The 576716-nt window shown below is 41.9% G+C and overlaps 8 protein-coding genes and 3 long non-coding RNA genes across 23 annotated transcripts; 6 read left to right on the top strand and 5 right to left on the bottom strand.

Moving 5' to 3' along the window:
• Positions 1-282689: 282689 nt before the first annotated feature.
• TMEM114 (transmembrane protein 114) lies at positions 282690-296928 on the bottom strand. The gene is made up of 4 exons (XM_034420711.1): positions 296745-296928; positions 294091-294171; positions 288372-288509; positions 282690-283153 (listed from the first exon to the last, which is right to left on the bottom strand). Exons 1-4 carry the CDS (start codon positions 296926-296928, stop codon positions 282921-282923), a joined length of 636 nt encoding a protein of 211 aa, XP_034276602.1. The 3' UTR covers positions 282690-282920.
• A 7452-nt stretch (positions 296929-304380) lies between these two features.
• METTL22 (methyltransferase 22, Kin17 lysine) lies at positions 304381-331532 on the top strand. Of its 8 annotated transcripts, none has more exons than XM_060692991.2 (12): positions 304381-304491; positions 306492-306549; positions 307198-307350; positions 309373-309735; positions 311570-311610; positions 311690-311834; positions 312512-312583; positions 315307-315360; positions 320065-320145; positions 323171-323273; positions 326221-326389; positions 331341-331532. In XM_060692991.2, the coding sequence occupies exons 3-12, from the start codon at positions 307245-307247 to the stop codon at positions 331404-331406; spliced, it is 1200 nt and encodes a 399-aa protein (XP_060548974.1). In that variant the 5' UTR covers positions 304381-304491; positions 306492-306549; positions 307198-307244; the 3' UTR covers positions 331407-331532. The 8 variants fall into 8 exon arrangements, with proteins under 8 accessions (XP_060548974.1, XP_060548977.1, XP_060548976.1 ...); XM_060692993.2 differs by having other exon boundaries at positions 304390-304491; positions 326239-326389; XM_087878574.1 differs by having other exon boundaries at positions 304394-304491; positions 309373-309627; positions 326239-326389.
• An 11503-nt stretch (positions 331533-343035) lies between these two features.
• On the top strand, positions 343036-419883 carry ABAT (4-aminobutyrate aminotransferase). Its single transcript, XM_060692998.2, has 16 exons — positions 343036-343244; positions 379391-379524; positions 386439-386536; positions 387850-387879; positions 388883-389000; positions 392818-392867; positions 394966-395046; positions 396544-396636; positions 398978-399040; positions 402934-402997; positions 404984-405132; positions 406563-406700; positions 409428-409595; positions 411197-411343; positions 413757-413868; positions 416859-419883. Exons 2-16 carry the CDS (start codon positions 379455-379457, stop codon positions 416978-416980), a joined length of 1503 nt encoding a protein of 500 aa, XP_060548981.1. The 5' UTR covers positions 343036-343244; positions 379391-379454; the 3' UTR covers positions 416981-419883.
• On the bottom strand, positions 419744-423021 carry LOC148112091 (uncharacterized). The gene is made up of 3 exons (XR_015729855.1): positions 421864-423021; positions 420825-420951; positions 419744-420736 (listed from the first exon to the last, which is right to left on the bottom strand). It is a non-coding gene; the product is annotated as an uncharacterized LOC148112091 (long non-coding RNA).
• CIAO3 (cytosolic iron-sulfur assembly component 3) lies at positions 422762-444730 on the top strand. The gene is made up of 11 exons (XM_060685294.2): positions 422762-423411; positions 425816-425908; positions 426830-426973; positions 427351-427480; positions 428666-428800; positions 430737-430855; positions 432452-432581; positions 433461-433533; positions 434470-434607; positions 442100-442257; positions 443578-444730. The coding sequence occupies exons 1-11, from the start codon at positions 423088-423090 to the stop codon at positions 443814-443816; spliced, it is 1683 nt and encodes a 560-aa protein (XP_060541277.2). The 5' UTR covers positions 422762-423087; the 3' UTR covers positions 443817-444730.
• A 360-nt stretch (positions 444731-445090) lies between these two features.
• On the bottom strand, positions 445091-469708 carry LOC117667286 (hydroxyacylglutathione hydrolase-like protein). 2 transcript variants are annotated; one of them, XM_034420545.3, is made up of 10 exons: positions 469585-469690; positions 463834-463970; positions 462974-463038; positions 460230-460347; positions 458507-458615; positions 454129-454232; positions 451656-451757; positions 449233-449312; positions 446578-446773; positions 445091-445961 (listed from the first exon to the last, which is right to left on the bottom strand). In XM_034420545.3, the coding sequence occupies exons 2-9, from the start codon at positions 463936-463938 to the stop codon at positions 446611-446613; spliced, it is 846 nt and encodes a 281-aa protein (XP_034276436.1). In that variant the 5' UTR covers positions 463939-463970; positions 469585-469690; the 3' UTR covers positions 445091-445961; positions 446578-446610. The 2 variants fall into 2 exon arrangements, with proteins under 2 accessions (XP_034276436.1, XP_034276435.1); XM_034420544.3 differs by lacking the exon at positions 446578-446773 and having other exon boundaries at positions 469585-469708.
• A 4007-nt stretch (positions 469709-473715) lies between these two features.
• HAGH (hydroxyacylglutathione hydrolase) lies at positions 473716-506202 on the bottom strand. 3 transcript variants are annotated; one of them, XM_034420546.3, is made up of 9 exons: positions 506024-506202; positions 492912-493093; positions 491085-491149; positions 481999-482116; positions 480068-480176; positions 479024-479127; positions 478262-478363; positions 477198-477277; positions 473716-473830 (listed from the first exon to the last, which is right to left on the bottom strand). In XM_034420546.3, the coding sequence occupies exons 1-9, from the start codon at positions 506091-506093 to the stop codon at positions 473731-473733; spliced, it is 930 nt and encodes a 309-aa protein (XP_034276437.1). In that variant the 5' UTR covers positions 506094-506202; the 3' UTR covers positions 473716-473730. The 3 variants fall into 3 exon arrangements, with proteins under 3 accessions (XP_034276437.1, XP_034276438.1, XP_087734635.1); XM_034420547.3 differs by lacking the exon at positions 506024-506202 and adding an exon at positions 499495-499637; XM_087878509.1 differs by lacking the exon at positions 506024-506202 and adding an exon at positions 499508-499595.
• Positions 506203-506240: 38 nt separating this feature from the next.
• FAHD1 (FAH domain containing oxaloacetate decarboxylase 1) lies at positions 506241-512064 on the top strand. 3 transcript variants are annotated; one of them, XM_034420553.3, is made up of 3 exons: positions 506242-506314; positions 506869-506970; positions 509780-512064. In XM_034420553.3, exon 3 carries the CDS (start codon positions 509894-509896, stop codon positions 510563-510565), a length of 672 nt encoding a protein of 223 aa, XP_034276444.1. In that variant the 5' UTR covers positions 506242-506314; positions 506869-506970; positions 509780-509893; the 3' UTR covers positions 510566-512064. The 3 variants fall into 3 exon arrangements, with proteins under 3 accessions (XP_034276446.1, XP_034276444.1, XP_034276445.1); XM_034420554.3 differs by having other exon boundaries at positions 506284-506353; XM_034420555.3 differs by lacking the exon at positions 506869-506970 and having other exon boundaries at positions 506241-506314.
• Positions 511552-540384, bottom strand: MEIOB (meiosis specific with OB-fold). Its single transcript, XM_060685295.2, has 14 exons — positions 540338-540384; positions 538961-539038; positions 528019-528076; positions 524843-524974; positions 523051-523123; positions 520174-520360; positions 518991-519091; positions 517097-517149; positions 516900-516995; positions 516390-516494; positions 515004-515157; positions 514449-514641; positions 513579-513665; positions 511552-512256 (listed from the first exon to the last, which is right to left on the bottom strand). Exons 2-14 carry the CDS (start codon positions 539027-539029, stop codon positions 512149-512151), a joined length of 1416 nt encoding a protein of 471 aa, XP_060541278.1. The 5' UTR covers positions 539030-539038; positions 540338-540384; the 3' UTR covers positions 511552-512148.
• LOC148112090 (uncharacterized) lies at positions 518537-520487 on the top strand. Its single transcript, XR_015729854.1, has 2 exons — positions 518537-518667; positions 519488-520487. It is a non-coding gene; the product is annotated as an uncharacterized LOC148112090 (long non-coding RNA).
• A 4829-nt stretch (positions 540385-545213) lies between the features above and the next one.
• On the top strand, positions 545214-553728 carry LOC148112089 (uncharacterized). The gene is made up of 3 exons (XR_015729853.1): positions 545214-545484; positions 549953-550120; positions 551773-553728. It is a non-coding gene; the product is annotated as an uncharacterized LOC148112089 (long non-coding RNA).
• The last annotated feature ends 22988 nt before the right edge of the window (positions 553729-576716 follow it).

Raw genomic sequence — 576716 nt, 5'->3', positions numbered from 1 at the left:
ACATTCAAATTTCAAGTACGAAGTTTCCCTGAGGAGTTAGACCAAAGGGCATCAGAATTGGTAGTAGGGCTCAATTAAACCAGAAAACTTAACTTTTGACACAGAGCTCAGATTTGCAGAAGAAACACATATTCATATACCCCACAGTTTGAAAGGCCCAAAAAACAGTCAATTTTTTCAAATCTGAGCTATCCCTGAGGAGTTAGACCAAAGTGTCTCTCAGAATTGGCAGTAGGGCTCAATTCAGCCAGAAAACGGAACTTTTGACACAGAGCTGAGATTTGCAGGAAACACATATTCATGTTCCCCACAGTCTGAAAAAGGGCAAAAACACATTGAATCTTCAAGTAAGAGCTTTCCCTGAGGAGTTAGACCAAAGCTGTCTCTCAGAATTGGCACATACATATTCACACATACAAACACATATTCATGTACCCCACAGTTTGAAAAGCACAAAAAACAGACAATTTTTTCAAATCTGAGCTTTCCCTGAGGAGATAGCCCAAAGTGCCTCTCAGAATTGGCAGTACCAGAAAACCGAACTTTTGACACAGAGCTCAGATTTGCAGGAAACATATATTCATGTTCCCCACTGTCTGAAAAAGGGCAAAAACACATTCAAATTTCAAGTACGAAGTTTCCCTGAGGAGTTAGACCAAAGGGCATCAGAATTGGCAGTAGGGCTCAATTAAACCAGAAAACTTAACTTTTGACACAGAGCTCAGATTTGCAGAAGAAACACATATTCATATACCCCACAGTTTGAAAGGCCCAAAAAACAGTCAATTTTTTCAAATCTGAGCTATCCCTGAGGAGTTACACCAAAGTGTCTCTCAGAATTGGCAGTAGGGCTCAATTCAGCCAGAAAACGGAACTTTTGACACAGAGCTCAGATTTCCAGGAAACACATATTCATGTTCCCCACAGTCTGGAAAAGGGCAAAAACACATTCAATCTTCAAGTACGAGGTTTCCCTGAGGAGTTAGACCAAAGCTGTCTCTCAGAATTGGCAGTAGGACTGCATTCAACCAGAAAACATAACTTTTGACACAGAGCTTAGATATGCAAAACAAACAAATATTCATGTACCCCACAGTTTGAACAGCCCAAAAAACAGTCAATTTTTTCAAATCTGAGCTATCCCTGAGGAGATAGACCAAAGTGCCTCTCAGAATTGGCAGTAGGGCTCAATTCAGCCAGAAAACGGAACTTTTGACACAGAGCTCAGATTTGCAGGAAACACATATTCATGTTCCCCACTGTCTGAAAAAGGGCAAAAACACATTCAAATTTCAAGTACGAAGTTTCCCTGAGGAGTTAGACCAAAGGGCATCAGAATTGGTAGTAGGGCTCAATTAAACCAGAAAACTTAACTTTTGACACAGAGCTCAGATTTGCAGAAGAAACACATATTCATATACCCCACAGTTTGAAAGGCCCAAAAAACAGTCAATTTTTTCAAATCTGAGCTATCCCTGAGGAGTTAGACCAAAGTGTCTCTCAGAATTGGCAGTAGGGCTCAATTCAGCCAGAAAACGGAACTTTTGACACAGAGCTCAGATTTGCAGAAGAAACACATATTCATATACCTCACAGTTTGAAAGGCCCAAAAAACAGTCAATTTTTTCAAATCTGAGCTATCCCTGAGGAGTTACACCAAAGTGTCTCTCAGAATTGGCAGTAGGACTCAATTCAGCCAGAAAACGGAACTTTTGACACAGAGCTCAGATTTGCAGGAAACACATATTCATGTTCCCCACAGTCTGGAAAAGGGCAAAAACACATTCAATCTTCAAGTACGAGGTTTCCCTGAGGAGTTAGACCAAAGCTGTCTCTCAGAATTGGCAGTAGGACTGCATTCAACCAGAAAACATAACTTTTGACACAGAGCTTAGATATGCAAAACAAACAAATATTCATGTACCCCACAGTTTGAACAGCCCAAAAAACAGTCATTTTTTTCAAATCTGAGCTCTCCCTGAGGAGATAGCCCAAACTGTCTTTCAGAATTGGCAGTAGGGCTCAATTAAACCAGAAAACTTAACTTTTGACACAGAGCTCAGATTTGCAGAAGAAAAACATATTCATGTACCCCACAGTTTGAACAGCCCAAAAAACAGTCATTTTTTTCAAATCTGAGCTTTCCCTGAGGAGATAACCCAAAGTGCCTCTCAAAATTAGCAGTACCAGAAAACGGAACTTTTGACACAGAGCTCAGATTTGCAGAAGAAACACATATTCATGTTCCCCACAGTCTGAAAAAGGGCAAAAACACATTCAATCTTCAAGAGCTTTCCCTGAGGAGTTAGACCAAAGCTGTCTCTCAGAATTGGCAGATACATATTCACACATACAAACACATATTCATGTACCCCACAGTTTGAAAAGCACAAAAAACAGACAATTTTTACAACTCTGAGCTATCCCTGAGGAGATAGACCAAAGTGCCTCTCAGAATTGGCAGTAGGGCTCAATTCAGCCAGAAAACGGAACTTTTGACACAGAGCTCAGATTTGCAGGAAACACATATTCATGTTCCCCACTGTCTGAAAAAGGGCAAAAACACATTCAAATTTCAAGTACGAAGTTTCCCTGAGGAGTTAGACCAAAGGGCATCAGAATTGGTAGTAGGGCTCAATTAAACCAGAAAACTTAACTTTTGACACAGAGCTCAGATTTGCAGAAGAAACACATATTCATATACCCCACAGTTTGAAAGGCCCAAAAAACAGTCAATTTTTTCAAATCTGAGCTATCCCTGAGGAGTTAGACCAAAGTGTCTCTCAGAATTGGCAGTAGGGCTCAATTCAGCCAGAAAACGGAACTTTTGACACAGAGCTCAGATTTGCAGAAGAAACACATATTCATATACCTCACAGTTTGAAAGGCCCAAAAAACAGTCAATTTTTTCAAATCTGAGCTATCCCTGAGGAGTTACACCAAAGTGTCTCTCAGAATTGGCAGTAGGGCTCAATTCAGCCAGAAAACGGAACTTTTGACACAGAGCTCAGATTTGCAGGAAACACATATTCATGTTCCCCACAGTCTGGAAAAGGGCAAAAACACATTCAATCTTCAAGTACGAGGTTTCCCTGAGGAGTTAGACCAAAGCTGTCTCTCAGAATTGGCAGTAGGACTGCATTCAACCAGAAAACATAACTTTTGACACAGAGCTTAGATATGCAAAACAAACAAATATTCATGTACCCCACAGTTTGAACAGCCCAAAAAACAGTCATTTTTTACAAATCTGAGCTCTCCCTGAGGAGATAGCCCAAAGTGTCTTTCAGAATTGGCAGTAGGGCTCAATTAAACCAGAAAACGGAACTTTTGACACAGAGCTCAGATATGCAAAACAAACACATATTCATTTACCCCACATTCTGAAAAAGGGCAAAAACACATTCAATTTTCAAGTAAGAGCTTTCCCTGAGGAGATAGCCCAAAGTGGCTCTCAGAATTGGCAGTAGGACTGCATTCAACCAGAAAACATAACTTTTGACACAGAGCTTAGATATGCAAAACAAACACATATTCATGTACCCCACATTCTGAAAAGCCCAAAAAACAGTCAATTTTTTCAAATCTGAGCTATCCCTGAGGAGATAACCCAAAGTGCCTCTCAAAATTAGCAGTACCAGAAAACGGAACTTTTGACACAGAGCTCAGATTTGCAGAAGAAACACATATTCATGTTCCCCACAGTCTGAAAAAGGGCAAAAACACATTCAATCTTCAAGAGCTTTCCCTGAGGAGTTAGACCAAAGCTGTCTCTCAGAATTGGCAGATACATATTCACACATACAAACACATATTCATGTACCCCACAGTTTGAAAAGCACAAAAAACAGACAATTTTTACAACTCTGAGCTATCCCTGAGGAGATAGACCAAAGTGCCTCTCAGAATTGGCAGTAGGGCTCAATTCAGCCAGAAAACGGAACTTTTGACACAGAGCTCAGATTTGCAGGAAACACATATTCATGTTCCCCACTGTCTGAAAAAGGGCAAAAACACAATCAAATTTCAAGTACGAAGTTTCCCTGAGGAGTTAGACCAAAGGGCATCAGAATTGGTAGTAGGGCTCAATTAAACCAGAAAACTTAACTTTTGACACAGAGCTCAGATTTGCAGAAGAAACACATATTCATATACCCCACAGTTTGAAAGGCCCAAAAAACAGTCAATTTTTTCAAATCTGAGCTATCCCTGAGGAGTTAGACCAAAGTGTCTCTCAGAATTGGCAGTAGGTCTCAATTCAGCCAGAAAACGGAACTTTTGACACAGAGCTGAGATTTGCAGGAAACACATATTCATGTTCCCCACAGTCTAAAAAAGGGCAAAAACACATTCAATCTTCAAGTAAGAGCTTTCCCTGAGGAGTTAGACCAAAGCTGTCTCTCAGAATTGGCAATAGGACTGCATTCAACCAGAAAACATAACTTTTGACACAGAGCTTAGATATGCAAAACAAACAAATATTCATGTACCCCACAGTTTGAACAGCCCAAAAAACAGTCAATTTTTTCAAATCTGAGCTTTCCCTGAGGAGATAGCCCAAAGTGTCTCTCAGAATTGGCAGTAGGACTGCATTCAACCAGAAAACATAACTTCTGACACAGAGGATAGATATGCAAAAGAAACGCATATTCATGTACCCCACAGTTTGAAAAGCACAAAAAACAGACAATTTTTACAACTCTGAGCTATCCCTGAGGAGATAGACCAAAGTGACTCTCAGAATTGGCAGTAGGGCTCAATTCAGCCAGAAAACGGAACTTTTGACACAGAGCTCAGATTTTCAGGAAACACATATTCATGTTCGCCACAGTCTGAAAAAGGGCAAAAACACATTCAATCTTCAAGTAAGAGCTTTCCCTGAGGAGTTAGACCAAAGCTGTCTCTCAGAATTGGCAGATACATATTCACACATACAAACACATATTCATGTACCCCACAGTTTGAAAAGCACAAAAAACAGAAAATTTTTTCAAATCTGAGCTTTCCCTGAGGAGATAGCCCAAAGTGCCTCTCAGAATTGGCAGTACCAGAAAACGGAACTTTTGACACAGAGCTCAGATTTGCAGAAGAAACACATATTCATGTTCCCCACAGTCTGAAAAAGGGCAAAAACACATTCAAATTTCAAGTACGAGGTTTCCCTGAGGAGTTAGACCAAAGGGCATCATTTGCAGATTTGCAGAAGAAACACATATTCATATACCCCACAGTTTGAAAGGCCCAAAAAACAGTCAATTTTTTCAAATCCGAGCTTTCCCTGAGGAGATAGCCCAAAGTGCCTCTCAGAATTGGCAGTAGGACTGCATTCAACCAGAAAACATAACTTTTGACACAGAGCTTAGATATGCAAAAGAAACACATATTCATGTACTCCACATTCTGTAAAGCCCAAAAAACAGTCAATTTTTTCAAATCTGAGCTATCCCTGAGGAGTTACACCAAAGTGTCTCTCAGAATTGGCAGTAGGGCTCAATTCAGCCAGAAAACGGAACTTTTGACACAGAGCTGAGATTTGCAGGAAACACATATTCATGTTCCCCACAGTCTGAAAAAGGGCAAAAACACATTCAATCTTCAAGTAAGAGCTTTCCCTGAGGAGTTAGACCAAAGCTGTCTCTCAGAATTGGCACATACATATTCACACATACAAACACATATTCATGTACCCCACAGTTTGAAAAGCACAAAAAACAGTCAATTTTTACAACTCTGAGCTATCCCTGAGGAGATAGACCAAAGTGCCTCTCAGAATTGGCAGTACCAGAAAACGGAACTTTTGACACAGAGCTCAGATTTGCAGAAGAAACACATATTCATGTTCCCCACAGTCTGAAAAAGGGCAAAAACACATTCAAATTTCAAGTACGAGGTTTCCCTGAGGAGTTAGACCAAAGGGCATCATTTGCAGATTTGCAGAAGAAACACATATTCATATACCCCACAGTTTGAAAGGCCCAAAAAACAGTCAATTTTTTTCAAATCCGAGCTTTCCCTGAGGAGATAGCCCAAAGTGCCTCTCAGAATTGGCAGTAGGGCTCAATTCAGCCAGAAAACGGAACTTTTCACACAGAGCTCAGATTTGCAGAAGAAACACATATTCATGTTCCCCACAGTCTGAAAAAGGGCAAAAACACATTCAATTTTCAAGTAAGAGCTTTCCCTGAGGAGATAGCCCAAAGTGGCTCTCAGAATTGGCAGTAGGACTGCATTCAACCAGAAAACATAACTTTTGACACAGAGCTTAGATATGCAAAGGAAACACATATTCATGTACCCCACATTCTGAAAAGCCCAAAAAACAGTCAATTTTTTCAAATCTGAGCTATCCCTGAGGAGATAGACCAAAGTGTCTCTCAGAATTGGCAGTAGGACTGCATTCAACGAGAAAACATAACTTTTGACGCAGAGCTCAGATTTGCAGAAGAAACACATATTCATGTTCCCCACGGTCTGAAAAAGGGCAAAAACATTCAAATTTCAAGTACGAGGTTTCCCTGAGGAGTTAGACCAAAGGGCATCAGAATTGGCAGTAGGGCTCAATTAAACCAGAAAACTTAACTTTTGACACAGAGCTCAGATTTGCAGAAGAAAAACATATTCATGTACCCCACAGTTTGAACAGCCCAAAAAACAGTCAATTTTTTCAAATCTGAGCTTTCCCTGAGGAGATAACCCAAAGTGCCTCTCAGAATTAGCAGTACCAGAAAACAGAACTTTTGACACAGAGCTCAGATTTGCAGAAGAAACACATATTCATGTTCCCCACAGTCTGAAAAAGGGCAAAAACACATTCAATCTTCAAGTAAGAGCTTTCCCTGAGGAGTTAGACCAAAGCTGTCTCTCAGAATTGGCAGATACATATTCACACATACAAACTCATATTCATGTACCCCACAGTTTGAAAAGCACAAAAAACAGACAATTTTTACAACTCTGAGCTATCCCTGAGGAGATAGACCAAAGTGCCTCTCAGAATTGGCAGTAGGGCTCAATTCAGCCAGAAAACGGAACTTTTGACACAGAGCTCAGATTTGCAGGAAACACATATTCATGTTCCCCACTGTCTGAAAAAGGGCAAAAACACATTCAAATTTCAAGTACGAAGTTTCCCTGAGGAGTTAGACCAAAGGGCATCAGAATTGGCAGTAGGGCTCAATTAAACCAGAAAACTTAACTTTTGACACAGAGCTCAGATTTGCAGAAGAAACACATATTCATATACCCCACAGTTTGAAAGGCCCAAAAAACAGTCATTTTTTTCAAATCTGAGCTATCCCTGAGGAGTTAGACCAAAGTGTCTCTCAGAATTGGCAGTAGGGCTCAATTCAGCCAGAAAACGGAACTTTTGACACAGAGCTGAGATTTGCAGGAAACACATATTCATGTTCCCCACAGTCTGAAAAAGGGCAAAAACACATTGAATCTTCAAGTAAGAGCTTTCCCTGAGGAGTTAGACCAAAGCTGTCTCTCAGAATTGGCACATACATATTCACACATACAAACACATATTCATGTACCCCACAGTTTGAAAAGCACAAAAAACAGACAATTTTTTCAAATCCGAGCTTTCCCTGAGGAGATAGCCCAAAGTGCCTCTCAGAATTGGCAGTAGGACTGCATTCAACGAGAAAACATAACTTTTGATGCAGAGCTCAGATTTGCAGAAGAAACACATATTCATGTACACCACAGTCTGAAAAAGGGCAAAAACACATTCAATCTTCAAGAGCTTTCCCTGAGGAGTTAGACCAAAGCTGTCTCAGAATTGGCAGATACATATTCACACATACAAACACATATTCATGTACCCCACAGTTTGAAAAGCACAAAAAACAGACAATTTTTACAACTCTGAGCTATCCCTGAGGAGATAGACCAAAGTGCCTCTCAGAATTGGCAGTAGGGCTCAATTCAGCCAGAAAACGGAACTTTTGACACAGAGCTCAGATTTGCAGGAAACACATATTCATGTTCCCCACTGTCTGAAAAAGGGCAAAAACACAATCAAATTTCAAGTACGAAGTTTCCCTGAGGAGTTAGACCAAAGGGCATCAGAATTGGTAGTAGGGCTCAATTAAACCAGAAAACTTAAATTTTGACACAGAGCTCAGATTTGCAGAAGAAACACATATTCATATACCCCACAGTTTGAAAGGCCCAAAAAACAGTCAATTTTTTCAAATCTGAGCTATCCCTGAGGAGTTAGACCAAAGTGTCTCTCAGAATTGGCAGTAGGTCTCAATTCAGCCAGAAAACGGAACTTTTGACACAGAGCTGAGATTTGCAGGAAACACATATTCATGTTCCCCACAGTCTAAAAAAGGGCAAAAACACATTCAATCTTCAAGTAAGAGCTTTCCCTGAGGAGTTAGACCAAAGCTGTCTCTCAGAATTGGCAATAGGACTGCATTCAACCAGAAAACATAACTTTTGACACAGAGCTTAGATATGCAAAACAAACAAATATTCATGTACCCCACAGTTTGAACAGCCCAAAAAACAGTCAATTTTTTCAAATCTGAGCTTTCCCTGAGGAGATAGCCCAAAGTGTCTCTCAGAATTGGCAGTAGGACTGCATTCAACAAGAAAACATAACTTCTGACACAGAGGATAGATATGCAAAAGAAACGCATATTCATGTACCCCACAGTTTGAAAAGCACAAAAAACAGACAATTTTTACAACTCTGAGCTATCCCTGAGGAGATAGACCAAAGTGACTCTCAGAATTGGCAGTAGGGCTCAATTCAGCCAGAAAACGGAACTTTTGACACAGAGCTCAGATTTTCAGGAAACACATATTCATGTTCGCCACAGTCTGAAAAAGGGCAAAAACACATTCAATCTTCAAGTAAGAGCTTTCCCTGAGGAGTTAGACCAAAGCTGTCTCTCAGAATTGGCAGATACATATTCACACATACAAACACATATTCATGTACCCCACAGTTCGAAAAGCACAAAAAACAGAAAATTTTTTCAAATCTGAGCTTTCCCTGAGGAGATAGCCCAAAGTGCCTCTCAGAATTGGCAGTACCAGAAAACGGAACTTTTGACACAGAGCTCAGATTTGCAGAAGAAACACATATTCATGTTCCCCACAGTCTGAAAAAGGGCAAAAACACATTCAAATTTCAAGTACGAGGTTTCCCTGAGGAGTTAGACCAAAGGGCATCATTTGCAGATTTGCAGAAGAAACACATATTCATATACCCCACAGTTTGAAAGGCCCAAAAAACAGTCAATTTTTTCAAATCCGAGCTTTCCCTGAGGAGATAGCCCAAAGTGCCTCTCAGAATTGGCAGTAGGACTGCATTCAACCAGAAAACATAACTTTTGACACAGAGCTTAGATATGCAAAAGAAACACATATTCATGTACTCCACATTCTGTAAAGCCCAAAAAACAGTCAATTTTTTCAAATCTGAGCTATCCCTGAGGAGTTACACCAAAGTGTCTCTCAGAATTGGCAGTAGGGCTCAATTCAGCCAGAAAACGGAACTTTTGACACAGAGCTGAGATTTGCAGGAAACACATATTCATGTTCCCCACAGTCTGAAAAAGGGCAAAAACACATTCAATCTTCAAGTAAGAGCTTTCCCTGAGGAGTTAGACCAAAGCTGTCTCTCAGAATTGGCACATACATATTCACACATACAAACACATATTCATGTACCCCACAGTTTGAAAAGCACAAAAAACAGACAATTTTTACAACTCTGAGCTATCCCTGAGGAGATAGACCAAAGTGCCTCTCAGAATTGGCAGTACCAGAAAACGGAACTTTTGACACAGAGCTCAGATTTGCAGAAGAAACACATATTCATGTTCCCCACAGTCTGAAAAAGGGCAAAAACACATTCAAATTTCAAGTACGAGGTTTCCCTGAGGAGTTAGACCAAAGGGCATCATTTGCAGATTTGCAGAAGAAACACATATTCATATACCCCACAGTTTGAAAGGCCCAAAAAACAGTCAATTTTTTTCAAATCCGAGCTTTCCCTGAGGAGATAGCCCAAAGTGCCTCTCAGAATTGGCAGTAGGGCTCAATTCAGCCAGAAAACGGAACTTTTCACACAGAGCTCAGATTTGCAGAAGAAACACATATTCATGTTCCCCACAGTCTGAAAAAGGGCAAAAACACATTCAATTTTCAAGTAAGAGCTTTCCCTGAGGAGATAGCCCAAAGTGGCTCTCAGAATTGGCAGTAGGACTGCATTCAACCAGAAAACATAACTTTTGACACAGAGCTTAGATATGCAAAGGAAATACATATTCATGTACCCCACATTCTGAAAAGCCCAAAAAACAGTCAATTTTTTCAAATCTGAGCTATCCCTGAAGAGTTAGACCAAAGGGCATCAGAATTGGCAGTAGGGCTCAATTAAACCAGAAAACGGAACTTTTCACACAGAGCTCAGATTTGCAGAAGAAACACATATTCATGTTCCCCACAGTCTGAAAAAGGGCAAAAACACATTCAATTTTCAAGTAAGAGCTTTCCCTGAGGAGATAGCCCAAAGTGGCTCTCAGAATTGGCAGTAGGACTGCATTCAACCAGAAAACATAACTTTTGACACAGAGCTTAGATATGCAAAACAAACACATATTCATGTACCCCACATTCTGAAAAGCCCAAAAAACAGTCAATTTTTTCAAATCTGAGCTATCCCTGAGGAGATAGACCAAAGTGTCTCTCAGAATTGGCAGTAGGACTGCATTCAACGAGAAAACATAACTTTTGACGCAGAGCTCAGATTTGCAGAAGAAACACATATTCATGTTCCCCACGGTCTGAAAAAGGGCAAAAACATTCAAATTTCAAGTACGAGGTTTCCCTGAGGAGTTAGACCAAAGGGCATCAGAATTGGCAGTAGGGCTCAATTAAACCAGAAAACTTAACTTTTGACACAGAGCTCAGATTTGCAGAAGAAAAACATATTCATGTACCCCACAGTTTGAACAGCCCAAAAAACAGTCAATTTTTTCAAATCTGAGCTTTCCCTGAGGAGATAACCCAAAGTGCCTCTCAGAATTAGCAGTACCAGAAAACAGAACTTTTGACACAGAGCTCAGATTTGCAGAAGAAACACATATTCATGTTCCCCACAGTCTGAAAAAGGGCAAAAACACATTCAATCTTCAAGTAAGAGCTTTCCCTGAGGAGTTAGACCAAAGCTGTCTCTCAGAATTGGCAGATACATATTCACACATACAAACTCATATTCATGTACCCCACAGTTTGAAAAGCACAAAAAACAGACAATTTTTACAACTCTGAGCTATCCCTGAGGAGATAGACCAAAGTGCCTCTCAGAATTGGCAGTAGGGCTCAATTCAGCCAGAAAACGGAACTTTTGACACAGAGCTCAGATTTGCAGGAAACACATATTCATGTTCCCCACTGTCTGAAAAAGGGCAAAAACACATTCAAATTTCAAGTACGAAGTTTCCCTGAGGAGTTAGACCAAAGGGCATCAGAATTGGCAGTAGGGCTCAATTAAACCAGAAAACTTAACTTTTGACACAGAGCTCAGATTTGCAGAAGAAACACATATTCATATACCCCACAGTTTGAAAGGCCCAAAAAACAGTCATTTTTTTCAAATCTGAGCTATCCCTGAGGAGTTAGACCAAAGTGTCTCTCAGAATTGGCAGTAGGGCTCAATTCAGCCAGAAAACGGAACTTTTGACACAGAGCTCAGATTTGCAGGAAACACATATTCATGTTCCCCACAGTCTGAAAAAGGGCAAAAACACATTGAATCTTCAAGTAAGAGCTTTCCCTGAGGAGTTAGACCAAAGCTGTCTCTCAGAATTGGCACATACATATTCACACATACAAACACATATTCATGTACCCCACAGTTTGAAAAGCACAAAAAACAGACAATTTTTTCAAATCCGAGCTTTCCCTGAGGAGATAGCCCAAAGTGCCTCTCAGAATTGGCAGTAGGATTGCATTCAACGAGAAAACATAACTTTTGATGCAGAGCTCAGATTTGCAGAAGAAACACATATTCATGTACACCACAGTCTGAAAAAGGGCAAAAACACATTCAATCTTCAAGTACGAGCTTTCCTTGAGGAGTTAGACCAATTCAGCCAGAAAACGGAACTGTTGACACAGAGCTCAGATTTGCAGAAGAAACACATATTCATGTACACCACAGTCTGAAAAAGGGCAAAAACACATTCAATGTTCAAGTACGAGGTTTCCTTGAGGAGTTAGACCAATTCAGCCAGAAAACGGAACTTTTGACACAGAGCTCAGATTTGCAGAAGAAACACATATTCATGTTCCCCACAGTCTGAAAAAGGGCAAAAACACATTCAATCTTCAAGTAAGAGCTTTCCCTGAGGAGTTAGACCAAAGCTGTCTCTCAGAATTGGCAATAGGACTGCATTCAACCAGAAAACATAACTTTTGACACAGAGCTTAGATATGCAAAAGAAACAAATATTCATGTACCCCACAGTTTGAACAGCCCAAAAAACAGTCAATTTTTTTAAATCTGAGCTTTCCCTGAGGAGATAGCCCAAAGTGTCTCTCAGAATTGGCAGCAGGGCTGAATTCAGCCAGAAAACGGAACTTTTGACATAGAGCTGAGATTTGCAGGAAACACATATTCATGTTCCCCACAGTCTGAAAAAGGGCAAAAACACATTCAATCTTAAAGTAAGAGCTTTCCCTGAGGAGTTAGACCAAAGCTGTCTCTCAGAATTGGCAGATACATATTCACACATACAAACTCATATTCATGTACCCCACAGTTTGAAAAGCACAAAAAACAGACAATTTTTACAACTCTGAGCTATCCCTGAGGAGATAGACCAAAGTGCCTCTCAGAATTGGCAGTAGGGCTCAATTCAGCCAGAAAACGGAACTTTTGACACAGAGCTCAGATTTGCAGGAAACACATATTCATGTTCCCCACTGTATGAAAAAGGGCAAAAACACATTCAAATTTCAAGTACGAAGTTTCCCTGAGGAGTTAGACCAAAGGGCATCAGAATTGGCAGTAGGACTCAATTAAACCAGAAAACTTAACTTTTGACACAGAGCTCAGATTTGCAGAAGAAACACATATTCATCTACCCCACAGTTTGAAAGGCCCAAAAAACAGTCAATTTTTTCAAATCTGAGCTATCCCTGAGGAGTTACAGAAGTGTCTCTCAGAATTGGCAGTAGGGCTCAATTCAGCCAGAAAACGGAACTTTTGACACAGAGCTGAGATTTGCGGAAACAAATATTCATGTTCCCCACCGTCTGAAAAAGGGCAAAAACACATTCAAATTTCAAGTACGAAGTTTCCCTGAGGAGTTAGACCAATTCAGCCAGAAAACGGAACATTTGACACAGAGCTCAGATTTGCAGAAGAAACACATATTCATGCTCCCCACAGTCTGAAAAAGGGCAAAAACACATTCAATCTTCAAGTAAGATCTTTCCCTGAGGAGTTAGACCAAAGGGCATCAGAATTGTAAGTAGGACTGCATTCAACCAGAAAACATAACTTTTGACACAGAGCTTAGATATGCAAAACAGACACATATTCATGTACCCCACATTCTGAAAAGCCCAAAAAACAGTCAATTTTTTCAAATCTGAGCTTTCCCTGAGGAGATAGCCCAAAGTGCCTCTCAGAATTGGCAGTACCAGAAAACGGAACTTTTGACACAGAGCTCAGATTTGCAGGAAACACATATTCATGTTCCCCACTGTCTGAAAAAGGGCAAAAACACATTCAAATTTCAAGTAAGAGCTTTCCCTGAGGAGTTAGACCAAAGCTGTCTCTCAGAATTGGCACATACATATTCACACATACAAACACATATTCATGTACCCCACAGTTTGAAAAGCACAAAAAACAGACAATTTTTTCAAATCTGAGCTTTCCCTGAGGAGATAGCCCAAAGTGCCTCTCAGAATTGGCAGTACCAGAAAACGGAACTTTTGACACAGAGCTCAGATTTGCAGAAGAAACACATATTCATGTTCCGCACTGTCTGAAAAAGGGCAAAAACACATTCAAATTTCAAGTACGAAGATTCCCTGAGGAGTTAGCCCAATTCAGCCAGAAAACGGAACATTTGACACAGAGCTCAGATTTGCAGAAGAAACACATATTCATGCTCCCCAGAGTCTGAAAAAGGGCAAAAACACATTCAATCTTCAAGTAAGATCTTTCCCTGAAGAGTTAGACCAAAGCTGTCTCTCAGAATTGTCAGTAGGACTACATTCAACCAGAAAACATAACTTTTGACGCAGAGCTTAGATACGAAAAACAAATACATATTCATGTACCCCACATTCTGAAAAGCCCAAAAAACAGTCAATTTTTTCAAATCTGAGCTATCCCTGAGGAGTTAGACCAAAGTGCCTCTCAGAATTGGCAGTAGGGCTCAATTCAGCCAGAAAACGGAACTTTTGACACAGAGCTCAGATTTGCAGAAGAAACACATATTCATGTACACCACAGTCTGAAAAAGGGCAAAAACACATTCAATCTTCAAGTACGAGGTTTCCTTGAGGAGTTAGACCAATTCAGCCAGAAAACATAAAACTTTTGCCACAGAGCTTAGATGTGCAAAACAAACAAATATTCATGTACGCCACAGTTTGAACAGCCCAAAAAACAGTCAATTTTTTTAAATCTGAGCTTTCCCTGAGGAGATAGCCCAAAGAGTCTCTCAGAATTGGCAGTAGGACTGCGTTCAACCAGAAAACATAACTTTTGACACAGAGCTTAGATATGCAAAAGAAACACATATTCATGTACCCCACATTCTGAAAAGCCCAAAAAACACTCAATTTTTTCAAATCTGAGCTATCCCTGAGCTGTTAGACCAACGTGTCTCTCAGAATTGGCAGTAGGGCTCAATTCAGCCAGAAAAAGGAACTTTTGACACAGAGCTCAGATTTGCAGAAGAAACACATATTCATGTTCCCCACGGTCTGAAAAAGGGCAAAAACACATTCAAATTTCAAGTAAGAGCTTTCCCTGAGGAGTTAGACCAAAGCTGTCTCTCAGAATTGGCAGATACATATTCACACATACGAACACATATTCATGTACCCCACAGTTTGAAAAGCACAAAAAACAGAAAATTTTTTCAAATCTGAGCTTTCCCTGAGGAGATAGCCCAAAGTGCCTCTCAGAATTGGCAGTACCAGAAAACGGAACTTTTGACACAGAGCTCAGATTTGCAGAAGAAACACATATTCATGTTCCCCACAGTCTGAAAAAGGGCAAAAACACATTCAAATTTCAAGTACGAGGTTTCCCTGAGGAGTTAGACCAAAGGGCATCATTTGCAGATTTGCAGAAGAAACACATATTCATATACCCCACAGTTTGAAAGGCCCAAAAAACAGTCAATTTTTTCAAATCCGAGCTTTCCCTGAGGAGATAGCCCAAAGTGCCTCTCAGAATTGGCAGTAGGACTGCATTCAACCAGAAAACATAACTTTTGACACAGAGCTTAGATATGCAAGAAACACATATTCATGTACTCCACATTCTGTAAAGCCCAAAAAACAGTCAATTTTTTCAAATCTGAGCTATCCCTGAGGAGTTACACCAAAGTGTCTCTCAGAATTGGCAGTAGGGCTCAATACAGCCAGAAAACGGAACTTTTGACACAGAGCTGAGATTTGCAGGAAACACATATTCATGTTCCCCACAGTCTGAAAAAGGGCAAAAACACATTCAATCTTCAAGTACGAGGTTTCCTTGAGGAGTTAGACCAATTCAGCCAGAAAACGGAACTTTTGACACAGAGCTCAGATTTGCAGAAGAAACACATATTCATTTTCCCCACAGTCTGAAAAAGGGCAAAAACACATTCAATCTTCAAGTAAGAGCTTTCCCTGAGGAGTTAGACCAAAGCTGTCTCTCAGAATTGGCATATACATATTCACACATACAAACACATATTCATGTACCCCACAGTTTGAAAAGCACAAAAAACAGACAATTTTTACAACTCTGAGCTATCCCTGAGGAGATAGACCAAAGTGACTCTCAGAATTGGCAGTAGGGCTCAATTCAGCCAGAAAACGGAACTTTTGACACAGAGCTCAGATTTGCAGGAAACACATATTCATGTTCCCCACTGTCTGAAAAAGGGCAAAAACACATTCAAATTTCAAGTACGAAGTTTCCCTGAGGAGTTAGACCAAAGGGCATCAGAATTGGCAGTAGGGCTCAATTAAACCAGAAAACTTAATTTTTGACACAGAGCTCAGATTTGCAGAAGAAACACATATTCATATACCCCACAGTTTGAAAGGCCCAAAAAACAGTCAATTTTTTCAAATCTGAGCTATCCCTGAGGAGTTACACCAAAGTGTCTCTCAGAATTGGCAGTAGGGCTCAATTCAGCCAGAAAACGGAACTTTTGACACAGAGCTGAGATTTGCAGGAAACACATATTCATGTTCCCCACTGTCTGAAAAAGGGCAAAAACACATTCAAATTTCAAGTACGAAGTTTCCCTGAGGAGTTAGACCAAAGGGCATCAGAATTGGCAGTAGGGCTCAATTAAACCAGAAAACTTAACTTTTGACACAGAGCTTAGATATGCAAAACAAACAAATATTCATGTACCCCACAGTTTGAACAGCCCAAAAAACAGTCAATTTTTTCAAATCTGAGCTTTCCCTGAGGAGATAGCCCAAAGTGTCTCTCAGAATTGGCAGTAGGACTGCATTCAACCAGAAAACATAACTTCTGACACAGAGGATAGATATGCAAAAGAAACACATATTCATGTACCCCACAGTTTGAAAAGCACAAAAAACAGACAATTTTTACAACTCTGAGCTATCCCTGAGGAGATAGACCAAAGTGACTCTCAGAATTGGCAGTAGGGCTCAATTCAGCCAGAAAACGGAACTTTTGACACAGAGCTCAGATTTTCAGGAAACACATATTCATGTTCCCCACAGTCTGAAAAAGGGCAAAAACACATTCAATCTTCAAGTAAGAGCTTTCCCTGAGGAGTTAGACCAAAGCTGTCTCTCAGAATTGGCAGATACATATTCACACATACGAACACATATTCATGTACCCCACAGTTTGAAAAGCACAAAAAACAGAAAATTTTTTCAAATCTGAGCTTTCCCTGTGGAGATAGCCCAAAGTGCCTCTCAGATTTGGCAGTACCAGAAAACGGAACTTTTGACACAGAGCTCAGATTTGCAGAAGAAACACATATTCATGTTCCCCACAGTCTGAAAAAGGGCAAAAACACATTCAAATTTCAAGTACGAGGTTTCCCTGAGGAGTTAGACCAAAGGGCATCATTTGCAGATTTGCAGAAGAAACACATATTCATATACCCCACAGTTTGAAAGGCCCAAAAAACAGTCAATTTTTTCAAATCTGAGCTTTCCCTGAGGAGATAGCCCAAAGTGCCTCTCAGAATTGGCAGTAGGACTGCATTCAACGAGAAAACATAACTTTTGATGCAGAGCTCAGATTTGCAGAAGAAACACATATTCATGTACACCACAGTCTGAAAAAGGGCAAAAACACATTCAATCTTCAAGTACGAGGTTTCCTTGAGGAGTTAGACCAATTCAGCCAGAAAACGGAACTTTTGACACAGAGCTCAGATTTGCAGAAGAAACACATATTCATGTTCCCCACAGTCTGAAAAAGGGCAAAAACACATTCAATCTTCAAGTAAGAGCTTTCCCTGAGGAGTTAGACCAAAGCTGTCTCTCAGAATTGGCATATACATATTCACACATACAAACACATATTCATGTACCCCACAGTTTGAAAAGCACAAAAAACAGACAATTTTTACAACTCTGAGCTATCCCTGAGGAGATAGACCAAAGTGACTCTCAGAATTGGCAGTAGGGCTCAATTCAGCCAGAAAACGGAACTTTTGACACAGAGCTCAGATTTGCAGAAGAAACACATATTCATATACCCCACAGTTTGAAAGGCCCAAAAAACAGTCAATTTTTTCAAATCTGAGCTATCCCTGAGGAGTTACACCAAAGTGTCTCTCAGAATTGGCAGTAGGGCTCAATTCAGCCAGAAAACGGAACTTTTGACACAGAGCTCAGATTTGCAGGAAACACATATTCATGTTCCCCACTGTCTGAAAAAGGGCAAAAACACATTCAAATTTCAAGTACGAAGTTTCCCTGAGGAGTTAGACCAAAGGGCATCAGAATTGGCAGTAGGGCTCAATTAAACCAGAAAACTTAACTTTTGACACAGAGCTCAGATTTGCAGAAGAAACACATATTCATATACCCCACAGTTTGAAAGGCCCAAAAAACAGTCAATTTTTTCAAATCTGAGCTATCCCTGAGGAGTTACACCAAAGTGTCTCTCAGAATTGGCAGTAGGGCTCAATTCAGCCAGAAAACGGAACTTTTGACACAGAGCTCAGATTTGCAGAAAACACATATTCATGTTCCCCACAGTCTGAAAAAGGGCAAAAACACATTCAATCTTCAAGTAAGAGCTTTCCCTGAGGAGTTAGACCAAAGCGGTCTCTCAGAATTGGCAGATACATATTCACACATACAAACACATATTCATGTACCCCACAGTTTGAAAAGCACAAAAAACAGAAAATTTTTTCAAATCTGAGCTTTCCCTGAGGAGATAGCCCAAAGTGCCTCTCAGAATTGGCAGTACCAGAAAACGGAACTTTTGACACAGAGCTCAGATTTGCAGAAGAAACACATATTCATGTTCCCCACAGTCTGAAAAAGGGCAAAAACACATTCAAATTTCAAGTACGAGGTTTCCCTGAGGAGTTAGACCAAAGGGCATCATTTGCAGATTTGCAGAAGAAACACATATTCATATACCCCACAGTTTGAAAGGCCCAAAAAACAGTCAATTTTTTCAAATCTGAGCTTTCCCTGAGGAGATAGCCCAAAGTGCCTCTCAGAATTGGCAGTAGGACTGCATTCAACAAGAAAACATAACTTTTGATGCAGAGCTCAGATTTGCAGAAGAAACACATATTCATGTACACCACAGTCTGAAAAAGGGCAAAAACACATTCAATCTTCAAGTACGAGGTTTCCTTGAGGAGTTAGACCAATTCAGCCAGACAACGGAACTTTTGACACAGAGCTCAGATTTGCAGAAGAAACACATATTCATGTTCCCCACAGTCTGAAAAAGGGCAAAAACACATTCAATCTTCAAGTAAGAGCTTTCCTTGAGGAGTTAGACCAATTCAGCCAGAAAACGGAACTTTTGACACAGAGCTCAGATTTGCAGAAGAAACACATATTCATGTACACCACAGTCTGAAAAAGGGCAAAAACACATTCAATCTTCAAGTACGAGGTTTCCTTGAGGAGTTAGACCAATTCAGCCAGAAAACGGAACTTTTGACACAGAGCTCAGATTTGCAGAAGAAACACATATTCATGTTCCCCACAGTCTGAAAAAGGGCAAAAACACATTCAATCTTCAAGTAAGAGCTTTCCCTGAGGAGTTAGACCAAAGCTGTCTCTCAGAATTGGCAATAGGACTGCATTCAACCAGAAAACATAACTTTTGACACAGAGCTTAGATATGCAAAAGAAACAAATATTCATGTACCCCACAGTTTGAACAGCCCAAAAAACAGTCAATTTTTTTAAATCTGAGCTTTCCCTGAGGAGATAGCCCAAAGTGTCTCTCAGAATTGGCAGCAGGGCTCAATTCAGCCAGAAAACGGAACTTTTGACACAGAGCTCAGATTTGCAGGAAACACATATTCATGTTCCCCACTGTCTGAAAAAGGGCAAAAACACATTCAATCTTCAAGTAAGAGCTTTCCCTGAGGAGTTAGACCAAAGCTGTCTCTCAGAATTGGCAGATACATATTCACACATACAAACTCATATTCATGTACCCCACAGTTTGAAAAGCACAAAAAACAGACAATTTTTACAACTCTGAGCTATCCCTGAGGAGATAGACCAAAGTGCCTCTCAGAATTGGCAGTAGGGCTCAATTCAGCCAGAAAACGGAACTTTTGACACAGAGCTCAGATTTGCAGGAAACACATATTCATGTTCCCCACTGTCTGAAAAAGGGCAAAAACACATTCAAATTTCAAGTACGAAGTTTCCCTGAGGAGTTAGACCAAAGGGCATCAGAATTGGCAGTAGGGCTCAATTAAACCAGAAAACTTAACTTTTGACACAGAGCTCAGATTTGCAGAAGAAACACATATTCATCTACCCCACAGTTTGAAAGGCCCAAAAAACAGTCAATTTTTTCAAATCTGAGCTATCCCTGAGGAGTTACAGAAGTGTCTCTCAGAATTGGCTGTAGGGCTCAATTCAGCCAGAAAACGGAACTTTTGACACAGAGCTGAGATTTGCGGAAACACATATTCATGTTCCCCACCGTCTGAAAAAGGGCAAAAACACATTCAAATTTCAAGTACTAAGTTTCCCTGAGGAGTTAGACCAATTCAGCCAGAAAACGGAACATTTGACACAGAGCTCAGATTTGCAGAAGAAACACATATTCATGCTCCCCACAGTCTGAAAAAGGGCAAAAACACATTCAATCTTCAAGTAAGATCTTTCCCTGAGGAGTTAGACCGAAGCTGTCTCTCAGAATTGTCAGTAGGACTGCATTCAACCAGAAAACATAACTTTTGACACAGAGCTTAGATATGCAAAACAAACACATATTCATGTACCCCACATTCTGAAAAGCCCAAAAAACAGTCAATTTTTTCAAATCTGAGCTTTCCCTGAGGAGATAGCCCAAAGTGTCTCTCAGAATTGGCAGTAGGACTGCATTGAACCAGAAAACATAACTTCTGACACAGAGGATAGATATGCAAAAGAAACACATATTCATGTACCCCACAGTTTGAAAAAGGGCAAAAACACATTCAATCTTCAAGTAAGAGCTTTCCCTGAGGAGTTAGACCAAAGCTGTCTCTCAGAATTGGCAGATACATATTCACACATACAAACTCATATTCATGTACCCCACAGTTTGAAAAGCACAAAAAACAGACAATTTTTACAACTCTGAGCTATCCCTGAGGAGATAGACCAAAGTGCCTCTCAGAATTGGCAGTAGGGCTCAATTCAGCCAGAAAACGGAACTTTTGACACAGAGCTCAGATTTGCAGGAAACACATATTCATGTTCCCCACTGTCTGAAAAAGGGCAAAAACACATTCAAATTTCAAGTACGAAGTTTCCCTGAGGAGTTAGACCAAAGGGCATCAGAATTGGCAGTAGGGCTCAATTAAACCAGAAAACTTAACTTTTGACACAGAGCTCAGATTTGCAGAAGAAACACATATTCATCTACCCCACAGTTTGAAAGGCCCAAAAAACAGTCAATTTTTTCAAATCTGAGCTATCCCTGAGGAGTTACAGAAGTGTCTCTCAGAATTGGCTGTAGGGCTCAATTCAGCCAGAAAACGGAACTTTTGACACAGAGCTGAGATTTGCGGAAACACATATTCATGTTCCCCACCGTCTGAAAAAGGGCAAAAACACATTCAAATTTCAAGTACTAAGTTTCCCTGAGGAGTTAGACCAATTCAGCCAGAAAACGGAACATTTGACACAGAGCTCAGATTTGCAGAAGAAACACATATTCATGCTCCCCACAGTCTGAAAAAGGGCAAAAACACATTCAATCTTCAAGTAAGATCTTTCCCTGAGGAGTTAGACCGAAGCTGTCTCTCAGAATTGTCAGTAGGACTGCATTCAACCAGAAAACATAACTTTTGACACAGAGCTTAGATATGCAAAACAAACACATATTCATGTACCCCACATTCTGAAAAGCCCAAAAAACAGTCAATTTTTTCAAATCTGAGCTTTCCCTGAGGAGATAGCCCAAAGTGTCTCTCAGAATTGGCAGTAGGACTGCATTGAACCAGAAAACATAACTTCTGACACAGAGGATAGATATGCAAAAGAAACACATATTCATGTACCCCACAGTTTGAAAAGCACAAAAAACAGACAATTTTTACAACTCTGAGCTATCCCTGAGGAGATAGACCAAAGTGACTCTCAGAATTGGCAGTAGGGCTCAATTCAGCCAGAAAACGGAACTTTTGACACAGAGCTCAGATTTGCAGGAAACACATATTCATGTTCCCCACTGTCTGAAAAAGGGCAAAAACACATTCAAATTTCAAGTACGAAGTTTCCCTGAGGAGTTAGACCAAAGGGCATCAGAATTGGCAGTAGGGCTCAATTAAACCAGAAAACTTAACTTTTGACACAGAGCTCAGATTTGCAGAAGAAACACATATTCATCTACCCCACAGTTTGAAAGGCCCAAAAAACAGTCAATTTTTTCAAATCTGAGCTATCCCTGAGGAGTTACAGAAGTGTCTCTCAGAATTGGCTGTAGGGCTCAATTCAGCCAGAAAACGGAACTTTTGACACAGAGCTGAGATTTGCGGAAACACATATTCATGTTCCCCACCGTCTGAAAAAGGGCAAAAACACATTCAAATTTCAAGTACTAAGTTTCCCTGAGGAGTTAGACCAATTCAGCCAGAAAACGGAACATTTGACACAGAGCTCAGATTTGCAGAAGAAACACATATTCATGCTCCCCACAGTCTGAAAAAGGGCAAAAACACATTCAATCTTCAAGTAAGATCTTTCCCTGAGGAGTTAGACCGAAGCTGTCTCTCAGAATTGTCAGTAGGACTGCATTCAACCAGAAAACATAACTTTTGACACAGAGCTTAGATATGCAAAACAAACACATATTCATGTACCCCACATTCTGAAAAGCCCAAAAAACAGTCAATTTTTTCAAATCTGAGCTTTCCCTGAGGAGATAGCCCAAAGTGTCTCTCAGAATTGGCAGTAGGACTGCATTGAACCAGAAAACATAACTTCTGACACAGAGGATAGATATGCAAAAGAAACACATATTCATGTACCCCACAGTTTGAAAAAGGGCAAAAACACATTCAATCTTCAAGTAAGAGCTTTCCCTGAGGAGTTAGACCAAAGCTGTCTCTCAGAATTGGCAGATACATATTCACACATACAAACTCATATTCATGTACCCCACAGTTTGAAAAGCACAAAAAACAGACAATTTTTACAACTCTGAGCTATCCCTGAGGAGATAGACCAAAGTGCCTCTCAGAATTGGCAGTAGGGCTCAATTCAGCCAGAAAACGGAACTTTTGACACAGAGCTCAGATTTGCAGGAAACACATATTCATGTTCCCCACTGTCTGAAAAAGGGCAAAAACACATTCAAATTTCAAGTACGAAGTTTCCCTGAGGAGTTAGACCAAAGGGCATCAGAATTGGCAGTAGGGCTCAATTAAACCAGAAAACTTAACTTTTGACACAGAGCTCAGATTTGCAGAAGAAACACATATTCATCTACCCCACAGTTTGAAAGGCCCAAAAAACAGTCAATTTTTTCAAATCTGAGCTATCCCTGAGGAGTTACAGAAGTGTCTCTCAGAATTGGCTGTAGGGCTCAATTCAGCCAGAAAACGGAACTTTTGACACAGAGCTGAGATTTGCGGAAACACATATTCATGTTCCCCACCGTCTGAAAAAGGGCAAAAACACATTCAAATTTCAAGTACTAAGTTTCCCTGAGGAGTTAGACCAATTCAGCCAGAAAACGGAACATTTGACACAGAGCTCAGATTTGCAGAAGAAACACATATTCATGCTCCCCACAGTCTGAAAAAGGGCAAAAACACATTCAATCTTCAAGTAAGATCTTTCCCTGAGGAGTTAGACCGAAGCTGTCTCTCAGAATTGTCAGTAGGACTGCATTCAACCAGAAAACATAACTTTTGACACAGAGCTTAGATATGCAAAACAAACACATATTCATGTACCCCACATTCTGAAAAGCCCAAAAAACAGTCAATTTTTTCAAATCTGAGCTTTCCCTGAGGAGATAGCCCAAAGTGTCTCTCAGAATTGGCAGTAGGACTGCATTGAACCAGAAAACATAACTTCTGACACAGAGGATAGATATGCAAAAGAAACACATATTCATGTACCCCACAGTTTGAAAAGCACAAAAAACAGACAATTTTTACAACTCTGAGCTATCCCTGAGGAGATAGACCAAAGTGACTCTCAGAATTGGCAGTAGGGCTCAATTCAGCCAGAAAACGGAACTTTTGACACAGAGCTCAGATTTGCAGAAGAAACACATATTCATATACCCCACAGTTTGAAAGGCCCAAAAAACAGTCAATTTTTTCAAATCTGAGCTATCCCTGAGGAGTTACACCAAAGTGTCTCTCAGAATTGGCAGTAGGGCTCAATTCAGCCAGAAAACGGAACTTTTGACACAGAGCTCAGATTTGCAGGAAACACATATTCATGTTCCCCACTGTCTGAAAAAGGGCAAAAACACATTCAAATTTCAAATACGAAGTTTCCCTGAGGAGTTAGACCAAAGGGCATCAGAATTGGCAGTAGGGCTCAATTAAACCAGAAAACTTAACTTTTGACACAGAGCTCAGATTTGCAGAAGAAACACATATTCATATACCCCACAGTTTGAAAGGCCCAAAAAACAGTCAATTTTTTCAAATCTGAGCTATCCCTGAGGAGTTACACCAAAGTGTCTCTCAGAATTGGCAGTAGGGCTCAATTCAGCCAGAAAACGGAACTTTTGACACAGAGCTCAGATTTGCAGGAAACACATATTCATGTTCCCCACTGTCTGAAAAAGGGCAAAAACACATTCAAATTTCAAGTACGAAGTTTCCCTGAGGAGTTAGACCAAAGGGCATCAGAATTGGCAGTAGGGCTCAATTAAACCAGAAAACTTAACTTTTGACACAGAGCTCAGATTTGCAGAAGAAACACATATTCATCTACCCCACAGTTTGAAAGGCCCAAAAAACAGTCAATTTTTTCAAATCTGAGCTATCCCTGAGGAGTTACAGAAGTGTCTCTCAGAATTGGCTGTAGGGCTCAATTCAGCCAGAAAACGGAACTTTTGACACAGAGCTGAGATTTGCGGAAACACATATTCATGTTCCCCACCGTCTGAAAAAGGGCAAAAACACATTCAAATTTCAAGTACTAAGTTTCCCTGAGGAGTTAGACCAATTCAGCCAGAAAACGGAACATTTGACACAGAGCTCAGATTTGCAGAAGAAACACATATTCATGCTCCCCACAGTCTGAAAAAGGGCAAAAACACATTCAATCTTCAAGTAAGATCTTTCCCTGAGGAGTTAGACCGAAGCTGTCTCTCAGAATTGTCAGTAGGACTGCATTCAACCAGAAAACATAACTTTTGACACAGAGCTTAGATATGCAAAACAAACACATATTCATGTACCCCACATTCTGAAAAGCCCAAAAAACAGTCAATTTTTTCAAATCTGAGCTTTCCCTGAGGAGATAGCCCAAAGTGTCTCTCAGAATTGGCAGTAGGACTGCATTGAACCAGAAAACATAACTTCTGACACAGAGGATAGATATGCAAAAGAAACACATATTCATGTACCCCACAGTTTGAAAAAGGGCAAAAACACATTCAATCTTCAAGTAAGAGCTTTCCCTGAGGAGTTAGACCAAAGCTGTCTCTCAGAATTGGCAGATACATATTCACACATACAAACTCATATTCATGTACCCCACAGTTTGAAAAGCACAAAAAACAGACAATTTTTACAACTCTGAGCTATCCCTGAGGAGATAGACCAAAGTGCCTCTCAGAATTGGCAGTAGGGCTCAATTCAGCCAGAAAACGGAACTTTTGACACAGAGCTCAGATTTGCAGGAAACACATATTCATGTTCCCCACTGTCTGAAAAAGGGCAAAAACACATTCAAATTTCAAGTACGAAGTTTCCCTGAGGAGTTAGACCAAAGGGCATCAGAATTGGCAGTAGGGCTCAATTAAACCAGAAAACTTAACTTTTGACACAGAGCTCAGATTTGCAGAAGAAACACATATTCATCTACCCCACAGTTTGAAAGGCCCAAAAAACAGTCAATTTTTTCAAATCTGAGCTATCCCTGAGGAGTTACAGAAGTGTCTCTCAGAATTGGCTGTAGGGCTCAATTCAGCCAGAAAACGGAACTTTTGACACAGAGCTGAGATTTGCGGAAACACATATTCATGTTCCCCACCGTCTGAAAAAGGGCAAAAACACATTCAAATTTCAAGTACTAAGTTTCCCTGAGGAGTTAGACCAATTCAGCCAGAAAACGGAACATTTGACACAGAGCTCAGATTTGCAGAAGAAACACATATTCATGCTCCCCACAGTCTGAAAAAGGGCAAAAACACATTCAATCTTCAAGTAAGATCTTTCCCTGAGGAGTTAGACCGAAGCTGTCTCTCAGAATTGTCAGTAGGACTGCATTCAACCAGAAAACATAACTTTTGACACAGAGCTTAGATATGCAAAACAAACACATATTCATGTACCCCACATTCTGAAAAGCCCAAAAAACAGTCAATTTTTTCAAATCTGAGCTTTCCCTGAGGAGATAGCCCAAAGTGTCTCTCAGAATTGGCAGTAGGACTGCATTGAACCAGAAAACATAACTTCTGACACAGAGGATAGATATGCAAAAGAAACACATATTCATGTACCCCACAGTTTGAAAAGCACAAAAAACAGACAATTTTTACAACTCTGAGCTATCCCTGAGGAGATAGACCAAAGTGACTCTCAGAATTGGCAGTAGGGCTCAATTCAGCCAGAAAACGGAACTTTTGACACAGAGCTCAGATTTGCAGAAGAAACACATATTCATATACCCCACAGTTTGAAAGGCCCAAAAAACAGTCAATTTTTTCAAATCTGAGCTATCCCTGAGGAGTTACACCAAAGTGTCTCTCAGAATTGGCAGTAGGGCTCAATTCAGCCAGAAAACGGAACTTTTGACACAGAGCTCAGATTTGCAGGAAACACATATTCATGTTCCCCACTGTCTGAAAAAGGGCAAAAACACATTCAAATTTCAAGTACGAAGTTTCCCTGAGGAGTTAGACCAAAGGGCATCAGAATTGGCAGTAGGGCTCAATTAAACCAGAAAACTTAACTTTTGACACAGAGCTCAGATTTGCAGAAGAAACACATATTCATATACCCCACAGTTTGAAAGGCCCAAAAAACAGTCAATTTTTTCAAATCTGAGCTATCCCTGAGGAGTTACACCAAAGTGTCTCTCAGAATTGGCAGTAGGGCTCAATTCAGCCAGAAAACGGAACTTTTGACACAGAGCTCAGATTTGCAGAAAACACATATTCATGTTCCCCACAGTCTGAAAAAGGGGAAAAACACATTCAATCTTCAAGTAAGAGCTTTCCCTGAGGAGTTAGACCAAAGCGGTCTCTCAGAATTGGCAGATACATATTCACACATACAAACACATATTCATGTACCCCACAGTTTGAAAAGCACAAAAAACAGAAAATTTTTTCAAATCTGAGCTTTCCCTGAGGAGATAGCCCAAAGTGCCTCTCAGAATTGGCAGTACCAGAAAACGGAACTTTTGACACAGAGCTCAGATTTGCAGAAGAAACACATATTCATGTTCCCCACAGTCTGAAAAAGGGCAAAAACACATTCAAATTTCAAGTACGAGGTTTCCCTGAGGAGTTAGACCAAAGGGCATCATTTGCAGATTTGCAGAAGAAACACATATTCATATACCCCACAGTTTGAAAGGCCCAAAAAACAGTCAATTTTTTCAAATCTGAGCTTTCCCTGAGGAGATAGCCCAAAGTGCCTCTCAGAATTGGCAGTAGGACTGCATTCAACGAGAAAACATAACTTTTGATGCAGAGCTCAGATTTGCAGAAGAAACACATATTCATGTACACCACAGTCTGAAAAAGGGCAAAAACACATTCAATCTTCAAGTACGAGGTTTCCTTGAGGAGTTAGACCAATTCAGCCAGAAAACGGAACTTTTGACACAGAGCTCAGATTTGCAGAAGAAACACATATTCATGTTCCCCACAGTCTGAAAAAGGGCAAAAACACATTCAATCTTCAAGTAAGAGCTTTCCTTGAGGAGTTAGACCAATTCAGCCAGAAAACGGAACTTTTGACACAGAGCTCAGATTTGCAGAAGAAACACATATTCATGTACACCACAGTCTGAAAAAGGGCAAAAACACATTCAATCTTCAAGTACGAGGTTTCCTTGAGGAGTTAGACCAATTCAGCCAGAAAACGGAACTTTTGACACAGAGCTCAGATTTGCAGAAGAAACACATATTCATGTTCCCCACAGTCTGAAAAAGGGCAAAAACACATTCAATCTTCAAGTAAGAGCTTTCCCTGAGGAGTTAGACCAAAGCTGTCTCTCAGAATTGGCAATAGGACTGCATTCAACCAGAAAACATAACTTTTGACACAGAGCTTAGATATGCAAAAGAAACAAATATTCATGTACCCCACAGTTTGAACAGCCCAAAAAACAGTCAATTTTTTTAAATCTGAGCTTTCCCTGAGGAGATAGCCCAAAGTGTCTCTCAGAATTGGCAGCAGGGCTCAATTCAGCCAGAAAACGGAACTTTTGACACAGAGCTCAGATTTGCAGGAAACACATATTCATGTTCCCCACTGTCTGAAAAAGGGCAAAAACACATTCAATCTTCAAGTAAGAGCTTTCCCTGAGGAGTTAGACCAAAGCTGTCTCTCAGAATTGGCAGATACATATTCACACATACAAACTCATATTCATGTACCCCACAGTTTGAAAAGCACAAAAAACAGACAATTTTTACAACTCTGAGCTATCCCTGAGGAGATAGACCAAAGTGCCTCTCAGAATTGGCAGTAGGGCTCAATTCAGCCAGAAAACGGAACTTTTGACACAGAGCTCAGATTTGCAGGAAACACATATTCATGTTCCCCACTGTCTGAAAAAGGGCAAAAACACATTCAAATTTCAAGTACGAAGTTTCCCTGAGGAGTTAGACCAAAGGGCATCAGAATTGGCAGTAGGGCTCAATTAAACCAGAAAACTTAACTTTTGACACAGAGCTCAGATTTGCAGAAGAAACACATATTCATCTACCCCACAGTTTGAAAGGCCCAAAAAACAGTCAATTTTTTCAAATCTGAGCTATCCCTGAGGAGTTACAGAAGTGTCTCTCAGAATTGGCTGTAGGGCTCAATTCAGCCAGAAAACGGAACTTTTGACACAGAGCTGAGATTTGCGGAAACACATATTCATGTTCCCCACCGTCTGAAAAAGGGCAAAAACACATTCAAATTTCAAGTACTAAGTTTCCCTGAGGAGTTAGACCAATTCAGCCAGAAAACGGAACATTTGACACAGAGCTCAGATTTGCAGAAGAAACACATATTCATGCTCCCCACAGTCTGAAAAAGGGCAAAAACACATTCAATCTTCAAGTAAGATCTTTCCCTGAGGAGTTAGACCTAAGCTGTCTCTCAGAATTGTCAGTAGGACTGCATTCAACCAGAAAACATAACTTTTGACACAGAGCTTAGATATGCAAAACAAACACATATTCATGTACCCCACATTCTGAAAAGCCCAAAAAACAGTCAATTTTTTCAAATCTGAGCTTTCCCTGAGGAGATAGCCCAAAGTGTCTCTCAGAATTGGCAGTAGGACTGCATTGAACCAGAAAACATAACTTCTGACACAGAGGATAGATATGCAAAAGAAACACATATTCATGTACCCCACAGTTTGAAAAGCACAAAAAACAGACAATTTTTACAACTCTGAGCTATCCCTGAGGAGATAGACCAAAGTGACTCTCAGAATTGGCAGTAGGGCTCAATTCAGCCAGAAAACGGAACTTTTGACACAGAGCTCAGATTTTCAGGAAACACATATTCATGTTCCCCACAGTCTGAAAAAGGGCAAAAACACATTCAATCTTCAAGTAAGAGCTTTCCCTGAGGAGTTAGACCAAAGCTGTCTCTCAGAATTGGCAATAGGACTGCATTCAACCAGAAAACATAACTTTTGACACAGAGCTTAGATATGCAAAACAAACAAATATTCATGTACCCCACAGTTTGAACAGCCCAAAAAACAGTCAATTTTTTCAAATCTGAGCTTTCCCTGAGGAGATAGCCCAAAGTGTCTCTCAGAATTGGCAGTAGGACTGCATTCAACCAGAAAACATAACTTCTGACACAGAGGATAGATATGCAAAAGAAACTCATATTCATGTACCCCACAGTTTGAAAAGCACAAAAAACAGACAATTTTTACAACTCTGAGCTATCTCTGAGGAGATAGACCAAAGTGACTCTCAGAATTGGCAGTAGGGCTCAATTCAGCCAGAAAACGGAACTTTTGACACAGAGCTCAGATTTTCAGGAAACACATATTCATGTTCCCCACAGTCTGAAAAAGGGCAAAAACACATTCAATCTTCAAGTAAGAGCTTTCCCTGAGGAGTTAGACCAAAGCTGTCTCTCAGAATTGGCAGATACATATTCACACATACGAACACATATTCATGTACCCCACAGTTTGAAAAGCACAAAAAAAAGAAATTTTTTTTCAAATCTGAGCTTTCCCTGAGGAGATAGCCCAAAGTGCCTCTCAGAATTGGCAGTACCAGAAAACGGAACTTTTGACACAGAGCTCAGATTTGCAGAAGAAACACATATTCATGTTCCCCACAGTCTGAAAAAGGGCAAAAACACATTCAAATTTCAAGTACGAGGTTTCCCTGAGGACTTAGACCAAAGGGCATCATTTGCAGATTTGCAGAAGAAACACATATTCATATACCCCACAGTTTGAAAGGCCCAAAAAACAGTCAATTTTTTCAAATCTGAGCTTTCCCTGAGGAGATAGCCCAAAGTGCCTCTCAGAATTGGCAGTAGGACTGCATTCAACGAGAAAACATAACTTTTGATGCAGAGCTCAGATTTGCAGAAGAAACACATATTCATGTACAGTCTGAAAAAGGGCAAAAACACATTCAATCTTCAAGTACGAGGTTTCCTTGAGGAGTTAGACCAATTCAGCCAGAAAACGGAACATTTGACACAGAGCTCAGATTTGCAGAAGAAACACATATTCATGCTCTCCACAGTCTGAAAAAGGGCAAAAACACATTCAATCTTCAAGTAAGAGCTTTCCCTGAGGAGTTAGACCAAAGCTGTCTCTCAGAATTGGCAATAGGACTGCATTCAACCAGAAAACATAACTTTTGACACAGAGCTTAGATATGCAAAAGAAACAAATATTCATGTACCCCACAGTTTGAACAGCCGAAAAAACAGTCAATTTTTTTAAATCTGAGCTTTCCCTGAGGAGATAGCCCAAAGTGTCTCTCAGAATTGGCAGTAGGACTGCATTCAACCAGAAAACATAACTTCTGACACAGAGGATAGATATGCAAAAGAAACACATATTCATGTACCCCACAGTTTGAAAAGCACAAAAAACAGACAATTTTTACAACTCTGAGCTATCCCTGAGGAGATAGACCAAAGTGACTCTCAGAATTGGCAGTAGGGCTCAATTCAGCCAGAAAACGGAACTTTTGACACAGAGCTCAGATTTTCAGGAAACACATATTCATGTTCCCCAAAGTCTGAAAAAGGGCAAAAACACATTCAATCTTCAAGTAAGAGCTTTCCCTGAGGAGTTAGACCAAAGCTGTCTCTCAGAATTGGCAGATACATATTCACACATACAAACACATATTCATGTACCCCACAGTTTGAAAAGCACAAAAAACAGAAATTTTTTTCAAATCTGAGCTTTCCCTGAGGAGATAGCCCAAAGTGCCTCTCAGAATTGGCAGTACCAGAAAACGGAACTTTTGACACAGAGCTCAGATTTGCAGAAGAAACACATATTCATGTTCCCCACAGTCTGAAAAAGGGCAAAAACACATTCAAATTTCAAGTACGAGGTTTCCCTGAGGAGTTAGACCAAAGGGCATCATTTGCAGATTTGCAGAAGAAACACATATTCATATACCCCACAGTTTGAAAGGCCCAAAAAACAGTCAATTTTTTCAAATCTGAGCTTTCCCTGAGGAGATCGCCCAAAGTGCCTCTCAGAATTGGCAGTAGGACTGCATTCAACGAGAAAACATAACTTTTGATGCAGAGCTCAGATTTGCAGAAGAAACACATATTCATGTACACCACAGTCTGAAAAAGGGCAAAAACACATTCAATCTTCAAGTACGAGGTTTCCTTGAGGAGTTAGACCAATTCAGCCAGAAAACGGAACTTTTGACACACAGCTCAGATTTGCAGAAGAAACACATATTCATGTTCCCCACAGTCTGAAAAAGGGCAAAAACACATTCAATCTTCAAGTAAGAGCTTTCCCTGAGGAGTTAGACCAAAGCTGTCTCTCAGAATTGGCAATAGGACTGCATTCAACCAGAAAACATAACTTTTGACACAGAGCTTAGATATGCAAAAGAAACAAATATTCATGTACCCCACAGTTTGAACAGCCCAAAAAACAGTCAATTTTTTCAAATCTGAGCTTTCCCTGAGGAGATAGCCCAAAGTGTCTCTCAGAATTGGCAGCAGGGCTCAATTCAGCCAGAAAACGGAACTTTTGACACAGAGCTCAGATTTGCAGAAGAAACACATATTCATGCTCCCCACAGTCTGAAAAAGGGCAAAAACACATTCAATCTTCAAGTAAGATCTTTCCCTGAGGAGTTAGACCGAAGCTGTCTCTCAGAATTGTCAGTAGGACTGCATTCAACCAGAAAACATAACTTTTGACACAGAGCTTAGATATGCAAAACAAACACATATTCATGTACCCCACATTCTGAAAAGCCCAAAAAACAGTCAATTTTTTCAAATCTGAGCTTTCCCTGAGGAGATAGCCCAAAGTGTCTCTCAGAATTGGCAGTAGGACTGCATTGAACCAGAAAACATAACTTCTGACACAGAGGATAGATATGCAAAAGAAACACATATTCATGTACCCCACAGTTTGAAAAGCACAAAAAACAGACAATTTTTACAACTCTGAGCTATCCCTGAGGAGATAGACCAAAGTGACTCTCAGAATTGGCAGTAGGGCTCAATTCAGCCAGAATACGGAACTTTTGACACAGAGCTCAGATTTGCAGAAGAAACACATATTCATATACCCCACAGTTTGAAAGGCCCAAAAAACAGTCAATTTTTTCAAATCTGAGCTATCCCTGAGGAGTTACACCAAAGTGTCTCTCAGAATTGGCAGTAGGGCTCAATTCAGCCAGAAAACGGAACTTTTGACACAGAGCTCAGATTTGCAGGAAACACATATTCATGTTCCCCACTGTCTGAAAAAGGGCAAAAACACATTCAAATTTCAAGTACGAAGTTTCCCTGAGGAGTTAGACCAAAGGGCATCAGAATTGGCAGTAGGGCTCAATTAAACCAGAAAACTTAACTTTTGACACAGAGCTCAGATTTGCAGAAGAAACACATATTCATATACCCCACAGTTTGAAAGGCCCAAAAAACAGTCAATTTTTTCAAATCTGAGCTATCCCTGAGGAGTTACACCAAAGTGTCTCTCAGAATTGGCAGTAGGGCTCAATTCAGCCAGAAAACGGAACTTTTGACACAGAGCTCAGATTTGCAGAAAACACATATTCATGTTCCCCACAGTCTGAAAAAGGGGAAAAACACATTCAATCTTCAAGTAAGAGCTTTCCCTGAGGAGTTAGACCAAAGCGGTCTCTCAGAATTGGCAGATACATATTCACACATACAAACACATATTCATGTACCCCACAGTTTGAAAAGCACAAAAAACAGAAAATTTTTTCAAATCTGAGCTTTCCCTGAGGAGATAGCCCAAAGTGCCTCTCAGAATTGGCAGTACCAGAAAACGGAACTTTTGACACAGAGCTCAGATTTGCAGAAGAAACACATATTCATGTTCCCCACAGTCTGAAAAAGGGCAAAAACACATTCAAATTTCAAGTACGAGGTTTCCCTGAGGAGTTAGACCAAAGGGCATCATTTGCAGATTTGCAGAAGAAACACATATTCATATACCCCACAGTTTGAAAGGCCCAAAAAACAGTCAATTTTTTCAAATCTGAGCTTTCCCTGAGGAGATAGCCCAAAGTGCCTCTCAGAATTGGCAGTAGGACTGCATTCAACGAGAAAACATAACTTTTGATGCAGAGCTCAGATTTGCAGAAGAAACACATATTCATGTACACCACAGTCTGAAAAAGGGCAAAAACACATTCAATCTTCAAGTACGAGGTTTCCTTGAGGAGTTAGACCAATTCAGCCAGAAAACGGAACTTTTGACACAGAGCTCAGATTTGCAGAAGAAACACATATTCATGTTCCCCACAGTCTGAAAAAGGGCAAAAACACATTCAATCTTCAAGTAAGAGCTTTCCTTGAGGAGTTAGACCAATTCAGCCAGAAAACGGAACTTTTGACACAGAGCTCAGATTTGCAGAAGAAACACATATTCATGTACACCACAGTCTGAAAAAGGGCAAAAACACATTCAATCTTCAAGTACGAGGTTTCCTTGAGGAGTTAGACCAATTCAGCCAGAAAACGGAACTTTTGACACAGAGCTCAGATTTGCAGAAGAAACACATATTCATGTTCCCCACAGTCTGAAAAAGGGCAAAAACACATTCAATCTTCAAGTAAGAGCTTTCCCTGAGGAGTTAGACCAAAGCTGTCTCTCAGAATTGGCAATAGGACTGCATTCAACCAGAAAACATAACTTTTGACACAGAGCTTAGATATGCAAAAGAAACAAATATTCATGTACCCCACAGTTTGAACAGCCCAAAAAACAGTCAATTTTTTTAAATCTGAGCTTTCCCTGAGGAGATAGCCCAAAGTGTCTCTCAGAATTGGCAGCAGGGCTCAATTCAGCCAGAAAACGGAACTTTTGACACAGAGCTCAGATTTGCAGGAAACACATATTCATGTTCCCCACTGTCTGAAAAAGGGCAAAAACACATTCAATCTTCAAGTAAGAGCTTTCCCTGAGGAGTTAGACCAAAGCTGTCTCTCAGAATTGGCAGATACATATTCACACATACAAACTCATATTCATGTACCCCACAGTTTGAAAAGCACAAAAAACAGACAATTTTTACAACTCTGAGCTATCCCTGAGGAGATAGACCAAAGTGCCTCTCAGAATTGGCAGTAGGGCTCAATTCAGCCAGAAAACGGAACTTTTGACACAGAGCTCAGATTTGCAGGAAACACATATTCATGTTCCCCACTGTCTGAAAAAGGGCAAAAACACATTCAAATTTCAAGTACGAAGTTTCCCTGAGGAGTTAGACCAAAGGGCATCAGAATTGGCAGTAGGGCTCAATTAAACCAGAAAACTTAACTTTTGACACAGAGCTCAGATTTGCAGAAGAAACACATATTCATCTACCCCACAGTTTGAAAGGCCCAAAAAACAGTCAATTTTTTCAAATCTGAGCTATCCCTGAGGAGTTACAGAAGTGTCTCTCAGAATTGGCTGTAGGGCTCAATTCAGCCAGAAAACGGAACTTTTGACACAGAGCTGAGATTTGCGGAAACACATATTCATGTTCCCCACCGTCTGAAAAAGGGCAAAAACACATTCAAATTTCAAGTACTAAGTTTCCCTGAGGAGTTAGACCAATTCAGCCAGAAAACGGAACATTTGACACAGAGCTCAGATTTGCAGAAGAAACACATATTCATGCTCCCCACAGTCTGAAAAAGGGCAAAAACACATTCAATCTTCAAGTAAGATCTTTCCCTGAGGAGTTAGACCTAAGCTGTCTCTCAGAATTGTCAGTAGGACTGCATTCAACCAGAAAACATAACTTTTGACACAGAGCTTAGATATGCAAAACAAACACATATTCATGTACCCCACATTCTGAAAAGCCCAAAAAACAGTCAATTTTTTCAAATCTGAGCTTTCCCTGAGGAGATAGCCCAAAGTGTCTCTCAGAATTGGCAGTAGGACTGCATTGAACCAGAAAACATAACTTCTGACACAGAGGATAGATATGCAAAAGAAACACATATTCATGTACCCCACAGTTTGAAAAGCACAAAAAACAGACAATTTTTACAACTCTGAGCTATCCCTGAGGAGATAGACCAAAGTGACTCTCAGAATTGGCAGTAGGGCTCAATTCAGCCAGAAAACGGAACTTTTGACACAGAGCTCAGATTTTCAGGAAACACATATTCATGTTCCCCACAGTCTGAAAAAGGGCAAAAACACATTCAATCTTCAAGTAAGAGCTTTCCCTGAGGAGTTAGACCAAAGCTGTCTCTCAGAATTGGCAATAGGACTGCATTCAACCAGAAAACATAACTTTTGACACAGAGCTTAGATATGCAAAACAAACAAATATTCATGTACCCCACAGTTTGAACAGCCCAAAAAACAGTCAATTTTTTCAAATCTGAGCTTTCCCTGAGGAGATAGCCCAAAGTGTCTCTCAGAATTGGCAGTAGGACTGCATTCAACCAGAAAACATAACTTCTGACACAGAGGATAGATATGCAAAAGAAACTCATATTCATGTACCCCACAGTTTGAAAAGCACAAAAAACAGACAATTTTTACAACTCTGAGCTATCTCTGAGGAGATAGACCAAAGTGACTCTCAGAATTGGCAGTAGGGCTCAATTCAGCCAGAAAACGGAACTTTTGACACAGAGCTCAGATTTTCAGGAAACACATATTCATGTTCCCCACAGTCTGAAAAAGGGCAAAAACACATTCAATCTTCAAGTAAGAGCTTTCCCTGAGGAGTTAGACCAAAGCTGTCTCTCAGAATTGGCAGATACATATTCACACATACGAACACATATTCATGTACCCCACAGTTTGAAAAGCACAAAAAACAGAAATTTTTTTTCAAATCTGAGCTTTCCCTGAGGAGATAGCCCAAAGTGCCTCTCAGAATTGGCAGTACCAGAAAACGGAACTTTTGACACAGAGCTCAGATTTGCAGAAGAAACACATATTCATGTTCCCCACAGTCTGAAAAAGGGCAAAAACACATTCAAATTTCAAGTACGAGGTTTCCCTGAGGACTTAGACCAAAGGGCATCATTTGCAGATTTGCAGAAGAAACACATATTCATATACCCCACAGTTTGAAAGGCCCAAAAAACAGTCAATTTTTTCAAATCTGAGCTTTCCCTGAGGAGATAGCCCAAAGTGCCTCTCAGAATTGGCAGTAGGACTGCATTCAACGAGAAAACATAACTTTTGATGCAGAGCTCAGATTTGCAGAAGAAACACATATTCATGTACAGTCTGAAAAAGGGCAAAAACACATTCAATCTTCAAGTACGAGGTTTCCTTGAGGAGTTAGACCAATTCAGCCAGAAAACGGAACATTTGACACAGAGCTCAGATTTGCAGAAGAAACACATATTCATGCTCCCCACAGTCTGAAAAAGGGCAAAAACACATTCAATCTTCAAGTAAGAGCTTTCCCTGAGGAGTTAGACCAAAGCTGTCTCTCAGAATTGGCAATAGGACTGCATTCAACCAGAAAACATAACTTTTGACACAGAGCTTAGATATGCAAAAGAAACAAATATTCATGTACCCCACAGTTTGAACAGCCGAAAAAACAGTCAATTTTTTTAAATCTGAGCTTTCCCTGAGGAGATAGCCCAAAGTGTCTCTCAGAATTGGCAGTAGGACTGCATTCAACCAGAAAACATAACTTCTGACACAGAGGATAGATATGCAAAAGAAACACATATTCATGTACCCCACAGTTTGAAAAGCACAAAAAACAGACAATTTTTACAACTCTGAGCTATCCCTGAGGAGATAGACCAAAGTGACTCTCAGAATTGGCAGTAGGGCTCAATTCAGCCAGAAAACGGAACTTTTGACACAGAGCTCAGATTTTCAGGAAACACATATTCATGTTCCCCAAAGTCTGAAAAAGGGCAAAAACACATTCAATCTTCAAGTAAGAGCTTTCCCTGAGGAGTTAGACCAAAGCTGTCTCTCAGAATTGGCAGATACATATTCACACATACGAACACATATTCATGTACCCCACAGTTTGAAAAGCACAAAAAACAGAAATTTTTTTTCAAATCTGAGCTTTCCCTGAGGAGATAGCCCAAAGTGCCTCTCAGAATTGGCAGTACCAGAAAACGGAACTTTTGACACAGAGCTCAGATTTGCAGAAGAAACACATATTCATGTTCCCCACAGTCTGAAAAAGGGCAAAAACACATTCAAATTTCAAGTACGAGGTTTCCCTGAGGACTTAGACCAAAGGGCATCATTTGCAGATTTGCAGAAGAAACACATATTCATATACCCCACAGTTTGAAAGGCCCAAAAAACAGTCAATTTTTTCAAATCTGAGCTTTCCCTGAGGAGATAGCCCAAAGTGCCTCTCAGAATTGGCAGTAGGACTGCATTCAACGAGAAAACATAACTTTTGATGCAGAGCTCAGATTTGCAGAAGAAACACATATTCATGTACAGTCTGAAAAAGGGCAAAAACACATTCAATCTTCAAGTACGAGGTTTCCTTGAGGAGTTAGACCAATTCAGCCAGAAAACGGAACATTTGACACAGAGCTCAGATTTGCAGAAGAAACACATATTCATGCTCCCCACAGTCTGAAAAAGGGCAAAAACACATTCAATCTTCAAGTAAGAGCTTTCCCTGAGGAGTTAGACCAAAGCTGTCTCTCAGAATTGGCAATAGGACTGCATTCAACCAGAAAACATAACTTTTGACACAGAGCTTAGATATGCAAAAGAAACAAATATTCATGTACCCCACAGTTTGAACAGCCGAAAAAACAGTCAATTTTTTTAAATCTGAGCTTTCCCTGAGGAGATAGCCCAAAGTGTCTCTCAGAATTGGCAGTAGGACTGCATTCAACCAGAAAACATAACTTCTGACACAGAGGATAGATATGCAAAAGAAACACATATTCATGTACCCCACAGTTTGAAAAGCACAAAAAACAGACAATTTTTACAACTCTGAGCTATCCCTGAGGAGATAGACCAAAGTGACTCTCAGAATTGGCAGTAGGGCTCAATTCAGCCAGAAAACGGAACTTTTGACACAGAGCTCAGATTTTCAGGAAACACATATTCATGTTCCCCAAAGTCTGAAAAAGGGCAAAAACACATTCAATCTTCAAGTAAGAGCTTTCCCTGAGGAGTTAGACCAAAGCTGTCTCTCAGAATTGGCAGATACATATTCACACATACAAACACATATTCATGTACCCCACAGTTTGAAAAGCACAAAAAACAGAAATTTTTTTCAAATCTGAGCTTTCCCTGAGGAGATAGCCCAAAGTGCCTCTCAGAATTGGCAGTACCAGAAAACGGAACTTTTGACACAGAGCTCAGATTTGCAGAAGAAACACATATTCATGTTCCCCACAGTCTGAAAAAGGGCAAAAACACATTCAAATTTCAAGTACGAGGTTTCCCTGAGGAGTTAGACCAAAGGGCATCATTTGCAGATTTGCAGAAGAAACACATATTCATATACCCCACAGTTTGAAAGGCCCAAAAAACAGTCAATTTTTTCAAATCTGAGCTTTCCCTGAGGAGATCGCCCAAAGTGCCTCTCAGAATTGGCAGTAGGACTGCATTCAACGAGAAAACATAACTTTTGATGCAGAGCTCAGATTTGCAGAAGAAACACATATTCATGTACACCACAGTCTGAAAAAGGGCAAAAACACATTCAATCTTCAAGTACGAGGTTTCCTTGAGGAGTTAGACCAATTCAGCCAGAAAACGGAACTTTTGACACAGAGCTCAGATTTGCAGAAGAAACACATATTCATGTTCCCCACAGTCTGAAAAAGGGCAAAAACACATTCAATCTTCAAGTAAGAGCTTTCCCTGAGGAGTTAGACCAAAGCTGTCTCTCAGAATTGGCAATAGGACTGCATTCAACCAGAAAACATAACTTTTGACACAGAGCTTAGATATGCAAAAGAAACAAATATTCATGTACCCCACAGTTTGAACAGCCCAAAAAACAGTCAATTTTTTTAAATCTGAGCTTTCCCTGAGGAGATAGCCCAAAGTGTCTCTCAGAATTGGCAGCAGGGCTCAATTCAGCCAGAAAACGGAACTTTTGACACAGAGCTCAGATTTGCAGGAAACACATATTCATGTTCCCCACTGTCTGAAAAAGGGCAAAAACACATTCAATCTTCAAGTAAGAGCTTTCCCTGAGGAGTTAGACCAAAGCTGTCTCTCAGAATTGGCAGATACATATTCACACATACAAACTCATATTCATGTACCCCACAGTTTGAAAAGCACAAAAAACAGACAATTTTTACAACTCTGAGCTATCCCTGAGGAGATAGACCAAAGTGCCTCTCAGAATTGGCAGTAGGGCTCAATTCAGCCAGAAAACGGAACTTTTGACACAGAGCTCAGATTTGCAGGAAACACATATTCATGTTCCCCACTGTCTGAAAAAGGGCAAAAACACATTCAAATTTCAAGTACGAAGTTTCCCTGAGGAGTTAGACCAAAGGGCATCAGAATTGGCAGTAGGGCTCAATTAAACCAGAAAACTTAGCTTTTGACACAGAGCTCAGATTTGCAGAAGAAACACATATTCATCTACCCCACAGTTTGAAAGGCCCAAAAAACAGTCAATTTTTTCAAATCTGAGCTATCCCTGAGGAGTTACAGAAGTGTCTCTCAGAATTGGCTGTAGGGCTCAATTCAGCCAGAAAACGGAACTTTTGACACAGAGCTGAGATTTGCGGAAACACATATTCATGTTCCCCACCGTCTGAAAAAGGGCAAAAACACGTTCAAATTTCAAGTACTAAGTTTCCCTGAGGAGTTAGACCAATTCAGCCAGAAAACGGAACATTTGACACAGAGCTCAGATTTGCAGAAGAAACACATATTCATGCTCCCCACAGTCTGAAAAAGGGCAAAAACACATTCAATCTTCAAGTACGAGGTTTCCTTGAGGAGATAGACCAAAGTGCCTCTCAGAATTGGCAGTAGGACTGCATTCAACGAGAAAACATAACTTTTGATGCAGAGCTCAGATTTGCAGAAGAAACACATATTCATGTACACCACAGTCTGAAAAAGGGCAAAAACACATTCAATCTTCAAGTACGAGGTTTCCTTGAGGAGTTAGACCAATTCAGCCAGAAAACGGAACTTTTGACACAGAGCTCAGATTTGCAGAAGAAACACATATTCATGTTCCCCACAGTCTGAAAAAGGGCAAAAACACATTCAATCTTCAAGTAAGAGCTTTCCCTGAGGAGTTAGACCAAAGCTGTCTCTCAGAATTGGCAATAGGACTGCATTCAACCAGAAAACATAACTTTTGACACAGAGCTTAGATATGCAAAAGAAACAAATATTCATGTACCCCACAGTTTGAACAGCCCAAAAAACAGTCAATTTTTTTAAATCTGAGCTTTCCCTGAGGAGATAGCCCAAAGTGTCTCTCAGAATTGGCAGCAGGGCTCAATTCAGCCAGAAAACGGAACTTTTGACACAGAGCTCAGATTTGCAGGAAACACATATTCATGTTCCCCACTGTCTGAAAAAGGGCAAAAACACATTCAATCTTCAAGTAAGAGCTTTCCCTGAGGAGTTAGACCAAAGCTGTCTCTCAGAATTGGCAGATACATATTCACACATACAAACTCATATTCATGTACCCCACAGTTTGAAAAGCACAAAAAACAGACAATTTTTACAACTCTGAGCTATCCCTGAGGAGATAGACCAAAGTGCCTCTCAGAATTGGCAGTAGGGCTCAATTCAGCCAGAAAACGGAACTTTTGACACAGAGCTCAGATTTGCAGGAAACACATATTCATGTTCCCCACTGTCTGAAAAAGGGCAAAAACACATTCAAATTTCAAGTACGAAGTTTCCCTGAGGAGTTAGACCAAAGGGCATCAGAATTGGCAGTAGGGCTCAATTAAACCAGAAAACTTAACTTTTGACACAGAGCTCAGATTTGCAGAAGAAACACATATTCATCTACCCCACAGTTTGAAAGGCCCAAAAAACAGTCAATTTTTTCAAATCTGAGCTATCCCTGAGGAGTTACAGAAGTGTCTCTCAGAATTGGCTGTAGGGCTCAATTCAGCCAGAAAACGGAACTTTTGACACAGAGCTGAGATTTGCGGAAACACATATTCATGTTCCCCACCGTCTGAAAAAGGGCAAAAACACGTTCAAATTTCAAGTACTAAGTTTCCCTGAGGAGTTAGACCAATTCAGCCAGAAAACGGAACATTTGACACAGAGCTCAGATTTGCAGAAGAAACACATATTCATGCTCCCCACAGTCTGAAAAAGGGCAAAAACACATTCAATCTTCAAGTACGAGGTTTCCTTGAGGAGATAGACCAAAGTGCCTCTCAGAATTGGCAGTAGGACTGCATTCAACGAGAAAACATAACTTTTGATGCAGAGCTCAGATTTGCAGAAGAAACACATATTCATGTACACCACAGTCTGAAAAAGGGCAAAAACACATTCAATCTTCAAGTACAAGGTTTCCTTGAGGAGTTAGACCAATTCAGCCAGAAAACGGAACTTTTGACACAGAGCTCAGATTTGCAGGAAACACATATTCATGTTCCCCACTGTCTGAAAAAGGGCAAAAACACATTCAAATTTCAAGTACAAAGTTTCCCTGAGGAGTTAGACCAAAGGGCATCAGAATTCTCAGTAGGACTGCATTCAACCAGAAAACATAACTTTTGACACAGAGCTTAGATATGCAAAACAAACACATATTCATGTACCCCACATTCTGAAAAGCCCAAAAAACAGTCAATTTTTTCAAATCTGAGCTATCCCTGAGGAGTTAGACCAAAGTGCCTCTCAGAATTGGCAGTAGGGCTCAATTCAGCCAGAAAACGGAACTTTTGACACAAAGCTCAGATTTGCAGAAACACATATTCATGTTCCGCACTGTCTGAAAAAGGGCAAAAACACATTCAAATTTCAAGTACGAAGTTTCCTTGACGAGTTAGACCAATTCAGCCAGAAAACGGAACTTTTGACGCAGAGCTCAGATTTGCAGAAGCAACACATATTCATGTTCCCCACGGTCAGAAAAAGGGCAAAAACATTCAAATTTCAAGTACGAGGTTTCCCTGAGGAGTTAGACCAAAGGGCATCAGAATTGGCAGTAGGACTGCATTCAACCAGAAAACATAACTTTTGACACAGAGCTCAGATTTGCAGAAGAAACACATATTCATGCTCCCCACAGTCTGAAAAAGGGCAAAAACACATTCAATCTTCAAGTACGAGGTTTCCTTGAGGAGATAGACCAAAGTGCCTCTCAGAATTGGCAGTAGGACTGCATTCAACGAGAAAACATAACTTTTGATGCAGAGCTCAGATTTGCAGAAGAAACACATATTCATGTACACCACAGTCTGAAAAAGGGCAAAAACACATTCAATCTTCAAGTACAAGGTTTCCTTGAGGAGTTAGACCAATTCAGCCAGAAAACGGAACTTTTGACACAGAGCTCAGATTTGCAGGAAACACATATTCATGTTCCCCACTGTCTGAAAAAGGGCAAAAACACATTCAAATTTCAAGTACAAAGTTTCCCTGAGGAGTTAGACCAAAGGGCATCAGAATTGTCAGTAGGACTGCATTCAACCAGAAAACATAACTTTTGACACAGAGCTTAGATATGCAAAACAAACACATATTCATGTACCCCACATTCTGAAAAGCCCAAAAAACAGTCAATTTTTTCAAATCTGAGCTATCCCTGAGGAGTTAGACCAAAGTGCCTCTCAGAATTGGCAGTAGGGCTCAATTCAGCCAGAAAACGGAACTTTTGACACAAAGCTCAGATTTGCAGAAACACATATTCATGTTCCGCACTGTCTGAAAAAGGGCAAAAACACATTCAAATTTCAAGTACGAAGTTTCCTTGAGGAGTTAGACCAATTCAGCCAGAAAACGGAACTTTTGACGCAGAGCTCAGATTTGCAGAAGCAACACATATTCATGTTCCCCACGGTCAGAAAAAGGGCAAAAACATTCAAATTTCAAGTACGAGGTTTCCCTGAGGAGTTAGACCAAAGGGCATCAGAATTGGCAGTAGGACTGCATTCAACCAGAAAACATAACTTTTGACACAGAGCTCAGATTTGCAGAAGAAACACATATTCATATAGCCCACAGTTTGAAAGGCCCAAAAAACAGTCAATTTTTTCAAATCCGAGCTTTCCCTGAGGAGATAGCCCAAAGTGTCTCTCAGAATTGGCAGTAGGGCTCAATTCAACCAGAAAACGGAACTTTTGACACAGAGCTCAGATTTTCAGGAAACACATATTCATGTTCCCCACAGTCTGAAAAAGGGCAAAAACACATTCAATCTTCAAGTAAGAGCTTTCCCTGAGGAGTTAGACCAAAGCTGTCTCTCAGAATTGGCAGATACATATTCACACATACAAACACATATTCATGTACCCCACAGTTTGAAAAGCACAAAAAACAGACAATTTTTACAACTCTGAGCTATCCCTGAGGAGATAGACCAAAGTGCCTCTCAGAATTGGCAGTAGGGCTCAATTCAGCCAGAAAACGGAACTTTTGACACAGAGCTCAGATTTGCAGGAAACACATATTCATGTTCCCCACTGTCTGAAAAAGGGCAAAAACACATTCAAATTTCAAGTACGAAGTTTCCCTGAGGAGTTAGACCAAAGGGCATCAGAATTGGCAGTAGGGCTCAATTAAACCAGAAAACTTAACTTTTGACACAGAGCTCAGATTTGCAGAAGAAACACATATTCATCTACCCCACAGTTTGAAAGGCCCAAAAAACAGTCAATTTTTTCAAATCTGAGCTATCCCTGAGGAGTTACAGAAGTGTCTCTCAGAATTGGCTGTAGGGCTCAATTCAGCCAGAAAACGGAACTTTTGACACAGAGCTGAGATTTGCGGAAACACATATTCATGTTCCCCACCGTCTGAAAAAGGGCAAAAACACGTTCAAATTTCAAGTACTAAGTTTCCCTGAGGAGTAAGACCAATTCAGCCAGAAAACGGAACATTTGACACAGAGCTCAGATTTGCAGAAGAAACACATATTCATGCTCCCCACAGTCTGAAAAAGGGCAAAAACACATTCAATCTTCAAGTAAGAGCTTTCCCTGAGGAGTTAGACCAAAGCTGTCTCTCAGAATTGTCAGTAGGACTGCATTCAACCAGAAAACATAACTTTTGACACAGAGCTTAGATATGCAAAACAAACACATATTCATGTACCCCACATTCTGAAAAGCCCAAAAAACAGTCAATTTTTTCAAATCTGAGCTTTCCCTGAGGAGATAGCCCAAAGTGTCTCTCAGAATTGGCAGTAGGACTGCATTGAACCAGAAAACATAACTTCTGACACAGAGGATAGATATGCAAAAGAAACACATATTCATGTACCCCACAGTTTGAAAAGCACAAAAAACAGACAATTTTTACAACTCTGAGCTATCCCTGAGGAGATAGACCAAAGTGCCTCTCAGAATTGGCAGTACCAGAAAACGGAACTTTTGACACAGAGCTCAGATTTGCAGAAGAAACACATATTCATGTTCCCCACAGTCTGAAAAAGGGCAAAAACACATTCAAATTTCAAGTACGAGGTTTCCCTGAGGAGTTAGACCAAAGGGCATCATTTGCAGATTTGCAGAAGAAACACATATTCAACTACCCCACAGTTTGAAAGGCCCAAAAAACAGTCAATTTTTTCAAATCTGAGCTTTCCCTGAGGAGATAGCCCAAAGTGCCTCTCAGAATTGGCAGTAGGACTGCATTCAACGAGAAAACATAACTTTTGATGCAGAGCTCAGATTTGCAGAAGAAACACATATTCATGTACACCACAGTCTGAAAAAGGGCAAAAACACATTCAATCTTCAAGTACGAGGTTTCCTTGAGGAGTTAGACCAATTCAGCCAGAAAACGGAACTTTTGACACAGAGCTCAGATTTGCAGGAAACACATATTCATGTTCCCCACTGTCTGAAAAAGGGCAAAAACACATTCAAATTTCAAGTACAAAGTTTCCCTGAGGAGTTAGACCAAAGGGCATCAGAATTGTCAGTAGGACTGCATTCAACCAGAAAACATAACTTTTGACACAGAGCTTAGATATGCAAAACAAACACATATTCATGTACCCCACATTCTGAAAAGCCCAAAAAACAGTCAATTTTTTCAAATCTGAGCTATCCCTGAGGAGTTAGACCAAAGTGCCTCTCAGAATTGGCAGTAGGGCTCAATTCAGCCAGAAAACGGAACTTTTGACACAGAGCTCAGATTTGCAGAAACACATATTCATGTTCCGCACTGTCTGAAAAAGGGCAAAAACACATTCAAATTTCAAGTACGAAGTTTCCTTGAGGAGTTAGACCAATTCAGCCAGAAAACGGAACTTTTGACGCAGGGCTCAGATTTGCAGAAGCAACACATATTCATGTTCCCCACGGTCAGAAAAAGGGCAAAAACATTCAAATTTCAAGTACGAGGTTTCCCTGAGGAGTTAGACCAAAGGGCATCAGAATTGGCAGTAGGACTGCATTCAACCAGAAAACATAACTTTTGACACAGAGCTCAGATTTGCAGAAGAAACACATATTCATATAGCCCACAGTTTGAAAGGCCCAAAAAACAGTCAATTTTTTCAAATCCGAGCTTTCCCTGAGGAGATAGCCCAAAGTGTCTCTCAGAATTGGCAGTAGGGCTCAATTCAACCAGAAAACGGAACTTTTGACACAGAGCTCAGATTTTCAGGAAACACATATTCATGTTCCCCACAGTCTGAAAAAGGGCAAAAACACATTCAATCTTCAAGTAAGAGCTTTCCCTGAGGAGTTAGACCAAAGCTGTCTCTCAGAATTGGCAGATACATATTCACACATACAAACACATATTCATGTACCCCACAGTTTGAAAAGCACAAAAAACAGACAATTTTTCCAACTCTGAGCTATCTCTGAGGAGATAGACCAAAGTGCCTCTCAGAATTGGCAGTAGGGCTCAATTCAGCCAGAAAACGGAACTTTTGACACAGAGCTCAGATTTGCAGGAAACACATATTCATGTTCCCCACTGTCTGAAAAGGGCAAAAACACATTCAAATTTCAAGTACGAAGTTTCCCTGAGGAGTTAGACCAAAGGGCATCAGAATTGGCAGTAGGGCTCAATTAAACCAGAAAACTTAACTTTTGACACAGAGCTCAGATTTGCAGAAGAAACACATATTCATCTACCCCACAGTTTGAAAGGCCCAAAAAACAGTCAATTTTTTCAAATCTGAGCTATCCCTGAGGAGTTACAGAAGTGTCTCTCAGAATTGGCTGTAGGGCTCAATTCAGCCAGAAAACGGAACTTTTGACACAGAGCTGAGATTTGCGGAAACACATATTCATGTTCCCCACCGTCTGAAAAAGGGCAAAAACACGTTCAAATTTCAAGTACTAAGTTTCCCTGAGGAGTTAGACCAATTCAGCCAGAAAACGGAACATTTGACACAGAGCTCAGATTTGCAGAAGAAACACATATTCATGCTCCCCACAGTCTGAAAAAGGGCAAAAACACATTCAATCTTCAAGTAAGAGCTTTCCCTGAGGAGTTAGACCAAAGCTGTCTCTCAGAATTGTCAGTAGGACTGCATTCAACCAGAAAACATAACTTTTGACACAGAGCTTAGATATGCAAAACAAACACATATTCATGTACCCCACATTCTGAAAAGCCCAAAAAACAGTCAATTTTTTCAAATCTGAGCTTTCCCTGAGGAGATAGCCCAAAGTGTCTCTCAGAATTGGCAGTAGGACTGCATTGAACCAGAAAACATAACTTCTGACACAGACGATAGATATGCAAAAGAAACACATATTCATGTACCCCACAGTTTGAAAAGCACAAAAAACAGACAATTTTTACAACTCTGAGCTATCCCTGAGGAGATAGACCAAAGTGCCTCTCAGAATTGGCAGTACCAGAAAACGGAACTTTTGACACAGAGCTCAGATTTGCAGAAGAAACACATATTCATGTTCCCCACAGTCTGAAAAAGGGCAAAAACACATTCAAATTTCAAGTACGAGGTTTCCCTGAGGAGTTAGACCAAAGGGCATCATTTGCAGATTTGCAGAAGAAACACATATTCAACTACCCCACAGTTTGAAAGGCCCAAAAAACAGTCAATTTTTTCAAATCTGAGCTTTCCCTGAGGAGATAGCCCAAAGTGCCTCTCAGAATTGGCAGTAGGACTGCATTCAACGAGAAAACATAACTTTTGATGCAGAGCTCAGATTTGCAGAAGAAACACATATTCATGTACACCACAGTCTGAAAAAGGGCAAAAACACATTCAATCTTCAAGTACGAGGTTTCCTTGAGGAGTTAGACCAATTCAGCCAGAAAACGGAACTTTTGACACAGAGCTCAGATTTGCAGGAAACACATATTCATGTTCCCCACTGTCTGAAAAAGGGCAAAAACACATTCAAATTTCAAGTACAAAGTTTCCCTGAGGAGTTAGACCAAAGGGCATCAGAATTGTCAGTAGGACTGCATTCAACCAGAAAACATAACTTTTGACACAGAGCTTAGATATGCAAAACAAACACATATTCATGTACCCCACATTCTGAAAAGCCCAAAAAACAGTCAATTTTTTCAAATCTGAGCTATCCCTGAGGAGTTAGACCAAAGTGCCTCTCAGAATTGGCAGTAGGGCTCAATTCAGCCAGAAAACGGAACTTTTGACACAGAGCTCAGATTTGCAGAAACACATATTCATGTTCCGCACTGTCTGAAAAAGGGCAAAAACACATTCAAATTTCAAGTACGAAGTTTCCTTGAGGAGTTAGACCAATTCAGCCAGAAAACGGAACTTTTGACGCAGAGCTCAGATTTGCAGAAGCAACACATATTCATGTTCCCCACGGTCAGAAAAAGGGCAAAAACATTCAAATTTCAAGTACGAGGTTTCCCTGAGGAGTTAGACCAAAGGGCATCAGAATTGGCAGTAGGACTGCATTCAACCAGAAAACATAACTTTTGACACAGAGCTCAGATTTGCAGAAGAAACACATATTCATATAGCCCACAGTTTGAAAGGCCCAAAAAACAGTCAATTTTTTCAAATCCGAGCTTTCCCTGAGGAGATAGCCCAAAGTGTCTCTCAGAATTGGCAGTAGGGCTCAATTCAACCAGAAAACGGAACTTTTGACACAGAGCTCAGATTTTCAGGAAACACATATTCATGTTCCCCACAGTCTGAAAAAGGGCAAAAACACATTCAATCTTCAAGTAAGAGCTTTCCCTGAGGAGTTAGACCAAAGCTGTCTCTCAGAATTGGCAGATACATATTCACACATACAAACACATATTCATGTACCCCACAGTTTGAAAAGCACAAAAAACAGACAATTTTTACAACTCTGAGCTATCCCTGAGGAGATAGACCAAAGTGCCTCTCAGAATTGGCAGTAGGGCTCAATTCAGCCAGAAAACGAAACTTTTGACACAGAGCTCAGATTTGCAGGAAACACATATTCATGTTCCCCACTGTCTGAAAAAGGGCAAAAACACATTCAAATTTCAAGTACGAAGTTTCCCTGAGGAGTTAGACCAAAGGGCATCAGAATTGGCAGTAGGGCTCAATTAAACCAGAAAACTTAACTTTTGACACAGAGCTCAGATTTGCAGAAGAAACACATATTCATCTACCCCACAGTTTGAAAGGCCCAAAAAACAGTCAATTTTTTCAAATCTGAGCTATCCCTGAGGAGTTACAGAAGTGTCTCTCAGAATTGGCTGTAGGGCTCAATTCAGCCAGAAAACGGAACTTTTGACACAGAGCTGAGATTTGCGGAAACACATATTCATGTTCCCCACCGTCTGAAAAAGGGCAAAAACACGTTCAAATTTCAAGTACTAAGTTTCCCTGAGGAGTTAGACCAATTCAGCCAGAAAACGGAACATTTGACACAGAGCTCAGATTTGCAGAAGAAACACATATTCATGCTCCCCACAGTCTGAAAAAGGGCAAAAACACATTCAATCTTCAAGTAAGAGCTTTCCCTGAGGAGTTAGACCAAAGCTGTCTCTCAGAATTGTCAGTAGGACTGCATTCAACCAGAAAACATAACTTTTGACACAGAGCTTAGATATGCAAAACAAACACATATTCATGTACCACACATTCTGAAAAGCCCAAAAAACAGTCAATTTTTTCAAATCTGAGCTTTCCCTGAGGAGATAGCCCAAAGTGTCTCTCAGAATTGGCAGTAGGACTGCATTGAACCAGAAAACATAACTTCTGACACAGAGGATAGATATGCAAAAGAAACACATATTCATGTACCCCACAGTTTGAAAAGCACAAAAAACAGACAATTTTTACAACTCTGAGCTATCCCTGAGGAGATAGACCAAAGTGCCTCTCAGAATTGGCAGTACCAGAAAACGGAACTTTTGACACAGAGCTCAGATTTGCAGAAGAAACACATATTCATGTTCCCCACAGTCTGAAAAAGGGCAAAAACACATTCAAATTTCAAGTACGAGGTTTCCCTGAGGAGTTAGACCAAAGGGCATCATTTGCAGATTTGCAGAAGAAACACATATTCAACTACCCCACAGTTTGAAAGGCCCAAAAAACAGTCAATTTTTTCAAATCTGAGCTTTCCCTGAGGAGATAGCCCAAAGTGCCTCTCAGAATTGGCAGTAGGACTGCATTCAACGAGAAAACATAACTTTTGATGCAGAGCTCAGATTTGCAGAAGAAACACATATTCATGTACACCACAGTCTGAAAAAGGGCAAAAACACATTCAATCTTCAAGTACGAGGTTTCCTTGAGGAGTTAGACCAATTCAGCCAGAAAACGGAACTTTTGACACAGAGCTCAGATTTGCAGGAAACACATATTCATGTTCCCCACTGTCTGAAAAAGGGCAAAAACACATTCAAATTTCAAGTACAAAGTTTCCCTGAGGAGTTAGACCAAAGGGCATCAGAATTGTCAGTAGGACTGCATTCAACCAGAAAACATAACTTTTGACACAGAGCTTAGATATGCAAAACAAACACATATTCATGTACCCCACATTCTGAAAAGCCCAAAAAACAGTCAATTTTTTCAAATCTGAGCTATCCCTGAGGAGTTAGACCAAAGTGCCTCTCAGAATTGGCAGTAGGGCTCAATTCAGCCAGAAAACGGAACTTTTGACACAGAGCTCAGATTTGCAGAAACACATATTCATGTTCCGCACTGTCTGAAAAAGGGCAAAAACACATTCAAATTTCAAGTACGAAGTTTCCTTGAGGAGTTAGACCAATTCAGCCAGAAAACGGAACTTTTGACGCAGAGCTCAGATTTGCAGAAGCAACACATATTCATGTTCCCCACGGTCAGAAAAAGGGCAAAAACATTCAAATTTCAAGTACGAGGTTTCCCTGAGGAGTTAGACCAAAGGGCATCAGAATTGGCAGTAGGACTGCATTCAACCAGAAAACATAACTTTTGACACAGAGCTCAGATTTGCAGAAGAAACACATATTCATATAGCCCACAGTTTGAAAGGCCCAAAAAACAGTCAATTTTTTCAAATCCGAGCTTTCCCTGAGGAGATAGCCCAAAGTGTCTCTCAGAATTGGCAGTAGGGCTCAATTCAACCAGAAAACGGAACTTTTGACACAGAGCTCAGATTTTCAGGAAACACATATTCATGTTCCCCACAGTCTGAAAAAGGGCAAAAACACATTCAATCTTCAAGTAAGAGCTTTCCCTGAGGAGTTAGACCAAAGCTGTCTCTCAGAATTGGCAGATACATATTCACACATACAAACACATATTCATGTACCCCACAGTTTGAAAAGCACAAAAAACAGACAATTTTTACAACTCTGAGCTATCCCTGAGGAGATAGACCAAAGTGCCTCTCAGAATTGGCAGTAGGGCTCAATTCAGCCAGAAAACGGAACTTTTGACACAGAGCTCAGATTTGCAGGAAACACATATTCATGTTCCCCACTGTCTGAAAAAGGGCAAAAACACATTCAAATTTCAAGTACGAAGTTTCCCTGAGGAGTTAGACCAAAGGGCATCAGAATTGGCAGTAGGGCTCAATTAAACCAGAAAACGTAACTTTTGACACAGAGCTCAGATTTGCAGAAGAAACACAAATTCATGTTCCCCACAGTTTGAAAAGATCAAAAAACAGTCAATTATTTCAAATCTGAGCTTTCCCTGAGGAGTTAGACCAAAGCTTTATCTCAGAATTGGCAGTAGGACTGCATTCAACCAGAAAACATAACTTTTGACACAGAGCTTAGATATGCAAAACAAACACGTATTCATGTACCCCACATTCTGAACAGCCCAAAAACAGTCAATTGTTTCAAACCTGAGCTATCCCTGTGGAGATAGACCAAAGTGCCTCTCAGAATTGGCAGTAGGACTGGATTAAACGAGAAAACATAACTTTTGACGCAGAGCTCAGATTTGCAGAAGAAACACATATTCATGTACACCACCGTCTGAAAAAGGGCAAAAACACATTCAGTCTTCAAGTACGAGGTTTCCTTGAGGAGTTAGACCAATTCAGCCAGAAAACGGAACTTTTGACGCAGAGCTCAGATTTGCAGAAGCAACACATATTCATGTTCCCCACGGTCAGAAAAAGGGCAAAAACATTCAAATTTCAAGTACGAGGTTTCCCTGAGGAGTTAGACCAAAGGGCATCAGAATTGGCAGTAGGACTGCATTCAACCAGAAAACATAACTTTTGACACAGAGCTCAGATTTGCAGAAGAAACACATATTCATATAGCCCACAGTTTGAAAGGCCCAAAAAACAGTCAATTTTTTCAAATCCGAGCTTTCCCTGAGGAGATAGCCCAAAGTGTCTCTCAGAATTGGCAGTAGGGCTCAATTCAACCAGAAAACGGAACTTTTGACACAGAGCTCAGATTTTCAAGAAACACATATTCATGTTCCCCACAGTCTGAAAAAGGGCAAAAACACATTCAATCTTCAAGTAAGAGCTTTCCCTGAGGAGTTAGACCAAAGCTGTCTCTCAGAATTGGCAGATACATATTCACACATACAAACACATATTCATGTACCCCACAGTTTGAAAAGCACAAAAAACAGACAATTTTTACAACTCTGAGCTATCCCTGAGGAGATAGACCAAAGTGCCTCTCAGAATTGGCAGTAGGGCTCAATTCAGCCAGAAAACGGAACTTTTGACACAGAGCTCAGATTTGCAGGAAACACATATTCATGTTCCCCACTGTCTGAAAAAGGGCAAAAACACATTCAAATTTCAAGTACGAAGTTTCCCTGAGGAGTTAGACCAATTCAGCCAGAAAACGGAACTTTTGACACAGAGCTCAGTTTTGCAGAAGAAATACATATTCATGTTCCCCACAGTCTGAAAAGGGGCAAAAACACATTCAATCTTCAAGTAAGAGCTTTCCCTGAGGAGTTAGACCAAAGCTGTCTCTCAGAATTGGCAATAGGACTGCATTCAACCAGAAAACATAACTTTTGACACAGAGCTTAGATATGCAAAACAAACACATATTCATGTACCCCACATTCTGAACAGCCCAAAAACAGTCAATTTTTTCAAACCTGAGCTATCCCTGTGGAGACAGACCAAAGTGTCTCTCAGAATTGGCAGTAGGACTGCATTAAACGAGAAAACATAACTTTTGACGCAGAGCTCAGATTTGCAGAAGAAACACATATTCATGTTCCCCACGTTCTGAAAAAGGGCAAACACATTCAAATTTCAAGTACGAGGTTTCCCTGAGGAGTTAGACCAAAGGGCATCAGAATTGGCAGTAGGACTGCATTCAGCCAGAAAACATAACTTTTGACACAGAGCTTAGATATGCAAAACAAACACATATTCATGTACCCCACATTCTGAAAAGCCCCAAAAACAGTCATTTTTTTCAAATCTGAGCTATCCCTGAGGAATTAGACCAAAGTGTCTCTCAGAATTGGCAGTACCAGAAAACGGAAGTTTTGACACACACCTCAGATTTGCAGAAGAAACAAATATTCATGTTCCCCACATTCTGAGAAGCCCAAAAAACAGTCAATTTTTTCAAATCTGAGCTTTCCCTGAGGAGATAGCCCAAAGTGCCTCTAATTGGCAGTACCAGAAAACGGAACTTTTGACACAGAGCTCAGATTTGCAGAAGAAACACATATTCATGTTTCCCACAGTCTGAAAAAGGGCAAAAACACATTCAAATTTGAAGTACGAAGTTTCCCTGAGGAGTTAGACCAAAGCTGTATCTCAGAATTGGCAGTAGGACTGCATTCAACCAGAAAACGTAACTTTTGACACAGAGCTCAGATTTGCAGAAGAAACACAAATTCATGTTCCCCACAGTTTGAAAAGATCAAAAAACAGTCAATTATTTCAAATCTGAGCTTTCCCTGAGGAGTTAGACCAAAGCTTTATCTCAGAATTGGCAGTAGGACTGCATTCAACCAGAAAACATAACTTTTGACACAGAGCTTAGATATGCAAAACAAACACGTATTCATGTACCCCACATTCTGAACAGCCCAAAAACAGTCAATTGTTTCAAACCTGAGCTATCCCTGTGGAGATAGACCAAAGTGCCTCTCAGAATTGGCAGTAGGACTGGATTAAACGAGAAAACATAACTTTTGACGCAGAGCTCAGATTTGCAGAAGAAACACATATTCATGTACACCACCGTCTGAAAAAGGGCAAAAACACATTCAATCTTCAAGTACGAGGTTTCCTTGAGGAGTTAGACCAATTCAGCCAGAAAACGGAACTTTTGACGCAGAGCTCAGATTTGCAGGAAACACATATTCATGTTCCCCACTGTCTGAAAAAGGGCAAAAACACATTCAAATTTCAAGTACGAAGTTTCCCTGAGGAGTTAGACCAAAGGGCATCAGAATTGGCAGTAGGGCTCAATTAAACCAGAAAACTTAACTTTTGACACAGAGCTCAGATTTGCAGAAGAAACACATATTCATCTACCCCACAGTTTGAAAGGCCCAAAAAACAGTCAATTTTTTCAAATCTGAGCTATCCCTGAGGAGTTACAGAAGTGTCTCTCAGAATTGGCTGTAGGGCTCAATTCAGCCAGAAAACGGAACTTTTGACACAGAGCTGAGATTTGCGGAAACACATATTCATGTTCCCCACCGTCTGAAAAAGGGCAAAAACACGTTCAAATTTCAAGTACTAAGTTTCCCTGAGGAGTTAGACCAATTCAGCCAGAAAACGGAACATTTGACACAGAGCTCAGATTTGCAGAAGAAACACATATTCATGCTCCCCACAGTCTGAAAAAGGGCAAAAACACATTCAATCTTCAAGTAAGAGCTTTCCCTGAGGAGTTAGACCAAAGCTGTCTCTCAGAATTGTCAGTAGGACTGCATTCAACCAGAAAACATAACTTTTGACACAGAGCTTAGATATGCAAAACAAACACATATTCATGTACCACACATTCTGAAAAGCCCAAAAAACAGTCAATTTTTTCAAATCTGAGCTTTCCCTGAGGAGATAGCCCAAAGTGCCTCTAATTGGCAGTACCAGAAAACGGAACTTTTGACACAGAGCTCAGATTTGCAGAAGAAACACATATTCATGTTTCCCACAGTCTGAAAAAGGGCAAAAACACATTCAAATTTGAAGTACGAAGTTTCCCTGAGGAGTTAGACCAAAGCTGTATCTCAGAATTGGCAGTAGGACTGCATTCAACCAGAAAACGTAACTTTTGACACAGAGCTCAGATTTGCAGAAGAAACACAAATTCATGTTCCCCACAGTTTGAAAAGATCAAAAAACAGTCAATTATTTCAAATCTGAGCTTTCCCTGAGGAGTTAGACCAAAGCTTTATCTCAGAATTGGCAGTAGGACTGCATTCAACCAGAAAACATAACTTTTGACACAGAGCTTAGATATGCAAAACAAACACGTATTCATGTACCCCACATTCTGAACAGCCCAAAAACAGTCAATTGTTTCAAACCTGAGCTATCCCTGTGGAGATAGACCAAAGTGCCTCTCAGAATTGGCAGTAGGACTGGATTAAACGAGAAAACATAACTTTTGACGCAGAGCTCAGATTTGCAGAAGAAACACATATTCATGTACACCACCGTCTGAAAAAGGGCAAAAACACATTCAATCTTCAAGTACGAGGTTTCCTTGAGGAGTTAGACCAATTCAGCCAGAAAACGGAACTTTTGACGCAGAGCTCAGATTTGCAGGAAACACATATTCATGTTCCCCACTGTCTGAAAAAGGGCAAAAACACATTCAAATTTCAAGTACGAAGTTTCCCTGAGGAGTTAGACCAAAGGGCATCAGAATTGGCAGTAGGGCTCAATTAAACCAGAAAACTTAACTTTTGACACAGAGCTCAGATTTGCAGAAGAAACACATATTCATCTACCCCACAGTTTGAAAGGCCCAAAAAACAGTCAATTTTTTCAAATCTGAGCTATCCCTGAGGAGTTACAGAAGTGTCTCTCAGAATTGGCTGTAGGGCTCAATTCAGCCAGAAAACGGAACTTTTGACACAGAGCTGAGATTTGCGGAAACACATATTCATGTTCCCCACCGTCTGAAAAAGGGCAAAAACACGTTCAAATTTCAAGTACTAAGTTTCCCTGAGGAGTTAGACCAATTCAGCCAGAAAACGGAACATTTGACACAGAGCTCAGATTTGCAGAAGAAACACATATTCATGCTCCCCACAGTCTGAAAAAGGGCAAAAACACATTCAATCTTCAAGTAAGAGCTTTCCCTGAGGAGTTAGACCAAAGCTGTCTCTCAGAATTGTCAGTAGGACTGCATTCAACCAGAAAACATAACTTTTGACACAGAGCTTAGATATGCAAAACAAACACATATTCATGTACCACACATTCTGAAAAGCCCAAAAAACAGTCAATTTTTTCAAATCTGAGCTTTCCCTGAGGAGATAGCCCAAAGTGTCTCTCAGAATTGGCAGTAGGACTGCATTGAACCAGAAAACATAACTTCTGACACAGAGGATAGATATGCAAAAGAAACACATATTCATGTACCCCACAGTTTGAAAAGCACAAAAAACAGACAATTTTTACAACTCTGAGCTATCCCTGAGGAGATAGACCAAAGTGCCTCTCAGAATTGGCAGTACCAGAAAACGGAACTTTTGACACAGAGCTCAGATTTGCAGAAGAAACACATATTCATGTTCCCCACAGTCTGAAAAAGGGCAAAAACACATTCAAATTTCAAGTACGAGGTTTCCCTGAGGAGTTAGACCAAAGGGCATCATTTGCAGATTTGCAGAAGAAACACATATTCAACTACCCCACAGTTTGAAAGGCCCAAAAAACAGTCAATTTTTTCAAATCTGAGCTTTCCCTGAGGAGATAGCCCAAAGTGCCTCTCAGAATTGGCAGTAGGACTGCATTCAACGAGAAAACATAACTTTTGATGCAGAGCTCAGATTTGCAGAAGAAACACATATTCATGTACACCACAGTCTGAAAAAGGGCAAAAACACATTCAATCTTCAAGTACGAGGTTTCCTTGAGGAGTTAGACCAATTCAGCCAGAAAACGGAACTTTTGACACAGAGCTCAGATTTGCAGGAAACACATATTCATGTTCCCCACTGTCTGAAAAAGGGCAAAAACACATTCAAATTTCAAGTACAAAGTTTCCCTGAGGAGTTAGACCAAAGGGCATCAGAATTGTCAGTAGGACTGCATTCAACCAGAAAACATAACTTTTGACACAGAGCTTAGATATGCAAAACAAACACATATTCATGTACCCCACATTCTGAAAAGCCCAAAAAACAGTCAATTTTTTCAAATCTGAGCTATCCCTGAGGAGTTAGACCAAAGTGCCTCTCAGAATTGGCAGTAGGGCTCAATTCAGCCAGAAAACGGAACTTTTGACACAGAGCTCAGATTTGCAGAAACACATATTCATGTTCCGCACTGTCTGAAAAAGGGCAAAAACACATTCAAATTTCAAGTACGAAGTTTCCTTGAGGAGTTAGACCAATTCAGCCAGAAAACGGAACTTTTGACGCAGAGCTCAGATTTGCAGAAGCAACACATATTCATGTTCCCCACGGTCAGAAAAAGGGCAAAAACATTCAAATTTCAAGTACGAGGTTTCCCTGAGGAGTTAGACCAAAGGGCATCAGAATTGGCAGTAGGACTGCATTCAACCAGAAAACATAACTTTTGACACAGAGCTCAGATTTGCAGAAGAAACACATATTCATATAGCCCACAGTTTGAAAGGCCCAAAAAACAGTCAATTTTTTCAAATCCGAGCTTTCCCTGAGGAGATAGCCCAAAGTGTCTCTCAGAATTGGCAGTAGGGCTCAATTCAACCAGAAAACGGAACTTTTGACACAGAGCTCAGATTTTCAGGAAACACATATTCATGTTCCCCACAGTCTGAAAAAGGGCAAAAACACATTCAATCTTCAAGTAAGAGCTTTCCCTGAGGAGTTAGACCAAAGCTGTCTCTCAGAATTGGCAGATACATATTCACACATACAAACACATATTCATGTACCCCACAGTTTGAAAAGCACAAAAAACAGACAATTTTTACAACTCTGAGCTATCCCTGAGGAGATAGACCAAAGTGCCTCTCAGAATTGGCAGTAGGGCTCAATTCAGCCAGAAAACGGAACTTTTGACACAGAGCTCAGATTTGCAGGAAACACATATTCATGTTCCCCACTGTCTGAAAAAGGGCAAAAACACATTCAAATTTCAAGTACGAAGTTTCCCTGAGGAGTTAGACCAAAGGGCATCAGAATTGGCAGTAGGGCTCAATTAAACCAGAAAACGTAACTTTTGACACAGAGCTCAGATTTGCAGAAGAAACACAAATTCATGTTCCCCACAGTTTGAAAAGATCAAAAAACAGTCAATTATTTCAAATCTGAGCTTTCCCTGAGGAGTTAGACCAAAGCTTTATCTCAGAATTGGCAGTAGGACTGCATTCAACCAGAAAACATAACTTTTGACACAGAGCTTAGATATGCAAAACAAACACGTATTCATGTACCCCACATTCTGAACAGCCCAAAAACAGTCAATTGTTTCAAACCTGAGCTATCCCTGTGGAGATAGACCAAAGTGCCTCTCAGAATTGGCAGTAGGACTGGATTAAACGAGAAAACATAACTTTTGACGCAGAGCTCAGATTTGCAGAAGAAACACATATTCATGTACACCACCGTCTGAAAAAGGGCAAAAACACATTCAGTCTTCAAGTACGAGGTTTCCTTGAGGAGTTAGACCAATTCAGCCAGAAAACGGAACTTTTGACGCAGAGCTCAGATTTGCAGAAGCAACACATATTCATGTTCCCCACGGTCAGAAAAAGGGCAAAAACATTCAAATTTCAAGTACGAGGTTTCCCTGAGGAGTTAGACCAAAGGGCATCAGAATTGGCAGTAGGACTGCATTCAACCAGAAAACATAACTTTTGACACAGAGCTCAGATTTGCAGAAGAAACACATATTCATATAGCCCACAGTTTGAAAGGCCCAAAAAACAGTCAATTTTTTCAAATCCGAGCTTTCCCTGAGGAGATAGCCCAAAGTGTCTCTCAGAATTGGCAGTAGGGCTCAATTCAACCAGAAAACGGAACTTTTGACACAGAGCTCAGATTTTCAAGAAACACATATTCATGTTCCCCACAGTCTGAAAAAGGGCAAAAACACATTCAATCTTCAAGTAAGAGCTTTCCCTGAGGAGTTAGACCAAAGCTGTCTCTCAGAATTGGCAGATACATATTCACACATACAAACACATATTCATGTACCCCACAGTATGAAAAGCACAAAAAACAGACAATTTTTACAACTCTGAGCTATCCCTGAGGAGATAGACCAAAGTGCCTCTCAGAATTGGCAGTAGGGCTCAATTCAGCCAGAAAACGGAACTTTTGACACAGAGCTCAGATTTGCAGGAAACACATATTCATGTTCCCCACTGTCTGAAAAAGGGCAAAAACACATTCAAATTTCAAGTACGAAGTTTCCCTGAGGAGTTAGACCAATTCAGCCAGAAAACGGAACTTTTGACACAGAGCTCAGTTTTGCAGAAGAAATACATATTCATGTTCCCCACAGTCTGAAAAGGGGCAAAAACACATTCAATCTTCAAGTAAGAGCTTTCCCTGAGGAGTTAGACCAAAGCTGTCTCTCAGAATTGGCAATAGGACTGCATTCAACCAGAAAACATAACTTTTGACACAGAGCTTAGATATGCAAAACAAACACATATTCATGTACCCCACATTCTGAACAGCCCAAAAACAGTCAATTTTTTCAAACCTGAGCTATCCCTGTGGAGACAGACCAAAGTGTCTCTCAGAATTGGCAGTAGGACTGCATTAAACGAGAAAACATAACTTTTGACGCAGAGCTCAGATTTGCAGAAGAAACACATATTCATGTTCCCCACGTTCTGAAAAAGGGCAAACACATTCAAATTTCAAGTACGAGGTTTCCCTGAGGAGTTAGACCAAAGGGCATCAGAATTGGCAGTAGGACTGCATTCAGCCAGAAAACATAACTTTTGACACAGAGCTTAGATATGCAAAACAAACACATATTCATGTACCCCACATTCTGAAAAGCCCCAAAAACAGTCATTTTTTTCAAATCTGAGCTATCCCTGAGGAATTAGACCAAAGTGTCTCTCAGAATTGGCAGTACCAGAAAACGGAACTTTTGACACACACCTCAGATTTGCAGAAGAAACAAATATTCATGTTCCCCACATTCTGAGAAGCCCAAAAAACAGTCAATTTTTTCAAATCTGAGCTTTCCCTGAGGAGATAGCCCAAAGTGCCTCTAATTGGCAGTACCAGAAAACGGAACTTTTGACACAGAGCTCAGATTTGCAGAAGAAACACATATTCATGTTTCCCACAGTCTGAAAAAGGGCAAAAACACATTCAAATTTGAAGTACGAAGTTTCCCTGAGGAGTTAGACCAAAGCTGTATCTCAGAATTGGCAGTAGGACTGCATTCAACCAGAAAACGTAACTTTTGACACAGAGCTCAGATTTGCAGAAGAAACACAAATTCATGTTCCCCACAGTTTGAAAAGATCAAAAAACAGTCAATTATTTCAAATCTGAGCTTTCCCTGAGGAGTTAGACCAAAGCTTTATCTCAGAATTGGCAGTAGGACTGCATTCAACCAGAAAACATAACTTTTGACACAGAGCTTAGATATGCAAAACAAACACGTATTCATGTACCCCACATTCTGAACAGCCCAAAAACAGTCAATTGTTTCAAACCTGAGCTATCCCTGTGGAGATAGACCAAAGTGCCTCTCAGAATTGGCAGTAGGACTGGATTAAACGAGAAAACATAACTTTTGACGCAGAGCTCAGATTTGCAGAAGAAACACATATTCATGTACACCACCGTCTGAAAAAGGGCAAAAACACATTCAATCTTCAAGTACGAGGTTTCCTTGAGGAGTTAGACCAATTCAGCCAGAAAACGGAACTTTTGACGCAGAGCTCAGATTTGCAGAAGCAACACATATTCATGTTCCCCACGGTCAGAAAAAGGGCAAAAACATTCAAATTTCAAGTACGAGGTTTCCCTGAGGAGTTAGACCAAAGGGCATCAGAATTGGCAGTAGGACTGCATTCAACCAGAAAACATAACTTTTGACACAGAGCTCAGATTTGCAGAAGAAACACATATTCATATAGCCCACAGTTTGAAAGGCCCAAAAAACAGTCAATTTTTTCAAATCCGAGCTTTCCCTGAGGAGATAGCCCAAAGTGTCTCTCAGAATTGGCAGTAGGGCTCAATTCAACCAGAAAACGGAACTTTTGACACAGAGCTCAGATTTTCAAGAAACACATATTCATGTTCCCCACAGTCTGAAAAAGGGCAAAAACACATTCAATCTTCAAGTAAGAGCTTTCCCTGAGGAGTTAGACCAAAGCTGTCTCTCAGAATTGGCAGATACATATTCACACATACAAACACATATTCATGTACCCCACAGTATGAAAAGCACAAACAACAGACAATTTTTACAACTCTGAGCTATCCCTGAGGAGATAGACCAAAGTGCCTCTCAGAATTGGCAGTAGGGCTCAATTCAGCCAGAAAACGGAACTTTTGACACAGAGCTCAGATTTGCAGGAAACACATATTCATGTTCCCCACTGTCTGAAAAAGGGCAAAAACACATTCAAATTTCAAGTACGAAGTTTCCCTGAGGAGTTAGACCAATTCAGCAGAAAACGGAACTTTTGACACAGAGCTCAGTTTTGCAGAAGAAATACATATTCATGTTCCCCACAGTTTGAAAAGCACAAAATAGAGACAATTATTTAAAATCTGAGCTTTCCCTGAGGAGTTAGACCAAAGTGTCTCTCAGAATTGGCAATAGGACTGCATTCAACCAGAAAACATAACTTTTGACACAGAGCTTAGATATGCAAAACAAACACATATTCATGTACCCCACATTCTGAACAGCCCAAAAACAGTCAATTTTTTCAAACCTGAGCTATCCCTGTGGAGACAGACCAAAGTGTCTCTCAGAATTGGCAGTAGGACTGCATTAAACGAGAAAACATAACTTTTGACGCAGAGCTCAGATTTGCAGAAGAAACACATATTCATGTTCCCCACGTTCTGAAAAAGGGCAAACACATTCAAATTTCAAGTACGAGGTTTCCCTGAGGAGTTAGACCAAAGGGCATCAGAATTGGCAGTAGGACTACATTCAGCCAGAAAACATAACTTTTGACACAGAGCTTAGATATGCAAAACAAACACATATTCATGTACCCCACATTCTGAAAAGCCCAAAAAACAGTCATTTTTTTCAAATCTGAGCTATCCCTGAGGAGTTAGACCAAAGTGTCTCTCAGAATTGGCAGTACCAGAAAACGGAACTTTTGACACACACCTCAGATTTGCAGAAGAAACAAATATTCATGTTCCCCACATTCTGAGAAGCCCAAAAAACAGTCAATTTTTTCAAATCTGAGCTTTCCCTGAGGAGATAGCCCAAAGTGCCTCTAAGAATTGGCAGTACCAGAAAACGGAACTTTTGACACAGAGCTCAGATTTGCAGAAGAAACACATATTCATGTTTCCCACAGTCTGAAAAAGGGCAAAAACACATTCAAATTTGAAGTACGAAGTTTCCCTGAGGAGTTAGACCAAAGCTGTATCTCAGAATTGGCAGTAGGACTGCATTCAACCAGAAAACGTAACTTTTGACACAGAGCTCAGATTTGCAGAAAAAACACATATTCATGTACCCCACAGTTTGAAAAGCCCAAAAAACAGTCAATTATTTCAAATCTGAGCGTTCCCTGAGGAGTTAGACCAAAGCTTTATCTCAGAATTGGCAGTACGACTGCATTCAACCAGAAAACATAACTTTTGACACAGAGCTTAGATATGCAAAACAAACACATATTCATGTACCCCACATTCTGAACAGCCCAAAAACAGTCAATTTTTTCAAACCTGAGCTATCCCTGTGGAGATAGACCAAAGTGTCTCTCAGAATTGGCAGTAGGACTGCATTAAACGAGAAAACATAACTTTTGACGCAGAGCTCAGATTTGCAGAAGAAACACATATTCATGTACACCACAGTCTGAAAAAGGGCAAAAACACATTCAAATTTCAAGTACGAAGTTTCCTTGAGGAGTTAGACCAATTCAGCCACAAAACGGAACTTTTGACGCAGAGCTCAGATTTGCAGAAGAAACACATATTCATGTTCCCCACGTTCTGAAAAAGGGCAAACACATTCAAATTTCAAGTACGAGGTTTCCCTGAGGAGTTAGACCAAAGGGCATCAGAATTGGCAGTAGGACTGCATTCAGCCAGAAAACATAACTTTTGACACAGAGCTTAGATATGCAAAACAAACACATATTCATGTACCCCACATTCTGAAAAGCCCAAAAAACAGTCATTTTTTTCAAATCTGAGCTATCCCTGAGGAGTTAGACCAAAGTGTCTCTCAGAATTGGCAGTACCAGAAAACGGAACTTTTGACACAGAGCTCAGATTTGCAGAAGAAACATATATTCATGTTCCCCACATTCTGAGAAGCCCAAAAAACAGTCAATTTTTTCAAATCTGAGCTTTCCCTGAGGAGATAGCCCAAAGTGCCTCTGAGAATTGGCAGTACCAGAACACGGAACTTTTGACACAGAGCTCAGATTTGCAGAAGAAACACATATTCATGTTTCCCACAGTCTGAAAAAGGGCAAAAACACATTCAAATTTGAAGTACGAAGTTTCCCTGAGGAGTTAGACCAAAGCTGTCTCTCAGAATTTGCAGATACATATTCACATATACAAACACATATTCATGTACCCCACAGTTTGAAAAGCACAAAAAAAAGACAATTTTTACAAATCTGAGCTATCCCTGTGGAGATAGACCAAAGTGCCTCTCAGAATTGGCAGTAGGACTGCATTAAACGAGAAAACATAACTTTTGACGCAGAGCTCAGATTTGCAGAAGAAACACATATTCATGTACCCCACATTCTGAACAGCCCAAAAACAGTCAATTTTTTCAAACCTGAGCTATCCCTGTGGAGATAGACCAAAGTGTCTCTCAGAATTGGCAGTAGGACTGCATTAAACGAGAAAACATAACTTTTGACGCAGAGCTCAGATTTGCAGAAGAAACACATATTCATGTTCCCCACGTTCTGAAAAAGGGCAAACACATTCAAATTTCAAGTACGAGGTTTCCCTGAGGAGTTAGACCAAAGGGCATCAGAATTGGCAGTAGGACTGCATTCAGCCAGAAAACATAACTTTTGACACAGAGCTTAGATATGCAAAACAAACACATATTCATGTACCCCACATTCTGAAAAGCCCAAAAAACAATCATTTTTTTCAAATCTGAGCTATCCCTGAGGAGTTAGACCAAAGTGTCTCTCAGAATTGGCAGTACCAGAAAACGGAACTTTTGACACACACCTCAGATTTGCAGAAGAAACAAATATTCATGTTCCCCACATTCTGAGAAGCCCAAAAAACAGTCAATTTTTTCAAATCTGAGCTTTCCCTGAGGAGATAGCCCAAAGTGCCTCTGAGAATTGGCAGTACCAGAAAACGGAACTTTTGACACAGAGCTCAGATTTGCAGAAGAAACACATATTCATGTTCCCCACAGTCTGAAAAAGGGCAAAAACACATTCAAATTTGAAGTACGAAGTTTCCCTGAGGAGTTAGACCAAAGCTGTATCTCAGAATTGGCAGTAGGACTGCATTCAACCAGAAAACGTAACTTTTGACGCAGAGCTCAGATTTGCAGAAGAAACACATATTCATGTACACCACCGTCTGAAAAAGGGCAAAAACACATTCAATCTTCAAGTACGAGGTTTCCTTGAGGAGTTAGACCAATTCAGCCAGAAAACGGAACTTTTGACACAGAGCTCAGATTTGCAGAAGAAACACATATTCATGTACCCCACAGTTTGAAAAGCACAAAATAGAGACAATTATTTAAAATCTGAGCTTTCCCTGAGGAGTTAGACCAAAGTGTCTCTCAGAATTGGCAGTAGGACTGCATTCAACCAGAAAACATAACTTTTGACACAGAGCTTAGATATGCAAAACAAACACATATTCATGTACCCCACAGTTTGAACAGCCCAAAAAACAGTCAATTTTTTCAAATCTGAGCTTTCCCTGAGGAGTTAGACCAAAGCTGTATCTCAGAATTGGCAGTAGGACTGCATTCAACCAGAAAACATAACTTTTGACACAGAGCTTAGATATGCAAAACAAACAAATATTCATGTACCCCACAGTTTGAACAGCCCAAAAAACAGTCAATTTTTTCAAATCTGAGCTTTCCCTGAGGAGTTAGACCAAAGCTGTATCTCAGAATTGGCAGTAGGACTGCATTCAACCAGAAAACATAACTTTTGACACAGAGCTTAGATATTCAAAACAAACACATATTCATGTACCCCACATTCTGAAAAGCACAAAAAACAGTCAATTTTTTCAAATCTGAGCTTTCCCTGAGGAGTTAGACCAAAGCTGTATCTCAGAATTGGCAGTAGGACTGCATTCAACCAGAAAACGGAACTTTTGACACAGAGCTCAGATTTGCAGAAGAAACACATATTCATGTACACCACAGTCTGAAAAGCACAAAAAACAGACAATTTTTACAAATCTGAGCTATCCCTGAGGAGATAGACCAAAGTGCCTCTCAGAATTGGCAGTAGGGCTCAATTCAGCCAGAAAACGGAACTTTTGACACAGAGCTCAGATTTGCAGGAAACACATATTCATGTTCCCCACTGTCTGAAAAAGGGCAAAAACACATTCAAATTTCAAGTTCGAAGTTTCCCTGAGGAGTTAGACCAAAGGGCATCAGAATTGGCAGTAGGGCTCAATTAAACCAGAAAACTTAACTTTTGACACAGAGCTCAGATTTGCAGAAAAAACACATATTCATGTACCCCACAGTTTGAAAAGCCCAAAAAACAGTCAATTATTTCAAATCTGAGCTTTCCCTGAGGAGTTAGACCAAAGCTTTATCTCAGAATTGGCAGTAGGACTGCATTCAACCAGAAAACATAACTTTTGACACAGAGCTTAGATATGCAAAACAAACACATATTCATGTACCCCACATTCTGAACAGCCCAAAAACAGTCAATTTTTTCAAACCTGAGCTATCCCTGTGGAGATAGACCAAAGTGTCTCTCAGAATTGGCAGTAGGACTGCATTAAACGAGAAAACATAACTTTTGACGCAGAGCTCAGATTTGCAGAAGAAACAAATATTCATGTTCCCCACATTCTGAGAAGCCCAAAAAACAGTCAATTTTTTCAAATCTGAGCTTTCCCTGAGGAGATAGCCCAAAGTGCCTCTAAGAATTGGCAGTACCAGAAAACGGAACTTTTGACACAGAGCTCAGATTTGCAGAAGAAACACATATTCATGTTTCCCACAGTCTGAAAAAGGGCAAAAACACATTCAAATTTGAAGTACGAAGTTTCCCTGAGGAGTTAGACCAAAGCTGTATCTCAGAATTGGCAGTAGGACTGCATTCAACCAGAAAACGTAACTTTTGACACAGAGCTCAGATTTGCAGAAAAAACACATATTCATGTACCCCACAGTTTGAAAAGCCCAAAAAACAGTCAATTATTTCAAATCTGAGCGTTCCCTGAGGAGTTAGACCAAAGCTTTATCTCAGAATTGGCAGTAGGACTGCATTCAACCAGAAAACATAACTTTTGACACAGAGCTTAGATATGCAAAACAAACACATATTCATGTACCCCACATTCTGAACAGCCCAAAAACAGTCAATTTTTTCAAACCTGAGCTATCCCTGTGGAGATAGACCAAAGTGTCTCTCAGAATTGGCAGTAGGACTGCATTAAACGAGAAAACATAACTTTTGACGCAGAGCTCAGATTTGCAGAAGAAACACATATTCATGTACACCACAGTCTGAAAAAGGGCAAAAACACATTCAAATTTCAAGTACGAAGTTTCCTTGAGGAGTTAGACCAATTCAGCCACAAAACGGAACTTTTGACGCAGAGCTCAGATTTGCAGAAGAAACACATATTCATGTTCCCCACGTTCTGAAAAAGGGCAAACACATTCAAATTTCAAGTACGAGGTTTCCCTGAGGAGTTAGACCAAAGGGCATCAGAATTGGCAGTAGGACTGCATTCAGCCAGAAAACATAACTTTTGACACAGAGCTTAGATATGCAAAACAAACACATATTCATGTACCCCACATTCTGAAAAGCCCAAAAAACAGTCATTTTTTTCAAATCTGAGCTATCCCTGAGGAGTTAGACCAAAGTGTCTCTCAGAATTGGCAGTACCAGAAAACGGAACTTTTGACACAGAGCTCAGATTTGCAGAAGAAACATATATTCATGTTCCCCACATTCTGAGAAGCCCAAAAAACAGTCAATTTTTTCAAATCTGAGCTTTCCCTGAGGAGATAGCCCAAAGTGCCTCTGAGAATTGGCAGTACCAGAACACGGAACTTTTGACACAGAGCTCAGATTTGCAGAAGAAACACATATTCATGTTTCCCACAGTCTGAAAAAGGGCAAAAACACATTCAAATTTGAAGTACGAAGTTTCCCTGAGGAGTTAGACCAAAGCTGTCTCTCAGAATTTGCAGATACATATTCACATATACAAACACATATTCATGTACCCCACAGTTTGAAAAGCACAAAAAAAAGACAATTTTTACAAATCTGAGCTATCCCTGTGGAGATAGACCAAAGTGCCTCTCAGAATTGGCAGTAGGACTGCATTAAACGAGAAAACATAACTTTTGACGCAGAGCTCAGATTTGCAGAAGAAACACATATTCATGTACCCCACATTCTGAACAGCCCAAAAACAGTCAATTTTTTCAAACCTGAGCTATCCCTGTGGAGATAGACCAAAGTGTCTCTCAGAATTGGCAGTAGGACTGCATTAAACGAGAAAACATAACTTTTGACGCAGAGCTCAGATTTGCAGAAGAAACACATATTCATGTTCCCCACGTTCTGAAAAAGGGCAAACACATTCAAATTTCAAGTACGAGGTTTCCCTGAGGAGTTAGACCAAAGGGCATCAGAATTGGCAGTAGGACTGCATTCAGCCAGAAAACATAACTTTTGACACAGAGCTTAGATATGCAAAACAAACACATATTCATGTACCCCACATTCTGAAAAGCCCAAAAAACAGTCATTTTTTTCAAATCTGAGCTATCCCTGAGGAGTTAGACCAAAGTGTCTCTCAGAATTGGCAGTACCAGAAAACGGAACTTTTGACACAGAGCTCAGATTTGCAGAAGAAACATATATTCATGTTCCCCACATTCTGAGAAGCCCAAAAAACAGTCAATTTTTTCAAATCTGAGCTTTCCCTGAGGAGATAGCCCAAAGTGCCTCTGAGAATTGGCAGTACCAGAACACGGAACTTTTGACACAGAGCTCAGATTTGCAGAAGAAACACATATTCATGTTTCCCACAGTCTGAAAAAGGGCAAAAACACATTCAAATTTGAAGTACGAAGTTTCCCTGAGGAGTTAGACCAAAGCTGTCTCTCAGAATTTGCAGATACATATTCACATATACAAACACATATTCATGTACCCCACAGTTTGAAAAGCACAAAAAAAAGACAATTTTTACAAATCTGAGCTATCCCTGTGGAGATAGACCAAAGTGCCTCTCAGAATTGGCAGTAGGACTGCATTAAACGAGAAAACATAACTTTTGACGCAGAGCTCAGATTTGCAGAAGAAACACATATTCATGTACCCCACATTCTGAACAGCCCAAAAACAGTCAATTTTTTCAAACCTGAGCTATCCCTGTGGAGATAGACCAAAGTGTCTCTCAGAATTGGCAGTAGGACTGCATTAAACGAGAAAACATAACTTTTGACGCAGAGCTCAGATTTGCAGAAGAAACACATATTCATGTTCCCCACGTTCTGAAAAAGGGCAAACACATTCAAATTTCAAGTACGAGGTTTCCCTGAGGAGTTAGACCAAAGGGCATCAGAATTGGCAGTAGGACTGCATTCAGCCAGAAAACATAACTTTTGACACAGAGCTTAGATATGCAAAACAAACACATATTCATGTACCCCACATTCTGAAAAGCCCAAAAAACAATCATTTTTTTCAAATCTGAGCTATCCCTGAGGAGTTAGACCAAAGTGTCTCTCAGAATTGGCAGTACCAGAAAACGGAACTTTTGACACACACCTCAGATTTGCAGAAGAAACAAATATTCATGTTCCCCACATTCTGAGAAGCCCAAAAAACAGTCAATTTTTTCAAATCTGAGCTTTCCCTGAGGAGATAGCCCAAAGTGCCTCTGAGAATTGGCAGTACCAGAAAACGGAACTTTTGACACAGAGCTCAGATTTGCAGAAGAAACACATATTCATGTTCCCCACAGTCTGAAAAAGGGCAAAAACACATTCAAATTTGAAGTACGAAGTTTCCCTGAGGAGTTAGACCAAAGCTGTATCTCAGAATTGGCAGTAGGACTGCATTCAACCAGAAAACGTAACTTTTGACGCAGAGCTCAGATTTGCAGAAGAAACACATATTCATGTACACCACCGTCTGAAAAAGGGCAAAAACACATTCAATCTTCAAGTACGAGGTTTCCTTGAGGAGTTAGACCAATTCAGCCAGAAAACGGAACTTTTGACACAGAGCTCAGATTTGCAGAAGAAACACATATTCATGTACCCCACAGTTTGAAAAGCACAAAATAGAGACAATTATTTAAAATCTGAGCTTTCCCTGAGGAGTTAGACCAAAGTGTCTCTCAGAATTGGCAGTAGGACTGCATTCAACCAGAAAACATAACTTTTGACACAGAGCTTAGATATGCAAAACAAACACATATTCATGTACCCCACAGTTTGAACAGCCCAAAAAACAGTCAATTTTTTCAAATCTGAGCTTTCCCTGAGGAGTTAGACCAAAGCTGTATCTCAGAATTGGCAGTAGGACTGCATTCAACCAGAAAACATAACTTTTGACACAGAGCTTAGATATGCAAAACAAACACATATTCATGTACCCCACAGTTTGAACAGCCCAAAAAACAGTCAATTTTTTCAAATCTGAGCTTTCCCTGAGGAGTTAGACCAAAGCTGTATCTCAGAATTGGCAGTAGGACTGCATTCAACCAGAAAACATAACTTTTGACACAGAGCTTAGATATGCAAAACAAACACATATTCATGTACCCCACAGTTTGAACAGCCCAAAAAACAGTCAATTTTTTCAAATCTGAGCTTTCCCTGAGGAGTTAGACCAAAGCTGTATCTCAGAATTGGCAGTAGGACTGCATTCAACCAGAAAACATAACTTTTGACACAGAGCTTAGATATGCAAAACAAACAAATATTCATGTACCCCACAGTTTGAACAGCCCAAAAAACAGTCAATTTTTTCAAATCTGAGCTTTCCCTGAGGAGTTAGACCAAAGCTGTATCTCAGAATTGGCAGTAGGACTGCATTCAACCAGAAAACATAACTTTTGACACAGAGCTTAGATATTCAAAACAAACACATATTCATGTACCCCACATTCTGAAAAGCACAAAAAACAGTCAATTTTTTCAAATCTGAGCTTTCCCTGAGGAGTTAGACCAAAGCTGTATCTCAGAATTGGCAGTAGGACTGCATTCAACCAGAAAACGGAACTTTTGACACAGAGCTCAGATTTGCAGAAGAAACACATATTCATGTACACCACAGTCTGAAAAGCACAAAAAACAGACAATTTTTACAAATCTGAGCTATCCCTGAGGAGATAGACCAAAGTGCCTCTCAGAATTGGCAGTAGGGCTCAATTCAGCCAGAAAACGGAACTTTTGACACAGAGCTCAGATTTGCAGGAAACACATATTCATGTTCCCCACTGTCTGAAAAAGGGCAAAAACACATTCAAATTTCAAGTTCGAAGTTTCCCTGAGGAGTTAGACCAAAGGGCATCAGAATTGGCAGTAGGGCTCAATTAAACCAGAAAACTTAACTTTTGACACAGAGCTCAGATTTGCAGAAAAAACACATATTCATGTACCCCACAGTTTGAAAAGCCCAAAAAACAGTCAATTATTTCAAATCTGAGCTTTCCCTGAGGAGTTAGACCAAAGCTTTATCTCAGAATTGGCAGTAGGACTGCATTCAACCAGAAAACATAACTTTTGACACAGAGCTTAGATATGCAAAACAAACACATATTCATGTACCCCACATTCTGAACAGCCCAAAAACAGTCAATTTTTTCAAACCTGAGCTATCCCTGTGGAGATAGACCAAAGTGTCTCTCAGAATTGGCAGTAGGACTGCATTAAACGAGAAAACATAACTTTTGACGCAGAGCTCAGATTTGCAGAAGAAACACATATTCATGTACACCACAGTCTGAAAAAGGGCAAAAACACATTCAAATTTCAAGTATGAAGTTTCCTTGAGGAGTTAGACCAATTCAGCCACAAAACGGAACTTTTGACGCAGAGCTCAGATTTGCAGAAAAAACACATATTCATGTTCCCCACGTTCTGAAAAAGGGCAAACACATTCAAATTTCAAGTACGAGGTTTCCCTGAGGAGTTAGACCAAAGGGCATCAGAATTGGCAGTAGGACTGCATTCAGCCAGAAAACCTAACTTTTGACACAGAGCTTAGATATGCAAAACAAACACATATTCATGTACCCCACATTCTGAAAAGCCCAAAAAACAGTCATTTTTTTCAAATCTGAGCTATCCCTGAGAAGTTAGACCAAAGTGTCTCTCAGAATTGGCAGTACCAGAAAACGGAACTTTTGACACAGAGCTCAGATTTGCAGAAGAAACATATATTCATGTTCCCCACATTCTGAGAAGCCCAAAAAACAGTCAATTTTTTCAAATCTGAGCTTTCCCTGAGGAGATAGACCAAAGTGCCTCTCAGAATTGGCAGTAGGACTGCATTCAACCAGAAAACATAACTTTTGACACAGAGCTTAGATATGCAAAACAAACACATATTCATGTACCCCACAGTTTGAACAGCCCAAAAAACAGTCAATTTTTTCAAATCTGAGCTTTCCCTGAGGAGTTAGACCAAAGCTGTATCTCAGAATTGGCAGTAGGACTGCATTCAACCAGAAAACATAACTTTTGACACAGAGCTTAGATATGCAAAACAAACACATATTCATGTACCCCACAGTTTGAACAGCCCAAAAAACAGTCAATTTTTTCAAATCTGAGCTTTCCCTGAGGAGTTAGACCAAAGCTGTATCTCAGAATTGGCAGTAGGACTGCATTCAACCAGAAAACATAACTTTTGACACAGAGCTTAGATATGCAAAACAAACACATATTCATGTACCCCACAGTTTGAACAGCCCAAAAAACAGTCAATTTTTTCAAATCTGAGCTTTCCCTGAGGAGTTAGACCAAAGCTGTATCTCAGAATTGGCAGTAGGACTGCATTCAACCAGAAAACATAACTTTTGACACAGAGCTTAGATATGCAAAACAAACAAATATTCATGTACCCCACAGTTTGAACAGCCCAAAAAACAGTCAATTTTTTCAAATCTGAGCTTTCCCTGAGGAGTTAGACCAAAGCTGTATCTCAGAATTGGCAGTAGGACTGCATTCAACCAGAAAACATAACTTTTGACACAGAGCTTAGATATTCAAAACAAACACATATTCATGTACCCCACATTCTGAAAAGCACAAAAAACAGTCAATTTTTTCAAATCTGAGCTTTCCCTGAGGAGTTAGACCAAAGCTGTATCTCAGAATTGGCAGTAGGACTGCATTCAACCAGAAAACGGAACTTTTGACACAGAGCTCAGATTTGCAGAAGAAACACATATTCATGTACACCACAGTCTGAAAAGCACAAAAAACAGACAATTTTTACAAATCTGAGCTATCCCTGAGGAGATAGACCAAAGTGCCTCTCAGAATTGGCAGTAGGGCTCAATTCAGCCAGAAAACGGAACTTTTGACACAGAGCTCAGATTTGCAGGAAACACATATTCATGTTCCCCACTGTCTGAAAAAGGGCAAAAACACATTCAAATTTCAAGTTCGAAGTTTCCCTGAGGAGTTAGACCAAAGGGCATCAGAATTGGCAGTAGGGCTCAATTAAACCAGAAAACTTAACTTTTGACACAGAGCTCAGATTTGCAGAAAAAACACATATTCATGTACCCCACAGTTTGAAAAGCCCAAAAAACAGTCAATTATTTCAAATCTGAGCTTTCCCTGAGGAGTTAGACCAAAGCTTTATCTCAGAATTGGCAGTAGGACTGCATTCAACCAGAAAACATAACTTTTGACACAGAGCTTAGATATGCAAAACAAACACATATTCATGTACCCCACATTCTGAACAGCCCAAAAACAGTCAATTTTTTCAAACCTGAGCTATCCCTGTGGAGATAGACCAAAGTGTCTCTCAGAATTGGCAGTAGGACTGCATTAAACGAGAAAACATAACTTTTGACGCAGAGCTCAGATTTGCAGAAGAAACACATATTCATGTACACCACAGTCTGAAAAAGGGCAAAAACACATTCAAATTTCAAGTATGAAGTTTCCTTGAGGAGTTAGACCAATTCAGCCACAAAACGGAACTTTTGACGCAGAGCTCAGATTTGCAGAAAAAACACATATTCATGTTCCCCACGTTCTGAAAAAGGGCAAACACATTCAAATTTCAAGTACGAGGTTTCCCTGAGGAGTTAGACCAAAGGGCATCAGAATTGGCAGTAGGACTGCATTCAGCCAGAAAACCTAACTTTTGACACAGAGCTTAGATATGCAAAACAAACACATATTCATGTACCCCACATTCTGAAAAGCCCAAAAAACAGTCATTTTTTTCAAATCTGAGCTATCCCTGAGGAGTTAGACCAAAGTGTCTCTCAGAATTGGCAGTACCAGAAAACGGAACTTTTGACACAGAGCTCAGATTTGCAGAAGAAACATATATTCATGTTCCCCACATTCTGAGAAGCCCAAAAAACAGTCAATTTTTTCAAATCTGAGCTTTCCCTGAGGAGATAGACCAAAGTGCCTCTCAGAATTGGCAGTAGGACTGCATTAAACGAGAAAACATAACTTTTGACGCAGAGCTCAGATTTGCAGAAGAAACACATATTCATGTACACCACCGTCTGAAAAAGGGCAAAAACACATTCAATCTTCAAGTACGAGGTTTCCTTGAGGAGTTAGACCAATTCAGCCAGAAAACGGAACTTTTGACACAGTGCTCAGATTTGCAGAAGAAACACATATTCATGTACCCCACATTCTGAACAGCCCAAAAACAGTCAATTTTTTCAAACCTGAGCTATCCCTGTGGAGATAGACCAAAGTGTCTCTCAGAATTGGCAGTAGGACTGCATTAAACGAGAAAACATAACTTTTGACGCAGAGCTCAGATTTGCAGAAGAAACACATATTCATGTTCCCCACGTTCTGAAAAAGGGCAAACACATTCAAATTTCAAGTACGAGGTTTCCCTGAGGAGTTAGACCAAAGGGCATCAGAATTGGCAGTAGGACTGCATTCAGCCAGAAAACATAACTTTTGACACAGAGCTTAGATATGCAAAACAAACACATATTCATGTACCCCACATTCTGAAAAGCCCAAAAAACAGTCATTTTTTTCAAATCTGAGCTATCCCTGAGGAGTTAGACCAAAGTGTCTCTCAGAATTGGCAGTACCAGAAAACGGAACTTTTGACACACACCTCAGATTTGCAGAAGAAACAAATATTCATGTTCCCCACATTCTGAGAAGCCCAAAAAACAGTCAATTTTTTCAAATCTGAGCTTTCCCTGAGGAGATAGCCCAAAGTGCCTCTGAGAATTGGCAGTACCAGAAAACGGAACTTTTGACACAGAGCTCAGATTTGCAGAAGAAACACATATTCATGTTTCCCACAGTCTGAAAAAGGGCAAAAACACATTCAAATTTGAAGTACGAAGTTTCCCTGAGGAGTTAGACCAAAGCTGTATCTCAGAATTGGCAGTAGGACTGCATTCAACCAGAAAACGTAACTTTTGACGCAGAGCTCAGATTTGCAGAAGAAACACATATTCATGTACACCACCGTCTGAAAAAGGGCAAAAACACATTCAATCTTCAAGTACGAGGTTTCCTTGAGGAGTTAGACCAATTCAGCCAGAAAACGGAACTTTTGACACAGAGCTCAGATTTGCAGAAGAAACACATATTCATGTACCCCACAGTTTGAAAAGCACAAAATAGAGACAATTATTTAAAATCTGAGCTTTCCCTGAAGAGTTAGACCAAAGCTGTATCTCAGAATTGGCAGTAGGACTGCATTCAACCAGAAAACATAACTTTTGACACAGAGCTTAGATATGCAAAACAAACACATATTCATGTACCCCACAGTTTGAACAGCCCAAAAAACAGTCAATTTTTTCAAATCTGAGCTTTCCCTGAGGAGTTAGACCAAAGCTGTATCTCAGAATTGGCAGTAGGACTGCATTCAACCAGAAAACGTAACTTTTGACGCAGAGCTCAGATTTGCAGAAGAAACACATATTCATGTACACCACCGTCTGAAAAAGGGCAAAAACACATTCAATCTTCAAGTACGAGGTTTCCTTGAGGAGTTAGACCAATTCAGCCAGAAAACGGAACTTTTGACACAGAGCTCAGATTTGCAGAAGAAACACATATTCATGTACCCCACAGTTTGAAAAGCACAAAATAGAGACAATTATTTAAAATCTGAGCTATCCCTGAGGAGATAGACCAAAGTGCCTCTCAGAATTGGCAGTAGGGCTCAATTCAGCCAGAAAACGGAACTTTTGACACAGAGCTCAGATTTGCAGGAAACACATATTCATGTTCCCCACTGTCTGAAAAAGGGCAAAAACACATTCAAATTTCAAGTTCGAAGTTTCCCTGAGGAGTTAGACCAAAGGGCATCAGAATTGGCAGTAGGGCTCAATTAAACCAGAAAACTTAACTTTTGACACAGAGCTCAGATTTGCAGAAAAAACACATATTCATGTACCCCACAGTTTGAAAAGCCCAAAAAACAGTCAATTATTTCAAATCTGAGCTTTCCCTGAGGAGTTAGACCAAAGCTTTATCTCAGAATTGGCAGTAGGACTGCATTCAACCAGAAAACATAACTTTTGACACAGAGCTTAGATATGCAAAACAAACACATATTCATGTACCCCACATTCTGAACAGCCCAAAAACAGTCAATTTTTTCAAACCTGAGCTATCCCTGTGGAGATAGACCAAAGTGTCTCTCAGAATTGGCAGTAGGACTGCATTAAACGAGAAAACATAACTTTTGACGCAGAGCTCAGATTTGCAGAAGAAACACATATTCATGTACACCACAGTCTGAAAAAGGGCAAAAACACATTCAAATTTCAAGTATGAAGTTTCCTTGAGGAGTTAGACCAATTCAGCCACAAAACGGAACTTTTGACGCAGAGCTCAGATTTGCAGAAAAAACACATATTCATGTTCCCCACGTTCTGAAAAAGGGCAAACACATTCAAATTTCAAGTACGAGGTTTCCCTGAGGAGTTAGACCAAAGGGCATCAGAATTGGCAGTAGGACTGCATTCAGCCAGAAAACCTAACTTTTGACACAGAGCTTAGATATGCAAAACAAACACATATTCATGTACCCCACATTCTGAAAAGCCCAAAAAACAGTCATTTTTTTCAAATCTGAGCTATCCCTGAGGAGTTAGACCAAAGTGTCTCTCAGAATTGGCAGTACCAGAAAACGGAACTTTTGACACAGAGCTCAGATTTGCAGAAGAAACATATATTCATGTTCCCCACATTCTGAGAAGCCCAAAAAACAGTCAATTTTTTCAAATCTGAGCTTTCCCTGAGGAGATAGACCAAAGTGCCTCTCAGAATTGGCAGTAGGACTGCATTAAACGAGAAAACATAACTTTTGACGCAGAGCTCAGATTTGCAGAAGAAACACATATTCATGTACACCACCGTCTGAAAAAGGGCAAAAACACATTCAATCTTCAAGTACGAGGTTTCCTTGAGGAGTTAGACCAATTCAGCCAGAAAACGGAACTTTTGACACAGTGCTCAGATTTGCAGAAGAAACACATATTCATGTACCCCACATTCTGAACAGCCCAAAAACAGTCAATTTTTTCAAACCTGAGCTATCCCTGTGGAGATAGACCAAAGTGTCTCTCAGAATTGGCAGTAGGACTGCATTAAACGAGAAAACATAACTTTTGACGCAGAGCTCAGATTTGCAGAAGAAACACATATTCATGTTCCCCACGTTCTGAAAAAGGGCAAACACATTCAAATTTCAAGTACGAGGTTTCCCTGAGGAGTTAGACCAAAGGGCATCAGAATTGGCAGTAGGACTGCATTCAGCCAGAAAACCTAACTTTTGACACAGAGCTTAGATATGCAAAACAAACACATATTCATGTACCCCACATTCTGAAAAGCCCAAAAAACAGTCATTTTTTTCAAATCTGAGCTATCCCTGAGGAGTTAGACCAAAGTGTCTCTCAGAATTGGCAGTACCAGAAAACGGAACTTTTGACACACACCTCAGATTTGCAGAAGAAACAAATATTCATGTTCCCCACATTCTGAGAAGCCCAAAAAACAGTCAATTTTTTCAAATCTGAGCTTTCCCTGAGGAGATAGCCCAAAGTGCCTCTGAGAATTGGCAGTACCAGAAAACGGAACTTTTGACACAGAGCTCAGATTTGCAGAAGAAACACATATTCATGTTTCCCACAGTCTGAAAAAGGGCAAAAAGACATTCAAATTTGAAGTACGAAGTTTCCCTGAGGAGTTAGACCAAAGCTGTATCTCAGAATTGGCAGTAGGACTGCATTCAACCAGAAAACGTAACTTTTGACGCAGAGCTCAGATTTGCAGAAGAAACACATATTCATGTACACCACCGTCTGAAAAAGGGCAAAAACACATTCAATCTTCAAGTACGAGGTTTCCTTGAGGAGTTAGACCAATTCAGCCAGAAAACGGAACTTTTGACACAGAGCTCAGATTTGCAGAAGAAACACATATTCATGTACCCCACAGTTTGAAAAGCACAAAATAGAGACAATTATTTAAAATCTGAGCTTTCCCTGAGGAGTTAGACCAAAGTGTCTCTCAGAATTGGCAGTAGGACTGCATTCAACCAGAAAACATAACTTTTGACACAGAGCTTAGATATGCAAAACAAACACATATTCATGTACCCCACAGTTTGAACAGCCCAAAAAACAGTCAATTTTTTCAAATCTGAGCTTTCCCTGAGGAGTTAGACCAAAGCTGTATCTCAGAATTGGCAGTAGGACTGCATTCAACCAGAAAACATAACTTTTGACACAGAGCTTAGATATGCAAAACAAACACATATTCATGTACCCCACAGTTTGAACAGCCCAAAAAACAGTCAATTTTTTCAAATCTGAGCTTTCCCTGAGGAGTTAGACCAAAGCTGTATCTCAGAATTGGCAGTAGGACTGCATTCAACCAGAAAACATAACTTTTGACACAGAGCTTAGATATGCAAAACAAACACATATTCATGTACCCCACAGTTTGAACAGCCCAAAAAACAGTCAATTTTTTCAAATCTGAGCTTTCCCTGAGGAGTTAGACCAAAGCTGTATCTCAGAATTGGCAGTAGGACTGCATTCAACCAGAAAACATAACTTTTGACACAGAGCTTAGATATGCAAAACAAACAAATATTCATGTACCCCACAGTTTGAACAGCCCAAAAAACAGTCAATTTTTTCAAATCTGAGCTTTCCCTGAGGAGTTAGACCAAAGCTGTATCTCAGAATTGGCAGTAGGACTGCATTCAACCAGAAAACATAACTTTTGACACAGAGCTTAGATATTCAAAACAAACACATATTCATGTACCCCACATTCTGAAAAGCACAAAAAACAGTCAATTTTTTCAAATCTGAGCTTTCCCTGAGGAGTTAGACCAAAGCTGTATCTCAGAATTGGCAGTAGGACTGCATTCAACCAGAAAACGGAACTTTTGACACAGAGCTCAGATTTGCAGAAGAAACACATATTCATGTACACCACAGTCTGAAAAGCACAAAAAACAGACAATTTTTACAAATCTGAGCTATCCCTGAGGAGATAGACCAAAGTGCCTCTCAGAATTGGCAGTAGGGCTCAATTCAGCCAGAAAACGGAACTTTTGACACAGAGCTCAGATTTGCAGGAAACACATATTCATGTTCCCCACTGTCTGAAAAAGGGCAAAAACACATTCAAATTTCAAGTTCGAAGTTTCCCTGAGGAGTTAGACCAAAGGGCATCAGAATTGGCAGTAGGGCTCAATTAAACCAGAAAACTTAACTTTTGACACAGAGCTCAGATTTGCAGAAAAAACACATATTCATGTACCCCACAGTTTGAAAAGCCCAAAAAACAGTCAATTATTTCAAATCTGAGCTTTCCCTGAGGAGTTAGACCAAAGCTTTATCTCAGAATTGGCAGTAGGACTGCATTCAACCAGAAAACATAACTTTTGACACAGAGCTTAGATATGCAAAACAAACACATATTCATGTACCCCACATTCTGAACAGCCCAAAAACAGTCAATTTTTTCAAACCTGAGCTATCCCTGTGGAGATAGACCAAAGTGTCTCTCAGAATTGGCAGTAGGACTGCATTAAACGAGAAAACATAACTTTTGACGCAGAGCTCAGATTTGCAGAAGAAACACATATTCATGTACACCACAGTCTGAAAAAGGGCAAAAACACATTCAAATTTCAAGTATGAAGTTTCCTTGAGGAGTTAGACCAATTCAGCCACAAAACGGAACTTTTGACGCAGAGCTCAGATTTGCAGAAAAAACACATATTCATGTTCCCCACGTTCTGAAAAAGGGCAAACACATTCAAATTTCAAGTACGAGGTTTCCCTGAGGAGTTAGACCAAAGGGCATCAGAATTGGCAGTAGGACTGCATTCAGCCAGAAAACCTAACTTTTGACACAGAGCTTAGATATGCAAAACAAACACATATTCATGTACCCCACATTCTGAAAAGCCCAAAAAACAGTCATTTTTTTCAAATCTGAGCTATCCCTGAGGAGTTAGACCAAAGTGTCTCTCAGAATTGGCAGTACCAGAAAACGGAACTTTTGACACAGAGCTCAGATTTGCAGAAGAAACATATATTCATGTTCCCCACATTCTGAGAAGCCCAAAAAACAGTCAATTTTTTCAAATCTGAGCTTTCCCTGAGGAGATAGCCCAAAGTGCCTCTGAGAATTGGCAGTACCAGAACACGGAACTTTTGACACAGAGCTCAGATTTGCAGAAGAAACACATATTCATGTTTCCCACAGTCTGAAAAAGGGCAAAAACACATTCAAATTTGAAGTACGAAGTTTCCCTGAGGAGTTAGACCAAAGCTGTCTCTCAGAATTTGCAGATACATATTCACATATACAAACACATATTCATGTACCCCACAGTTTGAAAAGCACAAAAAAAAGACAATTTTTACAAATCTGAGCTATCCCTGTGGAGATAGACCAAAGTGCCTCTCAGAATTGGCAGTAAGACTGCATTAAACGAGAAAACATAACTTTTGACGCAGAGCTCAGATTTGCAGAAGAAACACATATTCATGTACACCACCGTCTGAAAAAGGGCAAAAACACATTCAATCTTCAAGTACGAGGTTTCCTTGAGGAGTTAGACCAATTCAGCCACAAAACGGAACTTTTGACACAGTGCTCAGATTTGCAGAAGAAACACATATTCATGTACCCCACATTCTGAACAGCCCAAAAACAGTCAATTTTTTCAAACCTGAGCTATCCCTGTGGAGATAGACCAAAGTGTCTCTCAGAATTGGCAGTAGGACTGCATTAAACGAGAAAACATAACTTTTGACGCAGAGCTCAGATTTGCAGAAGAAACACATATTCATGTTCCCCACGTTCTGAAAAAGGGCAAACACATTCAAATTTCAAGTACGAGGTTTCCCTGAGGAGTTAGACCAAAGGGCATCAGAATTGGCAATAGGACTGCATTCAGCCAGAAAACATAACTTTTGACACAGAGCTTAGATATGCAAAACAAACACATATTCATGTACCCCACATTCTGAAAAGCACAAAAAACAGTCATTTTTTTCAAATCTGAGCTATCCCTGAGGAGTTAGACCAAAGTGTCTCTCAGAATTGGCAGTACCAGAAAACGGAACTTTTGACACAGAGCTCAGATTTGCGGAAGAAACACATATTCATGTTTCCCACAGTCTGAAAAAGGGCAAAAACACATTCAAATTTGAAGTACGAAGTTTCCCTGAGGAGTTAGACCAAAGCTGTATCTCAGAATTGGCAGTAGGACTGCATTCAACCAGAAAACGTAACTTTTGACGCAGAGCTCAGATTTGCAGAAGAAACACATATTCATGTACACCACCGTCTGAAAAAGGGCAAAAACACATTCAATCTTCAAGTACGAGGTTTCCTTGAGGAGTTAGACCAATTCAGCCAGAAAACGGAACTTTTGACACAGAGCTCAGATTTGCAGAAGAAACACATATTCATGTACCCCACAGTTTGAAAAGCACAAAATACAGACAATTATTTAAAATCTGAGCTTTCCCTGAGGAGTTAGACCAAAGTGTCTCTCAGAATTGGCAGTAGGACTGCATTCAACCAGAAAACATAACTTTTGACACAGAGCTTAGATATGCAAAACAAACACATATTCATGTACCCCACAGTTTGAACAGCCCAAAAAACAGTCAATTTTTTCAAATCTGAGCTTTCCCTGAGGAGTTAGACCAAAGCTGTATCTCAGAATTGGCAGTAGGACTGCATTCAACCAGAAAACATAACTTTTGACACAGAGCTTAGATATGCAAAACAAACACATATTCATGTACCCCACAGTTTGAACAGCCCAAAAAACAGTCAATTTTTTCAAATCTGAGCTTTCCCTGAGGAGTTAGACCAAAGCTCTATCTCAGAATTGGCAGTAGGACTGCATTCAACCAGAAAACATAACTTTTGACACAGAGCTTAGATATTCAAAACAAACACATATTCATGTACCCCACATTCTGAAAAGCACAAAAAACAGTCAATTTTTTCAAATCTGAGCTTTCCCTGAGGAGTTAGACCAAAGCTGTATCTCAGAATTGGCAGTAGGACTGCATTCAACCAGAAAACGGAACTTTTGACGCAGAGCTCAGATTTGCAGAAGAAACACATATTCATGTACACCACAGTCTGAAAAGCACAAAAAACAGACAATTTTTACAAATCTGAGCTATCCCTGAGGAGATAGACCAAAGTGCCTCTCAGAATTGGCAGTAGGGCTCAATTCAGCCAGAAAACGGAACTTTTGACACAGAGCTCAGATTTGCAGGAAACACATATTCATGTTCCCCACTGTCTGAAAAAGGGCAAAAACACATTCAAATTTCAAGTTCGAAGTTTCCCTGAGGAGTTAGACCAAAGGGCATCAGAATTGGCAGTAGGGCTCAATTAAACCAGAAAACTTAACTTTTGACACAGAGCTCAGATTTGCAGAAAAAACACATATTCATGTACCCCACATTTGAAAAGCCCAAAAAACAGTCAATTATTTCAAATCTGAGCTTTCCCTGAGGAGTTAGACCAAAGCTTTATCTCAGAATTGGCAGTAGGACTGCATTCAACCAGAAAACATAACTTTTGACACAGAGCTTAGATATGCAAAACAAACACATATTCATGTACCCCACATTCTGAACAGCCCAAAAACAGTCAATTTTTTCAAACCTGAGCTATCCCTGTGGAGATAGACCAAAGTGTCTCTCAGAATTGGCAGTAGGACTGCATTAACCGAGAAAACATAACTTTTGACGCAGAGCTCAGATTTGCAGAAGAAACACATATTCATGTACACCACAGTCTGAAAAAGGGCAAAAACACATTCAAATTTCAAGTACGAGGTTTCCTTGAGGAGTTAGACCAATTCAGCCACAAAACGGAACTTTTGACGCAGAGCTCAGATTTGCAGAAGAAACACATATTCATGTTCCCCACGTTCTGAAAAAGGGCAAACACATTCAAATTTCAAGTACGAGGTTTCCCTGAGGAGTTAGACCAAAGGGCATCAGAATTGGCAGTAGGACTGCATTCAGCCAGAAAACCTAACTTTTGACACAGAGCTTAGATATGCAAAACAAACACATATTCATGTACCCCACATTCTGAAAAGCCCAAAAAACAGTCATTTTTTTCAAATCTGAGCTATCCCTGAGGAGTTAGACCAAAGTGTCTCTCAGAATTGGCAGTACCAGAAAACGGAACTTTTGACACAGAGCTCAGATTTGCAGAAGAAACATATATTCATGTTCCCCACATTCTGAGAAGCCCAAAAAACAGTCAATTTTTTCAAATCTGAGCTTTCCCTGAGGAGATAGCCCAAAGTGCCTCTGAGAATTGGCAGTACCAGAACACGGAACTTTTGACACAGAGCTCAGATTTGCAGAAGAAACACATATTCATGTTTCCCACAGTCTGAAAAAGGGCAAAAACACATTCAAATTTGAAGTACGAAGTTTCCCTGAGGAGTTAGACCAAAGCTGTCTCTCAGAATTTGCAGATACATATTCACATATACAAACACATATTCATGTACCCCACAGTTTGAAAAGCACAAAAAAAAGACAATTTTTACAAATCTGAGCTATCCCTGTGGAGATAGACCAAAGTGCCTCTCAGAATTGGCAGTAGGACTGCATTAAACGAGAAAACATAACTTTTGACGCAGAGCTCAGATTTGCAGAAGAAACACATATTCATGTACACCACCGTCTGAAAAAGGGCAAAAACACATTCAATCTTCAAGTACGAGGTTTCATTGAGGAGTTAGACCAATTCAGCCAGAAAACGGAACTTTTGACACAGAGCTCAGATTTGCAGAAGAAACACATATTCATGTACCCCACAGTTTGAAAAGCACAAAATACAGACAATTATTTAAAATCTGAGCTTTCCCTGAGGAGTTAGACCAAAGTGTCTCTCAGAATTGGCAGTAGGACTGCATTCAACCAGAAAACATAACTTTTGACACAGAGCTTAGATATGCAAAACAAACACATATTCATGTACCCCACAGTTTGAACAGCCCAAAAAACAGTCAATTTTTTTTAAATCTGAGCTTTCCCTGAGGAGTTAGACCAAAGTGTCTCTCAGAATTGGCAGTAGGACTGCATTCAACCAGAAAACATAACTTTTGACACAGAGCTTAGATATGCAAAACAAACACATATTCATGTACCCCACATTCTGAAAAGCACAAAAAACAGTCAATTTTTTCAAATCTGCGCTTTCCCTGAGGAGTTAGACCAAAGCTGTATCTCAGAATTGGCAGTAGGACTGCATTCAACCAGGAAACGGAACTTTTGACGCAGAGCTCAGATTTGCAGAAGAAACACATATTCATGTACACCACAGTCTGAAAAACGGCAAAAACACATTCAATCTTCAAGTACGAGGTTTCCTTGAGGAGTTAGACCAATTCAGCCAGAAAACGGAACTTTTGACGCAGGGCTCAGATTTGCAGAAGAAACACATATTCATGTTTCCCACAGTCTGAAAAAGGGCAAAAACACATTCAAATTTGAAGTACGAAGTTTCCCTGAGGAGTTAGACCAAAGCTGTATCTCAGAATTGGCAGTAGGACTGCATTCAACCAGGAAACGGAACTTTTGACGCAGAGCTCAGATTTGCAGAAGAAACACATATTCATGTACACCACAGTCTGAAAAACGGCAAAAACACATTCAATCTTCAAGTACGAGGTTTCCTTGAGGAGTTAGACCAATTCAGCCAGAAAACGGAACTTTTGACGCAGGGCTCAGATTTGCAGAAGAAACACATATTCATGTTTCCCACAGTCTGAAAAAGGGCAAAAACACATTCAAATTTGAAGTACGAAGTTTCCCTGAGGAGTTAGACCAAAGCTGTATCTCAGAATTGGCAGTAGGACTGCATTCAACCAGAAAACATAACTTTTGACACAGAGCTCAGATTTGCAGAAGAAACACATATTCATATTCCCCACAGTCTGAAAACGGGCAAAAACACATTCAATCTTCAAGTAAGAGCTTTCCCTGAGGAGTTAGACCAAAGCTGTCTCAGAATTTGCAGATACATATTCACACATACAAACACATATTCATGTACCCCACAGTTTGAAAAGCACAAAAAACAGACAATTTTTACAAATCTGAGCTATCCCTGAGGAGATAGACCAAAGTGCCTCTCAGAATTGGCAGTAGGGCTCAATTCAGCCAGAAAACGGAACTTTTGACACAGAGCTCAGATTTGCAGGAAACACATATTCATGTTCCCCACTGTCTGAAAAAGGGCAAAAACACATTCAAATTTCAAGTTCGAAGTTTCCCTGAGGAGTTAGACCAAAGGGCATCAGAATTGGCAGTAGGGCTCAATTAAACCAGAAAACTTAACTTTTGACACAGAGCTCAGATTTGCAGAAGAAACACATATTCATGTACACCACAGTCTGAAAAAGGGCAAAAACACATTCAATCTTCAAGTACGAGATTTCCTTGAGGAGTTAGACCAATTCGGCCAGAAAACGGAACTTTTGACACAGAGCTCAGATTTGCAGAAGAAACACATATTCATGTACCCCACAGTTTGAAAAGCACAAAATACAGACAATTATTTAAAATCTGAGCTTTCCCTGAGGAGTTAGACCAAAGCTGTATCTCAGAATTGGCAGTAGGACTGCTCTCGGCTTGTCGTTCGTTCAGAACTGCGATAGGAAATAATCACCAGTAACGCACAGAGAATCAGGGTTTACTTTGGCAATGATAAGCTTGCAGTCAAAAGTAAAGTACAAGTCGGTGTTTTGGTTCAAAGTCAGCGCTGGGTGTAATCACACCACAGTGCTATTTAACAAAAACTCAGCCCCTTAAACATACATCCGGTGATTATCAATCAAGCACCCCCCACTCCCTTAACAGTAACAGCTGCGAGCACCAGAGCAGCGAGGACAGCAGAATCGGAGAGGCCCAGCAACGTCATCAATCATCGCCCTGAATGCTGCTATCCAGGAACTATTTGTGTGTTCGCTGCGGCTGCTTATCTCCACTCCTTTTCCTCCCACACCCTCCATTGATGGCGAGCTCCGGTAGGACTCGACAGGCGGCCCCCCCTACCGGGAGCTCACCGATAAATAGAAAGCATACAAATGTTAGTCACTGTTACGATCCTGTATTAGGTTTGTCTGGGTATTTCCGATGGAACCGTTGTATCAATCGGGCAGCGTGAACATCGGGTGCTGCCACCCACGAGGCCTGTGTTATAGGATATCCTTTCCACCGCACAAGATATTGTAACATCCCCCTACGAACCCTGGAGTCCAATATTCGATCTATCTCATATTGGTTGGTATGCACGGGACCCGGTGGAGTAGTCGAGGTACCTGGCCTTTCTGTCGTCACCGGTTTCACCAAACTGCTATGGAATACGGGATGTATCCTACTGAACAGAGGGGGAAGTTTAAGAGCTACGGTTACGGGATTGATGACTTGTGTTATGGGAAATGGTCCTATATATTTAGGTCCTAATTTTTTACTGGGCAGTCGGAGTTTAAGGTATTTTGTAGATAAGTATACTTTGTCTCCTATCCGGAATGGTTTTGGATCAGCTCTTTTCTTGTCTGCATATTTTTTGTACTCGTCTGCTGCCTTTTGTAATGCTGTTTTTACACTTGGCCATACATGACTAATTTTATCGGCCCAACCGCGTGGCGTGTCACCGTCTGTCATAGGGGGATCTAACTCTGGAATGGCTGAAAACTCTCGGCCATATATTACTTGGAAAGGGGAGAACCCAGTACTGCGGTGAGGTATGTTGTTATATGCCACTTCGGCGAAAGGCAGGAGTCCTGACCAATTCGTCTGCTGGTAAGAAACGTAGCATCTGATATATCTTTCGACCATGGCATTGGCCCGTTCAGCCGCCCCATTAGTGCTCGGGTGGAATGCTGAACTTAACCCTTGAGAGGACCCAATTAAACGGACAAATCGTCTCCAAAATTTAGAGGTGAATTGAACACCGCGGTCGGATATAATCCTCTTAGGTGCTCCATGGAGACGATAGATATGTTGTAAAAAGAGTTCGGTTAATTGTCGCGCGGATGGTATGCTTTTACATGGCACAAAGTGGGCCTGTTTCGAAAACAGATCTACCACCGTCCAAATTACAGTGTGGCCATGGCTAGTGGGGAGATCGACTATGAAATCCATAGCGATCTCTTCCCAAGGCCTGCTAGGATTCGCGACTGTCTGTAATAGTCCTAACGGTCGTCCAGACCAGGGTTTGGCGGTTGCACAGGTTGTGCAACCTTTTACGTATGTTTCTATGTCCTTACGCATTCGTGGCCACCAGAATTGCCTCCTCACAAGGTGTAGAGTTTTTAAATACCCAAAATGGCCTGCTGACTTGGCATCATGGCACCTGCATAACACTACGTTCCGTAAACGTTCTGGAACATATATTCTATTCTCCCTCCACGCTATTCCATCATTATAGCTAACCATAGAGGGGTTTTGGATTACCCATTGATCCTGTTGTAAAGCTGTTTTAAACTCGGTACGTAAGTGACCATCTACTTCTGTAAGTCTTAATAGGATTTGGGAAGGTGCAATTAGAGGTTCTATCACTTCCTCTCGCTTGCTATTATACTGTGGCATCCGGGACAGCGCATCAGCCAGGAAGTTTTTCCCAGCAGGAACATACCGCAACCGGAAAGAGAAACGCTGAAAATATTGTGCCCACCTTATCTGTTTGGGAGATAGTCGCCTGGGCGTTTGTAAGGCTTCTAAGTTTTTATGGTCCGTCCATACCTCAAAAGGATGAGACGCCCCCTCCAAGAGATGTCGCCATGTCATCAACGCCCAACGGACCGCGAATGCCTCTTTTTCCCAGATCGCCCATGCCCGCTCTGTCGTGGTTAACTTTTTAGACGTATAGGCACAAGGTTGTAACCCTCCCTGCTGTGTTCTTTGTAGGAGTACTGCTCCTACAGCCACGTCGCTAGCATCTGCCTGGACTACGAATGCCTGCGTTGGGTCTGGATGCTTGAGTACTGGTTCTTGAGCAAAGAGTGTTTTTAACTGCTTGAAAGCCATTTGACACGCTGACGACCACGTCAACGCTTGTCCCGGCTTTGGTTTAGCCGTGGCCGGTTTGGTCCGTAACAGATCCGTTAGTGGTAGGGCTATTTCAGCAAATCTGGGAATGAACTGCCGATAGAAGTTTGCAAAGCCTAGAAAGCTCTGCAATTGCTTTCTGGTTCTAGGGGCCTGCCATTCAAGCACTGCTTGGACTTTTCTGGGATCCATCTCTACCCCGCTCTCTGATATTCTATAGCCTAGATAATCTATCCTCTTTTTGTGAAACTCACATTTGGATAGTTTCACGTACAGCCTAGCAGCTAATAATTTGTCTAAGACCTGTCGGACCAGAGATATATGTTCCTCTTCAGTTTGCGTGTAAATTAAGATGTCATCCAAATATACAAGGACACCCCTGTACAGATGTTCATGCAGCACTTCATTAATGAACTGCATGAACACCGCAGGGGCGCCCTGTAGTCCGAACGGCATGACCTGGAACTGATAGCTTCCCAAGGGACAATTGAATGTTGTTTTCCACTCATCCCCTGGTTTGATTCGTATCCTATAATACGCTTCGCGTAGGTCGAGTTTCGTAAAGATACGACCGGTGGCTAGGGCAGCTAACAGGTCCTTCATTAAAGGAAGTGGATAGAGGGGCTCCACACACACCGCATTGAGACCTCTGAAGTCAACGCATAAGCGTAAACCCCCATCTTTCTTCCCACGAAACAGGACAGGGGCAGCCATCTTTGATCGACTAGGTGTGATAAAACCCCGGGCCAGGTTCTTGTCTATATATTTTCGTAATTCTTTTAGTTCGGGTTGTGTCATTGAATACATCCGGGGCTTGGGTAGCTTCGCCCCGGGTATTAACTCAATACTGCAATCCGTAGGCCGGTGAGGAGGCAGGGTCTCACATTCCTCCTCACTAAATACTCTGGCGAGATCCTTATACACATTAGGATACGTCGTGTCTGCTGGTGGGCTCTCTACTTCTATTCCCCCTGCTGGCTCCTTTTCCTCCTTGGTAGGGGGAGGTCCCAACGGTAATCGAAGTTTGCGAAAAACCCCTTCCCACCATATCGTAGGAGCCCACTTGTCCAACCATGCTAATCCTAAAATTACTGGTTCTACCATTTTCTCCACTATAATAAACCGAATAGTTTCGGTATGCTCCCCAATATCGAGGTGCACCTTTTCTGTTATATGAGTCACTGGTGCCCCTCCCAGCAATGAACCATCCATTTGTTCAAATGTAATAGGGGTTCTCAACCGCACAACCCGCAGCCCAAGTTCGTCAACTATTGCCCTACGAATTAAACAACGAGTACACCCTGAGTCAATCAATGCCTCATATCGGCGTCCAGTGGTTGCCCGTGGGTTTCGGAGTACGACTGGTACCACAAAAGGTCGGATGGGGTCGCTCACCATCGGGTCGTGTTGGTTCTCATCGTCTTTCCCTCCAGCCCTCCACATCTCCACCACACTCCTGCTCTTCCAAGGCTGTCCCTTCTGCCATATCCCCCTTTGCTGCAAAGCCACAGGGACTCCTCACCTCTTGCGAAAAGGAACCAAGCGCTGACTTTCTCTCGGCTTGTCGTTCGTTCAGAACTGCGATAGGAAATAATCACCAGTAACGCACAGAGAATCAGGGTTTACTTTGGCAATGATAAGCTTGCAGTCAAAAGTAAAGGACAAGTCGGTGTTTTGGTTCAAAGTCAGCGCTGGGTGTAATCACACCACAGTGCTATTTAACAAAAACTCAGCCCCTTAAACATACATCCGGTGATTATCAATCAAGCACCCCCCACTCCCTTAACAGTAACAGCTGCGAGCACCAGAGCAGCGAGGACAGCAGAATCGGAGAGGCCCAGCAACGTCATCAATCATCGCCCTGAATGCTGCTATCCAGGAACTATTTGTGTGTTCGCTGCGGCTGCTTATCTCCACTCCTTTTCCTCCCACACCCTCCATTGATGGCGAGCTCCGGTAGGACTCGACAACTGCATTCAACCAGAAAACATAACTTTTGACACAGAGCTTAGATATGCAAAACAAACACATATTCATGTACCCCACATTCTGAAAAGCACAAAAAACAGTCAATTTTTTCAAATCTGAGCTTTCCCTGAGGAGTTAGACCAAAGCTGTATCTCAGAATTGGCAGTAGGACTGCATTCAACCAGGAAACGGAACTTTTGACGCAGAGCTCAGATTTGCAGAAGAAACACATATTCATGTACACCACAGTCTGAAAAACGGCAAAAACACATTCAATCTTCAAGTACGAGGTTTCCTTGAGGAGTTAGACCAATTCAGCCAGAAAACGGAACTTTTGACGCAGGGCTCAGATTTGCAGAAGAAACACATATTCATGTTTCCCACAGTCTGAAAAAGGGCAAAAACACATTCAAATTTGAAGTACGAAGTTTCCCTGAGGAGTTAGACCAAAGCTGTATCTCAGAATTGGCAGTAGGACTGCATTCAACCAGGAAACGGAACTTTTGACGCAGAGCTCAGATTTGCAGAAGAAACACATATTCATGTACACCACAGTCTGAAAAACGGCAAAAACACATTCAATCTTCAAGTACGAGGTTTCCTTGAGGAGTTAGACCAATTCAGCCAGAAAACGGAACTTTTGACGCAGGGCTCAGATTTGCAGAAGAAACACATATTCATGTTTCCCACAGTCTGAAAAAGGGCAAAAACACATTCAAATTTGAAGTACGAAGTTTCCCTGAGGAGTTAGACCAAAGCTGTATCTCAGAATTGGCAGTAGGACTGCATTCAACCAGAAAACATAACTTTTGACACAGAGCTCAGATTTGCAGAAGAAACACATATTCATATTCCCCACAGTCTGAAAACGGGCAAAAACACATTCAATCTTCAAGTAAGAGCTTTCCCTGAGGAGTTAGACCAAAGCTGTCTCAGAATTTGCAGATACATATTCACACATACAAACACATATTCATGTACCCCACAGTTTGAAAAGCACAAAAAACAGACAATTTTTACAAATCTGAGCTATCCCTGAGGAGATAGACCAAAGTGCCTCTCAGAATTGGCAGTAGGGCTCAATTCAGCCAGAAAACGGAACTTTTGACACAGAGCTCAGATTTGCAGGAAACACATATTCATGTTCCCCACTGTCTGAAAAAGGGCAAAAACACATTCAAATTTCAAGTTCGAAGTTTCCCTGAGGAGTTAGACCAAAGGGCATCAGAATTGGCAGTAGGGCTCAATTAAACCAGAAAACTTAACTTTTGACACAGAGCTCAGATTTGCAGAAGAAACACATATTCATGTACACCACAGTCTGAAAAAGGGCAAAAACACATTCAATCTTCAAGTACGAGATTTCCTTGAGGAGTTAGACCAATTCGGCCAGAAAACGGAACTTTTGACACAGAGCTCAGATTTGCAGAAGAAACACATATTCATGTACCCCACAGTTTGAAAAGCACAAAATACAGACAATTATTTAAAATCTGAGCTTTCCCTGAGGAGTTAGACCAAAGCTGTATCTCAGAATTGGCAGTAGGACTGCTCTCGGCTTGTCGTTCGTTCAGAACTGCGATAGGAAATAATCACCAGTAACGCACAGAGAATCAGGGTTTACTTTGGCAATGATAAGCTTGCAGTCAAAAGTAAAGTACAAGTCGGTGTTTTGGTTCAAAGTCAGCGCTGGGTGTAATCACACCACAGTGCTATTTAACAAAAACTCAGCCCCTTAAACATACATCCGGTGATTATCAATCAAGCACCCCCCACTCCCTTAACAGTAACAGCTGCGAGCACCAGAGCAGCGAGGACAGCAGAATCGGAGAGGCCCAGCAACGTCATCAATCATCGCCCTGAATGCTGCTATCCAGGAACTATTTGTGTGTTCGCTGCGGCTGCTTATCTCCACTCCTTTTCCTCCCACACCCTCCATTGATGGCGAGCTCCGGTAGGACTCGACAGGCGGCCCCCCCTACCGGGAGCTCACCGATAAATAGAAAGCATACAAATGTTAGTCACTGTTACGATCCTGTATTAGGTTTGTCTGGGTATTTCCGATGGAACCGTTGTATCAATCGGGCAGCGTGAACATCGGGTGCTGCCACCCACGAGGCCTGTGTTATAGGATATCCTTTCCACCGCACAAGATATTGTAACATCCCCCTACGAACCCTGGAGTCCAATATTCGATCTATCTCATATTGGTTGGTATGCACGGGACCCGGTGGAGTAGTCGAGGTACCTGGCCTTTCTGTCGTCACCGGTTTCACCAAACTGCTATGGAATACGGGATGTATCCTACTGAACAGAGGGGGAAGTTTAAGAGCTACGGTTACGGGATTGATGACTTGTGTTATGGGAAATGGTCCTATATATTTAGGTCCTAATTTTTTACTGGGCAGTCGGAGTTTAAGGTATTTTGTAGATAAGTATACTTTGTCTCCTATCCGGAATGGTTTTGGATCAGCTCTTTTCTTGTCTGCATATTTTTTGTACTCGTCTGCTGCCTTTTGTAATGCTGTTTTTACACTTGGCCATACATGACTAATTTTATCGGCCCAACCGCGTGGCGTGTCACCGTCTGTCATAGGGGGATCTAACTCTGGAATGGCTGAAAACTCTCGGCCATATATTACTTGGAAAGGGGAGAACCCAGTACTGCGGTGAGGTATGTTGTTATATGCCACTTCGGCGAAAGGCAGGAGTCCTGACCAATTCGTCTGCTGGTAAGAAACGTAGCATCTGATATATCTTTCGACCATGGCATTGGCCCGTTCAGCCGCCCCATTAGTGCTCGGGTGGAATGCTGAACTTAACCCTTGAGAGGACCCAATTAAACGGACAAATCGTCTCCAAAATTTAGAGGTGAATTGAACACCGCGGTCGGATATAATCCTCTTAGGTGCTCCATGGAGACGATAGATATGTTGTAAAAAGAGTTCGGTTAATTGTCGCGCGGATGGTATGCTTTTACATGGCACAAAGTGGGCCTGTTTCGAAAACAGATCTACCACCGTCCAAATTACAGTGTGGCCATGGCTAGTGGGGAGATCGACTATGAAATCCATAGCGATCTCTTCCCAAGGCCTGCTAGGATTCGCGACTGTCTGTAATAGTCCTAACGGTCGTCCAGACCAGGGTTTGGCGGTTGCACAGGTTGTGCAACCTTTTACGTATGTTTCTATGTCCTTACGCATTCGTGGCCACCAGAATTGCCTCCTCACAAGGTGTAGAGTTTTTAAATACCCAAAATGGCCTGCTGACTTGGCATCATGGCACCTGCATAACACTACGTTCCGTAAACGTTCTGGAACATATATTCTATTCTCCCTCCACGCTATTCCATCATTATAGCTAACCATAGAGGGGTTTTGGATTACCCATTGATCCTGTTGTAAAGCTGTTTTAAACTCGGTACGTAAGTGACCATCTACTTCTGTAAGTCTTAATAGGATTTGGGAAGGTGCAATTAGAGGTTCTATCACTTCCTCTCGCTTGCTATTATACTGTGGCATCCGGGACAGCGCATCAGCCAGGAAGTTTTTCCCAGCAGGAACATACCGCAACCGGAAAGAGAAACGCTGAAAATATTGTGCCCACCTTATCTGTTTGGGAGATAGTCGCCTGGGCGTTTGTAAGGCTTCTAAGTTTTTATGGTCCGTCCATACCTCAAAAGGATGAGACGCCCCCTCCAAGAGATGTCGCCATGTCATCAACGCCCAACGGACCGCGAATGCCTCTTTTTCCCAGATCGCCCATGCCCGCTCTGTCGTGGTTAACTTTTTAGACGTATAGGCACAAGGTTGTAACCCTCCCTGCTGTGTTCTTTGTAGGAGTACTGCTCCTACAGCCACGTCGCTAGCATCTGCCTGGACTACGAATGCCTGCGTTGGGTCTGGATGCTTGAGTACTGGTTCTTGAGCAAAGAGTGTTTTTAACTGCTTGAAAGCCATTTGACACGCTGACGACCACGTCAACGCTTGTCCCGGCTTTGGTTTAGCCGTGGCCGGTTTGGTCCGTAACAGATCCGTTAGTGGTAGGGCTATTTCAGCAAATCTGGGAATGAACTGCCGATAGAAGTTTGCAAAGCCTAGAAAGCTCTGCAATTGCTTTCTGGTTCTAGGGGCCTGCCATTCAAGCACTGCTTGGACTTTTCTGGGATCCATCTCTACCCCGCTCTCTGATATTCTATAGCCTAGATAATCTATCCTCTTTTTGTGAAACTCACATTTGGATAGTTTCACGTACAGCCTAGCAGCTAATAATTTGTCTAAGACCTGTCGGACCAGAGATATATGTTCCTCTTCAGTTTGCGTGTAAATTAAGATGTCATCCAAATATACAAGGACACCCCTGTACAGATGTTCATGCAGCACTTCATTAATGAACTGCATGAACACCGCAGGGGCGCCCTGTAGTCCGAACGGCATGACCTGGAACTGATAGCTTCCCAAGGGACAATTGAATGTTGTTTTCCACTCATCCCCTGGTTTGATTCGTATCCTATAATACGCTTCGCGTAGGTCGAGTTTCGTAAAGATACGACCGGTGGCTAGGGCAGCTAACAGGTCCTTCATTAAAGGAAGTGGATAGAGGGGCTCCACACACACCGCATTGAGACCTCTGAAGTCAACGCATAAGCGTAAACCCCCATCTTTCTTCCCACGAAACAGGACAGGGGCAGCCATCTTTGATCGACTAGGTGTGATAAAACCCCGGGCCAGGTTCTTGTCTATATATTTTCGTAATTCTTTTAGTTCGGGTTGTGTCATTGAATACATCCGGGGCTTGGGTAGCTTCGCCCCGGGTATTAACTCAATACTGCAATCCGTAGGCCGGTGAGGAGGCAGGGTCTCACATTCCTCCTCACTAAATACTCTGGCGAGATCCTTATACACATTAGGATACGTCGTGTCTGCTGGTGGGCTCTCTACTTCTATTCCCCCTGCTGGCTCCTTTTCCTCCTTGGTAGGGGGAGGTCCCAACGGTAATCGAAGTTTGCGAAAAACCCCTTCCCACCATATCGTAGGAGCCCACTTGTCCAACCATGCTAATCCTAAAATTACTGGTTCTACCATTTTCTCCACTATAATAAACCGAATAGTTTCGGTATGCTCCCCAATATCGAGGTGCACCTTTTCTGTTATATGAGTCACTGGTGCCCCTCCCAGCAATGAACCATCCATTTGTTCAAATGTAATAGGGGTTCTCAACCGCACAACCCGCAGCCCAAGTTCGTCAACTATTGCCCTACGAATTAAACAACGAGTACACCCTGAGTCAATCAATGCCTCATATCGGCGTCCAGTGGTTGCCCGTGGGTTTCGGAGTACGACTGGTACCACAAAAGGTCGGATGGGGTCGCTCACCATCGGGTCGTGTTGGTTCTCATCGTCTTTCCCTCCAGCCCTCCACATCTCCACCACACTCCTGCTCTTCCAAGGCTGTCCCTTCTGCCATATCCCCCTTTGCTGCAAAGCCACAGGGACTCCTCACCTCTTGCGAAAAGGAACCAAGCGCTGACTTTCTCTCGGCTTGTCGTTCGTTCAGAACTGCGATAGGAAATAATCACCAGTAACGCACAGAGAATCAGGGTTTACTTTGGCAATGATAAGCTTGCAGTCAAAAGTAAAGGACAAGTCGGTGTTTTGGTTCAAAGTCAGCGCTGGGTGTAATCACACCACAGTGCTATTTAACAAAAACTCAGCCCCTTAAACATACATCCGGTGATTATCAATCAAGCACCCCCCACTCCCTTAACAGTAACAGCTGCGAGCACCAGAGCAGCGAGGACAGCAGAATCGGAGAGGCCCAGCAACGTCATCAATCATCGCCCTGAATGCTGCTATCCAGGAACTATTTGTGTGTTCGCTGCGGCTGCTTATCTCCACTCCTTTTCCTCCCACACCCTCCATTGATGGCGAGCTCCGGTAGGACTCGACAACTGCATTCAACCAGAAAACATAACTTTTGACACAGAGCTTAGATATGCAAAACAAACACATATTCATGTACCCCACAGTTTGAACAGCCCAAAAAACAGTCAATTTTTTCAAATCTGAGCTTTCCCTGAGGAGTTAGACCAAAGCTGTATCTCAGAATTGGCAGTAGGACTGCATTCAACCAGAAAACATAACTTTTGACACAGAGCTTAGATATGCAAAACAAACACATATTCATGTACCCCACATTCTGAAAAGCACAAAAAACAGTCAATTTTTTCAAATCTGAGCTTTCCCTGAGGAGTTAGACCAAAGCTGTATCTCAGAATTGGCAATAGGACTGCATTCAACCAGAAAACGGAACTTTTGACGCAGAGCTCAGATTTGCAGAAGAAACACATATTCATGTACACCACAGTCTGAAAAACGGCAAAAACACATTCAATCTTCAAGTACGAGGTTTCCTTGAGGAGTTAGACCAATTCAGCCAGAAAACGGAACTTTTGACGCAGGGCTCAGATTTGCAGAAGAAACACATATTCATGTTTCCCACAGTCTGAAAAAGGGCAAAAACACATTCAAATTTGAAGTACGAAGTTTCCCTGAGGAGTTAGACCAAAGCTGTATCTCAGAATTGGCAGTAGGACTGCATTCAACCAGAAAACATAACTTTTGACACAGAGCTCAGATTTGCAGAAGAAACACATATTCATATTCCCCACAGTCTGAAAAAGGGCAAAAACACATTCAATCTTCAAGTAAGAGCTTTCCCTGAGGAGTTAGACCAAAGCTGTCTCTCAGAATTTGCAGATACATATTCACACATACAAACACATATTCATGTACCCCACAGTTTGAAAAGCACAAAAAACAGACAATTTTTACAAATCTGAGCTATCCCTGAGGAGATAGACCAAAGTGCCTCTCAGAATTGGCAGTAGGGCTCAATTCAGCCAGAAAACGGAACTTTTGACACAGAGCTCAGATTTGCAGGAAACAAATATTCATGTTCCCCACTGTCTGAAAAAGGGCAAAAACACATTCAAATTTCAAGTTCGAAGTTTCCCTGAGGAGTTAGACCAAAGGGCATCAGAATTTGCAGTAGGGCTCAATTAAACCAGAAAATTTAACTTTTGACACAGAGCTCAGATTTGCAGAAGAAACACATATTCATGTACACCACAGTCTGAAAAAGGGCAAAAACACATTCAATCTTCAAGTACGAGGTTTCCTTGAGGAGTTAGACCAATTCAGCCAGAAAACGGAACTTTTGACACAGAGCTCAGATTTGCAGAAGAAACACATATTCATGTTCCCCACAGTCTGAAAAAGGGCAAAAACACATTCAATCTTCAAGTAAGAGCTTTCCCTGAGGAGTTAGACCAAAGCTGTCTCTCAGAATTGGCAATAGGACTGCATTCAACCAGAAAACATAACTTTTGACACAGAGCTTAGATATGCAAAACAAACACATATTCATGTACCCCACATTCTGAAAAGCACAAAAAACAGTCAATTTTTTCAAATCTGAGCTTTCCCTGAGGAGTTAGACCAAAGCTGTATCTCAGAATTGGCAGTAGGACTGCATTCAACCAGAAAACATAACTTTTGACACAGAGCTCAGATTTGCAGAAGAAACACATATTCATATTCCCCACAGTCTGAAAAAGGGCAAAAACACATTCAATCTTCAAGTAAGAGCTTTCCCTGAGGAGTTAGACCAAAGCTGTCTCTCAGAATTTGCAGATACATATTCACACATACAAACACATATTCATGTACCCCACAGTTTGAAAAGCACAAAAAACAGACAATTTTTACAAATCTGAGCTATCCCTGAGGAGATAGACCAAAGTGCCTCTCAGAATTGGCAGTAGGGCTCAATTCAGCCAGAAAACGGAACTTTTGACACAGAGCTCAGATTTGCAGGAAACACATATTCATGTTCCCCACTGTCTGAAAAAGGGCAAAAACACATTCAAATTTCAAGTTCGAAGTTTCCCTGAGGAGTTAGACCAAAGGGCATCAGAATTTGCAGTAAGGCTCAATTAAACCAGAAAATTTAACTTTTGACACAGAGCTCAGATTTGCAGAAGAAACACATATTCATGTACACCACAGTCTGAAAAAACACATTCAATCTTCAAGTACGAGGTTTCCTTGAGGAGTTAGACCAATTCAGCCAGAAAACGGAACTTTTGACACAGAGCTCAGATTTGCAGAAGAAACACATATTCATGTTCCCCACAGTCTGAAAAAGGGCAAAAACACATTCAATCTTCAAGTAAGAGCTTTCCCTGAGGAGTTAGACCAAAGCTGTCTCTCAGAATTGGCAATAGGACTGCATTCAACCAGAAAACATAACTTTTGACACAGAGCTTAGATATGCAAAAGAAACAAATATTCATGTACCCCACAGTTTGAACAGCCCAAAAAACAGTCAATTTTTTTAAATCTGAGCTTTCCCTGAGGAGATAGCCCAAAGTGTCTCTCAGAATTGGCAGATACATATTCACACATACAAACTCATATTCATGTACCCCACAGTTTGAAAAGCACAAAAAACAGACAATTTTTACAACTCTGAGCTATCCCTGAGGAGATAGACCAAAGTGCCTCTCAGAATTGGCAGTAGGGCTCAATTCAGCCAGAAAACGGAACTTTTGACACAGAGCTCAGATTTGCAGGAAACACATATTCATGTTCCCCACTGTCTGAAAAAGGGCAAAAACACATTCAAATTTCAAGTACGAAGTTTCCCTGAGGAGTTAGACCAAAGGGCATCAGAATTGGCAGTAGGGCTCAATTAAACCAGAAAACTTAACTTTTGACACAGAGCTCAGATTTGCAGAAGAAACACATATTCATCTACCCCACAGTTTGAAAGGCCCAAAAAACAGTCAATTTTTTCAAATCTGAGCTATCCCTGAGGAGTTACAGAAATGTCTCTCAGAATTGGCAGTAGGGCTCAATTCAGCCAGAAAACGGAACTTTTGACACAGAGCTGAGATTTGCGGAAACACATATTCATGTTCCCCACCGTCTGAAAAAGGGCAAAAACACATTCAAATTTCAAGTACGAAGTTTCCCTGAGGAGTTAGACCAATTCAGCCAGAAAACGGAACATTTGACACAGAGCTCAGATTTGCAGAAGAAACACATATTCATGCTCCCCACAGTCTGAAAAAGGGCAAAAACACATTCAATCTTCAAGTAAGATCTTTCCCTGAGGAGTTAGACCAAAGCTGTCTCTCAGAATTGTCAGTAGGACTGCATTCAACCAGAAAACATAACTTTTGACACAGAGCTTAGATATGCAAAACAAACACATATTCATGTACCCCACATTCTGAAAAGCCCAAAAAACAGTCAATTTTTTCAAATCTGAGCTATCCCTGAGGAGTTAGACCAAAGTGCCTCTCAGAATTGGCAGTAGGGCTCAATTCAGCCAGAAAACGGAACTTTTGACACAGAGCTCAGATTTGCAGAAACACATATTCATGTTCCGCACTGTCTGAAAAAGGGCAAAAACACATTCAAATTTCAAGTACGAAGTTTCCCTGAGGAGTTAGACCAATTCAGCCAGAAAACGGAACTTTTGACACAGAGCTCAGATTTGCAGGAAACACATATTCATGTTCCCCACTGTCTGAAAAAGGGCAAAAACACATTCAAATTTCAAGTACGAAGTTTCCCTGAGGAGTTAGACCAATTCAGCCAGAAAACGGAACTTTTGACACAGAGCTCAGATTTGCAGGAAACACATATTCATGTTCCCCACTGTCTGAAAAAGGGCAAAAACACATTCAAATTTCAAGTACGAAGTTTCCCTGAGGAGTTAGACCAAAGGGCATCAGAATTGTCAGTAGGACTGCATTCAACCAGAAAACATAACTTTTGACACAGAGCTTAGATATGCAAAACAAACACATATTCATGTACCCCACATTCTGAAAAGCCCAAAAAACAGTCAATTTTTTCAAATCTGAGCTATCCCTGAGGAGTTAGACCAAAGTGCCTCTCAGAATTGGCAGTAGGGCTCAATTCAGCCAGAAAACGGAACTTTTGACACAGAGCTCAGATTTGCAGAAACACATATTCATGTTCCGCACTGTCTGAAAAAGGGCAAAAACACATTCAAATTTCAAGTACGAAGTTTCCTTGAGGAGTTAGACCAATTCAGCCAGAAAACGGAACTTTTGACGCAGAGCTCAGATTTGCAGAAGCAACACATATTCATGTTCCCCACGGTCAGAAAAAGGGCAAAAACATTCAAATTTCAAGTACGAGGTTTCCCTGAGGAGTTAGACCAAAGGGCATCAGAATTGGCAGTAGGACTGCATTCAACCAGAAAACATAACTTTTGACACAGAGCTCAGATTTGCAAAAGAAACACATATTCATATAGCCCACAGTTTGAAAGGCCCAAAAAACAGTCAATTTTTTCAAATCCGAGCTTTCCCTGAGGAGATAGCCCAAAGTGCCTCTCAGAATTGGCAGTAGCACTGCATTCAACCAGAAAACATAACTTTTGACACAGAGCTCAGATTTGCAGAAGAAACACATATTCACATAGCCCACAGTTTGAAAGGCCCAAAAAACAGTCAATTTTTTCAAATCCGAGCTTTCCCTGAGGAGATAGCCCAAAGTGTCTCTAAGAATTGGCAGTAGGGCTCAATTCAACCAGAAAACGGAACTTTTGACACAGAGCTCAGATTTTCAGGAAACACATATTCATGTTCCCCACAGTCTGAAAAAGGGCAAAAACACATTCAATCTTCAAGTAAGAGCTTTCCCTGAGGAGTTAGACCAAAGCTGTCTCTCAGAATTGGCAGATACATATTCACACATACAAACACATATTCATGTACCCCACAGTTTGAAAAGCACAAAAAACAGAAAATTTTTTCAAATCTGAGCTTTCCCTGAGGAGTTAGACCAAAGTGACTCTCAGAATTGGCAGTAGGGCTCAATTCAGCCAGAAAACATAAAACTTTTGCCACAGAGCTCAGATTTGCAGAAGAAACACATATTCATGTACCCCACAGTTTGAAAAGCCAAAAAAACAGTCAATTATTTCAAATCTGAGCTTTCCCTGAGGAGTTAGACCAAAGTGTCTCTCAGAATTGGCAGTAGGGCTCAATTCAGCCAGAAAACGGAACTTTTGACACAGAGCTCAGATATGCAAAACAAACACATATTCATGTACTCCACATTCTGAAAAGCCCAAAAAACAGTCAATTTTTTCAAATCTGAGCTATCCCTGAGGAGTTAGACCAAAGTGTCTCTCAGAATTGGCAGTAACAGAAAACGGAACTTTTTACACAGAGCTCAGATTTGCAGAAGAAACACATATTCATGTTCCCCACAGTCTGAAAAAGGGCAAAAACACATTCAATCTTCAAGTAAGAGCTTTCCCTGAGAAGTTAGACCAAAGCTGTCTCTCAGTGGGGTAGGACTGTATTCAACCAGAAAACATAAAAGTTTTGACACAGAGCTTAGATATGCCAAACAAACAAATATTCATGTACCCCACAGTTTGAACAGCCCAAAAAACAGTCAATTTTTTCAAATCTGAGCTTTCCCTGAGGAGATAGCCCAGTGTCTCTCAGAATTGGCAGTAGGGCTCAATTCAGCCAGAAAACGGAACTTTTTACACAGAAGTTAGATATGCAAAACAAACAAATATTCATGTACACCACAGTCTGAAAAAGGGCAAAAACACATTCAAATTTCAAGTACGAGGTTTCCCTGAGGAATTAGACCAAAGGGCATCATTTGCAGATTTGCAGAAGAAACACATATTCATGTACCCCACATTTTGAAAAGCCCAAAAAACAGTCAATTTTTTCAAATCTGAGCTTTCCCTGAGGAGATAGGCCAAAGTGCCTCTCAGAATTGGCAGTAGGACTGCATTCAACCAGAAAACATAACTTTTGACACAGAAGTTAGATATGCAAAACAAACAAATATTCATGTACCCCACATTCTGTAAAGCCCAAAAAACAGTCAATTTTTTCAACTCTGAGCTATCCCTGAGGAGTTAGACCAAAGGGCATCAGAATTGGCAGTAGGGCTCAATTCAGCCAGAAAACGGAAGTTTTGACACAGAGCTCAGATTTGCAGAAGAAACACATATTTATGTTCCCCACAGTCTGAAAAAGGGCAAAAACACATTCAATCTTCAAGTAAGAGCTTTCCCTGAGGAGTTAGACCAAAGCTGTCTCTTAGAATTTGCAGATACATATTCAAACATACAAACACATATTCATGTACCCCACAGTTTGAAAAGCACAAAAAACAGACAATTTTTACAAATCTGAGCTATCCCTGAGGAGATAGACCAAAGTGCCTCTTAGAAGTGGCAGTAGGGCTCAATTCAGCCAGAAAACGGAACTTTTGACGCAGAGCTCAGATTTGCAGAAGAAACACATATTCATGTACACCACAGTCTGAAAAAGGGCAAAAACACATTCAATTTTCAAGTACGAAGTTTCCCTGAGCAGTTAGACCAAAGGGCATCAGAATTGGCAGTAGGGCTCAATTAAACCAGAAAACTTAACTTTTGACACAGAGGTTAGATATGCAAAACAAACACATATTCATGTACCCCACATTCTGAAATGCCCAAAAAACAGTCAATTATTTCAAATCTGAGCTTTCCCTGAGGAGTTAGACCAAAGTGACTCTCAGAATTGGCAGTAGAGCTCAATTCAGCCAGAAAACGGAACTTTTGACACAGAGCTCAGATTTGCAGAAGAAACACATATTGATATACCCCACAGTTTGAAAGGCCCAAAAAGCAGTCAAATTTTTCAAATCTGAGCTTTCCCTGAGGAGATAGCCCAAAGTGCCTCTCAGAATTGGCAGTAGGACTGCATTCAACCAGAAAACATAAAACTTTTGACACAGAACTTAGATGTGCAAAACAAACAAATATTCATATACCCCACAGTTTGAACAGCCCCAAAAAAGTCAATTTTTTCAAATCTGAGCTTTCCCTGAGGAGATAGCCCAAAGTGTCTCTCAGAATTGGCAGTAGGGCTCAATTCAGCCAGAAAACATAAAACTTTTGCCACAGAGCTCAGATTTGCAGAAGAAACACATATTCATGTACCCCACAGTTTGAAAAGCCAAAAAAACAGTCAATTATTTCAAATCTGAGTTTTCCCTGAGGAGTTAGACCAAAGTGTCTCTCAGAATTGGCAGTAGGGCTCAATTCAGCCAGAAAACGGAACTTTTCACACAGAGCTCAGATATGCAAAACAAACACATATTCATGTACTCCACATTCTGAAAAGCCCAAAAAACAGTCATTTTTTTCAAATCTGAGCTATCCCTGAGGAGTTAGACCAAAGTGTCTCTCAGAATTGGCAGTACCAGAAAACGGAACTTTTGACACAGAGCTCAGATTTGCAGAAGAAACACATATTGATATACCCCACAGTTTGAAAGGCCCAAAAAACAGTCAAATTTTTCAAATCTGAGCTTTCCCTGAGGAGATAGGCCAAAATGCCTCTCAGAATTGGCAGTAGGACTGCATTCAACCAGAAAACATAACTTTTGACACAGAAGTTAGATATGCAAAACAAACAAATATTCATGTACCCCAATTCTGAAAAGCCCCAAAAACAGTCAATTTTTTCAAATCTGAGCTATCCCTGAGGAGTTAGACCAAAGTGTCTCTCAGAATTGGCAGTAGGGCTCAATTCAGCCAGAAAACGGAACTTTTGACACAGAGCTGAGATTTGCAGGAAACACATATTCATGTTCCCCACAGTCTGAAAAAGGGCAAAAACACATTCAATCTTCAAGTAAGAGCTTTCCCTGAGGAGATAGCCCAAAGTGCCTCTCAGAATTGGCAGTAGGACTGCATTCAACCAGAAAACCTAACTTTTGACACAGAAGTTAGATATGCAAAACAAACAAATATTCATGTACCCCACATTCTGTAAAGCCCAAAAAACAGTCAATTTTTTCAAATCTGAGCTATCCCTGAGGAGTTAGACCAAAGGGCATCAGAATTGGCAGTAGGGCTCAATTCAGCCAGAAAACGGAACTTTTGACACAGAGCTCAGATTTGCAGAAGAAACACATATTCATGTTCCCCACAGTCTGAAAAAGGGCAAAAACACATTCAATCTTCAAGTAAGAGCTTTCCCTGAGGAGTTAGACCAAAGCTGTCTCTCAGTGGAGTATGACTGTATTCAACCAGAAAACATAAAAGTTTTGACACAGAGCTTAGATATGCCAAACAAACAAATATTCATGTACCCCACAGTTTCAACAGCCCAAAAAACAGTCAATTTTTTCAAATCTGTGCTTTTCCTGAGGAGATAGCCCAGTGTCTCTCAGAATTGGCAGTAGGGCTCAATTCAGCCAGAAAACGGAACTTTTTACACAGAAGTTAGATATGCAAAACAAACAAATATTCATGTACACCACAGTCTGAAAAAGGGCAAAAACACATTCAAATTTCAAGTACGAGGTTTCCCTGAGGAGTTAGACCAAAGGGCATCATTTGCAGATTTGCAGAAGAAACACATATTCATGTACCCCACATTCTGAAAAGCCCAAAAAAACAGTCAATTTTTTCAAATCTGAGCTATCCCTGAGGAGTTAGACCAAAGTGTCTCTCAGAATTGGCAGTACCAGAAAACGGAACTTTTGACACAGAGCTCAGATTTGCAGAAGAAACACATATTGATATACCCCACAGTTTGAAAGGCCCAAAAAACAGTCAAATTTTTCAAATCTGAGCTTTCCCTGAGGAGATAGGCCAAAATGCCTCTCAGAATTGGCAGTAGGACTGCATTCAACCAGAAAACATAACTTTTGACACAGAAGTTAGATATGCAAAACAAACAAATATTCATGTACCCCAATTCTGAAAAGCCCCAAAAACAGTCAATTTTTTTAAATCTGAGCTATCCCTGAGAAGTTAGACCAAAGTGTCTCTCAGAATTGGCAGTAGGGCTCAATTCAGCCAGAAAACGGAACTTTTGACACAGAGCTGAGATTTGCAGGAAACACATATTCATGTTCCCCACAGTCTGAAAAAGGGCAAAAACACATTCAATCTTCAAGTAAGAGCTTTCCCTGAGGAGATAGCCCAAAGTGCCTCTCAGAATTGGCAGTAGGACTGCATTCAACCAGAAAACCTAACTTTTGACACAGAAGTTAGATATGCAAAACAAACAAATATTCATGTACCCCACATTCTGTAAAGCCCAAAAAACAGTCAATTTTTTCAAATCTGAGCTATCCCTGAGGAGTTAGACCAAAAGGCATCAGAATTGGCAGTAGGGCTCAATTCAGCCAGAAAACGGAACTTTTGACACAGAGCTCAGATTTGCAGAAGAAACACATATTCATGTTCCCCACAGTCTGAAAAAGGGCAAAAACACATTCAATCTTCAAGTAAGAGCTTTCCCTGAGGAGTTAGACCAAAGCTGTCTCTCAGTGGAGTAGGACTGTATTCAACCAGAAAACATAAAAGTTTTGACACAGAGCTTAGATATGCCAAACAAACAAATATTCATGTACCCCACAGTTTGAACAGCCCAAAAAACAGTCAATTTTTTCAAATCTGTGCTTTTCCTGAGGAGATAGCCCAGTGTCTCTCAGAATTGGCAGTAGGGCTCAATTCAGCCAGAAAACGGAACTTTTTACACAGAAGTTAGATATGCAAAACAAACAAATATTCATGTACACCACAGTCTGAAAAAGGGCAAAAACACATTCAAATTTCAAGTACGAGGTTTCCCTGAGGAGTTAGACCAAAGGGCATCATTTGCAGGTTTGCAGAAGAAACACATATTCATGTACCCCACATTCTGAAAAGCCCAAAAAACAGTCAATTTTTTCAAATCTGAGCTATCCCTGAGGAGTTAGACCAAAGTGTCTCTCAGAATTGGAAGTAACAGAAAACAGAACTTTTGACACAGAGCTCAGATTTGCAGAAGAAACACATATTCATGTTCCCCACAGTCTGAAAAAGGGCAAAAACACATTCAATCTTCAAGTAAGAGCTTTCCCTGAGGAGTTAGACCAAAGCTGTCTCTCAGTGGGGTAGGACTGTATTCAACCAGAAAACATAAAAGTTTTGACACAGAGCTTAGATATGCCAAACAAACAAATATTCATGTACCCCACAGTTTGAACAGCCCAAAAAACAGTCAATTTTTTCAAATCTGAGCTTTCCCTGAGGAGATAGCCCAGTGTCTCTCAGAATTGGCAGTAGGGCTCAATTCAGCCAGAAAACGGAACTTTTTACACAGAAGTTAGATATGCAAAACAAACAAATATTCATGTACACCACAGTCTGAAAAAGGGCAAAAACACATTCAAATTTCAAGTACGAGGTTTCCCTGAGGAATTAGACCAAAGGGCATCATTTGCAGATTTGCAGAAGAAACACATATTCATGTATCCCACATTCTGAAAAGCCCAAAAAACAATCAATTTTTTCAAATCTGAGCTTTCCCTGAGGAGATAGGCCAAAGTGCCTCTCAGAATTGGCAGTAGGACTGCATTCAACCAGAAAACATAACTTTTGACACAGAAGTTAGATATGCAAAACAAACAAATATTCATGTACCCCACATTCTGTAAAGCCCAAAAAACAGTCAATTTTTTCAAATCTGAGCTATCCCTGAGGAGTTAGACCAAAGGGCATCAGAATTGGCAGTAGGGCTCAATTCAGCCAGAAAACGGAAGTTTTGACACAGAGCTCAGATTTGCAGAAGAAACACATATTCATGTTCCCCACAGTCTGAAAAAGGGCAAAAACACATTCAATCTTCAAGTAAGAGCTTTCCCTGAGGAGTTAGACCAAAGCTGTCTCTTAGAATTTGCAGATACATATTCACACATACAAACACATATTCATGTACCCCACAGTTTGAAAAGCACAAAAAACAGACAATTTTTACAAATCTGACCTATCCCTGAGGAGATAGACCAAAGTGCCTCTTAGAAGTGGCAGTAGGGCTCAATTCAGCCAGAAAACGGAACTTTTGACGCAGAGCTCAGATTTGCAGAAGAAACACATATTCATTTACACCACAGTCTGAAAAAGGGCAAAAACACATTCAATTTTCAAGTACGAAGTTTCCCTGAGCAGTTAGACCAAAGGGCATCAGAATTGGCAGTAGGGCTCAATTAAACCAGAAAACTTACCTTTTGACACAGAGGTTAGATATGCAAAACAAACACATATTCATGTACCCCACATTCTGAAATGCCCAAAAAACAGTCAATTATTTCAAATCTGAGCTTTCCCTGAGGAGTTAGACCAAAGTGACTCTCAGAATTGGCAGTAGGGCTCAATTCAGCCAGAAAACGGAACTTTTGACACAGAGCTCAGATTTGCAGAAGAAACACATATTGATATACCCCACAGTTTGAAAGGCCCAAAAAGCAGTCAAATTTTTCAAATCTGAGCTTTCCCTGAGGAGATAGCCCAAAGTGCCTCTCAGAATTGGCAGTAGGACTGCATTCAACCAGAAAACATAAAACTTTTGACACAGAACTTAGATGTACAAAACAAACAAATATTCATATACCCCACAGTTTGAACAGCCCCAAAAAAGTCAATTTTTTCAAATCTGAGCTTTCCCTGAGGAGATAGCCCAAAGTGTCTCTCAGAATTGGCAGTAGGGCTCAATTCAGCCAGAAAACATAAAACTTTTGCCACAGAGCTCAGATTTGCAGAAGAAACACATATTCATGTACCCCACAGTTTGAAAAGCCAAAAAAACAGTCAATTATTTCAAATCTGAGTTTTCCCTGAGGAGTTAGACCAAAGTGTCTCTCAGAATTGGCAGTAGGGCTCAATTCAGCCAGAAAACGGAACTTTTGACACAGAGCTCAGATATGCAAAACAAACACATATTCATGTACTCCACATTCTGAAAAGCCCAAAAAACAGTCATTTTTTTCAAATCTGAGCTATCCCTGAGGAGTAAGACCAAAGTGTCTCTCAGAATTGGCAGTACCAGAAAACGGAACTTTTGACACAGAGCTCAGATTTGCAGAAGAAACACATATTGATATACCCCACAGTTTGAAAGGCCCAAAAAACAGTCAAATTTTTCAAATCTGAGCTATCCCTGAGGAGTTAGACCAAAGTGTCTCTCAGAATTGGCAGTAGGGCTCAATTCAGCCAGAAAACGGAACTTTTGACACAGAGCTGAGATTTGCAGGAAACACATATTCATGTTCCCCACAGTCTGAAAAAGGGCAAAAACACATTCAATCTTCAAGTAAGAGCTTTCCCTGAGGAGATAGCCCAAAGTGCCTCTCAGAATTGGCAGTAGGACTGCATTCAACCAGAAAACCTAACTTTTGACACAGAAGTTAGATATGCAAAACAAACAAATATTCATGTACCCCACATTCTGTAAAGCCCAAAAAACAGTCAATTTTTTCAAATCTGAGCTATCCCTGAGGAGTTAGACCAAAGGGCATCAGAATTGGCAGTAGGGCTCAATTCAGCCAGAAAACGGAACTTTTGACACAGAGCTCAGATTTGCAGAAGAAACACATATTCATGTTCCCCACAGTCTGAAAAAGGGCAAAAACACATTCAATCTTCAAGTAAGAGCTTTCCCTGAGGAGTTAGACCAAAGCTGTCTCTCAGTGGAGTAGGACTGTATTCAACCAGAAAACATAAAAGTTTTGACACAGAGCTTAGATATGCCAAACAAACAAATATTCATGTACCCCACAGTTTGAACAGCCCAAAAAACAGTCAATTTTTTCAAATCTGTGCTTTTCCTGAGGAGATAGCCCAGTGTCTCTCAGAATTGGCAGTAGGGCTCAATTCAGCCAGAAAACGGAACTTTTTACACAGAAGTTAGATATGCAAAACAAACAAATATTCATGTACACCACAGTCTGAAAAAGGGCAAAAACACATTCAAATTTCAAGTACGAGGTTTCCCTGAGGAGTTAGACCAAAGGGCATCATTTGCAGATTTGCAGAAGAAACACACATTCATGTACCCCACATTCTGAAAAGCCCAAAAAAACAGTCAATTTTTTCAAATCTGAGCTATCCCTGAGGAGTTAGACCAAAGTGTCTCTCAGAATTGGCAGTACCAGAAAACGGAACTTTTGACACAGAGCTCAGATTTGCAGAAGAAACACATATTGATATACCCCACAGTTTGAAAGGCCCAAAAAACAGTCAAATTTTTCAAATCTGAGCTTTCCCTGAGGAGATAGGCCAAAATGCCTCTCAGAATTGGCAGTAGGACTGCATTCAACCAGAAAACATAACTTTTGACACAGAAGTTAGATATGCAAAACAAACAAATATTCATGTACCCCAATTCTGAAAAGCCCCAAAAACAGTCAATTTTTTTAAATCTGAGCTATCCCTGAGAAGTTAGACCAAAGTGTCTCTCAGAATTGGCAGTAGGGCTCAATTCAGCCAGAAAACGGAACTTTTGACACAGAGCTGAGATTTGCAGGAAACACATATTCATGTTCCCCACAGTCTGAAAAAGGGCAAAAACACATTCAATCTTCAAGTAAGAGCTTTCCCTGAGGAGATAGCCCAAAGTGCCTCTCAGAATTGGCAGTAGGACTGCATTCAACCAGAAAACCTAACTTTTGACACAGAAGTTAGATATGCAAAACAAACAAATATTCATGTACCCCACATTCTGTAAAGCCCAAAAAACAGTCAATTTTTTCAAATCTGAGCTATCCCTGAGGAGTTAGACCAAAAGGCATCAGAATTGGCAGTAGGGCTCAATTCAGCCAGAAAACGGAACTTTTGACACAGAGCTCAGATTTGCAGAAGAAACACATATTCATGTTCCCCACAGTCTGAAAAAGGGCAAAAACACATTCAATCTTCAAGTAAGAGCTTTCCCTGAGGAGTTAGACCAAAGCTGTCTCTCAGTGGAGTAGGACTGTATTCAACCAGAAAACATAAAAGTTTTGACACAGAGCTTAGATATGCCAAACAAACAAATATTCATGTACCCCACAGTTTGAACAGCCCAAAAAACAGTCAATTTTTTCAAATCTGTGCTTTTCCTGAGGAGATAGCCCAGTGTCTCTCAGAATTGGCAGTAGGGCTCAATTCAGCCAGAAAACGGAACTTTTTACACAGAAGTTAGATATGCAAAACAAACAAATATTCATGTACACCACAGTCTGAAAAAGGGCAAAAACACATTCAAATTTCAAGTACGAGGTTTCCCTGAGGAGTTAGACCAAAGGGCATCATTTGCAGGTTTGCAGAAGAAACACATATTCATGTACCCCACATTCTGAAAAGCCCAAAAAAACAGTCAATTTTTTCAAATCTGAGCTATCCCTGAGGAGTTAGACCAAAGTGTCTCTCAGAATTGGCAGTACCAGAAAACGGAACTTTTGACACAGAGCTCAGATTTGCAGAAGAAACACATATTGATATACCCCACAGTTTGAAAGGCCCAAAAAACAGTCAAATTTTTCAAATCTGAGCTTTCCCTGAGGAGATAGGCCAAAATGCCTCTCAGAATTGGCAGTAGGGCTCAATTAAACCAGAAAACTTAACTTTTGACACAGAGGTTAGATATGCAAAACAAACACATATTCATGTACCCCACATTCTGAAATGCCCAAAAAACAGTCAATTATTTCAAATCTGAGCTTTCCCTGAGGAGTTAGACCAAAGTGACTCTCAGAATTGGCAGTAGGGCTCAATTCAGCCAGAAAACATAAAACTTTTGCCACAGAGCTCAGATTTGCAGAAGAAACACATATTCATGTACCCCACAGTTTGAAAAGCCAAAAAAACAGTCAATTATTTCAAATCTGAGCTTTCCCTGAGGAGTTAGACCAAAGTGTCTCTCAGAATTGGCAGTAGGGCTCAATTCAGCCAGAAAACGGAACTTTTGACACAGAGCTCAGATATGCAAAACAAACACATATTCATGTACTCCACATTCTGAAAAGCCCAAAAAACAGTCAATTTTTTCAAATCTGAGCTATCCCTGAGGAGTTAGACCAAAGTGTCTCTCAGAATTGGCAGTAACAGAAAACGGAACTTTTGACACAGAGCTCAGATTTGCAGAAGAAACACATATTCATGTTCCCCACAGTCTGAAAAAGGGCAAAAACACATTCAATCTTCAAGTAAGAGCTTTCCCTGAGGAGTTAGACCAAAGCTGTCTCTCAGTGGGGTAGGACTGTATTCAACCAGAAAACATAAAAGTTTTGACACAGAGCTTAGATATGCCAAACAAACAAATATTCATGTACCCCACAGTTTGAACAGCCCAAAAAACAGTCAATTTTTTCAAATCTGAGCTTTCCCTGAGGAGATAGCCCAGTGTCTCTCAGAATTGGCAGTAGGGCTCAATTCAGCCAGAAAACGGAACTTTTTACACAGAAGTTAGATATGCAAAACAAACAAATATTCATGTACACCACAGTCTGAAAAAGGGCAAAAACACATTCAAATTTCAAGTACGAGGTTTCCCTGAGGAATTAGACCAAAGGGCATCATTTGCAGATTTGCAGAAGAAACACATATTCATGTACCCCACATTTTGAAAAGCCCAAAAAACAGTCAATTTTTTCAAATCTGAGCTTTCCCTGAGGAGATAGGCCAAAGTGCCTCTCAGAATTGGCAGTAGGACTGCATTCAACCAGAAAACATAACTTTTGACACAGAAGTTAGATATGCAAAACAAACAAATATTCATGTACCCCACATTCTGTAAAGCCCAAAAAACAGTCAATTTTTTCAAATCTGAGCTATCCCTGAGGAGTTAGACCAAAGGGCATCAGAATTGGCAGTAGGGCTCAATTCAGCCAGAAAACGGAAGTTTTGACACAGAGCTCAGATTTGCAGAAGAAACACATATTTATGTTCCCCACAGTCTGAAAAAGGGCAAAAACACATTCAATCTTCAAGTAAGAGCTTTCCCTGAGGAGTTAGACCAAAGCTGTCTCTTAGAATTTGCAGATACATATTCACACATACAAACACATATTCATGTACCCCACAGTTTGAAAAGCACAAAAAACAGACAATTTTTACAAATCTGAGCTATCCCTGAGGAGATAGACCAAAGTGCCTCTTAGAAGTGGCAGTAGGGCTCAATTCAGCCAGAAAACGGAACTTTTGACGCAGAGCTCAGATTTGCAGAAGAAACACATATTCATGTACACCACAGTCTGAAAAAGGGCAAAAACACATTCAATTTTCAAGTACGAAGTTTCCCTGAGCAGTTAGACCAAAGGGCATCAGAATTGGCAGTAGGGCTCAATTAAACCAGAAAACTTAACTTTTGACACAGAGGTTAGATATGCAAAACAAACACATATTCATGTACCCCACATTCTGAAATGCCCAAAAAACAGTCAATTATTTCAAATCTGAGCTTTCCCTGAGGAGTTAGACCAAAGTGACTCTCAGAATTGGCAGTAGGGCTCAATTCAGCCAGAAAACGGAACTTTTGACACAGAGCTCAGATTTGCAGAAGAAACACATATTGATATACCCCACAGTTTGAAAGGCCCAAAAAGCAGTCAAATTTTTCAAATCTGAGCTTTCCCTGAGGAGATAGCCCAAAGTGCCTCTCAGAATTGGCAGTAGGACTGCATTCAACCAGAAAACATAAAACTTTTGACACAGAACTTAGATGTGCAAAACAAACAAATATTCATATACCCCACAGTTTGAACAGCCCCAAAAAAGTCAATTTTTTCAAATCTGAGCTTTCCCTGAGGAGATAGCCCAAAGTGTCTCTCAGAATTGGCAGTAGGGCTCAATTCAGCCAGAAAACATAAAACTTTTGCCACAGAGCTCAGATTTGCAGAAGAAACACATATTCATGTACCCCACAGTTTGAAAAGCCAAAAAAACAGTCAATTATTTCAAATCTGAGTTTTCCCTGAGGAGTTAGACCAAAGTGTCTCTCAGAATTGGCAGTAGGGCTCAATTCAGCCAGAAAACGGAACTTTTCACACAGAGCTCAGATATGCAAAACAAACACATATTCATGTACTCCACATTCTGAAAAGCCCAAAAAACAGTCATTTTTTTCAAATCTGAGCTATCCCTGAGGAGTTAGACCAAAGTGTCTCTCAGAATTGGCAGTACCAGAAAACGGAACTTTTGACACAGAGCTCAGATTTGCAGAAGAAACACATATTGATATACCCCACAGTTTGAAAGGCCCAAAAAACAGTCAAATTTTTCAAATCTGAGCTTTCCCTGAGGAGATAGGCCAAAATGCCTCTCAGAATTGGCAGTAGGACTGCATTCAACCAGAAAACATAACTTTTGACACAGAAGTTAGATATGCAAAACAAACAAATATTCATGTACCCCAATTCTGAAAAGCCCCAAAAACAGTCAATTTTTTCAAATCTGAGCTATCCCTGAGGAGTTAGACCAAAGTGTCTCTCAGAATTGGCAGTAGGGCTCAATTCAGCCAGAAAACGGAACTTTTGACACAGAGCTGAGATTTGCAGGAAACACATATTCATGTTCCCCACAGTCTGAAAAAGGGCAAAAACACATTCAATCTTCAAGTAAGAGCTTTCCCTGAGGAGATAGCCCAAAGTGCCTCTCAGAATTGGCAGTAGGACTGCATTCAACCAGAAAACCTAACTTTTGACATAGAAGTTAGATATGCAAAACAAACAAATATTCATGTACCCCACATTCTGTAAAGCCCAAAAAACAGTCAATTTTTTCAAATCTGAGCTATCCCTGAGGAGTTAGACCAAAAGGCATCAGAATTGGCAGTACCAGAAAACGGAACTTTTGACACAGAGCTCAGATTTGCAGAAGAAACACATATTGATATACCCCACAGTTTGAAAGGCCCAAAAAACAGTCAAATTTTTCAAATCTGAGCTTTCCCTGAGGAGATAGGCCAAAATGCCTCTCAGAATTGGCAGTAGGACTGCATTCAACCAGAAAACATAACTTTTGACACAGAAGTTAGATATGCAAAACAAACAAATATTCATGTACCCCAATTCTGAAAAGCCCCAAAAACAGTCAATTTTTTCAAATCTGAGCTATCCCTGAGGAGTTAGACCAAAGTGTCTCTCAGAATTGGCAGTAGGGCTCAATTCAGCCAGAAAACGGAACTTTTGACACAGAGCTGAGATTTGCAGGAAACACATATTCATGTTCCCCACAGTCTGAAAAAGGGCAAAAACACATTCAATCTTCAAGTAAGAGCTTTCCCTGAGGAGATAGCCCAAAGTGCCTCTCAGAATTGGCAGTAGGACTGCATTCAACCAGAAAACCTAACTTTTGACATAGAAGTTAGATATGCAAAACAAACAAATATTCATGTACCCCACATTCTGTAAAGCCCAAAAAACAGTCAATTTTTTCAAATCTGAGCTATCCCTGAGGAGTTAGACCAAAGGGCATCAGAATTGGCAGTAGGGCTCAATTCAGCCAGAAAACGGAACTTTTGACACAGAGCTCAGATTTGCAGAAGAAACACATATTCATGTTCCCCACAGTCTGAAAAAGGGCAAAAACACATTCAATCTTCAAGTAAGAGCTTTCCCTGAGGAGTTAGACCAAAGCTGTCTCTCAGTGGAGTAGGACTGTATTCAACCAGAAAACATAAAAGTTTTGACACAGAGCTTAGATATGCCAAACAAACAAATATTCATGTACCCCACAGTTTCAACAGCCCAAAAAACAGTCAATTTTTTCAAATCTGTGCTTTTCCTGAGGAGATAGCCCAGTGTCTCTCAGAATTGGCAGTAGGGCTCAATTCAGCCAGAAAACGGAACTTTTTACACAGAAGTTAGATATGCAAAACAAACAAATATTCATGTACACCACAGTCTGAAAAAGGGCAAAAACACATTCAAATTTCAAGTACGAGGTTTCCCTGAGGAGTTAGACCAAAGGGCATCATTTGCAGATTTGCAGAAGAAACACATATTCATGTACCCCACATTCTGAAAAGCCCAAAAAAACAATCAATTTTTTCAAATCTGAGCTATCCCTGAGGAGTTAGACCAAAGTGTCTCTCAGAATTGGCAGTACCGGAAAACGGAACTTTTGACACAGAGCTCAGATTTGCAGAAGAAACACATATTGATATACCCCACAGTTTGAAAGGCCCAAAAAACAGTCAAATTTTTCAAATCTGAGCTTTCCCTGAGGAGATAGGCCAAAATGCCTCTCAGAATTGGCAGTAGGACTGCATTCAACCAGAAAACATAACTTTTGACACAGAAGTTAGATATGCAAAACAAACAAATATTCATGTACCCCAATTCTGAAAAGCCCCAAAAACAGTCAATTTTTTTAAATCTGAGCTATCCCTGAGAAGTTAGACCAAAGTGTCTCTCAGAATTGGCAGTAGGGCTCAATTCAGCCAGAAAACGGAACTTTTGACACAGAGCTGAGATTTGCAGGAAACACATATTCATGTTCCCCACAGTCTGAAAAAGGGCAAAAACACATTCAATCTTCAAGTAAGAGCTTTCCCTGAGGAGATAGCCCAAAGTGCCTCTCAGAATTGGCAGTAGGACTGCATTCAACCAGAAAACCTAACTTTTGACACAGAAGTTAGATATGCAAAACAAACAAATATTCATGTACCCCACATTCTGTAAAGCCCAAAAAACAGTCAATTTTTTCAAATCTGAGCTATCCCTGAGGAGTTAGACCAAAAGGCATCAGAATTGGCAGTAGGGCTCAATTCAGCCAGAAAACGGAACTTTTGACACAGAGCTCAGATTTGCAGAAGAAACACATATTCATGTTCCCCACAGTCTGAAAAAGGGCAAAAACACATTCAATCTTCAAGTAAGAGCTTTCCCTGAGGAGTTAGACCAAAGCTGTCTCTCAGTGGAGTAGGACTGTATTCAACCAGAAAACATAAAAGTTTTGACACAGAGCTTAGATATGCCAAACAAACAAATATTCATGTACCCCACAGTTTGAACAGCCCAAAAAACAGTCAATTTTTTCAAATCTGTGCTTTTCCTGAGGAGATAGCCCAGTGTCTCTCAGAATTGGCAGTAGGGCTCAATTCAGCCAGAAAACGGAACTTTTTACACAGAAGTTAGATATGCAAAACAAACAAATATTCATGTACACCACAGTCTGAAAAAGGGCAAAAACACATTCAAATTTCAAGTACGAGGTTTCCCTGAGGAGTTAGACCAAAGGGCATCATTTGCAGGTTTGCAGAAGAAACACATATTCATGTACCCCACATTCTGAAAAGCCCAAAAAACAGTCAATTTTTTCAAATCTGAGCTATCCCTGAGGAGTTAGACCAAAGTGTCTCTCAGAATTGGCAGTAACAGAAAACGGAACTTTTGACACAGAGCTCAGATTTGCAGAAGAAACACATATTCATGTTCCCCACAGTCTGAAAAAGGGCAAAAACACATTCAATCTTCAAGTAAGAGCTTTCCCTGAGGAGTTAGACCAAAGCTGTCTCTCAGTGGGGTAGGACTGTATTCAACCAGAAAACATAAAAGTTTTGACACAGAGCTTAGATATGCCAAACAAACAAATATTCATGTACCCCACAGTTTGAACAGCCCAAAAAACAGTCAATTTTTTCAAATCTGAGCTTTCCCTGAGGAAAGTGTCTCTCAGAATTGGCAGTAGGGCTCAATTCAGCCAGAAAACGGAACTTTTTACACAGAAGTTAGATATGCAAAACAAACAAATATTCATGTACACCACAGTCTGAAAAAGGGCAAAAACACATTCAAATTTCAAGTACGAGGTTTCCCTGAGGAATTAGACCAAAGGGCATCATTTGCAGATTTGCAGAAGAAACACATATTCATGTATCCCACATTCTGAAAAGCCCAAAAAACAGTCAATTTTTTCAAATCTGAGCTTTCCCTGAGGAGATAGGCCAAAGTGCCTCTCAGAATTGGCAGTAGGACTGCATTCAACCAGAAAACATAACTTTTGACACAGAAGTTAGATATGCAAAACAAACAAATATTCATGTACCCCACATTCTGTAAAGCCCAAAAAACAGTCAATTTTTTCAAATCTGAGCTATCCCTGAGGAGTTAGACCAAAGGGCATCAGAATTGGCAGTAGGGCTCAATTCAGCCAGAAAACGGAACTTTTGACACAGAGCTCAGATTTGCAGAAGAAACACATATTCATGTTCCCCACAGTCTGAAAAAGGGCAAAAACACATTCAATCTTCAAGTAAGAGCTTTCCCTGAGGAGTTAGACCAAAGCTGTCTCTCAGTGGAGTAGGACTGTATTCAACCAGAAAACATAAAAGTTTTGACACAGAGCTTAGATATGCCAAACAAACAAATATTCATGTACCCCACAGTTTGAACAGCCCAAAAAACAGTCAATTTTTTCAAATCTGTGCTTTTCCTGAGGAGATAGCCCAGTGTCTCTCAGAATTGGCAGTAGGGCTCAATTCAGCCAGAAAACGGAACTTTTTACACAGAAGTTAGATATGCAAAACAAACAAATATTCATGTACACCACAGTCTGAAAAAGGGCAAAAACACATTCAAATTTCAAGTACGAGGTTTCCCTGAGGAGTTAGACCAAAGGGCATCATTTGCAGATTTGCAGAAGAAACACACATTCATGTACCCCACATTCTGAAAAGCCCAAAAAAACAGTCAATTTTTTCAAATCTGAGCTATCCCTGAGGAGTTAGACCAAAGTGTCTCTCAGAATTGGCAGTACCAGAAAACGGAACTTTTGACACAGAGCTCAGATTTGCAGAAGAAACACATATTGATATACCCCACAGTTTGAAAGGCCCAAAAAACAGTCAAATTTTTCAAATCTGAGCTTTCCCTGAGGAGATAGGCCAAAATGCCTCTCAGAATTGGCAGTAGGACTGCATTCAACCAGAAAACATAACTTTTGACACAGAAGTTAGATATGCAAAACAAACAAATATTCATGTACCCCAATTCTGAAAAGCCCCAAAAACAGTCAATTTTTTTAAATCTGAGCTATCCCTGAGAAGTTAGACCAAAGTGTCTCTCAGAATTGGCAGTAGGGCTCAATTCAGCCAGAAAACGGAACTTTTGACACAGAGCTGAGATTTGCAGGAAACACATATTCATGTTCCCCACAGTCTGAAAAAGGGCAAAAACACATTCAATCTTCAAGTAAGAGCTTTCCCTGAGGAGATAGCCCAAAGTGCCTCTCAGAATTGGCAGTAGGACTGCATTCAACCAGAAAACCTAACTTTTGACACAGAAGTTAGATATGCAAAACAAACAAATATTCATGTACCCCACATTCTGTAAAGCCCAAAAAACAGTCAATTTTTTCAAATCTGAGCTATCCCTGAGGAGTTAGACCAAAAGGCATCAGAATTGGCAGTAGGGCTCAATTCAGCCAGAAAACGGAACTTTTGACACAGAGCTCAGATTTGCAGAAGAAACACATATTCATGTTCCCCACAGTCTGAAAAAGGGCAAAAACACATTCAATCTTCAAGTAAGAGCTTTCCCTGAGGAGTTAGACCAAAGCTGTCTCTCAGTGGAGTAGGACTGTATTCAACCAGAAAACATAAAAGTTTTGACACAGAGCTTAGATATGCCAAACAAACAAATATTCATGTACCCCACAGTTTGAACAGCCCAAAAAACAGTCAATTTTTTCAAATCTGTGCTTTTCCTGAGGAGATAGCCCAGTGTCTCTCAGAATTGGCAGTAGGGCTCAATTCAGCCAGAAAACGGAACTTTTTACACAGAAGTTAGATATGCAAAACAAACAAATATTCATGTACACCACAGTCTGAAAAAGGGCAAAAACACATTCAAATTTCAAGTACGAGGTTTCCCTGAGGAGTTAGACCAAAGGGCATCATTTGCAGGTTTGCAGAAGAAACACATATTCATGTACCCCACATTCTGAAAAGCCCAAAAAAACAGTCAATTTTTTCAAATCTGAGCTATCCCTGAGGAGTTAGACCAAAGTGTCTCTCAGAATTGGCAGTACCAGAAAACGGAACTTTTGACACAGAGCTCAGATTTGCAGAAGAAACACATATTGATATACCCCACAGTTTGAAAGGCCCAAAAAACAGTCAAATTTTTCAAATCTGAGCTTTCCCTGAGGAGATAGGCCAAAATGCCTCTCAGAATTGGCAGTAGGGCTCAATTAAACCAGAAAACTTAACTTTTGACACAGAGGTTAGATATGCAAAACAAACACATATTCATGTACCCCACATTCTGAAATGCCCAAAAAACAGTCAATTATTTCAAATCTGAGCTTTCCCTGAGGAGTTAGACCAAAGTGACTCTCAGAATTGGCAGTAGGGCTCAATTCAGCCAGAAAACATAAAACTTTTGCCACAGAGCTCAGATTTGCAGAAGAAACACATATTCATGTACCCCACAGTTTGAAAAGCCAAAAAAACAGTCAATTATTTCAAATCTGAGCTTTCCCTGAGGAGTTAGACCAAAGTGTCTCTCAGAATTGGCAGTAGGGCTCAATTCAGCCAGAAAACGGAACTTTTGACACAGAGCTCAGATATGCAAAACAAACACATATTCATGTACTCCACATTCTGAAAAGCCCAAAAAACAGTCAATTTTTTCAAATCTGAGCTATCCCTGAGGAGTTAGACCAAAGTGTCTCTCAGAATTGGCAGTAACAGAAAACGGAACTTTTGACACAGAGCTCAGATTTGCAGAAGAAACACATATTCATGTTCCCCACAGTCTGAAAAAGGGCAAAAACACATTCAATCTTCAAGTAAGAGCTTTCCCTGAGGAGTTAGACCAAAGCTGTCTCTCAGTGGGGTAGGACTGTATTCAACCAGAAAACATAAAAGTTTTGACACAGAGCTTAGATATGCCAAACAAACAAATATTCATGTACCCCACAGTTTGAACAGCCCAAAAAACAGTCAATTTTTTCAAATCTGAGCTTTCCCTGAGGAGATAGCCCAGTGTCTCTCAGAATTGGCAGTAGGGCTCAATTCAGCCAGAAAACGGAACTTTTTACACAGAAGTTAGATATGCAAAACAAACAAATATTCATGTACACCACAGTCTGAAAAAGGGCAAAAACACATTCAAATTTCAAGTACGAGGTTTCCCTGAGGAATTAGACCAAAGGGCATCATTTGCAGATTTGCAGAAGAAACACATATTCATGTACCCCACATTTTGAAAAGCCCAAAAAACAGTCAATTTTTTCAAATCTGAGCTTTCCCTGAGGAGATAGGCCAAAGTGCCTCTCAGAATTGGCAGTAGGACTGCATTCAACCAGAAAACATAACTTTTGACACAGAAGTTAGATATGCAAAACAAACAAATATTCATGTACCCCACATTCTGTAAAGCCCAAAAAACAGTCAATTTTTTCAAATCTGAGCTATCCCTGAGGAGTTAGACCAAAGGGCATCAGAATTGGCAGTAGGGCTCAATTCAGCCAGAAAACGGAAGTTTTGACACAGAGCTCAGATTTGCAGAAGAAACACATATTTATGTTCCCCACAGTCTGAAAAAGGGCAAAAACACATTCAATCTTCAAGTAAGAGCTTTCCCTGAGGAGTTAGACCAAAGCTGTCTCTTAGAATTTGCAGATACATATTCACACATACAAACACATATTCATGTACCCCACAGTTTGAAAAGCACAAAAAACAGACAATTTTTACAAATCTGAGCTATCCCTGAGGAGATAGACCAAAGTGCCTCTTAGAAGTGGCAGTAGGGCTCAATTCAGCCAGAAAACGGAACTTTTGACGCAGAGCTCAGATTTGCAGAAGAAACACATATTCATGTACACCACAGTCTGAAAAAGGGCAAAAACACATTCAATTTTCAAGTACGAAGTTTCCCTGAGCAGTTAGACCAAAGGGCATCAGAATTGGCAGTAGGGCTCAATTAAACCAGAAAACTTAACTTTTGACACAGAGGTTAGATATGCAAAACAAACACATATTCATGTACCCCACATTCTGAAATGCCCAAAAAACAGTCAATTATTTCAAATCTGAGCTTTCCCTGAGGAGTTAGACCAAAGTGACTCTCAGAATTGGCAGTAGGGCTCAATTCAGCCAGAAAACGGAACTTTTGACACAGAGCTCAGATTTGCAGAAGAAACACATATTGATATACCCCACAGTTTGAAAGGCCCAAAAAGCAGTCAAATTTTTCAAATCTGAGCTTTCCCTGAGGAGATAGCCCAAAGTGCCTCTCAGAATTGGCAGTAGGACTGCATTCAACCAGAAAACATAAAACTTTTGACACAGAACTTAGATGTGCAAAACAAACAAATATTCATATACCCCACAGTTTGAACAGCCCCAAAAAAGTCAATTTTTTCAAATCTGAGCTTTCCCTGAGGAGATAGCCCAAAGTGTCTCTCAGAATTGGCAGTAGGGCTCAATTCAGCCAGAAAACATAAAACTTTTGCCACAGAGCTCAGATTTGCAGAAGAAACACATATTCATGTACCCCACAGTTTGAAAAGCCAAAAAAACAGTCAATTATTTCAAATCTGAGTTTTCCCTGAGGAGTTAGACCAAAGTGTCTCTCAGAATTGGCAGTAGGGCTCAATTCAGCCAGAAAACGGAACTTTTCACACAGAGCTCAGATATGCAAAACAAACACATATTCATGTACTCCACATTCTGAAAAGCCCAAAAAACAGTCATTTTTTTCAAATCTGAGCTATCCCTGAGGAGTTAGACCAAAGTGTCTCTCAGAATTGGCAGTACCAGAAAACGGAACTTTTGACACAGAGCTCAGATTTGCAGAAGAAACACATATTGATATACCCCACAGTTTGAAAGGCCCAAAAAACAGTCAAATTTTTCAAATCTGAGCTTTCCCTGAGGAGATAGGCCAAAATGCCTCTCAGAATTGGCAGTAGGACTGCATTCAACCAGAAAACATAACTTTTGACACAGAAGTTAGATATGCAAAACAAACAAATATTCATGTACCCCAATTCTGAAAAGCCCCAAAAACAGTCAATTTTTTCAAATCTGAGCTATCCCTGAGGAGTTAGACCAAAGTGTCTCTCAGAATTGGCAGTAGGGCTCAATTCAGCCAGAAAACGGAACTTTTGACACAGAGCTGAGATTTGCAGGAAACACATATTCATGTTCCCCACAGTCTGAAAAAGGGCAAAAACACATTCAATCTTCAAGTAAGAGCTTTCCCTGAGGAGATAGCCCAAAGTGCCTCTCAGAATTGGCAGTAGGACTGCATTCAACCAGAAAACCTAACTTTTGACATAGAAGTTAGATATGCAAAACAAACAAATATTCATGTACCCCACATTCTGTAAAGCCCAAAAAACAGTCAATTTTTTCAAATCTGAGCTATCCCTGAGGAGTTAGACCAAAAGGCATCAGAATTGGCAGTACCAGAAAACGGAACTTTTGACACAGAGCTCAGATTTGCAGAAGAAACACATATTGATATACCCCACAGTTTGAAAGGCCCAAAAAACAGTCAAATTTTTCAAATCTGAGCTTTCCCTGAGGAGATAGGCCAAAATGCCTCTCAGAATTGGCAGTAGGACTGCATTCAACCAGAAAACATAACTTTTGACACAGAAGTTAGATATGCAAAACAAACAAATATTCATGTACCCCAATTCTGAAAAGCCCCAAAAACAGTCAATTTTTTCAAATCTGAGCTATCCCTGAGGAGTTAGACCAAAGTGTCTCTCAGAATTGGCAGTAGGGCTCAATTCAGCCAGAAAACGGAACTTTTGACACAGAGCTGAGATTTGCAGGAAACACATATTCATGTTCCCCACAGTCTGAAAAAGGGCAAAAACACATTCAATCTTCAAGTAAGAGCTTTCCCTGAGGAGATAGCCCAAAGTGCCTCTCAGAATTGGCAGTAGGACTGCATTCAACCAGAAAACCTAACTTTTGACATAGAAGTTAGATATGCAAAACAAACAAATATTCATGTACCCCACATTCTGTAAAGCCCAAAAAACAGTCAATTTTTTCAAATCTGAGCTATCCCTGAGGAGTTAGACCAAAGGGCATCAGAATTGGCAGTAGGGCTCAATTCAGCCAGAAAACGGAACTTTTGACACAGAGCTCAGATTTGCAGAAGAAACACATATTCATGTTCCCCACAGTCTGAAAAAGGGCAAAAACACATTCAATCTTCAAGTAAGAGCTTTCCCTGAGGAGTTAGACCAAAGCTGTCTCTCAGTGGAGTAGGACTGTATTCAACCAGAAAACATAAAAGTTTTGACACAGAGCTTAGATATGCCAAACAAACAAATATTCATGTACCCCACAGTTTCAACAGCCCAAAAAACAGTCAATTTTTTCAAATCTGTGCTTTTCCTGAGGAGATAGCCCAGTGTCTCTCAGAATTGGCAGTAGGGCTCAATTCAGCCAGAAAACGGAACTTTTTACACAGAAGTTAGATATGCAAAACAAACAAATATTCATGTACACCACAGTCTGAAAAAGGGCAAAAACACATTCAAATTTCAAGTACGAGGTTTCCCTGAGGAGTTAGACCAAAGGGCATCATTTGCAGATTTGCAGAAGAAACACATATTCATGTACCCCACATTCTGAAAAGCCCAAAAAAACAGTCAATTTTTTCAAATCTGAGCTATCCCTGAGGAGTTAGACCAAAGTGTCTCTCAGAATTGGCAGTACCGGAAAACGGAACTTTTGACACAGAGCTCAGATTTGCAGAAGAAACACATATTGATATACCCCACAGTTTGAAAGGCCCAAAAAACAGTCAAATTTTTCAAATCTGAGCTTTCCCTGAGGAGATAGGCCAAAATGCCTCTCAGAATTGGCAGTAGGACTGCATTCAACCAGAAAACATAACTTTTGACACAGAAGTTAGATATGCAAAACAAACAAATATTCATGTACCCCAATTCTGAAAAGCCCCAAAAACAGTCAATTTTTTTAAATCTGAGCTATCCCTGAGAAGTTAGACCAAAGTGTCTCTCAGAATTGGCAGTAGGGCTCAATTCAGCCAGAAAACGGAACTTTTGACACAGAGCTGAGATTTGCAGGAAACACATATTCATGTTCCCCACAGTCTGAAAAAGGGCAAAAACACATTCAATCTTCAAGTAAGAGCTTTCCCTGAGGAGATAGCCCAAAGTGCCTCTCAGAATTGGCAGTAGGACTGCATTCAACCAGAAAACCTAACTTTTGACACAGAAGTTAGATATGCAAAACAAACAAATATTCATGTACCCCACATTCTGTAAAGCCCAAAAAACAGTCAATTTTTTCAAATCTGAGCTATCCCTGAGGAGTTAGACCAAAAGGCATCAGAATTGGCAGTAGGGCTCAATTCAGCCAGAAAACGGAACTTTTGACACAGAGCTCAGATTTGCAGAAGAAACACATATTCATGTTCCCCACAGTCTGAAAAAGGGCAAAAACACATTCAATCTTCAAGTAAGAGCTTTCCCTGAGGAGTTAGACCAAAGCTGTCTCTCAGTGGAGTAGGACTGTATTCAACCAGAAAACATAAAAGTTTTGACACAGAGCTTAGATATGCCAAACAAACAAATATTCATGTACCCCACAGTTTGAACAGCCCAAAAAACAGTCAATTTTTTCAAATCTGTGCTTTTCCTGAGGAGATAGCCCAGTGTCTCTCAGAATTGGCAGTAGGGCTCAATTCAGCCAGAAAACGGAACTTTTTACACAGAAGTTAGATATGCAAAACAAACAAATATTCATGTACACCACAGTCTGAAAAAGGGCAAAAACACATTCAAATTTCAAGTACGAGGTTTCCCTGAGGAGTTAGACCAAAGGGCATCATTTGCAGGTTTGCAGAAGAAACACATATTCATGTACCCCACATTCTGAAAAGCCCAAAAAACAGTCAATTTTTTCAAATCTGAGCTATCCCTGAGGAGTTAGACCAAAGTGTCTCTCAGAATTGGCAGTAACAGAAAACGGAACTTTTGACACAGAGCTCAGATTTGCAGAAGAAACACATATTCATGTTCCCCACAGTCTGAAAAAGGGCAAAAACACATTCAATCTTCAAGTAAGAGCTTTCCCTGAGGAGTTAGACCAAAGCTGTCTCTCAGTGGGGTAGGACTGTATTCAACCAGAAAACATAAAAGTTTTGACACAGAGCTTAGATATGCCAAACAAACAAATATTCATGTACCCCACAGTTTGAACAGCCCAAAAAACAGTCAATTTTTTCAAATCTGAGCTTTCCCTGAGGAAAGTGTCTCTCAGAATTGGCAGTAGGGCTCAATTCAGCCAGAAAACGGAACTTTTTACACAGAAGTTAGATATGCAAAACAAACAAATATTCATGTACACCACAGTCTGAAAAAGGGCAAAAACACATTCAAATTTCAAGTACGAGGTTTCCCTGAGGAATTAGACCAAAGGGCATCATTTGCAGATTTGCAGAAGAAACACATATTCATGTATCCCACATTCTGAAAAGCCCAAAAAACAGTCAATTTTTTCAAATCTGAGCTTTCCCTGAGGAGATAGGCCAAAGTGCCTCTCAGAATTGGCAGTAGGACTGCATTCAACCAGAAAACATAACTTTTGACACAGAAGTTAGATATGCAAAACAAACAAATATTCATGTACCCCACATTCTGTAAAGCCCAAAAAACAGTCAATTTTTTCAAATCTGAGCTATCCCTGAGGAGTTAGACCAAAGGGCATCAGAATTGGCAGTAGGGCTCAATTCAGCCAGAAAACGGAAGTTTTGACACAGAGCTCAGATTTGCAGAAGAAACACATATTCATGTTCCCCACAGTCTGAAAAAGGGCAAAAACACATTCAATCTTCAAGTAAGAGCTTTCCCTGAGGAGTTAGACCAAAGGGCATCAGAATTGGAAGTAGGGCTCAATTAAACCAGAAAACTTAACTTTTGACACAGAGGTTAGATATGCAAAACAAACACATATTCATGTACCCCACATTCTGAAATGCCCAAAAAACAGTCAATTATTTCAAATCTGAGCTTTCCCTGAGGAGTTAGACCAAAGTGACTCTCAGAATTGGCAGTAGGGCTCAATTCAGCCAGAAAACGGAACTTTTGACACAGAGCTCAGATTTGCAGAAGAAACACATATTGATATACCCCACAGTTTGAAAGGCCCAAAAAGCAGTCAAATTTTTCAAATCTGAGCTTTCCCTGAGGAGATAGCCCAAAGTGCCTCTCAGAATTGGCAGTAGGACTGCATTCAACCAGAAAACATAAAACTTTTGACACAGAACTTAGATGTGCAAAACAAACAAATATTCATATACCCCACAGTTTGAACAGCCCCAAAAAAGTCAATTTTTTCAAATCTGAGCTTTCCCTGAGGAGATAGCCCAAAGTGTCTCTCAGAATTGGCAGTAGGGCTCAATTCAGCCAGAAAACATAAAACTTTTGCCACAGAGCTCAGATTTGCAGAAGAAACACATATTCATGTACCCCACAGTTTGAAAAGCCAAAAAAACAGTCAATTATTTCAAATCTGAGTTTTCCCTGAGGAGTTAGACCAAAGTGTCTCTCAGAATTGGCAGTAGGGCTCAATTCAGCCAGAAAACGGAACTTTTGACACAGAGCTCAGATATGCAAAACAAACACATATTCATGTACTCCACATTCTGAAAAGCCCAAAAAACAGTCATTTTTTTCAAATCTGAGCTATCCCTGAGGAGTTAGACCAAAGTGTCTCTCAGAATTGGCAGTACCAGAAAACGGAACTTTTGACACAGAGCTCAGATTTGCAGAAGAAACACATATTGATATACCCCACAGTTTGAAAGGCCCAAAAAACAGTCAAATTTTTCAAATCTGAGCTATCCCTGAGGAGTTAGACCAAAGTGTCTCTCAGAATTGGCAGTAGGGCTCAATTCAGCCAGAAAACGGAACTTTTGACACAGAGCTGAGATTTGCAGGAAACACATATTCATGTTCCCCACAGTCTGAAAAAGGGCAAAAACACATTCAATCTTCAAGTAAGAGCTTTCCCTGAGGAGATAGCCCAAAGTGCCTCTCAGAATTGGCAGTAGGACTGCATTCAACCAGAAAACCTAACTTTTGACACAGAAGTTAGATATGCAAAACAAACAAATATTCATGTATCCCACATTCTGTAAAGCCCAAAAAACAGTGAATTTTTTCAAATCTGAGCTATCCCTGAGGAGTTAGACCAAAGGGCATCAGAATTGGCAGTAGGGCTCAATTCAGCCAGAAAACGGAACTTTTGACACAGAGCTCAGATTTGCAGAAGAAACACATATTCATGTTCCCCACAGTCTGAAAAAGGGCAAAAACACATTCAATCTTCAAGTAAGAGCTTTCCCTGAGGAGTTAGACCAAAGCTGTCTCTCAGTGGAGTAGGACTGTATTCAACCAGAAAACATAAAAGTTTTGACACAGAGCTTAGATATGCCAAACAAACAAATATTCATGTACCCCACAGTTTGAACAGCCCAAAAAACAGTCAATTTTTTCAAATCTGTGCTTTTCCTGAGGAGATAGCCCAGTGTCTCTCAGAATTGGCAGTAGGGCTCAATTCAGCCAGAAAACGGAACTTTTTACACAGAAGTTAGATATGCAAAACAAACAAATATTCATGTACACCACAGTCTGAAAAAGGGCAAAAACACATTCAAATTTCAAGTACGAGGTTTCCCTGAGGAGTTAGACCAAAGGGCATCATTTGCAGATTTGCAGAAGAAACACACATTCATGTACCCCACATTCTGAAAAGCCCAAAAAAACAGTCAATTTTTTCAAATCTGAGCTATCCCTGAGGAGTTAGACCAAAGTGTCTCTCAGAATTGGCAGTACCAGAAAACGGAACTTTTGACACAGAGCTCAGATTTGCAGAAGAAACACATATTGATATACCCCACAGTTTGAAAGGCCCAAAAAACAGTCAAATTTTTCAAATCTGAGCTTTCCCTGAGGAGATAGGCCAAAATGCCTCTCAGAATTGGCAGTAGGACTGCATTCAACCAGAAAACATAACTTTTGACACAGAAGTTAGATATGCAAAACAAACAAATATTCATGTACCCCAATTCTGAAAAGCCCCAAAAACAGTCAATTTTTTTAAATCTGAGCTATCCCTGAGGAGTTAGACCAAAGTGTCTCTCAGAATTGGCAGTACGGCTCAATTCAGCCAGAAAACGGAACTTTTGACACCGAGCTGAGATTTGCAGGAAACACATATTCATGTTCCCCACAGTTTGAAAAAGGGCAAAAACACATTCAATCTTCAAGTAAGAGCTTTCCCTGAGGAGTTAGACCAAAGCTGTCTCTTAGAATTTGCAGATACATATTCACACATACAAACACATATTCATGTACCCCACAGTTTGAAAAGCACAAAAAACAGACAATTTTTACAAATCTGAGCTATCCCTGAGGAGATAGACCAAAGTGCCTCTCAGAAGTGGCAGTAGGGCTCAATTCAGCCAGAAAACGGAACTTTTGACGCAGAGCTCAGATTTGCAGAAGATTCATGTACACCACAGTCTGAAAAAGGGCAAAAACACATTCAATCTTCAAGTACGAAGTTTCCCTGAGCAGTTAGACCAAAGGGCATCAGAATTGGCAGTAGGGCTCAATTAAACCAGAAAACTTAACTTTTGACACAGAGGTTAGATATGCAAAACAAACACATATTCATGTACCCCACATTCTGAAATGCCCAAAAAACAGTCAATTATTTCAAATCTGAGCTTTCCCTGAGGAGTTAGACAAAAGTGACTCTCAGAATTGGCAGTAGGGCTCAATTCAGCCAGAAAACATAAAACTTTTGCCACAGAGCTCAGATTTGCAGAAGAAACACATATTCATGTACCCCACAGTTTGAAAAGCCAAAAAAACAGTCAATTATTTCAAATCTGAGCTTTCCCTGAGGAGTTAGACCAAAGTGTCTCTCAGAATTGGCAGTAGGGCTCAATTCAGCCAGAAAACGGAACTTTTGACACAGAGCTCAGATATGCAAAACAAACACATATTCATGTACTCCACATTCTGAAAAGCCCAAAAAACAGTCATTTTTTTCAAATCTGAGCTATCCCTGAGGAGTTAGACCAAAGTGTCTCTCAGAATTGGCAGTACCAGAAAACGGAACTTTTGACACAGAGCTCAGATTTGCAGAAGAAACACATATTCATGTTCCCCAGAGTCTGAAAAAGGGCAAAAACACATTCAATCTTCAAGTAAGAGCTTTCCCTGAGGAGTTAGACCAAAGCTGTCTCTCAGTGGGGTAGGACTGTATTCAACCAGAAAACATAAAAGTTTTGACACAGAGCTTAGATATGCCAAACAAACAAATATTCATGTACCCCACAGTTTGAACAGCCCAAAAAACAGTCAATTTTTTCAAATCTGTGCTTTTCCTGAGGAGATAGCCCAGTGTCTCTCAGAATTGGCAGTAGGGCTCAATTCAGCCAGAAAACGGAACTTTTTACACAGAAGTTAGATATGCAAAACAGACAAATATTCATGTACACCACAGTCTGAAAAAGGGCAAAAACACATTCAAATTTCAAGTACGAGGTTTCCCTGAGGAGTTAGACCAAAGGGCATCATTTGCAGATTTGCAGAAGAAACACATATTCATGTACCCCACATTCTGAAATGTGGGGTACCCCAAATGACTGAAAAAAACAGTCAATTTTTTCAAGTCTGAGCTATCCCTGAGGATTTAGACCAAAGTGTCTCTCAGAATTGGCAGTACCAGAAAACGGAACTTTTGACACAGAGCTCAGATTTGCAGAAGAAACACATATTGATATACCCCACAGTTTGAAAGGCCCAAAAAACAGTCAAATTTTTCAAATCTGAGCTTTCCCTGAGGAGATAGGCCAAAATGCCTCTCAGAATTGGCAGTAGGACTGCATTCAACCAGAAAACATACCTTTTGACACAGAGCTCAGATTTGCAGAAGAAACACATATTCATGTTCCCCAAAGTCTGAAAAAGGGCAAAAACACATTCAATCTTCAAGTAAGAGCTTTCCCTGAGGAGTTAGACCAAAGCTGTCTCTTAGAATTTGCAGATACATATTCACACATACAAACACATATTCATGTACCCCACAGTTTGAAAAGCACAAAAAACAGACAATTTTTACAAATCTGAGCTATCCCTGAGGAGATAGACCAAAGTGCCTCTCAGAAGTGGCAGTAGGGCTCAATTCAGCCAGAAAACGGAACTTTTGACACAGAGCTCAGATTTGCAGAAGAAACACATATTGATATACACCACAGTCTGAAAAAGGGCAAAAACACATTCAATTTTCAAGTACGAAGTTTCCCTGAGCAGTTAGACCAAAGGGCATCAGAATTGGCAGTAGGGCTCAATTAAACCAGAAAACTTAACTTTTGACACAGAGGTTAGATATGCAAAACAAACACATATTCATGTACCCCACATTCTGAAATGCCCAAAAACCAGTCAATTATTTCAAATCTGAGCTTTCCCTGAGGAGTTAGACCAAAGTGACTCTCAGAATTGGCAGTAGGGCTCAATTCAGCCAGAAAACGGAACTTTTGACACAGAGCTCAGATTTGCAGAAGAAACACATATTGATATACCCCACAGTTTGAAAGGCCCAAAAAGCAGTCAAATTTTTCAAATCTGAGCTTTCCCTGAGGAGATAGCCCAAAGTGCCTCTCAGAATTGGCAGTAGGACTGCATTCAACCAGAAAACATAAAACTTTTGACACAGAACTTAGATGTGCAAAACAAACAAATATTCATATACCCCACAGTTTGAACAGCCCCAAAAAAGTCAATTTTTTCAAATCTGAGCTTTCCCTGAGGAGATAGCCCAAAGTGACTCTCAGAATTGGCAGTAGGGCTCAATTCAGCCAGAAAACATAAAACTTTTGCCACAGAGCTCAGATTTGCAGAAGAAACACATATTCATGTACCCCACAGTTTGAAAAGCCAAAAAAACAGTCAATTATTTCAAATCTGAGTTTTCCCTGAGGAGTTAGACCAAAGTGTCTCTCAGAATTGGCAGTAGGGCTCAATTCAGCCAGAAAACGGAACTTTTGACACAGAGCTCAGATATGCAAAACAAACACATATTCATGTACTCCACATTCTGAAAAGCCCAAAAAACAGTCATTTTTTTCAAATCTGAGCTATCCCTGAGGAGTTAGACCAAAGTGTCTCTCAGAATTGGCAGTACCAGAAAACGGAACTTTTGACACAGAGCTCAGATTTGCAGAAGAAACACATATTCATGTTCCCCAGAGTCTGAAAAAGGGCAAAAACACATTCAATCTTCAAGTAAGAGCTTTCCCTGAGGAGTTAGACCAAAGCTGTCTCTCAGTGGAGTAGGACTGTATTCAACCAGAAAACATAAAAGTTTTGACACAGAGCTTAGATATGCCAAACAAACAAATATTCATGTACCCCACAGTTTGAACAGCCCAAAAAACAGTCAATTTTTTCAAATCTGAGCTTTCCCTGAGGAGATAGCCCAGTGTCTCTCAGAATTGGCAGTAGGGCTCAATTCAGCCAGAAAACGGAACTTTTTACACAGAAGTTAGACATGCAAAACAAACAAATATTCATGTACACCACAGTCTGAAAAAGGGCAAAAACACATTCAAATTTCAAGTACGAGGTTTCCCTGAGGAGTTAGACCAAAGGGCATCATTTGCAGATTTGCAGAAGAAACACATATTCATGTACCCCACATTCTGAAAAGCCCAAAAAAACAGTCAATTTTTTCAAGTCTGAGCTATCCCTGAGGATTTAGACCAAAGTGTCTCTCAGAATTGGCAGTACCAGAAAACGGAACTTTTGACACAGAGCTCAGATTTGCAGAAGAAACACATATTGATATACCCCACAGTTTGAAAGGCCCAAAAAACAGTCAAATTTTTCAAATCTGAGCTTTCCCTGAGGAGATAGGCCAAAATGCCTCTCAGAATTGGCAGTAGGACTGCATTCAACCAGAAAACATACCTTTTGACACAGAGCTCAGATTTGCAGAAGAAACACATATTCATGTTCCCCAAAGTCTGAAAAAGGGCAAAAACACATTCAATCTTCAAGTAAGAGCTTTCCCTGAGGAGTTAGACCAAAGCTGTCTCTTAGAATTTGCAGATACATATTCACACATACAAACACATATTCATGTACCCCACAGTTTGAAAAGCACAAAAAACAGACAATTTTTACAAATCTGAGCTATCCCTGAGGAGATAGACCAAAGTGCCTCTCAGAAGTGGCAGTAGGGCTCAATTCAGCCAGAAAACGGAACTTTTGACACAGAGCTCAGATTTGCAGAAGAAAGACATATTGATATACACCACAGTCTGAAAAAGGGCAAAAACACATTCAATTTTCAAGTACGAAGTTTCCCTGAGCAGTTAGACCAAAGGGCATCAGAATTGGCAGTAGGGCTCAATTAAACCAGAAAACTTAACTTTTGACACAGAGGTTAGATATGCAAAACAAACACATATTCATGTACCCCACATTCTGAAATGCCCAAAAACCAGTCAATTATTTCAAATCTGAGCTTTCCCTGAGGAGTTAGACCAAAGTGACTCTCAGAATTGGCAGTAGGGCTCAATTCAGCCAGAAAACGGAACTTTTGACACAGAGCTCAGATTTGCAGAAGAAACACATATTGATATACCCCACAGTTTGAAAGGCCCAAAAAGCAGTCAAATTTTTCAAATCTGAGCTTTCCCTGAGGAGATAGCCCAAAGTGCCTCTCAGAATTGGCAGTAGGACTGCATTCAACCAGAAAACATAAAACTTTTGACACAGAACTTAGATGTGCAAAACAAACAAATATTCATATACCCCACAGTTTGAACAGCCCCAAAAAAGTCAATTTTTTCAAATCTGAGCTTTCCCTGAGGAGATAGCCCAAAGTGACTCTCAGAATTGGCAGTAGGGCTCAATTCAGCCAGAAAACATAAAACTTTTGCCACAGAGCTCAGATTTGCAGAAGAAACACATATTCATGTACCCCACAGTTTGAAAAGCCAAAAAAACAGTCAATTATTTCAAATCTGAGTTTTCCCTGAGGAGTTAGACCAAAGTGTCTCTCAGAATTGGCAGTAGGGCTCAATTCAGCCAGAAAACGGAACTTTTGACACAGAGCTCAGATTTGCAGAAGAAACACATATTGATATACCCCACAGTTTGAAAGGCCCAAAAAGCAGTCAAATTTTTCAAATCTGAGCTTTCCCTGAGGAGATAGCCCAAAGTGCCTCTCAGAATTGGCAGTAGGACTGCATTCAACCAGAAAACATAAAACTTTTGACACAGAACTTAGATGTGCAAAACAAACAAATATTCATATACCCCACAGTTTGAACAGCCCCAAAAAAGTCAATTTTTTCAAATCTGAGCTTTCCCTGAGGAGATAGCCCAAAGTGACTCTCAGAATTGGCAGTAGGGCTCAATTCAGCCAGAAAACATAAAACTTTTGCCACAGAGCTCAGATTTGCAGAAGAAACACATATTCATGTACCCCACAGTTTGAAAAGCCAAAAAAACAGTCAATTATTTCAAATCTGAGTTTTCCCTGAGGAGTTAGACCAAAGTGTCTCTCAGAATTGGCAGTAGGGCTCAATTCAGCCAGAAAACGGAACTTTTGACACAGAGCTCAGATATGCAAAACAAACACATATTCATGTACTCCACATTCTGAAAAGCCCAAAAAACAGTCATTTTTTTCAAATCTGAGCTATCCCTGAGGAGTTAGACCAAAGTGTCTCTCAGAATTGGCAGTACCAGAAAACGGAACTTTTGACACAGAGCTCAGATTTGCAGAAGAAACACATATTCATGTTCCCCAGAGTCTGAAAAAGGGCAAAAACACATTCAATCTTCAAGTAAGAGCTTTCCCTGAGGAGTTAGACCAAAGCTGTCTCTCAGTGGAGTAGGACTGTATTCAACCAGAAAACATAAAAGTTTTGACACAGAGCTTAGATATGCCAAACAAACAAATATTCATGTACCCCACAGTTTGAACAGCCCAAAAAACAGTCAATTTTTTCAAATCTGAGCTTTCCCTGAGGAGATAGCCCAGTGTCTCTCAGAATTGGCAGTAGGGCTCAATTCAGCCAGAAAACGGAACTTTTTACACAGAAGTTAGACATGCAAAAGAAACAAATATTCATGTACACCACAGTCTGAAAAAGGGCAAAAACACATTCAAATTTCAAGTACGAGGTTTCCCTGAGGAGTTAGACCAAAGGGCATCATTTGCAGATTTGCAGAAGAAACACATATTCATGTACCCCACATTCTGAAAAGCCCAAAAAAACAGTCAATTTTTTCAAGTCTGAGCTATCCCTGAGGATTTAGACCAAAGTGTCTCTCAGAATTGGCAGTACCAGAAAACGGAACTTTTGACACAGAGCTCAGATTTGCAGAAGAAACACATATTGATATACCCCACAGTTTGAAAGGCCCAAAAAACAGTCAAATTTTTCAAATCTGAGCTTTCCCTGAGGAGATAGGCCAAAATGCCTCTCAGAATTGGCAGTAGGACTGCATTCAACCAGAAAACATACCTTTTGACACAGAGCTCAGATTTGCAGAAGAAACACATATTCATGTTCCCCACAGTCTGAAAAAGGGCAAAAACACATTCAATCTTCAAGTAAGAGCTTTCCCTGAGGAGTTAGACCAAAGCTGTCTCTTAGAATTTGCAGATACATATTCACACATACAAACACATATTCATGTACCCCACAGTTTGAAAAGCACAAAAAACAGACAATTTTTACAAATCTGAGCTATCCCTGAGGAGATAGACCAAAGTGCCTCTCAGAAGTGGCAGTAGGGCTCAATTCAGCCAGAAAACGGAACTTTTGACGCAGAGCTCAGATTTGCAGAAGAAACACATATTCATGTACACCACAATCTGAAAAAGGGCAAAAACACATTCAATTTTCAAGTACGAAGTTTCCCTGAGCAGTTAGACCAAAGGGCATCAGAATTGGCAGTAGGGCTCAATTAAACCAGAAAACTTAACTTTTGACACAGAGGTTAGATATGCAAAACAAACACATATTCATGTACCCCACATTCTGAAATGCCCAAAAACCAGTCAATTATTTCAAATCTGAGCTTTCCCTGAGGAGTTAGACCAAAGTGACTCTCAGAATTGGCAGTAGGGCTCAATTCAGCCAGAAAACGGAACTTTTGACACAGAGCTCAGATTTGCAGAAGAAACACATATTGATATACCCCACAGTTTGAAAGGCCCAAAAAGCAGTCAAATTTTTCAAATCTGAGCTTTCCCTGAGGAGATAGCCCAAAGTGCCTCTCAGAATTGGCAGTAGGACTGCATTCAACCAGAAAACATAAAACTTTTGACACAGAACTTAGATGTGCAAAACAAACAAATATTCATATACCCCACAGTTTGAACAGCCCCAAAAAAGTCAATTTTTTCAAATCTGAGCTTTCCCTGAGGAGATAGCCCAAAGTGACTCTCAGAATTGGCAGTAGGGCTCAATTCAGCCAGAAAACATAAAACTTTTGCCACAGAGCTCAGATTTGCAGAAGAAACACATATTCATGTACCCCACAGTTTGAAAAGCCAAAAAAACAGTCAATTATTTCAAATCTGAGTTTTCCCTGAGGAGTTAGACCAAAGTGTCTCTCAGAATTGGCAGTAGGGCTCAATTCAGCCAGAAAACGGAACTTTTGACACAGAGCTCAGATATGCAAAACAAACACATATTCATGTACTCCACATTCTGAAAAGCCCAAAAAACAGTCATTTTTTTCAAATCTGAGCTATCCCTGAGGAGTTAGACCAAAGTGTCTCTCAGAATTGGCAGTACCAGAAAACGGAACTTTTGACACAGAGCTCAGATTTGCAGAAGAAACACATATTCATGTTCCCCAGAGTCTGAAAAAGGGCAAAAACACATTCAATCTTCAAGTAAGAGCTTTCCCTGAGGAGTTAGACCAAAGCTGTCTCTCAGTGGAGTAGGACTGTATTCAACCAGAAAACATAAAAGTTTTGACACAGAGCTTAGATATGCCAAACAAACAAATATTCATGTACCCCACAGTTTGAACAGCCCAAAAAACAGTCAATTTTTTCAAATCTGAGCTTTCCCTGAGGAGATAGCCCAGTGTCTCTCAGAATTGGCAGTAGGGCTCAATTCAGCCAGAAAACGGAACTTTTTACACAGAGCTCAGATTTGCAGAAGAAACACATATTCATGTACACCACAGTCTGAAAAAGGGCAAAAAAAATTCAAATTTCAAGTACGAGGTTTCCCTGAGGAGTTAGACCAAAGGGCATCATTTGCAGATTTGCAGAAGAAACACATATTCATGTACTCCACATTCTGAAAAGCCCAAAAAACAGTCATTTTTTTCAAATCTGAGCTATTCCTGAGGAGTTAGACCAAAGTGTCTCTCAGAATTGGCAGTACCAGAAAACGGAACTTTTGACACAGAGCTCAGATTTGCAGAAGAAACACATATTGATATACCCCACAGTTTGAAAGGCCGAAAAAACAGTCAAATTTTTCAAATCTGAGCTTTCCCTGAGGAGATAGGCCAAAATGCCTCTCAGAATTGGCAGTAGGACTGCATTCAACCAGAAAACATAACTTTTGACACAGAAGTTAGATATGCAAAACAAACAAATATTCATGTACCCCAATTCTGAAAAGCCCCAAAAACAGTCAATTTTTTCAAATCTGAGCTATCCCTGAGGACTTAGACCAAAGTGTCTCTCAGAATTGGCAGTAGGGCTCAATTCAGCCAGAAAACGGAACTTTTGACACAGAGCTGAGATTTGCAGGAAACACATATTCATGTTCCCCACAGTCTGAAAAAGGGCAAAAACACATTCAATCTTCAAGTAAGAGCTTTCCCTGAGGAGTTAGACCAAAGCTGTCTCTTAGAATTTGCAGATACATATTCACACATACAAACACATATTCATGTACCCCACAGTTTGAAAAGCACAAAAAACAGACAATTTTTACAAATCTGAGCTATCCCTGAGGAGATAGACCAAAGTGCCTCTCAGAAGTGGCAGTAGGGCTCAATTCAGCCAGAAAACGGAACTTTTGACGCAGAGCTCAGATTTGCAGAAGAAACACATATTCATGTACACCACAGTCTGAAAAAGGGCAAAAACACATTCAATCTTCAAGTACGAAGTTTCCCTGAGCAGTTAGACCAAAGGGCATCAGAATTGGCAGTAGGGCTCAATTAAACCAGAAAACTTAACTTTTGACACAGAGGTTAGATATGCAAAACAAACACATATTCATGTACCCCACATTCTGAAATGCCCAAAAAACAGTCAATTATTTCAAATCTGAGCTTTCCCTGAGGAGTTAGACCAAAGTGACTCTCAGAATTGGCAGTAGGGCTCAATTCAGCCAGAAAATGGAACTTTTGACACAGAGCTCAGATTTGCAGAAGAAACACATATTGATATACCCCACAGTTTGAAAGGCCCAAAAAACAGTCAAATTTTTCAAATCTGAGCTTTCCCTGAGGAGATAGACCAAAGTGCCTCTCAGAATTGGCAGTAGGACTGCATTCAACCAGAAAACATAAAACTTTTGACACAGAACTTAGATGTGCAAAACGAACAAATATTCATATACCCCACAGTTTGAACAGCCCCAAAAAAGTCAATTTTTTCAAATCTGAGCTTTCCCTGAGGAGATAGCCCAAAGTGTCTCTCAGAATTGGCAGTAGGGCTCAATTCAGCCAGAAAACATAAAACTTTTACCACAGAGCTCAGATATGCAGAAGAAACACATCTTCATGTACCCCACAGTTTGAAAAGCCAAAAAAACAGTCAATTATTTCAAATCTGAGCTTTCCCTGAGGAGTTAGACCAAAGTGTGTCTCAGAATTGGCAGTAGGGCTCAATTCAGCCAGAAAACGGAACTTTTGACACAGAGCTCAGATATGCAAAACAAACACATATTCATGTACTCCACATTCTGAAAAGCCCAAAAAACAGTCAATTTTTTCAAATCTGAGCTATCCCTGAGGAGTTAGACCAAAGTGTCTCTCAGAATTGGCAGTAACAGAAAACGGAACTTTTGACACAGAGCTCAGATTTGCAGAAGAAACACATATTCATGTTCCCCACAGTCTGAAAAAGGGCAAAAACACATTCAATCTTCAAGTAAGAGCTTTCCCTGTGGAGTTAGACCAAAGTGTATCTCAGATTTGGCAGTAGGGCTCAATTCAGCCAGAAAACGTAACTTTTGACACAGAGCTCAGATTTGCAGAAGAAACACATATTCATGTTCCCCACGGTCTAAAAAAGGGCAAAAACACGTTCAATTTTCAAGTACGAGCGTTCCCTGAGGAGTTAGACCAAAGGGCATCAGAATTGGCAGTAGGGCTCAATTCAGCCAGAAAACATAAAACTTTTGCCACAGAGCTTAGATATGAAAAACAAATACATATTCATGAACCCCACATTCTGAAATGCCCAAAAAACAGTCAATTATTTCAAATCTGAGCTTTCCCTGAGGAGTTAGACCAAAGTGTCTCTCAGAATTGGCAGTAGGGCTCAATTCAGCCAGAAAACGGAACTTTTGACACAGAGCTCAGATATGCAAAACAAACACATATTCATGTACTCCACATTCTGAAAAGCCCAAAAAACAGTCAATTTTTTCAAATCTGAGCTATCCCTGAGGAGTTAGACCAAAGTGTCTCTCAGAATTGGCAGTAACAGAAAACGGAACTTTTTACGCAGAGCTCAGATTTGCAGAAGAAACACATATTCATGTTCCCCAGAGTCTGAAAAAGGGCAAAAACACATTCAATCTTCAAGTAAGAGCTTTCCCTGAGGAGTTAGACCAAAGCTGTCTCTCAGTGGGGTAGGACTGTATTCAACCAGAAAACATAAAAGTTTTGACACAGAGCTTAGATATGCCAAACAAACAAATATTCATGTACCCCACAGTTTGAACAGCCCAAAAAACAGTCAATTTTTTCAAATCTGAGCTTTCCCTGAGGAGATAGCCCAGTGTCTCTCAGAATTGGCAGTAGGGCTCAATTCAGCCAGAAAACGGAACTTTTTACACAGAAGTTAGATATGCAAAACAAACAAATATTCATGTACACCACAGTCTGAAAAAGGGCAAAACCACATTCAAATTTCAAGTACGAGGTTTCCCTGAGGAGTTAGACCAAAGGGCATCATTTGCAGATTTGCAGAAGAAACACATATTCATGTACTCCACATTCTGAAAAGCCCAAAAAACCGTCAATTTTTTCAAATCTGAGCTTTCCCTGAGGAGATAGGCCAAAGTGCCTCTCAGAATTGGCAGTAGGACTGCATTCAACCAGAAAACATAACTTTTGACACAGAAGTTAGATATGCAAAACAAACAAATATTCATGTACCCCACATTCTGTAAAGCCCAAAAAACAGTCAATTTTTTCAAATCTGAGTTTTCCCTGAGGAGTTAGACCAAAGTGTCTCTCAGAATTGGCAGTAGGGCTCAATTCAGCCAGAAAACGGAACTTTTGACACAGAGCTCAGATATGCAAAACAAACACATATTCATGTACTCCACATTCTGAAAAGCCCAAAAAACAGTCATTTTTTTCAAATCTGAGCTATCCCTGAGGAGTTAGACCAAAGTGTCTCTCAGAATTGGCAGTACCAGAAAACGGAACTTTTGACACAGAGCTCAGATTTGCAGAAGAAACACATATTCATGTTCCCCAGAGTCTGAAAAAGGGCAAAAACACATTCAATCTTCAAGTAAGAGCTTTCCCTGAGGAGTTAGACCAAAGCTGTCTCTCAGAATTGGCAGATGCATATTCACACATACAAACACATATTCATGTACCCCACAGTTTGAAAAGCACAAAAAACAGACAATTTTTACAAATCTGAGCTATCCCTGAGGAGATAGACCAAAGTGCCTCTCAGAAGTGGCAGTAGGGCTCAATTCAGCCAGAAAACGGAACTTTTGACGCAGAGCTCAGATTTGCAGAAGAAACACATATTCATGTACACCACAGTCTGAAAAAGGGCAAAAACACATTCAATCTTCAAGTACGAAGTTTCCCTGAGCAGTTAGACCAAAGGGCATCAGAATTGGCAGTAGGGCTCAATTAAACCAGAAAACTTAACTTTTGACACAGAGGTTAGATATGCAAAACAAACACATATTCATGTACCCCACATTCTGAAATGCCCAAAAAAGTCAATTATTTCAAATCTGAGCTTTCCCTGAGGAGTTAGACCAAAGTGTCTCTCAGAATTGGCAGTAGGGCTCAATTCAGCCAGAAAACGGAACTTTTGACACAGAGCTCAGATATGCAAAACAAACACATATTCATGTACTCCACATTCTGAAAAGCCCAAAAAACAGTCAATTTTTTCAAATCTGAGCTATCCCTGAGGAGTTAGACCAAAGTGTCTCTCAGAATTGGCAGTAACAGAAAACGGAACTTTTGACACAGAGCTCAGATTTGCAGAAGAAACACATATTCATGTTCCCCACAGTCTGAAAAAGGGCAAAAACACATTCAATCTTCAAGTAAGAGCTTTCCCTGTGGAGTTAGACCAAAGTGTATCTCAGATTTGGCAGTAGGGCTCAATTCAGCCAGAAAACGTAACTTTTGACACAGAGCTCAGATTTGCAGAAGAAACACATATTCATGTTCCCCACGGTCTAAAAAAGGGCAAAAACACGTTCAATTTTCAAGTACGAGCGTTCCCTGAGGAGTTAGACCAAAGGGCATCAGAATTGGCAGTAGGGCTCAATTCAGCCAGAAAACATAAAACTTTTGCCACAGAGCTTAGATATGAAAAACAAATACATATTCATGAACCCCACATTCTGAAATGCCCAAAAAACAGTCAATTATTTCAAATCTGAGCTTTCCCTGAGGAGTTAGACCAAAGTGTCTCTCAGAATTGGCAGTAGGGCTCAATTCAGCCAGAAAACGGAACTTTTGACACAGAGCTCAGATATGCAAAACAAACAAATATTCATGTACTCCACATTCTGAAAAGCCCAAAAAACAGTCAATTTTTTCAAATCTGAGCTATCCCTGAGGAGTTAGACCAAAGTGTCTCTCAGAATTGGCAGTAACAGAAAACGGAACTTTTGACACAGAGCTCAGATTTGCAGAAGAAACACATATTCATGTTCCCCACAGTCTGAAAAAGGGCAAAAACACATTCAATCTTCAAGTAAGAGCTTTCCCTGAGGAGTTAGACCAAAGCTGTCTCTCAGTGGGGTAGGACTGTATTCAACCAGAAAACATAAAAGTTTTGACACAGAGCTTAGATATGCCAAACAAACAAATATTCATGTACCCCACAGTTTGAACAGCCCAAAAAACAGTCAATTTTTTCAAATCTGAGCTTTCCCTGAGGAGATAGCCCAATGTCTCTCAGAATTGGCAGTAGGGCTCAATTCAGCCAGAAAACGGAACTTTTTACACAGAAGTTAGATATGCAAAACAAACAAATATTCATGTACACCACAGTCTGAAAAAGGGCAAAAACACATTCAAATTTCAAGTACGAGGTTTCCCTGAGGAGTTAGACCAAAGGGCATCATTTGCAGATTTGCAGAAGAAACACATATTCATGTACCCCACATTCTGAAAAGCCCAAAAAACAGTCAATTTTTTCAAATCTGAGCTTTCCCTGAGGAGATAGGCCAAAGTGCCTCTCAGAATTGGCAGTAGGACTGCATTCAACCAGAAAACATAACTTTTGACACAGAAGTTAGATATGCAAAACAAACAAATATTCATGTACCCCACATTCTGTAAAGCCCAAAAAACAGTCAATTTTTTCAAATCTGAGCTATCCCTGAGGAGTTAGACCAAAGGGCATCAGAATTGGCAGTAGGGCTCAATTCAGCCAGAAAACGGACGTTTTGACACAGAGCTCAGATTTGCAGAAGAAACACATATTCATGTTCCCCACAGTCTGAAAAAGGGCAAAAACACATTCAATCTTCAAGTAAGAGCTTTCCCTGAGGAGTTAGACCAAAGCTGTCTCTTAGAATTTGCAGATACATATTCACACATACAAACACATATTCATGTACCCCACAGTTTGAAAAGCACAAAAAACAGACAATTTTTACAAATCTGAGCTATCCCTGAGGAGATAGACCAAAGTGCCTCTCAGAAGTGGCAGTAGGGCTCAATTCAGCCAGAAAACGGAACTTTTGACGCAGAGCTCAGATTTGCAGAGGAAACACATATTCATGTACACCACAGTCTGAAAAAGGGCAAAAACACATTCAATTTTCAAGTACGAAGTTTCCCTGAGCAGTTAGACCAAAGGGCATCAGAATTGGCAGTAGGGCTCAATTAAACCAGAAAACTTAACTTTTGACACAGAGGTTAGATATGCAAAACAAACACATATTCATGTACCCCACATTCTGAAATGCCCAAAAACCAGTCAATTATTTCAAATCTGAGCTTTCCCTGAGGAGTTAGACCAAAGTGACTCTCAGAATTGGCAGTAGGGCTCAATTCAGCCAGAAAACGGAACTTTTGACACAGAGCTCAGATTTGCAGAAGAAACACATATTGATATACCCCACAGTTTGAAAGGCCCAAAAAACAGTCAAATTTTTCAAATCTGAGCTTTCCCTGAGGAGATAGCCCAAAGTGTCTCTCAGAATTGGCAGTAGGGCTCAATTCAGCCAGAAAACATAAAACTTTTGCCACAGAGCTCAGATTTGCAGAAGAAACACATATTCATGTACCCCACAGTTTGAAAAGCCAAAAAAACAGTCAATTATTTCAAATCTGAGTTTTCCCTGAGTAGTTAGACCAAAGTGTCTCTCAGAATTGGCAGTAGGGCTCAATTCAGCCAGAAAACGGAACTTTTGACACAGAGCTCAGATATGCAAAACAAACACATATTCATGTACTCCACATTCTGAAAAGCCCAAAAAACAGTCATTTTTTTTCAAATCTGAGCTATCCCTGAGGAGTTAGACCAAAGTGTCTCTCAGAATTGGCAGTACCAGAAAACGGAACTTTTGACACAGAGCTCAGATTTGCAGAAGAAACACATATTCATGTTCCCCAGAGTCTGAAAAAGGGCAAAAACACATTCAATCTTCAAGTAAGAGCTTTCCCTGAGGAGTTAGACCAAAGCTGTCTCTCAGTGGAGTAGGACTGTATTCAACCAGAAAACATAAAAGTTTTGACACAGAGCTTAGATATGCCAAACAAACAAATATTCATGTACCCCACAGTTTGAACAGCCCAAAAAACAGTCAATTTTATCAAATCTGAGCTTTCCCTGAGGAGATAGCCCAGTGTCTCTCAGAATTGGCAGTAGGGCTCAATTCAGCCAGAAAACGGAACTTTTTACACAGAGCTCAGATTTGCAGAAGAAACAAATATTCATGTACACCACAGTCTGAAAAAGGGCAAAAAAACATTCAAATTTCAAGTATGAGGTTTCCCTGAGGAGTTAGACCAAAGGGCATCATTTGCAGATTTGCAGAAGAAACACATATTCATGTACCCCACATTCTGAAAAGCCCAAAAAAACAGTCAATTTTTTCAAATCTGAGCTATCCCTGAGGAGTTAGACCAAAGTGTCTCTCAGAATTGGCAGTACCAGAAAACGGAACTTTTGACACAGAGCTCAGATTTGCAGAAGAAACACATATTGATATACCCCACAGTTTGAAAGGCCCAAAAAACAGTCAAATTTTTCAAATCTGAGCTTTCCCTGAGGAGATAGGCCAAAATGCCTCTCAGAATTGGCAGTAGGACTGCATTCAACCAGAAAACATAACTTTTGACACAGAAGTTAGATATGCAAAACAAACAAATATTCATGTACCCCAATTCTGAAAAGCCCCAAAAACAGTCAATTTTTTCAAATCTGAGCTATCCCTGAGGAGTTAGACCAAAGTGTCTCTCAGAATTGGCAGTAGGGCTCAATTCAGCCAGAAAACGGAACTTTTGACACAGAGCTGAGATTTGCAGGAAACACATATTCATGTTCCCCACAGTCTGAAAAAGGGCAAAAACACATTCAATCTTCAAGTAAGAGCTTTCCCTGAGGAGATAGCCCAAAGTGCCTCTCAGAATTGGCAATAGGACTGCATTCAACCAGAAAACCTAACTTTTGACACAGAAGTTAGATATGCAAAACAAACAAATATTCATGTACCCCACATTCTGTAAAGCCCAAAAAACAGTCAATTTTTTCAAATCTGAGCTATCCCTGAGGAGTTAGACCAAAGGGCATCAGAATTGGCAGTAGGGCTCAATTCAGCCAGAAAACGGAACTTTTGACACAGAGCTCAGATTTGCAGAAGAAACACATATTCATGTTCCCCACAGTCTGAAAAAGGGCAAAAACACATTCAATCTTCAAGTAAGAGCTTTCCCTGAGGAGTTAGACCAAAGCTGTCTCTTAGAATTTGCAGATACATATTCACACATACAAACACATATTCATGTACCCCACAGTTTGAAAAGCACAAAAAACAGACAATTTTTACAAATCTGAGCTATCCCTGAGGAGATCGACCAAAGTGCCTCTCAGAAGTGGCAGTAGGGCTCAATTCAGCCAGAAAACGGAACTTTTGACGCAGAGCTCAGATTTGCAGAAGAAACACATATTCATGTACACCACAGTCTGAAAAAGGGCAAAAACACATTCAATTTTCAAGTACGAAGTTTCCCTGAGCAGTTAGACCAAAGGGCATCAGAATTGGCAGTAGGGCTCAATTAAACCAGAAAACTTAACTTTTGACACAGAGGTTAGATATGCAAAACAAACACATATTCATGTACCCCACATTCTGAAATGCCCAAAAAACAGTCAATTATTTCAAATCTGAGCTTTCCCTGAGGAGTTAGACCAAAGTGACTCTCAGAATTGGCAGTAGGGCTCAATTCAGCCAGAAAACGGAACTTTTGACACAGAGCTCAGATTTGCAGAAGAAACACATATTGATATACCCCACAGTTTGAAAGGCCCAAAAAACAGTCAAATTTTTCAAATCTGAGCTTTCCCTGAGGAGATAGCCCAAAGTGCCTCTCAGAATTGGCAGTAGGACTGCATTCAACCAGAAAACATAAAACTTTTGACACAGAACTTAGATGTGCAAAACAAACAAATATTCATATACCCCACAGTTTGAACAGCCCCAAAAAAGTCAATTTTTTCAAATCTGAGCTTTCCCTGAGGAGATAGCCCAAAGTGTCTCTCAGAATTGGCAGTAGGGCTCAATTCAGCCAGAAAACATAAAACTTTTGCCACAGAGCTCAGATTTGCAGAAGAAACACATATTCATGTACCCCACAGTTTGAAAAGCCAAAAAAACAGTCAATTATTTCAAATCTGAGTTTTCCCTGAGGAGTTAGACCAAAGTGTCTCTCAGAATTGGCAGTAGGGCTCAATTCAGCCAGAAAACGGAACTTTTGACACAGAGCTCAGATTTGCAGAAGAAACACATATTCATGTTCCCCAGAGTCTGAAAAAGGGCAAAAACACATTCAATCTTCAAGTAAGTGCTTTCCCTGAGGAGTTAGACCAAAGCTGTCTCTCAGTGGAGTAGGACTGTATTCAACCAGAAAACATAAAAGTTTTGACACAGAGCTTAGATATGCCAAACAAACAAATATTCATGTACCCCACAGTTTGAACAGCCCAAAAAACAGTCAATTTTTTCAAATCTGAGCTTTCCCTGAGGAGATAGCCCAGTGTCTCTCAGAATTGGCAGTAGGGCTCAATTCAGCCAGAAAACGGAACTTTTTACGCAGAGCTCAGATTTGCAGAAGAAACACATATTCATGTACACCACAGTCTGAAAAAGGGCAAAAAAACATTCAAATTTCAAGTATGAGGTTTCCCTGAGGAGTTAGACCAAAGGGCATCATTTGCAGATTTGCAGAAGAAACACATATTCATGTACCCCACATTCTGAAAAGCCCAAAAAAACAGTCAATTTTTTCAAATCTGAGCTATCCCTGAGGAGTTAGACCAAAGTGTCTCTCAGAATTGGCAGTACCAAAAAACGGAACTTTTGACACAGAGCTCAGATTTGCAGAAGAAACACATATTGATATACCCCACAGTTTGAAAGGCCCAAAAAACAGTCAATTTTTTCAAATCTGAGCTTTCCCTGAGGAGATAGGCCAAAATGCCTCTCAGAATTGGCAGTAGGACTGCATTCAACCAGAAAACATAACTTTTGACACAGAAGTTAGATATGCAAAACAAACAAATATTCATGTACCCCAATTCTGAAAAGCCCCAAAAACAGTCAATTTTTTCAAATCTGAGCTATCCCTGAGGAGTTAGACCAAAGTCTCTCTCAGAATTGGCAGTAGGGCTCAATTCAGCCAGAAAACGGAACTTTTGACACAGAGCTGAGATTTGCAGGAAACACATATTCATGTTCCCCACAGTCTGAAAAAGGGCAAAAACACATTCAATCTTCAAGTAAGAGCTTTCCCTGAGGAGATAGCCCAAAGTGCCTCTCAGAATTGGCAGTAGGACTGCATTCAACCAGAAAACCTAACTTTTGACACAGAAGTTATATATGCAAAACAAACAAATATTCATGTACCCCACATTCTGTAAAGCCCAAAAAACAGTCAATTTTTTCAAATCTGAGCTATCCCTGAGGAGTTAGACCAAAGGGCATCAGAATTGGCAGTAGGGCTCAATTCAGCCAGAAAACGGAACTTTTGACACAGAGCTCAGATTTGCAGAAGAAACACATATTCATGTTCCCCACAGTCTGAAAAAGGGCAAAAACACATTCAATCTTCAAGTAAGAGCTTTCCCTGAGGAGTTAGACCAAAGCTGTCTCTTAGAATTTGCAGATACATATTCACACATACAAACACATATTCATGTACCCCACAGTTTGAAAAGCACAAAAAACAGACAATTTTTACAAATCTGAGCTATCCCTGAGAAGTTAGACCAAAGTGTCTCTCAGAATTGGCAGTAGGGCTCAATTCAGCCAGAAAACGGAACTTTTGACACAGAGCTGAGATTTGCAGGAAACACATATTCATGTTCCCCACAGTCTGAAAAAGGGCAAAAACACATTCAATCTTCAAGTAAGAGCTTTCCCTGAGGAGATAGCCCAAAGTGCCTCTCAGAATTGGCAGTAGGACTGCATTCAACCAGAAAACCTAACTTTTGACACAGAAGTTAGATATGCAAAACAAACAAATATTCATGTACCCCACATTCTGTAAAGCCCAAAAAACAGTCAATTTTTTCAAATCTGAGCTATCCCTGAGGAGTTAGACCAAAGGGCATCAGAATTGGCAGTAGGGCTCAATTCAGCCAGAAAACGGAACTTTTGACACAGAGCTCAGATTTGCAGAAGAAACACATATTCATGTTCCCCACAGTCTGAAAAAGGGCAAAAACACATTCAATCTTCAAGTAAGAGCTTTCCCTGAGGAGTTAGACCAAAGCTGTCTCTCAGTGGAGTAGGACTGTATTCAACCAGAAAACATAAAAGTTTTGACACAGAGCTTAGATATGCCAAACAAACAAATATTCATGTACCCCACAGTTTGAACAGCCCAAAAAACAGTCAATTTTTTCAAATCTGTGCTTTTCCTGAGGAGATAGCCCAGTGTCTCTCAGAATTGGCAGTAGGGCTCAATTCAGCCAGAAAACGGAACTTTTTACATAGAAGTTAGATATGCAAAACAAACAAATATTCATGTACACCACAGTCTGAAAAAGGGCAAAAACACATTCAAATTTCAAGTACGAGGTTTCCCTGAGGAGTTAGACCAAAGGGCATCATTTGCAGATTTGCAGAAGAAACACATATTCATGTACCCCACATTCTGAAAAGCCCAAAAAAACAGTCAATTTTTTCAAATCTGAGCTATCCCTGAGGAGTTAGACCAAAGTGTCTCTCAGAATTGGCAGTACCAGAAAACGGAACTTTTGACACACAGCTCAGATATGCAAAACAAACACATATTCATACACCCCACAGTTTGAACAGCCCCAAAAAAGTCAACTTTTTCAAATCTGAGCTTTCCCTGAGGAGATAGGCCAAAGTGCCTCTCAGAATTGGCAGTAGGACTGCATTCAACCAGAAAACATAACTTTTGACACAGAAGTTAGATATGCAAAACAAACAAATATTCATGTACCCCACATTCTGTAAAGCCCAAAAAACAGTCAATTTTTTCAACTCTGAGCTATCCCTGAGGAGTTAGACCAAAGGGCATCAGAATTGGCAGTAGGGCTCAATTCAGCCAGAAAACGGAACTTTTGACACAGAGCTCAGATTTGCAGAAGAAACACATATTCATGTTCCCCACAGTCTGAAAAAGGGCAAAAACACATTCAATCTTCAAGTAAGAGCTTTCCCTGAGGAGTTAGACCAAAGCTGTCTCTTAGAATTTGCAGATACATATTCACACATACAAACACATATTCATGTACCCCACAGTTTGAAAAGCACAAAAAACAGACAATTTTTACAAATCTGAGCTATCCCTGAGGAGTTAGACCAAAGTGCCTCTCAGAAGTGGCAGTAGGGCTCAATTCAGCCAGAAAACGGAACTTTTGACGCAGAGCTCAGATTTGCAGAAGAAACACATATTCATGTACACCACAGTCTGAAAAAGGGCAAAAACACATTCAATCTTCAAGTACGAAGTTTCCCTGAGCAGTTAGACCAAAGGGCATCAAAATTGGCAGTAGGGCTCAATTAAACCAGAAAACTTAACTTTTGACACAGAGGTTAGATATGCAAAACAAACACATATTCATGTACCCCACATTCTGAAATGCCCAAAAAACAGTCAATTATTTCAAATCTGAGCTTTCCCTGAGGAGTTAGACCAAAGTGACTCTCAGAATTGGCAGTAGGGCTCAATTCAGCCAGAAAATGGAACTTTTGACACAGAGCTCAGATTTGCAGAAGAAACACATATTGATATACCCCACAGTTTGAAAGGCCCAAAAAACAGTCAAATTTTTCAAATCTGAGCTTTCCCTGAGGAGATAGCCCAAAGTGCCTCTCAGAATTGGCAGTAGGACTGCATTCAACCAGAAAACATAAAACTTTTGACACAGAACTTAGATGTGCAAAACAACAAATATTCATATACCCCACAGATTGAACAGCCCCAAAAAAGTCAATTTTTTCAAATCTGAGCTTTCCCTGAGGAGATAGCCCAAAGTGTCTCTCAGAATTGGCAGTAGGGCTCAATTCAGCCAGAAAACATAAAACTTTTGCCACAGAGCTCAGATTTGCAGAAGAAACACATATTCATGTACCCCAATTCTGAAAAGCCCCAAAAACAGTCAATTTTTTTAAATCTGAGCTATCCCTGAGGAGTTAGACCAAAGTGTCTCTCAGAATTGGCAGTAGGGCTCAATTCAGCCAGAAAACGGAACTTTTGACACAGAGCTGAGATTTGCAGGAAACACATATTCATGTTCCCCACAGTCTGAAAAAGGGCAAAAACACATTCAATCTTCAAGTAAGAGCTTTCCCTGAGGAGATAGCCCAAAGTGCCTCTCAGAATTGGCAGTAGGACTGCATTCAACCAGAAAACCTAACTTTTGACACAGAAGTTAGATATGCAAAACAAACACATATTCATGTACCCCACATTCTGAAAAGTCCCAAAAACAGTCAATTTTTTCAAATCTGAGCTATCCCTGAGGAGATAGCCCAAAGTGTCTCTCAGAATTGGCAGTAGGGCTCAATTCAGCCAGAAAACGGAACTTTTGACACAGAGCTCAGATATGCAAAACAAACACATATTCATATACCCCACAGTTTGAACAGCCCCAAAAAAGTCAATTTTTTCAAATCTAAGCTTTCCCTGAGGAGATAGCCCAAAGTGTCTCTCAGAATTGGCAGTAGGGCTCAATTCAACCAGAAAATATAAATCTTTTGCCACAGAGCTTAGATGTGCAAAACAAACAAATATTCATGTACCCCACAGTTTGAACAGCCCAAAAAACAGTCAATTTTTTCAAATCTGAGCTTTCCCTGAGGAGATAGCCCAAAGTGTCTCTCAGAATTGCCAAGTAGGGCTCAATTAAACCAGAAAACTGAACTTTTGACACAGAGCTCAGATATGCAAAACAAACACATATTCATGTACCCCACATTCTGAAAAGTCCCAAAAACAGTCAATTTTTTCAAATCTGAGCTATCCCTGAGGAGTTAGACCAAAGTGACTCTCAGAATTGGCAGTACCAGAAAACGGAACTTGGACACAGAGCTCAGATTTGCAGAAGAAACACATATTCATATTCCCCACAGTCTGAAAAAGGGCAAAAACACATTCAATCTTCAAGTAAGAGCTTTCCCTGAGGATTTAGACCAAAGCTGTCTCTCAGTGGGGTAGGACTGTATTCAACCAGAAAACATAAAAGTTTTGACACAGAGCTTAGATATGCCAAACAAACAAATATTCATGTACCCCACAGTTTGAACAGCCCAAAAAACAGTCATTTTTTTCAAATCTGAGCTTTCCCTGAGGAGATAGCCCAGTGTCTCTCAGAATTGGCAGTAGGGCTCAATTCAGCCAGAAAACGGAACTTTTTACACAGAGCTCAGATTTGCAGAAGAAACACATATTCATGTACACCACAGTCTGAAAAAGGGCAAAAACACATTCAAATTTCAAGTACGAGGTTTCCCTGAGGAGTTAGACCAAAGGGCATCATTTGCAGGTTTGCAGGAGAAACACATATTCATGTACCCCACATTCTGAAAAGCCCAAAAAACAGTCAATTTTTTCAAATCTGAGCTTTCCCTGAGGAGATAGGCCAAAGTGCCTCTCAGAATTGGCAGTAGGACTGCATTCAACCAGAAAACATAACTTTTGACACAGAAGTTAGATATGCAAAACAAACAAATATTCATGTACCCCAATTCTGGAAAGCCCAAAAAACAGTCATTTTTTTCAAATCTGAGCTATCCCTGAGGAGTTAGACCAAAGCTGTCTCTCAGAATTGGCAGGTACATATTCACACATACAAACACATATTCTTATACCCCACAGTTTGAAAAGCCCCCAAAACAGTCAATTTTTTCAAATCTGAGCTATCCCTTAGGAGATAGACCAAAGTGTCTCTCAGAATTGGCTGTAGGACTGCATTCAACAAGAAAACATAAAACTTTTGATGGAGAGCTTAGATGTGCAAAACAAACAAATATTCATGTACCCCACAGTTTGAACAGCCCAAAAAACAGTCAATTTTTTAAAATCTGAGCTTTCCCTGAGGAGATAGCCCAAAGTCTCTCTCAGAATTGGCAGTAGGGCTAAATTCAACCAGAAAACATAAAAGTTTTGACACAGAGCTTAGATATGCAAAAGAAGCAAATATTCATGTACCCCACAGTTTGAACAGCCCAAAAAACAGTCACTTTTTTCCAAATCTGAGCTTTCCCTGAGGAGATAGCCCAAAGTATCTCTCAGAATTGGCAGTAGGGCTAAATTCAGCCAGAAAACATAAAACTTTTGACACAGAGCTTAGATGTGCAAAACAAACAAATATTCATGTACCCCACAGTTTGAACAGCCCAAAAAACAGGCAATTTTTTCAAATCTGAGATTTCCCTGAGGAGATAGCCCAAAGTGCCTCTCAGAATTGGCAGTAGGACTGCATTCAACCAGAAAACATAACTTTTGACACAGAGCATAGATGTGCAAAACAAACACATATTCATGTACCCCACAGTTTGAACAGCCCAAAAAACAGTCAATTTTTTTAAATCTGAGCTATCCCTGAGGAGATAGCCCAAAGTGCCTCTCAGAATTGGCAGTAGGGCTCAATTCAGCCAGAAAACGGAACTTTTGACACAGAGCTCAGATTTGCAGGAAACACATATTCATGTTCCCCACTGTCTGAAAAACGGCAAAAACACATTCAAATTTCAAGTACGAAGTTTCCCTGAGGAGTTAGACCAAAGGGCATCAGAATTGGCAGTAGGGCTCAATTAAACCAGAAAACTTAACTTTTGACACAGAGGTTAGATATGCAAAATAAACACATATTCATGTTCCCCACAGTCTGAAAAAGGGCAAAAACACATTCAATTTTCAAGTAAGAGCTTTCCCTGAGGAGTTAGACCAAAGCTGTCTCTCAGAATTAGCAGGTACATATTCACACATACAAACACATATTCTTGTACCCCACAGTTTGAAAAGCCCCCAAAACAGTCAATTTTTTCAAATCTGAGCTATCCCTGAGGAGATAGACCAAAGTATCTCTCAGAATTGGCAGTAGGACTGCATTCTACCAGAATACATAAAACTTTTGACACAGAGCTTAGATGTGCAAAACAAACAAATATTCATGTACCCCACAGTTTGAACAGCCCAAAAAACAGGCAATTTTTTCAAATCTGAGATTTCCCTGAGGAGATAGCCCAAAGTGCCTCTCAGAATTGGCAGTAGGACTGCATTCAACCAGAAAACATAACTTTTGACACAGAGCATAGATGTGCAAAACAAACACATATTCATGTACCCCACAGTTTGAACAGCCCAAAAAACAGTCAATTTTTTTAAATCTGAGCTATCCCTGAGGAGATAGCCCAAAGTGCCTCTCAGAATTGGCAGTAGGGCTCAATTCAGCCAGAAAACGGAACTTTTGACACAGAGCTCAGATTTGCAGGAAACACATATTCATGTTCCCCACTGTCTGAAAAACGGCAAAAACACATTCAAATTTCAAGTACGAAGTTTCCCTGAGGAGTTAGACCAAAGGGCATCAGAATTGGCAGTAGGGCTCAATTAAACCAGAAAACTTAACTTTTGACACAGAGGTTAGATATGCAAAATAAACACCTATTCATGTTCCCCACAGTCTGAAAAAGGGCAAAAACACATTCAATTTTCAAGTAAGAGCTTTCCCTGAGGAGTTAGACCAAAGCTGTCTCTCAGAATTAGCAGGTACATATTCACACATACAAACACATATTCTTGTACCCCACAGTTTGAAAAGCCCCCAAAACAGTCAATTTTTTCAAATCTGAGCTATCCCTGAGGAGATAGACCAAAGTGTCTCTCAGAATTGGCAGTAGGACTGCATTCTACCAGAATACATAAAACTTTTGACACAGAGCTTAGATGTGCAAAACAAACAAATATTCATGTACCCCACAGTTTGAACAGCCCAAAAAACAGGCAATTTTTTCAAATCTGAGATTTCCCTGAGGAGATAGCCCAAAGTGCCTCTCAGAATTGGCAGTAGGGCTCAATTCAGCCAGAAAACATAAAACTTTTGCCACAGAGCTTAGATGTGCAAAACAAACAAATATTCATGTACCCCACAGTTTGGACAGCCCAAAAAACAGTCAATTTTTTCAAATCTGAGCTTTCCCTGAGGAGATAGCCCAAAGTGTCTCTCAGAATTGGCAAGTAGGGCTCAATTAAACCAGAAAAGTTAACTTTTGACACAGAGCTCAGATTTGCAGAAGAAACACATATTCATGTACCCCACATTCTGAAAAGCCCAAAAAACAGTCAATTATTTCAAATCTGAGCTTTCCCTGAGGAGATAGCCCAAAGTGCCTCTCAGAATTGGCAGTAGGACTGCGTTCAACCAGAAAACATAACTTTGACACAGAGCTTAGATATGCAAAACAAACACATATTCATGTACCCCACATTCTGAAAAGCCCAAAAAACAGTCAATTATTTCAAATCTGAGCTTTCCCTGAGGAGTTAGACCAAAGTGTCTCTCAGAATTGGCAGTAGGGCTCAATTCAGCCAGAAAACGGAACTTTTGACACAGAGCTCAGATTTGCAGAAGAAACACATATTCATGTACACCACAGTCTGAAAAAGGGGAAAACACATTCAATCTTCAAGTACGAGGTTTCCTTGAGGAGTTAGACCAATTCAGCCAGAAAACGGAACTTCTGACACAGCGCTCAGATTTGCAGAAGAAACACATATTCATGTTCCCCACAGTCTGAAAAAGGGCAAAAACACATTCAATCTTCAAGTAAGAGCTTTCCCTGAGGAGTTAGACCAAAGCTGTCTCTCAGAATTTGAAGATACATATTCACATATACAAACTAATATTCATGTACCCCACAGTTTGAAAAGTACAAAAAACAGTCAATTATTTCAAATCTGAGCTATCCCTGAGGAGTTAGACCAAAGTGTCTCTCAGAATTGGCAGTACCAGAAAACGGAACTTTTGACACAGAGCTCAGATTTGCAGAAGAAACACATATTCATGTTCCCCACATTCTGAGAAGCCCAAAAAACAGTCAATTTTTTCAAATCTGAGCTATCCCTGAGGAGTTAGACCAAAGATGTCTCTCAGAATTGGCAGGTACATATTCACACATACAGACACATATTCTTGTACCCCACAGTTTGAAAAGCCCCCAAAACAGTCAATTTTTTCAAATCTGAGCTATCCCTGAGGAGTTAGACCAAAGTGTCTCTCAGAATTGGCAGTACCAGAAAACGTAACTTTTGACACAGAGCTCAGATTTGCAGAAGAAACACATATTCATGTACCCCACAGTTTGAAAAGCCCAAAAAACAGTCAATTATTTCAAATCTGAGCTTTCCCTGAGGAGTTAGACCAAAGCTGTATCTGAGAATTGGCAGTAGGACTGCATTCAACCAGAAAACATAACTTTTGACACAGAGCTTAGATATGCAAAACAAACACATATTCATGTACCCCACATTCTGAAAAGCCCAAAAAACAGTCAATTTTTTCAAATCTGAGCTGTCCCTGAGGAGTTAGACCAAAGTGTCTCTCAGAATTGGCAGTACCAGAAAACGGAACTTTTGACACAGAGCTTAGATGTGCAAAACAAACACATATTCATGTACCCCACATTCTGAAAATAAAAAACAGTCAATTTTTTCAAATCTGAGCTATCCCTGAGGAGTTAGACCAAAGTGTCTCTCAGAATTGGCAGTACCAGAAAACTTAACTTTTGACACAGAGATCAGATTTGCAGAAGAAACACATATTCATATACCCAACAGTTTGAAAGGCCCAAAAAAAGTCAATTTTTTCAAATCTAAGCTTTCCCTGAGGAGATAGCCCAAAGTGTCTCTCAGAATTGGCAGTAGGGCTCAATTCAGCCTGAAAACGGAACTTTTGACACAGAGGTGAGATTTGCAGGAAACACATATTCATGTTCCCCCCGGTCTGAAAAAGGGCAAAAACACATTCAAATTTCAAGTACGAGGTTTCCCTGAGGCGTTATACCAAAGCTTTCTCTCAGAATTCGCAGTAGGACTGCCTTCAACCAGAAAACATAACTTTTGACACAGAGCTTAGATATGCAAAACAAACAAATATTCATGTACCCCACAGTTTGAACAGCCCAAAAAACAGTCAATTTTCTTAAATCTGAGCTTTCCCTGAGGAAATAGCCCAAAGTGTCTCTCAGAATTGGCAGTAGGGCTCAATTCAGCCAGAAAACGGAACTTTTGACACAGAGCTGAGATTTGCAGGAAACACATATTCATGTTCCCACCGGTCTGAAAAAGGGCAAAAACATTCAAATTTCAAGTAAGAGCTTTCCCTGAGGAGATAGCCCAAAGTGCCTCTCAGAATTGGCAGTAGGACTGCATTCAACCAGAAAACCTAACTTTTGACACAGAGCTTAGATACACAGAGCTTAGACAGAGCAAAACGAACACATATTCATGTACCCCACATTCTGTAAAGCGCAAAAAACAGTCAATTTTTTCAAATCTGAGCTATCCCTGAGGAGTTAGACCAAAGTGTCTCTCAGAATTGGCAGTAGGGCTCAATTCAGCCAGAAAACGGAACTTTTGACACAGAGCTGAGATTTGCAGGAAACACATATTCATGTTCCCCACAGTCTGAAAAAGGGCAAAAACACATTCAATCTTCAAGTAAGAGCTTTCCCTGAGGAGTTAGACCAAAGCAGTCTCTCAGAATTGGCAGATGCATATTCACACATACAAACACATATTCATGTACCCCACAGTTTGAAAAGCACAAAAAACAGACAATTTTTACAAATCTGACCTATCCCTGAGGAGATAGACCAAAGTGCCTCTCAGAATTGGCAGTAGGACTGCATTCAACCAGAAAACATGACTTTTGACACAGAGCTTAGATGTGCAAAACAAACACATATTCATGTACCCCACATTCTGAAAACAAAAAACAGTCAATTTTTTCAAATCTGAGCTATCCCTGAGGAGTTAGACCAAAGTGTCTCCCAGAATTGGCAGTACCAGAAAACTTAACTTTTGACACAGAGCTCAGATTTGCAGAAGAAACACATATTCATGTACCCCACAGTTTGAAAAGCCCAAAAAACAGTCAATTATTTCAAATCTGAGCTTTCCCTGAGGAGTTAGACCAAAGCTGTATCTCAGAATTGGCAGTAGGACTGCATTCAACCAGAAAACATAACTTTTGACACAGAGCTTAGATATGTAAAACAAACACATATTCATTTACCCCACATTCTGAAAACCCCAAAAAACAGTCAATTTTTTCAAATCTGAGCTATCCCTGAGGAGTTAGACCAAAGTGTCTCTCAGAATTGGCAGTACCAGAAAACGGAACTTTTGACACAGAGCTCAGATTTGCAGAAGAAACACATTCATGTTCCCCACATTCTGAGAAGCCCAAAAAACAGTCAATTTTTTTAAATCTGAGCTATCCCTGAGGAGATAGACCAAAGTGTGTCTCAGAATTGGCAGTAGGACTGCATTAAACGAGAAAACGGAACTTTTGATGCAGAGCTCAGATTTGCAGAAGAAAAACATATTCATGTACACCACAGTCTGAAAAAGTGCAAAAACACATTCAATCTTCAAGTACGAGGTTTCCTTGAGGAGTTAGACCAATTCAGCCAGAAAATGGAACTTTTGACGCAGAGCTCAGATTTGCAGAAGCAACACATATTCATGTTCCCCACGGTCTGAAAAAGGGCAAAAATATTCAAATTTCAAGTACGAGGTTTCCCTGAGGAGTTAGACCAAAGGGCATCAGAATTGGCAGTAGGACTGCATTCAACCAGAAAATATAACTTTTGACACAGAGCTTAGATGTGCAAAACAAACACATATTCATGTACCCCACATTCTGTAAAGCGCAAAAAACAGTCAATTTTTTCAAATATGAGCTATCCCTGAGGAGTTAGACCAAAGTGTCTCTCAGAATGGGCAGTAGGGCTCAATTCAGCCAGAAAACGGAACTTTTGACACAGAGCTGAGATTTGCAGGAAACACATATTCATGTTCCCCACAGTCTGAAAAAGGGCAAAAACACATTCAATCTTCAAGTAAGAGCTTTCCCTGAGGAGTTAGACCAAAGCTGTATCTCAGAATTGGCAGATGCATATTCACACATACAAACACATATTCATGTACCCCACAGTTTGAAAAGCACAAAAAACAGACAATTTTTACAAATCTGACCTATCCCTGAGGAGATAGACCAAAGTGCCTCTCAGAATTGGCAGTAGGACTGCATTCAACCAGAAAACATAACTTTTGACACAGAGCTTAGATGTGCAAAACAAACACATATTCATGTACCCCACATTCTGAAAATAAAAAACAGTCAATTTTTTCAAATCTGAGCTATCCCTGAGGAGTTAGACCAAAGTGTCACCCAGAATTGGCAGTACCAGAAAACTTAACTTTTGACACAGAGCTCAGATTTGCAGAAGAAACACATATTCATGTACCCCACAGTTTGAAAAGCCCAAAAAACAGTTAATTATTTCAAATCTGAGCTTTCCCTGAGGAGTTAGACCAAAGCTGTATCTCAGAATTGGCAGTAGGACTGCATTCAACCAGAAAACATAACTTTTGACACAGAGCTTAGATATGCAAAACAAACACATATTCATTTACCTCACATTCAGAAAAGCCAAAAAAACAGTCAATTTTTTCAAATCTGAGCTATCCCTGAGGAGTTAGACCAAAGTGTCTCTCAGAATTGGCAGTACCAGAAAACGGAACTTTTGACACAGAGCTCAGATTTGTAGAAGAAACACATTCATGTTCCCCACATTCTGAGAAGCCCAAAAAACAGTCAATTTTTTCAAATCTGAGCTATCCCTGAGGAGATAGACCAAAGTGTCTCTCAGAATTGGCAGTAGGACTGCATTAAACGAGAAAACGGAACTTTTGATGCAGAGCTCAGATTTGCAGAAGAAACACATATTCATGTACACCACAGTCTGAAAAAGTGCAAAAACACATTCAATCTTCAAGTACGAGGTTTCCTTGAGGAGTTAGACCAATTCAGCCAGAAAATGGAACTTTTGACGCAGAGCTCAGATTTGCAGAAGCAACACATATTCATGTTCCCCACGGTCTGAAAAAGGGCAAAAACATTCAAATTTCAAGTACGAGGTTTCCCTGAGGAGTTAGACCAAAGGGCATCAGAATTGGCAGTAGGACTGCATTCAACCAGAAAACATAACTTTTGACACAGAGCTTAGATGTGCAAAACAAACACATATTCATGTACCCCACATTCTGTAAAGCGCAAAAAACAGTCAATTTTTTCAAATATGAGCTATCCCTGAGGAGTTAGACCAAAGTGTCTCTCAGAATGGGCAGTAGGGCTCAATTCAGCCAGAAAACGGAACTTTTGACACAGAGCTGAGATTTGCAGGAAACACATATTCATGTTCCCCACAGTCTGAAAAAGGGCAAAAACACATTCAATCTTCAAGTAAGAGCTTTCCCTGAGGAGTTAGACCAAAGCTGTCTCTCAGAATTGGCAGATGCATATTCACACATACAAACACATATTCATGTACCCCACAGTTTGAAAAGCACAAAAAACAGACAATTTTTACAAATCTGACCTATCCCTGAGGAGATAGACCAAAGTGCCTCTCAGAATTGGCAGTAGGACTGCATTCAACCAGAAAACATAACTTTTGACACAGAGCTTAGATGTGCAAAACAAACACATATTCATGTACCCCACATTCTGAAAATAAAAAACAGTCAATTTTTTCAAATCTGAGCTATCCCTGAGGAGTTAGACCAAAGTGTCACCCAGAATTGGCAGTACCAGAAAACTTAACTTTTGACACAGAGCTCAGATTTGCAGAAGAAACACATATTCATGTACCCCACAGTTTGAAAAGCCCAAAAAACAGTTAATTATTTCAAATCTGAGCTTTCCCTGAGGAGTTAGACCAAAGCTGTATCTCAGAATTGGCAGTAGGACTGCATTAAACGAGAAAACGGAACTTTTGACGCAGAGCTCAGATTTGCAGAAGAAACACATATTCATGTACACCACAGTCTGAAAAAGGGCAAAAACACATTCAATCTTCAAGTACGAGGTTTCCTTGAGGAGTTAGACCAATTCAGCCAGAAAATGGAACTTTTGACTCAGAGCTCAGATTTGCAGAAGCAACACATATTCATGTTCCCCACGGTCTGAAAAAGGGCAAAAACATTCAAATTTCAAGTACGAGGTTTCCCTGAGGAGTTAGACCAAAGGGCATCAGAATTGGCAGTAGGACTGCATTCAACCAGAAAACATAACTTTTGACACAGACCTCATATTTGCAGAAGAATCACATATTCATATACCCCACAGTTTGAAAGGCCCAAAAAAATTCAATTTTTTGAAATCTGAGCTTTCCCTGAGGAGATAGCCCAAAGTGCCTCTCAGAATTGGCAGTAGGACTGCATTCAACCAGAAAACCTAACTTTTGACACAGAGCTTAGATATGCAAAACGAACACATATTCATGTACCCCACATTCTGTAAATCGCAAAAAACAGTCAATTTTTTCAAATCTGAGCTATCCCTGAGGAGTTAGACCAAAGTGTCTCTCAGAATTGGCAGTAGGGCTCAATTCAGCCAGAAAACGGAACTTTTGACACAGAGCTGAGCTTTGCAGGAAACAAATATTCATGTTCCCCACAGTCTGAAAAAGGGCAAAAACACATTCAATCTTCAAGTACGAGGTTTCCCTGAGGAGTTAGACCAAAGCTGTCTCTCAGAATTGGCAGATGCATATTCACACATACAAACACATATTCATGTACCCCACAGTTTGAAAAGCCCAAAAAACAGTCAATTATTTCAAATCTGAGCTTTCCCTGAGGAGTTAGACCAAAGTGTCTCTCAGAATTGGCAGTAGGGCTCAATTCAGCCAGAAAACATAAAACTTTTGCCACAGAGCTTAGATGTGCAAAACAAACAAATATTCATGTACCCCACAGTTTGGACAGCCCAAAAAACAGTCAATTTTTTCAAATCTGAGCTTTCCCTGAGGAGATAGCGCAAAGTGTCTCTCAGAATTGGCAAGTAGGGCTCAATTAAACCAGAAAAGTTAACTTTTGACACAGAGCTCAGATTTGCAGAAGAAACACATATTCATGTACCCCACAGTTTGAAAAGCCCAAAAAAGTCAATTTTTTCAAATCTGAGCTATCCCTGAGGAGTTAGACCAAAGTGTCTCTCAGAATGGGCAGTAGGGCTCAATTCAGCCAGAAAACGGAACTTTTGACACAGAGCTGAGATTTGCAGGAAACACATATTCATGTTCCCCACAGTCTGAAAAAGGGCAAAAACACATTCAATCTTCAAGTAAGAGCTTTCTCTGAGGAGTTAGACCAAAGCTGTCTCTCAGAATTGGCAGATGCATATTCACACATACAAACACATATTCATGTACCCCACAGTTTGAAAAGCACAAAAAACAGACAATTTTTACAAATCTGACCTATCCCTGAGGAGATAGACCAAAGTGCCTCTCAGAATTGGCAGTAGGACTGCATTCAACCAGAAAACATAACTTTTGACACAGAGCTTAGATGTGCAAAACAAACACATATTCATGTACCCCACATTCTGAAAACAAAAAACAGTCAATTTTTTCAAATCTGAGCTATCCCTGAGGAGTTAGACCAAAGTGTCACCCAGAATTGGCAGTACCAGAAAACTTAACTTTTGACACAGAGCTCAGATTTGCAGAAGAAACACATATTCATGTACCCCACAGTTTGAAAAGCCCAAAAAACAGTCAATTTTTTTCAAATCTGAGCTATCCCTGAGGAGTTAGACCAAAGCTGTATCTCAGAATTGGCAGTAGGACTGCATTCAACCAGAAAACCTAACTTTTGACACAGACCTTAGATATGCAAAACAAACACATATTCATGTTCCCCACATTCTGAGAAGCCCAAAAAATAGTCAATTTTTTTCAAATCTGAGCTATCCCTGAGGAGATAGACCGAAGTGTCTCTCAGAATTGGCAGTAGGACTGCATTAAACGAGAAAACGGAACTTTTGACGCAGAGCTCAGATTTGCAGAAGAAACACATATTCATGTACACCACAGTCTGAAAAAGGGCAAAAACACATTCAATCTTCAAGTACGAGGTTTCCTTGAGGAGTTAGACCAATTCAGCCAGAAAATGGAACTTTTGACTCAGAGCTCAGATTTGCAGAAGCAACACATATTCATGTTCCCCACGGTCTGAAAAAGGGCAAAAACATTCAAATTTCAAGTACGAGGTTTCCCTGAGGAGTTAGACCAAAGGGCATCAGAATTGGCAGTAGGACTGCATTCAACCAGAAAACATAACTTTTGACACAGACCTCAGATTTGCAGAAGAATCACATATTCATATACCCCACAGTTTGAAAGGCCCAAAAAAAGTCAATTTTTTGAAATCTGAGCTTTCCCTGAGGAGATAGCCCAAAGTGCCTCTCAGAATTGGCAGTAGGACTGCATTCAACCAGAAAACCTAACTTTTGACACAGAGCTTAGATATGCAAAACGAACACATATTCATGTACCCCACATTCTGTAAAGCGCAAAAAACAGTCAATTTTTTCAAATCTGAGCTATCCCTGAGGAGTTAGACCAAAGTGTCTCTCAGAATTGGCAGTAGGGCTCAATTCAGCCAGAAAACGGAACTTTTGACACAGAGCTGAGCTTTGCAGGAAACAAATATTCATGTTCCCCACAGTCTGAAAAAGGGCAAAAACACATTCAATCTTCAAGTACGAGGTTTCCCTGAGGAGTTAGACCAAAGCTGTCTCTCAGAATTGGCAGATGCATATTCACACATACAAACATATATTCATGTACCCCACAGTTTGAAAAGCCCAAAAAACAGTCAATTATTTCAAATCTGAGCTTTCCCTGAGGAGTTAGACCAAAGTGTCTCTCAGAATTGGCAGTAGGGCTCAATTCAGCCAGAAAACATAAAACTTTTGCCACAGAGCTTAGATGTGCAAAACAAACAAATATTCATGTACCCCACAGTTTGGACAGCCCAAAAAACAGTCAATTTTTTCAAATCTGAGCTTTCCCTGAGGAGATAGCCCAAAGTGTCTCTCAGAATTGGCAAGTAGGGCTCAATTAAACCAGAAAAGTTAACTTTTGACACAGAGCTCAGATTTGCAGAAGAAACACATATTCATGTACCCCACAGTTTGAAAAGCCCAAAAAACAGTCAATTATTTCAAATCTGAGCTTTCCCTGAGGAGTTAGACCAAAGTGTCTCTCAGAATTGGCAGTAGGGTTCAATTCAGCCAGAAAACATAAAACTTTTGCCACAGAGCTTAGATGTGCAAAACAAACAAATATTCATGTACCCCACAGTTTGGACAGCCCAAAAAACAGTCAATTTTTTCAAATCTGAGCTTTCCCTGAGGAGATAGCCCAAAGTGTCTCTCAGAATTGGCAAGTAGGGCTCAATTAAACCAGAAAAGTTAACTTTTGACACAGAGCTCAGATTTGCAGAAGAAACACATATTCATGTACCCCACAGTTTGAAAAGCCCAAAAAACAGTCAATTATTTCAAATCTGAGCTTTCCCTGAGGAGTTAGACCAAAGCTGTATCTGAGAATTGGCAGTAGGACTGCATTCAACCAGAAAACATAACTTTTGACACAGAGCTTAGATATGCAAAACAAACAAATATTCATGTACCCCACATTCTGAAAAGCCCAAAAAACAGTCAATTTTTTCAAATCTGAGCTGTCCCTGAGGAGTTAGACCAAAGTGTCTCTCAGAATTGGCAGTACCAGAAAACGGAACTTTTGACACAGAGCTTAGATGTGCAAAACAAACACATATTCATGTACCCCACATTCTGAAAATAAAAAACAGTCAATTTTTTCAAATCTGAGCTATCCCTGAGGAGTTAGACCAAAGTGTCTCTCAGAATTGGCAGTACCAGAAAACTTAACTTTTGACACAGAGATCAGATTTGCAGAAGAAACACATATTCATATACCCAACAGTTTGAAAGGCCCAAAAAAAGTCAATTTTTTCAAATCTAAGCTTTCCCTGAGGAGATAGCCCAAAGTGTCTCTCAGAATTGGCAGTAGGGCTCAATTCAGCCTGAAAACGGAACTTTTGACACAGAGGTGAGATTTGCAGGAAACACATATTCATGTTCCCCCCGGTCTGAAAAAGGGCAAAAACACATTCAAATTTCAAGTACGAGGTTTCCCTGAGGCGTTATACCAAAGCTTTCTCTCAGAATTCGCAGTAGGACTGCCTTCAACCAGAAAACATAACTTTTGACACAGAGCTTAGATATGCAAAACAAACAAATATTCATGTACCCTACAGTTTGAACAGCCCAAAAAACAGTCAATTTTCTTAAATCTGAGCTTTCCCTGAGGAAATAGCCCAAAGTGTCTCTCAGAATTGGCAGTAGGGCTCAATTCAGCCAGAAAACGGAACTTTTGACACAGAGCTGAGATTTGCAGGAAACACATATTCATGTTCCCACCGGTCTGAAAAAGGGCAAAAACATTCAAATTTCAAGTAAGAGCTTTCCCTGAGGAGATAGCCCAAAGTGCCTCTCAGAATTGGCAGTAGGACTGCATTCAACCAGAAAACCTAACTTTTGACACAGAGCTTAGATATGCAAAACGAACACATATTCATGTACCCCACATTCTGTAAAGCGCAAAAAACAGTCAATTTTTTCAAATCTGAGCTATCCCTGAGGAGTTAGACCAAAGTGTCTCTCAGAATTGGCAGTAGGGCTCAATTCAGCCAGAAAACGGAACTTTTGACACAGAGCTGAGATTTGCAGGAAACACATATTCATGTTCCCCACAGTCTGAAAAAGGGCAAAAACACATTCAATCTTCAAGTAAGAGCTTTCCCTGAGGAGTTAGACCAAAGCAGTCTCTCAGAATTGGCAGATGCATATTCACACATACAAACACATATTCATGTACCCCACAGTTTGAAAAGCACAAAAAACAGACAATTTTTACAAATCTGACCTATCCCTGAGGAGATAGACCAAAGTGCCTCTCAGAATTGGCAGTAGGACTGCATTCAACCAGAAAACATAACTTTTGACACAGAGCTTAGATGTGCAAAACAAACACATATTCATGTACCCCACATTCTGAAAACAAAAAACAATCAATTTTTTCAAATCTGAGCTATCCCTGAGGAGTTAGACCAAAGTGTCTCCCAGAATTGGCAGTACCAGAAAACTTAACTTTTGACACAGAGCTCAGATTTGCAGAAGAAACACATATTCATGTACCCCACAGTTTGAAAAGCCCAAAAAACAGTCAATTTTTTTCAAATCTGAGCTATCCCTGAGGAGATAGACCGAAGTGTCTCTCAGAATTGGCAGTAGGACTGCATTAAACGAGAAAACGGAACTTTTGACGCAGAGCTCAGATTTGCAGAAGAAACACATATTCATGTACACCACAGTCTGAAAAAGGGCAAAAACACATTCAATCTTCAAGTACGAGGTTTCCTTGAGGAGTTAGACCAATTCAGCCAGAAAATGGAACTTTTGACTCAGAGCTCAGATTTGCAGAAGCAACACATATTCATGTTCCCCACGGTCTGAAAAAGGGCAAAAACATTCAAATTTCAAGTACGAGGTTTCCCTGAGGAGTTAGACCAAAGGGCATCAGAATTGGCAGTAGGACTGCATTCAACCAGAAAACATAACTTTTGACACAGACCTCAGATTTGCAGAAGAATCACATATTCATATACCCCACAGTTTGAAAGGCCCAAAAAAAGTCAATTTTTTGAAATCTGAGCTTTCCCTGAGGAGATAGCCCAAAGTGCCTCTCAGAATTGGCAGTAGGACTGCATTCAACCAGAAAACCTAACTTTTGACACAGAGCTTAGATATGCAAAACGAACACATATTCATGTACCCCACATTCTGTAAAGCGCAAAAAACAGTCAATTTTTTCAAATCTGAGCTATCCCTGAGGAGTTAGACCAAAGTGTCTCTCAGAATTGGCAGTAGGGCTCAATTCAGCCAGAAAACGGAACTTTTGACACAGAGCTGAGCTTTGCAGGAAACAAATATTCATGTTCCCCACAGTCTGAAAAAGGGCAAAAACACATTCAATCTTCAAGTAAGAGCTTTCCCTGAGGAGTTAGACCAAAGCAGTCTCTCAGAATTGGCAGATGCATATTCACACATACAAACACATATTCATGTACCCCACAGTTTGAAAAGCACAAAAAACAGACAATTTTTACAAATCTGACCTATCCCTGAGGAGATAGACCAAAGTGCCTCTCAGAATTGGCAGTAGGACTGCATTCAACCAGAAAACATAACTTTTGACACAGAGCTTAGATGTGCAAAACAAACACATATTCATGTACCCCACATTCTGAAAACAAAAAACAATCAATTTTTTCAAATCTGAGCTATCCCTGAGGAGTTAGACCAAAGTGTCTCCCAGAATTGGCAGTACCAGAAAACTTAACTTTTGACACAGAGCTCAGATTTGCAGAAGAAACACATATTCATGTACCCCACAGTTTGAAAAGCCCAAAAAACAGTCAATTTTTTTCAAATCTGAGCTATCCCTGAGGAGATAGACCGAAGTGTCTCTCAGAATTGGCAGTAGGACTGCATTAAACGAGAAAACGGAACTTTTGACGCAGAGCTCAGATTTGCAGAAGAAACACATATTCATGTACACCACAGTCTGAAAAAGGGCAAAAACACATTCAATCTTCAAGTACGAGGTTTCCTTGAGGAGTTAGACCAATTCAGCCAGAAAATGGAACTTTTGACTCAGAGCTCAGATTTGCAGAAGCAACACATATTCATGTTCCCCACGGTCTGAAAAAGGGCAAAAACATTCAAATTTCAAGTACGAGGTTTCCCTGAGGAGTTAGACCAAAGGGCATCAGAATTGGCAGTAGGACTGCATTCAACCAGAAAACATAACTTTTGACACAGACCTCAGATTTGCAGAAGAATCACATATTCATATACCCCACAGTTTGAAAGGCCCAAAAAAAGTCAATTTTTTGAAATCTGAGCTTTCCCTGAGGAGATAGCCCAAAGTGCCTCTCAGAATTGGCAGTAGGACTGCATTCAACCAGAAAACCTAACTTTTGACACAGAGCTTAGATATGCAAAACGAACACATATTCATGTACCCCACATTCTGTAAAGCGCAAAAAACAGTCAATTTTTTCAAATCTGAGCTATCCCTGAGGAGTTAGACCAAAGTGTCTCTCAGAATTGGCAGTAGGGCTCAATTCAGCCAGAAAACGGAACTTTTGACACAGAGCTGAGCTTTGCAGGAAACAAATATTCATGTTCCCCACAGTCTGAAAAAGGGCAAAAACACATTCAATCTTCAAGTACGAGGTTTCCCTGAGGAGTTAGACCAAAGCTGTCTCTCAGAATTGGCAGATGCATATTCACACATACAAACACATATTCATGTACCCCACAGTTTGAAAAGCCCAAAAAACAGTCAATTATTTCAAATCTGAGCTTTCCCTGAGGAGTTAGACCAAAGTGTCTCTCAGAATTGGCAGTAGGGCTCAATTCAGCCAGAAAACATAAAACTTTTGCCACAGAGCTTAGATGTGCAAAACAAACAAATATTCATGTACCCCACAGTTTGGACAGCCCAAAAAACAGTCAATTTTTTCAAATCTGAGCTTTCCCTGAGGAGATAGCCCAAAGTGTCTCTCAGAATTGGCAAGTAGGGCTCAATTAAACCAGAAAAGTTAACTTTTGACACAGAGCTCAGATTTGCAGAAGAAACACATATTCATGTACCCCACAGTTTGAAAAGCCCAAAAAACAGTCAATTATTTCAAATCTGAGCTTTCCCTGAGGAGTTAGACCAAAGCTGTATCTGAGAATTGGCAGTAGGACTGCATTCAACCAGAAAACATAACTTTTGACACAGAGCTTAGATATGCAAAACAAACACATATTCATGTACCCCACATTCTGAAAAGCCCAAAAAACAGTCAATTTTTTCAAATCTGAGCTGTCCCTGAGGAGTTAGACCAAAGTGTCTCTCAGAATTGGCAGTACCAGAAAACGGAACTTTTGACACAGAGCTTAGATGTGCAAAACAAACACATATTCATGTACCCCACATTCTGAAAATAAAAAACAGTCAATTTTTTCAAATCTGAGCTATCCCTGAGGAGTTAGACCAAAGTGTCTCTCAGAATTGGCAGTACCAGAAAACTTAACTTTTGACACAGAGATCAGATTTGCAGAAGAAACACATATTCATATACCCAACAGTTTGAAAGGCCCAAAAAAAGTCAATTTTTTCAAATCTAAGCTTTCCCTGAGGAGATAGCCCAAAGTGTCTCTCAGAATTGGCAGTAGGGCTCAATTCAGCCTGAAAACGGAACTTTTGACACAGAGGTGAGATTTGCAGGAAACACATATTCATGTTCCCCCCGGTCTGAAAAAGGGCAAAAACACATTCAAATTTCAAGTACGAGGTTTCCCTGAGGCGTTATACCAAAGCTTTCTCTCAGAATTCGCAGTAGGACTGCCTTCAACCAGAAAACATAACTTTTGACACAGAGCTTAGATATGCAAAACAAACAAATATTCATGTACCCCACAGTTTGAACAGCCCAAAAAACAGTCAATTTTCTTAAATCTGAGCTTTCCCTGAGGAAATAGCCCAAAGTGTCTCTCAGAATTGGCAGTAGGGCTCAATTCAGCCAGAAAACGGAACTTTTGACACAGAGCTGAGATTTGCAGGAAACACATATTCATGTTCCCACCGGTCTGAAAAAGGGCAAAAACATTCAAATTTCAAGTAAGAGCTTTCCCTGAGGAGATAGCCCAAAGTGCCTCTCAGAATTGGCAGTAGGACTGCATTCAACCAGAAAACCTAACTTTTGACACAGAGCTTAGATATGCAAAACGAACACATATTCATGTACCCCACATTCTGTAAAGCGCAAAAAACAGTCAATTTTTTCAAATCTGAGCTATCCCTGAGGAGTTAGACCAAAGTGTCTCTCAGAATTGGCAGTAGGGCTCAATTCAGCCAGAAAACGGAACTTTTGACACAGAGCTGAGATTTGCAGGAAACACATATTCATGTTCCCCACAGTCTGAAAAAGGGCAAAAACACATTCAATCTTCAAGTAAGAGCTTTCCCTGAGGAGTTAGACCAAAGCAGTCTCTCAGAATTGGCAGATGCATATTCACACATACAAACACATATTCATGTACCCCACAGTTTGAAAAGCACAAAAAACAGACAATTTTTACAAATCTGACCTATCCCTGAGGAGATAGACCAAAGTGCCTCTCAGAATTGGCAGTAGGACTGCATTCAACCAGAAAACATAACTTTTGACACAGAGCTTAGATGTGCAAAACAAACACATATTCATGTACCCCACATTCTGAAAACAAAAAACAATCAATTTTTTCAAATCTGAGCTATCCCTGAGGAGTTAGACCAAAGTGTCTCCCAGAATTGGCAGTACCAGAAAACTTAACTTTTGACACAGAGCTCAGATTTGCAGAAGAAACACATATTCATGTAACCCACAGTTTGAAAAGCCCAAAAAACAGTCAATTATTTCAAATCTGAGCTTTCCCTGAGGAGTTAGACCAAAGCTGTATCTCAGAATTGGCAGTAGGACTGCATTCAACCAGAAAACATAACTTTTGACACAGAGCTTAGATATGTAAAACAAACACATATTCATTTACCCCACATTCTGAAAACCCCAAAAAACAGTCAATTTTTTCAAATCTGAGCTATCCCTGAGGAGTTAGACCAAAGTGTCTCTCAGAATTGGCAGTACCAGAAAACGGAACTTTTGACACAGAGCTCAGATTTGCAGAAGAAACACATTCATGTTCCCCACATTCTGAGAAGCCCAAAAAACAGTCAATTTTTTTAAATCTGAGCTATCCCTGAGGAGATAGACCAAAGTGTGTCTCAGAATTGGCAGTAGGACTGCATTAAACGAGAAAACGGAACTTTTGATGCAGAGCTCAGATTTGCAGAAGAAAAACATATTCATGTACACCACAGTCTGAAAAAGTGCAAAAACACATTCAATCTTCAAGTACGAGGTTTCCTTGAGGAGTTAGACCAATTCAGCCAGAAAATGGAACTTTTGACGCAGAGCTCAGATTTGCAGAAGCAACACATATTCATGTTCCCCACGGTCTGAAAAAGGGCAAAAATATTCAAATTTCAAGTACGAGGTTTCCCTGAGGAGTTAGACCAAAGGGCATCAGAATTGGCAGTAGGACTGCATTCAACCAGAAAACATAACTTTTGACACAGAGCTTAGATGTGCAAAACAAACACATATTCATGTACCCCACATTCTGTAAAGCGCAAAAAACAGTCAATTTTTTCAAATATGAGCTATCCCTGAGGAGTTAGACCAAAGTGTCTCTCAGAATGGGCAGTAGGGCTCAATTCAGCCAGAAAACGGAACTTTTGACACAGAGCTGAGATTTGCAGGAAACACATATTCATGTTCCCCACAGTCTGAAAAAGGGCAAAAACACATTCAATCTTCAAGTAAGAGCTTTCCCTGAGGAGTTAGACCAAAGCTGTCTCTCAGAATTGGCAGATGCATATTCACACATACAAACACATATTCATGTACCCCACAGTTTGAAAAGCACAAAAAACAGACAATTTTTACAAATCTGACCTATCCCTGAGGAGATAGACCAAAGTGCCTCTCAGAATTGGCAGTAGGACTGCATTCAACCAGAAAACATAACTTTTGACACAGAGCTTAGATGTGCAAAACAAACACATATTCATGTACCCCACATTCTGAAAATAAAAAACAGTCAATTTTTTCAAATCTGAGCTATCCCTGAGGAGTTAGACCAAAGTGTCACCCAGAATTGGCAGTACCAGAAAACTTAACTTTTGACACAGAGCTCAGATTTGCAGAAGAAACACATATTCATGTACCCCACAGTTTGAAAAGCCCAAAAAACAGTCAATTATTTCAAATCTGAGCTTTCCCTGAGGAGTTAGACCAAAGCTGTATCTCAGAATTGGCAGTAGGACTGCATTCAACCAGAAAACATAACTTTTGACACAGAGCTTAGATATGTAAAACAAACACATATTCATTTACCCCACATTCTGAAAACCCCAAAAAACAGTCAATTTTTTCAAATCTGAGCTATCCCTGAGGAGTTAGACCAAAGTGTCTCTCAGAATTGGCAGTACCAGAAAACGGAACTTTTGACACAGAGCTCAGATTTGCAGAAGAAACACATTCATGTTCCCCACATTCTGAGAAGCCCAAAAAACAGTCAATTTTTTTAAATCTGAGCTATCCCTGAGGAGATAGACCAAAGTGTGTCTCAGAATTGGCAGTAGGACTGCATTAAACGAGAAAACGGAACTTTTGATGCAGAGCTCAGATTTGCAGAAGAAAAACATATTCATGTACACCACAGTCTGAAAAAGTGCAAAAACACATTCAATCTTCAAGTACGAGGTTTCCTTGAGGAGTTAGACCAATTCAGCCAGAAAATGGAACTTTTGACGCAGAGCTCAGATTTGCAGAAGCAACACATATTCATGTTCCCCACGGTCTGAAAAAGGGCAAAAATATTCAAATTTCAAGTACGAGGTTTCCCTGAGGAGTTAGACCAAAGGGCATCAGAATTGGCAGTAGGACTGCATTCAACCAGAAAACATAACTTTTGACACAGAGCTTAGATGTGCAAAACAAACACATATTCATGTACCCCACATTCTGTAAAGCGCAAAAAACAGTCAATTTTTTCAAATATGAGCTATCCCTGAGGAGTTAGACCAAAGTGTCTCTCAGAATGGGCAGTAGGGCTCAATTCAGCCAGAAAACGGAACTTTTGACACAGAGCTGAGATTTGCAGGAAACACATATTCATGTTCCCCACAGTCTGAAAAAGGGCAAAAACACATTCAATCTTCAAGTAAGAGCTTTCCCTGAGGAGTTAGACCAAAGCTGTCTCTCAGAATTGGCAGATGCATATTCACACATACAAACACATATTCATGTACCCCACAGTTTGAAAAGCACAAAAAACAGACAATTTTTACAAATCTGACCTATCCCTGAGGAGATAGACCAAAGTGCCTCTCAGAATTGGCAGTAGGACTGCATTCAACCAGAAAACATAACTTTTGACACAGAGCTTAGATGTGCAAAACAAACACATATTCATGTACCCCACATTCTGAAAATAAAAAACAGTCAATTTTTTCAAATCTGAGCTATCCCTGAGGAGTTAGACCAAAGTGTCACCCAGAATTGGCAGTACCAGAAAACTTAACTTTTGACACAGAGCTCAGATTTGCAGAAGAAACACATATTCATGTACCCCACAGTTTGAAAAGCCCAAAAAACAGTTAATTATTTCAAATCTGAGCTTTCCCTGAGGAGTTAGACCAAAGCTGTATCTCAGAATTGGCAGTAGGACTGCATTCAACCAGAAAACATAACTTTTGACACAGAGCTTAGATATGCAAAACAAACACATATTCATTTACCTCACATTCTGAAAAGCCCAAAAAACAGTCAATTTTTTCAAATCTGAGCTATCCCTGAGGAGTTAGACCAAAGTGTCTCTCAGAATTGGCAGTACCAGAAAACGGAACTTTTGACACAGAGCTCAGATTTGTAGAAGAAACACATTCATGTTCCCCACATTCTGAGAAGCCCAAAAAACAGTCAATTTTTTCAAATCTGAGCTATCCCTGAGGAGATAGACCAAAGTGTCTCTCAGAATTGGCAGTAGGACTGCATTAAACGAGAAAACGGAACTTTTGATGCAGAGCTCAGATTTGCAGAAGAAACACATATTCATGTACACCACAGTCTGAAAAAGTGCAAAAACACATTCAATCTTCAAGTACGAGGTTTCCTTGAGGAGTTAGACCAATTCAGCCAGAAAATGGAACTTTTGACGCAGAGCTCAGATTTGCAGAAGCAACACATATTCATGTTCCCCACGGTCTGAAAAAGGGCAAAAACATTCAAATTTCAAGTACGAGGTTTCCCTGAGGAGTTAGACCAAAGGGCATCAGAATTGGCAGTAGGACTGCATTCAACCAGAAAACATAACTTTTGACACAGAGCTTAGATATGCAAAACAAACACATATTCATGTACCCCACATTCTGAAAAGCCCAAAAAACAATCAATTTTTTCAAATCTGAGCTATCCCTGAGGAGTTAGACCAAAGTGTCTCTCAGAATTGGCAGTACCAGAAAACGGAACTTTTAACACAGAGCTCAGATTTGCAGAAGAAACACATATTCATGTTCCCCACATTCTGAGAAGCCCAAAAAATAGTCATTTTTTTTCAAATCTGAGCTATCCCTGAGGAGATAGACCGAAGTTTCTCTCAGAATTGGCAGTAGGACTGCATTAAACGAGAAAACGGAACTTTTGACGCAGAGCTCAGATTTGCAGAAGAAACACATATTCATGTACCCCACAGTTTGAAAAGCCCAAAAAACAGTCAATTATTTCAAATCTGAGCTTTCCCTGAGGAGTTAGACCAAAGCTGTATCTCAGAATTGGCAGTAGGACTGCATTCAACCAGAAAACATAACTTTTGACACAGAGCTTAGATATGTAAAACAAACACATATTCATTTACCCCACATTCTGAAAACCCCAAAAAACAGTCAATTTTTTCAAATCTGAGCTATCCCTGAGGAGTTAGACCAAAGTGTCTCTCAGAATTGGCAGTACCAGAAAACGGAACTTTTGACACAGAGCTCAGATTTGCAGAAGAAACACATTCATGTTCCCCACATTCTGAGAAGCCCAAAAAACAGTCAATTTTTTTAAATCTGAGCTATCCCTGAGGAGATAGACCAAAGTGTGTCTCAGAATTGGCAGTAGGACTGCATTAAACGAGAAAACGGAACTTTTGATGCAGAGCTCAGATTTGCAGAAGAAAAACATATTCATGTACACCAGAGTCTGAAAAAGTGCAAAAACACATTCAATCTTCAAGTACGAGGTTTCCTTGAGGAGTTAGACCAATTCAGCCAGAAAATGGAACTTTTGACGCAGAGCTCAGATTTGCAGAAGCAACACATATTCATGTTCCCCACGGTCTGAAAAAGGGCAAAAATATTCAAATTTCAAGTACGAGGTTTCCCTGAGGAGTTAGACCAAAGGGCATCAGAATTGGCAGTAGGACTGCATTCAACCAGAAAACATAACTTTTGACACAGAGCTTAGATGTGCAAAACAAACACATATTCATGTACCCCACATTCTGTAAAGCGCAAAAAACAGTCAATTTTTTCAAATATGAGCTATCCCTGAGGAGTTAGACCAAAGTGTCTCTCAGAATGGGCAGTAGGGCTCAATTCAGCCAGAAAACGGAACTTTTGACACAGAGCTGAGATTTGCAGGAAACACATATTCATGTTCCCCACAGTCTGAAAAAGGGCAAAAACACATTCAATCTTCAAGTAAGAGCTTTCCCTGAGGAGTTAGACCAAAGCTGTCTCTCAGAATTGGCAGATGCATATTCACACATACAAACACATATTCATGTACCCCACAGTTTGAAAAGCACAAAAAACAGACAATTTTTACAAATCTGACCTATCCCTGAGGAGATAGACCAAAGTGCCTCTCAGAATTGGCAGTAGGACTGCATTCAACCAGAAAACATAACTTTTGACACAGAGCTTAGATGTGCAAAACAAACACATATTCATGTACCCCACATTCTGAAAATAAAAAACAGTCAATTTTTTCAAATCTGAGCTATCCCTGAGGAGTTAGACCAAAGTGTCACCCAGAATTGGCAGTACCAGAAAACTTAACTTTTGACACAGAGCTCAGATTTGCAGAAGAAACACATATTCATGTACCCCACAGTTTGAAAAGCCCAAAAAACAGTTAATTATTTCAAATCTGAGCTTTCCCTGAGGAGTTAGACCAAAGCTGTATCTCAGAATTGGCAGTAGGACTGCATTCAACCAGAAAACATAACTTTTGACACAGAGCTTAGATATGCAAAACAAACACATATTCATTTACCTCACATTCTGAAAAGCCAAAAAAACAGTCAATTTTTTCAAATCTGAGCTATCCCTGAGGACTTAGACCAAAGTGTCTCTCAGAATTGGCAGTACCAGAAAACGGAACTTTTGACACAGAGCTCAGATTTGTAGAAGAAACACATTCATGTTCCCAACATTCTGAGAAGCCCAAAAAACAGTCAATTTTTTCAAATCTGAGCTATCCCTGAGGAGATAGACCAAAGTGTCTCTCAGAATTGGCAGTAGGACTGCATTAAACGAGAAAACGGAACTTTTGATGCAGAGCTCAGATTTGCAGAAGAAACACATATTCATGTACACCACAGTCTGAAAAAGTGCAAAAACACATTCAATCTTCAAGTACGAGGTTTCCTTGAGGAGTTAGACCAATTCAGCCAGAAAATGGAACTTTTGACGCAGAGCTCAGATTTGCAGAAGCAACACATATTCATGTTCCCCACGGTCTGAAAAAGGGCAAAAACATTCAAATTTCAAGTACGAGGTTTCCCTGAGGAGTTAGACCAAAGGGCATCAGAATTGGCAGTAGGACTGCATTCAACCAGAAAACATAACTTTTGACACAGAGCTTAGATATGCAAAACAAACACATATTCATGTACCCCACATTCTGAAAAGCCCAAAAAACAATCAATTTTTTCAAATCTGAGCTATCCCTGAGGAGTTAGACCAAAGTGTCTCTCAGAATTGGCAGTACCAGAAAACGGAACTTTTAACACAGAGCTCAGATTTGCAGAAGAAACACATATTCATGTTCCCCACATTCTGAGAAGCCCAAAAAATAGTCATTTTTTTTCAAATCTGAGCTATCCCTGAGGAGATAGACCGAAGTGTCTCTCAGAATTGGCAGTAGGACTGCATTAAACGAGAAAACGGAACTTTTGACGCAGAGCTCAGATTTGCAGAAGAAACACATATTCATGTACACCACAGTCTGAAAAAGGGCAAAAACACATTCAATCTTCAAGTACGAGGTTTCCTTGAGGAGTTAGACCAATTCAGCCAGAAAATGGAACTTTTGACTCAGAGCTCAGATTTGCAGAAGCAACACATATTCATGTTCCCCACGGTCTGAAAAAGGGCAAAAACATTCAAATTTCAAGTACGAGGTTTCCCTGAGGAGTTAGACCAAAGGGCATCAGAATTGGCAGTAGGACTGCATTCAACCAGAAAACATAACTTTTGACACAGACCTCATATTTGCAGAAGAATCACATATTCATATACCCCACAGTTTGAAAGGCCCAAAAAAAGTCAATTTTTTGAAATCTGAGCTTTCCCTGAGGAGATAGCCCAAAGTGCCTCTCAGAATTGGCAGTAGGACTGCATTCAACCAGAAAACCTAACTTTTGACACAGAGCTTAGATATGCAAAACGAACACATATTCATGTACCCCACATTCTGTAAATCGCAAAAAACAGTCAATTTTTTCAAATCTGAGCTATCCCTGAGGAGTTAGACCAAAGTGTCTCTCAGAATTGGCAGTAGGGCTCAATTCAGCCAGAAAACGGAACTTTTGACACAGAGCTGAGCTTTGCAGGAAACAAATATTCATGTTCCCCACAGTCTGAAAAAGGGCAAAAACACATTCAATCTTCAAGTACGAGGTTTCCCTGAGGAGTTAGACCAAAGCTGTCTCTCAGAATTGGCAGATGCATATTCACCCATACAAACACATATTCATGTACCCCACAGTTTGAAAAGCCCAAAAAACAGTCAATTATTTCAAATCTGAGCTTTCCCTGAGGAGTTAGACCAAAGTGTCTCTCAGAATTGGCAGTAGGGCTCAATTCAGCCAGAAAACATAAAACTTTTGCCACAGAGCTTAGATGTGCAAAACAAACAAATATTCATGTACCCCACAGTTTGGACAGCCCAAAAAACAGTCAATTTTTTCAAATCTGAGCTTTCCCTGAGGAGATAGCGCAAAGTGTCTCTCAGAATTGGCAAGTAGGGATCAATTAAACCAGAAAAGTTAACTTTTGACACAGAGCTCAGATTTGCAGAAGAAACACATATTCATGTACCCCACAGTTTGAAAAGCCCAAAAAACAGTCAATTTTTTCAAATCTGAGCTATCCCTGAGGAGTTAGACCAAAGTGTCTCTCAGAATGGGCAGTAGGGCTCAATTCAGCCAGAAAACGGAACTTTTGACACAGAGCTGAGATTTGCAGGAAACACATATTCATGTTCCCCACAGTCTGAAAAAGGGCAAAAACACATTCAATCTTCAAGTAAGAGCTTTCCCTGAGGAGTTAGACCAAAGCTGTCTCTCAGAATTGGCAGATGCATATTCACACATACAAACACATATTCATGTACCCCACAGTTTGAAAAGCACAAAAAACAGACAATTTTTACAAATCTGACCTATCCCTGAGGAGATAGACCAAAGTGCCTCTCAGAATTGGCAGTAGGACTGCATTCAACCAGAAAACATAACTTTTGACACAGAGCTTAGATGTGCAAAACAAACACATATTCATGTACCCCACATTCTGAAAACCAAAAACAGTCAATTTTTTCAAATCTGAGCTATCCCTGAGAAGTTAGACCAAAGTGTCTCCCAGAATTGGCAGTACCAGAAAACTTAACTTTTGACACAGAGCTCAGATTTGCAGAAGAAACACATATTCATGTACCCCACAGTTTGAAAAGCCCAAAAAACAGTCAATTATTTCAAATCTGAGCTTTCCCTGAGGAGTTAGACCAAAGCTGTATCTCAGAATTGGCAGTAGGACTGCATTCAACCAGAAAACCTAACTTTTGACACAGAGCTTAGATATGCAAAACAAACACATATTCATGTTCCCCACATTCTGAGAAGCCCAAAAAATAGTCAATTTTTTTCAAATCTGAGCTATCCCTGAGGAGATAGACCGAAGTGTCTCTCAGAATTGGCAGTAGGACTGCATTAAACGAGAAAACGGAACTTTTGACGCAGAGCTCAGATTTGCAGAAGAAACACATATTCATGTACACCACAGTCTGAAAAAGGGCAAAAACACATTCAATCTTCAATTACGAGGTTTCCTTGAGGAGTTAGACCAATTCAGCCAGAAAATGGAACTTTTGACTCAGAGCTCAGATTTGCAGAAGCAACACATATTCATGTTCCCCACGGTCTGAAAAAGGGCAAAAACATTCAAATTTCAAGTACGAGGTTTCCCTGAGGAGTTAGACCAAAGGGCATCAGAATTGGCAGTAGGACTGCATTCAACCAGAAAACATAACTTTTGACACAGACCTCAGATTTGCAGAAGAATCACATATTCATATACCCCACAGTTTGAAAGGCCCAAAAAAAGTCAATTTTTTGAAATCTGAGCTTTCCCTGAGGAGATAGCCCAAAGTGCCTCTCAGAATTGGCAGTAGGACTGCATTCAACCAGAAAACCTAACTTTTGACACAGAGCTTAGATATGCAAAACGAACACATATTCATGTACCCCACATTCTGTAAAGCGCAAAAAACAGTCAATTTTTTCAAATCTGAGCTATCCCTGAGGACTTAGACCAAAGTGTCTCTCAGAATTGGCAGTAGGGCTCAATTCAGCCAGAAAACGGAACTTTTGACACAGAGCTGAGCTTTGCAGGAAACAAATATTCATGTTCCCCACAGTCTGAAAAAGGGCAAAAACACATTCAATCTTCAAGTACGAGGTTTCCCTGAGGAGTTAGACCAAAGCTGTCTCTCAGAATTGGCAGATGCATATTCACACATACAAACACATATTCATGTACCCCACAGTTTGAAAAGCCCAAAAAACAGTCAATTATTTCAAATCTGAGCTTTCCCTGAGGAGTTAGACCAAAGTGTCTCTCAGAATTGGCAGTAGGGCTCAATTCAGCCAGAAAACATAAAACTTTTGCCACAGAGCTTAGATGTGCAAAACAAACAAATATTCATGTACCCCACAGTTTGGACAGCCCAAAAAACAGTCAATTTTTTCAAATCTGAGCTTTCCCTGAGGAGATAGCCCAAAGTGTCTCTCAGAATTGGCAAGTAGGGCTCAATTAAACCAGAAAAGTTAACTTTTGACACAGAGCTCAGATTTGCAGAAGAAACACATATTCATGTACCCCACAGTTTGAAAAGCACAAAAAACAGACAATTTTTTCAAATCTGAGCTATCCCTGAGGAGTTAGACCAAAGTGTCTCTCAGAATTGGCAGTAGGGCTCAATTCAGCCAGAAAACGGAACTTTTGACACAGAGCTGAGATTTGCAGGAAACACATATTCATGTTCCCCACAGTCTGAAAAAGGGCAAAAACACATTCAATCTTCAAGTAAGAGCTTTCCCTGAGGAGTTAGACCAAAGCTGTCTCTCAGAATTGGCAGATGCATATTCACACATACAAACACATATTCATGTACCCCACAGTTTGAAAAGCACAAAAAACAGACAATTTTTACAAATCTGACCTATCCCTTAGGAGATAGACCAAAGTGCCTCTCAGAATTGGCAGTAGGACTGCATTCAACCAGAAAACATAACTTTTGACACAGAGCTTAGATGTGCAAAACAAACACATATTCATGTTCCCCACAGTCTGAAAAAGGGCAAAAACACATTCAATCTTCAAGTAAGAGCTTTCCCTGAGGAGTTAGACCAAAGCTGTCTCTCAGACTTGGCAGATGCATATTCACACATACAAACACATATTCATGTACCCCACATTCTGTAAAGCGCAAAAAACAGTCAATTTTTTCAAATCTGAGCTATCCCTGAGGAGTTAGACCAAAGTGTCTCTCAGAATTGGCAGTAGGGCTCAATTCAGCCAGAAAACGGAACTTTTGACACAGAGCTGAGCTTTGCAGGAAACAAATATTCATGTTCCCCACAGTCTGAAAAAGGGCAAAAACACATTCAATCTTCAAGTACGAGGTTTCCCTGAGGAGTTAGACCAAAGCTGTCTCTCAGAATTGGCAGATGCATATTCACACATACAAACACATATTCATGTACCCCACAGTTTGAAAAGCCCAAAAAACAGTCAATTATTTCAAATCTGAGCTTTCCCTGAGGAGTTAGACCAAAGTGTCTCTCAGAATTGGCAGTAGGGCTCAATTCAGCCAGAAAACATAAAACTTTTGCCACAGAGCTTAGATGTGCAAAACAAACAAATATTCATGTACCCCACAGTTTGGACAGCCCAAAAAACAGTCAATTTTTTCAAATCTGAGCTTTCCCTGAGGAGATAGCGCAAAGTGTCTCTCAGAATTGGCAAGTAGGGATCAATTAAACCAGAAAAGTTAACTTTTGACACAGAGCTCAGATTTGCAGAAGAAACATATATTCATATACCCCACAGTTTGAAAAGCCCAAAAAACAGTCAATTTTTTCAAATCTGAGCTATCCCTGAGGAGTTAGACCAAAGTGTCTCTCAGAATTGGCAGTAGGGCTCAATTCAGCCAGAAAACGGAACTTTTGACACAGAGCTGAGATTTGCAGGAAACACATATTCATGTTCCCCACAGTCTGAAAAAGGGCAAAAACACATTCAATCTTCAAGTAAGAGCTTTCCCTGAGGAGTTAGACCAAAGCTGTCTCTCAGAATTGGCAGATGCATATTCACACATACAAACACATATTCATGTACCCCACAGTTTGAAAAGCACAAAAAACAGACAATTTTTACAAATCTGACCTATCCCTTAGGAGATAGACCAAAGTGCCTCTCAGAATTGGCAGTAGGACTGCATTCAACCAGAAAACATAACTTTTGACACAGAGCTTAGATGTGCAAAACAAACACATATTCATGTTCCCCACAGTCTGAAAAAGGGCAAAAACACATTCAATCTTCAAGTAAGAGCTTTCCCTGAGGAGTTAGACCAAAGCTGTCTCTCAGACTTGGCAGATGCATATTCACACATACAAACACATATTCATGTACCCCACATTCTGTAAAGCGCAAAAAACAGTCAATTTTTTCAAATCTGAGCTATCCCTGAGGAGTTAGACCAAAGTGTCTCTCAGAATTGGCAGTAGGGCTCAATTCAGCCAGAAAACGGAACTTTTGACACAGAGCTGAGCTTTGCAGGAAACAAATATTCATGTTCCCCACAGTCTGAAAAAGGGCAAAAACACATTCAATCTTCAAGTACGAGGTTTCCCTGAGGAGTTAGACCAAAGCTGTCTCTCAGAATTGGCAGATGCATATTCACACATACAAACACATATTCATGTACCCCACAGTTTGAAAAGCCCAAAAAACAGTCAATTATTTCAAATCTGAGCTTTCCCTGAGGAGTTAGACCAAAGTGTCTCTCAGAATTGGCAGTAGGGCTCAATTCAGCCAGAAAACATAAAACTTTTGCCACAGAGCTTAGATGTGCAAAACAAACAAATATTCATGTACCCCACAGTTTGGACAGCCCAAAAAACAGTCAATTTTTTCAAATCTGAGCTTTCCCTGAGGAGATAGCGCAAAGTGTCTCTCAGAATTGGCAAGTAGGGATCAATTAAACCAGAAAAGTTAACTTTTGACACAGAGCTCAGATTTGCAGAAGAAACATATATTCATATACCCCACAGTTTGAAAAGCCCAAAAAACAGTCAATTTTTTCAAATCTGAGCTATCCCTGAGGAGTTAGACCAAAGTGTCTCTCAGAATTGGCAGTAGGGCTCAATTCAGCCAGAAAACGGAACTTTTGACACAGAGCTGAGATTTGCAGGAAACACATATTCATGTTCCCCACAGTCTGAAAAAGGGCAAAAACACATTCAATCTTCAAGTAAGAGCTTTCCCTGAGGAGTTAGACCAAAGCTGTCTCTCAGAATTGGCAGATGCATATTCACACATACAAACACATATTCATGTACCCCACAGTTTGAAAAGCACAAAAAACAGACAATTTTTACAAATCTGACCTATCCCTGAGGAGATAGACCAAAGTGCCTCTCAGAATTGGCAGTAGGACTGCATTCAACCAGAAAACATAACTTTTGACACAGAGCTTAGATGTGCAAAACAAACACATATTCATGTTCCCCACAGTCTGAAAAAGGGCAAAAACACATTCAATCTTCAAGTAAGAGCTTTCCCTGAGGAGTTAGACCAAAGCTGTCTCTCAGAATTGGCAGATGCATATTCACACATACAAACACATATACATGTACCCCACATTCTGTAAAGCGCAAAAAACAGTCAATTTTTTCAAATCTGAGCTATCCCTGAGGAGTTAGACCAAAGTGTCTCTCAGAATTGGCAGTAGGGCTCAATTCAGCCAGAAAACGGAACTTTTGACACAGAGCTGAGCTTTGCAGGAAACAAATATTCATGTTCCCCACAGTCTGAAAAAGGGCAAAAACACATTCAATCTTCAAGTACGAGGTTTCCCTGAGGAGTTAGACCAAAGCTGTCTCTCAGAATTGGCAGATGCATATTCACACATACAAACACATATTCATGTACCCCACAGTTTGAAAAGCCCAAAAAACAGTCAATTATTTCAAATCTGAGCTTTCCCTGAGGAGTTAGACCAAAGTGTCTCTCAGAATTGGCAGTAGGGCTCAATTCAGCCAGAAAACATAAAACTTTTGCCACAGAGCTTAGATGTGCAAAACAAACAAATATTCATGTACCCCACAGTTTGGACAGCCCAAAAAACAGTCAATTTTTTCAAATCTGAGCTTTCCCTGAGGAGATAGCGCAAAGTGTCTCTCAGAATTGGCAAGTAGGGCTCAATTAAACCAGAAAAGTTAACTTTTGACACAGAGCTCAGATTTGCAGAAGAAACACATATTCATGTACCCCACAGTTTGAAAAGCCCAAAAAACAGTCAATTTTTTCAAATCTGAGCTATCCCTGAGGAGTTAGACCAAAGTGTCTCTCAGAATGGGCAGTAGGGCTCAATTCAGCCAGAAAACGGAACTTTTGACACAGAGCTGAGATTTGCAGGAAACACATATTCATGTTCCCCACAGTCTGAAAAAGGGCAAAAACACATTCAATCTTCAAGTAAGAGCTTTCCCTGAGGAGTTAGACCAAAGCTGTCTCTCAGAATTGGCAGATGCATATTCACACATAGAAACACATATTCATGTACCCCACAGTTTGAAAAGCACAAAAAACAGACAATTTTTACAAATCTGACCTATCCCTGAGGAGATAGACCAAAGTGTCTCTCAGAATTGGCAGTAGGACTGCATTCAACCAGAAAACATAACTTTTGACACAGAGCTTAGATGTGCAAAACAAACACATATTCATGTACCCCACATTCTGAAAACCAAAAACAGTCAATTTTTTCAAATCTGAGCTATCCCTGAGGAGTTAGACCAAAGTGTCTCTCAGAATTGGCAGTAGGGCTCAATTCAGCCAGAAAACGGAACTTTTGACACAGAGCTGAGATTTGCAGGAAACACATATTCATGTTCCCCACAGTCTGAAAAAGGGCAAAAACACATTCAATCTTCAAGTAAGAGCTTTCCCTGAGGAGTTAGACCAAAGCTGTCTCTCAGAATTGGCAGATGCATATTCACACATACAAACACATATTCATGTACCCCACAGTTTGAAAAGCACAAAAAACAGACAATTTTTACAAATCTGACCTATCCCTGAGGAGATAGACCAAAGTGCCTCTCAGAATTGGCAGTAGGACTGCATTCAACCAGAAAACATAACTTTTGACACAGAGCTTAGATGTGCAAAACAAACACATATTCATGTTCCCCACAGTCTGAAAAAGGGCAAAAACACATTCAATCTTCAAGTAAGAGCTTTCCCTGAGGAGTTAGACCAAAGCTGTCTCTCAGAATTGGCAGATGCATATTCACACATACAAACACATATACATGTACCCCACATTCTGTAAAGCGCAAAAAACAGTCAATTTTTTCAAATCTGAGCTATCCCTGAGGAGTTAGACCAAAGTGTCTCTCAGAATTGGCAGTAGGGCTCAATTCAGCCAGAAAACGGAACTTTTGACACAGAGCTGAGCTTTGCAGGAAACAAATATTCATGTTCCCCACAGTCTGAAAAAGGGCAAAAACACATTCAATCTTCAAGTACGAGGTTTCCCTGAGGAGTTAGACCAAAGCTGTCTCTCAGAATTGGCAGATGCATATTCACACATACAAACACATATTCATGTACCCCACAGTTTGAAAAGCCCAAAAAACAGTCAATTATTTCAAATCTGAGCTTTCCCTGAGGAGTTAGACCAAAGTGTCTCTCAGAATTGGCAGTAGGGCTCAATTCAGCCAGAAAACATAAAACTTTTGCCACAGAGCTTAGATGTGCAAAACAAACAAATATTCATGTACCCCACAGTTTGGACAGCCCAAAAAACAGTCAATTTTTTCAAATCTGAGCTTTCCCTGAGGAGATAGCGCAAAGTGTCTCTCAGAATTGGCAAGTAGGGCTCAATTAAACCAGAAAAGTTAACTTTTGACACAGAGCTCAGATTTGCAGAAGAAACACATATTCATGTACCCCACAGTTTGAAAAGCCCAAAAAACAGTCAATTTTTTCAAATCTGAGCTATCCCTGAGGAGTTAGACCAAAGTGTCTCTCAGAATGGGCAGTAGGGCTCAATTCAGCCAGAAAACGGAACTTTTGACACAGAGCTGAGATTTGCAGGAAACACATATTCATGTTCCCCACAGTCTGAAAAAGGGCAAAAACACATTCAATCTTCAAGTAAGAGCTTTCCCTGAGGAGTTAGACCAAAGCTGTCTCTCAGAATTGGCAGATGCATATTCACACATAGAAACACATATTCATGTACCCCACAGTTTGAAAAGCACAAAAAACAGACAATTTTTACAAATCTGACCTATCCCTGAGGAGATAGACCAAAGTGTCTCTCAGAATTGGCAGTAGGACTGCATTCAACCAGAAAACATAACTTTTGACACAGAGCTTAGATGTGCAAAACAAACACATATTCATGTACCCCACATTCTGAAAACCAAAAACAGTCAATTTTTTCAAATCTGAGCTATCCCTGAGAAGTTAGACCAAAGTGTCTCCCAGAATTGGCAGTACCAGAAAACTTAACTTTTGACACAGAGCTCAGATTTGCAGAAGAAACACATATTCATGTACCCCACAGTTTGAAAAGCCCAAAAAACAGTCAATTATTTCAAATCTGAGCTTTCCCTGAGGAGTTAGACCAAAGCTGTATCTCAGAATTGGCAGTAGGACTGCATTCAACCAGAAAACCTAACTTTTGACACAGAGCTTAGATATGCAAAACAAACAGATATTCATGTTCCCCACATTCTGAGAAGCCCAAAAAATAGTCAATTTTTTTCAAATCTGAGCTATCCCTGAGGAGATAGACCGAAGTGTCTCTCAGAATTGGCAGTAGGACTGCATTAAACGAGAAAACGGAACTTTTGACGCAGAGCTCAGATTTGCAGAAGAAACACATATTCATGTACACCACAGTCTGAAAAAGGGCAAAAACACATTCAATCTTCAAGTACGAGGTTTCCTTGAGGAGTTAGACCAATTCAGCCAGAAAATGGAACTTTTGACTCAGAGCTCAGATTTGCAGAAGCAACACATATTCATGTTCCCCACGGTCTGAAAAAGGGCAAAAACATTCAAATTTCAAGTACGAGGTTTCCCTGAGGAGTTAGACCAAAGGGCATCAGAATTGGCAGTAGGACTGCATTCAACCAGAAAACATAACTTTTGACACAGACCTCAGATTTGCAGAAGAATCACATATTCATATACCCCACAGTTTGAAAGGCCCAAAAAAAGTCAATTTTTTGAAATCTGAGCTTTCCCTGAGGAGATAGCCCAAAGTGCCTCTCAGAATTGGCAGTAGGACTGCATTCAACCAGAAAACCTAACTTTTGACACAGAGCTTAGATATGCAAAACGAACACATATTCATGTACCCCACATTCTGTAAAGCGCAAAAAACAGTCAATTTTTTCAAATCTGAGCTATCCCTGAGGAGTTAGACCAAAGTGTCTCTCAGAATTGGCAGTAGGGCTCAATTCAGCCAGAAAACGGAACTTTTGACACAGAGCTGAGCTTTGCAGGAAACAAATATTCATGTTCCCCACAGTCTGAAAAAGGGCAAAAACACATTCAATCTTCAAGTACGAGGTTTCCCTGAGGAGTTAGACCAAAGCTGTCTCTCAGAATTGGCAGATGCATATTCACACATACAAACACATATTCATGTACCCCACAGTTTGAAAAGCCCAAAAAACAGTCAATTATTTCAAATCTGAGCTTTCCCTGAGGAGTTAGACCAAAGTGTCTCTCAGAATTGGCAGTAGGGCTCAATTCAGCCAGAAAACATAAAACTTTTGCCACAGAGCTTAGATGTGCAAAACAAACAAATATTCATGTACCCCACAGTTTGGACAGCCCAAAAAACAGTCAATTTTTTCAAATCTGAGCTTTCCCTGAGGAGATAGCCCAAAGTGTCTCTCAGAATTGGCAAGTAGGGCTCAATTAAACCAGAAAAGTTAACTTTTGACACAGAGCTCAGATTTGCAGAAGAAACACATATTCATGTACCCCACAGTTTGAAAAGCACAAAAAACAGACAATTTTTTCAAATCTGAGCTATCCCTGAGGAGTTAGACCAAAGTGCCTCTCAGAATTGGCAGTAGGGCTCAATTCAGCCAGAAAACGGAACTTTTGACACAGAGCTGAGATTTGCAGGAAACACATATTCATGTTCCCCACAGTCTGAAAAAGGGCAAAAACACATTCAATCTTCAAGTAAGAGCTTTCCCTGAGGAGTTAGACCAAAGCTGTCTCTCAGAATTGGCAGATGCATATTCACACATACAAACACATATTCATGTACCCCACAGTTTGAAAAGCACAAAAAACAGACAATTTTTACAAATCTGACCTATCCCTTAGGAGATAGACCAAAGTGCCTCTCAGAATTGGCAGTAGGACTGCATTCAACCAGAAAACATAACTTTTGACACAGAGCTTAGATGTGCAAAACAAACACATATTCATGTTCCCCACAGTCTGAAAAAGGGCAAAAACACATTCAATCTTCAAGTAAGAGCTTTCCCTGAGGAGTTAGACCAAAGCTGTCTCTCAGAATTGGCAGATGCATATTCACACATACAAACACATATTCATGTACCCCACATTCTGTAAAGCGCAAAAAACAGTCAATTTTTTCAAATCTGAGCTATCCCTGAGGAGTTAGACCAAAGTGTCTCTCAGAATTGGCAGTAGGGCTCAATTCAGCCAGAAAACGGAACTTTTGACACAGAGCTGAGCTTTGCAGGAAACAAATATTCATGTTCCCCACAGTCTGAAAAAGGGCAAAAACACATTCAATCTTCAAGTACGAGGTTTCCCTGAGGAGTTAGACCAAAGCTGTCTCTCAGAATTGGCAGATGCATATTCACACATACAAACACATATTCATGTACCCCACAGTTTGAAAAGCCCAAAAAACAGTCAATTATTTCAAATCTGAGCTTTCCCTGAGGAGTTAGACCAAAGTGTCTCTCAGAATTGGCAGTAGGGCTCAATTCAGCCAGAAAACATAAAACTTTTGCCACAGAGCTTAGATGTGCAAAACAAACAAATATTCATGTACCCCACAGTTTGGACAGCCCAAAAAACAGTCAATTTTTTCAAATCTGAGCTTTCCCTGAGGAGATAGCCCAAAGTGTCTCTCAGAATTGGCAAGTAGGGCTCAATTAAACCAGAAAAGTTAACTTTTGACACAGAGCTCAGATTTGCAGAAGAAACACATATTCATATACCCCACAGTTTGAAAAGCCCAAAAAACAGTCAATTTTTTCAAATCTGAGCTATCCCTGAGGAGTTAGACCAAAGTGTCTCTCAGAATTGGCAGTAGGGCTCAATTCAGCCAGAAAACGGAACTTTTGACACAGAGCTGAGATTTGCAGGAAACACATATTCATGTTCCCCACAGTCTGAAAAAGGGCAAAAACACATTCAATCTTCAAGTAAGAGCTTTCCCTGAGGAGTTAGACCAAAGCTGTCTCTCAGAATTGGCAGATGCATATTCACACATACAAACACATATTCATGTACCCCACAGTTTGAAAAGCACAAAAAGCAGACAATTTTTACAAATCTGACCTATCCCTGAGGAGATAGACCAAAGTGCCTCTCAGAATTGGCAGTAGGACTGCATTCAACCAGAAAACATAACTTTTGACACAGAGCTTAGATGTGCAAAACAAACACATATTCATGTTCCCCACAGTCTGAAAAAGGGCAAAAACACATTCAATCTTCAAGTAAGAGCTTTCCCTGAGGAGTTAGACCAAAGCTGTCTCTCAGAATTGGCAGATGCATATTCACACATACAAACACATATTCATGTACCCCACATTCTGTAAAGCGCAAAAAACAGTCAATTTTTTCAAATCTGAGCTATCCCTGAGGAGTTAGACCAAAGTGTCTCTCAGAATTGGCAGTAGGGCTCAATTCAGCCAGAAAACGGAACTTTTGACACAGAGCTGAGCTTTGCAGGAAACAAATATTCATGTTCCCCACAGTCTGAAAAAGGGCAAAAACACATTCAATCTTCAAGTACGAGGTTTCCCTGAGGAGTTAGACCAAAGCTGTCTCTCAGAATTGGCAGATGCATATTCACACATACAAACACATATTCATGTACCCCACAGTTTGAAAAGCCCAAAAAACAGTCAATTATTTCAAATCTGAGCTTTCCCTGAGGAGTTAGACCAAAGTGTCTCTCAGAATTGGCAGTAGGGCTCAATTCAGCCAGAAAACATAAAACTTTTGCCACAGAGCTTAGATGTGCAAAACAAACAAATATTCATGTACCCCACAGTTTGGACAGCCCAAAAAACAGTCAATTTTTTCAAATCTGAGCTTTCCCTGAGGAGATAGCCCAAAGTGTCTCTCAGAATTGGCAAGTAGGGCTCAATTAAACCAGAAAAGTTAACTTTTGACACAGAGCTCAGATTTGCAGAAGAAACACATATTCATGTACCCCACAGTTTGAAAAGCCCAAAAAACAGTCAATTTTTTCAAATCTGAGCTATCCCTGAGGAGTTAGACCAAAGTGTCTCTCAGAATTGGCAGTAGGGCTCAATTCAGCCAGAAAACGGAACTTTTGACACAGAGCTGAGATTTGCAGGAAACACATATTCATGTTCCCCACAGTCTGAAAAAGGGCAAAAACACATTCAATCTTCAAGTAAGAGCTTTCCCTGAGGAGTTAGACCAAAGCTGTCTCTCAGAATTGGCAGATGCATATTCACACATACAAACACATATACATGTACCCCACAGTTTGAAAAGCACAAAAAACAGACAATTTTTACAAATCTGACCTATCCCTGAGGAGATAGACCAAAGTGCCTCTCAGAATTGGCAGTAGGACTGCATTCAACCAGAAAACATAACTTTTGACACAGAGCTTAGATGTGCAAAACAAACACATATTCATGTTCCCCACAGTCTGAAAAAGGGCAAAAACACATTCAATCTTCAAGTAAGAGCTTTCCCTGAGGAGTTAGACCAAAGCTGTCTCTCAGAATTGGCAGATGCATATTCACACATACAAACACATATTCATGTACCCCACAGTTTGAAAAGCGCAAAAAACAGTCAATTTTTTCAAATCTGAGCTATCCCTGAGGAGTTAGACCAAAGTGTCTCTCAGAATTGGCAGTAGGGCTCAATTCAGCCAGAAAACGGAACTTTTGACACAGAGCTGAGCTTTGCAGGAAACAAATATTCATGTTCCCCACAGTCTGAAAAAGGGCAAAAACACATTCAATCTTCAAGTACGAGGTTTCCCTGAGGAGTTAGACCAAAGCTGTCTCTCAGAATTGGCAGATGCATATTCACACATACAAACAAATATTCATGTACCCCACAGTTTGAAAAGCCCAAAAAACAGTCAATTATTTCAAATCTGAGCTTTCCCTGAGGAGTTAGACCAAAGTGTCTCTCAGAATTGGCAGTAGGGCTCAATTCAGCCAGAAAACATAAAACTTTTGCCACAGAGCTTAGATGTGCAAAACAAACAAATATTCATGTACCCCACAGTTTGGACAGCCCAAAAAACAGTCAATTTTTTCAAATCTGAGCTATCCCTGAGAAGTTAGACCAAAGTGTCTCCCAGAATTGGCAGTACCAGAAAACTTAACTTTTGACACAGAGCTCAGATTTGCAGAAGAAACACATATTCATGTACCCCACAGTTTGAAAAGCCCTAAAAACAGTCAATTATTTCAAATCTGAGCTTTCCCTGAGGAGTTAGACCAAAGTGTCTCTCAGAATTGGCAGTAGGGCTCAATTCAGCCAGAAAACATAAAACTTTTGCCACAGAGCTTAGATGTGCAAAACAAACAAATATTCATGTACCCCACAGTTTGGACAGCCCAAAAAACAGTCAATTTTTTCAAATCTGAGCTTTCCCTGAGGAGATAGCCCAAAGTGTCTCTCAGAATTGGCAAGTAGGGCTCAATTAAACCAGAAAAGTTAACTTTTGACACAGAGCTCAGATTTGCAGAAGAAACACATATTCATATACCCCACAGTTTGAAAAGCCCAAAAAACAGTCAATTTTTTCAAATCTGAGCTATCCCTGAGGAGTTAGACCAAAGTGTCTCTCAGAATTGGCAGTAGGGCTCAATTCAGCCAGAAAACGGAACTTTTGACACAGAGCTGAGATTTGCAGGAAACACATATTCATGTTCCCCACAGTCTGAAAAAGGGCAAAAACACATTCAATCTTCAAGTAAGAGCTTTCCCTGAGGAGTTAGACCAAAGCTGTCTCTCAGAATTGGCAGATGCATATTCACACATACAAACACATATTCATGTACCCCACAGTTTGAAAAGCACAAAAAACAGACAATTTTTACAAATCTGACCTATCCCTGAGGAGATAGACCAAAGTGCCTCTCAGAATTGGCAGTAGGACTGCATTCAACCAGAAAACATAACTTTTGACACAGAGCTTAGATGTGCAAAACAAACACATATTCATGTTCCCCACAGTCTGAAAAAGGGCAAAAACACATTCAATCTTCAAGTAAGAGCTTTCCCTGAGGAGTTAGACCAAAGCTGTCTCTCAGAATTGGCAGATGCATATTCACACATACAAACACATATTCATGTACCCCACATTCTGTAAAGCGCAAAAAACAGTCAATTTTTTCAAATCTGAGCTATCCCTGAGGAGTTAGACCAAAGTGTCTCTCAGAATTGGCAGTAGGGCTCAATTCAGCCAGAAAACGGAACTTTTGACACAGAGCTGAGCTTTGCAGGAAACAAATATTCATGTTCCCCACAGTCTGAAAAAGGGCAAAAACACATTCAATCTTCAAGTACGAGGTTTCCCTGAGGAGTTAGACCAAAGCTGTCTCTCAGAATTGGCAGATGCATATTCACACATACAAACAAATATTCATGTACCCCACAGTTTGAAAAGCCCAAAAAACAGTCAATTATTTCAAATCTGAGCTTTCCCTGAGGAGTTAGACCAAAGTGTCTCTCAGAATTGGCAGTAGGGCTCAATTCAGCCAGAAAACATAAAACTTTTGCCACAGAGCTTAGATGTGCAAAACAAACAAATATTCATGTACCCCACAGTTTGGACAGCCCAAAAAACAGTCAATTTTTTCAAATCTGAGCTTTCCCTGAGGAGATAGCCCAAAGTGTCTCTCAGAATTGGCAAGTAGGGCTCAATTAAACCAGAAAAGTTAACTTTTGACACAGAGCTCAGATTTGCAGAAGAAACACATATTCATGTACCCCACAGTTTGAAAAGCCCAAAAAACAGTCAATTTTTTCAAATCTGAGCTATCCCTGAGGAGTTAGACCAAAGTGTCTCTCAGAATTGGCAGTAGGGCTCAATTCAGCCAGAAAACGGAACTTTTGACACAGAGCTGAGATTTGCAGGAAACACATATTCATGTTCCCCACAGTCTGAAAAAGGGCAAAAACACATTCAATCTTCAAGTAAGAGCTTTCCCTGAGGAGTTAGACCAAAGCTGTCTCTCAGAATTGGCAGATGCATATTCACACATACAAACACATATACATGTACCCCACAGTTTGAAAAGCACAAAAAACAGACAATTTTTACAAATCTGACCTATCCCTGAGGAGATAGACCAAAGTGCCTCTCAGAATTGGCAGTAGGACTGCATTCAACCAGAAAACATAACTTTTGACACAGAGCTTAGATGTGCAAAACAAACACATATTCATGTTCCCCACAGTCTGAAAAAGGGCAAAAACACATTCAATCTTCAAGTAAGAGCTTTCCCTGAGGAGTTAGACCAAAGCTGTCTCTCAGAATTGGCAGATGCATATTCACACATACAAACACATATTCATGTACCCCACAGTTTGAAAAGCGCAAAAAACAGTCAATTTTTTCAAATCTGAGCTATCCCTGAGGAGTTAGATTAAAGTGTCTCTCAGAATTGGCAGTAGGGCTCAATTCAGCCAGAAAACGGAACTTTTGACACAGAGCTGAGCTTTGCAGGAAACAAATATTCATGTTCCCCACAGTCTGAAAAAGGGCAAAAACACATTCAATCTTCAAGTACGAGGTTTCCCTGAGGAGTTAGACCAAAGCTGTCTCTCAGAATTGGCAGATGCATATTCACACATACAAACACATATTCATGTACCCCACAGTTTGAAAAGCCCAAAAAACAGTCAATTATTTCAAATCTGAGCTTTCCCTGAGGAGTTAGACCAAAGTGTCTCTCAGAATTGGCAGTAGGGCTCAATTCAGCCAGAAAACATAAAACTTTTGCCACAGAGCTTAGATGTGCAAAACAAACAAATATTCATGTACCCCACAGTTTGGACAGCCCAAAAAACAGTCAATTTTTTCAAATCTGAGCTTTCCCTGAGGAGATAGCCCAAAGTGTCTCTCAGAATTGGCAAGTAGGGCTCAATTAAACCAGAAAAGTTAACTTTTGACACAGAGCTCAGATTTGCAGAAGAAACACATATTCATGTACCCCACAGTTTGAAAAGCCCAAAAAACAGTCAATTTTTTCAAATCTGAGCTATCCCTGAGGAGTTAGACCAAAGTGTCTCTCAGAATTGGCAGTAGGGCTCAATTCAGCCAGAAAACGGAACTTTTGACACAGAGCTGAGATTTGCAGGAAACACATATTCATGTTCCCCACAGTCTGAAAAAGGGCAAAAACACATTCAATCTTCAAGTAAGAGCTTTCCCTGAGGAGTTAGACCAAAGCTGTCTCTCAGAATTGGCAGATGCATATTCACACATACAAACACATATACATGTACCCCACAGTTTGAAAAGCACAAAAAACAGACAATTTTTACAAATCTGACCTATCCCTGAGGAGATAGACCAAAGTGCCTCTCAGAATTGGCAGTAGGACTGCATTCAACCAGAAAACATAACTTTTGACACAGAGCTTAGATGTGCAAAACAAACACATATTCATGTTCCCCACAGTCTGAAAAAGGGCAAAAACACATTCAATCTTCAAGTAAGAGCTTTCCCTGAGGAGTTAGACCAAAGCTGTCTCTCAGAATTGGCAGATGCATATTCACACATACAAACACATATTCATGTACCCCACAGTTTGAAAAGCGCAAAAAACAGTCAATTTTTTCAAATCTGAGCTATCCCTGAGGAGTTAGACCAAAGTGTCTCTCAGAATTGGCAGTAGGGCTCAATTCAGCCAGAAAACGGAACTTTTGACACAGAGCTGAGCTTTGCAGGAAACAAATATTCATGTTCCCCACAGTCTGAAAAAGGGCAAAAACACATTCAATCTTCAAGTACGAGGTTTCCCTGAGGAGTTAGACCAAAGCTGTGTCTCAGAATTGGCAGATGCATATTCACACATACAAACACATATTCATGTACCCCACAGTTTGAAAAGCCCAAAAAACAGTCAATTATTTCAAATCTGAGCTTTCCCTGAGGAGTTAGACCAAAGTGTCTCTCAGAATTGGCAGTAGGGCTCAATTCAGCCAGAAAACATAAAACTTTTGCCACAGAGCTTAGATGTGCAAAACAAACAAATATTCATGTACCCCACAGTTTGAAAAGCCCAAAAAACAGTCAATTTTTTCAAATCTGAGCTTTCCCTGAGGAGTTAGACCAAAGTGTCTCTCAGAATTGGCAGTAGGGCTCAATTCAGCCAGAAAACATAAAACTTTTGCCACAGAGCTTAGATGTGCAAAACAAACAAATATTCATGTACCCCACAGTTTGGACAGCCCAAAAAACAGTCAATTTTTTCAAATCTGAGCTATCCCTGAGAAGTTAGACCAAAGTGTCTCCCAGAATTGGCAGTACCAGAAAACTTAACTTTTGACACAGAGCTCAGATTTGCAGAAGAAACACATATTCATGTACCCCACAGTTTGAAAAGCCCTAAAAACAGTCAATTATTTCAAATCTGAGCTTTCCCTGAGGAGTTAGACCAAAGTGTCTCTCAGAATTGGCAGTAGGGCTCAATTCAGCCAGAAAACATAAAACTTGCCACAGAGCTTAGATGTGCAAAACAAACAAATATTCATGTACCCCACAGTTTGGACAGCCCAAAAAACAGTCAATTTTTTCAAATCTGAGCTTTCCCTGAGGAGATAGCCCAAAGTGTCTCTCAGAATTGGCAAGTAGGGCTCAATTAAACCAGAAAAGTTAACTTTTGACACAGAGCTCAGATTTGCAGAAGAAACACATATTCATATACCCCACAGTTTGAAAAGCCCAAAAAACAGTCAATTTTTTCAAATCTGAGCTATCCCTGAGGAGTTAGACCAAAGTGTCTCTCAGAATTGGCAGTAGGGCGCAATTCAGCCAGAAAACGGAACTTTTGACACAGAGCTGAGATTTGCAGGAAACACATATTCATGTTCCCCACAGTCTGAAAAAGGGCAAAAACACATTCAATCTTCAAGTAAGAGCTTTCCCTGAGGAGTTAGACCAAAGCTGTCTCTCAGAATTGGCAGATGCATATTCACACATACAAACACATATTCATGTACCCCACAGTTTGAAAAGCACAAAAAACAGACAATTTTTACAAATCTGACCTATCCCTGAGGAGATAGACCAAAGTGCCTCTCAGAATTGGCAGTAGGACTGCATTCAACCAGAAAACATAACTTTTGACACAGAGCTTAGATGTGCAAAACAAACACATATTCATGTTCCCCACAGTCTGAAAAAGGGCAAAAACACATTCAATCTTCAAGTAAGAGCTTTCCCTGAGGAGTTAGACCAAAGCTGTCTCTCAGAATTGGCAGATGCATATTCACACATACAAACACATATTCATGTACCCCACATTCTGTAAAGCGCAAAAAACAGTCAATTTTTTCAAATCTGAGCTATCCCTGAGGAGTTAGACCAAAGTGTCTCTCAGAATTGGCAGTAGGGCTCAATTCAGCCAGAAAACGGAACTTTTGACACAGAGCTGAGCTTTGCAGGAAACAAATATTCATGTTCCCCACAGTCTGAAAAAGGGCAAAAACACATTCAATCTTCAAGTACGAGGTTTCCCTGAGGAGTTAGACCAAAGCTGTCTCTCAGAATTGGCAGATGCATATTCACACATACAAACAAATATTCATGTACCCCACAGTTTGAAAAGCCCAAAAAACAGTCAATTATTTCAAATCTGAGCTTTCCCTGAGGAGTTAGACCAAAGTGTCTCTCAGAATTGGCAGTAGGGCTCAATTCAGCCAGAAAACATAAAACTTTTGCCACAGAGCTTAGATGTGCAAAACAAACAAATATTCATGTACCCCACAGTTTGGACAGCCCAAAAAACAGTCAATTTTTTCAAATCTGAGCTTTCCCTGAGGAGATAGCCCAAAGTGTCTCTCAGAATTGGCAAGTAGGGCTCAATTAAACCAGAAAAGTTAACTTTTGACACAGAGCTCAGATTTGCAGAAGAAACACATATTCATGTACCCCACAGTTTGAAAAGCCCAAAAAACAGTCAATTTTTTCAAATCTGAGCTATCCCTGAGGAGTTAGACCAAAGTGTCTCTCAGAATTGGCAGTAGGGCTCAATTCAGCCAGAAAACGGAACTTTTGACACAGAGCTGAGATTTGTAGGAAACAAATATTCATGTTCCCCACAGTCTGAAAAAGGGCAAAAACACATTCAATCTTCAAGTACGAGGTTTCCCTGAGGAGTTAGACCAAAGCTGTGTCTCAGAATTGGCAGATGCATATTCACACATACAAACACATATTCATGTACCCCACAGTTTGAAAAGCCCAAAAAACAGTCAATTATTTCAAATCTGAGCTTTCCCTGAGGAGTTAGACCAAAGTGTCTCTCAGAATTGGCAGTAGGGCTCAATTCAGCCAGAAAACATAAAACTTTTGCCACAGAGCTTAGATGTGCAAAACAAACAAATATTCATGTACCCCACAGTTTGAAAAGCCCAAAAAACAGTCAATTTTTTCAAATCTGAGCTTTCCCTGAGGAGTTAGACCAAAGTGTCTCTCAGAATTGGCAGTAGGGCTCAATTCAGCCAGAAAACATAAAACTTTTGCCACAGAGCTTAGATGTGCAAAACAAACAAATATTCATGTACCCCACAGTTTGGACAGCCCAAAAAACAGTCAATTTTTTCAAATCTGAGCTATCCCTGAGAAGTTAGACCAAAGTGTCTCCCAGAATTGGCAGTACCAGAAAACTTAACTTTTGACACAGAGCTCAGATTTGCAGAAGAAACACATATTCATGTACCCCACAGTTTGAAAAGCCCTAAAAACAGTCAATTATTTCAAATCTGAGCTTTCCCTGAGGAGTTAGACCAAAGTGTCTCTCAGAATTGGCAGTAGGGCTCAATTCAGCCAGAAAACATAAAACTTGCCACAGAGCTTAGATGTGCAAAACAAACAAATATTCATGTACCCCACAGTTTGGACAGCCCAAAAAACAGTCAATTTTTTCAAATCTGAGCTTTCCCTGAGGAGATAGCCCAAAGTGTCTCTCAGAATTGGCAAGTAGGGCTCAATTAAACCAGAAAAGTTAACTTTTGACACAGAGCTCAGATTTGCAGAAGAAACACATATTCATATACCCCACAGTTTGAAAAGCCCAAAAAACAGTCAATTTTTTCAAATCTGAGCTATCCCTGAGGAGTTAGACCAAAGTGTCTCTCAGAATTGGCAGTAGGGCTCAATTCAGCCAGAAAACGGAACTTTTGACACAGAGCTGAGATTTGCAGGAAACACATATTCATGTTCCCCACAGTCTGAAAAAGGGCAAAAACACATTCAATCTTCAAGTAAGAGCTTTCCCTGAGGAGTTAGACCAAAGCTGTCTCTCAGAATTGGCAGATGCATATTCACACATACAAACACATATTCATGTACCCCACAGTTTGAAAAGCACAAAAAACAGACAATTTTTACAAATCTGACCTATCCCTGAGGAGATAGACCAAAGTGCCTCTCAGAATTGGCAGTAGGACTGCATTCAACCAGAAAACATAACTTTTGACACAGAGCTTAGATGTGCAAAACAAACACATATTCATGTTCCCCACAGTCTGAAAAAGGGCAAAAACACATTCAATCTTCAAGTAAGAGCTTTCCCTGAGGAGTTAGACCAAAGCTGTCTCTCAGAATTGGCAGATGCATATTCACACATACAAACACATATTCATGTACCCCACATTCTGTAAAGCGCAAAAAACAGTCAATTTTTTCAAATCTGAGCTATCCCTGAGGAGTTAGACCAAAGTGTCTCTCAGAATTGGCAGTAGGGCTCAATTCAGCCAGAAAACGGAACTTTTGACACAGAGCTGAGCTTTGCAGGAAACAAATATTCATGTTCCCCACAGTCTGAAAAAGGGCAAAAACACATTCAATCTTCAAGTACGAGGTTTCCCTGAGGAGTTAGACCAAAGCTGTCTCTCAGAATTGGCAGATGCATATTCACACATACAAACAAATATTCATGTACCCCACAGTTTGAAAAGCCCAAAAAACAGTCAATTATTTCAAATCTGAGCTTTCCCTGAGGAGTTAGACCAAAGTGTCTCTCAGAATTGGCAGTAGGGCTCAATTCAGCCAGAAAACATAAAACTTTTGCCACAGAGCTTAGATGTGCAAAACAAACAAATATTCATGTACCCCACAGTTTGGACAGCCCAAAAAACAGTCAATTTTTTCAAATCTGAGCTTTCCCTGAGGAGATAGCCCAAAGTGTCTCTCAGAATTGGCAAGTAGGGCTCAATTAAACCAGAAAAGTTAACTTTTGACACAGAGCTCAGATTTGCAGAAGAAACACATATTCATGTACCCCACAGTTTGAAAAGCCCAAAAAACAGTCAATTTTTTCAAATCTGAGCTATCCCTGAGGAGTTAGACCAAAGTGTCTCTCAGAATTGGCAGTAGGGCTCAATTCAGCCAGAAAACGGAACTTTTGACACAGAGCTGAGATTTGCAGGAAACACATATTCATGTTCCCCACAGTCTGAAAAAGGGCAAAAACACATTCAATCTTCAAGTAAGAGCTTTCCCTGAGGAGTTAGACCAAAGCTGTCTCTCAGAATTGGCAGATGCATATTCACACATACAAACACATATACATGTACCCCACAGTTTGAAAAGCACAAAAAACAGACAATTTTTACAAATCTGACCTATCCCTGAGGAGATAGACCAAAGTGCCTCTCAGAATTGGCAGTAGGACTGCATTCAACCAGAAAACATAACTTTTGACACAGAGCTTAGATGTGCAAAACAAACACATATTCATGTTCCCCACAGTCTGAAAAAGGGCAAAAACACATTCAATCTTCAAGTAAGAGCTTTCCCTGAGGAGTTAGACCAAAGCTGTCTCTCAGAATTGGCAGATGCATATTCACACATACAAACACATATTCATGTACCCCACAGTTTGAAAAGCGCAAAAAACAGTCAATTTTTTCAAATCTGAGCTATCCCTGAGGAGTTAGATTAAAGTGTCTCTCAGAATTGGCAGTAGGGCTCAATTCAGCCAGAAAACGGAACTTTTGACACAGAGCTGAGCTTTGCAGGAAACAAATATTCATGTTCCCCACAGTCTGAAAAAGGGCAAAAACACATTCAATCTTCAAGTACGAGGTTTCCCTGAGGAGTTAGACCAAAGCTGTCTCTCAGAATTGGCAGATGCATATTCACACATACAAACACATATTCATGTACCCCACAGTTTGAAAAGCCCAAAAAACAGTCAATTATTTCAAATCTGAGCTTTCCCTGAGGAGTTAGACCAAAGTGTCTCTCAGAATTGGCAGTAGGGCTCAATTCAGCCAGAAAACATAAAACTTTTGCCACAGAGCTTAGATGTGCAAAACAAACAAATATTCATGTACCCCACAGTTTGAAAAGCCCAAAAAACAGTCAATTTTTTCAAATCTGAGCTTTCCCTGAGGAGTTAGACCAAAGTGTCTCTCAGAATTGGCAGTAGGGCTCAATTCAGCCAGAAAACATAAAACTTTTGCCACAGAGCTTAGATGTGCAAAACAAACAAATATTCATGTACCCCACAGTTTGGACAGCCCAAAAAACAGTCAATTTTTTCAAATCTGAGCTATCCCTGAGAAGTTAGACCAAAGTGTCTCCCAGAATTGGCAGTACCAGAAAACTTAACCTTTGACACAGAGCTCAGATTTGCAGAAGAAACACATATTCATGTACCCCACAGTTTGAAAAGCCCAAAAAACAGTCAATTATTTCAAATCTGAGCTTTCCCTGAGGAGTTAGACCAAAGCTGTATCTCAGAATTGGCAGTAGGACTGCATTCAACCAGAAAACCTAACTTTTGACACAGAGCTTAGATATGCAAAACAAACACATATTCATGTACCCCACATTCTGAAAAGCCCAAAAAACAATCAATTTTTTCAAATCTGAGCTATCCCTGAGGAGTTAGACCAAAGTGTCTCTCAGAATTGGCAGTACCAGAAAACGGAACTTTTAACACAGAGCTCAGATTTGCAGAAGAAACACATATTCATGTTCCCCACATTCTGAGAAGCCCAAAAAATAGTCAATTTTTTTCAAATCTGAGCTATCCCTGAGGAGATAGACCGAAGTGTCTCTCAGAATTGGCAGTAGGACTGCATTAAACGAGAAAACGGAACTTTTGACGCAGAGCTCAGATTTGCAGAAGAAACACATATTCATGTACACCACAGTCTGAAAAAGGGCAAAAACACATTCAATCTTCAAGTACGAGGTTTCCTTGAGGAGTTAGACCAATTCAGCCAGAAAATGGAACTTTTGACTCAGAGCTCAGATTTGCAGAAGCAACACATATTCATGTTCCCCACGGTCTGAAAAAGGGCAAAAACATTCAAATTTCAAGTACGAGGTTTCCCTGAGGAGTTAGACCAAAGGGCATCAGAATTGGCAGTAGGACTGCATTCAACCAGAAAACATAACTTTTGACACAGACCTCAGATTTGCAGAAGAATCACATATTCATATACCCCACAGTTTGAAAGGCCCAAAAAAAGTCAATTTTTTGAAATCTGAGCTATCCCTGAGGAGTTAGACCAAAGTGTCTCACAGAATTGGCAGTACCAGAAAACGGAACTTTTAACACAGAGCTCAGATTTGCAGAAGAAACACATATTCATGTTCCCCACATTCTGAGAAGCCCAAAAAATAGTCAATTTTTTTCAAATCTGAGCTATCCCTGAGGAGATAGCCCAAAGTGCCTCTCAGAATTGGCAGTAGGACTGCATTCAACCAGAAAACCTAACTTTTGACACAGAGCTTAGATATGCAAAACGAACACATATTCATGTACCCCCCATTCTGTAAAGCGCAAAAAACAGTCAATTTTTTCAAATCTGAGCTATCCCTGAGGAGTTAGACCAAAGTGTCTCTCAGAATTGGCAGTAGGGCTCAATTCAGCCAGAAAACGGAACTTTTGACACAGAGCTGAGCTTTGCAGGAAACAAATATTCATGTTCCCCACAGTCTGAAAAAGGGCAAAAACACATTCAATCTTCAAGTACGAGGTTTCCCTGAGGAGTTAGACCAAAGCTGTCTCTCAGAATTGGCAGATGCATATTCACACATACAAACACATATTCATGTACCCCACAGTTTGAAAAGCCCAAAAAACAGTCAATTATTTCAAATCTGAGCTTTCCCTGAGGAGTTAGACCAAAGTGTCTCTCAGAATTGGCAGTAGGGCTCAATTCAGCCAGAAAACATAAAACTTTTGCCACAGAGCTTAGATGTGCAAAACAAACAAATATTCATGTACCCCACAGTTTGGACAGCCCAAAAAACAGTCAATTTTTTCAAATCTGAGCTTTCCCTGAGGAGATAGCCCAAAGTGTCTCTCAGAATTGGCAAGTAGGGCTCAATTAAACCAGAAAAGTTAACTTTTGACACAGAGCTCAGATTTGCAGAAGAAACACATATTCATGTACCCCACAGTTTGAAAAGCCCAAAAAACAGTCAATTTTTTCAAATCTGAGCTATCCCTGAGGAGTTAGACCAAAGTGTCTCTCAGAATTGGCAGTAGGGCTCAATTCAGCCAGAAAACGGAACTTTTGACACAGAGCTGAGATTTGCAGGAAACACATATTCATGTTCCCCACAGTCTGAAAAAGGGCAAAAACACATTCAATCTTCAAGTAAGAGCTTTCCCTGAGGAGTTAGACCAAAGCTGTCTCTCAGAATTGGCAGATGCATATTCACACATACAAACACATATTCATGTACCCCACAGTTTGAAAAGCACAAAAAACAGACAATTTTTACAAATCTGACCTATCCCTGAGGAGATAGACCAAAGTGCCTCTCAGAATTGGCAGTAGGACTGCATTCAACCAGAAAACATAACTTTTGACACAGAGCTTAGATGTGCAAAACAAACACATATTCATGTTCCCCACAGTCTGAAAAAGGGCAAAAACACATTCAATCTTCAAGTAAGAGCTTTCCCTGAGGAGTTAGACCAAAGCTGTCTCTCAGAATTGGCAGATGCATATTCACACATACAAACACATATTCATGTACCCCACATTCTGTAAAGCGCAAAAAACAGTCAATTTTTTCAAATCTGAGCTATCCCTGAGGAGTTAGACCAAAGTGTCTCTCAGAATTGGCAGTAGGGCTCAATTCAGCCAGAAAACGGAACTTTTGACACAGAGCTGAGCTTTGCAGGAAACAAATATTCATGTTCCCCACAGTCTGAAAAAGGGCAAAAACACATTCAATCTTCAAGTACGAGGTTTCCCTGAGGAGTTAGACCAAAGCTGTCTCTCAGAATTGGCAGATGCATATTCACACATACAAACACATATTCATGTACCCCACAGTTTGAAAAGCCCAAAAAACAGTCAATTATTTCAAATCTGAGCTTTCCCTGAGGAGTTAGACCAAAGTGTCTCTCAGAATTGGCAGTAGGGCTCAATTCAGCCAGAAAACATAAAACTTTTGCCACAGAGCTTAGATGTGCAAAACAAACAAATATTCATGTACCCCACAGTTTGGACAGCCCAAAAAACAGTCAATTTTTTCAAATCTGAGCTTTCCCTGAGGAGATAGCCCAAAGTGTCTCTCAGAATTGGCAAGTAGGGCTCAATTAAACCAGAAAAGTTAACTTTTGACACAGAGCTCAGATTTGCAGAAGAAACACATATTCATGTACCCCACAGTTTGAAAAGCCCAAAAAACAGTCAATTTTTTCAAATCTGAGCTATCCCTGAGGAGTTAGACCAAAGTGTCTCTCAGAATTGGCAGTAGGGCTCAATTCAGCCAGAAAACGGAACTTTTGACACAGAGCTGAGATTTGCAGGAAACACATATTCATGTTCCCCACAGTCTGAAAAAGGGCAAAAACACATTCAATCTTCAAGTAAGAGCTTTCCCTGAGGAGTTAGACCAAAGCTGTCTCTCAGAATTGGCAGATGCATATTCACACATACAAACACATATTCATGTACCCCACAGTTTGAAAAGCACAAAAAACAGACAATTTTTACAAATCTGACCTATCCCTGAGGAGATAGACCAAAGTGCCTCTCAGAATTGGCAGTAGGACTGCATTCAACCAGAAAACATAACTTTTGACACAGAGCTTAGATGTGCAAAACAAACACATATTCATGTTCCCCACAGTCTGAAAAAGGGCAAAAACACATTCAATCTTCAAGTAAGAGCTTTCCCTGAGGAGTTAGACCAAAGCTGTCTCTCAGAATTGGCAGATGCATATTCACACATACAAACACATATTCATGTACCCCACATTCTGTAAAGCGCAAAAAACAGTCAATTTTTTCAAATCTGAGCTATCCCTGAGGAGTTAGACCAAAGTGTCTCTCAGAATTGGCAGTAGGGCTCAATTCAGCCAGAAAACGGAACTTTTGACACAGAGCTGAGCTTTGCAGGAAACAAATATTCATGTTCCCCACAGTCTGAAAAAGGGCAAAAACACATTCAATCTTCAAGTACGAGGTTTCCCTGAGGAGTTAGACCAAAGCTGTCTCTCAGAATTGGCAGATGCATATTCACACATACAAACACATATTCATGTACCCCACAGTTTGAAAAGCCCAAAAAACAGTCAATTATTTCAAATCTGAGCTTTCCCTGAGGAGTTAGACCAAAGTGTCTCTCAGAATTGGCAGTAGGGCTCAATTCAGCCAGAAAACATAAAACTTTTGCCACAGAGCTTAGATGTGCAAAACAAACAAATATTCATGTACCCCACAGTTTGGACAGCCCAAAAAACAGTCAATTTTTTCAAATCTGAGCTTTCCCTGAGGAGATAGCCCAAAGTGTCTCTCAGAATTGGCAAGTAGGGCTCAATTAAACCAGAAAAGTTAACTTTTGACACAGAGCTCAGATTTGCAGAAGAAACACATATTCATGTACCCCACAGTTTGAAAAGCCCAAAAAACAGTCAATTTTTTCAAATCTGAGCTATCCCTGAGGAGTTAGACCAAAGTGTCTCTCAGAATTGGCAGTAGGGCTCAATTCAGCCAGAAAACGGAACTTTTGACACAGAGCTGAGATTTGCAGGAAACACATATTCATGTTCCCCACAGTCTGAAAAAGGGCAAAAACACATTCAATCTTCAAGTAAGAGCTTTCCCTGAGGAGTTAGACCAAAGCTGTCTCTCAGAATTGGCAGATGCATATTCACACATACAAACACATATTCATGTACCCCACAGTTTGAAAAGCACAAAAAACAGACAATTTTTACAAATCTGACCTATCCCTGAGGAGATAGACCAAAGTGCCTCTCAGAATTGGCAGTAGGACTGCATTCAACCAGAAAACATAACTTTTGACACAGAGCTTAGATGTGCAAAACAAACACATATTCATGTTCCCCACAGTCTGAAAAAGGGCAAAAACACATTCAATCTTCAAGTAAGAGCTTTCCCTGAGGAGTTAGACCAAAGCTGTCTCTCAGAATTGGCAGATGCATATTCACACATACAAACACATATTCATGTACCCCACATTCTGTAAAGCGCAAAAAACAGTCAATTTTTTCAAATCTGAGCTATCCCTGAGGAGTTAGACCAAAGTGTCTCTCAGAATTGGCAGTAGGGCTCAATTCAGCCAGAAAACGGAACTTTTGACACAGAGCTGAGCTTTGCAGGAAACAAATATTCATGTTCCCCACAGTCTGAAAAAGGGCAAAAACACATTCAATCTTCAAGTACGAGGTTTCCCTGAGGAGTTAGACCAAAGCTGTCTCTCAGAATTGGCAGATGCATATTCACACATACAAACACATATTCATGTACCCCACAGTTTGAAAAGCCCAAAAAACAGTCAATTATTTCAAATCTGAGCTTTCCCTGAGGAGTTAGACCAAAGTGTCTCTCAGAATTGGCAGTAGGGCTCAATTCAGCCAGAAAACATAAAACTTTTGCCACAGAGCTTAGATGTGCAAAACAAACAAATATTCATGTACCCCACAGTTTGGACAGCCCAAAAAACAGTCAATTTTTTCAAATCTGAGCTTTCCCTGAGGAGATAGCCCAAAGTGTCTCTCAGAATTGGCAAGTAGGGCTCAATTAAACCAGAAAAGTTAACTTTTGACACAGAGCTCAGATTTGCAGAAGAAACACATATTCATGTACCCCACAGTTTGAAAAGCCCAAAAAACAGTCAATTTTTTCAAATCTGAGCTATCCCTGAGGAGTTAGACCAAAGTGTCTCTCAGAATTGGCAGTAGGGCTCAATTCAGCCAGAAAACGGAACTTTTGACACAGAGCTGAGATTTGCAGGAAACACATATTCATGTTCCCCACAGTCTGAAAAAGGGCAAAAACACATTCAATCTTCAAGTAAGAGCTTTCCCTGAGGAGTTAGACCAAAGCTGTCTCTCAGAATTGGCAGATGCATATTCACACATACAAACACATATTCATGTACCCCACAGTTTGAAAAGCACAAAAAACAGACAATTTTTACAAATCTGACCTATCCCTGAGGAGATAGACCAAAGTGCCTCTCAGAATTGGCAGTAGGACTGCATTCAACCAGAAAACATAACTTTTGACACAGAGCTTAGATGTGCAAAACAAACACATATTCATGTTCCCCACAGTCTGAAAAAGGGCAAAAACACATTCAATCTTCAAGTAAGAGCTTTCCCTGAGGAGTTAGACCAAAGCTGTCTCTCAGAATTGGCAGATGCATATTCACACATACAAACACATATTCATGTACCCCACATTCTGTAAAGCGCAAAAAACAGTCAATTTTTTCAAATCTGAGCTATCCCTGAGGAGTTAGACCAAAGTGTCTCTCAGAATTGGCAGTAGGGCTCAATTCAGCCAGAAAACGGAACTTTTGACACAGAGCTGAGCTTTGCAGGAAACAAATATTCATGTTCCCCACAGTCTGAAAAAGGGCAAAAACACATTCAATCTTCAAGTACGAGGTTTCCCTGAGGAGTTAGACCAAAGCTGTCTCTCAGAATTGGCAGATGCATATTCACACATACAAACACATATTCATGTACCCCACAGTTTGAAAAGCCCAAAAAACAGTCAATTATTTCAAATCTGAGCTTTCCCTGAGGAGTTAGACCAAAGTGTCTCTCAGAATTGGCAGTAGGGCTCAATTCAGCCAGAAAACATAAAACTTTTGCCACAGAGCTTAGATGTGCAAAACAAACAAATATTCATGTACCCCACAGTTTGGACAGCCCAAAAAACAGTCAATTTTTTCAAATCTGAGCTTTCCCTGAGGAGATAGCCCAAAGTGTCTCTCAGAATTGGCAAGTAGGGCTCAATTAAACCAGAAAAGTTAACTTTTGACACAGAGCTCAGATTTGCAGAAGAAACACATATTCATGTACCCCACAGTTTGAAAAGCCCAAAAAACAGTCAATTTTTTCAAATCTGAGCTATCCCTGAGGAGTTAGACCAAAGTGTCTCTCAGAATTGGCAGTAGGGCTCAATTCAGCCAGAAAACGGAACTTTTGACACAGAGCTGAGATTTGCAGGAAACACATATTCATGTTCCCCACAGTCTGAAAAAGGGCAAAAACACATTCAATCTTCAAGTAAGAGCTTTCCCTGAGGAGTTAGACCAAAGCTGTCTCTCAGAATTGGCAGATGCATATTCACACATACAAACACATATACATGTACCCCACAGTTTGAAAAGCACAAAAAACAGACAATTTTTACAAATCTGACCTATCCCTGAGGAGATAGACCAAAGTGCCTCTCAGAATTGGCAGTAGGACTGCATTCAACCAGAAAACATAACTTTTGACACAGAGCTTAGATGTGCAAAACAAACACATATTCATGTTCCCCACAGTCTGAAAAAGGGCAAAAACACATTCAATCTTCAAGTAAGAGCTTTCCCTGAGGAGTTAGACCAAAGCTGTCTCTCAGAATTGGCAGATGCATATTCACACATACAAACACATATTCATGTACCCCACAGTTTGAAAAGCGCAAAAAACAGTCAATTTTTTCAAATCTGAGCTATCCCTGAGGAGTTAGACCAAAGTGTCTCTCAGAATTGGCAGTAGGGCTCAATTCAGCCAGAAAACGGAACTTTTGACACAGAGCTGAGCTTTGCAGGAAACAAATATTCATGTTCCCCACAGTCTGAAAAAGGGCAAAAACACATTCAATCTTCAAGTACGAGGTTTCCCTGAGGAGTTAGACCAAAGCTGTCTCTCAGAATTGGCAGATGCATATTCACACATACAAACACATATTCATGTACCCCACAGTTTGAAAAGCCCAAAAAACAGTCAATTATTTCAAATCTGAGCTTTCCCTGAGGAGTTAGACCAAAGTGTCTCTCAGAATTGGCAGTAGGGCTCAATTCAGCCAGAAAACATAAAACTTTTGCCACAGAGCTTAGATGTGCAAAACAAACAAATATTCATGTACCCCACAGTTTGGACAGCCCAAAAAACAGTCAATTTTTTCAAATCTGAGCTTTCCCTGAGGAGATAGCCCAAAGTGTCTCTCAGAATTGGCAAGTAGGGCTCAATTAAACCAGAAAAGTTAACTTTTGACACAGAGCTCAGATTTGCAGAAGAAACACATATTCATGTACCCCACAGTTTGAAAAGCCCAAAAAACAGTCAATTTTTTCAAATCTGAGCTATCCCTGAGGAGTTAGACCAAGGTGTCTCTCAGAATTGGCAGTAGGGCTCAATTCAGCCAGAAAACAGAACTTTTGACACAGAGCTGAGATTTGCAGGAAACACATATTCATGTTCCCCACAGTCTGAAAAAGGGCAAAAACACATTCAATCTTCAAGTAAGAGCTTTCCCTGAGGAGTTAGACCAAAGCTGTCTCTCAGAATTGGCAGATGCATATTCACACATACAAACACATATACATGTACCCCACAGTTTGAAAAGCACAAAAAACAGACAATTTTTACAAATCTGACCTATCCCTGAGGAGATAGACCAAAGTGCCTCTCAGAATTGGCAGTAGGACTGCATTCAACCAGAAAACATAACTTTTGACACAGAGCTTAGATGTGCAAAACAAACACATATTCATGTTCCCCACAGTCTGAAAAAGGGCAAAAACACATTCAATCTTCAAGTAAGAGCTTTCCCTGAGGAGTTAGACCAAAGCTGTCTCTCAGAATTGGCAGATGCATATTCACACATACAAACACATATTCATGTACCCCACAGTTTGAAAAGCGCAAAAAACAGTCAATTTTTTCAAATCTGAGCTATCCCTGAGGAGTTAGACCAAAGTGTCTCTCAGAATTGGCAGTAGGGCTCAATTCAGCCAGAAAACGGAACTTTTGACACAGAGCTGAGCTTTGCAGGAAACAAATATTCATGTTCCCCACAGTCTGAAAAAGGGCAAAAACACATTCAATCTTCAAGTACGAGGTTTCCCTGAGGAGTTAGACCAAAGCTGTCTCTCAGAATTGGCAGATGCATATTCACACATACAAACACATATTCATGTACCCCACAGTTTGAAAAGCCCAAAAAACAGTCAATTATTTCAAATCTGAGCTTTCCCTGAGGAGTTAGACCAAAGTGTCTCTCAGAATTGGCAGTAGGGCTCAATTCAGCCAGAAAACATAAAACTTTTGCCACAGAGCTTAGATGTGCAAAACAAACAAATATTCATGTACCCCACATTCTGTAAAGCGCAAAAAACAGTCAATTTTTTCAAATCTGAGCTATCCCTGAGGAGTTAGACCAAAGTGTCTCTCAGAATTGGCAGTAGGGCTCAATTCAGCCAGAAAACGGAACTTTTGACACAGAGCTGAGCTTTGCAGGAAACAAATATTCATGTTCCCCACAGTCTGAAAAAGGGCAAAAACACATTCAATCTTCAAGTACGAGGTTTCCCTGAGGAGTTAGACCAAAGCTGTCTCTCAGAATTGGCAGTAGGACTGCATTCAACCAGAAAACATAACTTTTGACACAGAGCTTAGATATGCAAAACAAACACATATTCATTTACCTCACATTCTGAAAAGCCCAAAAAACAGTCAATTTTTTCAAATCTGAGCTATCCCTGAGGAGTTAGACCAAAGTGTCTCTCAGAATTGGCAGTACCAGAAAACGGAACTTTTGACACAGAGCTCAGATTTGCAGAAGAAACACATTCCTGTAACCCACATTCTGTAAATCGCAAAAAACAGTCAATTTTTTCAAATCTGAGCTATCCCTGAGGAGTTAGACCAAAGTGTCTCTCAGAATTGGCAGTAGGGCTCAATTCAGCCAGAAAACGGAACTTTTGACACAGAGCTGAGATTTGCAGGAAACAAATATTCATGTTCCCCACAGTCTGAAAAAGGGCAAAAACACATTCAATCTTCAAGTACGAGGTTTCCCTGAGGAGTTAGACCAAAGCTGTCTCTCAGAATTGGCAGATGCATATTCACACATACAAACACATATTCATGTACCCCACAGTTTGAAAAGCCCAAAAAACAGTCAATTATTTCAAATCTGAGCTTTCCCTGAGGAGTTAGACCAAAGTGTCTCTCAGAATTGGCAGTAGGGCTCAATTCAGCCAGAAAACATAAAACTTTTGCCACAGAGCTTAGATGTGCAAAACAAACAAATATTCATGTACCCCACAGTTTGGACAGCCCAAAAAACAGTCAATTTTTTCAAATCTGAGCTTTCCCTGAGGAGATAGCCCAAAGTGTCTCTCAGAATTGGCAAGTAGGGCTCAATTAAACCAGAAAAGTTAACTTTTGACACAGAGCTCAGATTTGCAGAAGAAACACATATTCATGTACCCCACAGTTTGAAAAGCCCAAAAAACAGTCAATTATTTCAAATCTGAGCTATCCCTGAGGAGATAGACCAAAGTGTCTCTCAGAATTGGCAGTACCAGAAAACGGAACTTTTGACACAGAGCTCAGATTTGCAGAAGAAACACATTCATGTTCCCCACATTCTGAGAAGCCCAAAAAACAGTCAATTTTTTCAAATCTGAGCTATCCCTGAGGAGATAGACCAAAGTGTCTCTCAGAATTGGCAGTAGGACTGCATTAAACGAGAAAACGGAACTTTTGATGCAGAGCTCAGATTTGCAGAAGAAACACATATTCATGTACACCACAGTCTGAAAAAGTGCAAAAACACATTCAATCTTCAAGTACGAGGTTTCCTTGAGGAGTTAGACCAATTCAGCCAGAAAACGGAACTTTTGACGCAGAGCTCAGATTTGCAGAAGCAACACATATTCATGTTCCCCACGGTCTGAAAAAGGGCAAAAACATTCAAATTTCAAGTACGAGGTTTCCCTGAGGAGTTAGACCAAAGGGCATCAGAATTGGCAGTAGGGCTGCATTCAACCAGAAAACATAACTTTTGACACAGAGCTTAGATGTGCAAAACAAACACATATTCATGTACCCCACATTCTGAAAACAAAAAACAGTCAATTTTTTTGAAATCTGAGCTATCCCTGAGGAGTTAGACCAAAGTGTCTCCCAGAATTGGCAGTACCAGAAAACTTAACTTTTGACACAGAGCTCAGATTTGCAGAAGAAACACATATTCATGTACCCCACAGTTTGAAAAGCCCAAAAAACAGTCAATTATTTCAAATCTGAGCTTTCCCTGAGGAGTTAGACCAAAGCTGTATCTCAGAATTGGCAGTAGGACTGCATTCAACCAGAAAACATAACTTTTGACACAGAGCTTAGATATGCAAAACAAACACATATTCATGTACCCCACATTCTGAAAAGCCCAAAAAACAATCACTTTTTTCAAATCTGAGCTATCCCTGAGGAGTTAGACCAAAGTGTCTCTCAGAATTGGCAGTACCAGAAAACGGAACTTTTAACACAGAGCTCAGATTTGCAGAAGAAACACATATTCATGTTCCCCACATTCTGAGAAGCCCAAAAAATAGTCATTTTTTTCAAATCTGAGCTATCCCTGAGGAGATAGACCAAAGTGTCTCTCAGAATTGGCAGTAGGACTGCATTAAACGAGAAAACGGAACTTTTGACGCAGAGCTCAGATTTGCAGAAGAAACACATATTCATGTACACCACAGTCTGAAAAAGGGCAAAAACACATTCAATCTTCAAGTACGAGGTTTCCCTGAGGAGTTAGACCAAAGTGTCTCTCAGAATTGGCAGTAGGGCTCAATTCAGCCAGAAAACATAAAACTTTTGCCACAGAGCTTAGATGTGCAAAACAAACAAATATTCATGTACCCCACAGTTTGGACAGCCCAAAAAACAGTCAATTTTTTCAAATCTGAGCTTTCCCTGAGGAGATAGCCCAAAGTGTCTCTCAGAATTGGCAAGTAGGGCTCAATTAAACCAGAAAAGTTAACTTTTGACACAGAGCTCAGATTTGCAGAAGAAACACATATTCATGTACCCCACAGTTTGAAAAGCCCAAAAAACAGTCAATTATTTCAAATCTGAGCTATCCCTGAGGAGATAGACCAAAGTGTCTCTCAGAATTGGCAGTACCAGAAAACGGAACTTTTGACACAGAGCTCAGATTTGCAGAAGAAACACATTCATGTTCCCCACATTCTGAGAAGCCCAAAAAACAGTCAATTTTTTCAAATCTGAGCTATCCCTGAGGAGATAGACCAAAGTGTCTCTCAGAATTGGCAGTAGGACTGCATTAAACGAGAAAACGGAACTTTTGATGCAGAGCTCAGATTTGCAGAAGAAACACATATTCATGTACACCACAGTCTGAAAAAGTGCAAAAACACATTCAATCTTCAAGTACGAGGTTTCCTTGAGGAGTTAGACCAATTCAGCCAGAAAACGGAACTTTTGACGCAGAGCTCAGATTTGCAGAAGCAACACATATTCATGTTCCCCACGGTCTGAAAAAGGGCAAAAACATTCAAATTTCAAGTACGAGGTTTCCCTGAGGAGTTAGACCAAAGGGCATCAGAATTGGCAGTAGGGCTGCATTCAACCAGAAAACATAACTTTTGACACAGAGCTTAGATGTGCAAAACAAACACATATTCATGTACCCCACATTCTGAAAACAAAAAACAGTCAATTTTTTTGAAATCTGAGCTATCCCTGAGGAGTTAGACCAAAGTGTCTCCCAGAATTGGCAGTACCAGAAAACTTAACTTTTGACACAGAGCTCAGATTTGCAGAAGAAACACATATTCATGTACCCCACAGTTTGAAAAGCCCAAAAAACAGTCAATTATTTCAAATCTGAGCTTTCCCTGAGGAGTTAGACCAAAGCTGTATCTCAGAATTGGCAGTAGGACTGCATTCAACCAGAAAACATAACTTTTGACACAGAGCTTAGATATGCAAAACAAACACATATTCATGTACCCCACATTCTGAAAAGCCCAAAAAACAATCAATTTTTTCAAATCTGAGCTATCCCTGAGGAGTTAGACCAAAGTGTCTCTCAGAATTGGCAGTACCAGAAAACGGAACTTTTAACACAGAGCTCAGATTTGCAGAAGAAACACATATTCATGTTCCCCACATTCTGAGAAGCCCAAAAAATAGTCATTTTTTTCAAATCTGAGCTATCCCTGAGGAGATAGACCAAAGTGTCTCTCAGAATTGGCAGTAGGACTGCATTAAACGAGAAAACGGAACTTTTGACGCAGAGCTCAGATTTGCAGAAGAAACACATATTCATGTACACCACAGTCTGAAAAAGGGCAAAAACACATTCAATCTTCAAGTACGAGGTTTCCTTGAGGAGTTAGACCAATTCAGCCAGAAAACGGAACTTTTGACTCAGAGCTCAGATTTGCAGAAGCAACACATATTCATGTTCCCCACGGTCTGAAAAAGGGCAAAAACATTCAAATTTCAAGTACGAGGTTTCCCTGAGGAGTTAGACCAAAGGGCATCAGAATTGGCAGTAGGACTGCATTCAACCAGAAAACATAACTTTTGACACAGAGCTTAGATGTGCAAAACAAACACATATTCATGTACCCCACATTCTGAAAACAAAAAACAGTCAATTTTTTCAAATCTGAGCTATCCCTGAGGAGTTAGACCAAAGTGTCTCCCAGAATTGGCAGTACCAGAAAACTTAACTTTTGACACAGAGCTCAGATTTGCAGAAGAAACACATATTCATGTACCCCACAGTTTGAAAAGCCCAAAAAACAGTCAATTATTTCAAATCTGAGCTTTCCCTGAGGAGTTAGACCAAAGCTGTATCTCAGAATTGGCAGTAGGACTGCATTCAACCAGAAAACATAACTTTTGACACAGAGCTTAGATATGCAAAACAAACACATATTCATGTACCCCACATTCTGAAAAGCCCAAAAAACAATCAATTTTTTCAAATCTGAGCTATCCCTGAGGAGTTAGACCAAAGTGTCTCTCAGAATTGGCAGTACCAGAAAACGGAACTTTTAACACAGAGCTCAGATTTGCAGAAGAAACACATATTCATGTTCCCCACATTCTGAGAAGCCCAAAAAATAGTCATTTTTTTCAAATCTGAGCTATCCCTGAGGAGATAGACCAAAGTGTCTCTCAGAATTGGCAGTAGGACTGCATTAAACGAGAAAACGGAACTTTTGACGCAGAGCTCAGATTTGCAGAAGAAACACATATTCATGTACACCACAGTCTGAAAAAGGGCAAAAACACATTCAATCTTCAAGTACGAGGTTTCCTTGAGGAGTTAGACCAATTCAGCCAGAAAACGGAACTTTTGACTCAGAGCTCAGATTTGCAGAAGCAACACATATTCATGTTCCCCACGGTCTGAAAAAGGGCAAAAACATTCAAATTTCAAGTACGAGGTTTCCCTGAGGAGTTAGACCAAAGGGCATCAGAATTGGCAGTAGGACTGCATTCAACCAGAAAACATAACTTTTGACACAGACCTCAGATTTGCAGAAGAATCACATATTCATATACCCCACAGTTTGAAAGGCCCAAAAAAAGTCAATTTTTTGAAATCTGAGCTTTCCCTGAGGAGATAGCCCAAAGTGCCTCTCAGAATTGGCAGTAGGACTGCATTCAACCAGAAAACCTAACTTTTGACACAGAGCTTAGATATGCAAAACGAACACATATTCATGTACCCCACATTCTGTAAAGCGCAAAAAACAGTCAATTTTTTCAAATCTGAGCTATCCCTGAGGAGTTAGACCAAAGTGTCTCTCAGAATTGGCAGTAGGGCTCAATTCAGCCAGAAAACGGAACTTTTGACACAGAGCTGAGATTTGCAGGAAACAAATATTCATGTTCCCCACAGTCTGAAAAAGGGCAAAAACACATTCAATCTTCAAGTACGAGGTTTCCGTGAGGAGTTAGACCAAAGCTGTCTCTCAGAATTGGCAGATGCATATTCACACATACAAACACATATTCATGTACCCCACAGTTTGAAAAGCCCAAAAAACAGTCAATTATTTCAAATCTGAGCTTTCCCTGAGGAGTTAGACCAAAGTGTCTCTCAGAATTGGCAGTAGGGCTCAATTCAGCCAGAAAACATAAAACTTTTACCACAGAGCTTAGATGTGCAAAACAAACAAATATTCATGTACCCCACAGTTTGGACAGCCCAAAAAACAGTCAATTTTTTCAAATCTGAGCTTTCCCTGAGGAGATAGCCCAAAGTGTCTCTCAGAATTGGCAAGTAGGGCTCAATTAAACCAGAAAAGTTAACTTTTGACACAGAGCTCAGATTTGCAGAAGAAACACATATTCATGTACCCCACAGTTTGAAAAGCCCTAAAAACAGTCAATTATTTCAAATCTGAGCTTTCCCTGAGGAGTTAGACCAAAGTGCCTCTCAGAATTGGCAGTAGGGCTCAATTCAGCCAGAAAACGGAACTTTTGACACAGAGCTCAGATATGCAAAACAAACACATATTCATTTACCCCACATTCTGAAAAGCCCAAAAAACAGTCAATTTTTTCAAATCTGAGCTATCCCTGAGGAGTTAGACCAAAGTGTCTCTCAGAATTGGCAGTACCAGAAAACGGAACTTTTGACACAGAGCTCAGATTTGCAGAAGAAACACATATTCATGTTCCCCACAGTCTGAGAAGCCCAAAAAATAGTCATTTTTTTCAAATCTGAGCTATCCCTGAGGAGATAGACCAAAGTGTCTCTCAGAATTGGCAGTAGGACTGCATTAAACGAGAAAACGGAACTTTTGACGCAGAGCTCAGATTTGCAGAAGAAACACATATTCATGTACACCACAGTCTGAAAAAGGGCAAAAACACATTCAATCTTCAAGTACGAGGTTTCCTTGAGGAGTTAGACCAATTCAGCCAGAAAACGGAACTTTTGACTCAGAGCTCAGATTTGCAGAAGCAACACATATTCATGTTCCCCACGGTCTGAAAAAGGGCAAAAACATTCAAATTTCAAGTACGAGGTTTCCCTGAGGAGTTAGACCAAAGGGCATCAGAATTGGCAGTAGGACTGCATTCAACCAGAAAACATAACTTTTGACACAGACCTCAGATTTGCAGAAGAATCACATATTCATATACCCCACAGTTTGAAAGGCCCAAAAAAAGTCAATTTTTTGAAATCTGAGCTTTCCCTGAGGAGATAGCCCAAAGTGCCTCTCAGAATTGGCAGTAGGACTGCATTCAACCAGAAAACCTAACTTTTGACACAGAGCTTAGATATGCAAAACGAACACATATTCATGTACCCCACATTCTGTAAAGCGCAAAAAACAGTCAATTTTTTCAAATCTGAGCTATCCCTGAGGAGTTAGACCAAAGTGTCTCTCAGAATTGGCAGTAGGGCTCAATTCAGCCAGAAAACGGAACTTTTGACACAGAGCTGAGATTTGCAGGAAACAAATATTCATGTTCCCCACAGTCTGAAAAAGGGCAAAAACACATTCAATCTTCAAGTACGAGGTTTCCGTGAGGAGTTAGACCAAAGCTGTCTCTCAGAATTGGCAGATGCATATTCACACATACAAACACATATTCATGTACCCCACAGTTTGAAAAGCCCAAAAAACAGTCAATTATTTCAAATCTGAGCTTTCCCTGAGGAGTTAGACCAAAGTGTCTCTCAGAATTGGCAGTAGGGCTCAATTCAGCCAGAAAACATAAAACTTTTACCACAGAGCTTAGATGTGCAAAACAAACAAATATTCATGTACCCCACAGTTTGGACAGCCCAAAAAACAGTCAATTTTTTCAAATCTGAGCTTTCCCTGAGGAGATAGCCCAAAGTGTCTCTCAGAATTGGCAAGTAGGGCTCAATTAAACCAGAAAAGTTAACTTTTGACACAGAGCTCAGATTTGCAGAAGAAACACATATTCATGTACCCCACAGTTTGAAAAGCCCTAAAAACAGTCAATTATTTCAAATCTGAGCTTTCCCTGAGGAGTTAGACCAAAGTGCCTCTCAGAATTGGCAGTAGGGCTCAATTCAGCCAGAAAACGGAACTTTTGACACAGAGCTCAGATATGCAAAACAAACACATATTCATTTACCCCACATTCTGAAAAGCCCAAAAAACAGTCAATTTTTTCAAATCTGAGCTATCCCTGAGGAGTTAGACCAAAGTGTCTCTCAGAATTGGCAGTACCAGAAAACGGAACTTTTGACACAGAGCTCAGATTTGCAGAAGAAACACATATTCATGTTCCCCACAGTCTGAGAAGCCCAAAAAATAGTCATTTTTTTCAAATCTGAGCTATCCCTGAGGAGATAGACCAAAGTGTCTCTCAGAATTGGCAGTAGGACTGCATTAAACGAGAAAACGGAACTTTTGACGCAGAGCTCAGATTTGCAGAAGAAACACATATTCATGTACACCACAGTCTGAAAAAGGGCAAAAACACATTCAATCTTCAAGTACGAGGTTTCCTTGAGGAGTTAGACCAATTCAGCCAGAAAACGGAACTTTTGACTCAGAGCTCAGATTTGCAGAAGCAACACATATTCATGTTCCCCACGGTCTGAAAAAGGGCAAAAACATTCAAATTTCAAGTACGAGGTTTCCCTGAGGAGTTAGACCAAAGGGCATCAGAATTGGCAGTAGGACTGCATTCAACCACAAAAAATAACTTTTGACACAGACCTCAGATTTGCAGAAGAATCACATATTCATATACCCCACAGTTTGAAAGGCCCAAAAAAAGTCAATTTTTTGAAATCTGAGCTTTCCCTGAGGAGATATCCCAAAGTGCCTCTCAGAATTGGCAGTAGGACTGCATTCAACCAGAAAACCTAACTTTTGACACAGAGCTTAGATATGCAAAACGAACACATATTCATGTACCCCACATTCTGTAAAGCGCAAAAAACAGTCAATTTTTTCAAATCTGAGCTATCCCTGAGGAGTTAGACCAAAGTGTCTCTCAGAATTGGCAGTAGGGCTCAATTCAGCCAGAAAACGGAACTTTTGACACAGAGCTGAGATTTGCAGGAAACAAATATTCATGTTCCCCACAGTCTGAAAAAGGGCAAAAACACATTCAATCTTCAAGTACGAGGTTTCCGTGAGGAGTTAGACCAAAGCTGTCTCTCAGAATTGGCAGATGCATATTCACACATACAAACACATATTCATGTACCCCACAGTTTGAAAAGCCCAAAAAACAGTCAATTATTTCAAATCTGAGCTTTCCCTGAGGAGTTAGACCAAAGTGTCTCTCAGAATTGGCAGTAGGGCTCAATTCAGCCAGAAAACATAAAACTTTTACCACAGAGCTTAGATGTGCAAAACAAACAAATATTCATGTACCCCACAGTTTGGACAGCCCAAAAAACAGTCAATTTTTTCAAATCTGAGCTTTCCCTGAGGAGATAGCCCAAAGTGTCTCTCAGAATTGGCAAGTAGGGCTCAATTAAACCAGAAAAGTTAACTTTTGACACAGAGCTCAGATTTGCAGAAGAAACACATATTCATGTACCCCACAGTTTGAAAAGCCCTAAAAACAGTCAATTATTTCAAATCTGAGCTTTCCCTGAGGAGTTAGACCAAAGTGCCTCTCAGAATTGGCAGTAGGGCTCAATTCAGCCAGAAAACGGAACTGTTGACACAGAGCTCAGATATGCAAAACAAACACATCTTCATTTACCCCACATTCTGAAAAGCCCAAAAAACAGTCAATTTTTTCAAATCTGAGCTATCCCTGAGGAGTTAGACCAAAGTGTCTCTCAGAATTGGCAGTACCAGAAAACGGAACTTTTGACACAGAGCTCAGATTTGCAGAAGAAACACATATTCATGTTCCCCACAGTCTGAAAAAGGGCAAAAACACATTCAATCTTCAAGTAAGAGCTTTCCCTGAGGAGTTAGACCAAAGCTGTCTCTCAGAATTGGCAGTAGGACTGCATTCAACCAGAAAACATAAAAGTTTTGACACAGAGCTTAGATATGCAAAAGAAGCAAATATTCATGTACCCCACAATTTGAACAGCCCAAAAAACAGTCATTTTTTTCAAATCTGAGCTTTCCCTGAGGAGATAGCCCAAAGTGACTCTTAGAATTGGCAGTAGGACTGCATTCAACCAGAAAACCTAACTTTTGACACAGAGCTTAGATATGCAAAACGAACACATATTCATGTACCCCAATTCTGAAAAGCCCAAAAAACAGTCAATTTTTTCAAATCTGAGCTATCCCTGAGGAGTTAGACCGAAGTGTCTCTCAGAATTGGCAGTAGGGCTCAATTCAGCCAGAAAACGGAACAAAAGCTCTGACACAGAGCTCAGATTTGCAGAAGAAACACATATTCATGTTCCCCACAGTCTGAAAAAGGGCAAAAACACATTCAATCTTCAAGTAAGAGCTTTCCCTGAAGAGTTAGACCAAAGCTGTCTCTCAGAATTGGCAGTAGGACTGCATTCAACCAGAAAACATAAAAGTTTTGACACAGAGCTTAGATATGCCTCTCAGAATTGGCAGTAGGGCTCAATTCAGCCAGAAAACGGAACTTTTGACACAGAGCTCAGATTTGCAGGAAACACATATTCATGTTCCCCACTGTCTGAAAAACGGCAAAAACACATTCAAATTTCAAGTACGAAGTTTCCCTGAGGAGTTAGACCAAAGGGCATCAGAATTGGCAGTAGGGCTCAATTAAACCAGAAAACTTAACTTTTGACAGAGAGGTTAGATATGCAAAATAAACACATATTCATGTACCCCACATTCTGAAAAGCCCAAAAAACAGTCAATTATTTCAAATCTGAGCTTTCCCTGAGGAGTTAGACCAAAGTGTCTCTCAGAATTGGCAGTAGGGCTCAATTCAGCCAGAAAACGGAACAAAAGCTCTGACACAGAGCTCAGATTTGCAGAAGAAACACATATTCATGTTCCCCACAGTCTGAAAAAGGGCAAAAACACATTCAATTTTCAAGTAAGAGCTTTCCCTGAGGAGTTAGACCAAAGCTGTCTCTCAGAATTGGCAGGTACATATTCACACATACAGACACATATTCTTGTACCCCACCGTTTGAAAAGCCCCCAAAACAGTCAATTTTTTCAAATCTGAGCTATCCCTGAGGAGATAGACCAAAGTGTCTCTCAGAATTGGCAGTAGGACTGCATTCAACCAGAAAACATAAAACTTTAGACACAGAGCTTAGATGTGCAAAACAAACACATATTCATGTACCCCACATTCTGAAAACAAAAAACAGTCAATTTTTTCAAATCTGAGCTATCCCTGAGGAGTTAGACCAAAGTGTCTCTCAGAATTGGCAGTACCAGAAAACGGAACTTTTGACACAGAGCTCAGATTTGAAGAAGAAACACATATTCATGTTCCCTACATTCTGAAAAAGGGCAAAAACACATTCAATCTTCAAGTAAGAGTTTTCCCTGAGGAGTTAGACCAAAGCTGTCTCTCAGAATTGGCAGTAGGACTGCATTCAACCAGAAAACATAAAACTTTTGACACAGAGCTTAGATGTGCAAAACAAACACATATTCATGTACCCCACATTCTGAAAACAAAAAACAGTCAATTTTTTCAAATCTGAGCTATCCCTGAGGAGTTAGACCAAAGTGTCTCTCAGAATTGGCAGTACCAGAAAACGGAACTTTTGACACAGAGCTCAGATTTGAAGAAGAAACACATATTCATGTTCCCCACAGTCTGAAAAAGGGCAAAAACACATTCAATCTTCAAGTAAGAGCTTTCCCTGAGGAGTTAGACCAAAGCTGTCTCTCAGAATTGGCAGTAGGACTGCATTCAACCAGAAAACATAAAACTTTTGACACAGAGCTTAGATGTGCAAAACAAACACATATTCATGTACCCCACATTCTGAAAACAAAAAACAGTCAATTTTTTCAAATCTGAGCTATCCCTGAGGAGTTAGACCAAAGTGTCTCTCAGAATTGGCAGTACCAGAAAACGGAACTTTTGACACAGAGCTCAGATTTGAAGAAGAAACACATATTCATGTTCCCCACAGTCTGAAAAAGGGCAAAAACACATTCAATCTTCAAGTAAGAGCTTTCCCTGAGGAGTTAGACCAAAGCTGTCTCTCAGAATTGGCAGTAGGACTGCATTCAACCAGAAAACATAAAAGTTTTGACACAGAACTTAGATATGCAAAAGAAGCAAATATTCATGTACCCCACAGTTTGAACAGCCCAAAAAACAGTCATTTTTTTCAAATCAGAGCTTTCCCTGAGGAGATAGCCCAAAGTGTCTCTCAGAATTGGCAGTAGGGCTCAATTCAGCCAGAAAACGGAACTTTTGACACAGAGCTCAGATTTGCAGGAAACACATATTCATGTTCCCCACTGTCTGAAAAAGGGCAAAAACACATTCAAATTTCAAGTACGAGGTTTCCCTGAGGAGTTAGACCAAAGGGCATCAGAATTGGCAGTAGGGCTCAATTAAACCAGAAAACTTAACTTTCGACATAGAGCTCAGATTTGCAGAAGAAACACATATTCATGTACCCCACAGTTTGAAAAGCCCAAAAAACAGTCAATTATTTCAAATCTGAGCTTTCCCTGAGGAGTTAGACCTATTCTTTTACCAGTTATACCAAATTCCCCATACTTCGTAGTACTTAGAGTTCTCTTCATTTTTTCGCTCACTCGTCAATTTAGCCATCTCTGCGCACTCTAGAATTTTATTTATTATTGTTTCTTCAGAGTTTCGCAAAGGCTAATCTAGCCCCAGTAATAATTTGAATTGCCAGTTGGGTTTTATTGTTGTCGAGACCATCTTCAATCATACCTAAGAGGAAGGATTCCGGGGCCAGGGCTATCTCCTGTCCCGTTATTTCCGAGAGCCAGAGTCGAATCTTTAACCAAAACTTTTTGGTCTCAGGGCAAGTCCACCACAGATGATAAAAGATGCCGACCGTCTTTCCACATTTCCAACATAAAGTAGAGGAATTTGGAAATATTTTGGCCAGCCTGTCCGGGGCTAGGTACCACCTATGGAACATTTTGTAGTGATTTTCCCTGAATGTTACCGATTTCGTTATTTTGAAATTTCTGTTCCAAGCTATCTCCCAGTCATTGAAATTAAGGCCATATCCTAAGTTTTTCTCCCAAATGCTTAGCTGATTTTTAGCTATCGTCTCGGCTCTATCCTCATCTAATATAAAGTTATAGATTTTCGATAACATTTTCTTATCCGGTCCCCAAATAATTTTGTCAAAATATCCATATTTCATTTCAATACCACATTTATCTCTTTCTTGAAATCTAGACTTAATCTGGAGATATTTCCACCAATCCAGAATAAACCCCCAGGATATCCTTATATGTGCCCATTTTATAGTTCCCTCTTCTATTTGGGGCCACTAGAGCATCCATAATTGACAACCAGCTAGGAATCTTAGTATATATCTTCTGTCTAATTTCCAGCCACGTACAAATCAATGTCTCTCTAATTTTATGTTTATAGAAATGAGTTTTCCTCCTATCCTTTGTATCCCAGAGGTAAGCGTGCCATCCTTCAAGGAGATCGTGTCCTTCTAGTGTCAAAATTCTACCTTCTTGTAATTTGATCCACTCCTTTATCCAAATTATTTTTGCCGCCTTTTGATATAATTCCCAGTCAGGGAGCCCGAACCCTCCCAAATTTCTTTTCCCTTGAAGTGTCTTGAGAGAAATCCTCGATTTCTTGCCCTCCCACAAAAAATTCCTGATATGTTTATTCAAATCCAAAAAGAATTTTTTATCTAGTGATATCGGTATATTTTGAAATAGAAATAGAAATTTCGGTAAAATATTCATTTTGATCGCCGCAATTTTACCAGTCAGGGACAATTTAAGCCTCCTCCACCTATCGAGGTCTTGATTAGTTTTCTGCAATAAGGGGATATAGTTATCCTCTTTTAATGAAGAAAGTCTCGCCGTAATCCATATTCCCAGGTATTTTATCTTCTTAACTACCTGGAGGCCTAATAAATCTTCTAATTCTTTCGTTTGTAGATTTGTCATATTTTTCACAATTATTTTAGTTTTGTTCTTATTAAGTTTAAGGCCCGCGACTTCTCCATAATTCTGAACTTCCTGCATTAATTTTGAGCCAGTATCTAAAGGGTCTTCTATTATGAAGGCAACGTCGTCCGCGAAAGCCTGTGTTTTAAATATTTCCTTCCTAATCTTCAAGCCTTTGATATTTTCATTAGTTCTAATCCTTCTAAGTAAGACCTCTAATGCTAGAATGTAAAGTAAGGGGGATAGGGGACATCCCTGCCTGACTCCTCTTTGGATCTGAAATGTCTGGGTTCTGTCTCCGTTTACTAGTATATTTGCCCTCTGATTTTGGTAGATATTCTCTATCATCCTCCTAAAATTAGTCCCGAATCCCATTAAATCTATTTGGTTTATCATGAAGGTCCAATTCAAATTGTCGAATGCCTTTTGGGCATCGACAAACATTAAAGCCATCTGTTTTCCAGGGTGTTGTTCATAATATTCAATGGTATTTAGGACTGTTCTCAAGTTGTCTCTAATCTGTCTCCCTGGGAGGAAACCATTTTGATCCTTATGTATCCATCGGTTTAGAATTTTCTTGAATCTCTCCGCTATTATAGTCATAAATAATTTGTAATCTGCGTTAAGCAGTGAGATAGGTCTATAGTTGGAGATCTGCTTCGGGTCGGCACCTTCTTTCAGAATGATCGTCAAATATGCTTCCCTCCAGGAGTCTGGGATTGTTATGCCAGCAATAACATCATTTAGAATTTCTAACAGTTCCAATTTCAGGGCATCATCAAATTTTTGGTATAATTCCCCGGGGAGACCATCAGGGCCTGGGGTTTTGTTCTTCTTTATTTTGGATAAGGCGGTTCTTAACTCCCCTATGGTGATCTTTTCATTTAACATTTCCTTTTCTTCTTCCGAAATTTGAGGAAGGTTGGCTTCCAACAAATACTGTTCTACCTTGTTTAACTCAATTCCTTCATTTTTGTAGAGACATTCATAAAATTTTCTTATGCTTTCTAATTTATCTTCTTCCTTCGTCAACAGAATGCCCTGTGGGTCTTCTAAAGCTAGTATTTGGTTTTTTTCCTTCTCTTTTTTTAATTTATATGCCAACCATCTCCCCGACTTGTTAGCGTTCTCGAAACAATAGTGCTTAGATCTTCTTATTTTTTGAGCTACCTCCTCCTGGTCCAATAGATTCAATCTGTGTCTCATCATCAACCACTGTTGTTTTGTCGCCTCATTTCCCGGTCGTTGCTGTAGTTCAACCTCAGTTTGTAATAATTTTTGAGTAAGTTCTTCTCTACTCTTTCTTTTTTTCCTTATTTTTAAAGGCAGTATATGAAATAGCTACTCCTCTGACATAGGCCTTCATGGTGTCCCACACAATTTCTTTGGCTGTCCCTCGATTTCCATTTTCTAAGAAGAAGCGTTTGATTTCTTCATTCAATTTGAGTGTGAACTCTTTTTCATTTAGGAGATTGGTCCTTAAGCTCCATCTCTGTTGTATTTTCTTCGTATCATGGGACCAACTGATTTCCAGGAGCTTATGATCTGCCCAAGTATTGGTGCCCATGTTAACTTTCTTAATTTCTAACGCCAATTTTCTAGTAACCCAAACCATATCGATTCTGGACCACGAGCTCTGTGGGATGGAATAAAATGTAAATTGTCTGTCCTGGGGGTGTAAGGTACGCCACATGTCAATTAGATTTATCTCATCCACCAAATCAAAGAAAGTCTTTGGTAAGGGAGATCTTTTATTCTTTTTGGTTATATCGCACTTATAATCAAGCTTTGGATCTACAATTCCATTAAAATCCCCTAGCATACATATTTCAAGATGTGCCCAATTTGCCAACTGTTCCTGCAGTTTCCTATAGAATTTCCCTTGTTTTTTATTCGGTGCATAAACCCCTACTAATAGCAGTCTAGAGTTACCTCTCATTATTTCAACTATGAGTATTCTCCCTTTTTCATCTCTATATTTACATTCTGCCATTATTCCTTTCTTAACATAGATAGCAACCCCCCTTTTCCTTTTCTCAGCTAGTGAGGAAAATACTTTACCAAATTTACAGTAATTTAAATAGTCAGCTTCATCTTTTTTTATATGGACCTCTTGGATGCAGATAATATCAGGATTTTGTTTCGCCAATTTCGCCAATATTATCCTTCTTTTTTTGTAATCGTTTAAACCATTCGCATTTACCGATATGATCTTGGTATCGTTCATTCCTGAAATTGGTTTCTAGTCTCTTGTTCTTATTTACCTTTTAAAGTTACTGCTCTCACTGGTCTTGATTTTTTCCCTCTTTCCTCAGTATTCTCCTTTTTCTTCTCCTCTTCTATGTCTTCCCTAGTAATTTGCTCTTGGGATATCTCTTCTTCTGTATTTACTATCTCGTTATCCTCCTTACTGGTTTGTTCCTCCTCTCCTCCCCTTAGTTGTTCTAAAAAGTCTTGAGCATCACTTAGACAATCAATTCTTATTTTCCTCCCTTGCCAGGAAATTTGCAATCCTTCTGGCAAAAGCCACCTAAAAATTATATTTCTCCTGTTTAGATGATTTGTCAAAAACCTATAATTTCTCCTCCTTTCCCTCACTCTTCTCGGAATTTGTTTCAGAATATTAATTTCTTTTCCCCCATAGATAATTTTTTCCTCCCGAGCTATATTATACAGGATATCCCTAACTTTTTTCCTAGCAAAACGCACATGGACCTCTCTGGGGAGTCTGTTTCTTCTTACGTAATTTGTCTGAACTCTGTACACCTCGTCAATCTCATGAATTATTTCCTGCTTGTCTTGCTGCAGAGTTTCTGCAATCAACTCCGCCATCTTATCACCTAAATCCTCATCTTTATGAATCATTTATATCTCTTCTCCAACCAATAATAAAAATCATTCCATATTGTAAAATATTCTGAGTCTTCTCTATCCTTAATCATCAAAGTGAATCTATTCATTTTCTGCACAGTCTAAAACTTTTTTTATTACCTCTTCTTCCAAAGGTATTTTCTCTCCAATTTTGTGCGTAGACAATCCTTGCAGCTGTTATTACATATATTATCAAATAAACATTTTCCGTGCTAATTTTTTCAGGTAGGATACCCAATAGGAACAGCTCTGGTTGAAATTCAATTGTAGGTCATCTAGTCCAACCCCCTACCCCACCCAATCAGGAGACCCTACCCCGTTTCTGACAAATGGCAGTCCCATCTCTTCTTGAAAGTCTCCAGTGATGAAGCTCCCACAACTTCTGAATAAAAGATTAACAGAGTTGGATGGGACCTTGTAGGTCATCTAGTCCAACCCCCCACCCAAGCAGGAGACCCTTTACCATGTCTCACAAATAGCAGTCCAATCTCTTCTTGAAATCCTCCAGTGGTGAAGCTCCCACAAAAAGACGTGGTCCCAAACCAGGCAACTGCTCATTTAAAATCCATTATTAACTTTTGTTAGATTGGCCTTTGGTATATATTACATTACAAAAGCTAAAATAATAATTAACAAGGGAGTAGAAGCGCTGAAAGTCTCTCAAAAAGAGGTTCTTTTTAAATCCTTCCCTCAAAGTTGTTCCACAAATATGCAGCTGTAAACTTTTATAAATAAGTTTCTCACTCAGCCGTGGCAATCTGGAGCAGTTAAGGCTCACAGAGCGACTGTACCATGTATAGATTTGCCGAGGAATCACTCCGTAACGTATCAAACTGTCCTTATACTTTGAAATATGCGATTTGTATGAGTGATCCTGCTTAGAGAGGAAATATATAAAATAAAATAAAGCATTGGAGAGGCTCAGAAAATGCTATTTAGATGTTAAGGGTTGGGGTTTTTTTTTTCTTCTTCCCCAAGAGGAAATATAGCGAAACTCTGACCAGTGAATTCATCCAGGATTTGAGGAGGCTTATGTCAGCACTTCAACCTGCATTTACCCTAGTGCTGACATAAGAAGGAGAAGCGAAGGCATCTGGAAAGGGACCGCTGACTTTTCACCTACTTATTTTCCCTGGAGATAATGTTTCTGAGGAGATGAGATGGGAGGGGGGAATTCCTTTGAGTTGGAGTAGATTAGGGGTAGAATGACTTGGAAGATGGCCAATGAGTGCAGGGGAGTGGGGAATGGAAAGGGAGGGTTTTGGGGCTGGACGTCAGTGTTGGCTTCGTTTAGACTCAGGTTAGGATGTTGTGCTCAATAAAAAGGAGTTTTTTCTTCAAAGATTTTGTTTGAAATGCATTTTATTCGAGACGACCACGAAACTTGACAGCTTAAGTTAAAAGGTGAAGATTGATAAACTGAAATGCTTTTGGTCCATTTTGCAAATCCCGTCAGCCTGACAAGGGACGCTTGAGCATTTTTGCATCCAAAAAGCAGTCCCAGGACTTTACGAAGGTGCTCTGCAAACAGGATACAGATACAGATTAACAGAGTTGGAAGGGATCTTATAGGTCATCTAGTCCAACACACACACTCCACCCAAGCAGGAGACCCTACACCAGAGATGAAATCCAGCAGGTTCTGGAGAACCGGTAGTGGGAATTTTGAGTAGTTCAGAGAACTGGCAAATACTATCTCTGGCTAGCCACAGAGTGGGGTGGGAATGGAGATTTTGCAATATCCTTCCCCCAGGAGTGAGGAGAGAATGGGGATTTTGCAGTATCCTTCCCCTGCCATGCCCACCAAGCCACGCCCACCAAGCTATGCCACACCCACCAAGCCACACCCACAGAACCGATAGTAAAAAAATTTCACTACTTCTGACAGATGGCAGTCCAGTCTCTTCTTGAAAGCTTCCAGTGATGAAGCTCCCACAACTTCTGAAGGCAACTTCTGTTCCATGGGTTGATTGTTCTCACTGTCAGAAAATAAGGAAAAAATTTCACCTTATTTCCAGGTTGAATCTCTCCTTGGTCTGTTTCCATCCATTATTCCTTGTCTGGCCTTCTGGTGCTTTGGAAAACAGCTTGACCCCCTCCTCTCTGCTCAGCCCCTCAAATATTGAAATACTGCTATCCTGTCTCCCCTGGTCCTTCTCTTCACTAGAGTAGCTTAGAGTAGAGTAGAGTAGAGTTCCTGCAATCGTTCATCGTATGTTTTAGTCTCCAGTCCTCTAATCATCTTTGTTGCTCTTCTCTGCACTCTTTCTAGAGACTCAACATTTTTTTTATAGTGTGGTGACCAAAACTGGATGCAGTATTCTAGGTGTGGTCTTACTAAGGCTTTATAGAGTGGTATTAGTACCTCACTTAATTTATTTCCATCCATTATTCCTTGTCTGGCCTTCGGGTGCCTTGGAAATAACTTGACCTCTTCCTCTCTGTGGCAGCCCCTCAAGTATTGGAAGACTGCTATCATGTCTTCTCTGGTCTTTCTCTTCACTAGACTAGCCATGCCCAGTTCCTGCAACCATTCTTCGTATGTTTTAGCCTCCTCTCCCCTAATCATCCTGGTTGCTCTTCTCTGCACTCTTTCTAGAGTCTCAACATCTTTTTTATAGTGTGGTGACCAAAACTGGAGTTACCAGTAATAATAATCAAGAATCTTGGCCTTTAGACCATTGCTGTGTTTAGCCTTAGATAAACTGCCCTGATTCCAGCTTGAGTTGATTCTTGGCCTTCCTTGTGACTTTACTACACTAAACTTTAAACCTTTGCAAGTTAGCTTGCCATTACAGAAACAGGAAGCAACAATTTGCCAAATTAGGAGACACAGAAACCATAAATCATGGTTAGGAACCATGTTGGCTATGTACATCCTCTTGTGGGAAGCTACCACCCCCTCCTAGAAGAATGAAATATTTTGGGAAATATTAAAAAGGTAAGATATTATATTATATTATAGGGATATTATATTTCCCTAAAGGAGAAATGGAGAAACATGCTTTTAGAGGCAGAAAGTAACCCCCACCTTCCTTAATAGCCCACAGCACTTAAGATGAAGAGCTTATTGAAAGAAGACAAGTATCTAGATACCTCTATTCATAAGCAAATACCCTCACCGAAGAGCCAAAACAGGATAAAAGCCATTAATCCACAATAGGAATTACCCAACACTGTTTCAGAACAGTAGCCCCTTCATTGCATCACCCCCAGCAAACTTCAACCAAACCTGGGAGCTCAGACATCTGATAGAGTTAGTTATGACCTCCACATAACCCCTACAAGAGCCAACAGAATACATGTTCTTGCACAGGAACAGGAAGCTCAAGTGCAAAGCTTAAAGAAAGTATAAAAACCCCTCACTCTCAACTCCATTTTGTCTGCTGCACCAGAACCATGGGCTTGGTGGTTCTGTTTGTCATTAAACCTTCTTTCCAATCAGCCTCCATGTTTCCAGTGTCTTTCTCCCAGCTTGGAACTGAACCAAATGAATATTTCTTCCCATACTCTACATTAGGCTAAAATCAGCCAAATTTGCTCTAGTAGAACAAGTTGACTCTGGTTATGAGAACCACCTTCTCCCTGTTCAATTTCTGAACTTTTAGTCCATCCTATCACCTTGAGGATAAGCCCTTAGATGAGTCTCTAAAACTTCTGTAGCTCTCTTTCAGGCAGTTGTTGCCAAAATCTTGTCAGATAGATGGCACTGAAAAGGTCATTATTTCAGTTCCTTTGTGAGAGCACATCACAACCCTCTTCCCTGAGCATTAAGCCTTTGGAAATATATATATATATCTCTGTTGTCTTTCAAGAAAGGTTGTCATTTCCCACAATTGCTCCTATCACAAAGATTAGCTTTAAAATCTTCTGAGTTCCTTGTTGAACCTGCCAAGTCTCATTGCATTAGATTAGAAGCAGCCTTCATCAAAAGGGAATGGAGAAATTTATCTTGCTTCTCTCTCTCTCTCACTCACTTTTATAACTTCAAACTGTTTCATGACTTCCAAAAACATTAGGAAGTTGCAACATCTTGTTCCCTGTGCAAAGTGGAAGGAACATGTTGTAGTTGTCCTATCTTTTTTCATTACCCTTGAGTGGATCAATGGAGCATGGGGTAGCATAGTGTAAGGACAGATAGCCGTAATCAAAAATGACCAAGAGTAATAACATACTTGCTAACTCTCCATCCCAGCTCTACCCACGAATCATAATTTTCCTACAAACCTAAATTTAGAATAGAGTAGAGTAGAGTAGAGTAGAGTAGAGTAGAATAGAATAGAATAGAATAGAATAGAATAGAATAGAATAGAATAGAATAGAATAGAATTATTTATTGGCCAAGAGTGATTGGACACACAAAGAATTTGTCTTGGTGCATACACTCTCGGTGTTCTATCTCTCTCCCTCACACAGGCAAATGCAATACCAAACACGTCAATAGTTTATTATATAAACAGACCTGAATTCCTGGCAGACAAGGGTTTTGGCAGCTAACTGCAAAATGCCTGCCAAGTCAATTTGCACTCCCAGAAAACAGGAGAGGGCTTATCTTCAGTCCATTGCAGGAGCAACAAATTATCTGCAAGACAAGAGTTTAATCAATGTTCAGTCCAAAATATATCCAAGCCGAAGTTCAGGGATCACAATGCGACTATCAGAGTGTAAACATTGTCCGTCACAAAGCCTGAAGAGCAATCCCACCCACTTTTATCCCTTGTGGGGTGTGGCTCAGTGACTCAGCTCAATCTCTGGCCCTCCCATGCCTCTTCCTTTGCCGCGCACGCCTCTCCCTCCAGCGCTGCCTGGGATCAAGCCAGGATTCATCATCATCGCTCCCTATCAATGGATGCTCCGATATGCCTTCCTCCTGGCACATTCCCGGCTGTTCCTCCTGGCCTTCGGATGGAACCTGAGGCATTGCCAGAAAGGAGGGTCCTGGAGAGGCAGGCCTTGTCAGTTCCTCCCCATCACCTTCTGAGTCCTCTTCCTCTGTGAGGACAGGCTCGGGAGTCGGGGTCACAACACTCAGAGTACATAAAAGAAAAGATTTGGACCCCAGTGCAAATTGTGACTTCCTGTTTGCCAAAGAGAAGAGGCAATTAATTTGCTCCCCAGTTCTTCTCCCATTTTGGTTAAAATCACAGCCAGAGAAGTTCTGGTTGGCTAATTCTTCCCCAACTATCTAGCGTTAGATTTTAAAATAGCACTAGCGCTTAGATTTATACACCACTTCATAGTGCTTTACAGCTCTCTCTAAGTGGTTTACAGAGTCAGCCTCTTGCCCGCAACAATCTCGGTCCTCATTTTACCCACCTCGGAAGGATGGAAGGCTGAATCAACCTAGAGCTTGGTGAGATTTGAACTGCTGGCAGTGGGCAGAGTCAGCCTGCAATACTGCATTCTAGCCACTGAGGAAGGAAGGAAGGAAGGAAGGAAGGAAGGAAGGAAGGAAGGAAGGAAGGAAGGGAGGGAGGGAGGGAGGGAGGGAGGAAGGGAGGAAGGAAGGTGATTTACAGAGTTAGCCTATTGCCCCCCAACAATCTGGGTCCTCATTTTACCCACCTCGGAATGATGGAAGGCTGAGTCAACCTTGAGCCTGGTGAGATTCGAACTGCCAAATTTCTGGCAGCCGGCAGTCAACCGAAGTAGCCTGCACTCTAACCACTGCGCTACTGCAGCTCTTATGGAGCTGTAGAGAATCTCTATATATGGCAGGGTCTTTTTTCTATTTAGGTCTTTTTTTTTTTAATATCATGAAATGTTCCAAGGTTCCAGACTGGCTTCTGGCCTTCATTCATCATGTGGGGGCCATAGTCACAAATTTTGTGGGAATGTGTCCAGCCAACTAGCTTAGCTTCCACAAACTGTCCGAATAAAGATTTGTTTGATTGATTGGAAAAGGTCACAGAGAGTAAAACTTTCTGCCACCTCCTTAGGAGCAATCCCTAAAGCTGGGTTAGCTCTGGATGAATTTGGGCTGGATTACGCTTTGAAATCCAATTAAATCTTGGCTTCACAAAAAGGACTATGGTGAACGGTTTAATGGTTCTCCAGAGCTTCCATGTTAATTACTTCTCAAGTGCAGATAATGGTTTGATTCTCAGGAAGATGAAGATTCTGTCCATCCCTACTCAATTATTCCCATTTTTTTTCTCTCCCTTTCTCTTGTTTATTTCTTAGGGTGGGGAACCATGGGTTGTGAGACATTAAGCGGTCATTCTGATGAGGCTTTCTGGTTTTAACACATGCAAAACCAGACTCTAATGATGTCCTGATTGTATTCAGGTTATTCCTCTTCCAACCCATAGCTGGGGAAGACTCCTTCCTCCATCTCTCTTGGTTGCCTGGATTTATTAACACATCTTTTGAAGACCTGTCCAAGCCAGGGGTGAAATCCAGCAGGTTCTGACAGGTTCTGGAAAACCGGTAGTGGAAATTTTGAGCAGTTCAGAGAACCGGCAAATACCACCTCTGGCTGGTCCCAGAGTGGGGTGGAAATGTGGATTTTGCAATATCCTTCCTAGTGGTGGGATTCAAATAATTTAACAACCGGTTCTCTGCCCTAATGATTTCTTCCAACAACCAGTTCACCAAACTGCTCAGAAAGTTAACAACCGGTTCTCCTGAAGTGGTGAGAACTGGCTGAATCCCTCCACTGATCTTTCCCCTGGAGAGGGGTAGGAATGGAGATTTTGGTGGGTTTTTTTTAAGCTTTTTATTTTTATTTCTCATAAACACATTTACATGTACAATCATTTATCCATCATTTTTCATTCACCTTATCTTTTAAGTTTCATTTTTAATTTTTACTTTTTCGGGGATGCTCTTTTACCATTTACCTTTAATCCAACCTTTCTTCTTCTCCTCCCCTTCTCTTCCTTCCTCTCTCTCCTCCTACTTCCTTCGTTCTTCCTCTCCTTCTCTTGCCGTCTTCCCCTTCCCTTCCCCCACTCCTCTCTTCTTCCCCCCTTCTAACCTTCTCTTCTACTCCTCTTTCCCCTCCCTTTTCTTCCTCTCCTTTTCCCTTTCTTCTTTCTCCTCTCCTCTCTTCTGAATATTTTGCCGTATACTTCCCCTGCCATGCCTACCAAGCCACACCACGCCTACCAAGCCATGCCCACAGAACTGGTAGTAAAAAAATTTGGATTTCACCACTGGTCCAAGCCCATTTCCTTGGCCTCCCCCAGAGTCTCAAGGCCAGACCCGTAAAAGCAGCATTCAATCTGAAACAGATTCATTTAACAGAGTTGCATCGGCATTGATTTAAAATCTTAGTCCATTAAAAGATTTGAAGTCTAAAGCCTGTTCCTGCTATGAAGCTAGTCTCTGTATACAATGTAGGAGGGGAGAAAAGCATCTTGGACATCAATTCCACTCTTTCTACTGACAGATGGTCAGGTCTTCAAATGTTTCACGAAGTTGACGGGACCCTGCTTGCCAAACAGCTATTTCCAATTAGTCTCCAAGTGAGCCATTGGCTGGGAGGAACTTCTTCATAACTCAGCCAGGGAAGATCCTTGGCTGCAGTTGGCAGGAAGCGGCACAGGAAAACAGATGGCCAAAGAAGTAGAGGCTGGGTTTTGTTTGCCAAAATCATCGGCAATTCTCGTTGGGTCTCTTAGGGTTGTTGTTTTGTTTTTTGCTGTTCATCACTAATGCAAAATTGGAAGTGGGATCTGGGAGAAAAAAAGAATCCCAAGGTGGTATGGCCTATTGAGAGAAATAAGAATTATTCCTGTAAAAAGCATAACCTGAGTAACGCCATTTTAAATGCCATGTTTTACCTGATATAATCTGATTATATAATTTGGTAGTGAGGACATGAGAAAGGAAACTGTGTTGTTCCTGAGATGCTTATTTTGCAGGATATATGATGCATATTTTTGAGGAAATGGATGTTCTGGTAACATTCCGAAATGGGCCTGAGGAAAAGCCTACAATTGACGATACCATTTAGCATGGAAACATCTATGTAGGATATTTTCGTAGGGTATTGTTGGAGAGGAATTTCCAGGGCAGAACATGTGCCAAATATGTTATATAAGACCTGAAACCAATTCCTTGGTGGACCGTTTGTATCCTGTTGTGTTGGGCTTCTGTATCCTGAAAACTGCATTTAACTCGTGTAACCGAAGTGGCCAGTGTTCCTTCCACCCAGGAAGGAATCCTTTTGCAAAAGTTCATAATGAATCTGCTGTTGTTTCTTGTTCATGCTCTCTGTTTCACTTATTAAATGGTAATGCTGATTTCTGCATCTGACATCTATCTTTGGAATTCATTCAATGAGAAGGACTAGGGGTGATAGGATAGCTGTTTTCCAGTATTTGAGGGGTTGTCGCAAAGAAGAGAAGGTTGACCTCTTCTCAAAAGGACCTGAGGATAGGACACGATGTAATGGGTGGAAGATCATTAAAATGAAATCCAACCTAGAACTAAAAAGAAATTTCCTGACAGTGAGAACAATTAATCAATGGAACAGGTTAGATCCAGAAGTTGAGGGGGCTCCATCACTGGAGGTTTTCCAAAAGAGATTGGACTGCCATTTGTCCTGAATAATATACTGTAGGTCTTCTGTTTGAGCAGCGGACTGGATTAGTAGACTTTCAAGATCCTTTCCAACTCTGTTATTCTATATCAGGGGTCAGCAACCTTAAGCACTCAAAGAGCCATTTGGACCTGTTTCCCACAGAAAAGAAAACATCGGGAGCCACAAAACCCTTCCTGTGCCTGACTATTTCCTGAGCAGCCACAAAACTAGCCTATGTAGTTGAATTAAATGTTCTGTTTTCTTCTGAAACTTCTTTTCTTGGATTTATCCATGGTTGGCCTACCGGGTATCAAAAAGCCCAATAAATCGCATGTCGGCAGGTGTCACACATTGGCGGTTGTGACGCATATTTTGAGCGATGGAGCCATAACAGCAGGGATGAAATGTAAAGTTTGTTACTACCGGTTCTGTGGGTGGTGACTGGGTGGGCGTGGCCAACTTTTTTTTTTAATTTTAACTTTTAAAAGCATTTTAATGCAAAAAATGCAAAAAAATGCTTTGAAAAGCCTCTGCCGATCAGGAACACAGCTGGGATCTCAGAGGCTTTTCAAAGCATTTTTTAACCACCTCTTCCCCGGAAGAGGTTGCAGAAAAAAATGCTTTGAAAAGCCTCTGAGATCCCAGCTGAGCCGCGTGATCATCAGAAGCTTTTTTTTTTACTTTTAAAAGCATTTTTTCGCCGGAAGAGATTGTAGAAAAAATACTTTTAAAAGTAAAAAAAAAAAAAAAGCCTCTGATGATCGTGCGGCTCAGCTGGGCATGGGGGGGGCAGGGATTTTTGCTACCAGTTCTCTGAACCACCCGCCGCCATCGCTACCGGATTGGGTGATCCGGTCCGAACCGGGAGCATTTCACCCCTGCATAAGAGAGGGATAAAAGAGCCACATGTGGCTCCAGAGCCATGGATGCTGACTCCTGTTCTATATTCTGCCTTCTGTGTTCTATTAGCCAGTCAATAAGTCTTCTTTCAGGGCCATATTTTTGTTGTGCTTAATACCCTCCCTGTTTGCTAGCATTAATTATCATTCTAGTTGATTAAGCACGTTCAATAAACATTGGACAGTTTTGAGTTCCCTATTGTAGGTTTTAAGAGAGCACATTTGCTGAATTTTAGTTCCACCTAAGGCATAAAGCCAACTGAGTGACTTTGAGCTTCTTTCAGCTCAAGAAGAAGATGGCAACGGCGAACCACTTCCAAAACTTTCCAAGTCAACTGCTGGGACTAGTCCAGCAAATCATCAGGAGTCAAGAATTTAGAATAATACAGTTGGAAGGGATCTTGGAGGTCTTCTAGTCCAATCCCCTGCTAGTGCAGGAGACCCTATACCAGCGGTAGGCAACCTTAAATACTCAAAGAGCTACAAAGGTCCTAACCGGAAGCCCCGTTCAATTCTGGAGCCAACCAGAAGTCCGGTTCCCCCACCATAGAGTCTCTTCCTACCGTGGCATCCTTTTTCCTCTACCAACCGGAAGTCCGAGTCCCCCATCATAGAGTCTCCTCCTAGCCCGACATCCTTTTTCCTCTACCTGTCCTAACCGAAAGCCCTATCAATTATGGAGCCGACCGGTGACAGGGAGTCACAGCAGAGGGATGAAAGAGCCACATGTGGCTCCAGAGCTGCGGGTTGCTGACCCCTGCCCTATACCATTCAGGACAGATGGCTGTCCAATCTCTTCTTAAAAACCTCCAGTTCTTAGGTTTTACCCTAAAGCTTTTTTGTATTTTTTTTTCATTATTGTCCTCATTAAGAACATACTGTACACTTCAACACACAGGCAGTCTTGGATTTACAATGATTTGTTTAGCGACCATTAGAAGTTACAACAGCCCTGGAAAAAAAATAACTTATGACTGGTCCTTATGCTTATGATCCTGGCAACATCCCCACAGTCACATAAGCAAAATTCAGGCACTTGGCAACCGGCCCATATTTATGACAGCTGGACTGTCCAGGGGTGACTTCCCCAGCTGGCATCTGACAAGCAAAATCCATGGGGGAAAGTTGCATCTCTTAACAATCTGTGATCTTAACAACTGCAGTGATTCCTTAAAAATCCGTGCGAAAAAATGGGATGTAGAATGGGTTGTGACTTACTTAATGCCTACCTTGCTTAGCAACAGAAATTATGTTCCCAATTATGGAACAACATTCCATAATTAACATTTCATAAATAACATTCCATAAAAACAGCCCACCATAACAACATTGCTAGAAAAAGGCATTAAGAGTTGTTAACCTAATCTTGTGTAGCTTCTTCTCTGGTAATGTTGTACTACTAACTAGAGCATACAAAATATTTGCTAGACCAATTCTTGAATACAGCTCATCTGTCTGGAACCCACACTACATATCGGACATAAATACAATCGAGAGAGTCCAGAGATATTTTACGAGAAGAGGCCTCTATTCCTCTAACCGCAATAAAATACCTTATGCCACCAGACTCCAAATTTTGGGCTTAGACAACTTAGAACTACGCCGACTTCAGTCTGACCTAAGCGTAATACATAAAATTATCTTCCACAATGTCCTTCCTGTCAATGACTACTTCAGCTTCAACCACAACAATACATGAGCAAATAATAGATATAAACTCAAGGTAAACCGTTCCAAACTCAATTGCAGAAAATACGACTTCAGCATCAGAGTGGTCAATGCCTGGAATGCACTACCTGACTCTGTAGTTTCTTCCCCCAAACCCCCAAAATTTTAACCTTAAACTGTCTACTGTTGACCTCACCCCATTCCTAAGAGGTCTGTAAGGGGCATGCAAAAGTGCACCAGTGTGCTTACCGTCCCTGTCCTAATATTCCTTTTTACTCTTACTCTTTTCATGTATTCAAATTATGTTCATACTTTTACCTGTTATTTAAAACTTATGATTATGATTATGGTCACAAATCAAGGATTACCTGCATATCTCTATCTTCAGATATTAAAACCTTCTGGCCAATGAATGTTGGGGAATTTACCTTCCGTAGCCTTCATGTATCAGCAGATATTTAATATCTTCCAGACGTAAACCTGACTCTATTCCATTACAAGATTGGTTTCTATTAGAGTGCTTACCGACATGCAAAGCCAGTGCTTGGATATTTCATCTGGGTAATAGATGCGCTCTTGGAAAGGATCCAGGAAACAACGAAGAGAAGGAAAAGGGTTTCTTTCCCACCAAATTAAAGTCCTTTATTGAAATTGCTCTGACACAGAAAGTAACTAATTCATTGTGAAGCTCTCCCAGAAGGGGAAAAAGACAGAAGGAAGCAGAATTGCCATTGAATGAACTGATGACAATATGGTTCCAGGTGAAACAAGAGGCAGCTGGAGAAAAAAAAAAAAACAGTGGTTGGAGGGAATCGTTTTGTATCAGATTCACGTAGGTGTAAATTTCCTCAAATGGGCAAATTCTGTGTCGTAACGAGCTCTGTTTTCAGGTAATAGAAAATCCACTTCTTCAGTTGCCAACTGTTGAGAGCTAAAAGCCACAGCCTGTTCCAAGGTACATAAAAAGCAGTCATATTCATGCCTTAGACAGATTGCTGATTAATAGCCCAGAATGGCAACTCAGAATTAGGATGCATCTTGCTAATTCATTTATTGATGGGCTCGGCTTTTGGAAAGAAAAATTAAGTTTGAACCAATGGATGCATTGGGGTGCACATGAGAAGCATCTGTTGAGGGGTTGGGGAAATGGAAGAAGGTTGATGCCAATGTAAAAGAGAGATCAGCTGTTTTAACCAAAGTCATTACCATCCTCTCCTTCAAAGAAATGAGACCAAACATTCCTCTGAATTTTCCATTATTTTTTGGATAAATAAAAAATATCTGACAAAAGGAACTGCTTCATTTTACTTACTTACTTACTTACTTACTTACTTACTTACTTAGTCATTTATTTAACAAATTTATATGGCCACCCAACTCACATACAGGTGACTCTAGGCAGCTTACAACATTTAAAAAATTCATAACATAAAACATAATCCACAACATAAAACACCCATCCTCATGGTGGCAGCAATACAAATAAAATCAACCATTTGATTGGCTCCATCTCCATTGGCCTATTTACAAAACCCCATCTTCAGACCCTGTTGGCAAATGCCCAGCCAGGCAGCGAAGAGATCTCAAGCGGGGAATTAGCCTTGAATCCTTGTGCAGCCACAAGAAATCCAGAACTGACCCACTCACCGCCAAGCTCTATAGAGCCTTTGTTCTGACCTAGGCTTCCTTAGAAATTAAACAGCACAAATTTATCCACTTATCCACCTATGGAACGCTGCCAAAGAGCTAATTTCCAGATGCAGGGCAAGGCCAAACTTGGCACAGAGTCACAAACAGAAGTTTCAAATCTTGAACCGGTCAGATGAACTAATTGCTTCCTGCAAAAGCTCATGTCCCGTTCGCTTCTCTTTTATGTCTTATGGGAGGGGCCAATAATCTCCAAGCTTTACTCCCAAGTCGACCCTGTTTCCTTAATTGTTCCTGTCTCCTGGCAGCTCTGCACATGTGCACACTGGGAACAGGCTCCCGCTGTTCTTCTGCCTCGCTGATATCAGACTCCAGAGACTTCGGAGGAAGCAAAGAACTACCAGATGGCCTCTGCCCCCTCTCTGCCTCTGACTCAGAGCCTTCCCCAGACTCCAGGACTGGCCCACGTTCCTCCCCAACCTCCTCACTGTCTGAATCTGCTGCCAGCTCTGTTGGCCGCTGGCGGGCCACAACAGCCTTATCTATCTGTTCCTGAGAGAAAGCAAGCAGTCTGGAGAGATTCCTGTATAATAGGCAGAAGATAATAAAAGTAGTTTGAACTCTACATGTGTGGATCAGTAGTAGAATTCAAATTTTTTTACTACTGGTTCTATGGGTGTGGCTTGGCGTGGCAGGGGAAGGATTTGCAAAATCTCCATTCTCACCCCACTCTGGGACCAGCCAGAGGTTGTATTTGCCAGTTCTCCGAACTGCTCAAATTTTCCACTACCGGTTCTCCAGAACCTGTCAGAACCGGCTGGATTTCACCCCTGGTGTGGATCTGGTTGCTTGTGCCTAATAGGGCCTTTCAGAAAAACAAGGAGATGGTCAATCACGCCTTTGGGAAATGATGTTGCATAGAGAAGGTATCACCACCGAAAAGGCCCTTCTTTTATGGTCCCACCAGATGTACATCCTCAACAGATGGAACCCACAACTTACTGTACCTTACCTATTGTCATACTGACTCAGTTCTCACCATAGGGGAAACGAACAACAAACCAAGTATATTATAACTTATTATACAGGGATAAGGACATATCCTATTACAACAGTCATCTAAAAAGAAGATGGAGAGAAAAGTTGGCACTTCATACACAACACTACGGGGGTCTTACTTGCCGCCTCCTCTCCAACTCTACCTATGTCAGTTTTAATACACACTCAATCACTGTATTCCTTCTTTCCTCCACATCTCCTATGATACTAGATGTTCTTCCCCCTCTTGCTGTGCTATTCATGAATTATAGCTAAATGTGTTACAGTACAGGAGCATTAGTATGGAAGGCAAGGGAAGGGAAGGGAAGGGGGAAAGGAGAAGGGGGAAGGGAAGGCAGGGGAAAAGGAAGGAAAGGGAGGGAAGGGAAGGGAGGGAAGGGAAGGGAAGGAAAGGAAAGGAAAGGAAAGGAAAGGAAAGGAAAGGAAAGGAAAGGAAAGGAAAGGAAAGGAAAAGGTTCTTTTCTTCTCATTCTCCTTTATTTCTTCTCCACTAAATTAGGCTTCACAGCCTGTGTTGAAGCAAGACCTCCCTTTGCTTTCATTGCCAAGTTCATTGATTTTTAAGATGCGGAGAGCTTGGGATCTCCAGAAGCAGACTGGCAAATCAGCGCGAAAAAGCTGAATCTTGCCAATTGCCAAATAAAAGGTGAGAGAGGTGACAGGGAGGGGAATCATTCATGATGTATCCTTTGGCTCCTTTCGTGACACAGAGAAAACCTGACTTGCCAGCAGAAGGAAGATCTGTCCAGTACTGAGAACAAAAAGGAGAGGAAGGTCAGACACAGGAAATTAAGTATGCCAAGGAAGAGCTGGAACTGGGGCCAAGGGTGACATTTCTGCCCGTATTGAATGCATTGAAATATTATTTCAAACACAAACCGAAGGCCTGAAAAGCAGCTGTAATAAGAGTCTTGCAGAGCCATCGTGGAAGGGAACAGGTGGCCCATCGGTCCTGTCCACAGGAAATGGATGTCAGGCTTTTGTCACGGCTCTGCTGACCATGATTTCATGCCTGCTGATATTTTGGAAGAACATCTTGTAGAGAAAAGCAAGCAAAGAGGAGCTCTTCAGGTGCTTCGCGGCCTTCTGGAAACGATTCAGCATCATGCAAAAAGGCAAATTCTTTGCAACCGTTTGCAACCTTCATTGCAGCAACTTGCAAAGAAACCAGGCATTAAATTGTAGGGATTTCGTTTAAAAAAAAAAGCATAGGTATGCTTAAATCCTTGTGCATCAAGGATTAGCATCAACCTTGGGAACTCTCAAGTTTCCTCTTTCCGCTGTGTATTCAAAATGAACTGTATGTATGTATGTATGATGTATGTATATGTGTGTATATATGTGTGTGTGTATGTGTGTGTGTGTATATAAACGTCACCAAGACACTTCCAATTCTACACAGGAGAAAACCCGAATAACCGAAGACCTACATACAAACACCCGCGAAAACCTCAGAAAACAAATATGTATATGTCTGTATATACTGTGTGTGTTTGTGTATGTGTGTATTCTATTTATTTATTTATTTATTTTATTTATTTATTAATTTGTCAAACATGTACAAGATAGCAGGTATAGGTATAAACATAAACATAAACAAAGGAAGTAAGTACAGATAAATGGGGACAGTAGGATAGGGACGGTAGGCACGCTGGTGCGCTTATGGATGCCCCCTTTAAGGACCTCTTAGGAATGGGGTGAGGTCCACAGTAGACAGTTTGAAGTTGAAGCTGTGGCGGTTTGAGGATGTAACAACAGAGTCAGGTAGTGCATTCCAGGCATTGACCCCTCTGTTGCTGAAGTTGTATTTTCTGTAATTGAGTTTGGAGCGGTTTACCTTGAGTTTGTTTTCCCGTGTATTATTGAGGTTGAAGCTGAAGAAGTCGTTGACAGGTAAGACGTTGTAGCATAATTTTGTGTACTATGCTTAGATCAGACCGCAGGCAGCACAGTTCCAGATTGTCCAAGACCAAAATTTCGAGCCTGGTGGCATAAGGGATTCTATTGTGAGTAGAGGAGTGGAGAATTCTTCTCGTAAAATAACACTGGACCCACTCAATCGTATTAATGTTTGATATGCAGCGTGGATTCCAGGCAGACAAGCTGTATTCGAGAATTGGTCTGGCAAAGGCTTTGTATGCCCTAGTTAGCAATACAATGTTACCAGATAAGAAGCTTCACAAAATTAGGTTAACAATTCTTAATGCCTTTTTGGCAGTGCTGTACAGTGAGCTCTGAGGCTTAGATCGTTTGAGAGGAGGACTTCTAGGTCCTTGACAGAATGGGGGTCATCTACGAGGTCGTTGCCAAAATGCTGCCTTGGGGGATACCACTATTGACTGGTGCCGGATTTGATAGGGCCCTCCCTATTTTGATTACTTGTTGCCTGTTAGACATATACAGCATATATATTATATAGCATGTCTATATAGGTATGTACATATATGTATGGGTATATTTTTGTTTCTTTTAGAGCTGGCAACAGAATTTCATTTTTAATGTGTGCCAGTGTGTTCACAGTAAAAAAAAAATGTCAATAAAGGTTATCTTACCTTATCTCTTACCTTATATGGACACAGATCGAAGATGATGTTTGGAAGAATTGGCAAAAGTATCCCCGTGACATCCTGCTTGACAAGCAGTTAAACATGGGCTGAATGGTGTATTTGTGGATGTATAGCTTGCTAAAACCTCATTCTTGAACCCTGATTATCTACAATATAGAGCAGAGCAGAGCAGAGCAGAGCAGAGCAGAGCAGAGCAGAGCAGAGCAGAGCAGAGCAGAGCAGAGTAGAGTAGAGTACAACAGATCTTGGAGGTCTTCTAGCTTTGCCCCGTGCTCAAGCAGGAGAACCCTATACCATTCCAGACAAGTGACTGTCCAGTCCCTTCTTAAAAACCTCCAGTGATGGAGCACCCACAACTTTCAAAGGCAATTTGTTCCACTGGTTAATTGTTCTCACTGTTAGGAAATTTCTTCTTAGTTCTAGGTTGCTTCTCCCCTTGATTAGTTTCCATCCATTGTTTCTTGTCCTGCCTTCTGGTGCCTTGAAAAAATAGGTCGATCCCCTCTTCTTTGTGGCAGCCCCTCAGATATTGGAAACTGCTATCATGTCACCCCTAGTCCTTCTCTTCGTTAGACTAGACATACCCATACCTGCATCTGTTCTTCATATGTACCTCCAATCCCCTACGATTCACCCAGTTTCTAGTTTGACACAGTGGTGCTGAAAAGTTCGAGAATCTGTTTGATTTTTCAGTATTCCTGCAGAAGTATGTCCTAACCCTCAATCTGTTCTCTAAACATACTAAAACTAGATAAACAGAACCCCGTTAACCAAATGAATCAAAAAAATCTACTTTAAACAGGTAGGCTGATAGAATCTGAATGTGACTTTTCAAACTGTGAGCTGGGAAAAGCTAGCATCCCAAGCATTTCTTTCTAGGCCAACTTTCGGCAGTTTCCAAATGTGGGACAAGATAAAATCCTTGAAGGCAAAAGAAAAAAGAAGAAGAAGAAGAAGAAGAAGAAGAAGAAAAGAAATCACATCATGAACGGTACCAGATTTAGCCCTGCATGTTGGAAATCCCCCAAATTTTGAGAGACAGTAGCAGCTGTTGTTTTCCCTTCTGTCTGATAAATCAAGTCAAGTTTCAAGTTTTATAACCACAGCTGTCTTTGGATTCTGGAAACACAAGTCTGTTCCATCACTTCCAATCTTTCTTGATAGAGAACGCAAAAGAGACCGTTTTTGGTTGGAAGGTTCCAAAACAAATAACATCTTTGGTAGAAAGGGGTAGGTACTTACTTGTTAAGAGAAATGAGAAGTCAAAACTGAAACCTGGGGGTGAGCAGAATATTTCCCATCTGGAAGAAGACCCAGTTTGTGTTGGTTGGTTGGTTGATTGGTTGATTGATTGGTTGGTTGGTTGTTGTTTTTAATTCATGGGGCTGAAGACTTTTAACAGATAGATTAACAGAGTTGGAAGGCCTTCTTGTCCAACTCCCCACCCAAGCAGGAGACCTTACATCATTTCTGATAGATGACAGTCCAGTCTCTTCTTGAGAGCTTCCAGTGATGAAGCTCCCACAACTTCTGAAGGCAACTTCTGTTCCATCGGTTGATCGCTCTCACTGTCAAAAAATTCCTCCTTATTTCCAGGTTGAATCTCTCCTTGGTCAGTTTCCATCCATTATTCCTTGTCTGGCCTTTGGGTGCTTTGGAAAAATAGCTTGACCCCCTCCTCTCTGTGGCAGCCTCTCAAATGTTGGAAGACTGCTATCCTGTCTCCCCTGGTCCTTCTCTTCACTAGACTAGCCATGTCTTCTGTCCATCCATCCATCCATGGTTCACTCAGATGTCTTCTTTCTTTCTTTCTTTCTTTCTTTCTTTCTTTCTTTCTTTCATTCTTTCCTTCTTTCTTTCTTCCTTCCTTCCTTCCTTTCTTTCTTTCTTTCTTTCCTTCCTTCCTTCTTTCCTTCTTTCTTTCCTTCCTTCTTTCCTTCTTTCTTTTTCTTGTGCTTTGGAGAATAGCTTGACCCCCTCCTCTCTGTGGCAGCTCCTCAAATATTGGAACATAGCTATCATGTCTCCCTTGGTCCTTCTCTTCACTAGACTAGCCATGCCCAGTTCCTGTAACCATTCATTGTATGTTTTAGTCTCCAGTCACCTCATCATCTTGGTTGCCCTTCTCTGCACTCTTTCTAGAGTCTCAACATCTTTTTTATAGTGTGGTGAAATCAGCACTGGCTTGAAAGCACACACAAAAAATGTTTATGTTTTACCCTAAGGCCTTTTTGCATTTTTAAAAAATTATTGTCCTCATTCAGAATATACCACGTACTTCTGTCTATATCTCTACATTCAGATATTAACCATTGTTCCACAGTTCTGTTCCATCATTCCAGAAGTTGTGGGTGTTCCATCATTGGGAGGTTTTTTAAGAAGAAACTGGACAATAGTGTCTCCTGTCTGGGTGGGGAGGGATGGACTGGAGGACCTCCAGGGTTCCTTCCAGCTATATTATTCCATTCTCTTATTCTATTATTTTTTCTATCTCTGATTACATGTATTCATTCCATTAAGCCCAAAGAAAATGCTGAATTTCTTTAGGATTGAATGGAAACATGGGGGAGCCCAGAGGTTTACGATACACTTACGAAAGGATTATGCAATGAAAAAAGAGGACATTCACCTAGAGATTTTTTAGCCTCCTTATAAATAGACAAGTTTAGAAACACCTCCTCCACCTCTAGAGAATTTCTCTTCTCTTCTGAACAAAATTTCAAAAGGAAAAATCTTTCATTAAACTGAATCAGAACTGGAAGAGAGAGGGGAAAAAATGCAGAATTTTTCTAGTGGTGCTGTTCATAATAGAGCCCCATGTCCTATAGACACCTGTAGAAAGTTAGTACCCACCCCTCTCCTAGAAGAATGAAATAGTTTGAGAAATATTAAAAAGGCAGAATATTATATTTCCCTGGATGAGAAGAAGAGAAACATGGTTTTTTTGAGAGGCAGGAAGCAGACTCACTCTTAATAGCCCCCACCTTTCTTAATAGCCCTCAGCAGATATCAGCACTTAAGAGATAAAGAGATAGCTAGCTCTATTCATAAGCAAATACCCTCACCCAAGATCCAACAATGATAGGATTAGCCCTCAGCCACAATAGGAACTGCCCATCACAAACCTTCATTGCATCATCTCAGCAGTTCAAACTTCAACCAAACTTAGCTCAGACAAACTCCTAGGATTTGTACCTTCCTTAATAGCCCACAGCAGAGGTCAACACTTGAGATAAATAGTTTATTGAAAGAAGACAAGTATCTAGATAAAGGTAAAGGTTCCCCTAGCACATATGTGCTAGTCCGTTTCAATGCCGAAGAGCCAGCACTGTCCGAAAACGTCTCCGTGATCATGTGGCTGGCAAGACTCAAAAAACAAAGGTGCATGGAATGCTCTTACTTTCCACCAAAGGTGGTCCCTATTTTTCTACTTGCATTTTTTATGTGCTTTCGAACTGCTAGGTTGACAGAAGCTGGGACAAGTAACAGGAGCTCACCTTGTTACGTGGCACTAGGGATTTGAATCCCTGAACTCCCGACCTTTCGATCGACAAGCTCAGCAACTTAGCCACTGAGCCACCGCGTCCCTACTTATACCTCTATTCATAAGCAAATATCCTCACTCAAGAGCCGAAACAGGACGATAGCGATTAAGCCACAATAGGAATTACCCAACACCCTTTCAGAACACAAGCCCCTTCATTGCATCACCGCCAGCAAACTTCATCCAAACCTGGGAGCTCAGACAACGATAGAGTTAGCTATGACCCCCACATAACCCCTACAAAAGCCAATAGAATACATGTTCTTGCACAGGTTCTTGACAAGGAAGGTTGCACAGGTTCTTGACAAGGTCAAGGAAGGTCAAGCGCAAAGCTTAAAGAAGGTATAAAAACCCCTCACTCCCAATTCCATTTTCTCTGCTGCACCAGAATCATGGGCTTGGTGGTTCTGTTTGTCATTAAACCTTCTTTCCAATCAGCCTCCATGTTTCCAGTATCTTTCTCCCAGCTTGGAACTGAACCAGATGGCTCTTTCTTCCAACACACCGTGGTGGTTTATGTTGTGTCCTGGTTAAATGTCTGTAATCGTTTGGACCTCAAACCCAAGGCAGAAAGTCCCAAAGCTGCTTCTTAAAATGCTCTTTTGGGGCTGACAAAACAACCCCATGGAGAAACCTAGGAAGGAGGCTTCTCTGTCTTCCAAGAGAGAGGGGGAAAAACTACACAATGCCCCAGTTTAATGAACTGATTCTGTTTCTCAACAGTGGCAGATAAAAGCAAATTAAGTGTAGGTAACAGATTAATAGATGCACCAAGATGCCTGCCAGGTTATTATGACAAATTTATATAAATATTCTCAGCAATGTTTATTGGAGGCAGCTAAGCAGATGAGGGCCCTCTGTGTGGCAAATTATTCCAGAGATGAGCTTATGCTGCTTGTCAGCTCATTAATTATCCCCTAGAAAGGCAAAATGTTGGCTATATAAATTAATTTGGATTTGCCAAAGGTTCCTTCGGTCTGCTCTGTCACTTGGGTTGTTTTGAAACTGGCAACTCTAGCAATTCTGTTTTGTGTTTTGTTTCTTTTAATGCCAGAATCTGGACATAGGGAAGTCCTGGCTTTTAGCTATTTTTAAATAGGAAGATTCTGACTCTCACTGTTCCTTTCTGTTTATATTCCTTTCATTACTTGTGCTATTCACAGCAGTTTACTTTTTCTCTCAGGTGCAAATTCCATTAGTTATTGTGCAAATTCAGTTTTCACTGAATTTTTCACTGATTTTTTTTCTCAGTGCTCCACCCATTCATTCTCTCTCTCTCCCTCCCTCCCTCCCACCCTCTCTCTTCTTCTCTTCTCTCTCTCTCTCTCTCCCTCCCTTCTTTTATTCTATCTCTTCTCTCTCTCCCCCTCTCTGTCTTTCATGCACTGTCTCATTTACTCTCTCTCTCCCTCTCCCTCTCCCGCTCTCCTTCTCTTCTCTTCTCTTCTCTTCTCTTCTCTTCTCTTCTCTTCTCTTCTCTTCTCTTCTCCTCATCTCCTCTCCTCTCCTCTCCTCTCCTCTCCTCTCCCCTTCCCTTCCCTTCCCTTCCCTTCTCTTCTCTCCTCTGTATCTCTCTCTGCTGAACACTTAATTCCCACAGCACTGTCTTAGGCCTAAAGATATTTACCGATGTAGTATGGCTGTATTACTATTATCCTTCTCATCTTCTCAACCTTCTCCTCTTCCCATCTTTCCCATTTACCTTCTCCTATTGGTATCTTATGATTTATGATTTATCGTCATTTCTATCTTGTGATTTATGATTGTATCTCATGATTTACGATCTATGAGTTATCACTTTGCATGTATATTGAGAGCTTATGCACTGGAGACAAATTCCTTGTGCGTCCAATCACACTTGGCCAATAAAGAATATTCCACTCCATTCCAGAGTCCTCAGAGTAGCCACTAATCCTCATATAAAGAAATAAAATCTGAGATAGGGTCTAGTGTCCAAGAGTGGAAGATAGTACAAATCGTGCATGTGCTAATTGTTCTGTCCCCGTCTCTCACACACACACAAACAGACAGCCGGGGGTTAAATAAACTGGCAAACAACCAATTCTTCCGATAAGAGGCTTGGCAGCAACCCAGTAGCTGCTTGCCAAGAACTTTACTCATAAACAAGAGACACACAGTTCAAGAATTGTCCAGTCCATAATTAAATCCAAGGCAGATAATGTTGTTTCCAAAGATGCAATGTGACTCGATAGTAGTTATTTTGTCCGTCACAGAGTCTGAATGGCCACCTCACCCCCTTTTATACCCTGTGGGTTGTGGTCCAGTGACTCAGCTTAATCTCTGGCATGCCTCTTCTTCTGCTGTGCATGCTTATCTCTGCGACACTGCCAAGGATCCAGCCAAGACTCATCTCCCTCATTACTGTCCACCTGTGGCTGCGTGGACGTGCTTGGCCCTGGGCCTATCTCTTGCCCTTCGGCGGACACCGAAGGCATTGCCAGAGGGGAGGGTCCTGGAGAGGGAGGCCTTGCCAACTCCTCTCCTTCACTCTCGGAGTCTTCTCCTGCTGATGACACAGGCTCAGGTAACGGAGCCACAACACTAATGAAGAGAAGGGTTGTGGGAACATGATAAACATCTTCCAGGATTTAAGGGACAGTAAACAGAGAAGAGGGGCCTGATTTATTCTTTAAAGCCCCTGAGAAGACACAATGAGTGGAAGCTCATCACAGGGAGAATCAATATAGAAATGAGGAGAAATTTCCTGGCAGTGAGAAAAATTAATCAATGGAACAGCTTGCGGTTGCTATATTGCTGGAGATTTTCAAGAAAAGATTGGGTAACCGTTTGTCCAAGATGGTATGAGGTCTCCTGCCTGGGGGGGGGGGGGGGTTAGAAGACCTCCTACCCCATCATACCATGAAAACAAAGGAGCTCGTGTCAACAGTGCAGAAATATCATTTAAATCTAAACATTTGGATATTGGTTTGCATGAAATATTTTAGAAAGGGGCCAGGACCCAAATTACTCCAGAGAAAGCTGTGTCTGCTATAGTAAGTGCACCCCAAAGAAGACAGTTCTGGGAAGCCCTGAAACAGTGCAGAAAAATAAAAACAGCCTTTTCCCTTAGCAGAGTAAAGACCTGGAGGCAAGCGCTCAGGAGATACCATACTTTTCAGAGTATAAGACGCACTTTCCCCGCCCCCCCAAAAAGAGGGTGGAAATGTTGGTGTGCTTTATACACTGAATACAGCCATTTTTGGCCTCCCAAAACCCCGCCCCGTGCGTCCCGTTTTCACCAAAACCAGGCCTTTTGCAAAAACGGGGAGCACAGAGGTTTGGGAGGCCTGCAGAGTGCTCCTGGGGGCTGGGGAGGGAAAAACGCAAGGGGGGTTTGGGAAGCCAAAAAAGGGCCCGTCTTTTGCAAAAATGGGGGCATTTTTGCCCTCCCCAGCCCCCATGAGCACTCTGCAGGCCTCCCAAATCCTCTGTGCATCTGGTTTTTTGCAAAAGCCACTGATGATTGCACTGCTCAGCTGGGATTGTCAGAGGCTTTTAAAAGCATTTTTTTAAGTAAAAAAAAACCTTGGCCACGCCCACCGTCACATTACCCCCCAAGCCACGCCCACAGAGCCGGTAATAACAAATTTTACATTTCACCACTGCTCTTGGGGGGGGACCCCTTCTGCTTTATAGCCCAGATGAGTTGCTCAAACCCTTTAGCTAATGTTGTTCAGGTGTCAACTTTGCTAAATCATCTTTTAGAAAAGATGTGCTCTGCTGTTCATTTTTTCATGAGGTCTACCAGGTCTGAAGCTGTAATTTTTATTTTTATTTTTTACCCTACCACCCTGGGTTGTCATGGAAACAGGTGAGGGTCTTTTTGTTGTCTTGTGAACCTGGTGAAAAGAGACCATTTATCATTCTGGCATTCTTGGATCGATATGGGGGGGTCTAATTTTCTGGAATGCATGGAGCACGCATTGGCCAAACTTCTCAAGAAAGAGGAGTCAAACTATTTGATCCAAAGCTGAGCCTTAAGGAGGTGTAAATAATCAATTTCGAATCTTGTTGGCCTCGGTGCAGCTCTTTGATACAAGTCATCTGGCGAAGCTGAGAAAATGTAAAGTTGCATGAGTGTGAGACAGCCGTTCTCAGATTACAGAATAGAATACAGAATAATAGAACTGGAAGGGACTTTGGAGGTCTTCTAGTCCAACCCACCCATTCAAGCAGGACACCCTATACCTGTGATGGCGAACCTATAGCACGCATGCCACAGGTGGCACATGGAGCCATATCTGTGGGCATGTGAGGTTGCCATAGCTCAGTTCCAGCGTGCATGTGCACGCCAGCCACCTGATTTTCAGGCCTTCCAGGGCTGTTTCTGGCCTCCAGAGGGCCTCTGGGGGGTGGAGAAAGCCGTTTTCGGCCTCCCCAGGCTCCAGAAAAGCCTCTGGAGCCTGGGGAGGACGAAAAACAAGCCTACCTGGCCGACCATGCCATCGTGTGCCAAAAGCGGGGGAGAGTGGGGAGGTCGTGCGTGGGGGGCAGGGCGCATTGAATTATAGGCATGGGCACATGTACGCATGACCCCCCACGCTCCCCCCACTTTTGGCACGCGACGGCAAAAAGGTTAGCCATCACTGCCCTATACCAGTTTGGACAAGTGGCTATCCAGTCTCTTTTTAAAAGCCTCCAGTGATGGAGCACCCACAACTTCTGGAAGTAATCCGTTCCAGTGGTTAACTATTTTCACTGTTAGGAAATTTCTCCTTAATTCTAGGTTGCTTCTCTCCTTGATTAGTTTCCATCCACTGCTTCTTGTCCTGCCTTCAGGTGCTTTGGAAAATGCCTCTTCTTTATGGCAGCTCAAATCCGGGGTGCAGTGGCAAAATTCTGTGTCGCTGCAATGTCCATGAAAAAAAAATTGGTTTACAGAATGATAGATGTCAACTGGTGCCCATTTTTTGGAGATATTTATAACAATTATTGGGAAAAATACATTTACTCACATACTTATTGGCTCTCCACGCATGTAAATTAGGGAGTGACCCTAATGGTTTGAGATCATGTATTTTCATAACAGGGATGTTATTATTCACGATTAATATCAGTATCATTTTTAATTTATTGTATGTCTATTGCTGGTCGAGGACCGTAATAAAGTTTTTATTCTTCTATTCTTTATGGCATCCTTCAGTCTCAAGAGACTATGGTATCATGCTCTGGAAAGAGGTCCTAAAACAGCATCTAGTGTGACTAAAAAGGCCAATTTGAGAGTGGCAATCCCTTCCACACTGAGGGCAGATACATTCTGTCCCCTGCCCAGCCTCCAGATTTCGCTGGTTCCAGGACTGCCTCTTTGCCTCAGCCTGCCAAACAAGTGTCTCTTCGAATTGGAGAAGGCCATGCTGCGTCTTTAGCCTCCAAGCTGAATGATCGGAGGTCAAGGTTTCCCAGTTGTTAATGTCCATTCCCAAGGCCTTTAGGTCCCTCTTGCAGATATCCTTATATCACAGCTGCGGTCTCCCTCTGAGGCGCTTTCCCTGCACTAATTCTCCATACAGAAGATCTTTCAGAATCCGACCATCAGCCATTCTCACGACATGCCCCAGCCAGCGTAGACGTCGCTGTTTCAATAGTGTATACATGCTAGAAATTCCAGCACATTCCAAGACTGCGCTATTTGGAATTTTGTCCTGCCAGGTGATGCCAAGAATTCGTCAGAGACAGCGCATATGAAAAGTGTTCTTTATGGCAGCTCCTCAAATATTGGAAGACAGCTATCATGTCATCCTTAGTCCTTCTTTTCTCTAAATTAGCCATACCAGAATAACAGAGTTGATCTTGGAAGTCTTCTAGCTCAACCTCCTGCTCAAGCAGGAGACCCTATACCAGTGATGGCTAACCTTTTCCGGACCGAATGCCCAAAGCACGCATGCCCTCCCATGCCCCCCGCCCTCCCGCACATGCGCGCACACACAGCCTGCATGCACCTCATCCCCCGTACATGTGTGCATGCCCCCGCACATCCATCCATCCATCCATGGTTCACTCAGATGTCTTCTTTCTTTCTTCCTTCCTTCCTTCCTTCCTTCCTTCCTTCCTTCCTTCCTTCCTTCCTTTCTTTCTTTCTCTTTCTTTTTCTTGTGCTTTGGAGAATAGCTTGACCCCCTCCTCTGTGTGGCAGCTCCTCAAATATTGGAAGACGGCTATCCTGTCTCCCCTGGTCCTTCTCTTCACTAGACTAGCCATGCCCAGTTCCTGCAACCGTTCATTGTATGATTTAGCCTCCAGTCCCCTAATCATCTTGGTTGCTCTTCTCTGCACTCTTTCCAGAGTCTCAACATCTTTGTTTAATCTGAATTGCACAGGTTAGGAGCCTTAATGGCTTACCCTGAGTATTTTTTTTAAAAAGGTAAGCTTCTTTTTGTAGAAACAACTGTGCTGTCGAAATGGGTCCAGTAGCCCTTTCATTTGTCTCTCTTCCAATTACCTTTCCAGTTTTCATGATTAATATGTCACCATTGGGCTAATGCACACTTTGGCAACTCATCACTCTGCTGTGATGACAAGAAGTATAAAAAGTTCATTATTGTCATTAGCATAAATAACTGGTTGGTGGGACTCTTCTTTCAGGGAACAAACAGCTTACAGTTTGAAGTGTCTTTATCCATTATCTAGATATAATTGCAAGTTACAGTGCAAGAGAACAAAAGCTACAGGGGGACAATATATATTGTAATGCATTTGAATTATGACTGTGAACATTCTCTAATTATGGATGCCAAGTCTGGAAACAAGTGTAAACTGCAGGTCTACGAAGTTGTCTTCTGCAATCAGTTCTTAGTGCATATCTATGATTTGGGTTATTTACTTGCTAGAGCCAGTGTTTCTCAACCTTGGTAGCTTGAAGATGGATGGATTTCAACTCCCAGAATCCCCCAGCCAGCAGCGCTGACTGGGGGATTCTGGGAGTTGAAGTCCACCCATCTTCAAGCTTCCAAGGTTGAGAAACACTGTGCTACACTGATATTCCAACAGGTAAGTAGATGCAGTAGAGATGCATCTTAAGATGCATCTTAAATGTTAATGGTACCATGGAAGCTCAGTACTCTTCATTAATTGGTTCTGGGAGGCCCGAAGAGTACCAAAAATGACAAGTGCCAAATTTTTCACGTAAGGAATAATGTAAATAAATTTAATGGCTTCTCAAACCATGTGTAAGAGCACACTTGGAATACGGCGTCCAGTTTTGGTCGCCACGATGCAAAAAAGATGTGGAGACTCTAGAAAGAGTGCAGAGAAGAGCAATAAAGGTTATTAGGGGACTGGAGGCTAAAACATATGAAGAACGATTGTTGGAACTGGGTATGTCTTGTCTGATGAGAAGACATGATAGCAGTGTTCCAATATCTCAGGGGCTGCCCCAAAGAAGAGGGAGTCGAGCTATTCTCCAAAGCACCTGAGGGCAGGACAAGAAGCAATGGGTGGAAACTAATCAAGGAGAGAAGCAACCTAAAACTAAGGAGAAATTTCCCGACAGTTAGAACAATTAATCAGTGGAACAACTTGCCTCCAGAAGCTGTGAATGCTCCAACATTGGAAGTTTTTAAAAAGTTGTTGGATAACCATTTGTCTGAAGTGGTGTAAGGCTTCCTGCCTAAGCAGGGGGTTGGACTAGAAGACCTCCAAGGTCCCTTCCAACTCTCTATTCTATTCTATTCTATTCTATTCTATTCTATTCTATTCTATTCTATTCCATTCCATTCCATTCCATTCCATTCCATTCCATTCCATTCCATTCAACATTTTTAAGGCAATACATAAAAAGACAAGACAAGATGGCCAGAGTGATTTACCAATTAGATAACTATCCCCAGCCACAGATCCAGGGTGCTCTTAAACACGTGGAGTTGGGTATCAAAAGCCAGATTAGAATGGTGAGGCAGTGTGAAGCTCTCCCAGCCGTATTACTAGTTTCCTTACAGGCGTGACTGCTTTCCAATCAAACCATCTTTACCCTTTAAAAAGAGCAAATCCTGTGGTGGAGCTTGAAAAAAGGAAAGGGCAAAAGGTCCCTCTTGAATTGCTGTGGCATCAAGGAACAAAGCTGCAGAGTTCAAAGATCTCGGTCGATCTCCCTGGCGGTATTTTATCTCTCGGGAGAATTCCTAAGCCTGCCAGCTCTCTGATCAATAAATATGTTATCAATAGTCCAACGAGATCAGACAACAAGGATCGTTACCAGACAAGTTGGCTTGTACGCTCAGCACCTTTGTGGTAGGCTAAGAACAGCGTATCGACAAGCGTGATTCCCTGGGGAAGGCGATTCGGTTTTCCTTCCTTACAACCGGCAGCCCTGTTTCCTCAGAGAAGCTTGGAGGCTTTCTGTGTTTAATTTCAGATTCATCCTTCCATCCCAAATTTATTCAACGTTTCTGACAGCAGGTCTGAATCACACACACTAAGACATGTCAGAGAAGGGGGCTCATCCACCTGCTGCAGGTAAGATACCTACAACATTCAGCATCTCTTGTTCCGAGTATTACTGGGCACATTTTCCCTGCAGATTCTTCTGTCTGTTCTCGTTCAATGAAGTGGAATACAAAATAGCCTTTTGAAAGGTTTTTTTTTTAACCCAATGGGATATAGAATTTTGATAAAAATTATAATTTACATGGGACATAGGATTGAAATTTCATCTGAAATGGTAGAGGGTATCCTGATTGGCCTGGATATTGGACTGGAAGATTTCCTAAGTCTTTTCCAACGCTATTATTCTGTTACATTAAGTTTCTGTTCTGACTGGAAGGGACCTCCAGGAGGTCTTCTAGTCCAGCCTCCTGCTTAAGGCAGGAAACCTGATACCATTCCAGTCCAATGGTTGTCCAGTCTATTTCTGAAAAACCTCCAGTGATGGAGCATCCACAACTCTGGGAGGGAAGCTTTTCCACTGATTAATTGTTCTCAGTGTTGGAAAATTTCTCCTTCGTTCTAGGTCGGATCTCTTAAAAAAAAAATTCCACTCATTACTTCTCATCCATTGGGGCTTTGGAGAATAAATCAACCCCCTCTTCTCTGTGACAGCCCCTCAAGTAATGGAAAACACTTATCATCCCTCTTAATCATTCTATTCTATTCTATTCTATTCTATTCTATTCTATTCTATTCTATTCTATTCTATTCTATTCTATTCTATTCTCTATTCTCTATTCTCTATTCTATCCTATCCTATCCTATCCTATCCTATCCTATCCTATTCATTCCATTCATTCCATTCCATTCCATTCCATTCCATTCCATTCCATTCCATTCCATTCCATTCCATTCTCTATTCTATTCTATTCTATTCTATTCTATTCTATTCTATTCTATTCTATTCTATTCTATTCTACTCTACTTTTGTTTGTTTTTGTTTTTTCAATTTATATACCGCCCTTCTCCTGGTGGACTCAGGGCGGTGCACAGCCAAAACTAAAATACATAACAATACAAAATTTAAAATTAATTAAAAGAATTATATACTTTGGCCCGAATTAAAACAGTGCGAATTAAAACCCATTAACAAATTAAAACTAAACAATTAATACCCATTAAAAACTAAAAAAGGGGGGCGGGGTTCACGCCAGCCCTGCTTGCTGGAAAAGAAGAGTTTTCAGGGCTCGGCGAAAGACCCGAAGATCCGATATCCTTCTTATCTCCGGGGGCAAATCGTTCCAGAGGGCGGGGGCTGCCACAGAGAAGGCCCTCCCCCTGGGGGTCGCCAGCCAACATTGCCTGGCCGACGGCACCCTGAGGAGTCCCTCTCTGTGGGAGCGTACTGGACGGTGGGAGGCTATCGGCGGCAGAAGGCGGTCCTGCAAGTACCCAGGTCCTATGCCATGGACCGCTTTAAAGGTGGTAACCAACACCTTGAAGCGCACCCGGAAGACCACTGGAAGCCAATGCAGCTCACACAGGAGAGGTGTCACATGGGAGCGACCCCTCGCTCCCATAATCCCCCGCGCGGCCGCATTCTGCACCAGTTGGAGCTTCCGGGTACTCCTCAAGGGGAGCCCCATGTAGAGAGCATTACAGTAGTCCAGGCGGGAAGTGACGAGTGCCTGAGTGACTGTGCGTAAGGAATCCCGATCCAGAAAGGGACGCAACTGGCGAATCAGGCGGACCTGATAAAAAGCCCCCCTGGCCACGGCCGTCATATGCTCTTCTAAAGACAGCCGTGCATCCAGGAGGATGCCCAAGTTGCGAGCCCTATCCGTGGGGGCCAATAACTCGCCCCCAATAGCCAGCGATGGTACCAGCTGGCTATATCGGGACGCTGGAAGCCACAGCCACTCGGTCTTGGAAGGGTTGAGTCGGAGCCTGTTACTCCCCATCCAGATCCGCACGGCCTCCAGGCACTGGGACGTCACTTCAAGGGCATCGTTGGGATGGCCCGGGGTGGAGATGTACAGCTGAGTATCATCAGCGTACTGATGGAACTCCACCCCAAAGCCACGGATGATCTCACCCAGCGGCTTCACATAAATGTTGAACAGAAGGGGCGAGAGGACCGACCCCTGAGGCACCCCACAAACAAGGCGCCTCGGGGTCGACCTCTGCCCCCCTGCCAACACCGACTGCGACCGGTCAGAGAGATAGGAGGAGAACCACTGCAAAACAGTGCCCCCCACTCCCAACCCCTCCAACCGGCGCAGCAGGATACCATGGTCGATGGTATCAAAAGCCGCTGAGAGATCTAACAGGACCAGGACAGAGGAACAACCCCTATCCCGAGCCCTCCAGAGATCATCCACCAACGCGACCAATGCCGTTTCCGTGCTGTGCCCAGGCCTGAAGCCGGACTGGAGCGGATCCAGATAGACAGCTTCATCTAGGTACCCAGGAAGCTGTTGCGCCACCACACTCTCAACAACCTTCGCCAAGAAGGGAAGGTTGGAGACCGGACGATAGTTAGCCAAAACAGCCGGATCCAGAGCAGGCTTCTTGAGGAGGGGCCTCACCACCGCCTCTTTCAAGGCGGACGGCAAGACACCCTCGCTCAAGGAAGCATTGATAATACCCTGGAGCCAGCCTCGCGTAACCTCCCGGGAGGCCAGCACCAACCAGGAGGGACACGGGTCCAATAAACATGTGGTCGCGTTCAGCCGCCCCAGTATCCTGTCCATGTCCTCGGGAGCAACAGGGTCGAACTCCTCCCAGATGGCAGTCTCAAGACCGACACCCATCATCCCGTCTGTACCTACCCAGTCAGAGACCAAGCCTTCCCGAATCTGAGTGATTTTATCGTGCAGATACTGAACAAAATCCTTGGCACGACCCTGCAAGGGATCCTCCCGCGCTCCCAGATGAAGGAGGGAACGGGTCACCCTAAACAGGGCGGCTGGGCGATTATCTGCCGATGCAATAAGAGCGGAAAAATAGTTACATTTTGCCGCTTTTATCGCCACTAGGTAAGTCTTAATATGAGATCTTACCAGTGTTCGGTCGGATTCGGAGCGGCTAGATCTCCAACTGCTCTCTAGGCGTCTTTTCTGGCGCTTCATCCCCCTCAGCTCCTCAGAGAACCAAGGAGCCAGGTAGACTCGGCGACAGGTCAGAGGCCGCACAGGCACGACTCGGTCCAAAGCATCAGCGGCCGCCCTATCCCAGGCGGCCACCAGATCCTCAGCCGAGCCATGAGTCAGAGTCTCAGGAAATGGCCCAAGCTCCGTCTGGAACCTATCAGGATCCATCAGGCGCCTGGGGCGGAACCATCTGGTCTGTTCCGCCTCCCTGCGGCGGGGTGTGGCGGTTAGAAAGTCAAGCCTAAGAAGGGAATGATCCGACCATGACAAGGGCTTAATCACTATCTCCCCTATCTCGAGATCATTCTTCCACTGCCCAGAGACAAAAATCAGATCCAGAGTGTGTCCTCCTATGTGCGTGGGTCCACAAATTAATTGGGTCAGGTCCATGGCCGTCATGGAAGCCATGAACTCCCGAGCCGCCTCAGACGCTTCACCGACAGACGGCAGATTAAAGTCCCCCATGACCATAAACCTGGGGGTCTCCACCGCCACCTCGGCAATCACATTGAGGAGCTCGGGCAGGGCCGCCGACACGTGGCAGGGAGCCAGGTACGTAATCAGCAAGCCCATCTGCCTCCCTTGTCCCCACTTCACAAAGAGGGACTCACATCCGGCTATCTGAGGTACAGTGGCCTCCCTTGGGGCGAGACCTTCCTTTACTAGAACCGCCACCCCCCCCACCCCTCCCCTGGGACCTCGGCTGATGGAATGCATAGAAACCTGGAGGGCACATCTCAACGAGGGGGACCCCCCCCTCCTGGCCCAACCAGGTCTCCGTAATCCCTACCAGGTCCACACCCCCCTCCTGAACCAGATCACAAATGAGGGGGGCTTTATTTACCACAGACCTGGCATTGCACAACATCAACCGAAGGCCCAGGGCCTGAGGCTCTGAACAACCCGGGATGCGAGACGAGCATTGAGGGCCGCTCGCAGATAGCGAGTGCGTCCTCCCCTAACACGATATGGCCCCCTGCTCCTGCCATATCTGCCCCTCCCACCCACGATGTCGATGGCAACGCCCTCCCCAATATTGGAACTAGCTCCCCCCGCTCCCCCCAACCCCTGTGGGTTACCCCCCGAACCCACCCTAATCACCCACCTGGGTCCCCTTAAAATTTTCGCTAAAAATTTTGTTAAAAAACCTCTCAATCTATGTCCCTTAAAACCCTTAAAACCCTTAAAATCCTTGTGCCACCTCTCGGGGTTCCAAGACCCGTCCTTAAGGTAAGTTTTTTCAAGGCCCACTGGCCACACCCAAGAATGGGGGGAATTTCTCAAGGCGACCAAGTCCGCGGTTGTATAAGTTCGTATAGTCATACTCAAACATAGAGATGGGCATGTCCATGGTGGCAGGGGCTATCAAGATCTCAGGCCGGTAGTTCAAGATCTACAATCCAAAAATCCATCCTAGCAATAGGCAATAAAGTCTGCATTTCCAAAACGCTCTCTCACGGCAATAGGAAAAAAGACGATGGTAATCCTCACTGCCCTCTCATCGCAGCGAGGTTCCTAGGCCAGATGGACAATCATCCGGGTGGGATCCACAGGTCGTTGATGCTCTCCCACTGCAACACAACTTGATCACACAATAGGTCCACAGCCGCCCTCTCACGGCGGCGGGCAACCACACCCAGAGAACCGACCATTTTAGGGCTGGAAAGAAGGGGGGGAGCAGGGCTCTAAATGCCATCACCCATCCAAGTGGTTGCAGCAGAAGCAGTCCGGGGGTCAAGGCAGTAGGATGGAACGTCCAGGCAAGGCCTTCAACCGCCTGCGCCCCCATGCTCAGCCCAACTCGCTTGGGCGGTACAGACAGGCCTCCAAGACACCCTCCCTCCACAGGGGAGCCTGCGATTCCAGATTCATGCCTCCAGCAGCCCCAAAAACGCTGCGGTTCCATGGCGAGGGGGGGGAGGGGGAGAAGAAGAGCCCCCCCAGCTGCAGGCAGATGGAGCCTGATCTCGATACGCAGCCTTCCTCATCTCCCATGGCTCGGCCTCTCCTCCACCAAGCCGCATCTGGGATGGGATGCTCCGCCGCCGACCAGCCCTCCATGCCGCCGACAGCCCTCTAAGCACACCGCCGACAACTCCTTCACCTTCGGCTGGTGCCAGCTGATTCCAGAGAGGCTGTCGTCGAACGAGTGGGGGGGGGCTCCACCCCACCGCGCCCCACCGCAGCGCCGCCCAGCTGACTCAGGCGAAAACCGCGGCCGTCCGGATCATGGGGAGGCAGCTCCGGCTCGCCCGGCGTCCCCTGGGGACCTAGGTAGGAAACAAGTGGACCTGCCGAGCCCCAACTGTTCCCCCTACCAGTCCATAATGGGGGACATAATCAGGGTCCCCTCCAAGCCTCCACATCTCACCAAGAAGCCCCATCCCCAACGGAACTCAAAAAACCGCGGCAGCCATTTTAAGCACTTTTACTCTACTCTACTCTACTCTACTCTACTCTACTCTACTCTACTCTACTCTACTCTACTCTACTCTACTCTACTCTACTCTACTCTACTCCACTCCACTCCACTCCACTCCACTCCACTCCATTCCATTCCATTCTCTACTCTATCCTATCCTGTCCTATTCTATCCTATCCTATTCATTCCATTCATTCCATTCCATTCCATTCTCTGTTCTGTTCTGTTCTGTTCTGTTCTACTCTACTCCATTCCATTCCATTCCATTCTCTATTCTATTCTATTCTATTCTATTCTATTCTATTCCATTCCATTCCATTCCATTCCATTCCATTCCACTCCACTCCACTCCACTCCACTCCACTCCACTCCACTCCCATTCAGAATGTTTTCTGACTTGTTATACAGGAGTCAGATTTCTGCCTCTTGAAAAAAGTGACAAGAACAAGACAATTAGATGAGCTTTTACATTATTATTTGACAATTCCTTGGCACTAAGTAAAACACCCAAGCCAGTTTCTGGCCACAAGACTTCAGAGCCAGAGTGTATTTCAGAGTTTATCCAGTTTAACCCAGCAGGTCAATTAGATTATATTTATTCACTGGGGAATGAAGGAAAACCATGGTGCCATTTTATGAAACTGCAACACTTTATCTTCCTCCAGTATATGCATTTGAGTGAATTAAATGTGTATTATACAGATATATGTACAACCCATAAGTAGTACCACGTATAGAGTTTGGATGTAGCTAAGCATGGCGTGTGCAAAGACCGTGCATCCAAATTTGTCTCTCAAATATTCTGCTTGTCGGTGTCCAATGATCTATTGCTGCCATCCATCACCGCTTGATGACATCCTGATAATAAATTACAATCATTTATTATTAGAATAACATCACAAGCATATGATCACAATGCATCACCAGAAAAGCAGCAGACAGGAACGTAATTCCAAGAGATACACTTGTAGAGGGAAGGAAGGAGGGAGGGAGGGAGGGAAGGGAGGAAGGAATGAGGGAGGGAGGGAGGGAGGGAGGGAAGAAAGGAGTTAAGGGAGGAAGGAAGGAAGGAAAGAGGGAGGGAAGGAAGGGAGGGAGGGAAGGAAGGAAGGAAGGAGAGCGGGAGAGAGGGAGGGAAGGAAGGAGGGAGGGGGAGGGAAGAAAGGAGTTAAGGGAGGAAGGAAGGATGGAAGGAAAGAAGGAAGGAAGGAAGGAAGGGAAGAGGGAGGGAAGGGAGGGAGGGAGGCGGGAGAGAGGGAGGGAAGGAAGGAAGGAGTTAAGGGAGGAAGGAAGGAAGGAAAGAAGGAAGGGAAGGGAAGAAGGAGGGAGGAAGGGAGGGAGGGAGGGAGGGAGGAAGGAAGGAAGGAAGGAAGGAAGGAAGGAAGGAAGGAAGGAAGGAAGGAAGGAAGGAAGGAAGGAAGGAAGGAAGGAAGGAAGGACTTTCTTTGACACCCCCCCCCCATATTTAAACCATGAGCAAAACTCTGAATGGGCTATCTGTTTAAAGGATCCATCTCCAGAAGGGCCTTCAATCATAATCTTTGCACCTGACCCCAGGAGGAACCAACACTCCGGAAATCTTCAGTCTCAAGACCCCAAAGGATTTCAACAGATCATCAGTTTGGAGTCTCTATGCCCCCATAAGCGACCCAAGTCCAGCCTGCCATGCATTCCGTTGATTCTTATCTGGTGTCAATCTGCCTTTGATCGTTAATAGTTCAGATTCTTCTGTACGAGTAGCATGAAATAAACCTGTAGTACTTTTGAACTCTACCCTTGTTCCTGACTTCTTCCACCTGACACGTAACTTGGGAAACTGGGGTTTTTAGTTCAGAAACATCTGGAGAGTGAAAAGTTTAACACATCAACAGAGTTGGAAGGGACCTTGTAGGTCATCTAGTCCAACCCCTCACCCTAGCAGGAGAACCTACTAGACCATTTCTGACAGATGGCAGTCCAGTCTCTTCTTGAAAGCCTCCAGCGAGGAAGCTCCCACAACTACCGAAAGCAACTTCTGTTCCGTTGGTTGATTATTCTCACTGTCAGAAAATTTCCTAAATTCCTAATTCCCAGTCAAAATCTCTTAGTTTAAAACAATATAGAATAATCCCATTTACAGCAGTTCATTTAGGGACCGTTAAAAGTTATGACGACACTGGAAAAAAGTGACTTGCCCATCAGATCCGTGGTGAATGGAGACATCCAACAAGGAATTTTTGATTTTCCCTCTGCTTTTCACTTGTTTTCATATACAGGTAGTCCATGATTTACGGCCATAACTGGGATCACAATTTCCATTGCTTAAGCGAGATGTTTGTTAAGTGAGCTGTGCCTGATTTTATGGCTGTTTTCGTCACCATTGTGAAGCAGATAACTGTAGCTGTTAAATGTTCAATGAATCCTGTGAATCCGGCTTCCCATATGAACTTTGCTTGTAGGAAGCTGGCTGGGAAGGTCACAAATTTTGATCACGTGACCATGGGGAGGCTGCAACTATCATTAACAGATTAACAGAGTTGGAAGGGACCTTGTGGATCATCTAGTCCAACCTCCCGCCCAAGCAGGAGATCCTACACCAGGGATGGCTAACCTTTTTGCCGCTGCATGTCAAAAGTGGGGGGAACACAGGAGGTCGCATGTGCATGTGCCCACACCCATAATTCAATGCTCCCCATGCCCTTCCCCCCCGCATGCACACGTGACACACACCCCCCGTGCTCACCCAGCTTTTGACACGCAATGGCCGGTAGGCCCAGCTTTTGACACGCAATGGCCCGGTAGGCCCATTTTTTGCCATCCCCAGGCTCCAAGAAAGCCTCTGGAGCCTGGGGAGGGCAAAAACGGTCTTCCACACACACCCCACTCCCAGAGACTCTCCGGAGGCCCGTTTTTCAACTTCCAGTGGGCCCGGAAGGCCCGTTTTTCGCTTTCCCCGGGCTCCAGAGGCTTTCTAGGAGCCTGGGGAGGGCGAAAACAGCCTTCCCCACCCCCCCACTCCCCAGAGACTCTCCGGAGGCCTGTTTTCCAACTTCCAGTGGGCCCGGAAGGCCCGTTTTTCACTTTCCCCGGGCTCCAGAGGCTTTCTAGGAGCCTGGGGAGGGCAAAAACGGTCTTCCCCACCCCCCCACTCCCCATGGCCCATTTCCTGACTTCTGGTGGGCCCAGAATGCCCAAAAATCAGCTGGCCAGTTCGCGCATGCGCGCTGGAGCTGAGGTAGGGGAACACTCATGTGCCCACAGATATGGCTCCACGTGCCACCTGTGGCACGGGTGCCATAAATTCGCCATCACAGCCCTACACTATTTCTGACAGATGCAGTCCAGTCTCTTCTTGAAAGCTTCCAGGGATGAAGCTCCCACAGCTTCTGGAGGCAACTTCCGTTCCATTGATTGATTGTATAATACTAACTGCCTCCTCTGATCTCTCTCTTCATCCCTCTGCTTCAGGGGTGAAATGCTCCCAGTTTGGACCCGATCGCCCGATCCGGTAGCAATGGCGGCGGGTGGTTTGGAGAACTGGTAGCAAAAATCCCTGCCCCCCCCCCATGCCCAGCTGAGCCGCACGATCATCAGAGGGTTGGGTTTTTTTTACTTTTAAAAGCATTTTTAAATGCTTTTAAAAGTAAAAAAAAAAACCTCTGATGATCAAGCAACTCAGCTGGGATCGTCAGAGGCTTTTAAAAGCATTTTTTACAACCTCTTCGGCCAAAGAGGTTGTAGAAAAAATGCTTTTAAAAGTACAAAATTTTTAAAAAGTTGGCCACGCCCACCCAGTCACATTACCTCCTCCCCACCAAGCCACGCCCACAGAACCGGTAGTAACAAATTTTACATTCCACCACTGCTCTGCTTGCTCAAATTTATGATTAAAATTAGGGGGTTAGCCAGGCTCCAGCAGGCAGTGCCCCATTACTGTCAAACAATAGTGTAATTAATGTTTTTTTGTTTTGTTTGTTTGTTCTTGCTGCTTACGGAAGAGATGGCACACATATGTGCTTGAAGAGCAGAGAGGCAGGTGGACCCTGGAGTCAAAGCTCACGTTTATATACTTGCTGGGCAAATCACGTTTTCGTCTTCTCAAGGATGAGAAACTGGTGTGTTTCTCGCCTGGATTTGCCAGACAGAATACGCAGCAGACAGTTGTGGAATGATGGATTTCACATGGCACCTGGGGAGAGCGGAGAACATCAGATAGTGCCTTCAACCCATCCATCTCTCGCTAGGCAGATGGGCTTGCTGTGTGTGCTCTAAAAGCACCCACTGTCGGGAGTACACACACACACACACACACACACACACACACACACACACACACAAATCTTTACATGCTTTGCAACAGTCAAAAAGCACTGGTTTCTCATTAATGAAGTTTGTTGATGCAGGCACGCCCTGTAAAAACCCAATTCCTGTCTATGCTTGCAAAAAGCTATAATCTCCCCGCTCACAAAATATTGTGTTGTATTGTCTATGCCCGTGATGGCGAACCTATGGCACGCGTGCCACAGGTGGCACACAGGTGGCACACAGAGCCCTCTCTTCGGGCACGTGAGCCATCGCTCTAGCTCAGCTCCACTGCGCATGCACACATGCCTCCTGCCGGCCAGCTGATTTTTGGGTCTCTGCCACACATTTGCGGGGAGCGGGGGGCATGCTGGAGATGCGCGTGCATGCATGGGGGTTGTTGTGTTCCGCCAGCAGCCTGCAGAGCTGGCAGTGGAGTCGGACAGTGAGGAGGCTGAGGAAGAACATGGGCCAGTCCTGGAGTCGGGGGAAGGCCCGGATGAGGGCTCTGCGTCGGAGACAGAGGTGGGGCCAGGGCCATCTGGGAGTGATGAGCGGACTCCAGAGCCTCCAGAGGCTGACAGCAGAGAGGCAGAGGAACAGGAGGAGCCTGTTCCTACTGCACACATGAGAAGAGCTGCCAAAAGGCTAGAACAGCTAAAGCAAAAGGGACAACTCAGGAGTAAGGCCAAGAGATGATTGGCCCCTCCCGTAAGGCTTAAAAGACCAGCAACGGCTCTTGGGCTCTTTGTCGGAAAACAACGTTGATAGATTTGTTTCTTGTCTTGCTGCATTTATTTCTTGTCGGCGTCTTCTGCTTCTGAACTTTTGCCAACAAAAGCCTTTCGCAGGTTGCCTAATTAGACCAAGGTTGGTGATAAGGCTGAAGAATTTGTGTTATGAAGAATTTGTTTTGAATTAGTTTGGACTACACTGAGAATGAGTTAATTCTCAGCTGTTCTAATAAAGTCTGTTTGTTTCAAACTGATTGTGTCTGATAATACCTACTTGGGCCTGGGTCACGACAGGGGTCATACGCACATGCGCAGAGGGTGGGGGATCGTGCGTGCTTGGCGGGAAGGTAGGGGGAGCACGGAGGAGCACATGCGTATTGCATTATGGGTGCAGGCATGCACGCTCTTTCAGCACGTGACGACAAAAAGGTTAGCCATCACTGGTCTATGCAGATTCTCCATCATTCAGATCGTGGTTGTCCCAAAGACTCTTTTTCGAAAGGCAACAGGACTTTTTCCTTGAAGACGTTTTGCTTCTCATCCAAGAATTTTTTTCATTAATATATATATATTGTCAGGTTTCGGTGTCATCTTCAAATAAATTGCATTTCCAAACAAATAGTCTTTGATGAAATTTTTCATTTATTAAGCACGACCATCTGTCCCCGATTATGTCGTAGCCAACACTGACTTCCTGACCCCAAACCTTCCCTTTCCATTCCCCAATTCTCTGCGTCTCATTGGCCATCTTCCAAATCACTCTCCCCATATCTACTACTTCAGCTCCCAGGAATGTCCCCCTCCCATCTCATCTCCTAGAGGATATTATCTTCAGGGAAAATAAGTAGGTGAAAAGTCAAGCATCCTCTTGCCAGCTGCCCCCTCTTCTCCTCCTTATGTCAGCACTGGAACGAATATAGTTTGGAGTGCTGACATATATATATATATATTGCCAATGGCTCTACTGTGAATAAGAATAAAGAAAGAGAATTTCTTTCTTTCATTCATTATGGCACGTTTTTGTGATTAAAAAAAACAGTTATTCTGGGTCATTGCAAATCAGAGGTATGAAAACCTATTTTCATGACGAAGACAGTTCTTGATGTTGTTGAATCTTAATCAATATTTGAGTTAGCAGTTGAACTAAAACTCCTTGTAAAATTCTGATAATGTTTTGAAAAGGTGCTGTTAAGTCTTGAAGCTGCTTTTTTTTTTCAATTTACACATTTTCAGTTTTATTTTCTGAATAAGAAAATAAATGGATGGATTAAGAATTTTATTTTGTTGATCTATAAACGTAATAATTCGGGGGGGGGGTTCCCTTGGTCTACCTAATGTCCTATATTTAAGAGTATTTTACTAGTAGAGTTAAAGAAGAGCATTTAACTAGTCGCTCCATCAAGTGTTGGACCTGTGTCTACTTTTATCCTAATTAGAATAGATTGTCTTGTTCCTTCCACAGTCAGTAAGGCAGCCAGCAATCTTTCTGACATCCTGTCTTTTTCCAAACGTTTCAGTGGGCAAAATTCAACATCTTATAAATCACACTGACTTCAATTAAATCTGGTTGATTACAAATCACCTTAATCTTTTCTCCTAGGTCTGAAAGTGCTTTACTTTGAACTTAATTCTAATTGCTTCGGATCGATCATCAATATGTACTTCTGTTTTTGCATTTGATGCCACAGAGAGGAAATAATCCTCTCATAAGTGCTTTGCTAGAGTCCATATCATTTTTTTTTTTAAAAAGGAATATAAGATTTGGAAAAAAGTTCTTTAATTGCTGTTGATACCTCAGTATGAGGTCCTCTTGTAGTAGAAGAACTTTCATTAAGTCTCCACCTTTTTTGGCTACTTATTCTTACAATTATTGGAGGAGAACCAGTGGTGGATTGCTCCTGGTTCGGTCCGGTTCTATAGAACCAGTAGTAAAACCAGTGGGAGGCTCCGCCCATCCTCCATGACATCATCATGGGTGATCTGCGCATGCACAGAAGCTCCCGCTCCCGCTATGAACTGGTAGTAAAGGTAAGTGGAACCCATCCCTGAGGGGAACAGCAGCCTAGTGGTGAAGATGCTGAACTTGTGAAGCAGAAATTTGGCACTTTGAATCCCAAGAACCACATAATGGGGTGAGTTCCTATTCTTGCTACCAACCTAGCAGTTCGAAAGCATGTAAATGCAAGTAGATAAATGGGTACCACTTTGGTGGGAAGGTAACAGCGTTACGTGCACCTCAGTGTATAGTCAGGTTGGCCACATGACCATGGAAGTGTCTTCAGACAATGCTGGCTCCCTCACCTAGGAAATGAGCTCCACCTCCTAGAATCGGGCACAACCAAGCAGGGGAAAGTACATGAGGAGGAGGAGGAGGAGGAGGAGAGGGGGAGGAGGAGAGGGGGAGGAGGAGCCAGTGTTAGCCTTCCCACACAGACAGACAGGAAACATGAGAGATAAGCTAATTTTACTTTCTTGAAGGCTGCATTAACAGAATCTCCCACCATCTCTTTTATAGGCTGCTAATTTAAGGGAGCATCTGTTATGCAGCTGTGTGGGCTATGCTTCTCTTTCCTCACCCTTCCTTAGGCAGCCTGTCTTCCCTCCACCTTGCCCAAGGTCATTCCCACATACCATTAGAGATGTCTAGGGACATCTAGGGATAATAGTGCTGGAGGGGGTGATTCACTGGTGAAATTCAACTTTTTTTTACTACCGGTTCTGTGGGCGTGGCTTGGTGGGCGGGGTGTGGCTTGGTGGGCATGGCATGGTAGGCATGGCAGGGGAAGGATACTGCAAAATCTCCATTCCCACCCCACTCTGGGACCAGCCAGAGGTGGTATTTGCGGGTTCTCTGAACTACTCATAATTTCCGCTACCAGTTCTCCAGAACCTGTCAGAACCTGCTGGATTTCACCCCTGGGGTGATTGTGTTGAAGCCAAAAACTGCCCTCCGGCTGAGGCAGATCCAGAAAGCCTGCAGGATTCCCTATCTGCATCACACTGATAGAAGGTCACCCACTCAGTTCCAAGTTGAGACATGCTTCGAAGATACACAGCAGAAGCTCCAAAGCAGAACAGCAGGAAAAAAAAGACAGAATAACAGAGTTGGAAGGGACCTTAGGAGGTCTTCTAGTCCAACCTCTTGTGCAGCAGGGGAACACTATACCATTTCAGACAAATGGCTGTCCAATCTTGTTAGGTGTTTTGTGCCAGCCATGGCAGTTTCTTAAAAGGCCCACCCTTGCGTGCTGCCTTTTCTTGGAAGCGCCCTCAACGAACCATCGATCCTCGTGAGATCCTCTCACAAATCTCTTCTTGAAAACCTCCAGTGATGGAACACCCACAACTTCTGAAGGAAAACCATCCCACCGATTAAGGGGACAACTCAAAGGAGAACCTTGAGTCATCAGTTTTTTTGCATGGGCTTGGCTGAGAGCTTTGAGGTTCTCTCTCATCTTGACTTATTGGACTGAAGTGTTCTGATGCTAAAACATATGAACATATAAAACATATAAAAACAATTTATTCTATGTTCTAAAAGTTTTGCCTGAGCTTGCATAGCATTTTTGTTGTTAGTTGCGAAGCCGTGTCTGACCCATCGCAATCCCATGGACAACGTTCCTCCAAGGCCTTCCTGTCCTCTACCATCCTCTGGAGTCCATTTAAGCTCACGCCTACTGCTTCAGTGACTCCATCCAGCCACCTCGTTCTCTGCCGTCCCCTTCTTCTTTTGCCCTCCATTGTTCCCAGCATTAGGCTCTTCTCCAGTGAGCCCTTCCTTCTCATTAGGTGGCCAAAGGATTTGAGTTTTATCTTCAGGATCTGGCCGTCTAAAGAGCAGTCAGGGTTGATCTCCTCTGGCAAGTATCAAGGTTAGCATCTTCCTGGATGGCAGCCACCATGCCAAAACATAGTATTTATAGTGTTACGTAGCAATGAATTAGAAACCTAACGCATATCTATTTCTGAGTAAGTTTTAAGCATTAAAGAATAGTACTTGCATTTTTCTCTGCATAATATTCATATTTCCAGAGAACAAAAAAAAAAAGTATACTGTAATAGTGATATAATGTCTAAGAGAGTTTGAGGGAATTTAGTTAGCAGAAGTCTTTTTTTTTTTTGATAAGGCAGAAGTGCCCATGTTTGGATGAGGAAATATCCATTCAACTCTCCAAGGACCAGAAACCCCAACATTAAAGAGAAAAGTTCAGAGTTCAAAAGAAATATAATAAAGGAGGCAGTAAATAGATTGTTGGGTGAAATAAACTTTAATTAAAGCTGAAAGTTCAGCTCGGCTGGCTTTCATCGGTCACTATCGCTGTAAAACCATAAATGGGTTTTGGAGCAAGGTGTAAATTGTAAAGATTTTAAAACCTCCTGGGTTTGCTCTCTTTGGAACGGTCCCCGGAAGAAAATTGCACTCCTGCCAGGATCCTGATAGTCAAGAAGTATTTCTTTCAATGGTAAAATAAGGGGGAAACATGAAAAAAATATATCCACGAAAGAAAGCCCGCTGACTTTATAATGAGCTGCCATCTTGAATCTCCAGAATTTCTTTGTTATCATTCATTGGGGCATTCCTTCATATAATATATGTTCCAGCTGAGAAGTGAGCTGACAGACCCAGACTACAAAAAGAACCTTGAAGGTTTGATACTAAGCTCCAGGAAAATGGGAACTCAAAGATTATGATCTCAAAATATTCCCCTCTTCCTCCTCCTCTTCTCCCTCTTCCTTCTCTGCTTTATAAAGCCCTAATAAGATCACACTTGGAATATGGCATCCGGTTTTGGTCACCACGTTATAAAAAGATGTCGAGGCTCTGAAAAAGAGTGCAGCGAAGAGCAACAAGGATGATTAGGGGACTGGAGGCTAAAACACAAAAAGAATGGTTGCAGAAAATGAGAATCTCTAGTCTAGTGAATTTAGAGATTCCCAATTCCTGCAACCATTTTTTGGGGAATCTCTAGTCTAGTGAAGTAAGGGACATGGTGATTCAGTGGCTAAGACGCTGAGCTTGTCGATAGAAAGGTCGGCAGTTCAGCGGTTCAAATCTCTAGTGCCGCGTAACAGGGTGAGCTTCTGTTACTTGTCCCGGCTTCTGCCAACCTAGCAGTTCGAAAGCACGTAAAAAATGCAAGTAGAAAAATAGGGTCCACCTTTGATGGGAAGGTAACAGCGTTCCATGCGCCTTTGGCACTGAGTCATGTCGGCCACATGACCACAGAGATGTCTTCGGACAGCACTGGCTCTTTGGCTTTGAAACGGAGATGAGCACCGCCCCCTAGAGTCGGGAACGGCTAGCACAGGGGTCTGCAACCTTAAACATTTGAAGAGCCATTTGGCCTTGTTTCCCACAAAAAAGAAAACATCGGGAGTCGCCTGGGTGGGCATGGCCAACTCAATGTCAGTCACTCCATATCAGTCACATGACCCACCCTAGCCACGCCTACCCAACCAGTCATTAGGGCAGAGAACTGGTTGTTAGAAAACATTGAGAACCACAAAACCCTTTGGACATCTCTCTCTCTCCCTCCCTTCCTCCCTCCCCACCTCTCTCTCCCCCTCTCTCTCTGTATCTCTCTATGTCTCTCTCTCTCTCTCTGTATCTCTCTGTTTCTGCCCTGGCTGCTTCTCCATTCCCCGCCATCGCCCTTACCTTCTCAGGCCAGGCGAGGAGTGACTGGGAGGGGAGGGCGAGGGGTGGGGCCAGCAAGTGATGGGATCACCTGACAGGGAGCCACAGCAGAGGGCTCAAAGAGCCACATGCAGCTCTGGAGCCACAGGTTGCTGACACCTGGACTAGCACATATGTGCGAGGGGAACCTTTACCTTTACCTTTTTAGTCTAGTGAAAAGAAGGACTAGGAATGACATATTCCAATATTTGAAGGGCTGAAACAAAGACCTGGGGGGGGGGAATCAACCTGTTTTCCAAAACACCTGAGGATAGGACAAGAAGCAATAGGTGGAAACTAATCAAGGAGACAAGCAACCTAGAAATAAAGGAAAAATTTCCTGACAGTTAGAATAATTAAATCAGTGGAACAACTGGCCTCCAGAAGTTGTAAATGCTCCAACACTGGAAATTTTTAAGAAGAGATTGGACAGCCATTTGTCTGCAATGGTACAGAATTTCCTGCTTGAATAGGGGATTAAACTAAAATCTAATTTTGGATTATTCTATATTCCTCCTCCTCCACCCCCATAATTGTTGAGTGCTATGTTTTTCAGGGTCTTGCCAAGCTTACTGCCTCTCTAAGCATCTTCTGAGCAGGCCACGGATATTATTTGTCTTCCCCAAATTAAGTTTCATCCTCATGCAATGCATATGGAGAAACAATTGCCACAATAAAAGGGTGATTATGCAAACCCTATCTTCGCGTTGCTGGCACAGCCAATTTCAAAGTGCTCAGGAAGATGTCCCTGCTCTGCGGTGTAATGCCATTTCCTTGCTCGGCACTTTCTATGCATTGGAGACAATATCACCTTTTAAATATTTGAGGAGAGCAGGTTGCCTGGGAAGAGCAAGGCAATTCTTCACCAATCAGAGGGAGGCATCCCTGGCTTGCTGTCATCAGCAAAATTATGAGAAGTTTCTAGGGTCTCTGGTGACACCCAAAGTTCAGTGCAAAAAGCTTGCAAAAAGCTGGTGATGGTTCTTTTCCCAACCGATAGGAAAAGACGCAGAAAAAGCTAGAATTCTAACTATGCAAAAAATATGTCCTACAGCAGGACTTTTCCTGGTAGTATTTTACAGTCACATACAAGACCAGCTTAAAGCAGAAATAATTCTCCCTGCCTTCCCAAATCCCAAGACTTAATAATTTATTTCATGCTTCTGAAGCTTTGGTGGTAGGTCTTCTGAAGAGATGGGATGAGTCAATGACTGCAATTGTCATGAGGAGGAGGAGGAGGAGGAGGAGGAGGAGGAGGAGGAGGAGGAGGAGGAGGAGGAGGAGGAGAGGGAGGGAGGGAGGGAGGGAGGGAGGAAGGAAGGAAGGAAGGAAGGAAGGAAGGAAGGAAGGAAGGAAGGAAGGAAGGAAGTCCTCAAACAAAGCCAACCAGAATTTCAATATGGAATATCTCTGAGTAGAAATCACCCAAGCCAATGGCAAAGGAGGAGGAGTGGGGAGGAAGGCAGGGGTAGGGGGTAGTGGGGGGGGAAATCCACCAGGGTCAGAGCCGAGCCCGGCACAGGGTAACGATTTGGGAGGTGCTGGTCGAGGGATTGGGAAAGGGACAGGGGACGATACCTATGAGGTCTGTACCATCAGCACGGTAGATGGGAGGGGCAGATATGGCGGGAGCAGGGGACCATATCATGTGTTGGGGGCTCGCACTCGCTGTTTGAGAGCAATTGCTTGCCCCGGTCCCCATGGCTCCTCTCGGAGACTAGGTGGTTTAGACACTCAGGATCTGGGCCCTCGGCTGATGTTATGCAACGCTAGGTCCGTGGTAAATAAGGCCCCCCTCATTCACGATCTTATACAAGAGGGAGGAGCGGACCTGGCGGGTATTATGGAGACCTTGTTGGGCCCGGATGGCAGTGTCCCTCTGGTTGAAATGTGCCCACCAGGCTTCAGAGCATTCCATCAGCCAAGGGCCCAGGGGAGGGGAGGGGGGTGGCGGTTATTATTAACAAGGATCTGGGTCCTAGGGAGACCACTGTGCCTCAGATAGCCGGATGTGAGTCCCTCCTTGTGAGGTGGGGTCGTGGGGTTCAGATGGGCTTGTTGCTTACGTACCTGGCTCCCTGCCGCGTGGCAACAGCCCTACCTGAGCTATTCGACGTGATAGCCACGGTGGCAGTAGATACACCCAGGCTTTTAGTCATGGGTGATTTCAACTTGCCATCCGTTGGTGAAACGTCTGAGGTGGCTCGGGAGTTCATGGCTTCCATGACGGCCATGGACCTGACCCAGTTAGTTCATGGCCCTACTCACAGGGGAGGTCACACTCTGGATCTGACTTTTGTCTCTGGCCAGTGGTTGAGTGGTCTTGTTATTGGGGATATAGACGTGGAACCCTTGTCATGGACAGACCACTCACTCCTTCGCCTGGATCTTCGAACTGCTGCCCCCCGCCGCAGGGAGGCGGATCCAATTAGATGGATCCACCCCAGGCGCCTGATGGATCCTGAGAGGTTCCAGATGGAGCTTGGGCCATTTCCTGAGGTTCTAGCACATGACTCGGCCGAGGAGCTGGTAGCCGCCTGGGACCGGGCGGCTGGTGGGGCCTTGGACCGAGTCGTGCCTTTGCGGCCTCTGACCCGGTGTCGATCCCGTGCGGCTCCTTGGTTCACTGAGGAGCTGAGGGAAATGAAGTGCTGGAAAAGATGCCTGGAGAGCGGTTGGAGGGCCAGTCTCGCTGAATCTGATCGAACACGGGTAAGGTCGCATATTAAGGCCTACCTAGTGGCGATAAAGACGGCAAAGTTTAATTACTTTTCCGCCTCTATTGCATCATCAGGGAATCGTCCGGCCGCCCTGTTCAGGGTAACCCGCTCCCTGCTCCATACGGGAGTGCGGGAGGATCCCTTGGAAGGCAGGGTGGAGGATTTCGGATAATACCTGTATGACAAAATCGCTCAGATCCAGGGGGATTTGGACTCTGACTGGGAAGATCAGGGCAGGGTGACGAGGAATAGTCTTGAGAATGTTATCTGGGAGGAGTTTGATGCTGTGACTCCTGATGATGTGGACAGGATTTTGGGGAGACTTAGTGCGGCCACATGTTTACTGGACCCGTGTCCCTCCTGGTTGGTACTGGCTTCCCAGGAGGTTACACGAGGCTGGCTCCAGGGTGTTATCAACGCTTCGTTGAGTGAGGGTTACTTCCCCACCGCCTTGAAAGAGGCGGTGGTGAGGCCTCTCCTCAAGAAGCCGTCCCTGGATCCGGCAATATTGGCCAACTATCGTCCTGTCTCCAACCTTCGCTTTATGGCGAAGGTTGTTGAGAGTGTGGTCGCGCAACAGTTTCCGCAATTCCTGGAGGAAACATCTTATCTAGATCCGTTCCAGTCGGGTTTCAGGTTTGGGCACAGCACGGAAACGGCATTGGTCGCGTTGGTTGATGATCTCTGGAGGGGTTGCTCCTCTGTTCTGGTCCTGTTAGACCTCTCAGTGGCTTTTGATACCATCGACCATGGTATCATGCTGCACCGGCTGGAAGAGTTGGGGGTGGGAGGCACCGTGTTATGGTGGTTCTCCTCCTTTCTCTCCGACCGGTCACAGTTTGTGTTGGCAGGGGGGCAGAGGTCGACCTCAGAGGCCTCTCATTTGTGGAGTGCCACAGGGATCAGTCCTCTCACCCCTTCTGTTCAACATTTATGTGAAGCTGCTGGGTGAGATCATCCGTGGCTTTGGGGTGAGATACCACCAGTACGCTGATGACACCCAGCTGTACATCTCCACCCCAGGCCACCCCAACGATGCCCTTGAAGTGATGTCCCAGTGCCTGGAGGCTGTGCGGGTCTGGATGGGGAGGAACAGGCTCAAGCTCAACCCTTCCAAGACTGAGTGGCTGTGGCTCCCGGCATCCCGATATAGTCAGTTGACTCCATCACTGACTATTGGGGGCGAGTTGTTGGCCCCCACAGAGAGGGCTCGCAATCTGGGAGTCCTCCTGGATATGCAGCTGTCTTTGGAGGAACATCTGACGGCTGTAACCAGGGGGACCTTTTGTCAGGTTCGCCTGATTCGCCAGTTGTGGCCCTTTCTTGATCGGGATTCCCTGTGCACAGTCACTCACGCCCTCGTCACCTCTCGCCTTGATTACTGCAATGCTCTCTACATGGGGCTCCCCTTGAGGAGCACCCGGAGGCTCCACCTGGTCCAGAACGCAGCAGCGCGGGTAGTGACAGGAGCAGCATGGCGCTCCCATGTAACACCGCTCCTGCATGAGCTGCACTGGCTCCCGGTGGTCATCTAGGTGCGCTTCAAGGTGCTGGTTATCACCTTCAAAGCGCTCCATGGCATCGGGCCTAGCTATCTTCGAGACTGCCTGCTGCTACCGACGACCTCCCATCGACCCGTGCGCTCCCACAGAGGGCCTCCTCGGGGTGCCATCAGCCAATCAATGTAGGCTGGTGACCCCCAGGGGGAGGGCCTTCTCTGTGGGGGCACCTACCCTCTGGAATCAGCTGCCCCCAGAGATAAGGAGAATCCAAGACCTCAGTGCCTTCCGTCGTGCCCTTAAAACCCATTTTTTCAAGCAAACCAGGCTGGCTTAAGAAGAAATTTTTAAATGTTTTTAAATGTTTTAAATGTTTTAATTGGTAGTGAGTTTTAATTGGGCCAAATTTATATATCTTTTAATTGTTTTTTAATATTTGTTTTGTATGTTTTTTAATTCTGGCTGTACACCGTCCTGAGTCCTCAGGGAGAAGGGCAGTATAGAAATTCAATAATAAATAAATAAATAAATAGTAGGAGAAAGAGGTGCAGGAGGAGGAGGAGGAAGAAAAAGAGGAGGCGGCACAGGAGAAGAAGGGGAGGAGGGAGGGGGGAAGGAAGGAAGGAAGGAAGGAAGGAAGGAAGGAAGGAAGGAAGGAAGGAAGGAAGGAAGGAAGGAAGGAAGGAATTCCTTAAACAAAGCCAACTAGAATTTCAATATGGAATATCTCTGAGTAGAAATCACCCAAGTCAATGGCAAAGGAGGAGGAGTAGGGAGGAAGGCAGGGGTAGGAGGTAGTAGGAGAAAGAGGTGCAGGAAGAGAAGGAGGAAGAAGAGGAGGAGGAAACACAGGAGAAGAAGGGGAGGAGGAAGGAAAGGAAGGAAGGAAGGAAGGAAAGGAAGGAAGGAAGGAAGGAAGGAAGGAAGGAAGGAAGGAAGGAAGGCTGGAATGGAAAAGAGGAGGCAGAGATGGTAACTATATGATCAATAAAAGCAAGCATACTTAGCAAAATTAAAATAAAATAACAAATTCTTGTAATTTCCTCACTGATCCAAAATCTATGTAAAATTTTGTAGCACCTTTACTGTGTTCATTTTCATTCCTCTTCTAGGAAATAGATAAAATAGATTTTGTGGGTGGGGGAAGGTGGAACGCAAAGAAAGCTGCACTGAAATTCCTTTCGTGTAGAGAAATAGTTTCTCAGACTGTTGTTGTTATTATTGTTATGTCTCCCAGAGGGCACTTTCAAACAAAGATAATATAAAATAAAATAAAAATGAGCAATGTACCATACACACACACACACACACACACACACACAAAACATTACAGAACAAGGAAATACACATAAATTTGAAACATGGCTGTTAGACGGAGGGTTACTCCTTCTTTCTCAGCTGCCTCACAGCTGCAATTCCAGAGGGTTAAGAGATTTACAGATTATCAGAATTGGAAGGGACCTTGTAGGTCATCTAGTCCAACCCCCCTCCCAAGCAGGAGACCCTACACCATTTCTGATAGATGAGACAGTCCAGTCTCTTCTTGAAAGCTTCCAGTGATGAAGCTCCCACAACTTCTGAAGGCAACTTCTCTTCCATCGGTTGATTGTTCTCACTGTCAGAAAGTTTCTCCTTATTTCCAGGTTGAATCTCTCCTTGATCAGTTTCCATCCATTATTCCTTGTCTGGCCTTCAGGTGCTTTGGAAAACAGCTTGACCCCTTCCTCTTTGTGGCAGCCCCTCAAATATTGGAAGACTGCTATCCTGTCTCCCCTGGTCCTTCTCTTCACTAGACTAGCCAGGCCCAGTTCCTGCAACCATTCATCGTATATTTTAGCCTCCAGTCCCCTAAATCAGGGGTGAAATCCAGCAGGTTCTGACAGGTTCTGGAGAACTGGTAGTTGAAATTTGGGTAGTTCGGAGAACTGGCAAATACCACCTCTGGCTGGCCCCAGACTGGGGTGGGAATGGAGATTTTGCAGTACCCTTCCCCTGGAGTGGGGTGGGAATGGAGATTTTACCATATCCTTCCCCCAGAGTGGGTGGGAATGGAGATTTTACAGTACCCTTCCCCTGGAGTGGGGTGGGAATGGAGATTTTACCATATCCTTCCCCCGGAGTAGATGGGAACGGAGACTTTACAGTACCCTTCCCCTGGAGTGGGGTGGGAATGGAGATTTTACAGTACCCTTCCCTTGGAGTGGGGTGGGAATGGAGATTTTGCAGTATCCTTCCCAGAGGTGAAATGCTCCCACTTCGGACTAGATTGCCCAATCCGATAGCAATGGTGGCAGGTGGTTCGGAGAACCGGTAGCAAAAATCCCTGCCACCGCCCCATGCCCAGTTGAGTCACAGCACAATCATCAGAGGCTTTTTTTTAAAAAAAATTAAAAGCCTTTTTGCTACAACCTTCGTGGCCCGTTCTTTGCATCAGCACACTTCAAAAATATCAGGGGTGGGATTCAGCTGGTTCTGATCGGTTCGGAAGAACCGGATGTTAATTCGCCGAACTGGTAGTTGCAAAGACTGGCTGACCCCGCCTGCCCCTCCCTTCCCAGGAGTCTCCACACGGCCTGTTTTGGATGCCAGATAAGTGCAAGGTCCGCGTGTAGGCTCTGGGACAGTGAAAAACAGGCCTACCAGAAGTACCAGAAGTCTGGAAATGGGCCTGTTTCCGGCCTCCGGAGGGCCTCCAGAGCCAGAGGGAGGCCATTTTGGCCCTCCCAGAGGCTTGAGGAAAGCCTCCAGAGCCTGGGAAGGGTGAAAATGCCCCCCCTGCTGTGATGCAGGAGACCGGCTATGCCACGCCCACCATGGCCACGCCCACCCAGCAACATTGCAGAGAACCTGTTGCTAAATTTTTTGAATCCCACCCAGTGGTGAAATCCAATTTTTTTTACTACCGGTTCTGTGGGCGTGGCTTGGTGGGCGTGGCTTGGTGGACGTGGCAGGGGAAGGATTTTGGTATTTGCCGGTTCTCTGAACTATTCAAAATTTCCGCTACTGGTTCTCCAGAACCTGACTTCAAACCAGTGGTGAAACCTGAACCCCTTTGCTACCGGTTCACTGGCTGTGCATGTGTGCTGCGTGCCAAGCGCACGGTGTGCGCATGCAAGCACATTGCGCACCAAATGTGTGCTATGCACACATGCACAGTATGGGCCAAAAGGAGGCTTGAGTAAGTAAAACAGCGAGGAGGGGATCAGCTGTGCTGCGCAATTTAGCAGGATTTCCTGCTTTCTAGCAAAGCTAAACCATGCGGCACAGCTGATCGTCGGAAATACCGGTTCGGGATTGAACTCCAGGCTGTGGGCAGAGTTTGCCTGTAATACTGCATTCTAACCACTGTGCCACAATAGATAGATAGATAGATAGATAGATAGATAGATAGATAGATAGATAGATAGATAGGTAGGTAGGTAGGTAGGTAGGTAGGTAGGTAGGTAGGTAGGTAGCAGTGGTGGGTTTCTCCCGAGCCAGTAGCGGTGACGATATGACATCACCGAACCGGTTCTGCCCCCCCGCCCCCCCCCGTGCCCTACCCACCCACCCCCGCGTTATTCGTACCTTTTATTTGGCCCCACCCCCAATCTATTGCTGCCTCCTGAGTCCCAGCTGATGGCTAGAGGGAAAAAAACTGTTTAAACTCATGCCAGGGGGCTTCAAAGGGCCGCCCTACAGCTGATCAGTGTTAAAAGAAAATAAATGAGTAGACCAGTGCCTGCAAAAATACATGAGTAGATCAGTGCCTGCAAAAATAAATGGGTAGACCAGTGCCTGCAAAAAATAAATGGGTAGACTGATACAGCTCTGCAAGCACTTAAAATCCTGGTAGATCAGTACCTCTGCTAAATCCTAAATAATTGTCACATGACCATCAAGCCATGCCTACAAAATAAGCCACACCCACAGAACTGGTAGTAAAAAAAATTAGAACCCACCTCTGGTAGGTAGGTAGGTAGGTAGGTAGGTAGTTGATAGATAGATAGATAGATAGATAGATAGATAGATAGATAGATAGATAGATAGATAGATAGATAGATAGATAGATAGCCAAGCAGGCAGGCAGGCAGGCAGACAGACAGACAATTAATAGATTAGTGAAGTGGTATATATGTCTAAGTGCTATTGCTATTGTCATTGACTCAGCCTTCCATCCTTCTGAGGTGGGTAAAATGAGGACCCAGATTTAAGGGCCATAGGCTGACTCTGTAAAGTGCTTAGAAAGGGCTGTAAAACACTGTGAAGCGGTATATAAGTCTAAGTGCTATTGCTGAGTGCTAAATACATCGCCTGGGAGGTTGTGTGCACCAGACAGCCTTTGAGATTCCTTTCAACCCTCTGATTCTGCGTTCTACGAATAAACTTCATTCTTCGTGTATCTAGGCCCCTTTTAAAGCTCTCCAAACTGATAGGCATCCCTGCCTTCTGTGGTCCAAAGTTTAATGAGGTGCTATGTCTGTTTTATCTGTTCTGAATCTTGTGCCATTCACGAAGACTCCAATTGTTCTGAGAGGAGAGGGTTGCACTTATCCGCTTTCTTCAGGTCCTGTGTCATTTTGTACAAGTCCATTGTGTGTTCCTTTCTCTTATCATCCTTTTCTAAGCAGAGAAAGGCCAAAACAGCGCAACCTTTCCTTGGAGAATTGTTCTCATTTGTTGACACTGCCTTTCCCTGGACCTTTTCCTACACAATGGGCTATATTTTCACTTCCATTTCCAACATTTTTTTGTTTTGTTTTGTTTCATATTATCAAACACAGGCTGGATGCATATAATAATTCTCCCATTGTCTATTGGGAGAATGTTAGTGAGTGATGTCACTAAAACTCCTCTTGTCCCAGTTCTCAGAAGCTCTAAAGCAGCCCCCCCACAACCCCCAGCCGCTTGGGAATCGCGGCTCCATTTGTGCAATTCTGCTGACTGCCAGCAGTTCGATCCTGACCGGCTCAAGGTTGACTCAGTCTTCCATCCTTCCAAGGTTGGTAAACTGAGGACCCAGATGGTTGGGGATACAATCCTTAAAGGTAAAGGTTCTCTTCGCACATATGTGCTAGTCGTTCCCGACTCTAGGGGGTGGTGCTCATCTCCGTTTCAAGGCCGAGGAGCCAGCGCTATTGGAAGACATCTCTGTGGTCATGTGGCCGGCATGACTCAACACCAAAGGTGCACTGAACGCTGTTGCCTTCCCACCAAAGGTGATCCCTATTTTTCTACTTGCATTTTTTACCTGCTTTCAAGCTGCTAGGTTGGCAGAAGCTGGGACAAGTAACAGGAGCTCACCCCGTTACGCGGCACTAGGGATTCGAACCCCTGAACTGCCGACCTTTTGATTGACAAGCTCAGTATCTTAGCCACTGAGCCACTGTGTATGCATAGATAGATAGATAGATAGATAGATAGATAGATAGATAGATAGATAGATAGATAGATAGATAGATATGCATACGCATATATATATATATGTATGTATATATATATGCATACGACAATTTGATTGGAAGATGCAAGGGACAGTACAGAAAAAAATCCATTAGACTGAAGAAGTGATTAACAATTAACACCGATTTTATATCAGGGAATCATAGTTACACATCTTGAAAGTTTAAAGAAAACAGGTGGCATAAAAATGTACAAAAGTCCATTAGTAATATTTATATTGTGTATAAATAAAGAGCACAACCCCACTCTCTTCTAGCACTGATGAGGTTACCTAGTTGGATAATGAAACATCTGCAAGAAAACAGCCAAGCTCAGAAAGCACCACGGGCTCCACAATTTTGATTCCCTCTGCAGGGAATAAGAAGAGAATGATCACGCAAGCATCACCTTGTTTCTCCATTAACTTTACAATATTAAGTGATTTCTTCTTCTTATTATTTTATTTTTATTATTAAATTTATACGTGCCCATCTGACTATCAAGTGACTCTGAGAGGTTTACAATATCGTAAAAAGTAATATAAACAATTAAAAATAAAATATATTAAAAGATTAAGTATTAAAATTAAAACATTTACATTAACAACAAACCAGCTACAATAATCTGAGCATGGAGCCTCTATCCATTTGGGGGGGAAATGGAGTGAGAAGACACAGTCAAGGGCAGAACACATAAAGGTATTGATTCCTAGATGATGATTGTCCCAAAGCAAAGGTGCTTTTTTTAGGAGGCAACTGGACTTTCTTGTTTTTTTCTTTTGAAGATGTTCTGCTTCTCATCCAAGAAGCTTCCTTTGGGACAACTATGACCTGAATGACTGAGAATCTCTACACAGACTTTTAAATTAACGTTAGATTTTGTAATCTTTTCTCTTTTCACAGGCTTTTATTACTGAGCTAATCAGTTCTCATTCTTGCCACTAGATGTCAGCAAAGACCGAAGTTTTCCCACACATTCTTTTATTTCCTCTGAAATTAAGCCGAACACCATTAGCACTTTTCTCTTCCTTCCATCACTTAAGGGTGCTTGACTTTCTTTCTTTCTTTCTTTCTTTCTTTCTTTCTTTCTTTCTTTCTTTCTTTCTTTCTTTCTTTTCTTTCTTTCTTTTTCTCTCTCTCTTTCTTTCTCTTTCTCTTTCTTTCCTTCTTTCTTTCATTCCTTCTTTCTTTCTTTCTTTCTTTTCTTTGAAGGAAAAATAAAAACTTTCTCACCCGTACACATACTCCTCTGAGGAGAGGTAGGTGACAAACTAACATTATCAAATTTGCCAAAACTGCAGATGGCAAAACATGAACCTGAATTAAAGTAATTAAAGAAAAGAACTTATCCAGTTTTGTTTCCGTTTTCTGGAAACTGATTCTGGGCTTTACGCTCAAAAGAGGGAGAAAAAAAAATAAAACTTCGACTTTAGGTTTTGATGATTAGATTAACTGTATTTTTACAGAAATGACTAGAGCTTACTAAATATGTACAGCAAAAAGTTTAAGGTTGCAACTGTGTTTCGTATTTTACTGCACTGAAAGAAGTTCGAAGTCACAACTTTTTTCCCTTCCTCCTTCCCTTTCCCTTCTTTTGCTTTTCCCTATTTCTTATTATCTTTGCTATCATTTCTATTTAATATTATAATAAACTTTAATAATGAAAAAGAAGAATTTGCCAAAATTGCAATAGTTCTGACTTTTGCAGATAGCTTCTTTATGAATGTTCTGTGACAGCACAATCCAGGAGAAGATTCATTCATTCATTCATTCATTCATTCATTCATTCATTCATTCAATTTATATACTACCCATTTTCCCATCAAGTGACTGGAATTTGCTGCCATTATATTGAAAATGACTAACTGGATACGCAGTATATCATCTAATTGTTAAACTGAACTGTTTGGTGGGTTTACACATCAGAGTTTATCATAAATAATTAGATTAGATTTCAGATTAGATTAACAGAGTTGGAAGGGGCCTTGTAGGTCATCTAGTCCAACCTATCTACCCAAGCAGGAGACCCTACACCATTTTTGACAGATGGCAGTTCAATCTCTTCTTGAAAACTTACAGTGATGAAGTTCCCACAAGTTCTGAAGGCAATTTCCGTTCCATGGATTGATTGTCCTGGGGTCATGTGGTTGCAATTTTTAACCTTCACCAGCTGGCGTCCGACAAGCAAACTCAATGGGGAAAGCCAGATTTGCCAACAATGGCATGATTCATTTAACAATAACTGCAGTGGTTCGCTTAATAACTGACGAAAAGGTTTGTAAAATGGGATGCAACTCAGTTAACAATTGTCTTGCCTAGCAATAGAAATTAATTGTGGTCCTAAGTCAAGGACTACCATACATAGATGTATGTATGTATGTATGTATGTATGTATGTATGTATGTACGTACGTATGTATCTATGTATGTGTATATGTATGTATGTATTTTCTATTTTCTTATGTATGTATGTATATATAAATGTGTGTGTGTGTGTGTGTGTGTGTATTTCTTTTCTTTTCTTTTCTTTTCTATATATTTTCACTATATATATAGTGTGTGTGTGTGTGTGTGTGGAGTGAATACTGCTAATATTTCCTTCTGCCAGAGCAGAAACAACTACAGAATTTGTCTAGATTCTAAACTCCTGATAATCTCAGATTTTTGTTTCATTTTCTCTCCTTTAAAATTGAAGGAAGGAAGAAAAGAGGAACCTGGTGGCGTAGCAGACTAATAGCCTGTTATTAACATCTGCTGCTTGCAATTACTGCAAGTTCGAATCTCACCAGACTCAAGGTTGACTCAGCCTTCCATCCTTTCTAAGGTAGGTAAATTGAGGACCAAGTTTGTGGGGGCAATAAGCTGACTTTGTATAAATATACAAAAGAATGAAGGCTATTGCTTAACGCATTGTAAGCTGCCCTGAGTCTCCGGACAAGAGTGGCATATAAATCAAATTAAAATAAATAAAATAAAAATAAAAATAAAAGAAGGAAATTTCTAGGTAGTCCTTAGAAAAATTAACTACTGAAACTTCAGAAGTTAGAAGGGTGAATGGCCAAGATTTCCAAAATTGAAGGGTGAAAGGCTGATTTTAACCCTGATCTGCCAATCTAACTGGCAGCACCAAAGTTACGGTGAATAATTTTAAGGGGGGGGAGGATAAATTAGACAAAATAAAGATATCGTGTTAATTTGTTCAAGGAAACGTTGGGTTTTTGTTTTTTGTTTTTTTGTGGAATGCAGTAATTGAAGATACAGACTTTTCATTTGCTTATTTTACATGGACTCACAGCTCTGCACAAATCCTTTTGGGTTTCTGATCTCAGTTTTGACTGAAAGTTCTCAGCTACTAGAAGCAGTGGCAGAAGCCCCTGGAAGCGTGACTTCAACTTAGCTCAAAGCAGTGATGAGAAAGAGACAGAGGCCAGGCATGGAAAGAGCAGTGAAGAGGATCATCTCCGACACTCTCAAATGAAATTGTCCCACCGTCGTTTCTGGCCCACCATCTTGGCCAGGAGAACAAATGCCAACCCGGTGAGAAGCTCCGCGCCGATAGAGACCCAAGCGAAGACCAGAGACCAGCCAAACTGGATGCTGAGATTTTCCATGAGACTCTTCCTCCCCTGAAAAGACGCAACGTGCTTGAAGAGGGCAGCGGAATAAGCAATGTAGATGCTGACCCCAAGAAGGGTAACAAGAGCTAAAAAGGACACAAACAGAGTCAGAGGGGTCCATGCATATTGAAAACTCTCTCCATAACTCTCTCGCCTTCTGCCACCGATAGCCTCCCACCAGCCAATATGTTCCCACAGAGAGGGACTCCTCAGGGTGCTGTCGGTCAAACAATGTTGACTGGCGACCCCCAGGGGGAGAGCCTTCTCTGTGGGGGCACCTGCCCTCTGGAATGAACTGCCCCCGGAGATTCGTATGATCCTGACCTACGTACCTTTCGCCGTGCCCTTTACTATTTCAACAGGCTGGGCTGGTTTAATAACGAATTTTAATGGGTGTTTTAGTTTTAATATAGGGCCAAATTATTTAATATGTTTTAAACTGTTTTTAAATTTTATGGATATACGTGTTTTATTGTGGCTGTGCACTGCCCTAAGTCCCTTGGGAGAAGGGCGGTATAAAAATTTAAATAATAATAAATAAATAAATAAATAAATAAATAAATAAATAAATAAATAAATAAATAAGGGTCTAGGAACAACTCGCAGCAGCCAACCTGCCACGTCCAACTTGCCACGGGATAATCCATGTGGGGTAAGAATCTGAAAATAACATTTAACACAGCACAGTAGTCGAGCAAAATGGTTCAGTTGAGATCAATATAGGTGGGACTGATTGGGGTAGATTATAGGGATGACACCGAAATATAATTGTATCATATTTTATTTATCTATATATTAAATTATTGTATTTTGTTCCAATTTCATTTTAAACCATACTTTATTCCAATTTCATTTTAAATTGTATTTTATACAATTCTATTTTAAACCATTTTTATCAGATTTTAGTAATAATTTGCATCTGGAACTCTGCACTTTGATATGGCCCAAGGGCTAATCAATAAAATAAACTCAACACATGGGATAACAATGCAAAAAATGTTATCCACCACTCTTTCTTCTACATTATTTCCATTTTTGTCAACAAAAATAATGCCAAAGAAACAGTGGGGGATTATATTTATCACATTGAGGTATCCCAGGTGGAATTGTCCCACCACAAGTTATCTCGTGGCAAGTTGGCCATGTCGAGATGGCCACGGTGAGTTGGCTATAGTGAGTTGTACAAGGGTGAAATCCAGCAGGTTCTGACAGGTTCTGGAGAACCGGTAGAGGAAATTTTGAGTAGTTTGGAGAACCGGTAGTGGAAATTTTGAGTAGTTTGGAGAACCGGTAGAGGAAATTTTGAGTAGTTCGGAGAACCGGTAGCGGAAATTTTGAGTAGTTCGGAGAACCGGTAGTGGAAATTTTGAGTAGTTTGGAGAACCGGTAGAGGAAATTTTGAGTAGTTTGGAGAACCGGTAGAGGAAATTTTGAGTAGTTTGGAGAACCGATAGAGGAAATTTTAATTTTAGTAGTTTTAGTAATTTTAGTAGTTCGGAGAACCGGCAAATACCACCTCTGGCTGGCCCCAGAGTGGGGTGGGAATGGAGATTTTGCAGTATCCTTCCCCTGCCACACCCACCAAGCCACACCCACCAAGCCACACCATGCCCACCAAGCAACGCCCACAGGACCGGTAGTAAAAAAAAATTGATTTCACCACTGGAGTTGTCCCATTCCACTCTAAAAACCACTATGCAGATTCTGAAACCAGAAAGAATTTAGTCATTGTAGCAATGAGTGCATGAGTACAGGTAATCCTAACTTACTATAACTTCAGTTATGATGGTCCCAACTAGTGGTGAAATCCAAATTTTTTTACTACAGGTTCTGTGGGCGTGGCTTGGTGGGCGTGGTATGGCTTGGTGGGCATGGCAGGGGAAGGATACTGCAAAATTTCCATTCCCACCCCACTCCAGGGGAAGGATACTGCAAAGTCACCATTCCCTCCCCACTCCTGGAGGAAGGATATTGCAAAATCTCCATTCCAGTTCTCCAAATTACTCAAAATTTCCACTACCGGTTCTCCGGAACCTGTCAGAACCTGCTGGATTTCACCCCTGGTCCCCACCCTCCCTAAAGGCTCAAATCTGGAGTGCTGATGGTGGCACACACAGAGAGACACACCTGTGGTATGGAATGGGACAACCTGGTGTGGCCAACTTGCCACAGCCAACTCGCCACTGCCAACACACCCACCATGGGACAACTCGCTGCGGGAAAATTCAACAATTCAATGCAAGTATTTAAAATAATTAAAAACTTAGTTTAATTTTTGCCATTCACATTTCATTCTGTCCCTCCTTTTGCATTCCTTTCTTTAATGATTCTATTCCACCATTTCTAATATCAAAGTTGGCCACGGCGAGTTGGCTGTGCCGAGTTGTCCTAGACCAGGTGTCTGCAACCTGCAGCTCCGGAGCCGCATGTGGCTCTTTCGTCCCCCTGCTGTGGCTCCCTGTCTGCTGAATCCACCACTGGCTGGCCCAGCCCCTCGCCCTCCCCTCCTAGTCACTCCTCGCCTGGCCTAAGAAGGTAAGGGCGATTACTTGAAGTAACACCAGAAGGCACAAAACCTGGATAAGCGTGGCTGGGATGTGTGTCATGTGACTGGGTGGGAGGGACTGATGTGGAGTTGGCCACGCCCACCCAGGTTTTGTGGCTCCCGGTGATTTCTTTTCTGTGGGAAATGGGTCCACATGGCTCTTTGAGTGTTTAAGGTTGCAGATCCCTGTCCTAGACCCTCAGGCCTAGACCTAGACAAGCCAAGAGCCTTGGTGGCGCAGCAGACTAAAGCACTGTTAAGTAATACCAGCTGCCTGCAATTACTGCAAGTTCAAATCTCACCAGGCTTAAGGCTGACTCAGCCTTCTATCCTTTCAAGGTAGGTAAAATGAGGACCCGGTTTGTGGGGGCAATAAGCTGACTTTGTATATATATAAAAAAAGAACACCGCTTAGGGGGGTCCGAAAGCCCTACTAAGCAGGTATATACAAAAAGTATGAAGGCTATTGCTTAACGCATTGTAAACCGCCCTGAGTCTCCGGAAAAGGGCGGCACATAAATCGAACCAATAAATAAATAAATAAATAAATAAATAAATAAATAAATAAATAAATAAATAAATAAATAAATAAATAAATAAATAAATAAATAAATAAATAAATAAATAAATAAATAAAGCATTCCACAGTCACAGGATACAATGTATGACTTTCTTGCCAGAGATCAGCCTTCACCATTAGACGTGATGACTTACTATGAACATGTCCTTTTGTCTTCTTTGTATCCATTTGTATTTTTTTGCATCTGTTTTATATATTTGATACGGTCAAATGGCATTCTAAGGAAATCACTAAGATTAAAAAGCAGAGGTTTTCAGGAGATTAACCAAAGCTTCTGCCTTTTAATCAACCGAGTTCAGCCAAGAAAAGGTCCTATCAGACTCCAGATTCCTTCCCTTGGAAAAATCCATCCCACTTTTCTGCCCACAGATTTGATGGAGAATTTTGGAGAGCCATCTGAGTGGCCAGCTGACTCTAAGTCAACTCCAGATGTTACTTTTTGGACTCTCAAATCATTAGAAACATAGAAGAGCAGGGTTGGAAGGAAATGTTGTGACCTCGACTCCCGAGCCTGTCCTTACAGAGGAAGAGGACTCAGAAGATGATGGGGAGGAACTGACAAAGTCTCCCTCTCCAGGACCCTTCTTTCTGGCAATGCCTCAGGTTCCATCCAAAAGCCAGGAGGAACAGCCTGGGATGTGCCAGGAGGAAGGCATATCGGAGCACCAATTGATAGGGAGTGGGGATGATGAATCCTGGCTTGATCCCAGGCAGCATCAGAGGGAGAAGCGTGCGCAGCAATGGAAGAGGCGTGGGAGGGCCAGAGATTGAGCTAAGTCACGGAGCCACGCCCCACCCGGAATAAAAGTGGGTGGGATTGCTTTTCAGGCTTTGTGACAGACAAAGTTAAACCCTGCAAGTCACATCGTGATCTCTGAAATTCGGCTTGGATATATTTTGGACTGAACATTGACTAAACTCTTGTCTCGTGGATAATTTGTTGCTCCTGGAACGGACTGAAGATAAGTCCTCTTTTACTTTATGGGAGTGGAAATGGTCTTGAAATGAAATGGCATTTGGCAGTTTGCTGCCAAAATCTTGGTCTGCCAAGAATTCTAATCTGTTTACCTAATAAAATATTGGCAGGCGTGCTTGGTATTACATTTGCCTGTGTGAGGAAGGGGGACAGAACAGGAAACTTGGAGATCTTCTAGTCCAGCCCTCTGCTCAAGCAGGAGATCCTATTTCATTCTGGACAAATGGCTGTCCAGACTCTTCTTGAAAACCTCCAGTGATGGAGCACCCACAACTTCTGGAGGCAAGCTATTCCATTGATTAATTGTTGTCACTGTCAGGAAATTTCTCCTTAATTCTAGATTGGCTCTCTCTTGAATGATCTTGCACCCATTACTTACCGTAATGTTCAGGTGCTTTGGAAAATAAGGTGACCTCTCTCTTCTCTGTGGCAGCTACTCAAGTATCATAAGATTGCTATCATGTCACCCCTAATTCTTTTCTTCATTAGACTAGACATGCCTACCGTATTTTTCGGAGTATAAGATGCACCTTTTTCCCCCCTAAAAGGGGGTGAAAATTTAGGTGCATCTTATACACCAAATGTAGCCCTGCCCACCCACTGACTCCCACCCTTTGGCCTCTCCCTCCCAGCAGTTACCGCCTTGCAGCAAACAGCAAGAAAAAACAGCTCCTTTCAGCTTCAGCACAGCCTAATTAGCACAAGTTGATTGGATCGGCCTCCCGACTCGCAGCTGTTTTGCTCTCAACTGTTTTGTGCGGGCCTCTGCTGCTGGCTGCAAGGAGGTAAATTGCTGGAGCAGATTTTTTTTTTCCCCTTGTGCTAATCAAGCTGTGCTGAAAACAAAAATGAAAGTAAAGCAGGCTGTTTGCTGTTTGCTGCAACGAGGCAAAATTGCTGGGAGGCAGAGGCAGATTTCTTTTTCTTGTTTTCCTCACCAAAAAAGGTAGGTGCGTCTTATAATCCGATGCATCTTATACTCCGAAAAATATGGTAGTTCCCTGACATTGTTCATCATACGGTTTAGCCTTCAGACCCCTTATCATTTTAGTTGCTCCACTCTGCACTCTTTCTAGGGTCTCAAAATCTTTTTGTATCATGGTGACCAGAACTGGATGCAGTCTGGTTTCACCTTGCAGTATAAAGTGATACCTTCACTTCACATGATATCACTTCATCTCAAGGACTGCTTTGACCACATACCTCCGAGAAGAAAGAGCACCCCGGTGAACAGCAGAAGGCAGAAGTTTTGGGTGAAGACGCTGATGATACCCATCATTCCTCCAAAGACTATGATGATGAGGCTTAGAGGCAGCAGGATCACAAATGCTCCATGAAGGTCTGGAAGGAGAGAGAGGGAGAGAGGCAGTCATTTCAATTTTCCTCAAAGCAGTGATGAGAAGAAATGGAGGCCAGGGATTGAAACAGCAGGGAAGAGGATGGTCAAGGTTCCAAGTAACACCCCCAACAAAAGAAAACTCTGAGGTTGAGTTTCCTCAAAGTTCCATTTGATTAGAAATGCCATATTGGCACATCTGGGAAAACCCGAATCTGAAAGCTTCCAGGTTTTCCCCACCCAAAGGAAAGTTCAAGTCCCTTTCCTTGCATCCACATGTCCATCACATGGTCCAACCCAAGCACCATCCCAACCTGAGATGCCTCCCTGTTCCAGCCTTCCAGGTGCAGGGCAAGATGTCCTTGACTCTCTAAGAAAGGAATGTTATTATGACTATTTATAACCCATGCTCCATACAATCCCCCCTCCCAGTTTCCCACAGTAGTAAATGTGGCAGGCCTGAAGATCCAACGAAAAAGATGGGTGTGCACTGGCGTTGCAGATATGCCCACCTGAACCGATTCTCTGATTTGGGGCAACTCAGCTACTGCCCCAGAGGAGAGGCATTCATGTTAGAATAGAATAACAGAGATGAAAGGGACCTTGGAGGTCTTCTAGTCCAACCCCCTGCCCAGGCAGGAAGCCCTACACCACTTCAGACAAATAGTTGTCCAGTCTCTTCTTAAAAACTTCCAGTGTTGGAGCATTCACAACTTCTGGAGGAAAGTTGTTCCACTGATTAATTGTTTCTAACTGTCAGGAAATTTCTCCTTAGTTCTAAGTTGCTTCTCTCCTTGATTAGTGTCCACCCATTGCTTCTTGTCCTGCCCTCAGATGCATTGGAGAATAGCTTGACTCCCTCTTCTTTGGGGCAGCCCCTGAGATATTGGAACACTGCTATTATATCTTCACTGGCCCTTCTTTTCATCAAAGTAGACATACCCAGTTCCTGCAACTGTTCTTTCTATGTTTTGGCCTCCAGTCCCCTAATCATCTTTGTTGCTCTTCTCTACACTCTTTCTAGAGTCTCGACATCTTTTTATACATCATGGCAACCAAAACGGGATACAGAATTCCAAGTGTGGCCTTACCAAGGCCTTATAAAGTGGTATCAACACTTCACGTGATCTTGATTCTATCCCTCTGTTGATGCAGCCCAGAACTGTGTTGGCTTTTTTGGCAATTGCTGCACACTGCTGGCTCATATTTAAATGGTTGTCCACTAGGACTCCAAGATCTCTCTCACAGTTACCACTATTGAACAAAGTACCACATATACTGTACCTGTGCATTATATGTGGTAGTGTTGTGGTCCGCCAGCAGCCTGCGGAGCTGGCAGCGGAGTCGGACAGCGATGAGGCTGAGGAAGAACATGGGCCAGTCCTGGAGTCAGGGGAAGGCTCAGACGAGGGCTCTGCATCAGAGGCAGAGATGGGGCCAGGCCCATCTGGGAGTTATGTGCAAACTCCGGAGCCTCCAGAGGCAGACATCAGAGAGGCAGAGGAACAGGAGGAGCCTGTTCCTAGTGCATGCATGAGAAGAACTGCCAAAAGGCAAGAGCAGCTAAAGCAAAATGGACGACTCGGGTGTAAGGCCAGGAGATAATTGGCCCCTCCCAGAAGGTTTAAAAGAGCAGCAACGGCTCTTGGGATCTTGTAGGAAAGCAACGTTGCTACATTTGTTTCTTGTTGGTATCTCTTGCTTCTGAACTTTTGCCAAGAAAAGCTTTTAGCAGGATGCCAAAGAAGACAAAGGTTGATGATAAGGCCGAAGGACTGTTTATGAAGAATTTGTTTTGGAGTTAATTTGGACTAATCTGAGAATGAAGTAATTCTCAGCTGTTCTAATAAAATATGTTTGTTTAGGACTGATTGTGTCTGGTAATAACTACTTGGGCCTGGGTCCCAACAGGTACCTTGCTCAATAGCAGTAACTGTGAGAGGGATCTTGGAGTCCTAGTTGACAACCATTTAAATATGAGCCAGCAGTGTTTGTGGACAACAGCAAAACTCATCCGTGCTTCTCAGAACAAGACTTCAACAACCATCCAATTGATTGATGGCAGGAAGAACCTTTTCTACAATGGCAGTCCAGATCTCAGAGTGCAGGTCTCTTGGTCTGTTGGCCTCGAATACTGTTTAACTTCAAGATGCTGGGCGATTACTTATCTGCATAAATAAATAAAAAGCAAACTATGATGCTAAATCCTCCAGCTGGGTCCTTTCCTTTCCATCTGAGTAAATCCCAGGTTGCATTTCACCAAGCACCTCGTGGAGCAGCTGTTTTTGTTTGCAAGTTCTCCTCGCTGCACCGAGATAATCATTAACCACTAATGGATAAGCTGACATTCCTTGAAGCTTTCTCCTGTGTCCTAGGAGCCCTCCGCATGATGGCTCTTTATCGCTGGCTTTGTTCCAATTCAATTGCTTTTCCATTTCTCTTTCTCTGACCCATCAACCCAGGACCATTGTCTTACCAGCTGCCCAAACAGAAGGTTGCTAGGTGCCTCTCCGTAGCTTTGGACTTCTCCTAGATGTGGTCTTCTAAAAGCGGTCAGGATTTATGCTTCCAGTTGCTTTATTTCCTCCTGCACCAGCTCAAATCCAGGTAGGGGAACCTACGGCAGTTCCTACTACCTCTGAACAGGAATGAAAGGCAGCTGATATGTTCAGAATAATAGAATAACCATTGGAAGGGACTTTGGAAGTCTTCTAGGTCAATCCCCTGTTAAAGCAGGAAACTAAACCATTACAGACAAATGGTTGTTCAGTTTCTTCTTAAAAAGATCTGGTTTTGAAGCACCCACAACTTCTGGAGAGAAGCTGTTCCATTGGTTAATTATTCTCACTGTCAGGAAAATTCTCCTTCGTTCTAGGTTGGTTCTCTCTTTGATTAGTTTCCATTCATTGCTTCTTGTTCTACCTTCAGGTGCTTTGGAGAATAGGTTGATCCCCACTTCTTTTTTGACAACCCCTTAGATATTGGAACACTGCTATCATTTCACTCCTTGCCCTTATTTCATTAAACTAGACATACATTTGAAATAATTGAAAATTAATAGACATACCGTGTTTCCCCGAAAATAAGACCCTCTCTTATATTTTTTTGAACCCTGAAATAAGCGCTTGGCCTTATTGCCATAAGCTCAAAAGCCCGATTGGGCTTATTATCAGGGGATGTCTTATTTTGGGGGAAACAGGGTACATTTTCCCCGAAGATCCAGTAAGTACCACTAGAGAAGGAGGAAGAGAAAGTTGTCTTTGTGTTACATAGAGAGGTGCCGTGTTTCTCCGAAAATAAGACCTCCACAGATAATAAGCCCAATCAGGCTTTTGAGAACATGCGCTAAAATAAGCCCCTTCTGAAAATAAGTCCTCCCCGAAAATAAGCCCCCCAACAAATATATTAAACCGCATGCGCAGCCGGTCCCTGCCATTTCCTCTGATTAGGGTTAGGGAGACAGAGCTGGAAATCAGGTGAGACAGCAAGAAGAGCCCCGTCTTGCTCCACGCACCCCCAAAATAATAAGATCTCCCTGAAAAAAAGGCTAAGCGCTTATTTTTAGGGTTAAAAAAAAACATAAGACAGGGTCTTATTTTCGGGGAAACACGGTACATCAATGTTCTTCATGTATGTAACCTCTGTTGATTTGCCATGGGGCAGGCCCAAAGCCCAGAAAAATACCTAGTGTTCGTTTATTTACAAGAAAGGAAGGGAGAGTTTTCCTATGTTAACAGCAAACTGATTCATGTTGGATCCCTTTTACATTTCCAAAGCACAAGGTGTTGTCCAGAGTCTCTCTCTCTCCCTTCCTCCCTCCCTCCCTCTCTCTCTCTCTCTCTCATATTTTGGGGTTCAAAAAAATATAAGACAGGGTCTTATTTTCGGGAAAACATGGTAGTACAATCAGAATTACTAGATATTTTTTTTTAAGTGTGATTTGTCTTTCTCAAGTCTGAATCATTATCGCTTCACTTCAAGATACTCATATAACAACTTTATTTCAAGAGCTGTATTGTTTGCCAATTAGCTTCCAGGTGCAATTCAAGGTGCTGATTGCTGCCAATAAAACCTCTTTGTGGTTCCAGAGCTTTTTCTGAGGGACTACCTTCTTCTCTTCATCTGACCAGCCAACCAGATTAAATGGGGTCAACTCCTTCCAGGTTCTGTCCCACGAGACTTCCAGCCAGACTTCATTTCCCCCTTCTAAGGTCAGTAATACCTGGCTTCTGCCAGGCAGCTTCCCGCAAGCAAGGTTAATAGTCCTATCACAAATTGGAATGCTACCATTTCAATAATGATGTTAAAATGCCCCTTCTTAGTGGCAGCAAATTATGGTTGTTATTATTATATCTGCCAATTTCAGCATGGAGAAGGCTCTGTTTGATCTTTCCTGATCTTGTAAAATGAAGTTAAGATCAGCCAAGTGTTGTTAATTGCAAAGTCATGTCCGACCCATCGCGACCAGTGGTGGGATTCTAAAATTTTTATTACTGGTTCTGTGGGCATGGCATGGCTTGGTGGGCATGGCAGGGGAAGGATACTGTAAAATCTCCATTCCCACCCCACTCCAGGGGAAGGTTACCTCAAAATCCCCATTTCCTCCCGATCAGTGAGGCTCGTGAGGCTGAGAATAGATGGGAGCGGGGCCAGTCAGAATTTTTACTACCGGTTCTCCGAACTACTCAAAATTTCCGCTACCGGTTCTCCAGAACTGGTCAGATCCTGCTGAATACTACCTCTGATTGCGACCCCATGGACAACGTTCCTCCAGGCCTTCCTGTCCTCCGGAGACCATTTAAGCTCACGCCAACTGCTTCAGTGACTCCATCCAGCCCAGTGATGAAATGTAAAATTTGTTACTACCGGTTCTGTGGGCGTGGCTTGGTGGGGGTAATGTGACTGAGTGGGTGTGGCCAACTTTTTTTTTTGCTTTTAAAACTATTTTTTCTAAAACCTCTTCAGCTAAAGAGGTTGTTAAAAAATGCCTCTGATGAGCCCAGCTGAGTTGCCTGATTGTCAGAGGCTTTTTTTTTCTTTTAAAAACATTTTTTCTATAATCTCTTCGGCTGAAGAGGTTGTAAAAAAAATGCTTTTAAAAGGCTCTGCCCATCAGGCAACTCAGCCGAAGAGGTTGTAGAAAAATGCTTTTAAAAGCCTCTGACGATCCCAGCTGAGCCGCACGATCATCAGAGGCTTTTTTTTTTTTTACTTTTAAAAGCATTTTTTCAGCCAAAGAGGTTGTAGAAAAAATGCTTTTAAATTTTTTTTTAAAAAGCCTCTGATGATTGCGCGGCTCAGCTGGGCATGGGATTTTTGCTACCAGTTCTGCGAACCACCCGCTGCCATCGCTACCTGATCGGGCGATCCGGTCCGAACCGGGAGCATTTCACCCCTGATGTGCACCGCCCTTTCAGTTCATTCATTTGAAGAAGTTTTTGGAGAAATACCAAACCCTAGCATTGTAAAAAAAAAAATTCTTCCCAGTGAATAAATCACTGGAGTCAGAGGGCAGAGTTGGTAGACAACGCTGACTTCCTTGTATGGCAACTGCTGTCAGGAAATACAACTTAGAAAGCTACTTACACAGGATGTTCTTACGCGAAGTTGTCATGTTTGCGGTCTTAGACTTGAACGGGTTTACCATAGGGAGGCATGTCCTATTAACTGCAAGAAAAGGGGAAACCATAGGACACCTGCTCAAGCAACAGTTTGGGGTCAACAATTTCCAACTTGGCACCACCGCTTAAACAACTTAAGCTTCGAGTTTGCTTAAGCTGGCAGTTAAAATAGAAGCCATGAAATGCAGCCCTAGCCACCCAAATGTTCTCTGCCTCATTATTAGAATGTTCTTAGCATGTTGTGTGGATATGTATTGTCCAAAGTTCTTGCATTCGGTCAGGGCGATTATATTTTATTTCTTTATTTATTTGTCAAGCATATATAAGATTACAGGTAAAAGTATAAACATAATTTGAATACCCAAAAAGTGTAAGTAAAAAGGAATATTAGGACAGGGTACAGAAGGCACGCTGGTGCTCTTATGCACGCCCCTTACAGACCTCTTAGGAATGGGGTGAGGTCAACAGTAGACAGTTTAAGGTTAAAATTTTGAGGGTTTGGGGAAGAAACTATATAAACTAAATAATTATATTATTGTACTGTACTGTACTGTACTGTACTGTACTGTACTGTATTGTATTGTATTGTACTGTACTGTACTGTACTGTATTATTATATTATATTATATTATATTATATTATATTATATTATATTATATTATATTATATTATATTATATTATATTATATTATATTACATTACATTACATTACATTATATTATATTATAATATAATATATATATTATAAATTATATAAACTATATATATGGACCAAGCTATAATATTTTGAGAAATAGCATAGTTGAAATCTTGCTGATCTGAACAAGAACTATAGGCTCTCTGTCTGTATAATGATGATAAAAACAATTCATAAAATATATATACTGCCCAACCCAAAGACTCTGGGCAGTTATATAATCCATACATATGGGCTATAAAGTATAGGTTTATACTTTTCTCATTCATAGTTTCTCAAGGTGCCCCAGTTAAAATAAAATATATGGCTTTTCAAAATCCTGAATATGTGAAGAAAAATCCTTGCAGGGAAAGTACACAATCCACTTTAGGTAGTGACAGCTGAGAATAGATGCTAGGAAGAAATTTCTACCTGGAATCTCCTCTAGGGATTTGCAGAGAGGATTACACAATGAAAGACAAGACTTATGCACACATTTCCTGGCCACCTTGTCATTAAAGAGGGACCCATATTCACCCCAACCCTCCACCTAGGACAAATTGTCCAAAATTCTCTTCTCCTTCCAAACAACTTCCACGCTAACTTGGACAAGGGGATAGATGGGGAACTCATCAAATTTGCAGATGACACCAAGCTGGCAGGAATAGCCAACACTCCAGAAGATAGGCTCAAGATACAGAAGGATCTTGACAAACTTGAACATTGGGCGCTATCTAACAAAATGCAATTCAATGGTGAAAAAAGTAAAGTTCTACATTTAGACAAGAAAAACAAAATGCACAGGTACAGTATATGTGGTACCTCGTTCAATAGTACTAACTGTGAGAGGGATCTGGGAGTCCTAGTGGACAACCATTTAGATATGAGCCAGCTGTGTGCAGCAGCTGCCAAAAAAGCCAACACAGTTCTAAGCCCCATTAACAGAGGGATAGAATCAAGATCACGTGAAGTGTTAATACCACTTTATAAGGCCTTGGTAAGGCCACACTTGGAATCCTGCATCCAGTTTTGGTTGCCACAAGATGTAGAGACTCTAGAAAGAGTGCAGAGAAGAGTAACAAAGATAATTAGGGGACTGGAGGCTAAAACATATGAAGAACGGTTGTAGGAATTGGGTATGTCTGATTTGATGAAAAGACGGAATAGGGGTGACATGATAGCAGTGTTCTAATATCTCAGGAGTTGCCACAAAGAAGAGGGAGTCAAGCTATTTTCCAAAGCACCTGAGGGTAGGAGAAGAAGCAATGGGTGGAAATTAATCAAGGAGAGAAGCAGCTTAGAACTAAGGAGAAATTTCCTGACAGAACAATTAATCAGTGGAACAACTTGCCTCCAGAAGTTGTGAATGCTCCAATACTGGAAGTTTTTAAGAAGAGATTGGACATCCATTTGTACACTCCATGGTATAGAGTGTGCTGCCTAAGCAGAGGGTTGGACTAGAAGACCTCCAAGGTCCCTTCCAACTCTGTTATTCTAAATTCTAACTTCTCTTTCATCAGACTAAATCATAGGGTGGGGGGGGACGACATTATAGCATTATTTTTGTTCTTCTAAGCCTTGACAATATTCGAAAGGCCATGGGTTCAGATGAATCTTGTTTGAAACGAAACTGTAGTCATGGAACCTAGCCATTGTTAGGATAAGGGAACAAAAAATGGGGTGAGAAGCTTATGCAAATTCAGGAGAATTCACACGTTTGTGTACCCCTGTGACAAAATGACACCGAACGTTTTTAAAGCTTTCTCCTTATCAAAATACACAAATCTTCTCCTTTGGCATTAAAAGTCTCCATCCACCACATTGTTGGACCACTTGGGAATCTAGCCTTGGAAAAGGTTCATTCAGTTACGCCAAATACATACACCGATTACTTGCCAAAAAAACAACCACCAACTTCCCAGGAAAACCCTGGATGTACTTACATTGGCAAGTCCTCCAGAGACCTCTATGGGACTTCAAGCTACCTGTATGGTTGGTGAACACCTCCAATCCTGAAGCATCAATTTGGTACCAAAAGTCTGTGGCCAGGGCAGCCACCAGGAAGGTGAGACTTATAACACCTGCCAAGACTGCAAACACAGAAATGCTGTTCAGTGTAACTTTCATTTTGATGGCTGCTGTCTGCGTTGGCCCTTGAGTCTCGATGATGTTCTCCACTGGTCCTTAAGAGTAAACGAACAGGACTGCTGTGGACATCTCTTGCAAGCCCACCTTCTGGAGTTTCTCTGGATGCCCAATGTTCCTATCTGCAGCCTTTCCTTAAATTTTACCGATGTGTAAATCCTACTGATAGTTTGATTGTCTGCTGGAAGGTATAGTCGTGGATGTAAATTGAATTCTGCCCCCTTTTCTTTATTTACTCTTCTCTTGTTGGTAGCGGATGCCCAGTTACTTTGGGAAAAGGGGAGGTGTTGACTAGCAGCGTCCCTCACATTTCATCCAGTTGTCATGTGATTAAGTAAATACGTAAGATTAAATACCCCCTCGGATGAAACGGTAATTAGAAAGATACTTGAGTGTGCTGAAATGGACAGGATGACCATGGAGTTAAAAGAAAGAGAAGAATCGGACTATTATAAAACTTGGAGTAGACTGTACAAGTGGCTAGAGAATAGAAACCAAAACAAGAAATAAAAGTTCTAAAACCATTGACTATAATATAAAGATAAATGTTTATATGTACAATCGGTTATAATCAGTATTATATTATTATAATATAATTGTTATACTATTACTAGAATCGTTAAAATCTATGAGAAGGCAATTATTGAATAGTGAATTGCAAAAGCATGCTGATAAGGAAAGTTGTAAAATTGTATTACACTGTTGTGTTGTTTGTTTTTTCTATTTGTTTGTATTCGTCTTGTTATTATTATTTTTCCCCTTTTCTTCCACTTGTGGTTTTTAAAGTTGGAAAATGTTCAGTAAAAACCATTTTTTTAAAAAGTAAATACTTAAGATACTCAGTGCTAACATTTCCTCTTAATTTGTTGAAACGTCAAACAGCTCTCTAGTAGACCTCGGGACTTCTATTTCCCCCAGACATGGGGACATTGAAGGAAGCCCAGAGGAGACCAGCAACTTTCAGCACCATGGACAGCTCCTTACGTGTGAATCGCTTGGGTCTTTGGATGGTAAAAGAGTGGGTTTTCCCCCAGAAAATCCTGGTTTGTTTTTTTTTAAAACTCTTTGAGGCATTTAGAGAACCCTGTAATTGTCCTCCCTCGTACAATCTTCCCCATATATGCTCAAGAGATCCTTTGGGGTAATTCTTATAGCTCTCCGCTTGTGTTCTGAAAAAGCCAACCCAGTACATTTTGTGCATTCCCAACAAGCGGTATGCAATTCTAATCCTCTAAAGAAAAATAGCCACCGTGGATGCTAATTGTATACATGAGTCAGTCTGTAGAGTTCAATTAAGCTTCAGTTTAATTTAATTTAATTTAATTAATTCAATTCATATGCCGCCCCTCTCCGAAGACTCAGGGCGGCTCACAATACTTCAATTAAGATTCAAGCAGCTTCTACTGACATCATCATCTTGAGCAGGGGTGTCAAACTCGATTTCATTGAGGGTCACATCAGGATTGTGTTTGACCTCAGGGGTGGGGGGTTGGGCATGGCTAGGGTGGACATGGCCAGCTTGACGTCACTCGTGTCGGGGTCATTTGTGGTGGCCCGAGTGCTCTGTCGGTGAAAACAGGCTCCTGAGCATCTTTTTCAGCCGTGATGGCCTCCTGCAGCCCCCCTGCTAGGAAAAATAGAGGTTGGGTGAATCATGCATGCCCCCCGGGCCCTGTTTTCAGCTGCAATGACCTCCTGCAGCCCTCTGCCAGTGAAAACGGAGCTCCATTTTCGCTGGCAGAGCGCTGCAGGAGGCCGTCTCAGGAGTCCCCGTCCCTTCCAAGCTCTGTTTTTGCTGGCAGAGGCATCGTGGGTCGGTCCTTTGCTGTTTCCGGGGTGGCCTTGTGGGCCAGATCTAAGCACCCTGCAGGCTGGATCCGGGCCCTGGGCCTCGATCCTATGAGGATCCATTCTCATCTTTTGTTAAATCAGGATGGCGTCCTGATCTTTTGCTTTATTTTCTCTCTTCTTTTAGAACATACTGGAAGGTGGTTGAGCTTCTGAGGTACAGTAAATTTTTGATCTACAACTCGGTTGGCAGGAAGACATTTAATCTGATGGAATCTTAGAATAACCATCTACTTTAATGCCTTGCAATATATGAAGCAAAAACATCTTTCTGAATGGCCCAGAACTAAAGACAGGAGTTGTGCTTGATCCTGTAAGGAGGGGGAAAAAATCTACTAACTGATAGTTTGTTTTTGAACAATTTTGTAATTTATTACTTAAAAATGATATTTGTATGGAGTTCGTAAATTATCAATATTTCAAAGTTCCGTATTTTGAGGAACAAAGGATTGGCCAAGTCCGTGAGATTTAGATTCTGGGCAACAAGTTTCCAGCACTTTCTCATTTTGTAAAATATGAGTTATTCTTCCCACCCAACGCCTTAGAGGGAAACTGTTCCTGATATCACGTCTATGCTTAGCTATAAAAGGTTCTGTTCAGAGCTGGTATTCAGTTGGTTCGGACCAGTTTGGGCAAAGCAGTAGCAGAAATTTTAACTGGTTCACCCAAACTGGGGAGGGGGGGGACCATAAAGGAACAGGCCACAGAAGCTGTCTTTTCTGCCGGTTCTGTCGGTGTGGCTTGGTGGGCATGGCTTGTGCGTGGCTTGTGGGGGTCATGTGACTGAGTGGCTGTGGCCAACTCGATGTCACTCACACCAAGGTGCTGCTCCACCTTGCCAGGAGTGACATCACTTGGCTGCTCTTCTCTGCACTCTTTCTAGAATATCTCCACATCTTTTATTGAATCATGGTGACCAGAACTGGATGCAATGTGCAACAAGAGTGACTGAAATTTCATCCATGCAGTCCAATTAACAGGGGTTTTAAGAGACAATTTGCAATAATGATGGTAACAAGTCACTTTAAGGAAAAAGGAGCTACTTGCGAAAAATACCCCCACAACAAGAAATCTCTACTATGCAGAAAAGAAAAACAACATCACTGAAAGAAAGAAAGAAAGAAAGAAAGAAAGAAAGAAAGAAAGAAAGAAAGAAAGAAAGAAAGAAAGAAGCAGAATATTGACAGTTTAGTACCCATCTAAAATAGGATGAAATCCAGCAGGTTCTGACAGGTTCTGGAGAACCGGTAGTGGAAATTTTGAGTAGTTCAGAGAACCGGCAAATGCCACCTCTGGCTGGTCCCAGAATGGGGTGGGAATGGAGATTTTGCAATATCCTTCCTCTGGAGTGTGGTGGAAATGGAGATTTTGCAGTATCCTTCCCCTGCCACGCCCACCAAGCCATGCCCACCAAGCCACACCACGCCCACAGAACCGGTAGTAAAAAAAAATTGAATTTCACCACTGATCTAAGATTAAATGTAACTTAGCTCCATGTTCTTAAGGTTGATGGTCTTTAGTAATAAAACTAATACTGATAGTTCTCACACTTGGGACAGTTCAAAGTTATGACTTACAACCAAGTTCCAAGGTTTCAATATCGCCTCCCCCATTGGTTATATTATTGCATTTTGCGTACTCAGTAACCAGCCCTCATTTATGGCCATTTGCAGTGTATTTCACTCATATGACCATGACAGGTTCATAAATCTGGCCTATAGCAAACTATGGGTTCACTTAACAACTGCCACAAGGAAGCTCATAAAAATGGGTCCACCTACATGGTGACCCACTTAAGAATCCAACGTTGAGGATTAACTGTAAACTAGCTGAATCCAGAGATTCTAGATGCTATAAAGGAGAATATAATAAAAATGAATACTACAAGCAACAAATAAGTTAATTATCAAAGATCTTGCAGAAAAATCAGGTGGTTTTTTTTATTCAAATACCAAATCAATTTGAATTTGAATGCTTTATCAAATGGTTTTGCAATATTGAAGAATTACGTAAAGCGGACATTACATAAAAGCAATTAAAAAAAAAACCAACAGCCAGCACAAGTACCACTTATCTCAAGATAAGGAGAAAATTAAATATAATCAGTCAGTACAATATTCTAGCACTCTAAGCAAATAGGAAAAAAAGCATAGAACAACCAGAAAGGTAGGTGAAATAGAGATTCAGCTTAATAAAAGATTGGAAAATGAGAAGATCAGAATGATAGGTTTACAAAAGAGATGAAAACATCTGAGCACAACGCAGGATCTGACCAAGGCCGCTTTTTCTCCAATCTCTTGGTCCAACAGAAGATAACAATTGTTTGCAGTGTGCTAGAAATTGACTGTGTTTTCTTGTTTTCCTCTCTGATCTGGAGTACATATAAGCCTTATTATCATAGAAAATAGAACACGGTGGGCAATTAATTTTCCAGACGCCACATGAGAAATTAGAACTGTTGTGGGTGGAATCAATAGGGCCGCTGTCACAAGCCAGACAAGACCAGGCAAAAGGTGAGATGTGGGCCGCAGGCCATAGAATGCCCAGGTCTGATATAGAATCATAAGACTGGAAGGGACCTCAGAGATCTTCTAGTCCAAACCACTACTCAAGGCAGGAGACTTACACCAGCCCAATCAAATGGATGTCCAGTCTATTTTTGAAAACCTCTGGTGATGGAGCACCCACAACTCCTGGAGGCAAGCTATTCGGCTGATTAATTGTTCTCACTATCAGGAAAGTTCTCCTTACTGCTAGATTTGATCTTTACTGCTAGATGATGTTCCACCTAGTTATTTTTTATTCTGCTTTCTGGTGCTTTGGAGAATAAATCAGTCCCCTCTTCTCTGTGATAGCCCCTCAAGTACTGGAAGACAGTTATCATGTTCCCCTCTTCCCTCAGTCAGACTGAATCAGTTTCAAATCATAAGGAATGCCTCTTGTAGCCATAAAACATTACCCCAGATATGAAACTTTAATATTTTTTCTAATATCTAATACATGTTTCACCCCTCAAAATATGTTTATGCTGCCTACTGCAGAATATGGGGAGTTTCTTTAAAAAGTTTTGCAACTTTGCAAAAATTAACACATCTCCAGCACCTGCTTTTCTGAGCTACAGTGCACCTCATAATTTGAGGAAACTAATAAATAGAATGGTGTCTTATTAAATACATTAATTTTTAAAATTCCCTGGGACTTTTTGGTTATTTTTCAGGATTCCTTCTGCAGGTCAGGACAAAGAACTCTATGTGGTTGGTTTAGAGCATATTCAATTAGAACAGGCTCCGACTCAATCCCTCCAAGACTGAGTGGCTGTGGATGCCGGCGTCCCAATATAGTCAGCTGGTGCCATCGCTGACTATTGGGGGCGAGACATTGGCCCCCACGGAGAGGGCGCGTAACTTGGGTGTCCTCCTGGACACACGGCTGTCTTTAGAAGAGCATATGACGGCCGTGGCCAGGGGGGCTTTCTATCAGGTTCGCCTGATACGCCAGTTGCGCCCCTTTCTGGATCGGCACTCCCTATGCACGGTCACTCATGCCCTTGTTACTTCCCGCCTCGACTACTGCAACGCTCTCTACATGGGGCTCCCCTTGAGGAGCACTCGGAGGCTCCAACTGGTGCAGAATGCGGCCGCATGGGTACTTATGTGGGCGACATGGCGCTCCCACGTGTCACCTCTCCTGCGCGAGCTGCATTGGCTTCCAGTGGTCTTCCGAGTGCGCTTCAAGGTGCTGGTTCTCATCTTCAAAGCGCTCCATGGCTTAGGACCCGGTTATTTACGAGACCACCTTCTGCCTCCGATAACCTCCCACCGGCCAACACGCTCCCACAGAGAGGGTCTCCTCAGGGTGCCGTCTGTCAGGCAATGTCGGCTGGCGACCCCCCGGGGAAGAGCCTTCTCTGTGGGGGCACCCGCCCTCTGGAATGAGCTACCCCCAGGGATACGACTAATCCCGGACCTCCGGACCTTCCACCGGGCCCTGAAGACTTTTTTATTTCATCAAGCCGGACTGGGTTAAAAAATTTTAATTGGGTGTATTTTATGGGTAAGGGGTTTTAAATTGGAGAAGCCAAAGATAATTTAATTTTGTTTTTAATTGCATTTTAATATTTGTATTGTGTGTTTTAATTTTGGCTGTTCACCGCCCCGAATCCTTCGGGAGAGGGGGCGGTATAAAAATTTAATAAATAAATAAATAAATAAAAAATTACAATACAGTCTGTATATGTTGTGTGGTGTGTTCCCTCTGCTATTCTAACAAGACTAGCTGGACGTATTCAGTAAGTTATAGTTTAGTTAGCCATGGAATTATGTATTGTGAAATATTTTAATAAAATAACAGAGTTGTAAGGGACCTTGAAGGTCTTCTAGTCCAACAGTCACTTATCTGAAATAGTATAGGTTCTCCTGCTTGAGCAGGGGACTGGACTAGAAGACCTCAAAGGTCCCTTCCAGATTCTATTCTATTCCTATTCCTATTCCTATTCCTATTCCTATTCCTATTTCATTTCATTCCACTCCATTCCATCCCATCCCATTCTAAATACACTCTATTCCTATGCTATCCTATCTTATTTCTATTCTTATTATTTCTATTCTACTCTACTCTGCTCTACTCTAAATACATTCTATTCTATTCTATTCTATTCTATTCTATTCTATTCTATTCTATTCTATTCTATTCTATTCTATTATTCTATTCTATTCCCTATTCTATTCTATTCTTCATTCCACTATTCTATTCTTCATTCCAATATTCCTATTCTATTCTATTTTTCATTCCATTATTCTTATTCTATTGTATTCTTCTATTCTATTCTATTCTACATTCCACTATTCTATTCTTCATTCCAATATTCCTATTCTATTCTATTCTTCATTCCAATATCCCTATTCTATTCTATTCTATTCCTCTATTCTACATTCCACTATTCTATTCTTCATTCCAATATTCCTATTCTATTCTATTTTATTCTATTCTTCATTCCAATATCCCTATTCTATTCTATTCTTCTATTCTACATTCCACTATTCTATTCTTCATTCCAATATTCCTATTCTATTCTATTCTATTCTATTCTATTCTTCATTCCATTATTCTTATTCTATTGTATTCTATTCTTCATTTCAATATTCCTATTCTATTCTATTCTATTCTATTCTATTCTATTCTATTCTATTCTATTCTATTCTTCATTCCATTCCATTCCATTCCATTCTCCCCCTGCTCCAACAGGAGACCTTATAACATTCTGGACAAATGACAAGTGGAAGAGCTTGCCTTCCTAGTCTCTTCTTAAAAATCCTCTAGTGATGGAGCATCACAACTTCTGATAAATTGGACTTTTAATTGCAGCTAAAGTTGAAGTTCCCTGAAATATCAAAAGGAGAGAGAGAGCTTAAGTGCCTCCATTTTGTTCAGTGAGGACTAATATACCCATCCCGTCTAGAGCGCAGGTTGCCATAGCAACCCTGAAAAGCGAGAGGAGGACGATCCTTTCAGGGCGGAGAGGAACAGCCCCGCCCAGTAAGGTACCGTCGTCAATGATTGGTCAGTTCGCGCGAGAGGCGGGGCGCTACAGAAGGCATGAGCCGGAAGTCGGAAACAGGAAGCAGCTGTTGGGGGGGGAAAGAGAGCGAAACAATAATGGTGGTGTGTATGTGTCGCGTCTCTGAAGCCCGGCGGGAGGTGAGTTCAGACGGAGCTAAAAGGGCTTCGGGAGCTGTTTGTCTTTCAGCGAGCCAAAGTGCTGCGCTGGGCTGCAGGAAGCCACCGGGAAAGGGGAATAGTGGGAAAGAGGGTTCCTCTGCGCGCTTGCAGAGTCCCAGTTGCCCCTCTTCCCCTTGGAAGGAAGGACTGGAAGGAAGGAAGGAGGAAAGAAAGACAGGGAAAGAAAGGTGGAAGGAGGGACTGGAAGGAAGGTGGGAAGGTGGGAAGAAAGGTAGGTGGGAAGAAAGATGGAAGATGGAAAGACTGGGAAAGAAAGGTAGGAGGAGGAACTGAAAGGAAAGAAAGGTGGAAGGTGGAAAGAAAGGTGGAAGGAAGGACAGGAAGGAAGGAAGGTGGAAAGGGGAAAGAAAGGTGGAAGGAGGGATTTAAAGGAAGGAAGGTGGAAAGAAAGGGAAAGAAAGGTGGAAGGAAGGACAAGAAGGAAGGAAGGTGGAAAGATGGGGAAAGAAAAGTGGAAGGAGGGATTGAAAGGAAGAAAAGGAAAGGAAGACAGGGAAAGAAAGGTAGGAGGAGGAATTGAAAGTAAGGAAGATGGAAAGGAAGACAGGGAAAGGAAGGAAGAAAGGACAGGAAGTTAGGAAGGTGGAAAGAGGGGAAAGAAAGGTGGAAGGAAGGACAGGAAGGAAGGAAAGGGGAAAGGGGAAAGAAAAGTGGAGGGAGGAACTGAAAGGAAGAAAGGTGGAAAGATGGAGAAAGAAAAGTGGAAGGAAGGACTGGAAGGAAGGTGGAAAGATGGGGAAAGAAAGGTGGGAGGAGGAACTGAATGGAAGGAAGGTGGAAAGAAAGACAGGGAAAGAAAGGTAGAAGGAGGGATTGAAAGGAAGGAAGGTGGAAAGAAAGACAGGGAAAGAAAAGTGGAAGGAGGGATTGAAAGGAAGGAAGATGGAAAGACAGGGAAAGAAAAGTGGAAGGAGGGACAAAAAATCCAAACAGGATTGATGGCCAGGTCTGGGAGAATTCTTAAGAGACACAAAGTAAGGATGAATTTGTAAGTCATAAGTCACATTGGTTTAACTGTCTCCCAAAGCAGTAACAATAACAGAGGTGGAAAGGACCTTTGAGGTCTTCTAGTCCAACTCCCTGCTCAAACAGGAGAACCTATACCACTTCAGACAAGTGGCTGTCGAGGCCACTTAAAAGCCTCCAGTGATGGAGCATACAAAACGTCTGAAGGCAAACCTTCTACCGGCTGATTGTTCTCACTGTAAGGAAATTTCTCATTAGTTCTGAGCTGGATTTCCCCTTGATAAATTTTCATCTGTGTAGCTCTGTGAACTTGCTGGCTTTCCTCCCCTCCTTGTGTCATTGTCATCGTCCGTCCCCACAGCAGCAGGAAGATCTGCCCTCTTTGGTTCATCATTCTGAAAAAGGGTGTCTCTACCCATAAACAGATTACCTCTAGCTCCCCATCGTACATGGGTACATATTTTCAAGGGAAAGGAGACTTTTTGCAGTGAAGAGAGGAGCCATGGTTTATTATGTGAGAATAATATTACCCATTTATGAATGTGCTTATCCATGCAAATTCAATAGACTTCAAAAATGATTTTTTAAAAAATTTGATTTATATGCCGCCCTTCTCCAGAGACTCAAGGCGGCTTACAATGCGTTAAGCAATAGCCTTCATACTTTTGTATATTTATACAAAGTCAGCTTATTGCCCCTACAAACTGGGTCCTCAATTTACCTACCTTAGAAAGGATGGAAGGCTGAGTCAACCTTGAGCCTGGTGAGATTCGAACTTACAGTAATTGCAGACAGCTGGTGTTAATCAATTTTAAAGGATTTGTTTCTGAACTGTGCTCCTTCCTAATTTATCTAGAGACTACATGCTTTCTTCATACACAGTACTATTTCTTCTACAGTAAGACTCACTTTGAAATATGGTATACAAATGTTATTAATAGTATGCATAAAATAGCAAGTAATCCATTTTATTTTCTTCTTTAACCGTGCAGACTCAATCCTATTTGCTGTTTAGCAAGTTCTGCTGAACTCTTTGGAGCCTACTCCCAGGTAAATGAGTAGAGGATTGCACTCTGAACTCTTGTGTTTTGCACACAAGGCTGTATTTTTTTGTGAAATGTATGCACAAGAGTGCCACACCTTCAAAATAGGTTAATACAAAGACGTGTGAAGTATGGGTAGGCCTTGAATTAAAACCATTTCTTTAGTGACCATTCTAAGTTACAATGGCACTGAAAAAAAGTGAATTAAGACTGTTTTTCATACTTGAAACCATTGCAGCATCAAGCTAATGGGATGTACCATATTTTTCGGACTGTAAGACGCACCGGAGTATAACATGCACCAAGATTTCGAAGAGGAAAGCAAGAAAAAATAATAGTTTTTGGCATCCGGTTTTTGCCCTTCCCGGCCCCCAGGAGCACTCTGCAGGCCTCACAAACCCTCTGCGCATTCAATTTTTCTGAAAAATGGGCCTGTTTTTGGCAAAAACGGGACACGCAGTGCAGAGTTTTGGGAGGCCAAAAATGGCTGTATTCGGTGTATAAGACGCACCAACATTTCCACCCTTTTTAGAGGGGGGGAAAGTGCATCTTATACTCCAAAAAGTATTGTACCTATGTTGGATTTTATAGGCAGATGTGAAATATTACAATCTTTTCTGTGTCGATTAGGATGTTGCTTTTTTTGTAATTATAGATGATCTGGTCCCCAGTGCATCTTAGTTGGAGAAGGTGAGAGAGGCTATGGATGAAACAATATTTCGAAGTGATACAGTACTCTCTGATATTCACCTCCACACTGCAAACAGAAGGCATTTTATGGTGAGGTTGAATGCTGTTGGCCAGCCAGGTAATATAACAGTTAATGCCATCCCAATCAGGTGTGTATGCAGTTGATTGAGAGAGAGGAAGTGTTTGAACTCACAGAGCTTCCAGGGTTGTTGTGTAGTTATTTGATTTTTTTGCTTACTAGCATTGGCTAAGACGCTGAGCTTGTCGATCAAAAGGTCAGCAGTTCAGCGGATCGAATCCCTGGTGCCGTGTAACGGGATGAACTCCCGTTACTTGTCCCAGCTTCTGCCAACCTAGCAGTTCGAAAGCACGTAAAAAAATGCAAGTAGAAAAATAGGGACCACCTTTGGTGGGAAGGGAATAGCGTTCCATGAGTCTTCGGCATTTAGTCATGCTGGCCACATGACCACGGAGATGTCTTCGGACAGCGCTGGCTGATCGGCTTTGAAATGGAGATGAGCACCACCCCCTAGAGTCGGGAACGACTAGCACATATGTGCGAGGGCAACCTTTACCTATTATGCAAACCCAACCAGCTACAGTTCTCAGCCTTGGTTTATGGTTTAATGCTTAAGAGGATGCAATAAGGAAAAAGAGGAATCTAGCTATGACAAAGAGGAGAAACAAGGATATGCATGAGATAAGAGAAACTGAAGAGTGGGAGGGGAAGAAACTAGCAGAATGCATGCCAGTAAGAAAGGGACCACGAAGGGGCTTATAGAACATTTAAGTACAAAGAAAGAGAACAGAAGAAAACAGAAATGGAACACAACTGCGAAGCCCAAGAGAGAAGATATTTCCCTATATCCGGTTTGAAATCCTCAGAATGTCTGTTGTTTGGAATTATTGCAGAATATAAGAGGACAAGAATGGGATCAGTAGATGATAGAAGTGAAGAAAGCTGAATCATTAAATATAGGAATTTTAAACCTCTGCATACATAATTATGAGTTCAGTTTCAGATAGTTTCCAAAACATATGAAATGCCCAGTTAAATTGGTGGATGAGGTATGTCAAGTAACTGTACAATAAAGTTCAAGGGAAAGCAGTCCCTAGAACTTTAGAAAGTCTAACTTTCTAAAGAAAGGTGGAAGATGAAACGGTAAAAGAAACGATGATCTGTTGGGCAAAAAACCTCGGGCACAATATAGAATTAGAAAAGTGGGACAAATTGTGGAATAGAAACAATAAATTAACAATGGCAGTAGCCTATAAAGAAAATTTGTATAAAATGTTCCACATGTTCGCACTTGGCACCAGCGAGATTGGCCAAAATGTTCCCAAATCTATCACCTAATTGTTGGAGTTGTGGTTACAAATTAGGCACATACTACCATATGTGGTGGATGTGCCCCAAGATAAAAAATTTTTTGGCGTAAAATTAAAAATTGGCTGGAGGAAATTACCAAATTAAAAATGGAATTTAAACCAGAACTCTATTTATTAGGAATAATTAACCCAAAAATAGACAAATCCGTACAATATCTAATACTCCATATATTAACGGCAGCAAGGATTACCATCGCATATGGCTGGAAACAAAATAATGTACCAGGAGAGGAAACAGTAATTCGAAAAATTCTACGATGTGCAGAAATGGATAAGATGATGCTGGAAATTAAGGAGAAGGAAGAGTCAGAATATTATAGAGTGTGGAATAAACTATAAGATTGGTTAGAAAAAAAAATCAAAATAATAATTTGGAATGTTAATTTAATCGGGTTAAAACTAGGAAGTGTACTGAATTACTGAATAGTGTCAACCAGATAATGATGGTTTTGTAAATAGATACTAATGTAAATATAAGTACGTAGATGAACAATTGAATAAGAATAGAGAATATATATCCATGTCGATACAGTAAGCTGTAAAATAATATATGATGTAATGTTATGTTTGTTACGTGTTTTTAATGTGTTTTTGTTTTTTGTTGTATTTTTCTTTGTTTTTAAAACTTAAAAACTCAATAAAAAATATTTTTTTTAGAAAAAGAGTCTAACTCTCCTTTTTTAAGTTTCTTTAAAGGTGCAGATCATCTGCTTGCCAAGGTAATCTATCAACTGAAATTGTTGCCTCTTAGTCTTTCTCTCGCAGTTCAGACTCCTTTTGGATGATAGCCAGAGGGACCCCGAAAAAGAAGAGAGAGGCCACAAAACATCCCTGGGCTGCCAGAGCAGAAGTGAGGAAGAATTCATTGCAGAGGACAGAGCTGGTGATGACGATTCTCCAGACAGTCCAGAAAACAAAGGTGACTCCTGCAGAGGATTTGAGGCCTTGTTGGATGAAGATGGGGACCTGCAGGTGGTCCGGAAAGCTCCCCTTCCTCCTGCAGGAGGTGAGGATCAGACGAGGACTAAGGCCTGCCCCATCATTTTGAGTAAGAATGGAGATGTCTTGGAAGAACAAGAACATGAGAGCGACGGTTGCAATATTGTTAAAATAGGTCAGTCACACCACAATATTTAACTTTCATGCAAATAGTGCTGAACTTACAACCGATTGCTTAGCAAGATTATTGTAAGGTCCTGCCTCGCCAGTCTTCTCAAAAGAAAGCAGAACTCTTGAAAACGAAATCCAGTTCAAAAGGAATCTTTTATTGGAAGACTAGCTGATAACCCGGTATTTATTTATCCCAATCCTGTATTAGACAGGAAGAGCAACTTCACCCTGAGCCCTGATTTCGGCGAGAATTAAATTAGTTAAAAATGTTTTCCCTGTGCCCCCAGAAGCGTCAAGTAAAATGATACCACCTTGTTGTTTTGCTAGCTGATCCCTGATCATTTGGTATGCTTTTTTTAAATCTTGATTTAGAAGTGGCTTCTTGTCCGTGATATATGCACTAAGCTGTTCAGCGTTGTAGTCCTTTTCTCATATGTAATCTCTGTGAAGTACGTCGTGTCAGTCTCGTAGTGGTGCAGGCAGGGCAAGTTGCAGTAATGTTTTATTGATCATGGCCATAGATAGATTTGTCTTCAAGAATAATCAAAGCCTTGTTGAAAATGTCCGGACCAAATCTAATGCTGGATTTTCCCCCTTACCAGAGGGAGCCCCCTTGTGGAGTACTGTGAAGCCGTTACCATGACAACTCCATTGTGCTGTACAGTAGAAGCCATTTTAAGGCAGTACAGTAGAAGCTATTTTAAGGCACAACAGGCTGTATCTTAACAGAACCCCTCCCCCCCGAGGGGTGTTAGGGGTGTCTTACCCCCACGGTATTTTTTTCCATAGAGTAAGTCATCTGTGTACCAAGTTTGGTTGAAATTGCTCAAGACGTTCCAGAGTTATGCTGGAACACACACACACACATCCATTTTTATATATATAGATTGGGACAACAAGAGATGTAGGCAGGAAGTGACTTTTCCCACTTAAAACGTTTGTTTAAACCATTGCAGACAGAGCCCCTCCCAAAGTGCAATACATCATCGAGCTAATCCCGGCTTTGTGAAGATGTGATGAGAAACTCCAGAGGAGTAGTGATAAACGCAGGTCTCCCAGGCAACGCTGCTGCACTTCTTCAGAGACGAGATAAGGCAGCTGCTTGAGGCACATTCCATTCCCCCTCCCAAGGGCCCGAAAGTTACAGCAAAGCAAGGCAAGAAATAGAAACACAAATCCAACACAGAGATCCCCCCTAATCCTCCCCCCTCCCACCAGAATGACAGCGTCCCTATAGGAATCTATGGGACTTGACAGTTACAATGGATCTCCCAGGGCTACCAGAACAGAAATGAGGAAGAATTCATTGCAGAGGGCAGAGCTGGCGCTGAAGGCTTGGATTCAAAAGTTCTGAGAGTGGAAGGAGGGTAGCCACGTGATCACATTTGTATACTCGACAGCTGGCCTGCATTTACAGTCATTGCAGCATCCCACAGTCACATGACCTCCCCCAATTTACAACATTTACAATATGGCTGGCTGGGGAATTCTGGGAGTTGAAGTCCACGCATCTTAAAAGTTGCACAGTTGACCAAACACTGCTGTCCAGGGTTTGTTTTTCACTTTTGGGGCAGAAGAAAAAATCTCTTATTTTTATTACAACAGCTCATATTTTCATTCTCTCCATTTCTGATTCCTTGCCCTTCCTACTCTTGATAGAATGCGAATTATACTTTTTTCAAGCAATATCTCAAAGAGAAGGATTTTCCGCTCTTGCCTTTTCGTCTATTTTCTGAGCTTTGTTGCAAAAGCAGTTTTGAGGAGAATATGTTTTTTTGGGGTGGGAATAATGAATTTGGCCTAATGGAAAAGATTCTTCATCTGTTTTGCTGTTCCAGAGCACACCATGGCGACACCTTTAGAAGATGTTGGGAAGCAGGTAGGAAGCTGGCTTGCTGTCCCATTTCCCGCCTGTTTTAAGTCTGCCCCACATACGATTTTTCTCTCTGGTTTTGAAGGTCTGGCGAGGAGCTTTCCTGCTTGCTGATTACATCCTCTCGAAGCAAGATATGTTCAAGGGTTGCACAGCGCTGGAGCTTGGGGGAGGAATTGGGTTTGTCAGCATCATCATGTCAAAAGCTGCCAAGACCATTTATTGCACAGGTATCTCTTTAGTTCAACTCTTTGGGTGGTTTGGAAATCATAATATTGGGATATACTCCTACCCTCAAAACGACACTATAGGGCACTGCACGTCAGAACTAGACATAAGGACAGTTCCCCCCCCCCCATGCCATCACTCTGCTGAACAACTAATTCCCACAATACTGTCAAACTATCGTATTTTTCGGAGCATAAGACGCACCTACCTTTTTTGGGGGAGGAAAACAAAACCTGCCTCTGCCTCCCAGCAATTTGCCTCCTTGCATCAAACAGCCTGTTTCATTTTCAGCACAGCCTGATTAGCACAAGAAAAAAGAATCTGCCTCTGCTTTCATACTTAAGGTGGGACTAGAATTCACAGTCTCCTGCTGATTGGCCCAAAGTCATCCAGCTGGCTTTCACGCCTAAGGTGGGACTAGAATTCACAGTCTCCTGGTGATTGGCCCAAAGTCATCCAGCTGGCTTTCATGCCTAAAGCGGGACTAGAATTCATGTTCTCCTGGTGATTGGCCCAAAGTCATCCAGCTGGTTTTCCTGCCTAAGGCGGGACTAGAATTCACGGTTTCTGGTGATTGGCCCAAAGTCATCCAGCTGTTTTCGTGCCTAAGGCAGGACTAAAACTTCCCCAAATTGTCTCTTTGGGATTTTGATATCTGTCATCTTTTTTGTTTTTAAAGATGTTGGTGAAGACCTACTGAGCATGTGTGAACGAAATGTAGCCTTAAACAAGCACGTCACTGAGCCAACAGGTAAAAGACGAGTTTGTTCCACTGATTCTAAGGAGGTCTGATGCTGAACAAACCTGCATGAGATTATGTTGCAATGTGCTTTCAAGATTGTTCAATTTTTTCAAATCCAGCAAACTAAAACAAGCATCAAATCTGAAATATATTATTTAGTGGTAGGTAGCTCATGCAGTTACTTACAGTATATTTTAAAACGTATGATCTTGAGTGTTGCTTCTGGACCACTTTAAGGCCTTGGTAAGGCCACACTTGGAATCCTGCATCCAGATTTGGTCGCCACGATGTAAAAAAGATGTGGAGACTCTAGAAAGAGTGCAGAGAAGAGCAACAAAGATGATTAGGGGACTGGACGCTAAAACATACGATGAACGGTTGTCTAGTTTAATGAAAGGAAGGACTAAGGGAGACATGATAGCAGTCTTCCAATATCTGAGGGGCTGCCACAAAGAAGAGGGTGTCAAGCTGTTGTCCAAGCACCTGAGGGTAGGACAAGAAGCAACGGGTGGAAACTAATCAAGGAGAGAAGCAACCTAGAACTAAGGAGAAATTTCCTGACAGTGAGAACAATTGATCAGTGGAACAACTTGCCTGCAGAAGTTGTGAATGCTCCAACACTGGAAATTTTAAAGAAGATGTTGGATAACCATTTGTCTGAAGTGGTGTAGGGTCTCCTGCCTAAGCAGGGAGTTGGATTAGAAGACCTCCAAGGTCCCTTCCAACTCTCTTATTCTAAATTCTAAATGGCTAATATTGTTTTATAATTTTAGTCTGGGTGTTGGAAGTTCTATAAAAGAACAAATGATGAACCAAAAAAAAAAATTAGTCCCTTGTCTATCCTTCAGTCCTCATGGTTCCAATGGTTATCTGAAAGAGTATTTGCGTACTACACTTTCTTCTCCTCTTGATTGAAGAAAAGTACACTGCATTCCTCTACCTCAGGGGTGTCAAACTCACGGCGTCACAGCAACATCACGTGACATATCGGGACTTTTTCCCCCTTCGCTAAACCGGGCGGGGGCAGAGCTAGCACATGACGCATCCGGCCTGTGGGCCGCAAGTTTGACACCCCTGCTCTGACTAGTACATGATACTACAAGTAGTCCTCAACTTAGAACTGTTCATTTGGTGACCGTTCAAAGTTACAACAGCACTGAAAAAAAAAGTGACTTACGACTGTTTTTCACACTTATAACCACTGCAGCATCCCCATGGTCACGTGATCCAAATTCGGATGCTTAGCACCTGGCATGGATTTATGATGGTTGCAGTGTCCCGGGGGTCACATGATCCCTTTTTGCAACTTTCTAATGAGCAAAATCAGTGGGAAAGCCATATTCACTTTAACAACTGTGTCACTAACTTAACAACTGTCAGGGTTCCCACCTAATCAAATCATGAGCCTCGAGCCAAGCTTCAAAAGAAATCCCATTATTTATTACGTTCCAAGTGAAGCTAACTCTGACCCCATGTAATTTACGGCCCAGTTCTGACCCTGTTTCCCCCATCCCCCTAAGATATGTCACCAGTCACATTCTCCCAAAAGATTACTCCCCTCCAGCCACTGTGGGTAACCCTGGGAGACGGCCTTGACAGAGGTATAGCTGGAATGTACTTTTGTTTTTGACTGACCTGCTGCCAAGTTCGTTTTTCCATCCCCCTTGCCTATGACAACTCAAGAGCAGACCAGGGATGCTTTGTGAATTGACATAGCGGTCCAATGTTGTAAAATGGGGCAAAATTCAACAGATGTCTCGCTTAGCAACAGAAATTTTGGGCTTAGTTGTGGGCATAATTCGAGGACTACCTGTAATTTACCTTCTTTTTTTCGGTATTTATTATGGCTATAGAGCAGCAATAAGAGGGTAGGATACAGTCATTTAGAACTTTTAAAAATATAAAAGTTCTAAAAATAGTTATAAAAGGGGGGAAATTTAAAAAGTTCTTGACCTAAAGTGCATGGAAGATATATAAGGAAACAAGAAAAGATACAGAATGTGTAAATGTCTCCATAGTACATAGCACAGGTAATCCTCAACTAACAACCATTTGTTTAACAATTCTAACTTATAATGGTGCTGAAAAATGAGACTTACAATCCATCCTCCAGGTTATGACCATAACTACTGTATTTCCCTGAGAATAAGCCCTATCCCTAGTATTTCTAACTGGAAAATAAGCCCTAACATGATTTTTCAGGATGCTCGTAATATAAATCCTACCTCCAAAATAAGACCCAATTAAGCTCGTCAGCCAGACAGATGCATTTAGTCCACATTTCCCTTAAAATAAGACCTAGCTGGAAAATAAGCCCTAATGCATCTTTTGGAGCAAAAATTAATATAAAACCCGGTCTTATTTTTGGAGAAATATGGTAAGTCACTTGATTGTAATTTGGGCTCTTGGCAGCCAACTCACATTTACAATACAATCTCCCAGGGCTGCATGATCACAGTTGGCAACTTTCACAACAAGCAAAGTTCATAGGGAAAGCCAGATTCATTTAATAGCCATGTGATTCGCTTAACAACCACAGTAAAAATGGTTGTAAAATCAAGTCCAGGCATGCAGTGGCCAGCTCAGCAACAGCTATGCCAGTCCCAATTGTGGTTGTAAATTGAGGACCACCTGTCCTAAGAAGCACATCGTACATTCTTGTTTATTTTATGTATTCTTTGTATACTAATAGTTTTCTTTTCTTGCCACTTATTATTTTGCTGATTTTTTAGGAAGCGAAATCAGAGTTAAAAAACTGGATTGGCAGCAAGACGATTTCTGCACTGGTATGTAAGCCTTCTCTACAGCTGGTTTTAAGATTTTCTTTCCAATCTCTCATTTAAAACTCAGGATTTATCTGAGATGATGACACTAAAGGCTTTGCCTCTGAGCGTGTACAAAATGCATTTTTGCCCTTCATTGAGTAAACCATAGTGTTGCTTGGCTTAATTGGGAGGTCAAAGTCCTGAAGAACAGAATGTGAAATTAAGGTTGCCGCGGACAACCTAAAGCTTCATGTAAAGAAGAGAATGACTATCCCATTTTTTTTCTTTTTATTGAGATGGGCAAAAGATGCCTCTTTTTAAAATCTAAAATTTGCTTGTATTACTTCATGCCATGAAGGGCCCTGGCACTTAGAATAAATGAGGTGGAAAACATAACATACATTGTGGCCTGTCGGCCGCCAGACCCTCCAACAGCCAAATCAGAGGAGGAGGAGGTGTGGGAGTCAGGGCCAGCATCAGGGCAACTTGGGAGCTCAGAGGGGGAAGAGGGAATGGAGCTGGCAGAGAGAGAGACAGAGGTGGAGCCTTGGCTGTCCATCAGCCCTCAGATGGAGAGTCAACAGACCCCAGGTCTGGAGGTAGCTGATGAGGAAGAGAAGGAACAGCTGGGTCCAGTGCCTGATGCATAGAAGGCAGAGGAGAGGAGAGCAGTGGAAATCTGTGGGCCAGTCCTTGGGACGGAAGAGCCACTGCTGCTAATGAAGCCCCACCCTAGGGGCTTCATTAGGGGATCTGGGGATAAAAGGCAGGGGGCGGAGATGAATAGGTGTGGCAGATACCTATTCATCTCCCAGCTGGACAGACTTGTTAGCCTGCGGTGAGAGAGAAACTTTTATTAAGAGCTGGCACTCTTAATAAAGGAATCTTTTGAGTTAACTTCAGAGGGTTTGTCATATTTGCAGAGCTGGGTCAGAACAACATAATGGAAATGTCAGCGTATGAATGATGAAAGAAAAGAGACAAACAAGCAATTGTGGTTGGGAACAGGCTAAACCAAAACTTCACAGAGAGGGTGGGTTCTTCTATAAAATCCGATGTGTAACGGGCTCGGTCTTGAGGTGGTTGCATGCTCACTCTGTCAGATCCCTAAATAGAATTATGATTTTTATTATGAAATAAAAATCAGCCTTAATCTCTGAGCTTGAGGTTGCTGTTGGATTTTTCTCCCAAAATTGCTGCTGCTTTTAAATACATCCAATTTCTTGCGGTCAAAAGAGCAGTACAGGTTAAATGTATCTTACAATTTGTTTAATTTATTTTGAAGAAAGCAGTCGTTATTCCTGAAGAAAAAATGAAAGTACAAGCAAAGACAAAAAACGGGGGGGGGGGGGAATGTATACTAACAATGAACGCACTACTATAGTATGAACAACGCAACGTATTATTGTCAGATATTACAGAATATCTGCCATTGTAACAACTATTGCTGTATCTTTTGATTGGTAGAGAGTATCTCATTTTCCAGCAGCCCCTCCTTGACCCCTGGAGTAAAATCACTTTTCCAGTTTCTTAACATAATTCTTTTTGCCATCTCTACCCCATCCTCCATGCTTGGTACAGCCACAAATCCTAATAAACAGTCAAATTCCAGAGTGCTGGTATTTGCTTCAATTGTTTTTGTTTTTGTTTTGTGTTTTGTGTTTTGTGTTTTGTTTTTTGTTTTGTTTTGTTTTGTTTTGTTTTGTTTTGTTTTGTTTTGTTTGCCACCTATCTTGCCAGATTTTTAGCATTTAAAGACTTTTATGCAAATCCATTACAATGGATTTGTACATTAATTCAATGCATTAATGTACTATAAGAGCCGAACTGGCACAGTGGTTAGAGTGCAGCACTGCAAGCTACTTCTGCTGACTGCTAGCTACAGTTCGGCAGTTCAAATCTCACTGGCTCAAGGTTGACTCAGTCTTCCATCCTTCCAAGATGGGTAAAATGAGGACCCAGATTGTTAGGGGCAAAAGGCTGACTCTGTAAACCGCTTAGAGAAGGCTGGAAAGCTCTGTGAAGCGGTATAGAAGTGCTATTGCTATTGGCCACCCTTCCTTCCTTCCTTCCTTCCTTCCTCCCTCCCTCCCTCCCTCCTTCTTTCCTTCCTTCCTTCCCTCCCTCCCTCTCTCCCTCCCTCTCTCCCAGTGGTTAAAATGCAGTATTGCAAGCTAACTCTACTGACTGCCAGGAGTTCGATTCTAATTGACTCAAGGTTGACTCAGCCTTCTATCCTTCCGAGGTGGGTAAAATGAGGATCCAGATTGTTGGGGGCAAGAGGCTGACTCTGTAAACCGCTTAGAGAGGGCTGTAAAAGCACTGTGAAGCGGTATAGAAGTCTTAAGTGCTATTGCTATTGCTATTGCTATTGCTATTGCTATTGCCTTTCCTTCCTTCCTTCCTTCCTCCCGCCCTCCCTCCTTCCCTCCCTCCCTCCCTCCCTCCCTCCCTCTTTCCTTCCTTCCCTCCCTCCCTCCCTCCCTCCCTCCCAGTGGTTAAAATGTAGTATTGCAGGTTAACTCTACTGACTGCCAGGAGTTCGATTCTAATTGACTCAAGATTGACTCAGCCTTCCATCCTTCCGAGGTGGGTAAAATGAGGATCCAGATTGTTGGGGGCAAGAGGCTGACTCTGTAAACTGCTTAGAGAGGGCTGTAAAAGCACTGTGAAGTGGTATAGAAGTCTTAAGTGCTATTGCTATTGCTATTGCTATTGCCTTTCCTTCCTTCCTTCCTTCCTCCCGCCCTCCCTCCTTCCCTCCCTCCCTCCCTCCCTCCCTCTTTCCTTCCTTCCCTCCCTCCCTCCCTCCCTCCCTCCCTCCCTCCCTCCCTCCCTCCCAGTGGTTAAAATGTAGTATTGCAGGTTAACTCTACTGACTGCCAGGAGTTCGATTCTAATTGACTCAAAGTTGACTCAGCCTCCCATCCTTCTGAGATGGGTAAAATGAGGACCCAGATTGTTGGGGGCAAGAGGCTGATTCTGTAAACTGCTTAGAGAGGGCTGGAAAGCGGTATATAAGTCTAAGTGCTATTGCTGTTCCCCCAAACAGCCCAAATGATTACATGCTCATGTCACATGGGTTAGTGGGCCCCCAAATTTTTACAGCTCCAGCATCGGAAATCCGATGTCCATCCTTTAACTGTCTTCTTTGGGCGGTCCAATATACCCTTAGCTAAGTTAGCTACCATTGTTTGATAAATCAACCTTAATCTCAGATCTGTAGATACCATCCAGGGTTGCTGCTTACTTGCTAACTAGCTTCAACCGAAGAAAACAGCTTCATGTTTCACCCACTGGGCTGTGACCAGCTGTGCCAGTTCTACCTGTGTCAGGACTGCCTCCTCAGTGGCCAAGACAGGTAGTCCTCAACTTACAACCATTTGTTTAGTGACTGAAGTTACAACAGCGCTGAAAAAAAAAGTGTCTCGTCATGTGATCAAAATTCGGGTGCTTGGCAACTGACTGGTATTTATGACTGTTGCAGTGTCCCAGGGTCATGTGATCAACCATTTGTAAACTTCCCAATTGACTTCCCACAAGCAAAGTCAATGTGGGAGGCCAGATTCATTTAACGACCATGTGATTCACTTAATAACCCCTGTTATTCGCTCCACAACCAAAGATAGCAAAAATGGGGCAGAATTTGCCTAACAAACGCCTTGCTTAGCCACAGAAATTTTGGGCTCAATTGTGGTCGTAAGTCGAGGACTACCTGTATAGAACAAGGCATAAAATCACCCCAAAATCGAGCTTCCTGACTCTTTTCTTCCTATTGATACCGTTTTTCCTTGCACAGCATGGAATTTAATTTAAATCATAGGCCTACAGATAGAACCTGAGACAATTCTCAGTTCCCTGTGGAATCTCCAACACTGGAAATTTTTCAGAAGATGTTGGATAACCATTTGTCTGAAGTGGTGTAGGATTTCCTGCTTGGGCAGGGGGTTGGACTAGAAGACCTCAAAGGTCCCTTCCAACTCTGTTATTCTATTCTATTCTATCTTTAGACCAGGGATGTCAAACTCGATTTCATTGAGGGCTGCATCAGAGTTGTGTTTGACCTCAAAGGGCCGGAGGGGCGTGGGAACGGTGGGTGTGGCCAGGGTGGGCGTGACACGGGACTTGTGTCGGGGACACCTGTGGTGGCCAATTGCTAAGGCAGAACTTCCCTGAGACCCTCACTCTCATAATCTCATTCATTCATTCATTCCTTTTCTTTTTCCTTCCTCTTCATTCTCCTTTCTTCTTCCTTCCCTTCTTTCCTTCTTTTTCCTTCCTCGCTCTCTTCCCATTTTCCCTTCTTTTTCTTCGTCTTTCCTCTTTCCTTTCTCCTTTCCTGTCCCTTCTTGGATGCTCAAATGCAAAAGGGGAAACATTTCTCCTTTTGTTTGGTTTTTAGTTTGTTTGGATAGCCCTCTGCCAGCGAAAACGGAGCCCTGGGGTGGGTTTTTTGCTGCCAGAGGGCTCCGGAGGCCATTGCGGCCGAAAACAGGGCACGGGGAGGGGGGCAGCACGCACGAACCCTAACCCCGAGCTCCATTTTTGCTGGCAGAGGCACCGCAGGCACCTTTGCTGTTTCTAGGCTGGTGCTGTGGGCCAGATCTAAGCAGCCCACGAGCCAGATCTGGCCTGCGGCCTTTGAGTTTGACAATCCTGCTTTGGACAGTTTGGGATATGCAGTAAATAAGTATTGTATATATTTTATTTTACTTTTTGCTGTAGATCCTGAGGATTGCTTCAGCTGGTCCAAAAAAGAGATTGCTGAGCTACATGACCTCACCACTGTGATACTGGCTGCTGATGGTATGAAAAAGGTTTGGGAATAGATTGTTGAGGCTATAAAACATGCTAATCAGCCTTAACGAGATTGGAATGTCTGAATCGGATTGGTTCAGGGAAAGGTTGATTTAAGATGACAGTTGCTTCAGGTAAAGGTTTGTGCACAAACCTTTCAGTTCTTGGCCTTAGTTGTCAATCAATCAAAGCCCAGGTTCATTCTGTACTTCAAATCGGTTCAGAAATTTGAATTATCAGAGGAATAGCTATGAAAAATCGCAGCCGCATATTTGTAATATTTGTAATAACCCTGTTTGTTTATTCATGTCAAAAGCATCCCAATTAAGATAAGGCATTATTTATTTATTTATTTATTTATTTATTTATTTATTTATTTATTTATTATTTATTTATTTATTTATTTACATTTTTATGCCACCCTTCTCAGGGCGGTGTACAGCCATACTAAAACATGTATATCTACAAAATTTAAAAAACAATTTAAAACAAATTAAATGATTTGGCTCTATATTAAAAACTAAAACACCCATTAAAATCTGTTCTCAAGCCAGCCCAGCCTGTTGAAACAGTAGAGTCTTAAGGGCACGGCAAAAGGTGCGTAGATCCGGGATCCGCCGTATCTCCGGGGGCAGTTCATTCCAGAGGGCAGGTGCCCCCCACAGAGAAGGCTCTCCCCCTGAGGGTCGCCAGTCGACATTGTTTGACCGACAGCACCCTGAGGAGTCCCTCTCTGTGGGAGCATACTGGCTGGTGGGAGGCCGTTGGTGGCAAAAGGCGATCTCGTAAGTACCCAGGTCCTAAGCCATGGAGCGCTTTAAAGATGGTGACAAGCACCTTGAATCGCACCCGGAAGACCACCGGGAGCCAGTGCAGCTCATGCAGGAGCGGTGTTACATGGGTGTGCCGTGTCACTCCCATAATCACCCGCGCGGCCGCGTTCTGGACCAGTTGGAGCCTCCAAGTGTTCTTCAAGGGGAGCCCCATGTAGGGAGCATTACAGTAGTCCAGATGGGAAGTGACGAGGGCGTGAGTGACCGTGCGCAAGATAAAGTTTAAAATATAAAATGCAAGATTAAAACAGGTACAAGCTAAACAAATCTTGCCCAGAACATTTTTAATGAAGTGTTTGGAATCATTATATAAAAGAATACTTTTTTTTTGTTGTTCCAAAATTTTTATTAGTTGATCAAAATATAAAATAAATACAAAGAAAAAATGAAATAAGGGAGGAAAAGGGGAAGAGTGGAGTCACCTAGAGGTGGAGCTCTCGCCTCACATTCAGGAGGCTGTTGAGTTCGATCCTAGGTAGAGGCAGATATTTCTCTCTCTGGGGGACGTTGAGATTATATCTGCTGAATAGAACTCTGCATTGGCGACCTGGAAGGGCATCCGGCCAGTAAACGCTCAGCTCCATTCAGTTGCACAGACTCCACCCCACAAGGGATTATGGGGTTGTTAAAAGACGATGATGATGAAGGGAGGAAAAGGGGACAAAAGTGTAGAGTAGAGGGGGAGGGGGGAAAGAAAAAAAAGGTTTGACTTCTAACTCCTTTTGGTGCAGTAAAATAAGGCAATAACATGGAATCATGGTTTTAAAAATTCAGTAAGCCATTTTGTGATCACAAAAATGACACAATGAAAAAGTAGATACCATTTTAAAATAAATAAACTATAATTGGAGCCACTTTTCAGGCAACAATATTGAAATTAAATAAACACACCCAAATTTAATGTAGTGGCGAGAAATGCTCATAATAGTTCCAGGAAGATAAGACCACTGCTTGGAGAGATTTTGTCATTCAGTAATGGAAATTATGAATTGACATTTGGAATGTTCCTTATAAAAGAGTCCTTGGGGAAAATAGGAGGTGACATCAGAGTTTAGATTCTTTCTATTCATTAAATGAATTTATTTATTTATATCCCACCTTTATTATTTTTACGAATAACTCAAGACAGTGAACCCAAAGACTGCTTTTCCAAAAGGCAACTGGACCTCCTTGATTGTTGTTTTTTTTCTTTGAAATGTTTCACTTCTCATCTAAGAAGCTTCTTCTGTTCTGAACTGAAGTTCAAAACTGAGGAAGCTTCTTGGATGAGAAACAAAACATTTTCAAAGAAAAAAAAATAAAGAACCTTCAATTGTCTTTTGGAAAAGCACATTTGGGACAACCGTGACTTGGACGATTCAGAGGAGTGGTGCGGTGGCCTAGAGGTGGAGCTCTCGCCTCACAATCAGGAGGCTGTGAGTTCGATCCTGGGTAGAGGCAGATATTTCTCTCTCTGGGCACAGTGAGAATATATCTGCTGAATAAAACTTCGCATTGGCAACAGGAATGGCACCCGGCCAGTAAACGTTCAGCTCCATTCAGTTGCACAGACTCCACCCCACAAGGGATTCTGGGGTCATTAATAGAAGATGATGTTGATGTCATGGACGATTGAGAATCTCCATAGACATTTATTTGTACCCTATGACTATCATTAAGTGTTGTACCTTATGATTCTTGACGAACGTATCTTTTCTTTTATGTACACTGAGAGCATATGCACCAAGACAAATTCCTTGTGTGTCCAATCACACTTGGCCAATAAAGAACTCCTATTCTATTCTATTCTATTCTATTCTATTCTATTCTATTCTATTCTATTCTATTCTATTCTATTCTATTCTATTCTATTCTATTCTATACATCAAGACAGTGAACTACATCTTCCTCCTCCCATTATTGCATAAAAATCTCTCGGTGAAATTAAAAGCCAAATGTGTAGCTACGTGCAGATCTGTGTGTGTGTGTGTGTGTGTGTGTGTGTGTTGCCATGCCTGTCTCTTGCAGTTACAAAAACTCCTTCTCTTCTCTTGATGACCGCAATTCACCTGGAGTTCTAGTTTGTCAAATGTGAAGTTAACTGCATGCATTATAATGCAGTGCATCCTGAACAATAATTGATTGTATAAATCAGCTTTAAGATGGGAGGTTAATGCTTCTGGGTAAAACCTTGAAAACCTTCATCTTCTTTTATATTGCAGTATTTTATGATGATGACCTAACAGATGCTTTTTTCAAAACGCTGTCCCGAATCACTCGCAGCCTGAGGAATTCTTGCACCGTCTACTTCTCTATGGAAAAAAGGTTGGTGATTTAAACAGGTTAACAGAGTTGGAAGGGACCTTGTAGGTCATCTAGTCCAGCCCTCTTCCCCCCAAGCAGGAGACCCTACACCATTTCTGACAGATGGCAGTCCAGTCTCTTCTTGAAAGCTTCCAGTGATGAAGCTCCCACAACTTCCGAAGGCAACTTCTGTTCCATCGGTTGATTGTTCTCACTGTCAGAAAATTTCTCCCTATTTCTAGATTGAATCTCTCCTTGTTCAGTTTTCATCCATGATTCCTGGTCTGTCCTTCAGGTTCTTTAGGTGGAAAATGCACCATAACGTAAATAGGGCGTCTTGTTCGTCACAAACCAAGCAAAAACACAGCTTGCAACTTTAAGGCAACATTGGCTTCTCCGAATTTCCATCACAATCAATGTAGAAAAATACCAACCAAGGATTTTAGATCATTTTTATTTCTGGACCAGTTTAGAAAGCGGCCTTTAGTTTACAGATCGTCCTCAATTTAAAACTACAACCTTCAGATGTTGTGGGGGCTTCATCACTGGAGATTTTTAAGAAGAGACTGGACAGTCACTTGTCTGAAATGGTATAGGCTTCCATGATGGCGAACCTATGGCACGCGTGCCACATCTGGCACGGAGAGCCCTCTCTGCGGGCATGTGAGCCGTCGCCTAGCTCAGCTCCACTGCGTATGCGTGCGTGCGCCTCCCGCCGGCCAGCTGATTTTCTGGATGCGCAAGGGGCGGGGAGCATGGGGGAGATGCACATGCATGTGTGGGGGGTCACGGGCACGCATGTGCAGGGGCAGTGCGCGTGGGGTGTGGCATGCCCCCCCCACACATACACAGCCCGTTTTTTGGCCGAGGAGGCTGCAGGGAGGAATGCTAGGCCAAAAACAGGGCGGGGAGGCGGTCCGCCACCCCCCACGGCCCTTTTTTGGGCCCAGGAGGCTGCAGGGAGACCTACTAGGCCAAGAATGGGGGGGCAGGGGGGCGCATACGCGGGGGGCTCATTCGTGCATGCGCGGGGGGCGCTTTGCATTATGGGTGCCAGGACGCGCTGTCGCGCGTGCACATGCTTTCATGCACACAGTGAGAAAGAAGCTAGTCATCACTGGTAGAGGGGCTCCTGCTTGAGCAGGAAGCTGGACCTCCAAGGTCCCTTCCAGCTCTATTCTGATTCTGAGGACCAGAATCTCCGTGGCTAAACAAGATGCTTGTGAAGTGAGTCCCACCCAACGTTACAATTTTCTTTTGCCACGGTTGCTAAGTGAATCAGAGTCGTCATTGAGCGAATCCCTTTTACCCATTTACTTCGCTTAAGAGAAGCTGTCTTGAAAGATCACCAATGGTGACCACCTGACCCCAGGATGCTACAACTGTTGTTAAATGCGTATGCTGGTAGTGTTCTGCCCCAGCTACAGACCCCAAAGAACGCAGCACACACAAAGACCGTTCAAACCTTAATTTACTGAACAAACCAGTCTTTTACAGCAACGGCTGTTAATTAATTGCATTAACAGCCGCCAAGAATTCAAAGAATAATAACTGAAAGCTTATTATGGTTGGCAGAATGCCCAGAAACAATTTGCAGGAAGCTGATAAGATAAGCAAGACACAAAGGTATGTGAACTAAGTTGTTCCCTGCAAATTGCTTCAGTCGGGGTTCCTCCTTAAATAGGCTAAGGGAGTGGCCAATTAGCTCCAAGCCTTACTCTGAAGGAGACCTCCTCCTGAGGAGCCACTCCTGCCTTTTGGCAGCTCTGCGTGAAGAGGCTCCTCCTCTTCACTTAAGGGAGCTTCTGGAGGTTCTGAAGGCCCTGGCTGAATCCCCGCCTCTGGCAGCACATCTTCTCCAGCCTCCTCATTGTCCAACTCGAGTGCCAGCTGCACAGGCTGCTGGCGCAGCACCACACCAGCCTCCTTGCTGTCTGAATCAGCTACTAGCTGCACAGGCTGCGTACGGTTGCCAAAAACCAAAATGTTAATCATGTGACTCTGATGGTTGTAAGTGCAAGGACCGGTCGGTCATAAGTCACCACTTTCAGCGTTTTTGCAACTTCGAATGCTCACTAAGCGAATGGTTGTCAGTTGAGAATGGTCTGTATTCTGGCATGACTCCTGTACTTTGAGCAGGTTATAAATTCTACCCAAAAAAAGAGTGAACTTTTTTTCTCCTTCCTCTCTTTGACTCCACTGTCTTGACTTTTAACTCGTTCCAAAGATTTGAAGCCGAATAAAATGGACGTGTAAACCTTCTCTTTCCCAGACATGAAAAAGTTCCATACAGCAATAGGCACTAACAACGCAGGATTTTCACCTTTGGCGGTGTTATCCAAGTACAGGCGATTTGCTGGTTCTTTGTAACTCCAGCATCTGCTGTCAGGTTGATTTCATCTTCTGAAAGCCTTTTGCTGTCATTTTGGGGGGAGGGGCAGAGTGGGGCGGTGGGGGGGAGAGATGCAGCCGCATTTAGAAAAAAGATGTCAGGCCCTGCCTTTCCTCCTTTCCCCAAGAAAGTATAGACTCTTGAAATGTGGTATTTCAAAAGGAACCTTTTATTGAGAAGAAGTGATAGCGGGGCAGGCGAAGCAGACTCTAAATTCCCTCCCAAAGTATACCGTTAGAAACAGGGCTTTAGAATCCCTCACTCCAGTCCGAATGTGGATTCAGCCAATCCACAGGTGTGGAGATGTTATAAGGGGCCGTTCCCAGGACCTTCTTCCGCTTTCAAGAAACTGAAACGATCCACATGGCAAGCCTTCCTCCTTATTACATTCCAAAAAAAGGTGAGAATACTGCAGGGCGCTTAGGCGCCAGGAAAAAGGTTATAAAAATACAGCTTATCCCCATGCTTCCCCCCCCCCCACCTTCCCTCCATTTGAATGGCAGTATTATGTTATGGATCTGACAAAATAATTTTTTGAAACTGTTCTGAGAGACTTTGTGGGATGTGTCTGACCAGGTTCAACTTCACTTTAAGACAAATGGACGTTGTGTGCGAAGCCTACAATCACTTCCGGAGTACTTTGGAGGAGCTGCTGAAAACCAGCGATGGCGAGATGAGATACTACGTTCAGCTTGTTGAGCTGTCTTTTCCGCAGCGTATTGTTTACGAGCGAGTTCCGCAACTGGTGGGTATTGGTGTTGGCAAACTGCTTATCTGGTGTAATCGTACAAGCGGTAGAAAGTCAGGATGATGAAACAAGCACAAGACAAGAAACGGTGGATGGAAACCAGTCAAGGAGAGAAGCAACCTAGAACTGAGGAGAAATTTCCTAAGAGAATAATTAACCAGTAGAAGGGTTTTGCCTTCAGAAGTTGTGGGTGCTCCCAACACTGGAGTTTTTAAAGAAGAGATTGGACAACCTTGTAAAGTAGAGTAGAGTAGAGTAGAGTAGAGTAGAGTAGAGTAGAGTAGAGTAGAGTAGAGTAGAATAGAATAGAATAGAATAGAATAGAATTGGAAGGGACCTTGGAGGTCTTCTAGTCCAACCCCCTGCTTAGGCAGGAAACCCTATACCATTTCAGACAAATGGTGGTTCAATCTCTTCTTAAAAACTTCCAGTGTTGGAGAGTCCATGATTTCCGAAGGCCAAGCTGTTCCATTGATTAATTGTTCTAACTGTCAGGAAATTTCTCCTTAGTTCTAAGTTGCTTCTCTCTTTGATTAGTTTCCACCCGTTGCTTCTTGCCCTGCCCTCAGGTGCTTTGGAGAATAGCTTGACTCCCTCTTCTTCGGGGCAGCCCCTGAGATACTGGAAGACTGCTATCATGGCTCCCCAAGTCCTTCTTTTCATTAAACTAGATATACCCAGTTCCTGCAACCGTTCTTCATACGTTTTAGTCTCCAGTCCCTTAATCATCTTTGAACCATCCAATCATTGTCTGAAATGGTATAGGGTCTCCTACTTGAGTAGGGGGTTGGATTAGAAGACCTCCAATTTCCCATCCAACTCTTGTTATTTTACGTAAGTCACTACATTGTTTCAGTATTCGTTGCCTGGCTGAATTGATAAAACAGCTTGTACAATGTGCCCCAGACCCATTGTTTCCGATACACACAAAGAGAACATACTCAGTAGATTTTACTTTTCTGCTTGTGAGCTGTTGTGCCAGTTTGATGTAAGAGCGGTCTTAAAAACACCTGGGTTGAACAAGAACAGTTACAAAATGTTCCCCCTGCTGGAAGCCTCTATTTGAAGTTCTGAGCTGTACAAAGAAAGACAAAACATTGAATAAGCCTTATAAATTGTTTTCATGCTGGCCTATTGTAAAACTGGAACACGTTGCACAGGGTGGTGTGTGAAGTGCTGCAGCCCATATCTGATTTAATCTCCGGAGTAAGGAGTTGGGGGCTGATCGGTTACAGCAGCTCGGCTGCTATTTGCATCTCGATCAAGTTGTTCCGAAACAGGCTGAACCCTGATCCTGTTTCAATGTCTGCAACATAATGCAAAACTTGGGGGGAGGCAGGGGAGGGAGGGGAGATGAAATTATAGGAAACCAAAAGGATGATTGTCTCTCCAGCCAACAGTTGGACCCAAATGTTTGGAAGGTTTGCACCTTTTGTGCCATTCTGGGACAGAAGCGGAGAACACAGAAAATGCCTTTGATGAAAAGGGCTATTTTGGGCACAGCCAGCTTCAAAACATCTAGAAAAGTAAACGGACGAAAAGAAGCTACACCAGGGATGGCTAACTTTTTCCAGACCGAGTGCCCAAAGTGTGTGTGGGTGCGTGCGCACGCAAGTGCAAACCCCCAAAATACAACGTGCGTGCACCCTCTGCGCATGCGCCCCACCCCATGCATGCACCCCACTCCCCACGCGTATGTACTGCCCCTGCACTCCCCCAGGCCATGCCCACTGCGCGTGTGTGCACCACGTCCTCCCCCCGTGCATGCGCACATGCCCTTCCCCCATGCATGCACGTCAGAGACCAGACAATCAGCTGGCTGGCGGGAGGCGCACATGCGTGTTCTGCCCCGGCTACAGACCCAAAGAACGCAGCACACACAGTCTGTACAAACCTTAGTTTACTGAATAAACCAGTCTTTTACAACAACGGCTGTTAATTAACTGCATTAACAGCTGCCAAGAATTCAAAGAATAATAACTGAAAGCTTAGTATGATTGGCAGAATGCCCGGAAGCAATTTGCAGGAAGCTGATAAGATAAGCAAGACAAGACATAAAGGTATGTGAAATCCCTGCAAATTGCCTCAGTTGTCGTCCTTCCTTAAATAGGCTAAGGGAGTGGCCCATTAGCCCCAAGCCTTACTCTCGAGGAGACCTCCTCCTGAGGAGCCATTCCTGCCTTTTGGCAGCTCTGCGCACCCGTGCATCGAGAAGAGGCTCTTCTTCTTCTTCCTCTTTACTTAAGGGAGCTTCTGGAGGTTCTGAAGGCCCTGGCTGAATCCCTGCTTCTGGCACCACATCTTCTCCACCCTCCTCATTGTCCGACTCGAGTGCCAGCTGCACAGGCTGCTGGCACAGCACCACACCAGCCTCCTCGTTGTCGGAATCAGCTATTAGTTGCACAGGCTGCGAACGGGCCACAACAGCGCATGACTGGGAGAGCTGAACTGGGGCGACGGCTCACATGCCCACAGAGAGGGTTCTGCGTGCCACCTGTGACACGCATGCCATAGGTTTGCCATCACAGAGCTACACCAAATAATTTAGGGAATTCCAGAACATATCTGTTTCTTTCAACCCTTTCCTTGCACTCCCTATTCGTTATTCAAAAATATCCCACCACATTATCTCCCAAGTCCCCACAGCCAGCAACTGAATCACCCCAGCTGCTCCCTTTCCTGCCTTTCAAGATCACCACTTGGCAGACGGAAGTGAAATGCCAACCTCAGGATTTCCTGTTTGGTTGCAATATCTCCCACGTCCTACTTGCTGATACCCTCTCCTTTTTTTAGCCTAGAAGCTAAAACGTAGGAAGAATGATTGCAGGAACTGGGTATGTAACCTAGTCTAGTGAAAAGAAGGACCAGGAGTGACATAACAGAAGTCTTCCAGTATCTTAGGGGCTGCCACAAGGAATAGGGGTCCAGCTTATTCACCAAAGCATCTGTCAGCAGGACAAGAAACAATGGATGGAAACTAACCAAGGAGAGAAGCAACCTAGAATTTAGGAGAAAATTCCTAACATTGAGAACAATTAACCAGCAGAACAAATCACCTTTGGAAGTTGTGGGTGCCCCATCACTACAGGCTTTCAAAAAGAGTCTGGAGAGCCATTTATCAGAAATAGTATAGGTTTCCTGCAAGACCAGGGGTTTACAGATTTACAGATCAATAGAGTTGGAAGGGATCTTGTAGGTCATCTAGTCCAACCCCCTACCCAAGCAGGAGACCGTACACCATTTCTGACAGATGGCAGTCCAGTCTCTTCTTGAAAGCTTCCAGTAATGAAGCTCCCACAACTTCTGAAGGCAACTTCTGTTCCATTGGTTGATTGTTCTCACTGTCAGAAAATTCCTCCTTATTTCCAGGTTGAATCTCTCCTTGTTCAGTTTCCATCCATGATTCCTTGTCTGGCCTTCAGGTGCTTTGGAAAATAGCTTGACCCCCTTCCTCCTCTCTGTGGCAGCCCCTCAAATATTGGAAGACTGCTCTCATGTCTCCCCTGGTCTTTCTCTTCACTAGACTAGCCAGGCCGAGTTCCTGCAATCGTTCATCGTATGTTTGAGCCTCCAGGCCCCTAATCATCCTGGTTGCTCTTCTCTGCCCTTTTTCTAGAGTCTCAACATCTTTTTTGTAATGACGAAAACTGGATGTTATATTCTAGGTGTGGTCTTACTAAGGCTTTATAGAGTGGTATTAGTACCTCCCTTGATCTTGATTGTATCCCTCTGTTAATGCAACTTAGGATAGTGATATCAGATAGTGAACGAATCAGAGGCTGAAGCATTATGGGATGCTTACAGGCCCCGATTCCACAGTCCAGTGATTCAGCCGAATAATTGAATGGAGAAAAATCAGTGACTTTCATCCAGACTTAAATCAGACACTGCTTCCCTGCTTTTATTACATGCATTTCTTGTAATAAAAGGGAAGTAGTGTCTGATTTAAGTCTGTATGAAAGTCACATTAACAGAGGGATTAACAGCCTCTCAAATATAAGACTGCTATCATGTCTCCCCTGGTCCTTCTCTTCAGTAGACTAGCCAGGCCCAGTTCCTGCAACCGTTCTTCGTATGTTTGAGCCTCCAGTCCCCTAATTATCCTGGTTGCTTCTTCTCTGCACTTTTTCTAGAGTCTCAACTCTAGGGTTAGACTAGATGACCTCTGAGGTCCCTTCCAACTCTTGTTACCATTTCCGAGTTCGCCTCAGCTTTTTCTTAGCGGATCACCCATCATCTGCCCTACCATCATCATCATCATCATTCCCCTGGTTTCCCTTTTCTTTTTTTTTGCGTCCCAAATCCTTTATTTTCTTTTTTAATTTGAGAAGAAAGCAGATACTCTGCAGGTACACCAGGAAGTGCCCCAGGGTCCATTAATGTCCACAAGCTCCAAAACCTGGTCTACCATTTGTTGTCCCTGCAGATACCCAAGCAAATGGCAAAGTAGGGGGAAGTTTCTTCCTGCTTTCCCATCCTCATAAATAACGGTAAGGTAAAGGTAAAGGTTCCCCTCGCACATGTGTGTTAGTCATTCCTGACTCTAGGGGGTGGTGCTCATCTCCGTTTCAAAGCCGAAGAGCCAGTGCTGTCCGAAGACGTCTCCGTGGTCATCTGGCCGGCATGACTCAACACCAAAGGCGCCCGGAACGCTGTTACCTTCCCACCAAAGGTGGTCCCTATTTTTCTACTGCATTTTTGAAGTGCTTTCGAACTGTTAGGTTGGCAGAAGCTGGGACAAGGAATGGGAGCTCACCCCGTTACGCGGCACTAGGGATTCGAACCGCTGAACTGCCGACCTTTCTGATCGACAAGCTCAGCGTCTTAACTACTGAGCCACTGCGTCCCTTAAATAAATAAATAATAAATAAATAAATAAATAAATAATGGTACAAGTCCTGAATTGTATGAGAACCCTAAAGGATGTTGAATATCTTTCCTTTGGTAGGAGCTGTGGAAGCTTAGAGCTCAGAAGGTACCCGGCGGATCCCATCCTCAGCTCCCAAGAGACTAAAAGGAGACGCAGTGGCTGCTTCTCTCAATATCAGCTGATCTTGTGATGTGAAATAATCTGCGATTGAAATAAGGAAGCCGATAGAATTCAGACCCGTGTCAAAAACAGATTAAACATATATGTGGCCTTGGTTGTGATTTGAAAATGGTATCGGCCGTTACGGGATTGCAATAGAACGGTGTTTGTTGGCGGGAATGCAAAAGATCAGCAGGTCAGAAAATGTATTTTTGGGGGGCCGTGGCTGTTCAGGCTTCCAGATGTCATTACAGCACAGCACAGCAGAGGGATCAACTTTTGGCACGTTTCTGGTCAAGAGGATTTAGTCTCCAAAGGCATTGGGGGTGAATAAATCTGTCTTGTCATTAAGACATTAAGAGCCCTGGTGGCACAGTGGTTAGAGTGCAGTATTGCAAGCTGACTCATCGCTCACTGCCAGGAGTTCGATCCTGACTGGCTCAAGATTGACTCAGCCTTCCATCCTTCCGAGGTGGGTAAAATGAAGACCCAGATTGTTGGGGGGCAAATAGCTGACTCTGTAAACCGCTTAGGGAGGGCTCCAAAGCACTGTGAAGCGGTATAAAAGTCTAAGTGCTATTGCTCTTTCTTTTTTCTTTCCTTCCTTCCTTCCTTCCTTCCTTCCTTCCTTCCTTCCTTCCTTCCTAGTAGTCAGAATGCAGTATTGCAGGCTAATTCTGTTGACTGCCAGCAGTTCGATCCCTGACCGGCTCAAGGTTGACTCATCCTTCCATCCTTCCGAGGTTGATAAAATGAGGACCCAGATTGTTGGGGGCCATAGGCTGACTCTGTAAAACTGCTTACAGAGGGCTGTAAAACGGTATATAAGTCTTAAGTGTTATTGCTGAAGACACCTCAGCCATTCAGTTTATTCTGCTGGAGCCTCCTTGAAAATGATTGATTTGAGTTTCTCTCCCATACTGAAATGGCTTCTCAGCATTGTGAGAATTCAGATCCTTGGACTATGGCAGTCTTCCCATAGATTGAACCAGATCTTCCCTAGATTCATTTCCTAAGTTTCTCAGATGAGATTCTCAGACCTTTTTTCCCTACGTTCTTACTGGCAAGTCCTAGAATAAGCACAATTTCTTGCTGGGCTCTTCATCACAATCTCTCTGCTGTCACATTACCAAGCCTCCATTCCAGTGTTAAGGCACAACACCCATAGAAACAAATGTGTAGAACAAGTCGGCAACCTTAAATACTCAAAGAGCCACAAAGGTCCTAATTGGAAGCCCCCCTTTCAATTCTGGAGCCAACTGGAAGTCCGGTTCCCACCACCATAGAGTCTCTTCCTAGCGTGGCATCCTTTTTCCTCTACCTGTCCTAACCGAAAGCCCTATCACTTGTGGAGCTGACCAGCGACGGAGCCGCAGCAGAGGGATGAAAGAGCCACATGCAGCTCCAGAGCCGTGGGTTGCTGACTCCTGGGATAGAAGAAAGGGTGTGGGGGGAGGGGAAACACAGAGACAAAAAAAGCACCTTTGAGACATCCATAGAAGCTCTGGCATTTCTACCGGTGCTTGAAAAAGTTGGCAATGAGATGCTCTTACAGTATGTCACCATCTCTCTTAAACTTTTTCATAACTGAGTATACCTGTAGGGTAAATACTGCCAGGGATTTTCATGAGGGTTACATTTTCTACAACGTCCTTAACAGCCCTATTTCTCTACACTTAGAATATTTCTTCACTACAGTATAGAACCTATGGCCTTCTCTGTGGGCACACAAGCCGTTGCCACAGTTCAGCTCTGCCGTGCATGTGCGCACGCCTCCTGCCGGCCAGCTGGTCATCATCTCTGCCACGCCTGTGCAGGCGGTGGGGCGTGTGCAGGGGCCGCATGCACATGTGTGGGGTGTGGGGGCATGCAGGATGTGCTTGCATGCACGGGGGTGGAGCGCATGCAGGGGGCGGGTTGAATGCAGTGGGCCATGCATGCATGTGCAGGGGTGGGGAGCGTGCACATTGCATTTTGGGGGATCGGGCATGTGCACTTTGGGCACTCGGTCCAGAAAAGGTTAGCCATCACTGGTATAGAAGCTGCAAAATGCTGCTCGGAGAAATGAACAGGTCTTGCCAGTAGGTGTCGCTATGAACTGGTGATGGCTGAGCTTTATTGAGTAACCAGGTAGCTTCCACCTGGATAAACCCTGCACTCCACAATTCACCCCTACCTTCCTATCAGTATCTTAACATTTCTCCATTTATTTTTCCCTTCGTCAGTAAAAGTTCAGTTTATTTGTTTGCTCCTAATCTTACACCATTGACCTGGAACTTGTAATCATTCAACTTGTAATCAGGTATTGATTTTTGTGAGAACAAGGAACACGACATCCAATTTCAACAAAATTGCCAATACAGCAGTACAAAGGAGGCTTGGTTGAGTTTAGGAAAGTCTTGTAAAATCTTGCCCACCAGATAAAAGGCCATCTCTTTTTTTCTCTCCTCTCTCTTCCTTGATCCAGCAATGGTGAGGGGGTTGGACTGGATGTCCTCTAAGGTCCCCTCCAATTCTCATCATTTTGTAGTTCCAATACAGATTAACAGAGTTGGGAGGGACCTTGTAGGTCATCTAGTCCAACCCCTCCTCCCTGTCCAAGCAGGAGACCCTACACCATTTCTGACAGATGGCAGTCCAGTCTGTCCAAGTTCTAGCAACAAAGAGGCCCTTTGTGATCTTGACTCATCACCCCCCCCCATTTTGAACTGCTGTTGAAGTCCTGATTTGGGGGAGGGGAGCAGAAGTGGGGTGGGTTAGTTGCTGAGCAATTAAAGACAAGTTTAGAAAAGAAAATGCAAGTAATTCTGACTGACTGCCACCATTGACCTCAATATTGCTGTTACTACCTGTAAGCTAGAGAGTTGGTTCATGAGTCATGCCCCAATTTATGAACTTTTGGGCATGGTTGTTAAGTGAATCACACAGTCATTCAGCTAATCTGGCTTCTCCCATTGACTTGGCTAGTCAGATGCCAGCTGGGAAGGTCACAAATGGTGCAGCGGTGGGTTTCACATGCTTACCACCGGTTTGCCCCGTGCGCCAGTGGTGGGTTGGCCCCCGGTTCGGACCGGTTCTATAGAACTGGTAGTAAAACCAGAGGGAGGCTCCGCCCACTGACCCGGATGTCATCGGCCCCGTTGTGAACCGGTAGTAAAGGTGAATAGAACCCACCCCTGCCATGCGCGTACGCTCACTTCACACTTGTGTGCATCTTCTGCGCATGAGCCCGGCCTTCCGTGCATGCGCTTTGCTCGCGGGCATGGCTTCCATACATGCGCCTGGCCTTGAAAGCGTGGCTAAATAGGACGACATTATGCTGCAGTCACCGCTACCAATTCGCCTGAATCGGTATGAACCGGCTGAATACCACCTCTGAAATGGTGATTACATGGGTCCAGGACACTGCAACCAACATAAATACAGGTCAGTTTCCTTGCACACAGATTTTGAACACGTGACCGTGGGGATGCTGCAGTCATAAGTATGAAAAGTCATAAGTTCATTTTATCAGTGCCGTTGTAACTTCAAGCAGCCACTAAACTAATGGTTATAAGCAGGGGTGAAATGTTCCCGATTCGGAACGGATTGCCTGATACAGTAGCGATGGTGGCAGGTGGTTTGGAGAACCGGTAGCAAAAATCCCTGCCCCCCCCCCATGCCCAGCTGAGCCGCGCGATCATCAGAGGCTTTTTTAAAATTATTTTTAAAAGCATATTTTCTACAACCTCTTCGGCCGAAAAAATGCTTTTAAAAGCGCGCGGCTCAGCTGGGATCATCAGAGGCTTTTAAAAGCATTTTTTTCTGCAAGCTCTTCGGCCGAATAGGTTGTAGAAAAAATACTTTTAAAAGCCTCTGACAATCCCAGCTGAGTTGCCTGATCATCAGAGGCTTTTAAAAGCATTTTTTTTTTTGGGCCAAAGAGGTTGTAGAAAAAATGGTTTTAAAAGTTAAAAAAAAAAAAGTTGGCCACACCCACCCAGTCACATTACCCCCATCACCAAGCCACGCCCACAGAACCAGTAGTAACAAATTTTACATTTCACCACTGGTTGTAAGTCAATAACTCCCTGTACTAAGGGAGAAAGAACATGGGAGGGAAGAGGGCTTGCAAAAGTCCAAAGACCAGGCCAGGGAGTTTAAAAAGAGATTGTCATTTGGATTGGAAATCTTTTGCCTTCCTTGCAAAAAAAATCTCATTGCACTCATTGCCATAGGCAGATGCGGATTTCATTCTTCACGGGTCTATGATAAGGAGGCGGTTAATAATGGGATAACAAGAGTTAGAAGGGACTTTGGAGGTCTTCTAATCCAACCCCCTGCTCGAGCAAGGAACCCTACATCGTTCCAGACAAGTGGCAGTCCAGTCTCCTTAAAGCCTCCAGTGTTGGAGCACCCACGACTTCTGAAGACAATCCATTCCACTTGATTGTTCTCACTATCAGGAAATTTGTCCTTAATTCTAGGTTGCTTCTCTCCTTGATTAGTTTCCATACATTGAGTGTTTTTTTTATCAGGGCAACTGGGTCTACCCAAATGGGACAGAGCGTTCAGCTTCCGCTTTCGCCTTTCAGCCCCAATCCAGGAGCCTGATTTAAAAAAAACACTTAATCTCTCCCCTGGTATAGCTGACAAAGTGAGGAGAGCCTGTGGCTTAGAACAGCGGTGGGCTTCAGATTATGTTAGTACCGGTTTGCCCCGCATGCGCACACTCGCTTCAAAAACGTGCCTAAACAGGATCGCATAGAGTTTAATAAAAGGTAACGGTAAAGGTTCCCCTCACACATATGTGCTAGTCGTTCCCGACTCTAGGGGGCAGTGCTCATCTCCGTTTCTAAGACGAAGAGCCAGCGCTGTCCGAAGACGTCTCCATGGTCATGTGGCCAGCATGACTCAACGCCAAAAGTTAATGGAACACTGTTCCCTTCCCACCAAAGGTGGTCCCTATTTTTCTACTTGCATTTTTTACCTGCTTTCGAACTGCTAGGTTGGCAGAAGCTGAGACAAGTAATGGGAGCTCACTCCGTCACACAGCACTAGGGATTTGAACCGCTGAACTGCCAACCTTTCGCTCGACAAGCTCAGCGTCTTAGCCACTGAGCCACCGCATCCCTTTAGAGGTTAATACAATAGCATACCAGTAGCCTGGGTTCAAATCCCAGAAGGGTTTGGCTAGCTGATGAGAGCTAAATAGCTTGAAATAGATCTATACTAAGTAAAGGTAAACGTTCCCCTCGCACATATGTGCTAGTCGTTCCTGACTCTAGGGGGCGGTGCTCATCTCTGTTTCAAAGCCGAAGAACCAGCAAGGACTGTCCGAAGACGTCTCCGTGATCATGTGGCCAGCATGACTCAATGCCAAAGCCACACAGAACGCTGTTACCTTCCCACCAAAGGTGCTCCCTATTTTTCTACTTGCAATTTTTACGTGCTTTCGAACTGCTATGTTGGCAGAAGCTGGAACAAGTAACGGGAGCTCATCCCGTTATGCGGCACTAGGGATTCGAACTGCTGAACTGCCGATCTTTCGATTGACAAGCTCAGCGTCTTAGCCACTGAGCCACTGCGTCCCTGAGATCTATACTAGTCTCCATTTCTTTGTCGGTAAACATAAATTTTCCATCCATTGCTTCTTGTTCTGCCTTCAGGTGCTTTGAGGAATAGGTTGACCCCCCTTCTTTGTGGCAGTCCCTCAAATATTGGAACACTGCTATCATGTCACCCCTAGTCCTTCTTTTCATCAGACTTAGATATATCAATTCCTGCACTTTCCTCCCTGCTGCTAATTCTTATCAGTGTGCTCTTGTCAAATCCTTCAGAAATGCTCCGTCTTTTCCTCCAGCTCCTGGCCAGAGGTTACTCGCTGTTTTCTCTGTGTACCTCTCAAACTTTACCCATGAAAATCTCAGCAGAAAAGGCCCGTTTTGCCAGAGCTTGGCTCCGCTGTCTGTTGGCCTTCCATTGCCTTGGTGCACTGTAATTAAAATGCCAACTCCCTTGAGCTTTCATGACTCAGCAGAGAGATTGGAAGGATGACTTTAGAACAATAAAGATAATAAGAGGGAGGAGAAGGGAATGAAGAGACAGGAAAATTGCTCAGTCAAAAAGAGCAAAAGCAAACTCTTATTCAATATTAAAATGGGACCAAAGGGGGAGGCCAAGCAATTCCAGAATCGCATTACCATGTTTTCCAACTCCAGAATTTGAGAAATCAAATCCATTCGGCACTCGAAAGCAACAGCCTGCTTTCAGTTATTGCAAAAAAATTTCCTTATTTCCTCCCCTCTCCCTCTCTTTGAGATTTATATACAAAATTTAATCTCCAAATGTTCACGTTTGCTTTGGCAGGCTAATAGACAATCTCTTATGGTCACCAGTTGAATGACAATTGTTAAACATTAGCACGGGTCAAATGATGAGATGCCAGCTATTCACAGGGATGCCAAAGCACCTTTGGTGAATATTTGTAGGCTTAAATAATATTGAGAGAAGTTCGAAGACGGGATTCATAGAGGAGAATTTTGAAGGCCTTCCTTGAAGCAAGTCTGGGGGGAAAAAAGAAAGAAATCTCAGCAACTTTCACATTCAATTGTCCCAAAGATGCTTCCCCCCCAAAGGCAACTGGATTTTGTTTTGCTTGAAGACGTTTCACTTCTCATCCAAGAAGCTTCTTCAATTCTGATTGAATGGCGGAGGATGGAAGGATTTATATTCTTTGCAGGCATCTGGTCATTAGCACTCTCTGTGAGAATTGTTGAGGCCACTTTGCCACTTTATCTTTGCCCTTGGGATCACCTGAATAATGCAAATGAGTGTGGAACCTTTGGGACAACCATGAGCTGGATGATTGAGAATAGCCATTGACATAAATGGGTTAGTTTCTCAAATCATCCCCTGGGGATATCATCATCAGCATTGATTGAGATTAATTGAGAGATTCAACCTGGAAATAAGGGGAAGGTCAAGTTGTTTTCCAAAGCGCCCGAAGGCCAGACAAGGAATAATGGATGGAAACTGAACAAGGAGAGATTCAACCTGGAAATAAGGAGGAACTTTCTGACAGTGAGAACAATCAACCCATGGAACAGAAGTTGCCTTCGGAGGTTGTGAGAGCTTCATCCCTGGAACTTTCAAGAAGAAACTGGACTGCCATCTGTCAGAAATGGTGTAGGGTCTCCTGCTTGGGTGGGAGGTTGGACTAGATGACCTACAATACAAGGTCCCTTCCAACTCTGTTAATCTGTTAAACCTGTTAAATTGCAAATGTTGGTCTGCAGAAATTCCGGTTGATCAGTCCTGTAACTCCCTGGTCACAATGACCTTCCCTTGTTAGCAGGCCAAGTCCTCTCCTGCTAACTTTTATCTAGTAATTCATCAGTGGAACAGCCTGTCTGAAGAATTTGTGAATGCTCTGACATCCACATTTCTACCATCTGTCAGAAATGGTGGGTAGGGTCTCCTGTTTGGACCGGGGGTTGGACTAGATGACCTACAAGGTCCCTTCCAACTCTGTTAATCTGTTAAGCCTGTTAAATTGCAAACGTTGGTTTGTAGAAATTCCGGTTGATCAGTCCTGTAACTCTCTGGTCACAATGACCTTCCCTTGTTAGCAGGCCAAGTCCTCTCCTGCTAACTTTTATCTAGAAATTGTTCTGCTTAAATAAAGACACTCCGGCCTCTGTCTCCACACTCAGCACCTAAGAGAAAGCAAGCGAGGGACATCAGAATTAGTTTGCTGCCCACAGGAGATAAAGCCGAAGACTTTAATCACACTACGGGGAGTCCTCAACTGACAACGATTCAGGTAGTCGCCATTCAAAGTTACAACGGCACTGAAAAAAGTGTCTTGGGACCATTTTTAACAAGTAAGACCGTTGCAACAGCTCCATGATCCCATGATTTACATTCTTTTTTTAAAAAAAGTTTTTTATTTTTATTTCTCATAAACCCATTTACATGTACAGTCATTTCCATCATTTTTCATTCATCTTTTCTTTTAACTTTCATTTTTCATTTTTACTTTTTCGGGGCTGCTCTTTTACCCTTTACCTTTGCTCCAACCTTTCTTCTTCTCCTCCCCTTCTCTTCCTTCCTCTTTCTCCTCCTACTTCCTTCGTTCTTTCTCTCCTTCTCTTTCCTACTTCCCTTTCTCTTCCACCACTCCCCTCTTTTTCCCTCCTTCCAGCCTTCTCCTCTGCTCCTCTTTCCCCTCCCTTTTCTTCCTCTCCTTTTCCCTTTCTTCTTTCTCCTCTCCTCTCCGCCCTTCTCCCTTCCTCTCTCTCTCTACTCCTTCCCCTCTCCTGTTGTTTTCCTTTTCAGTTCAACCTAAAGTGGTATTCGAGCAGCCCCGATTTTCTAATTATCTTTATTCTCATTTCAATTTCTTATTCAAAACAAAACAGAAATTCTGATTCGATTGTGGTCATAAGTCGAGGACTGCCTGTATTTGAAGGGCAATGAAATAGAGAGGATTGTGTGGCTCCTTGCAGGTAGATCGGCTATCCCGGGCTCCCTTCCTTTGAGGCAGCTACCAATCACGCAGGAATCTGTTACGTCAAACGGTCTTAGTGAAAATGACCAGATATGGAACCTCTATTCTACTTCCCGTCTTGCAACTGTGGGATGTTTCGACAGCCTCTTGGCTCACGAATGGCTTTGAATGCTAAAAATAATCCCACAGTGTTTTTCTGAAAGGCAATCCCATTGGTTGAGTTTATCCTTAAATTAAGCTTGTTGGTGAACTGAGCATCACACTTAGGGTGAAGATAATCAGTTCAGTGGGAGTTGTGACTAGGGTGAGTAAAGCCCTGGAGTTGAGCCAGGTTAAATAGGTGGATTTGGAGGTTTCTTCCCAATATTAAAATCTTGATATTGGGGGGAAATATTGATTTTTGTTGCTGCCCGAGACTCAGTTTGATGGGTGGGATTAAAGCAATGAACTATAAACCAGGTGATCCTGAGTTCTAGTCTTCCTTCCTTGGTGGTGAAGTGGTTACAAATGCAGTATTACAGGCTAATTCACTGCTCACTGCCAGGAGTTCGATCCTGACCGGCTCAAGGTTGACTCAGCCTTCCAGCCTTCCCAGGTGGGTAAAATGAGGAGCCATATTGTTGGGGGCAAGAGGCTGATTCTGTAAACCGCTTAGAGCAGAGGTGGGCAACTATGGCCCTTTTATGACTTGTGGACTTCAATTCCCAGAATTCCTGAGCTAACATGGCTGGCTCAGGAATTCTGGGAGTTGAAGTCCACAAATCATAAAAGGGCCATAGTTGCCCACCCCTGGCTTAAAGAAGGCTGTAAATCACTGTGGAGCAATATGTAAGTCTAAGTACTACTGCTAATGCCCTTCCTTCCTTCCTTCCTTCCTTCCTTCCTTCCTTCCTTCCTTCCTTCCTTCCTTCCTTCCTTCCTTCCTTCCTTCCTTCCTTCCTTCCTTCCTTCCCTCCCAGTGGTTAGAATGCAGTATTGCAGGCTAATTCCGCCCACTGCCAGGAGTTCGATCCTGACCAGCTCAAGGTTGACTCAGCCTCCCATCCTTCCAAGGTGGGTAAAATGAGAAACCAGATTGTTGGGGGCAAGAGGCTGACTCTGTAAACCGCTTAGAGAAGGTTGCAAATCACTGTGGAGTGGTATATAAGTCTAAGTGCTATTGCTTTGGAGAATGAAAGTCCCATGGGTGGCTTTGGGCCAGACTCTTTCTCTTACGAGTGTCACTTTGAGTTGATGTGTGTGTGTGTTTGTGTGTGTGTGTTAAATAAAAGACAAGATAAAAATCTAATAATTTCAAGATAACAAAATAAGAAAGAACAGGTAGTCCTTGACTTAAGTCCACAGTTAAGACAGGAACTTCAATCAGTAATCAGTATGGGCCACTGCTGGAAAAAATAAGAGGTGGGAACAATACGTACACTAAAATACAGGTGGCATATAAATGTAACAATGAAGGTGAGCCTCACCCTCAACCCTAAACGGTGAAGGCTTGAAGTTACACCTTCTTAATCATCTGACAAAGCAGAGGAAATCTTTGGGGAGTTCAGGAAATGACAAGCTCTTAGATGGTAAGTAGTGATTTAAAAAAAAAAAAAGGATTTAAAAAAAAATAAAAATATCAAATCAATGCGTGAACAGTGTGGCAACTGGCTGTCATACATTCTAATTAATACAAGTAAAACTAATCAGGTTAATCATAATTATTACATTCAATCAACTTATGTATTTCTAATACCATGTTTCCCCCAAAATAAGACCCTGTTTTATATTTTTTTGAACCCCGAAATAAACGCTTGGCTTTATTTTCGGGAGGTCTTATTATTTTGGGGCGCGTGGAGCAAACCAGAGGACATGGCAGGGACTGGCTGCGGATGCGTTTAAATATTTTTGGGGAGGGCTTATTTTCAGGGTGGGCTTATTTTAGTACATGCGCCCAAAAGCCCGATTGGGCTTATTATCAGGGGAGGTCTTATTTTAGGGGAAACAGGGTAATAATACACATTTATATTAGGTTGCAGTATATCATTGTTCAATTATCCTGCGTTTTTTCTTGTTATTTTCGTGTTTATATTGTTTTTACCATGGCTGTTCACCACCCTGAGTCCCTCAGGAGAAGGGCGGTATATAAATATAATAAACTAAATAACTAACTAACTAACTAAATGATATAAAAATGTATACACTAATATTCCCCCTTCTCTTATTTCCATCACTTATTCTAGCTTTTAATCATGTCACCCTTTATTAAAAGACTTTTTCTTTCTATCCTATCTAACTTCTAATCATGCCACCTACCTAAAAAAAAAAAAAAGGAAAAGAGAAAGAGAGAGAGAAAAGGAAAAGCAGCTTAGAACAAGAACAAAAAAGAGAAGTCATCCATCCATCACCTCTTGCCCGCTTCAATAATTGGTGGTTTTTTAAAGAGACCTTCGTAAGAGCTGCTTTGTTTCCCAAGTCAAAACAAAGCAAGGGGAATCTCGACCCTTGAATGCTGGGTGGCTGTGAACAGGCGTGAATGCAGAAAAAACATCTGCAAATTCTGATTATTTGTGGCTTGCTGTAACGCCATATTTACTGAACAGAAAGGCACTCTTGTGTCCTTTCACAGCTCCATTGTACTTCCAAAATCCAGATGTGACATCCTATCTGTTGGAAGCATCCTTGAAGAATAAATAAGGGATGCAATTAAATTCACACACCCATCAGTTGGGTGTGGGGGAGGGATGTTTCAGGTTATTGGAAAATGCCAAATGGTCTTGGATGCCTGTTGGTGGCAACGAAATTATTTTGAGATCGGGATTTTAAGGGCAACTCCTCTCACCAACCCTTATCACCTCGCCTCCAGGAGCAAGGCTAAGGTACCTCTGAGCATGTCAGGAGTACATTGCTCCAGGAAGGAGGGGGGTCCCTAATCTGCCCCTGCGGCTCTATTCTCCCTGATCAGCAGCAGAAAGGAATTCCAAGAGCAGCAACCCCCCAACCTCAGCCGGACCTCCGGCTGCCCGGTTGGGAACCATGGGAACTGAAGTCCCACACTGGCGGAGAAAGCAGAAGACGTCAGTCTTCTTCGAACACCCCACCCCTTACAGCCCCGCCGCCGCCCCTCCCTTCGACCAGGGGTGTGTCCTGACCGGCCCCTGCCATTGGCCAGGCCGTAGCAAAGGCGGCGAGCTCTGCCCTCGGATTGGCTGCGGCGCGTTCGGCGAGCCGAGCCAGCTGCTGGCTTCGCTCTTTCGGCCGCGCCAGTTGCAGCAAGGGGAGCTGTGGCGGCGCCGGGAGACGTCGGGGCGAAAGCGGTCGCAAGCCGAGGACGCCGGTTGCCTGGAGTGGCGGTGAGTGGGAAGGGGGAAAAGTATTGCACGCTCCCCGCCATCTGGCTGCCCCTCCGTCCTCCTTTCCTTGGACCACCCATCAATGAACGCGAAGCTGGGAGCTGCTTTCCCCTCCTCTTTCTTCCTGCAGTGGCTTTGTGGGAAGCCCCCTTCCATCCATCCCTCCCCTCCATAGTTGCTTCCCCCTCCCCCTCCCCTTCTCCCACCCCCCATTGGCTTTCTGGGAAGCCCCCTTGCATCCCTCCCCTCCAGTGTTGCTTCCCCTTCCCCCCCCCCATTGGCTTTCTGGGAAGCCCCCTTCCATCCCTCTCCTCCATCCATTCCGGATAGGTGGTTTTCCTCCCCTCCCACCTTTTGGGGAGGTGGGAGATTGAAGCCACACAGAGGCCCTCGCCTCGCCTCTTCGTCCCCAAGCACCCTCGCCACCCCCCCACCCACCCCCACCCGTTCTTCTAGGGAGGGGAGGCATTCTTGCTCCATCCCTTCCAAACGCCCCTCCTGGTCTCCGCCATCCCCTCTGCCTACTTCAACACCCCCCACCCCCACCGTCCATTTGGGAAAAACATCCCTCAAAAATTCTCTACAGAACCTCTATGTGGATTGTCCTCATTTCCTCTTGCTCTGCCTTGTAGGGTTGTTTTGTAGATTAGTACCATCCATGTCACCCTTTTGATGGACCTGAGCTATTCTGGCTCACCAATTCCCCTTGGGAGATTCCCATTCCCCTGCTCTCCTATTTCTCTGATTTTATTTTATTTTAAAAAAACACAGAGCCTAGAATCATAGGGCTGGAAGGAACTTGGAGGTCATCTAGTCCAACCCTCATGCTAGAGCAAGATACCATATACCAAGGGTCCCCAAACTTGGCAGCTTTAAGACTTGGGGACTTCAACTCATGCCCTCGTCACCTCCCGTCTGGACTATTGTAACACTCTCTACATGGGGCTCCCCTTGAGGAGCACTCGAAGGCTCCAACTGGCGCAGAGTGCCACGCGGGTGGTGACGGGAGTGACGTGGCGCTCCCATGTAACGCCTCTCCTGTGCGAGCTGCACTGGCTCCCGGTGGTCTTCCGGATGCGCTTCAAGGTTTTGGTTACCACCTTTAGAGCGCTCCATGGCTTAGGACCTGGTTATTTACGGGACCGCCTGCTACCACCAATAGCCTCCCACCGGCTGGTATGCTCTAATAGAGAGTGGCTCCTCCAGGTGCCGTCGGCCAAACAATGTCGACTGGTGGCCCCCAGGGGGAGAGCCTTCTCTGTGGGGGCACCTACTAGCTGGAACGAGCTCCCCCCCGGAGATACGGAGGATCCCGGATCTACGCACCTTCAGTCGCATGCTCAAGACTTTCCTATTTCATCAAGCTGGCCTGACCTAAGTCTTTCCCTTTTTTAAATGGAAATTTTAAATTTGGTTTTAAATTATTGGGGTTTTAAATTTGTTCAGCCAAATTATTTAATTCGTTTTATTCTATTTTAAATTTTGTATTTATATGTTTTATTCTATGGCTGTTCACCGCCCTGAGTCCTTCGGGAGTAGGGCGGTATACAAATTCAATAAAATACAAAATACAAATACAAGGTCATCTAGTCCAACCCCCTGCTCAAGCAGGAGACCCTATTCCAGACAAGTGGCTGTCCAGTCTCTTCTTAAAAGCCTCCGGTGATGGAGCACCCACAACTTCTGAAGGCATGCTGTTCCACTGGCTCATTGTTCTCACTGTTAGGAAATTTCTTCTTATTTCTAGGTTGCTTCTCTCCTTGATTAGTTTCCATCCATTGTTTCTTGTCCTGCCTTCTGGTGCTTTGAAAAAATTACATTGATCCCTCTTCTTTGTGGCAGCCCCTCAAATACTGGAACACTGCTATCATGTGTCCCCTCCCCTAGTCCTTCTTTTCACTAGACTAGACATACCCAATTTCTATAACGAATCTGTAATTCATATGTTTTAGCCTCCAGTCCCCTAATCATCTTTGTTGCTCTTCTCTGCGCTCTTTCTAGAGTTTTTTTTTATAACATGGTCACTAAAACTGGATGCAGTATTCTAAATGTGGTCCCATTAAGGCTTCATAAAGCGGTGCTAATATTTCAGCTTCATGGAGAATTTCATTGTTCTGATTAACTAATAGAATCTACTTGCTTCTCCCAAAACAGACATAATTATTTGTTTATGCACCCAGTGCAGTGGTGGGTTTCAAAATTTTGTTACTACCGGTTCTGTGGCATGGCTTGGTGGGCGTGGTAGGGGAAGGATACTGTAAAATCTCCATTCCCACCACATTCCAGGGGAAGGATATTGTAAAATCTCCATTCCCTCCCCACTCCAGGGGAAGGATACTGCAAAATCTCCATTCCCTCCCCACTCCAGGGGAAGGTTACGGCAAAATCCCCATTTCCTCCCGATCAACTGGGACTAGGGAGGCAAAGAATAGATGGGGGCGGCACCAGTCAGAATTTTTGCTACCGGTTCTTCGAACTACTCAAAATTTCTGCTACCGGTTCTCCAGAACTGGCCAGAACCTGCTGAAACCCACCTCTGACCCAGTGCATAAGTTGTCCTAAAAGCCAACCAAACACCACACCTCCAAAAATTAAAAGCAGGCAAAATGAGAAGTCTACCTATTTTTTAATCCCAGAGGAGCGGGAAAAAAAGAGGAATTTGAGAGGACAAATGTTTAAGAGCCCTTTGTTTTAATAATTGGGTGTTAACGTTAAAGGCTTATCCATTTCAAGGCAGTTTTATTTTCCTAACCCTCCCACCTAAGATGATTTTCCCACCCAACAATAATTAACAACCTGCTAACAAAATAACAGGACTTTCGCAGTTCTGTTAATAGATCGTAAAATCTCTTGTGCAAACCTAGGGATCATTAAGGCAATGATATGAAAAGTCCGGAAAGTCCTTCTTATCAAACTAGAGATAAGAATGGATTGGAGCTTCAGAGAGTTGAAAGGCCAAGTCATATCTTTTCTGCCCAAGCTGTAACAGTCCAGCATTTGATTCTACAAATTCACTGGGCACCAGCTGGGCAGATTTTGTATCATAGCAGGATAGCAGAATAGCAAAAGGGAAGATTGGAAGATTGCAGAAACTGGGCCTGGCTAGTCTAGTGAAGAGAAGGACCAGGGGAGACATGATAGCATCCTTCCAATATTTGAGGGGCTGCCACAGAGAGGAGGGGGTCAAGCTATTTTCCAAGGCACCTGGAGGCCAGACAAGAAACAATGGATGGAAACTGATCAAGGAGAGATTCAACCTGGATATAAGGAGGAATTTCCTGACAGAACAATCAACTGATGGAACAAAAGTTGCCTTCAGAAGTTGTGGGAGCTTCATCCCTGGAGGCTTTCAAGAAGAGATTAGACTGCCATCTGTCAGAAATGGTGTAGGGTCTCCTGCTTGGGCGGGGGGTTGGACTAGATGACCTACAAGGTCCCTTCCAACTCTGTTAATCTGTTAATCTCTCTATTAGTCTAACAACCCCCCCCCCCAAAGCAAGAGCCTTATACCATCCTGCCCAAATAGATGTCCATCCTCTTTTTGAAAACCTCCATTGATGGACCATTCACAACTTCTGGAGGCAAGTTCTTCCTCTGATTAATTGTTCTCGCTGTCATTAGCCTGTCTTCTCTGAGATTAAGGCTAAGTATGCCTAAAATTGGTTGGTGCTTGGATGAGCATTACTAAGAAATCTGGGGCTGTTGGCCTGACTGGAAAATTGAATATACTCCCAGGAAAAAAAAATGGGGGGGGAGTCAAGAAAGAAACCTCTTTGTGTCCCGAAAGGCCAAGGAGACTTTAGGTTCACCTTTTTGATCTAGAACAGGGGTCGGCAACCTTAAACACTCAAAGAGCCATTTGGACCCGTTTCCCACAGAAAAGAAAACACCGGGAGCCACAAAACCCTTCCCGTGCCTGACTATTTCTTGAGCGGCCACAAAACTAGCCTATGTAGTTGAATTCAACGTTCTGTTTTCTTCTGAAACTTTTCTTTTCTTGGATTTATCCATGGTTGGCCTACCAGAGGTTGAAAAGCTCAATGAATCACGTGCTGGCGGGTGTCGCACATTGGCGGTTGCAACGCATATTTTGAGTGACAGGGAGCCGCAGCAGAGGGGTGAAAGAGCCACATGCGGCTCCAGAGCCGCAGGTTGCTGACCCCTGATCTAGAATGATGTGTGCACGATACCACTATTTAATTCTACTGGGTCATACCACGTCAGCCAGATTGTTTCAAAAGCTTACAGAAATATTGTTGTTTCAGAAAGACCAGAAAAGTGCAGCTTCTGCACAACTTTTGGTATTTCTCCATTTGATCTGCCTGTTATACAAGCCGGGGGTTGGACTAGAAGACCTCCAAGGTCCCTTCCAAGCCTCACAATCCTAAAGCGTGTTCTGTGTTCTCTCAGACCTAACTTGCTCGAGGGAAAGGACGCTGAATTCTATTGCTGAGACATAAACATCCCTCCGTCACTGAGCGTTTCCTCCTTTTGCAGAGGTGTTACACAACCGGATCAATCCAATTTCAACCCAACGTCCTCTGTTCCTTTTATCATTTCTGGACTAAATGTGTACAGTTTTGTTTTGGCAGGATGACGACCAGCATGGGAAGTGAGGAAGCTGCACTTCCTAGCTGAATCCCCAAACCTCATTTCCATGAGAAGGGATTCATTTTGAAATCCCAGTTGCTGTTGTCCTAAATATTCCCAATCCATTTTGGTGACAAGATGCTATCAGATTTGGCTCTCGCTGGCCATGCAGCAGTCCCCACCTCCTTTCACTCTGCTTTTTCGAGCCTCGGTTTCTCCCCTCCCTCCCTCCCTCCCTCACACACCACCTCCAGTGTGTTTCCTTTACCACAAATCTCGTATTCATGCATCATCTTTTCCTATATATATATATATATATATATATGTATGTATGTATGTATGTATGTATGTATGTATGTATGTATCAATTTTCTTACTTCTTCGTAGGGTTTATGTGTGTTTTTCTTCTAGCCAGGTTTTCCCTACGTAGCCAATATGTATGTATGTATATATATATATAATTTTATTTATAGTTTTTTTCTTTAACATACATAAGTGTTTAGTGAACAGTGTAGTGTCTGGGTCAATTTACTTTATACATAATACAAATAACAATAGTAATACAGTTCAGGTATATGTAGTCATAATCTTTCAACTTCTAACATTTATGTCTACGTGGTCATTATAATATTTTATATAGCAGTTTATATCGTAATATTTTCCCCATCTCTTAATTTCGACCTCTGTTTTCTAACTCTCAATCGAGCAAATCCTCTATTAAGAAGCATTCTATATCTATCCGTCATCTCTTGCTCTTTTTAGTATTTCAACTCTTACTGATTTTTTGACCAATTTCCCATGTTCTTCCCTTGGGATCTTATATCTCCTTACATCACTCGCATCTTTTTTTTTATAAATATTTTTATTAAACAGTTTTTTAAAACATCAAAAAGAAATATTTACACTTTCTTCTTTTCAACAGTTTTGCGTCGGTAATCAACTTTATACTTATACATTTTCTCTCTTATCTTAGTATATCTTTTATACATATTTCTAATATATCATATATATACCACTATAATGTATTATATTATTCTAATTGTTTTATTTACATTAGACATAAATGTGTACCCAATTTCCTTTCCACAATTTTTGTTTCTTCCCATTTGTTCTTATATTTCTCCTCCTAATTTAAACTTTATGTAGTCTTCCCTTGTTCTTTTTTCCCTTTTCCTCCAACCATTTATACCATCTCTCCCAGACTAGGTAGTATTCTGTTTCCTCTTTTTCTTGTATCTCCTTCGTAAACTTACCCATTTCCGCACACTCCATGATAAATCACTCGCATTTAATCTAAGTATTTCGTCTGCCTCGACACCTACCTCGCATCACCTTTTCCTGTAAGTTCTTTCCACTGAAATCTCCATTTGATAATGGTTCCCCCACGTTCTTTAGACGTCTCCCTCCTGCAATTATCTAGAGCCGTGATGGCGAAGCTATGGCAGGCGTGCTTTAATGGCACGGAGAGACGTCTCCCCGGGCAAGTGAGCCATTGCCCTTCCCAGTTCCGGTGCGCCGGCCAGCTGGTCTTCACGTGCGCAGAAGTGCCGGAAACCCTAAGAGCAGCCGCCCGGAACGCACGCACACGCCGGGAAGATAATCTTCCAGTTTCCGGCTTGCAGCTGCGCACTGGCCACCTGGTCTTCGCATGTCAATGCATGCCAGAAACGGGAAGACCAGGTGGTCGGTGCGCTTGCAAGTGCCAGAAACTGGAAAATCATCTTCCTGCTGTGCGCATGTGCACCGGGCGGCTGCTTTTCTGGTTTCTGGCACGCGCATGTGCGCGCGCGCCCCCGTTGCAGCACTCAGTGCTGAAAAGGTTCTCCAACACTGATCTAGAGTTATTTCCCATCCCGCCCCATCTCCCTTTCCTCAAACTCTTGTTTTCCCTTCCAGGTTTGCAGTAGGGCACTGTCAATCTGCTGTCACTGCAAGGTTTTTTTTTAAAGGGGACATTTGTGCATTCCAGTAAATTGAAAGTGTGAGAGGGAAGCTCAGGAAACCTTATGAATGCACAGTTCTTATGGATGAATGTTTAGCACGGGTGACAAGGAAAGCCATAAACTGGGACAAAGTTTACTTAACAAATGTCTCGTTTAACGACATGCATGTTGGGGTCCATTGTGGTCATAAGTCAAGGACTACCTGTACATGGCAGATGCCAATCTCCCGAATTTTGATCAGAGGATTGTGGGGATGATGTAAGCATCGTAAGTCTGACGACAAGTCGTTAGTTAGCTTTTTTCAATGCTGTCTTAACTCCAAATGGTCATTGTTGAGGACTACCTGTACTTGCAGCTATAACAGAATAACAGAGTTGGAAGGGACCTTGGAGGTCATCTAGTACAACCCACCACCCAATCAGGAGACCCTACACCATTTCTGACAGGTGGCAGTCCAGTCTCTTCTTGAAAGCTTCTAGTGATAAAGCTCCCACAACTTCCGAAGGCAACTTCTGTTCCATGGGTTGATTGTTCTTACTTTCAGAAAATTTCTCCTAATTTCCAGGTTGAATCTCTCCTTGGTCAGTTTCCATCCATTATTCCTTGTCTGGCCTTCGGGTGCTTTGGAAAATAGCTTGCCCCCCCCCACTCTCCGTGGCAGCCCCTCAAGTAGTGGAAGACTGCTATCATGTCTCCCTTGGTCCTTCTCTTCACTAGACTAGCCAGGCCCAGTTCCTGCAACCGTTCATCGTGTGTTTTAGCCTCCAGTCCCCCAATCATCCTGGTTGCTCTTCTCTGAACTCTTTCTAGAGTCTCAACTCTAGGGTTAGACTAAATGACCTCTGAGGTCCCTTCCAACTCTTGTTACCGTTTCCGAGTTCGCCTCAGCTTTTTCTTAGCTGATCATCCATCATCTGCCCTACCATCATCATATCATTCCCCTGGCTTCCCTTTTCTTTTTTTGTGTCCCAAATCCTTTATTTTCTTTTTTAATTTGAGAAGAAAGCGGATACTCTGCAGGTACACCAGGAAGTGCCCCAGGGTCCATTAATGTCCACAAGCTCCAAAACCTGGTCTACCATTTGTTGTCCCTGCAGATACAGTTGTTCTTCAGCCCCCAAGCAAATGGCAAAGTAGGGGGAAGTTTCTTCCTGCTTTCCCATCCTCATAAATAATGATAAGGTAAATCAGTTTCCGTCCATGATTCCTTGTCTGGCCTTTGGGTGCTTTGGAAAATAGCTTGACCCCCTCCTCTCTGGGACAGCCCCTCAAATATTGGAAGACTGCTATCATGTCTCTCCTGGTCCTTCTCTTTACTAGACTACCAAGGCCCAGTTCCTGCAACTGTTCATCATATGTTTTAGCCTCCAGTCCCCTAATCATCCTGGTTGCTCTTCTCTGCACTTTTTCTAGAGTCTCAACATCTTTTTTGGTGGTGACCAAAACTGGATGCAGTACTCTAGGTGTGGTCTTACTAAGGCTTTATAGAGTGGTATTAGTACCTCACTTGATCTTGATTGTATCCCTCTGTTATTGCAATTTAGGATTGCATTGGCTTTTTTGGCTGCCTCCGCACACTGTTGCCTGATATTTAATTGGTTGTCCACTAAGACTCCAAAATCCCTCTCACAGTTACTGCTATTAAGCCAGTCTACATGTGTACTTTTGGGGTTTTTTTGCCTAAGTGTAAGACTTTACTTTTCTATACATTGAATTTCATTTTGTTAGATAGGGCCCAGGGTTCAAGTCTGTCAACATCCATCTGGATCTTGAGCCTATCTTCTAGGCAGTTAGCTATTCCTGCCAGCTTAGTATCATCTGCAAATTTGGTAAATTCCCCTTCTATCTAAGTCGTTTATGAAGGTATTGAAGAGTACTGGGCCTAAGACGTGGTACCTTGTGGTACCCCTCTGCTTACTTCCCTCCATGTATACAGTCGTACCATTAAGCTAAATCACCTTTATCGGTTTTGAACCAAACCAGTTCCTGTTTTTCTGCTCTCCCCTTTTTGTTAGTTAGAGGGAGGCGTGATATCTTGGCCTACGATCATGCAGGGGAAAGAGTTTTGCACCGTAAGCAATGTGTCTTCCGTTAGATCTCTCTGTACCATGAGGTAAGCGTGATGTGTGGCAACAGCCGAGAGAACTTTGATTAGTCATGGCTAAGCTGAAGATGTCAAGATTGTACGATTGCCGCCTCCTGAGCTGATTCTGGGGTGTGGGCCAAGGATGGTATTGATTGCACCAGGTGCAATCCGGGAGGGAGAAGCCAGATTCAACCCTGTCGTTTGCCATCTGAGCTCCCGGGACGAGCACAGCCAAGGGTCACCACCGGTTGTGACAGGTGTCAAGGCACACACTGAGGCTGAAATTGCAACCTCAGGCTTAACTGTGAAAAGTGCAGAGAAGAGCAACTAAAATCTATCGCCCTGAACCAGGGTGGATATGATTTAAATTAACTCGGTTTAAATCACGATTTACATCGCTAGTAAAAAGGCTTGTTTTAAATCGACTCGATTTAAATCGTAATTTTTAAAGAGCAATGGTCATCTCTGTCCCGCAGCAGCTCCTCCTCTGACCCGCTGTTGACTCACCGACAGCCCCATTCACTTTAATGGGATGGCTGGTGATGCAGCAGTGGCACAATAAGATTAGGGACGTGGCAGGCAGCAGGTGAGTGAATGCCCACTAACAGGCACTGCCATGATGGATCTGAAAATTAAAGTGCTCTTTAAATGTAAGGACTCATTCTTGCTGGTAGTTAGAATCTTTAATGTGATTATTTGCCAACAAAATGAAGGTTTCCTATTTAGCTTGCAGAACCTGGATTCATTGAAGGAGTTTTCCAAAAACGTAAATATTGCAGAATATACAGCCTCCTCATGCCACATAACTAAGGTTCCTTTCATGCTGAATAAACTAAATTATGAATGTATCTTAAATAGAAAACTGTCTTTAGATAAGATTTTTACTCCAAAAGCATTTTATTGAAGTAAATTTCATAAAAGTCCAATTTAAATTTTTTAAAAATCGATTTTTATCCACCCTGCCCTGAACCTAGCAACTTCCAGCTGTGTGTTTCTTGCCTCTGTACAGGAGAGTTTGAGTACCGGTACTCCTCGACTTATGACCACAACTGAGCCCCAAAATTTCTGTTGCTAAGCGAGATAGGTCATAAAATGGGGCAAAATTCAGTTTCCTTTCCCCCCCGTCGTTAAGTGAATCCCTGCAATTGTTCAGTTGGTAACACGGTTGTGAAGTAAATTCGGCTTCCCCATTGACTTTGCTCGCCAGATGGTCGCAAAAGGGGATCAGCACATGACACCCCCCCACCCCCACCCCGGGGACATGGCAACCATCCTAAATAAGAACCGGTTGCCAAGTGTCTGAATTTTGACCATAGGGATGCCGCAATGGTCGTAAGTGTGAAAAGCGGCCATAAGTCCCCTTTATCAGCGCCATTGTCATTTTGAACAGTCGCTAAATGAATGTAAGTTGTCAGTCGAGGAAGACTATCTCTTGCTTCAAACAACAAGACCTTGAAAATGGCCAGGAAATGGAAAATAGGTTCTGTGACTAGGTAGTGTGTGATATCTAAGGGAGCTTCATCACCGGAGGCTTTCAAGAAGTGATTGGACTGCCATTTGTCAGATAATGGTGTAGGGCCGTGATGGCGAACCTATGGCACGCGTGCCACAGGTGGCACGCGGAGCCGTATCTGTGGGCACACAAGCGTTGTTCTAGCTGAGCTCCAACACACATGCATGCGCCAGCCACCTGATTTTCAGCCCTTCCGGGCCCACTGGATGTCGGGAAACGGGCTATTTCCAGCCCCCAGAGGGCCTCCGGGGGGGTCGGGAAGACAGTTTTTAATAATAATAAATAATAATAATAATAATAATTTTATTTCTATACCGCCCTTCTCCTGAAGGACTTAGGGCGGTGTACAGCCTATTTAAAAACAGAATCAACATCAATTTAAAATAATTTAAAAATATTAAATAAATTTGGCTTAATTTAAAACCCCAAAAATTTAAAACATCCAATTTAAAATTATGTTGCTAACCCAGCCTGGCGGAACAACAGGGTCTTGAGTGCGCAGCGAAATACCCGGAGGTCAGAAATCTTACGTATTTCCGGGGGCAGTTCATTCCACAGGGCTGGGGCTCCCACAGAGAAGGCCCTCCCCCTGGGTGTCGCCAGCCGACATGACTTGGCCGATGGCACCCTGAGGAGATCCTCTCTGTGGGAGTGGACTGGTCGGTGGGAGGCTATCGGTGGCAGAAGACGGTCTCGAAGGTACCCGGGTCCTGTGCCATGGAGCGCTTTAAAGGTGGTGACCAACACCTTGAATTGCACCCAGAAGACCACTGGGAGCCAGTGCAGCTCGCGCAGGAGGGGTGTCACGTGGGCGCAACGGGTTGCACCCATAACCACCCACGCGGCCGCATTCTGGACCAGTTGGAGCCTCCGAGTGCTCTTCAAGGGGAGCCCCATGTAGAGAGCATTATAATAGTCCAACCGGGAGGTAACAAGGGCGTGAGTGACTGTGTGCAGGGCGTCCCGGTCCAGAAAGGGCTGCAACTGGCGAATCAGGCGAACCTGATAAAAGGCCCCCCTGGCCATGGCCGTCATATGCTCTTCTAAAGACAGCCGTGTGTCCAGGAGGACACCCAGATTGCAAGCCCTCTCTGTGGGGGGCAAAGATTCACCCCCAATAGTCAGCGATGGCACCTGCTGACTTTTGTCCTCCCCAGGCTCCTAGAAAGGCTCTGGAGCCTGGGGAGGGTGAAAAATGGCCCCACTTTTCCATCAGTTGCCAAAAGCTGGGGGAGCGGGGGGGTCACACACGCATGTGCGGGGTGCATTGAATTATGGGTGTGGGCACGCCTGCCCGCAAACCCCTCCGCGCTCCCCCCCATTTTTGGCACGCGACAGCAAAAAGGTTAGCCGTCACTGGTGTAGGGTCTCCTGCTTGGGCAGGGGGTTGGATTGGATGACCTACAAGGTCTCTTCCAGCTCTATACTATTCAACCTTTCCCTGATGCCCACCAAGCTGGCTGGTGACCACACTTAGAGATGGAAAGATTCCAACCAGCAGTCTGGCACAATGCAAGGGACCCTTGGATCAAGCATCTTCAAGCTTTGCCAAGTGCAAATCTATGAATTCATATTTCAAGCTCTGATTGGTTCTGCTTTGTGCTTTGTTCGTTGCCCAAATTTCTTGGGGAAGAGTCTTATCTATGCTTTCAATGAAACGACGCAGGAAGTTCCCATAATATATATATATATATATATTTGCTTATTTCAGAATTTGGGCAGTACTCCTGCCTTGCGCTCAGGTTCTTAGTCAACTTTTCACCGCCTTCCAAGTCCATATATAGCAGGCTTCACTAGCCTTGCTGGCAGAGGATTTGGGTTATTGTGGTGGCAACGTCTAACAGCACAGTTGGGGAAGGTCGGGAGAAGCAAGCCGCCTTCCAAAATTTGCAGCCGCTGCACTGTGACAGCCAGGAAGTCTCTTCAGCGCTGGGGTGCTCCACACTCAACTAACAGCCTCCAAATATTATTTCCACCAAGCAGGTGTTACGTTGCCAACAGCTGCTGAGTTCTTCTGGTGTCTGAAAACGAGCAGAAAGCTTGTTTTTGGCAACTGTGGTTTCCCCAGCCATGTCAGCTGTTGTTTGCATGATCCCACAGTTCATAAGGGAGCATGTGACGTGGCTCATAAATTCCTGCACAGCTCTTGTTGATGGCTCCAGCCTGATGTGCTGGTCAGTTATGCGAGGATAACGGAGGCTTTCGCTGTGGCCTTTGGAGCAGAGGGGCTGCCGAGGGTCTTCGTGGGGGAAGATATGAGAGGCAAGGATTGCCTGCAGCTTGGGAGATACAGATTAACAGAGTTGGAAGGGACCTTGTAGGTGTCAGGCCTGCCTCCGTTCAAAACCCAAGAAGGAAAACCCTCGACTCCATTGTAATAGAGAAGAGGTCCTTTTTAACTGAGTTTGGAATGATAACCATGAAAGCCAGGCTAGGTCTGCTTCAAAAGGTGCAAAAGTTGCAGGTTGAAAGTTTCCCCAAATCTCTCCCCCCAGGGTCCCAGGCTGAGTGTCCAATCCACGTCCCGCATAATGTCATGTGCAGCTCATCCTCAGGTATTTCGTCCATCTGGAGTTCTAGGACGGTTGGCCTTGACCAGTGGTGAAATGTAAAATTTGTTACTACCGGTTCTGTGGGCGTGGCTTGGTGTGTGTGGGGGTAATATGACTCAGTGGACGTGGCCAACTTTTTTTTTTTTTAACTTTTAAAACCATTTTTTCTACAACCTCTTTGGCCGAAGAGGTTGTAAAAAAAAATGCTTCTAAAAGCCTCTGACGATCCCAGCTGAGTTGCCTGATCGTCAGAGGCTTTTAAAAAAAATTTTAAAAGCATTTTTTCAGCCGAAGAGGTTGTAGAAAAAATGCTTTTAAATTTTTTTTTAAAAAGCCTCTGATGATTGCGCGGCTCAGCTGTATTTCACTCCTGGCCTTGACCGAGTGTAAATAACTCCACTTCTTGAGAGCAAACCTCCCCTTTAGTTCACATGGGTCTTCACCACCCCAGCTCACTTCCCCAAATACCATGCTCCCCCCTCCCCCTGTTACTATGGCAGCCTATAGCAAGCATGCATCCAAGGAAAAACCCATGCTGGAGATCTGGCTGACAGTAGGTCATCTGGTCCAACCCCCTTCCCCCCAAGCAGGAGATCTTACACCATTTCTGACAGATGGCAATCCAGTCGCTTCTTGAAAGCCTCCAGTGATAAAGCTCCCACAATTTCTGAAGGCAACTTCTGTTCCATGGGTTGATTGCTCTCACTGTCAGGGAGAAATTGCTATGGTCTTGAGACTCTGTCTAGCAAGTTTAAATAAGCCTATAGGTAGTCCTCACCTTACGGAAAATTAGTCATTAAATGGTGTGTGGGAGGCATCCCATGACTGCACCCAATTTTATGACTTTTTTTGGGGGGGGGCAATGGTTGCTAAGGGAGACATTACAGAGTTGGGATTTGCAACCTTCCCCTGCCGTCTGGGAATTGAAGTCCACAAGTCTTAAAGTTGCCAAGATTGGAGACCACTGTTCTAAACAACAGCCAAGAGGGGGCCATTTAGATCTTGGGAAGGGGGAATCTTGTTCCAGAGGGCAGGCTGTGCATTTCCTGGATCCCGATCGATGACATTGATTGATTGATTGAAGGAACCGGGAAGGCACCAAACCTCAGCTGGGCAAATGTTATTTGGAGAGAGGAGGGAACTGAGGAAATTTAAGACAGCAAAAGGATGAAAAGAAAAAATGCCTGAAATCTAAAATAGGGAAATGCCCCTTATTTTGGGAATGGGAGGTAAAGGTAAAGGTTCCCCTCGCACATACATGCTAGTCGTTCCTGACTCTAGGGGGCAGTGCTCATCTCCGTTTCAAAGCCGAAGTGCCAGCGCTGTCCGAGGACGTCTCCGTGGTCATGTGGCCGGCATGATTCAACACCAAATTTGCACGGAATGCTGTTACCTTCCCACCAACAGGTGGTCCCTGTTTTCTACTTGCATTTTTTATATGCTTTCGAACTGCTAGGTTGGCAGAAGCTGGGACAAGTCATGGGAGCTCACCCCATTATGCGGCACTAGGGATTCGAACCACTGAACTGCCGACCTTTCGATCGACAAGCTCAGCGTCTTAGCCCCTGAGCCGACTGATGGCCAAATCCCTGTTGTTGCCTTGAACGTGGCTCTTCACTGTGGTGGATCCCGATGGGACACCTGAGAAGTTATCAGCGAGAGTTGATGAGTGTGAACTGGGGAAAAGGCAGCCACTCTCTCTTGATTGACAGGTGCTGCCCTGAGGACTGTTGGCCTTTTTATCCTAGCCTTTTAAGCAGAAATGCCAACAATTAAATCTCAGGACTCTGACAACCACACAGAAGTTCTGCCTTTCACGGCTGTGACTGCAGGGTTCAGTCAGAAGCTGCAAAAATATGGAGGAGACTTTCTCAGTTTTGGGCCAGAGCTGATGGAACGGAACGGAATAGAGTAGAATAGAATAGAATGCATCCATGGTTCTCTTTTGTCCCAAAGGTGCTTTTTTCAGGAGGCAACTGGACTTTCTTGCTTTTTCTTTTGAAGACATTTGGCTTCTCATCCAAGAAGCTTCTTCAGCTCTGACTGGATAGTGGGGAATGGAAGGATTTATATTCCTTGCAGACAGCTGGTCATTTGCATCCTTTTAGAGGGTCCTTGATGCACTTGGAGGCTTATCTGTGTCCTCAGGATCACCTGAGTTAGTGCTCCTGATTCCTGTCATCTGCAATTTTTCCTCTGAAAATCCATTCCTCCTCCCACACCACTCCAAGGGTGTTCATCCCAAATTGCATAGCTAAAAGTCTGTAGAGATTCTCAATCATCCAGGTCATGATTGTCCCAAAGGTGCTTTTTCAGGAGGCAGCTGGACTTCCTTCCTTGTTTTGTTTTGTTTTGAAGAAAGAACAAGAAAGTCGACTTCTCTTTTCTTCACCACAGACTCCCTTTAAATACCTTTTGTGGTCATAGACCATGGTCATGGACCACCCAGACTTAACTCAAGATTTAAATCATAACATTTCTTCAAGCATGACAACATTGTGGCCCCTCAGGTGTCCATGGACCACAAGTTGAGAACAAGTAGAGTAGGATGGGATGGGATGGGATGGGATGGGATGGGATGGGATGGGATGGGATGGGATGGGATGATAGCAAGAGAACCTATACCATTTCAGATAAGTGACTGTCCAGTCTCTTCTTAAAAATGATGGAGAGTCCAGGATTTCTGGAGGCAAGCTATTCCGCTGGTTAATTGTCCTCGCTCCATCACTCTGCTAAACAAATAGTTCCCTCAACACTGTCAAACTATTCACATTAGGCTGCATTACTATTACTATTAGTCTTCTCATCGTTCCTATCACCCATCTCCTCCCACTTATGACTGCATGACTGTAACTTTGTTGCTTGTATCCTTGCCATTTATATTGATATTGATTGTTTCCTAGTAGGATTTGATTGCTTATTTGTACCCTATGACCATCATTAAGTTTTGTACCTTATGATTCTTGACGAATGTATCTTCTCTTTTTATGTACACTGAGAGTATTTGCATCAAAGATAAATTCCTTGTGTGTCCAATCACACTTGGCCAATAAAGAATTCTATTCTATTCTATTCTATTCTATTCTATTCTATTCTATTCTATTCTATTCTATTCTATTCTATTCTATTCTATTCATTCCAAGTTGCTTCTTTTTGTGATTAGTTTCCAGCCATTCTTTCCTGTCTTGCCTTTTGCTGCTTTGGAGAATAATTTGATCCCATCTTCTTTGTGGCAGCCCCTCAAATACTGGAATACTGCTATCATGTCACCCCTAATTCTTCTTTTCTTTAGACTAGCCAAGCCCAAATCCTGCAGCCATTGTTTCTGGACTAAAAATGCTTTTCATTTCCTTTTGCCCATGTCACGGTTCCTGCATTTCTCCCACAAGATCATTTTCCTTGCTCTCTTTATTTAGCCATTTACTTTCCTTTCCTTGCACTACATATCTTGTACCTTTTTATAAACACAGGGAAGGCAGTTATCTAAATTATCTTCGAATGAAAGGAATACAGAAACCAAATCTGAATAATATGCATTTGTTCCTTTCTGAAAGCTGGTACCAAACAAGAGTACCAAATGAGACAGAAACAGCTCCTTTTGTGTTTCTGCCTGTCAATTCCCATGAATGTCCTGAAATTTAAGCATCATGCAAAACAGAAGGGAGAGAAATCCTTTTATCCATAATTGTCCACTGCAGCTTGAACTTATCCGGTGCAGAAAAATTATCCTGCATATTTTTTCCCTGGCTCTTTTCTTTTAATGAAAGAGAATTACTGTAGCATTGAAAATTGGTCTGGAGGAGAAGAGGGTTGGATGTGGTACTTGCAGATGGAGTTTGATGTCTCTGCCTGTAATTTCGTGGTGAATGCAAATGTCCTTCATTGTGCAATCTTCGTCTCAGTAGCTTCATCAGCCTGTCAGGAAATCCTAAGGGGGAACACGGAGAGGAATTTTTCACTTTGTGCAGCAGGAAAAATTACGCGGTGAAAAGCAGAACAGTGGCAGAAATACTTCTCCTGCCTCCGAGCAACGAACAAATCTGCACATGCGGCAAGGAAAGATTCAAGAGATATTCTCAAGCCTTCTTAGATTAGGGAAGAATCAGAGTGTTGCTTTCACCAATGGAAGGGACATTTTTAAAACAGAGCAAGAGAAATCCTGGTCCATCAATAGTAGGAAACCTCATCTTTCTTGGTCAAATTGTGGTTTGCTTTGGTCTTTCATTATTTAATGGGATAACAGAGTTGGAAGGGACTTTGGAGGTCTTCTAGTCCAACTCCCTGCTCAAGCAGGAAACCCTGGCCTATACCATTTCATACAATGGGCTGTCCAACTTATTCTTAAAAACCTGCAGTGATGGAGCAGCCACAACTTCTGGAGGCAAACTATTCCAATGGTTAATTGTTCTCACTTAGGAAATTTCTCCTTAGTTCTAGGTTGGTTCTCTCCTTGATCAGTTTCCACCCATTGCTTCTTGTTCTACCTCCCTGTTGTGGCTACTATTCTCCCGACCCCCAAGGCAAGAGACTCTATATCATTCTGGACAAATGGCTGTCCAATCTCTTTTTAAAAACCTCCAGTGATGGAGCACCCACAACTTCTGAATGCAAGGCGTTCCACTGATTTCTTGTTCTCACTATTAGGAAATTGCTGCTTAGCTCTAGGTTGCTTCTCTCCTTGATTAATTTCCATCCATTGCTTCTTGTCTTGCCTTCTGGCCCTTTGGAAAATAGTTTGCCCCCCTCATCCTTGTGGCAATCTCTCAAATACTTGGACATTGTTATCTTACCTCCACTATTCCTTCTTTTCATTAGACTAAAGGTAAAGGTAAAGGTTCCCCTCGCATGTATGTGCTAGTCGTTCCCACCTCTAGAGGGCAGTGCTCATCTCCGTTTCAAAGCCGAAGAGGTCTCCGTGGTCATGTGGCCGGCATGACTCAACCAGTGGTGGGTTGCCCCCGGTTCGCATCGGTTCTATAGAACCAGTAGTAAAACCGGTGGGAGGCTCCGCCCACTGACACTGACATTAATCAAAATGCGCAGAAGTTTCTGCACTTGCGCAGAAGAGCGTGCAAGCATGCGGTCCCGCTGCAAACTAGTAGTAAAGGTAAGTAGAACCCACCCCTGGACTCAATGCCAAAGGTGCATGGAACGCTGTTACTTTCCCTCCAAAGGTGGTGCCTATTTTTCTACTTGCATTTTTTACCTGCTTTTGAACTGCTAGGTTGGCAGAAGTTGGGACAAGGAACAGGAGCTCACCCCATTACGCGGCACTAAGGATTCAAACCACTGAACTGCCGACCTTTCGATTGACAAGCTCAGTGTCTTTATTTATTTATTTTATTTATTCAATCATTCATTCGACTAGACACACCCAGTTCCTGCAGCTGTTCTTCATATGTTTCATCCTCCAGCCTCCTAATCATTCTTGTTGTTCTTCTCTGCACTCGTTCCAGAGTCTCAACATCTGTTTTTGTATTGTGGCACCCAAAGCTGGATGCATTATTCCAAATGTGGTCTTATACTATAAATAGTATAGTATTCCTAGTATAATGCTAATAAAGGCATTATAAAGTGGTACTAGAACTTCACGTGATCTTGATTGTATCCCTCTGTTAATGCAAACCTAGAACTGCATTTCTTGTAATAAAAGCAGGGAAGTAGTGTCTGATTTAAGTCTGGATGAAAGTCACTGATTTTTCTCCATTCAATTATTCGGCTGAATCAGTGGACTGTGAAGCATAATGCTTCAGCCTCTGATTCGTTCACTATCTGATATCACTATCCTAAGCTGCATTAACAGAGGGATACAATCAAGATCAAGGGAGGTACTAATACCACTCTATAAAGCCTTAGTAAGACCCCACCTAGAATATTACATCCAGTTTTCATCATTACAAAAAAGATGCTGAGACTCTAGAAAGAGTGCAGAGAAGAGCAACCAGAATGATGAGGGGACTGGAGGCTCAAACATACGATGAACGGTTGCAGGAAGTGGGCCTGGCTAGTCTAGTGAAGAGAAGGACCAGGGGAGACATGATAGCAGTCTTCCAATATTTGAGGGGCTGCCACAGAGAGGTGGGGGGTCAACTTATTTTCCAAAGCATCCGAAGGCCAGACAAGAAATCATAGATGGAAACTGATCAAGGAGAGATTCAACCTGGAAATAAGGAGGAATTTCTTGACAGTGAGAACAATCAATCCATGGAACAGAAGTTGCCTTCGGAAGTTGTGGGAGCTTCATCCCTGGAGGCTTTCAAGAAGAGATTGGACTGCCATCTTTCAGAAATGGTGCAGAGTCTCCTGCTTGGGCAGGGGGTTGGACTAGATGACCTACGAGGTCCCTTCCAACTCTGTTAATCTAATTAAAAAGAATTTTTTTCAGTGCTGTGATAACTTTGAATGGTCACTAAAGAAATAAGTGTAAGTCAAGGACTAGCAGCATTTAGAATAAGACAAAAACTGAAACAACTAAAGTTGAGTTGGGCTTTTAAAAAATTTACAGAGTCATTGAATTTCTGTACCTATATTGAGAAACCGGTTAGAGCCTCGGCTATACAGATTCCTGGTTTGACAGTTTCCTGCAGCAAGTATAAACAAAGCCAATATCATACAAACAACATAATTTGATGAGTCATTTTCCAAGGGAAAGTAAATGACGCGCAGCCCCTTTGCTTGACAGGGAAGTCTAAGAGTCGGTGGCTAATAGAGGATTTTAGTAGTCCTTAAACCACTGTAACAATTTAATTTGAAAACCATTTAAGGTTGAATGGTTGAATTCTGTTGTGGGCCGTTGTGTCTATTCTAGAGTTGCAATAACTGATAAAGTTTGAAAGATGGAAGACTTGCATTTCCTGAATGTTGAAAAAGGTTGAAAAATAGCCGGGTACAACAATTAGGAAGAGTTTAAAAGGTGAGGATGTGATGGCTCAATAGCTGAGCTTGTTGATTGAAAGGTCGGCAGTTTGGCGGTTCGAATCCCTAGTGCCGCGTAACGGGGTGAGCTCCCGTGACTTGTCCCAGCTTCTGCCAACCTAGCAGTTCGAAAGCACATAAAAAATGCAAGTAGAAAAATAGGGACCACCTTCGGTGGGAAGGAAACAGCGTTCCGTGCGCCTTTGGTGTTGAGTCATGCCAGCCATACGACTACGGAGACGTCTTCGGACAGCGCTGGCTCTTCGGCTTTGAAACGGAGATGAGCACTGCACCCTAGAGTCGGGAACGACTAGCACATAGGTACAAAGGGAACCTTTATCTTTTTTTAAAAAGGTGAGATCCAGGTTCAGTCCTCAATCTAGTAGCAGAAGCTACTCTGGACACTCAAAAAGCTGTCATAGGAAACCGGAGGGAAGCAGTGAAGTTCCCCTGGGAAAAACGGTAAAGGCACCAAGCTAGAAAGTAGGAGATCATGAGTTCAAGTCCTGCTCTAGGCACAAAAGCCTGCTGGATGACTTTGGGCCAGTCCATTTCTCTCTCTCTCTCTCTCTCAGCTCAACCCACCACACAAGATTGTTGTTGTGGGGAAAATAGGAGGAGGAATGCGTGTTGGATATCTTTGCCACCTTGAATTATTTGTAAAAACAATTGTAGAGGGTTAGCACCCACCCCTCTCCTAGAAGAATGAAATGTTTTGAGAAATTAAAAAGGCAGAATATTGTATTTCCCCTAAAGGGAGAAATATGCTCTTGAAGACAGAAAGCAGCCTCCCCCTTTCTTAATATCCCTCAGCAGATGTCAGCACTTAAGAGATAAAGAGTTAAATAGTTCTATTCATAAGCAAATACCCTCGCCCAAGATCCAACACTGAAAAAAACCATTAGGCCACAATAGGAGAATCCAGGACCTCAGTGCCTTCCGTCGTGCCCTTAAAACCCATTTTTTCAAGCAAGCCGGGCTGGCTTAAGAAGAAATTTTTAAATGTTTTTAAATGTTTTAAATGTTTTAATTGGTAGTGAGTTTTAATTGGGCCAAATTTATATATCTTTTAATTGTTTTTTTAATATTTGTCCTGCATGTTTTTTAATTCTGGCTGTATACCGCCCTGAGTCCTCAGGGAGAAGGGCGGTATAGAAATTCAATAATAAATAAATAAATAGGAATTGCCCAACAAGCCCCTTCATGCATCAGCCAAACGTCAACCAAACTTAGCTCAGACAAACATGACCCCTACATGATCCCATGGGAGTCTGACAGCAGCCAATAGAATACATGTTATTGCACAGGAACAGGAAGCTCAAGTTCAAAGCCCCAAGAGAAGGTATAAATACCCCCAACTCCTGACTCCGTGTGGTCAGCTGCCCAGAACCACAAACCACCATGTGGTTCTGCTTCATCAATAAACCACCTTTCCTATTAGTCTCCATGTTTCTAATGTCTTTCTCCCGACTTGGAACTGAACTAGATGGATATATCTTCCAACACAATAAAGGCAGAATGCAAATAAAAAACAAATAAGTTAAAAAGGTACTATCTCAATGCCAGCCGTGAAGAGAGGAAGCAGTGAGGAGTAGGCAATTCGGGAGGGATTTGAAGACACTGATTGAATTGAAACTGAATACGGGAAGTCCTCGATTTACAACAGTTTTGTTTAGTGACTGTTCAAAGTTACGACAGCACTGAAAAAAGTGACTTAATGACCGTTTTTCACACTTATGACCATTGCAGCATCCCCATGGTCAGGTGATCAAAATTCAGGTACTTGGCAACTGATTCATATTTATGACGGTCGCAGTGTCCCAGAGTCACATGATCCCTTTTGTGACCATCGGACAAGCAAAGTCAATAGGGAAACTCGATTCACTTAACAAACCGGGTTACTAAATTAACAACTGCAGCGATTCGCTTAACGACGGTGTCAAGGAAGGTCGTAAAATGGGGGCAGAACTCACTGAATAACTCTCTCACTTAGCAAAATAAATTTTGGGCTCGGTTGCGGTCGTAAGTGGAGGATTTTCTGTAGGACTCAGCTGAGAAATTGGAGAAGTGGCCAATGCAAAATTTGGAAAGCAAAATGTTGCTATAATATCTGCAGTTAATAGTCATAATACGGAAGTCTTCTTTCTCTTTTTATTTAGCAAACTTTAGCTGGACAGAAGCGTTTCTTCCTTTCAGAATTAGCTCCGTGCAGAGCTGGAGAAGGTCTAATTTTAACCATCTCCAAATTCTATTTTGCCCCATTCATTTCTCTCCACCATTCTCTTAGATAGAAGGAAGAATTGCAAATGTCCTGCCTGACTTTCTTCTTGGGTGGTTACTACAGCAACCGGGTAATTGCTGAGATGAAGCAGTTGCCGGGAGATTGATGGTACACAGCTCCCCTTCCCTTCCCCTTCATTGCTTCCACCCCCCCTCCCATCCCTTGCTCCCATTCCTGTCCCATTATGGGTGCCATGGCAACCCACTTGGAATAAGCCAGGCCTCCCCCGTATGTAGAGAGAGAGGGGCTGCAGGGATTCGCATTGTGTGCAAAGGTTGGCACCCAACAGTGGCTGTGTGCGCTGAATGTGCAAAGAAAAGAGGTTTTCCAACCGGATTTCATGCTGCCCCCCTTCCCCCCTGAATTGACCACGGTGCTGGCACTTCACATCACCGTTGGCGCATTAGGCAACCCCAGAACACAGCAACAATCTCAGAGTCATTTCTCTTGTTGGGGGTGTGGGAGGTGGAGGAATATGTCAAAGGAAGCCAGTTCTGAGGGTCAGTTCACCCACGCGCGTTCAGCCGGGCACAGCTTTAACAATATCTGGCGGGTTGCTCGGCCATCTTTTCCTGCGTTGAGTGTGTTTGCACAACGCAATGCCCGCGTGCAGCAACAACAATAGCACCGGGGGGTGGGGGGAGCACAAGGCAACCTTTACAGTGCATTTTATCCTCCCTCTGGTTTGCGATTATCAATATGAAAATGATCCATCTGTAAAATATGGCCAAATTCCACTTAGGAGCCTGAGTGGCGCAGCAGACTAATGCTACTGTTAAAGGTAGTATTTAGTTTCCAGCGGCCTGCAATTACTGCGAGTTCAAATCTCACCAGGCTCAAGGTTGACTCAGCCTTCCATCCTTTCTAAAGACCCGGTTTGTGGGGGCAATAAGCTGACTTTGTATAAAATATAGAAAAGTATGAAGGCTATTGCTTAACGCCTTATAAGCCGCCCTGAGTCTCTGGAGAAGGGCGGCATATAAATAAATAAAAAAAAATCATCTCGCCTACTGGACAGTTTTCCACAAATGATTGGGGTTGTTGGGGTTTCCCCCCACCCTAATTTTTGTGAGCACTGATGCATGCTGAGAGTTGCCTGTGAGGTTGTGCATGGATCTAGTCCAACAAGGAAACAGTTGTTTAGAAAGCACCCCGCAATGGACTTTGATGGAGACCATAATTATGTAATTGGAGAGATACTTAAAAGGATGGAGGAAAAAAATGGATAGGGTAGAGGAAAACCATAGTGTTGGAAGAGATATCCATCTGGGTTCAGTTCCAAGTGGGGAGAAAAAACACCAGAAACATGGAGGCTGCTTGGAAAGATGGTTTAATGGTGAGGCAGAACCACCAAGCACGTGTGATTCTGAGTAGCTGACCACGTGGAGTGGAGAGTGAGTGTTATTTATACCCTTTCTTGGGCTTTGAACTTGAGCTTCCTGTTCCTGTGGCAAGGACATCTATTCTATCGGCTGTTGTCAGACTCCCATGGGGCCATGTAGGGGTCATGTTTGTCTGAGCTAAGTTTGGTTGAAGTTTGGAAGGTGATGCGATATCTTTAGGAGATTGTGCCATGTGGTGAGCTCTCCTGATAGATGGGTTAATCCTATTATGTCCCGGAGGGTCATGTCTTAATCCCATCATCCTGGAGCTGGAGGCCTTTTGTCTTGTAGATAGGCTGGCCCAGTCTTTCTCAATGGGCACCAAATATCTGCTGGGGGCAGGGAGCTGCGGGGAGTTGCTCTTTGTCTTTAAAAACATGTTTCTCCTTTTCTCATCCAGGGAAATATAATATTCTGCCTTTTTAATGTTTCCTAAAATATTTCATTCTTCTAAGAGGAGTGGGTGCCAACTTTATTCAATAGCCAACTAAGCAATCTTTACAAAAAAGAAGGAAAAAATGGGCCTTCAACTCTAATGGATATTTTAAAGGGGTTTCTTAAAATATAATGGATTAGCACTTCTCGCCTCTCAGCTAAGAAATGGGACAATGCTTCATTATTTTATCGAATTTCACCCAACCAATTCTTACGTTATTTGATGGAATTTGGGAGAAATATCCAGGTCCAGGTCCAAGCCGGGAGAAAGGCACTGGAAAAAACATGGAGACTGATTGGAAAGATGGTTTATTTTATTTTATTTTATTAAAAAGTTTTAACAAATATTACAACAATTTTTCCCATTCCTCTTCCCCCCCCTTCCCTCCTCATATCCCTCAATATTCAATATTCTTTCTTCTGTTGAGTTCATCCAATCACTCATTGCTGATAGGGCAGCTGCCTCATAATGTAGTCTTAAATTGGGCATTTTGAGACCTCCTCTTTCACATATACCCTGCCCAGACAAAATTATTAATACCCTTCTGCTATATCTTCAAATTCTCATCTTTTTTAAGTATTGGTATCATTTGAAAAAGAAACAAAAACTTAGGCAAAACATTCATTTTTACAGCTGCTATTCTTCCTAACAAGGATAATTGTAATTTTTTCCAGTTTTCCATCTCTCTCTGTATTTTTTGCCACAACAGATCATAATTATGCTTAAATAATTTTGCATTTGATGTCATAATGTAGACCCCTAAATACTTAACTTTTTTTACAATTTCAAATCCTGTTAGTCTTTCTAATTCATCTTTTTGATTTATAGTCATATTTTTAGTTATTATCTTCGTTTTCCCTGCATTTATTTTAAATCCAGATACTTGTCCATATTGATTAATTATGTCCATTAAACCTACAACCGACTGTAATGGTTGGGTTAAAGTAACAACCAAGTCGTCTGCGAATGCTTGTAATCTGTAGTCATACTGCCTAATTTTAATTCCAGTTATTTTGTCCGACCCACGTATCTTACTTAACAAAAATTCCAAGGTCAAGATAAACAATAATGGAGACAAAGGACATCCTTGTCTTGTTCCTTTTTCTATATTAAAAGTATATGTTAAACTACCATTAATTATTATTTGTGCTGTTTGTTTCTGATATATTGCCTTAATAGATTGTGTAAAATATTCTCCAAACTGCATCTTTTCTATTATTTTCAATAAAAATTGCCAATTCAATCTATCAAATGCTTTCTCTGCATCAAGAAATATCAGCACCGCAGGGATTTGGTTGTTCTTCCCCAAATACTCCAATAGGTTAACAACTTAACCTATTTTGTACAGTATCTGGATGATAAAATAACTCAGATTCGGGAAAACTTGGCCACTGACTGGGTTAGTTCAGACGAGATGACTGAGGCAGGCCTTGAGAATGTTATCTGGGAGGAGTTCGATCCTGTGGCTCCCGAGGACGTGGACAGGATCTTGGGACAGCTGAACGCCACCACATGTTTATTGGACCCGTGTCCCTCCTGGTTGGTGCTGGCTTCCCGGGAGGTTACACGAGGCTGGCTCCAGGGAATTATCAACGCTTCTTTGAGTGAGGGTGTCCTGCCGGCCGCCTTGAAAGAGGCGGTGGTGAGGCCTCTCCTCAAGAAGCCATCCCTGGATCTGGCTGTTTTGGCTAACTATCGTCCAGTCTCCAACCTTCGCTTTATTGCGAAGGTTGTTGAGAGTGTGGTGGCGCGACAACTTCCACAGTACCTGGATGAAGCTGTCTATTTGGATCCGCTCCAGTCCGGTTTCAGACCTGGGTACAGCACGGAAACGGCATTGGTCGCGTTGGTGGATGATCTCTGGAGGGCTCGGGATAGGGGTTACTCCTCTATCCTGGTCCTGTTAGACCTCTCAGCGGCTTTTGATACCATCGACCATGGTATCATGTTGCGCCGGCTGGAGGGACTGGGAGTGGGGGGCACCGTTTTGCGGTGGTTCTCCTCCTATCTCTCCGACCGGTCGCAATCCGTGTTGACAGGGGGGCAGCGGTCGACCCCGAGGCGCCTTGTTTGTGGGGTGCCACAAGGGTCGGTCCTCTCGCCCCTCCTGTTCAACATTTATGTGAAGCCGCTGGGTGAGATCATCCGTGGTTTTGGGGTGGAGTTCCATCAGTACACTGATGATACTCAGCTGTACATCTCCACCCCAGACCATCCCAACGATGCCTTGGAAGTGATGTCCCAGTGCCTGGAGGCCGTGCGGGTCTGGATGGGGAGAAACAGGCTTCGACTCAACCCTTCCAAGACCGAGTGGCTGTGGCTGCCGGCGTCCCGGTATAGCCAGCTGACGCCATCGCTAGTTATTGGGGGTGAATCATTGGCCCCCATGGAAGGGGCCCGCAACTTGGGCGTCCTCCTGGATGCACGGCTGTCCTTAGAAGGGCATATGACGGCCATGGCCAGGGGGGCTTTTTATCAGGTTCGCCTGATACGCCAGTTGCGCCCCTTTCTGGATCGGGACTCCCTACGCACAGTCACTCAAGCACTCGTCACTTCTCGTCTGGACTATTGTAACGCTCTCTACATGGGGCTCCCCTTGGGGTACACCCGGAGGCTCCAACTGGTGCAGAATGCGGCCGCGCGGGGGATTAGGGGAGCGACTGGGCGCTCCCATGTGACTCCTCTCCTGCGCGAGCTGCATTGGCTTCCGGTGGACTTCCGGGTGCGCTTCAAGGTGTTGGTGATCACCTTTAAAGCGCTCCATGGCTTAGGGCCAGGGTACTTACAGGACCGCCTTCTGCCACCAATAGCCTCCCACCGGCCAGTTCGCTCCCACAGAGAGGGCCTCCTCAGGGTGCCGTCGGCTAGACAATGCCGGCTGGCGACCCCCAGGAGGAGAGCCTTCTCTGTGGTGGCACCTACCCTTTGGAACAATCTACCCCCAGAGATACGAGTGATCTCCGACCTCCGGACCTTTCGTCGGGCCCTAAAAACCCATCTCTTTCAGTTAGCCGGTCTCTCATGATTTTATGATTTTATGGTTGGTTTTAAATTTTGATATGGATTTTAAATTGATAAATTTTAAACTATGGGCCAAATTTAATTATTTTAAATCTATTTTTAATCGTATTTATGTATAAATGTTTTTATTTTGGCTGTTCACCGCCCTGAGTCCGAAAGGAGAAGGGCGGTATAGAAATTCGAATATTAAATAAATAAATAAATAATAAACTTGCCTTACATTACTCTTCATTTGTCTACCATTTATAAAACCAGTTTGATCATTATGAATCATTTGTTGCATGATTGTCATTAATCTATTTGCTAGTATTTTAGCAAAAATCTTGTAATCTGTATTTAAAAGTGATATAGGCCTATAATTTTTTGGCTGGGTGTGGTCTTGCTCCTCCTTTGGAATCAGAGAGATCTAAGCTGTCCTCCAGGATGGGGGTACATCTCCTCCAGATTGTATGTTAGTAAATAATTCTTTGAGTGGTCCCACCATTTCTAACTGCAAGTGTTTATAATAAGCAGCTGTCAAACCTTGAAAGTGGGTAAAGCTCCTAGGACGGATGGAAAGATGGCTTATTGAACAGAACCATAAAGACAGGGCACAGTTCTGGTGCAGCTGAACCAATGGTTAAAGGAGTGGATGGATCTTTATAGGTTGCTGTGACTTTGAAGTTGGAACTGTTCTGGGGGTGATGCAATGAAGGGGGCTTGTGTTCTGAAATTTAATTTTAATTTAATTTAATTAATTCAATTTATATGCCACCCCTCTCTGAAGACTCAGGTGTGTTGGACAATTCCTATTGTAGCTTAATGGCTTTCGTCCTGTGTTGAATCTTGGGTGAGGGGCTGCTTGTTCTAATCCTACCATTCTGCCTTTGTTAGCTCTGCTGCAAGGAGTTTTGAAATATCCTGTCTTGAATGGATTTCTGCCTGCAGTGTTTGCTTTGCTTATGAATAGAGCCATCTAGATAGTTGTCTTCCTCTTTCAATAAACTCTTTAATCTCTTAAATGCTGGCATCTGCTGTGGGCTATTAAGCAAGACTGGGGGGCTGCTTCCTGCCTCTAAAAACATGTTTCTCCAGTTCTCCTTTAGGGAAATATAATATCCTGCCTTTTTAATATTCCCTCAAAATATTTCATTCTTCTGGGGGCAGGTGGGGGGGGGGGCTTTCCACAGGGTTGTACCCATTCAATCTGGAAAATGTTTCACCTGATTGCCAAAATGTAGCATACAAAGACCAATCCACTTTGCTCTGTTGAAGCAGTCCGTTTAGCTAACAAGGAGTGATGGGAGTTGTGGTTCAATTTGCTTGGAGGACATCTGGTTGGAGAAGGCTGCTCTCACCCTTCAGCTGTGGCACAAATAAATAAAGGGCGATTTCTTCAGCGGCCAGCTTCATCTCAGAATGGCTGAGATTTGGGGTTAAATCAGGATCCAACTGTGTGCAAACCCAGATTCCTGCGGAGAGTCAAACCAGATGTGACAGGACATCCGTGCCTTCACCTCTTTCCTGTCAGTTCATTTAGAAATTTTGAAAGACAAGGCTCGGAAGGAGACTGGAAAAACGGTGGATAAGAGAAGGACTACTAGACTCTTTAACAGATTAACAGAGTTGGAAGGGACCTTGTAGGTCATCTAGTCCAACCCCCCGCTCAAGCAGGAGACCCTACTACATCATTTCTGACAAATGGCAGTTCAGTCTCTTCTTGAAAGCTTCCAGGGATGAAGCTCCCATAACTTCTGAAGGCAACTTCTGTTCCATGGGTTGATTGTTCTCACTGTCAAGAAATTCCTCCTTATTTCCAGGTTGAATCTCTCCTTGATCAGTTTCCATCCATTATTCCTTGTCTGGCCTTCAGGTGCCTTGGAAAATAGCTTGACCCCCTCCCCTCTTTGGCAGCCCCTCAAATATTGGAAGATGCTATCCTGTCTCCCCTGGTCCTTCTCTTCACTAAACTAGCCAGGCCCAGTTCCTGCAACCGTTCATTGCATGTTTTAGCCTCTAGTCCCCTCATCATCCTGGTTGCTCTGTCTCTCCACTTTGCTGTTTTCAGAATCGATGTTGGTGCCGAGTGGGAAAAATCCCCTTACATGTTTTTTCCCTGCAAGATCTGCTTCCTTTGGTGAAAAAAAGAGAAGACATTCCTTTCACAATTTATCTCAAAAATAGGTTTGCTGAGAAATTCTCCTGGATTGGATGCACTGTTCTTGCGCTAATTTAGCATGTGGGAATGAATAGCAATAGCAATAGACTTATATACCACTTTACAGTGTTTTACAGCTGTCTCTAAGTGGTTTACAGAGTCAGCCTCTTGCCCCCAACAATTGGGGTCCTCATTTTACCCACCTCGGAAGGCTGGAAGGCTGAGTCAGCCTTGAGTCTGGTGAGATTCGATCTGCCAAATTGCAGGCAACCAGCAGGCAGCAGAAGTAGCCTGCCAAAGCAGTGGTGGGATTCAACTGGTGTAACTACTCGCTTTGCTCGCACGCACACCAAACATGAGGTCTGCATGCATGCAGTGCTTTTGAAAACATCTCTAAAACTTACTGGTGTTTGGTGTGCCAAACACACACTCTGCGCACACGCAGTACATTTGAAAACAGCTCTAAAACTTACCTTCTACTGCAGCCCTGGTTAGTCAAACAGCTCTGCCGTGCCTATCAGCTGGGCTTCAAACAAAGGAAATACAGGTCGGTATAGTGCAGGGGCAGGCAGGTGGGCCCAGCTGATCACTGGAGCAAACCAGTTCGCTCTCAACTGATCGTCGGAGCTAACAGTTCGCCTGAACCGGCTGAATCTCACCCCTGGATCAAAGCCAAATACCTTATCTTTAAAAAGATCAAAACCATCCTGCCAAAAAAATTCAGCTTTGTTGCAGGAGGAAGGCAGGTGTCCATCCGGTGTCCCCCTCCCTTCCCTTCTCCATGGCTGTGGGGGCAATGGAGGGGACCTTTCCAAGCAAGACAACTGTTGGGGAAGGAGATTCTATTGAGGGTTATACAGATAGTCCTTGACTTACAACCACAACTGAGACCAGAATTTCCGCTCCCATTTCCACGGCTGGCTGCGGAATTCTGGGAATTGAAGTCCACAAGTCTCAAGGTTGCCAGGTTTCAAGACCCCTGCTGTAGATTGGCTGAAGAAAAGGATAGGGGGTGGGGTGGGGGGGTGGCTGGATTTTAATAGAAATAACCGGATTGTGATTTGCACTATATTCGTATGTGTTTGTTGGCTTGCTGAGGTTCAGAGCTTCGTGAATCACAAATGGCTGCATGGAAACAAGATCAGTCTCCGTTTTCATTCTGCCAATCAAATCTGCAGGGAGGAAGCCCACCTGACCGACTCTCAGTATCCGAAGTCTTGAAGGACTGATATGGATCTAATTTCGGGGTGGGCTGTTCCAGAGAAGAGGGGAAGGCCAGTTGAGGGTGGGGAGGAGAGTTCCATATTAGATTCTCCTAGGTGGGCAGACCAGGAGTAACTAATCCTGAAGTTATCCAGCTCCTGAGAGCCCTTGTAGTACAGGTGGTCCAGGACCACAATTAAAGCCCAAATTCTTGCTAAGCAAAATAGCTCTTGCCCCATTGTGACAAATTTTTTTGCTGCCATTGTTAGGTGCAGTCGTTCAGTTAGTAACATGGGATTAAGCCTGAATCTCTTCCTTCTCGTCTGAGACCTTTGTAACTCAAAAAGAAATAAACTCAAGGATTGAGCTCTCTGTTCTTTGGAGGGGTACGGTTATTTGAGGTTGTTTCAGGCTACGGACATTAACAAACTTAACACTGGACATTCACCAAATAAGCTACGTTGGGCGTAGCGGTTAGCTAGAAGCCAAGAGACTATGCATTCTAGTCTCATCTTGGGCATGAAGCCAGTTGGGTGACCTTGACTTTCTCCAAGCCTAGGAAGGCAGTGACAAAACACTTCTGAAAATCTTGACAGAAAGACCGCAGGGACTTGTCCAGTTGGTTTCTAAGAATTGGACATGATTGAACGGAAGGGTAGGGGGGAAGGCTAATGCATTTGTTGACCTGACCCAAATTATGCAATCGTGAGGAACAACTTCTCTTCGATGCTTGGGGACAGTGAAATCCGACCCAAAGGTTATTATCCAATCTCCCCCCCCCCAAAAAAGTCCTGATTTTTCTGAGCTGAGAAACTGGACATTGGAAATCCTTGACTTACAACAGTTCATTTAGTGACCGTTCAAAGTTACAACAGCACTGGAAAAAAAATTGTCGTAGGACCCTTGTTTCACACTTAACAACTGTCGCAGCATCTCTATGGTCACTTGGTCAGAATTCAGATGTTTCATATTTATGACGGTTGCAGTGTCCTGGGGGTGTGTGTCACGTGATCTGCTTTTGCAACCGTCTGACCAGCAAAGTCAATGAGGAATCCAGATTCACTGAACAATAACCATGTTACTAACTTAACCGATGCAAGGATTCGTGTAAAGAACTGTGGCGAGAAATGTCCTAAAATGGGGCACTTAACCAATGTTTCATTTCATAATATAAATTTTGGGCTCAGTTATGATAAGTGGTGGGATTCAGCCGGTTCGGGAGAAATTGCTGGCTGGCCCTGCCCCTTCCAGGAGTCCCCACATGCCCCATTTTGGCTCTCAGGTAAGTGCAGGGAGGCCTACTAGGCCCAAAACAGGGCACGGGGGTGGCGTGTTCCACACCCCACCCCCATGTGGCCCGTTTTTGCTCCCAGGGGTTGCAGGAGGCCGAGTACTGCCTGTCACACACCCCTGGCCACGCCCACCATGGCCACACCCACCCAGCCAGTCATTAGGGCAGAGAACCGGTTGTTAAATTATTTGAATCCCACCACTGGTTATGATCCTAACTCAAGAACTAAATGTATTGGGTAACCCCGTTGGAATGAACCCCGAGGAAGAATCGTAAGATGTAGCGTCAACCAGTTGAATCAGTGTAGTAGGTGAAATTCCGATTTCCAGCAGTTGAACTGCATCTGACCTACACCAAGATTTAGTTAGGCAGGAAACGGCTACTGTAAAAATAAATGCAAGCTGCTTGCAAACCTCTGTGGTTTTTCAAGATTTGTTCGGGCCGGCAGGAATGCCTTCTGCACGGAGCTGCGGTTGGTGCATAGTTAGTGTGGCTTATGATGCTGCTGCATTTCTTTAACCAGAAAATATGCCTTGAAATATGGGGTTTCCGATATGACTGTAACACTTGAAGGAAGCTGCATCTTCTTAGAAGATAAAAAGCAAAGAAAAAAACCCAAACTAGCCTTTTAAATTGGTGTGCTTGTTTGTAAAATTAACCTGAGCAGCTGCCAAAAAATAAATAAATAAATAAAAATCTAGTTTTTAATTTAAGGAGGAAGTTTTGAACGTGCTTATTTGTCATCGGAGTCCATGAGAGCGTTTTTGAATTTGAATTTGGACTTGTTGACTGAATTTTGCTTGCGGTCGCTTTTTTTTTTTTTAAACGGGTAGAGAGGAGCACCGGGGGGATGTTTCTAGCATTTTAATTAAGTGTTTTAAATTCACTGCCTTGTATTGATGTTAATCCAAGGCTGAGTGGTTTTAAACAGCGGCAGCCAAAGGATTTACAAATGATGAAAATTGCCTGTAGCTGAGCAACGGATTTAAATTCAGGGTTTTTTTTTTGAGAACATGAGGTAATGCTGCAACCTGAAAGTGGGAATCGCCCGTCATGAAATTCTAGCAACGTAGAATCATAAAAACAACATGAAAAATACTAGAAGCTCCATCCTGGAAAGCTGGGTTTGAAATTCCTTCTGCATTTCTGGTCCTGGAGATTCTTGGCTGACCAGTTCAGGTTATTTATGTTTCGTATTTATTTTTGTTGCATTTTCTGCCAAGAATCCTGGGGACAGTTGTTTTTAGCATAGCACATAGAATCATAGGGATAGAAGGAACTTTAGAGCAGGGGTGAAATCCAGCAGGTTCTGATAGGTTCTGGAGAACCGGTAGCGGAAATTTTGAGTAGTTACCCTGTTTCTCTGAAAATAAGACCTTCCCTGATAATAAACCCAATCCGGCTTTTGAGTGCATGCGCTAAAATAAGCCTCCTGCCAAAAATAAGCCCTCCCCAAATAATAAGACCTCCCAGAAAATAAGGCCAAGTCCTTATTTCGGGGTTCAAAAAAATATAAGACAGGGTCATCTTTTCGGGGAACCACGGTAGGAGAACCGGCAAATACCACCTCTGGCTGGCCATAGAGTAGGGTGGGAATGTAGATCTTGCAGTATCCTTCCCCTGCCACACCCACCAAGCCACACCATGCCCACCAAGCCACACCCACAGAACCGGTAGTAAAAAAATTTGGATTTCACCACTGCCTTAGAGGTCTTTTAGTCCAACTCCCTGCTCAAGGCAAGAGACCTTATGTCATCTCACTCAAATATGGGATGACACATTTGTCCATGCTTAGTGGACAACCAGCTAAATATGAGCCAACAGTGTGCAGTGGCAGCCAAAAAAAGCCAATGCAATCCTAAATTGCATTTACAGAGGGATACAATCAAGATCAAGGGAGGTACTAATGCCACTCTATAAATGGCTAAATTGACCAATTTAGGTTAAAGGAAAGAATCAAGACCCTCGGTGATGCAGCGGACTAAAGTGCTGTTAAGTGCTAGCACTTAGTTGCCAGCTGCCTGCAATTAGTGCAAGTTCGAATCTCGCCAGGCTCAAGGTTGACTCAGCCTTCCATCCTTTCGAGGTAGGTAAATTGAGGACCCGGATTGTGGGGGCAATAAGCTGACTTTGTATAGAACAACACTGCTTGGGGGGGCCGAAAGCCCTAATAAGCAGGTATATACAAAAAAGTATGCAGGCTATTGCTATAATGCATTGTAAGCCGCCTTGAGTTTATGGAGAAGGGCGGCATATAAATTGAACTAATAAATAAATAAGTAAATAAATATAAGTACCTTTGTTTCCACGTGGAGCCCGTTTCTGAACTTTGTTCTCGAAGTGCGGAAAAAAATGAAACTTTGATTTGGGGTTTTGCGGATGAGATTGATATGTTTTTTTTTTTAATAGAAATGGCTAGTTTATATTATGGAAAAACAAAATGTTGTGGTTTGATGTTAATGCTTCTTTTTTTTAACCACAACTGAGGGAGTCAGACGTCAACATTTCTTTTCTCCTCACTTTTCTCTCCCCCTACCCCAGTGGTGGGATTCAAATAATTTTACAACTAGTTCTCTGACCAGCTGGGTAGGCGTGGCTCAGTAGTCATGTGGCCATGTGGGCATGGCCAACTCAACGTCACGTCAATGGGCGCTTCGCCTTAGCTGTTTCAATGTAATAAGGGTTAACCAGAGAGGCAGTTTCTGTAAACAAGGCAATAAAGATTAAGCTAGAAACAACACCAGAATGTTTCCTTCCTGCCTTCCTTACAGGATTAGCCCTGTAAAGTGGAAAAAAAACAATATAATATTTCTTCCAACAACCGGCTCTCCGAACTGCTTAGAAAGTTAACAACCGGTTCTCCCGAATAGGTGCGAACTGGCTGAATCCCACCACTGCCTACCCCCACCCCCACTGTGTCTTCCTATTTACTTTTGTATTTTGTATTTTACCTCATAACCTAATGTTAAACATGGAAATACGTTTTCAAAACTAACTCTCATCCAGCTGAATGAGCAGGAACAGAATGAGTGGAAAATATTCAGCACAGCAGGGCCATTAATCTCCTTTTGACTTTTTCTTCCAAATCATAAGAGGGCCCAGATGAGAAACAGTGGGTGGAAGATAGCAGAATAATAAGATTATTAAAGAAAGATCCAACCAGGAAGGAAGGAAAACATTTTCTGACTGGTGAGAACAATTAATCAATGGAACAACTTGCCTCCCAGAGTTCTGGGTGCTCCATCACTGGAGGTTTTCAAGAACAGGCTGAACCACCATTTGTGTCAGCTGCTTGCTTGTGCTTCGCTGCTCTGCAGTGACAGCCTGGCATGAACGATGGGGAGGAATGAAGAGCGGAAGGCTTGGGGAAACGAATTTCCTGCATTTCCTGAGACGATGCCTCAAGGTTACCAAGCAGAAAGAAAAAGGGAGCTGCATAACAAACTGCATTTGGATTGACCGTTATGAAAACTTCTTACCTGAAACTGATTGGTGATACTGGGGTGGGCAGTGAGAGACAGTGAAGGGAGGGAGAAGTAGAACTTGGGTATTTTGGCACGCGATTCTCAGTTATGGCTTTGCAATGCTGCAACACCTGTGCTCTCTAATAAAGCTATGTCTTTCAGGGGCGGGTTTCAAAACCCGTCACTACTGGTTCGCTTGTGGGCGCTCGCGCATGTGCGCAACACTTCTGTGCATGCGCAGAAGCGTCTGGGCAGGTGGACGGAGCCTCCCGCCACCGCTGCTACCGATTCGCCCAATTCGGTAGCAATCCACCACTGATGCCTTTCTCAATGAGCCAAGGATTGTTTTTACTTAATGATACAAGTTGTGGGCAAGTCCAACAATTTAACAGATTAACAGAGTTGGAAGGGACCTTGTAGGTCATCTAGTTCAACCCCCCACGCAAGCAAGAGACCCTACACCATTTCTGACAGATGGCTGTCCAGTCTCTTCTTGAAAGCCTCCAGTGATGAAGCTCCCACAACTTCTGAAGGCAACTTCTGTTCCATTGGTTTAACAGATTAAGAGTTGGAAGGGACCTTGTAGGTCATCTAGTACAATCCCCCGCCCAATCAGGAGACCCTACATCATTTCTGACAGGTGGCAGTCCAATGTCTTCTGAAAGCCTCTAGTGATGAAGCTCCCACAAATTCCAAAGGCAACTTCTGTTCCATCAGTTGATTATTCTCACTGTCAGAAAATTCCTCCTTATTTCAAGATTGAATCTCTCCTTGTTCAGTTTCCATCCATTATTCCTTGTCTGGCCTTCCAGTGCTTTGGAAAATAGGTTGACCCCCTCCACTCTGTGGCAGCCCCCCAAATATTGGAACATTGCTATCATGTCTCCCCTGGTCCTTCTCTTCACTAGACTAGCCATGCCCAGTTAACCGTTCTTCATAATGTTTTAGCCTCCAGTCCCTTAATCATCCTGGTTGCTCTTCTCTGCACTTTTTCTAGAGTTTCAACATCTTTTATATAGTGTGGTGACCAAGACTGGATGCAGCACACTAGGTGTGGTCTGGTTTGGTTCATTTGTAGTTCAAGCTTTGGCCAAAGACAAGACAGAAACGTTTCAGTAACCAGCTGAAGCTTAGAAAATTGCAACCAGAGACATATTTGGCCACAAATGCACCATTTACTGATTCGTTGGTTTTGCAAACCAGACTCTTGAGATCTAGAGGCTTCCTAGAGGTGTGTTTTTTTAAGAGAAGAGTCCATGTTTTGCTGGTCTTCCATGCTAAAATTATTGCGGAAGTTTCCAGGGAGGTAATTTTGCCTTTTTCTCTTTCCAGGTCATTAGCTAGAGGCGAGAAGATACATTCATTTTGTGATTGAAGAAAAATCCTATTGAATACAATGGCCCTGATGCTGCTCAATCGGCACACAACATGGGCACTGCAGCAGAGTTCCAAGATATTTGCAGGAGGTGAGTGGGACAGGAAAAAAAAGTTTATATATCTATATACAGTATCTATACAGGTTGTCCTCGACTTACGAGACCAAAATTTCTGCTGTTAAGTGACACGGTTATTGACTGTGTTTTGCCCCAATTTATGACCTTATGTTCTGACCAAGGCTTCCCCAGCAGCACAAAGCCTAGTCCTCATCCCGATAAACCCCTTTTATTTAATTTACAGTGAATTCCTTTCCAGCAAAGTCTTTCCTCTCCCACAGTCTTTCAAGATGGTTCACAATTACCGACCTTTATCAGGCTTGGAGAGTAGCCAGGCCGATATCTTACAGATGCCACAATACTTGGCAAGAATGCAGGAATGAACTAATTGTCTCCTGCAAACTCCACTCCCCTTTCGCTCCTCTTTTATTCCCTCTGAGAGGAGCCATTCATCGTCCACCTGTGGCCTCTGCGCATGCGCACACTGGGAACAGGCTCCAGCTGTTTGTCTGCCTCTCTGATGTCTGACTCCAAAGGCAGCTGATAACTGGCATCCGGCCCTAGCCCCCTCTCTGCCTCCAACACAGAACCCTCATCAGAGCCTTCCCCAGACTCCGGGACTGACCCATGTTCCTCCCCAGTCTCCTCACTGTCCAAATCTGCTGCCAGATCCGCTGGCCACTGGCGGGCCACAGCACCTTACTTGCCACAGTTGTTAAGTGAATCACTGCAGTTGTTAAGTTAGTAACTTAACACAGTTAAGTGAATCTGTTGTTAAGTGAATCGTCTTTCCCTATTGGCTTTGCTCGTCAGAAGGTTGCAAAACGGGATCACATGACCCCAGGACATTGCAACCGTCATAAATATGAGTCAGTTGCTAAGCACCTGAATTTTGATCACATGACTATGGGGATGCTGCAACAGTCATAAGTGTGAAAATCGATCATGTCACTTTTACAGTGCCGCTGTCACTTTAAGCAGTCACTAAACGAATTGTTGTAAGTCAAGAATTACCTGTATATCCATATATCTATAGCTATATATCGATATCGATAGATGATAGATAGCTAGATGTTTAGTTAAAAGATAAAACTCCAAAAACAAAACATTTTTACAGAAGTAAAATATGTCAGGGTAATGTTGATTTAATAGCTGACCAACTGCTGTAATACTGTAATGCTGTAACGATAATGCAATGGTAGTAATGAGTCAACAGGGTTATTTGACTCTTCACAATGTTAAGAGACTGTATTATAAGAGTGGTTTGTTGGGGCCTTCTCTCTCTCGGTGTGTGCTTCTGTGCTATAGCTGATGATTGATTGCCTAATTTTACCTACTACCTGCATGTATATATTCCTTGTATAAAAAGGTAAAGGTTCCCCTCACACATATGTGCTAGTCGTTCCCGACTCTAGGGGGCGGTGCTCATCTCCGTTTCAAAGCCGAAGAGCCAGCGCTGTTCAAAGACGTCTCTGTGGTCATGTGGCCAGCATGACTCAACGCCAAAGGTGCATGGAATGCTATTACCTTCCCACCAAAGGTGGTCCCTATTTTTCTACTTGCAGTTTTTACCTGCTTTCGAACTGCTAGGTTGGCAAAAGCTGGGACAAGTAACGGGAGCTCAACCCGTTACCTGGCACTACGGATTCGAACGGCTGAACTGCTGACCTTTCAATCGACAAACCAGCGTCTTGGCCACTGAGCCACCGCGTCCCTATTCCTTGTAACCACTATTTGAAAGAGAAACCCGTTTACTGTATTTTGCTCCTGGGTTGTCTCAAAATAGTCACACTGGGCACACTCTGACAAAATAAATTCAAACAAGATATTTTAAAATGTGCATTAAAAAAAGGACACCGAAACATATTCAGTCAAAATAGAGCTGGAAGGGACCTTGGAGGTCTTCTAGTCTACCCCTCTGCTCAAGCAGGATACCCTCTACCATTTCAGACAAGTGACTGTCCAGTCTTTTCTTAAAAGCCTCCAGTGATGGAGCAGCCACAGTGTCTGAAGGCCACTGGTTAATAGTTCTCACTGTTAGGAAGTTTCTCCTTAATTCTCCTGATTAGTTTCCATCCATTGTTTCTTCACTTGTTTATATATACATATATATAATTAAGCGTTTTTCTGTCGAAGCACCTGATCTACCCCAATATGGGAGGGAGCATACTGCTTCCCTTTCGCCTTTCAGCTCCAATCCAGGAGCCTCAAGCAGTCGCATTCACGACAAACCATTTTATACCAAATTTATATATTATATTAATTATATTAATCTCTCCTCTGGCTCAAGCTGTTAAAGGGAGGAGAACTTGTGGTTCAGAGGTTAATACAGCTGCCTAATATGCAGGTAACCCAAGTTCAAATCCGAGCAAGGGTATAGCTAGCTGATGAGAGGAGTTAAATAGCTTGAAATAGATCTATACTAGTCTCCCTTTATTTTCTTTATCAGCAAATATAAATTTGGTACATATATATATAATATATACATAAGAAAGCTTTTTAAAGTTTTCATAGCCTAGCACACTTATTTTCTAAACTGTACTGTGGGAAAGACCTTGGGGTTTTTTAAGAAGAAAACTATTAGAAAAAACCTTGCACGAATGAAAGAATTGGATGATTATTATGTTATTTTGTTCAATGACCCAAAGGTGCTTTTTTCAAAAGGAAACTGGACTTTGTTTTTTTTCTCACTTGAAGACGTTTCGCTTCTCATCCAAGAAGCTTCTTCAGCTCTGAAGAAGAGAACATCAGAAGTTGATTTAGACCTCTATAATAACGGAGTTCTTTACTCCGTTATTATAGACTAGTGTTTCTCAACCTTAGCAGCTTTGAAATGTGTGAACTTCAACAAATGCTGACTAGGGAATTCTAGGAGTTGAAGTTCACACATTTTAAAGCTTGAGAAACACTGCCTTAGGCTCTAAATCACAGTGGGACACCTGGCCCCGTTCAGCCAGACTTCTGTTCTCTGAATATATGAATAGCTATCTTGGCAGAGGGTTGAGGCCAACATGAAATAAACACCCTTGGATGTTGCAATTTGTGGGCCATCAAGAGAAAATGTCATATGTGGTCCTAAAAAGCATATAGCAGTAGCTATAAATATGGGAGTCCATGGAACACCTACAGTGCCTTCAGATCCCCAGAACAAAATGAAAATAAATCAGCTTAATTTATTTTTGTACCACTCAAAAGGAGCCCTGGACAAAAACTTTCCATAAGAACAGTTAGCTGACACAATCAGCAATAAAACCATCTGGCATCAACATGATTCAAATACGGGAATAAAATAAAGTATATTATGCACCAATAACATTTTGGGAGATTCCAGGTGAGATAAATAAAAAAACAGAATAACAGACTTGGGTGGGACCTTGGAGCAAGTCCAGCCCTCTGCTCAAGCCCGAGGCCCTAGGCCTAGACCATTTCAGACAAGTGGCTGTCCAGCAGGGGTGAAATTAAAAAATTTCCCCTACCGGTTCTGTGGGCGTGACTGGGTGGGTGTGGCCAACTCGACATCACTCACATCAAGGGGCTCATCACTGGCCCCTCCCCCCCCAGCCACTCCTTGTCGCGAATGGCAGGAAAATGGGGAGGGGAATATTCCTGCCTATCATCCTTCCTTCAATCTGTGCTGAGATTGAGGAATGAATAACAGGCAGGAAAATCCCCTTTCCCATTTTCCTGCCTTTCACAAAAACTGCTCCATTCCAGCTGCTCCCCCCCCCTCCCTTCCCTCCTGGGGACTATCTTAAAAGGGACAGGCTGCAGCAGCTCCCTTGTGAATGGAGGAAGAAAAGTTAGCATTCTCTCTGCTGCATTTAACATTGAATTCTGTGGCAGAGAGAAGGCTAACTTTTCTCCCTCCATTCAGAACGGAGTTGCTGCTCCCTTTATGGTTCCCTCCTGGCCCCCTCCCTCCCGGGGACTATCTTAAAAGGACAGGCTGCAGCAGCTCCATTCTGAATGGAGGGAGAAAAGTTAGCATTCTCTCTGCTGCATTTAACATTGAATTCTGTGGAATATCAAGCGGCCGGAAGAGGTGAGCGGCGACCGGCCGAGCATGTGTGGGGGCAAGAAAGGGTAATTACTACCGGTTCGGCGAACTGATGCCCATAATCCCTAGTGGTTCGCCTGAACCGGTAGGATTTCACCCCTGCTGTCCAGTCTCTTTTTAAAAGCCTCCAGTGATGGAGCATCCACACTTTCTGAAGGCAAGCTATTCCACTGGTTAATTGTCCTCACTGTTAGGAAGTTTCTCCTTAATTCCAGGTTGCTTCTCTCCTTCATTAGCTTCCATCCTTGCTTTCTGGCGCATTGGGAGTCTGTCTGTCTGTCTATTGGCTGTCTGTCTGTCTGTCTGTCTGTCTGTCTATCTGTCTGTCTTTCATCCATGCATTCATCTATCTATCTAGCTAATCTATCTCTCTAATCTTATTTATCTATCATCTGTCTATGATCTATCTATGATCTCTCTCTCTCTCTCTCTCTCTCTCTCTATCTAATCTATCCATCCATCCATCCATCCATCCATCTATCATCTATATCTATCTATCTAATCTGTCTGTCTGTCTATCTAATCTATCTATTGTCTATGATTATCTATCTATTTATCTATCTATCTATCTATCTAATCCATCTGTCTATCGTCTATTATCTATCTATCTATCTATCTATCTATCTATCTATCTATCTATCTATCTATCATCTATCTATCGTTTCTATAGCTACCCATCTCAATCAATTACTCTGGGCTGCTTAAAGTTTTAAAAAATTGTAGTTTATGAAATATGCCTTCTATACATCCTCTGTCTACCTCCTTTCTGAGCCCCGTTCTGATCATTTAAACAGAAGCTACAGAAGACATAACAACCATTGCATTGTTTCCAACACTTTTAGGTGACTCCCCAAAACGGTCGTCTCAAAGCATGGCCTTGCCTACCCCAGATCCTTCGTGTTTCAAAATCCTTCAAGGAGAGACCCAGTTTACTCTTCCCCTTGGCTAACTAGCCTTCATTGCACATCTGAATGATTGGGTAGCTTCTCTCGGGGTTGGGGTCACGATCTTTCTTCAGCTCCCTGTAGCTGTTCTGCCTTGCACCCAGGGAATGTGTGCAGCATTGTGTAAGCAACTCTGGTTCGGTTCCCCTGGGATGGTTTCGGTTCGTTGTACAGTTTTAGATAATCATTATGATTATTTTGGTGTGAGTATCCCCGTGCTAGGGAAAGCATTACTCTGAGTGGGCGCCAATCTCCTGCATCTTGTTTGCCCTCAGTCACATCTGACGTTATCCTGGAAACGTTTTATAAATAAAGTTCATGTTCCCAGGCTGCATGTTAAGAGCTGTTTACTTGCTGAGAAAGTTCCTGACCGATGGTTGCTCTTCTAGCTGTTCAAATGACCGAGCACATTTGGCTGATGATGCAATTTCCTGGAAAAATCCCACAAATTTTCTCCTCTTCCTTATTTTCCTGGGGGCGAAGGGGGCATTTGGTCGTCTTCTTCTTTTACTTTAAGGGCATTCGATTTGATAGCCATAAAATGTACCAAAAAAGAATTGTGTATGTAATATTAAAAAAAAAACTACCTATAGGTCAGAGATCAGCAACTTTAAACACTCAAAGAGCCACAAAGGTCCTAACTGGAAGCCCCCTGTTCAATTCTGGAGCCAACTGGAAATCTGGTTCCCCCCACCATAGTATAATGGTATTATACATACCATAGGATGATGGTATAAATTTGACCTTACAAGTTTTAAAAATGCAGGATTTTTTTTTTTTTTTTTTTTTTTTGGACTGCAACAAAAAGATCCTGGCTATATATCGACTTTGGAAATTTAATAGATTAAGGGACCAGCAAGATTTAAAACTACATCTTTGACTTAATTAGAAGAAATTTTCTCATGAGAAAATGGCCATTGTTTTGATACTTTTACGATAAGGAGACCTTGGATGAAGAAGAAGAGGCTAGAGGATGAAGTAAGTGGAGCAGAAATTTATAATACAAGTTTTTGAATATTTTGTTTTTTACCAAGTTTCTCTTGACAAGATGGACAGAACAGGTTTCAGTGAAGTTATAAAGCAAGAACAAGGGTCAATGCATGTTTACGAAATCACTCCGAAATGTAACACAAATGGAACTGAGGGATGATTTGAGAAGTTGCACAGATACTGAACCAAGAAACTGATTTGTCGGTTGTTTATTGAATATACAAAAGAGCTCTTTTTAACGTTTTGGAGGACTTTATTAGAAGTCACAAGTCACAAACTTACTGGATTTAAATAAATCTCTTAAAGCTTTGAAAGATCCTTACTTTGAAACAGACGAACAGAAATTTAGCTTTGGGATTTTATTTGAGAGGATTAAAGAATATTTTTTGAAAACTCAAGGAAGGAATACAAGCTTGGTTTATTTGATCAGGACTAAACAAAGAAAATAATGATCTCTGGTTGCCCTTACCAGACTTTTGCTAACAAAAATGATTAATAAAACATCTGGATGTTTTTTTTTAGTCAAGAGATGAGCTATGGGGAGAAGAGAGTATATGGTGTATTTAGAAAGGGTGATAAACTATTAAAATGGTTTATACTTCTTGGGATGAAGGGAAAAAGTAGTTCTTTTTTATTTTTCTCTTTTATTTTGTATTTTTCTGTTTACATTTTTGTAGCCTGTATTAGCTTTTATTTTCATGTATAATTCTTAATACAATTATTTGGGGAAAAGAGAACAAACTGGGTTTCAATATGTAATCATGTCTTAAAGATCAGAAGCATTTAAGAACAGCTAGTGTGAGGGGATCTGTTAATATTCCAAGTTATTTTTATACACCATTCATCAAGTATATATCTTGCAATGCTATACTCTCCAGGTACATACAGAGGTCCCTTCTTGGATGTCCTTCCTAGAGTCACTTTTTTAATTCATTTTTTTGTTTGTTTGTTTGCAGGACTCCGAGGTATCAGCCAAGTGGCAGCTAAAATTGACATGGAATTTGACTATGATGGGCCACTGATGAAGACGGAAGTCCCTGGGCCAAGATCCAGGGTAAGTCAAGATGAGGATGTCCATCCTTAATACTCCTACCACCCCACTATCACTATCTCCAATTTTTTTGGGGTCGGTGGTGGGGGTAGAATACAAGAGATTGAACACTCCTTAAAAGTCCTTCCTTGACTTTGTGGTTGGATTTTAATTCCTCTTTTTAAATAACTTTATTAGATTTTCAAATAAAGAAATAAAAACAAACACAAACTAATGATTAAAGTAAAAGAAAGAGAGAAGCAAAGCAAAGCCAGAAGTGGAGAAAGAAAATGAAGGAAAAACAAGTATAAACGATCTCCTACTTTCGTTTACAGCAGACACAAGTATAAATTTACACGAAACTCTTAACGCTAAATTTATATCGTAGCTTTCCTTGTTTTTCTATTCTCTACATTGTTTTTCTAATCATCAAATCTGATGGTTATAATTTCATTTTTTTCTGTTTAATAAAAGAGTCCAATTTTCCAATCATGGGACTTTAATTCCCATGGCATGGAGATGAAAGCAAACTCTGGAAGACTGTTTTATCATTATAATCCTTATTTTATTTTATAGTTTAGGTTTAGGTTTAGGTTTAGGTTTAGGTTTAGGTTTAGGTTTAGGTTTAGGTTTAGTTTAGTTTAGTTTAGTTTAGTTTAGTTTAGTTTAGTTTAGTTTAGTTTTATATGATTTTATTTACATCCTGCCTTTATTATTTTATAAATAACTCAAGGTGGCGAAGATACCTAATACATCTTCCTATTTAAAAAAATACTTCTAGTATTTATGGATTTGGGATAACATGGATTTTGCCTTTAGAAGTTGTAGGTGCTCCATCACTGGAAGTTTTTAAGAAGAGACTGGACAGCCATTTGTCTGAAATGGTATAGGGTCTCCTGCTAGAAGATCTCCAAGATCCTTTACAGCTCTGTTATTTTTTTATACTTTAGATTTATTTATTATTTATCTTGTATCCTTTTATTATTTTTAAAAATAACTCAAGGCAGCAAACGTATCCAACCCACCTCCTATTCTCCCCAAAACAACCCTGTGAAGTGGGTTGGGCTGAGAGAGAGAGTGACTGGCCAGCTTTCATGGCTAAAGGTAGAACTTGAACTCACCATCTCCTGCTTTCTAGCCTGATGCCTTAACCATTGGTCCAAACTGGCGCTCTGGTTAAATCATGACATTTAAATGCCCTTTGTACTTCCCAGGGTTGAATGAAGTAAAATAAAAAAGAGAAACCAAAAAAGTTGAATAGGTTGTACAGGAAAGTTTCATTCCCTGATTTTTCGATTAGTCAATCTGTATAATAATATTCTTTCTTCTTCTTTCAGGAACTAATGAAAGAGTTGAATGTAATTCAGGTAATTTCTCCAGATTCCATTTGAAAAACATCTCAAGTCTTCTACCCTTCAAATACTGGCCGCTGTCACAAAATTGTATGAATGGCAGGCTGCTAAGCGACATACGTATGCCTGTTTTGTATCTGCAGGGCCACGGCAGATGGTGGCAAAGAAATACTCTGGATATCTGGATATAACTGGGTGCTGCAGGGAAAAAAATAAGGGGATCTGTAGGTGAAATTAAATAAATAAATACATAAACAAATTAATAAATAATCCTGCAAAAATTCCCCAATGCATCCTGATAGGAAGGGCACTTGGACATAGATTTGGAATTCCAAGTGCCCCTCCTCCTTGGTCACATGGCCCAGTAAATGAATGAATGCAGCCTGCCCTGTTTCCTGGTGCGCCCCAATACACACAAATGCAAGACAAAAGGACGGGGAACAGAAACACATATGCCCAATGCATTCCTTGGCTCAGTGAGTGCAATGAAAAATGCAATGGATGGTCTTGCACGAACTGCTAATTGCATTTAGCTTCAGCTGGCCTCTTCTGTAAAATGGGCACGCTATTGCATTACTGATCTTTTCAAATTCATTTCCATTTAAAAATTCTGTAAATGGGGCTCGCATAGCAATAAGACAATCCTAGAATCCCCTTACCTTTACTATATAATTTTTCACTATAATAAAATGTACAAAACAAACAAAAACTAAGATAGAAACTAAGCAATAAAAAAACCCGAGAGAACTTGAAAAAAAGAAAAGCAGAAACATACAACTGTAGTTGTCCTCTTAAAGTTTTCCCCAGACTATTTACCCCCTTTTTAATCCCCAAATGCCAAACCACCAGAATTCCCTTGTCTTTCCAAGACAAGCATGTCTACAGTAAAACGATTTACAGAAATGGGAAACCATCCAGAGTTTCCTATTTTCCAGCCTAAATCGTGGCTTATTTTGCTTGATTCTCAACTTTGGCGTCGCGCCAGGAAATCTCAGCTTGTTTCATCTGTTTCTCTCAGAACGCCGAGGCAGTCCACTTTTTCTGCAACTACGAAGAAAGCCGAGGAAATTATCTTGTGGATGTTGATGGAAACCGGATGTTGGATCTCTACTCTCAGATTTCATCCATCCCGATTGGTAAGAATTTTTTTGGAATCTTTGCAAGGTTTCGGAACTCAGCTGGAGCAACGGCGGGCAGCCATAAGCCCCAAATTCTCCTTTTCGGGATCAAGAGCCACACCAAAGATTAGTTTGACAAATTGAGAGTTATAGACAGGAACAAGGTACTACAGGTAGTCCTTGACATTCATTTAGTGACCGTTCAAAATTACAATGGCACCGAAAGAGTCACTGGGTTTGGAGAGCCTTGTTCTCAGGGGAAAAGCTTCATGTGAGCTCCTGAAAAAAAAAAGGCAATTCAGATGAAACTACTGTATTTTTTGGAGTATAAGACGCACCTTTTTCCCCCAAAAAAGAGGGTGAAAATCTGGGTGATTTTATACTCCGAATGTTGCCCTACCCAGCTTCTCAAATGGAGGTTTCAGAGGCTGAAAAAGCTTCAGAAAAGAAGCTTCAGAAAAGAAGCCCCCAAACAGAGCTTCAGAAAAAAAGCCTCCAAACAGAGCTTCAGAAAAAAAGCCTCCAAACAGAGCTTCAGCGGCCTTTTTTCTGAAACTCGGTTTCGGAGTCTTTCAGAGGCAGGAAAAAAAGTTTTTTCTGAAACAGAGTTTCAGAAGTTTCATAGGCAGAAAATAAAGGCAAGGCACACAGCTCACAACCAAGGAACCTGTTGCTAAAATTCACCTCTGGGAACAGCTGATTGGGGGTATTCCGGGAGGCAGATCCACCCGCCAATCAGCTTTTTTCTTATTTTCCTCCCCAAAAACTAAGATGCATCTTATACTCCAAAAATTACGGTAAATGGGGGGATTTTGAATCTACCAAATTTTTATCAGTAAGTCTTCAATTTTAGGTAGCTTTTGTTCTGACCCTGCCTTACCAAATAATGATAAGCTGCTTGCTCGCGCATACAAACAAACCCCTTTTCAAACAGGGTAGGAACAGTCTTTTCACGTGGATAAACAAAAAACCAAACGTAATTAGTCCCAACAGACCTGGCCAAGAAATCTGAATTGCTTGCTGTATCCTAAAAGTGAACTGTTGTCTGCAACAACCGGCCACTCCCAAACCTCTACTATTTATTTCCCAGCCAGGAAGGGGCTGGCTAGCGTCCACGTCTGCCTTTCCCTCAGAGCTGGCTTATTGATTTCCTTTGCTCTCCTCTCCTCTCTGTGCATATGTGCATCTGGGATGGGGCCCCTTGTGTTCCTCCCCCTCACTCAGCTCAGCCCCTGAAGACAGCTACCTCCCCACCGATTTACTCTGTCTCGGATGCTGTTTCCTTTTCAAAGCTTTCCAAAGGCTCCGAAGCTGGCCCAGTTTCTCCCTCAACCGCCACCTCCTCCTCGTCTGACTCTGCAGCTAGCTGTGCTGGCAGCCGACGGGCCACAACAGCTGTAGTTTTTAATCTCTTCTAAGGATAGGATAGTTTTGGAAGGATGCTGGGTGTCCTTTTTTTTCAGCCACTGTTGACCTGCCACTCAAGAAAAATATTATCATACTTTCAGTCCTGCTGCAATTTTGACTTTTCAGAACCGATCGGAAGTACAGTCCTGCGTTGTAAAAAGGTTGCCCTATTTAATTTGAAATATGCATTTGAAAGACAAAGGTCATGTCTTTGAAGATGGTAGATAGATAGAGAGAAGATCATTGGTTTGAAAGGTGTCAAAGGACATCTACATTTATGTGAAGCCGCTGGGTGAGATCATCCGTGGTTTTGGGGTGAAGTGTCATCTGTACGCTGACGACACTCAGCTGTACATCTCCACCCCAGACCACCCCAACGATGTGATGTCTCGCTGCCTGGAGGCCGTGCGGGTCTGGATGGGGAGGAACAGGCTCAGACTCAACCCGTCCAAGACCGAGTGGCTGTGGCTGCCGGCGTCCCGATATAGTCAGCAGGTGCCATCGCTGACTATTGGGGGTGAATCTTTGCCCCCCACAGAGAGGGCTCGCAATCTGGGTGTCCTCCTGGACGCACGGCAGTCTTTAGAAGAGCATATGACGGCCGTGGCCAGGGGGGCCTTTTATCAGGTTCACCTGATCCGCCAGTTGCAGCCCTTTCTGGACCGGGACGCCTTGCGCACGGTCACTCATGCCCTTGTCACCTCCCGGCTGGACTATTGTAATGCTCTCTACATGGGGCTCCCCTTGAAGAGCACTCGGAGGCTCCAACTGGTCCAGAATGCGGCCGCGCGGGTGGTTATGGGTGCAACTCGTTGTGCCTGTGTGACACCCCTCCTGCGCGAGCTGCACTGGCTCCCAGTGGTCTTCCGGGTGCGATTCAAGGTGCTGGTTACCACCTTTAAAGCGCTCCATGGCATAGGACCCGGGTACCTTCGAGACCGTCTTCTGCCACCAGTAGCCTCCCACCGGCCAGTCCGCTCCCACAGAGAGGGTCTCCTCAGGGTGCCTTCGGCCAAGATATGTCGGCTGGCGACACCCAGGGGGAGGGCCTTCTCTGTGGGAGCCCCAGCCCTGTGGAATGAACTGCCCCCGGAAATACGTAAGATCTCCGACCTCCGGGTGTTTCGTTGCGCATTGAAGACCCTGTTGTTCCGCCAGGCTGGGCTATCAACATAATGATTTTAAATTGGGATATTTTAATTTTTTGGGATTTTAAACCAGCCAAATCTATTTAATTATTTTAATTTTTAATCATTGTTGTGTCTTGTGTTTTTAAATTGGCTGTACACCGCCCTGAGTCCATCGGGAGAAGGGCGATATAGAAATAAAATTATTATTATTATTATTATTATTATTATTATTATTATTATTATTATTATTATTATTATTATTATTATTACATTAAAATTGAACAGCCCTTTCTCGGTGGGGGGGGGTTAGGGTTAGGGTTACCCATCTCTTGTTTACAATGCAATTCCTTTCAGCAGTTCCAAGAAGGTTCCACACCCATTTGCACTATTCAGGTGACCCTGAGGACACAGATAAACCTCCAAGTGGCCTCAACAATTCTCAGAGAGAGTGCTAATGACCAGATGACTGCAAAGAATATAAATCCTTCCATCCTCCACCATTCAGTCAGAACTGAAGAAGCTTGTTGGATGAGAAGCCAAACATCTTCAAGGAAAAACAAAACCCAGCTTTTTTGGGGGGTGGGGGAAGCATCTTTGGGACAATTGAATGTGAAAGTTGCTGAAATATCTTTCCTTTTTTCCCCAAGTTTTTTATTTTTTTACAAATATATCAAATCAATGCATGAACAGCATGGCACCTGGGTGTCTTACATTCTATTACAAGTAAAACTAATAAAACTAACCATAATTATTACATTCAGCCAACTTATATTTTTCTAATAATGCACATTTATATTATGTTGCAATTTATTGTTATTCAGTTGTTCCATCTTCTTGTTACTTTTATTTTATTATATAAAAATGTATACACTAATATTCCCCCTTCTCTTATTTCTAACACTTATTCTAACTTTTAATCCTGTCACCCTTTATTAAAAGACTTTTGCTTTCTAGTTTATCTAATTTTTAAGCATGCCACCCACCTAAAAGTAAAAAAAAAGAAAAAACGACAGAGAAAAATAAATCAGAACAAAAAGGAGAAATCATCTATCCATCGTATCTTGCCCACTTAAATACTCTAATTGCTATGCCTTTAAAAGAGAGAGAGAGAGAGAGAGAGAGGGAGAGGCAAATCAGAACAATGACAAAAAAGAGACTCATCTATCCATCATCTCTTGCCCGCTTCAACACTCTAGTTGCTATGCTTTTTTTAACTTGCCTCCCAAATTCCTCTCTTGGCTGAAAGTTGCTGAAATTTCTTGAAAGCAGATGATAAAGGCCCCTGTGTTTCCTTGTAGGCTACAGCCACCCATCTCTGATCAAACTTTTGCAGCAGCCCCAGAATCTGGTAAGTGACCTTTTGCAGAAGGTACCAAATTTGCCAAAACGGTGCATAAATTGCCTGTTTGTGAAGCTTCCCTTCTTCTCCCCAAGATCCCAGAGTGTCTTCCTGTCCTTTCCCAGGGCCGTTTATCCACTGCTCAGGGCCTCTGAGGCTGGAACCAGGAGCCTCCCCACCTGCTTGGGGGTGAGTCTCCAAAATAAGCCATTTCCAGGGGAATGGCTGAGAATTACAGGAGTTGGCATGAATGGTTTTGTCTTGCTCTTGAGCAAGGAGAGACCAAATGAACTCATTTCCTGATTGGTTCTGGGTTGGTTCTCGTATCAACCATCTTGTGGTCGGCAGCCAAAGAGGAGAGAAAGAAGAGCAAATCTGAAGAGCTACCCCAAGGTTTCTGGGGTTGCTAATCTCCATCATAGTTTTAAATTCTTTGTGTCATCACAAGTGCTCTTCACTGCCAAGCTAATGCGTGTGTAGGACAAAGCCTCCCAACAAGGCATCAGAAATGGAAGGAAAAGAAAGGGAAAAGGAGAGGAAGAAAGGAAGGGGAAATAAGAGTAGGAGAGAGGGTTAGGAAGAGGGGAAGAATGAGGGAAAGGAAGGGGAAGGAGAGGAGGGGAAGGAGAGGAGGAAAGAAGGAAGTTGAAGAGAATAGAAGAAGGGAGGGAAGGGTAAGAGGGGAGAAGGAGAGGAATGGTTGTTGTGGAAGAAGGGAGATATGGAATGGTAGAAGAGCAACTCCGAATATATTTTAAAATTTTAAAGTTTCATTGAAGAATGAACCAATATGGAAATCAAAAGATAATATGTGTGATAAGAATGGTTAAAGAGATTGTATGAAATGGAAGGAGGATGCTCGCAGCATGCTAGACTAAGCTAACATGGGTTTGGTAGCTTGTAATTCAGTATTTGGGGATCCCCAGGTGCTGGATTGGCATGTAATGTGAACCAAGCCACATGCCCTCTAGACAACTGTGTTATTTACATGAATGGTGTTAGCATGTTACGTGAACTCCTCATACATGTATTGGAAGAAGGTTTTGGACTGATTAGAAGCTTTTTCTCTGGATGTCCATGGCAAGATGGATCTTTCTCGATGAGGCAAGGATGGGTCACAAAAGAAATAGTTTTTTGAAGGCCCAGCAAAACCTGGTTATATTTCTTTTAGATTTTTAGACATAAGTTAAACCCAAGTAATGTTTTAGAGCAGTGTTTCTCAACCTTGGCTGTGGAATTCTTGGAGTTGAAGTTCGCACACCTCAAAGCTGCCAGGGTCAAGGAACACTGATCTGGAGGGCAAAAAAAAAAAAAAAAAAAAAAAATCTGTTCAAAATCTAGAGGACACCAAAGCGGTCTCAGTCATAAGTAGCATTTCCCATCTGCAGAGTCTCCCAAATAGTTTCCACTCCAGCTAAATTCTGATACCAGAAACAGCTTGGTTGGCTTACAGGTTTGGGGGAAGGGTGGTTGCAAGCATCAAAATTGGGGGGGGGGTGTTCTTTGTTTAAGGCAATCAAGGTCAACCCATGAAGTGTTTTTGGTTGACCCTTAGATAAGAAGTTTGTGTTCTATTCATGATAAACTTCTCTTCTCTTCTCTCATTTTTCTTTTCTCTATTCTATTTTGTTCTTCCCTTTTCCTCTTCTCTTTTCTCCTTCTCCTTCTCTTTTTCTTCTCTTCTCTTCTGTTTTCTTCTTCCATTCTTTTCTCTGACCTATTTTCATCTTTCATTTTTCTCCTTCCTCTTTTCTTCTTCTCTTCTCTCATTTTTCTTTTCTCTGTTCTATTTTGTTCTTTCCTTTTCCTCTTCTCTTTTCTCCTTCCCTTTTTCTTCTCTTCTCTTTTGTTTTCTCCTTCCATTCTTTTCTCTGTCCTATTTTCTTCTCTCATTTTTCTCTTTCCTCTTTTCTTCTTCTCTTCTCTCATTTTTCTTTTCTCTGTTCTATTTTGTTCTTCCCTTTTTGTCTTCTCTTTTCTCCTTCCCTTTTTCTTCTCTTCTCTTCTGTTTTTTTCGTCCATTCTTTTTTCTGTTCTATTTTCTTCTTTCTTCTTTCATTTTCCTCTTTCCTCTTCTTTTCTTTTCTTCTCTTTTTTCTTTACTCAGAGTGCTTTTGTCAACAGACCTGCTCTAGGAATTTTGCCTCCAGAAAATTTTGCTGAAAAGCTAAGGGAATCTTTGCTCTCGGTAAGTTTTTTCCTAGCATAGAAGGAGCAATGAAACTGACATCTAGTATCCAGTATAAGAATTCCAGGGCTGGCAAATACAAGGAGAGGCTGAGGCAACTAGATAGGTCTAGCATTTTAAAAGGACAACAAGGATAAGGGAATGATAGCCCTCTTTTAAAAATCTGAAAAGATGCCACCCGGAACAAGACGATTATGAGTTCTCTGTTATCTCAGATTGCAGGATAAGGGCTAAGGTTACATTGAGAAAAGTGTTTTAAGAATGAGAGCATTTTAGCAATGACCTTTGAGATGATGGACTCTCAGGATCAAAGAGAAGTTGGATTGACATCAATTGAAGAGTCTTTCTTTTGAATTCTTGCCTTGGGTAGAATGGAGTCCATGGACAGAATAGAATAGAATAGAGTAGAGTAGAGTAGAGTAGAGTAGAGTAGAGTAGAGTAGAGTAGAGTAGAGTAGTTTAGAGTAGAGTAGAACAGAACAGAACAGAACAGAACAGAACAGAACAGAACAGAATAGAATAGAATTTTGTATTGGCCAAGTGTGATTGGACACACAAGGAATTTGTCTTTGGTGCATATGCTCTCAGTGTACATAAGGAGAATAAAATACATTCATCAAGAATAAAAAGATACAACACTTAGTGATAGTCAAGGTTACTAATAAGCTATCAAATCATACTAGGAAACAAGTAAAAACAATATAAATTGAAAGATACAAGCAACATGGTTATAGTAATAAGTGAGAAGAGATAGATACTAGTAAGGAAGAGAAAAATAATAGTAATGCAGACTTAGTAAATAGTTTGATGGTGTTGTGGGAAGTAGTTGTTAAGCAGAGTGATGGCATTTGGGAAAAAACTGTCCTTGTGTCTATTTGTTCTGGTGTGCAGTATATAATACTAGAGTATATATACTCTATATATTGTATACTATATATAATATATATATATATATATATATATTATATATAGTATACAATATATAGAGTATATATAAAATAATAGGGGGTCACCAACCTTTCAGACCTCAGGGACCACTAAATTTATAATTTTAAATCCCGCGGACCACTAATATGAATTTTTTAAAAAGATAAATAGTATTTATTTATCTTTATAAATAAAGATCTATATAAAATTTATAAATTTATCTATATAAAAAATGTGTCTTTTTTTTTTTGTATTGTGTATTTTAACTTTTGGAAACTCAATAAATATTGTATTTTTTTTTGAAAAATGCAAATAATTTTTCTACGGACCACCAGTGGTCCATGGACTACTGGTTGGTGACCACTGGAATAGTATATAGTATATAAATGGTAGTTCCAACCCTAAAGATTCCATACTTTTATCCTTAGGCAATAGAGACTAATTTTAAAAAAATTGGGGGGGGGGTTGGTTTAAAAGAAGCATCATTTTGTTGCAATGCTCAGTTATGATGAAAGTGTTCCTTAACAGATTCTTTGAATTGAAAGACTTGTGTCTCTTCTCCGCTGCCAGGTGGCTCCTAAAGGCCTCTCTCAAGTAGTAACCATGTCCTGTGGATCTTGCTCCAATGAAAACGCCTTTAAAACCATATTTATGTGGTACAGGGTGAGTAAAAGCTGTATGGATGCTTTTCCTTGTAGCTCCAGATGCTGAGGAAAAGAGGGAGGGTGGTCTTTGCTCAAAGCGGGATAAGGGAGTGAGGCAGGGGTGAAATCTAAAATTTATTACTACTGGTTCTGTGGGCGTGGCTTGGTGGGGGGGTAATGTGACTGGGTGGGTGTGGCCAACTTTTTTTTTTTTTTTTTACTTTTAAAAGCATTTTTTCTACAACCTCTTTGGCTGAAGAGGTTGCAGAAAAAAATGTTTTTAAAAGCCTCTGACGATCAGGCAACTCCGCTGGGATCGTCAGAGGCTTTTAAAGGCATTTTTTTTTCTACAACCTCTTCGGCCGAAGAGGTTGCAGAAAAAAATGCTTTAAGAAGCCTCTGACGATGCCAGCTGAGCCGCGCGATCATCAGAGGCTTTTTTTTTTTTTTTACTTTTAAAAGCATATTTTTGGCCGAAGAGGTTGTAGAAAAAATGCTTTTAAAAGTAAAAAAACCAGCCTCTGATAATCGCGCAGCTCAGCTGGGCATGGGCGGGGGGGCAGGGATTTTTGCTACTGGTTCTCCGAACCACCTGCCGCCATCGCTACTGGATCGGGCGATCCGGTCCAAACCGGGAGCATTTCACCCCTGGAGTGAGGGAGCCTCAGTTTAATTTCAAAATCTTTGTGTCAACAGGCAGAGCAGGAGGGTGGAGTTAAACATGTCATCAGCATAGAGTCGTTGAGTTGCCACAAATGATCCAAGTCCGCCCCCTCTAGAATTTTTTTGACCCATATCTACCGTGTTTTCCTGAAAATACAATGTACCTCGAAATAACTCCTAGCTTCATTTTTATACGTGCTCCCAATATAAGCCCTTCCCCCCCAAATAAGCCCTAATTAAGGGTGCACAGGTAAAACCTAAGCTAGGGTGGGGATGGGGGGGTAGAGCTGCCCTACTCCTTACCTTTGGACAGTTGCAGCCAGTCCTCGCATACCCCGATACCTGCCTTGGTGGCCCATTTCTTCTGCAGCCAGCAAGGCTTTCCTGAAGGCCTCTATAGCCAATAACAGAGCTCCAGATCTATAGGAACTCTGTTATCGGCTGCAGAGGCCTTTAGGAAAACCTTGCCGGCCACAGAAGAAGTTCCTGAAGGCCTCTGACAGCGAAAAGGAAGCTGGGGGTCGACATGCGCAAGTGAGATGAGTCAGTGGACGACATCGCCCCCCACCCCCAAAATAAGACCTTGTGCCTTTTTTGGTGGCAAAAAAAATATAAGACAGGGCCTTATTTTCCGAGAAACGTGTGTAGCACCAATTTAGTGCTGACCATTAATTGACTAGATACAGGGGTGCTATTCAGCAGGTTCTGACAGGTTCTGGAGAACCGGTAGTGGAAATTTTGAGTAGTTCAGAGAACTGGCAAATATCACCTCTAACTGGTCCTAGAGTGAGGTGGGAATGGAGATTTTGCAATATCCTTCCCCCAGGAGCGGGATGGGAATGGGGATTTTGTAGTATCCTTCCCCTGCCATGCCCACCAATCCACACCATGCCCATCAAGCTACGCCCACCAAACCGGTAGTAAAAAAAATTGAATTCCACCACTAACTAGATTCTTATGTATAGGCTTCACTAAATCTTCTGTGCTTCAACTTAATATATGCTCCTGATCCTTTGTGCCTGACAGTCAATCAGCACATCAAACCTTTCATCAGAGATCAGTTTGTTGACTTGATCTGGTTTGACTGATCCGCTGAACAGACAAGGGAAAAGAAGGTGCAGAAATATGGGAAGAATTCTTATCTCCCTCCCCATATCTGAATTGGAGCTCTGCTAAGCCTCATTTAGGGTTCCATCACTTTAAGATCAGATCTTGCCCATTCTCAGCCATGGACCCTTGATAGATGCTGTGGGATGAGGGCCCCAAAGGAAAAGAAATATCTCCATTCCAGAATTAAAAGGATCTCATTTCAAAGAAGGTTCCAGAGAAGATTCGCTTACTCCATCCACCTCATCAGAGGCTTTTTTTTTTTTTACTTTTAAAAGCATTTTTTCTACAACCTCTTCAGCCGGAAAAAAAATGCCTTTAAAAGCCTCTGATGATCCCAGCTGAGTTGCCTGATCGTCAGAGGCTTTTAAAAGCATTTTTTTCTGCAACCTCTTAAAGTTGTAGAAAAAATGCTTTTAAAAGTTAAAAAAAAAAGTTGGCCTCGCTCAGCCAGTCACAAATCCCCCCACCAAGCCACGTCCACAAAATAAGCCACGCCCACAGAACCGGTAGTAAAAAAATTTAGAATCCACCCCTGGTTGGAAGGCAACTCTTGACTGGGAAGATGATAGGAAACCTTTCTTTTCCAGAACAAAGAAAGAGGAGACAACAGAGTTACCAAAGAAGAGTTGGAGACCTGCATGATTAACCAGGTAAGGTACATTCCTTCATTCAAAAGCCATGACAGATCTACATTCTGGATCTTTGCTTCAGTGTTCATCTGCCCAGTAAGACAGCATAAGACCTAGAGCTAGTCCTCAACTTAAAGAAGTTATGTATGAAGTTATGACGACACCGAAAAAGTGACTTATGACCATGTCGGATACTTGACAACTTAATAAATACATTTTTATTAAATTATAAAGTATTATAAAATACAAAATACAGAAGCAAATCAGAGGACAGTGAAGGGGAAAGGAAAAGAGGAAAGGCAACTGACTCACATTTATGACGGTTGCAGTGTCCCGGGGTCACGTGATCTCCTATTGTGACCTCCTGACAAGCTACGTCAATGCAGATTCACTTAACAACTGTGTTCCTGTTTGAACAACTGTAGTGATTCAAATGTGCCAAGAAAAGTTGTAAAATGGGGCAAAACTCACTTAAACAAATTTCTCGCTTAGCGACATAAATTTTGGAAACTCAATTGTGGTCGTAAATTGAGAACTATCTGTGCTGAAATTAGAATATGAGTACAGACCACACCCGTTGCAACATCAGAGGACTGGCGACTAAAAGGACAAGGTGTACTGAGCAAGTAGTCAGCACAACACTTGCCACCTTTTGTTGTTTTTATTCTAATTGCCTGACTATAAACATTTCTGTATTCCAACCCTCACTCCTACTTTCCTGTGGACTGGATATCCCTTTAAAAAAAAACCAACCCTTTTTTTTAAACCCAACAAACCCTTTCCTTACGTCATTCTCTTGGGACTTTGCCCGTTCTCTCTTTCATAACTCAGTTTCCCCATAGCATCTGATGTAGTCCGTTTCATAATCCTTTAAATCAGTTCTGCAAACTGATAGTAAATACCACTGCTCCGTTTTTTTGTTTTTATGCAAGTAATATGAATTCTATTCTATTCTATTCTATTCTATTCTATTCTATTCTATTCTATTCTATTCTATTCTATTCCTGATTCTATTCTATTCTATTCTATTCTATTCTATTCTATTCTATTCTATTCTATTCTATTCTATTCTATTCTATTCTATTCTATTCTATTGACCCTCTGTTTCATTTTCTTCTCTTGGTTTTCTTGTTTTATTTCCATACTTTATGTTCTTAAAAGCTAGACAATGTCCACAATAAGGTTTGGACCGCTAGAAAACAAGAGGGTGGATGAGCGTTGTCAATTGTTTCTTTTATAGTTGGAAAATCAAAGACGTTTTCAGGAAGAGTCGAGCACTCTGGGCAGGCAGGGATGCTGTCTCGAAAATAGGGATGTGATGCAGTGACCCAGATATGAAGGCCAGAGGGCAGCCCAGTCACTTCCCACAGAGACAGCAGCTTCTTTTAACAGAAAGCATTCTAAATGACTGAAACTAGAATAGCAAGAGTTGGAAGTAGTGGTGGGTTCCTCCCGGATCGGCCCGGTTCTGCCGAGCCAGTAGCGGTGATGATATGACGTCACCGAACCAGTTCTGCCCCCCCGCCCCCCGCGTTATTCTTACCTTTTATTTGGCCCCACCTCCAATCTGTTGCTGCCTCCTGACTCCCAGCTGATGGGCTATAAGGAAAAAAACTTGCCATGGGGCTTCAAAGAGCTGCCCAACAGCTGATCAGTGGTAAAAGGCAGTTTGGTGATAGACCAGTGCCTCCAAAAACAAATGAGTAGACCAGTGCCTGCAAAAATAAATGGGTAGACCAGTGCCTGCAAAAATACACGAGTAGACCAGTGCCTACAAAAATAAATAGGTAGACCAGTGCCTGCAGAAATAAATGAGTAGACCAATGCCTGCAAAAATAAATGGGTAGACCAGTGCCTGCAAAAGTAAATGAGTAGACCAATGCCTGCAAAAATAAATGAGTAGACCAGTGCCTGCAAAAGTAAATGAGTAGACCAATGCCTGCAAAAGTAAATGAGTAGACCAGTGCCTGCAAAAATAAATGAGTAGACTAGTGTCTGCAAAAATAAATGGGTAGACCAGTGCCTGCAAAAATACATGAGTAGACCGGTACAGCTCTACAAGCAGTTAAAAGCCTGGTAGACCAGTACCTCTGCTAAATCCTAAAGAATTGTCACATGACCATCAAGCCACGCCTACAAAATAACCCACGCCCACAGAACCAGTAGTAAAAAAAATTAGCACCCACCCCTGGTTGGAAGGGACCTTGGAGGTCTTCTAGTCCAACCCCCTGTTCAAGCATTAGAGACCCAATACCATTCCAGACAAATGGCTGCCCAATTTCTTTTTAAAAACCTCCAGTGATGGAGCACCCACTACTTCTGAAGGCAAAAGCTGTTCTACTGTCAGGAAATTTCTCCTTACTTCTTGGTTGCTTCTCTCCTTGATTAATTCCCATCCACTGCTTATTGTCCTGCCCTTCTGGTGTCTGGAGAATAGGTTGTCCTCCTCTTCTTTGTGGCAGCTCCTCAAATATTGGAACACTGCTATTGTGTCACCCCCTAGTCCTTTTTTTCACCAGACCAGACCCAAGTTCTTCACTCTTCATGTGTTTTGTCCTCCAATCCCCTAATCATTTTTATTGGTCTTCTCTGCACTTTTTCTAGAATCTCAACCAGGGGTGCTATTCAGCAGGTTCTGACAGGTTCTGGAGAACTGATAGTGAAAATTTTGAGTAGTTCAGAGAACTGGCAAATACCACCTCTGGCTGGCCCCAGAGTGGGGTGGGAATGGGGATTTTGCAATATCCTTCCCCCAGGAGTGGAGAGGAAATGAGGATTTTGGAATATCCTTCCCCTGGAGTGGGGTGAGAATGGGAATTTTGCAAGATCCTTCTCCCAGGAGTGGGATGAGAATGGAGATTTTGCAGTATCCTTCCCCTGGAGTGGGGTGGGAATGGGGATTTTGCAGTATCCTTCCCCTGCCACGCTCACAGAACCGATAGTAAAAAAAAATTGAATTCCACCACGGATCTCAACATCTTTTTTTATATTGTGGTGACCAAAATTGGATGCAGTATTCTAGGCGTGGTCTTATTAAGGCTTTATAGAGTGGTATTCGTACCTCCCTTGATCTTGATCGTATCCCTCCGTTAATGCAATTTAGGATTGCATTGGCTTTTTTGGCTACCGCCAAAATCTGTACCTGTACATTGGATTTTTCTTACCTAAGTGATTGGTGGCATCAAAGGGGCTAATGATCAAGGTCAACCTAGGACTAGGGAGGTCTACCTCTCATCTTTTGGTCAGCCATAAAGTCCTCTGGTTGACTTTGGACCAACCACTCCTCACCTAATCTAAGATGGTTCTGTGAAAATAACACTTGAAGAAGGGTGAAATAAGACTGCATCTTGAGGGATAACTTTTTGCTTGGTTTTTGAAATCTGCTTTGCTTGGGTTTGAATGCCAGCCCTCTGTTTTAATATTCATAAAAGAGGAAAGCTTTCTCCTCATAATACAGCAGAATTGGAAAAATATAAAAATAAGTTATCCTCCACCTGAATGGGTATCATTCAGTTGTTCAGTCCAGTTAGCGTTGCTGTGGGGAAGAGGCTGCCCCCTAGTGGCCTAATTTGAAATTTTAATGAACAGAACAGAACAGAACAGAACAGAACAGATCAGAATAGAATAGAATAGAATAGAATAGAATAGAATAGAATAGAATAGAATAGAATAGAATAGAATAGAATAGAATAGATTTTTTTTATTGGCCAAGTGTGATTGGACACACAAGGAATTTGTCTTTGGTGCATACGCTCTCAGTGTACATAACAGAAAAGATATGTTCATCAAGAATCATAAGGTACAACACTTAACGATAGTCATAGGGAACAAAATAAGCAATCAGGAAACTGATTGCTTTTTAATGAATAATGAATGAATAATGAATAAGCATTAACTTTCTCTTTGCATTTCAGCCCCCAGGTTGCCCGGAATACAGCATGCTTTCCTTTATGGGTGCATTTCACGGGAGAACCATGGGTAAGAAAGAGTTATTGTTTGTTTGTTTGTTGTTGGAAGTACTATTAAATACAAGCGTAGATGATCAATGAGATGGCTTGATTGATTGCAGGCCATCAAGGTGATGTCAGATAAGGCCTAATAATTCAAGAGCTTTCATCCCAACGGAGCCAGCACTGATGAGACAATCCGATCTTTTAATACAAAACTTTATTGAGTACATCATTTTGGCACTGATTGAAAGCAAAACCAACTCTGTTTAATTCCCATGGGTATTCACAGAATTAAAGAATTGAATCTCCTTTTCCCCCGCCCCCCATTTGGGCAGGTAACATTGTCCAAATAAATACTGTTATGGAAACTGTCCGAGACTTTACTGAACATATGGTTAGATCAGGGGTGTCCAACTCAAGGCCCATGGGCTGGATCTGGCCCACATGGGGCAGCCCTGGAAACAGCGAAAGACTGGCCCGTGCTGTCTCTGCCAGCGAAAACAGGAAGGCCACGCGCAGCCCTCAGAGCATGGGTGAAATCCATCAGGTTTCAGCAGAAATTTTGAGCAGTTCGGAGAACCGGCAAATCCCACCTCTGGCTGGCCCCAGAGTGGGGAGGGATTGGGCATTTTGCAGTATCCTTCCCTTGGAGTGGAGTGGGAATGGAGATTTTGCAGTATTCTTCTCCTGCCATGCCCACCAAGCCACGCCCACAGAACCGGTAGTAAGAGAATTTGGATTTCACCACTGCCTCAGAGGCTCCGGTTTCTCTGGCAGAGGTCTCCAGGAGGCCGTCCCAACCGAAAACGGAGCCCAGGAGGGCCGTGCTCTGGCAGAGGGCTGCAGGATGTCAAACTGGCCATGGCCACTCGGCCTCCCGAGCTCAAACACAGTCCTGATGCGGCCCTCAATGAAATCGAGTTTGACACCCCTGGATTAGATGACCTTGGTTCTTACGGGACAGTTTCTTTGTTGCTGCCTGGAACTGGCATTCCCCTTCCCCCACCGGAGTTTGCGGCAAGCTGAAAAGCGGCAACGGCTGCGACAGCAAAAATCACACTTTGAACTTGACAGATCCACGATGCTGTGTGCAGGCATTGGGGATAATTGACATAATGACAGGGAAGCCTGCCAGAGAAATTTTGCCACAGAAAGGAGATAGATCTGCAGCTTCTATCATCCAGCTTCAGAAAGTAAGGTTTGAGTTCCACAAGATTAGCGAAAATGAACAGGAACTTTCACCACAACTTTGGAAATGCAATTTAATGCCGGGAACTTTCTACCACATGTGGTGATTATGTAAAAAAAAAGCCAGGGAGTTCTGGCGCCAGATTAAGGCATGGCTGGAGGAGATACTAGAACAAAACGTTGACCTAAAACCAGAATTATTCCTATTAGGAATTACAAAAGAGAAATATAGCAAAGAATTGATATACTTAATGCTGCATGTGATAACAGCAGCAAAGTTGGTTTATGCACAATACTGGAAAAAGGAAGAAATCCCTCCGGAAGAAGAAATAATAAAGAAGATTTTGACATGTGCAGAAATGGACAGACTGGCACTAGAACTCAAAAACAAGGACAAGACAGAATACTATAAAATCTGGAATAAAGTGTACCAATGGTTGGAAAGGAGTTGGAACAAAAAAGATTTAGGGTTCATAGAATTAATATTGGATAATATCTGGACAAATATGTAAATGAGGACAAGAGATATGTATGTAAGAAGAAAGTAGCAATGTATGTTAAATAGTAATTATATTTGTTGTTATGGAAAAATATGTATGGATATGATAAGACTAAGGTGGTCACACCGTGTCCAATGTTTTTAATGTTTATTAAATAAGACACTTTTTATAAATAAATAAAGGAACCAAGGTTTGAGTTGAATGAAAGGAACTTCCTATCCAGTCAAGTGAGCATTTTTCTGCAGGATGTTTATCTGGCCAGGACGAGGTGCTTATCTTTGAAGGCTTCCTCTGGTTGTCATGGTCTTGTTTTCTCTTTGTTTAAGGCTGCTTAGCCACTACGCACTCCAAGGCCATTCATAAGCTGGACATCCCGTCCTTCGACTGGCCCATCGCTCCCTTCCCAAGGCTGCAGTACCCTTTGGAAGACTTTGTGCGAGAAAACGAGCAGGAGGAAGCGCGCTGCTTAGAAGAGGTGAGGACAAGCCCGTCTTCCGAGTGCAGAAGGCGCCTCGGGCAACAGTGGTTGGCTAACGGAAAGCGAATTTGTTTTGCTCAATTAACCCAGCACAGAAAGATCAAGCATAAGATGGAGGAGAAGGACCTCAAGGGACACCCAACCTTTGTCGTTCCTGGAAGAGACAAAGCATCTTCATCCCGATTTACCGTATTTTTCGGAGTATAAGATGCATCTTTTTCCCCCCTAAAAGAGGCTGAAAATTTGGGTGCGTCTTATACTCTGAATGTAGCTTTTTTGAATTTTTTTTTCAGCCCTAAGGAGGCGCTAATGAGGCGCTAATGAGTGAAGCGATCTTCCCAGCTTTGCCTACTCCCTCCACTCTCCGCTGTGCTTTAACGAGGCACTAGCGAGTAAAGCGATCTCCATGCTTTGCTCCAACTCTCAGCTGTTCTTTAGAAGCTTTTTGTCAGCCCTAACTAGGCGCTAGCCGAGTGAAGCGATCTCCCCCTCCCCCTTTGCTTTGCCTGCTTTTCTTAATGCTGCTTCCTCTCAGCTGTGCCTTAGAAGCTGTTTTTTATCCCCAAGCAGAGGGATAAAAAACCAGCAAACTAATGTGCTGAAGCTGACCAGACTAAGGACGCTAGCCAGATTTTTTCCCCCTATTTTCCTCCCCCAAAACTAAGCTGCGTCTTATACTCTGAAAAATACGGTAGTTCAGGCCTGAACAAACCAAGTTAACTTTAATCAGCCTCATGTCTTTTCTAGATCCTGGTTGTCCCGAAGTTGCTTTTTCAGGAGGCAACTGGACTTCCTTGTTTTTTCTTTTGAAGACGTTTCGCTTCTCATCCAAGAAGCTTCTTCAGCTCCGACAGGGATTGTGGGGAATGGAAGGGTTTATATTCCTTGCAGACAGCTGGTCATTTGCATCCTTTTAGCAGGTCTTTTAAGATCATCTGGAGGTTTATCTGTGTCATCGGGGTCACCTGAGTGGTGGAAATAGGTATAGGGCCTTCTTGGAACTGTTGAAAGGACTGTTTCAACAGTTAAATAAATTGAAAGAAATTAAATTTGTTTAATTTATTTCATGTTATATCATTAACTTTAACCAGCAGGTTATGCCTTCAATGAGGTTCTTTTATTTAACACTAGATTATAGCAGATTTTACGAACAAATTGGCTCATGGGTCATCTTTCTCCAACCTTGGATCCTATCCAGATGTGTGGGATCTCAACTGCCATAATTGCCATCCCAGATAGAAAAAAATTGCATTCATCTGGTGGTTTCTTCTTTGGAGAAGGTTATTCAATGGTGCAGAAGCATCACCAATCCTTCTTGATTGCTTCCTGGAATTTCATAAATTATCACAATGAATCGGAACAAGATAAAACGCATATTAGTGATTTGTTTCTTTAAAAACGAAATCTCACTGTGTTCTATCATGCAGGTGGAAGATTTGATTGTTAAATACAGGAAAAAGAATAAAGTTGTTGCCGGAATCATTGTGGAGCCCATTCAGTCCGAAGGGGGGGACAATCATGCATCGGATGACTTTTTTAGGAAATTGAGAAACATCGCAAGAAAGGTGAGATTTGACATAAAACAGAACATTTTCTAAGCATAAGATATCAACGCGCAAAGCATCCCTGGCCTGCTCTCGAGTTGCCATAGGCCAGGGGGGATGGGAAACCGGCAAAATGGCACGGCAGCCAAAGACAAATGCACATTCCACGCTTATCTCTCTCAAGGCTGTATCCCAGGGTTACCTACAGCAGCCGAAAGGGAGTGGCCTCTACAATTGCTCCCAAGTGGAGCGTAAATTACGTAGGGTCAGAGCTGGTTTCTTTGGGAACGTGCGGACATGAAGCTCCTAATAAATAACTGGATTTCTTTTGAAGCTTGGCTCTAGATTCATGATTTAATTAGGGCATCCATCGGAACCCTGACATAAGATTTGTCTCCTGAGCAATAAGCTTATCTAATCTCCGAGTAGTAGCTTCCAAGATGATCTAGGAAAACCCAATAGGAGTCCTACGAAATTGAACATCTGCATTTAGTCCCAATTGTCATGGAATGTACTCTGGATTCCCAGGAGGGAGGGGCTGCCTCCCAGAGGGCAAAGGAGCTTGGCATGTCCGGTAGGCAGGAAAAGAGCTAAGACAGCCCCTGTCTAGCAGTTCACAGAATAATAGATCTATAGTTACGCCAATAGTCGTTTGAGTGGCAAGGCTTATACCATATTTTTCGGTCTATAAGAGGCCCCCATGTATTGGACACACACACACGCCACTTTTCTTACCCAAAATTCAGAAATCAGTATTTTAAGCAATCTGAAGTTTCACTTGTGAGGCTAGTTTGCAGAGATAAGATATCGGCAGTTTCGCAACCGTGATTAGCCTCTCGGGCCCCCGCGTATAAGACGCCACTCCATTTTTAAGTAAATATTTTTAAAGAAAAGGTATCATTTTATACACGGGAAAATACGGTGTGTAGTTACTTCTGAATAGTTCCTTTATTGTAGTTTGCCTTCAGACAGAATCTTGCCAGGCTCAAGGAACTGTCTGCGTAACTATAGACATACTACATTCCACCATTCTATTCTGTATCAAAACATAATATCTCTATTTAGGCATCAGGAGCAAGAATCAGATGTCTTGGTAATTTCAGATTCCACAGGATCCTGCTGGGCTTGCTATTTAAGGCTTTTCTTGGTCTTTTTTTTCCTATACGATTGTACAGTTCAGATGAGAAGTGAATAGATTTGGGAGGTGAAAACTTTTTCCCCACTAATTTCCAATTGTTGCCTCTCAGGAGTCTGCAACCTTAAACACTCAAAGAGCCATTTGGACCCATTTCCCACAGAAAAGAAAACACCAGGAGCCACAAAACCTGGGTGGGTGTGGCCAACTTGACGTTACTTCCACCAGTCACATGACACACACACACACACACCCTCCAGCCTACCCAGCCGGGCATTAGGACAGAGAACCGGTTTTTAAAAAACATTGGGAACCACAAAACCCTTTTGACATCTCTCTCTTTCTCCCTCCCTCCCTTCCTTCCCCACCTCTCTCCCTCTCTGTATCTCTCTGCCTTGGCTGCTTCTCCATCCCCCTCCGTCGCCCTTACCTTCTCAGGCTAGGTGAGGAGTGACTGGGAGGGGAGGGCAAGGGGCGTGGCCAGCCTGTGGTGGGATCACCCGACGGAGCCGCAGCAGAGGGCCCAAAGAGCCACATGCAGCTCTGGAGCTGCAGGTTGCTGATACCCGTCTTAGACCCTAGGATCTGGATCTGATAGAATATGTGTTTTATTTTATATGTTGGGAACAGCTTGCATAGTGAACCACCGAAAACATGGTCACGAGTTTGTGGCATAATGAAACCTTACACAACCAGAGCAATTTCCTGCTTTCCAACCATCAACCATGGTTTCTGGCCAGGGGAATTCTGTAAATCCAAACATTTAGAAGGCAGCTCTATTTGCAGAAGTCTGGCTTAACTTTTAGTTGTGAGCTGTCCAGGGTTTGGTTTAAGATGAGCGGCCATTAAACTGAATTAAATGAATTAACCTGCTGCCCGATCTAAACAAATTAATACAAAACAAGGTTTAGCAAAGATGTGGGGTGACTTTCCTAAGGTTGCACACTGAGACCAGTAGGTCAACTGGTCCCTTCAGATCCTTGAATCTCTACTTCTGACAATTATCTGCTCATGTATTCCTTACAGCAGGGGTCTCCAAACTTGGCAATTTTTAAGACTTGTAGACTTTATCAGAATATTCATGAACTGGAATAGAGACATGCTAAACAAAGTCAGCCAATGAATAGAGCTTACTAACAAGGTCAGCCAATAGGAGCTGAGACAGGAAGGAGCCTGGGCATGGCTCTGTAGCTCTGTGCTGTGCTGAGAACTGAAACTAGTCTGCCCTGAACTCTGAACTGAAACTGTTCTCTCCTCTTCTTGTGTTTTGCTTGTTCTCTCTACCACGTTGGAAGAATTTGCTGTTGGTATTGTACGTGTTATTATGTATATAAAGAGAAGTTAATGAATCCTGCTGAATCAGTTATCTGTGTGTGCTTTCTGGATTTGATTTTTTCAACAAACTGATAGACTTCAGCTCCCAAGATTCTTCAGTCAGCCAGCCATGCTGGTTAGGGAATTCTGGGAGTTGAAGTCCACAAGTCTTAAAAGTTGCCAAATTTGGAGCCCCCCCCCCTTAAAAGAAAGCAAGCAAAGCTAATTTCACCTCCTTCTTAAATTGCTCCTTATTCCTTTCTTAAAGGGACTAAAATTCAGATGTGCTTTCTCAACAGCACGGCTGCGGTTTCTTGATAGACGAGGTACAAACGGGAGGTGGCTGTACTGGCAAATTCTGGGCCCACGAACACTGGGGGCTCGAAGATCCAGCGGACGTCCTGAGTTTCAGCAAGAAGATGATGACCGGAGGGTTTTTCCACAAGGAGGAATTTCGGGCAAATGCAGTAAGTTTCTGTTTTGAAGAGCTTTTTAAGACACTGTTTCTCAGCCTTGGTCACTTTATAAGACCTGTGGACTTCCAACTCCCAAATGCTGGCTGAGGAATTCTGGGAGTTGTAAGCCAAATGGGACAACTATCATCAGCCAACTGGTTGCAGGCCCACCTGCTGCAAAACAACTCATTGCAGGACAATTCAACAAATACAAAGATTAAATTAAGATCATACCTAGAATGTTGCATCCAGTTTTGGTCATCATATTGTAAAAAAGATGTTGAGACTCTAGAAAGAGTGCAGAGAAGAGCAACCAGGATGATGAGGGGACTGGAGACTTAAACATAGGATGAACAGTTGCAGGAACTGGGCCTTGGTAGTCTAGTAAAGAGAAGGACCAGGAGAGACATGATAGCAGTCTTCCAATATTTGAGGGGCTGCCACAGAGAGGAGGGGGTCAAGCTATTTTCCAAGGCACCCGAAGGCCAGACAAGGAATAATGGATGGAAACTGAACAAGGAGAGATTTAACCTGGAAATAAGCAGAAATTTTCTGACACAGAGAGCAATCAACCCATGGAACAGAAGTTGCCTTCGGAAGTTGTGGGAGCTTCATCATTGGAAGCTTTCAAGAAGAGCCTCGGCTGCCATCTGTCAGAAATGATGTAGGGTCTCTTCCTGGTGGTGGGGGGTTGGACTAGATTATCTACAAGGTCCCTTCCAACTCTGTTAATCTGTTAAATTCCTTTGAAACCCTCCGGTTTTGAATGTGATGTTAATCTGTAAAAGTTAATCTGTTAAATTTCAACGGAACCATGGCCAATAATAATAAAATGAAGAAAGTCAATCCAGAAATACAAGAGTTAACAATAATTTCATCAAAAACGTGGACACCAATGATAAAAGCACCTGAATGAAATGATTAATACAGCATTGAATTGTCCCACGGCAAGTTGTCGTAGACTCCTGCATTGCTATCGTGATGCCATATAGGTAGTCCTTGACTTGGGACCACAATTGCAGCCAGAACTTGCTAAGAGAGGCATGGCCAATTTTAAGACTTTTTTTTTTTCTGTGGTCATTAAACAAACCACATAGCCATTTAACAAACCCAGCTTCCTCAATTGACTTCGGACGTCAGAAACCTGGCTAGGTGGCTCAGTGGCTAAGACACTGAGCTTGTCGATCAGAAAGGTCAGCAGTTTGGCAGTTCGAATCCTAGTATAGGTCTCCTGCGTGAGCAGAGGGTTGGACTAGTTGACCTCCAAGGTCCCTTCCAACTTGTTGTTATTATTATTATTATTGTTATTGTTATTATTATTATACTCCCTGCAAACGTCGCACATGGCAATCACATGACCTGGGATGCCACAACCATCCTAAATATATGCTGGTTGCCAGGTGCCCAAAATTTTGATCCTGTGACGGCGAGGATGCTGTGAAGTCATAAGTGCGAGGACTGGTCATAAGTCACTTTTTCACTGCCGTTGTAACGGTCACAGTATGAATGGTTGTAACTCAGGACTACCTGTATGTCAAAGCAAAAGAAAGAGGTTAATTGTTCCTTTTTCTTCTTCTTCTTCTTTTATCTCTTTTGGATTGTCTACCCTGCAGCCATATAGGATTTTTAACACGTGGCTTGGGGACCCTTCCAAGAATCTTCTGCTCGCGGAGGTCATTAATGTCATAAAAAGGGAGGATCTTCTGAGCAACGTCAGCCATGCTGGGAAGGTCCTGTTGATGGGGCTGCTGGAATTACAGGTAAGTGTAAATGCCCTAATTAAATCATGAGCCTCGAACCAACCTTCAAATGAAATCCTGTTATTTATTAGGAGCTTCATGTCGGACATTCCAAGTGAAGCCAACTCTAATCCCACGTAATTTATGCCCCAATCATGACCCTGTTTCCCCACTCCCCCCAGGGTGTGTCATGAGTCGCATTCACAATGGAGTAATTTCGTAGGTTGTAGAGATCACTCCCCTCCGGCTGCTGTGGGTAACCCTGGGAGACAGCCTTGAGAGAGATATGTCTGGAATGTGCTTCTGTTTTTGGCTGCCGTGCTACTTCATCGGTTCAGGGAAGACATGATAGCAGTATTCCAATATTTGAGGGGCTGCCATAGAGAGGAAGGGGTCAAGCTATTTTCCAAAGCACATATAGGCCAGACAAGGAATAATGGATGGAAACTGAACAAGGAGAGATTTAACCTGGAAATAAGGAGAAATTTTCTGACAGTGACAACAATCGACCAATGGAACAGAAGTTACCTTCAGAAGTTGTGGGAGCTTCATCACTGGAGGCTTTCAAGAAGAGACTGGACTGCCATATGTCAGAAATGGTGTAGGGTCTCCTGCATGGGCCAGGGGTTGGACTAGATGACCTACAAGGTCCCTTCCAACTCTCTTAATCTGTTAAATCTGTTACAGTTTTTGTTAAAAAAAACGAATATGTGTCCCCTGTTTTACAGCCTAAGTCTGCTAGCTAAACAACTTCAATTACTTTGTTCATGATTTGCCTTATTGGGTATCCCGGTCTGTTTAGTCTGTGATTCAATGTATTGCAGGCTAATTACGGGTGCAAACTCTGCTATTATCTTCCATTATTTTTCTTGCAAAGTAAGAGATTTGGACAGTTTGTTGGATGCGGAGCAAACTGGGTTTTTATACTTAAATATTAAAAGATGTGGGCAAGATCTCTGATGCCCAACAATGGAGTTACTATTGCTGGGCATCTCTGGCTAGAAGAACCAGACTCCGTAGCTTTTCTCTGTTTCACGCGTACCTACTGTTACAGTTGAAGCCCACAATAAGCGGAGTCAGTGGATCCAGGAATGGCTGGAAGCTGAGAATATTAAGAAGCTACTAAAACTCTATAAAGCCAGTCAAGGACAGAACTAAACTAGAAATAAGGAGACATTTCCTGACAGTTAAAACAATTAAGCAGTGGAATGGCTTGCCTTCAGAAATTGTAGGTGCTCCATCATTGGAGGCTTTTAAGAAGAGATTGAACAATTATTTGTCTGAAATGGTATAGGGCAGTGATGGCTAACCTTTTTGCCATCGCGTGCCAGGAGGGGGGGGGCTGGTTGCATGCGCGCATGCCCACACCCATAATTCTATGTGCCCCACGCATGAGTGCGCGAACCCCCCCCCTGCTCCTGGCATGTGATGGCGCAGTAGGCCCGTTTTTCTTTCTCACATGGTTCCAGGGCCTCTCTAGGAGTCTGGGGAGGGCGAAAACGGCCTTCCCACCCCCCACCCCCCCAGGAGGTCCTCCAGAGGCCAAAATGGCCCATTTTAACAACTTCCAGTGGGACCGAAGGCCCGTTTTTTGCTGTCCCCAGCCTCCAGAGCCTTTCTAGGAGTCTGGGGAGGGCAAAAATGGCCTTCCCCACCCCCTGGAGGTCCTCTGGAAGCCGAAAACAGCCTGTTTGACAACTTCCGGTGGGACAACTTCACATACCCAGATATGGCTACGTGTGCCACTTGTGACACACATGTCATAGGTTCCCCATCACGGGTATAGGGTCTTCTGCTAGACTAGAAGACCTCCAAGATCCCTTCCAACTGTTATTCTGTTCTATTCCTGTTTGGTTGACTGAAACAGTGCATCATAGGGCAAACATTTTTGAATCATGATATCTTATAATCTGATTACTTAAAGAATGTGTACAAAATCCATTATTCCCATGGAATTTAAATGTCAAGGATCCTCAGACCAAGTGTATTTGCAAATGTGTGGCCATTACAGCACTGCCACAATCTGCCACAGTCACGATTGTGATTTCTTGATGTTCTCTACTAGTGAGAAAACTAGGTGCTTTTTTTTAAAGCTCAGTGTCTGGGAATTATAGCAATAGCAATAAAACCTATATACCGTTTCACAGTGCTTTACAGCACTCTCTAAATGGATTGCAGAGTCAGCCTATGGCCTCCAACAATCTGGGTCCTCATTTTACCAACCTTGGAAGGATGGAAGGTTGAGTCAACCTTGAGCCAGTGAGAATCAAACTGCTGGCAGTCAACAGAGTTAGCCTGCGATACTGCATTCTATCCACTGTGCCACCCACAGCTCTTATATTTCCTTTCCCTGGTTTTTTTTTTTTTCCAGCATGCCTTGGCTGGTTTTCCACAAAGATGACAACCTGTGATTTACTTTTCCCTTTTTTTGTAGAGTCGCTATCCCCATCTGATCAGCCGAGTCCGGGGACGAGGGACATTCTGCTCTTTTGACACTCCAAATGACACAATTCGGAACAAGCTCATTGAAATAGCAAGAAACAAAGGTAAGATGTGGTGCTTTGAATCAGAGCTTGGGTTTTTGTTTCCTACACCTGGATCTCAAAGGTTGGGAAGTACCTGATAAATCATATTTAATGTCTTTTAAAAAATAAAACTATCTCCAAGTTAAGTTTAACCTCAAGTTGGGATTGGGCAAAAAATAGGGCAACAATTTGCTAGTGCTATCTTTAGAGATTTTTTTTTTTTAACTTCAGTCTAGTCTGCAATCCTAAAATCTCCTAGTGATCTCCGATCCCCTTCCACATACTAAACAGGCTTCCAAATATTACAAGATTGCTTAGCTTCCAAATGAGATCAATCACACAGTGCCACCTACTGAGGCTTTTTAATCAGACTAAATTATGCATAAATGTACAACTGCTGGTATAAGAATAATGATAAATATATAATTTTAATAATAATAAAATGGCAATAAGTAGATACAATTTTGAATGAAGGAAGGAGGAAAACAAGAAAAAAAAAATCCATCCTTTCATGGATTTAAACAGAAGAGATCTGAAGCCCAAGGCTGAACTGAAGAGTCATTGGTTCTCTTTGAGCTTGGTTGTTTTCTTGCAGATGTTTCACTGCCAAGCTTGATAATATCATCAAGCCCTAGGTGGGTAATGAAATGTGTAAATTGTAAGGACAAAGAAACAAGCTTTTGATCCCCCTAGCTGAAGAAATAGACCTGCCTATTCTATTTCCAGCTTTCATTAAAAATCTTATGAGGGGCATCTAGTGAAAGTTGAGATTCTGGGTGGGGGAGTCTTCTAGTTTTTTTCTCTCCTCGTTTGTTCTGCTTATCTAAGATTCTCACAATTCAGTTGGATATTCAAAAGCTAAGTGTTGCCGGCCATTTTTAAGCCATAGGCTGACCTTTGACCTTCTAACTCTAGCCCTTTCTCCATTACGCCTCCAAATCCCCCATCCAATGAATCACACATAGTTAGGTAGTTAGGTCACTGAAAAAAAGTGACTTCTGATCGTTTTTCACACTTGCGACCATTGCAGTATCCTCGCAATCGCATGACCAAAATTTGGATGCTTGGCAACTGGCATGTACTTATGACGGTTGCATATCCCAGGATCATGTGATCGCTTCCCAGGCAGTTTGCAACAAGCAAAGTCAATGGGCGAAGCCAGATTCCTCAAACAACTGTGTTACCAAACAACTGTGGCAAGAAACTCACTTAACAACTGTTATTTTGGGGGCTCAATTGTGTTCGTTAGGCAAGGATTTACCTGTACTTAAGGCTGCCCTCTTAGATGCTCTTCAAGAAATCCCCCTCCCCCCGGTCCCTCCACCCGTGAGAAATTGTGGAGAGCAAAGGAAGGGGAAGGGGAGATGTGAGCATCAAGAGACGGAAGATGAATCTATCAGTAGCTCATCTCATAAATAGTAAACCAGCTCAGGTGGGGAGAAAACAGGGAGAAATGTTTCAGATTGTGTAAATGAACTCCGTATGAAGGAGGCTGGGAAATTGTTCTTGCTGGTTCCAAGATTCTGTATTTGCCCCACTGTAGCCTTAAATTCCTGAAATCTGATTATCTTGCTTCCATGATCTTCCCCATCTATGTAGGGCTTGCCGCCAGCTTCTTGGGAGTGATGGGTGCAACCTGTTGTTGTGACCTAGGCTTACTGAGTCATTACAAGACACAATTAGTCCCAAATAAACCTATTTTATTGTAACAGCTGAGAATTACGTTCATTCCCAGCTGAGTCCAAATTAGTTGCAAAACAAGTCCTTCAGAAGAAGTCCTTCGGGAGAATCACCAGTCTTTATCTTCTGTGATACCCTGCCAAAGGCCTTACTTGGCAAAGCCCCACGAAGTTCAGAAACAAACAAGAGACACCGACTGGAAACAGAGTTAGCAACCTTGCTTTCCTGCAAAAAGGCCCAAGTGCCTTTGTTTCTCTTTTAAGCTTTATAGGAGGAGCCAATCATCTCCTGGCCTTACTCCCGAGTCATCCCTTTTGCTTTAGCTGCTCTTGCTTTCTGGCAGCTCTGCGCATGTGTGCACTAGGGACAGGCTCTTCCTGTTCCTCTGCCTCTCTGCTGTCTGACTCTGGGGGCTCCGAGTCCACACATCACTCCCAAATGGCCCTGGCCCCATCTCTGCTTCTGATGCAGAGCCTTCGTCCGGGCCTTCCCCAGACTCCAGGACTGGCCCATGGTCCTCCCCAGCCTCCTCACTGTCCAATTCCGCTGCCAGTTCTGCAGGCTGCTGGCAGACCACACCTGTTCCTCCAGGCCTGATACCTCCAGCATCTTAGTTGTCCTGTTTTGACTCTCGGTATCTGCCACCTACGCTCACTTTTGCCAAAGATTTGGTAGAGATTATATTTTATAATCTCTACCAAACTATCTTTGATGCTAAGGAGCTAGACGTTCTACTCGCCCTCCCCACCTGAAAGGAACTCTGTCCCAACTGCCAGTTGCCTTATATTCACATGCTAAACCGGGTGTGGCATGACTCATCTGGCCTGCAGGGTGGGACATTCTACTCCTCCTCCTCCCCCTCTGTTCAAACTGCCAGTTGCCTTATATTAACACGCTGTGATGCTACAGAGTTACACATTCTACATTAAGTTTCAGGCTTTAAGTGTCAATTTATCACACCTGATCACAGAGTTTTGTAATAAAGCATGGGCATCCAGCTATATATTATATATTCCTAACAGTGAGAACAATTAACCAGTGACCTTCAGAGGTTGTGGGTTCTTCATCAGTGGAGGTTTTCAAGAAGAGACTGGACAGCCACTTGTCTGGACTGGTATAGGGTCTCCTGCTAGAGCAGGGATTTGGACTAGAAGACCTCCAAGGTCACTTCCAGCTCTATTCTGATTGATTGATAGCTTATTTGATTAGTTACTTAAACATGATGATATCCCTGCCAGTATCCAGGGGATTTTGTGATGGAAAACTCTTTTTGTGTGATTAAAGAGAACTGAATCTGCAGCTTCCTTTTTTTTTTTTCCCTCTTCCCTCAGGTGTCGTATTAGGCGGCAGTGGGGACCGATCGATCCGTTTCCGACCCACTCTGGTCTTCCGAGACCACCACGCACATCTTTTCCTGAACATCTTCAGCGATATTCTGGCAGATTTTAAGTAGCCAGGATCCCACCTTGCACCGAGAGAGGCCAAATATCTTCTCAGAATTGGAGAATAGTTTATTTAAGATCATAAATATATATGTATATACATATAATATATATTTTCACTAATAGGAAAGATGGAATTCATAAAGTGCTTTTTTAAAAATATTGGTTTGATCATGCTCACCTCCAGCACAAACTGCTTCTGGCTATTTAAAAAAAATATCTGGACACGCTTTTGATGTCCTCGGCCATCTCCTTTAACCCAGCAAAGGCTAAGCGATTGGTTTCGGGTTTCAAAGCTTGGCCTGGAATTTGAATTCCTGGGTATGTTTCTTGCAACAGATTTCTAGTACTCAAGTCTGGAAAATGCACTTCTACTGCCACGGATCCAGAGCACTGCTGAAAATAAAGAATGATGGTGGACTTCTAAGGAGAAAGCAGCTGTTGGATACATCCAAGTCTGTCTCCGGAATCCCTTTGCACAGTGTGGTCTCTTCTGAAGCGCACATGGAAACTCAAAATGCAAAATCCCTCCATGTCATGCGCCTGCTAACATCAGACTGTTATTTGCACCGCCTCCGAGGGTCTACAGGCCTCTCCAAAAGGAGGTTAAGGATCTTGGAAGGCTCGCAGCATCTTTTCCAAGCCTTGATCCTCCTCATCTCTTTTACAGAGGAGTTGCTGATGTGGATTTGGGGCTTTGCAGGTGCCAACTTCCTTCCCTGCTTCGTTGCTTGCAAACCGATTGCTGTCACTGCTTTTATTTTACATTTTTTGGGCATCTTCACTTGGACATGCCGATGGTACTTCCTTTGGTGACAAAACAGGGTTTTTTTAAAACTCAAAAGGATCAGGTGTTTGGAAGGACTCTTTGGCAGAAACGGTAGAATTTTTGCAATTGTGAAGTGGGGGTGGGGGTCAAATGGAGCCAGCAAAATGAGTAAATCCATCACCTTCTACAGCTGTGGTGCACTGTCCAAGGCTTTGTAATGGCACCCAGCCCTCCCAACTCATGATTGCAGCCTCCAGAACCCTCCAAAATATTGTCTTACTGCATTTTTTTTTAATACAGCAGGAGGGAAATGTGCATTTGGGGAATGATTGTATGAATTCTAATGTAATTTTAATTCAATTTGGCTTCGCTTCTGTTCTACCTTTGTCCTTTTGTTTGAAGTGGAATCCAAAGCTCACGCGTGGTCTTTTGTGACCAGTGATGCCTCCTTCCTATCCTTTGTGGAGCTTTTGGAGGAATAATCCCAATCAGATTGCAAAATGAGAGCATTTATAGTCTTGGCAACCTGTGATTTGGCCCCAATGTTTGGTATTTCTGCAGGCCTCCCATTCATGCATTGAGGTAAATTTTGTCCATCTCGGTTTATGAGGAAGAAGTTTATGAGAGGGGCATCTGAAGCCTTTCCAACAGGAAAACTGCCTCTTGAAGGGATTGGAAATGAAGCAGATTGTATGTAAGAGCCACAGTGGCACAGTGGTTAGAGTGCAGTACTGCAGGCTATTACTGCTGCCTGCCTGCAATTTGGCAGTTCAAATCCCACCAGGCTCAAGGTTGACTCAGCCTTTCATCCTTCCAAAGTGGGTCAAATGAGGACCCAGATTGTTGGAGGCAAGAGGCTGACTCTGTAAACTGCTTAGAGAGGGCTGTAAAAGCCCTGTGAAGCAGTATATAAGTCTAAGTGCTATTGCTATCTTTTCTTCCTGTTCGGAATGAGGCCCTCATGAAAACAGGAATATACCATTTGAAACTTTCTCCTGTGCTTTTTAACCAGAATCCCAACCTGCAAGCTAGTTTATGAAGATGTGTGTATAGATAGAAGAAAAAAAAAAGGTATTGTTATACACTTCAAGTGACCTGGTTACAGCTAGTCCTTGACTTACAACCACAACTTATGGCCCAATTTCTGTTGCTAAGTAAGACAATTGCTGAGTGAGTTTTGCTCCATTTTACAACTTTTCTTGCCCCCGTTGTTAAATGAACTATTGCTGTTGTTAAATCAGAAATACGGTTGTTTAAGTGAATATGGCTTCCCCATTGACTTTGCTCATCAGGTCAAAACGGATCACTTGACCCTGGGACACTGCAAGTGTCATAAATAGGAACCAGTTGCCAAGTGTCTGGATTTTGATCACGTGACCATGGGGATGCTGTAATAGTTGTGTGAAAAATGGCCATAAGTCACTTTTTTCAGGGACTGTTTGAACAGTCATTAAATCAGCTGTTGTAAGTCAGGGACTTCCTGTATGTAACCCCCTGCAAATGTCACTGGGGCAGAATATCTCCCCCTACCCTGCTTCTCTCATCCCTGGAGCAGCTCAGAAACAGGAAGGAAAATCTGAAGACCTTTGGGATTACAGATGATGAGAAGAGGACAAAAGACCAGAAGCTAACAATATTAAATCTCTCCAATCCCTCATTTTCTCCCATCCCACCAACTTGGAAGGCCAGGGGGCTGTCGCCAGTTTGTAGCGATAGTAGTTGGAGTGCCAAAAAGAGCATTAAAAAAATGGCAAGAGGCCATTTGGGTTTCATTTTTGCAAGAGCTGGATCTAGTGAGGCAGAAACCAGTGATTCTCAGGCTGGACAGAATTGCCATCTGTCAGAAATGGCATAGGGTCTCCTGCTTGGATGCGGGATTGGACTAAATGACCTACAAGAGGTCCCTTCCAACTCTGTTAATCGGAATATAGAACCATTTTGCAAACCTAGAACAGGTATGTCCCATTCTCGAGGTCGAAAAGAAAATAACCAAATTTCCAGAGAGTCTCAGAAAGGGCCTAGAATTTAAACCATGTAAGGGATACAGAGAAATAGTTGACTTTTTTGTCTTCTGCAGTAGGCAAATCTTCTACATATATATATGGCTTCTTTCTTGTCTACAATAAAATAACTAATTTAGCTGTGTCGGATCTCTTGAGCTTCTCCTGTGAGCGGTTATGAACATCAAGTGATGTGCCTAGAAGTCTCAGTTGGGTGTGAAAGAATACAAAATTTATCTACCTGTATTCCCAACATTACCGGAGAGTCTACAGTTTTAACACCAACATTAAAGATTGCAGATTACACCTAGAGATCACACTGGTAATCCCTGAGGTTATCCCTTTTGCTCCAATAGTGCTTTCAGTGCCCTGGGGTTTCCCAGGTCGTAGTGATGCCACTCTCCCGGAATGAGCAGGAACAACTTACTTGCATTGGTGGAGAAAAACGCAAAGGCCAACCAGCACATAGAGCCCAAAGATTACCAAGGTGGTAATCCCTGGGTGCCCAAGAAATTCTTTTTAAATTGGCACTGATTGGCAGTACAAATTTTTGGGACAGTATTCCATTTCTGAGAAAAGGGGCAGGGAAAGAAGAGACGATTTCTGGTTTTAGTGGTTAGTGGTTCCCTTCCAAGGCCAACCAACCATCCCAAGGTCAAACCCAAAAGAAGAAAACCAAGTCCTGCTAATCTACAAAAAAGTCCTTCTCACTCTCTTCTTCTATTAATAAATCTCTCCTCCCCTCAACAAAGAGTTGATCTATTCAAGTTTATAGCCTCTATGGCCTCACCCAAAAATCCATAACAGGAAAAGGGGACCAGCAGTAGAAACAGTATCCAGGTTATCTAATGAGCACCCAATAGTTCTCTCCCTTCATCCAGGTCCTATTTTCCTTTGCACAAGTCCTTGATCTGCTGGTTTATTGCAGCCTCCAAGGCCAAGAATCCAAACACTGCCTTCCTCCATCTGGGTTCTTCTGCACCAATTTTGGAATCCATCTAATATTTAAATAACAACAATAATTTATGACACATCAAGGAAGAAAAAACAAGCAAACTGTTGGGCAATGAAGGATATCTGACATGCCTTCTTGATTCAGTGATGGCAATTCTGATGATATTCCATGATTCGAGGAGTATCAAAAGTGGTATTTAGTTTGAAAAGGCAACTGGACTGATTCCTATCCAGGAAGCTTCATCAATTGTATTGGATGCTGTGGGAGATGGAAAGACAGTTATTGACAGTTGAGATTAGTTGGTGGGAGGAGGCAATGATGGGTTCTGACAGGATTGGGGGGAGTGGGGTGGAAAGATTGTGTTTTCAATGCAGTCCAACTGATCTTAACACTCTCTGGAGAGCCGTTGTGGTTCCTTATGGTTTTACCTGGAAGTGTGGAATCTTCTTGGAGCAGCCAAAAGGACTGCATTGTAAATTGAGGATAAGTGGTGTCTTATCCCTCGAGAGGGGGTTTCTCAATGTTAACATAAACATTTACCCTTTGTGAGAAGACACCTCCCCCCTCCTAAAGAATGAAATATTTTGAGGAATATTAAGAGGGTAGAATATTATATTTCCCCAGGAACAAAGGAGAAATGGCAGAAACATGTTCATAGAGGCAGACAGCAGCCCCTCCCCTCTTTCTTAATAGCCTACAGCAGGTGCCCATTAAGAAATCCTGGGCCAAGCCTATTCACAAACAAAACACCTTCACCTCCAGGTGATGGGATTAAGGACAGGAGATGACCTTAACCCCCTCCATTGAGAAAAATGAAAACAATACCATTAAGTCCATTAGGAAAGGCAGACTAGAGGCCATAACAAGATAAAATCAGTTACACATGCTTGACAGGATTAGGACCAAGGATCCCATCATGAACCTTTGCAAAACAACTAAAACCAATCAAATAATAAAAGCACACAAAGCAAATCTCAAAATTACAAAATACAGTGTAAACTTGATGAATTGCACTCAAGCTAATTGGTCAGCTGCCCCAGAACCACATGCTGTTTGTTGCTGGTTCTTCTCATCAATAAACTTTCTTTCCAATCGGCCTCCATTTCATTTCCAGCGTCTTTCTCACCATCTTGGAACTGAACAAAGATGGATCTGTCTTCCTACACCTACTTTCAAACCAATGGTCCTCTTGATCCAAAAAGTGGGCTTTTGCGGTCTTCAAAAAGTGAATATATAACCTTATAATAAAGTTAAGAGCTAGTCCTTCTGGGTGTGCTTCTTGCCTGGACTACCTTGCAAGGCTGATGGCAGACTAATAGTTTGGTTAGTCTAGTCCCTGATGCTTTTTTGGAGCAGCCAAAAGGACTGAATTATAAATTTGGGGACAGGTGGTGTCTTATACCCCCATCCCCATTGAGAAGGGGGGGGCTGCTCAATATTAACATAAATGGCCTCTTTCACTCTTCTTTCAAAGCAAGGGTCCTCTTTATCCAAAAGGTGGACTTTGCTGTCTTCAGAAGTGAATATAACTTTCCAATTAAAATTAGAGCTAGTCCTCCTGGGTGTGCTTCTTGGCTGGACTACCTCGCAAGGCTGGTAGGAGACTAGTAAATTCGGTTAGTTTAATCCCCCTGGTGCTTTTTTTGGAGCAGCCCAAAGGACCGCATTGTAAATTGGGGGGTCTCCGTTTACTCAGCGATGGCTGAGATGGCCTTGGGCGATTCCCCCGGCTGAGCTCTCGGATCCCAGTCCCGGTGGGCAGCCTCTGAAAGCCCCGATCAGTTTCTCCCTCACGGCCAAAGGCTCGAGAGGCGCTCTTCTTCCCCAACCGCCACCTTTCTTTCCCCCGCCCCCCAGAGAATGGGCGGAGCCACGTCTGCCTGCCTCGCAGTCTCGCAACCGCCAATCCCAAGGAGAATGGGCGGAGCCTCGCCTCGCCTCGCAGTCCCTCAAACCGCCGCCAACCCCAAGGAGGAAAATGGGCGGAGCCTTTGTCTGTCTAGCGGTCCCTCAAACCGCCAACCCCGAGAATGAGCGGAGCCTCGTATGCCGGTCTCGCAAACCGCCAACCCCAAGGAGAATGGGCGGAGCCTTTGTCTAACGGTCCCTCAAACCACCAACCCCCAAGGAGAATGGGCGGAACCTCATGTCTGCCTCGCGGTCCCTCAAACAACCCTCCCCGAGGACAATGGGTGGAGCCTTTGACTGTCTAGCGGTCCCTCAAACCGCCCCCTCCCAGAAGGATGGGCGGAGCCTCACGGTCTCTCAAACCGCCGCCAACCCCAAGGAGAATGGGCGGAGCCTCGTACGCCTGCCTCGCGGTCTCACAAAGCGCCACCCCCTCAGGAGAATCGGCAGAGCCTCACGGTCTCTCAAACCCTCCCCCCGAGGAGAATGGGCGGAGCTTTTGTCTGTCTAGCGGTCCCTCAAACCACCAATCGTCCGGAGGAGAAAGGGTGGAGCCTCGTGTCTGCCTCGGGGTCCCTCAAACCGCCGCCAACCTCGAGGAGGAGAATGGGCGGAGCCTCACGGTCTCTCAAAAAAAACAACCCCCGAGGAGAATGGGCGGAGCCTCGCAGTGGCTTTTACGACAGAAAGGCCTGTGGCGTCATCGCCGTCTTTTGCGCGCTTTACGGCGGGAGCAAGATGGCGGTGGCGTCGCCCTTCAGCGGCGCTCTGCAGCTGTCCGACCTGGACGATTTCATCGGGCCCTCGCAGGTGGGCGTCAGGCCGGAGCGACGCTCGCAGGCCTTATGGGTAGCCCTGTCAGGTGGGCTGGCAAGAGGCCGAAGTGGGACTAGCCTGTCTGGAGCTGCCTTCTCCGTGGGCCTAAGGCTAAGCGTCGTCGTGGTGCTTCCTCACAGCCTCACTGCGGTTGGGGTTGTTGGGGTTTCCCTCTCTAGTAAGGGAGGAAGCGGCCTCGCTTAAAAGGGCTCCATTCTCTGCCTGTTGGGAAAGCGGTATAGCCAGTTGACCTGGGCGGCGTGACAAGGGCTGTGGACTGCTCTCTGGGCCGCTTGGCATCGGGCCCGGAAGGCTGCTCTCGCCCTCCCGTCCGGCCTTGGGCGCTCCCCGCCCAGCAAGCAGCAGGGAACGGGCAGCGCTCTCACATAGAACATAGAAGAACAGAGTTGGAAGGGACCTTAGTCCAGGGGCCTCCAACCTTGCTGGCTTTGCTGGCTGGGGAATTCTGGGAGTTGAAGTCCGCCAGGCTTCAAGTTGCCAAGGTTGGAGACCCCTGGACTAGTCCAAAACTCCCCCCCCTCTGTTAAGCAGGAGACCCTATACTTAAAAACCTACCTTCTTAAAAGCCTCCAGTGTTGCAACATTCACAACTTCTGGAGGCCAGCTGTCCCACTGGTTAATTGTCCTCACTGTTAGGAAGTTTCTCCTTAGTTCTAAACTGCTTCTCTCCTTGATTAGTTTCCACCCATTGCTTCTTGTCCTGCCCTCAGGTGCTTTGGAAAATAAGTTGACCATCTCTTCTTTTTGGCAGCCCCTGAGATATTGGAACACTATCATGTCTCCCCTAGTCCTTCTCTTCATTAAATTAGACATTCCCAATTCTAGCAACCATTCTTCGTATGTTTTAGTCTCCAGGCCTTTGATCATTTTAGTTGCTCTTCTCTGACCTTTTTCCCAAGTCTCAACCTCCTTTTTATAACGTGACCAAAACTGGATGAAGCATTCCAAGTGTGGTCTTACTAAGGTTTCATCTGAAATCTCTCCTAGATCAAGACAAAATCATTCCACTGATTAATTGTTCTCACTGTTAGGAAATTTCTCCTTAGTTCTAAGTTGCTTCTCTCCCTGATTAGTTTCCATCTGTTGCTTCTTGTCCTGCCCTCAGGTGCTTTGGAGAATAGCTTGACTCCCTTTTCTTTGGGGCAGCCCCTAACATATTGGAAGACTACTATCATGTCTCCCCTAGTCCTTCTTTTCATTAAATTAGACATAACCAATTCCTGCAACCATTCTTCTTATGTTTTAACCTCCAGCCCCCTAATCATCTTTGTTGCTCTTTATAAATTATCCTCTTATAAAAGCTTTAGTTGTGTTTCATTTTGTTCTTACATGTGTACTTTTATTTAGATTATTCTTTAAAACTTTCAGTTTTTTATGGTCCTTGATTACTGATTTTTTTTGTAATAGAGTCCCATTTAACCTCCATCTGTAAATTCTGTGCTCTCATATGTCAAAGGCACCGGATTAAAGTGTGACATCATGTTTGGTAGTATCTTTGTTTTTACTAATACACACGGCTAATTTCTTAGAAATCCAAAATGTATCTATTCTTGAAAAGGATCTGTGTCTTTCAGATAAGTATGTATGTTCTGTAGCATTTCCATTTACATTTCTCCATATAGCTATGAGCTCAAATTTCTCCGTCATTTCAAAACATATTTTGATGGTTTATTTTGCAGCTTACCTTGCATTAATTTGATACAGAAACAATTATTTAACTAGTTTTGGAAAAATCATTCCAATTTCCCAAGAGACACCAATTGTCATGGTAAATCTATTAATTTTTCCATGTCCTTTAAAGAATATAATTTTCTTTTATTAGATACGTATATTCTGATTATTATAGTTTTAGTCTCATTTGATTTCTACTCCTACATATCTATCATCATTTTTAACTATAATTGTACTTGTGGGTTTATATACAAAACAATTCACTTTTTCTTCATTGATCTTGAGCATATAAATTCTTGCCTAAAATATTTGTAATTCAAATATTTTTCAACTTTTTTTCTTATACAGGTTTATCATAAGCAAATTACATCTTGTTTCATTTTTTCAAAAAAAATTTCTCTTTTGCAGAGCATTGGCTTCATTTGTTTTCCATGTTAGACATCTAAGATTCGTATCTATGTTTTAGGTTTGGAAAAGATGATGCCTGTGGAACCCAGTTTAGTAAAATCACAGAAAGCTTCAGAGGCAGAAGGACTGAATATAATGCCAGCCAGATCATAGTTAGCAAAATTTGGGATTCACCTAGGAAGCTTGGTTTAAATTAATCTTTAAATATTTAATTCCACATATTTTTGTATTTGTTTTGTTTTTGTTACAGATGTTTGTTGGCTTGTTGGCTAATTTGATTGTTTGATTTCCCTTTCAGGAATGCATAAAACCAATCAAAGTTGAAAAGTCTGGGAGAGTAGCAGCTAAGATCCGTATTGAAGATGATGGAACTTATTTCCAAGTTGGCCAGGTAAAGTTTTTCTTTCCCCTGTCTGAGTGCGTTTTACGGACTATAGAACAAGCTTTTTTTCAACATGTTTTAAAGTGGTTGGTAACTCTGCTACACAGATCATCTTTAGCAGAACTTTTTGTTGGAATGGAAGGGAGCAGCTCTAGATTTGAGGACCAGAAATTGATGTGATTCATTTTTGTCATAATCAGAAACTTATCTTAGTTTTTGCTGTGAAACTCTAAACTTTTGACAACAGATTAGTGTTCTCGAGGATATAATCTAGCACAAATCTCTCTGTGGAGCAGAGCAAAAGAAATCTGTAACTCCTCTACGGTATTGTCTTTGATGGTGGGAACCCTGTAACAAAAGTGGGAAGTGAACAGGAATACAGGTAGTCCTCAGCCTACGACCACAATTGAACCCAAAGTGAGACTTTATTAAGTGAGTTTTGCCCCATTTTACAACTTTTCTTGCCACAGTTGTTAAGTGAATCATTGCTTTTTTTAAAGTTAGTAACACGAATGACTTCCCCATTGACTTTACTTATCAGAAGGTCACAAAAAGGATCACATGATCCTGAGACACTGCAACCGTCATAAATATAAATCAGTTGCCAAGCGTCTGAATTTTTGATCATGGGGATGTTGCAACAGTTGTGTGAAAAACGATCATCAGTCACTTTTTTCAGTGCCATTGTAACTTTGGACGGTCACTAAATAAGCTGTTCTAAGTCGAGGACTACCTGTACCTGGGGTGTGTATATGTGTCAAAAAGATCAAGATGGTAGCCACACAACCATGCTGCACGTAAGAAAATGGTGGGGCTTCGCTTGTGTGGCTACATCTATCATCCTGGCTTTTTGGCCTTCCCTGTGGATGCCCATCACCATTACTTTTTTCAGGATGCTGACAGCAGTACATTCGATGGCTTCCTTCCTAGGACGGAGGGTCACAAAAACTGGAAAAGGCCAAGATTACACTCAATGACTGCTTGGCCTGCAGTGGTTGCATTACATCAGCGGAGAGCATCCTAATCACTCAGCAGAGCCACGACGAGCTCTGCAAAGTATTAAATGCCAATAAGGTAAAGTGATTTAGCATTTTAATAATGTGTAAATAGGACAAAGGGAACAAACCTAGCGATGATATGTTCGTGTTTAATTTTGATTCTTGCACTAAACGGAGTTGTACTTTAATGGCCTCCAACTTTCTCTTTTTCCATTACCATTTTTAATCGTTATCTACCTTGAATATTGGGGGGAAGGGAGAAAGAGAGAAGGGATGTGTTCACCAGGAGTCAACCTTTAATATTAATTTTAGCTCCTCCGGTGAAGAGGTATGTTTAATGTATTAGATAATAAGCACACGGAAATAGTTCACCTGCCTTTATACAAATATCAGTTTGCTAGGTCAAGTGGAGAGTTACAGGTTTTTTTCTTCTTTTTTTTTTTTAACTAAAAGGCATCCAATTCTCCCAAGAAATTGGTGGTGGTGTCTGTATCTCCCCAGTCCAGAGCTTCTTTAGCTGCAAGGTTCGGAATGACTCCTTTAGACACAGCTAAGAAGCTGACAGCCTTCTTGAAGAATTTAGGTGAGTAGAATTTGATTTGAAAACAGTGCTAAAAGATTTGCATGTAAAGTCTGCAGTGGCATTTCTCAGCCAGAAAGATGCTCCTTAAAATTCTCAAAAGAGATGCTGCGCTAATCCGGGGAAATTAATCCAAATCAAAGTCATTTGTGTGTCACACCCAAGCAGTATTAAAGACAGAAATATGGGAAATGTGAGAAAATAAAACAAATTTGAAATATATGCGTTGTCATTTATATAAGCTGACATACTTAAAAGGTGGTAAAATATTTTTCCTAATCTTATACCAATTATAATAATTCAATCATTATTATTACCCACAACCATGGAAACTAGCCTACAAAAATGGGTGTAAAATAATTCAATCATATTTTTGGGAAGTTGTGAAGAATTCTGGATTATGCTGTTCTAAAACACTTGCAGAGAAATTGAACATGGCGGCTATAAGAATAAACTCCTTCCCGTGCTTATGTGGAAATCATCAAGCATGTGATGTAAATGAGAAAGTAATCTTATCCAATTTCTATTCCTGTATTCAGTTATTGTGAGTTCCAAATGCTTTGCAAATGTAATACTTTAATTTGCATTCAAAATTGTGGGAAGGCTGGGAAAAAATGGAAGAGAGATGAAAATTCAAGCAATACAAGGTAAATCTGATGGCAGCTTATAAATAGCAACTGAGCCTACGTAGAAGGAAAAAAGCAGCATTCAAAGTATGTAAAGAACTCACTGTAAATAAGGCAGGAAATTATTATAATATCAAAGATTATGCATTTGTTCCAGGCTAGTATTAAAGACGTGGTGGCTCAGTGGCTAAGACACTGAGCTTGTCAATCAGAAGGTCGGCAGTTCAGCGGTTCGAATCTAGTGCCGCGTAACGGGGTGAGCTCCCGTGACTTGTCCCAGCTTCTGCCAACCTAGCAGTTTGAAAGCACGTAAAAAACGCAAGTAGAAAAATAGGGACCACCTTAGCATTCAAGATGTCTTACAGAAACCTGTACAGTCCTTTCTGTAAACTTGGCCAGGTGCATGAACTAATGAAATGCCAATCATACGTCCTGTGAAATGTTGCTGCTGATCATTGATGGTTGCAGCCTCTTCTTTGCTGCAGCTGAGTTGACCAAATGCCATCCTGAATTGCACTTCCTTGTAGTATCTATTCAACACTTCTTCTTTCTCCTTTATCAGGGGTGCATTTTGTCTTCGATACAACTTTCAGCAGGAACTTCAGTTTGCTGGAGAGCCAGTGGGAATTTGTGCAGCGTTTCCAGAGACGAGTAGAAGATAAGAAGGCTTTGCCCATGTTAGCTGCTGCTTGCCCTGGTAAGTAAGTGTCACATGGCACCAGAGGGGAGTGAAGACTGAAAAGACTGTCCTTGATGTAATGTGCCCTAAATCTGACCACCATAACTGGCTCCAAATCTGGCCACCATGTTATACAAAATTTCAGCAAAAATTTAAAAAAAATTCAAAAGGTAAATTACAGGTAGTCCTCAACTTATAACTAGTAAGTTTGAAGGTATGACAGTATGACAGCCTTGGAGAAATTCTTTGTGGCCCAATACAGCATTTATGGCTGTTGTAAAACATGCCCCCCCTCCCCCATGACTGGATTTCAGGCACTTGACTCCCATTTAGAATAGAATCGAATAGAATTGAATTGAATTGAATTGAATTGAATTGAATTTTTTATTGGCCAAGTGTGATTGGACACACAAGGAATTTGTCTTTGATGCATACGCATGTACATAAAGGAAAAGATACATTTGTCAAGAATCATAAGGTACAACACTTAATGATAGTCATAGGGTACAAATAAGCAATCAGGAAACAATATCAATATAAATCGTAAGGATACAAGAAACAAAGTTACAGTCATACAGTCATAAGTGGAAGGAGACGGGTGGTGGGAACGATGAGAAGATTAATAGTGCAGACTTAGTAAATACTGTAGTTTGACAGTGTTGAGGGAATTATTATTTAGCAGAGTGATGGCGTTTGGGAAAAAACTGTTCTTGTGTCTAGTTGTTCTGGTGTGCAGTGCTCTATAGCGTCATTTTGAGGGTAGGAATTGAAACAGTTTATGCCCATCATTTACAACTGATTGCAGCATCCTATGGTCACTCGATTGATTTGCATAGTTTTCTAATTGTTTCTGGTGTATTTTGCCACTTTGCAAAAAAAAAAAAAAAAACCATTTGGGAGAATGGATTTGCTTAACTGCATGATTTGGACTTACAACCATGTGATTCACTAACGAACACTTTAAAAATAGTAAAAAAAAAAAAAAAATCAGGTCCAGTCACCTGAGTGCTATGACCACAATGACCTTACTCCTGAAATTCTAGTCCCAATTGGGATTGTAAGGGAGTCAACCTATTCTCCAAAGCCCCTGAAGGCAGGACAAGAAGCAATGGTTGGAAACTAATCAAGGAGAGAAGCAATTTGGAATTAAGGAGGAATTTTCTAACAGTGAGGACAATTAACCAGTGGAATGGCTTACATTCAGAAGTTCTGAGTGCTCTATCACTGGAGGCTTTTAAGAAGAGATTGGACAACCTTTTGTTTGAAATGGTATAGAGTTTCCTGCTTGAGCAAGGGGTTGGACTAGAAGACTTCCAAGGTCCCTTCCAGCTGTGTTATTCTGTTTTTCAACCTGTACAGAAGGGCAAACAGGATGAATGGGGAATTAGAATTAAGCCTTTAAAGGACTAGCTGTATTTGCATTTTCAGAACCAAGCAGGCAGTTTTGCAATTTACATATGTCCTGCCTGATTTCCATACTGTGAGTGATGGTATGGAAGCTGGGAAATGCATGGAAAACATTGGCGGCATAATAGATCAAGAGACAGTACAATCTGTTGGCAGCTTTTGTCACAAACAGCAATTCAGCCTGGGGGGAAAATAACCAACAATTATTTCAAATCATGCAAACAGATTGTGCCTTTGTGAACTCACTGTGAAGGAGATTCAGAAATTCCTTTTGCAATTACCACATTTCTTTCTTTATCTCAAAAATAGCATTAAATATACCTTACCATAATCTGAGTACAGTAATTGCTTTTGTCGTCTTGCCCAAATGTTTGGGGCTTGATACATATTTATGTGTCTGGTTATATCCAGTTTAATGGATGGGAAAAATAACTCCTTGTGCAACCTTTCTTAAATTGGGTCATGGTCCATCTTTGCTACGTAGCTTTCATTGACCCAGAGATGGGCAGCCGGATTGATTTAATTCTTAAAAATGCTTCTCTTACAGGTTGGATCTGTTATGCTGAAAAAACCCACGGGAGTTTTATCATCCCATACATCAGCACTACCAGATCACCCCAGCAGATCATGGGCTCCCTGATTAAGGACCACTTTGCCAAACAACAGGTGTTGCTCAAACTTTTCTCACAAGACAGCAGATGTAATAGGAAGTTTGGAAGCCACTGGAGGCAAAGGACAGACTGACAAATGTGCTACAAATATCTGCTGTAGTTGTAGCTCAGAGCCTTTGCTCCCTCTGTAAAAACAGGATGTATGTGTGTGCGTGTGTTTTCCCAAAGGGGCAGCCAGCTGTTTCTTTCCTATTCAATGATCTACCCATAGAGCAGTGGTGGCACAGTGGTTAGAATGCAGTACTGCAGGCTACTTCTGCCTCTGCTGACTGCTGGCTGTCTGCAGTTTGGCAATTCAAATCTCACCAGGCTCAAGGTTGACTCAAACTTCCATCCTTCCGAGATTGTTGGGGGCAATCTGTCAACCGCTTAGAGAGGGCTGTAAAGCACTGTGAAGCTATAAGTCGAAGAAGTCGAAGTGCTATTGCTGTTGCTAAGGAACATGGTTGCTTGCGTGGTTAGGATGCTGGGTTGGAGGTTAGCAAGTCTGCATTTGAGACCCAAGTGCTGCCGTGGGGTGAGCTGACCTCCCTTCGCTCCAACACCTGCCAGGAACATAAAAGGAGCTCCCATCTGGGCATCCCCTCAGCAATGGTGATGTCACCAGCTAATCCCTTCAACCGGGATGGGCCTTGGTGCTTCTGCCATAAGTGCGATGCAATCTACCATGATGTGATTGTCCCCCCCCCCTTTCTGGGTCACTTAGACCAGCTATTCTGTATATGTTACTCTTCAGATGTATAGTGTTCTGTCCCCCGTCCCCACACAGGCAAACACACAACCAGGCACACCTGCCAAGATTAAACAATCAGACTAGAAACCCTTGCAGATAAGAGTTTTGGCAGTAAACTGCGAAATGCCTGCCAAGTCAGTTTTCACTCACAGTAAGCAAGAGAGAGTTTCTCCTCAGTCCGGTTCAGTAGCAAAAAGTAATCCACGAAGCAAGAGTTAGCCAAGGTCCAATCCAAATATGCACAAGCCAGATTTCAGGTAACGCAATGTGACTCAGGTTTTTAACTTTGACCGTCACAAAGCCTGAAGAGCAATCACGCGCACTTTTATTCCTTGTGGGGTGTGGCTCCGTGACTCAGCTCAATCTCTGGCCCTCCCACGCCTCTTTCGTTGCTGCGCACGCTTCTCCCTCCAACGCTACCTGAGATTGAGCCAGGATTCATCATCCTCGCTCCCTATCTGTTGTTGTTCCGATATGCTTTCCTCCTGGCATATCCCAGGCTGTTCCTCTTGGCCTTCGGATGGAACCTGAGGCATTGCCAGAGAGGAGAGTCCTGGAGAGGGAGGCCTTGTCAGTTCCTCCCCATCACCTTCTGAGTCCTCTTCCTCTGTTAGGACAGGCTCGGGAGTCGGGGTCACAACATATAGTGAGTAGCCAGCATTTGGAGAGCAAGAGGGGGAAGTGATATATAAAGGAGAAGGATGAGCTAAATCATCAGTTTCTGATTGCCCAACAACTAAGGCCCCAAACTGGGATGTGATTGTGCTCCACTGTTCAGTTGCATTGGCTGTTGGAAATTTAGGGCTAAGTATTCTTTTTGCCAGTTTCAATACAATTTCGAAACTCTTTTTGTTGCAGTACCTGACACCAGACCAAATCTACCATGTCACTGTGATGCCTTGCTATGACAAAAAGCTAGAAGCTTCCAGGCCAGATTTCTTCATTCAAAACCACCAGACCCGTGAGGTTGACTGTGTGATTACAACAGGTAAAGTGCAGGTCTAAACGATCTTTGAGAGGGAAGGACCCTGCTTCTCCTTCGTCAGTCCCTTCCGTAAATTAATCCTGCTCTTATAGGAATCTTGATAGAGGCCAGGGTCTCATTTGTCACAAGTGGAGAGAGGGACGCTCCAAATAAGCACTTCAAGCCATGCAATTGGGGACAAAGAGACAATTCAGACTACTCTTGATAGTTTAGTAGGTTGTACAAATAACTTAAAACGTGTGAAACACTTCGTTTTGAATTAGAACCAATTTTTCTTGAACTCAAAGTGAGATGGGGTTTTATTACTCCAAGCCTGACAGATTTGAGACATTTTATATAATCCTAGTATTTACCATAAGAAGGAATTGGTTCTGGGTTGTTTTTTTTAATACACCATCTGATCCCAGTGACCTGAGGCAGATCCAAGAAACATGATTATTTCTGCCTTGGGCAAGCTTGCAATCTTAATGGGTTGAATATAATTCCAAGATAGAAAGAGGCTGGTGACTGAAGGAGAGGAGTATATTCTCTCAGTAGCTACATCAAACTTAAGGCAAGGGAGTCAACTGGTTAAATGCCTGACACTATTTTTTCCATCCATAGGACCCCTTCTCAAATTCTAATTCCTATCAATTGAGGTCATGTAGCATAAATGTAATACTTTTTCAAAAATGGACTCATCCCCAGTAGGAAAAATAGCATAAATCAAATATCAGATCCTTGTACTTTCATTTAACTTCCTTGCTGGACGTTTCCCCATGTATGCCCGTGAGACTCACCTGAGATTGCCTTGGAATCCTGTGAAGCTTCTCGTCTTTGTTCTGGGCCAGGGCTTGGTCTCTTGGATCTGCTTGAGTTAATTGTCACATCTCTTTATTTCAGGAGAAGTCTTAAAGCTGCTGGACCAGGAAGGAGTCTCCCTTCTTGAAGTGAATCCTATGCCTTTGGATAGCATGTAAGACTCTTCCTGGAAGTCTACTTGCCAAGCTGTGGTCTGTTTTCCCTAGTTTCTTTTGCAACATATTCAGCTAAAGGAGGGTCTCCGTGGCCAGGAGAAGGCATGATGCTCCCCCCTTCTCCTTGCCATTACAGCTTACTCACAAATATATCTAGATGACCTAACCCAAGTGAGCTGGTTTTAGTTTTGTCCTGGCTGGATCCACTTTGATTTAGAATTGCACTTTGTTTAAAGGCCAAGTTAGGCTTAAGAAAAGTTGTTCACACTCAATTCAAGAGTGTGGCCAAAGTCCAATTACAATTCGGAGTATCTCATTAATGAGACATGCCAGAGTGAGAGATCAGCCACATCTCAAAAGTGACCATGTTTGCCATCTGCCTAGCAATAAGCACCTCAACATGTCTTCTGCCATTGCAGATGAGGCCAAGGGTGGCTTCCAGTGGTTGAATATGGAAGCTGTGCTGATCTCCTGTCCTCTATCCCTTACATTGGACTTTGGTTTTACTACAACACTGCTGGGCATTTGGTAGTATATTTAATAGCAACACCTAGTTTGGGATGCTGTTGGAAAGTTTGAGAAGGATTGGACCTGGTTAGCACTTACATGGGAGACTAGCAAGGAAAGCCAAGGGCTGGAGACTAAACCGAGAAGTGAAAAAAAATATCCTGAAAAAAGGCAGCAGAAATGAATTCCCATATTGTGTCCAAAAGTTGGCTTCACTTGGAACTTGCCGACATGAAGGTCCTAATAAATAACTGGATTTCTTTTGAAGCTTGGCTCAGAGGCTCATGATTTAATTAGGGCATCGGTAGGAAACCTGACAGTTGGCTACATAGGGAAATCATTAGAAAAGGAAACTACATGGATGTAGTATCAATAGAGTCACCAGGAATTGAGAGCTTGACTTTGTGGCATTTTTTCCCCTGCTGTAGGTTTGACAACCTTTTGGAAGAACAGCTCTTTGGCCATTCTGGAGGTGGCTCTGGGGGATACTTGGAGCACATCTTCAAATATGCAGCAAAGGAGCTCTTTGGCATTCCAGTGAAGGAGCTTCACTACAAGACCCTGAAGTAAGGAATTTGACTTCCTTCCTAGCCCTTCTGCCCCACCCTCCTCTTGCCTTCACTCTTTTCCTGTCTCTCCATTCCCAGAAGGGAACCGAATAGTGACGTTCACTCAGATCAGTCATAGGAAACACCCGGCCTTCATATCTTGTGGCCATGTTCTAAAATTCAGGGGTATAAAACTGTCCTAGCACATTAACTTTTCTACTCTTTTGAAGCTTCATGAAATAACTTGTGAGGGGCAGTTTGTCAAGATCAGGCTTTTTCTACCTTGCAACAGGGAATCGCCTAAGGATTCTGCATAGTTTTTTTAAAAAGAGGAACTACTTCCCCCTAGGAGGAAAAAGTTTGGCCTTGCCTCTATTACCAGTGCTCTTTCCATCACTGCCTGGCCCACTGGGGCTTCCACCCCTTCTATATAAAGGCTGTTAAACCCTTAATTTTTTTTTAATTTTTTTTTGTTTTGTTTTTTTTTGTTTTCTTTTTTTTTTATTGCAAAAGTTTTACAATTACATTTTCACCCCTTTCCCCCCCCACCTCCCCCCCCAAACTTCCCAACCTCCCTAACCCTCCCTAACCCTCCCCTCCCCCCAGACTTCCCTATAATATACTCATAACTGGTAAAAAAAAAACACACACACACAAAAAAACCCCTTAGAATGACACTTATGTGTAAACTTGAACCCCTCCCTCCCCTGTATAATTTTTCTTTTTACCTCATTTCATTAAAATATTTCTAATATATTATTTGATACTTTCTAGTTTGATATTTGTTCTGAACATATTCTATCCACCTTTTCCATTCCCATTCATAAGTCTCTTGTGAGCAATCTTTTAAGTATGCTGAAATCTTCGCCATCTCTGCGAAACTGGCCATCTTCAAAGTCCATTCTTCAATAGTGGGCAAAGCTTCATTTTTCCAATATTTACCTATCAACAATCTTGCTGCTGTTATCATATACAATATCAATTTTGTTTCACCCGATGTAAAACCCTTAACTATACCCAATAAAAACAATTGTGGAGAGAATTGAATTTTTTTCTTCAAAACATTCTGCATGACCCACCAAATTTTTATCCAAAAAGCTTTAACTGTCCTACAGGTCCACCAAACATGATAATACGTAGCATCCAAACATTCGCATCTCCAACATTTTGGCTGAACATTAGGGTACATACATGACAACTTTTTGGGATCTAAATGCCATCTATAAAACATTTTATAGAAATTTTCCCTCAGATTCTGCGACTGTGTAAATTTAACATTCTGAACCCAAATTTTTTCCCATGTTTCCAACATCACTGGTTCTTCAAAATTTTGTGCCCACTTAATCATACAATCTTTAACTAATTCGGTTTCTGAATCCCTTTCTAACAAAACATTATAAAGCCTTTTGATATGCATTGGACCTTTCTCTTTTATATGTCTAACCAATTCTTCTTCGTGCAACATAATACCAGTTTTTTGGTCCTCTTTCCATCTCAGTTGTAATTGATTATATTGTAACCACGTTAGATTAATCCCTTCGTCCAACAGTGTCTGCAATGTCTTCAGCTGCCATCTGCCCGCATCTATAAAAAGAACCTCTTTGTATAAAAACCCCCCGAGTGACATTATATTTGTATTCCACAAAATATGACCAAGATCCAGCCATAGCGGTATTTTATAATCCCATTTGAATCGGTGCTTCTTCCAAACTCTCATCAAAGAGTCTCTAAGTATATGACTTTTAAATACTTTATCAACTTTGTCATCATAAAATAAGTAAGCATGCCATCCAAATTCGAGATCAAAACTCTCTGCATTCAATATTCCAGTCTTTTTCCTTCCAAACCAATCACTTGTTAAAGTTAAAGCTGCTGCATCATAATATAACTGTAGGTTTGGAAGTTTAAGACCTCCTCTTTCTGGAACATCTTGCATAATTTTCAATTTCACTCTCGGCTTTTTGTCGTTCCAGACAAACTTATTCACTCCAGTTTGCCAGACTTTCAATTGTTTATCACTTTTAAGCACCGGAATCATTTGAAACAAAAAAAGAAATCTTGGCAAAATGTTCATCTTAACTGCTGCTATTCTTCCAAGTAGAGACAGCTGCAGTTTTTTCCAAGTCTCCATATCTTTCTGCACCTCTCGCCACAACACCTCATAATTATTTTGAAACAATTTCATGTTTGATTCTGCAACCTGGACTCCTAGATATTTTACCTTAGGTACAGTCTCAAAACCTGCCCTCCTTTCTAGCTCATGTTTACGATCTTGTGTCATGTTTTTAGCTATCATTTTAGTCTTTTGGATTCAGTCTAAAACCTGAAACTTTACCATAGTCTTGAATAATGTCCTTCATCAAGATTATTGATTCCATTGGTTGTGATAGGGTAACAACCAGATCATCTGCAAATGCCTTTATTCTATAATCCTCTTGCCTAATCATTATGCCTTTCAAGATATTAGAGTCCCGTATTGTATTTAACAAGACTTCTAATGTTAGAATAAATAAAAGGGGGGACAATGGACATCCCTGTCTTGTTCCTTTTTCAATTTTAAACTCTGTTGTCAAACTTCCGTTAATAATGATCTGTGCCTTTTGCTCTTGGTAAATTGCTGAAATCGCCTGTATAAATTGATCCCCAAAATCCATCTTTTTTAAAGTCTTTAGTAGAAAATTCCAATCCACTCTATCAAAGGCCTTCTCTGCATCCAAAAAGACCAGCACTGCAGGAATCTGTTTATTCTTCTCGAGATATTCCAATAAATCTATTACTTGCCTTACATTATCCTTCATGTGTCTGCCCTCGATAAATCCCGCTTGATCATCATGAATCACCTTTTGAATTACTGGCATCAACCTGTTGGCTAATACTTTCGCATAGATTTTATAATCTGTATTCAAAAGAGATATTGGTCTATAGTTCTCTGGTTTTTTAGGACCGACTTGTTCTTTTGGTATCAAAGATATATAAGCAGTTGTCCATGATGGGGGTATTTTACCCCCTTGTTGAATATTGCAAAATAGATCTCTTGAGTTGTCCCACCATTTCAGCTTGCAAAGTTTTGTAATACACTGCGGTCAAACCATCCGTGCCAGGAGCTTTGGCTGTTTTTAACTGTTTAATTGCTACTATTATCTCCTCCTCTGTTATAGGATAATTCATTCTTTCCTTTTGTTGATCAGTAATTTTTGTAACTCTTTTATCGTTTAAATATTTTTCTATAAGTCCATTCTGCACCTCCTCTTTGGCATATAGTTTGGTATAATAGTCCACAAAAGCTTCTTTAATTAATTTTTGTTGAAAGATTTCTTTCCCTCCAATATCAATACTATCAATACTCCGTATACTTTGTTTTTTCCTCAATGTGTAAGCCAACCACCTGCCCGGTTTATTGGCGTTACAAAATGTATTATGCTTCGCATATTGTAAGTTTGTTGCAACTTGTTCCGCCATAAGCATTTGAAATTGGTCTTTCAACAGTTTTATAACACTACATATTCTTTCATCTGTTGGATTTTTAATAAGTAACTGTTCTTTATTCTTTATTTCTATTTCCAATTCAGATCTTTTCTTTTGTCGAAATAGTCTATGTTTAGAGTTCATATAGATAAGTACCCCTCTCATATAAGCTTTACTTGCATCCCACACAATTTCAATTGGGGTACCTTTATTCAAATTTATTTCAAAAAATTCTTTCAAATGCTTTTTAAGTTCTGTTATATTTTTTTCGTATCTAAACAAATTCTCATTTAATCTCCAAGAACGTCTCTCAACCTTATCCATCTCAATTTCTATCCATACTGGGCTATGGTCAGTCAAAGTTCTTGGAAAAATCTTTGTTCTTTTTGTCTTGACAAGTAAGTCATCTGACAACAAAATGAAATCAATCCTAGAGAAGGATCTGTGTCTGTCAGAAAAAAAAGTGTAGTCCAATTCTTTTGGATTATGTATTCTCCAAACATCTTTTAGTTCCATATCTTCTTTCATGTCAAAAAAGGTCTGTGGTAATCTGATCCTAGACTTTGCCAAACTCTTTTTATCTAATTTAGAATCAATTACTCCATTCCAGTCTCCCATAATTAAAATAGATCTGTAGTCCCATTGCAGTATTTTAGTATGTAACATCTTATAGAAATGGTCCTGTTGTTGATTGGGAGCATAAATTCCAATCAGAAGAATTTGGCCATTTACTGTAAGCAATTCAATTGCTACAAACCTACCATCTTCATCTACTTCTATAACTTTAGCTGTTAGCTTTTTATTTACATAAATAACCACACCATTCTTTTTTTGCGAAGTTGAAGATATAAAATGTGTTCCTAGTTTGGAGTTTGTCAAATATTTTTGATCTTGAGTTGTGATATGCGTTTCTTGTAAACAAATTATATCATTATTAAATTGTTTCAAATATGTAAATAATTTCTTCCTTTTCTGTGCTGAATTCAACCCGTTAACATTCCAAGATAGACACTTAAACATCATCTTCATCTTTCTGGAACAAAGAGCAGAATAATCGAAGGTCATCCGAAAGCTTCGATCTCACTCCCCCCATGGCTCCAGTCTCTTGTGCAGTACTCTTATCTGCCTCCTTGTCTTGTCTTTCCTGTTGTTGTTGTTGCTTTTGTTTAAGTAACTTAGATTGAGCTCGAGTTATACGTTGATCCTTAACTTCAATCATCCGAACCGGGTCCAAGATTGGAGAAGATTCCAGCAAAGGCTCATCCAGAAAACCTCCTTCTGCGCCTTGCATTTCCTCTAATTCCTGCTTGGACTGTTCTTGCGGTTCTCGTTGAGGTTGCTTCTCTTCACTCTCCTTAATCTCCAAAACTGTAGATGTACGTGGAGATGGTGTTCTTTCCTTAAGAATAGTAGTGTAAAAGTGCTGTGCCTTCTCCAAGGTATTCAAACGATATCTTTCTCCCTTATATCTGAAAATTATACCAACTGGGGCGTCCCACCGAAATGGTATCTGTAAATTTTGCAATTCCTTAACAAGAAAGCCAAATTCTTTTCTAGCTTTCAGCATTTTAGGAGGTAATTCTTTATAAATTCCAATTCGTGAGCCCCCTACTTGCACAGAAGTGTAAAAGGATTTTTGCAGGATATCGTTTCTTATTTCTCTATCTGTAAAATATATGACCACATCTCTAGGCAATTGTCTTTGTGTGGCCACCCAGGAATTCACTCTGTAAATTTTGTCTATTTTGTGAAAAACCACATCAGGATTAACTTGTAGAATCTTGGCCAGGGCCTCAGAACAAACTTGCCTCAAATCCTGTCTTTCCTCCTCTCGAATTCCTCGAAGCCGTATGGCAAACTCCATTGCCCTGAATTGTACCATGACAATCTCATTTTCAACTCTTTGCATTTTATTGTCAACATCAACAATTTTATAATCATTGTCTTTCATCTTAACATTAACTTCTGATTTAAGTTCTTCAACTTTAAAATCAACTTTCCCAATAAATTCTGCCAGGCCAGATGCCACTTCTGATATTTTTTTGGTCACCTTGTTTTGGTTCTGTTTCACCATATCTTTAACTTCATTAATTTCCTGCATAAATTCCTGATGTGATTTTTGAAGTTTATCATCTATCTCCTGTTGAGATTTTTGAAATTTATCATCCAAAGTTTTAGAAATAAATTCTTTTAAATCTCCCACATCAAACTCTTTTTTCTGAGTCTGTATCTGTTGTGCTGGGGGAGGCTGTGCTTTATGTGTGGGAGATCCACCTCCTGTTGCCTTCGCTTCCTGCTTCTTTGAGGCCATCCTGCCACGTAGGCTGGTTTTACTAAAAAGGGAAGTTGTTCTTCCTCTCCCACCTCCACAAAGACTTCTGAAAAAGTCCCCCAGATTTAATCAAATAAAAACCAAAGTAAAGCAAAGTCCAGTATTAAAAAGGGAGAAATTTCTCTGTTATTCTCTTGTTACAAGCGAAGCAACTTTGTAGCAACTTAGTAACTTTGTAACAAAGCAAGATAACTTCACCAATCCACACTTGCTGGCTCGTTAACTCTAATGCTGGGCGCCATATTTTTTCAAGTCACTTTCACTCATTCGCATTTTTTCTTAAATTGAAAAGTCAACAAAGCACTAATACTTGCAGTTCCAAGTTTCAGGGTTCAAGTGTATATCCGCTGCTTGTTAAAATTGGTTCCTTTCGCTTTAAATGTTTACTGCAGCCGGCTTGTTCTGCAGAAGCAGAATCGTCCCACACCGCCCAGAGTCTCAGCAGGTTGGAAGGGAGCCGCGCCTGTTTCCTCCCCAGAAACGATTCCCTGGGGGGTTACAGGGGCTCGACCTGTGCCCTGCTATCTCTCCTCCAACAATCCTCAGGATTTTGAAGTTTTCGAGCCGCTTCTCAATCGCGAAGCGGCTCTACAGGCGGCGGGGCTGGCGGAGCTTCAAAAGGCACCGCCGCCGCCCTTAAATTTGATTTATATGCTGCCCTTCTCTGGAGACTCAGGGCAGCTTACAATGCGCTAAGCAATAGCCTCCATTCTTTTGTATATTTATACAAAGTCAGTTTATTGCCCCCACAACTGGGTCCTCAATTTACCTACCTTAGAAAGGATGGAAGGTTGAGTCAACCTTGAGCCTGGTGAGATTCGAACCTGCAGTAATTGCAGGCAGCTGGTCTTAATAACCAGCTTAATAACAGGGTGCCTTAGACCACTGTACTACCAAGCCTCTTGGTAAATTCAATAAAAAGATTGAATAGCTGCTGCCTGTAAGTGCTTGAATCTTGCTAGTGCAGTCAGTCCCAAAGAAATGCCAGGAATTGCTCAGTTCTACAAGCAAGAAAGGCCTTTTCTCCTCCAACCAGATTTTCCTTTGGAGAATACCCAAAAGGTGCTTTTTTTCAAAAGGCAAGTGGAGTTTGTTTTTCCTTGAAGACGTTTCACTTCAAGAACAGTTTTTTCCCGAACACCATCGCTCTGCTAAACAAATAATTCCCTCAACACTGTCAAATTATTCACTAAGTCTGCACTACTATTAATCTTGTCATCGTTCCTATCGCCCATCTCCTCCCACTTATGACTGTATGACTGTAACCTTGTTGCTGATATCCTTAAGATTTACATTGACTGTTTCCCTATGACTATCATTAAGTGTTGTACCTTATGATTCTTGATGAACGTATCTTTTATTTTATGTACGCTGAGAACATGCACCAAGACAAATTCCTTGTGTGTCCAGTCACACTTGGCCAATAAAAAATTCTATTCTATTCTATTCTCATCCAAGAAGCTTCTTCAGTTCTTCTTCAGTGAGAACTGAAGAAATTTCTTGGATGAGAAGCAAAACGTCTTCAAAGAAAAACAAAGAAAGCCCAGTTGCCTTTTGGGGGGGGGGGCGGGAAACCTCTTTGGTTTTTTTGGAGGATACATTTCTTATTTTCCCTCAATCCGTGATGCTGCTGAAGCCCAACTTGCTTTCTCCTCACGAGCCTGGAGGAAAAGCAACAATTTGGCTATCAATCCCCTATGTTCATCCCCTCAGAAACAAGGATTTTCAAGAGGTGACGCTGGAGAAGGATGGCCAGACTCTCCTGCACTTTGCCCTGGCGTATGGATTTCGGAACATCCAAAACTTCGTGCAGAAACTGAAACGCGGAAAGCTGCCGTACCATTACATCGAGGTGATGGCTTGTCCCTCAGGTGAGGATGCTACAGGTTTGATGTGGCAAATGGCTGGAAGGGAAGAGATAAATACCTCACATGGTGATCTGGAACTATTTCAGGAATTCTTTCAAGAGGGGTAGGCCTAGTGAGAGCTGCAGTGTGGCCTGCTAACATTTCCCTTGCCAATAGGACACTGAATGAGGCAGAGCAAAAGGCAGGCTGTCAGCCTATATGTTTTGTTCCCAAGAATTCCTTTAGTTTACAAATAGGTCTTGGAAACGGAAAATGAAATTGATGGGCATTTTGGTATTTTAGGGCTTGGTTTAGATCAGTAGTTCCCAAACTTTTTCAGTCCCCCGCCCCCTTGGTGCAACAAACTCATCCTCAGTGCCCCCCACCCCCACTCCACAATAGTGTCAAAAAGATTGTAAAAGCGTCTCACACAGTTGCCTTTTGATAGCCAATGAACTTCTGTACGAAGCAACAAACGTACCATACACGTATGGTACGTGTAGGCGCAGGAGGTGATGGGGCCAGTTGGGCCGGAACTGGAAGTGCTCAGCTGACCGGTGGCTGACAGAGCCCCAGGCAAAAGTGTGCCCTGCAAGGGGCCCACCTCCAGCACTCCTCTGCCATCCCCCTTGCCTCTTAGTGCCCCCCTAAGTCATCGCACCGCCCGCCCCCCCAGGAGGCGGTACCGCCCACTTTGGGAACCACTGGTTTAGATGGTGACCCCACCCCCATCAACCCAGATAAGTAGGGGTCATAGGCAGTGTCCTACATACCCACATTTTGTGAGTAGTTCACCCTCCTCCCTTTTCCATTGTATACCTAGAATAGCTCCATGCAGTTAGTTCTGGGCTTACCACAGGTCCTTTTGTGAGTCTTCAAAGTTACAATAGCACTGAAAAAAAGTGATATGACTGTTTTTCAAAGTTACGACCTTTGCATCCCCATGATTGTGTGATCAAATTTCAGATGCTTGGCAACGAACTCATTTATGACGGTTGCTGTATCCCAAGATCATGCCATCCCCTATTGTCACCTGACAAGCAAAGTCAGTGGGGAAGCCGGATTCACTTAACAACCCTGTTACTAACTTATCAACTGAAGTGATTCACTTAACAATTGAGGCAAAATGGGCCAAAACTCACTTAACAAATGTCTCACTTAACAACATAAATTTTGGGCTCAATTATGATCCTAAGCCGAGGATTGCCTGTGCTTCCAACTTAACAGCAACACTGCCAAAAGTCCCAACATCCTCCGGCCCACCCCCTCAAGTTAACAGCTCCTAGTTTAAGCTAAATGCTCCTTCACTTTCCTTGCCTTCAGCTGCAAATCCTTATTTTCCAGGGTGCTTAAATGGAGGGGGGCAGATCAGAGCGGAAGGAGAATCCAGCAAGGACCTGCTCCATCGGGTGGAGACGCTCTATGAAATGGCCCAGCCGGAAGACCCCGAGATGAACAAAACCATCAGCGACCTCTATGACAAGTGGCTTGGTGGCCCCACTTCTCAACAGGCTCAAGATCACCTCCATACACAATACCATGCTGTGGAGAAAGGCAGCGCAAGCTTTAATATTAAGTGGTAAATTGGCTCAGCTCGTGTAATACAGAATACACGGAGCCCCAACCCCCAGACCGCGGCCCACAACTGGGCCATGGCCTATTCGCAACTGGGGCTGGGTGAGGGGCAGGCCGGTCGGCCTGCGCGTGCAGCTCGACTCACACAAGCAGCGGGCCAGCACGCATGCATGTACAGCTTGCAGTCAAGCTGTGTGCCTGCACCGGCCCACCGTTTGTGCAGTCTAGTACTTCCCCTACCCACCCACCAAGTTGCAAAGGTTGGGGACCACTTGATGTAGTAGATCGCTTATTGTTGTAGATGAAGCTGAAAGTTTCATTTTTAAACAAATAGTCGTATCAAAGATTTATATTTGAATTTTTTAAAAATTATAAGGTGAAGCATTGGCTTCACAGCAGACAACAGTGCTCTCCACTGGATTTCTTAATCTCATCGGATCTTTGAGGCAGAAAATTGGACCGTTGTCAGTTTACTCTTTCTACAACTCCACCACTTTTTTCCTACTTCCAAACAGTTAGAATTTATGCAAGGAGGTCTTCTGAAGAATTGCACGAGAGCAAAATGGAACCAGGCTGAATTTGGCATTTGGGGAGAAGGGACCAAAATAAGATTTTAAAAATGTACCGGTAAATGGTTTGGAGGTCTTTGGGGTTTATGGAGAAAAATAAAATCCTGAAACTCTCCTCACGATGAATCTGGATGGGTGGGGCAGTTGAGTTAGCAGCACCATTCTAGATCTCTCTCCGGTCCTGTGGCACGAAGTGGAGCATTTGCAGACTCACCCTGTCCTAGTCCACATGCAACATAAGGAGGGGGACCAAAAATGCCCATTCCCACCTTGCTGAGGTATATCACAATGGCTGTGTATGTGGACACTCAACAACCATCAATAAAATAAGAAATTGATCACAGAACATAGAATCAGTTTTCCACGTTGTCTCATTTCTATAAGGGCTGCCCAAAATTTGCCTACCGTGTGGGTAAGTAGATAACTCTACTGTGGGAAAGAAACTCGAAAGTTTTACATCCGCCTGGGTGCCATAGCAGCACACTATACATTCCCCCACCCCCACATATCTCAAATGAGAAAGGTGCAGTGCAATGGAATTGTTGCACTATTTCAGGCTGCCCAACATTATCTGGGGAGCAAACATGCTCAACTAAGGGAATTTTGGACACTACAAGAATAAATTATGTTTAGGCCTAAAAAGTTCTTCAATCCGAAAGCGAAGGCAATTCAGGTTTGCCGATTAGGAGATGCATTGTGCAGCCTTCAATGCATTTATTCATTGCATTATTATTTATTCATGTGATTTATTTTTATGAGCATTTGCACGCTCCCAATTTCCTCCCCAATTTTAAATAGCTTGCATTTTTGCCTTTGGAGATAAATCTGATTAACCCATTCTCATCTGTTTAAGGAAAAAAAAGTAAGGCACATTAAAATACTTTCTTCTCATTTCTACAAAACATTGCCTTGATGCCAAGTGAGGGATTTGGGTTGGAGAGTGTTCGGAAGACGACAAATCTGCCTTTAATAACACCAGCGTTTTTCTTTCTTAACTCAAAAAATTTCACCACGCCCAATGGTGGCTCATTTTCAGAAGGCTTCTGGCCAGGATGGCGTAGCTTCAGCTTGCCCCAGGGAGCCTCCTGCTCAAAGCTAAGCTCAGCCATGGAAAGGGGAGAGGGATTTTGGGGTCAATCTGACTAACTGTCTCAATGATTCAATCTCAAATCTCCAGACACAGAGCTATGGAGGAGTGAATGGTATGTACTGTATGCTTACTTTGAACACCTGAAGGAAAGGTTGGATTTAAATTGCAACAAAACAATTTTTTTAAAAAAAATTAAATTAAAAGGTGAATGAATAGTTGTCATTAAATTCACAGTAAATTGGGAGGCAGACAACAATACATTTTCCTCCTCCATTTTGCATAGCTCTATAGCGCCTGCCTTCACAGAAGTAAGGAGTTAACTTCGATGCTCGTCACCATATTTGCAGCAAGATAGTTGTAAAGATAAAGCAAGATAGGAAAAGACAGTTTCCCTCCTTTGGGAAACGGAGGAAGGCAATTTCTCCTCGGCAAGCTTCTGCCCCACATGACGCTGCTGGAAAGGGGGCTGTGAAATCCAGATGTATTTGCTGCAGCTGTCAAAAAAAATGGGACAATAATAGCAAGATTCAGAGCTTCTGAAATGGATGCCCTCCTAGTGCTTTAGATGAGGGGTCTCCAACCTTGGCAACTTTAAGCCTGGCGGACTTCCAACTCCCAGAATTTCCCAGCCCGCAAAGCTGGGTAGGGGTTTTTTTTGACCACCTACTCATCTCAAACGCCACTGCCGGCAATCAATGTCCTCGATCAGGATCCAGGAAATGCCCCACCTGCCCTCTAGAACAAGATTTCCCCTCCCCGAGATCTAAATGGCCCCCTCTCTGCTCTTGTTTAGAACAGAGGTCTCCAACCTTGGCAACTTTAAGACTTGTGGACTTCAACTCCCAGAATTCTGGGAGTTGAAGTCCACAAGTCTTAAAGTTGCCAAGCTTGGATAGCTAACTGAGGAATTCTGGGAGTTGAAGTCCACAAGTCTTAAAGTTGCCAAGCTTGGATAGCTAGCTGAGGAATTCTGGGAGTTGAAGTTCGGCAGGCTTAAAGTTGCCAAGGTTGGAGACCCCTGCTTTTGATGGCCTCTGCAATGGGTGCTCAACGTTTTTCTAACAGCATGGCGGGGGGGGGGGGAGGTAGCAAGCCCTTCAACGACAGCACCTGTATCCCCATCATGGCAGGCATGCATAGGATTCACTTCTGCAGGAGAGGATCAAAGAGCCCCCACTCGAACGCCAGCATGGCTTGAGGATTCAGCCGCTCTTTGGGTTTCCGGAAGCTCTCTCTGGCCTTGCAGAGAGCGGCGAAGGCCTCAAGAGGAGCAGATTTGCCCGTGAACTTCTGGATCGGTTCTTCCCTGGAACAGCAAATAAAGCCCACTTATCAAACCCAAGAGATCGTCAGCAGGGATAGGAGGTGCCAGAATGTCCTTAGAATCCGAATGCAACCATCACCGTATCTTGAATTATAACTGGTTTCACGGTATGTTCTGCAGAGTAGGGGTGTTTGTGGTAGCCGTGGTGGCATGGGTTAGAATGCAGTATTGCAGGCTGACTTTGCTCACTGCCAGGAGTTCAATCCTGACTCGGCCTTCCACCCTTCCAAGGTTAGTAAAATGAGGACCCAGATTGTTGGGAGCAGTAGGCTAATTCTAAACCGGTCAGAGAATGCTATACAGCACAATGAAGCATGTCAGAATATTCATGACTGGAAAGACATGGTAACAAGGTCAGCCAATTGGGAGCTGAGACAGGACTGGAGCCAGGGCGTGTCTTAGTCTGCAGCTTCTGATTCTGTGCAGAGAAAAAGAAACTGAAACCAAGCAGTGTGTTAAGCTCTGAGCTGTACTCTTATGTGTGTGAACATGTCTGCTCTGCTGAAAATGGAACTAACTGTTCTCTCCTGCCTTGTGTTGTAACTGCTACCGTGTTTCCCCGAAAATAAGATCCTGTCTTACATTTCTTTGAACCCTGAAATAAGTGCTTGGCCTTATTTTCAGGGAAGTCTTATTATTTTGGGGCACATGGAGCAAGACAGGGCTCCTCTTGCCGTCTTACGTGATTTCCAACTCTGTCTCCCTAACCCTAACCAGAGGAAATGACCGGGACCGGCTGTGCATGCATGCGTTTAAATATTTTCAGGGAGGGTTTATTTTTGGGGAGGGCTTATTTTCAGAGAGGGCTTATTTTAGTGCACGCGCTCAAAAGCCCGATTGGGCTTACTATCAAGGGATGTCTTATGGGAAACGGGGTACTATGTTGAAGAAGAATCAACTATCGGTATTGTAAATACTTCATCTGTTACTATGTGTATAAAGAAGTTAATGAATCCTGCTGAATCAGTTTATCTGTGTGTGCTTCTGGATTTGATTTTTGCAAAAAACTCTAACAAAGCGGTATGTAAGTGCTACTGCTGGATGGCGCAGTGGTTAGAATGCAGTATGAGCCGTGGTGGCGCAGTGGTTAGAATGCAGTACTGCAGGCTACTTCTGCTGACTGCCAGCTGCCTGCAATTTGCCGGTTCAATCTTCACCAGCTCAAGGTTGACTCAGCCTTCCATCCTTCCGAGGTGGGTCAAAGGAGGACCCAGATTGTTGGGGGCAATAGGCTGACTCTGCTTAGAGAGGGCTGTAAAGCACTGTAAAGCAGTATATAAATCGCTATTGCTATTGTGTGATTGAAGCCTTTCACATTTCATGGTTAAACATAAAAAGGTCAGGGCTTCAATCCCATGATCAGGCCCAGAACTGTGACCTCCTTGATGTTGCCCTTGCAGATACCCTGGGAAGAAAACCCACAAAGGCTTATTCTGGCGAATCTCACCCCCTACCTATTCTTGACTGTCTTACGTACCCAGCCTCTTTTCTCAAAATTATGCTACAGTTGTGGAGTGTTTGTGTGTGACTCCAGAGAAGATGCATAAAATGTTACTGACAAATGCTACCTCTGTGGCCACACTTTCTGCTTCTAAATCCAAGATGCTGCCTCTATTTTAATTCAAGATGAAAGGAAGCGTTGGCTGGGTTTATGCAAAACAGTAAAACTGTAGCGAGAACCCAACTCTTCGCATCTTGTTAGAACATGTTCCACCCTAGTGGAATCCATAGGGGAAACCCGTGTTTGTTATATAGTGTATTGTGTGAACTCAGATCAAACAGACCCTTAAAGCACAGGATTCAGAAGTTGGATGGTCTGGGGAGACCCACGTTCAGATCCACTCAGGGTGTGCTCTGCTTACGATCTCAAGTGCAGCAATACCCAGAAGCCCACTCTCAACCACAAAAGATGGACTAAAGTTAAAGGTAAAGGTTCCCCTTGCACATATGTGCTTGTCATTCCCGACTCTAGAGGGCGGTGCTCATCTCTGTTTCAAAGCCAAAGAGCCAGCGCTGTCCGAAGACGTCTCCGTGGTCATGTGGCCGGCATGACTCAACACCAAAGGTGCATGGAACGCTGTTACCTTCCCACCAAAGGTGGTCCCTATTTTTCTACTTCCATTTTTTACCTGCTTTCGAACTACTAGGTTGGCAGAAGCTGGGACAAGTCACAGGAGCTCACTCCGTTACACGGCAGTAGGGTTTCGAACCACCGAACTGCCCACCTTTCGATCGACAAGCTCAGCATCTTAGTCCCTGAGCCACCGTGTCCCTTGAAAGATGGGCTAGTCACCCTCAAGCCCACCAATCTCATGGGTGTCTGTACAAGTGGGTAGAGTGGCTAAACACGTTGCCTTGAGTTCCTGGGAGAAAGGTGGGACAGAAACCAAAAAAACTCCTGACCCCTCTCCCTCCCCTCCATTAAAGAAACGTGGGCTCACAAGATGCGAAGGAACGGGTTGTAGAGGAACTCCTCGGCCAAAGTAGAAGGCACTGTTGGAAGGTCTTCATCTTCTCGGAGCTGTGAAAGAATAAATCAGTGAGACCAGGTCATGGCTGCCGTTCTGCTAGCTTCGCATCGCATCACATCTTGCCAGCCTGACATTAGCAACGTGTGTGTGTGTGTGTGTGTGTTTGTGTGTGGAATGGAGTGGGAGAGAGGTTGGAATGTGGGAAGACGGGGGAAGATTGGGAACTAATCCATGCCGGCGTGAAAAGTGAGAGGCACCAATGCAGTCCAAGTCAACCAAAAGAATGCGGAGACAGAGAAGGCACAAATTGAGAGTCCATCACCTAAACAAGAGAACTCCTAATTGGACATTGACTGATAACCAGGAGTGAAGGGATGTGTGTGGCTAGCAAGAAAGGGAAAGTTAATTGTATCCTCTTTGCGTGCCAAACCAGCAGATTCTGCTTCACTACTTCTGTAACTACTTTTGCTTTCAGTAACGTATATTCTTGGAAACAATGAGCCGGGAATCTTTCTTTGCTAACTAAGCACCTTAAGTTTCTTTGCTAACTACCGTGTTTCCCCGAAAATAAGACCCCGTTTTATATTTTTTTGAACCCTGAAATAAGCGCTTGGCCTTATTGCCATGCCCTCAAAAGCCCGATTGGGCTTGTTTTCAGGGGATGTCTTATTTTGGGGGAAACAGGGTAACTAACATGTTTCTTTGCTAACTAACTAACTTAAGTTTCTTTGCTAACTACCGTATTTTTCGGAGTATAAGACACACCTACCTTTTTTGGTGAGGAAAACGAGAAAAAGAAATCTGCCTCTGCCTCAGAGCAATTTTGCTTCATTGCAGCAAACAGCAAACAGCCTGCTTTATTTTCATTTTCGTTTTCAGCATAGCTTGATTAGTCCAAGGAAAAAAAAAATCTGCTCCAGCAATTTACCTCCTTGCAGCAAGCAGCAGAGCCCTGTGCAAAACAGCTGAGAGCAAATCAGCTGAGAGTCAGGAAGCCGATCCAATCAACTTGTGCTAATTAGTCTGTGCTGAAGCTGAAAGGAGCTGTTTTTTCTTGCTGTTTGCTTGCAAGGAGGTAACTGCTGCGAGGCAGAGGCCAAAGGGTGGGGGCCAGTGGGTGGGCGGGGCTACATTCGGTGTATAAAATGCACCTAAATTTTCACCCCCTTTTAGGGTGGGGAAAGGTGTATGTCTTATACTCTGAAAAATACATTAACTAACTTAATTGGGACAGATGACAGACCTTTTCCAATATACTTGTACAATGTACCAAATGTCCTTGTGGTTGATCCCAAGAAACTACAAAAAACTTAGGGGGATGAGTAGCCGTGCTCTAACCTAGGGCCGTCTTAACAGCATTATGGACCCCCGGCCAAAGCAGTGTACTGAAGCCCCTACGACAACTACTCACAGGAATAAAAATGTAAATGGTCGATAAAATTAAACATCTATTTGCATGTTAGTGTTAATTAAAAAATGCAGTAAAATGTAATAAATATGTTGCTGTATTTATATGAATCAAGGTGCATTGAAGGGTTAACATACAGAGATTAGTATGTTAACTAATCCTATGCTCCTATGCTCGTGGGGCCCACGCGGCAAGTGCCCATCAGGCCCATCCTTTAAGACAGTCCTGCTGTTACCTCTGATCCAGCAAACTGGGGTGTTTTCAAATCCTTTTGATTTTTTAAAAAACAAGCAAAAGGAAGGGGTCTTTCAATCACATGGCCATTCGGAGTTGTTCCCGATCCCAAATGCCACTGCCAGCAATCAAGGTTTGTATTCCATTGTTCAGTAGTTGAGAACGATGTGTTCTGCCACCAATGTTGGCTTATACCAGAAGCCATGATTGTCAGCCCTGGAGGCCATCTTTTTCTTTGGATCTTCAGGGCTGCCACACTTAGTGCTGTGGGAAAGTGGCAGGGGGGTTGTATGGAGTTGGTAGAGTTATTTAGCCATAACAACATTCTTTTCTGTGAGATCAAGGACATTCAGCCTGCACCTGGAGTGGCGTGACTGGGAGGCATCTCCAGTTGGGACGGTGTTTTGATTGGACCATGTGATGGACATGTGGGTGCAGAGAAAGGGACTTGGATTTTCTTTTGAGTGGGGAAAACCTGGAAGCTTTCCGATTCGGGTTTTCCCAGATGTGCCAATATGACATCTCTAATAAAATGGGACTTTGAGGAATTGATTGCCTCGGGAGTCTTATTTGGTTGGGGGTGTTACTTGGAACCCTGACAATGATTTAAACAATCCAGAGTCTAGCAGGACCTTTGAAGCAATCACTAAGCTAATTAGAGACTGATGTTACTGGTCATAATTCTGACTTTTATAAAGGCTTCAATTTCGGAAAGATAAAAGAGTTGGGAGAAGAGTATAGAACCACTCACTTTAGCCCAAATGAGCTTTTCTTTCACAAATTCATTCTCTGGTTCCACCTTTGAGGCAAACTTCAAATTCTGGGTTGTGTACTCGTGTCCACAAAAGATTTTCTGAAAAGGAAATTTTTTATTTTTATTTCAGGCTACCACATCCAGAGTGATTCTCCTTGGAATCCCTTCCGTCCACAAACTTCAAACGCCCTTAGTGACGGTTGTCAAAAACCGGAAATGTGGTTTCTCAGATTTTTGAGAAAGCGAATTTTGTGGTTCTGTCACAAAAACGGTGTCAAGGAATTGTCACAAAAAAGACACTGTGGTTCATAAAATAGAGGTGGCTTTTTCAAATTAAGAACGGACCCTTTTCCAACTTCTCCCTCAATCTGGGAGAGGGCAATCATTAAAAAAAAAAATTCAATCATATGTGATATTATCCACTCTTTGTCAGGGATATTTTAATTTATATTCTTGTCCTCTAGGGCTGTTTGCCAACTATCAGCTTCGCCTTCTCCCAAAGTGCTCCCTAGGCACTGTATCAGGGGTGAAATGTAAAATTTGTTACTACCGGTTCTGTGGGAGGTAATGTGACTGGGTGGGCGTGGCCAACTTTTTTTTTTTTTAACTTTTCAAAGCATTTTTTCTAATGCTTTGAAAAGCCTCTGACAATCAGGCAACTCAGCTGGGATCATCAGAGACTTTTCAAAGCATTTTTTTTACCACCTCTTCGGCCAAGAGGTTGCAGAAAAAAATGCTTTGAAAAGCCTCTGACGATCCCAGCTGAGCCGCGCGATCATCAGAGGCTTTTTTTTTTTTACTTTTAAAAACATTTTTTTGTCGGAAGAGGTTGTAGAAAAAATGCTTTTAAAAGTAAAAAAAAAAAGCCTCTGATGATCGTGCAGCTCAGCTGGGCATGGTGGGGGGGGGAGGGGGGGAGGGATTTTTGCCATCGGTTCTCCAAACCATCCACCGCCATCGCTACCAGATCAAGCGATCCGGTCCAAACCGGGAGCATTTCACCCCTCCACTGTACATCTTTAAACGTTTTCAATCAAATGAAAATCACTATCGAAACAAGTTCATGGCATAAAATTGAATCACAGCACTTTCCCACTACAATCCCAGATTAAAATTCAGGCTATCAAGAACTAAACAGAGCTTGAATATTAAAAGACCATGCAATGGCAATAGCACTTCAGACTTATATACTGCTTCATAGTGCTTTACAACCCTCTCTAAGCAGTTTAAATAGGCAGCCTCTTGCCCCCAATAATCTGGGTGCTCATTTTACTGACCTCGGAAGGATGGAAGGCTGAGATAAACTTGAACCGGTCAGAATCAAACTCCTGGCAGTCAGCAGAATTAGCCTGCAATACTGCACTCTAACCACCATGGCGTGAAAGAGAGAGGCAGATAGAGGGATGCTAGATAGAGAGATGATAGAGAGATAGGGATGATAGAGAGATAAATAGCAATAGCACTTAGACTTAGTACATACCGCTCCACAGTGCTCTCCAGCCCTCTCTAAGCAGTTTACAGGGTCAGCCTATGGCCCCCAACAATCTGGGTCCTCGTTTTACTGACTTTCAGAAGGATGGAAGGCTGAATCAACCTTGAGCCCATCAAGATCGAACTGCTGGCAGTCGGTAGAGTTAGCCTGCAATACTGCCTTCTAACCACTGGCCATTATAGGAATAGAATAGGAATAGGATTAGAAAGAAATAGAATAGAAAAAAATAGAATAAGAAATAATAGCAATAGCACTTAGACTTATATACCGCTTCACAGTGCTTTTACAGTGCTCTCTAAGTGATTTACAGAGTCAGCCTCTTGCCCCCAACCATCAGGGTCCTCATTTTACCCACCTCGGAAGGATGGAAGGCTGAGTCAACCCTGAACCGGTCAGGATCGAACTCCTGACTATGGGCCAGTAGTGCATTCTAACCAGAGGGAGGGAGGGATTTAGGAAGGAACAAAAGAAGGAAGGAAGGAAAGACATGGAGAGAAGGAAGGAAGGAAGGAGAGGGATGGAGGGAGGGAAGGAGGAAGGAAGGCCCCCAACAATCAGGGTCCTCAACCTTGAGCCGGTCCGGATCGAACTGCTGGCAGTGATCAGTGAGTTAGCCTGCAGTCCTGCATTCTAACCACTGCGCCACCAGGGCTCTTAAAATAAATACTTAAAAAGCACGAAAAATTGGGAAAGGCTTCTGGGTTGGGTGGTAGCAAGGTGGCCACCGTGGCTTTGCTGTGGTCAGCTGAGGGCCATTTCCAAAACGAGAAGGTGGGAAATTGACAGTTGAGGCAACCAGGGCTGAGGGGTTGACTGGAGGCCCAGGCCTGCCTTTGGGTACCAAGTTTTGCCTAAACCTTCTATGCTCTTTTATCCCCACCTCTGGCCCTCAAATGGGAACCTCCACAGGGCAGGAGGGCCCTTTCCTCAGCTTTGGAGCCTGGCACCTCAGCGGCAGCAGAAGCCGTTCAAACCTACCGTCTCCTTTGGCAGCCCACCCAGGACCTCCATCAGGCTCTTGTACAGCTGTTCAGCTGTGCATTCCAGGAGTCTCCCACAACCACCGACAAATAAGGTGTCACCTAAGAACGAAAAAAAAGATGCACAATCAATCCACAATTTCACACCCACCCACCCCACTCCAACCACTTGATCACTTTAACACTTCTCAAGAAGCAGGGCAATTAAAACACCTTCCTAGCAACCGAGTGTCATATTGCATTACGATGTTTGTTTACAGGTAGACCTCGACTTTCAACGGTTCTCTTAGTGACCATTCGAACTGACAATGGCACTGATAGATAGATGATAGAGAGATAAATAGCAATAGCACTTAGACTTATATACCGCTCCACAGTGCTCTACAGCCCGCTCTGAGCAGTTTACAGAGTCAGCCTATTGTCCCCCAACAATCTGGGTCCTCATTTTACCCACCTCGGAAGGATGGAAGGCTGAGTCAACCTTGAGCCTGGTGAGAATCAAATTGCCAAACTGCAGTCAGCTGGCAGTCAGAAGAAATAGCCTGCAGTATTGCACTCTAACCATTATAAAGAAACACAAATTGTTGTGCCCAGCCAGCAGCCAGCAGAGCTGGCAGCAGATTCGGACAGTGAGGAGGTTAAGGAGGAACGTGGGCCAGTCCTGGGGTATGGGGAAGGCTCGGATGAGGGCTCTCCGTCAGAGGCAGAGAGGGGGCCAAGGCCATTTGATAGTTATGTGCAGCCTCTAGAGTCTGACAGCAGTGAGGCAGAATAACAGCAGGAGCCGGTTCCCAGTGTTGGATGCTGATTTAATAGGGCCAATGAAGGCTAGTTTAGGGGGTGCTTGCTATGTTCTCAGTATAGTTGACCATTATTCAAGGTATGGTTTTTGCTACCTATTGAAGTCTAAGGTAGATACTTTTCGGTATTTTGTTCAATGGATTAAGTTTGTGGAGAGAAAAACAAATAAAAAAATAGTTACCATTGTAACTGACAATGGTACTGAGTTTGTCAACACAAGGTTTAAATCAATGTTAGCTAATGCTGGTATAAAGCACAAATGTTCGACTCCATATCGGCCACAGCATAACTCGTATGTTGAAAGGAAAGGACAAACTCTACAAGCAATGATGAGATCAATGTTAGCTGATGCAGGTTTACCGGCTAATTTATGGGAAGAAGCCATTATGTGTGCAAATACACTCTTAAACAGCACCATAAATACAACCACTAACAAAATTCCATATACCGTATGGCATGGAAGGAAGCCAGATTTGAGCTACATACACAAATTTGGATCACCTGCATGGGTACATACTCCAGCGCAGTTAAGGCGTAAAGGCCAGAGTAGGGCACAACAATTAATATTTGTTGGTTATAATTCAAACCACAGGTCCTACAGATTTTGGATAAAAGGAACAGCAACGGTAGTTAGCAGTGCAAATGCCAGGTTTATGGAGCATGTAGGGTGGAATAAATTAGGTACTGAAAATGAGTTTATCATCGAAACTGAAGCTACCAATGAAATACCAGAGAGCCAGAGCGAAGAGGCAGAGAAAGATGTAGTAAAGGAAGAGGTGAAGGTGGAGAGGCAATCTGTAAGTCCTGAACTCCCAAGAAGGTCGAGTAGAGTAACAAGACCACCTGATAGGTATCAGGCAACTACAGTCTATCAAGTAAATAAAGTCCCTACTACATTTAATGAGTTGACCACGTTTCCACCTGAAGACCAGAAAGTGTGGAGAGGTGCAATGACTAAAGAACTACAATCTTTGCAGAATTTGCAAGTATATGAGTATATGAATTGTAACAATTCCAAAAGGAAAAACTATACTCGGGAGTAAGTGGATATATAAATTAAAGACTGGGATAGATGGGATACCAATATATAAAGCTAGGCTAGTAGCTCAAGGATTTAATCAGTCTCCTAATGATTACGATGAAGTATTCGCTCCAAGCTTAAAAGCTATTACATTAAGAGCAGCGTTAGTATGGGCAGCTAGAAATAAATATACAGTTACCCATTTAGACGTAGAAACCGCATATCTGCATGCACCATTACAGCATGAAATTTATTTAAATAAACCCTCAGGATTTGAGGAAAATGGGAAAGCTGACTGTTGGTTATTAAAGAAAAGTCTGTATGGGTTAAAACAGTCAGGTTATGAATGGAACCAGTGCATTGTAAAAACATTGAAGATTATTAGATTTAAAGCAGGATTAGCAGATCCATGTTTATTTAAAATGGAAAGGGATGGTATAGTATCATTATTACTTCTTTTTACAGACGATATAGCTCTGATTACAAAGAATGAGCAAGAGGCCAACAGGATTGTTGATGAATTAAAAGCTCATGTCAGGATTAAAAATCTAGAGGAGATACAACAATACCTAGGTGTAAGGATCGAAAAGACTAGGGGAGGATTTAAATTATCCCAAACTGATAAAATTAATAATCTATTACAACAGTTCAGAATGGAATTGTGTAAACCATCAAAGACACCTATGGTTCAAGATTATTGCAACACTGATGTGCAAAGTCCGTTGTTTGATAAAGGAATATACCAATCGTTGATTGGCAGTTTATCATACATAAGCAATTGGTCTAGACCCGATATTTCTTATAGTGTGAACCAATTAGCTGGATTCAACACGGAACCTACAGAAAGACACTGGCAAGGAGCAAAATGTATTCTTAGATATCTGAAATATACCATGCATCATGCATTGTATCTACAACCATCAGAAGAATTGCATGTAACCGCTTATGCAGATGCTAGTTTTGCAACAGATGTGAATACAAGAAAATCAACCTCAGGAATCGCTGTATTTCTGGGAAAATCTTTGATATGGTGGCGTTCAATAAGACAACAGCATTTAAGTATGTCTACAATGGAAGCAAAGTTTTCTTGTTTATCTTTGTTATGTACGGATTTGATCAGTATTAAGCAGCTGATGCTAGATTTAGGAATAGATATACAAGATCCTATAATAGTATACGAAGATAATCAGGCAGCAATAAATATGGTGACAAATATAGCTGTAAAGACTAGAACAAAACATACAGATTTTCGGTATCTCAATGTAAGAGAATGTATAATGAACAAAATGATAGAACTTGTATATTGTGCATCAGAAAACAATGTAGCCGATCATTTCACAAAAGCACAGGGAAGTAGGAAACATATAGATACATGTGAACAGTATGGTTTAAGATTGTAAATATATTAGTATTGGGTAGCCAAAGGGGAGAATGTTGGATGCTTATCCTACGGTTGGGTAGATAATATATAGAAAACTATGTTCTGTAACTTTAACTGCTGCAAAGATGACTAATTGGCTGTGCTAAGCAGACATATAAGGAAGGCAGGAAGTTCGTTCCCTTCTGCTCTCACTTCTGCTCCTGCTCCTGCTCCTGCTCCTGCTATTGAAAGTTGAACTGCTTGAAGGAACTGTGTCTGTGTTTGAAGAGAACTGGAATTGTAAGCAAACTATGTTTTGTGTTAAACCGTGATTGTTTGGAGAAGTTGTTTTGAGAAGCCAAGTTTGTTTTTTTACTACAAGTAAAGACTGTTTATTTTTCTTTAAACGTTCAGAGTCTGTGACTATCCGTGTGTTTTGCTAAGCATCGTATCTATTCGCTGTCTGGTCCGTTGCACTACTTTGCAGAGGGCAGTTTTACCCTCAACACCCAGTGTGCGCATCCGCAGAGCTGCCAGGAGACAGGAATAATTAAGGAAAGAAGGTCGATTTGGGAGTAAGGCTTGGAGATGACTGGCCACTCCCATAAGGCATAAAAGAGAAGCGAACGGGACATGAGCTTTTGCAGGAAGCAATTAGTTCATCTGGCCAATTCAAGATTTGAAACTTCTGTTTGTGACTCTGTGCCACGTTTGGCCTTGCCCTGCGTCTGGAAATTAGCTCTCTGGCAGCGTTCCACGTGAGATAAGTGGGTGTTGATAACCCTCCTCTGAAAGACTGTTTATCAAGCCTTGCGGACTGTAAATGAAAGTAATTTACAGCCGTATGAATTAAAGAGGTTTGCCTGGACTAAGTTTGTGCTGTTTAATTTCTAAGGAAGCCTGGGTCAGAACACAAATGGGCTGGAACTATTCACACAACACTCTGGTTCAATCATTTGTACATCCAGCAGATGCATTCTGCTAAGCTTGGCAACCTAATCTTGTTGACTTTATTAAATCTGGGCATCTTACCATGTCGCGGCCACCCTAGGTTTTGTGAACCTAGAAAACAAGTTAACCTAAAACTGTTTCAACAGCTTTGTGTGCAATGAGCAATTTCTCCATTCCCTAAGGCTGGCTCCTGGATGTCCTCAACCACAGGACCACAACTCCCGTTCACTTCTCAGGACCAACCTGTGAAAGCTGCAGGAGCATTCAGAGAATCGTTTTCCCACACGAAGTAGCAGACGTGTCCCACGGTGTGGCCTGGAGTGAGAAGGCACCGTATATTGATGCTGCCAAACTGTCCAAAAGAAAAAGAAGAATGGGTTGTGGGTCAAAGTCCAAGACAGCTGCCAACCATCCACCCATGCTTGAAATGGTCCCAAATCGCACACGCTTGCTGAGTTCCCACAACATTCTAGACGAGGCTGAAGTAAGGTGGGCTCATTCTGGGTTCTGGGTGTGATGGGAAGGCAGTCTTTGCCTTAGCAAGTGCAGTGTGACCATGTCAATCCTGAGAAAACATCAATTCAATAGTGGCAAATAGAATAATAGAGTTGGAAGGGACCTTCCAGTAATGAAGCTCCCACAACTTCTGAAGGCAACATCTGTTCCATCGGTTGATGATTCTCACTGTCAGGAAATTTCTCCTTATTTCTAGGTTGAATCTCTCCTTGTTCAGTTTCCATCCATGATTCCTTGTCTGGCCTTCAGGTGCTTTGGAAAATAGCTTGACCCCCTCCTCTCTGTGGCAGCCCCTCAAATATTGGAAGACTGCTCTCATGTCTCCCCTGGTCTTTCTCTTCACTAGACTAGCCATGCCCAGTTCCTGTAACCGTTCATCGTATGTTTTAGCCTCCAGTCCCCTCATCATCTTTGCTGCTCTTCTCTGCACTTTTTCTAGAATCTCAATATCTTTTTTATAGTGTGGTGACCAAAATTGGATGCAGTACTCTAGGTGTGGTCTTACTAAGGGTTTGTAGAGTGATATTAGTACCTCCCTTGATCTTGATTGTATCCCTCTGTTAATGCAATTTAGGATTCCATTGGCTTTTTTGGCTGCCAGTGCACACGGCTGGCTCCTATTTAGCTGGTTGTCCACTAAGACTCCAAGATCCCTCTCACAGTCACTGCTATTAAACCTGGTTTCATCCAGTCTATATGTGTACTTTTGGTTTTTCCCCGATACTGACATCCCCTAAATTCTGCTGAAGATGTTACCTAGCCTGGTAACAAAAGGTTTGTAAACCAACAACCCACACAAGCTTGGGGAACGAATCTCTACCCTCAAACATCAATTCCCCTCCAAGGTGGAGGAAAACACCCTGCAGTCAAGTCCCAAGGAACGCCAAGCAGCCGCCAGCAGCACAATAGGCTGAGCATGGACCCGCTGTCACAAAGGGCAGGCCAGGAGGTTGCACATTTCAACTACACCCTAAATGCCTACTACTGCCAGTTGCTAAAAAGAGTCAACAGAGAGTGACCCAAAGGAGATACTCTGACCCTAACGCATGAAGAAAAGTGCAAACAACGTGAATCATAACATCTGGGCACGTGCTGGCGGGCAGGGGTGGGGGGAGAGAACAAATCAATTTGTGTCATGTATGTGATGATGTTACATACAAATGAAATCTGTGGATAGTTTTTGACTTCCCTGTAACTAAGCCATACTATCATCATCTTCTTTTAATGACCCCATAATCCCTTGTGAGGTAGAGTCTAGGCAACTGAATGGAGTTGAGTGTTTACTGGCCAGATGCCCTTCCTGTCGCCAATGCGGAGTTTTGTTCAGCAGATACATTCTCATCATTCCCAGAGAGAGAAATATCTGCCTTTATCTAGGATCAAACTCACAGCCTCCTTGTGAGGATACCACAATCATATTGAAAAAGGGTGTGATCCGTTCCGTGCTTACCTTTAACTCCTCCTCATGAGTCACTTGGTGTGTCAGAGCTCCCACTCGTTCGTCCCCACCGTATACCTCCAGGCCGGGATAAAGTTTGGCCAGTTCTTCATTGTCTCTTGCATGATCCCTTGGGGAAAAGAGGAGGAAGAGGGACGTTTTTTTTCCTTCTCTTCAGCTGTGTCCAATTTGGAGGAGAGAGAAGAGACTTGTCGGGGAAAAAAAAACAGAACTTGTCTAGTCTTTTTCAAAATTTTTGCACCCCATTTGCAGGCTGAGAGGTTCTTTGATTCCCATCCTCTCCCCCCCCCAATTTTAAAGAATTAAAACAATTATCCTTCAATAATTTCTCCAAAATGGGCCCGACCCAACAAAATTAATTTTAATGTGGAGAAAAGCAAATGTCAGGATTTGGTGTCGTCTCAAATAAACTGCATTTCAAACAAATAGTCCTTGATCAAAATCTTTCATTTATTAAGCACAACAATCGAAACTCCGACTCAGTTGCAGCCAACACTGACTTCCTGGTCCAAACCCTCCCTTTCCTTTCCCCACTGCTCTGCTTTTCATTGGCCATCTTCCAAGTCACTCTGCTGTTACCTACTACTTCAGCTCAAAGGAATTTCCCCCCTCCCAACCCATCTCCTAGGGGATAGTATCTCCAGGGAAAATAAGTCGGTGAAAAGTCAAGCGTCCTCTTGCCAGATGCCCCCACCTTCTCCTTCTTATGTCAGCACTGGAGTGAATGCAGCTTGGAGTGCTGACATCAAAATTTTACATTTAGGCAGGAACAAAATCAAAGGTATAATTACAGATTAGGTGAGATCTGGATCAAAAACAGTAACTGTGAGAGGGACCTTGGAGTCTTAGTGGATGATCATTTGAATATGAGCCAGCAGTGTGTGGCAGCAGCCAAAGAAGCTAATAAAATCCTGGGTTGCATAAACAGAGGCATAGAATCACAATCACGTGAAGTATTAGTACCGCTTTATAAAGCCCTAGTAAGGCCACACCTGGAATACTGGAAGGAGCCTGAGTGGCGTAGGAGGCTAATCCCTCCTACTAAGGCAGCATTTAACATCCAGCTGCCTGCAATTACTGCGAGTTCAATTCTCATCAGGCTCAAGGTCGACCTTCCATCCTTTCTAAGGTGGGTAAAATGAGGACCTGGTTTGTGGGGGCAATAAGCTGACTTTGTATAAAAATATACAAAAGTATGAAGGCTATTGCTTAACGCATTGTAAGCAGCCCTGAGTCTCCGGAGAAGGGCGGCATATAAAAATAAATTTTAAAAAAAAAAAAACTGCAACCAATTTTGGTCACCATACTACAAAAAGGATATTGAGACTTTGGAAAAAGTTCAGAGAAGAGCAACTAAGATGGTTAAGGGACTGGAGACTAAAATATATGAAGAACGGCTGCAGGATCTAAAGGAAAGAAGAATTGGGGGTGACATGATAGCAGTGTTCCAATATTTGAGGGGCTGCCACAAAGAAGAGGGGGTCAACTTATTTCCCAAAGCATCAGAAGGCAGGACAAGAAATAATGGATGGAAACTAACCAAAGGGAGAAGCAACCTGGAATTAAGGAAAAACTTCCTGACAGTGAGGACAATTAATTAGTGGAAGGATTCAGTCTTGAACTAGGAAGGATTTCAGATGAGACCTTAGTAAGACCACACTTGGAATGCTTCATCCAGTTTTGGTCACCCTATTATAAAACAATGTTGGGACTCTGGAGAGACTGCAGCAAATAGCAACACAGATGAATAGAGGGCTGGAGGCTAAAACATATGAAGAACATTTGCAGGAATTGGGTTTGTCTAATCTAGAGAAAAGAAGGACCAGGGGTGACGTGATAGCAGTATTTCAATATTTGAGGGGCTGCCACAAAGAAGGGGGGGGCGTGTCAACTTATTCTCCAAAGGACCAGTAGGCAAGACAAGAAACAATGGATGGAAATTAACCAAAGAGAGAAACTTTCTAACAGTGAGGACAATTAACCGGTGGAACAGAAGTTGCCTTCAGAAATCGTGGGCGCTCCATCAAGGGAGGATTTTAAGAAGAGACTGGACAGTCACTTAGCGGAAATAGTATAGGTCCGTGATTAGGTGGCAAGCGGAGCCATATCTGTGGGCACGCGAGCATTGCCCTAGCTCAGCTCCAGTGCACATGTGCATGCCAGCCAGCTGATTTTTGGGCCTTCCGGTCCCACCAGAAGTCAGGAATGGGCCATTTCTAGCCTCCGGAGGGCCTCCAGGGGGGCGGGGAAGGCTGTTTTCGCCCTCCCCAGGCTCCAAGAAAGCTTCTGGAGTCTGGGGAAGGCAAAGAACGGGCCTACCTGGCCCACTGTGCCATCATGTGCCAAAAGCGGGGGCGCGGGGGGGTCATGCATGCATGCGTGTCAGGGCGGAGCACATTGAATTATGAGTGTGTGGGCACGTGCATGCATGACACACACACCCCACGCTCCCCACGCTTTTGGCATGTGACGGCAAAAAGGTTAGCCATCACTGGTATATGTTCTCCTGCTTGAGCATGGGGGTGGACTAGAAGACCTCCAAGGTCCCTTCCAGTTCTATTCTATTCTACTGGGGGAAAAAATCCGCACGGAAGGCGATCTCCCCTTCGACTTGAAGGGAGGCTGCAGTTGTTTTGTTGGTGCCTCACCAATTCAGCCCATCTTGAACCTGCAGAGGGAGAAAAGCTGTTCTCTTCTCCCAAAGAACCAGTGCAAGAGCCCGGCCGGATACTTACCAATGGTGGTGGGTGGTTAGAATGGCTTTTAGAAGAATGTCTTCCCTTCGGATGATCTCTAGGAGCTAAGGGAGGAAGAAAAAAAACACCCACAAAGAGCATAGTGCAAATTTTTTTTAAAGTCCTTAAATTTATTACTTATGAGCCATGGTGACACGATAGTTAGAATGCAGTACAGGTAAATCTTTGACTTACAACTGTTCATTTAGTAACTGTTCAAAGTTACAACAGCCTGCCAACCTTTTCCACTCTCCACCCCCACCACTCCCCCCACCCACCCAATGCCCTAAGGCCGTGATGGTGAACCTTTGGTATGCATAGCCATATCGATGGGCATGTGAGCTCAGCTCCGGTGCGCATGTGCGCGCCAGCCAGCTGATTTCTGGGCCTTCTGGGCCCACCGGAAGTAGGGAAATAGGCTGGTTCCTGCCTCCGGAGGGCCTTGGGAGAGTGTGTGTGTGGAGAAGGCCCATTTTTCTCTCTCCCCAGGCTCCAGAGCCTTTCTAGGAGCCTGAGGAAGGCGAAAACGGCCTTCCCCACCCCAACCCCCCGGAGGCCCTCCGAGGCCGGAAACAGCCCATTTGCCATCTGGAAGTTGGCAAACAGGCCATTTCCAGCCTCCGAAGGGCTTCCAGGGGAGTGGGGAAGACTGTTTTTGCCCTCCCCAGGCTCCTAGAGAGGCTCTGGAGCCTGGGGAGAGCAGAAAACAGGCCTACTGGGCCCACCGTGCCATCACTTGCCAGGAGCGTTGGGGGGGGGTCGCACACGCATGCGTGGGGCAGGGTGCATAGAATTATGGGTGTGGGCATGTACACGCACGACCCCCCTCCCCATGCTTCCCCCGTTATGATCCCATTTACCCGCTTGGAAACAGCAGCATCCACTGCAATGGCCTCTCTGGTGGTTTCTTCAATGATCAGGTACATGTAATTGTCTTCCAAAATTGAAATCACTTTGACCTTCATGCTCCAGGGATTCAAGGATCATGGAAGCAAAACTGCCCAAAGGAAAACCACATTCATTAAAAGCAATCCCAAACCCCCTTGTCTATTTTAATTATCTTCCATACACGTTGTAGTTTCAGCAACATGTTCTAATTTATTCCAGGTTTTTCTTCCCTAAAGCTTTTCCTTTGTTGTTCTTAATATCTGGAAATCCCTTTCAAATTCTTGTATTATGCAGCCACAAGGGCTAGAAACATAGAATACTTTTAGATTTATTTGTTTGTTTGTTTGTTTGTCTTTTAATGACCCCATAATCCCTTGCGTTGGGGCAACTTAATGGAACTGAATGTTTACTGGCCGGATGCCCTTCCTGTCACCAATGCGGAGTTCGCAGCAGATGTATTCTCATTCTGCCCAGAGAGAGAAATATCTGCCTCTACCTAGGATTGAACTCACAGCCTCCTGATTGTGAGGCGAGAGCTACACCTCTAGGCCACCACACCACTCAAACATAGAATACTTTTAGATCCACTGGACTTGAAGACTTGGCTTTTCAAACAAATAGGCTGACTCTGATTCCGGGTTTTATTATTTACTATTAATTAATTATTTGGATTAAATTATGATTTTATTGTACTTGTTTCTTAACTTATGTTCACCACCCTGAGTCCTTCGGGAGAATGGCGGCATATAAATACATGTAATAAATAAATAAATAAATAAATATTCAGTGTAGTGGTTACACAAGACCAGGGGTGTGCAACCCTAAACCCTCAAAGAGCCATTTGGACCCTCTTCTTCCCACAGAAAAGAAAACACCGGGAGCCACAAAACCCTTCCGGTGCCTGACTATTTCTTGAGCGGCCACAAAACTAGCCTATATAGTTGAATTAAACGTTCTGTTTTCTTCTGAAACTTTTTTCTTTTCTTGGATTTATCCATGGTTGGCCTACCAGGGGTTGAAAAGCTCAATAAATCGTGTGCTGGCGGGTGTCACACATTGGCGGTTGTGACACATATTTTGAGTGACAGGGAGCCGCAGCAGAAGGGTGAAAGAGCCACATGCGGCTCCAGAGCCGCAGGTTGCTGACCCCTGCACAAGACCTTCCTTCAGTTTTACTCACTGAACAAGCAATTGGGGAATAGTTTGTGAAAGGAGTTCAATGTCCCTAACAATTTTGGCAAGATCCTATTGCAAGACCCTGGGATGGAGATTAAGGGGGAAAAAAACCCCTCAGGTGTTTGCTTTACACGGCAAAAGTGAAAATGGGTTTTGTGTCTGCCATTGGGCAAAGGTAGGTTTCTCTTCTTACCTGAAGAAAATATATATATATATATTTTTTCAATAGTTTTACAGCAGAAGAATTCCAGCCGGAAACCACTGCTATGGTTCAGCTGATGAGGAAGAAGGAAACGTTATCGGTTGAAAGAAAGAATTACAAATGAAAGCTGAAGCAGCACCTCATCTTCTCAACACAGGAAGGAACCAGCAGAAACACGTTAGACCCACTACTGACCAGGGCTTCTGAGGAACCAGGCCCAATGGATATAAAACTTTAGTAAGGCTCCACTTGGAATACTGCATTCAGTGTCAGTCATCAAAGATGTTGAGGCGTTGGGAAAAGTGCAAAGAAGAGCAGCTAAGACGCTTAAGGGCCTGGAGACTAAAACATAGGAAGAACGGTTGCAGGATTTGGGTATGGCCAGTCTAGAGAAAAGGACTAGGGGTAAGCTGCAAAATAAACCATCAAAAGTATGTTTTGAAATATGAAGATATGAAAAAGACGCCAAGTTACATGGTTTTTATTTGGAAAAGATTGAATTGGATAGGATACTCACAGGAACGAAGAAAAATGAGGACCCGGATTGTGGGGGCAATAAACTGACTTTGTATAAAAAAGAACACCGCTTGGGGGGCCCGAAAAGCCCTACTAAGCAGGTATATAGAAAAATATGAAGGCTATTGCTTAATACATTGTAAACCGCCCTGAGTCTCCGGAGAAGGGCGGCATATAAATTGAACCAATAAATAAATAAATAAATAAATAAATAAATAAATAAATAAATAAATAAATAAATAAATAAATAAATAAATAAATAAAATTTAATAAAAAGTTTTTATAATTTTTTGCTATATATCGAATTGGAGGAGGAACAGGTAAAAGAAACAATGATAGCTTGGGGAAGAAATTTTGGACATTCAATTGATCTTGAAAAATGGCAACAACTATGGGAAAGTTGTTAAATTAACATCGTTAATAAATTAACGATGTCCACTGCATATAAGGAAAACCAATATAAAATGTTTTATAGATGGCATATGCTACCGGAGAAGTTAGCAAAAATGTTTAAAGATAAATCAGCGAAATGTTGGAAATTTGTCACCAACTACCAGGATCCTATTATCATATGTGGTGGACATGCCCTGAAGCAAAAAACTATTGGAATAAAATTAAAACCTGGCTGGAAGAAATGACACAATTACGTATTGAATTCAGAGTTGTTAATACTGGGTATCCTACCCGACAAAATTAAAAAGGGATATATTTATTTGATTATACACATAATAACAGCTGCAAGAATTGTTTATGCTCAAAATTGGAAATTAAGAGAAAATACCTTTGGAAGATGAAGTAATAAAAAAGATTTTAGATTGTGCAGAAATGAACCAATTAACTTTGTTGATTAAAGATAGGGAAGAATCAGAATACTTTAGAAGATGGAATTATTTCTATTGTTGGTTGGAAAAGAGATATAAATGATTAATTTTATAACTATGTGTAAAAATTTGATGGCAAGAAGATGCAATGAACTTTTATAGCGGTTTGGATGACGATTAAGATAGAAGAAACTGTTGGAACAAGAAAAATAAAAAGAACTGAAGAAGTCAACACCGAGATGTCACAGGGGAGGGATGATTGATGTATGTTTGTTTGTCTTAAAAAATAAAAAAACTTTTATATAAAAAAGTATGTTTTGAAATGATGGAGAACTCTGAGCTCAAAGATATATGGAGACATGTAAATGGAAATACTAAAGAACATACATACTTATCTGAAAGACACAGATCCTTTTCAAGAATAGATACATTTTGGATTTCTAAGAAATTAGCCATGTGTATTAGTAAAAACTAAGATACTACCAAACATGATCTCACACTTTAATCCAGTGTCTTTGACATTTGAGAAAGCAGAATTTACGGATGGAGGTTAAATGGGACTCTATTACAAAAAGAATCAGTAATCAAAGACTATAAAAAAACTGAAATTTTTAAAGAATAATCTAAATAAAAGTGCACACGAAGGAACAAAACGAAACACAAGTAAAGCTTTTATAAGAAGATAATTTATAAAGAGCAACAAAGTTGATTAGGGGCCTGGAGGCTAAAACATATGAAAAACGGTTGCAGGAATTGGTTATGTCTAATTTAATGAAAAGAAGGACTAGGGGAGACATGATAGCAGTACCTCAGTATTGGAGGGGCTGCCACAAAGAAGAGGGGGTCAACTTATTTCCCAAAGCATCAGAAGGCAGGACAAGAAATAATGGATGGAAACTAACCAAAGGGAGAAGCAACCTGGAATTAAGGAAAAACTTCCTGACAGTGAGGACAATTAATTAGTGGAAGGATTCAGTCTTGAACTAGGAAGGATTTCAGATGAGACCTTAGTAAAACTACACTTGGAATGCTTCATCCAGTTTTGGTCACCCTATTATAAAACAATGTTGGGATTCTGGAGAGAGTGCAGCAAATAGCAACACAGATGAATAGAGGGCTGGAGGCTAAAACATATGAAGAACATTTGCAGGAATTGGTTTGTCTAATCTAGAGAAAAGAAGGACTAGGGCAGGGGTGCTATTCAGCAGGTTCTGACAGGTTCTGGAGAACCAATAGCAGAAATTTTGAGTAGTTTGGAGAACCGGCAAATACCACCTCTGGCTGGCCCCCAAGTGGGGTGGGAATGGGGATTTTGCAATATCCTTCCCCTGGAGTGGGGAGGGAATGGAGATTTTGCAGTATCCTTCCGCTGCCATGCCCACCAAGCCACCCCCACCAAGCCACACCCACAGAACCGGTAGTAAAAAAAATTGCATTTCACCACTGGACTAAGGGTGACATGATAGCAGTCTTCTTATATTTGGAGGGCTGCCACAAAGAAGAGGGGGGGGGGCAACTTATTCTCCAAAGCACCAGAGAGCAAGACAAGAAACAATGGATGGAAATTAATCAAGGATAGAAACAACCTGGAATTAAGGAGAAGCTTCCTAACAGTGAGGACAATTAACCAGCAGGACAGCTTGTCTCCAGAAATCATGGGCACTGGGTATTTTTAAGAAAAAGCTGGACAATCACCTGTCTAAGATTGTATAGGGTCACCTCCTGCTCCAGCAGGGGGTTGGACTAGATGACCTCCAAGATCCCTTCCAGCTGAATTGAATTGATTCCAGCTGGGGAAGGCTGCCCAAGGGCCCCTCCCAAGGACCTTTGGCAGGAGGAAACCAGCAAGGGGGATGATTTCCCCCCAAGAAGCTGAAATCGGGGCTCTGCCAGCCAGCCACCCTCTCGATACCGGACCAAGCTTCATCCAGTCCAGTGTTTCTCTATCTCGGCCACTTTTGAGATGGGCAGACTTCAACTCCCAGAATTCCTCAGCTGAGGCACGGGGCTGGGGCCATCCTGGGAGTTGAAGTCCGCCCATCTTAAAGTGGCCAAGCACCGCTCTAGTCTAGAGCGGGGGTCTTCAACCTTGGCAACTTTATGACTTGTGGACTTCAACTCCCAGAGTTCCTCATCCAGCAAAGCTCCTGATGACATAGAATAGTAGAAGATAGACAAACAGGGTTGGAAGGGAGCTTGCAGGACTTCTAGTCCAGCCCCCCTGCTCAAGTAGGAAGCCCTACACTCTATAGCCATTTCATAACATCATAGACTCATAGGGCTGGAAGGGACCTTGGAGGTCTTCTAGTCCAACCCCCTGCTCAAGCAGGAAGCCCTACACATAGCCATTTCATAACATCATAGAGTCATAGGACTGGAAGGGATCTTGGAGGTCTTCTAGTCCAACCCGCTGCTCAAGCAGGAAGCCCTACACTCTATAGCCATTTCATAACATCATAGACTCATAGGGCTGGAAGGGACCTTGGAGGTCTTCTAGTCCAACCCCCTGCTCAAGCAGGAAGCCCTACACTCTATAGCCATTTCATAACATCATAGACTCATAGGGCTGGAAGTGATCTTGGAGGTCTTCTAGTCCAACCCCCTGCTCAAGTAGGAAGCCCTACACTCTATAGCCATCATAGACTCATAGGGCTGGAAGTGATCTTGGAGGTCTTCTAGTCCAACCCCCTGCTCAAGTAGGAAGCCCTACACTCTATAGCAGGGGTCTCCAACCTTGGCCACTTTAAGACTTGTGGACTTCAACTCCCAGAATTCCTCAGCCAACAAAGCTGGCTGAGGAATTCTGGGAGTTGAAGTCCACAGGTCTTAAAGTGGCCAAGGTTGGAGATCCCTGGTCTAGAAGAAGCTGGGTGCGAGTTTAAAACCTAACCATAGCCACCTTTGGAGGCAAGGCTGCCCCGCCCCTACCCCCCCCCCACTCCCCAAGAAGCTTTGTTTGACACACACGCACCCCGACCCGCAGCCCTTCCCCTCAACCCTCCCCTTACCTGGCGAGCCGCCGCAGCCAACGAAAAGCCCCGCCTTCCGGGAGGCTGGGTGGAACCGCCGCCGCCGCCCCCTCCTTCCCTCCCTCCTTCTTGCCTCCGGGCATGCGCAGAGCGCCGCTTCTACGCAGAAGAGGAGGGATGCCGGATCGGAAGAGCCGCGGGCGGGAACGGCAAACTGGAAAAGAATGGGGAACGCTGCTATGGGGTTTCCTGCTTGAGCAGGGCGGGTTGGACTAGAGGACCTCTAGGATCCCTTCCAACTCTTCTATTCTTGTTCTGCATTCTATTCTATTCAGGCGTCCAAGGTCCCTTCCAATATTCTATTCTATTCTATTCCCATTATTCCTATTCCTATTATTTCTATTTCTATTCTATTCTATTTCTATTATTCCTATTCCTATTCTTTCTATTTCTATTCTTTCTATTCTATTTCTATTCTATTCCCATTATTCCTATTTCTATTAATTCTATTTCTATTCTATTCTAATAATTCTAATTTTATTCTATTCTAACCTCCAAGATCCCTTCCAACTCTTGCTATTCTAGTTTCAGTCATTTAGAATGCTTTCTGTTAAAAGAAGCTGCTGTCTCTGTGGGAAGTGACTGGGCTGCCCTCTGGCCTTCATATCTGGGTCACTGCATCACATCCCTATTTTCGAGACAGCATCCCTGCCTGCCCAGAGTGCTCGACTCTTCCTGAAAACGTCTTTGATTTTCCAACTATAAAAGAAACAATTGACAACGCTCATCCACCCTCTTGGTTTCTAGGGGTCCAAACTTTATTATGGAGTTGTATAGGGTCTCCTGCTTGAGCAGGGGGTTGGACTAGAAGACCTCCAAGGTCCCTTCCGACTCTTTGTTATCCTAGGGGTAACCACTCTGATATTCCCTGGTGGTTTTCCACCCCAAAGTAAACTAGTAGGCATCCTGCTGAGCTTTTGGAGACCAGCCAAAATTTGCCCTCTTAAAAAAAAACAAAAAAAACACAAGATTTGGCGGTTTCATAAAACCTGAGGGCTGGAAGGGACCTTGGTGGTCTTCTAATCCAATCTCCTGCCCAACCAAAGCAGGAAACCTTATTCCATCCTGGCCAAATGCTTGTCCACTCTCTTCTTAAAAACTTTCCATGTCAGAGCATCCACAAATTCTTGAGGCAGGCTGTTCCACTGATGAATGAATAGATTAACAGATTAACAGAGTTGGAAGGGACCTTGTAGGTCATCTAGTCCAACCCCCCTCCCAAGCAGGAGACCCTACACCATTTCTGACAGATGGCAGTCTAATCTCTTCTTCAAAGCCTTGAGGGATGAAGCTCCCACAACTTCTGAAGGCAACAACTGTTCCATTGGTTGATTGTTCTCACTGTCAAGAAATTCCTCCTTATTTCCAGGTTGAATCTCTCCTTGTTCAGTTTCCATCCATGATTCCTTGTCTGGCCTTTGGGTGCCTTGGAAGACAGGTTGACCCTCCTCCTCTCTTTGGCAGCCCCTCAAATATTGAAACACTGCTATCATGTCTCCCCTGGTCCTTCTCTTCGCTAGATTAGCCATGCCCAGTTCCTGCAACCGTTCATCGTATATTTTAGCCTCCAGTCCCCTAATCATCCTGGTTGCTCTTCTCTGCATTCTTTCTAGAGTCTCAACATTATTCGATCAAATTATTCAATCTGTCAGGAAATTTCTCCTTAGTTCTAAATTGGATCTCTCTTCTTTGGCCTCAAGTGCTGGTTAACCTTCTCTGTGATTGCCCCTCAAGTACTGGAAGACAGCTATCATATGTCATCCCTAATCCTCTTCATATAGCCTCTTCAGGCTAGACATCCTTTGCTTAACTGTTCCTCGTATGATTTATCCTGCAAATCCTTTCTTTGTTGCTTTTCTCTGCACTCTTTGTAGAGTCTCAGTTCACGTCCTTGTTTCAGGTAGTTTTGGCAATCACGTGGAGATAGCTGACCGCTGCTTTCTTCTGAGATATATATTTTTTTTACTTCTCAAGCTTGGTTTTCTGGTGATGAATAGAATAGAATAGAATAAGAATAGAATAGAATAGAATAGAATAGAATAGAATAGAATAGAATAGAATAACAGATTTGGAAGGGACCTTGGAGGTCTTCTAGTCCAACCCCCTGCTTAGGCAGGAAACCCTACATCACTTCAGAAAAATGGTTATCCAATCTCTTCTTTAAAACTTCCAGCATTTACAACTTCTGGAGGTTAATTGTTCTGACTGTCAGGAAATTTCTCCTAAGGTGCTTCTCTCCTTGATTAGTTTCCACCCATTGCTTCTTGTCCTGCCCTCAGGTGCTTTGGAGAATAGCTTGACTCTCTCTTCTTTGGGGCAGCCCCTGAGATATTGGAAGACTGCTATTACGTCTCCCCTAGTCCTTCTTTTCATCAAAATAGACATATCCAGTTCCTGCAACCGTTCTTCATCTATTTTAGCCTCCAGTCCCCTAATCATCTTTGTTGCTTTTCTCTGCACTCTTTCTAGTCTCAACATCTTTTTTACATTGTGGTGACCAAAACTGGATGCATGTATATCTTCTGTCCATGTATTATAGAATAGGATCGTACACCTTCTCAACCCAACTTAGCTTTCAAAACCAACACTATTGTGAAAACTCCTAGCGATGCCCTAAGATTGTTTTCATTTTCCAAAGTTAAAAGAGGTGCTCCTTTGTTGTTATTTAGTACAAGTCACTCCGGTAATTTCACGAAGGGTTAGAAAAAGTTCAGGAAAAAAAGATCTGTTCCATCTGTAAAACATCTTGAAGTTTTGGAGGAGGTTGGAGGAAAAAAACCCAAATCACCTTTTTGTTCACAGCCAGTGCAAACTCAAGGGAAGTCGCATTGTAACGTTCAGTGCAGAGGAAATGACATTTTTAACAAGGCATCCTGAGAATTTGACATTGGACAGACTTATCTTTCCTTTGGTAATGACGGTTTTCAATGACGGTCTTAATCTCTTAAAGTAATATTTATTAGATAGAATATTTATTTACATGTACATTAGCTGAATCAACGGGAAATGACAATTCAAGCTTAAGAAGGAGGCGGTCTACAACGAAGGCTTTGCAAGTGCAGCTCTGCCGTGGCGGCTTAAATAAAGCAAAAAGAAAGAAAGAACATGCCCATTTTTCTACTGTCACTACTTCCCCGGCATGCAAAGGAATCTCTCTGAAAATTCAGAGTTTTTCCAGAGCGCCGAGGATATTTAACGAAGTTGCTAATCACTTCTAGTTGAAGCCATGACCGGTTAAAATAGATTTTAAGATTTGTTTTTTTTTTGTTTTGTTTTTTCCTTTTTAAAGTGCTGTGCTGTTAAAACAATAACCATTTTCCTATTTAAAGATATACAAATGCCTCTATTTACTTTCTCCTGTAACGCTGCCTCTCCTCCTTGGCTTTCCCAGCCCGCTGCTTTAGTTTCCTGAGAGACGGGCACATGCGCTCAGGGGAACGGGCGTTGCTCACGTGCGAAAGAGCATATGCGGATTGCAAATGTTTAGATCAGGGGTCCCCAAACTTGGCAGCTTTAAGACTTGTGGACTTCAACTCCCAGAATTCTCCAGCCAGCTGTGCTGGCTGGAGAATTCTGAGAGTTGAAGTCCACAAGTCTTAAAGCTGCCAAGTTTGAAGACCTCTGGTTTAGATGAAAGGAGCGTTTAAGAACAGCAGAAAACTCTCTTTGGCAGGTTGGAAAGGTTCGTTTTGAAGTTTTAAGGGAAATCGCAGAGCCTTTCAAATGTGCATTTTGACTCAAGAGGCAGAGAAGGTCCCAAGTCGCCTTCCCAGAAAGCCAATGGGGCAAACAAGATGTGTCCGTGACAAAAACCCACAGAATCCTCTGCTCCCCGCAGAGACATCCATACCACTTCCGTGCATCACGCTAAAAATAATAATAATAATAATACAAATAATAATAATAATCAGCTGAGTCCCAAGGGCACAAGAATAATTAATTTTTTTTTCTTTAAACGGCAAAGTGCTTTGGTGACTTTTCTTTTTTTTCCACCTCCCCCTACTGAATTCCATAATGCGAATGAACTCAATTTAAAACGCAACAATGAAAACACCAATTTCCTGAACTGAATAACAGAAAAAAAAAGAAAAGGAGAAAAGAAAAGCAGCAGGGGATCTGGTTCGTTTAATCTTTCGGCACTTTAAAGCTGTCCTTCTCTTTGCGGATAGCTCCCATGGTCCGAACAGGATCCGTTTCCCGGACATGATGCTGCACTGTTGCTTCTCTGTCCAGAAAGAAAAAAAGACTCATTAGGGCAGGGGTCGGCAACCTTAAATACTCAAAGAGCCACAAAGGTCCTAACCGGAAGCCCCCCTCTTCAATTCTGGAGCCGACCGGAAGTCTTGTTCCCCCACCATAGAGTCTCCTCCTAGCGCAGCGTCCTTTTTCCTCTCCCTGTCCTAACTGAAAGCCCTATCAATTGTGGAGCCGACCAGCGGCAAGGAGCCACAGCAGAGGGATGAAAGAGCCACATGCGGCTCCAGAGCCGCAGGTTGCTGACCTCTCCATTAGGGGAACCTGGGAGTTAAAAGAGGTTTTTCAGCATATTCAAGAACTCTTCCCTAACTTGGCAGCCTCCATGGGTTGGACTGATTAATTACCAGAATCCCCCCAGGTCCAGTGGGCAGGGGAGGCTACAGCAATTCATAAGCCAGGGGATGCTTCTTATTCCTTTCTGGGTTGGGTCCCTAGCCCCACAGGACAGCAAAATGCTGTGAGGTACTTGATTCAGCAAACACTTAACTTATCTTTATTGATGTAATAGAACAGCTTTTCTCAACATCAGCAGTTTTTAAGATGTGTGGACTTCAACTCCCAGAATTCCCCAGCTGTGTACCGGTAGCTGGCTGGGGAATTCTGGGAATTTAAGTCCACATGTGTTGTGGACTGTTGGCCACCGGCCCCTCCAGCAGCCGAATCAGAGAAGGAGGAGGAGGCATGGGAGTCAGGGTCAGCATCAAGGCAACCTGGGAGCTCCGAGGGGGAAGAGGGAATGGAGCTGGCAGAGAGAGAGAGACAGAGGCGGAGGGCCGTCTGTCAGCCCTCAGATGGAGAATCAACAGCCCCCAGCTCTGGAGGCGGCTGATGAGGAAGAGGAGGAACAGATGGGCCCGGTGCCTGACGCGCAGATGTGCAGAAGGCAGAGGAGAGGAGAGCAGTGGAAATCTATGGGCCGGTCCTCGAGACGGAAGAGCCACCGCTGCTAGAAAAGTCCCACCCTAGCTCTGGGGATAAAGGCAGGGGGCCTTCTGGCCGGTTGGACTTGTTGGCCTGCGTTGAGAGAGAAACTTTTGCTCCTAATAAAGGAATCATTGCTTCAACTACAGGAGGTTTGTCGTGTTTGGGGAGCTGGATCAGAACAACTCATCTTAAACGTTGCTGAGGTTGAGAAACACTGTAATAAAACACAGAAGAGTAACTTCCTTACTGGGAAATGCTGGGAAAGGTGGGAAGAGAAGAGGGGGATGGATGATCAGGAAGAAGGGGGGAAACTACAAATAAAACATATATTTAAAAAAAGGAAGGAAGGGGTTGACTCGGTTCCAGGGGTGATGGGTGCACCACTACGAGACCAGAAGGACTAAATTGTGGGCATTTCTCTGTAGGAGATCCCTCTCTGTCCGTGATGGCGAACCTATGGCACGCGTGCCAAAGGTGGCATACAAGAGTCCTCTCTGTGGGCACACGTGCCATTGCCAGCTGCTCTTCTGGTTTCTGCGCCCCAACTGATCTTCGCGGGCACCGGAGCACCAGAAAACAGCCTGAAAACGGCCAAAAAAATGGCCAAAAAACCAGGCCATTTATCCGGCTGTCTTATGGACTATGTTCAGGCCATTTTTGGGCTGTTTTTCAGGCCATTTTCAGGCTGTTTTTTGGGCTGTTTTGAGGCCGTCCAAAATGGCCCAAAAAACAGCCCAGAAAACGGCCTGAAAACGGCCTGGAAAACAGCCTGAAAATGGCCTGTTTCTGGACTGTTTTTTGAGCTATTTTCCGGCACTCCAGTGCCCATAAAGACCAGCTGGCTGGCGTGTATGCGCGTGCCAGAAACCCGAAGACCAGCTGGCTGGTGCACGCATGCACGCATGTTCCGGTTTGAGCACTCGGTGCCGAAAAGGCTCGCCATCACTGATCTATGTGGTCTCTTTAAGACAGTGTTTCTCAACCTTGGAAGCTTGAAGATGGGTGGACTTCAACTCCCAGAATCCCCCAGCCAGCGCTGAGAAACACTGGTTGAGAAACACTGCTTTAAGAGATAAAACGTCTTGATGGAACAGTAGTTCTCGACTTACAACAGTCTGTTTGAAGTTACAACGGCACTGTAACAAGTGATTTATGATCACTTTTCACACTTAATGACCGTTGTAGAATCTCCATGGTCACGTGATTTACATTCGGATGCGTGACAGCTGACTCACATATATGACAGTTGCTGTATCCCAAGGTCATGGGATCACCCTTTGTTGATCTTCTGACAAGCAAAGTTGATGGGGGAAGACAGATTCATTTAACAGCCGGGGTTACTAACTTATCAACTTAACAACTGTGGCCGGAAAGGTTGTAAAATGAGGCACAACTCGATACATGTCTCACTTAGCAATTGAAATTTTGGCCTCCATTGTGGTCGTACGTCGAGGACTCCACGAGTTTGAACGTGTTTGGTTAATTCTGAACACAGCTGCATCCCTATTTATTACGAGATGTGGAGCTTTAGGCCACCATATCATTGAAAGATTATTATTGTTATTTTTTTAACCCCCTAGAAGAGTTGAGTTTGTTTTTCATTTGAATGGTACATATTATACATTATATAATATAATGTATAATATAATTATACATTATGTTAAAGGTGGATGGAATTCTGGAATGGTTTATCTCTGATTATTTTACATCTCAAAAACCTGACACTTTTAACGTGTGTGTATGTGTGTATGTGTGTGTGTAGGCTTTTTATATCCACTGGATTTATTGTTTGTATTGGTTATTAACATTTTTCAAAACAGTTTTCCTATATTTGAGGCTGAAATAAAAGAACTATGCTCTATCTGCTAGCTGGGGGGGCGGGGGTCGCGTCCCTAAACTCTACATCTGTACTCAAATTGTTTTGCTTTGCGCAGGTCGCTCTCGGGAAGTGAGGGGAGCCGAATGTCAACTTGCAAAGCTTTCAAGTTGCCATGACCAGGAGGGAGGGAGAACTGATGGAGCTGATTTCCCTAACTGAAACTACATTCCACAGCAATCAGTAGGAGTGCTGGGTTTCACAGCCAGCCAAAGTGGTTAATTGGAGAATGTGATTTATGACACGGCCAGGGAGGAGGGGAGAGACAGGTTTATAGGGGAACGTAAATCTACGTGGGACGTGCAGTTCTAACTGCATCGGAATATTGCTGAAATGGTGCTCCTAATAAATGACTGTATTTCTTTTGAAGTTTGGCTCGTGGCTCATGAATTAGTTTGGGCATCTTTCGGAAACTTTATAGTAGGGATCATTGGTTTATGACCCGATGTTGAGTGTCAGGGGGCAGCTTCCTTTTTTTCAAACCAGTTGGTGAAACAGCGGTCTCTCCACCACCATCCCACCACAGGGAAATTACCTCACTCTCATGAACGGGTTGTATGTGAATTCTTCGCCGATGGTGGATGGGATGGTTGCCTCCCCTCCATCATATTTGGCCTACAAAAAAAGAAGGGAAGAGCTGGAGAAAACTCCCAACAGACAGACGGATCCTTGAAGGACACACCTACTGTGCAACTGCATCAGAGATAACCTGCTGCACCGGTTGTGGGCATTAACATTTTTTCCCTTCCCAGCAGAAGGACCAGACATTTCTGCCAGGGCCCTAAACAAATCCGGAAAAACCATGACAAGAAGGCCAGTCAGAGGGCTGCGATGGTCAACTGCTACATTAATCATCATCATCACCATCATCACCATCTCCTTTTAATGACCCCATAATCCAGGGGTGAAATGCTCCCGGTTCGGACCAGATCACTCGATCCGGTAGTGATGGCGGCGGGTGGTTCGGAGAACCGGTAGCAAAAATCCCTGCCCGCCCCCATGCCCAGCTGAGCCACGCAATCATCAGAGGCTTTTTCTTTTATTTTTAAAAGCATTTTTTCTACAACCTCTTTGGCCGAAAAAAATGCTTTTAAAAGTAAAAAAAAAAGCCTTTGCCGATCAGGCAAGTCAGCTGGAAGAGGTTGTAGAAAAAATGGTTTTAAAAGAAAGAAAAAAAAAAAGCTTGCCAAGCCCACTCAGTCATATTACCCCCCCCCCAAGCCACGCCCACAGAACCGGTAGTAACAAATTTTACATTTCACCACTGCCATAATCCCTTGCAGGGTGGAGTCTGGGCAACTGAAGGGAACTGAGTGTTTACTGGCCCTCCCTGTTGCCAACGCGGAGTTATATTCAGCAGACCTATTCTCATCGTGCCCAGAGAGAGAATTATCTGCCTCTACCTAGGATTGAACTCACAGCCTCCTGATTGTGAGGCGAGAGCTCCATTTCTAGGCCACTGCACTACTCTCAACTGCTACATTAATGCATTGGGGAAATTCAAATGGGACTTTCCTACAGCCAAAGAGAGCAAGCCAAAACCTCTTAGGAACCAGTCCTTTTTTTTCCCCCAAGGAAGGAAAGTGCAAACTATCTTACCTTTGCCCATGATAGCTTTCGTTGGATGGCAGCATTATTTGGTTCCACATGCCGGGCAAACTTTAAGTTGTTGATGGTATATTCGTGGCCACAGTAGACTTTCTAGCAAGCAAAAGAAGCAGAAAAAGAGAACATTAGAAGGCACCAAACTGCAGGTCTGATGCTTCACCAGATGCTTTCCAAAATATTATTTTAACAATTGCAAATTAATGACAGATCTTTATAGATTTGACAATGTTATTTGCCTCAATTGCTTAAAACAGGGTGGGAGGTCTTAGGAGGCCAGGGAGGGATACATTTGGCCTTGTACGATTGGGACTGGTAGAAAACTCTGTTTTGCTAGTCCAGGTTTTAGAATGCTGTATAAATCCAGCTGTTACGTATGTTGACAAAATCAGAAATGAGGTGGTGATAAGCTGCCTGGGAAAGCCAAGGGAAATCATCAAAGCCATTAAAAAGCAAAAGTTAGAATATTTTGGACATGTGATGAGACACCCAGAAAAATACAGCATCCTTCACTTAATTCTCCAAGGAAAGACTGAAGGCAAACGAGGTCCAGGCAGAAGAAGAACATCATTTAAATCTAAGGGACCGGTTTGGATAAAACTCAGCAGCATTTTTTCGTGGCTGTTGATAAAAATAGGATCGCCAACATGATCACCAATGTCCGATGATGGATAGGGCACTAGAAGAAGAAGATACATCTAGCTCACTGTCTTTGTGGGGGGGGGGCCACCCACATTTGTATTTATACAAAAATACCGTTTCAGGAGGGAGGCGCCCCAAGACCTCAATCAAAGCTCTGTACATTTCTTCTGGCGTTCCTTCAAAGAACTTTCCACAGCCAGCCACAAACAAGGTGTCGCCTAGAAGAGAGACAAGGTTCAAAAAATAGAAACCGACTACGATGCTAGGCAAGAACTAGTCCAGGGGTTTGTAACCCGTGGCTCTGGAGCCGCATGTGGCTCTTTCATCCCTCTGCTTCGGCTCCCTGTCGCTCAAAACATGCGTCACAACCACCAAAATGAGTTCAAAATGTTTTTGTTGCATGCAGAAATAAAAATTTGTTTTCTCTGTAGCAGTTCATTGATTACATAAATGCAACACACTATAGTTTTTTTATACATAGGATAAAGGTAAAAAACAATATATGCATCATTATCTTCATTTTAGATGTCAAAAGGGTTTTGTGGCTCCTGGTGTTTTCTTTTCTGTGGCAAACAGGTCCAAATGGCTCTTTGGATGTTTATGGTTGCTGACCCCTGAACTAGTCCTAATTTCTTTGAGAGAAGACAGTCTTTAGATTGCCTTCAACTTGATTTTCTGTTTTAAGTACCGTTTCCCTGCAAATAAAGACATCCCCTGATAACAAGCCCAATCAGGCTTTTGAGCGCATGTGCCACCCCCTGAAAATAAGCCCTCCCTAAAAATATTTAACAGCATGCACAGCTGGTCCCTGCCATTTCCTCTGGTTAGGGTTAGGGGGACAGAGCTGGAAATCAGGTAAGACGGCAAGAGGAGCCCCGTCTTGCTCCACCTGTCCCAAAATAATAAGACATCCCCTCAAAAAAGGCCAAGCGCTTATTTCGGGGTTCAAAAAAATATAAGACAGGGTTTTATTTTGGGGGAAACACAGTAAGCTTATTTTAAAGTTTGATTCCTTTACTGGTTGTATTATTGATGCATTTTTGAACATGGGCTTGTTCTGTGCACTGATTTCTTTCAGGAAGAAAGGAAGCTATTATGGAAATATTGCTTGTAACAACAATAATAATCTGTTTGGAAGGCTCTGGTTCTGGAGCGTACCTGTGAACACCGCAGGTGGTTCCGAGCTGTTTGGCTTGGTCACAAAATAGCAGATGTGTCCAGAGGTGTGGCAGGGAGTTGAGAGGCATTTCACGTTGAGGGAGCCCACCTGAGGGGAAGAAGAAATCTCCTGGTTACTGACAGGGATGCTTTGACACCATTTCTGACTCTGATATCACTCAGCTGACAAAGCAGAAGTAGAAGGAAGCAGAGCAATGAACAGGAGGTGCTACGAATCAGGTTGCTCAGATCAGTCCCATTTCTTGAGCTAGATGCACATTTGCCAGCCTGTGTTGAAGATTTTCCGTTGCAGAAAACTTTTCTCTAGGCCAGGGGTGTCAAACTCAAGGCCCGGAGGCTGGATCTGGCCCACAGGGCTGCCCTGGAAACAGCAAAAGTCCAGCCCTGTCTCTGCTAGCAAAAATGGAGCTCGGGAGGACCACGTACGGCTCTCACAAGCTCCGTTTTCGGTCGTGATGGCCTCTTGCAACCCTCTGCCAGCCAAAATGGAGCTCGGGGGAGCTCCGTTTTCACTGGCAGAGGGCTGCAGGAGGCTGTCGTGGCCAAAAATGGACCTCGGAAGCCCGTTTTTGCTGGCAGAGCGCTTGGGCCACCTCAGCCCCCCCACCACGGCCCCCATGGCCCTCTGAGGTCAAACACAACTCTGATGCGGCCCTCAATGAAATCGAGTTTGACACCCCTGCTCTAGGCAGAGGGATAAAGAAGGCCCCGTTCTTCAATTTTATCTGAAGAATCAATTTGGCCAGAGGCCTTGGTAACTCCGGGCAAGTTTTTACCAATTTGCAATCACAACTGTGCCCAAAATTTATGTTGTGAGACATTGGTTAAGTGAGTTTTGCCTCGTTTTACGACCTTTCTGGCCACAGTTGAGTGAATCACTCCAATTGTTAAGTTAGTGACACAGTTGTTAAGTGAATCTGGCTTCCCCATTGATTTTGCTTGTCAGAAGGTCGCAAAAAGGGGATCTCGTGATCCCGGGACATTGCGACCGTCATAAATATGAGTCAGTTGCCCAGTGTCTGAATTTTGATCACGTGACCATGGGGAGGCTGCAAAGGTCATAAGTGTAAAAACTTGCCGTTGTAACTTTGAACTGTCACTAAATGAACTGTGGTAAGTCGAGGAGTACCTATTTGCGCCTACATTTGAAAAGTTTACAACTGCAAACTTCAAAGCACAATTTTGCTGTCGCAGCCATTGCCGCTTTTCAGCTTGCCAAAATAATAGCAAGGAGGAAGGCCGCAGGAAATCGGCCCCTGGGAACCAAGGTCATCTAACCAGATGTTCAACCAAGACAGTTGGACAGTTCCCATAACAATATACCTGGCCATCTAGTTGGACAATGTGACCTGCACTAATAAGGGGGAGGGAGATTCTATTTTTTTTAATTATGTGAAAACTGCGGGAATTAGAGTTGGTTTTGCTTTCAATCTGTGCCAATATGATGCACTCAATAAAGTTTTGCATTCAGAGATCGGATCGTCTCAATAGTGCTTGCTTGCTTGGGTTCGTCAGTTGGAACCTTGGCAACCACATTCCTCCCCAGGACTTGGGTGGAGGCAACCAAGGGCACCCATGACCAGCTTGCATGCCTACCAGGCTTCTTGGGACCACCCAACTTGGCTATTTTAAAATTCTTTTTGTGAAAAACAAACACAGTGTTTGCTTGCTGCAAAGCAAAACCCCATCTTCTTGTTTTATTTGTATGAATTCCTCTGGCCCACCAAGTCAACATAAATTTTGGGCTCCATTATGGTCGTAACTCAAGGACAACCTGTGAATGGGTCAGTGTAACCATCAGCCCCAGGAGAGGCACATGTTTTCAAGCCTGAATAGGATGCATGTTTCAGAAACTGCCAGGCCCATCTATCCTTCCCCCCCACCTCCCCCGTTGTTGTTGTTGTTTTTACCTGAAATGTTGTAAGATGAGAGACTTTCTGGGTGAGGCCTCCAACCCTGCTATCTCCCCCGTAGACTCGTAACCCAGGCTCCATCTTTACAAGTTTGTCGTTGCCACCAGCGTGGTCCCTAGAAGGTAAAAATGTCAGACTTTGGAGGCTGGACAAACACAGGAAGAAGCATTAGCCGAAAATGCCCATCTAGCTAAATGGCTGTTTGGTCCGAGCTCTCGTAAAAAAAGTTGCATTATGCTGAATAAGCCACCACTGGAAACCGCTTCTGAACTTTGTGCTTGAGGTGGAAAAGAATGAAACGTTGGCTTTGCGTTTTGCAGATTAGATTGACAGATCTTTATAGAAATGACTGGTTCATACTGTTATGGGAAAGCAAAAAGCTGTGATTTGTTGTTAATGCCTTATTCTACTGTAACAGAGAGTCTGTGAGGACCCAGGGCGTGGCACAAAGGCAACACAGCCAGAGAATAAGTATGAGTCTCTTTATTAGCTCCAACTTGGCCCCCAACGTCCCTTTCACTCTCCGGTTTGAAAAAAAACTCACCCACAAATCTGTAACAGCCTTTGGCTGAAAATACTCCAGTCCAAGCTTTAGAAGCAGAAAACTTCCAAATATAAATCCAAGATAAAGTAATTAATCCGGCAAGGCAAGCAAGATAAGGAGTTCCAGAAGTGAAAGAGCATGGCAGTAAATCAAACCGGTTGGGAGGATGCCAGGAACTCAGATAAAGCAGTTAACACGACCCTGACAACCGCCCCTCCCATTTGCCTCTCCTTTAAACTCCATCCCCAGGTGTGCCTTGTGAAGGGAATCGGGGCCCTTTCCTCCCTCGTAAGCCACACAACCCACGTTCTCTCTTCTGCGTTCTTCTCTGCCTGCCCTAGGGGGTCGGCCTTGGTCTTCATCAGAACCCCCCTCCCTTGTTCTACCTCTCCCCTGCTCTACCCAGCGTGACTTTGCCCTTCCCCAGTTTCCTCCACAGCCAACAGAGCCACTCTCCCGCTGTCTGTCAGCTGTTCATCTTCCCCCTCAGATTCAGACTCCGATGAGGGCATGACAGAGTTGGAAGTCAATGCTTCTTTTTCTTTTTCTTTCCCTATCTTGCCTCACTTTTCCCCCCCTTTTCCCTCCCCCCCTCACTGCCTTATTTACTTTTGAATTTCGTATTTTATAATACTTTATAACTTAATAAAAATGCGAACCATCAAGCCACCACTGGTGGGATTTATACAATACTGAAGCTCAATGCAAACAGGATCTGGGGGTCAGTAGAGGTATCCCCAACCCCTGGGCCCACTACTGGGCCATGAGCCGTTCGGAACTGGGCCACGGAAACGGCGAGTTTCTGTTTTAGTCCTCTTTCAAACCCACGGTCCTCTCCATCTCTTGCGGGACATCTGTGACTTTGTTGTGAGGCCCTGAAGTGCGGCAGTGCAGAGTTTGGGAACCATGGGCTTAAAGGATTTCCCCCAAATTTCATTTCAAAAGTTGTAAAACTCAAAATTCCCAACGATGGCCACAGCCTACCCTGAAGGGTCTACAACAATTTGCTGCGATCAACTCGCCACGGCCAACTTGCCACAACCAATGTGCCACGTGCACTTCGCCGCCGGACAAGAGTTACACTAATTTATTTTTATTTTATTTTATTTCAAATTTATATACCGCGCCTTCTCCCGAGGGACTCAGGGCAGTGTACAGCCAGATAAAAACATACAATACAAACATTAAAAACAATTAAAAGAATATATATTAATCTGGCCCCAATTTAAAATGACAAACCAATTAAAAATATTTAAAAATATGTTAAGCCAGCCCGGCTTGCTGAAAAAAGGAAGTTTTAAGGGCACGGCGGAAGGCACCGAGGTTTTGGATTCTCCTTATCTCTGGGGGTAGCTGGTTCCATAGGGTAGGTGCCCCCACAGAGAAGGCTCTCCCCCTGGGGGTCACCAGCCTACATTGTTTGGCTGATGGCACCCTGAGGAGGCCCTCTCGATATTTCTAATATCGAAGAAATGGTGGAATAGAATCATCGAAGAAAAGATGCAAAAGGAAGAGGGACGGAACGAAATGTGAATGGCAAAAATGGAACATTGGATTACCTGAATGTCCATTTTATGATCGTTGTGACGACATTCCTCAGTTATGGGAACCTTCACTCCTTTGATTTGTTTTACTGAGTGCTTGTCAAATATTTATCTCCCTCTGCAGTATGGTTCCGCCCCTTCCTTCTGCGCATGCTCAGTCTTTTCACGAAGTCTAACTCCATCAGATCTGAAGAATATACTCAACGGAACTTTAACTGCAGAGGTGAAAAAAGAAAGACACCCCCCACGACCACCAGGCAATACGCCAAGGGTGGGACGGAATGTCGTCACAACGATCATAAAATGGACATTCAGGTAATCCAATGTTCCATTTTCATGCATCGTTGTGCCGACATTCCTCAGTTATGGGATATACCCAAGCTTAATAATTTAGGGTGGGAATTACTCCTTGTCATTGTCCTGGCTTCGTGGGGAGATTATTGATTGTAAAACTCTTCTCCCGAACGCTGCATCAGCTGATGCAAAAGAATCTAATCTGTAATGTTTAACAAATGATGAAATAGATGACCATGTAGCTGCCTTACATATTTCGTCTACAGATGCCTGTGTAGCCCATGCAACAGAAGTTGCAGCACTGCGTGTTGAATGTGGTAACACTCTTCCAGGTAAACTTTCCCCTTGTGAACTATATGCCACTGATATACATGCTTTAATCCAGCGCCCCACTGTATTAGAAGACACTTTCTTACCCATTGTAGAAGGTAAGTATGATACAAATAGTGCTTCAGTTTGTCTAAATGATTCAGTTCTTTTTATATAACGCCTTAATGATCTACGTACATCTAGTGTGTGCCACATTTTTTCCTTAGGATGTTTAGGATCTGGACAAAAGTTTGGTAAAATTACTTCTTGAGCTCTATGGAAATATGAGTTAATTTTTGGTATAAATGATGGATCTAATCTAAGTACTACTCTGTCTGAGTAAAAAATACATAAATCTTTTCTAATTGAAAGAGCAGCTATTTCTGATATTCTGCGTGCAGATGTTACTGCTATTAAAAAGGCTAATTTTAAAGTTAGATATCTCATACTTATAGATGCCAGTGGTTCAAATGGTTTTTTTGTTAATGCTTGTAATACTAAATTCATATCCCATGAAGGATATCTGTGAACAATAGGAGGTCTTAAATTCATAGCTCCCCTTAGGAAGGATTTAATTCTCATATCTTGTGAAAGAGACTTCTTACTTGGTCCATCTATGACTGTAGCCAATGCTGCTACTTGTCTCTTCAATGTTGAAGGAGCCAGACCTTTGTCTAAACCAGATTGAAGAAATAATAGTACCTCAAGTACTGTTGCTGATGTAGGATCTACGTGATTTGTACTACACCATTCTACAAATGCCTTCCAAGACGCATTGTAAATACGCGTAGTAGATGGTCTTCTGGCTGCTTGAATAGTTGCGATTACTTCTGAAGGAATATGATCTTTTGTTAATCTGGACCTTTCAAGCGCCAGACGGTCAATTGTAACCAGTCTGGCTTTGGATGTCTTATTTCTCCTTGAAGTAGAACTATCTGATTTGGAGGAATTCTCCAAGGGTTTTCTATTGAAAGGTCTAAGAGGTCTGCAAACCATGGTCTGCGAGGCCAATAAGGTGCTATCAATATCATGTCTGCTCTTTCCTCCCTCAATTTGTGAATTACACTCTGAATTATTGGGACTGGAGGAAATGCATACAGAAGTCCTTGCGGCCAAGGAGACCTTAGAGCATCTTGGCCTTCTGCTCCTTGAGTTGGAAAACGCGAATAAAATCTTGCTAACTGGGCGTTTTGATTTGTAGCAAATAGGTCCACTATTGGTTGACCGAATCTGAGAGATATCTGTTTGAACAGCTTGGGATCTAACATCCACTCTGATTGGTCTATTTTGCCTCTGCTTAACCAGTCTGCTTGTACATTTATTTCTCCTGATATATGTTCTGCTTTTATCGATAAGACATGCTTCTCCGCCCAAGACATGAGGCGATCCGTTTCTTCCATTAGAATTTTTGATTTTGTGCCTCCCTGACGATTCAAATGTGCCTTTGTTGTCATATTGTCCGTTAAAATCAGGACATGTTTGTTGGTCACTTGATGTTGAAACTGAATTAACGCCAGGCGCACTGCTCGTAATTCCAACCAGTTGATTGGTTGGTTTTTTTCCCACGTAGACCAAATCCCTTGCGCTATCAATGAATTGATATGTGCACCCCATCCATAAAGGCTTGCATCCGTTGTTAACGTTACTCGTTCTGACTGTAGAAACAGAGAACCCTTCTGAATTGCCTCTGTTATCCACCAACGTAGGGATATTTTTACTCGTGTTGGTACCACCACTTTGTGAAGAGAATCCGCTCGTCTTTGCCTTTGAAAGGGTAACAGAAACCACTGAAGATGGCGCGTGTGGTAACGAGCCCATGGCACTATTGTAATTGCAGATATTAACTTGCCTAGAAGTTGAGACAGTGTTAATAGTGCAGTTTTCTTCTGAGATATTACTTGCAGAACTAAACTCTTGATGCTGTTTTGTCTGTCTGGAGACAGGTAAACTAATCCCAGTTCTGAATCTATGATTGCACCTAGGTGCAATAGTCGAGTTGTCGGTGATAAGTGGCTTTTGTCCACATTGATTGTAAAACCGTGGTTTTGTAGAGATTGGATGACTAATTCTCTGTCCCGACATGCCTGATCCTTTGACGTTGACAAAATTAAAATGTTGTCCAGATAACATACTAGACGTATTGGGATAGACCTGATATTGGCCGCTACTGCCGCTAACAATTTCGTAAATGTTCTTGGTGCAGAAGAAAGGCCAAAGGGCATTGCCCTGTACTGAAAGTGTTTGTCCGCATATGCAAACCTGAGGTATTGTCTGTACCTTGGGTGGATGGGCACATGTAAATATGCTTCTTTGAGGTCTATGGATTGCATGAGATCTCGTTGTCTTACACATTGTAGAATTGACTTTAGTGAATGCATCTTGAATCTTCTGTATAGAACATTCACATTCAGCTGCCTCAAATTCAGAATTCCCCTCCAACCCCCTGAGTTTTTTGGCACCAGAAAAAAGATCGAATAAAAACCGGTTTGAATTTGGTCTTTTGGAACTTCCTCGATCGCCTTGATTTGTTTCAGGTGCTTGATCTCGAGATTCATCAGATTTTGTTGCAATGGTTGAGTTGACCAAGGACATTGGATGAATCTGATAGGCGGGTTTGAGGTGAATTCCAAAGTGAGGCCACTGGTTACAGTACGTAAGATCCATGCATCCGTTGTTGATTCCTCCCATTGGTGATAAAATAGTTGAAGTTTGCCCCCAATGGGAAGGGAAGAATTCGAGTCACTTGCCTCTACGAGATTGACGTGACATCGCTCCTCGAAAAGGTCTTCTGAATGATGATTGGCGGCTGCCTCTTCCTCGAAAGGAATTTCTATTACTCGAGTATGAGGAATAGTAGGGTTGAAAATTACCACGTTGTGTGTAGGTATTTGAATTCCCTTGATCATATCGAAAAAACTGTCGTTGAAAGAGAGAATATCTGCGTTCTGGTCTTCTATACAAGGAGGGTAAAATTTTCTTTTTATCCCTGCCTTCTACCAGAACCTGTTGCAAGGACTCTCCGAATAGAGACTGGCCTTTATAAGGGGCTGATGTGAGCCTCCATTTTGACCGTGAGTCAGCTTTCCAGTGACGTAGCCAAAGAATTCTTCTTGATGTTACAGAAGATGCTAATGCCCTGGAAGCAAATTTGGCAGCATCTAATGAAGCATCTGCAGAGTACTCTGCAGCTGCAATAATTTTTGATACATCTTGTTGAATCCTAGATTGTTCAGGTGGTAATCTATCTCTTAATTGTCTTAGCCAAATAAGAGAGGCCCGGTTAAAAAATGATGCAGAAACTGCAGCTCTAATTGCCCATGCCGCGGCTTGATGAGTTTTGCGACATGTCATTTCAGCTCTTTTGTCTTCAACTTTAAGACCTTCTCCAACTTCACTGACTAACACAGAAGATGACGTAAGTGTTGCCACCGGTTCATCTACTAATGGCAATTGCAACAATTCATCCAAGTCTGGTGGAGAGCAATATAATTTTTTATCAAAGCTATTAGGGCCAGAAGTTGAACTGGGATGATCCCAAGATTTTTTAATAATTTGTGAAAATAGATCTGGGCATGGAACAAAGTCCAAATCAGACTTGTGTACTTTAAACAAATTATCATTGGGGTTCATTTGAGTATTAGGATCAGATGACTTATCTAAATTTAGACCCATATTAGTAGCTACTTTTGCTTTATGTAGCAGTGACTTAAATAAAGATGGTTTGAAAAGACCTTGAAATGCTGGTTTTTCTGGTGTCATGTCTTCTTCATCCTCTGATAATTCAAATTCCTCTAACTCTGTGTCATCCCCACAGCTAAAATATTGCTGTTTAGGAATTGATTGAGAATGATATTGATTACTGGTAACTGCACCAGAATGACAAGGATAGCTGGTTTGTTGCAAACCTGCTTGGAATATTTTAGAAATGGCATGTGTAACCATTGTTTGAAAATCCACTTCCTGACTACTGTTTTGAATATCTTCCCCCCTAAGCCCAGCAGCGGTTGGGGTGAAAGTGGCTTCAGGAGGACCTTGATTTAGTGAATTAAGACCTGAAAAATTGAATATTTATCATAAATTGTCCTTGTTGTTCTCTAAACATAGAATCTTGTGACTGAATTTCTTCAGTTTCCTCATTAATCTGATTATTGTCATCAATAAGTTGTTTATTATCAGACATTTCATAATGATATGTGTTAGAAGCCGATTGTGCAGCACACTTGGCTTTGGTAAATTGACGCTCTAAAGCTTTATGTCTACGTGTTTCCATCTTATTCATTGTTTTAATAATGTCATCAGACAATGAATTGGCAGACTGTTGAAGCTGTGTCACATTTTTTGTTTTAGCTCGTTTTTTTCTAAATTGCTGAGGAGAATGTACTTTAGGAGGAGAAGCGACCTGTTCCAGGTCAGATGATAGATTATCGTCTGCCATATTTAATTAAAGATTGTATTCAATCAATATAATAATAATAATAATAATAATTAATTTTTAATTTTTTTAAAAAATATAATTAATTAATTAATTAATTCAAGGTATAATAATATTTTTTATCAAACAACAATTAATTAGAGCAACTTCCCTGAGATGAACTTCTGTCAGTTGATGTAAGCAAATGATGAACGAAGTTTTGACAGTTAAAAAATGGCTGCGCTGTCAGTTGCTTGCCTCAGCAACTGTCAGTTTAACGAAGATTCCTCGAGCCCAACGTTTCCGAACTGATCTCTTGTGGTATATTAATAGTATAACACTCGAGTGTATAACTTGAGAAAAAAATCACAACTTTCAAAAATAAGTATGCCTGGCTCAGGCAGGAACTTTAAATAGTCTGTCAATTTTCTTTAAATTTAAATAGATTCTTTCATTAGGAGTCTGAATCCAACATCAGAAACTCCTTCGCCACTAATAAATAACGAAACTTCAAAGGTGTTATTGGATACTGAAAACACTGTGGCTTAAATAAAAAAAGCAGCTTTCAAGCGTTACAATGTAGCTCAATTAAAACAGAAACTTCCACATGAGACTGAAAGTTACTTTAGAAACTATGTAGCCGCTGATAAGCAAGAGAGGGCTGCAATAGTATTAACGTTATTCAGCAGCTGAAAAACACCTCGGCTAAATTAAAGAAACACCGTCCAAACCACAGCGGATCGCTGCTGACATATCGGCAAGGCGGCTAGCAGCCCCTTAGCGCCGCAATTTAAATCGGCAAGGCGGCTAGCAGCCCCTTAGCGCCGTAACTTTAAGCAAGAAAAAATTTACTTCAGTACAGACAGCAAATTAATCAGACAGCTTCCAAACCTCTGCAGGTCGTTGTTGATTGAACGGCAAGGCAGCTAGCAGCCCCTTAACGCCACAATTTAAATAGCGATCTTTTTTTTCTTTTTAAACAATTGTAAAGCTGTCAAGACAGAAGCCATTAACGCAGCCCTCTAATAAATTATAATAATAATGATGATGAATTAGACAGATTATCTGTAGAACAAAAAGCACTCTAGACCTATTGAGTCAACTGAGTGAAAAAGACTGAGCATGCGCAGAAGGAAGGGGCGGAACCATACTGCAGAGGGAGATAAATATTTGACAAGCACTCAGTAAAACAAATCAAAGGAGTGAAGGTTCCCATAACTGAGGAATGTCGGCACAACGATGCATGAAAATTAAAAGGATTTGTTAAAAAATTATTTTAAATAATTAAATTGAATTGTTAACTTGTCCTGCAACAAATTGTCCCTCAGCGAGTTGTCCCATTCCGTTCCACGAAGACACGCTTGGTGAATAGTTAATTTGAAAAGAAGTCAGTATTTCTTTCCTCCCTAGAAAAGCCTTTAGAAAATTACTACTTCTAGAGTTCCTTGTCTGAGATATCTCATGTTGACAGCAATAAATGAAATGGGATGACATCTGCAGTTGCAGATCTAACCTAAAGTTGTCAATCTCGTGGCCCAAGGGCCGGATGCGTCACGCTCTGGCCACGCCCACCCCCAGTTTAGCAAAGGGGGGGAAGTCGCAGTACATCCCGTACATGAGAACCAGCAAATATCGCCTCTGGCTGGCCCCAGAGTGGGGTGGGAATGGAGATTTTGCAATATCCTTCCCCCAGGAGTGGGGTGGGAATGGGGATTTTGCAGTATCCTTCTCCTGCCATGCCCACCAAACCACACCACACCACGCCCACCAAGCCATGCCCATAGAACTGGTAGTAAAAAAAATTGAATTTCACCACTACCCTGATCTAACCTGAATCAGCAGCCCAGGAGAACGTGTTTACAGGCTGGGCCTTATTCTTTGCGTGGGGAAAACCCTGGTTCACCAAAAAAATAGGGCTGCCCCCTCGCTGCCCATTGCTACTCGGGTCCAAAACTTTTTAAGCCATGAGATAAAGGATTACCAGTGGTGATGTGTAGTAAGCACAGTGGTCAGTTTCACTCCATGCTTCTTGGCTGCATCCACAACCTAGTAAAAACAGTGAAAAGCAGAAGTATTGTTATTATTACTACTACTGAGTGTGTTTTTTCCCGGAGGGACCGGTCTATCAGGGCAACCTGGTCTACCCAAATATGGGACGGAGCATACATACTGCTTCCGCTTTCGCCTTTCAGCCCCAATCCAGGAGCCTATGCAGGCAGCCGCTTTCGCGTATTGAATTTATAGTTACCGACAAAGACATAAAGGGAGACTAGTACCCTGTTTCTCTGAAAATAAGACCCAACCGGAAAATAAGTCCTAGCATGAATTTTCAGGATGCTTGTAATATAAACCGAACCCCAAAAATAAGCCCCCGTTAAAATTGTCAGCCAGATGGGTGCATTTAGCACCGTATTTTCCCCAAAATAAGACCTAACCAGAAAATAAGCCCTAATGTGTCTTTTGGAGCAAAGGTTAATATAAGACCCGGTCTTATTTTCTTTTCGGCCCCAAAATAAGCACCAGGTCTTATTTTTGGGGGATGTGTTGCCTGCTTACCTTAGGAACACCACAGTCACACCTCCCATGACCCGACACCTGTCGCCCCCCTGCCTGACTTCTGTGGCCGCTGGTGGCCATACGCCGCGTGGCTCATCGCGTCGGTGCAGCCGCTCGTGGCAGGACGCTGAATGGTGCGTTGTGCCGTTACGCATGCCAGTGGCGGCACCAGCGCAACAAATCTCACAGCATCCTGCCGCGAGGGGCGGCAACGGTGTAATGAGTGATGCGCCATGTGGCATCCGGCCACGAATGGCTACAAATGGCTACAGAAGAAGTCGGGCAGCGGCTCAACAAGTGTTGGGGCGTGTGAAGCCTGGCTGTGACGGTCGTAAGGTAAGTGGGTACGGGGCACATGGGGCAGCTCCACCCCCCACGTCTCCGCCTCACTCCACCTCGTATAATCAGATGATGGGCGGGGCTTAACTAGGCCTTATTTTTGGGGTAGGGCTTATATTAGGGGCAGGCATGAAAATTGGGCTAGGGCTTGTTTTGGGGGTAAGTCATTTTTTCAGAGAAACACGGTATTAGGAAACATATATATCGAACTCTTGCTCTCCAAAAGATAGGATGCTTGTCTCTGCCAACGGATGCCCATGAGTCCCAGTGGATATTGTGGTCCGCCAGCAGCCTGCGGAGCTGGCAACGGAGTCAGACAGTGAGGAGGCTGGGGAGGAACATGGGCCAGTCCTGGAGTCTGGGGAAGGCCCGGACGAGGGCTCTGCATCGGAGGCAGAGTTGGGGTCAGGGCCATCTGGGAGTGATGTGCGGATTCCGGAGCCCCCAGTCGGACAGTAGAGAGGCAGAGGAGTAGGAGGAGTCTGTTCCTAGTGCGCGAATGTGCAGAGCTGCCAGAAGGCAGGAACAGTTAAAACAAAAGGGACGACTTGGGAGTAAGGCCTGGAGATGATTGGCTCCTCCCGTAAGTCTTAAAAGAGGAGCAAAGGCACATGGGCCTTTTGCAGGAAAGCAATGTTTTTAATTCTGTTCCCAGTCAGCATCTCTGTTTGATTCTGGACTCCATGTGGCTTTGCCAAGTAGGTCTTTGGCAGCGTGTCAAGGGAGATAAAGGTTGGTGATTATCTCGAACGACTTCACCCGAAGGACTTTTTGCAACTAATTGGGACTCAGCTGTGAATGAACGTAATTCATTGTTGCAATAAAAGAGATTTTTGGGACTACTTGTGTGTTTTAATGACTCAGCAAGCCAAGGTCACAACAGAGGAAAGTGAGATGGTCCAGAAGATAATACCTTTTGGGGCTGCACGGGGTCAACAATGGCTGCTTCCTTGGTCTCCTCATCCACGAGGAGGTACATATAGTTGTCTGTGAGGGCTGGAAGGATTTCCACCTTCATGTTGGCTTGCGAGATGATCTGAGAAGGCCGCCGCTCAAATTCTGGATGGACAAAGTTGACTTGAAACGAGGAAAAACCTTTGGAAGACAAGCAGCCAAGTTAACTTTTCCCACAATAGAAGAAAGCCTTTATCATTTAGCAGAATTAGAAGGGACCTTGGAGATCTTCTAGTCCAACCCCCTGCTCAGACAGGAAACCCTATGAAAATTCAGACAAATGGGCATCCAATCTCTTCTAAAAAAGTTCCAGTGATGGGGCACCCACAACTTCTGGAGGCAAACTGTTCCATTGGTTAATTGTTCTCACTATTAGGAAATTTCTCCTTAGTTTATTTATTTATTTATTTATTTGTCAGATTTATATGCCGCCCTTCTCCCGTAGGACTCGGGGCGGCTCATAACAATAAAACAACCCGACCATAGATAAAGATTAAATAATATTAAAAACCAATTTAAAATCCCCAAATCCCCAAGTTAAAATCCACGACAGATCAGGGAAGTTGCTGAAAGAGCCATGTCTTTAGGTCGGCGCGGAAGGTGCGGAGGTCGGGGGCTGTCCAGAGCCCGGTGGGCAACCCATTCCGGAGGGTCGGTGCGACCACAGAGAACGCCCTCATCCTGGGGACCGCCAGCCGACACTGGAGGACTTCAACTCCCAGAATTCCCCAGCCAGCAAAGCAAAGCTGGCTGGGGAATTCTGGGAGTTGAAGTCCTCCGGCTTAAAGTTGCCAAGGTTGGAGACCCTGTTTTAGGAAGCAAAGTTCCTTCCTTCAGAGAAGTCTGGCCACCATCTACTATCCCTAAATATTTTCTTTTGGATGTGTAATGCAGAACCACACAGAGATTCTCCCCAGGAGCTGCAGGTATGACTTGTGGGGCCTCCAGAAACCCCACAGAACCACAACCCTGACCTGCAAACTTTGAATGGGATAAGAAAAAAACATGAAAACAGATTAATAAGTACCCAGGGAGAACTTCTGCTGGCTAGATGATTAATCACTTGCTATCATCTCATGGCAGACCAGCAGCTGCTCTGTGGACTTGAGATAGGAGCAGTCATGCCTGGAGATGCAGAACAGGGAAGGCAGGATCTCCAGGACAGGATCTCTTAAGACGGGATCAACCCCACTTGGAAGACCAGACCAGGACATGGACTTCAGAGATTGCTAAAAGTATGGGACCCTTCAAGTCTGACAGTGTTAACCTCTTCGGAAGTTGTGGAAGCTTCATCCCTGGAGGCTTTCAAGAAGAGATTGGACTGCCATTTGTCAGAAATGGTGTAGGGCAGTGATGGCGAACCTCTTCGGCATTGAGTACTCAAACCGGAATGTATGTGTGCCAGGGGTGGGTACTACTTACCTTTACTACTGGTTTGCAACGGGGCCACATGCGTGTAGAAGCGCATGCGTGCCGGAGCCCCGGAAACTCGAAGACCAGCTGGTCGGTGCGCATGCACGTGATGGCCATTTGGTCTTCTCGTTTCTTCGTGTGTGCCGGAAACCCGGAAACTCGAAGACTAGGTGGTTGGCGCACCGACCAGCTGATCTTCGAGTTTCCGGGGCTCCGGCACGCACGCCAGCTGGTTTTCGGGTTTCTGGGGCTCCGGCACACATGATCACCTGGCTGGCACACGTGTGTGCTGGAAACCAGAAGAGCAGCTCTATAGCGTCGTTTTGAGGGTCGGCATTATCAAATCCGGCCTGATCAAAAGCACAATTAAAAACCCAGAAGAAAAACAAAGTTCCTTGTAAATAAACAAGTAAGCATTCACAGCCCCAGCTACCAGGAACCGAATTTAGAAAAGTATTTCTAAGCTGGTCATTTGAGGGAAATGCTTAACTGGCACAGCCTATTAAAAGAGAACTTACGGATTGCCTTAAAAACCTGTGAATCACTCACTTCAGCCCCAAACAGTCCCTCTTTGCTGTTCCTCGCCTTGCAAGCCTCTGATATTTTTTTGTCTCCAGCCGGTTCTGGGTTCAGGAGGCTGGGGATGATGATGCTACCACGAGGCGTGACAATCCGGCTGGTTAGCATGGCTTAACCCAGCTGGCCTCCGCCCAACTCCTTCTCACTCCCAGGGAACGGAGAGGGGTGGAGTGAGACAAGATTCCCAACTTTGATTGTTGTTTTTTTGGTGACACCTATTGAGGTGTTGTTTGTAGAGGCACCAGCCCAAAACTTCACAGGGCTTGGAAAACAAGCCCGGCTAAGAAAAACAAAACGAAAAGCAGAACAAGTCAGGGAAGAACCTCTTATGCTTCTCTCTTTTCAGGCAGCCTTTCCTTTTTGAAATGCAAGAAGTCCTGGTGGCGCAGCAGACTAATAGCCTGTTATTAACATTCAGCTGCCTGCAATTACTGCAGGTTTGAATCTCGCCAGGCTCAAGGTTGACTCAGCCTTCCATCCTTTCTAAGGTAGGTAAATTGAGGACCCAGTTTGTGGGGGCAATAAGCTGACTTTGTATAAATATACAAAAGTATGAAGGCTATTGCTTAACGCATTGTAAGCCGCCCTGAGTCTCCGGAGAAGGGCGGCATATAAATCAAATTAAAAATAATAATAATAATTTTAAAAAGTCCTTGACTTACAACTGTCCATTGAGCAGCTGTTCAAAGTTACATCACTGGAAAAAAGTGACTTATGTGACTGTTTTTTTACACTTAACGATCTTCGCAGCGTCCCCTTGGTCACGTGACCAAGATTCAGACAGTTGGCACACTGACTCATATTTATGACGGTTGCAGTGTCCCGGGGTCGTGGGATCACCTTTTGTGACCTTTTGATCAGCAAAATCAATGGGGCAGCCGGACAGTATTAGTAGTAACAACAGTATTACTAGCTTAATGCCTGCTGGGATTCACTTCACAAAGTGTGGCAAGAAAGTAAAATGGGGAAAAACTCACTTAAACAAATGTCTTACTAAACAATAACCAATACATGTTGGGCTCAATTGCGGTCGTAAGTCGAGGACTACTTATCTTCAGGAGCATAGGCATTCCGCATGAAAAGTGAAAAGTTCCGTGGTTTGAGAAATTACAATTAGGGTAATTTTGAAATAAACATTCCTTTCGAAAGAAACTTAGAAGCAAAAACAGGCTCCCTGAATTCGCTTTGCATCTTTTTTTTTCTTTTTTTTTTAATTTCAAGATTGCATTCTCTGTGAATTAAATGCCTCTGGCCAAATCCACTGCTGTCAAAGAGAAGGAGATTCACTCAGCACTTATGAAAGGCACCAAAGTTTTCTAAGGATTCTACGAAAAAAAAATCTGCCTGCAAAAAATCTGTAACAACCACAATATAAAAAAAAAAGAGAGAGAGAGAAAACAATAGCCAGTGGGGAGAAAAAGCAAGCAAAATTGGGGACTGGTTTTTAATGTATGTTTTAATGTCACTGAGAATCCTTTTGGAAGAAGAGGAAAACGGCTCAAGCCAGACGATTAATTTGGATTTTGCCAAATGTCATTTGTCAGTACAGAAAGGGATAAGCAAAAGAAAAATTATTGTGCGGTTTCCTAATGCTCTATGCATCAAAATTCAAGAACAGCTGTGCCTAGGCCAGTATTTCTCAACCTTGGCTCCTTTAAGATGTGCGAACTTCAACTCCCAGAATTCCCCAGCGAAAATTCTGGGAGTTGAAGTCCACACATATTAAAGGGGCCAAGGTTGACAAACACTGGCTTGGCAATTTCCAAATCACCCATGCAGCATACTAGCAAATACAAAAAGGAAATTAGAAGCTCCCTGGGTCATAAGAGTCACCAATTATGGTGATCAAACTGGAAAGGCTGGAAGTGCCATTCTCCTCGACAGGTGATGGGAGAGGGAAGGCAGAGGCCAGAGGCCAAAAACGACTTTGTCATCACAGCATAGACCCGTCTTAATAAACCTTCAAAGGAAGGTTTATTAAAGTTGAATAGGTTGATCCCGCACAGAGAAGAAGGGGTCAATCCAGTGGTGAAATTCAAATTTTTTTACTACCGGTTCTGTGGGCGTGGCTTGGTGGGCATGGCAGGGGAAGGATACTGCAAAATCTCCATTCCAACCCCACTCCAGGGGGGAGGATACTGCAAAATCTCCATTCCCACCCCACTCCAGGGAAAGGATACTGCAAAATCCCCATTCCTTCCCCACTCCAGGAGAAGGATATTGCAAAATCCCATTCCCTCCCCACTCCAGGGAAAGGATACTGCAAAATCCCCATTCCTTCCCCACTCCAGGGAAAGGATACTGCAAAATCTCCATTCCCTCCCCACTCCAGGGGGGAGGATACTGCAAAATCTCCATTCCCACCCCACTCCAGGGAAAGGATACTGCAAAATCCCCATTCCTTCCCCACTCCAGGGAAAGGATACTGCAAAATCTCCATTCCCTCCCCACTCCAGGGGGAGGATACTGCAAAATCTCCATTCCCACCCCACTCCAGGGAAAGGATACTGCAAAATCCCCATTCCTTCCCCACTCCAGGGGAAGGATATTGCAAAATCTCCATTCCCACCCCACTCCAGGGAAAGGATACTGCAAAATCCCCATTCCTTCCCCACTCCAGGGAAAGGATACTGCAAAATCTCCATTCCCTCCCCACTCCAGGGGGGAGGATACTGCAAAATCTCCATTCCCTCCCCACTCCAGAGAAAGGATACTGCAAAACCCCCATTCCTTCCCCACTCCAGGGAAAGGATACTGCAAAATCTCCATTCCCTCCCCACTCCAGAGGGGAGGCTACTGCAAAATCTCCATTCCCTCCCCACTCCAGGGAAAGGATACTGCAAAATCCCCATTCCTTCCCCACTCCAGGGGAAGGATATTGCAAAATCCCCATTCCCTCCCCACTCCTAGGGGACGGATATTGCAAAATCTCCATTCCCACTCCACTCTGGGGCCAGCCAGAGGTGGTATTTGCCAGTTCTCTGAACTACTCAAAATTTCCGCTACCTAATAACACCACCACCACCACTGGGATTGCTGGAACTGCCACTGTAAATCAGCATGGTCATGTGACGTTGCTTCTCATCTGCATCGCTTAGTGATGGAGTGTCCCAAAAGTGCTTTTTCAGGAGGCAACTTGACTTTCTTGTTTTGAAGACGTTTCGCTTCTGATCCAAGAAGCTTCTTCAGTTCTGACAGGATAGTGGGGAATGGAAGGATCATCCTGACACTATCCTGTTAGAGCTGAAGAGGCTTCTTGGATGAGAAGCAAAATGTCTTCAAAAGGAGCTTTGGTGGAGCAGCGGACTAAAGTGCTGTTAAGTAGCACCAGCTGCCTGCAATTACTGCAAGTTCAAATCTCACCAGGCTCAAGGTTGACTCAGCCTTCCATCCTTTCAAGGTAGGTAAAATGAGGACCCGGATTGTGGGGGCAATAAGCTGACTTTGTATAAAAAAGAACACTGCTTGGCAAAAGCCCTACTAAGCAGGTATATAGAAAAGTATGAAGGCTATTGTTTAATGCATTGTAAGCCTCCCTGAGTCTCCGGAGAAGGGCGGCATATAAATCGAACCAATTAAATAAATAAACAATAAATAAATAAAAGAAAAAACCAAGAAAGTCCAGTTGCCTCCTGAAAAAGCACCTTTTGGGCGAACCATGAGGTGGATGACTCAGAATCTCTACAGACTTTTAGCTATACAATTTGGGATGAACACCCTTTGAGTGGTCTGGGAGTAGGAAGGGATTTCCAGGGGGAAAATTGCAGACTGCAGAAACCAGGAGCACCACTCAGGTGACTCTGAGGACACAGGTAAATCTCCAAGTGGCCTCAACGATCCTCTAAAAGGATGCAAATGACCAGCTCTCTGCAAGAAATATCAATCCTTCCATTCCCCACCATCCTGTCAGAGCTGAAGAAGCTTCTCGGATGAGAAGTGAAATGTCTTCAAAAGAAAAAAAAAACAAGGAAGTCCAGTTGTCTTCGGAAAAAAGCACCTTTGGGACAACTATGACCTGGATGATGGAGAATTTCTACAGACTTTTACTAATGGAGTGCCACTCAGTGTTGTTAAGAGAGGACTATCTGTATTGCTCTGTCGTATGCCCACACCATTCTTGCGAATGTCAAAACCACCTCTTTCTCAAAAAAAGAGAGTGTGAGTGAATTACCGTGTTTCCCCGAAAATAAGACTCTGTCTTATACTTTTTTGAACCCTGAAATAAGTGCTTGGCCTTATTTTCGGGGAGGTCTTATTATTTTGGGGGCACGTGGAGCAAGACCGGGTTCCTCTTGCCATTTTACCTGATTTCCAGCTCTATCTCCCTAACCCTAACCAGAGGAAATGATGGGGACCGGCTGCACATGTGGTTAAATATTTTTAGGGAGGGCTTATTTTGGGGGAGGGCTTATTTTAGCGCATGCGCTCAAAAGCCCAATTGGACATTATCAGGGGAGGTCTTATTTTAGGGGAAACAGGGTAGAAAAGATGCCATTAGCATATAGGAAACTAATGATTCAGTTTTACACACACACACACACACCCGATACCTATGCTGGGCACCTCTCTTGCAAGTCAGCTAATCCATTTGGTTACTGGATTCCCAGCGTTAAATCTGCTGCTATCAGCCGTAAGATCAACCTAACCAACAGGCTGGTGAGAAAAAGACCGGTTTCCAAGGACTATAGATTCTGTAGCTAAGGACAGAAGAATAATAGAATATTCTGTTTATGCTACTGCCCTTAGCTGCAGAATCTATAGCCCTTGGAAACAGTGGTGGGATTCAAATTTTTTTTACTACGGTTCTGTGGGCGTGGCTTGGTGGGCGTGGTGTGGCTTGGTGGGCGTGGCTTGGTGGGCGTGGCTTGATGGGCGTGGCAGGGGAAGGATACTGTTTAGTTTATTTGAGTTTATTTGATTTGTATACCGCCCTACTCCCGAAGGACTCAGGGCGGTGAACAGCCAACAATAAAATACATAAATACACAAAATTTAAAAACCCGATAAAATCAAATTAAATTATTTGGCCCAGACAAATTAAAATACCCCAATAATTTAAAAACAGATTAAAATTTACGTATTTAAAAAGGGAAGAGATCAGGCCAAGCCCGCTTGATGGAATAAAAAGGTCTTCACAGCACGGCGGAAGGAGCGCAGATCCGGGATCCTCCGTATCTCCGGGGGGAGCTCATTCCAGATGGTAGGTGCCCCCACAGAGAAGGCTCTCCCCCTAGGGGCCGCCAGTCGACACTGTTTGGCTGACGGCACCCGGAGGAGTCCCTCTCTATGAGAGCGTACTGGCCGGTGGGAGGCTATTGGTGGTAGTAGGCGGTCCCGTAAATAACCAGGCCCTAAGCCATGGAGCGCTTTAAAGGTGGTAACCAAAACCTTGAAGCGCACCCGGAAGACCACCGGGAGCCAGTGCAGCTCGCGCAGGAGAGGTGTTACCACCCGCGCGGCCGCACTCTGCGCCAGTTGGAGCCTCCGGGTGCTCCTCAAGGGGAGCCCCATGTAGAGAGCATTACAATAGTCCAGGCGGGAGGTGACAAGGGCATGAGTGACCGTGCGTAACGAGTCCCGATCCAGAAAGGGACGCAACTGGCGAATCAGGCGGACCTGATAAAAAATCCTCCCGGTCACGGCCGTCAAGTGCTCTTCCAAAGACAGCCGTGAATCCAGGAGGACGCCCAAGTTGCGAGCCCTCTCCGTGGGGGCCAATGATTCGCCCCCAATAGTCAGTGATGGCGTCAACTGGCTATATCGGGACGTCGGAAACCACAGCCACTCGGTCTTGGATGGGTTGAGCCTGAGCCTGTTCCTCCCCATCCAGATCCGTACGGCCTCCAGGCACCGGGACATCACTTCAAGGGCATCGTTGGGGTGATCCTGGGTGGAGATGTACAGCTGGGTGTCATCAGCGTACTGATGGTACTCCACCCCGAAACCACGGATGATCTCGCCCAGCGGCTTCACATAAATGTTGAACAGGAGAGGTGAGAGGACCGACCCTTGCGGCACCCCACATATGAGGGGCCTCGGGGTCGACCTCTGTCCCCCTGTCAACACAGACTGCGACCGGTCAGAGAGAAAGGAGGAGAACCACCGCAACACAGTGCCTCCCACCCCTAACTCTTCCAACCGGTGCAGCATGATACCATGGTCGATGGTATCAAAAGCCGCTGAGAGATCTAACAGGACCAGGACCCTGTCCCGAGCCCTCCAGAGATCATCAACCAACGCGACCAATGCCGTTTCCGTGCTGTACCCGGGCCTGAAGCCCGACTGGAACGGATCCAGATACGTTGTTTCATCCAGGTGCTGGGGGAGCTGTTGCGCAACCACACTCTCAACAACCTTCGCCACAAAACGAAGGTTGGAGACCGGACGATAATTTACCAACATTGCCGGGTCCAGGGAAGGCTTCTTGAGGAGAGGCCTCACCACCGCCTCTTTCAAGGCGGCAGGAAAGACACCCTCACCCAGCGAAGCATTTATAATCCCCTGGAACCAGCCTCGTGTCACCTCCCGAGAAGCCAGCACTAACCAGGAGGGACACGGGTCCAATAAACAAGTGGTCGCGTTCAGTCTACCCAGAATCCTGTCCACGTCCTCAGGGGTCACAGGATCAAACTCATCCCAGATAACATTCTCAAGACCTGCCCCAGTCCCTCCCCCTGAGACTATCCAGTCGGAGTCCAGATCTTCCCGAATCTGAGCGATTTTGTCATACAGATATTGAACAAAATCCTCGGCTCTACCCTCCAAGGGGTCCTCCCGCGCTTCCTGGTGGAGCAGGGAGCGGGTCACCCTAAACAGGGCGGCCGGGCGATTATCTGATGATGCAATAAGAGCAGCAAAATAGCTACATTTCGCTGCTTTTATCGCCACTAGGTAATTCCTAATATGAGCTCTTACCAGTGTCCGGTCAGATTCAGAAAGACTGGCCCTCCAACTACTCTCTAGGCGTCTTTTCCGGCGCTTCAACTCCCTCAGCTCCTCAGTGAACCAAGGAGCTAAATGAGATCGGCGCCGGGTCAGAGGCCGCAAAGGCATGACCCGATCCAGAGCTCCAGCGGCCGCCCTATCCCAGGCGGCCACTAGGTCTCCAGTCGAGGCGTGTGCCAGATCCTCAGGGAATGGCCCAAGCTCCATCTGGAACCTATCCGGTTCCATCAGGCGCCTGGGGCGGAACCATCTTACCGGCTCCGCCTCCCTGCGGCGGGGTGTAGCGGTTCGAAGGTCGAGACGAAGGAGAGAGTGATCAGACCATGACAAGGGCTCGGTGACTATATCCCCTATCTCAAGATTACTGTAAAATCTCCATTCCCTCCCCACTCCAGGGGAAGGATACTGCAAAATCCCCATTTCCTCCCAATCAGCTGGGACTCGGGAGGCCGAGAATAGATGAGGGCAGGGCCAGTCAGAATGTTTACTACCGGTTCTCCGAACTACTCAAAATTTCCACTACCGGTTCTCCAGAACTGGTCAGAACCTGCTGAATATCACCTCTGACCCAGTTCCTGTAAACATTCTTCATATGTTTAGCCTCCAGCCCTCTAATCCAGTGGTGAAATCCAAATTTTTTTACTACCCATTCTGTGGGTGTGGCTTTGTGGGTGTGGCAGGGGAAGGATACTGTAAAATCTCCATTCCCTCCACACTCCAGGAGAAGGTTATTGCAAAATCCCCATTTCTTCCCAATCAGCTGGGACTCAGGAGGCAGAGAATAGATGGGGACGGGGCCAGTCAGAGGTGGTATTTACCAGTTCTCTAAACTACTCAAAATTTCTGCTACCGGTTCTCCAGAACTGGTCAGAACCTGTTGAAGCCCACCTCTCCTTGTAAACCCATCCTTTTCTAACCTGCTGGTTAGGTTGATCGTACGGCTGATGGCAGCAGATTTAATACTGGGAATCCAGTAATCAAATGGATTAGCTAAGGACAGAAGACATTCTGCATATCACTCATGATAGATACAGCACCACTCCAGTTGTTTTTGGCTGAGCCCAAAATACTAAGCAAGGTTAGGGATGCTTAGTATTCCCATAGGAGATCATCAGAAAATTTCAGCCTTACACGCTAGATTGGAAAGTTTAAAAAAATTGGAAAAGGGGAAATGACTTCCATACTGTTACCAAAGAAACCGTGTAGAGACATTGTAGAAAGTTAGCACCCACCCCTCTCCTAGAAGAATGAAATATTTTCAGGAATATTAAAAAAAGGCAGAATATTATATTTCCCTGGATGAGAAATGCTCTTGGAAAGCAGCCCCCACATTTCTTAATAGCCCACAGCAGATGTCAGCATTTAAGAGATAAAGAGATAGCTAGCTCTATTCATAAGCAAATTCCCTGCAACGAGGTCTGAACAAAGGTAGGGTTAGCCCTCAGCCACAATAGGAATTGCCCAACAAACTCCTTCATTGCATCAGACCAAACTTCAACCAGACAAACTCCTAGGATTTATATATGGCACTATGGGAATCTGACACCCAATAGAATACATGTCCTTGCACAGGAACAGGAAGCTCAAGTACAAAGCCCAAGAGAAAATATAAAAATTATTCTGGGAGTTGATGTCCACCCATCTTCAAGCTACAAAGGTTGAGAAACACTGATCTAAACAAAGACATTGCACCCAACAGAATGGAATAATTACGAGAAACAGGCAAACTTTAGTTGAAATCATGCTCTTTAAACCTTTAAATCTTGGATCACTAACATGCAGGCTGGGAATTTGTGAAGTGTATCCAACACACTTCGTGAAAACCTGCCAATAGTTCAAAGTTTTGAACTTTGTGAGCACGAGGCATGTTTTTGCAAATGTTCCTCAGCAAATCACATAGCAAGTGACTGAAAACTGAGCTGTGACTGAGAATTTAAGTTTTATAATCCGAAACTGAAATCTGTCTTCTTTATTGCACAGTCAACCCAAATGGGATTTTTTTTTTGTTTTGTTTTGCATTAGGAGCAACCAACACATTTAAAGATTGTAGACTAAAATGGAAGTTTGACCGAATCAAATTATATTCTTGATTGAAAAAAATACAGAATACCTATTTGGTTTTTAATATTGTATCGCCAGGTATTCGTTGCAACGAAAGCTGAAAAGGTTTAAAAATCAGCCGCAATGTGTTTTTAAAAGAAATCACAAACCAGGCCATGAATTGAATGAACTAAGGAGAAACTTCCTAACAGGGAGAGCAACCCACCAATGGTATAGTTTGCCTTCAGAAGTTGTGGATGCTCCATCACTGGAGGCTTTGAAGAAGAGACTGGAGAGTCATTTGCCTGGCAGGGCATAGGGATATGTGAACAAACAATATAGAGACTATATCGTGGTGCGACCAGAACGATCTGGAACTGAATACACTCAAAACCATAGAAATGGTGGTGGACTTTAGGAGAAACCCTTCCATACTACCACCTCTTACAATACTAGACAACACAGTATTAACAGTAGAGACCTTCAAATTTCTAGGTTCTAGCACATCTCAAGACTTAAAATGGACACCCAACATCAAAAACGTCATCAAAAAAGCACAACAAAGAATGTTCTTTCTGTGCCAACTCAGAAAGCTCAAACTGCCCAAGGAGCTGCTGATACAGTTCTACAGAGGAATTATTGACTCTGTCAGCTGCACCTCCATAACTTTCTAGTTTGGTTCTGCAACCCAACAAGACAGACACAGACTTCAGAGGATAATTAGAACTGCAGAAAAAACAATTACTACCAACCTGCCTTCCATTGAGGACCTGTATACTGCACGAGTCAAAAAGAGGGCTGTGAAAATATTTACAGACCCCTCACATCCTGGACATAAACTGTTTCAGCTCCTACCTTCAAAACGACGCTATAGAGCACTGCACACCAGAACAACTAGACACAAGAACAGTTTTTTCCCCAACGTCATCACTCTGCTAAACAAATAATTCCCTCAACACTGTCAAACTAGTTATTAAGTCTGCATTGCTATTAATCTTCACATCGTTCTTATCACCCATCTCCTCCCACTTATGATTGTAACCTTGTTGCTGGTATCCTTACGATTTATATTGACTGTTTCTTACTATGATTTGATTGCTTCCCTATGACTATCATTAAGTGATTCTTGACAAATGTATCTTTTCTTTTATGTACACTGAGAGCGTATGCACCAAGACAAATTCCATGTGTGTCCAATCACACTTGCCTAATAAAGAATTGTATTCTCTAGGAAGTATCTCTTCCCAAGATCTTCTCAAAATACTGTTACTGTTCTGTTCTGTTCTGTTCTGTTCTGCTCTGCTCTGCTCTGCTCTGCTCTGCTCTACTCTGCATCTCATAAAAAGGGATTTAAAGGCCTGTGTTCTGACAGACGAGTCCATCTCAAAGTGCACTGATGATGTCTCCTCGAATGGTGACGAAATGTTTGCAACCAAACTGCCAAGCTTGGAGCTCAAAGCAACAGCCTAACTACTGGTACCAACCAGAGCGAGTAGTATTCAAACACATTTCATGGGTTTCCTGCCTGAGAGATGGGGTTGGACTAGAAGACCTCCAAGGCCCCTCCTGTTACTCTGTTAGTTGATCAATAAAAAAGGATGCCACCTTGGTGTGACACCCACCCCTCAATTTGTCCTAATCGGGTGAGTGCTGTGGTGGAGGGCTAGCAAAGCTTTACCCAATAGGTATCACTGCTTCCTTTGCTCTATGAATGGAAGGGAGGAAAAACAGATCATCAACCTGACAGCGGGACCGGGAGAAAATTCCCATCGGGCATTTTCCTAATTTAACGTCCTTTTTCCCCCCACTGCTCGTGACCTGGAAAAGGCAGGAAAACTCTTCCACCCAGGTGTCAGCGGCGGTGACGGGCTTCCAGGGCTGCTGGATAGGCTGAGAGGGGAGCGCAGGACCTTCGACCCAGCGTCGCCGCCGCCGCTGCAACGTCTTCCCCGTCCAGCCGCCCCTCGCCCGGCCCGCTCGCTCCTTCTCTCCGAAGCCTCCGCGGGACGCCGCTTGGAGGGCAGCGGGGCCTCCCCGAGAGGAGCCTGCCCCGGCGGGGCTCCTTCCCGGCCCCGAGGACCCTCCGGCACGTACCCCTCCGAAGCGGGCCAGCCAGCAGCAGCAGCAGAGCGGGGCCGATCCTCCCGCCGCCCGCGCAGACCATGGTCCGAGGCGGAGGCGCCGCAACCGAAGCCCGCGCGCCCCGACCCCAGCCGCTCCGGCGGGGGCTCCCCTTGGCGCAGGCGCGCCGCCACGCCCCCAACCCGCCCCCCGACGCCGTCCAATGGCCGCGCTGCCTCCAAGGGCCCGCCCCTCTCAGGCGGAGCTTGCGCGGGCGGTGCGCGTGCCAAGGGTGAAGGTCTAAGGAAGGAGCTGCAAGGGAAGGTAAGTGGAGGCTGGCGCAGCTCCCTTCTTTACCAGTGTGTATGTAGGCCTGCATTTATTACTATTACTATTACTATTACTATTACTATTACTATTACTATTACTATTACTATTACTATTATTTGGAGGTTTTTTAAGAAGAGACTAGACAGTCGCTTGTCTGAGATGGTATAGGTTCTCCTGCTTCAGCAAGGGGCTGGACTAAAAGACCTCCAAGGTCCCTTTCTGTTCTGTTCTGTTCCGTTCCATTCCATTTTTTTTTAATTTGATTTATATGCTGCTCTTCTTCGAAGACTCAGGACGGCTTACAATGTGTTAAGCAATAGCCTTCATACTTTTGTATATTTATACAAAGTCAGTTTATTGCCCCCACAATCTGGGTCCTGTCCATTCCTGTATTGTATTGCGTTGCGTTGCATTGCATTGCATATTATTATAAATTCTAATCTGTTCTATTATTCTATTCTATTCTTGCATTGCATTGCATTTTATATTATTATAAATTCTAATTTATTCTATTATTTTATTCTATTCTATTCTATTAATTTCCGCAGTGGCGCAGGCTCTTTCTACCTCTGCTGCCTGCCGGCTGCCTGCAATTTGGCAGTTTGAATCTCATCAGGCTCAAGATTGACTCAGCCTTCCATCCTTCCAAGGTGGGTAAAATGAGGACCCAGATTGTTGGGGGCCATAGGCTGACTCTGTAAACCGCTTAGAGAGGGCTGTAAAGCACTGTGAAGCAGCATATAAGTCTAAGTACTATTCCTTCCTTCCTTCCTTCCTTCCTTCCTTCCTTCCTTCCTTCCTTCCTCCCTCCCTCCCTCCCTCCCTCCCTCCCTTCCTTCCTTCCTTCCTTCCTTCCTTCCTTCCTTCCTTCCTTCCTTCCCAGTAGTTAGAATGCAGTATTGCAGGCTAACTCTGCTGACTGTCAGCAGTTCAATTCTGACCAACTCAAGGTTGACTCATCCTTCCGTCCTTCCGAGGTGGATAAAATTGCCCCCAGATTGTTGGGGCAAGAGGCTGACTCTGTAAACCGCTTAGAGAGGGCTGTAAAGCACTGTATATAGGTCTAAGTGCTATTTCCAATCCCTTTTTTCTATTCTATTTTCTACATTCTATTCTACATTTAATTCTATTCTGTATTTCTGTTCTGTTTATTCTATTCTATTCTGGAAATGAAGCCTCTGGCTGAGCAGAAGGTGAGCGTGGGAGCCAGGCTTGCTGGGGTTGAGCCCCACACAGATGCTCTCTTGCCTGGGCAGGGCCTCAGTCCCCAATTCCTCCTTTATTTAGTAATAAACTCTGCAAAATTTTGGGTAGGTTTTCCTCTGCAATTTTACATCAGACTGAGGTTTTCAATAGATGTTGAAATAGGGAGGCTTTCCAGAGAATCTGATCCAAACTGACCTAATAAGAATAATTAATCAGTGACCAAATGCAGGAAGGCTCTCTTGAGGAACAGAGTTCAATCCCAGCATATGGAAGCTTTTCTCTGGCTTCAAAATAATATTTTTCAGAAAATGAAAAATAAGAAAAGATCATTATGTTATTAATATTATTGTATTACTGTTATCCGCCCCCTTTTATCAGTGTTCGTTTCTGCTAGAAGCAGCAATTAGGATGGTGGATCTGCAAATCCAGATGTGAGAAGGCAGTTGCTGAATAAGATGTACCATGAAGCAGCAGAAACCTGGATTTCATCCGTATTCCTTCTTTTCCGGATGACTTAGAGATTACTTTTAAGTTTCAAAAAGACAAGGAATGGATTTGTTCTGGTTATAAACTGTGTCCCACTGAGTTCTTTTGCAAGAACTAGATAGGGTTTCATTAGGGGCTAAGGGCAAAGCAGCAATAATCAATCCTGCTCCCCACCCCCCAAAAAACCCCAACCCTTGAATATAGCACATTTTCTGTCATTAGACTTCTGTCTCTTGATCAGGGGTTCCAGACAGGTTCCCCAGCCTGAAAAGATTTGAAAATCCTAGGACCTCCTACCATGTTTTCCCGAAAATAAGACCCTGTCTTATATTTTTTTGAACCCTGAAATAAGCGCTTGGCCTTATTGCCATGCGCTCAAAAGCCCGATTGGGCTTATTATCAGGGGATGTCTTATTTTGGGGAAACCAGGGTACCTCACAGGCTCCAGCTAAGAATTTGACCCCGCCTGGTCAGGAAGACATCCAAGTCTTTAAGTAGGGTCTCCTGTTTGGGCGGGGGGTTGGACTAGATGACCTACAAGGTCCCTTCCAATTCTGTTAATCTATTAGAGCTCCCGAAGAATCATCAGGGTCATGGCAAATTTAATCTTGGGGGGGAGGATTGGTGTTCCAAAGAGCAAATGCTGGCACAGAAGCACACTTTCTGGATCCAAAACCACACGCTCTTTCACCCATGGGACCCTCAGCGTGCCTCTCATGATTAATCCCCAGAGCGTCGTTTCATTTTGTACCTTTGGCATTCTGATTGCTTTTGTTTCATTTTTAATGTAGGCCAGCTTGACTTTTTTTTCCCAATTTGTCCACTATATAATCTAACAAAGAAATACAGGTGGTCCTCGACTTGCAACCAAAATTGAGCCCAAAACTTCTGTTGTTAAGGGAGATATTTGTTCATTTTATGACCTTTCTTTTCACAGTTGTTAAGTGAATCACCGCAGTTGATAAATTAGTAACCCAGTTGTTAAGCGAATCTGGCTTTCCCCTTTGACTTTGTTTGTCAGAAGGTCGCAAAAGGGAATCACGTGACCCTGGGATACTGCGACCGTCATGAATATGAACCAGTGGCCAAGCCTCTGAATTTTGATCATGTGATCATGGGGAAGCTGCAAAGGTCGTAACTTTGAAAAACGGGCATAAGTCACAATTTTCAGTGTCACTTTGAACAGCAACCAAGCAGAATGTTGAAAGCCGAGGACTACCTGTATATGACCTGGGCAGGGGTGAAATCCCTGGGCAGGTTCGGGCAGGTTCTGGAGAACCGGTAGCGGAAATTTTGAGCAGTTCGCAGAACCAGCAAATACCACCTCTGGCTGACCCCAGGAGTGGGGAGGAAATGGGGATTTTGCAGTATCCTTTCCCCTGGAGTGGGGTGGGAATGGGGATTTTGCAGTGTCCTTCCCCCAGAAGTGCAGTGGGAATGGAGATTTTGCAATATCCTTCCCTCAGGAGTGGGGAGGGAATGGAGATTTTGCAGTATCCTTCCCCCAGGAATGGGGAGGGAATGGAGATTTTGCAGTGTCCTTCCCTCAGGAGTGGGGAGGGAATGGGGATTTTGCAGGGGATCCTTCCCCTGCCACGCCCACCAAGCCATGCCTGCCAAGCCACACCCACAGAACCGGTAGTAAAAAAAATTGGATTTCACCACTGGACCTGGGTGTAGAATTTTTAAGCAAAAAATAAAAATAAAAATGAAGCTGCATGGGGAAAATGCCCAAACCTTATATATTAATTCATTTTTTTCCCCCAGACTGGAATCAGGGATCCAGATAGCTGCATGGAGAAAGTGTTGCCCTTCGAGGAAAGCTACACGACAGCTGCTGCCTGCAGAGTTGGCTTGCTTTGAAGAGCTGATAACGGCAGCATGGCTTCCTCAAAGCTTATAGGCAAGTTCTGGGAATGGGGCAAGAACATCTTCTGTGTGGGGAGGAATTACGCAGCCCATGCCAAGGAGTTGAAGAATGCTCTCCCCACGGAGCCGCTCTTCTTCCTCAAGCCCTCCTCGGCCTATGTCAGGGAAGGCCATCCCATCATCCAGCCCTACTATTGCCATAAGCTGCACCACGAGGTGGAACTGGGCGTGGTGATTGGGAAGAGAGCCCAGGCCGTCCCTCAGGAAGCCGCCATGGGTCACGTGGCAGGCTATGCTCTCTGCCTGGACATGACAGCCAGGGATATTCAGGAGGAGTGCAAGAAGAAAGGGCTTCCTTGGACTCTGGCCAAAGGATTCAATACCTCCTGTCCAGTCAGCGACTTTGTGCCCAAGGAGAAAATCCCAGATCCACATCAGTTGAAGATCTGGCTAAAGGTGAATGGAGAGTTGCGGCAAGAAGGCAAGACATCCAGCATGATTTTCACCATTCCGTACATCATCAGCTACATCAGCGGAATTGTCACCTTGGAAGAAGGAGATATCATCTTAACAGGATCCCCCGAAGGAGTTTCTGCTGTGCAAGAGAAGGATGAAATAGAAGCCGGGATTGAGGGGCTGCTGAGCGTACGCTTTCAGGTAGCGCGGCAGAAAAGCCGGCCCTGATGTCTGGAAGTTCCTTTTCTCTGGAAGCATCTAAGGAGATTCTCAGTCCTTCAGGTCACGGCTTGTCCCAAAGGTGCTTTTTCAAAAGGCAACTGGACTTCCTTGGTTTTTCCTTGAAGGTGTTTCACTTCGAAGATGAAAAAGCACCTTTGGAGACTTTTCTCAGGACTTTTCTCATTGCTCACACAAAAGGCCAGATTTCTTCCCTATCCCCCACCTCCAAGATGGAAAATAGTAGGCTTTCAGAAGAGCCTTCAATGATATGTCCTTCTCTCTCACAGAGTGCAAGATCCCAACCTATTGTTTACCAGATTGTTGTTATTGTTAGTTGCGAAGTCATGTTCGGCCCATCGTGACCCCATGGACAACGTTCCTCCAGGCCTTCCTGTCCTCTACCATCCTCTGGAGTCCATTTAAGCTCATGCCGACTGCTTCAGTGACTCCATCCAGCCACCTCGTTCTCTGCCGTCCCCTTCTTCTTTCGTCCTCAATCTTTCCCAGCATTAGGCTCTTCTCCAGGGAGTCCTTCCTTCTCATTAGGTGGCCAAAGGATTTGAGTGTCATCTTTAGGATCTGGCCTTCTAAAGGGCAGTCAGGGTTGATCTCCTCTAGGACTGACCGGTTTGATTGCCTTGTTTATCAAATACAGTGACTTTATTTCCATATAAAATAAACCAGAATATAGCAATATGGCGAGAAACATAAACCAGTTGCCTAGTTCAAGCAGATAAACAGACCTTAATACTGGAGTTCTTTTGCTATGATTTGCAGATAAGATATCCTGGCTGTATCCCTTTGGCAAGCTCAAGTTCAGAAGCTATATTGGTTGTCTATTTCCTATTTCTGGCTTGTCAGGAAAAGGCCAGTAACTATAAATACAAAGCCTAAATATTTTTAAGACTGCAAAACACTTTGTATCCTATAGTTATAATCTACCTTTCTTAAAACTATAACCAAATAATGAAGGAATTTTGCAGCAAATTATATTGTTTAAAAATTGTATTTTATATGATGAGATTTTAAAAGCACTTTGAAATGAAATCAAAACTTGTCTTTTTGTTTCTCTGAATAAATGCCAGTCAGTTTATAATATTACTTGCCGGTTATCTATGAAACAAAATATAGTTAGCATTTTTGCAACAGAGGTTATACAGTAGATAAATTTTCCCTGTTGAACACTTAAAGGGGGGGGAATGGGGAAGTGCTGAGATAGGACACTCCTTCATGACACTTAATAAATCCATGGCTTGTGCAACACATGAAGATGGTGCTTCTGTCCCAGCTGAAACTCTAAACTACTGAACCATCTCTCACTACAAAAAGTCCTGAATATTCTTCCTTTTTGAGGTCATCTGAAATTAAACATGCTTCTGAAGAATATTGAAAACTTATATTTCTTCCACATTATAATGGAAAACTAAATTGGAAAGTGAAACAAACTCTCAAAAGCCAGATAAACTCTTGCCACCGTAATAAAGTATATTTTACAAGTCTTTGCATGGAGTCTCCTCTACAGATGTCATTTTGCCGTGCTATGATTAAATAAGAATTCCTTCCAATTGTTCTAAAGATGCATAATGCAGTTATTTTCCTTTTTCAGGCAAGTTTTGGCAAGCCTCCACTGGATCTGCTAGCTTGCAAGAAAGCAGTTTCACTCTTAGCCCAGTTCGTGCTGTGGTAGAAAAAATAACCTATGGAAGTAAATGTACAGATCACCATTTTTACAAACAATTTTTAAAGATTTTCTCTTTTTACAAGTTCTAGGTTGACAGGCTGAACATTTTACGTTACGTAGACTGTTTCATAAATAGTATTTATTAGAAAAGCATGGAAGCACCCTATGTTCCATTTGTATCTCCTAAGATTTTATACCGCTAGAGAATCTTGACAAAATATTTGAGCAGTGACACATATGAATTTAGTAATTTGTAAACATTCTGTACTGTGTTGTTTAGAAAAATCTTTGTTTTTTTTTTTAAGTTTCTGGATACTGTGTTTCAAAATATTGTAGACATGACTTTCTTGCAGATCAAACTTTTTCATTCAGTGGGAGAAACTGATCATAGATTTTGAGACGTTAGTAGACCGGTCAAGTTGTGAGAAATAGTAGTATCTTTAGGAATATATTATTGTGTAATTATATTCATAATAATGTGGAATCACAGCTGATGTTGGCTCTCCTATGCATCAAATCTCTTCCCAAGAATTTAGGATGTCATACAGAGAGTCTTCCACTTACAAATATTTGTTTAGTGACTGTTCAAAGTTACAACACCACTGAAAAAAATGAGTTATGACCATTTTTCACATGACCGTTGCAGTATCCCCATGGTCATGTGATCAAAATTTGGATGCTTGGCAACTGGTTCACATTTAGGATGGTTACAGTCCCAGGGTCATGTGATCTTTTTTTACGACCTTCTGACAAGCAAAGTCAATGAGGAAGCCAGATAACCATGTTATTAACTTAATAATTGTAGCAATTCACTTAACAATTATGGCAAGAAAGGTTGTAAAACCGGGCAAAACTAAGTTAACAGTCTTGCTTAGCAATGGAAATTTTGGGCTCAGTTGTGGTCATAAGTCGAGGACTACCTGTGCTGGAACATGATAATTTTTACAGATGTTTCAGTGAATCATTTTGGTGACTGATGTTTTTTTTTTATAATGTTGTGCAATCTTCTTGCACAAACTGAGTATATGATCTACTGTTTTCTCTGCTTTGCACAATCTGCATTTTGATGATTTTATGATGATGATGATTACTCTATTATTAGATAAATACAAACTCAAAGCAGCAAACATATTTAATATTCCTGCCTCATTTTTCCCCATAATAACCTGCATGAAGTGGGATTGGGCTGAGAGAGAGTGAATGGCCTACCCAGCTGGCTTTCATAGCTAAAGAAAGCCTAGAATTCAGTCTTCTAGTTTCTAGATCAACTTCTTAATCACTACACCTAACTGGCTCTTCCATATTTTATCATGCTTTATTATTATTTATTATACCTACCTTAAAGTAAATTTTGCTTCTTTCTAGAAGGAATTGCCATTTTAATGTTGTCTTTTGTGTCTCTGTCAGAGCTTGAAATTCTTGGACCTAGTGGAGTGATCACAGATCAGTTTGTTAAAACTACACGTAGGTCTGCTATCAAACATAATTCAACAATAAAATGTTCATCTCCAGAATGTGGTATAATGATCAGAAAGCTAAATTTTCTGCAGGGCAAATAACGCAGTAAATGCAATGTTCATAATTTGTCTGGAAAGAAAATACATTAAATTGAATCAAAATTATTAAACATCTATCTGTAATTATCACTTCAATATAAACGCTACCTCAGGAATAAATTATTTATATCCAATTCATTGCTATAAAATGGTCATAATATATGTGAAGCAAAACTCTTTGTATCCTGCCTTTATTATTTTTAGAAATTGGGAACATATCCAACACACCTTTGTCTATTTCCCCAACAACAACCCTGTGAGGTAGGTTGGGCTGAGACAGAGTGACTAGCCCAAAGTTACCCAGCTGGTTTTCATGGCTAAGGCCAGACTGGAATTCCCGAGCTTTCTAATCTGGTGCCTTAACCACTAGGCTAAACTGACTCTAATGAAATCTTTTGATATCTAACTTGTGATAACTAATAGTAGTGCCTTTTGATTTCGTAAGAGTTTAGTAAATTTAAGCTGGAATAGCTTTTAATTGAATGGTGCCCAATTCATTAAATGCTGCAGATTTACAAGCCTTTTGGTATCCACAAATTCCCATCATCTGAATTGGCCTCAAACATTGATGAGAGATTCCAGGATTTTTACTGGCATAACAAACCTAAAAGAATAAATTCAGGAAGTAGAAAACTGTTTCCTATGTTCTTACCGTGTGACCTAAAGTTTCTTCGGCTATTGTATCTGAGAGACTGCAAAAGTGAAGAGTTCCTGTATGGTCAGTTAGGTCAACTAGTAAATCAAAGCTGGCAAACATTGGCACAGTGTCAGCATCTAAGGAGTTAGTGCTGCTACAAAAAGAACATGTATTTGTCTTTTCATTGATAACATAGTGGCATTTAACACTACAAGGAAAAAAAAAGGAAACATATTAATAGGTATAGTTAACTGATTTTCAAATGGATTTTTCTGTTATAGCTTTTTCCCCCCTTCAAATTAAGGGGACTGATGATTGGAAAGCGGTTTGACAATTGAATCCATAATCAAAGGAGATAGTAGACTTCGCTGAATAGATTAAAGCAGAAGCGGGGGAACCATCTGGCAGGCATGTTTTAATTAGGCTTACTGCACTGAGCAGGGGGTTAGATTGCAGGGCCTAAAGAGTTTGTTTCAGGGTACAAATTCAATGGTTTTCCAGGCTAATTTGAAACTGAGAAGAGAATAAATGTCCACAATGCTACCCAGTTTCCCTTAATGAGGTGCTTACCACCTGTTTCGTATTACTTTACTTGCTTCATTATCAATATTCAATGTAGAAATGTAGGCAAAAATAATGCCATAAAATGGTTCTGGTTTTCCTTCATTTTGCAAAGTTTTCATCTTTAATTGTTCCACTGTATAAACATCAACTATTGTCTGCACTATAGATAAAAAATGAAAAAAAAGCACATCTGAAAACAACAGAACTTAGACTAAAGTCTAAGACTCAAATATGAATAGTTCATTCTGCAAAGCCAGGTGGCTTTAAGGACAGCGTGATGTTATTTATTTATTTATTTGTTAGATTTTTATCCTGCCTTTATTACCTTATAAATAACTCAAGGCAGGGAACATACATAATACACCTTCCTCCTCTTATCTTCCCCACAACAACCACCCTGTGAGGTGGGCTGGGCTGGGCTGAGAGAGAGAGACTGGCCCCAAATCACCTGGCTTTCATGTAGAACTCAAGTCTCCTGATTTCTAACTCACCACTTTAACCACTACACCAAACTGGTTCTCTAAATGACCCCCAAATTCCTAAAATAAGCAAATAATGTACTAACCATGATTTATAAACCACAGTGGCTAGATTCATATATCATACAAGTAGTCCTCAACTTATGACCACAATTGAGCCCAAAATTTCTGTTGCTGACACATTTAAGTGAGTTTTTTCCCATTTACGTTGTTTCTTGCCTCAGTTGTTAAATGAATCCCTGCAGTTGACAAAGTTAGTAACTCGATTGTTAAGTGAATCTGGTTTCCCCATTGATTTGCTTGTCAGAAAGTCACAAAAGGGGATCACATGACCTTGAGACACAGCCACGGTCATAAGTATGAACCAGTTGCCAAGCATCTGAATTTTGATCACATGATCATGGGGATAGCTGCAAAGGATGTAACTGAAATACGGGTCATAAGTTGCTTTTTTTAGTGCCTTTGTAACTTTGGTCATTAAATGAACTGTGCTAAGTCGAAGATTACCTGTACTAAGCCATTATGGGTTAGCATGTTGTGTGATTTAGGAAACTTCCACATATTTCAGTGGATATTACAATTGTTTTCTCATTTGTGAATATAACCAGAATTGTTATTTTTATATGAATCTGGTTTCCCAGATTGGCCTAACCTTGTATTCATTAGCCAATACTATAGGGCTGAATATATCTCTGTATTATTCTTCATTTTAAAACTATTATTTCTCCAATTTGTGTGCCTTATCCTCGCAAAACATGATTTATTTATTTTTTTCATAAATAGATAAAATAGTTGTTTAAGCAAAGTTCCAGTCAGTTATAAGGCATGGCTACTCTTTAAAAGACAGAATTGACAACTAAGATCTCAATCATCATGTTAAAAACAGACTATCGGTATTTAAAAGAACACTCACAATTTATGGAGTCTGATCTCCACTGATCTATCATTTCATCATCCAAGTCTAACATTTCTGGACTTTGTCTTATAAATTTGAATAAAATATTGGCTTCCGCTGTATCTTGAAAAAAATATTTTTCAATATAATATTAATACAAGTAAATAAGTGCAATGCCACAATATATCATAAGAATTTTAGATGAAAGTTTTATAAATGAGGCTATACATGATTGGGGAACAGAGTCATTATAACTTCAAACTTATAAAATGGCCATATAAGGAAAAAATAAGGCTGAGCAGGAGATTTCTATTAAATTTGCTTTCTTAAAAAAAAAAAAAGTTGGAGGTCAAATCCTTGAATAGTATATGCATAGCTACAATTTTTTATGATACGTTATTTATACTTATAGAGAGTTTTATTTCAGATCCAAACCATTGACTTTAAATTCCCAACCTTCTGTTCATTAAAAGGACTAGAATAAGGCATTTATGATACTTTAAACAGAACTTAAGAACAATTACTTACCAGGGTTAATAGTAATGATGGTCTTTGAGATTACAGTTGCAATCATACGGTTTCTAAATTTGTCAAAGTTTATTCTTATATCAGATGCAAATATTACTAAGAATAGAAAATACAGTGTGTTTTGTTATCCCAGGCAAACTTTAGATACTTTAGATAAAATCTGGTAATGTTTGTGAAAAATGAAAAAAAAATGATACCTGTTTCTTGGGGTACCCAGCTCTGTGCAAACTGGATAGATTCATTGTCCCAGCTGGAGAAAATAATAGCATTAGGTTAATATAAATAAATGCTTATTTATTTAAAATTTTTATGAGTGTATATTATTAGAGAAGTATTCAAATATCAAAAGCATGTAAGCATATACATATTTAAAACTAGTAAAAAAAAGAAAAGAAAAACAAACTAAATACTTGATAAGATGTTTCTCTCCTACCACTCTTTCTAAAAATTGCACTATTAGGAGCTATCCTATTAAATGAATTCCAGAGCAAATGGAAAGATCCTTTCTTTTATCTTCCCACATGCATCTGGTATGGGAAGATGCCCTTATTACTCAATAGGTAGAAGTTTTCATATGGGAAGACACAGCCAGACAGGTTAGATTTAAGAGGTTCAAAATATTAGGGCTGTACAGCACTTTGGATATGCTTTTAAAAAGATGTTTCTGAACATATGGAAGACATGAATACAGTACATATCTGGATCTGTTTAAAACACTGATAGGCAGGTGATACGTTTATGTCTCCATATGTTCTGAAGCCCCTTTTTGGAATTGAATCTGAAGTTCTCCACAGACCTCAAAAAACCCAGAAAGTGTAAGGCTAGTGAACTGTCAGCTAAATGCATTTGAAGACTGAAGTAATTGGTCATGCTAATAGCAAATAGCATAGAATGCACATGTTCTTTGTCTCTCCAGGCTGCATCTTTTGCTCACATTTTCCTAAAATGTTAATCTCAATTATCTACCTTGTTGTAAGCCCTGGTACCGTAGATAGAACAAACCAGGAAATAGGAGGAGAAATAAGAATAGAGTCATAAGGCTGGAAGGAAACTTGGAGGTCTACTAGTTCAACCCTCTGAGCAAAGCAGGAATCCTTATTCCATCCTGTACAAATGGTTGTCCTGTCCTTTCTTAAAAATCTCCAACAATGGAGCACCCACAACTCCAGGAGTCAAGCTGTTCCACTGACTAATTGCAGACTAGAGCTACTTTTATTGAGATGGCCTGTAAGAGAATCTTGCAAGTCTGTGCTGGGTCTCCCACACTTCTTCTTATTCTCCAGTGAATCAGGGAGGCATCAACCTTTATTTCACTCCTCTGCTCACAACAGAATCCCTTATGCTGCCAGGCTTGAAATTTTGGGTTTAGACAACTTAGAACTACGCCGCCTTCGGTCTGACCTAAGCGGAGTACACAAAATTATCTGCCACAGCGTCCTACCTGTCAATGACTTCTTCAGCTTCAACTGCAATAATACACGGGCAAACAATAGATACAAACTCAAGGTAAACTGCTCCAAACTCAATTGCAGAAAATATGACTTCAGCAACAGAGTGGTCAATGCCTGGAATGCACTACCTGACTCTGTGGTTACTTTCCCAAACCCCCATAAAAAAACAAAACAAAACAAAACAAAACAAAACAAAACAAAACAAAACAAAACAAAACAAAACAAAATAAACCTGAGCTATTTTTGAATGTTATCTCTTTTTTCCAGGACTACAACACCCTTTGTCTTGCTAAAATTTCTTGCATATTTCCATTGAGGTAAGTTTCCTTACTTTTTATACATATATGTGAACAATAGAATTAAAACCCTTTTTTTCACATTTAAAAGCCTACAGATGCAGGAACTTCTCTTTAGAGAGTTCTGGATGCAGAACTTTTCCTGATGGGTTAACACAAATGAAAGGTGATTCTATATTCAAAGCTCTTAAGAAACCTATGCCTTAATGAATCCTCTATTTCACAAAGGTGACACAACTAACAGGGTTTGGTTAGTGATTATAGTATGCATTTATACCCATTGTTGCTTCAGATTTTTGTATTCCTTCATATATAGCTGAATTATGGCTTCAACCAGTGCTTACCATATCATTGTAAAGGAAGACTCGCTGTCATCGTACAGCCTTACTTCACACCTGTGGCCTTTACGCCTGTCTGAAGTAGCAAAATATTTTGGTTCACCAACCTTTGTAAAGGGAAAAAAAAGAAAAAGATCTTGATCATAAGATCTATATCTGTTTTGTTAAATAAAACTGTTCATGTTACCACTATTCAAACTTAAACCCATTTCAGCAGAAATTAAGTTATAGAAGCACTGATTATAATTGCAGTGTGTAGGTGGATAAATGTAGAGTTTATTCTTCTCAGAAAGTCACAACCTTCTGAGAACAACTTAACAAATTGTGGGATATTATCAAATTGTGGAATATTGCTATAGGAAGTGAAGTGTTCTCATTTCACTTTGTCACTTATAAAACAATAAGAATTCCTATAGAATTTGTTAGCAATTCTTATTACTAAATAGTAATTCTTATTACAAAGAAGTATTAATGGTTAACTCGCTGGTTTGATACTATCATAGATGAACATCCAACAACTGATGGAAGACTTCCGGGCCTACAGGAAGTTCGGGAAGGCTGGAAATGGGCCCGTTTTCAGCCTCCAGAGCCTGGGGAGGCCATTTCACCCTCCCGGAGGCTCGAGGAAAGCCTCCGGAGCCTGGGGAGGGCAAAAATCCCCCCCCTGCCATGGTGCAGGAGGCCAACTAGGCCACGCCCACCGTGGTGACGCCCACCCAGCAACCGGGCAGAGAACCTCTTGCTAAAATTTTTGAAGCCCACCCCTGAGCTTATGTATTTTTCAGTATGGTTTGTGCAGAAGAGTTTACATGGATTATGCAGGAACAGGAGGATAAAGGTACAAGGGTGAGATTCAACTTAATTTGAATACTGCATTTAGCATTAATACTTAACCTCATGATTACTAATTAACCTATGCAGAAATTTTAAATAAACCTTTAGTACCTTACTGAGGCTGCATCTTAAATCCATGACGGTTTTATAGAATATTGTTTATAAAATATTTGACTGATGTTATTCATTAACCTTTCTTAGTGCTAAATTAAGCCAAGGGGCTGCTGAGTAACACATTAGGTCCTCCTCCCAGCTCTTCTATGACCCAATAAATTCTTATCTATACAGAAATCCATTACATTTTTCAGGCTATAATGTGAGCTCTCTTTGATTTGTTACAGTTGGCATGATTTACCGATTTAACAGCAGCAAGAACATTGATTATTTTCCCATCCAGGCTTTGTCCATTGGCCACAATATCCCCCAATGAGTAAAAATCTTGAGGGTTCTTTACAGGTAGATGTAACAGAGACAGCAGTCCGGTGTCTGCTTCGTAGATTCTGACCACAGAATGATTCTCACTAAGCAATAGTTTGTAACTGCTGACAAGTGGGCACATAATATTTTACAACTTTTAAATACATATGCATTGTTCTGGTTGCATCAAACTTTTTATATCTGAATACTGTATGAGTGACAGATTAAACCATTACAAATAGCAATTGTCAATTACTTTTTCTGATCTCTAAATTTATTTTGACATATTCAAAACTTTTTAAAAAAATATTGGGAGCAGATTGTCCTTTACACTGTAGTTAAGCTATGTAACAAAGGTAAGCCTATCATATATGATGAACAAAAATCTCATCAGAATTTTTACAGCCCATATATGTTATGAAATGCATCTTTTAGAAGTACCCATTGTAGTTACCAACTGATGATTCTTTAGGCTGCAGTTCTGTACCCTAGATACAAACCCAATGAAATGAACTACTGCAGGGACCCTGGCCACCGTCTCCCAAAACTTAACTCAAGATTTAAATCCCAACATTTCTTTAAGCCTTTGTGGACCTCCTGTGATGACACCGTGCCCCCTTCCAGGGTCCGAAGGCCACAGGTTGAGAGCCACTGAACTACTGTATTCAACTTCCTGATTTGCCTACCAGGCCATTCACTGTGAAGAAGGTAACATAAGCTAGAATAGAATAGGATAGGATAGGATAGGATAGGATAGGATAGGATAGGATAGGATAGGATAGGATAGGATAGGATAGAATAGAATAGAATAGAATAGAATAGAATAGAATAGAATAGAATAGAATAGAACAGAATAGAATTCTTTATTAGCCAAGTGTGATTGGACACACAAGGAATTTGTCTTGGTGCGTACGCTCTCAGTGTACATAAAAGAAAAGATACATTCATCAAGAATCATAAGGTACAACACTTAATGATAGTCATAGGGTACAAATAAGCAATCAGGAAACAATATCAATATAAATCGTAAGGATACAAGCAACGAAGTTACAGTCATACAGCCATAAGTGGAAGGAGATGGGTGGTGGGAACGATGAAAAAATTAATAGCTACTGATTGCCTTAGAACAAAGCAAAACAAAACAAAACAATTCTTCCAATCCTATTGTAGATGATAATTAGGATATTTTTTTTAAACATTTATTAACATCAAGGTAATTTACTGAGGTACTGCATAAATATGGCCATGAATTCACAACATGTAAAGGACATAAAACAAAGAATAACAGTTGGAAGGGAGGAGCGAGGTCTTCTAGTCCAACACTCAAGTAGGAGACGCTACATCATTTTGGACAAATGATTGCCCTATCTCATCTTGAAAACCTCCAGTGATGGAGCACCCACAACTTCTGAAGTCAAGCCGTTCCAGTGATTAATTGTTCTCAGTGTCAGAAAAATTCTCCTTAATTCTAGGTTGGATGTCTCTTTAATGGTCCTCCACCCATTATTGTGTGTCCTGCCCTCAAGTGCTTTGGAGAATAGGTTGGCCTGCTTCTGCTTTGGCTATATTTTATGTCTATTTTCTGGATATGGAAAATTACTATTACTTTACTATTTTTGGATAGAGATAAAAGATGAATATAGGTAAGTGCACTATTCAAGATTTTGTCTTATGAATGGCAAGTTTTGCTCGCAGTGCTTTGCAGGAAAAATGCTTCTACAACATTTTGTTACCACAATAAAGAAAAAAAAATCTCTGTACATTGATTTGGATATTAATTACATTAATCCAATAAACCAGAAGCCAAAATAATTATACTGTACAGTGTGCCTGTTATGATATGTGCAATATTGGAGAATCCAAGACCTCAGTGCCTTCCGCCGTGCCCTTAAAACCCACTTTTTCCAACAAGCCGGGCTGGCTTAGGAAGAAATTTTTAAAAATTTTTAAAGGTTTAATTGGTTTGTGGTTTTTTAAATTTTGGGCCAAATTTATATAGATTTTAATTGTTTTTAATATTTGTATTTCATGTTTTTAATTTTGGCTGTGCACCGCCCTGAGTCCTCAGGGAGAAGGGCGGTATATAAATTGAAAAATAAAATAAAAAATAAAAATAAATAAATAAATATTCATCTAGAATATTTTCCCTAGCTTGTATACAGGTAATCTTCGAGTAATGACCACAATTGAGCCCAAAATTTATGTTGCTAGGTGAAATATTTGTTAAGTGGGTTTTGCCCCATTTTGCGACTTTTCTTGCCACATTTATTAAGTAAAGCATTGCATTTGTTAAGTTAGTCACACGGTTGTTAAGCGAATTTTGCTTCCCCATTGGCTTTGCTTGTCAGAAAGTTGCAGAAGCTGATCAAATGCCCCCGGGAGACTGCAACTGTCATAAAGATGAACCAGTTGCCAATCTTCTGAATTTTGATCATGGGACCATAGGAAATGCTGCAACGGACATAACTGTGAAAAACGGTCATAAGTCACTTTTTTCCAGGGCCGTTGTAACTTTGAATGGTCACTAAATGAACTGTTGTAAGTCGAGGACTACCTGTATAATTCTTGATAAACGTATCTTTTATTTTATGTACACTGAGAGCATATGCACCAAGACAAATTCCTTGTGTGTCCAATCACACTTGGCTAATAAAGAATTCTATTCTATTCTATTCTATTCTATTCTATTCTATTCTATTCTATTCTATTCTATTCTATTCTATTCTATTCTAACTGTGCAGTCATAATCCTCTGCATCTTCTGATCACAATAATCTATCTATTCCAACCACATGAATTCTATTTTTTTCATTTACCTTGTTGTAGTAGGGTTGAACTTTTCTTCTTTTTCTACCTCTTTTGTCTGTACTAGAGGATTTTCAATTATGACTGTGATTTAAAAAATTCAAACGACAGTTTACAAGTGGGCCGATATACCTACAAACCAGTCCTAGGATTTGTCATATAAGCAGAATCTACAGAGTGAATTATTTGAATTATTTTCAATCCAAACAAAATGGTTAGTAAAAGAAAATAAAAGAAGTAAGCTGTACAACACTTCATAACATCTGGCATACGTATCTCCTGCCTGCAACACCCCAACGTCTTACATCAAACATATCTTTTTCCAAGATTACACTGCACATGCAAAAGGCAGCTGGCTTATCCTGGAAAGATGCTGTACCTTTAATGATATGCAGATACATGCTGCATAGTATCTTTTTACTTTGGAATACAAAATAATGTACAAGGTAAAAAGCAGCATGATTAAAGTATAGGCTTTTTAATTGTATATGCTTTTTAGAAATACTTAAAATTTAATTTACTTTACTAATTTCTGTCCACCAGTAACCTTGCACAGATTGTACCATTTAAATCAGGAATGGGTGATCTGTGACTTTTATCTACTCTTCACCCAATATGGAGCCTCTGCAATATGGGGCAGCCCTACCCAGGCTTTTCTTAGGCTCATATCAGCTATCAACAGTATTGAAAAAAATATTTTTATTATCAGTATTAGGGCAGTAATATTAATAAAGGTTATTTCTGGCTGATCCTTGAACAACTAAAATGATTCAGGTTGGGGTAATAATTCTTAATTTCCCCTTCTAGTAATTCCAACGCAAATAAAATTTGGTAAGGAGAGAGATCTTCGAACAATCCCATCCTCAAATATCTGCCTACTCTTGAGAAACTGGCTGTTTTTTTCTGGATTAAGTTTATCTCTCCTGGTTTAATTGTTCAAGTGAAAGAGAGAGAAAAATAATAAAGATGCTGTGGAACCAGGCTTAACTCCTGGTGGTTACATCCATGCAGTTTTCTTAGCCACAACAAGGATGTGATTTGCCATTTGTGCCATTGGTGCCATTTGTCATTTTCTTTTTAAAAAAATTTATTTCAGTCTAGCCTATAGCTCTGGGATTCTGTTGTAGAATTCAAGTATTAACTAGATCTAGCCTGGCTTAGGTTTTTGTGACCAGTGAAGGTAAACTAGGTGTGGAATAGCTTTTATTTGACCGTATAGAAAATTAGGAAGAGCTGGCAGTGATCTTAATATATACATAAAATAATTACCAGAAATAATAAAAAATAGTAATATTAAATTATATTTTAAGTCTCCAGGCTCGCATGATAAAATTTTATTGAGAAGCACTGGGGATGTTTTAAAGATTCATTTATTCTAGTGAAAATAATTAAATGAAAGAAAGGCTGTGCAACATATAATAAATACCATGTATGTATTTTATTCAAAAATAATTCCCATTGTGTCAATGGGAATTAACTAGACTATTCCCACATTCACTGTAGGGGATAACTCCAATTACTTTTATACTTATGAAACATTTTAGAAGAGTAAAAACATAGTACAACGATCTAAGAAGGAATATGGGAAATTACGTTCTAATTTTTTATGTCTTCATGACATCTTCACTAACAAGAATATGTGAATATAACTTCTTTCAATTAGTCTAACTGAAAAAAAATTGGTTCCAGTTAAATAGGTCTGTAATTCCTTGAAGAAAAACACCCTAAGATCACCGCCACATTATACTGATTTAAGAAAGAGAAAAACATATTGAAATATGTTCAGAATAAATTCCAGCTTACCACAATCACCAAGTCTAAAGGTTTCTGAAAGTGATTTAATATAGTCCTCTCTTCCCCAGGAATTCACATTTATGAACCATGATGGGGAATCACGAATGGTAAAACAAAAAGTATATCGTTCTGATCCAATATCTGCAGAGAGGGGTATATTTAGGAACGCTATTTAAAATTTGAATTTGGTGTGAGATACATAATATAATATATAGATGATATTTTGTCTGCTATTACAAAACTTAAACCATGCTATGAATAATGGTTTTGAATCAAACTGAGGTCTGGGGCCTGACATCTGTAGCAGACACTGGTTGTTTGTGTGAACTGTCAGCACTTCAGTTTCAGAGGCCCATTCCGTTATATATAAATACATAGTATATCAGGAAACAGGGAAATTAAGATACAAGCAGCAGCAGCAAAGAAGAAATGCTACATAGGTAGTCCTCAACATACGACCACAATTGAGCCCAACATTTATGTTGCCAAATGAGAAATTTGTTCAGTGAGCTTTGCTCTATTTTACGACTTTTCTTGCCACATTGGTTAAGTGAATCACTGCCACTGTTACATTAGTAACACACATGTCAAGGGAATCTGGTTTTCCTATTGAATTTGCTTGTCAGAAGGTTGCAAAAGAGAATCACATGACCCTGGGACACTGCAACCATCATAAATATGAGTCAATCGCCAAGCGTTTGAATGTAAACCACATGACCATGGGAATGCTGCAATGGTATATAAGTGTGAAACATGGTCATAAGTCACTTTTTTCAGTACCGTTGTTAACTTTGAACAGTCACTAAGCAAACTGTTATAAATTGAGGACTACCTGTACTATAAATGTTGATGGATGAGGAATTACAATGCAAATATTGCAGAGCAATCTCATTCATACCACTAGAGGTCACCATAATTTTTAAACTTTCTCTGGAATGAGAAGAAAAAGTTTAGGAAAAGAAACTAGTGTGAACTTTAGTATTGAATCTCCTAATGAATAAAATGTTTTCCTTATGTTCATTGCTTCAAAAATAGGGACAGGCCCAATGCCTTTCTCTATTATTATTACTAAGGAACAGGTATGTATCAGTGGTGAAATCCAAAGTTTTTTACTATCAGTCCTGTGGGCGTGGCTTGGTGGATGTGGCAGGGGAAGGATACTGCAAAATCTCCATTCCCACCCCACTCTAGGGAAAGGATATTGCAAAATCCCCATTCCCACCCCACTCTAGGGGAAGGATATTGCAAAATCCCCATTCCCATCCCACTCTGGGGCCAGCCAGAGGTGGTATTTGCCAGTTCTCTGAACTGCTCAAAATTTCCGCTACCGGTTCTCCAGAACCTGTGAGAACCTGTTGGATTTCATCCCTGGTATGTATCCTTAAGAATATTGAGAGGCACGTCAACAAAAATGACAGTTATGGGGGAAACTTGTTCCCGTAAGTTGAATTTCTTATCACCAGTTGAATACAGTAGAATCCATACGGTTGAAAGGGATCTTGGAGACCTTCTAGTCCAACCCCTTCCCCAAGGCAAGAGACATTATTCCATCTCAGACAAATTGTCCATTCCAGCAATGGAGCACTCATAACTCTGATAGGAAGGCCGTTCCACTGATTAATTGTTCTCATCGTCAAGGAAATTTATCATTATTTCTGGGTTGGATCTCCTTCTGACAGTTTTCCACCCATTGATTCTTGTCCTACCTTCAGGTGCATCAGAGAATAAGTTGACCCCTACCTTTCTGTAGCAGCCCCTCATGTACCAGAAGACAGCTATCATGTTATCCCTAATCCTTCTTTGTTAGGCTACACCAGTGGTGGGTTTCAAAATTTTTTACTACCAGTTCTGTGGGTGGGGCTTGGTGGGTGTGGCATGGCTTGGTGGGCGTGGCTTGGTGGGCGTGGCAGGGGAAGGATACTGTAAAATCCCCATTTCCTACCAATCAGCTGGGACTTGGGAGGTAGAGAATAGATGGGGGCAGGGCCAGTCAGAATTTTTACTACCGGTTCTCCAAACTACTCAAAATTTCCACTACCGGTTCTCCAGAACCTGTCAGAACCTGCTGAAACCCACCTCTGGGCTACACCTAACTCCTTTCACATTTCATCATATAGTTTAGCCTTTACACTCCTTATTATCTTTGTTGCTCTTCTCTGAATTCTTCCTCAGCATCTTATTTTGTATCTTGGTGACCAGAATTTGACACAGTATTCCAAGTGTGGCCTCACTAGTATAATATAGGAGGAGCCGTGGTGGCGCAGTGGTTAGAATGCAGTACTTCCGGCCAGTGGTGGGTTGCTATTGGTTCGTCCCGGTTCGGGAGAACCAGTAGCAGCGGCGGTGGGAGTCTCCACCCACCTGCCCGGACGTCATGAAAAATGCTCTGCGCATGTGCAGAAGCGCCACGCGCTTGCAAAGCGCTGTGCGCACCTGCATGCTCCCAATAGCGAACCGGTAGTGAAGAAAATTGAAACCCACTACTGCTTCAGGCTACTCCTGCTGATTGCCAGCTGCCAGCAGTTTGGCAGTTCGATCTTGACCAGCTCAAGATTGACTCAGCCTCCCATCCTTCCAAGATCGGTAAAATGAGTACCCAGATTGTTAGGGGCAATACGCTGACTCTGTAAACTGCTTAGAGAGGGCTATAAATCACTATAAATCACTTAGATATAAGTCTAAGTGCCCTTCCTTCCTTCCTTCCTTCCTTCCTTCCTTCCTTCCTTCCTTCCTTCCTTCCTTCCTTCCCTCCCTCCCTCCCTCCTTCCTTCCTTCCTTTCTTCCTTCCTTCCTGTTAGAATGCAGTATTGCAGGCTAATTCTGCTGATTGCCAGCAATTTGATCCTGAGCAACTCAGGGTTAACTCAGACTTTCATCCTTCTGAGGTTGATAAAATGAGGACCCAGATTGTTAGGGGCATTAGGCTGACTCTGTAAACTGCTTAGAGTGGGTTGTAAAGCGCTGTGAAGCGGTATATAAGTCTAAGTGCTATTGCTATAGAGTGGTACTATCACTTCTCATGATCTTATATAACTTGTGCAAAGTGTACCTGTGAAATAGGTATTGTCATTTCAACATAGTTTGTACAGAAAAGATTGCACCAGATATTTTTTTAATTAGTCAAAACACTGACAGAAAGATAGAGCCTGGGAAACTGAGAATAAGATACTTAAAAACCACTTTACTTTTTCTGTCCGGAAAGCCTTTGGCATCTGTTTTCCCAATCACCACACCAATTATACTCTAAGGAGAGAAAAAAAAGAGATTGCAGAATATATACATCAAATACAGATGTACAGGATGGATTTCTTTTCACAGACTCTATATTCCTTCATTAATTAAAAACATGTTTTAACTATTTTAACATACTTGACAAAAACATTAATTTATTAACAGAAATCATTCTTGCAATATACAAAAAGATGTGTGAGAAATAATAAGGGATATTATTATTATGAATAATAAGAATAGTAATATAAGGAACCCTTTTAATGGTAGTGAATGAATAACAGAAATGATGATGGCACTAATTAGGAGGGGAGGGACTGTGTCCACTTAATAAAGGCTTGTAGTTTTTTGTACATTCCAGGAAGTAATGGTGGGTGGTCCTAATTCTTCACATGTTTAATATAACTCACATTTTATTTTGCCTCCATGAGCTCTCAAGAATGGATTATTTCAAGGACCAACTTCCTATTATATTCAAGCATGTGTAAATCAACCAAAAAACCCCATATCTTTCTAAGTAAAAGCAGCTTCTAAGCATGCATGTGTGAACAGTTGAATATCCAAATTAGAGGAACAACATTCCTGTTTTCATTTAAGAGTTATAGCTATTCTGAGCTTCAGTTATTTAATCAATTTTTACTTTGTTGTCCAGCTTCAGAAGGATTCGTTTAAGTAAATATATGCAGTTGTTACGAGTAGATCATGGAAATAAACCGTTTCAAAGAATTTAAACAATCAATAATTTTATTTCTCTTAATTTCCAGCACTGGAAAACACAATTAACAAGTACTGAAAAACAGTCTCTTAAATTTCTGTGATCATTTTAGTCACTAGGTGGGGCAAGAAAACAATTCCTCCATTTATCTGGATGAGTTCATTCAGAGTATCTGTGTAATAAAATATAATTTCCTCAAAGTATCCCAAAATTTGCTTTTTAAAACATATTCTATTAATCTACGTTCAAAACATTTTTAGTTTCCTACTCACAGTAATTTAATTAGATGGCAACATATCCTGTGCATAATTCTATTGATAATAAAAGAACTGGTTCCTGGAATCCAAAATGTCATTTAATGCCTTAGGACTTACAACAGTATTTACTTCAAAGACTTCTTAAATTTTATCTTTAGAAAATTATTTAGTCTCTTTTAAGCAAGCAAAATCCCATAATTCAAAATTAAAAGCATGAGATCTATTCCTAAATCTTTTGTATATATCTTTAATTTTGAGTGAATTATTCCCAAATGTGTACAATTGGGATTGTAGCCACACTGTTCAGCTAATCAAGGGGAAAAGAAAAAACTTCTGTGTCCATTTGCCAAACAACTCTTTGTTATTTTTCTTTTCTGTCTTCAAGTAACATTATTTAGAGTACTGGATACAATATTTGCATAATTTAAAACAGTGACTTAGTGACCCAGTTATATATTGTTTCTTTGAAGTAATGCTTTACAATGTAGTTTTCTGGAGCTAGTTGTTTACTTTTAAGGAAACACATACATTTACACATACCCCTATCTAACTATTTGCTACTAACTTCCTAAAAGATGAATCTCTTAATGCTTGACAAATAAACCAATTTTTTACAGACTGAAAGCAAGATTTGTTTACTAAGTCAAATGACAAAAAAATAGGTTCTGGCTCAGTTCTTTTTCTAATACTTAATCTCTTCTCATTGCTGTAAAATAAATAAACCCTTCTGGACAAATATAGCTGACCCATGAGTTAATACTTTGGAAATGTTTCTGTGATTATAATGTATAATTATAATGTATAATGTATAATGTATAATATAACCCAGGCTGGAAACCAGGAAACTGTGAATTCTAGTTCCGCCTTAGGCATGAAAATCAGCTAGGTGACTTTGGGCCAATAACTCTCTCTCAGCCCAACCCACTTCACAGGATTGTTGTTGTTGGAAAAATATAAAAAGGAAGGAGTATTAGCTTATGCTCACTACCTTGAATTATTTATAAACACAGTAAAGGTGGGATAAAAATAAAAATTAACTTTATAAAAACTATGGTTGAATATCATTTAAATTTTGTTAGGAGGAAATTGCTGATCTGATTTTGTGTTACATCAACAAAGGATTCGTGCTGATAGTATGCAAGTGATTTGGGGTTCCATAAAAAGTGAAAAGTTTAAATAGTCCTCAGATAGGACAATTACTTCCTTTCTACAGAAGCAATTATTTATGTTAACAGTGAGACGGAAATAAAGATGAATTATGCAAAACAATGAAATTTTGAGTTTACAAATAAACCAGGAAAATGGTTGGCATATGAGCTGCACAAAGAAAAACAAAAGAAAGTGATACTAATGTTACCAGAAGGAAACATTGTAAAAACAGATAATGCAAATACCCAGGAAGTGTTTCACCACTATTATTCTATGATTATATAAATAGAATTTACCAAAGAATCAGTAATTTTGAATGTACCTGTAAGAATAAGAGAAGTTTGTAAAATTATTAAAAAGACTAAAATCACAAAGGCATCTGGCCCAGATGGTCTGCCAACATATTATGTTTTGAGGAATAAATTTTACAACCTTAACAACAAACAATGGATATTTATTTTACAGAATAGAAAGATTCCTGACACTTGGAAAGAAGCAAATACAGTGTTCATATGTAAAGAATCCCAGGACCTGACTTTAACAAGAAATTATCAACCAGTATCTTTCTTGAATCATGACTATAAGTTGTTTAAAATGATTTTGGATGAATGGTTGAAAATAATTTTATAGGACTTTATTCATGAAGATCAATGTGAGTTTTTATCTAAAGGAAAATTACAAGATAATATTAGAAATATATTGAATATTGGATGTATTGGATATTTGGATCAACATAATGAAAAGTAAACTGCACTGATTTTCTTAGATGCAACTAACATCTTTGATAGTTTTAACTGAATTTTCTTCTTTAGAGTTCTGGAAGGTATGAATTTTGGAGATAATTTTATTAAATACATAAGATTGATTTTTACCCCATAAAAAGCCCAAATAATTGTTAATGGAGAATTAACAAACAAAAAAAAACTTTGTGAGATTCAAAAAAGAAGACAAAAATATTTGCTGTCTCCACTCTTGTTCATTTTAGTTATCCAGATAACAGAACAGAGTCATAAGATGAGAGAATAGTGGAAATAAAAAATTAAAAACAAACTTGTAAGGGTGTTTGTCAATGACCTGGCTATAGTGTTTGGAGGATCCATTAGAGACATTAACAGGAAAATTAAATGACTTGGTTTGCTGGTAAGTTTTAAGATTAATAATTGGAAGATGAAGATATTAACAATCTAAAAAGATTGAGAAAAAAGTAAAATAATTGGGTATTATTAAATAGATTTTAAAAACCATTTTATTAGGTTTAGTGCCATACTGAGAATATGGAATAGATGTATATTCAGGTTGTGCTCAAAAATACATTTCACAGAAGAGAAACAAAAGGCAAAGACAAACGGTTAACACACCAGAATCATTGTAGAATCACCAAAGGGAACTATAAAATTAAGCCAAGATAGAAACTAATGACAGGATATAGTTATCAATGGTTTTTCCATTTACAGTTATTAGAAAGATTTAAAATGGATTAAAAGACTTATGGTATGAAGCAAAGTAAGACAGAATTTGAAATGCAATTTCATACTGATTAGGAACATGTGATTACTAAAATATATGAACTTTTATTGAAATTTAAAATGGAACAACAGGTTAAACATGTATGACAAAGTGGGCTAAGAATTTTGGTTATAATATACAGATGGCTCAATGGGAAAATATGTGGTCAAAAGGGTTGAAATTCCGAGACTTCCGGTTTCCTTGTCTTCGGCGACGGCGGCGCTCTTTGAAGCTCCGCCAGCCCCGCCGCCTGTAGAGCCGCTTCGAGACGAAGAAGCGGCTCGAAAACTTCTAAATCCACAGGATTGAAGAAGGAGAGATCGCAGGGCACAGGTTGAGCCCCTGTAACCCCCCAGGGAAGTTTCTGGGGAGAGAACAGGCGTGGCTCCCTCCCAACCTGCTGGAACTCCGGGCGACGTGGGACGATTCTGCTTTTGCAGAACAAGCCGGCTGCAGGAAACTTAAAGCGAAAGAACCAGTTTTAATAAACAGTGAAACTACCTGAATCCTGAAATTTGGAAACGCAAGTATTAGCACTTTGTTGACTTTTCAATCTGAGAAAATGCGAATAAGTGAAAGTGCTTTGAAAAAATATGGCGCCTAGCTTCAGAGTTAACGAGCCAGCGAGTGTGGATTGGTGAAGTTACTTTGTTTTGCTACAAAGTTTCCAAGTTGCTACTAAGCTGCCTTGCTTGTTATAAGAGAAATAACTGGGAAATTTTTTCCCTTTTCAATATTGGACTTTGCTTTATTTTAACCCTTGTTTGATCAAATCTGGGGGACTTTTTTAGAAGTCTTTGTGCAGGAGGGAAAGGAAAAGGAACTTCCCTCTTTAGAAAAACTAGATCACGAGCCAGGATGGCTTCAAAGAAGCAGGAAGGGAAGGCATTAGGGGGGGGATCCCCCACACACAAACATCAAACGCAACTTCCCCCTGCTCAACAGCTACAAACCCAGAAAAAAGAATTTGATGTGGGAGATTTAAAAGAATTTATTTCTAAAACTCTGGATGACAAATTTCAAAAATCTCAACAGGGGATAGATGATAAACTTCAAAAATCACATCAGGAATTTATGCAGGAAATTAATGAAGTTAAAGACATGGTGAAACAGAATCAAAATAAGGTGACCAAAAAAATATCAGAAGTGGCGTCTGGCCTGGCAGAATTTATTGGGAAAGTTGATTTTAAAGTTGAAGAATTCAAATCAGAAGTTAATGTTAAGATGAAAGACAATGATTATAAAATTGATGAAGTTGACAATAAAATGCAGAGAATTGAAGATGAGATTGTTATGATACAATTCCGGGCGATGGAATTTGCCATACGGCTTCGGGGAATTCGAGAGGAGGAGAGACAGGACTTGAGACAGGTTTGCTCTGAAGCCTTGGCTAAGATTTTACAAGCTAATCCTGATTTGGTATTTCATAAAATAGATAAAATTTACAGAGTGAACTCTTGGGTGGCCAGACAAAGACAATTGCCTAGAGATGTGGTCATATACTTTACTGAGAGAGAAATTAGAAATGTTATCCTGCAAAAATCTTTTCACACTTCTGTACAAGTGGGGGGCTCACGACTTGAAATTTTTAAAGAATTACCTCCTAAAATGCTGAAAGCTAGAAAAGAATTTGGTTTTCTTGTTAAGGAATTGAAAAATTTACAGATACCCTTCCGGTGGGACGCACCAGCTGGGATAATTTTTAGATATAAGGGAGAAGGATATCGGTTGAATACCGTGGAGAAGGCACAACACTTTCACAGTACTATTCTTAAGGAAAGAACACCATCTCCACGTACATCTACAGTTTTGGAGATTAAGGAGAGTGAAGAGAGGCAATTGAAAGAACAGTCTAAGCAGGAATTAGAAAACGTGCAAGGTGCAGAAAGAGGTTTTCTGAGTGAGCCCTTGTTGGATTCTTCTCCAATTTTGGATTTGATTCAGTTGACAGAAGTTAAAGATCAACGTATAACTAGAGCCCAATCCAAGCTACTTAAACAACAGCAACAACAACAACAGGAAAGACAAGACAAGAAGGCAGTTAAGAGTACCGTACAAGAGAGTGGAGCTATGGGAGGAGCGAGATCGAAGCTCTCGGATGAACTTCAAATATTTTGCTCTGTGCTCCAGAAAGAGGCTGATGACCTTTAAGTGTCTATCTTGGAATGTCAATGGGTTGAATTCAGCACAGAAAAGGAAGAAATTATTTACATATTTGAAACAATTTAATAATGATATAATATGTTTACAAGAAACGCATATCACAACTCAAGATCAAAAATATTTGATAAACTCAAAACTAGGAGCACATTATATATCTTCAACTTCGCAGAAAAAGAATGGTGTGGTTATTTATGTAAATAAAAAATTAACAGCGAAAGTTATAGAAGCAGATCAAGATGGTAGGTTTGTAGCAATTGAATTGCTCACAGCAAATGGTCAAATTCTTTTGATTGGAATTTATGCTCCCAACCAACAACAGGATTATTTTTATAAGATGTTACATACTAAAATATTGCAATGGGACTATAGATCTATTTTAATTATGGGAGACTGGAATGGAGTAATTGATTCTAAACTAGATAAAAAGAGCTTGGCAAAGTCTAGAATTAGACTACCACAGACTTTTTTTGATATGAAAGAAGATATGGAATTAAAAGATGTTTGGAGAATACATAATCCAAATGAATTGGACTACACTTTTTTTTCGGATAGACATAGATCTTTTTCTAGGATTGATTTTATCCTGTTGTCAAATGATCTACTTGTTAAGACAAAAAGAACAAAGATTTTTCCAAGAACTCTGACTGACCATAGCCCTGTATGGATAGAAATTGAGATGGATAAGGTTGAGAGACGTTCTTGGAGATTAAATGAGAACTTGTTTAGATATGAAAAAAATACAATAGAACTTAAAAAGCATTTGAAAGAATTTTTTGAAATAAATTTGAATAAAGGTACCCCAATTGAAATTGTTTGGGATGCAAGTAAAGCTTATATGAGAGGGGTACTCATCTACATGAATTCTAAACATAGACTGTTCCGACAAAAGAAAAGATTTGAGTTGGAAATGGAAATAAAGAATAAAGAACAGTTACTTATTAAAAACCCAACAGATGAAAGAATACGAAGTGCTATAAAACTTTTGACAGACCAATTTCAAATGCTTATGGCGGAACAAGTTGCAACAAGTTTACAATACGCGAAGCATAATACATTTTGCAACGCTAACAAACCGGGCAGATGGTTGGCTTACACATTGAGGAAAAAACAAAGTATACGGACTATTGATAGTATTGATATTGGAGGGAAAGAAATCTTTCAACAAAAACTAATTAAAGAAGCTTTTGTGGATTATTATACTAAACTATATGCCAAAGAAGAGGTGCAGAATGGACTTATAGAAAAATATTTAAAGGATAAGAGAGTTACAAAAATTACTGATCAACAAAAGGAAAGAATGAATTATCCTATAACAGAGGAAGAGATAACAGCAGCAATTAAACAGCTAAAAACAGCCAAAGCTCCTGGCACGGATGGCTTGACCGCAGTGTATTATAAAACTTTACAAGCTGAAATGGTGGGACAACTTAGAGATTTATTTTGCAATATTCAACAAGGGGGCAAAATACCCCCATCTTGGACAACTGCTTATATATCTTTGATACCAAAAGAACAAGTTGGTCCTAAAAAACCAGAGAACTACAGACCAATATCTCTTTTGAACACAGACTATAAAATTTATGCGAAGGTATTAGCCAACAGGTTGATGCCAGTAATCCAAAAGGTGATTCATGCGGACCAAGCGGGATTTATTGAGGGCAGATATATGAAGGACAATGTAAGGCAAGTAATAGACTTATTGGAATATCTTGACAAGAATAAACAGATTTCTGCAGTGCTGGTCTTTTTGGATGCGGAGAAGGCCTTTGATAGAGTGGATTGGAATTTTCTACTAAAGACTTTAAAAAAGATGGGCTTTGGGGACCAATTTATACAGGCGATCTCAGCAATTTATCAAGAGCAAAAAGCACAGATTATTATTAATGGAAGTTTGACGACAGAGTTTAAAATTGAAAAAGGAACAAGACAGGGATGTCCGTTGTCCCCACTTTTATTTATTTTAACATTGGAAGTCTTGCTAAATACAATACGGGACTCAAAAATTTGAAAGGCATAATGATAAGGCAAGAGGATTATAGAATAAAGGCATTTGCAGATGATCTGGTGGTTACCCTATCACAACCAATGGAATCAACAATCCTGATGAACGACATTATACAAGACTATGGTAGAGTTTCAGGTTTTAGAGTGAACTCAAAAAAGACTAAAATGATAGTCAAAAATATGACACAAGATCGTAAACATGAGTTTGAAAGGAGGGCAGGTTTTGAAATTGTACCTAAGGTAAAATATCTTGGAGTTCAGGTTGCAGAATCAAACATGAAATTGTTTCAAAATAACTATGAGGTGTTGTGGCGAGAGGTTCAGAAAGACATGGAGACTTGGAAAAAGCTGCAACTGTCTTTACTTGGAAGAATAGCAGCAGTTAAGATGAACATTTTGCCAAGATTTCTGTTTTTGTTTCAAATGATTCCGGTGCTTAAAAGTGATAAACAACTGAAAGTTTGGCAAACTGGACTTAATAAGTTTGTCTGGAACGAGAAAAAGCCGAGAGTGAAATTGAAAATTATGCAAGATGTTCCAGAAAGAGGAGGCCTTAAACTTCCAAACCTACAGTTATATTATGATGCAGCAGCTTTAACTTTAACAAGTGATTGGTTTGGAAGTAAAAAGGCTGGAATATTGAATGCAGAAAGTTTTGATCTTGAATTTGGATGGCATGCTTACCTATTTTATGATGACAAAGTTGATAAAGTATTTAAAAGTCATATACTTAGAGACTCTTTGATGAGAGTTTGGAAGAAGCACCGACTCAAATGGGATTATAAAATACCGCTATGGCTGGATCTTGGTCATACCTTGTGGAATACAAATATAATGTCACTCGGGGGGTTTTTATACAAAGAGGTTCTTTTTACAGATGCGGGCAGATGGCAGCTGAAGACATTGCAGACACTGTTGGACGAAGGGATTAATTTAACCTGGTTACAATATAATCAATTACAATTGAGATGGAAAGAGGACCAAAAAACTGGTATTATGTTGCATGAGGAAGAATTGGTTAGACATATAAGAGAGAAAGGTCCAATGCATATTAAAAGGCTTTATAATGTTTTGCTAGAAAGGGATTCAGAAACGGAATTAGTTAAAGATTGCATGATTAAGTGGGCACAAAATTTTGAAGAACCAGTGATGTTGGAAACATGGGAAAAAATTTGGGTTCAGAATGTTAAATTTACACAGTCGCAGAATTTGAGGGAAAATTTTTATAAAATGTTTTATAGATGGCATTTAGATCCTAAAAAGTTGTCATGTATGTACCCTAATGTTCAGCCAAAATGTTGGAGATGCGAATGTTTGGATGCTACGTATTATCATGTTTGGTGGACCTGTAGGAAAGTTAAGGCTTTTTGGATAAAAATATGGTGGGTCATGCAGAATGTTTTGAAGAAAAAAATTCAATTTTCTCCACAATTGTTTTTATTGGGTATAGTTAAGGGTTTCACACGGGGTGAAATAAAATTAATATTGTATATGATAACAGCAGCAAGATTGTTGATAGGTAAATATTGGAAGAATGAAGCTTTGCCTACTATCGAGGAATGGACTTTGAAGATGGCCAGTTTTGCAGAGATGGCGAAGATTTCAGCATATTTAAAAGATTGTTCACAAGAGACTTATGAATGGGAATGGAAAAGGTGGATAGAATATGTTCAGAACAAATACCAAACTAGAAAGTACCAAATAGCTTTTATTTGAAAACAATGTATTAGAAATATCTTAATGTAAAGAGATAAAGAGGGAAAATTATATAGGGGGAGGGATGGGTTCAGGTATATATATCAGTGTTATTAGTTATGAGTACATAATAGGGAAGTCTGGGGGGGGAGGGTTAGGGAGGGTTAGGGAGGATGGGAAGTTTGGGGAGGGAGGTGGGGGGGTGAAAAAAGGGGTGAAAATGTAATTGTAAAACTTTTGCAATAAAAAAAAAAGGGTTGAAATTCCTATTTTGATCTTAAAGATAATTTTTATGAAATGATGTATTGTTGGTACATGATGCCAGAGAAATCTAGAATGTACTTCAAGTATGAAGCTGGTGGATGCAATTAGAAAACAGTCATGGAAAATTATCTCAATCTATGATTATTGCAGCAAGACTATTATATGCACACATATGGAAAGATTTGACATTACCCACTTATGGAAGGTTGGTGAAATTGACAAAACTTGCTGAGGTGGCTAAACTGACCAATTTGAGAAAGGTCATTACTGACATTCACTAGTCTAAAATAGCATAGAATTTTTTATTAATGTTATGGAAACTCAGACACAAACAGGTTATCACATTCAGCCATTTTATAATTTATTTCAAGTATGTATTAATTGCCCTTTTATTAACCAAGGATGGGAGTTAAAAATGGAGAACAAACCCAGCCATCCTTTCATAAAATTCCATAATTTAACTTAGTCCAATCATCCTAGATCCGTGATGGCAAACCTATGGCACGAGTGCCACAAGTGGCACGCCTAGCCATATAGGTGGGCACGCGAGCTCAGCTCCAGCGTATATGTGCGCACCAGCCAGCTGATTTTCAGGCCTTCTGGGCCCACTGGAAGTAGGGAAACACGCTGTTTCCTGCCTTCCGAGGGCCTAGGGGTGGTGGTGGGGAAGGCCCATTTTTTTCTCCCCCCAGCCTCCAGAGCCTTTCTAGGAGCCTGGGGAGGGCGAAAACCATCTCCCCACCCCGGAGGCCCTCCAGAGGCCAGAAATGGCCCATTTACCTGGGGAGAGAGAAAAACGGGCCTACTGGGCCCACCATGCCAGCACGTGCCAGGAGCGGGGGGGGAGTGGGGAGGGGTCGTGCGTGCATGTGCGGGGTGCATAGAATTATGGGCATGGGCATGCGTGCGCGTGACCACCACCCCGCTCCTGGCACGCGATGGCAAAAAGGTTAACCATCATTGTCCTAGATGATTGTAATATCCATTCTCTTTTGCCAGAGATATCAGTTTTCATTTTCTGAGAGTGCATGAGACATAGGAATATTTTGTCTCTAATGCTATGAGCAATTACATAATGTTATAACAGAGTACATTTATATACAGTTTCATCGGAGAACAAAATATTGTTATGGTACTTAGACCTACAGGATGAGCAAGGCTTGGGTGAAGATCGGAAATGGCTACAATATTTTGTGACGAAATGGAATACGCCATTCTTTTTACCTGAAATTGGAGAAACCATGTCAGAAACCATGTCCTTTTAAAAACAGATTCAACTATTTAACTTATTTAATGTATTTAAGCTCTTGTTTTTTAGGAACAGTGCTTGACACTGATAGATATTGAGATTAGATATATGGAACTGCATGGACTGAGGAAAAAAAACACAATTCAGGCTCCCAATAAAAGGATTTATAGTTGTATTTATCCATCTTGTAAAGCCATGAATTATTTTAATCACGGGTTGTTGAAGAAGACATAGTGATCTAGTCCATGACTTACTTCATATGGAATTAGCATATTTACATGATATGTTGTGATTTGTACATGATGTATGGCTTTACATAATAATTAAAGCAAACTATTTACATGGCTCAAACAAGACTCAGTTTGACATGTATCTGACTCAATTCCGTCACACAAACCATAGTTTAGACGTCCCATTCATGTGAAGTTGAGACAATACATTGTGCCAATGACTTAGTACCACTGTCGCTGTCAAAAAATAGAAAAAATGTGTGGCCTACGTTTGAAATATATTTTTAAATGCCGTTATGCTTTAATCTTGGGCTCTGAAGGAGAAATCTCTTGGGAGATTGAGGTAAATTCCCTTTTAAATGATATTGATTTAATTTTTTATTGCAACAGTTTTATGGCCATGCTTTATAGGTTTTTTTTAAAATTCTTGTACTGTTGTCTTTTGGTTGGCATAAACAGGATACAAATGGTATGCCAATGGCTAGAAAGTGGATTGTTATTGTGGTTTTGGGTAGTTTTTAAATTCTATTTGTAGGCTACACAGAACCTTTTGAAAATTGACCTGTTATTGGCACAATAAAAGAAGCATCCTTGTAATGCAAAATTGTGGGGCTTTTGTGAAGAAACGATTTTCTATATAGTTCTCTCTCTGTATATATTTGTTTTATATAATATTATATAGTAAATATTTATATTTACTACATTTGAGTATAACACAGCTCAAATATAGCAAATGTAAAACAGCCAGTATGGCAAGTGTGTGGGGCTGCTGCGTATTTTATTTTACTTTCTTTAATTTAGCCGCCCCACCCCCCAAGTGTAAGGACTAGAGTACCCAGAATCCCCAGCCTGCATGGCCAAGGACAGCTGGGAATTTGGAGAATTGTCTCCCCATTTTCATTTGGCTGACAAGAAGGCCGAAAGGAGCCCAGACCCAGTTTTTTTAACAATGTAAAACATGGGGGTGTGAATAACGTGCGTAAAGAAAACATTGTTTTATTTTTAAACAGTGCCTTTAAAAAGGCAAGGAACGCGCGAACCGACAAGCCGCCTCAGAGCGCCACTCTCCTCAACGCAATCGGCGAAGGGTGGAGGGAAAAAAAAAAAAGCAGCGTGTCTCTCCGTGCGCAGGCGCGGCACTCCGAAACGCTGGATTGGCACTGCGCAGGCGCGCCTTCTCTTTTCTCCCGGACTCTTTTAAATACCCCGCGGGTAGTTGCGACGACGCCCCCTACCGGACGCGATGTTTAGAATGGCTCAGCCTTTGCAGGAATACGATTCCCCATCCTTGCTTGCTCTTGAGAGATTCGAGTTCAGAACTTTTGTGGAAGGAAGTTCGGTGGGTTCGCTACTGCAAAATCTCCATTCCCACCCCACTCCAGGGAAAGGATACTGCAAAATCCCCATTCCCTCCCCACTCCTGGGGCCAGCCAGAGATGGTACTTGCTGGTTCTCTGAACTATTCAAAATTTCTGCTACCAGTTCTCCAGTACCTGTCAGAACCTGATGGATTTCACCCCTACCCTCTACCATTTCAGACAAGGGGCTGTCTGGGTTAAAAGAAATGCTCAGATTGCAATTTGGTTTCCCAGCACAGAATAGAATGAATGAGCTGGAAGGGACCTTGGAGAACTTCTAGTCCAGCCTCCTGCTCAAGCAGGAGATCCTATACTATTTAAGATGAGTGACTGTCCAGGCTCTTCTTAAAAACCTCCAGTGATGAAGCACCCATGATTTCTGGAGGCAGGGTGTTCCACCGGATAATTGTTCTCACTGTTATAAAGTTTCTCCTTAATTCCAGGTTGCTTCTCTCCTTGATTAGTTTCCATCCATTGTTTCTTGTCTTGCCTTCTGGTGCTTTGGAAAATAAATTGACCCCCTCCTCTTTGTGGCAGCCTCTCAAATATTGGAATACTTCTATCATGTCTCCCTTAGTCCTTCTTTCCTCTAGACTAGACAAACCCAAATCCTGCAACCATTCTTCATATGTTTTAGTCTCCAGGCCTCGTTGCTCATCAGTTGCTCTTCTCTGAACTTCTCCCAAAGTCTCAACATCTTTTTTGTAGTGTGGTGACCAAAATTGTATCCCAGTATCCCAGGTGTGGTCTTACTAGGCTTTATAAAGCAGTACTAAATACTTCACGTGATTTAACAGATTAACAGAATTGGCAAGGTCTTTATAGGTCATCTAGTCCAAACACCCCCCCCCCCAAGCAGGAGACCCTACACAATTCCTGACAAATGGCAGTCCAATCTTTTCTTGAAAGTCTCAAGTGATGAAGCTCCCACAACTTTCGAATGCAACTTCTGTTCCATCGGTTGATTGCTCTCTCACTATCAGAAAATTCCTCCTTATTTCCAGGTTGAATCTCTCCTTGTTGTTTCCATCCATTATTCCTTGTCTGGCCTTCAGGTGCTTTGGAAAATAGCTTGACCCCCATCCTTTCTGTGGCAGCCCCTCAGATATTGGAAGACAGCTATCCTGTCTTCCCTGGTCCTTCTCTTCACTAGACTAGCCATGCTCAGTTCCTGCAACCGCTCTTCGTATGTTTTGGTCTCCAGTCCCCTCATCATCCTGGTTGCTCTTCTCTGCACTCTTTCTAGAGTCTCAACATCTTTTTTTATAGTGTGATGACCAAAACTGAATGCAGTACTCTAGATGTGGTCTTACTAAGACTTTATAGAGTGGTATTAGTACCTCCCTTGATCTTGACTGTATCCCTCTGTTAATGCAATTTAGGATTGCATCAGTTTCTTTGACTACTGCCGCACACTGTTGGCTCATATTTAACTGGTTATCCACTAAGACTCCAAAATCCCTCTCACAGTTACTGCTATTAAGCCTGGTTTCACCCAATCAATATGTGTAGTTTTGGTTTTTTCTGGCCTGTGTAAAACTTTACTTTTCTGTACATTGAATTTCATTTTGTTAGATTGGGCCCAGTGTACAAGTCTGTCAAAAAAAGAATTTTGATTCTATGCCTCTGTTTATACAACCAACCTCCTGGTCTCTCAAGTCTGTCCGCAAACGTTGTGACCAGGATAGGGCAACATAGTTTTCCCTCTATCTTTTGACTGCTTTTAGTGGCTGGGGTTTTCCACTCAGATTGGAACATAGCTTAGTGCAGTATTTCTCAACCTTGGCCACTTTAAGATGGGTGGACTTCAACTCACAGCATGCCCCAGCCAGCTTTGGAAAGGCAATGGCAAACCAAAAAACTTGGGGGTTTTTTTTGTGTGTGTGGGGGGGAAACTTGCCAAGAAAACTGCAGGAACTTCTCCAGGGGGGTCTCCAAGAATTGGAAAAGAAGGAAGTGTTTTATAAGCCTTGTTGATTACATTGAAAAAGTAGCCTAAAAGGAAGGCTTGTTTTACTGCCTTAGTTAGATTAGAATAGGGGGAGTGAGGACAATTAATCAGTGGAATGAGTGGCCTCCAGAAGTTGTAGGTGCTCCAACACTGGAGGATTTTAAGAAGAGACTGGACAACCATTTGTCTGAAATGGTGTGGGATTTCTTGCCTGAGCAAAGGGATTTTACTAGAAGACCACCAAGGTCCCTGCCAACTCTGTTATTCGGTTATCCATTGTACACCAAGTCTAATGTTGTCATATAATTTATTGAAAAATAGCAGGAAGTGTTTGTTGTTGGGACTCCTTAAACTTTGCCCACTTTCAGATCAAGCTGAAGACAACCTTATAAATGATTCACTTTCAGTGTAACCTTAGCAAATATGAAGCAAACACAATCCAAACATCAGGAGCAACAATTGAGAAAATAAAGACTACTTGGCTGTGCATGAAATGGATTATTTTTCATTGCTACTCTGAGCATTATTGTAAGTTCCGCTGTGTTCAATGGCTATTACCCCGTAGTAAATCTGTTGTAGGATATTTAGTGACAGGTTGTATTGGAAAATGCTGAGAGCCAGGTTCAAATTGCTTAGCAAGGTTATTGCTGTGAGGGACTCTGAAACCTCTAAGAAAGGTGCAAAATTTTATCAATAGCTATAATTGTTAGAGGCCATCCAATTCCTTCTTCCTATTGTGAATTGCTAATTGTTAACTGTTTTAGAGTTTTCTCATAATTTGTATTCTTTTTTTTAATTTATTATATTATTAGTCCTTTTCTTGTGCATGGTCTGAGACCGAGAAAACAAAATGATTTGATTTGAATGTAGTTTTTACAATTTTTAAAAATTGATTTCTACTTAAACACAGTGGAATAATAAGATTTTGAAAACAACATACTTTTTAGCTGAAGAAGCACTTGAAGATTAAAGCATTATTTTATTATACTATTTTAAGACAACATGTACCCTGGGCAAAGAAAGCTGTTGAATAATTAAGCACTTTTCTTAACAATAAAATAAAGTTCAGTATAAAAAAGGCTAAATGCTTGGTTGAGAGACTACCAAGAAATCCTAGGACTGGAGGTTAACAGAATAATAGAATAACAGAGTTGGAAGGGACCTTGGAGGTCTTCTAGTCCAGCCCCCGGCTCAAGCAAGATACCCTATACCATTTCAGACAAATGGTTGTCCAATCTCTTCTTAAAGACTTCCAGTATTGGAGCATTCACAACTTCTGGAGGCAAGTTGTTCCACTGATTGATTGTTTTAACTGCCAACAAATTTCTCCTTAGTTCCAGGTTGCTTCTCTCCTTGATTAGCTTCCATCCATTGCTTCTTGTCTGACCTTCTGGAGCTTTGGAGAATAGCTTGAACCCCTCCTCTCTGTGACAGCCCCTCAAATATTGAAAGACTGCTATCATGTCACTTGTCAGGGTTCCAAGTAACACCCCCAATGAAAAAAGACTCTGAGACTTGAAGTTCCTCAGAGTTCCATTTTATTAGAGATGTCATATTGGCACATCTGGGAAAACCCAAATCTGAACGTTTCTAGGTTTTCCCCAACCAAAAGAAAGTTCAAATCCCTGTCCAGCATCCACATGTCCATCACATGGCCCAATCCAAGCATCATCCCAACTGGAGATGCCTCCCAGTTCCAGCCCTCCAGGTGCAGGGCAAGAATGTTATTATGACTATATATCACCCTGGCTCCACACAATCCCCCTCCCAGTTTCTCACAGTAGTAAATATGGCAGGCCTGAAGATCCAACGAAAAAGATGGCTTCCAGGGCTGATATTAGTCCTTTTTTTCATTAAACTAGACATATCCAATTCCAGCAACCATTCTTTATATGTTGCACTAGGTTAGACAGGTTATACTGGGAAGTAGAAAAAAAAAATGTAATGAAAGTAATGGCATGATAAAAAGTCTCCAGGGATTGAAGTGTGTATCATCGTCATCTCCATCTCCCCCCATTCCAAGCAGATACCCCCAACTGTAGACCTTCCTCATATGAGGGTTCCTTAACCTCTGATCATTTTAGGTGGCTATACATGTAGATACCTAAGTGGTGTGTTGGGCTAGAGGTGGAGCTCTTGCCTCCCAATCAGGAGGCTGTGAGTTCGATCCTAGGTATAGAGGCGGATATTTCTCTCTCTGGGCACAGTGAGAATATACTTATCTGCTGAACAAAACTCCACATTGGCGACAGGAAAGGCATCCGGCCAGTAAACACACAGCTCCATTCAGTTGCCCAGACTCCACCCTGCAAAGGATTATGGGGTCATAAAAAGGAGATGATGATGATACCTAAAAACTCTTCTGAAGCGCAATGACCAAAAACTGCACACAGTGGTCAAATGCAAGCAGAATTGTTAAATGACATTGTGGCTTCAAGTTCTGTATACAAAGATGCCAAAAGCTTTGGATTTTGGGTCTGCGCAGAAGGAAAATGGAAGAAAGAACACAACAGCCCCAAACTCTGTAATGCGGAAACATTTTAGTACTTCGTTTGAAAAAAAAAACAAAAAACCCCCCCTATATATTGCTTTACTCTGAAAATCTGTTTTCGCTCATCCATAGCAGAGGTACATAAGCCCCTTTACTTCTAGAGTTGTCTTCCAACCAGATAGCAAAAACAGACTGGAAGATGATACTATCTGGCCTTGGAAATCTCTTCCAATTAGAGCAAATTTTCAACTTTTGTCGGAAGAATCCATACAAGGGAGATTCAAGTTTCCTGCATTTGTTTTCAACTCACCGCCTCCATTCAAACAAGAAGCAGGAGAGAAGAAAAGGCACGGATCAAATTACTGGCATATGACATTCTTCCAGATATGTGGTGGGTTATTTTTTTTGGTCTTCTGTCTATTATCTAGTTTTGGCTGCATCTAGTGTATAGTTTTCATGGTTTTTTTTTTTTCCTGACACCAACATGGATTGAATTATCATGAAAAAGCTTAATTCAAAAAGAGGAGGCAGAGGTAAAAAGAAAGGATGAATCATGTGGTTATCTGAATAACTTCTTTCTTTCCCTTTGGCGAAAAAAAAAAAATCAAGCACAGATCTGCTGGATTGGTGGTTCATACACATCTAGTACAGAAATGGGGGTTTTCTAGATCAAGTTTCAGAGTGCTTTGCCAGGGGTCATACACCCAAATCAAGCAACAATCAGAATCAAGGAGTGATGGAGCATTACTGCCTGAATTCATTTATTCGTCCGATTTAAATTCCACCTTCCCAAAGGGGGTGGGGGGATGGTGGATTGAAGATGGCTTCACGAAAATTGCAGCTAAGGACTACAGTGGGATGAAGAACCAGCAAGTAGACCAGGAAAGGAGAAGACCTGAGATAACTTACTCCAGATAGTTGCTTCTTGTGAAGAGATTGCAAGACAGCAATCTCTGGAGGGCTTTATGTTCTGGAAAATAAGGAAATAACTATCTTGAGGTTTAACAGATTAACAGAGTTGGAAGGGACCTTGTAGGTCATCTAGTCCAACCCCCCTCAGCAGGAGACCCTACACCATTTCTGACAAATGGCAGTCCAATCTCTTCTCGAAAGTCTCAAGTGATGTAGCTCCCACAACTTCCGAAGGCACCTTCTGTTCCATGGGTTGATTGTTCTCACTGTCAGAAAATTTCTCTTTATTTCTAGGTTGAATCTCTCCTTGATCAGTTTCCATCCATTATTCCTTCTCTGGCCTTTGGGTGCTTTGGAAAATAACTTGACCCCCTTCCTCATTGTGGCAGTCCCTCAAATATTGGAACCCTGCTATCATGTCATCCCTGGTCCTTCTCTTCACTAGACTAGCGATGCCCAGTTCCTGCAACCATTCTTCCTATGTTTTAGCCTCCAGTCCAGTGGTGGGTTCCTCCTGGTTCGGTCCGGTTCGGCCAAGCCAGTAGCGGTGATGATATGACGTCACCAAACCGGTTCTTCCCCCCGCCCTCCCACCCCCCCCACTCCCCCACGTTATTCTTATCTTTTATTTGGTCCCACCCCCAATCTATTGCTGCCTCCTGAATCCCAGCTAGAGGGAAAAAACTAGACCCCCACTAGAGGGAAAAAAACTGTTTAAACTCTTGCCGCGGGGCTTCAAAGGGTTGTCCTCCAGCTGATCAGTGTTAAAAGCAAACAAATGAGTCGGGTCGTAAGTGCGAGGACTGATCGTAAGTGCGAGGACCTTCCAGAAATGACTCTGACCAGCTAGCCACGCCCATCTAGTCACATGACCTCCAAGCCACACCCACAAAATAAGCCACGCCCACAGAACTGGTAGTAAAAAAATTTAGAACCCACCCCTGCTCCAGTCCGCTAATCACCTTTGTTGCTCTTCTCTCCCTTTTTCTAGAGTCTCAACATCTTTTTTATAGTGTGGGGACCAAAACTGGATGCAGTATTCCAGGTGTGGTCTTACTAAGGCTTTATAGAGTGGTATTAGTACCTCACTTGATCTTGATTGTATCCCTCTGTTAACTCAATTTAGGATTGCATTGGCTTTTTTGGCTACCACTGCACACTGCTGACTCATATTATTATCATATTATTTGGTCAGCACCTTCCATTAAATTCACTCGTTTCCTTTTCTAATCACTTTTGTGGATTGCTGCATTCATCTTTGAATCTACTCTGTTATCAATTCCGGCTTGCTGGAAGTTCTGGAATTGGAAGAGACCAGTGGTAAGAAGGAGCAAGGAACAGAAACGGGTTTTCAAATACTTTTTTTTTTTAAATTGCTTTCTTCCACAGCATGCAGGAAAAAAAGGCATTTCCCCTCTGATCAGCATGCAGCTCTGTTGCTTCTGGAATTGTGAATTTATTTGTAAAGATAACTCATCAGTGCTCCAGAAATTTGAGAACATACATTTTTTCCTTGGATTGCTTTGTATGATGGGCCTTTTATCTTCTTGCTGTTCCATCTGGCAGGGCTTTCCATCAATTTCTATGATGTTACAGTGTTAAAAGTTTCATTTTAGATTTTTTTCTATAGATTTCCTGCCCCCCTTCCCTTCCCTTTCACGAAGGGGGGAAAAACAATTAAATACAGTGGAAAAGAAGATCAGCCATATCATTGCATTTGACAGGCAGTGGAGTTTCAAGCTGGGAAACTTTTGGGGATTGAAAAGGCCCTTCATTTCCTGGCTCCCTTTCAGAGGGGTGGGTGGGTGAGTGGGGGGTAATAGTCAGTCCAGCGGCTTTGATCAGGGGACCGTTTGGGGGCACGGGGCTGAGATGGATGGGGAAAGAGAAGACACAGTTTCAGCCTGCATTAAATGGAGAATTTAATCATTGGCAGCAACCATCCGTCCCGTCTCTCAGACCAAGCAAAGGGAGCCCCACCATTTCCTGAGCCTATTTCAGTGTGTGCAGAGTCGGGTGGGAAATTCCTTTCCTTGGATGGATTTGTCTCTGTCTTCCAGTTATAAAAAGAAAGCAAAACGGAGGAAGGAGAAAACGTTGGGATTGAGGGAATGCCTATGTTTTAATGTGAAAAAAGCTTTTCAGCAGGTCTTAAAGGAAGGTACCTGGAAGCATATACTCTGCACCAGTTTTGCTTTAATGATAATACTTTTTGGGCTGTCTGAAAATCAACTTTTGGAAAATTAGTGAAGGTTTGCAAACAATGCAGCTAAAGAAATGCATTGCAGCAGGGAAAAAAGCAAACTACTTACCGTATTTTTCGGAGTATAAGACACACCGGAGTATAAGGCGCACCTTAGTTTTTGGGGAGGAAAACAGCGGGGGGCGGGGGGGAGAAATTCTGCCTACCAGGTATTCATCTGGCTAGTGTCCATAGTCTGGTCAGTTTCAGCACATTAGTTCGCTCACTGGTTTTGAGCATTGGGGATAAAAAACAGCTTCTAAAGCACAGTTGATCTTTGGAGAGAGAAGCAATGAGAAAAGCAGGCTAAGCGAGGAAGAAAAAGCTACATTTGGAGTATAAAACGCACCCAGATTTTCAGCCTCTTTTAGATGGAAAAAAAGTGTGTCTTTTACTCCGAAAAATACGGTAATTCATTCTTTGCATCTCTCTTTACCCAAAAGGAAAAACAGCAACAACAATCCAACTGTTCAACAGCAGTAGGTTAAAACACAGATTAGGGATACAAATCAAAATAAGGAAGGAAATGATATGACAGCATCTTTCTACTGTAGATGAGTTCAAATCACCTGGACCTGATGGATGACATTCCAGAGTTCTGAAGGAGCTGGCAGACATGATTTTGGAAGCACTGAACTAAGAATAGAATAGAATAGAATAGAATAGAATAGAATACAATAGAATAGAATAGAATAGAATAGAATAGAATAGAATAGAATAGAATAGAATAGAATAGAAAAGAATAGAATAGAATAGAATACAATACAATACAATACAATACAATATTAGAATGAAGAATAAAATAGAATAGAATAAAACAGAATATTAAAATGAAGAATAGAAGAGAACATAACAGAATAGAATATTAGAATGAAGAATAGAATAGAATATTAGAATGAAGAATAGAATAGAATAGAACAGAACAGAACAGAATAGAATATTAGAATGAAGAATAGAATAGAATATTAGAATGAAGAATAGAATAGAATATTAGAATGAAGAATAGAATAGAATAGAACAGAACAGAACAGAATAGAATATTAGAATGAAGAATAGAATAGAATATTAGAATGAAGAATAGAATAGAACAGAACAGAACAGAACAGAACAGAATATTAGAATGAAGAATAGAATAGAATAGAATAGGATAGGATAGAACAGAACAGAACAGAACAGAACAGAACAGAACAGAACAGAATATTAGAATGAATAATAGAATAGAATAGAATAGAATAGAATAGCATAGAATAGAATAGAATAGAATAGAATAGAATAGAATAGAATAGAATAGAATAGAATAGAATAGAATAGAATAGAATAGAATGGGACCTTGGAGGTCTTCAAGTGTGAAAAATAGTCATAAGTTATTTTTTTCAGTGCTGTAATAACTTTGAATGGTCACTAAACAAACTACTGTAAATCGAGGACTACTGGTGATCTGTAATCCCTGTGATTTCTTAACCTGTTCTGGCCTGAAGGGCTGGCAGTTTGGCTGTTTAGTTAGAGCCAAGCCAAGTGGAAAGAACAGAACAAGAGTAAAGTGGAAGGCCCACAGAAGGTCCAAGCCACAAAATGACCCTTTTGCCAGGGAACATTAGATGCGACTTTGCTCCCAAATGCCACATAATGGTTTTCCTTGCCTAGCTTCCTTGCCTTCTTGGAATGACTGGGCCGTGTCATTAATCCGGATTTATTTTCCTTTTAGGAGTTATTGCTGCACCAGACCCATTCACCGCTTTGCAAGTCAAGAAGGTGTTTAAACAGGTTCCTCTGTCACTTCTTACATCAAGCTCTTTGTGCTACTTACGGCGTTCGGTTACAGATCCGTGTGACTGATGCACAACATACTTTCCGACTTCATAAATCTCTTCAGGTAGAGGGAAAAAAACAATGCGTCAATCTTGGGGCTTTGCTTATACTTTGTAAAGGATTTGCTCTCAATCAAAGGCGCCCTGGGGAACATGGATTCAGTAGCCCTAACTGATTTCATGTGAAAGGTGAAGGTTCACCTGGGGAAAGAGGAAGTAACATTTCTTACCTGGCTCACCTAGTGTTTTTGCCCCCAATTTCAAAGTGAAATTTGAAAGCAAATTGCTGCATTGCTGGAGGCAATAGAGCAGGTGTCAGCAATCTGTGGCTCTGGAGCCGCATGTGGCTCTTTGGGCCGTCTGCTGTGGCTCCCTGTCGGGTGATCCCACCACTGACTGGCCCTGCCCCTCACCCTCCCTCCCAGTCACTCCTCGTCTGGCTTGAGAAGGGCAACGGTGGGAGATGGAGAAGCGGCCAGGGCAGAGTCAGAGAGATACAGAGAGAGGGGGAGAGAGAGACACACATATAGAGAGATACAGAGAAAGAGGGAGGGAGGGAAGGAGGGAGGGAGGAAGGGAGAGATGTCAAAAGGGTTTTGTGGTTCCCGGTGTTTTTTAACAACCAGTTCTCTGCCCTAATGACCGGCTGGGTAGGTGTGGGTGGGTGGGTGGGTCATGTGACTGGTGGAAGTGAGTGACGTCGAATTGGCCATGCCCACCCAGGTTTTGTGGCTCCCGGTATTTTATTTTCTGTGGGAAATGGGTCCAAATGGCTCTTTGAGTGTTTAAGGTTGCAGACACCTGCAATAGAGCAAATAAATTTCAGTTAACACTGTATTCAAACAAACAAAAATCCTGCATTTTTTAAAATCAGGTATGGTATTATTCATTTTGTGCCAAGGAAATTGGCTTTAAGATTGCTTTAAGATAGTAAACTGAATGTTGCTGAATTTCTCATGGCCAGAGTGTGCTCTTAAGTAACGAGACGAGCCAAAGATTCAGCAGGGATATCTCTGCAGATTCCATTCCGTTATTTCCAATAAAAAGGTAAGCTCAGAAACACTCTTGGGGGGGAAAAATAGGAAAGAAATTATCAAGCATCCCCACAATGTGGTACAGTAGGAAAACGTTCATTTTGCAGCCTAGGAAAACAGAAAACCTTTGAGGTAGATTTTGACACATCACTAATTTCATTGAAAATTTGGAGAGTTTAGATACGAGTATATATACTGTATATATATGTGTATATATAGTTCAGGGGTTAAGACACTGAGCTTCTTGATTGAAAGATTGGCAGTTCAGCGGTTCGAATCCCTAGCGCCGTGTAATGGGGTGAGTTCCCGTTACTTTTCCCAGCTTCTGCCAACCTAGCAATTCGAAAGCACGTAAAAAATGCCAATTTCATTTATAAACCTTAGATTAACACTATTGCCCTCTGATCAGGGGTGAAATCCAGCAGGTTCTGACAAGTTCTGGAGAACCGGTAGTGGAAATTTTGAGTAGTTCAGAGAACCAGCAAATACCGCCTCTGGCTGGCCCCAGAGTGGGGTGGGAATGGAGATTTTGCAATATCCTTCCCTCTGGAGTGGGGTGGGAATGGAGATTTTGCAGTATCCTTCCCCTACCACGCCCACCAAGCCACGCCCACAGAACCTGTAGTAAAAAAATTTGGATTTCACCACTGCCTCTGATGTAATTTTGGTTGCTTGTTACACAGGTAGTCCTTGAGTTACGACCTTTCGTTTACTGACTGTTCAAAATTACAACAGCACTGAAAAAGGTGATGATCACTCCTCTCACTTATGACTGTCACAAAATACCCAGGGTCACATGATCAAAATTTGGGGCCCTTGGCAACGGGCATGTATTTAGGATGGTTGTGAGCATACCGGAGTCATGTGACTGCCATTTGTGACATTCCCAACCAGCTTCCCACAGGCAGCAAGCATGCAAGGAAGAACCACACCTAAGAAAAGTGTGGTGAACATCTTCAGTGTTTCTCAACCTTGGTAGCTTGAAGATGGGTGGACTTCAACTCCCAGAATCTCCCAGCCAGCACTGCTAACCAATCAGAGATAATAGCCTTTGACCCAACCCAAGGTAGTTCCTTGTTCTTTGGGTGTGTCTTATCTATTCATCTTATCTATTGAGCATTCCTTATTCTTTGTGTGTTTGTGCCCTTCTTATCTATTTTGACTCAACCCCGAGTAGCTCTTTGATCAGTCTCATTCGAGACAATGAATGAATCTGCATACAGATGAGAGGTTGAACAACTAGCCTCAGAACAACCTGGAACTGAACACGCTCAAAATCGTAGAAATGGTGGTGGACTTTAGGAGAAACCCTTCCATACTTCCACCTCTCACAATACTAGACAACACAGTATCAACAGTAGAGACCTTCAAATTTCTAGGTTCTACCATATCGCAAGATCTAAAATGGTCACCCAACATCAAAAACGTCATCAAAAAAGCACAACAAGGAATGTTCTTTCTGCGCCAACTCAGAAAGCTCAAACTGCCCAAGGAGCTGCTGATCCAGTTCTACAGGGGAATGATTGAGTCTGTCATCTGCACCACTATAACTGTCTGGTTTGGCTTGCAACCCAACAAGACAGACACAGACTTCAGAGGATAATTAAAACTGCAGGAAAAACAATGGCTACCAACCTGCCTTCCATTGTATGCTGCACGAGTCAAAAAGAGGGCTGGGAAAATATTTACAGACCCCTCGTATCCTGGACATAAACTGTTTCAACTCCTACCCTCAAAACGACGTTATATTTATTTTAATAAATAAATAAATATAGAGCACTGCACACCAGAACAACAAGACACAAGAACAGTTTTTTCTGAATGCCATCACTCTGCTAAACAAATAATTCCCTCAATACTGCCAAACTATTTACTAAGTCTGCACTACTATTAATCTTCTCATCGTTCCCACTACCCATCTCCTTCCACTTATGACTGTATAACTATAGTTTTGTTACTTGTATCCTTACGATTTATATTGATATTGTTTCCTGATTGCTTATTTGTACCTATGACTATCATTAAGTTTTGTACCTTATGATTCTTGACAAATGTATCTTTTCTTTTTATGTACACTGAGAGCGTATGCACCAAGACAAATTCCTTGTGTGTCCAATCACACTTGGCCAATAAAGAATTCAATTCCCTTCCCTTCTCTTCTCTTGAGCATGATGTTCCTGGCATCAGCGCAGCAAGCAGAAGCAAAATAGCAGCAGTTAGAGTAAATCTAATTACTATGTCCCTTCAATTGCATAATTCACTTAATAACTACAGTGATTTGCTGAACGTGGCAAAAAATAAAAAATCAGGTGTGACTTACTTAGAACTGTCAACTGACAAAGCATTTCTAGTCTGCTCTCGAGTTGCCATGGGTAGAAAGGGGAGATAACTGACGGAGCAATTCAGCAGCCACATACCTTCCTCCAAGGTTGGATCTCAGATTACCAGAGCCAGTTTGTGAGACGTGGTTTCTACAGCCCGGAAAGTGCCTTATTGGAGAATGTGATTTATGACACAGCCTGAGAAGAGGGGGGGAAACAGGGTCATAGTTGAGCTGTAAATTATGTGCTGCAGAGTTGACTACACTTGGGAAGCTGCCGACATGTTGCTCCTAATAAATAACTGGATTTCTTTTTAAACTTGGCTCGAGGCTCATGAGTTAATTAGGGCATTCGTCAGAGCCCTGACAAGAACATTGTCAGAGTTGGAAGGTACCTTGGAGGTCTTCTAGCCCAACCCCCTGCTCAAGCAGGAGACTCTATACCATTTCAAATGGCTATCCATTTTCTTCTTGAAAGTCTTCAGTGATGGAGCACCCACAACTTCTGGAGGCAAGCCATTACACTGATTAATTGTTCTCACCATCAGGAAATTTCTCCTTTGTTCTAGGTCGCTTCACCCCTTGGTTAGTTTCCATCCATTGCTTCTTATCTTGCCTTCTGGTGCTTTGGAGAATAGGTTGACCCCCTCTTCTTTGTGGCAAATATTGGAATTCTGCTATCATATAACCCCTAAGTCTTCTTTTCACTAGACAACTTAACAACTTCCTTGCTTAGCAATTAAAATTCTTGTCCCAGTTGTGATTGTACATCAAGGCTGTTGACGTACAATCAATGTTACTTGACAATGGAGTTTAAATTTTTCTCCAATCTCAGTTGATCCTGTGCCTGAGGTGGGAGGGAGACCTACTTATCGAATTTTTCAGAGTATAAGATGCACCTTTTTCCCCCCTAAAAGGGAGTGAACATTTAGGTGAGTCTTATACACCGAGTGTAGCCCCGCCCACCCACTGGCCCCCACCCTTTGGCCTCTGTCTCGTAGCAGTTACCTCATTGTAAGCAAACAGCAAGAAAAAACAGCTCCTTTCAGCTTCAGCACATCCTATTTAGCACATGTTGATTGGATTGTCCTCCCGACTCTCAGCTGATTTGCTCTCAGCTGTTTTGCACCGGGCTCTGCTGCTTGCTGCAAAGAGGTAAACTGCTGGAGCAGATTTTTTTCCCCTTGTGCTAATCAAGCTATGCTGAAAATGAAAATGAAAGTAAAGCAGGCTGTTTGCTATTTGCTGCAACAAGGCAAAATTGTTCAGAGGCATTTCTTTTTCTTCTTTTCCTCACCCAAAAAGGTAGGTGCGTCTTATAGTCCGGTGCGTCTTATACTCCGAAAAATATGGTACTTTATTATTTTGCTCTCTCTCTTTTTGCTTTTTTAAAAATTGAAATTAAATTAACTGAAATTAATTTTAGGCAATTTAACATTGGCGAGCCATACTCCAATAGTTCTATGTCCACTGAAGGAGGAAACTTACAAGTAAATGAATGAAGGGCAAATGTAATAGAAACAAACTGAAAACTGCTAAAAGGATTTCCACCAACCTGGGTTGAACATTGTTAGCTTTTGATGCTTTAAGGCACCAAAATTCATGGAGATAGAATTATATATAATTATGGAACACATCAGAGGTGGGTTTCAGCAGATTCTGACCAGTTCTGGAGAACCGGTAGTGGAAATTTTGAGTAGTTTGGAGAACCGGTAAATACCACCTCTGGCTGGCCCCGCCCCCATCTATTTTCTGCCTCCCAAGTCCCAGCTGATCGGGAGGAAATGGGGATTTTGCAGTATCCTTCCCCTGGAGTGGGGTGGGAATGGAGTTTTTACAGTACCCTTCCCCTGCCACGCCCATCAAGCCACACCCACCATGCCATGCCACGCCCATCAAGCCATGCCACGCTCACCAAGCCATGCCCACAGAACCGGTAATAAAAAAATTTGAATCCCACCACTGGAACACATCTCATGAACACTGAACAAGTACTATTCTTCATTTTAGGAAGATGAAAAGCAGTTTCTTCCTTGAGTTTGGCAAGCAGCAGTGGAAAGGGGAGAGATGTGCATTCTTCCCTCCCTTTGTTGCATGTGTCATTGCCATATGTAAAATTTGCTGGGAAGACCAAAACAAAAAACAAAAAAAGAAGTTTCAGACAGAGTTTCCTTGCTCTTTCGCTGGGCAAGAATAGTGCAGGAGGGAGAGGTTCAAAGGCCCCTCTGCGGAGAAAGCAGATGTCTCAAGGAGGTAGCAGGGAATCCAGCATGGAAGAGAAGAGAAAAACAGGGAAACAAATACATATGTAATAATTTAAAAAAAAAGATTCGGGAAAAGATTAAGCAGGCTTCCTTCCCCTTTCTCCCTCCTAAATAAATGTAACCGTCACTTCCCAAAGAAGCAACACATTTTGAGGAAGGCTTACAAAGCAAATGATGATGGAAAAGTTTTGAATTTGCCTCTTCAAAGCCAAAGAGAGGGGAGGGGAGGGGAGGGAAGAAAAGGGAGAAAAGAGGATTCTTTATTGGCCAAGTGTGATTGGCACACTGTTATCCTGTCTCCCCTGATCTTTCTCTTCACTAGACTAGCCACGCCCAGTTCCTGCAACCATTCATCATATGTTTTACCCTCCAGTCCAGTGGTTAACGCATTACTGGCGTACTAGAGAAGATTCAAGAAAACAAATGGAAAATTACATTTCGAAGTGATGTCTTTCATTGTACACACATTTCTGGAAAAATTATTTCCAAAATTATTGTTGAATATGAGATAGCTTTCTGTGTTTAGGAGCTAGAATATCACCAATTGTGTTGAGTTTTTCTGCACATATAAGGATATAAAATATAACAAAAGAAGAAACAGTCAAAGAGACCATGATAATTTGGGCTAAGTATTTTTGTTATAACATTGAATTAGAACACTGGGAAAAACTATGGGAGAAGAATTACAGATTAATAATGTCAGCAGCCTACAAAGAAAATTTATACAAAATGTTTTATCGTTGGCATTTACCCCTGGCAAGACTGGCAAAAATGTTCCTGAATAGATTGGTGGAATGTTGGAGATGTAATCACAAACAAGGAACATTCTTCCATATGTGGTGGACTTGCCCAAAAGCTAGGAAATATTGGCTCAAAATAAAGAAATGGTTAGAAGAAATTATGGAACAAAACGTTGAGTTGAAACCAGAATTATTTTTATTGGGCATAATAAGAGAAAACCTATGTAAAAAACGCCAATATATTATACTCCATATAATAACCGTGGCTAGAATTACTTTTGCTCAAAATTGGAAACAAGATAACACTCCTTCTGATGCAAAGATAATAAAAAAAAGTGCTTGATTGTGCAGAGATGGACAGGTTAACCATGGAACTAAAAGACAGAGAAGAAACGGAATATTATAAGATTTGGAATATATGATACAATTGGTTAGAAAATAGATGTAAAGTCCATACATAAAGATTACTTAAGAGTCGTATTTAAATGGGAAAACATTTACTACAATTTAAATTTATATAATTACTACAATTTAAATTTATATAATTAAATAATTATAAAATATCATCTATAAAATTGGAAACTATGTAAATATAAATGATACCGATACTGGAACACTGTAAAAAGTGGAAACGTGGTGTAAAGGTTGAAATATGTTTAATAAAAACTTATTTAAAAAAAAATAACAAAAGCTGCCCAATAGTTTCATATTTATTCGTTAAATGCATCCCAGTGTGGTCTAGGCTGAAATATGTCTATGCAGTTACAAGCACTTAAAGGTGTACTGTATTGTCTTTCGCTCTCTTTAAAAATACCGCAGAATGAATGAACAAGGGGGCTCATTTTCCCTGCCCTGCTGCCTGCTGCCCTTCGAATGTGCCAGCCCATCAATATTTGATTAGCGGTGCTTAAAGATGGCCATTGATTTCTACCTTCTGCCTTGTTTGACATGGCTAAGTCATGTTCACGTTAGGTGGTTTGGCTTTCACGCCAGATGTCACCCTGTCAATGTCAGGCAAAGGCCAGAGGGAGAAGCAGAAAGGAGAGAAACAAAATTAAAACACAGATCAGTAAATCAGAGCATTGATTTTTTTTAAAAGTCCTGCTGCTTTTGTACCTTTTTACATTCACTTGCATGCAACTGCACGTAACACCGTTAAATACAGTCACTCATGCTCTCGATACTTCCCACCTGGACTACTGCAATGCTCTCTTCATGGGGCTCCCCTTGAGGAGCACCCGGAGGCTCCAGCTGGTCCAGAACGTGGCTGCGCGGCTGGTTATGGGAGCGACGTGACGCTCCCATGTGACCCCCCTCCTGCGCGAGCTGCACTGGCTCCCGGTGGTCTTCTGGGTGCGCTTCAAGGTTTTGGTTACCACCTTTAGAGCACTCCATGGCAGAATTGCAGGAAGCTGAGTGCGGGGAGAAGTTACCACCTTTTCTCTGAGAGATGAATTTAAGTAGACTACCCGAAAGAAGTGACCCGACCATTGGCACGTCCCCTCTCCCCCACTCTCTTTATAGAGGCGGAAACCAATTGAGGATGTGGGGGACGAAGATTGTTTGTTATTCAATGTTTGATGTTTTTTTGGTCCTTTTTTGTTTTTTTTAATTGTTTTTTTTCTTCTATGTTGAATGTTGTTTGGAATGTGGGAGATTGGTGCTGGGATCTGGGCACAGAAAGGAAGAGGAGGGGAAAGGATTAAAAAAGTTATAGTTTAAATGGGTTTAATAAAAATAATGACATGGAATGTGAAGGGTACAGGGAATCAGATCAAGAGAAGACGATTGGAACTTAAAATTAAAAGAGATTTACCAGATATATTATTTTTGCAAGAAACCCATCAGAAATCTGAAGACTCAAATAAAATGTATATAAAGGGTATGCAAATTTATGAAAAATCTTTTGTAACTTCAAAAGCTAGAGGAGTTGCTACATTGATATCAGATAGGGTATATTTTGAAAAAGAACAAATAATTGTGGATGAAGAAGGAAGATATGTAATAATTGTGGGAAATATTAACGAGGAAAAAGTGACACTGGTTAATTTATATTTACCAAATGAGAAGCAAAAAGAATTTCTTGAAAAAATAACTAAAATTTTGGAAATCGAAAGTGTAGGGAAAGTAATTGTGGCTGGGGATTTTAATTTAATTAGAGATAAAATAGATAGTACTAACCCCACTCGTTGTGGAGGAGCAAATAAAATGGGGACCTTAAATAAATGGATGTTTCAAAACGGCGTGGTGGATGTCTGGAGAGAAGTGAAAGGAACTGAAAGAGTGTACACTTTTTACTCTAAGATACATAATACATATTCAAGAATTGACTATATCTTAGTTTCTAAAGATTTGTTGAATAATGTGGATAAGATAGATGTGGGAATTTTTAAGGATTCTGATCATGCAGAAGTTACGATGGAAATAGATTTTAATTTTGAGAAAAAAGGAAGTTGTTGGAGATATGATGAAAAACTGTATAAAAATGAGGAGGATAAAAAATGGATATTTAAAAAATGGGAAGAATGTTGGAGATTGAATGATAATGGAGAGGTTAAATTTGAAATTGTTTGGGACGCGATGAAAGCAGTGTTTAGAGGGGAAAGTATCAAGTTATCAAGCAGAAAATATAAAAATTATAAAAATAAAATTGAAAAAGATAAAAGCCAGATTAAAGAATTGGAAAATCAATTTTTGCTTACTAAAGAAAAATTTTTTTGGGAGGAATTAAATTTGCTAAAAAATAAATTGATAGAAGAAGATATAGAATTGGTAAAAAAGAATATGAATAGGAATTTTTTTGAATTTAGCAATAAAAACTCTAAGTTATTGGCAAGGATGGCGAAAAATAAAAGAGAGAAGAGAGAAATTGGAGCCTTGATAGATGATAAGGGTATAAGACGCTATAAAAAATTAGAAAAATGTGAAGTGGTCAGGAACTTTTTTCAAAATTTATATTCGAAAAAATTAATTGATCGGGGAAAACTGAGAAGCTATTTAGAAAAACATGTTGTGAAAATTGACCAAACATATAAAGATTTAATGGAAGAAGATATAACACAAGACGAGATTAATGGAGTAATACAAAAAATAAAATTAGGGAAAGCTCCAGGTGAAGATGGATTACCTGCTGAGTTTTATAAAGAATTTAAGGAAATAATAATACCAAAATTGCAAAAACTATTTAACGGAATTTTACATGGTGGAGAAGTTCCGTTGTCATGGAACAGAACGGTGATATCTATAATCCCTAAACCAGATAAAGACTTAGAAAGGATTGAGTCCTATCGGCCCATCTCTTTAATTAATCAAGATGCAAAGATATTTACTGCCATTATAAATAATAGATTAAGTAGATTTATAGATAGATATATAAGTATAACCAAGTAGGTTTTGTGAAGGGTAGATACATGAGTGATATTGTCAGAAGAGTATTAAATATTATAGATGTTGCTGAATATAATGCTGATAAAATAGGTATAATATCATTAGATATTTTCAAAGCTTTTGACTCTGTACAATGGGAAACTATTAAAACAATTGTTGAGGTACTAGGTTTTGGTAATAAGTTTATACATGTTATTTCAAAACTGTATCAAAAAAGTAGTGCAAGAGTGAAGGTGAATGGAAGGCTGACAGAAGAGATAAGATTGGAAGCGGGTACAAGACAAGGATGTCCCCTGTCTCCAACATTATTTTTATTAGTTATGGAAATTTTGACTAAAATGATAGAAACAGATGAAGAATTGGAAGGGTATAAGGGATATAAGATAAATCTGTATGCGGATGATACTTTGATTATTTTGAAAGATATAGAGAAAGATTTGAAAAAGATACATAAGCATTTGGAAGAATTTGAGGAAATGACAGGTTTGAAAATAAATTGGTCAAAATCTGAATTATTAATGAATAATAATGGTAAGGAGTGGGAGAATATGCAAGAACAACTTGGGATAAGGATTAAAAAAACATTGAAATATTTGGGCATAACACTTTCACTCAAAGTTAAAGAAATGAAAAAATTAAATTATGATGTGGTGATGAATGAAATTGAGAAAAAGATAGATAAATATAAAATGATAAAGTTGTCTTAGTTTGGTAGAATTGCAATGTGTAAGATGATGTTGTTGCCAAAGTTTAATTTTTTATTTGAGATGTTACCGTTAAACTTGACAGAGAAAAATATTGAAGGATATCAGAAGAAATTGGATAAATTTTGTAATGGTGGGAAAAGACCTAGATTAGTGAAGAAAATGTGGTATCAAAATCAAAAGGAAGGTGGATTAGGAATCCCCAAACTACTCAATTATTATTGGGTTTATGCTATTCGGACTGTGGTAAAAATATTTAAAGGTGAAGATAGTCATTGGAGAGATTTAGAATTAAAGGACATCAAGAGATTTGGCTCAACATGGTTTTTAGATAAAGCAAAATCAAAATGTGTAATTAATAGCTATTGGTTAAAGGGACTGAGTAAAATTTGGAACAAATTTGTTAAAATTTTAATTCCAGATATAATTTTCTTAGGGAAGACAATTGAAAATTGGCCGATTAAAACTAATATAAGTCGTGATAGGGTAATGGAAGATGAAAATATACAAACTATAATAGATTGGTTAAAAACTTCAGAAAATGAAAGGAGGAAAAAAGAAATCATTGAAAAATTGGGTTTAAGCTGGTTTGAAAAAATACAGATAGAAAAATGGACTAAGAAGGTAAGGGACAATTGTTCGATAAGTAGAAGTAAAACTGAATTTGAATATTTAGTATTCCAAATTATGAAAGATGAAATTGGGCTAAAGGGACTCGTTAGTAAGATATATAAGATTATAAATTTTGATGGAAAACCACAAAGGGTGATGAAGATGAATTGGGAAAAAGAACTTAATATTAAAATATCAGATTTAGATTGGAACGTGAATTGGAAGAGTAGAATTATGAAGACTTTATCTGTAAGGATTAAAGAGCATAATTATAAGGTTGTTTGGAAATGGTATTTGACTCCATTAAGATTGTCACTGATGGATAAAAAAATTAGTAAACAATGTTGGAGATGTGATATGGAATTAGGGATTTATGAACATATGTGGTACAAATGTGATAAAGTTAAAAAGTTTTGGCAACAATTGGAGGAAATGATATTTGAAATGATGGGGAAAGCAATAATATTGAGACCAGAAACTATATTACTGTTGATAATTAAGGAAATAGAACCAACAAAATATGAGAAGGAATTGATTAGAATTATGATTATAGTGGGTAGAATTATAATAGCCAGATATTGGAAATTAGATGTGAATTTTAGAATAGAAGAATGGTATTGTGAAATGTGGAAATTAGCTTTAAATGATAAAATGACATGTGATATTAAAATTAGAAATGGTGACTATAAAGAAGATATTTTCTGGAAAATTTGGAAACTATTTGTGGACTATGCGCTGGGAAAATTGGTACCTGTACCCCGAGAACGTGGATTTTGGCGATCATGTGGATATATCCGAAGAACCAAATCTTCCTTTCTTATGTATAGCACAGGGTGAAATATTGTATATGTTGTTTGTAATGTTAGTAATTTAAAATAAAAAATTTCTAAAATAAATAAATAAAAAAAAATAGAGCGCTCCATGGCATTGGACCGGGGTATTTACGAGACCGCCTTCTGCTACCAATAGCCTCTCACCGACCAGTACGCTCCCATAGAGAGGGGCTTCTCAGGGTTCCGTCGGCCAAACAGTGTCGACTGGTGGCCCCCAGGGGGAGAGCCTTCTCTGTGGGGGCACCTACCATCTGGAACAAGCTCCCCCCAGAGATACGGAGGATCCCGGACCTGCACACATTTCGTCGTGCTCTCAAAACTTTTTTTTAAAATAAATTAAACTTTATTGTTTAAAAGAAAAAACATTTAAAAGCATACAAGTTTCTCACAATTGAGAAACAAATTTGCATATACAGTACATAAACATTAACTAATTTCCATTATTCTATATAAATATATTTTATGTATTATATGTACATATATACAAACATACAATAAAGTATTCCATATTCTATACCTCTGACAGTGCTGTTTTTTGTTATATTAATTTCTTCTAAATTTCATTTCTACCCATTTCCTTTCCTCTGGTTTATCCATTGGTACCATCTATTCCATGTTTCATAATATTTAGAGTCCTCCTTGTCCTGTAACTCTAAAGTTAATCTATCCATCTCTGCGCGTGTATATATTTTTTGTATTAGTTCCTGGTCCGTTGGCAGTCGATCGCTTTTCCAGAATTGTGCTAATGCTAATCTTGCCGCCGTGATTATATGAAATATTAGGTATTTTATGTCATTTCGGATGTTCTTTTTGATCATGCCCAATAGGAAAATCTCAGGTTCTAATTCAATTTCACAATCTGTAATTTCTCTTATCCATATCCTTACCTTGTTCCAGTATTTCTTAATGACCGGGCAAAGCCACCAAGCATGGTAGAAGGTTCCCTGTGTTTTTCTGCACTTCCAACAAGTCGAATCTACATTTGGGTACATTTTCGCAAGTCTTGCGGGGGCCAGATGCCATCGATACCACATCTTATAATGATTTTCTTTGTAGGCCACCGATTTTGTCATGCTGTAGTTAGTCTCCCACACTCTTTCCCATTCTTCTAGCGGTATGCTATGCCCAATGTTTCTCGCCCATGCTATCATCTGCCCTTTCACTAATTCTTCTGCCAAATCATATTCAAGTAAATATTTGTAGATTTTCGAAATTAATTTCCCTTCTTTAGATTCTAATAATTTATCCAACCTGTTTTGTTTCAAATCTATTCCCCCCTCCTCCTGATCCTTCCTGTATCTTATTTTTATTTGTGAATAGGGCCACCAGTCTATTGCTATTCCTTGTTCTTTTAATTCTTCCCTAGTTTTTAATTTACCCTGTGTATCTAATATTTCTCTATATCGTAATATTTTTTGTTTTGATAATATATTTGGGTGGGTGGTTGCTTCTATTGTCGACAACCAATCGGGGATTTTCATATAATGCTTACATTGAATTTGTTGCCATGTACCAATTAAAGATTTCCTAATGGTATGATTGTTAAAATGTTTGTATGATTTGTTTCCAGAGTTCCAAATAAAGGCATGCCATCCCTTCATTAGGTCATGTCCTTCCAGCTTTAACAGTCTTTGATTCTCCAAAGTTATCCATTCCTTGATCCATAGTAAACTGGCAGCCCTATAATATTTTTGCCATGCTGGAAAACTGAAACCACCCCTAATTTTATCGTCTTGTAATATGTTTAATTTTATTCTCGATTTTTTCCCCTCCCATACAAATTTTGTGGTTATTTTATCCAAATTGTCAAAAAATTTCTTATCCAATTTTATTGGGATCGTTTGGAATAAATAAAGGAGTCTTGGAAGTATGTTGGATTTTACCACTGCTATCCTCCCCAGAAGGGACAACTTTAGTTTCCCCCATTTATCTAAATCTTCTTTAATTTTCTGGACCAAGGGTTCATAATTATCCTGTTTTATTGTTACTGTTCTAGCCGTCAGATGGATCCCTAAGTACTTCACCTTCTTAACTGCCTGTAGTTGTGAAACCTTTACTAATTGCTCTACTTGCTTTGCTGTCATATTTTTTGTTATCATATTTGTTTTTTCTTTATTGATTTTTAGGCCTGCTACTCTTCCAAATTTTTCAATTTCTTTTATTAACTTGGGGGTTGTTTCTATTGGGTCTTCTATAAAAAAGACAAGGTCGTCCGCAAAAGCTTGGACCTTGTACTTCTCTCTCTTAATCTTTAGTCCTTGTATCTCTTTGTTTGCCCTGATTCTAATTAATAAATTTTCTAGCGTTAAAATGAAAAGCAAAGGGGATAGCCTTACTCCTTTATTTATTCCAAAAAATCCCGTTGGATCCCCATTTACCAATATACATGCTTTTTGATCTTGGTATATTGATGATATCATTTTTGTAAATTTATCGCCGAAATTCATACTTTTAATTTGTTGTTTCATAAATTGCCAGTTTACTTGGTCAAACGCTTTTTGTGCATCCAGAAAGATCAGGGCTATCTGCCTCTCTGAATGCATTTCATAATACTCTAAGACATCCATTACCATCCTTAAATTATTTTGTATTTGTCTTGTGGGCAAGAAACCGTTTTGGTCCTGATGTATTTTGTTATGTAATATTTTTTTCATTCTATTAGCAATTATATTCATTAGAATCTTATAATCGGTGTTCAACAAGGAAATCGGCCTGTAATTTTTTATCAATGTGAGATCTGCCCCTTCTTTTGGTATTAGGGAGATATACGCTTCTTTCCATGTGTTTGGTAGTTTTGCCTCCGAGAGGGCTTCATTATATACTTCTAATAATATTCCATTTAATAATTCTCCAAATGTTTTGTAAAATTCTGTTGGTAAACCATCAGTCCCCGGGGTTTTATTATTTTTCTGTCTCTTCAATGCTTCTTTTAATTCACCCATCGTGATCTCCCTATTTAGTAATTCTTTTTCCTCCTCTGTTAATATTTGTACCCCCTCTCCTTTTAAGTACTATTCAATTTCCTCTGTTGTTGCTATGTCCTTCTCATAAAGCTTCTGATAATATTGAAGTATTATTTCCTTTTTCTTCTCTATGCTTTGTTGGATCTTCCCCTCATCATCTTGTAGTTTCTGAATTGTTCTTTTTTCCCTTTCCTTCCTTAACCTATACGCCAACCACCTCCCTGGTTTGTTTGCGTGTTCAAAATGGTTCTGCCTTATAGATTTCAAATTTAGTGCGTATTTCCCTTGTTCTAATATATTGAGCTTATGTTTTGCTGCTATCCACTTCACCCTTATTTCTTCATCCCCTGGTTTCCCTTGCAATTTATGTTCCCAATTTTGAATTTCCTCCCGTATTTTATTGTATTCTTTTTCTCTCTCCTTTCTCCTTTTTGCATTATACGCTATTGTAAGGCCTCTTACATACGCCTTAGTGGTGTCCCATAAATTTTGTAGGGAGGTGTGTTGTTTTGTATTTTCCTTATAGAACAATTCTAGTTCCTTTTCCATATACTTTTTATATTCTTTCTCTTTCATTACCTGTAAATTCATTGTCCATCTATTTTTCTTTCTCTGGTACCCCTTCCAGGTCACCATTAATGGGTTATGATCTGCCCAATCATTTGATAAGATTTCTACGGTTTCTATCTCTCTCATTAACATACCAGATACCCATGCCATGTCTAACCTGGACCAAGACTTGTGTGGATTCGAGTAATATATGAAATTCTTGATTTCGGGGTTATAAAACCTCCAGCTATCTATCATATTTAACTCTTCAACCATTTCTGTAAAGGTTCTAGGTAATATATTTTTCTTATTTTTATTTTGCTGGTCAGATTTATAATCTTTTTTAACATCCGAAATGGCATTAAAATCTCCAATTAGACATACATTTTCCATTTTTTGCTCTATGATTTTCTCATGCACTTTTTTGTAGAATTCTAATTGTTTGCTATTTGGTGCATATATCGCAACCAATAATATATTTTTGAAGTCAAGTTTTAACTCTATCATCACAATTCTACCTTCAGTGTCTGTATATCTTATATTACTATCTATCCCTTCCTTAATATATACCATTACTCCTCTTCTTTTTTCTTCTGCCAGTGATGAATATGTTATTCCTAATTTCTTATATTGTATGTAATTTATATCTTGTTTTCTTATGTGTACCTCCTGGAGACATACTATATCGGACTTTTGTTTCAGAATCTTTTTGAAAATTTGGTGTCGTTTAGATGGTGAGTTGAGGCCGTTTACATTTACTGATAGAATTCTTAGAGTTCTTTCCATGTCTTACTGACTTTCCTGTTGTTTCTTCTTTATTTCTTCTAATTCCTTTTTTTTGCCTCTTGTTTGTACTCCTCCTTCCTCCTGAGTCTCTCCTTCCTCCTCTTTTCCTCCCTGTGGTGAGGTTCTTTCACATTCCTGACTCTGTTTTCCTTTAATGCTTCTTCCTCCCTCCTCTCTGCTGTCGTTTGTTATCTCACTGGCCATCATTTGGTCATATAGTTCCCTTGCTTTACTCTGCGAATCCACCTTTATTTTCCTTCCCTGCCACTTTACCAACATTCCCTCGGGTATCGTCCATTTGAAAGGTATATATCTCCTGTTTAGCAACGTGGCCAGGAACCAGTAATCTTTTCGCAAGTCTCTTATTCTCTTGGGAATTTGTTTCAAAGTTATTATTTCTTTATTCTTGTAAAGCATAGGTTCATCCTTTGTTATTTTATAAATGATATCTCTCACCTTTCTTCTCACGAATCTTATGTGTACCTCCCGCGGAAGTTTGTGTTGTCGGGTGTAGTTTGTGTGTACGCGGTACACTTCATCTAATTCATTTATTATTTCTTCCCTTTCTCTTTGGAGAGCCTCAGCTATCATCTCCGCCATTATCATTGTCAAATCTTCTTCTCTTTCTTCGGCTACATTTTGGAAACGCAGAAAGAATGCCGCCTTTTCCATCTCCAGCTGGGCTACTGTGTTCTCAAGCTCTTTGTTTAATCCCGTCATTTTTGTGTCCAATGCTTCCAACTTTTCTTCTGTCAATTCAGTTTTTTTGTTCTATTTCTTTTATCTTTTGATCATTTCTTTGGAAATGACTTTTTTATTTCAGCAGGCTGGCCTGGCCTAACTCTCCTCTTTTAAATTTTTAATTTGTTTGATTTTATAAATTGGGTGTTTTAATCTGTGTTTCAGCCAAAATATTTAATAATTTTAAGGACTTTTAATATTTGTATTATCTGTATTTTATCTTGGCTGTTCACCGCCCTGAGTCCTCCGGGAGTAGGGCGGCATAGAAATTTGATAAATAAATAAATAAATAAATAAATAAATAAATAAATAAATAAATAAATAATAAATGAATGAATGAATGAATGAATGAATGAATGAATGAATGAATGAACACAGGGGTGAAATGCTACCAGTTCACTCCGGTTTGGGCAAACTCGGGTGGACCGGTAGTAAAAAAAAATGCTTTAAAAAGTAAAATAATGTTCCGACAATCACGCAGCATAGCTGATTGTCAATCAGCTGTGCAGCATGATTGTCGGAAAACTCAGAACCTTTTTTTCACTTTTTTAAAGCATTTTTTTTACTAACGGTAATAGGTAGTAAAAAAATGCTTTAAAAAGTAAAAAAAGGTTCCGACAATCGCGCGACACAGCTGTGATCATTGGAACCTCTTTTTAAAAAACTTTTTAAAAGTATTTTTTTACCAGCTATTCGTGCAAACCGGTAGTAAAAAATGCTTTAAAAAGTTTTTTAAAAAAAGTTGGCCACGCCCACCCGGTCACATGACACTCCCCCACCAAGCCATGCTCACAGAACCGGTAGCAAAAAAATTTGCATTTCACCGCCGACGTAACACATACACACACAGAACTTGTGACTGATATGGATAGGCTGGTTAACACATAGATGGTCATAGGAACAAAAAAAAAAAAGGCTTGCAGCTTTCACAATAGATGTTTCCTTCAAGGTATTGGGCAGTAGCCTCATCTCACCAGTATTGTACAAATACCTAGGATGGACAGAGCAATTCTACATCTCCTTGCTGCTTTCAAACACTAATGCATCATCAGTCGTGAGTCCCTTCGCACCAACAAGAGATCTAATTCCATCCCATCATGAATTCCTTATCCGCCGCTCAATTGCTTTGGCTGTTAGTAGTTCAGATTCTTGTAGAGAGCTTCAGCTTGCGATGAATCTTTATACACATTTGAACTGCCTGGATCTCCTGATTTCCCTGGTGCTTGACTACAGGATTTTAATCTCAAGTAAGGCAGGCCAGAGAAGACTGATATTGGGGAAATAGGAGATAGAGGATTTGACTCCTTGAATTCAATGATCATTTTACATAGGATTCCTTGGCAAGGTTATCCAACAGTTTTGCTCTTCTAATTCTACCTTCTAGTATCTTTTTGAGTGTGTTCAGTTCCAGATTGTTCCGGTCACACCACGAGACTAGCTGTTCAACCTCCCATCTGTATGCGGATTCATCGTTGTCTCAAATGAGACCAATCGCTGTTGTATCATCTGCAAACTTCAGTAGTTTAACAGATGGATCGTTTGAGATGCAGTCATTGGTATATAGAGAGAAGAGAAGTGGAGAGAGCACACATCCTTGGGAGGGGCCCTGTACTAATTGTACAGGTATGCAATGTGATTCTGCTTAGCCTCACCTGCTGCTTCCTGTCTGTTAGGAAGTGTGTGCGACACGATTAAAAAGAAAAACAAATATGCTAAAATGCAAAAAAAAAAAAGAGAGCAAGATGTAATTGCTCTCTGTTAAGGTATTGAAAATAGGTGAAGCAGATATCAAAAGAGAAAAGAGGAAGAAGATTTATTTAAACACCAAACTCCAGTCAAGTGCAAGAAAAAGCCAGAGGTTTTGTATAAACATATGCTGCAAAGAAGCTGAACATCACAATAGAACGAGAAAGAGTTTTAAGACAACAGTTTTCAAGAAGAGATCGGATAACCATTTGTCCAGGATTCCTGTTTTGAGGCAGGGGGTTGGATTAGAAGACCTCCCAAGCAGTGGTGAAATCCAAATTTTTTTACTACCAGTTCTGTGGATGTGGCTTGGTGGGTGGGGCAGGGGAAGGATACTGCAAAATCTCCATTCCCACCCCACTCCAGGGGAAGGATACTGCAAAATCTCCATTCCCTCACCACTCTTGGGGGAAGGATATTGCAAAATCTCCATTCCCACCCCACTCTCGGACCAGCCAGAGGCAGTATTTGCCGGTTCTCTGAAGTGCTCAAAATTTCTGCTACCGGTTCTCCGAACTACCCAAACTTTCTGCTGCTGGTTCTCCGAACTGCTCAAAATTTCCTCTGCCGGTTCTCCAGAACCTGTCAGAACTTGCTGGATTTCACCCCTGCTCCCAAGGTCCCTTCCAGCCCTGTGTTCTGCCCCAGCTACAGATCCCAAAGAATGTAGCACACACAAATTCCGAACAAAACTCAGTTTACTTCAAAACACAGTCTTTTGCAAATGCAGGCTATTAATAAAACATTCTTAACAACCTGCCAGAAATTCCACAGATAAGATAAAATCTTATAAGAGTTGGCAGAAAGCCCAGAAGCCAGGTTTGCAGAGAAAATCCAAACTCAATGATCAGCGAACGAACACGTTGTTTCCTGAAGTTTTTTACAAGCTGTGTGCAAACTTAAATAGGCTAAGGGAGTGGCCAATTAGCCCCAAGCCTTACTCTCGAGGAGACCTCCTCCTGAGTAACCACTCCTGCCTTTTGGCAGCTCTGCGTGCTCGTGCATTGAGAAGAGGCTCCTCCACTTCATCCTCTGCACTTAAAGGAGCCTCTGGAGGTTCTGATGGCCCTGACTGAATCCCTGCCTCTGGCACCACATCTTCTTCAGCCTCCTCGCTGTCCGACTCAAGTGCCAGCTGCACAGGCTGCTGGCGCGACACCATACCAGCCTCCTTGTCGTCGGGATCAGCAACAATCCGTGCAGGCCGCTGGCAAGCCACAACACCCTAGGATTCTATGTTCTATGAAGTGGTCCTGCATTTTTGCTTCCAATTTCAAAGAAGAACATTTCAGATTGCAAAGTAGGATATAGGCTTGATGTCGTGAAGGTTCAGGCATTCTTGCCTACTTTCAAACTATAGAGATGTACATATGGAACAAATGGCACATGTGTGTGTGAGAGAGGGAGGGAGGGAGAACTTACGATGAAAGAAGAAGAAGAAGAAAGAATCCTTGCGGAAAAGCATTGTTCTTAAACCATTCCAGTATGGGACAATGACATGAACCATCTGGAGGTGGGATTCCGAGGCTTCTAATTAAAAGCTGACTCTTCTATAGGCCTTCAGCCATCCCACCCCTGATTATTCTTCATTACTTTCCAGCCTTTTAACCAGAGCACCAGCTGCAAAATTCTTCCATTTCATTCTTTTTCTTTCCAGCATTGGATTCCCCAATCTGCTGAGAGACAGAAATTAGAGAAATAGTGAAGTTTTGCAGCGCCGGAGAATTTTCTATGCTTCATTCCCCTTTCTGGATCTGTAATGGAATTTCTTTGGCCAGCCCTCCGTATTTTAGATATCTTGAGAATGCGGGATAGCAGGAATGGCAAGACCTAAGTTTTTGCGCTTCTCATCTGGACAGTCTTGATTCCACAACAGCCACCTCTGAAGATCCATCAACTGAATGGCTTGTGTTGGCTGCCACTTTATGCTTGGCTTGTACTTCGCTGTTATGTGGTGATAGCCTGCCATGAATTGTGGGGAGGAGGAATGAAGAGGGGAATGCTTGGGGAAATGAAAGTAAGTGCTGTATCTCCTTGAGACGCTGCCTCAAGGTCACCCAGCTGGAAGAAGGAGGGAGCCGCATACCAAACTGTGCTTGGACTGACCATTATGAAAACATCTTGCCTGAACCTATGGAAAATACATCAACACCCTCTTCCCTGTGACAGCCCTTTAAGTATTGCAATACTGCTATCATGCCTCCACTGAGTCTTCTCTTCATTAGGCTGAACATACCTAATATCGTATAGCCATTATTGTCATTGTACATTATGTATACAACGAAATTGGTTTTAGCCTCACTGGTGCAATCCATGACAAAAAATAATACAGAAAACATAAATAGTATAAAGAATAATCCCTATGCAAGTAATTGGGAGAACAACAAAGAAGCAAAAAAAAAGGAAGAAAAAAGAATAGCTACTAGTTCCTGTAGCTCTTCATTGTATGACTTAGTCTCCAGACCCCTTATCATCTATGTTAGAAAATATAGTATAGTATAGTATAGTATAGTATAGTATAGTATAGTATAGTATAGTATAGTATAGTATAGTATAATGATATGATATGATATGATATGATATGATATGATATGATATGATATGATATGATATGATATGATATCATCATATCATATCATTAATATAATATAATATAATATAATATAATATAATATAATATAATATAATATAATATAATATAATATAATATAATATAATATAATATGATGGGTTAGGGTTGGGTGGAATGGAATGGAATGGAATGGAATGGAATGGAGTAGAGTAGAGTAGAGTAGAGTAGAGTAGAGTAGAGTAGAGTAGAGTAGAGTAGAGTAGGGTAGGATAGGATAGGATAGGATAGGATAGGATAGGATAGGATCGGATCTTGGAGGTCTTCTAATCCAGCCCCCTGCTCAAGCAGGAGACCCTAGACCATTTCAAACAAGTGACTGTCCGGTCTCTAATTAAAAGCCTCCAGTGATGGAGCACCCACAACTTCTGAAGGCACTTCTGTTCCACTGGTTAATTGTCCTCACTGTTAGGAAGTTTCTCCTTAATTCCAGGTTGCGTCTCTCTCTTTGATTAGTTTCCCCCCATTGTTTCTTGTCCTGCCCTCTGGTGCTTTGGAGAATAATTTGACCCCCGCTTCTTTGTTGCTCTTCTCTGCACACTTTCTAGGACCTCAGTATCTTTTTAATATCGTGATGACCAGACCTGGATACAGTATTCCAAGTGTGGGCTCACCAGTGCAGAGTAAATCGGTGCTGTCACTTCTAGCTATCTTGATGCTATCCCTCTGTTCCCTCCGTTGATGCATTGGCATTCTTTTTTGGCAGCTGCAGCCTCATGCTGATTCCTAGTGAAGTGATGATCCATCACAACACCTAGTTCCCTCTCACAGTGTCACACTGGCCCACCACTTGCACAAGGGCTGTGTGTGCACGCTTGTGCGCCGGCCCACCACTCACGTGGCCCAGTTCCCCTCCCTCCCTGCAACCGAGCCACAAAATTTGGGGAACTCTGGTCTAGAGTCACTATGAGTGAGTAGGCAGCTGTAGGAAATTAGTACCCATCTCTCTCCTAGAAGAATGAAATATTTTGAGAAATATTTAAAAGGCAGAATATTATATTTCCCAGGATGAGAAATAGAGAAACATGTTTTTAGAGGGATAAAGCAGCCCCCACCTTTCTTAATAGCCCTCAGAATATATCTACAAAACAAAAGACCTTCAGTTCCAGGGTGATGGGATTAAGATATGACCCTTCAGAACATAATAGGATTAACCTACTACCACCTAGCAGCAGAATTCACCACATTGCACAATCTCCTAAGGACATTGCATCACCCTCCAAACGTCAACCAAGCATAACTCAGACAACCTACAGAACCAGCTATGAAACCTACAACGGCCAATAGAATACATGTTCTTGCACAAGAACAGGAAGTTCAAGTGCAAAGCCCAAGAGAAGGTATAAAAACCTCCCCACTCTCGACTCCATGTGGTCAGCTGCCCAGGACCATCTATGTGGTTCTGCTTCATCATTAAACCATCTTTCCAATCAGCCTCCATGTTTCCAGTGTCTTTTTCCCGTCTTGGAATGGAACCAGATGGATATTGCTTCCAACACAGCTATAATACATTCTCCAAATAAATAAAAATCTTCTTCCTTCCCTACTTCTCTGGAAATTGCGGGGAGGCGAACTTTAATCTCATGATCGTGACCACTGTTTCGACATTTCCAGCCCCGCTCCCATACCACTCCCATAAGTGCCAATCACACATCACAACAGTCTATTATCCACTCAGATTGAGTTAAGGCCAATGAAACAAATCAAAACGAGAGAGAGGTAAATAAACATGTTCTGAAAATTTTACTGAGTGTGAAGCCCTGTGAGTTTGGCAGACCCAGAAAACAAGAAGCACTTAGATTTCTGGAAAAAATCCTTATGATAATAGGGTATATTATCTTGAAAGCCTCCTCATTAATTATCTTGCACAATTTTATCTACAAGTGTATTTAAGGCAGAGTTACTCTGAGTCTCATACTTCTGCCATCCCATTTCCTCTCTTAAATAGCTTTTCTGCCTCCACTCCTGTCCCCATGTCCTTTGGGGTGTAGGAAGCCCCCCACCTCCTAGAAGAATATTGGGAAATATTAAAAAGGCAGAATATTTTATTTCCCTAAAGAAGAAATGGAGAAACATGCTCTTAAAGACAGAAAGCAGTCTCCAAGTCTTTCTTAATAGCCTACAGCCAGGGGTGAAATGCTACCGGTTCGCACCGGTTTGGGTATACCGGTAGCGGCAGTGGCACGTGGTTCTGCGAACTGGTAGCGGCGGCAGTGCGAGGCTCCGCCCACCCGCCCGGACGTCATTACTTCCTGGTTTTAACCAGGAAGTAACCTGTTTTTGACCCTCTAGAAGGCTTTGTGCATGCGCAGAGGGTCTAAAACCACATTTCCAAACTGGTAGGGAAGGCAAGTAGATTTCACCCCTGCCCACAGCAGATGCCAGCACTTAAGAGATAAATAGCTTATTGAAAGAGGAAGACAAGTATCTAGATGGCTCTATTCATAAGCAAAGCAAACACTGCAGGCAGAAATCCATTCAAGACAGGATATTTCAAAACTCCTTGCAGTTTGACAGCTAACAAAGGCAGAATGATAGGATTAGAAAAGCAGCCCCTCACCCAAGATCCAACACAGGACGAAAGCCATTAAGCCACAATAGGAATTGCCCAACACCCTTTCAGAACACAAGCCCCCTTCATTGCACCACCCCCAGAACAGTTCCAACTTCAAAGTCACAGAAACCTATAAAGATCCATCCACTCCTTCAATCATTTGTTCAGCTGCACCAGAACCACAATCCCTGGCAGTTCTGCTCACCAATAAATGGATCTTCTTTTCAATCAGCCTCCAGCCTCCATTTTGTTTCCAGTGCTTTTCTCCTGGCTTGGAACTGAACCAGATGGATTTTTTCTTCCAACAGGGCTTTCCATCCCATTTAAAAGATCATCAAAGCCATTTTTCAAACGACGCAGAAAATATTCTGGAAAAAAGGCACCGAGGCACTGACTGAGCATACTTTATTCAGCTTCCTCTTTTCTTCGATGAATGCCAGATCGAAAGGGCAACAAACACAAAACACTTTATGAGGGAAACAAAGTCTGAAATTTGCTTGCATGCCTCCTTCACCCTACTCTGATTAAGAAAGAGGCAGGAATCCTTTTTCAAAACTTAAGCTCCGTTGGCATGCTCTGTTGAACCATACAGCTCTGTATTCAATCAGTGATGGAATTCCAAGCATTGATGGTTAATTTGGCATCTCAGCCTGTGTAATACAGCAACTTTACATGCTAACTATGTTCTCACAGTGTGCTTGGCTAGCTTATCCAAAAGGCCTGGCTGGGAACCGAACGGTACTCCTCCAATTTTAGGTTCAGCAGATCTGGGCTGCAAAGAGTAGTAAGACCACCAGGTGGCAATGAAGAAAAACAAGGAGGAAATATGCTGCCATCTTCTGGGATTAAAAACATTTGCAGCTCTGATATAGTAGCTGCAGCTAGTCCTCAATTTACAACAGTTTGTATAGTGAACCTTTGGGGAATCTCTTGAAGGCAGCTGGATGATCCTGGCCAGTCACTCCTTCTCAGTGCAGGAAATCGGACGCAAGAGAAAGATTCTGGAGTCTTGCCAGAAGATGTCCAGTTGCCTGGAGTCATGACTGACCTGAAGCCCCCAAAATAATAAAATAATTAACAGGATCATAGAGTCCAAATAATTGGCCCACTTGACTCTTTCTTGGTCAGGCTCCATGCAACGTATGGTTCAGTGGTGAAATCCAAATTTTTTTACTACCGGTTCGGTGGGTGTGGCTTGGTGGGCATGGCTTGGTGGGCATGGCAGGGAAGGATACTGCAAAATCCCCATTTCCTCCCCACTCCTGGGGGAAGGATATTGCAAAATCTCCATTCCCAGCCCACTCTGGGGACAGCCAGAGGTGGTATTTGCCGGTTCTCCAAACTGCTCAAAATTTCTGCTACCGGTTCTCCAGATCCTGTCAGAACCTGCTGGATTTCACCCCAATATGGTTGCTGCCCAGAGTTGCTGAGATTCAGACAGCATACAAGTTTCATATATTATTATGGTAGACTGCAGTCAAGCTAGATGTTTAGACTGGATTTGTTATTTTTGTCCACCTATGAAGTCCTTCCCAAGGACCTTGGATATGCAGATGTTGTTGACTCATGGTGTTAAAGAATTAAATATCTAAAAAATATAAAGAACGGTTGCTGGAACTGGGTATGTCTAGTTTGATGAAAAGAAGGACCAGAGGAGATATATATATATATTTATTTATTTATTATTCGAATTTCTATACCGCCCTTCTCCTTTCGGACTCAGGGCGGTGAACAGCCAAAATAAAAACATTTATACATAAATACGATTAAAAATAGATTTAAAATAATTAAATTTGGCCCATAGTTTAAAATTTATCAATTTAAAATCCATATCAAAATTTAAAACCAACCATAAAATCATAAAATCAAGAGAGACCAGCTAACTGAAAGAGATGAGTTTTTAGGGCCCGACGAAAGGTCCGGAGGTCGGAGATCACTCGTATCTCTGGGGGTAGATTGTTCCAAAGGGTAGGTGCCACCACAGAGAAGGCTCTCCTCCTGGGGGTCGCCAGCTGGCATTGTCTAGCCGACGGCACCCTGAGGAGGCCCTCTCTGTGGGAGCGAACTGGCCGGTGGGAGGCAATTGGTGGCAGAAGGCGGTCCCGTAAGTACCCCGGCCCTAAGCCATGGAGGTGGTCACCAACACCTTGAAGCGCACCCGGAAGTCCACCGGAAGCCAATGCAGCTCGCGCAGGAGAGGAGTCACATGGGAGCGCCCAGTCGCTCCCATAATCCCCCGCGCGGCCGCATTCTGCACCAGTTGGAGCCTCCGGGTGCACCCCAAGGGGAGCCCCATGTAGAGAGCGTTACAATAGTCCAGACGAGAAGTGACGAGTGCTTGAGTGACTGTGCGTAGGGAGTCCCGATCCAGAAAGGGGCGCAACTGGCGTATCAGGCGAACCTGATAAAAAGCCCCCCTGGCCACGGCCGTCAGATGCCCTTCTAAGGACAGCCGTGCATCCAGGAGGACGCCCAAGTTGCGGGCCCCTTCCGTGGGGGCCAATGATTCACCCCCAATAACCAGCGATGGCGTCAGCTGGCTATACCGGGACGCCGGCAGCCACAGCCACTCGGTCTTGGAAGGGTTGAGTCGAAGCCTGTTTCTCCCCATCCAGACCCGCACGGCCTCCAGGCACTGGGACATCACTTCCAAGGCATCGTTGGGATGGTCTGGGGTGGAGATGTACAGCTGAGTATCATCAGCGTACTGATGGAACTCCACCCCAAAACCACGGATGATCTCACCCAGCGGCTTCACATAAATGTTGAACAGGAGGGGCGAGAGGACCGACCCTTGTG

The sequence above is a fragment of the Pantherophis guttatus genome, chromosome 14, assembly GCF_059756535.1.
Source record: "Pantherophis guttatus breed Tessera chromosome 14, ASM5975653v1, whole genome shotgun sequence".
In the NCBI taxonomy this organism is placed as follows: domain Eukaryota; kingdom Metazoa; phylum Chordata; class Lepidosauria; order Squamata; family Colubridae; genus Pantherophis; species Pantherophis guttatus.
Note: the sequence above shows the minus strand (reverse complement) of the source record. Positions and strands in the feature narration are given on the sequence as shown.

Excerpts from the sequence above, each read along its gene's own strand:
- LOC117667286 (XM_034420544.3), bottom strand. The coding sequence starts at position 463,938 with ATGAAGGTCAAAGTGATTTCAATTTTGGAAGACAATTACATGTACCTG. Across the intron at positions 460,348-462,973 it reads CTAACCACCCACCACCATTG|GGATCATGCAAGAGACAATG; the intron begins GTAAGTATCCGG and ends CTTTTCCCCAAG. Across the intron at positions 454,233-458,506 it reads TGCTCCTGCAGCTTTCACAG|GTGACACCTTATTTGTCGGT; the intron begins GTTGGTCCTGAG and ends TTTCGTTCTTAG.
- ABAT (XM_060692998.2), top strand. The coding sequence starts at position 379,455 with ATGGCCCTGATGCTGCTCAATCGGCACACAACATGGGCACTGCAGCAG. Across the intron at positions 395,047-396,543 it reads TAAGGGAATCTTTGCTCTCG|GTGGCTCCTAAAGGCCTCTC; the intron begins GTAAGTTTTTTC and ends CTCCGCTGCCAG. Across the intron at positions 413,869-416,858 it reads TGAAATAGCAAGAAACAAAG|GTGTCGTATTAGGCGGCAGT; the intron begins GTAAGATGTGGT and ends CTCTTCCCTCAG.
- FAHD1 (XM_034420555.3), top strand. The coding sequence starts at position 509,894 with ATGGCTTCCTCAAAGCTTATAGGCAAGTTCTGGGAATGGGGCAAGAAC.
- HAGH (XM_034420546.3), bottom strand. The coding sequence starts at position 506,093 with ATGGTCTGCGCGGGCGGCGGGAGGATCGGCCCCGCTCTGCTGCTGCTG. Across the intron at positions 479,128-480,067 it reads ACCACCTGCGGTGTTCACAG|GCGACACCTTGTTTGTGGCT; the intron begins GTACGCTCCAGA and ends TCTCTCTTCTAG. Across the intron at positions 477,278-478,261 it reads GAAAGCTATCATGGGCAAAG|GCCAAATATGATGGAGGGGA; the intron begins GTAAGATAGTTT and ends CTTTTTTTGTAG.
- METTL22 (XM_060692991.2), top strand. The coding sequence starts at position 307,245 with ATGGATGAAACAATATTTCGAAGTGATACAGTACTCTCTGATATTCAC. Across the intron at positions 312,584-315,306 it reads GCACGTCACTGAGCCAACAG|GAAGCGAAATCAGAGTTAAA; the intron begins GTAAAAGACGAG and ends CTGATTTTTTAG. Across the intron at positions 326,390-331,340 it reads ACGAGCGAGTTCCGCAACTG|GAGCTGTGGAAGCTTAGAGC; the intron begins GTGGGTATTGGT and ends TTCCTTTGGTAG.
- MEIOB (XM_060685295.2), bottom strand. The coding sequence starts at position 539,029 with ATGGCGTATTCCATTTCGTCACAAAATATTGTAGCCATTTCCGATCTT. Across the intron at positions 519,092-520,173 it reads TTCTTGCTGCTGTTAAATCG|GTTGGTGAACCAAAATATTT; the intron begins GTAAATCATGCC and ends CCCTTTACAAAG. Across the intron at positions 512,257-513,578 it reads GAAGCAAAATTTACTTTAAG|GTTATTTTTTCTACCACAGC; the intron begins GTAGGTATAATA and ends TTACTTCCATAG.
- TMEM114 (XM_034420711.1), bottom strand. The coding sequence starts at position 296,928 with ATGAAAGTTACACTGAACAGCATTTCTGTGTTTGCAGTCTTGGCAGGT. Across the intron at positions 288,510-294,090 it reads TTCGCGTAAGAACATCCTGT|ACCTTCATGGAGCATTTGTG; the intron begins GTAAGTAGCTTT and ends CTCTCCTTCCAG. Across the intron at positions 283,154-288,371 it reads GGTGCTCTTTCTTCTCGGAG|CTCTTGTTACCCTTCTTGGG; the intron begins GTATGTGGTCAA and ends TGTCCTTTTTAG.
- CIAO3 (XM_060685294.2), top strand. The coding sequence starts at position 423,088 with ATGGGCGGAGCTTTTGTCTGTCTAGCGGTCCCTCAAACCACCAATCGT. Across the intron at positions 433,534-434,469 it reads CCTATGCCTTTGGATAGCAT|GTTTGACAACCTTTTGGAAG; the intron begins GTAAGACTCTTC and ends CCCCTGCTGTAG. Across the intron at positions 442,258-443,577 it reads GGTGATGGCTTGTCCCTCAG|GGTGCTTAAATGGAGGGGGG; the intron begins GTGAGGATGCTA and ends CTTATTTTCCAG.